At 41.0% G+C, this 503,301-nt stretch overlaps 1 protein-coding gene across 1 annotated transcript; it reads right to left on the bottom strand.

The window, feature by feature from the left end:
• Window positions 1-218,054: 218,054 nt before the first annotated feature.
• dntt (deoxynucleotidyltransferase, terminal) lies at window positions 218,055-469,124 on the bottom strand. Its single transcript, XM_073027511.1, has 11 exons — window positions 468,913-469,124; window positions 447,980-448,154; window positions 429,334-429,450; window positions 398,625-398,795; window positions 397,369-397,440; window positions 394,946-395,069; window positions 384,971-385,103; window positions 312,079-312,181; window positions 306,141-306,440; window positions 281,652-281,735; window positions 218,055-218,875 (listed from the first exon to the last, which is right to left on the bottom strand). Exons 1-11 carry the CDS (start codon window positions 469,122-469,124, stop codon window positions 218,789-218,791), a joined length of 1,578 nt encoding a protein of 525 aa, XP_072883612.1. The 3' UTR covers window positions 218,055-218,788.
• Between the last annotated feature and the right edge of the window lie 34,177 nt (window positions 469,125-503,301).

The following is a 503,301-nucleotide window of genomic DNA, read 5'->3' as shown; positions in this document are numbered from 1 at the left end:
CTCCACAGAAACACTGTTTATTATTTTTCCTTTACCAGCATTTGAACACCTGTACTAATTCCTTTAAAATCATCATTTGATATAAAACCTATCTTATGAAATATGGAATGAATTTAACTGCAGAACTTGCAGAGTGGATTGATGTGGGGAGCTAATACTGGGAAAATTGACATTATGCATAATAGTACAGTGGTAAATTACCAGATTATATCCAGAGACCCATGCTGCTGATGTCATGGAGAAGGTTCAAACCCCAACACTGGGGAATCTCAATTCAGTTAATTAAGATTTTTGGAATAATCTACTGGGTTATCTTTAAGGCACATTTTGTAGGAAGGGATTCCGCTGGCCTTGCTTGGTCTAGCTTTTATATAATTTCAGATCCACTGTTGCACTTGAATCTTAATTGCCCTCTTGAATTGGCTCAGCAGTTCATAGGGGCAATTTTGGATAGGAGGTAAATGCTGGCCTTGCTTGTGATATCCACATACAATGAATGAAACTAAAATCTGGATTCATTTCTGAAGGCTTTCCGTTTTCACTTAAAGATCATGGCATGGGAGAAATGGTTTGTCATTTTTGACTTGTTTGTCACTCAGCAGGTAGGATAGCAACTTACTGGTTTCATTTGATCAATGGGGCCATAGGTTTTCTGAAAGTGCTGAAGCAATGTCAGTCCAAATGTTTTGAGAAATGAGAGCAGCAACTGCCTTTGTACTTTGGAGCGAGCTCCACCATTCTGTAAGAAGATGACTGATCTTTTAAATCAATTCCATTTTTCTCCGTCATTTCCATTTCCTTGTGTTCCTTCAGTATCCACAAATCAATCAACCTTGACATGAATAATTAGCCTTGCAAATAATTCCAAAGATTCATACTCCTCTGAGTAAAGAAACTCTGCCTCATCAGAGACCTTTTACTTAACACCTTTTTTTAAAAAACAGATTTAGAATTCCCATTGAGAGAAAGCAACACCTCACTATCTAACCTGGCTAGATTCAAGATTTAACACTCAGATGAGAACACTTCTCATTTTTGTAAACTTCATCATTCAGTCTCTTCTGATTGGTTAGTCCTACCCTTTCCTTGGCAAGTACAGGTTTCCTTGGACAAGGATACCAAATCTGCACACTTTGCAATATGCTTTAATTAAGCCCATTTATACCTACAGCAAGATCTGTTCACTGTTCTACTCCAGTTTCTTTCAACTAAGATTAACACGGTCTTTTCTTTTCCACATTCTTCTGTAGCTGCACGTTATTTTTCAGTGAGGTACTTACCAAGATATTCTCTGGATACCAACAATCTCTAGTTTCTCAGCAGCTCAGGCAGAATTTGTGGAGAGAGATATGGGTTAAAATTTCAGATGAGTTTATGATTCATTCCAATGGCCCTTTATCAATAACCTGAAAATTTATTCCCATTGGTTTCACCACTGATGCTGTCTGATCTTCTGAGTCACTCTCATATATCTGGCTCTATTTCAGATTTGCAATACTGGTAGATTCAAATATCACCACTTAAGCTTCACATCTATTTCCCCTTGTTTTCACATTCATTCATCTTCCTCAAAAATGCCACATTTTCTCTCAACTTTTTTCTTCCAACAACGGGTTTAACTTTGCTCCCTTCTGACCCATTGTGGTCCATTCTAAAATCCAGGAATCTCTGATGAATTGTCTATATCTAAGGCCAAACGCTTTTTTTGGAATCACCTTATCTAAAGACAGCTGGAGGGTGCAGAACTCCCTGAGAATGGCACTGAAATGTTAACCTAGATTTCTGTGCTGTAGATGGGAAGTCAGCTTAAACCACGAGCCTCAGGTGAAATTGCTAGTACCTGGACACAGCAGAGATAATCGTGTTTTACCCTTGGTGATCTGCATCTTCTTGGAATGAAGACAAGCCACATGAAGATATAGTGGAGTGTGACCATCCAATGAATGCAGTGCATTTAAGTAATTAAGATATTTGTTTAGGAATGAAGTGGATGGGAATCCTGAATGGATACTTGAGTATGAATAAAAATGGGCTCAAACACAAGGTGTAGAGCTGGAGGGGAGGTTTGTTTTTTCACAGTCAGAGAATCTTATAAACAGGCCTTCAGCCCACCATCTCCATGCCAGCCTCTTTGCCCATTTACAGTAATCCTATTTGCCTACATTAGAGTCTTATCCTTCAGTTTCTTGCCTATTCCAGTGCCTGTCCAAATGTCTTTTAGATGTAATTATTACATTTGGTTTCACAACTTCCTCTGTGAGCAAATTCTGAATATCAACCACAGTGTGAAAGGAAGCGTTCTTGTTGAATTCCATTTAAAAATGACTTCCTCTAACATTAAATCCTTGCGCTCCTGGCTTTGATACCCTGACCACAGAAAAATAGCTTCTGATTATCCACCCTGTTAATGCCTTTATTTATATACTGTACTTCCAGTGAGCAACCCATCAGCCTCATATTCCAGAGAAAAGAAATTCCACCTATCCAAAAAGTAATATTCCCTAATCCAGGCAAAATCCTGGCTAGTCTGTCCTGCACTCTGCATCACAGCGTTACCTTTCCTATAACATAGCAAACTGAACTGTACTGTACAATACTTCAACTTCTCAACATTTATATTCTAACCTCAAACTATGAAGGCAAGGCTTTCTTCGCCTTCTTATCTAACTTCATTCAGGCAACAATCCACAAATCCTGAGGTTCCCTGCTGTGGCCTTAGCCTCCCTCACTATGCATAACATCAACTTTTGTATCATTCACAAGCTATTGGTGTTTCAGGCCAAGACCCTTTATCAGGACATGTCACAGAGTCCTGATGAAGGGTCTCAGCCCAAAACATCAAATGGTTATTCCTTTCCATAGATGCTTCCTGGCCTGCTGAGTTTTCCCAGCTCTGTGTGTGTTGCTCATGATTTCCAGCATCTTCAGAATCTCTTGTGCTTAGGATAGAGGTTAGAATTCTGCTATCCTCTCCTTTCCTGCTATCAATTTAACCACAACTTTTCTGGTAATTGTCTGTCAGCAGCTTCCCGGCTGTATTTTTGCCACTGAATGCATTTTGTCTGCAACAATTTATGTTTCAATGGAGGAGAACAGTGGAACCGTTATGGAGAATTAAAGCTAATACTTTTAGATTTTTAAATTTGTTTTATTTTAAGTGTTTAGCGACTTTATCATGTATTCCCTTTTTTAATTGATTCGTGAAACTTCATTGAAAGCTTGACTAATATTTAATAGTTTAAAATATTTTGAGTGCATCTGAATGTCAAAATCATTTAGAAAGAAGAACAATACAATCATAGTTTTGGCACCCAGCTGAGCCAGAATGCAAGGCTTACTGCTGTGTGGTAGAGACAGTGGAAACTTTGTAACCTCCCAGAAAAACTGGAGTTTTGGAATGACTTTGCTGTAGAGAAGAATCCCAAGATAGTCGATTGCATTTTATTGGTACTGACTCATCTTTCACTATGTCAAAGGAACTTATAATTTTATTAAAGAGGATTAGAACTCACAAGGCTGAGAACCTGAGGTATGGAAATGTTGAAAACTGGTTTTTTGTTCCAAACTGCTTCTGGGGAATATCACTGTATCCAGAAGCAAAATTCTGTCACAAAACATGGGCTGTCATGTAACAAACAAAGTGTTATATTTAAATTTTAATTGTATTTGTATAACAGTTGAGCACTTTGTTACTTCAGTCTTCCAGCTGTGAAGCAATGGATGTAGGCATGGTCTGTCAGAAGCTTGAGGATCAATGTCCTTCCCAAGAGTGCAGGGCTGAGGGACATCTATGCGACTGGAGATGCTGCTTTCAATGTTTTCATGAATTCGTCGAAACACAGCACAAAAATCCAAATGGAGTAATTCTTTTCGTTTGCAAGACAGCATGCTTAAGTGACTTGCATGTTGAGATTTTTAATCTATTGGTGGAGACCGATGATGTGACAATATTACATTACTACAAAGCGAGAAACTCAGCATGCCATCATAATGTTGGCTTTCAGTTCCAAGAATTAATTGGTGGCAAAATCCAAAATGTTTTTGCAGATCAAATGTTCTCTGCTGGAATGAACTATATCTGGATGATGAAGTTCTGCATTAACAAATTCTTCTGTTCAAGATGATTGTACTGAGAGAACGTCAACACCATTCTTCAAGAAGCACTACTCTTCTCCCATTCTCAAAAAGCAATGTTTATTACCTACTTCAGTAATTGACTCCCAGATCTCCTCGATGTTGAATCAACTATTGAACTGATTGATTTTGGATTTTAATTCCAAAAAGGTTGTATTTTTTTCTCAGACTTGCTAGGATTTGACACACGACTGCTGACTGCATTGGATCCAACTCAGGTACACTTGGTGACTAAGTCTCCATCACAGAGCAGGAGATCTGCATAAACCAACCTGACTACATATCTCTCAGATCTGAAAGGCCTGACTTTGTTGCTACCTTCTGTTTGTGGGAGCTCAACATGTTGGTGGGTTGAAAATGTAAATATGCTCTTACATTTGAAATTTTACTCTTTCTGATCAGTGTGATTGTGACTCAGATGCTCTGTTCAACTCTAAAGGCCAAATGTGGCAGAAGAAAGCTCAAATAGGGTCCCAATTTTCTCTTTATTAAGAGTTCTGCATGTGTAACTTGTGATAATTTGAAGTATTTCTATATTTCAGCATAAAATATTTTCGATTAGTTTTGAAAACTTTTGCCTCTAGACAGGTTCATTAACTATCCTGACTGACCTCTCGGCTGCTTTGTTTGAAGCTGGATGATAAGGATGAAGATTCATAATTTTGTTTAACACCATTCCATGCATAAAGCTTGCGAAGATTGCTGTAACTAGAAATAAGCTCTTTTAGTAAACCATGGCATATATCTACTGACCTCAACTCATCTATTGCTTATTCAGTAGCTGTACATGAACATGGTGACTCACAGCAATCCATTTTGAGTAATTACCAATCGGCAGCATTAAATTTGTTCTCACTTTTACCAAGTTGGTACTCCCTAATTCACAAAACAACTTTACAACATATGCTGGTGATATTAAACCTGACTTTAATTCTGATGTAATCTCTGGAAAGATCCAGTGGGACATTATCATGACTGCAAAGAAGATCCTGGTGACTTGCTCCTGGAAATTTGGCAAATGGTCTATCTGTTTATGGGTGATCTGAAGTCGCCGTCAAAACAGGATTGGTAGCTGAAGCTTGTATATTTACCTTCTTTGTATGTTCCATATGAATTCTGTCCAAACTCTTACCAGAAGTTAGAGAAATCAATGTTCATACTATCAAGTTGGAGGCCATCCAGACAGAACATTGCTCCTCCAACCTGCGAGTGATCGCATCATGGCAGCAGAGGAGTGACATGTCGAAATGGGAAAGGGCAGAGGAATTAAGATGGTTGGCCACTGGAAAATCTGGTTTGTGTTACTCCATATTTCCAACATCTGCAAAATCTCATGTTCATCATCTACAGCTTACTCTTTTGAATGACTGAGTAATCTCTATACAGCCTCACCATTTCACATAGCTCAGGCAAAGCCACACTTATTGTTACCTTTCACCCATGTTGACTTTCACAAACTCTATTTAGTTCCTTTCCAACAATGCTTTGTAACATAAAGAACTGTTCTTGGTTTATAATGGACTGGTTTTGCACTTGGTCTGTTGTGAATGTGTGCAATGTACCCTAGTATAGCAGTGGAGTTGTTTTCTAAAAAGGTATCATGCATGACTTTGAAAGGTCAACAATGAGAATATTCTTCCATTTTAGCCTGTCCTCCATTAAACCTGGTTTCCTGCTATCCATTACATTGCACTTTGCACTCCATTTGTCCAGATATCTGTAAATCTTCCATAGATCTGGTTTCCAGTTTGATGGTATTTTCCATCGACAACATCCAGTTGAACTCATTTGAACAGCAATGTGTGTGCTAATAGACTGACGAATAATCAACTCCTTTACTCAAAATAGGAAAAATAGCACATGCTACAAATCTGAAATTGAAACAAACAAAAATGCTGGAAATACTCCACAGGTCATAGAGAGAGAGAGAAAAAAAAAGAACTAACATTTTATTAGAAAGGGGAAAGAGAAAATGAATGAGTTTTAAGTTGCAGAGGGTAGAGGAGGGATGGATAGAATAATAGAAATATCTCTAAGATGGTGAGGCCAGAAATAGCGTGGTGATAATCTGTTGATGAAACCTTTTGATTTATCCATCAATGAGGGAAGTTTGAGGGAGAATGTAAACAAGAAAAGGGGGACATTAAAGCTTTGGTATACAGGCGAGGGCAATTAGAAATGCCTAGATGATTAGCTAGTGATAATGGTAAGATAAACTGGATAACCTATTGCAGAGCTGACCTTGATTTGAAAGTCTTTTTACACCAGTACTGCTTACCGTACAATCACATTTCTTTTTGTATGAATTTCCAAGATATGGAACCCTCCTTATTATGTTTCAAATTACCACTGAACGTGTTATTATGCTTGTTTCAGCTTTGGACCTGCTGGCCATTGAAAGGTGACTCTTCATTCAGCAGCTGATACATAAGTCAGTAATGGTCATTGCAGCGGTAACAACTGAGTGAACCAGCCTCAATGTTCTGCTTCAGACTCACTTTTGTAGTCTAGGGCTTTGTTCCTGCTTTCTGACTGTGAGCTGCATCTACAACAGTCACGTGTGGCAGATGAAATTTTCCAGAGCGCTTTGAATCTACTTTCATCGACACAGCGCTTACATGTAAGCTTGAAATGTCATGTTTTGTGTCCTCAAAAGCTTCGACTGAACTTGTTAATCTACCAGACCAGACAGATCTCTCCATGAGGCACAAAGTGAAAGGCAACAAAATTTCAATGGTTAATGCTTGATGGTATAAATTGTTTAATAAAATAAAGTACTCACTAATTGTCTCACTCTGCCTATGGCTCCTTTTCCCAAAATTATAACGTCTAGTCATTTATATCGGCAATGGATTAAAGTAATCTTCTAGTTTCTCCATTTTAAGCAAAGTATTTTTGCCATGCAAGATGCAAGAAGGCTTGTTTATATGCCACATGCTCCTGGGCCAACCCCAATCAGGAGAATTACTGCTTTATGCTTGCATATCCCATGGTTTGAGCTCCTACTGTGCCATATAACTTTCTCCTTCAGCATTCAGATTATTCTTCATTTTAAATGCACATAAACATAAACATTGAAAGGTTCTTGGGATCAGTCATTAATGCTAAGTTATATTAGACCTGAAATAAAAGAATCTAGTGCTTTCCTGGCATATACACACATAAACTCTTCTTAGGCTTCCAGCCTATACCTGGGTTGGATGCTCGAGAAGAGTTAATTGGACCCTAAGAACCTTCCCATTGTAGTCAGCCATGGCAGCTGTGGTGAACTACATATACCTGTCTGGACACGCCCCCTGCTGACTGCGTCTCAGAGTGAGTTATTGATGGTGCATCAGCAGCCATGTTGATACACTCCTTTAACAATCATCTTGCAGCTAAATGTTGTGAGTGGGATAGTCCAAAGACAAATCAATACCACTATCCCACCGCCACTGTGTCTTGTGGTGTTATGCACATGTGGAGGCTTTGGACAAATGAAACATCATGAGAGTGACTGAAGGAAAAAAACAATGAAAAATCAGTTTAGGAACGACAATTTGGTATTACCCTAAAACTTTCCAAACAAAGTTCATCAGGGTCATTCAACAATCCAGAAGAAAACTAATATCCTTATCACCAATTTGTAATGTATTCACAAAGGTATGAAAACTCAGTCAATATTTCCATCAAGGTTCTTTATTTATTGAGGTATAATGCAGAATAGGCCTGACATACTCTTCAAGCTGCTCCACCCAGCCACCCCTGATTTAACCCTAGCCTATTCATGGGCCAATTTTTCAATGACCAATTAACCTATCGACCAGCACCAGAGGAAATCCATGCAGTCACAAGGAGAACATACAAACTTCTTATAGACAGTGGCGGCAATTGAAACCGTCACTGGTACTGTAAAACATTGTGCTAACTGCTATGCTACTGTTCCGACTCTACGCTACCGTAATAGTTTATTGGTAATTGGAAGGCTTTATGACTCATGATTCAGTCCACATAAGCACTGAAAGGTTTTTAGGGTCAGTCATTCATGCTAAGTTATAGCTGAGCCTGAGATCCACACCAATGTAGCCAGCAACAGCAGCCATGTTGATACAGTCCTTTAACAATCATGATGTAGCAAAACGTGGTGAGTGTGATGGTCCAAAGACAAATTAATACCACTGTCCCACTACCACCATGACTTGCTGTATTATGAACTCTTATCAGTACATGTGGAGGCCTGGACAAATGAGAATAACTGAAGGAAAGCATAGTTTAGGTACCACAATCGGTATCTTCTAAAACAATCCAAACGAAGATCATCAGGGTCATTAAGCTCTTGATGAAAGTGACCATTTCAGACTGTCTGTAAGAGTCTTCATTGCTGTAAACTAAAGCTCTGCCTATTCACCCTTCTGGATGCAAAAGGAGCCATGACACAAATTTGAAGCAGAGCTGAGAAGTTTTTCCTGTGTAAGTCGAAAAGTGTACTGATATGTCCAGAAAGGAGAATGAATGGCTCAGTATGAGGGCAAAACATTATTGTCTCATTCTTTAGAGGAATGATAGCAACCATTGTTTCTTCAAGTTAACTTATATGGGGTCTTTGTGATGTTGTGTTGAATGCTGCTATATCTTGAAATAGCATCTTTTAATGTATGTCTTTAAATTAAAGCCATAAAGTTAAATATTGGCTAATAATAGTCTTGAAGATCTTGGAACATTATCTTGGTGGGGGGGGGGGGGGTGGTAGGAAGAGGGAAAAGAGTGTCTATACATCTCAATGTTTTGAAATATTGATTTCTCCAAACTATAATTAAAATGTGTTAAGTATAAAACATGACTGTTTCCATTAACTTTAACATATAAGGCCTTGAGTTTAAATAAGAGCAAAAAGAATTAACTCGGATAAAGACATTTTATGCAAGTTTATGCTAAAGCCTAAATGTAATGCAGGAAGATTGGAATTAATGAATGAAAAGTGATTGTGTTTCATCTAGTTTGTTTTTTATTATCCAGGTAGTTGGGTAATAGAGCAGTAACGAGTTGACTAATCATAGCAATCAATCAATATCAATTAGACCACAACAGACTTAGACACGAGGCAAAGAAAATCCCAGTGATCGAAAACTTTGGTAACCATACGTTCACAGTCACTGGTTTCCTCCCAAGCATGCAGCATTTACCATATGTGAAATCTCATATTGCTCTTATAGCTCCTGGAGTAGTTTAAACATGTTTCTGATGTCCTCTAATTTCTGTGTACCTGGGTTATAAACTCTTCAGTCAATCAACAGCTCGCAACTCAACAAATATGCAATGCAATAATTTATGTCCCTGTTTGCACTTGCTAAACCTTCACTGGAAAATGCTTTCATAGCATGTGAATATAAACATATTTATACATATTAATAAAATATTTAAATATTATATGTATAATCACCTCCTTAATAGAGGTGTAAAGTGTAAAATTCAGCAGCAGGTTGGAATAAGGGAGAATTTTGTGTATGGTGTCTACTTCACGTACTCTGTGAGATTTCTTGAACTGCCACGTGTGTATTGATAGTCTACACCAAGTTAATATGTCCTGCTACCACTTTAGCAAGGGTTTATTTTCATGAGAACTATGAACTACTGGCTGCATGCAGATACAAATCAAACACAATAATGATAGGTCAACAGTGTTGGTAATTTGGATCCACAGCTGATGTTCTTTCATTTATCCTATAGAACAGAATACAAAAATAAGTTACATTAAAGACTACCAAAAGCACAATTTAAAAAAGTCATGAATTGTTCCCTGGTTGAATGGTGCATTATTACTTAAGTGATTAAAGAAAGCTTGTGCTGGGGGCAGGGGGCAGCATGCAGGTGAGAACAAAATTCTACCATCAGCATAACAAGCTGACAACTCTCTACACCTAACCCTAACTAGGAGAAAAGAGGAGCAGCCAGATGAGGTCCACGCACGTCTTGGGAAAAACGTACAAGCTACTTTCAGGTGGTGGTGGATGTCAAACCTCAATCGACGTTTGCTAGTGCGAACCACTATGCTACTGTTACTGCTCTTTCTTCAGGTACTTACAGAAATCCCATACATTTTGATTGCTGTTCCAGACATTAAAAAATCTATAGTGTACAGCAGTGCTCTGACTGATAGAATGAGTGTTCTTCAATCTACCACATTCCCATTAAGTATAGGTTCCTAGACCTTGGTTTATGCCATATCCCACAATTAGATAGAACTCTTCCTTCCTCTGTACCAGGGGTTTCCCAACTTTTTAAATGTCATGTACCGAATCCATTAAACAAAGTGTCCATAGACCATGGGCTGGGAACCCTTGCTCTATACAATGTTGATTGGAAGTATTCAACAGATCAGTCAAAACATCTGGAGAGAAACAGAATTAATGTTTCAGGTCAAAGTTCTTTCATCAGAACTCAAGCGTCTTGAATATTGCCAACAGCAACCACACTGTGCCTCTCCTTTATATACTGGAGCCTAGCTTTGAATAATATTAAACTCTAATGACATTGGGTCCTGTGCAATGCACGGGCATGAATTAGGTGTGTAATTAGATTGTCCCAGGCATATCTCCCTGGTCTGAGCGCCTCATGGAGCTGAACTGCTCTGTGTTGAATATTACTTGGTCTTCAGTCCTTCCCAACCTCAAATACAAGACTCTGTGCCCTGTACTGTTCAAGACCAAATAATAAGAATGGCAGCCTTGCCTGGAATTTCTGGTGCACCCCCATTGGTGGGCAAAATAGATTACTAATGAAAATGAGAGAGGGCTTTGGGTGATGCTGTGTTAGTGGGCTGATGAGGGAGAAAACTAGAGGTAATAAAGGCCTGGGAGCTGGTGAATTATTGGGTAAGTGAAAGGGCAGTGTTGAAGAATTTGATTGACATTCAGGTAAGTACCTGCTAATTACGGGGGAGTGTTGTGAACCAGAAACATAGTCCAGTGTTGGGTCAGGTTGAAGATTAGGTAAAATGCCAATTGAGACAAGGTTATGTAAATCAGACCCCCCACAGGGGAAATTACTAGCTGATAAGGGGGGTGGGTTTTGGATGTCTGCTATAATTGGATGAACAATGATGAAAATACCGTATAGTTGCAGTTCTTGAGCCAATGAGATAAAAATCAGTAGGTGATGGGCATAGTACGTATAAACTGTGATGGGGGAAGAGCGAGAAATGTCAGTAGGGGAACTTAAAAATAAAGAAGCTTGGATCAGTACTTGGAGATATGATGTGGTGGCCATTACAGAGACTTGGATGGCTCAGGGACAGGAATGTTTACTTCAAATGCCAGGTTTTAGATGTTTTGGAAAGGACAGGGAGGGAGGCAAAAGAGGAGGGGTGAGTCACAGTTGATCAGAGATAATGTCACAGCTGCAGAGAAGGTGGACATCATGGAGGCATTGTCTACGGAGTCTCTGTGGGTGGAGGTTAGGAAAAGGAAGGGGTCAATAACTCTACTGGGTGGTCTTTCTGAGGGTGGTGTCTGAAATGAGGATGCTGTCCAAGTTGCATGCCATTTTGAACAATAACTCCCATCCTCTCCATAATGTACTGGTTAGACACAGGAGTATATTCAGCCCGAGACTCATTCCACCTAGATGCAACACTGAGTGACATAGGAAGTCATTCCTGCCTGTGGTCATCAAACTTTACAACTCCTCCCTCGGAGTGTCAGACACCCTGAGCCAATAGGCTGGTCATGGACTTATTTCCACTTGGCATGATTAACTTGCTATTATTTAATTATTTATGGTTTTATGTTGCTATATTTCTACACTATTCTTGGTTGGTGTGGTTGTAATGAAACCCAATTTCCCTCGGGATCAATAAAGTATGTCTGTCAGTCTGTCTTTATAGGCTGCCCAATAGTAACAGGGATATCGAGGAGTAGATAGGGAAACAGATCCAGGAAAGGTGTAAAAAGGTGGAAAGGTGGAAAGAGTTGTCATGGTGGGAGATTTTAATTTCTCAAATATTGATTGGCATCTCCCTAGAGCAAGGGGTTTAGATGGGCTGGAGTTTGTTAGGTGTGTTCAGGAAGGTTTCTTGACACAATATGTAGATAAGCCTACAAGAGGAGAGACTGTACTTGATTTGGTATTGGGAAATGAACCTGGTCAGGTGTCAGATCTCTCAGTGGGAGAGCATTTTGGAGATAGTGATCATAATTCTATCTCCTTTACAATAGCATTGGAGAGAGATAGGAACAGAGAAGTTAAAAAAGCATTTAATTGGAGTAACGGGAATTACGAGGCTATCAGGCAGGAACTTGGAAGCTTAAATTGGGAACAGATGTTCTCAGGGAAAGCTATGGAAGAAATGTGGCAAATGTTTAGGGGATATTTGTGTGGAGTTCTGCATAGGTACGTTCCAATAAGACAGGGAAGTTATGGTAGGGTACAGGAACCATGGTGTACAAAGGTTGTAGTAAATCTAGTCAAGAAGAAAAGAAAAGCTTACAGAAGTTTCAGAGAGCTAGGTAATGTTAATGATCTAGAAGATTATAAGGCTAATAGAAAGGAGCTTAAGAAGGAAATTAGGAGAGCCAGAAGGGGCCATGAGAAGGCCTTGGTGGTCAGGATTAAGGAAAACCCTAAGGTATTCTACAAGTATGTGAAGAGCAAGAGGAAAAGATGTGAAAGAATAGGACCTATCAAGTGTGACAGTGGGATATACATATGGAACCAGAGGAAATAGTAGAGGTACTTAATGAATACCTTACTTCAGCATTCACTATGGAAAAGGATCTTGGTGCTTGTAGTGATGACTTGCAGCGGACTGAAAAACTTGAGCATGTAGATATTAAAAAAGAGAATGTGCAGGAGCTTTTGGAAAGCATCAAGTTGGATAAGTGGCTGGGACTGGATGAGACATACCCCAGGCTACAGCAGGAGGCAAGGGATGAGATTGCTGAGCCTCTGGCGATGATCTTTTCATCATCAATGGAGACGGGGAGAAGTTCCGGAGGATTGGAGGGTTGCAGATATTGTTCCCTTATTCAAGAAAGGGAGTAGAGATAGTCCAGGAAATTACAGACCAGTGAGTCTTACTTCAGTGGTTGGTAAGTTGATGGAGAAGATCCTGAGAGGCAGGATTTATGAACATTTGGAGAGGTATAATATGATTATGAATAGTCAGCATGGCTTTGTCAAGGGCAGGTCGTGCCTTACAAGCCTGACTGAATTTTTTGAGGATGTGACTAAACACATTGATGAAGGAAGAGCAGTAGATGTAATTGGCATTCATAGCAAAAGGATTTGAGTACAGGAGCAGGGAGGTTCTACTGCAGTTGTACAAGGCCTTGGTGAGACCGCACCTAGAATATTGTGTGCAGTTTTGGTCCCCTAATCTGAGGAAAGACATTCTTGCTATAGAGGGAGTACAGAGAAGGTTCACCAGATTGATTCCTGGGATGGCAGGACTTTCATATGAAGAAAGACTGGATCTACTTAGGCTTATACTTACCGGAATTTAGAAGATTGAGGGGGGATCTTATTGAAACGTATAAAATTCTAAAGGGATTGGACAAGCTAGATGCAGGAAGATTGTTTCCGATGTTGGGGAAGTCCAGAATGAGGGGTCACAGTTTAAGGATAAAGGGGAAGCCTTTTAGGACCGAGATGAGGAGAAACTTCTTCACACAGAGAGTGGTGAATCTGTGGAATTCTCTGCCACAGGAAACAGTTGAGGCCGGTTCATTGGCTATATTTAAGAGGAAATTAGATATGGCCCTTGTGGCTAAAGGGATCAGGGGGTATGGAGAGAAAGCAGGTACAGGGTTCTGAGTTGGATGATCAGCCATGATCATACTGAATGGCGGTGCAGGCTCGAAGGGCCAAGTGGCATACTCCTGCACCTATTTTCTATGTTTCTATGTAATGTATATGTATTTCAGCGAGGCATTTGATAAGGTACCCCATGCAAGGCTTATTGAAAAAGTAAGGAGGTATGGGATCGAAGGGGACATTGCTTTATGGATCCAGAATTGGCTTCCCCACACAAGGCAAAGTGTGGTTGTAGACGGGTCATATTCTGCATGGAGGTTGGTGCCTCAGGGATCTGTTCTGGGACCCCTACTCTTCGTGATTTTTATAAGTGACCTGGATGAGGAAGTGGAGGGATGGGTTAGTAAGTTTACTGATGACACAAAGGTTGGGGGTGTTGTGGATAGTGTGGAGGGCTGTCAGAGGTTACAGTGGGATATTGATAGGATGCAAACTGGGCTGAGAAGTGGCAGATGGAGTTCATCCCTGATAAATGTGAAGTTATTATTTTGGTAGGACAAATATGATGGCAGAATATAGTATTAATGGTAAGACTCTTGCTAGTGTGGAGGATCAGAGGGATCTTGGGGTCTGAGTCCGTAGGATGCTCATTGCAGCTGCGCAGGTTGACTCTGTGGTTAAGAAGGTGTATGGTGTATTGGCCTTCATCAATCGTGGAATTGAATTTAAGAGCCCAGAGGTAATGTTGCAGCTATATAGGACCCTGGTCAGATCCCACTTGGAGTACTGTGCTCAGTTCTGGTCGCCTCACTACAGGAAGGATGTGGAAACCATAGAAAGGTTGCAGAGGAGATTTACAAGGATGTTGCCTGGATTGGGGAGCATGTCTTATGAAAACAGGTTGAGTGAACTAGGCCTTTTCTTCTTGGAGTGACGGAGGATGAGAGGTGACCTGATAGAGGTGTATAGATGATGAGAGACATTGATCATGTGGATAGTCAAAGGCTTTTTTCCCAAAGCTGAAATGACTGCCACAAGAGGGCACAGGTTTAAAGTGCTTGGGAGTAGATACAGAGGAGATGTCAGGGGTAAGTTTTTTACTCAGAGAGTGGTGAGTGTGTGGAATGGGCTGCTGGCAACAGTGGTGGAGGCAGATACGATCGGGTCTTTTTAAGAGACTTTTGGATAGGTACATGGAGATTAGAAAATAAGAGGGCTATGAGTAAGCCTAGTAATTTTAAGATAGGGACATGATCGGCACAGATTTGTGGGCTGAAGGGCCTGTATTGTGCTGTAGGTTTTCTATGTTTCTATGATTACTTTAGGGTAATATGGTGGTGTAGTTGTTAAAATATTATATTAGTAATCCAGAAACTTGGTCTAACAATCCAGAGTTCCGAGTTCAATTTCCATTATAGAAGTTCAAAAACTTTAATTCGGTTAATAATCAGGTTTTGCACAAAAAAATTATTCAGTAGTAATGAAGATATAAAAGCACTAGGTATGTTAAATAAGAAAAAAAGTTTTTTTTTCCACTGATGTCCTACAGAGCAAAATAAAAATCTGCTATCTTTATCCATTGTAATATGTATGTGAATCTAGGCTCCAGCTTTATTGTTGACTCTTAAAACTCTTTCTGAAATGGCCTTGCAAGACAGGGGCAACAGGGACTTGTAATAAATGCTGGCTCCAGCAGTGCTTCCCACATCCTGAGAAATACATTCAAGCGAAATCCTATTGGAGTCCAGTGGTGCAATTCAAAGACCGAGTTGCCCTGGGAATGTCCAAAATAAGGTAACATATTTTGATGTCTATCTGACACAGATATCACTTCAACTGCACAAAGAATTTGCAATTTTCAGTCACATAGCACCAGACTGAACAGTTCCATGCATTCTGTCGCACTATTAACAGAGATATCCCAAGGTGTGTCACAATACTATAAACTAATAAAATTTGACATTGGACAACATTGGGAGATTTTTGGACAGAGATTTGTAAGCATGGTTATAGCAATAGGGTTTACCAATGATGATCTTAATTTCTCTGTATGTCTTCTTCTGCACATATTCCATGTGCAGTAATTTCCCCAGAATTCTCAGTCAGACTTCATGTGCAGGATTAATAATACCATAAAACGCTAAATTAAAAGAAAGGACTTTGTAACAGAATTAATACCAGAAATGCCCTTATATTAAATATGTACAGTGCTTCATATTGGCTGCAGTACTGCAATTCTATCTGACAGAACCAGACAATAGCCAACAAGTAGAGAAATAGTAATGAAGTAAATAAGAATAGATATTATATTTATATGTGAAGGTTCCAGGAGATGAAATAGTTACCAGTAATTAATATTCCAATATACCACATGGTGACACAATTACTCAGCTGAAAAACAACTACATGCTCATTGGATGTTAGAACATTGAAAGATAAATAAAACTTACAATCCTTCATTTGCTATATAACTGTCCATTATGGAAGTAGTAAGTGGAATTTAAAGCATTTTAGAATGTATATCTTTATGTATTAATATTTTCTGAAAGCATCAAATTGTTAGAGGAGTGGATACTTAAATTGGTAATCCATGAAATTTCTGCCCATTTCCACAAAGGTTTAGGCTAAGAAAGCTCTGCTTTATATAACATAAATGTGCATATGTGGTGTACATTTTTAATGTGAAGTAGATTTACCTATTAATTATTTAAAGTGGCTCCAGCTCTAAAGCCTCTTAGTCATTGTTTTTAACTCATGTAAGAAGGACAATAACATTAAGGTTGAGTAGGGATACCTTGGTGATACTGCCAAATGTAAGAATATCGGGAACTGGGATAGGCCATTCACCCCATGGAAGGCTACATTATTTAACTGGATCATGACCAAACTTTTGTTTACTTCCTTACTCCCAACTTTATCTCAAATATCATGATTCCTTAACCTCATTTCATATTAACATTCCATTACTAAAACCACTTCTGTTACGCAGTTTGATATTGTCCATGTTTAGTGCCAGAATTCATCCACACCCTCAATATCTCTATCCTCAGGCACAACTCGATATCTTTCTGCCAAGTATCTTCCTCATTTAAGACCTTGCTGTCCATGTCCCTCGTCACGTAATCCTACACACCTATCATCCGTATGCTAATTCTCATCAATTGCTGGAGGAACAAGTCCTTGCTTTTAAACATCATACCCTACCAAGGATTCATCCCTCCTTCAGCTCAGTCGTTCAAAGTACATATATGTCACCATATACAATCCTGAGATTTGTCTTCTTGTGGGCATACTTATTAATATAATAAAAAAATAACCATAACAGAGTCAATGAAGGACTGCACCAACTGGGGTGTTTAACCAGCATGCAAAAGACAAGTTCTGCAGATACAAAAAGAAGTAAATAATAATAATAATGATAATAATAATAATAATAATGAATAAACAATAAATATTGAGAACATGAGATGAAGAGTCCTTGAAAGTGTGTCCATAGTTTGTGGGAATATTTCAATAATAGGGTAAGTGAAGTAATCCCCTTTGGTTCATGAGCCTGATAGTTGAGGGGTAGTAACTGTTCCTGAACCTGGTGGAGTGAGTCCTGAGGCTTCTATACCTTCCTTCTGATGGCAGCAGTGAGAGGAGAGCATGACCTGGGTGGTGGGGGTATCCCTGATGATGGATGCTGCTTTTTTGTTACAGTACTTCTGTAGATGTGGTCAATGGTAGGTAGGGGTTTGCCTGCGACAGAATGAGTGTTTTCCACTATTTTTTTGTAGGATTTTTCATTCAAGGGCATTGGTGTTTGCATACCAGGCTGTAATATAGCCAGAAAAGCTCTACTCTTCTAATTCATGCTTTTCAATTTGTCCTGAATTTAATTTCCTTCTCATTGATGGTTGTAGTTTAAGAGGCCAAGACCTCAAGCTGTGGAATTCCTTCCCTAAATCTCTCCTCCCTCTCTCTCTCTCTTCTCTCTTTAAAGCCCACCTCTCTCGCCATCATTTAGTCATCTATCCTAATGTTTCTTTATGTGGCTCGGTGGAGGTTTTATTTGCTGTTGGTCCTGTGAAGCTCATTGGGTTGCCATGATCCTTTAATGACACTATAATAATAAAGATTGTTAACCACTCGCTGAACAGTACCTTTATATGTTAGAGCTGAAGGCTTTTATATTTGAATCAGAGGTTTCTCCTTTTGCTGGCAGCACTGATCTGGAATGGTCATGAAATATGAACTAATTTCCATTTAAAACCTTGCACCAACTTTAACACAATTCCGGTCAAAATTCTTAGAATCAGTCATCAAAGGAGTCTGAATAGCCTGGAGCAATGCAAATTTCTGTTGACATGTTGTAGAGAGAATGGAAATTTCAGTCTAAAATAGTAGACAGCTTTTGCCTTATTTTAGTTACTGAGTCAAAAGGTTTAGCTCCTCTGTAAGACATGAGCACATAATCTACGTTGCAGTGCTTTGATGAGACATCAAACTGAGGTATCATATCCAAAATGTATTATTCCACATAGATGTTAAAGATCCAATGGTAATTTTCAAAGAACAGCAGTACATTCTCACAACGTCCTGGTGATAGTTCTTTCCTCAGCCAACCACAATAGAAAGAAAAAAAAATAGCTAATCATTCATCCAGCTGCTTGAGAAATGCTTCTGTTCAGATATTGGCTATTATGTTTAACATCAGTCACCTATAATCAATGAAGCACATTAAGACTTTCTGAGTAGAATAATAAACTCATAAATGCAATATCTTTTATAATATAAATGCATTTCTTACTCCATTGTTTATTGACACCATTTTTCATTAAATTTTCTAGACAGATATAAATATATATTATACCTCTTCAGCAGCACAAATGGAAAGAAGATTATAAACACAAGAACAATGATTCTGTACTTATAATATTTGTTCATGATTTATATTACTGCTATCTTTTTTACACCACTAATATGTATTCCAGTACAGTATTAGGTTAATGTCCTAATACCACTAAAGTTTAGTAGCTATACGTTTAGTTCGGTTGTCTAATTTTAACTGATCCTACTACTTCTGTGCAGTGTATTACAAACCTATGGGGCTATAAGAGATGCAGGTTCATAATGATAAAGGGCATTAATTATCTGGTCAGAATTTAATATTGTTAAAGTTGGCTTGCATCATCAGCTAATACCTTTACATCTCATCTAACTCCTATTCAATGACTTTCACCCCGCTACTCCCAATGCTCTTAGTCATTGGTGCAGTTGTAGCTCTTGGTGGCTCAACCTAGAATGGGAATAAACAGCACGACCAATATGCTCAGCATGAGAATCATTTCTTATAGACAGACTATTTTCTGAAGATGTTTTATTATTATATGGTGAACTCACCAACAGCCAAGGAGTGTGGAGTTTTGTTTTCTCCATAAAGCAGACTGCAGTAGAATTGTATCTGACCCAGCCCCAATTTATTACTGCTTCTGGAACGGAACAGTTAAAAATGCAAATTTCTATCATCACATGAAACTAACATGGGAGATTTCCAGTGTGCTGCGTATAAAGAAATTGTAATGCTACTAATGAAGAGCAGATTACAAGACAAATGAGTCTTTGCAAAAATAGTCCAGCATACTTGCTGAATTCTCAAATTATACGAGTTTATCATCAGTCTCTTTATTCTTGCTGCAAGCACAAAGACAAAGAATCTATGAATGATATTGAATTACAGAGCTTCAATAGAAAAAGTTCTCACCAGTAATACCATGTGACATTCAAAATCCATCCTGTACACCTCGCTATACAGGAAGTCCCCTGGCCCTCTGATATCTCTTCAGTTGTAGAATGGACTGTCAGACTCACCAGATAATGTGTCACATGAATTCCTCTTGCACAGAGTTAATTTAATAGCCCTCCTGAGCTAGTACAACTGACAGGAGGCAGGAAACGAAGAAGTAACTATGCAGCAGGGACTTACATAAAAAAAGCCCGGCTGGCAGGGCAGTAACAACCAGAGAACCAGCGCTTCCTGTCAGAATATAAAAAGACTGCCTTTTCCAAAGCACAGCCCAGAAAGTCTCAAACTGATCCTTATGCATTTTTTGAAGACTTCAAATGGATTTTTTGAGGATTATTCTTCGCCTGTCACTGCAAACCTGGCAGCTCCAAGACTTTTTTTTTTGTAAAAATGATTTTCTCTTAATTCTAAGCAGATATAATTTGTAACATTAAAAGTAGAACAAATCTGCCCATCTTCTAGGCAGAATAGAAAATGATTACTCACTGTGTAAAAATTTCAGGCTGGGATCTCCTTATCCCAGTAAATTATCCCAGGTGTTCAGCTTGAACCTGTTCAATATTTAATCAGCTCCTTAACTATCTAAAAATAGTGAAAAAGAATTGGAACCAGTTGCGTATGAAAGCACTGGTGGAAACAAAAGTAATTATTACTCTATGTAGGGCATAATGCTATAAAATGCAAGCTGACTGGCCACGTCTAGAATATAAATACTTAAATAAGCTTCTTAACTCATGTGAAATCAATCATGGAAAAAATAATGACTATTTTTAGATGTCACTGTGCTCTCATCTCTTCATTTATGTGGCTTACTATTTATATGATTAATTTTATTTGAATTATTCTAGTAAATAGTATGTGCAGATAGATAGCACAAAATTAACTGGCAAATTAGGAATTTCCATCAAGTGGAACAAATTGTAAACTTTTTGATTATCACAGAATGCTCAATTCAATTAAATATTGATGGCCAAATTAGACTTCTTCATGACTGAAATATATAATAAATGGTCAAATGCAATGTTTGATTTGTTTTCCTTGGTCTCCTTTTCAATGTTTGTTGACATTTCTGTGCCAGGATCAAGATATATAGTCATACCTCCCATATTTCTGCAGAGATTAAAGTTGTAAGATTTGATGTTAGTCTTGAAATGCTGAAGGTATGAAAGCTGCTATATAAATGCAACGACTTCTTATTTTCTAAAATACATTCGTTGTGGCAAGACCAGCTTTTGTCTGTTGGCTGCTCAGTAGATTTTTTTCAGGACTTTCTGAGCACTCAGCAAACACTGCAACAAAGACAAAAGTAACATTAATCTGACAAACTTGATTGATTTTCTGTATTTCTTGAGAGCCACAGAGGGCAGAATTGGATCTTGTTTCACCTGCTTTCCAGGCTTGGAGTAGGGGTAATAAGGTTCCAATTTCACAGACAATTCCCTGGGGTCAGAATATCCTTGGCAATATTTAATTCCTCCTCCCCATCTCCCTCATCTCACAGGGCTCACCTGAGAGCTACTGCCAGTTCATTGTTAGAAGCAGGCAGTGCCCCAGTTTCATGCTAATGAGGTTCAATGAGAGATCAAATCTCCCACTCCTGCCCCTACCACCAGTCCCTTCAACGCCATCGCAGCTAGCTCCGCTCTTTAGCCAAAGAAAATTCAGAGCCGTAGGTAGACATTCAAGCAGTCCATAAGACCATAAGACATAGAAGCAGAATTAGCCCAGTCGGCATATCGAGGTTGTTCCACAATGGCTGATTTATTACTGCTCCCAACCTCATTCTCCTGCCTTCTCCTCGTAATCTTTGATGCACCCTCCTAATCAAAAACCTCCACTTTAATTATACCCAAAGATTTGGCCTCCATGGCGGCCTGTTCTTGGACAAAGCAGTTCCTAGAGTGTTAGTGCCTGTCGCTATGGTTGCATGCTACTAGATTCTTTCATGCCCAAAAAAGAGATATACACCAAGTACACTAATCAGGAGTGGATCAATCTATATAACGGGTGATGAATGCCTTGCTCGCTCATTTGAACTCCTAGTTTATTTCCCCATGAAAACAGCACAATGCAATTGTTTACTGTGCTTTTACAAACCAGTCAATTTTGTCAAGAGGTGGATGATATTGATTAGGTGTATAAAGTTATATAGACGCACATCCCCAACCCCAGGAATAAGCACACTCCATTAACGTGTAACTGTTCTGTGCTCACATGCATAGAATTAAATAAGCAGTCTCAGTAGCATTCCTTGACATGGCAAACCTATTTGAATGTATAAGAAGGCTGAGCAGACAACTCTTTGAGGAGCCAGGGTAAACTCATGGTTTAATGATTGTCTTTGGACATTTCTCTTGTGATTGTGAGATCCTGTTGGACAGTGATAATGTAAGATACCACAGGTCTGTTACTCTCGTTCGGTGGTGTGACAGGTGGTGGGAAAGCTGCATAGCCTTGGTTGTAGCAAGGACTAGGACTCAAGCCGCGGGCTTGCCTGCTGCTGCAGTCCAGCAGAGGAGATGCCAGAGGGGGTGGTGTGTGTGTGTGTGTGTGTGTGTGTGTGTGTGTGTGTGTGTGTGTGTGTGTGTGTGTGTGTGTGTGTGTGTGTGTGTGTGTGTGTGTGTGTGTGTGTGTGTGTGTGTGTGTGTGTGTGTGTGTGTGAGACTATATTTTTTTGCTCACTATTTTGATTCATGTCTTTTGTCTGTTTTGCACCTTGAAGTATGGTTGAGTGATAATTAAAATTGAATTTGATTTGATTTGATTGACCTGAGTCATAGACCTTGATCCAGTCATGTAGTAGAGTGGAGTTGAGGAGTAACAATATGGCAATGCGAAGCTCATATTCACAACTAGACACAAAGTTTCAAGTACTGGAAGAAATGGCTGAGCAATGTTTTGCTGGTTTTAGCTCCCGTTCATCTTTACTTTGCATTTAATGTGATTTATATCAACTTCATCACCGCATTTTTTGCATTGCAAATACTCTTGAGCCTAGTCTGTTAAAATATATTGAGAATAATGAAGCCGACATTTGGCTTTCATGCGGCATTGGGTGCCAAATAGGAGAATAACTGGCAATATCCCTTTTGACCTTTCATTATTTGCACAGAGACCTTGGCTATGAGGACAGAGCAAACAGCGTGACAAAATTTGGCTAGATTGGAAAATCAGCTGTCAAACAACAAAGCAATTGGCAGACATAAAGGTTAGAGGTATGGGCCAGAGTGAGGCTTTATTGCTTAACACTTCTAGGTTTAAATACATTCAGCTCAAGATGTAAACAGATAATGCAAAATGAGGGGAATTGAAGCTCTCAGGGTTTGGTGTCTAGGGTAATTGGATCAACAGGATGAAAGGAATTGGAAATAAAACAAGGAAAACCAGAGGGGAGGTTGAATTTTAGTGGGTGATTCAATGATGTCTAATTCTGGGATCAAGGAATGGTGATGTTCAGCTCCTACCAAGTCCCAGACCAATGCAAATCCCTCTAAACTGGATCACAGCTTCATTCACACCACCATACCTGCCTTTTTTTGGAAGGGATTTTTAAATCAGCGGGCCCACAACCAGTAACGTTTTGGTTGGTTATTGGTAATTTGTTTATTATTGTTACATGCACTGAGATAGAGTGAAAAATTTAATTTTACAGAGCATCCATACAGAACATTTCATCACAGCAATACACCGAGTTACTACAGAGTGAAAAGAAACAAGAGTATGTGAAATATAGTGTTACTGTTACAGAGAAAATGCAATGCAGGCAGAAAAAAGGGAGCACTGTACTGCTGTCACAAAATTAAAAAAAATCACAAGATGTAAGTCAGTGATAATAAATATGACCCTGATTCTGATTCAGTAAGTTGCAAGGTTATAACATGGTAGATTTTGAGGTCAAGCATCCATCTTATCTGGCAAGGGGTCTGTTCAGTCATCTTATAACAGTGGGAGAAGAGCTGTCCTTGAGCCTGGAGTACATGTTTCAGGTTTCTCTATCTTCTCTCCAAATGGGGTGTGGGAGAAGAGAGAATGTTAGGAATGGTCAGGTCTTTGATTATGTTGGCTGCTTTTCCAAGTGTGTGTGTGTGTGTGTGTGTGTGTGTGTGTGTGTGTGTGTGTGTGTGTGTGTGTGTGTGTGTGTGTGTGTGTGTGTGTGTGTGTGTGTGTGTGTGTGTGTGTGTGTGTGTGTGTGTGTGTGTGTGTGTGTGTGTGTGTGTGTGTGTGTTTGTTTCAGTGGAAAACCTGGAAGTTGTGAGTTTATGGATGAAATGGAGAATGGTGAGGTTGTTGAGAAATGGCAACAGGAATAGAATAAACTTTACATTAGTCCAAAAATGGAAAGGGCACTGTTGGAAGGAAAAAGATGATAAGGGGATGCACAAAGAATTTAAGCTGGAGGCAGAAAGGGTTTTAAAGGAGAGGGAGCAGTGAGAAGGTGGGTTTGTTGAGAAAGATGCATCAGCAACAACATTTGTGTATGTCTAATTATCCCTGTACCTAAATGGTCAAAGTGTGTGTGCACTTTTAAACTGCTTTCTGTGTATGTGTCCACAAATGTTCAGTTCATGGTATCCAATTGCTTTCAATCCCTTGCCATTGGAACAAAATCCATCAAATCAGTTCCAAAAGAGAAAAGATGGGAAATATGAAATAACACGAGAGAAAAAAGTTCAAAAAGGAAAAGTAAGAAAAAATTTTAAAATCTAAAATGTACTTTGTTTCTGCTTTTCAGGTACCCAGGGAAATGGAATCATAAACTAGAGGGCATAATGCTTAAGTTGAGAGGAGAAAGATTTAAATGGGAATGAGGACATGCGGAGGGGGTTGGAACTGCTTCATACAGAGGGTGGTGCACATATGGATCAAGCTGCTTGAGAAAAGGGTTGAGGTAGGTACAATAACAGCAGTTACAAAGCATTTAAACAGGCACATGGATAGAAGAGGTTCAGAGAGAAATGGGCCAGATGCAAGCAAAAGAAAATAGGCCAGATTCGCATCTGGGCATGGATGAGTTGGGCTGAGGGGCCTGTTTTATGCTGTATTACTCTATGACTCTATAATCACAGACAATTCACAACTTGAAGGGATGAAACTCTTTAGGTTCAGGGATGGCATGGCAGTGCAGTAGTTAGCACAATTTGATCACAACACCAGTAATTTGGGTTTAATTCCGCCACTGTCTGTGAGGTGTTTGTACATTCTGCCCGTGGCCTTGCATGTTTCCTCCAGGTGCTGTGGTTTCTTCCCTCATTCTGAAGATGTATGGCTAGTAGGTTAATTGGTCTCATGGGTATAATTGGGTGGTGTGGACTCTCTGGCCCAGATGGGCCTGTTACCATGCTGTATCTCAAAATGTGAATTAATAAAACTCCACATTCTGAGTCAGAGTGAGGTAATTGATCACCATAAGCCTTCAGTTGCTAAAAGAGTAGTTACATTGTAAGTTACTATGAATTGCTTTAGTGAAGAGGTTAGTGATTGTTTATGCGCAAAGCTGGAACTTCATGAAAATCTCAGGGCAGGATAAGAATGAGATGCCACTTTATAAACCTAACAGCAAATGGACCAGTAACCAGTAAAAGTCCAATAGCCCAATCCATGGGCTATTACATCCCCACCAAAACTGTTGCCCAATTTATACTTCAATAACAGAATGCATTGTTCCTCTGTGTCATGTTTTCTGTAAAACCTGGCTAAGAGAAGCACCATTATATCAAAAATAATGAGGTGGCTGTGAAAGCAAAGAATATCAGAAGAGTACTTGAAATATTCTGCAATGCATGAGGAGATTTGCCCTGTGGACATTATCATTGGAATTCCTAAATTTGCAAACTGTCACTTCCAGGTCAGCATCTTTGAATAAACATTGGAAAATCCTTCAAATTGTGAAAAAAAAGTGTTGATCACTTGTTTTGCTGCTGATAGGGAAAGGGTTGAAATTATTTACCATGATTAATGATGCATCATTCATCTGCCTTTCACCTTTCGGAATTGCAGATTAGCCAGTGTTGGTGGTCTCCCATGTGGCACTCTGGGACAAGCCAGAATAGGACATGTTATAATGAGTTTGACAGCTGCTGATTAAATAAACATTAAAGATGTTTTAGAAAAGTTTCAGATACGTGGAGCAATTTTAGGGCAGAGCCAGGATTTAGAGTATTGGTTACTGGGTTACTGTGGTTAAAGGGATAGGGCCAAGGAACATGAAAACATCTAAATATACTTGTTGTATGAACTTTAGACAGATTGTGGACAGTAATGAGACAAGAAGATCAGGAGAGTAATTGTGTGCAGAAACGACGTAGGATAGTCCCTCAAATAAGGTCACACACACAAAATACTGGATGAACTCAGCAGGCCAGGCAGCATTGATGGAAAAGAGTGAACAGTTGACATTTCTGCTGAGTCCCTTCATCAGGAACAGGAAGAAAACAGGTTTCCAGCATCTGCAGATTTTCTCGTGCATGTGCCTCAAATGGGGTCAGCAGGATTTCACTGCCCGGAGACTCCAATTGGTTCTGTCCTTGTGAACCATTATTTCCTGTTCAGTATGTTTACTGGTTATTGAGGAATTACTGTTTAGTTTCCAGGGTCATCTTTGAGATGTTCAGCTTGCCTATTTCCGCTATTCACAACACATTGTCTTTTTGCACACTTCTCAGCTGGCAGAGAACAAGACCAGTTTTGTTTTCAAACTCCCTTTTACATGTTGCAGATCATGCACTGCAATATTTACATTTATATTTGTGAAGATGGTGCAGATTTAAGGAATAACAATTCTAGATTAGACTATGAATTAAGGACTTGGAAAAAATTTCCAGTTGTTTCGTCTGCTGATTATTATCTGGAAGTGAATCAAGACGCTGTCGGTTTTCAGTGGGGGGTGGGGATGTGTGTGTGTGTGTGTGTGTGTGTGTGTGTGTGTGTGTGTGTGTGTGTGTGTGTGTGTGTGTGTGTGTGTGTGTGTGTGTGTGTGTGTGTGCAGGGGTAGGCAGGAGTTCAGTTTGTGGCACAGCCTTGAAATTCGTATGAAGTAGAGAGGACAGGGTGGAATGGATGGTTGGTTATGGAGTCAGAGAATGAAAGATGACAACCATATAAATGAGGAGGAAACTAAACACCTTGAACAAGCATAACTTCCTCTCCTTCTAATTAATAGTCTGATATGGATGAATCAAGCCGTGACCTCATTCAGAGGTCACTTCAGACCCGGGAGCTCAAACACTGATTTTACAAAATCCAGTAGTTTGTAAGTATTTGCATAACATTGCTTGTCAATAAGTTAAAATTAATAGTGCAGCAAGGAAAGCATTTGAACTGCAGACCGAGCCTAGATGGAGAAGATTAACTAAGTGTTCCTGTGACATTGAAAGCTAAAATAGGAAATGAAATGTTGAATTCTGAATGTGAAATTGCAACATTAGGAGTGACAGCCGAGGTTTAAATTAGACTTTTTTTCTTCTATGGTAGCAAGTTATATAAAACACAAGGTAAATTAAACTTACTGATTAGTTATGTCTCACTCCTTGGAATAGAATTCTGATGTAGGGATTATTAAAGTGTTAGCTTGCACAGAACTGACAGAAGGAATGATTGATTTCAAATTGAATTACATATGATGGGTGATGTAATTTACATTAAATACAAACAAAGTTAGCCTCTGATATTTTGCTGTTAGGTTTGTAAGGCAAGCTTTTCTTATTTATTTTTTTGAAATCTGAGTATCACTGATGAAGCTAGCATTAATTGCTTATCCTTAATTGTCCTCAGCGGCAGGACACTAATTGAACTGCTTCAGTCCTTCAGCTGAAGGTACTCTCGCAATGCTGTTGGTGAAGGAATTAAAACATTTTGATCCAGCAATGATGAATAAATAGGGTTATACTCCTGACTCTGGGTGGTTTGGGATTTAGAAGGAAAGCTGCAGGCAGTTGTGTTCCCATGTGCCTGTATCTCTTGCCCTTTTAGATGATAGAGGTGATAGTTGGGAGCTGCTGTCAGAGTAGCTTAGGTGAGTAGCTGCTGTATATTTTGTAACTGGGACACACCGCAGTTGCTGTGTGCTGGATCTGGAGACAATGAACGTTCAGGAAGGTGTATGTGGTAGTGATCGAACAGGTTCCTTTGACCTGGATGGTGTTGAACATCTTGAACGTTGCTGGAACCTCTCGCATTCAGGTTAGTGGCAAATATTTGACCACGTTTGAGATACCTGCCTTGTAGATGGTGGATGGATTTGGCTTGTCAGGTGGTGAGTCACTCAGTGTATACCCAGTCACAGACACTTCTCTTGCAGCTAAAATATATTTGTGGGTGGTCCTGGTCAACCTAGGATGTTGAAGATGAGGTAATGCTATTAAATGTCAATGGTATGTGGCTTGACACGCTCACATGGGAGATGTCATTAACGGTACTTTTGCATATATGATATTACTTGCCAGTCATAAGAACGTAACTGAGTGTTGTCTTATTTTTTTGGCATGCAGGCATAGAGTTGTGAATGCATAGAGGTATATGTTGTGCAATTGTCAGTGGACATCCTCACTTCCTCATGTCTGAGTAAAACAGTTGCAATCAGCATAATTGTAAATGAATATGAAAGCCATGAAAGGAGGCCCAGTGTTGAAATTGCAGAGTCAAAAACCTGGAAATTCATGGGACCCTTTAATTTAGACATGAGATACTTTAATTTAGACAGCTTTGTGTTTAGAGACTCCCGTTTTATCTGTACTTTGTATGCAAGATGTGTTTCTAGATCAGAAACTTCCTCACTGTCCTGCTCTACACAGAACAGAGCACATGCAACCGTAATACCTCTGGTCCACCACTGTATAACCCCCACCATATCCAATAAATAGGAAGGGGGATTGAGAGGAAGGGTCTTGGCCCGAAACATCCACTATTTGTCCATTTCCGTAGATGCTGCCTGAGTTTCTCCAGCATTTTTGTGTATGTTGCCTAGGTGATTGAGGGTGACAGTGGTCCTCTGTACTGATAGGATTGTGGGAAGGACCACAACATGGCAAACAATAAAAGCTGCATTTCTGTTCATGGCTTCCAAATTCACTGGTTGTAGACTAGGAAACTGTGGAACACAGTGGTTTGAATGATTAAATCCCTAGTGTTCATTGCATTGTTCTCCAGTTCTCTCTGGTAAATGGGGAAAGATTTGTGCACCTATTAGCTGTTAATTGGCAAAGCAGGACAGAGAGAGAGAGAGAGAGAGAGAGAGAGAGAGAGAGAGAGAGAGAGAGAGAGAGAGAGAGAGAGAGAGAGAGAGAGAGAGAGAGAGACAGAGAGAGAGAGAGAGCGAGAGAGAGAGAGAGAGAAAGACAGAGAGAGAGAGAGAGAGCGAGAGAGAGAGAGAGAGAGAGAGAGACTTTAATTTAGACAGCTTTGCAGTTAGAGACTCCCATTTTATCTGTATTTTGTATGCAAGATGTGTTTATCTACAGATCAGAACCTTCCTCACTGTTCTTGCCCCCGTTAACTGTACAAGCATAATAATACTCTGTCTTCACATTAATAGAGGCCAACAGAATTTTAGTAGATTAATTTTTAGCAATTCTTCTTAAATACAAAGTTGCCTACCAGAAGAATATTTTATCCCAGACTGTGATCCTGAAATCTGGGGAAGTTAAAAGGAGGATACTGAAAAATGTATATTGGCTTGAGATATTTGAATAGCCTATGTCATTATGCCTGATGTGGAATGCACACAAAAGCTGCATTCCAATCTCACAATCAATGCTCAAAGTCCAAAGTAAATTTATTATCAAAGTACATATATGTCACCATATACACTCCATGATTCATTTTCTTGTGGGCATACACAGTAATTCCAAGAAACACAATAGAATCAATGAAAAACAGCACCCAACAGGATGGACCAACAAACAGCGTGCAAAATATAACGAACTGTGCAATTACAAAAGAAATGATGATAATCTTTGCATTTGACTTGAGTTAAAAGTGAATCCATCAAAAGCTTCCTCACAGAAAGGTTAATGTGACCATGAATGCTGAGTCCCAGAAGAATACAATGCAAAGTCAAATAAAATTTCTGAAAGAGAACAATTTTAAGTGACATGGAAAACGGAGGGGAATTGGGATTAAAAAGGTAATATTGTCCAGGCTAACAAGATGTTGGAGTTGGTGCAGTGGGGCCTATGTTACTGTTTCTTGTGTCAAATGAAATAACCTGCAGCATGTAAACTGGAGGAACATCTGTTTTATAATTTACTAGTCCTGCACTGAGTCTATAGTGAAGGGAAGTTAAGTACCGAATTCCAAGCTGTAGTCAGTGATGTATGCATTTTCACTGTCCATATATTCCTGGGTTGAGTGAAGAGCCAATGAAATGGCATCTGTGGTTGACTTGACATTATGGTAAGCAAATTCTGATGCAGGAGTTGATAAGTTTCAGTCATGAACTGAACACCTTGTTAATGATAATTGGAATATTATTACGTAGGCAGATATGTACTTGATCCAATTATGAAAGAGGCTAGTGTTAGGGGAAGCTCGCATTTAGATCTAATGTACACCTCTTAAATCTGGTTGGGTAGTGGATGGCTGGTAAAGACTGGTGGATGGCAGCTGAATGTCTGCAACCCTCATTGATAGGATGTCACAGTTAAAGAAGGACAAAAATGGTCACCCTAAGATGGTTCATGGAACTTTGGTGGTTCAGATGAAGCAGAGAAGAAGTCCTCTGCATAGCTGGACTGAAGAAGCCTTCCTGGTCCATTGCCAAGCAGCAGTACAAGGAATCTGACTTCAAGGTCAGAGGAGTCTAGGACCCTGACCTGGTGCTGCAAGTTTAAAGGTTTAACAAACATAATGCAAGCCAGTGGAACCACTATTAAACCTGTCTGATTTATAATGACAGCTCAAAAGCAGCACATGGCCCAACCCTCACATAGCCTTGAATGGGCAATGTTTCCGTCATTGCAGTACAAGCCAAAGCCATAGACTAACTGAGGGAAGTAGTAGTACTCGTGCCTCCAGCACACAAGCTCACACTCTGCCTCGTGGCTCAGAGTAGGGACATTTAGGCACTCGAACAATCCACCCTCCAGCACATTAATTCAGATTGCTGAGGGATTGGCTGAAGGGAATGGCAGAGGCTGTATGAAGCACAGATTGGCTGAGTAATGCCCTGACAGAGGTTTTACTGCTAATGTTGTAGGGTGTTTCATATAATGCTTTCTCTGTAGAAGCAGTGTTTGGATCACTGGTGAAGATAAGGGATGCTCAGGAGTGTGAGCCATCCAATTAGGAGAGTGGAACAGGGAGAAGGTTCCAGAGAAGGCTGGGGGAGTGGTTTTGTGATTGGCAGCGTGGTGGGTCTTTGTTTTTGTTTGGCGGGAGATGAAGAGAGAAGACATTGGAGAGAACCGGTAATAGGATTCAATCGGTGGGGAAATGTGATTCGATGGAGCCCAGGCGTAGAGGTCTGCCAGACAAGAGACAATAGGTGCAGGAGTGGGCCATTCGGCCCTTCTAGCCAGCACCACCATTCACTGTGATCATGGCTGATCATACACAATCAGTACCCCGTTCCTGCCCTCTCCCCATATCCCTTGACCCCGCTATCTACAAGAGCTCTATCTAACTCTCTCTTGAATGCATCCAGAGGCTTGGCCTCCACTGCCTTCTGGGGCACAGCATTCCACATATCCACCACTCTCTGGGTGAAAAAGTTTTTCCGCATCTCTGTTCTAAATGGCCTACCCTTTATTCTTAAACTGTGGTCTCTAGTTCTGGACTCACCCATCAGCAGGAACATGCTTCCTGCCTCCAGCGTATCCAATCCCTTAATAATCTTATATGTCTCAATCAGATCCCCTCTCATCCTTCTAAATTCCAGTGTATATAAGACCAGTCGCTCCAATCTTTCAACATGTGACAGTCCCGCCATTCCGGGAATTAACCTTGTGAACCTACGCTGCACTCCCTCAATAGCAAGAATGTTCTTCCTCAAATTTGGAGACCAAAACTGCTCACAATACTCCAAGTGGGGTCTCACCAGGGCCCTGTACAACTACAGAAGGACCTCTTTACTCCTATACTCAATTCCTCTTGATATAAAGGCCAGCATGCCATTAGCTTTCTTCACTGTCTGCTGTACCTGCATGCTTGCTTTCATTGACTGATGTACAAGAACACCTAGATCTCGTTGTGCTTCCCCTTTTCCTAACTTGACTCCATTTAGATAGTAATCTGCCTTCCTGTTCTTGCCACCAAAGTGGTAACATCACATTTATCCATATTAAACTGCATCTGCCATACATTTGCCCACTCACCCAACCTGTCCAAGTCACCCTGCATTCTCATAACATCTTCCTGACATTTCACACTGCCACCCAGCTTTGTGTCATCAGCAAATTTGCTAATGTTACTTTTAATCCTTTCATCTAAATCACTAATGTATATTGTAAACAGCTGAGGTCCCAGCACCGAACCTTGCGGTACCCCACTGGTCACAGCCTGCCATTCCGACAGGGACCCGTTAATCGCTACTCTTTGTTTCCTGTCAGCCAGCCAATTTTCAATCCATGTCAGTACTCTGCCCCCAATACCATGTGCCCTAATTTTGCCCCCTAATCTCCTATGCGGGACTTTATCAAAAGCTTTCTGGAAGTCCAGGTACATTACATCCACTGGCTCTCCCTTGTCCATTTTCATAGTTACATCCTCAAAAAACTCCAGAAGATTAATCAAACATGATTTTCCCTTCATAAATCCATGCTGTATAAGACTATCCATGCATGGATAGTCCAATTTTGGCCTTAACTATTTTGTTGCTATTCACATACCTAAAGAAGCTTTTACTATCCTCCTTTATATTCTTGGCTAGTTTACCTTCGTACCTCATTTTTTCTTGGCGTATTGCCTTTTTTGTTATCTTCTGTTGCTCTTTAAAAGCTTCCCAGTCCTCTGGTTTCCCGCTCATCTTTGCTATGTTATACTTCTTCTCTTTTATTTTTATACTGCCCTTTACTTCCCTTGTCAGCCACGGCTGCCCTTTACTCCCCTTAGGATCTTTCTTCCTCTTTGGAATGAACCGATCCTGCACCTTCTGCATTATTCCCAGAAATACCTGCCATTGTTGTTCCACTGTCTTCCCTGCTAGGGTATTGTTCCATTGAACTTTTGCCAGCTCCTCCCTCATAGCTCTATAGTTCCCTTTGTTCAACTGTAATACTGACACATCCGATTTTCCCTTCTCCTTCTCAAATTGTAGGTTAAAACATATCATATTATGGTCACTACCTCTTAATGGTTCCTTTACCTCCAGGTCCCTGATCAAATCCGGTTCATTGCACAACACTAAATCTAGAATTGCCTTCTCCCTGGTAGGCTCCAGTACAAGCTGTTCTAAAAATCCATCTCGGAGGCACTCCACAAACTCCCTTTCTTGGAGTACCATTCTGATTCTCCCAGTCTACCTGCATGTTGAAATCCCCCATGACAACTGTATCATTACCTTTGTGACATGCCAATTTTAATTCTTCATTCAACTTACACCCTACATCCAGACTGCTGTTTGGGGGCCTGTAGATAACTCCCATTAGGGTCTTTCTACCCTTAGAATTTCTCAGTTCTATCCATACTGACTCTACATCCCCTGATTCTATGTCCCCCCCCTCGCAAGGGACTGAATATCATTCCTCACCAACAGAACCACCCCACCCCCTCTGCCAGTCAGTCTGTCCTTTCGATAAGACTGACTGATATTATCCTTTCGATAATATCCTTGAATATTCATTTCCCAGGCCCTGTCCGCTTGAAGTCATGTCTCTGTTATTCCCACAACATCGTACTTGCCAATTTCCAACTGAGCCTCAAGCTCATCTGCTTTATTCCTTATACTGTCAGGGATTGGTGAAGATGGCTTTTGGCGGATTTGAGCTCTAACCTGTGCATGATTGACTGTTTAATTATAATGGGCCCTTTTATTTTCTTTCTTTCTTTTCTTTACTAACTCTGGTTAAGTTAATGTTCACAAGTACACTTCTTAATAATTGTATGCAGTGTGCGATCTGTTATTGACTGGCTCTTGCTGTGTGAATCACAGAGCATTTGCACAAACTCTGCATGGGCTCTGCATGGGTGAGACATCCCAACCCCACGGATTTGGCAGGACCAAAATCATATACTCCCTATATGTATGAAGGCGGAGAAAGGTGGGTTCTCGCTGCGGAATCCAGCGGCCGTTAGCGAGGGGCTAACGAGCCACATTTCCAGAGACACACGGTAAAAGGGGTTTCAGCTGTCTTGTTTCAGAGTGGCAGCAGTCATGACTGTCAATCTGTTGACGGCTCTGATGATGGCTGTCAGCCAGCCTGAGTATTGCCGCTCATAGTGAATTAACGCGGTTCAAAGTCAGACTGCTCAGCACCAAAGCTGGGCAAGTACACTCTTCAGGCCATCTGCAAATTCCTGCACTGCACATGACAAGCCTCCATCAACCATGCAGGAATTCTGTATTGGACCAGGACTGAACTGAAAATCCAACCTGATCCAAGACCTAAGTACCTCGTTGTATAACTGGATTCTTGATTTTCTCACTTGCAAACCCTAGTCAGTTTGGATTGGCAACAACATCTCTTCCACAATCCTCCAGTTATTCAAGGAGGTATTGTGGCCAAAGCCTTGAATCTTATTGATTAATTTGATGGGATGATAAGTACTTAATTCTGAGCTGTAGTCAGTGATGTATGTATCTTCACTGCCCATATATTCCTGGGTTGAGTGAAGAGCCAATGAAATGGCAGCTGCTGTTGACCTGATGTTATGATTGGCAAATTGGAGCGTGCCCAAGTCACTCCTGAGGTGGCATGGTATGTGGCAGCTATGCAACACTATGACAATGGCAGTGATCACTGATCAGGGTTCGATTCTCACCGCTGCCTGTAAGGATTTCTGATGTTCTCTCCATTTACCGTGTCAGTTTTCTCCAGGCACTCCAGTTACCTCCCACATTCTAAAGATGTCCGTAATAAGTTGTGGACATGCTATGTTGGTATTGGAAGCATGATGACACTTGCCCCGCACAATTCTCACTAACTTGATTTGAAGCAAACCACACATTTCACTGTACATTTCAACGCACATATGACAAATAAAGCTTATTTCTCCTTACCATGCATGACTAGTTTTTTAGATTTTGATTGGATGTATAAATATTGGTTGGAATGATAATTTGTTTAGTTATTTTTTTTCATCAATAATGGTAAGGCAGATTCTGAGACAATTCATAATGGAGCAAAAGCAAGATGACAACAGTAGTTTAGCGAACAATATTGGTTGATTTATTGTCATGAACTTACAGGCCAAAGTCAATGCTTGCCGGTCAAGGATTAGTTTTTATCTCTAACTGCTCCCTGAAAGGGAGCAAGGAATCTCTTTCCACGTGTGTCCAGTGTGATCGGTGAAGGCTCTCCTTCAATGCTATTACATAGGTAGCTGGTTTGTATAAAATATGAGCAACAAGCATGGGTCCAAATGAGAATGGAACATGCCCAAAAGGCAAAATTTCAGATTGTGATGTTTCCTTGCAAAAGCTTCCTTAGGTGGTAGAGTTTGGAGACTTCTCAGGTCCTTTCAAAAATGCCTTCCTGAGTTCCAACATTGCAGCTTGTTAGCACTCAGGTCAGAAAGAGAGAGAACGTTTACGGTGCTGGTTAGTCAACCAATTGGGTTGTCTCTTCCTGGATGTGGTCTTCATGTTGTTGGGTTTATACTAATTAGTTGGAGGGAATGTATTCTGTCACTGTCTTGTTTTACTTCTTATACATATTGGAAAGGCTTTGGTGAGTCAGAAGGTCCTTGAAATAACATTGCTTGCTGACCAGATTCAAATTTGTACCCTAGTCACATAGAGTCAAGCAGGTCCTTTGGCCTACTCATGTACCCATTTACACTACTCTCACATTAATCCAATTTTACTCCCCTGATATTCCATCAACTGCACCCCCTACCCCAGAATCTACTACTCAGATTTAATCTACAATTACTTACAGTGTCTTATTAACCTATCTTTACTCTGTGGGAGGACATTGAAAAACCCAAAAGAAACCCATGCAATATTACACAAAGTACACTGCAGATACTCATAAAAAAGCACTATTGTTCTACTTACAGTAATTTGTGATCTAAGCAAAGTTAACCTGAAAGGTTATTGACTTGAAATGTTGACTCATTTTGTTTTCACTTTGAAGATTCCACCTGATCTATTAAGTATGTGCAGCATGATTTGGTTTTTGATTTAGGCTTATTTATTTACTTTCATTTATTCAGAGATACAGCACAGATGCCCTCACCCACATCTCCTCCATTTCCCGCACTTCAGCCCTCACCCCATCCTCCCCTCACCACAACAGGGACCATGCCCCACTTCTCCTCACCTATCACCCCACCAGCCTCCGGATCCAGCATATTATCCTCCGCAACTTCTGCCACCTTCAACAGGACCCCACCACTAAGGACATCTTTCCCTCTCTACCCCTCTCTGCTTTTTGCAGGGATCGCTCCCTCTGCAACTGCCTGGTCCACACGTAGCTCCCCACAGATCTCCCACCTGGTACTTATCCCTGCAAGCATAAGTGCTACACCTGTCCCTACACCTCCTCTCTTACCACCATTCAGGGCCCCAAACAGTCCTTCCAGGTGAGGCAACACTTCACTTGTGAGTCTGTTGGGGTAATCTATTGCATCCAGTGCTCCGGGTGCGGCCTTCTCTACATCGGCGAGACCTGACGCAGATTGGGGGACCGCTTCGTCGAGCACCTACGCTCCGTCCGCCACAACAGACAGGATCTCCCAGTTGCCACCCACTTCAACTCTGCTTCACATTCCCATTCGGATATGTCCGTACACGGCCTCCTCTACTGCCATGATGAGGCCAAACTTCGGTTGGAGGAACAACATCCCATATACTGTCTGGGTAGTCTCCAGCCCCTTGGTATGAACATCGAATTCTCCAACTTCCAGTAATTCCCTCCCTCTCCCTTCCCCCATCCCACCTTCACTCTGTCTCCTCTCCTAGCTGCCTATCACCTCTCATGACTCTGCCTTCTTCTACTACCCATAGTGCTTTCCCCTTAGATTCCTTCTTCACCTCTCCTGCCTATCCCCTCCCTGCTTCCCCTCACCCACCCCTTGATCTTTCCTCTGATTGGTTTTCCACCCTCCCCCCACCTTCTTTATAGGGCCCCTGCCCCCTCCTTCTTTAGTCCTGACGAAGGGTCTCGACCTGAAACATTGACTGCTCCTTTCAACAGATGCTGCCAGACCTGCTGAGTTCATCCAGCTTGTTTGTATCCATGCAGTATTAGAAAGACATGCACATGCCACCGGTCAGTACCAGAGCTCTAGAGAGCAGCTGAGTCACTGGAGTAAGGCAACAGCTCTACTGTCTGTACCATTGTGGTATCCAGAGGACATGTACTTGCTAAGACTTTATATGGATAGGCATTCTGGCCAGCAGACTTCATTTACGATACTCATAAAGAAGCACTATTGTTCTACTTACAGTAATTTGTGATCTATGCAAAGTTAACCTGAAAGGTTATTGACTTGAAATGTTGACTCATTTTGTTTTCACTTTGAAGATTCCACCTGATCTATTAAGTATGTGCAGCATGATTTGGTTTTTGATTTAGGCTTATTTATTTACTTTTATTTATTCAGAGATACAGCACAGGACAAGCCCTTCCACCCAATAAACCGCACCACTCAACAATCCACTAGCCTAGTCACAGGACAATTTACACTGACCAATTAACCTACTAATTGGACAGTGAGACGAAACTGGAGCACCTGGATGAAACCCACGCAGTTCATGAGGAGAACGTATAAATTCCTTACTGACAGTGTCGGAATTGAACTCCAAACTCCGTACTCCGAACTGTTTAAGCTGTAAAAGTGTTGCACAAACCGCTATGCTACCATGGCTTCTCTAAGGGAAGGGGAAAGTACCGTAATGATGTGGGACTTCAGTCTGATGGTAACTGTTTCTCTGGCTTTTTTTAAATAAGAAGGCAATTCTGAAGTAACTGCGGGAGGGTTTTTTTAAATTCTGAAACTGCTCATAATGATATTTGGTTGTATTAAGTGATTTATAAAATCTCTCATGCAACTGGCATTTTTTTGGTGTTTTATAATGCAGTTTGATTTTACAAATGTTACAGATTCTTAGCATGCTTTGGGAAATAAGCTGAACCAACATGTGTTGATATATTAAATGAAACTATGAAAGCCACATATGCTTGTAAACTGAGACAGAGTACTGAAAGAAAACATTTTGTAATTGAAGTTAAATACACAAGCAACAATATCTGTTTTGGGAATGTGAGGATGTGATGAGCTGGTAGTAAATAGAATAACCTGAAAAACAATGGATAGAGCTATAGGCACAGACTGTGCAAAAGTCTTAGGCAAATGTATAGCTAGGGTACCTATGAGTTTTGTGCAGTACTGTTTTTGTCAACGTGGAGCAGAGAGCGAATTTGTAAATCTGACGGGAGCAAAGGATGTTGGGAGTGGCGAGGGTGGAGCGTTGCAGTGGGGGTGTGAGACGGGAGGCAGAGAAAGAGTGCCAGGGGTGGGGTGTGGCACCGGTGCAGACACACCAGACCTGAGACACCAAGCAAGGTAATTTCATTCCAAATAATTGGTTTATTGATCATTACAGAATGTCTTCTGGTGCTTCCTGCTCTCTCACCTCTCCCTTCTCCTTTTCGCAACCATGATTTCCCTTCCTACTCTCAATCCACCAGAGACCCATATCAGAATCAGGTATGTCACTCACATATGTCATGAAATTTGTGGTGTCTTTTGTGGCACAGTACAGTGCAATACATACATTTACTACAGTAGTATGCAAAAGTCTTAAGCACCAGAAAGTCACCAGATGTTGAAAATTCAAAGCAACATGTACAAAATACTGGAAGAAATCAGCAGATCAGGTGGCATCTAAGCAAATGAATAGATGGTCAACGTTTTGATGTTACTGCCTGATCCAGCTATATACAATATATGGCATTATATGCAATATGTAGTATATATGTAAAGGCCTAAGATGTTTTACACAATACTTCAATATTCCAGGATACATGATATTCAGGAAAAAATAGGGCAGGGGGAATGAGGGTACAGTGGCATTGCTAATTAAGGAAGCTATTACAGTGATAGAGAAGAATTCTTATGGAGGTCTAGTCTGGATAGTTTTTTTTAATAACTATCAAGTTCCTTTTTGAATACCCAGCACTGTAACCCCTGCTTCCAATTTAGGGTTGACCCTAAATTGAAAGCAGGGTTTACAGTGCTGGATATTCAAAAGGGAACTTGACAGTTATAAAACAAAATCTGTGGAGTGATAAGGAAAGAGAGGGGACAGTGTGATCTTGAGTAGATCTGGCCTGGACTAGGTGGGCTGAATTACTCATTTCCACCGTGTAGCCTTTTATAATTTTGTATTTTGTGTTGGTGTGACAAGCACGGTGCCTTGCTCTAGGGATTCAATGAGAAACTGATGCACATCTTCACTGTGTGAGCCCAGACTGAAAGGGAAAACCTATGTAGGCAAGACGTGAAGTGTGGACGTGGTTTTCTTTCCATCACCAAAGGAGCCAAGGGATATGGGCTAATGAAGGAGAAGCATGCAGGTTTTGCTATGTTGATGTTCCACACTGGAGATGGCTCAGCTGACTCATACTGTTGCCATTCTTGTGTTCTTATATTCTTATAAATTAGGGTACACCAACTTTCTCTGTATATTTCAGTAACATTTGCGTGAGTGGAAAGAACATGAAGAATATCCTAAAATCATACATCCTACAATTGTCGAATCAGCATTAAATTAACAAAGATATTCAATTTATTCAGTGGATTGTTCTCTTCAGAATCAAGGTTCTAAAACCATTTCTAATTGTGAATGAAAATCCCAACAGAGCTTTGCATGACCAATAAATTGTAAGCATTTTTAATTGTGATCAAGAGAAAATCTGCAGATGCTGGAATCGTAACTTGTTTCTTCCATTTTCAACTTTTCCTTTACTTAGAAAATAATACTGTTTCTGCTGCAACAAATAATTTGGAATGTTTCCTTGAGATTTCTCCTAACTTTCTCTGATCCAGTGAGAACAGCCATTGTATTGGTGTCTTTGAACCATAAAAATCAGATGTTATTTCCATGATGAGACCATTGTACTCGGAAGAGCTTTGTGCCTAATGTGATCTGGAAAAAGGCTGAACCATATGATTTCAAAGAGGAGGTGATTTTGACTCCTAGATGTAAAACCACCCTTACTCTGTCAGAATACAGCAATGATGTCAACTTCAGACTGCAGTGTAAGGTCTTTAGATATTTCCAGGTAGTGTAAGGTGATTGTGTTCATAAGGGTGTATGACTGCTGATAGCTGGAAGCACTCCATCTCCAACAGTACCCAATCCTATGGAATGTAGGCCTTCGTCTTTCATCTTTTCCCACCTCAATAAAAGCTCAGTTCCCTGCATATTTGTTCAGTTTTGATTAATGCAATATATGTATATTGAATTAATCTATCCAAATATACATATATACATTTTTACTGTAATAGATTTATTTATCTATTACTCTATTATCATGTTTGCATCGAACTGCTAACAAATTTAACAATAATAAACCTGATTCTGATTCAGTGTTTCAATTGTTTAATTTTCAAGAATGACTTTGTGAAAGACCAGCAGAAAAATTTCCTTTACATTCCATTTTATCTGTGGAAGTATGCATGAAACCGGTGGGGTTCAGTAACATTTCATTATTATTAAATTGTGTTTGGAATCAAAGCATTTCAATTTAAGGGTGTTTTAAATCCAATGGGAATCTGGGTAAATTGGAACTTACATAATTTCCCTTCCCTCATCTTGCCACAGCAACTATCAAGGTGATTGGAAAATAATCTTTGATTTCTGATGCTCAGTAAATCAGTTTTGAAACCTCTCTGTGGTTCTGATATTCTGTAGCTAACAGAGCACCCACAACTGTAAATGGTCAATGAGCTCTGGCTCCACAATTGCTTTGTACAGGATCTTCATCACTGGGCAGGTCTTTTTGGAAGCCTAACCGTAACAAAAGTACAGAGGTCCTGTGATTGGTTGTGAGTGGAGTATTCTAACCTGAGGTAAAAATCATTCATAAGGAATATAAATGGATTTGTCAGCATCTCTACTAAGCAAAGATTTTGATTTCTGGAATAGATAGTTGTGAAATTTTATGTTTTTGTAGGACCTGCTGTACCTGTTGAGAACTGCGGCCCAGTTAATTTCTAAGCCTGGAGTCCTGTGTTCAGGCTTAGCTTCCCAGCATGTATCACAACAAAGCAATTAGAAGAATGCAGTGGCATGTCAATCCAATAACTTCGCAGTTACCTGCTGTACTTCTGTAGTTGTCAGCATCTTATTAGTGTAATTAAACTAACTGCTGAAAAATGAAAGTTGAATATTAAAGTGGATTTACCATGGGAGGCTTTAAACCTTCTCCAACCATATGACCCCTTTTCCTAAATGTGTTTGTACCATTTTTTGTTTGTGAGATGCAAGAACAATACATGCTGAATACAATTGTCACAATTGCTAGCATTACAGGAAAGCTACAAGCATGGATAGAAGATTGGCTGACTGGCAGGATTAGAGGCAAAGAGTGAGAATAAAGGGGATCGTTCCTGTCTGGCTGCTGATGACTAGTGAGCTTCTGTAGGGGTTGGTGTTGGGACTGATTTTTTTCACCATACATATCAATGATTTGGATGACAGAATTGATGGTTTTGTGGCCAAACTTGTGGATGATACAAAAATAGGTGGAGAGACAAGTAGAATTGAGGTAGGGGGGAACCTGCAGTAGGACTCAGACAGATTAGGAGAAGGTGCCAAGAAGTGGCAGATTGAATACATTGTCAGGAAATGTCTGGCCTTTGTTCAGGATTCCCCAAGGGTTAACATGCAGGTTGAGTCAGTAATAAGGAAGGCAAAAGCAATGCTAGCTTTCATTTTGAGAAGAATAGCATATAAAAACAAGGATATAATGCTGAGATCTATAAGGCACAGTCAGACCCACTTGGAGTATTGAGAGCAGTTTTGGGCCCCTTATCTAAAGGCTATGATGTTGTTGGGATAACGGAGACATGGCTGCAGGGAGATCAGACCTGGGAAATGAATGTACAAGGGTATTCGTGCTATCGTAGGGACAGAAATGTGGGCAGAGGGGGTGGGGTGGCCCTGTTGGTGAGGAATGAGATTCAGTCCTTTGCAAGGGGGGGACATAGGGTCAGGAGAAGTAGTCTGTGAAGATAGAACTGAGGAACAGTAAGGGCAAAAGGACCCAAATGGGTGTTGTCTACAGGCCACCAAACAGTAGCATGGATATTGGGTGCAAGTTAAATAAGGAGTTAACATTGGCATGTGGCAAAGGTAATGTCGCAGTAGTTATGGGGGATTTCAACATGCAGGTGAACTGGGAGAATCAGGTTGGTGCTGGACCACAGGATAGGGAGTTTGTAGAGTGCCTACGGGATGCATTCTTGGAACAGCTTGTACGAGAGCCGACCAGGGACAAGATTATTCTGGATTTAGTGTTATGTAATGAACAGGATTTGATAAGCGATCTTGAAGTAAAGGAGCCATTAGGAGGTAGTGATCATAATATGATAAGTTTTTATCTGCAATTTGAAAAGGATAAGGGCAGCTCGGAGGTGTCAGTGTTGCAGTTGAACAGGGGAAACTATGGAGCCATGAGGGAGGAGCTGGCCAAAGTTAACTGGACGGATATCCTAGCAGAAAAGACAGTGGAACAGCAATGGCAGGTATTCTTGGGAATAATGCACAAGGTGCAAAATCAGTTCATCCCCCAGAGAAGCAAGGATTCAAAGGGGGAAAGGGGCCACAGTGGTTGACAAAGGAAGTCAGAGATTGCATAGCATTAAAAAAAAAAGGAAGTATGACAGAGCTAAGGTGAGTGGGAGGACAGATGATTGGGAAGTTTTTAAGGAACAACAGAACTTAACTAAAAAGGCAATACGGGGAGAAAAAATGAGGTACGAACGCAAGCTAGCCAGAAATATAAAGGAAGATAGCAAAAGCTTTTTTAGGTATGTGAAGAGAAAGAAGATAGTTAAGAACAATGTTGGGCCCTTGAAGAATGAATTGGGTGAAATTGTTATGGGAAACAGAGAAATGGCAGAAGAATTTAATGAGTACTTTAGATCTGTTTTCACTAAGGAAGACACAAGCAATCTCCCAGATGTATGGATGGGCCAAGGACATAGGGTAACAGAGGAAATGAAACAGATTGACATTAGGAAGGAAACGGTGATGAGTAGACTGATGGGACTGAAGGCTGACAAATCCCCAGGTCCAGATGGTCTGCATCCTAGGGTACTAAAGGAGGTGGCCCTGGAAATTGCGGATGCATTGGTAATCATTTTCCAATGTTCCTTAGATTCAGGATCAGTTCCTGAGGATTGGAGAATGGCTAATGTTATCCCACTTTTTAAGAAAGGAGGGAGGGAGAAAACAGAGAACTATCGACCTGTCAGCCTGACATCAGTGGTGGAGAAGATGCTAGAGTCCATTATTAAGGATGAAATAGTGGCATATCTAGATAGCAGTGATAAGATTGGGCCGAGCCAGCATGGATTTACCAAGGGTAAATCATGCTTGACTAATCTATTGGAGTTTTTCGAGGATGTAACCAGGAAGTTAGATGGGGGAGATCCAGTGGATGTAATGTACCTCGATTTTCAGAAGGCATTTGATAAGGTCCCACATAGGAGATTGGTGGGTAAAATCAAAGCTCAGGGCATCGGGGGGAAGGCATTGACATGGATAAAAAACTGGTTGGCAGATAGAAAGCAAAGGGTAGCGGTGAATGGGTGTTTCTCGGAACGGCAGGTGGTGACTTGTGGGGTGCCACAGGGTTCGGTATTGGGACCACAGCTGTTTACAATTTACGTCAACAATTTAGATGAAGGCATTGAGAATAACATCAGCAAATTTGCTGATGATACTAAGCTGGGTAGCAGTGTGACATGTGATGAGGATGTTAGGAGAATTCAGGGTGACTTGGATAGGCTGGGTGAGTGGGCAGATACTTGGCAGATGGCGTTTAATGTGAATAAGTGTGAGGTTATTCACTTTGGGAGTAAGAACAGGAAGGCAGATTATTACCTGAACGGTGTAGAGTTAGGTAAGGGAGAAATACAAAGAGATCTAGGAGTCCTTGTTCATCAGTCACTGAAGGTGAATGAGCAAGTGCAGCAGGCAGTGAAGAAGGCTAATGGAATGTTGGCCTTTATTACAAAGGGAATTGAGTACAAGAGCAAGGAAATCCTTGCATTTGTACAGAGCCCTGGTGAGACCACACCTGGAGTATTGTGTACAGTTTTGGTCTCCAGGGTTAAGGAAGGACATCCTGGCTGTAGAGGAAGTGCAGCGTAGATTCACGAGGTTAATTCCTGGGATGTCTGGACTGTCTTACGTAGAGAGGTTAGAGAGACTGGGCTTGTACATGCTGGAATTAAGGAGATTGAGAGGGGATCTGATTGAAACATATAAGATTATTAAGGGATTGGACAAGATAGAGGCAGGAAATATGTTCCAGATGCTGGGAGAGTCCAGTACCAGAGGGCATGGTTTGAGAATAAGGGGTAGGTCATTTAGGACAGAGTTAAGGAAAAACTTCTTCTCCCAGAGAGTTGTGGGGGTCTGGAATGCACTGCCTCGGAAGGTAGTGGAGGCCAATTCTCTGGATGCTTTCAAGAAGGAGCTAGACAGGTATCTTATGGATAGGGGAATCAAGGGATATGGGGACAAGGCAGGAACCGGGTATTGATAGTAGTTGATCAGCCATGATCTCAAAATGGCGGTGCAGGCTCGAAGGGCCAAATGATCTACTTCTGCACCTATTGTCTATTATCTAATGTGTGTGGAGCATTTGTTGTCTCTGGACTTGTACTTGCTGGAGTATAGAAGAATGGCAGAGATCTCATTGAAACCTTTTGAGTATTGTAAGGCCTAGATAGAGTGGCCATGGTGAGGATGTTTCCTATAGTGGGTTATAGCAGGGGTTGACAGGTTCTTGATTAGTAAGGGTATCAAAGACGATGGGGAGAAAACATGAGGAAATCTGCAGATGCTGGAAATTCAAGCAACACACACAAAATGCTGGTGGAACGCAGCAGGCCAGGCAGGATCTATAGGGAGAAGCACTGTCGACATTTTGGGCCGAGACGTCGACAGTGCTTCTCCCTATAGATGCTGCCTGGCCTGCTGTGTTCCACCAGCATTTTGTGTGTGTTGCTATGGGGAGAAGGTAGGAGAATGGGGTTGAGAGGAATAATAAATCACTCTGGTCTGCTCCCTCTGGTGGAGCAGACTCAATGGGCTGAATGGTCTAATTCTCCTCCTGTGTCTTAAAGCCTAACCCACTTTAGACACATTGCTAAAGAAAACACCGAATGAAAATGTTAAATAACAGTAATTTGACTGCTATCAATTCAATGAAGAGAAATATTTCACTAACAACACCAAATAAAGCTTTATTGTTTAACTTCAATTGTTTAAGTTCAACAACTTTAAAATCCTCTTGAATACAATACTATGCAAATTTACGCAAAGCAAAGATACATTATATTTTAAAATGCCTTTCTTTCTTCTTTTCATTCTCTGTTCACTAATTAGCCTGGGCCAGAACTGTGAACCTTCTCACTCCCATGAATATGACATCCATTGGCTGGTTCCTGTAGGATGTATTTAAACATCCTAAGCCTCAGCACCGATTATGGGTGGCTTAATGGATCAAAGCTGAAAAATAATTCATTGAGAAAAGAAGTAAGACACCTGTCATTCAATAACTAAGGCAGGGGGAAGCACACAAGAGAGAGATTACAAGGCAACAGTGTAATTTAAGTAATTTTAAGCCATAGAAATAATATTTGAGTGTTTTTATAATTGATAAGTGTTCAAAGCAGAAACCTTATAGTGACCTATGAGGGGATAAATAGTTTTGTACTGCCCACGTGTAGAATTAACAAGGACCGATGGACCCAAACATTTTCCTTCCGTTCTATAGATCTCAATGTCAAAAATAATGAGAAAGAGCTTCTCAGTTAGTGGAATGGATTTTTCTACATCTTAACATCCCTCAGCAAACTACTATGGAGGCAGTTTATAAAGGGTGTTAGAGCAAAGCCAGTTGCTCAGACTTTCCACATCTCCTGGACATTGGACGCCATCTCTTTTCTAAACCACCCCTTCCCCCAACTCACCACCACAACCACCCAGTTATTCTGGGAGGTTGTTGATATCTCTTCATAACACTGGATCAGAAAAGCGATTTAATAATGTATATTAGGAGGCATTTTATGTCACGAAGGAGAAAAGTCTGGCACGTGTTTTTGATGTGCTACTTTTGACAGTTACCAAACTTTTCAAAAATTTACAAGCTTGTTGAAAGCCCTGCATTGTTTCTATATGCAACTGTGTGGCACCAGACCCTCTCAGGTGCCAGACCCCAGCAATTGCTCCAATGCAGGAAGGGGGAGCATCTACTTTATTGAATGGGATATATCAGCTAACAAGTTTCAAGCCATGTAGATATATCCAGAAACCTGCCTGCATGCTTTGAAAATGCACCACTGAAAGATTTCCCATGTGTATAAGGATAAATTGACAGGGAGAAGAGACTGTCTCATTCATGTTGAAAAACCTTGCTCTTCTCACAAGATTTTATTCTTCACCAACAGTGGATGTCATTGTAGATGCTGAGAGCCAGTGGGTTCCATCCAATTGACATATGAGTATTCAGACTAAAATGTAACACAGTTGCTGCAACTTTATCAAATGATGAAGCTGGTCATTAAAAAATAAAAACACTTTGTTGTATCCTCATAAGTGGAGCTGAAACAGCAGGAGGGAAAGGGAAATTTATTACATAACTAAAACAAAAGCAGAAAACCAACCAAGATGTTATTCCTGTACTCACTGTTGTGACTCAGAACAGAGTTGCGTGAGACTCACAAGGTGCAGCAGTTACTTAAAAAAATTATGCTGGCCATTTCGAAGTACATTGGATCATTGGTTAATCAGGGAAGCTGCTTATTTGGGACAAATCTTAAAGAACAAAAACAAATCAAGAAAATATCCAGGGTTCCCTTTGTTTATTTGCGACACTACACTGCTTAATTGTGGCGAGAGACTGTTGCCAAACTGTTTCTGGCTGATGTCAATCGTGTGCACTTTGCGTGGCTGTTACGCACAACACCATGCTTTGAGTGAAGGGTTTTTAAATAGCATCAGTTCCAAGTGTCTGTGTTCACTTTTTGCCACTAATCATTGGCAAGAAATAAGCAGTAAGACAATTCAGAGCTGTTTTGCTCACTACAGTTTCAAGCATTCAGGCTTGGAGATGACATGAATGGCCAGGAGTGAAAATGAAATGATTGCACTACTTCAACAACTTAGAAACTATGAACAATTTGTAGGTATCAACAATTACCTTGAACGTTACAATGAAAGTGAAGATTTGGAGGATGAACTTATCAACAACATTGTATAAAGGCAATTCATTATCTCTACTAGGTGACTGCACTGATTATGTTTATTTACAGTCAAAAGAACGTGATATGGATAAATTCCTCCATTGATAAGTATTAGGAACTAATAAATAATTTTATCCTACTGCAGTAGTATTAGCAGTGTTCTAATTTGCTCAGTATTGTATTTAAATACATAGTTCATTACTCAGTTTGTTTTTCTTACCTTTTTAACTATTACCATGAAACTTTGGCTAACTGGAGCAGCTGTTTAATTGGGCCTCAATGAACTTGTCCCTGTGTGTCCTAATTAACTGGAATCCTCTGTATTTATGACTTCCATGATAATTATGTTGGAGCTTGGAATGATACGACCCTTTTATCTCTGATGTGATCGAATTTCATAAATTACTTTCTGTATCAATAATCTGGCCTGGTATATAGGGTAGGAACAAACAAAACATTTCACGCTCTTATTTATGAAAGATCATCCTCTTATCAAAGGACAACTGGAATGGAATGTTTACTGTTTGTGTTTGGCCATCTAATTAAATATGGAAGCATTAGAGGCTCACCTCACTGTAAGCTCTATGGGCTAAATATTCAATTTGCTAATATATAATAAGTGTATTATGATAATACAGACAGCAACATCTCAAATTGTGTTTTTAAAAGTATACCAGAAATTGTAACACATCATTAACCAATAATCTTCACACATCTGTATATTTAACTCCAAGATGATATTGCAAACTAAGAAATTAACCATGGATGGAAAGTCAGAAGTAATGGATTGAAAGTGAGAAAAGTTAACCTGCAGTTGGATTATGATATGTGCTTCTCAACCATTCCTTATTACGAGGGAAGATAGAAAACAGGAAACACAATAAGCTGGAACAGGACATGCATCATCTGTAGGAATAGAAATAATTAATGTTTCAGGTCTGGGACCATTCATCTGACCATTCTAGTCATTGGATTTTGACTGTGTCTGATTCCTCTGTCCAGTCAAGGTATCTCTGAATATTCCTTCCTATCTCACTTCTAATTTGCTATCTCAGTGCGCGTACTCCATGCTTGCTTTTTGATCTAGGAGTATTGCATCTGTACATTTCCATTGCTTCTATTCTCTGCAGCTGTCACTGAATTTGGCATTTAAACCGTGGTGCTAGAAACATTCTGAAGCAAGACAGTTCAAGTTCAGAGTATTAGGTCCAGGTCTAGCAGATTTAGATCAAGCCACACATGTGACAAAAATAACTGCAGGGTTAGGAAACAGGAAGGAGGCATCATAGTGAAATCATATCTGATGAATGGGATCAGTTGAAGTAAGGACAGCAGATTTTATGATAAAGGATGTCAGCAGAATCAGAATCAAAATCAGGTTTCAGATCATTGGCATATATTGTGAAACTTGTTTTTCAGCAGCAGTACAGTGCAATATTTAAAAATGCTATAAATTGCAATGAAATATATACAGTATGTAAAACAGTTAAATATGTAGTACAAAACAGAGCAAAAATAGTGAAGTAGTGTTCATGGGTTGGTTCATTGTTTATTCAGAAATCTGATGGCAGAGGGGAAGAAGCTGTCCCTAAAATGTTGAGTGTTTGTCTTCAAGCTCCTGTACCTCCTCCTTGTTGGTAGTGATAATAATAAAAATAATGAGAAAATGATCAAAAATACATAATAAAAGACCAATAACAGATTCAAGACAATAAATGCAGAAAATGCCAAGAGAAACCAGAAACAATCCAACACATTACAGGATCCTGCGGCAGTTTAACTCAATCTGATTACTTACACAGGCATAATCAAATGGCAAACATCACTAACCAAAATCTTGCTTTACCATACAAACACATAAATGACACCATACCTTGCTATAAATACAAGCCCAATTCAGTTTTAGAGTCAGAGTCCTACAAATAACACTACGGCCGATCTATTATTACAGATGAGGAAATCCATAATAAACGTCTGGATATAATATTACAAGATAAGCAAGCAAGAACAACGTACTTAATAGATATAGACATTCCAAACACATAATGTACAGAGGTCAATAAGTGAAAAACACCAGAAGTATGCTGATTTAAAAGAGGAAATAGACGGACTATGGAACATGAACAGGATATACATTGTCCCAAGTAGTAATATCTACTACTAGTATCATCCTAAAGTCACCACACAATAGCATTAAACAATTAGTCCTACACAGCAGTATTTATGTAAATCTTCAGAAAGCCACAACATTAAACACCACTAGAATAGTTTGAAAGTTCCTAGCAATTGACAAATGAGCATGCTTGGCTATGCCCATACCTCAGGCTTTATCAGCATGAGTTGACAAAAAATATAATATTAGTGATGTCCTGGCTAATAGGGTCCATGATAATTGATGCTGCATTTTTGAAGGTGTTCTTGATGCTGGGCAGGCTAGTTCCCATGATGGAGCTGACTGATTTTGCAATCCTCTGTAGCTTTTTCTGATCCTGTGCAATGGTCTCTCCATACCAGACACAGATGCAACCATTTAGAACACTCTTCACAGTACATGTATAGAGATTTGTTAGAGTCTTTGGTGACAACCCAAATGTTTAAGATCACTTAAATTAGTGACACAAAATCCTGAAGTTTCAAAGCAAAATACATTGATTTAATTTTATCAGCTGCTTGACCTCATAAATGAGAGGTGATTGATAAGTTTGTGGCCTAAGGTAGAAGGAGTCAATTTTAGAAAACCTAACTCATTTATTTTTGAACATAGTCCCATCCTACATGTACACACTTAGACCAGCGGTCGTGGAGCATACGGATCCCTTCTTTGTAGAAGTGGTCCTCAGCAGGGGTGATTGATAAGTTCGTGGCCTAAGGTAGAAAGAGGTGAGTTATTAACTTCAAACTTTCTGCATTATCACTCAAAGAGCTGAACTGCACGTGCATGTAATGAGAGTGTCTTGGACCTCCAGGTGGTCCACAGCAGGGGTGGTTGATAAGTTCGTAGCCTAAGGGAGGAGATGAGTTATACAGCTCTCATTAAATGCACGTGCAGTTCAACTCTTTGAGTGAAAACACAGAAAGTTTGAAGTTAATGACTCCTCTCCTTCTACCTTAGGCCACAAGCTTATCAATCATGTCATCCTGTGGCCCACTTCTGGAGGTCCAAGACACCAACTTCTGCAAAGAAGGGATCTGTATGCTCCACAACTGCTGGACTAAGTGTGTAAATTTAGGAAAATTAAATGCACTAGGTTTTATAAAATTGACTCCTTCTACCTTAGGCCACGAGCTTATCAATTACCACTCATATACAATATGTTAATTGCCAAAACCTATCGACTTTACTAATTCCCAGTGATTTTAGGATCAAAATAACTGATTAATAAGGGGAATAGTATCTAAAAACACTAACATTATGTCTAAAAATGTATTGCTTCTTTCAATTCTCTTTCACTTCTGTCATTTTTCTTCTGTTTTTCCTTGGATTCTCTGTGATTTTTTCCCCTCTATTTACATCTTAATCTCATAAGATATCTATTTTTCCTTTTTAAAAAAAATCTATTTTGGTCAATTAGCATTCATTTACTTCACTTCTCATTTCTTCACTCACAATCTTACATAGTCTGCACATTACTCTCCTCCAATCTCAAAACCTCTATTCATTGTCCTTCTATGATTTTGACTTCTTTTTGCTGTGCCAAATGCTCTTTGTTCAACCAATCATCAAATTAGGAAACACTCAGGTCCAAGAAATATTTCTTAGCTTGTCCTTTAGTTTCCAGAGCAAATCCGATGTTTTCACTTTTACTTGCATGGATAACAGTTCAGTTCTTTCACATGCCAATCACGTCTCTATTAAGATTATCATTAATAGCACTGTAGTATGATTTGCAGTCTTTTTTGATTGTGTTTTACAAAGGTGTACCTAAGCAATTTGCTCACAAATGTATTGAAAAACAGCAATCCATTTTCCCATAGCTTAGTGCTTCCACACAGTAAAAGGAAATTGAATTTATAATGGTTTACTTTAAATTCAATTTGAAATGTCGACATGTAACTTTCCCCAAAGATTTTAGTGCATTTTGAAAACGTTGATTGAACATGCAGTTATTTCCTTTCTGTTACTTTTTCTGTTGACACTTCTAAAAATTTGAAAATTTGTCTGTTACTGTTGTATGTACTAAGGCACAATGAAAAACTTGGTTTTGCAAGCTGTTCATACAGATTATCTCATCACACCACTACATTGAGGTAGTACAAGGGAAAAGCAATAACAGAATGACGAATATAGTGTTGTTACAGTTACAGAGAAAGGGCAGTGCCGGCAGACAGTAAAATGCAAGACCACGACAACATAAAGTATGAGATTAAGAGACCACCTTATTGCATAAAAAGGTTGTTTAATAGTCTTATAACAACAGGTTTGAAGCTTCCCTTGAGACTGGAGGTGCATGCTTTCAGGCTTTTGTATCATCTACCTACTGGTAGGGGGAGAAGAGGGTGTGTCTGGGGTAGGAGGGGATTTTGATTATGTTGGCTGCTCTTCCAAGGCCACAAGCAATGTAGACAGAGTCTATGGAGGGGAGGCTGGTGTCCGTAATGAGTTAAGCTGTGTCCACAAGTCTCTGCAGTTCCTTGCAGTCTCGTGCAGAGTAGATGCCACAGCAAGCCATGATGTATCCAGATAGGAACCTTCCTACGATGCATCTATAAAAATAGTGAGGGTTAGCAGGGACATGTTGAATTTCTTTAACTTCCCAAGGAAGTAGAAGCACAAGCACACTTTCTTGGCCATGGTGTTTATGTGGTTGGACCAGGGTAGGCTATTGGTGATATTTATTTCTAGGATCTTAAAGGACTCCACGATCTTGACCTCAGCACAATTGATGTAAAAAGTGTATGTGCATTACCTTGCTTCCTGAAGTCAAAGACCAGCTTTTCTATTTTTCTGATATTGAGGGAAAGGTTGTTGCCATGACATCATGTGACTAGGCAGACTATTTCCTTCCTATACTCAACTCATCAGTATTGGCAAGTATGACGTTGTGGCCACCTCTGAAACTTGGCTAAAGGATGGCTGACATTGGGAGTTGAATGTCCAAGGATACACAATGTATCAGAAAGATAGGTTAGTAGGCAGAGGGGGTGGTGTGGCCCTGTGTATAAGAAATAGTATTAAATCATTAGAAAGGCATGACATAGGATTGGAAGGTGTAGAGTCTCTATGGGTTGAGTTAAGAAATAGTAAGGGTAGAAGGACCCTAATGGCAGTTGTATACAGGCATCCAAACAGCAGCCAGGATGTGGATTACAAATTACAGCAGGAGATAGAAAAGGCGTGTCAGAAAGGCAATGTCATGACAATCGTTGGGGATTTTAACATGAAAATGAATTGGGAAAACTAGGCCAGTACTGGACCTCATGAGGGAGAATTTGTAGAATGTCTAAGGGGTGGCTTTTTAGAACAGCTTGTTGTTGAGCCCACTAGGGGATCAGCTGAGCTGGATTGTGCAATGATCCGGAGGTGATAAGAGAGCTTAAGTTTAGGGAACAGTGATCACAATATGATCGAGTTCATTTTGAAATTTGAGAAGGAGAAACTAAATTCCTAGGTGTTGGTATTTCAGTGGAATAAAGGAAATTACAATGGCATGAGAGGAGAAATGGCCAAGGTTGACTGGAAAGGGACACTAGCAGGAAGGACAGCAATGGCTGGAGTTTCTGCAAAAAATGAGGGAAATGCAAGACAGATATATTCCAAATAAGAAAAAATTTTTGAATGGAAGAAGGACATTAACATGGCTGACAAGTGAAATCAGAGCCAAAGTAAAAGCAAAAGAGAGGGCATACAAGGAAGACAAAGCTACTGGGAAGATAAAGGATCAGGAAGCTTTTAAAAACTTGCAGAAAGAAACTAAGAAGGTCACTAGGAAGGAAAAGATGAATTATGAAAGGAAGCTGGTGACTAATATCAAAGAAGACACTAAAAGCTTTGTTAAGTATATAACCTCTCCTCCTCCACTCTCACCCAGAACACTGACTTGCCTCAAGGCTGTGTGCTGAGCCCTCTTCTGTACTCCCTTTTCACCTATGACTGCATTCCTGTACTTCGTTCTAACTCCATAATCAAGTTTGCAGATGACATGACGGTGGTTGGCCTGATCAAAGCGGATGACGAGACGGCCTACAGGGATGAGATCCAGCACCTGGCCGCGTGGTGTGCTGACAACAACCTGGCCCTTAACACCCACAAGACCAAGGAGATCATTGTGGACTTCAGGCATGCTAGGAGCCACACTCATGTCCCCAGCTACGTCACTGGAGCTGTAGTGGAGTGTGTATCAAGCTTCAGATTCCTTGGTGTCCACATTTCCGAGGATCTCACCTGGTTCCTGAACTCCTCCATCCTGATCAAAAAGGCGCCTTTATTTCCTGCAGAGCATCAAGAAAACTTACCTCTGTCCCAGGATACCGACGGACTTTTACCGCTGTACCACTGAGAGCATACTCACCAACTGCATCTCAGTGTGGTATGGCAATTGTCCCGTATCGGACCGCAAAGCACTCCAGCGTGTGGTGAAAACTGCCCAGCGGATTATCGGCACCCAATTACCCACCATTGAGAACATCTACCATAAACGCTGCCTGGGCAGGGTGAAAAGCATTATCAAGGATGCATCTCACCCTAACCATGGACTTTTTACTCTCCTCCCATCCAGTAGGCGCTACAGGAGCCTCCGCTCCCACACCAGCATGCACAGGAAGAGCTTCTTCCCTGAGGCTGGGACCCTGCTGACCCTCACATCACAATGCTAAGCAGTATTGCACCCATATTAGAACGTAGTACATAGAATAGTACAGCTCATTACAGGCCCTTCGGCCCACAATGTTGTGCTGACCCTCAAACCCTGCCTCACATATAACCCTCTACCTTAAATCCCTCCATATACCTGTCTAGTAGTCTCTTAAATTTCACGAGTGTATCTGCCTCCACCACTGACTCAGGCAGTGCATTCCATGCACCAACCACTCTCTGAGTGAAAAACCTTCCTCTAATATCCCCCTTGAACTTCCCTCCCCTTAACTTAAAGCCATGTCCTCTTGTACTGAGCAGTGGTGCCCTAGGGAAGAGGCGCTGGCTGTCCACTCTGTCTATTCCTCTTAGTATCTTGTACACCTCTATCATGTCTCCTCTCATCTTCCTTCTCTCCAAAGAGTAAAGCCCTAGCTCCCTTAATCTCTGATCATAATCCATACTCTCTAAACCAGGCAGCATCCTGGTAAATCTCCTCTGTACCCTTTCCAATGCTTCCACATCCTTCCTATAGTGAGGCGACCAGAAGTGGACACAGTTCTCCAAGTGTAGCCTAACTAGAGTTTTATAGAGCTGCATCATTACATCGTGTCTCTTAAACTCTATCCCTCGACTTATGAAAGCTAACACCCCATAAGCTTTCTTAACTACCCTATCTACCTGTGAAGCAACTTTCAGGGATCTGTGGACACGTACCCCCAGATCCCTCTGCTCCTCCACACTACCAAGTATCCTGCCATTTACTTTGTACTCTGCCTTGGAGTTTGTCCTTCCAAAGTGTACCACCTCACACTTCTCCGGGTTGAACTCCATCTGCCACTGCTCAGCCCACTTCTGCATCCTATCAATGTCTCTCTGCAATCTTCGACAATCCTCTACACTATCTACAACACCACCAACCTTTGTGTCATCTGCAAACTTGCCAACCCACCCTTCTACCCCCACATCCAGGTCGTTAATAAAAATCACAAAAAGTAGAGGTCCCAGAACAAATCCTTGTGGGACACCACTAGTCACAACCCTCCAATCTGAATGTACTCCCTCCACCACAACCCTCTGCCTTCTGCAGGCAAGCCAATTCTGAATCCACCTGGCCAAACTTCCCTGGATCCCATGCCTTCTGACTTTCTGAATAAGCCTACCATGTGGAACCTCGTCAAATGCCTTACTAAAATCCATGTAGATCACATCTACTACACTACCCTCATCTATATGCCTGGTCACCTCCTCAATGAACTCTATCAGGCTTGTTAGGCACGATCTGCCCTTCACAAAGCCATGCTGACTGTCCCTGATCAGACCATGATTCTCTAAATGCCCATAGATCCTATCTCTAAGAATCTTTTCCAACAGCTTTCCCACCACAGACGTAAGGCTCACTGGTCTATAATTACCCGGACTATCCCTACTACCTTTTTTGAACAAGGGGACAACATTCGCCTCCCTCCAATCCTCTGGTACCATTCCTGTGGACAACGAGGACATAAAGATCCTAGCCAGAGGCTCAGCAATCTCTTCCTTCGCCTCATGGAGCAGCCTGGGGAATATTCCGTCAGGCCCCGGGGACTTATCTGTCCTAATGTATTTTAACAACTCCAACACCTCCTCTCCCTTAATATCAACATGCTCCAGAATGTCAACCTCACTCATATTGTCCTCACCGTCATCCAGTTCCCTCTCATTGGTGAATACCGAAGAGAAGTATTCATTGAGGACCTCGCTCACTTCCACAGCCTCCAGGCACATCTTCCCACTTTTATCTCTAATCGGTCCTACCTTTACTCCTGTCATCCTTTTGTGCTTCACATAATTGAAGAATGCCTTGGGGTTTTCCTTTACCCTACTCACTAAGGCCTTCTCATGCCCCCTTCTTGCTCTTCTCAGCCCCTTCTTAAGCTCCTTTCTTTCTACCCTATATTCCTCAATAGACCCATCTGCTCCTTGCTTCCTAAACCTCATGTATGCTGCCTTCTTCCACCTGACTAGATTTTCCACTTCACTTGTCACCCATGGTTCCTTCATCCTACCATTCCTTATCTTCCTCACCGGGAAAAATTCATCCCTAGCATCCTGCAAAAGATCCTTAAACATTGACCACATGTCCATAGTACATTTCCTTGTGAAAACATCATCCCAATTCACACCCGCAAGTTCCAGCCTTATAGCCTCATAATTTGCCCTTCCCCAATTAAAAATTTTCCTGTCGTCTCTGATTCTATCCTTTTCCATGATAATGCTAAAGGTCAGGGAGTGGTGATCACTGTCCCCCAGATGCTCACCCACTGACAGATCTGAGACCTGACCTGGTTCGTTACCTAATACTAGATCTAGTATGGCAGTCCCCCTAGTCGGCCTGTCAACATACTGTGACAGGAATCCATCCTGGACACACTTAACAAACTCTGCCCCATCTAAACCCTTGGAACCAAACAAGTGCCAATCAATATTGGGGAAGTTAAAGTCACCCATGATAACAACCCTGTTATTTTTGCACCTTTCCAAAATCTGCCTCCCAATCTGCTCCTCGGTATCTCTGCTGCTACCAGGGGGCCTATAGAATACCCCCAGTAGAGTAACTGCTCCCTTCTTGTTCCTGACTTCCTGTACTTTCTCAGTACTTATATATTTGTAAGCTGTAGCACTTACTTTTTATTCACAGTTATTTTGTAAATAACACTATTCTTTGCATTTCTGGTTAGATGCTGACTGCATTTCATTGGCTTTGTATCTGTACTCGGCACAATGACAATAAAGTTGAATCTAAACTAATGGGTAACAGAGGATTGAGGGTAGATATAGGACCAATAGAAAATGACATTGGAGATTTTGTAAAGAGAAATGCACAGCTGGCAGAGGAACTGAGTGTGTATTTTGCATCAGTCTTCACAGTGGAAGACATCTGCAGTACAGTACACCTGACATTCAAGAGTGTCAGGGAAGCGAAGTATGTGGAGTAAAAATTATGACTGAAAAGGTGCTCAGGAAGTTTAATGGTCTGGAGGTGGATAAATCTCCTAGACCTGATGGAATGCACCCTCAGGTTCAGAAGGAAGTAGCTGGAGAGTCTGCAGAGGTATTAGCCATGCTCTTTTAAGAATCGATGGATTCTGGTATTATACCGGATGCCTGGAAATTTGAAAATGTTACTCCACTATTTAAGAAGGGTGGGAGGCAGCAGAAAGGGAACTATAGACCTGTTAGTCTGACATCAGTGGTTGGGAAGTTGTTGAAATTGATTGTTAGGGGTGAGATTATGGAATACCTGGAGGCACATGACAAGATAGGCCAAAGCCAGCATGGTTGACTGAAAGGAAAATCCTGCCTGACTAACCTACTGCAATTTTTCGAGGAAATTACAAGCAGTGTAGTCAAAGGAGATGCAGTAGATGTGGTGTACTTGGATTTTCAGAAGGCCTTTGACAAGGTGCCACACATGAGGCTGCGTAGCAAGATAAAAGCCCATGGAATTACAAGGAAGTTACTAGCATGGGTGAAGCATTGGCTGATCGGCAGAAAACAGAGTTTGGGAATAAAGGGAGCCTATTCTAGATGGCTGCCAGTTACCAGTGGAGTTCCACAGGGGTCGGTGTTGGGATCGCTGTTTTTTATGATGTATGTCGATGATTTGGACTATGGGATTAATGGATTTGTGGCTAACTTTGCTGATGATACAAAGATAGGTGGAGGAGCGGCTAGTGTTGAGAAAACACAGACTTAGATAGTTTAGGGGAATGGGCAAAGAAGTGGCAAATTAAATACAATGTTGGAAAGTATATGGTCATGCACTTTAGCGGAAGAAAGAAACAGGCAGACTATTATTTAGATGGGGAGAGAATTCAAACTGCAGAGGTGCAAAGGGACTTGGGAGTCCTTGTGCAAGATACCCTAAAGGTTAACCTCCAGGTTGAGTCAGTGGTGAAGAATGCAATGTTGGTATTCATTTCTAGAGGTATAGAGCACAAGAGCAGAGATGTGATGTTGAGGCTCTATAAGGCACTCGTGAGACCACACGGAACATTTTGTGCAGTTTTGGGCTCCTTATTTTAGAAAGGATATACTGACATTCTGATATACTGAAAGAATAGTGTTGGCGCGTGGCCTAGTGGGAAAGGAATCAGACTAGTAACCTGAAGGTCACTGGTTTGAGCCTCAGCTGAGGCAGCGTGTTTGTGTCCTTGAGCAAGGCACTTAACAACACATTGCTCTGCGATGTCACTGGTGCCAAGCTGCATGGGTCCTAGTGCCCTTCCCTTGGACAACATCAGTGGTGTGGAGAGGGGAAGGCCTGCAGCTTGGGCAACTGCCGGTCTCCCATACAAACCTGCCCAGGCCTGCGCCCTGGAAACTCCAGGCGCTGATTCATGGTCTCTCGAGACCGACGGATGCCACCACCACCGACATTGGAGAGGATTTGGAGAAGATTCACGAGAATGGCCTACTTCTTCTGCTCCTATATCTTATGGTTTTATCTGAGCTTCAGCCCACAACAGTGGTGTCACCTGCAAACTTGCAGATAGTTTGAACAGAATTTAGCCACATAGCTGTGAGTGCAAAGTGGGGGTTGTGGGCTGAGGAGACAGTCTTGTGGGTTTCCAGTGTTGAGGATAACCGTGGCAGAGATACTGCTGCCATTCCTTCTTGACTGCATGACTGCAGTCTGTTGGTCAGGAAATCAAGGAGGTAGTTACAAAGAGACTGGGGTCTTGGAGTTTGTAGATCAGTTTGTTTGTAATTATGCAAGGCAAAGTGGTGGTCAATTAATAGTAGCATGATATAGGTATCTTTATTATCCAGGTGTTCCAGAGGGAGTGTAGAGTCAGGGAGATGGTGTCTGCCATGGACTGCTTTCAGGAGCCCATGAACTACAGTTGGTCTTGGGTGCCTGGGAGGCTGGAGTTAGATATGTATCATGACCAGCTCTCGAAGCACTTAATGATGGTGGTTGTCAGAACCTCTGAGAGGTAGTCATTAAGGCATTTTGCCTTACTTTTCTTTGGTACCAGAATGATAGTGGTCATCTTAAAGCAAGTGGAACTGCACTGGATTACCCAGATCATCTCTTGTTTCCAGTTTGGGAACACACAATCTCTTTGGTATACAGTCCTCTGTACCTTGGCATACACATCTAGGTTGGCCGCCGTGTCTTTGAATACAGATCCGACTCAAAGCAGTCACGTAGAAGCTCACTTTTTTTCCCCAGACTAGGATTATACCACATTCTTAACTGGATACTCATGTTTCAGCTTCTGTAAGTACACAGGAGATGGAACATCGTCTGGTGATCGGGTTTGCCGAAGTGTGGGGAGGGGATGGATTGGTATGTGTCTTTGAATGAGAAGGGTGTTTGGGCCCCTGGTGAGACAGGAAATGTGCTGGTGGCGCACACTTGAGTTGGTCTGATTGAAGTCACTGGCTATGATGAAGCAGACCTCAAGGTATCTCGTTTCAAGGGTGTTGGCCATGGACTATAGTTCATGCAGTGCAGGCTTCATGCCTACTTGAGGTGGGTCGTAGATTGCCTTTAGGATAGCAGAATTGAATTCCTGTGCTGGCTAGCATGGGCAGCACTTCACAATCAGCTATTGCATGTCAGGTGAGCAGGAACCCGCCAGGACTGTCACATCCAAGCACCCTGAGGAGCTGATTGGGAAGAAGACCCCTCCGCCTCTTACTTGGCACAAGAACATCATCTGGTCCATTTGGTGGTTTGAGAAGCCTACAGGTAGAGTCAGGTAAAGCAGGTGTAAATCACATTTCAGTGGGCAAAGCACAATATACCGCAGTTGCAACTCTGGCAGAACTGATGGACAGACAGACAGTAAAAAATATGCCATCCTGGTGAAGCAGCAACAGGATGCCATACATGTGTTAAACAGCACCAACAGAATGCATGAAATAGAGCTAAGCAATCTCACAACCAGCCCATCAGATGAAAGCTCTGCAGAACTGCCACATTTAGTTGTGGTTGGTGGTGGACCATTAAACAGCTAACAGGAGGAAATATATAGCCAGATCCTCAAGTCAGTATTACTGGCCCAAACACCTTTAGCTACTTAATCAATGATCTTCCTTCCATTGTAATTTCAATAGCACAAATGTTCACTGAAGATTGTATAAATTTCAATTTCAGTTTGTAAATCCTGAAAGAATGAACCTGCCCATGCCTAGATGTACCTAGATCTAAGCAACAATGTGGCGTGGACTGCTGAGTTGCAGGTAATATTAGCCCAAAAAAAGGGTTAGGCAATGATGATCTGTAACAAAAGAGAGTTTAGCCTCTAACTCTTGACATTCAATGTCACGACCAGTGGGATAACTTCACTTAACATCATTTGTATTGAAATGTTCCTATAATCAATGGACTCACTTTCAAGGACTCTTTATTCTCAAGTTTTCAATATTCACTGCTTATTTATTTATTATTATTTCTTCTTTATGTATCTGAGCAATTTGTTGTCTTCTGCACTCTGGTTGAATGCCATAGTTGGGCTGCCTTTCATAGATTCAGTTATAGTGATAATACTATAGATTTACTGGGCATGCCCACAAGTAAATGAATCTCAGGGATGTATATGGTGATATATATGTACATTGACAATAAAATTCACTTTGAACTTTGAAGTCTCCAACCATTAATGTCATACAGTCACCACAGATCAAAAACATTACTGGACCAGCCGGAAAAAATATCAACCAAAAGAGTAGATTAGAGTGAGCATGTGACTCAGCACGTGACACTCCAAAGCCTTTCCACCATCACAAGGTGCGACATGAACTGCAGGTTATCCCTAGACCAAATGAAACTCTTACTTGTCCTTCGTATGGACCTAGATTTTATGTGGGATCTCCGGATCCATAATCGTGGAATAATTTCATCATTGACTCTTTAGTCCCTCCAAGGCTTTTCTATCTGCAACATTAATATGTCAGATTTGAGACACAAGAGGCCAACATATTGCTTCTGGAGCACCACATAACACAGGGGAGGAACTCAATGGGTCTGGCAGCATCTTTGGAGGGAACAGACAGCCAATCTTTCAGGTCAAGACTTTTCAAATACACTGAAAGATAGAATGGAGATAGCTAGTATAAAAAGGAGAGAAATGCCAGTCAACCTGAAATGTCAACTGTCCATTTTCCTCCATAGATGCTGCCTGTTACATTGAGTTCACTAGAGTTTTGTTCATGTCAGACTTGAGTCTTGCCTTCAATAGACAATGACAGTAGTATACTCCATGGAATAGACAGACAGAGGATACTCCATGGAACTACTTTAGGAATTATGTTGTAGTTCACTGATAACACATACAAGGGCTACATGAAGCAAGCACTCTTGCACATTCACCAATCTGACAGGCAAGCTATTGGTTATGTGGTTGCCATGGTGAAGAATGGAAATCTGACCTATTTGATGCAGAAGGGCACTACAAATTAATTCACCTTGTTCGTGTCACCTGTGGTGCCCTGGAAAGGCTGTGACATGTAGAAAACAACCATCCCCACCAAAGCCGCAAGGGATGTTCAGAATGGCCTGCTGAAAGGCCACAGATGGTGCTGCAAAAGGCATCATACTTAGAAACCGATATAAAAAGTCATCAACCAAATATAAATACCTAAATAAAGCCATGGATTTCAACAAACAATACAAGAACAGCCTTCTTCATGACTGTTCTCTTCCAGGAAACTAGTACTCAGGAATATTGAATTTGACAGAAGCAACCCTAAAGAGATTCAGGACCTACACTTAGGCATGTTCATTTGGCCCCAGAGGGAATTCTGGACAGTGGTCAATGACCCAAGAGATCGTCATATGAAATGTCGTAGCCTTTTCTTATTTTTATAAACACAAAGCAGGCTTCTGTAAGTTGAATGTCTCTCTTCCCCAACGTTACACATCACAAGGGTGATGCTTACATTCGAAATGAGTTCTTTTTGGCACTGATTTCTTTGCAGATTAACGTTTTATTGATTTTCCTTCTTGCATAAACCCAGGAGCCCGAATGTATAAATCTTAGTTCTGTCAAGTAGAAAAATTGTCTAAGTGTTTACAGTTCATACGTAAATTTGAAGCTGCATTAGGACAAAATTAAAGGCCTGTATGTGCAGCTTTTTATTTAGAATGACATCATGCTAATAAAGTATGGCATTACCCAACAGGCAGTATCTGCTAAAAAAACATTTCCACTTAATTTATGAGAGACTCTTGTCAGATTTAAAAGTCAGAAAAGTTCAGTGTGTTCTCTGAATTTGCAAATCCAGCTACTGTTACATTGGAGCCTCACATCTGATCTTAGAGATGAGAGCATACCAGCCATCTGTAAATACGGTCTTTACATTTGCAGTATCTGTTTGCCATGGTCAACATACCAATCTTTCCACATTAGCAATATCTTACAGCTTCCTTGATTTTATAGACTGGTCACACTGTTTGCACCGTATTAGTTCCGATTCAGTCGGTACATGCGCCTCTCTGAGCCAAGTGCAAGTCTTAGCATTTGAGGAACTGATCTCAGTGAAGATATGTGTCAAGTAAAGTTGCACTATTACTATACACTTTTCAGATCCTTTCTTACTGAAGCATTGTATTCTTTCAAGTATTATTATATTTCAAGTAGGTTGGGTCCAAGTCATTTAATCAATCACATACAGCAACAACACACAGCACAGAAATAGACAATTATGCCCCATCTCATTCATGTTGACTATTATGCCTACCTATACTCGTCCTATTTGCCTGCGGATAGGAACTTAGCTGTAGAAATTCTACCTCCTTTTTGCCATCATTGCATTGAATCAAGATTTCATTCATTTATGACTTAATATCACTGGGGTCGACACAATGGGACAACAATGGAGCTGAACATGAGATAAACAGAAATTAGCTTTTTATATATGGAAAGTGGTGTCAAGCTTCTGACTGGAATACTAATGGGCACCATAGAATTAAGAGCAGAATGAACTGACTGGGAATGTGGGGGCAGATATCATTGGAAGGAATGTACTGACTAAATGTAAAATAATGTCTTGGAGAATGCAGTGAGGAGGGAACGACGGAGTATTCTGCAAGTTGCAGAGAGAACATAGAGGGCAGCATGTTAGCACAGTGGTTAGCACAACGCTTTACAGTAGAGGAGACCTGGGTTCAATTCCTGCCGCTGCCTGAGCATTTTGTATGTTCTCCCCATGCCTGCATGGGTTTCCTCCAGGTGCTCTGATTTCCGCCCACAGTCCAAAGTCATATCTGTTGGTAGGTTAATTGACCATTGTAAATTTTTCTGGTGATTAGGAGTAAATCGGGGGATTGCTGGGTGCCGCAGCTCGAAGGGCCAGAAGGGCCAATTCAGCAACATCTCAATAAGTAAATAAATAAACAAGTTCTGTGGATGCAGATGTACATGTCATTGGTCTCTTCTGATCATGATGGAAGTTGGAAATTTGAGGAGACGCAACGAGGATGCTGTATCAAATTCATGGATTTCTAGAAGCAAGATAAGCATTGTGATAAACAAGCTTGTTGAGACAGCATATTACTCTCTGTAACTTTCGTCATCTACAATGGGATCCTACCACTGAGCACATCTTTCCCTCCTACCTTCTCCGATTTCCACAGAGATCACTTGCGATGTGATTTCCTTCTTCACCCATCCCTCCCAGTGATCTTCTATCTTCCACTTATCCATGCAAGTGTGACAAGTGCTTCACTTGCCCCTACACCATCTCCCTCATCACCATTCAGGACCCCAAACAGTCGTTCCAGGTGAGGCAACACTTCACCTGTGACTCTGTCAGGGTCATCCACTGTGTCCGGTGCTCCCACTGTGCCCTCCTCTACATTAGAGAGATCTAACATAGATTGGGGGAACTGCAGCATTGAGCAGCATTGCAAAAGGTGGGATTTCCTGGCCAACCATTTTAATTCCTCTGCCTCTTCTCATTCCATCATGTCGGTCCATTGCCTCCTCTACAGCCACAATGAGGCTGCCACTCAGGTTGGAGGAGCAACACCTAATCTTCCACCTGGCTAGCCTCCAACTTTATGGCATGAACATTGATTTCTCTAACTTCTCCCCTCTTCCTCCCCTCTCTCTTTTCCCATTCCCCATTCTAGCTCCACTCTTATTCCACTTCTCCTCACTTGCCCATCACCTCATCTGGTGTCCTTCTTCCATCCCTTTCTCCATGGTCCACTCTCCTTTCCGATCAGATTCCTCCTTCTTCAGCCCCTACATCTTCCACCTCTAACCTTCCAGCTTCTTACTTCATCTCTCCTCTCCAGCCTACCACCTTCACCTTCAGCTAGTTTCACCTATCATCTGCCAACTGGTACTCCTTCTTCCCCCCCCCCCCACCTTCCTTTCCAGTCCAGATGAAGGGTCTCAGCTTGAACTGTAGATTATTTGTTCCTCTCCATAGATGCTGCCTGACCTGTTGAGTTCTCTAGCACTTTGTATGTGTTGAGCTGGATTGCATCTGCAAATCTCTTGAGTTTAAAATTGTTCAGGCAAAGGAAATGAATATTTTTAAAACAATTCCTGCAGAAAAGGAGAGAGAAAATCAAGACAACATACACATATTTTTTTATACACAGGCCTAACAGTTCCTACCAGGAGCACAAAATCCAGAGTACCGTTCAGATTATCCACAAGTAAAGAAGGAAGGCCCTATCCTTTGTCGAAACTGGGGCCTCAATGAGATTTGTGCATAAAATACTGTCCCTGGTGCCCAGTGCCCGAGGCTAATAAACTGCATTTTTGTAACAGAAGTCCTGCTGCGTAATGGGCACTCAACATCACAATATCAATCCAGATGAATAATATAAAAATGGACTAATGCATTTCCTGTAGTAGTATTCACTACAGAGTGGTTTCATCCACATTAAAAGAGTGCTTTCTACATAGATTAAAACTGAACATAATTAACATGAATAATAACAAGGTTTCAATCTGCAATGGTGCTTAAAGCATAAAATAGTCCAAAATAATAATGGGCAGAATTCATTGAATTACATTAGACATATTGGTCCCTTATTTCAAGTGTTTATTGATCTACTTACCCTGGACTCTATGGCTTATGAAATCTTTAATTTACTGCCGTCAAAATGCAGCAAAATGAGCTTGCTCCACGATGTTCTCTAATTTACACAAAACTATTTTCTAAACCTAATGGGCCACTTACCTTCATAATGGAATATGTAGTCTGTGTACAGCAGTGATACATGGCCCATCTATTGGCTGAATCATTTTACCTTTCATAGGGTTCTCTTGGTTGTGTTAAAAATCAGTAATAACAATTACTATTAGTACAAGAGTGATTAAAGGAGATGAATACGCTTTGAAGAGTTTCCTTGCTCTATAAGTTTTCTTAAAGTACAAAAGCAGGAGTCTCGAAATTAAGCTCTGGGAACACATATTTAAAGCACTTGATTCAGACTTCATTCTCTACAATTTCAAGAGAGCTTGATGGTTACCAAACAAGATAGACAGCAACATAGAGTGAGTATAAAAGAGGTACTATCCTCACAAGACAATTGAGAAAAGACTTATGAGGTTATTCGGCAAGGCAACTTGCTGTTTAGTCCACTGACCCATCGAAGACCTATTCACACAAATCATATTAACAATCCTGTTTCATATTCTTCCCACATTCGCATCAACTCTCCCTGGATTTTAACCCTTACCTACACACTAGGGACAATTTAAAATGACCAATTAACCCACCAACATGCATTTGTTTAGGGTGAAGGAGAAAACTGGAGCAGTCAGAGGAAATTCACACAATTACCGGGATAATGTGCAAAAACCACAGAGAGAGGGCTGAAGTGGGTCACCAGAAGTTACGAGGCTGAAGTGCTATTACCTCTGTCACTGTACTGCCAGATAGATTTGGCTATAATTTATTGATAGGTGAAATATTATTCAGGATTCTGTATACTACTGGAAGAAGATGACACAGTATACAAGTCAAGCTTTTCAATGTATCTTGGTTTATGTGACAATAATAACTCAATACCAATACTATCCTGGCAGAACCATGGCCAGGTAAGGATAAACAATATCATGGGAGCAATTTTGCTTGTGAGCAAGGCTTCTGGGAAATGCACCAATTGTTGATTTAGCCCTAAATTGCTTATATAGCAATGTGATGGATATTCACTGTCCAGGGCACGGGGAGCCTTTTCTTCCCCCAAGCTCAGCATTCTAACACAGCTGCAGACTCTTCCAGAAGTCAACGCATCATTTTCGACTAAGTTAAACTTCCATCCAATATTCCTTGCTCAGTTGCTTGTCATTAAAAAGAACCAGTCTTTAGTTCTTCAAGTTCAGTAAATTGTAAGCAATAATCAGTCTGAAGTTAAAAGGACAGCTTTGCAAACAAACTGTCTAATGAACAGCTGCTGGATTACTAAGCAGGGCTGGCTACTCAAGATATGCAGTGTAAGAAAATGGGGTTATGTTAATTGGACCTGCATCAAACCAGATTACATCTGCTGAGTTATTTTGTTTAGGAAGCTTGCAGACCAGACTGATGCTATCATTTATCACATTAAATTGCTGATCTATCAAAGTTGGGACATTTGTGTACGGAGAGAGTCAGCCCTCACAGCATTAATTTTGGGATCTGTCTAGGATCTCTGTCCCCATAAGTTTTTAGACCATACATTTAAATTTCCCAATAATGTTATCTGAAAGTATGTAGTCCCCAAGTAGCAAAAAAAACCCAGTATAAATGTAAGAGGATAGTCAGGCTTGTTAGGAATGGTCAAGGAATGATAAGAAGAGTGACAGAAAGAAGGGGTGACTAGAATCTAGTCCTCTGCCTTTGATTTCTGTGATGGATAACTCATTTGTTTGCAGCTCAGTGTATGTCTTTTTAACTTATAGGGATGGGAGAAAGAGATGGGGGAGATCTTAAATGGATTTTTTACATCTGTATTTACTAGGAAGATGGATACACAGTCTATAGAGGTGAAGCAAAACAGCAGAGAGTCCTGGACTGTATACAGAATACAGAGCAGGAGGTGTTTGCTGTCTTGAGGCAAATTAGTGTGGATAAATCCATAGGGCCTGACAAGACGTTCCTTTGGACTTTGTGGGAGGGTAGCACACAAACTGACAGGGCCCTAGCAGAGATATTTAATACATACTTAGCAAAGAGTGAGGTGCTGAAGGATTGGAGGATATTTAATGTTGTTCCGTTATTTTAAAAAGGGTCTAAAAATAAGCTGGAAAATAATAGGCTGGTGAATGTGACATCAGTGGGCATATAGATAGATAGATAGATAGATAGATACTTTATTCATCCCCATGGGGAAATTCAACATTTTTCCAATGTCCCATACACTTGTTGTAGCAAAAACTCATTACATACATTAATATTTATATATTATTTATATATTTATAATTAATATTTATATATTTATAATTAATATTTATATATTATATACATATATTATTGGAAGCTATTCTAACGGACTGGATATTTATAACTATTTGGAAAGACAAGGACAGGTTAGGGATAGTAGCATGGCTTTGTGCATAATAGGCTGTGTCTAACCAATCTTGTAGAGTTTTTCAAAGAATTTGCCAGGAAGGAAGTTGTAGGCAACGCAGTGGATGTTGTCTACATGCACTTTAGCAAGACCTTTGAGAAGGCTCTGTATAGGAAGTTAGTCAATAAGGTTCCATTGTTTGGCATTCAGGATGAGGTAGTAAATTGGATTAGACATTGGGTTCAAGGGAGAAGCCAGAGTGTAATAGTAAATGATTGCCTCTCCTTTTGGAGGCCTGTGACAACTGGTGTGTTGCAGTGATCAGTGCTGGGTCTGTTATTGTTGTCATCTATATCAAAGATCAGAAGCTCAAAGTTCAAAGTAAGATTTATTATCAGAGTACATACAACCCTGAGATTCTTTTTCCTACAGGCATACTTAACAAATCTATAGAACGGTGAATGTAAACAGGGTCATTGAACAAAAAACCGTGCAAATGAAAAATATAAATACATAGCAATAAATAACGAGTATGAAATAACAAGATAACAAGTCCTTAATGTGAGACCATCAGTTGTGAGAACACAAGTAATAAAATGAGTGTAGTAATCCCCTTTTGTTAAGAGCCTGATGGTTGAGGGGTAGTAACTATTCTTAAATCTGGTGGTGGGAATCCTGAAGCACTTGTACTTTCTACCTGATGGCAAAAACGAGCAAAGAGCATGGCCTGGGTGATGAGGATCTTTGATGATGGATGCTGCTTTTCTATTCCAATGTTTCATGTAGGTGTGCTCAATGGTTGGGAAGGGTCGACCCATGATGAAATGAGCCGAATCCAGAACGTTTTGTAAGGTTTTCCTGGATGATAATGTAGTAAACAGGATCAGCAAATTTGAGGATGACACCAAGACTGGAGGTGTAACTCCAAAAAATAATTGAAAGAAAAACATGGGAAAGCCCAGGAAAATGTGTCTTAGTTTTGTTTTTATTTCAGTGTGCATATGAAGCGTGTGCATATGGTGTGGTGGCATGATGAAGTATGCCATTCCATACTTCTACATATAACCTGCATTGCATTATGTAAATAACAGAGAATGCTTAATCAAATGATATATGTACAATATGACTCAAAAATCACTGAAATATTAAATACATAAGACTCTTCTCTGCTTAGCTATAACCTCTAACTTAATATAGAATGCAACCCATCCCAGGCCACCAGAAAAAGTCTCGAGCCAATGCTTTCATTTTGACCATGCCTAGATGGCTGGCATGTGCAGTAGCTCCTCCAACACTTTAGCTCTGAGCTTGGATGGTACAACAACTCTCCATTCCCACATAAGGCAACCCCTGTCAAGGGCAAGTTAATCCTGGCACTGGTAATAATGGGGGAACTGCAGTTTCTGCTGCACATTCCAGCCATTTTAGGTAGTCATGTCGATCTGAGGCAGTGTAAGGTCAATTCATTCCATATACAGCAGCCAGTTATCTTTTGTGCAATTGAATGTGTCTATCATTCTGATGTAGCTGGCCAGTTCAGCTTTTTTAATTATAAGATTAAAATCACCCAATACTCACTATTTTATCCATAATTTGTCCATTTTCTGTCTTTTTTCAACTCGACTGTCTCTGTCCCTTCCTAATGAACTGTGCTTTTTTAAAACAGCTTGCTGTGCTTCAACAGGTAGCTAGTTGTTTTGGATTTGTTTAAAACGACCTCGTTACCACTGTTAGGTTTTGTAACACAAAAATGAATCAAAAGGAAAACATGGGAGAGCCCAGGAGAACGTGACTTAATTTCATTTTTATTTTAGCAAGGCGCATGCAGATGACACAGTGTTGTGATGGTGTATGCCATTCATGTACTTTTATACACATCCACAATGCATTATTGAAACAACAGAGAATGCTTAATCAAAGAATATATTTACACTATATTATTCAAATATTACTGAAATATTAAGACTATCTAAGCTTGCAGCGGGATCTGGACCAGCTGGAAAAATGGGCTGAAAAGTGGCAGATGGAGTATAATGCAGTCATGTGTGAGGTATTACACTTTGGGAAACAAAATCAGGCTAGGGCTCTGAAGAGTGCAGTAGTCATAGAGAACACAGAGTCATAATTTCTTGAAAGTGATATCACAAGTTGATGGGGCTGTAAAGAGAGCTTTTGGCACATTGGCCTTCATAAATCAAGGTATTGAGTACAGGAGTTGGAATGTTATGTTGAAGTTGTATAACACATTGGTGAGATCTAATTTGGAGTATTATGTGCAGTTTTGATAATCTAACTACAGTAAAGATATTAATAAGATTAAAAGCATTCAGAAAAACTTAACAGCAATGTTACCAGGACTTGAGGAACTGAGTTATAGGGAAAGGTTGAACAAGTTAGGAGTTTATTCCCTTGAGCATAGGAGAATGAGGGGAGATTTGATAAAGGTATACAAAATAATGAGGGGCATTGATAGGATAAATGCAAGCAGCCTTTTTCTTCTGAGGTTGGGTGAGACTAGAACCAGATGTCATGGGTTAAGAGTGAAAGCTGAACTGTTTAAGGAAAACATGAGGGGGAACTTCTTCACTCAGAGGGTGTGAGAGTGTGAAATGAGCTGCCAGCTCATGATATTCAGGTTTGATTTCAAAACTTTAGAGAAATTTGGATGTGTACATGGATTGTATGGGTAGGGAGGGCTATAGTCCATGTACAGGTCAATGGGACTAGGCAGATTATTAGTTCAGCATGGACTAGATGGGCTGAAGGGTCTGTTTTTGCAGTAGTGTTCGATCTGTCTATGATTCTGTGACTTTACAAATCATACTTGTGACTTGGAAGTCATTTGGTTTCAGAAATAGTTTGTAATTTGAAAACCTTTTATAAGATAGAAATCCTCTGACATCTAAATTCATTTTAAGAATTTTATCTAAATATATTTAAACTACCTTGTTAGCTGGAAATATAAGGAAGGGGGCCCACTGCTCAAATAATGGGTATTGGCAGCTGGAGAATAAAGATGGAAGTGATCTAGCCGTTGAAGAGTAGATGGCTACAATATAACCTCCTTTCAGTGGGTATACCTGTTGCTATCTATATTGGAGAGGGCTTAATTATCTGTGTTTGAGTTGAGAAATTTGCAGCCAGCAAATCCAATACCATCACAGTGGATTCATGAAATTGTCTCTGTATCGCAAGTAGATTGTGCAGTTCTACGTCATTTAAAATGTGTCTGTTCTAATCTCACTTCATGAAACCTCTCAGCTCTATATTATAAACACTGTATCCTCCATACGTTCCTCCTAAAAGCCATGTTCAAAAAGATTAATGTATCAAGCCATGAAGGTGCCTGTGATTGATCTTAAGTGGATAGATGGAAGCTACTATTATAAGTAAGGAGGAAGAAAGAGATATTGGGCAGTTATGTGACTATATTATGCCATCCTGCAAATGAAGAAGCTGAATGCTCAGTCTTCAGATATTGTAATCCTTGCTTTGTTACTTCTGTTTAAATGTACCATGGGTTAACAATGAAGAATCATATTCTGGAAGAATTGGAGAACTTTTATTTACAGTAATAAAGTCGACTGTACTTCCTTAGAAGGTTGGCGTCATTCAATGTCTGTAGTGAGATGCTGAAGATGTTCTATAGGTCAGTTGTGGAGAGCGCCCTCTTCTTTGTGGTGGCGTGTTGGGGAGGAAGCATTAAGAAGAGGGACGCCTCACGTCTTAATAAGCTGGTAAGGAAGGCGGGCTCTGTCGTGGGCAAAGTACTGGAGAGTTCAACATCGGTAGCTGAGCGAAGGGCGCTGAGTAGGCTACGGTCAATTATGGAAAACTCTGAACATCCTCTACATAGCACCATCCAGAGACAGAGAAGCAGTTTCAGCGACAGGTTACTATCGATGCAATGCTCCTCAGACAGGATGAAGAGGTCAATACTCCCCAATGCCATTAGGCTTTACAATTCAACCACCAGGACTTAAGAACCTTTTAAAAGCTATTATTAATGCTTTTTGAGATAGTGATTTAGATGCATATCATATTTTTTACTGAGTTAAGTATTGTATGTAATTAGTTTTGCTACAACAAGTGTATGGGACATTGGAAAAAAAGTTGAATTTCCCCATGGGGATGAATAAAGTATCTATCTATCTATCTATCTATCTATCTATCTATCTATCTATCTAAACAAACATGTCTTAACCCAGGCACGTGCTGGAATATTTTAGCAATCCTGCGCATGCTCACAACCTACCTTTTAAGACCTTTTTAAGATCAATTTAACACTTCCCTTTTATATGACCTTCCATTTATCTATCATCCATGTGTCTATCTAAGAGTTTCTTAAATGCCCCTAATATATCTGCCTCTACCATCAACCCTGACAGGGCATTCCATACATCACCATTCTCTGTGTATAGAATTTACCTCTGAAACATATATAATAAATGTACTTCCATCTTTGACATTCTTTCCTCCAATCACCGTAGTATCGTGTTCCCTTTGTACCACCCATTTCTGCCCTGGGAAAAAGACTCTGGCTATCCACTCTATCTAGGCCTCTTATCATCTTGTACACCTCTGTCAAGTCACCTTTCATTCTTCTTCATTCAACAGAGAAAAGCCTTAACTTGCTCAACCTCTATTCCAGAAGCATCCCTGGAAGACATGCCCTCCAGTCCAGCAGCATCCTGGTAAATCTCTTCTGCATCCAATCTAAAGCTTCCACATCCTTCCTATAATGAGGTGACCAGAACTGAACACAATATTCTAAATGTGATCCAACAGGGGGTATTATAGAGCTGGAACATTAACTCGTGGTTTTCGAACTCAGTCCTCCGACTGATGAAGGCCAACACACTATACACCTTCTTAACAATCCTATCAACTTGCAAGACAACTTTGAAGGATCTATAGATGTGGACTCCTCTGCTCTTTCTCACTGCTAAGAGTCTTGAATTAACCCTGTATTCAGACTTTGAATTTGACCTTCCAAAATGAATCACTTTAGACTTTTTCGTTTTGAGCTCCATTTGACACTTCTCAGCCCAGCTCTACATCCTGTCAATGTCCTGTTGCAAATGACACCAATTCCCACACATTTCACATTTTCACCAACCTTCATGTCATCTGCAAACTTACTAATGCACCCTTCCACTTCCTCTTCCAAGTCATTTATGAAGATCACAAGGAGCTGAGTACCCCCAGCACAGATTCCTGCAGAACATCACTGGTCACCGACCTCCAGGCAGAAGATCCTCTATTTACTATGACCCTCTGCCTTTTATAGGCAAGCCAATGCTATATCCACATGGCCAAGTTTCCCTGGATCTCATGCTCCCTTACTTTCTGAATGAGCCTACTATGGCGAACCTTATCAAATGCCTTACTGAGATCCATTTACACCACATACACCACTCTACCTTCATTAATGTGCTCTGTCACATCTTCAAAGAATTCAGTCAGGCTTGTGAGGCATGACCTGCCCCGTACAAAGCCATGCTGCCTATCCCTAATCAGACTATGCTTCTTCATCTGCTTATAAGTCCTATCTCTAAGAATCCTAACCAATATTATGCTTGCCTCTGAAGTAAGACTCACTGGTCTACTCCTGCTCCTTTCCTGAAAAAAGGAACAACACCTGACACCCTCCAATCATCTGATACTATTCCTGAGGCCAAGAAGGATGCAAAGGTCATCACCAAGGGAAAGGCAATTCTTCCCTCACTTCTTGTAGTAACCTGGGCTATATCTTGTCTGGCCTGGTGGACTTACCTATCCTATTGTTTTCCAAAGGCTCTAGCACAAGTAGATAAACCAACAGAAGAGAGGCTGTACTTGATCTGGTATTGGGAAATGAATCTGGTCAGGTGTCAGATCTCTCAGGGGGGGGGTGGGGAGAGAGCATTTTGGAGGTAGTGACCACAACTCATTGTGCTGGAGAGGGATAGGAGCAGACAATTTGGGAAAACATTTAATTAGGGTAGGTGGAAATGTGATGCTATTAGGCAGGAACTTGGGAGCAGATGTTCTCAGGGAAATGCATGGCAGACATGTGGCAAATGTTCAGAAAATGTTTGCATGGAGTCCTGCATAGGTATGTTCCATTGAGCAGGGAAAGGATGGTAGAGTTAAAGAATCATGATGTACAAAATATGTAGAAAATCTAGTTAAGAAGAAAAGAAAAGCTTATGAAAGGTGCAAGAAACTAGGTACTGTTAGAACTCTAGAAAATTACAAGGTTGCTAGGAAGGAGCTTAAGAATGGAATTAGGAGAGCAGAAGGGGCCATGAGAAGGCCTTGGTGAGCAGGATTAAGGAAAACCAAAGGCATTCTACAAGTATGTGAAGAGCAAGAGGATAAACCATGTGAGAGTAGGACCAATCAGGTGTGATAGTGGAAATGAGTGCATGGAGTCGGAGGAGGTAGCGGAAGTACTTAATGAATACTTTGCTTCAGTATTCACCAGGGAAAAAGTCCTTGGCAATTGTGGGGATGAGTTATAGCAGACTGAAACACTTAAGTATATAGACATTAAGAAAGAGGATGTGCTGGAGCTTTTGAAATGCATTAAGTTAGATAAGTCACCAGGACCTGATGAGATATACCACAGGCTACAGTGGGAAGTGAGGGAGAAGATTGCTAAGCTCTTGCAATGATTTTTGCATCATCAATATAAACGGGAGAAGTAATGGAGGATTGGGGGGGTTGCAAATGTTGTTCCCTTGTTCAAGAAAGGGAGTAGAGATAACCCAGGAAATTATAGACCAGTGAGTCTGACTTCAGTGGTAGGCAAGTTGTTGGAGAAGATCCTGAGAAGCAGGATTTATGAGCATTTGGAGAGACATAATCTGATTAGGAATAGTCAGCATGGCTTTGTCAAGGGTAGGTCATGCCTAATGAGCCTGGTTGAATTCTTTGAGGATGTAAGAAAACACATTGATGAAGGTAGAGCAGTGGATGTGGTGTATAAAGATTTCAGTGAGGCATTTGATAAGGTTCCTTATGCAAGACTACTTCAGAAAGTAAGGAGGCATGGGATCCAAGGAGACCTTGCTTTGTAGATCCAGATTTGGCTTGCCCACAGAAGGCAAAGCGTGGTTGTAGATGGTTCATATTCTGCATGGAGGCCGTGACCAGTGGTGTTCCGCAGGGATCTGTTCTGGGACCCCCTCCTCTTTGTAATTTTTATAAATGACCCGGATGAAGAAGTAGAAGGGTGGGTTAGTAAGTTTGCTGATGACACAAAGGTTGGGGGTGTTGTGGATAGTCTGGAGGGCTGTCAGAGGTTACAGTGGGACATCGATAGGATGCAGAACTGGGTTGAGAAGTGGCAGATGAACTTCAACCCAGATAAATGTGAAGGTCCAATTTGAAGAACAGAATATAACATAAGTGGTAAGGCTCTTGGCAGTGTGGAGGATCTGAGAGATCTTGGGGTCTGTGTCGATAGGACACTCAAAGCTGCTGTGCAGGTTGACAGTGTTGTTAAGAAGGCGTATGGTGTGTTGGCATTCATCAACTGTGGGATTGAGTTCAAGAGGTAGGAGAGAAAGCAGGTACAGGGTTCTGAGTTGGATGATCAGCCATGATCATACTGAATGGCGGTGCAGGCTCAAAGGGCCGAATGGCCTACACCTGCACCTATTTTCTATGTTTCTATGTTTCTAAGAGCCATGAGGTAATGTTACAGCTATATAAGACCCTGCTTGGAATATTGTGTTCAGTTCTGGTCACTTCACTATAGGTAGGATGTGGATACAATAGAGAGAGTGCAGAGGAGATTTACAAGGACGTTGCCTGGATTGGAGGGCATGCCTTATGAGAATATGTTGAGCGAACTCGGCCTTTTCTCCTTGGAGTGACTGAGGAAGAGAGGTGACCTGATAGAGGTCTATAAGATGATGAGAGGCATTGATCATGTGGATAGCCAAAGGCTTTTTCCCAGGACCAAAATGGCTAACGGGGGGGGGGGGGCATAACTTTAAGGTGCTTGGAAATAGGTACAGAGGAGATGTTAAGGGTAAGTTTTTCCACACAGAGTGGTGGGTGCATGGAATGCACTGCTAGCGGTGGTGGTGGAAGAGGATACAATAGGGTCTTTTAAGAGCCTCTTAGATAGCTACATGGAGCTTAGAAAAATAAAGGGCAATGCACTAGGGAAGTTCTAGGCAGTTTCTAGAACAGGTTACAAGGTCGACACAACATTGTGGGCTGAAGGGCCTGTAATGTGCTGTAAATTTCTATGTTCTATGTTCACATCCTCTTTCTTACTATCAACATGTTCAAGCAGATCTGCCTGTTCTATGCTATCCTGACCATCAACAAAGACCCTCACACTGGTGAATACTGGAGCAAAGTTTTCATTGAGGGCTGCCCCTACTTCCTCTGACTCCAGGCACATTTTTCATCTATTATCCTGGATCAGTCTGACCCTCATTCTGAACGTCCTCCTGTTCACACATGTGTAGAATGCTTTGGGATTTTCTTTAATCCTCTTTGTCAAGGCTTTCCCATGCCCCCTTCTAGCTCTCCTAATTCCATTACACAGCGGCACAATATATTGTTAATTCATGCGTCGTTGTGTCGAAGTCTGCCTTTGTGATCACACTCTTGCCTATCCTTATGCCAAAACCTACATTGATGATACCTAAGTACACAGGGGTGTTAAACCTATGGCATGCAAACCTAAAATGGCACACACACAAATTTTATTGGCATGCAGCGTGCAGTACTGCCCCTTGATTTTTTAAACCCCAGCCATAATAACAGATACATAATGATTATCTTTATTGCCAAATGGAGCAGGGAATGTTTCTTTTTACAACTGGAGAGCAGTGAGAAGTTTTCATAGGAAACGTCTCGTGTGGCTTAATGCCAGTTAGCCAGGTGAGAGAACATGTGATCCTCTCTGACCTGCTGTACATTATCAGTATTTGTATTTAGAACTTGTTATTTCTCAGTTGCCTTTTTAAGATTCAAATTAATAATTTTTGAGTCTGTTTTCTAAAATGCTTCATTTATTTCAATTTGTACTGTTTTAGTTTTATTTATAGTAAACAATGAATACATGTAATAAGTAATGGAACTCATCCCTTTTCCTGAAAATAGCTCATAATTATTGTTGCTAATTGATTAATTAATGATAATCTCTGCTCAAAATTACAATGGCATGACAGAGAAAATTTTAGAAGATTCTCTCCAAATTGAGCACACGCTCCCTAAAGGGTTTGTCATCCGTGGCCTAAACCTTAAAAATATTGAATTTGATTCACCTTGAAGATACTTTTGGTTGAAGGAACAAAAGAAAATAATCTTACTTCCAGTAAAGATCATAAATAAAATAATATTGGGAAAAAAGATTAAAAATATTGTAGCAGCAAAATACTTCTGAAGTACTTTACATTCTGACAATCAAAATTTATCATGATTTGTTGATCAATCTAATAACCTTTTCACTCGTAGAGTTTGACTTCCTCTTGTTTCAACTGGATCAAAAAAAGAAAAAATTATCACGAAAGTCTGTTATATATTATAAAGGTCCCTGGGCTTACATATTTTTGCCAGATGAGGCTTTTACCAGCTACTGCATTATATTGCTTTGTGAATTATAGAAACATTGTCGATTCCCAGTTTCTCCCCCTTGCCAGGTGGAGTGTTGCACCTGGAGCATCCAGAAGTGCATTATTGCCTGTAAAATTCCACCTGGAATGTTTAACTCCCTAGAGTTGATAATGTTAAAAGTCAATAGCCTTTTATAATAGCATGTATATCTCGATTTCATTGTTTTTCTTCTACTGGGCCCCTTATTTCCATATTCCTGTAGCAGAGTGAAGGTAACTGTTTACTCCAAGGCCATTGTAAAACCAAAGCTCATTTATAATCTACACAGATCTAATGAATAATATATGCAGTATGATATTGCAATTTTGTGCTAGTGAAAGCAATTTAAGTAATTATTAATAATTATGAATGCTAAATAATTATTTTAAATAGCAATAACTAAATTTTAGCTGATTTATCAATGTACTAAAAAGAAGTAAATATATAAAGCAACATGAGCCATATAATGATGTGAACTGGCAGCTAAGTAGTCGATGTTTTGAAAGCAGTTGATTAGAATGGGTCAGCTATTATTAGGTAGGGCAGTTTGAGCTCAGCCGCTATTATCAAATGTCTAGAAATGCTGCAATGTATGTGGTTCAAGTAGGCTTTGGATTACCTCATTGTCTATATTCGCAATTAAATAATTCAAATTAATTCATATGATAACATATCCAAGAACAATAATAATTCTAATGCATTAAACATACAAGCACACCCGTACTGATTAGTGAGTTAAATTTGGTTGCTGTTAATTAATTTTCAGTTTCTCCCCGCTCCTAATTATTATTTAATTAAGACACCTGCTTTTCCAGGTACTTATAAGGACTCATTAAAATTGACCTCAGAGCTCGATGACAGAGATGAAAGCAGCAAAGACAGTAAGTCCTGCAATTGCTAAGCTTTGCTTCCTGTGCACTAGCAATTAAATAACTGTTACCTGCATAAAGCCTAACTCAAATATTTTACATAAACCACGCATAGATAAATTGGATTAAATCTCCAAAGGAAGAAAACTAAATTAATGCTTTACATTTGCTGAACAATCTTACGAAGAAAACTGTAATAGAAAATAGAGCCAATTTGAATTATGAATCTATATATTTTTATTTTTAATAACAATGGGGAGTCACTGCAAGAATAAGTATAAAATTAATTTTTGAGTCTTAGCAGAACTGAATTTCATTCTATTTCAGGATGCTGTGAGGATTGAAGTTACTCTTCTGTGAAATGTTACAAATTATCGGCATTTTGATAGTGATAAAGCAACGTAAGAGAAGCAATGAGCTAACAACCAAAGTAACTTGCATGTGAATGAACCAGAAATTGGGTTACCCTAATTGTTGAATCTTTGAGAGGAAAATCTCTTTGTGAAAAGTATCTAGCAAAGGGAGCAGTTGTATCAAAAATATTATTTTAGCTAGATCCGTATTCCATAATTGACCCTTGTATCTTGGACACCCTGAAGACAGAGGAAAGTATCAACAATTAGACCACACTTGCAGAGAAGAGAAGCATCACCAATCAAATGATTATTAAGAACTACTATAATAAAAGGTGGACTAAAAAGAAGCTTCCAAAAGAATATACATAGAACAATTGAACAAGGAAAGAAATTAAACACCATGCAATGAGCGATATTGGAAAAATAAAAGGTAATAACTAAGCTCTGATTTTTAGCGGAATATTAGCTGCCTCATCTCAGGAATTGCTACCTGTATAATTAGGTGGTCTGAAATCTATTGCAGGGGAACAAGTGATACTCACTCAAATAACACTTGAAAATGCATCAGCTAATGCAGGAATTATTTTTATAAGGCTGATCTAAAACACATTTTCACTTTTTAATGTAAAGTGAGAAACGCCTACCAAAATTACTGGATACAGCCCAGTCAATCACAGGCAAAGCCCCGACCACCATTGAGAACATCTACCTGGAGCGCTACCACAAGTAATCAGTATCCGTTATCAAGAACACCCATCATCCAGGCCATGTTCTCTCTTTTTGCTGCTGCCATCAGGAAGGAGGTACAGAGGCCTTGGGTCCCACATCACCAGGTTCAGGAACAGTTATTGCCCTTCAAACATCGAGAATCAGCATGGATATCTTCACTCATCTCAACTATGTACTGATCCCACAACTTAAGAACTCAATTTCAAGGATTCTACAACTCATGTTCTCAGCATTATTTATTTATGTACTTATATTTTGTTTTGTATTTGCACAGTTTGTCTTCCTTTGCACATTGATTGTTTGTCAGTCTTGGGTGTGTGTAGATTTTCATTGATTCTATTGTATTCCTTTGTTCTACTGTAAATGCCTGCAAGACAATAAAGGTCATGTATGAACATGGTGTCATGTATGAACTTTTATAATAAATCTACTTCAGACTTTGAAAATAGATTCATTCAAAGTTAATTATGATTTTGTGGCGACCCACTTCCCAGCGCACTCGAATCGGCTCACAAACTGGCGTGCGCTGGCATTGAGGCCGGTCCCAAAAAGGGCGCCAAGTCTGCTTCACCAGCAAGGGGAAAAGCCTGCGCGCGGGACAGGACTGTGAATACGTGCCCCCTACAGCATTCCTGCCCGAGGAGGGCGTGATCAGGAAGGCTTTAAAGCGAGGCCGCGAAGTTCGAATAAATCTTTTTTTGCAACTGCAGTTCATCGACTCTGTATCGTTATTTCAGCGCTGCGTGTAGCACACCGCTACAATTGGTGACCCCGACAGCCCAAATGATATTTGAGCCGAAGTTGAACGACGCCGCATCTGTTCATGCAGTTTCGTTAAAACTGCCAAGCTTCTGGACGCTGCGACCTCACCTATGGTTCCAGCAAGCAGAAGCCCAATTCCACATTCGGCAGATAACCTTGGAGGACACACGTTACTACTATGTGGGGAGATCCCTCGACCAGGAAACAGCGGCCCAGGTTGAGGAGTTCATACAGTCTCCCCCAGTGGACGGCAAATACACGGAATTCAAAGCCCTGCTCATAAGGACTTTTGGACTCTCACGGCGCGAGCGAGCTGCCCGCTTACTGCACCTGGATGGTTTGGGAGACAGACCGCCATCGGCTTTGATGAATGAGATGCTGTCCCTGGCCGGAGGACACAAGCCCTGCCTCATGTTTGAGCAGGCATTCCTGGAGCAGCTGCCAGATGACACACGCCTGCTGCTGTCCGACGCGGATTTCAGCGACCCCCGGAAGGCGGCAGCCTGGGCGGACTTGCTGTGGAAAGCCAAGAAGGAGAGTGGGGTGTCTGTCACACAGATCACCAGGCCATGCTCCCAGCAGCAGTCCAGACCAGGCCTGGCAGCAGAGCCCATTAACCCCAGAGGGAGGGGTGAGGAGCCCAACGAACAATGGTGCTTCTACCACCAGCGGTGGGGCGCAGAAGCCCGCCGCTGTAGCCCACGCTGCAAGTTCCCGGGAAATGCTAAGGCCAGCTGCCGCTGATGGCTACGGCGGCTGGCCATCGGGATAGCCTCCTGTATGTGTGGGACAAACGGTCGGGACGCCGCTTTTTGGTCCACACCGGAGCCGAGATCAGCGTCTTACCTCCGACGAGTTACGACACCTGCAACAGGGCACCGGGTCCCACCCTGAGGGCCGCGAATGGCAGCACAGTAAGGACCTATGGCACCCGTACGGTGCGGCTACAGTTCGGCTCCAGCCAGTTCACGTGGGACTTCGCACTGGCCGCCGTAGCCCAACCGCTCCTGGGCGCGGATTTTTTGCGGGCTCACAGCCTACTGGTCGACCTGCAAGGGAAGAGACTGGTCCACGCCGAGACCTTTCAAACATTCTCCCTGGGTGAAGCCCAGTTGCCAGCCCCACACCTAGACTCCATCACCCTGTCCGACAACGACTTCACCTGAGTCCTGGCGGATTTCCCATCGGTTCTGGCACCGCAGTTCACAGCAGCCATGCCCAGACACGGTGTACAGCACCACATCCCGACACAGGGACCACCCCTCCACGCCCGTGCTCGAAGGCTTCCCCCGGACAAGCTCCGACTGTTCAAGAAGATGGAGGAATTGGGGATCGTACGGCGGTCCGACAGCCCATGGGCCTCCCCCCTATACATGGTGCCCAAAGCATCAGGGGGCTGGAGACCATGCGGCGACTACCGCAGGCTGAACGAGGCTACAACACCGGACCACTACCCTGTGCCGCACATACAGGATTTTGCAGCAAACCTGCACGGCGCACGGATCTTCTCCAAGGTGGACCTCATCCGGGGATACCATCAAATCCCGATGCATCCAGACGACGTCCCCAAAATGGCTCTCATCACCCCGTTCGGCCTTTTTGAGTTCCTCCGCATGCCGTTCGGCCTAAAGAATGCCGCACAGACTTTTCAGCGGTTAATGGACGCGGTGGGACGCGACCTGGACTTCACTTTCATCTATTTGGACAACATCCTCATAGCCAGCAGCAGTCGTCAGGAGCATCTGTCCCACCTCCGTCAACTCTTCGCCCGACTGAGTGAATACGGCCTGACAATCAACCCGGCCAAATGCCAGTTCGGGCTCGACACCATCGACTTCCTGGGCCACAGGATTACTAAAGACGGGGCAACCCATCTGCCTGCTAAGGTAGACGCAGTCCACCATTTCCCCCGACCCAACACAATCAAAGTCCTTCAGGAATTCGTGGGTATGGTAAATTTCTACCACCGCTTCCTCCCTTCAGCTGCCCGAATCATGAGACCCCTGTTCGCTCTGATGTCGGGTAAGGGCAAGGACATTACCTGGGACGAGGAGTCCGCCGCCGCTTTCATTAAAACGAAAGAAGCCTTGGCAAACGCCGCGATGCTAGTGCACCCCAGAATGGACGTCCCTACCACCCTCACAGTGGACGCATCTAACACGGCAGTCGGTGGGGTGCTGGAACAACTCATCGAAAGTCGCTGGCAACCCCTGGCGTTTTTCAGCAAACACCTGTGACCACCCGAGCTCAAATACAGTGCTTTCGACCGGGAAATGTTGGCGCTATATCTGGCAATCCGGCATTTCAGGTACTTCTTGGAAGGTAGGCCCTTCATTGCGTTCATGGACCACAAACCACTTACCTTTGCGTTCACGAAGGTGTCCGATCCCTGGTCGTCCCGCCAGCAGCGACATCTGTCCTACATCTCTGAATACACGACGGATGTCCGGCATGTCTCGGGAAAGGACAATGTCGTGGCGGACGCTCTCTCTCGCCATACCATTCACGCCCTGTCCCAAGGGGTAGACTATGAAGCACTGGCGGAGGCACAGCAGGCAGATGAGGAGATCCCAAGTTACAGAACCGCAGTCTCCGGTTTGCAGCTCCAGGACCTCCCCGTGGGCCCAGGTGAGAGGACCCTACTCTGTGATGTCACCACCGGCCAACCTTGCCCCGTCGTCCCGGCAGCCTGGTGGCAACGCATTTTCAACTCCATTCATAGCTCAGCGCACCCCTCCATCAGGACAACCATCCGGATGGTCTCCAACAGGTTCGTTTGGCACGGACTCCGCAAGCAGGTCAGTGAATGGGCCAGAACGTGCATGCACTGCCAAACTGCCAAGGTGCAGCGGCACACCAAAGCTCTGCCGCAGCAGTTCCACCCCACCCGCCGGCGTTTCGACCACATTCATGTGGATATCGTGGGCCCCCTGCCAGTGTCGTGAGGAGCGCGGCACCTCCTCACTATCGTGGACCGGTTCACAAGATGGCCAGAGGCGGTCCCGCTCACCGACACCACCTCCAAATCTTGCGCCCGGGCACTGATCTCCACCTGGGTATCTCGCTTTGGTGTACCAGCCCACATTACCTCTGACAGAGGCGCCCAGTTCACCTCCAGCCTGTGGTCAGCTATGGCCAGCCTTTTGGGGACACAGCTGCACCGCACAACTGCCTACCACCCACAGTCGAACGGACTAGTGGAGTGTTTCCACCGTCACCTGAAGTCGGCTCTCATGGCCCGCCTGAGAAGACCTAACTGGGTGGACGAGCTTCCCTGGGTCCTGCTCGGAATCCGCACGGCGCCCAAAGAGGATCTGCGCACCTCGTCGGCCGAGTTGGTGTACGGCGCACCCCTGGTCGTCCCCGGGGAGTTTATACCAGCCCCAAGGGGGCAAGAGGAAGAACCCGCAGCAGTCCTGGGCAGACTACGCGAGAGGCTCGGTGACCTGGCCCCCATACCCACTTCGCAGCATGGGCAGAACCCGACCTGCGTACCCAAAGACCTGCTAAACTGTAAGTTTGTTTTTGTACGATGGGGCGGACATCGGGCACCACTACAGCGGCCCTACGAGGGGCCGTTTACGGTGATCAGAAACAACGGGTCCACATTCGTGCTGGACATTGGGGGGAAAGAGGAGGTTTTCACGGTGGACTGACTCAAACCGGCCCATGTGGACGTGGCGCAGCCGGTCGAGATTCAGGCACTGCGGCGCAGAGGCAGACCTCCCAAACAGAGTCCGGCCCAGACTGTGGACATTGGGGGGTGTATCGCTGGTTCTGGGGGGGGGGGGTTAAGTGGCGACCCTCTTCCCAGCGCACTCGAACCAGCTCACAAATCGGCGCGCGCCGGCATTGAGGCCAGTCCCAAAAAGGGCGCCAAATCTGCTTCACCAGCAAGGGGAAAAGCCCGCGCGCGGGACGGGACTGTGAATACGCGCCCCCTACAGCATTCCCGCCCGGGGAGGGCGGGATCAGGAAGGCTTTAAAGCAAGGCCGCGAAGTTCGAATAAATCTTTTTTTGCAACTGCAGCTCATCGACTCCGTATCGTTATTTCAGCGCTGCGTGTAGCACACCGCTACAATTTGTAAATAAAAGCTGTGTTATTGAAATATGTGGATTAATTGAATATGGCTTTGATGTTAGAATTTAAACAAAATGTTTGATCATAGTGATATATGTGATCCAATAACAATAACAGGCCCAAACTCATAACATCTTAAGTCTGCCCCATAAGAATGGAGGTGAATTTCCACCTGTTTGATCCCTGCTTTCCCCCTTGAATCTCATTTAATCAGGGACAGGAAGCAGTGAGTTGTAGTGACTTGTCTTTTGGCCTTGTGATGTATCTCCATAGCTTGATATTAGGGTGACTACTCTTACTGATGTGTAATTGCAACCTAGACTGGACGGGGCATGGTAGCATAGTGGTTAGCACAACGCTTTACAGTACAAGTGACCCGGGTTCAATTCCCACCACTGCCTGTGAGGAGTTTGTACGTTCTCAGCGTGACTGCGTGGGCTCCCTCCATGTGATCTGTCTTCCTCCCACAGTCCAAAGACGTGCAGGTTGGTAGGTTAATTGGTCATTGTAAATTGCCCCTTGATTAAGCTAGGGTTAACTTGGGGGTTGAAGGACTGAAAGGGCCTATTCCACACTATATATCAATAAATAAATTACTTTTAATATACAGAATATAATTTCATAATTTGACAATGATATGAAATCTCAAAAAGCAATAAGCAGCAAAACAGGGATATTGTAAGCCTGGCAATGTGCCAGACGATAGGAGCCAGGTGAGCTTTGCCACATGCAAGTGTGAAAATGGTCAGTTAGTGCATGCATGATAGACAAATGATTTAACTATCATTGTCAGCAATAAATTACGTAGTTTCTGCTTGGCCCCATTACTCTTCGGGTTGTTGCAATGATTTTAGCCACAGAAAGTTGCCAATCAGAGAGCTCACCCTCTTCGGACACTACTCAGGACACTACACAATGAATTTTAATGGTTGAGTCTGGTGGGCTGATTGTGATATCTGTTCCAATGTGCTGATAGTATATAGCAATATACAAACGTACTTTTGAAGGGAAAATGAAAATTATTATAAAGTATATGATACAAATATAAAATGGGTCCAGGACCAGAGGGGCTGAAAGTTAGTTACATTCCACTCCTGAGTAGCTTGAGCATATTATTTTGTACTGTTCTGCTGAACTCCCCATCTCTGATTGGACTAAACAATAGCTCCTGTGGGCGGGGTGGGGGGGGGGGAGATTAGAGTTTCCTTCTGCTTCTCTATATGCCTTCTTCCTATATACATGCAGGATCTTCTGACTCCAGAGGCTTCGGAATCCTCTCAGCTTCTCATCATTTTGACCTCTATCCAAAATTCAGGATTCCTGCTCTCTGGCTGTGTTCAATCAGTATTTGCAGTAAGTACTGTCCTTCCTGGAAGCCACAGGTTCTGGCCACAATGCACCTCCACTTTAAGGCTTTCACCGTCTCTAATCAGTGCCAGTCAGCTCTGACTCCTACTAGCCATCCACCAAAGAGGGTCTTGTGAGTAAATATGTTTAGTGTTGCTGGACATTGAATGAGAGGAAAGCTAATTTTGTGCTTAACCTGCATGGAGTCAAAAAGATGCTGGCTACTCACATATTGCTGTCCCTGTGTTTGTTTCTCAGTGCTATACAGTTTAGTCCCCTTGTTCTAATAATATTGCCTGGTTGCTTCCCCCTTCCTCTCTTTGGATGCCCAACCATCTCCTGCTGACGATTCAATGCCATCCCTGACTGCCGTATTCAAGAATTCGTTTAAGCCATTTATCTTTTTCATCATGGAGGCCATTATTTAAGAATTGGCTTTTAACACGCTGATTCTGGTGAGCCATAGGCTCTTGCTGCTTACTTCTAAATTAAGTATTGACGTGTATTTTGCAGGATCTCTGATATTGACTGGATATTAAGTAAAAGCATGCTCCGAAATGATGAGACACGACCTTGCCCCAAGTAATGCTGCCACATGAGTATGGCCAATGTAGTTTATACTCATGAATGTTTTTAACAACTGGTAAAGCCACAGGCCCTAGGGTTTGACAACTATCAAAGCTTAATGACTTTGAATTCCCACAATGTTCCTAAGATTTGGAAATATTGTAGAACTATAAATGAACAATTAAACTATGAAAATGCTATCAATAATGCCAAAGGTGAAAACTATTAAAGTATTTAAAAGACAACTAATAATTGTTTGAAGCAAGCTCAAATAGTTAACAAAAGATTATAAATTATCTTATATTTGCCCTTCATCCAAGCACCTGAACTTCTCTTTTTAAATGAATGTGTATACTGTTCCCAAGCCAAGCCTAACTTAGAACAGGTTCAATACATACAGTACTGTGCAAAATTCTTGGGCACCCTTGATTTTGTTATATGGTTTCTGATCGTAATGTCTCCACAGAGCCATGATCTCAATATCATTGAGGCTGCCTGGGATTACGTGGAGAGACAGAAGCAAGTGAGACAACCAAAGTCTTCAGAAGAACTGTGGCTAGTTCTGCAAGATGTTCAGAACAACTGGAAAAACTTGCCAAGGACTTTTCTTATAAAATTGTACAACACTGTGCTTAAGAGAATTAATGCAGTTTGAAAGGCAAAGGGTGGCCACACCAAATGTTGATTCAATTTAACTTTTTTACTGTTTACTGTTCTTCATAGTAACATTTTAAATATTTTTCATTTCATTATTTTTGAAAGCATCTTTGATGTACAGAGTTTTTTTTTACATCTGCCTAAGGCTTTTGCACAGTACTGTAGATCTCACCGTATTACTCGTGTTAGTAAGCTCATGCTTTGCCATTCTGTGCAGTTAAGAAGTTACCAATGGAACTTGGTCAGCACACTTGGGGCTTCCATGTTTATGTAGAGTTTTCTAGATGTGTATGAGATGGGGAGGTGTTCTGAATTCCAGCATTTCATTGCTGGCACTTGACAGCAAATTTCCAACCTTTGCTCTTTCTTAACTTCACTGGCCTAGGAATCTATCCTTGGTTGGTAGAACTTAACACATTAAGGTCGGCTTGTTGTATTCTGTTTCTGAAATCCACTCAAATTAAGTCAATGGAATGAATTCTGAAGGCAGAGTAATATGTACTGACATGACTCTGCAGCTCAATGGTTTCATTCTAGGTTGTTGTAATGAACAAATGAAGAGAACCCAAGTACAGGACACAGGACGGAGACTGAGTTTGGATGTTTTACACGGGCGTAAATGCCGAACAGCAAGCAGGAGGGATCTTGACATGGAGCCCTGATATGGAGCCTTGACATGAAGCTTTTGACTCAGAGACTTGACATGGGTCTTGACTCAGAGAAACAGAGTCTCATAGGTAACCCTTAAAACTGGAGCTAAACTTAAAATGAACAGTTCTAAGTGGTCGGGAAATGTAGTTTACTCACAGGAAAAAAAGACCAACAAAGTGGCAACTAGTGGTTGTGATGTAGAGGTTCATATACTGAGTCTTTGATGGAAACCAGGTGTGCCATCATCAAAGAGAATTGGAAGCAATTAGGGAAATTAACGATCAGGACCATTCTTCCTCTTACTGTTCTGTTGTAGGGTAATATAATTGGTGGAAACCTACATAATTCCCAGCTACCGACATTGAGTTGGGGTTCACTTTAAGAGGCTGTTCTGATCAGATGATGTAATTACATAAAGTACTTTTACTGCTCTTTGTGTTCCGTGTTTGGAGTACAATAAATGAGTTATTATGGTTTTTCTTAAACATAAAATGCCTCCGCAGTTTTTATTTGCAAGAACCTACACGGTAATCTATTCTCTATCAGATGACAATCAACTTACTCCCTCACCTGGGTGTGCCTGCTATCTATCCCCACTCATGGGTCTTCACAGCAGCCAATTCATTACCTTTGGCTGTGGAAGGAAACTTCAAGGGAAGAAGAGACAACTCAGCATGGACAACAGCTATGGTCAGCTTCAAACCTGGATCCTTCAAGCTCTGAGGCAGTGGCTGCTGTACTTCTGTGCTGCCCTCACCTGAAGTGAGAAATCTGCTCTTTCAATTATTCCAACAACACAAGTTCTTCAAGATTATTATTTGATGAGAAAAATATGCTTTAACACTTTAATACTCATTTTCAGATACATTTAATCACCTTAAGATTTATCAGCATTAATTTAAAGTGATGGGCCGTAGGTAAAATTCTATTTAAAATAATTATGAATTGTCTGTTGACAAAGCTGTTATAGTTTATCAGTTGTCACTGTAAAATCATTTGAAACTTCAAGAATTTAGTCTGTAAATTTCCCACTGATTTCTCTTTAGCTATTGTTGGGCTTGAAAGGAAAGGTCAGAAATTTGTTACGTTGGAAGTCCATAGAAATTCTACAAGACATTGAATTACATTGTGGAGCAGTAAATCACATCACCTTAGTGAACTGTCACTGGGTTGCCAATTTGGCTACTGATAAACTGCTCATACCTCAATGCTCTCAATCTCATGGTGGTGAAGGAACGTAACAATTCTTGCAATAATCAGACCAGCAGCACTGAGGGGAAGATAGAAATGCCAGGTGATGATAAATGGATATTAATCCCTTTACTGTGCCAATGCAGAGCTCTTGCTGGGCCCCACTTTTCTTCATCTTTCTCAGTGACATTGTATCATCAAATGTGGGTTTTTTTCTTGGTCACCACTTCCATAGAAGCCTGGATGTCTCTCCTGACTCTCAGAAGGATGTGGTCAGCTGCTGTGCTAGCTTGATGCTGCTTTTGACATTGCAATGAAGACCTACTTCAGTGTTCACAAATGACACTAAATTTGCAGAGTGCAAAAGACAATAGACAATGTCTGCAGGAGTAGGCCATTCGGCCCTTCGAGCCAGCACCGCCATTCAAAGTGATCATGGCTGATCATCCACAATCAGTACCCCGTTCCTGCCTTCTCCACATATCCCTTGACTCCACTGCCTTTAAGAGCTCTATCTAACTCTTTCTTGAAAGCATCCACAGAATTGGCCTCCATTGCCTTCTGAGGCAGAGCATTCCATAGATCCACAACTGTCTGGGTGAAAAATTTTTCCTCAATTCCATTCTAAATGGCCTACCCGTTATTCTTAAACTGTGGCCCCTGGTTCTGGACTCCCCCAACATCAGGAACATGTTTCCTGCCTCTAGTGTGTCTAATCCCTTAATAATCTTATATGTTTCAATCAGATCCCCTCTCATCCTTCTAAATTCCAGTGTATACAAGCCCAGTCGTTCCAATCTTTCAACATATGACAGTCCCGCCATCCCGGGAATTATCCTCGTGAACCTATGCTGCATTCCCTCAATAGCAAGAATGTCCTTCCTCAAATTTGGAGACCAAAACTGAACACAATACTCCAGGTGTGGTCTCACTAGGGCCCTGTACAACTGCAGAAGGACCTCTTTGCTCCTATACTCAACTCCCCTTGTTATGAAGGCCGACATGCTTTCTTCACTGCCTGCTGTACCTGCATGCTTACTTTCAGTGACTGATGTACAAGAACACCTAGATGTTGTTGTACTTCCCCTTTTCCTAACTTGACATGATTCAGATAGTAATCTGCCTTCCTGTTCTTGCCACCAAAGTGGATAACCTCACATTTATCCAGATTAAACTGCATCTGCCCACTCACTTAACCTGTCCAAGTCACCCTGCATTCTCCTAACATCTTCCTCATATTTCACACTGCCATCCAGCTTTGTGTCATCTGCAAATTTGCTAATGTTACTTTTAATCCCTTCATCTAAATCATTAATGTATATTGTAATAGCTGCGATCCCAGCACCGAGCCTTACAGTACCCCACTAGTCACTGCCTGCCATTCTGAAAAGGACCCATTAATCCCTACTCTTTGTTTCCTGTCTGCCAACCAATTTTCTATCCATGTTAGTACCCTACCCCCAATACCATGTGCTCTAGTTTTGCCCACTAATCTCCTATGTGGGACCTTATCAAAGGCTTTCTGAAAGTCCAGGTACACTACATCCACTGGCTCTCCCTTGTCCATTTTCATAATTACATCCTCAAAAAATTCCAGAAGATTAATCAAGCATGATTTACCCTTTGTTAATCCATGCTGACCCGGACCAATCCTGTTACTGCTATCCAAATGTGCTGCTATCTCATCTTTTATCATTGATTCCAGCATCTTCCCCACCACTCATGTCAGACTAACTGGTCTATAAAGTTCACTGCTAATGCACAACTGTCTCCATGCTTCAGCTCATTATAGAACGTAGAACAGTGCAGCATAGAAACAGTTCCTTCAGTCTATGGTGTCATGCTGTATCAATTCAGCTAATAAAGTCTAGTTACATTCAACCTTTCTGCTGCCTTACCCCTCCATTCTCTGCATATTTATGTGCATATCTAAGAGGCTCTTAAATGCCTCTATTGTATTATATAATACTATAATATTCTATTGTATAATACAAACCACTGCTGGTAATAATTCCAGCCCATGATCTTTTGCTTCTTCACATCAACAGCACTCTAAATTCAAGTGTTTCGGTGCCCATTGCTTGCATTATTGGCCTGATCCTTGTCTAACATTTTGTCATTTAAACTTGATTATATAATTCACACCATTTGTTCTTCCCACATTAGGAGTTCCTGTGTATTCAACAGACTAAGGCTGTGAAATTTATTTTAAAGTTACCCACTGGTACTCTGTGTTGTTATTGCGTAGTTTCTCTATGAAAACCAAATTGCATTTTGCCCAACTGAGATAAGCAATTAATTAAATGAATGAATTCTGAACTTCAGGAAGGGAAGTCAAGGGAATGCACACCAGTCCTCATTGAGGGATCAGCAGTGGAAAGGGTGAGCAGTTTCAAGTTCCAGGGTGTCAACATCTCTGAAGATCCATCCTAGGACTAATATATTGATGCAATTATGAAGAAAATACCCTGACAGCTATATTTCATTAGGAGTTTTAGTAGATTTGGTATGTCACCAACAACTCTCACAAATGTCTACAGATGTACTGTGGAGACCATTCTGACTGGTGGCATCACTGTCTAGTCTGAAAGGAGCCATTGCACAGAATCGGAAAAATCTGCAGAAGGTTGTAAGCTCTGCCAGCTCCACCTTGGGCACTAGCCTCCACAGCATCGAGGACACCTTCAGAAGGCATGCCTCAAAATATAACCATATAACAATTACAGCACAGAAACAGGACATCTCAGCCCTTCTAGACCGTGCCGAATGCTTACTCTCACCTAGTCCCACCTACCTGCACTCAGCCCATAACCCTCCATTCCTTTCCTGTTCATGTACCTATCCAATTTTTTTTAAAATGACAAAATCGATCCTGCTTCTGCCACTTCTACTGGAAGCTCGTTCCACACAGCTACCACTCTCTGAGTAAAGAAGTTCCCCCTATTGTTACCCCTAAACTTTTGCCCTTAACTCTTAACTCATGTCCTCTTGTTTGAATCTCCCCTACTCTCAATGGAAAAAGCCTATCCACGTCAACTCTATCTATCCCCTTCATAATTTTAAATACCTCTATCAAGTCCCCCCTCAACCTTCTATGCTCAAAAGAATAAAGACCTAACTTGTTCAACCTCTCTCTGTAACTTAGGTGCTGAAACCCAGGTAACATTCTAGTAAATCTCCTCTGCACTCTCTCTATTTTGTTGACATCTTTCCTATAATTCAGTGAACAGAACTGTATACAATACTCCAAATTTGGCCTCACCAATGCCTTGTACAATTTTAACATTACATCCCAACTCCTATACTTAATGCCCTGATTTATAACGGCTAGCATACCAAAAGCAAAATGGTGGCTTCCATCGTTAAGGATCCCATCACCCAGGACGTGCTCTGTTTTTATTACTACCACCAGGAAAGAAGTGCAGGAGTCTAACAACACAGTCAGTGTTTTAGGAACAACTTCCACCTCTCTGCCATCAGAAAAATGAAGAGACAATGAACTAACCATGAATACAACCTCACTAATTTTGCTCCCTTTTGCACTACTTGTTAAATTTTGTACGTAAATATAAACTTACACTGTACAAATATATCTTATAGTAATTTATAATATATTTATGTATTGCACTGTAACGCTGCTGCAAAACAACAAATTTCATGATATATGTCTGAGATATTAAACCTGATTCTGATTCTGATTCTGAAGCCTTGAAATGAACTTACTGCTGCCTGCTTTTCACTAGTAATTGAATCATCGAGTCGTATGGCATAGAAACAGGTACTCTGGCTCATCTCTATAATGCTGACCATTATACCCATTAACACAAATCCCACTTACATTTATTAATTTCAGATCTTACTGTGCCCTGCCCAGATGCCTCTTAAATGTTATCATTCCCACCTCCACCACCTCCTCTTCCAGATCATTCCAGATACCAACTACTCTTTGTGTGAAAAGGTTACCCCTCAATTTCTCTTTAAACCTTGTCTATCTCACCTTAAACATACATCTGGTAATTTTTGACATCCATATGAAGCAAACACTGTCTACCAACCCGAATAGCTCTTACGTTTTTGTATAAGTCTATCATTTCAATCTCTTTTGCTCCTGGCTATCTCTTCAGATAGCTCAAACCTTCTGATCCTTGTAAATCTTTTCAACACCCTCTCCAGCTCAGTTACATCTTTCCTATAATGTGTTGATCCAAACTGCACACAATACTCTGTGCAGCCTAACAAATCACTTGTTCAGAGGAAGGGAAATGTTATAAAGAGGGACTTTAATTATTGCAATTCAAATTGGTATATTACTAACATCAAGTGCAGAAAAGATAAAGATTCTCTAAAATGTTCCAGGATAATTTACTGGAATACTATGGTTCTGGTCCAACGAGGAAGGAGGTATTGTTGGATCTCATTTTGGTAGGAGGTGGTTCAAGTGTACCAAGTTTAGTCGGGTAAGATTCAAGGGAAATTGATCTTAAGATTTGGGTGGTGGGGTGGGGATACATCGCCATCAAAGGAGATGTAAGGCACTTCTTTCCTCCACTAGCCTTCAGGTCACCTTTGGACAAGATATAGTGCCTGATTAAAACCTCCCGCACCACCTCCCCCCTCCCCTATTAGGTCATTTGAAGCCATGGCAGCAGGTGTTAGATGGTCATATGAGCATCAGGTGCACATCACAAGTCCTGGTTATGCAACCACTGACGCCAGGCAGACAATCACTGAAGAGTATTGATAATGGCTGGGGTCACCCGTCTTGTAAAGACACTGCCCAGAAGAAGGCAATGGCAAACCACTTCTGTAGAAAAATTTGCCAAGAACAATCATGGTCATGGGAAAACCACAATCACCCATGTCATATGACATAGAACATAATGAACAAACGATCATAACATATTTTGAAGATCTATTTCAATGGTATAGTGTGGATTTGCCCAAAGTTAATTGCAATCGAAAGTTAACATACAAAACTCTAACAGATACTTAGACTGTCTCTAAGCAAGAAATGGTTCAAGTATATTTGAGATACATTCCGGCAAAACAAAGGAAGAACAAAAATCCAGAGGGCTCTGGATGATGAAAACAACAGAGGAACGTAAAGCAAGATAAGGCTGCATTGTATATAGCCAAGAGAGGGAACTAATTACAAAAGATTCAGAAGGAAAATGAAAATAATAATGAGAGATAAGGAGTGTTTGTGAGAAAAGATAAGCTACTGACATAAATTAGAATCCTAAAGTGCTATCCAGTCATTTAAGCAGTAAAAAGGTAGCACAAAGAGTGGGGCCCATTACTGACAAGAATGGGAAATTGCTCATGGATGTTACTTTGATAAGGTAATAGTAGGTAATTTCTACTTGTCTTCATCAGCGGAGATGATGCTTCCAAAATAATAGAGAAGGAAGACATAGTTGAGAGAATGAATATGTTAAAAGTCAAATTATTACAAACATTTGCTGAACTTAAAGTAGGTAAAGCACCAGGAATGGATGGTATGCATGCTAGGATTACGAGGGAAGTGCAGCAGGAAATTCTGACAGCATCGACTGTAATTTATTTGTATATAAGGGTGGTGCTGAAAGACTGAAGAGGAATGCTGCTCCTTTGTTCAAAGAGGAATAGAGATAATACACGCCAGTCAGTTTAATCTCAGTGATGGGAAAACTTTTTGCACCATTGATCCAGGATAAGATTAAGAGTCACCTAGAAAAATATGAATTAATTCCTGGGAACTAGCATAGCTCTGTGAGGACAAAGTAGTAGAATTTTTTGATGACTTAACAAATACAATTTATTTATGTAATTCAGTAAGTGTTATATAACAAAATTTGATGAAGTGCCACTCAACCAGCTCGGTAAGATTGAAACATATACCATAGACAAGAAGAGAAGACAGCACAGATACAAAGCTGGGAAGTAAAAGACAGCAGAGGATTGTTGAGAATACATGTTTTTCAAACTGGAGAAAGTTTTTCCTCAGTATTTGTTTTTCAAGCGGTCATAATTTCTTTAAAAATATGTATACTTGGGAGTGCAATCCAGACTAGACAAAAGATACAAGATTGCCAGTATTCTAGACTGTGAGGAAGACAGTGATAGATTACAGCTGGCTATTAACAGACTTGTAAACGCTATTTAATGCTGAGAAATATGAGGTGATGTTTTTGGTGAGGAAATGAGGAAAACTAGTGAAATGAACATTTCATTGAAAATGCCACGGCAGATTGAGAAAAAGGAGTTTATAATGTATACCCAATCCTGGGTCTTAACAATGGAATATAAAAACAGGGAAGTTATACTGAATAAAAACACAAAATGCTGGCAGAACTCAGCAGGCCAGACAGCATCTATGGGAGAAGGTAGTGACGACGTTTCGGGCCGAAACCCTTCATCAGGAGTGAAGTAACATGGGATGGTCGAGGGGGGATAAGAAGTGGGGGGAGGGATAAAGTAGAGAGCTAGGAAGTGATAGGTTGGAGGGAAATGGGCTAGGGGGAAGGTGGAGAATTATGGGAAATAAAAGAGAAAGAAAGGTAGGGCTGGTGGGAGATTATAGTGAGGGGGAAAAAGAGAGAGAAAGAGAACCAGACTGAAATAATAGATAGGGATGGGGGTAAGGGGGGGGGGCAGGGGTATCAATGGAGGTCCGTGGGTTGGATGTTCATGCTGGCAGGTAGGAGGCTACCCAGGCGGGAGATAAGGTATTGCTCCATCGACCTGCGCGCGGCCTCATCTTGACGGTAGAGGAGGCCATGGACAGACATGTCGGAGTGGGAGTGGTCTGTGGAATTGAAGTGTGTGGCCACAGGGAGTTATACTGAACCTTTATAAAATCCTGGTCCAACTTCAACTAACATACTTTGGAGTCATATAATCATAGAGCACCTCTGCACATAAACAGGCCTTCAGCCTTCTGCTCTGTACTGGCCTGGACTTCTGCCTAGTCACCCTACCTTTATATGTCTCTCACTCGTGTATCTTTACAAACTTCATTTAAATGTTGCACAATTGAACCTGCATCTACCTCTTCTCTGGCAGCTCGTTCCATACTCACCCCACCCTTTGTTCAGTTTTGGTTCTCACATTATTAAGAAGGTTGTAATGTCGTTAAATCTCCTTCAAAGAGAGATAACAGTTATAAGACTAAATTAGAGAGGTTGGGACTGATTTCATTGGAGGAGATAAGGTTGAGGAGAGACGATAGAAGTACATAAAATAATGAAGGATCTGAATAGATAGGATACTTAGAGTCTGTTCCCTAGGGCAAAGGAGCCAGAAACTAAAGAGGATCTATTAACGCAAACTGTGATTGGGATCTGGAATTTGCCAGTGAGGTGGAAACAACTTCTGTTCTGGCCTTTAAAAGGGAAATGGTTAAAAATATGGTGGAGGATAAGAAATATCTGGTGGTCATAAGAGTTAATTTGGTAGAGTGTAGGCATGAACATGATGGGTCGGAATCTGCAACCACACACTGCTTCTGTTAATTAAGTGTATTTCTCAGGAAATGCACAGGTCTCACTTTAGTGTATGTTTTTAGGTATATACCATCCTCCAGCTATTTCCAAATTGTTTGTTTCTTTTTCTGTTTACAAGGGAGTTGCATGAGTGATTGACATTAGTATTTAGCTTACCAAAAATAAGTGAAGCCCAATTTCTAAGCAAAAATATATTTGCTGAAGTGCAATGTATCTTCTTTATCTCAATATCTTCTTTCATGATCTAAGAATGATTCTTTTCTGCTGTATTATCCTTTTTGCTTGCCTATCTCATAGTACTTCTTGCAAGTTTACAAAACTAGAAACCAATTATCAGTTGTGTCCTCACTTTATGATGCACCCATATATTGTGATATCATGATGCTCCTCTTAAAGTAATGAGCTTTCTCCTGTCATTATTGTCTTTATTTTGAAAGTGATGCTCTCTTACACTTAAACTGTCAATTCAATTTCCGAGAGATCTGAAACTGGACGGCTTCTAAATTTCATACTTTAAGTTCCCTGATAGATAGCCAGCAAGAAGCTTTATAGGACCTCTTAAATGGTGATGTGTTAATCAAATGAGAAAGCTTTATCAGTCTCCCATGCTCTTCATATGTGCTAGTGATTATTGATGACTTTGCAAGAAGATTTCACAGTTGATTATATGACTCTTCCAGTATACCCAACAACACGAATCTAAGATTTAAAAAATATATTCTCTTGCTTACTTCCCATATTTCACGTTTCAGCCCAATGTGCAGTGATTGTTTCGATGTATTACAAATTTAATAGTGGAAGGGAGACAGATCTCTTTCTCCTCAAATACTGAACTTAAATCACCAAAGACAGTAGCAGTTTGTTCAATTGCATATTTGAGCTTTCCCCAGTAATGGGATTTCCAAGGTGGCAAAGTAGGTTAGCAAGTTCGCACTGACCATAATCTTCTAAACTGTGTTGAGCCAAATTGCATTGTTTCTTATTTCAAAGTCTCCTAGACAAATTAGTTTGAGGAGGCAAAGTATAAACCAGATTTTCACAATTTACAGCTCATCGGCATGTGGCAGTATTTCCGAACACTAATTTTAAATTTTATTTCAAAACACAAATAGTATTCAAAGTTCTGTTTGCATCTGACCCTTATTAAAACAACGTAATTAAGGCCAGACATTGTAATTATTAAACACGAGGAAATCTGCAGATGCTGGAAATTCAAACAACACACACAAAATACTGGTGGAACGCAGCAGGCCAGGCAGCATCTATAAGGAGAAGCACTGTCGACGTTTCGGGCCGAGACCCTTCGTCAGGCAATTGTAATTATTATGTAGTTATAGTGATGCCATTATCAACACCAGGATTGTGTTCCAACACTGAAACATAAAACATGTGAGAATCAGAATCAGGATTAATATCATCAGCAGATGTTGTGAAATTTGTTAACTTTTCAGCAGCAATACGATGCAATACATGATAATATTGGAAAAAGAAAATGTAAATTACAGTAAGTATATATATATGTCATCAAAGAGTTAAATAAAATAAGTAGTGCAAAAGCAGAAGCATACAAAAAGTAGTGAGGTAGTGTTCATGATTTCAAATCAGATGGCAGATGGAAAAATTACTCTGTGTGTGGAAGGGGCATTAATATGTGGCATAGGCATGCTGAGTGTCAGATCATAATTCTTAGAATTAATATGGTGATGAACACTGGCTTCAGCCTTGCTTCAAATGGGGATCAAACTACCTTGCAAGAATAAAGAGACAATGTAGCAAAAATCCATCATTGAAGCCACCGTACATTCTGTTAGGGATGTAGCAAGCAGAAAACAATTGGATACGTAATGTTAAGTGAAATTTTCCAGGCCAATAAACCTTATTGATTGGGTATTGATGTATTAGAATAAATACCCTCTGCGACATCTCACTTTACAACTTCCTATTGTGGTCGCTCACATATCTCATTAGGAAACCAAGAAGACTGAGCTGAAAGAGAATTTCCTCCCGTAGTCAGTGTAAGTGAAAGGTAAGGTCATAACAGAAGCTCCAGGGCAGCAAAGAGCAAACACTGTTATCCAAGCACAAATCCAGGCTTCAAATATATCAGCCAAGATAACCTTCTTTATCTGCTTTTATCTACTTTAAGTGCTGCTCATATGTATCGGGGAGGGGGGGTGGGAAGATGGTAAATTTCTTTTCCTTACAATATATCTGCCAGGGAAGGCAATTTACCATCTTTATCCTGACCACCCATAAGTACAGTTTGGTCAGCTGCTTCCTCAGATTAGGGAGGTATAATAAGACCATCACTTCGAAACAAGTATCATTATTATTATATGCCGATCATGGTCTCAGGGCAGTGTCTTTACAGGACAGGTGATGCCAGCCATTATCAATAATCTTCAGAGATGGTCTGCCTGATATCAGTGGTCACATAACTGGGGCTTATATTACGCACCAGCTGCTTTTATAACCACCCAGCACCTGCTCCCATGGCTTTATGTGACCCTGATTTACGTGACCTTGCCCAATGGTGACCTGCAGGCTAGCGGAGAGAAGGAGCACCTTTCACCTCCTTTGGCAGAGATATATCTTCATCCCACCACCCAGGTATGTCACAGTCAAAAGGTGGTGTGTGCAGTGTAGAGAGACCGCAGAGTGTCAGGGTACAGGAATTAGAAGGGACTCGTGATCTTGAATTGGTGGGGAATGGAGGATGGTCATTTATGAATGTCGGATGCAGGTCGGACTTGCAAGTGGAAGGGGTCGAGGGAGGGGAGATTGGGTGGAGGGTAGATTTGTACCCCAAAAGAGAACTGCAGCAAGGAGAAGGACAAATTGCATTTAACCAAAGTGACAGAAATGTTGATGACATAACAAATACAATGTACAAAATACAGTAGGAGTAATATAAAAAAATGTTAATGAAGTGGCACTTAACCAACTTGGTAGAATTGAAACACACAGCATAGTCGAGAAAAGAAGACAGCACAGATACAGTTGGGAAGTAACAGTCAACAGAGGATTGTAGAGAATACTGGAGAAGAATTTTCCCTCGTGTTCGGTTTTCAAGCTATCGTAGTGTTTTTAAGAATATGTATTATTGACGTAATTGGGAATGCAATCCAAGTTCTTACTTTAGAGGTGCTGATACAAAACCTAGTGCTTGTGCTGGTTGCCATGAGTGGCACAATCACAGGCTATGCACATGTGAGTGAATTTTGTGCAGACATTGCCCAAATGTATATTCTATGTACAGAATAACACCGAATTTATCCATATGCACACACCAACTACGAACAAGATTGTCAATATCGTAGCAGCTGCAGTTTTCTTTTCCATGAATTTACATCAAGTTGTGCACTCAATCAAACACTGTTACACAATAGCACTTCTGGGCAATAGCCTGTGTATTTTCTACTTAATACTCTTCTAAATTCTATTGCTATTAAACAATCATAGTTTAGGTTGTGGTTTGATATAAAGGCATTGACCTAACTTGCTTTATGATACAGATTGACTCTGATGAGCTCCTAATCCACCAAAATACTTGTACCCAGTTACACTTTTGCAAGGTTTCAAAGCAAATGGCACATTTCATTAATATGTACATAATTAAGATTCGTACCATTCTTTAAGCATTGCCAAAGATAAAATACAACAATGTATTTCAGATTATATCTTATTCTGATATACTGTCAAAAAGGGGATCACCCAGCAGAGTTCTTGAAATCAATTGCACATATAACATTGTCAGCTCTAATATATTTCCAGGAATCTTCAGCACCCTAAGGTGCTGTCATTGCTCACCCTGCATCTCTTTGCTCATGGCACTTTTCCATGGCAACTAGATATGGAATGGACTCTTCATTACTGTCTGGGTTATACATAATTCTTAATCAAATATCCATTCTCCCACAGTTCAATAACTAATCTTTGCTCAATAACTAATAAATACCCTAAAAAAAAAAGGTAAGAAATATATACAATTGTTTTCACTGTCTCAATTACTTTTTTCTCTGGTAGTTGGTAGCAGTACCCTGGAGATAAATATGCTTTTTAATTTATAATGATTCAAGGATAATTCTGAAGGACCAGCAACCCTGCATACAACTGGAGCATTTGTTACTCTTTAGTTTGACTGGGATTGATACAGTGCCAAAAAAAGCCAAAATTATCAAAATGTAGTTATTCATGAACTATTTCTACATTTTCGAATCTACCTTAGTTTCAAATCTTTTGATCTGGTGGATTAATTGCACCAGCTGCTCTCTTTTTACTGTTGCCAACAGGAAGAAATTACAGGAGCCTCAGAACCCACACCACCAGGTTCAGGAACAGTTATTACCACTCAGCTATCACATTCTTGAACCAGAGGGGATAACTTCACTCACCCATCACTTAAATAATCCCACAACCTTTGGGCTCACTTTCAAAGACTCTTCATCTCATGTTCTTGATATTAATTGCTTATTTATTTATGTATTTTGGATTTGCACAGATGTTTTTTACACATTGATTGTTCATCTGTCCTGTTGGGTGCAGTCCTTCACCGACTCTATTGTGTTTCTTGGATTTACTGTGGATGTCTGCAAAAAATGTATCTCAGGTTTGAATGTGGTGACACATATGTAGTTTGATAATAAATTTACTTTGAGCTCTGAGCTACCGAAACAGTTTAAGGTTGGACTTCACTATAGACTCAGTGCAGGAGTAGTAAATTATAAAACAGATGTTCCTCCAGTTTACATGCTGCAGGTTATTTCATTTGACAGAAGAAACAGTAACATAGGCCCCACTGCGCCAACACCAACATCTTGTTAGCCTGGACAATATGACCTTTTTAATCCCAGTTCCCCTCCTTTTTCCATGTCACTTAAAGCCATTCTCTTTTAAAAATTTTATTTGACTTTGCATTGTATTCTTCTAGGACTCAGCATTCATAGTCACACTAACCTTTCTGTGAGGAATATTTTGATGGATTCACTTTTAACTCAATTCAAATGCGAAGATGATGTCCCCTTGTTCTGCACTTTTTAAGTGGAGGTTAGCGTCACTGTCATTTTCTTCATTTACTTGTACTGTCACCATCTTCGCTCCCCTAGGTCTGAGGGACATAGACTTGAATTGATATGAGGGAGGAAATTAATTTTCTAGAAAAATAAAGCCTACTGTGACGGTAATATACTGCTAGCCAGTACGAGGATAACATCAGAAATGCTTGTGTGCACCTTACTTACAACATAGTGCTGGCGTGAAAGATTCAGAATCAGGTTTATTCAGCATATTTCATGATATTTGTTGTTTTGAAACAGCAATGCTTTGCTATATATGATGATAAAATATTATAAATTACAATAAGTATTTATATAAAAATTAAATTTAAAAAGCAGTGCAAAAAAGGGAGGAAAAATTAGTGAGCTAGTGTTCATGGGTTCATCGGAAATCTGATGGCAGAGGGAAAAAGCTGTTCCTGAAACACTGAATGTGTGTCTTCAGACCTCTCTACCTCCTCCCTGACGGTAGTAATAAGAAGAGAGCATGTTCTGAGTGATGGGGGGGGAGGTGTTAATGATGGATGCCACTTCTCTGGGGCTTGTCTTTTGAAGGTGTCCTTGATGCTGGGGAGGCTAGTGCCCATGGTGGAGGTAATTGAATTAACAACTTTCAGCAGCTTTGTCCTGATTCTGTGCAGTGGCCCCCTCCATACCAGGACAGTAATGCAACCAGTTAGAGTGCTCTCCATGGTACATCTGTATTTGTGAGTGTTACCATGACATACTAACTCTCCTCAAACTTCTAATGAAATATAGCCACTGTTGTGCCTTCTTTGTAACTGCATCAATATGTTGGGCCCAGGATAGATCCTCAGAGGTGTTGACACCCAGGAAGTTAAAACCGCTCATCCTTTCCACTGCTGACCCCTCTATGAGAACTGGAGTATGTCCCCTCAGCTTCCCTTTCCTGAAGTCCTTAATCAATTGCTTGGCCTCACTGACGTTGAGTGCAAGGCTGTTGTTGCACTACCATTCAATCTGCTGGTCTATCTCGCTCCTGTATGCCTCCTCATCACCCTCCGAAATTCTTCCAGCAAATTCACCAGCAAATTTATAGATGGCTTTCGAGCTGCATCTAACTACAGAGTGGTGGGGATAGTGTGTAGAGCAGTGGGATAAGCGTGTATCCTTGAGGTGCACCAGTGTTGATCATCAGCAAGGAAGGAGGAGATGCTATTTCTGATCTGCACATCAAGGAAGTTGAGGATCCAATTGCAGAGGAAGGGACAGAGGCCCAGATTTTGGAGCTTACATATTGAGCCTAGGCCTCGAAAAGAGGCAGCCATCATTAAGGTCCCCTCCCCCCCCCACCCCTTCATGCAGGATGTGCTCTCTTCTTATTACTACACCCTAAAGCATATATGTCAAACTCAAGGCCCGCGGGCCAAATCCGGCCCGCGGTGGAATTATCTTTGGCCCGCAAGATAATATCTAATTACTATTAAAGCTGGCCCCAGTAATCGAAGCGCCTATGGCGTATGATATGGCTAATGCTGAGTTTATTCAGGTACCAGGTTTTCAGGGATTTTAGTGTTTATTCGGCAGTCTTGCTCGGCAGTCTTCTTCATAAGAAACGGAATTTGTAAAGTGAAACACTTTGTAGTTATAGCAGAGACTGAGACACATGAGAGCAGGCTGAAAAAACGGAGGCAACGAAAGCTGCGTTTGCACGCGTCCGACTGATCCGGCCCGCATGAAGCTGCATTTTGCTCAATCCGGCCCGTGACCTAAAATGAGTTTGACACACCTGCCCTAAAGGAAAGATTCTCACTGTATAATGCTGTTCAGATGCATTAAATCACAATGCAGTACAATGTGAATTTTGATCTATTATTATTCACTTTTGACATGTTGTCACTGCCAGCAGTCAACGTTTAAGTATCATCCGCCACCATAGAAAATAGTGCAAAGATGGTATCCTACCTAGCTGCAGTATTGTGAAGATATTTCAAGTGTTTTAGGCTGTTGATCCAGAAACAGTTGGCGATATACTGTATTTGCAAGGGAGAATCATGTTTGACTTGGGTGCTGCCAGGTGTATGTTGTCATGATCCTTCTAGGTACAAGAAGTTGTGGCTTTGCATCTTGTTTCAGACAAGCCCTGTCAAGTTACTGTCATCCATTCTGTGCTTGGTGTATTCTGGAGCCACAGTATTGATAGCAGTGGATGGTTTAGATGGTGTATGGCACTGCAAATAAAGCCCATTGTCAAATCAAGATTCTGTGTTACTTTGCGTTCCAGTCATGAAACAGGAGGGGGAAGAAAAGCTTTTCAGTTGGTCCGGGTCAGCGGTCATGTTAATGTTGGGGGAGTGTGGTAATGTAGCACCACAGAATGCCAACAGAAATACCTAGAATTTCTTTATTCAGAGCTGCTCACTGAGAAATCCAATGTTATATTCGGGGGGTTATATGGGTGGCAGGGTTTGAGGGTCGGCACAACATCGTGGGCCGAAGGGCCTGTAATGTGCTGTACATTTCTATGTCTATGTCTATATTTAATTTTGATGATGACAGTACTGCCACTGGCTGAATCAAAGGTGGGAATGAGTCAGCATATAAGAAGGAAATTGGTGGAGTGGTGCCTCAAAAACAACCTCTCACTCAACATCAAAAAACCAAAGAGCTGACTGTCAGATACAGGAGGAAGGAGCCAGGAGTCCATTAGCCAGTTCTCATTTGGGGATCGGAGGTGGAACAGGTCAGTAGCTTTAACTTCCTTGGTGTTATCATATCAGAGGATCTGCACTGGGATCAGCATATAACTGCCATCAAAAAGAAGGCACAACAGCGCCTCTACTTTCTTAGAAGTTTGTGTGTCACCCAAAACATTGAGAAACTTCTTCAGATGTACCCAAGAGTATCCTAACTGGTTCCATCATAGCCTGGTATGAAAACACCAATGCACAGGATTGAAAAGACTACAGAAAGTGATGGTAACGCCCCAGTCCATCGCAGGCAAACTCATCCCCACCACTGAGCACATTTACATTGAGCACTGGCACAAGAAAGCAGCATGCACCATCATCCAGGGCATGATTCCTTCTCATTACTACTGTCAGGCAGGACATGCAGAAACATTGGGCCCCACGCCACCAGGTTCAGTAACAGCTATTACCCTACAACCATCAGGCTCCTGTATCGGCAAGCATAACTTCACTCGCCAGAACTCTGAACTGATTTTACAATATACAGGTTCACTTTCAGGGACTCTCTACACTGCATGCTCTCAGTGTTATTTTTTTCCACAATTTGTCTTCTTTTTCACTTCGTTTTTTCAAATTTATTGATTTATGAGCCAGCATTTATTCCTCATCCCTAGTTGCCCCTGAAAAGGTGGTGATGAGCTGCCTTCTTGAAACGCTGCAGTCCCTGAGCTGTAGGTATACCCACAGTGCTGTTAGGGAGGGAATTCCAGGATTTTGACCCAGCGACAATGAAGGAACGGCGATATGTTTCCAAGTCAGGATGATGAGTGACTTGGAGGAGGATTTCCAAGTGGTGGTGTTCCCAGGTATCTGCCGTTCTCATCCTTCGAAATGTTGGTGGTCATGGGTCTGGATGTGCTACCTTAGGAACTTTGGTGTGTTGTTGCAGTGCATCTTGTAGGTAGTACACACTGCTGCAACTGTTCAGCAATGGTGGTGGGATTGGATGCTTGTGGAAGGGGTACCAATTGAGTGGGCTGCCTTGTACTGGATGGTGTCAAGCTTCTTGAGTGTTGATGGAGCTGCACTCATCCAGGCGAGTGGCGAGTATTCCATTACACTCCTGACCTGAACCTTGTAGATGGCCGACAGGCTTTCGGGAGTCAGGAGGTGAGTTACCCGCTGCAGGATTCCTAGCCTTTGACCTGCTCTGGTAGCCACGGTGCTTATATGGCTAGACTAGCTCAGTTTCCTATAAATGGTAACTCACAGGATGTTGGTAGTTGGGGATTCAGTGATGGTGATGCCACTGAATGTCAATGGATGACGGTGAGAGCCTCGCTTGTTGGCTCTAATAATGTTACTTGCCACTTGTGAGTCGAAGCTTGGATATTGTCCAGGTCCTGCTGCATTTGGGTATGAACTGCTTCACTATCTAAGGAGTCACAAATGGTGCAGAACATTGTGCAGTCATCTGTGAACATCCCTACTTCTGATCTTATGACAGAAGGAAGGTCATTGATGAAGCAGCTGAAGATGGTTGGTGCCAGGACCCTTCCCTGAGGAACTTCTGCAGGGATGTCCTGAGCATGAGTTGATTGACTTCCTACCACCACAACCATCTTCCTTTGTGTCAGGTATGATTCCAACCAGCAGAGGGTTTTCTCCCTAATTCCCATTGACTCCATTTTAGCTAGGGCACCTTGACGCCATACTCGGTCAAATGCTGCCTTGATGTCGAGGGCTATCACTCTCACCTCACTTCTGGTATTTAGCTCTTTGATCCATATTTGGACCAAGGAAGTGATGATGTCAGGAGCTGAGTGGCCTTGACAGAACCCAAACTGGGCATCTGTAAACAGGTTATCGCAGAGTAGGTGCTGCACGATAGCACTGCTGATGATCCCTTCCATTACTTTACTGATGATTGTCAGTCGGCTGATAATGTGCTGGGCTGGACTTGCCCTGTTTCTTGTGTACAAGACATACCTGGGCAATTTTCCACATAGTCGGGTAGATGCTGGTCTTGTAGCTGTACTGGAACAGTTTGGCTAGTGTCGTGGCAAGGCCTGGAACGCAGGTCTTCAGACCTATTGCCGGGATTTTACCTGGGCCCATAGCCTTCGCAGTATCCAGTGCTTTCAACGGTTTCTTGATATCATGTGGAGGGAATCGGATTGGCTGCACACTGACATCTGGGATGCTGGGGACTTCTGGAGGAGGCTGAGCTGGATCATCTACTCGGCACTTCTGACTGAAGATTATTGCAAATACCTCAGCCTTATCTTTCGTACAGGTATGCTGGGCTCCTCTATCAGTGAGGATGTTTCTTAGTCTTTGTTTATGTATAGTTTTTGTAAATTATAATGTATTTTTTCCTGTAAATGCCTGAAAGAAAATGTATCTCAAGGTAGCATATGGTAACATTTACAATATTTACTTCGATGATAAATTTTACTTTGAACTTTGAGCTTGGAAATGTTGGTCAAGCTAGTGGCTGAAATTAAGGTGGAGCACACTGTCTGAACATGAAAAAATAATCTCAGCTCCCTGGAGGCCTGCTGTTATCTGCCATTAAGTTTTGCTGAAGGTAGCAATGCTAAATTTCTATTCATGCAAAGAACTTCCTTGTAGTTCCAAAACAACACAAATCCTGTACGGTTGCCTCAATCCTATTTGTGTGTCGTGGTTCATTTCCTGTTCCTTTCAAAATGATGTAAAATTTACAAATCCATGCCTGTGTGTAATGTGCTACACACTATCCAAGGGGCTGCAGATGAATTGTGATCTTTCAAAAAGCAGTACATCACTGACATCCATTGTGATTCTCTACAACAAGCTAGAGGCAAAGAGGCTGAGGGCCACAGGGTCCTTCACTTACACAGACGGATGAGTTCAAGCATGGTTGGTGGGCTGGCCTCTCCACCAGTGAGAACATCTACACAAGGCTGAGCCTCAGGAAGGTAGCATCCATCATTAAAGATCTGCACCATCCAAGACAGGACCTCTTCAGAGAGGAGGTACAGAAGCCTAAAGACACACTTTCAACATTTCAGTAAGAGCTTCTTCCCCTCTGCGATCAGATTTCCATGAACACTACCTCACTACTTCGCTCTCCTTTTGCACTAATTATTTATATGTTTGTGTATTTCTTATTATGACCTTATGGAGAACCTGGGCCTCTGGTCATGTAAAGCCTTCTTCAGGTGGACAAAAGACCAGGGTTGAAAGAATCTTAGAAGAGAAAGTGTCCTAGCCAAAGCCTGCCTCCCTCTCCCACCCACCCAATTCTTTTTATCTTGCACTTGCAACTTGCCCTTCTCTCAGTCCTTTATTTAACTAAAACTCTATTTATACCTGAAGGGACTAACAGAACCAGTAGATGTTAGAAAGCAGGAGCATACTATGAAGTAACAAGGGTTTGCATATCCCCAGCAGTATTCAACCATTTCTGAATTCTGTCATTCAGTTGACAGCTTCCAAAAACTCTTTACAAAGACTATGGATCTTAACTGTTAAGGGTGCCAGGTGCTGGTCCTTTAATGCCATCCTATTTAACAAGCACAGGCTGAAAGAAATAATTAACTGAAATCCATAATTCATATTAGACCAGGCAGCTGTGATGAAAGGAAATACATTACTTTATAATCTATCCAAGTGCAGCAGTGAGGTTTAAATTTACAACATTTATTTTGCAAATACCTTTCTGGTATGCAACTAAATCTTGTACAAACTCAGCAATATTTAGGTTTCATAATATTGGAATATACAGTACTATTTAAATTAATTAGGTCACCAACTGGATAAATTAGTAATTTTAGTTCCGTGCCAGCAATTCTTTAGTGCAATGTTAAACTTGATAGCATGTGCGGAGGACTGTGAAAGTGCTTTCTGCTTTAACTGCATATTCTACAGAGTGGTAATTAGGAGATAAAATTACCAACTTTTTCCTATATTTCTTTTGAAGAATAGTCTGAGAATGACCTCACCCTGTTGAAGCTCTTCCAGTGCCTGCTTGGGATCTACTACATCTATCAGGTGATACATTTTTAAACTCTTCTCACCGCCACACAACCCACTTCACACCTCTCCCTGCCGCTCCACCACCTGTTAGTCTGCTAATCCCTCACTATCTGCTGCAGTATATTAGTGATCAGCAATAAAGACAACATACTTATCAGATGTCCATTGCTAAACACTGCTGATGACCTGTACTTCTATCTTTTATTAAAATTACCGACATGCCCATAATTATTTACATATAATGCTGTCTCTTTGCTTTGATCTGTGTCTGTAATAATAAGTGCAAAAACTGTGTGTGCTTTCATTATAAAATAGCACGGGAACAAATAAAGGTTAGCTCATATCAAAAAGGAAAGCAAGATCATAATATTCTGAGCAGCCACATACCTCCTCGCAGATATCAAATTTTTAACTGCTCTAAGTGCAGGATATATGATTCTTTAATCATTAAAGGCCGAGTGAACCCTTTCTGTCAGCACTGATACATCTCAAAAGGTATATATGCAGAATCCTACAGAAGCACATTATTTAATTACATTTGTTGTGGATCGGGTGTGCCACCAAATGTGTCAGATGCTGAATCTTACATCCTGCAGCCTCAGTTCAAAATCTCATTACTGCATTCTCTCAAGAGGAAGTTGAGAGCTTCACACTGAGCTATCACTACTCCCTCTCGTACTCTTTACATGATCCATTACTGCACTTCAGACCAGTGCCTAATTAATTATGAATTGCTGAAAATTTGGCCCGAGGCACAGGATGACCATAAAGATAGAGTTTGTAAGTAAAGTTCCAGATTTACTTACAAGCAATTAGCTTAAAAATATCATTTTAAATTGTAATTGTACTAGTTCTGCAATGGAAATGCTCTCTAGATTTGGTGTATGGTGTGCAATTAAAATATAAATTGTTGCTTGTAGGCTACATCCCTCACTTGGACACATTCTTCCATGTTGTAGCTTAGGGCTTTCTTAATTTACTCTGGTTGTGGCAGCTGTTTGCACTGTCAAATTATTAAAGGTTGCCAACTTTAAAAATATAATTGCACATTTTGACTTTCCACCACAATGGGTAAATAATTTTATTTATTCTGCAGCTTCAGATAAAGGAAAAAGTGCACATGTACATAAAATTAAAAATTCAAAGCAGATAATAGATGGTTAAATGAACAAAACTGGCTGCATTCAATGTGCATGATGTTTAGTAGATTTATGGCTGTATGTATAATTCCGCATTGAATGTTAAAAATCTAATTAAGGTAGTATACATTAGTCTTACATTCTCAGACACGAAAGCAGCTTGTAAATATAACATTATTGTAGTATACATTTCAGAATTTTGGTTTGATGAGTGATATTGGAATCTTTTCATAATTACATAGAATGTATAAATCGTTTCTATCTACATTGACTTGGAAATGGACTCACCATTTCGTTTTGACAAGATGTTTATTCAGTGCAACCCCCATATGCAGGATATTTTTATCATTTTCCTTTTCATTTTTGTTTTACCCTTAAGTTGTATCAGTTGACCTTCATCCCACAATTAAAAAGACCATTACTGAAATATTTAACAAGTATTGCAGTTTTTACTGAAGTTCACTAAGCAGGTGAATTTTCATGTTGCTGAGAATTTATATTAGCTATTGTAGCATGGAAACGTTCAATCATTACATTCGACAAAATTAACCCAAGGCTGATCATACCTAGGATGTGCTGGCATTGGACATGGTCCAGAAGAGGTTCCCAAGAATGAAAGGATTAATGAATGAGGAGCAGTTAGATAGCTCTGGGCCTGCACTTGCTGGGGTTTAGAAGAACGAGAGGGAATCCCACATAATCCTATCAAAGATTGAATTGTCTAGATAGAGTGGATGTGGAGAGTATGTTTCCAATCATGGTGGAGTCTAGGACCAGAGGCCACAGCCTGAGAAATGAAGGATTTCTCTTTAGAAAAGAGATGAGGAGGAATTTCTTTAGCCAGAGGTTGGTGAATCTGTGGAATTCAGTGCCACAGACAACTGTGGTGGCTAAGTTGTTGGGTATTATTTAAAACTGAGGTTGATTAGTTCTTGATTAGTAAGGATGTCAAAGGTTACAGGGAGAAGGCTGGAGAATGGTGTTGAGAGGGATAATAAATCATCCATAATGGAATAGCAGAGCAGATCTGATGGGCCAAATGGTTTAATTCTGCTCCTGTGTCTTTTTGTCTTCTTGTCTAATACCCAGCTCAGACCATCCCCATCGTTGCTGATTTACTCTTAACTAGAGTAAATGGGTGACTTCAGAGCATAAATACTAGCCTGGCTATCTTGTATATGCGAGGACTGAGCCTCAAAGCCACGATGTTGCCTAGCATTGTTGTATTTTTACTGATATTCTATATGGGTTTGTTGACTTGTATGCAACAAGCCGTGACGACCTGCGGGGGGCGGGGGGGGGGGGGTGCGGTGAGGTTGTTGGCGGTGGACTTTTATTACATGATTGTGATCTTGTGTGTGCTTACTGTGTCTGACTGTGGTAATGTGTCTTTGCACTTTGACCCCGTAGTAACACTGTCTCATTTGGCTGTCTTCATGAATATTCATATATGATTAAATGGCAACTAAACTTGAATTAATTTGAATTCCTACAGATGGACATTTCTAGATCAGTCTGCTGAACTCACCATTGTATGTATAGTTTGTTGTTGGAAGACAGTTGTGTATCACTGTGAGTTACAGTGATGGAGGTGTTAATAAACCATTGCTTCAGAATAAATGAAAATGGGAAAATATGATGGGAATTCAGCCTTCCACCTTACTGATAGATACATACTGTGATCTAGATTTTGAAGCTTTGTTCCTCACTGTGCTTATTTATTCCTTTGGTTTCTTTGGTTCTGCTTTTTTTTTTCTGGTCATAATTGTAATCTCCTGAATGCTCCATATTTTCCTCGAATATCAATAGGAGGTAAAATTACATTCATTGACAATGAACTTTGTGCAATACAATTCTTCAGAACGGACTTCTCTCTTGAACAAAGAGACCCGTATTGAACAAATATGCATAAAATTAAGGAAAGTATGCACTCAGTGGTCACTTTATTAGATACAGGAGTGGAACCTGGTGTGGTCTTCTGCTTCTGTAGTCCGCCCACTTCAACAAGGTTCAATGTGTTGTGCATTCAGGAATGCTCTTCTGCACATCACTGTTGTAATGCATGGTTCTTTGAGTCACTGTCGCCTTCCTGTCATCTTGAAACTGTCTGGCCATTCTCCACTGATATCTCTCATTAACATAGTGTTTTCTCCCACAGAGGTATTGATCATTGGATTTTTTGTTTTGTTTTTTGCTCCATTCTCTGTAAACTCTAGAGAGTTTTGTGTGTGAAAATCCCAGGGGATCAGCAGTTTCCGAGATACTCAAACTACCTCTTCTGGCACCAACAACATTCCACAGACTACATCACATTTCAAAGGTTTCGAGGTTTCAAAGGTACATTTAGTGCCCGAGACACTAAATGTGCTCAGGTCGCTCGTCTGAGTGCTACTGGTACCATGTAACCCAGTACTACCTGTCGCACGGTCGGGTGGTCAGCGACTAACCCGACTCCCCCACCGGGCTTGCCTGGTTAGGAGGATGCTAGACACCCTGCAGGACGAAAAACAAGACCTGTCAAAGGGCGGATGGACCCTCTCATAGGGTCAACGGCCATCGAGCAAACACGTGCCGTGAAGCTTGGAAAGGGCATCCCTTGCATCGAAGCTTGGTCTGGCCACTCACTGCCACAGAACTTCCCCCAGCCGTCTGGGACCCCACCATGCTGCCGGATCCGGGAGGGGATGTCGCGAGGGTGGGTCTGGACCTGTGCAACCCCCTACTCACCTAAAATCCATTCACACACACGCTGTTCCTTTCTGAGGAGAGGGGTATATCAAACCCCACTAACTGACTGAAAGGAACCATCATCATCCTATGGGATGGATAGCCAGAAGAAGAAGAAGCAATATCAGAAAATGTATACAATATGAATTCTGAAATACTTTTTCTTCACAAACATCCATGAAAACAGAGAAGTGCCCCCAAAGAATGAATGACAGTTAAATGTTAGAACCCCAAAGCTCCCCCCTCCCACATGTAAGCAGCAGCAAAGCAACAATCCCCCCTCCCCCACTAGCAGATAGAAAGCATCGGCACCCACCACCGAGCACTCAAATGTGCAGCAAAGCATCAGCAAAGACACAGACTCACAGTACCCCAAAGACTACTCGTTCTCCCGGTATTCGACATACCACAGGCTCTTTTTCTCCCTAATAAGGGAGAAAGGGGTGTCTCTGTTTCACAGCGAGAGGGGAGACATAACAAACAACTCGCTGATTTATGATAACAGTCCATTGCGACGCTTTTTCCAAGTTCTGCGCCCAAAGAACTCGGCTCTTTGGGCACACAGCCAGAGATCTTATGTCTCCCACAGCACACCAAGTTCCTGCAGAGACATTGACCAAACTCCTGCACGAGATCCCAAAACTCTGAAGGTGAGCTAATCTCTTGGGCTGCATCCTTGGCATATTGAATAACGGCCAGTCATGAAACCCTGAGAGTGGCTCCAATTCCCGCAAAGAACCAAAGTTACCGTGTAACTCCAGGTCAGGGTCTTCAAAAGAAAATAGAGAGATTAAAGATGGAAATAGAGTTGTTTCCAAAGATGCAAGCATTAGGCGCCATTGTCTTCCACAATTCTGATGTTTGGTCTGAACAACAACTGAACCTCTTGACTATGTCTGCAGGTTTTTATGCATTGTGTTGGCTGATTAGATACCTACATTATGAATAGGTGTATGTAATAAAGTGGCCCATGTGTATACAGTACATCACACTCAAAATGTCAAGTGCAACTGCCCAAGCTGCATTTCTAATTAGAACAATATTCTAGTTTTCTGACCACTTCCAGTGATCTTTTAAATTCCCTTCTCTTCCTCCATTCCAAAATTATGACTGTGGACTTTCAAGTAACTTTCAACATCCTTCTGATCCTTTGGATATATCATCCCTACTCTTCAGATCTTCTCTCTCCACCCTGGTTTTGGAGATTTTTCTCCATGATCTTCAATTTCTCCATTCGCCTGATTTTCTGTCTTCACTCATCATTCCTGTCCTCTGATTGGCCCAGCTGCTGATCTCCTCACACTGGGATCATATGTTAATCCTTTCTGACTTTGTTGTCCACTTGGCATCTTGCAATTTCCCTTGGATATGGCTCTTGATTTTCTACCACTATGTTCTTCAGTCTCCCCTCACAACACACTTAATTTCTGACACCATCCCCTCACTATACACTGCCAGATTCCAACCCCTCCATTTCGGCTTCTGAATTTCCCCGAGCTTCAGTCTCCATCTTCATTAACAATAGTTTCTTATCTCCTCCTCCAACACCAACTGCTTGACATTTCAATCCCTCCCTTTGATCTGGGGCTATCCATTAAGAAACTTATACTGTAACTAAGGAGAGCTGCTAATTATAAATTCAATCAATCAAATTGCTCAGTTTTTTTCCCCAGAACAAATGATCCTGTATTTAAGAGACAGGATATGACCTGGAACTTGACCAAACTTTGGAACAGCAAGTTGTGAGCTTTGTATCATCAAGACAAATGCATTCAATGTAGGCATTAAATAGGATACAGTCTACTCCTTCAGGCAGAAGTAAAAATCCTTCTTCACAACTCTATATTCTCACATATAATGGCAGACTTGGTACATATTCCATGCAAATACCATGTTAGCATTCATTTCAAGAGTTCTAGAATACAAGAGCAAGGATATGATGCTGAGGCTTTATAAGGCACTTGTATCCAGAGATACCGGCCATGTGATAGACGCACTGCCACCTGGCTGGTCGGAGGACACACCACATGCCAATCAACATTTGGTCCCTCCCAACTAACCAATGCACACCTAAATTATTGGTCATCTTAATTAGATTATCGCGCCCAGCCCCATGCTATAAAAGGTGAGACTTGTGCCTGGCTTGGTCTCTGTTACAGACCACCTCATTGAAGGTAAGTGCATTGATTTATGTTTGGGAAGGTCTATTGTTTGTCCTGGTAAGGAAGCCACAGCTATCCAAGGTCAAGGGGGATAGCTGTCGTAGTGCTTTTCCCTTGTTCTTTGTCTGTGTAACCGTACCCTGTCCCCACACTGCTTCCTGTGTATTGTAGTTGCTTGTGTTGACCCGACTTCCCCTTGTAAATAAATTCCTTATTATTAAAACTGTGGGTGTCCAGGCCTCTATTGTTGAGACTCAAAGAACCAGTTATTTTCCATCACAACAGCACTAGTGAGGCCTCACCTTGAGTATTGTGAACAGTTTTGGGCCCCTCATCTTAGGAAGGATGTGCTGGCATTGGAGAGGGTCTAGAAGAGGTTCGCAAGGATGATTCCAGGAATAGAAAGGTTATCATACGAGGAACATTTGATGGCTCTGGGTCTGTATTTACCGGAATTCAGAAGGATGGGGGGGTGGGAGGATCTCATTGAAACCTTTCGAATGTTGAAAGGCCTCGACCGAGTAGTAATGGAAAGGATGTTTCCCATGGCGGGAGAGTCTCGGACAAGAGGGCACAACCTCAGGATAAAGGGGTGCCCTTTTGAAATAGAGATGTGAAAAAATTTCTTTAGCCAAAGTGCGGTGAATTTGTGGAATGTCTTGCCACATGCATCTGTGGAATCCAGATCACTGGGTGTATTTAAGGCAGAGATTGATAGGTTCTTGATTGGACATGGCATCAAAGATTATGGGGAGAAGGCCAGGAACTGGGGTTGAGGAGGGGGAAAATAGGATCAGCCATGATTGAACGGCAGAGCAGACTGGATAGGCCAGATGGCCTAATTCTGCTCCTATGTCTTATCATCTTCTGGTCTTATATTCCCAAAACACTGAGTGTGTGTCTTCAGGCTCCTGTACCTGCTCCTTGATGGTAGCAATGAGAAGAGGACATGTCCTGGTGATGGAAGTCCTTAATGACGGATGCCACCTTTTTTAGCCATCTCCTTTTGAAGGTGTTCTCAGCGCTGGGGAGGCTAGTGGCCACGATGGAGCTGGCTGAGTCTACAACTTTTGCAGTTTTTTCCCATTCGTGTACAGAGGCCCCTCTGTACAAATTGGTGATTCAACCAGTCAGAATGCTCTCCACACTACACCTAATAAATAGCCCATAGCTATCTACCACAGAAAATGTTCCAACAAAATAGGTGAGACCATAGGGCTGTAAGGTATAGGAACAGATTTAGGCCACTTGGCCCCTTGAGTCTGCTCCATCATTTAAACATGGCTAACTTCTTTTTTGAACATCATTTCAACCACCTTATCAATGAAAAACCTAACAATGTCTGAATATTCATTAAACACTACTCTTTGATTAAAGGTTGCACCTATCTTCCATTGAATGTTCAGTACGTGGAGACATCAGGACTGGTAACATCATTTATCATTGCGTGAGTTTTCTTCACATTTTAATGTAGCCAAATATCACTTCCACAGCTGAAGACTAATCTGTTTTATTAAATTCCCTGTATAAACTCTGAATGTTGGGAAGGATAATTTGATTAGGACACTTACACAACAGGGTAAGCATTACATCTGGATGCCTGGCTCAACATTTATTAGTGGAGTCTGTGCAAAATTAAATTTATTGCATGAAGGAAATATGGGAATATTTAACTCCCTGCTGCAAGATGGAAGGGTTTGTTATATTATTTACTTTGTCTTCTAAAATAGCTTCTTTATTAAGAAAATGCAAAGTTAAAAATCAGTTATCGTCATTATTTAAGGAGATTGGTTACCCAAACCAACAGTTCAATATCCTTCCAGGAGGGTATAGCATTCCTAAAATAGCAACTCCTTTGTGCTATAATGATAACCTCGATTATGTTCCACTACATAACTTAAACCCATTGTCTGTATATTTTATGCCTTCTAACTGTAGGTGTAGTCCTACGCAATAAACGATCTTGGAATTAGCAAGGTGGTCCTGTCTTACCCTGTTAGATCCAAAATATTCACTGTTGCCAAAAGCCCCTTTGGCACTACCATCTGTTTCATATGGCATCGTGCCATAGTCTCCGTAATCCACAGTATGTCACATCCTTTAACATAAAACTTACAGGTTGCACTTCAAGGTAATTCAAAGCTATCCACAAAGGAACTAAACCTTCTTCCTCTTCTGCTGAAATAAATGAAGGCAATTTAGTTGGAGTCCATCTTCCAATCAATGGAGAATGTTCCTTGCCAGCTGCATCACCTTGGCTGCAAGATAAAATACTGCATTCACATTTTAGGCGATAAATATCATTTCCAAAGCTGTTGGGAGAACATGATTTTTAGAGGAATCAGACCAAATTGAAATTGACTAAACCAAAGAGAAGGTGTTTTCAAGATCAAAAGGATTTACAAAGCCTTATATATTGTAAATAACAAAAAAGTGAATACAGTATCAGTTTCACAATGTATCAATATTAACTCAACAAGTCTTGCCATATGACCCCCATACAACTTTAGGACTTGTTATCCCACAATATAACTATATTTTTGTCATTAAAGAACAAAAGAAGATAACTGATTGTAGCATAAATGTTTCAAAAAATAAGTCACCCCTACAATATTTTGTATGTGCCAGTTTAGATAGGAAGTGCATTAAAAGGAAGACAAATACAGGTAATTTTACAGCTATATTCTAGATAGATAGCAATAGAGTGTAAAAGGAGCAGAATATTGCAAGGAAACAATGATAGAATAATTGATTGTGGGAAAACTGGGACAAATGGAAATCAATCTGGAAAATTCCCCTCTGAAGCAATAAAAGATAAATTGGAGATGCTAGATTCTAGGGAGGAAATATGGACGGATAGTGATCTAAGTGCAAAAGTTACAAAAAGATTGTTTGGAAGTTATGACATTTCATTTAAAAGGCAAATACAGTAATAATCTGTCCCTCAAAATGGCTGGAATACAAATGGACAAAAGTGATTTACTGCTAAACAGGCCACTGATTTGGACCCAGTTTGAGTTCAATCAAGTTCAAGAGTATTGTCATTCAACTGTACTCATGTACACCGCCAAATAAAACAACGCTCCTCCGGACCAGAGTGCACAACACAGTAACTATAACTCACACAAAACATAAATTAATATTTCTGCAAATGAACAAATAATATAATATATTTCAGAAAATGGACATTTAGCTTAAGTTGCATTTACAACACAAGTCAAAAAGTAAACATTATAATGCAGCTGGTGTTTCATAAATGATGAGATTCGGGTGCTGTCAGGAAATTCAGTAGTTTCTCAGACTAGGGCAAGAAACTGCTTCCCATCTTAACCGTCCTTGCCTCAGTGCTGTGGTACCTCCTGCCTGATGGTAGGTGGAAAAAGAGATGGTGGGACGGATGGGAGACATCCTTGACAATGCTAAGGACCCTGTATACGCAGCACTCCTGTTAAGTATCTCAGATGGGTGGAAGAGCGAACCCAATAATCCTCTCAGCAGTCCTCGTAATAATTTTAGGATTTTACAGCCAGGTGCCTTTCAATTCTTATACCAGACAATGATGCAGTTGGTCAGAACACTCTCAATCCTGGGTTCATTTAAGGAAGAAGACCTTGAACTTGGAGGGGTGTAGTCAACACACATCTCAACTACTCAAAGGGCTCATTTTTTAGAACAAATTGAGTACAATAAACATTTTCTGGTTAATTACTGCATTATCTATGTTCAAGAAACGTATATTTATTGCACACAATCTGTTCTAAAAAATGTGGTTAGCAGAATGTTTTACAGTCCCAGCGATCCAGGTTCAATTGCCATCACTTTTTTTAATAAATTTTTTTATTGAATTTTCAAATGGTTGCAGAAGGAAAAAAAATTATCAACCCTTCCCCTTAACCCCTCCCTCCTAACATATCCTGTAGAAAGAGAAGGAAAAAAGAGAAAAAGAAAGAATGTCTGGATATCGGAAGATCCCCATATACTCCATGGAGTTCATAATAGCTTTAGTATATATATTTATTTCTTTCCCCAAATAACCAATAATTTTATCTTCAGAGCACCTATATATTTAATCCTATCTTTTGTAAATAAGGGTGCCAAATTTTCAGAAATATTTCATATTTATCTCTTAAATTATAAGTAATTTTTTCAAGTGGAATGCAGCTAAAAGCTATATCTATTTTCATTTTCTTAATGTATGTTAAAATTCTTTTTCTTTTCACCAGTCCATTAAGCCCATTAACATTAAAACTTTAAAAAATTCAGTAAATTAGTCATTATTTTTAACAGGGTTACTCCAGTCTATAGTAATACTTAACTTTTCAACTTTCGTAATACATTGGGGAATCTTTTTAAAATTCTCCATGTTGCTATGTGTCTCTCCCCCCCCCCCCCCCCGATTGTCCAGGCAAAGAAAGAAAGATTTAAAAAAAATAGATTATAAAGAAAAAAAACAGAATACCCCCTTACTAATGTTGTGAATAAAAAAAAACACAACATTATCCCCCTCCGTTGTATGGGTCATGGCAATCACCATGATTACACACGTGAATCCCGTAGCAATCGATCCAAAGTTCCCCCAGCTCCCCCGTTACTTAAAAAAAGTATATATGAGAAGAAAAAATAATATCACTACTCTCGATTAATATTTCTCAAATTTTTACCTTTCTCCCCCTGTATCATATAATTAAGAATATATTTAAATATTCTTCTGTCCTTAAACATCCATCAACTCCATTCACTGTCCCTGTCTTCATCTTTAAACCGTTTCACTTTTAAATCGTTGGCTGTGGTTAGCAAATATTAGGGAGTTCTTGTGCAAATTCTTCCACATCCTGATAATCAGTAAAAGATCTTCTTTTCCCGTCATCCAAAAAAATTATCAGGGTTTCCGGGTGGTGCAATATAAATTTATAACCCTTTTGCCATAAGTTTTTTCGCTGGGTTAAATTCCTTCTTTCTATTCAAAAGGTCATAACTTGTATCAGGATAGAAAAGAACTGTTTTCCCTTCTATCATCAATGGCCCATTTCTCTTTCTGGCACGTTGGGCAGCCGCCTTCAGGATCTTTTTATCTTGATATCTTAAGCATTTTATCAAGATTGATCGTGGGTTTTGTTCAACTTGAGGTCTTGATCTTAAGGCTCTGTGAGCCCTTTCAATTTCAATTAACTGGGTTCCTTCTTCCATTTCCAAAATTTCCGGAATCCATTTTTGAAAAAAATTTATTGGATCCTCTCCCTCTACACCTTAAGTCCAACAATCTTAATATTATTTTGTCGGCTAAAATTTTCAAGTACGTCCACTTTTTCCAACAACCGTTTTCTTTCTGATGTCCAGGCAGAAATATTATCTTTCATTTTATTCACTCTATCAATGGTGTCTCCCATTGTTTCTTCCAAGTTTTTAATTTTCTTGTCCATTTTGTCCTGTCTTTTCATCATTTTATCAAACATAATCTTCATATTTATAATATCTTTTTATTACTTTTAATGCTTTTAATTCATGCATTATTTGCACCAAAGATTTTTTTGTCTCCAATATCACCTCCAACCTCTTCCTGTTGCTCTTCTTTGTTTGTCTCTTCGTCTTCATCTGATTTATCCAGAGAATCTGATTCCACCTCATATTCACTTTCACTTTCAGTTCCGATCATAGCTGGGATTTGTAGTTTGGGTTGCTTGTGTTTGCCCATGTCCCTTCCTTCATGCATGTGCAATTCCTGTTGCTCTTTTTTTTTGGAAACGGTTGATATTGCCACAGTTTCCTGTTCTGTATCACCAGAGGTAAAATGCACTTGAGCCCGAGGCTCTTCCATGGCGGCCAGCCTTGATTCTTTTCCAACTTGTGTTGTCTTCAAAGTAGTAGTTTTCTTCTGCTTCTGTTTAGGAGACATATCTTAAGACAATCCTGAGTAGTTTATGTAATTTTTAAAAAGTATTTACTAACTTTTCTTCACTTAAACATTATTTTACTGTTTTTTTACGGGAGAGCTGGATTTCCACGTCTCAATCCTACGTCATCATGTGACGTCCCCCCAATTGCCACCACTGTTGTAAGGAGCTTGCATGTTCTCCCCGTGACCATTTGGGTTTCCTCCAGGTGCTACGGTTTCCTCCCACTGTCCAAAGATGTACCAGTCAGTTGTTCAATTGCTCATTCTCAGTTGTCCCGTGATTAAGCTGGGATGAAACTGGTGGCATAGCCTGAAGGGCCAGAAGGGCCTATTCCTCACTGTATCTCAGTAAATACGTAAGATTATCATCAAATTTATTAGACCAATTAGGTAAAACTACATTTTCTGGTGGAAAAGCCCAGACTAAGGATGCGTCATATTGAAGCTATTCTCAGGGTGATGTGGAATCTTATTTCTTCATGCAATCAGTACTTCAGATCAGAAACTCTCTTCCTCAGAAGCATTGTTGTCTTAGTCAATGGAATATTTCAAATACTTAAAAATTTTGATTGCTCAACCAGTATGGTATAAGATCTGCTACAATTTTTAGTTTGAAAGAAATAATTCAGAGCAGAAGTTTACATTTTCAAATATCATAACATTCTAAGCTTGGAAAGCATTACATCACAGCAGTGACAATGTGTGATGTTTTTGCCCATCTGCAGTCTCCAGTGCACTGCAACCCTCATTTGAATGGTTGGTTCACCTCCAAGTGATTCTTCTTCAAATCCCTGAGTAATGCAACATTTTCTCTGTTACCTGTTTTAGCACTTACCTGTCCAATGATAGGGTTGGCTGCCTAACTCTAGGTTACCTTATGGGGTGGGTGCATTCTTGCCATCTTGTGCAACGTCATGTCATCTGTTTTGGAAGAGCAGTAAGGGGCCTGTTTTGGTGGTGTTGTCGTTGTTGCTGCTTGTGTTGTTCTGCAAACATTGTGGGCATGCTATGTCGGCACCAGAATGTGTGGACACACTTGCTGGCTGCCTCTAGCACATCCTTAGGTTGTGTTGGTTGTTGATACAAATAACACTGTTTATTACATGTCTCAATGTATATGTGATAAATCAATTAATCTCTCTCCTTCTCTCTGTCTCTCTCACACTGTCAGTCTCTCTGTCTTTCACACTCCCTCTCTGTCACACTCCCTCTCTCTCTTTCTCTCTCACACACACCTTCTTGCTCTCAGTCACACTCTCCGTCTCACACTCCAGGACTAAACAGCTATTGAGCTGCTGGACAATAAACAACATGTTAAATGCTCTCAGCTATTGTCTCAGCAAAGGTGGGTTGTTATGACTGGAATCTATGGTTTCAGACTTTAATACATTTAAACATTTATAAATAATATTTTTTGGCAAGAGGACTAAATATTTGCATCTGAAAGAGGTAGTTGCACTGAGCAGGTGAAGACACAACATCATGGAAACCAGCCTCTCCTCCATGGAATTTGTCTACACTTCTCACAGCCTCGGTACAACAGCCAACATAATCAAAGACCCCACCTACCCCAGACATTCTCTGTCCTTCCCCTCCCGTCAGGAAAAAAAAACATAACTCTGAGTGCAGGTATCACAAGGCTTGATGTTTATGAGGTTAGTAAATAGCTTCCATGTATGATAAAACAAACTCAGTTTCACAATCTTCCCTGTTATGTCCTGACATCTTATTACCTGCCTCCAGTGCACTTTCTCTTTGTTAATAACAGCTTATGCTGCCTTTTGATATTGTTTTCTCTTAATGCACTCTTGTGATGAAATGGTCAGTATGGATGGCATGCAAAATGAAGTTTTTCTCTGTACTCCATGTGAAATATTAAACCAATTTACAATTCTCTTCCTCTGGCAGAATGTGGGACAGAGCATCCATTTCAGGAATGTACTTTCAGTGTGTGAGTGATATGGCCTGCCCAACATAGCTAACTCTCTGTAACTGGGCCTCAATGCTGACCATGTGGATCTGGAGAGAAAAAAAATGTTGCTGGCTTATCCTTCCAGTAAATTTGGAGGATTCTGTGGAGGCATCATTGGCTGCTTCTTTCCTGTGTCTTGAAGTACTGACCCTGAGCGATTACCTCAACACAATAAGAAGCAGACAAACCAGTCACAGTTATTATGTTGCTCACTCGATGGAAATATAGCCAAAAATTTGACAACACTCGGTTCATAAACAGCAAAACCAGTAAACTCAGCAAAGCTACAACCGATCTCCTTTATATTGGTAAGACCACACCTTGGTGTTAAAATTCTTATCTACAAATGTCTACCCAAGAGGGATGTCACCCCAATGTGGTAAGAGTGAACACATCTTCAAAGGTTACATGAGTGATGGTAATTCAAAGGTTACAATATATTTGAAATGTCAAATATTGTTCCAAATTGCAGTCTACCAGAAAACTGTATATGTCAAATGTGGATGTATATTCTGTCAGTGATTGTCTTAAATACGGTCCACGCTAATAGTATTAGTTCTCCTCAATGACAGACTGATAATCTGAATTTTACGTCTGCCTACATTTCAATGTTCCCTAAATCCCTCTAAATGAAATTGTCATGTTAGCTGGTGCTTTGATAGGCTGATATGCTGTCTCATTCTGCTGAGCTACATTAATCATTTCACATTGTGCTGTTTTCATGTTAACTCTGTCCTGTCTGAGACCAGTTCTTTAGTGCAAAATCTCCACACTAGTTATTTTTCACGTCCAACCACATTTACACAAACCATGCATATCATTGCACAAAAGCCACCCTTCGTTTTCATAGAAACATAGAAAACCTAAAGCACAATACAGGCCCTTCGGCCCACAAAGCTGTGCCGAACATGTCCTTACCTTAGAACTACCTAGGTTTACGCATAGTCCTCTATTTTTCTAAGCTCCATGTACCTATCCAGGAGTCTCTTAAAAGACCCTATCGTTTCCACCTCCATCACCACCGCGGGCAGCCCATTCCACGCACTCACCACTCTCTGCGTAAAAAAAAAAAACAACTTACCGCTGACATCTCCTCTGTACCTACTTCCAAGCAACTTAAATCCACGCCCTCGAGTGCTAGCCACTTCAGCCCTGGGAAAAAGCCTCTGACCATTCAGACGATTAATGCCTCTCATTATCTTGTACACCTCTATCAGGTCACCTCTCATTCTCTATTGCTCCAAGGAGAAAAGGCCAAGTTCACTTATTCTATTCTCATACGGCATGCTCCCCAATCCAGGCAACATCCTTGTAAATCTCCTCTGCACCCTTTCTATGGTTTCCACATTCTTCCTGTAGCGAGGTGACCAGAATTGAGCACAGTACTCTAAGCGGGGTCTGACCAGGGTCCTATAAAGCTGCAACATTACCTCTCGGCTCTTAAACTCAATTCCACAGTTGATGAAGGCCAAAGCACTGTATGTCTTCTTAACCACAGAGTCAACCTGTATAGCAGCTTTGAGTGTCCTATGGATTCGGACCCCAATATCCTTCTGATCCTCCACACTGCCAAGAGTCTTACCATTTTTTAGTCTGCTGCAAGTCATTCCTACAATCGCCAAGATCCATTTCCATAGTGAATACTGAAGCAAAGTATTCATTAAGTACCTCTGTTATCTCCTCGAGTTCCATACACACTTTTCCACTTTCACTCTTGATTGGTCCTATTCTCTCATGTCCTGTCCTCTTACTCTTCACATACTTGTAGAAATGCCTTGGGTTTTTCCTTAATTCTGTCCGCCAAGGCTTTCTCATGGCCCCTTCTGGCTCTCCTAATTTCATTCTTAAACTCCTTCCTGCTAGCCTTATAATCTTCTAGATCTCTATTATTACCTAGTTTTTTGAACCTTTCATAAGCTCTTTTCTTCTTGACTAAATTTACTACAGGCTTTGTACACCACAGTTCCTGTACCCTACCATACTTTTCCTGTCCCATTGGAACATACCTATGTAGAACTCCACGCAAATAACCCCTGAACATTTGCTACATTTCTTCTGTACATTTCCCCGAGAACATCTGTTCCCAATTTATGCTTCCAAGTTCCTGCCTGATAGCCTCATATTTCCCCTTACTCCAATTAAAAGTTTCCCTAACTTATCTGTTCCTATCCCTCTCCAATGCTATGGTAAAGGAGATAGAATTGTGATCACTATCTCCAAAATGCTCTCCCACTGAGAGACCTGACACCTGACAAGGTTAATTTCCCAATACCAAATCAAGTACAGCCTCTCCTCTTGTAGCCTTATCTACATATTGTGTCAGGAAACCTTCCTGAACACACCTAACAAACTCCACCCCATCTAAACCCCTCGCTGTAGGGAGATGCCAATCAATATTTGAGAAATTAAAATCTCCCATCACAACAACCCTGTTATTATTACACCTTTGCAGAATCTGTTTCCCTATGTGTCCCTATTACTATTGAGTGGTCTATTAAAAACACCCTGTAGAGTTATTGACCCCTTCTTATTCTTAACTTACCCTCAGAGACTCCTTGAACAACCCCTCCATGACTTCCTCCTTTTCTGCAGCTGTGACACTATCCCTGATCAACAGTGCCACGCCCCCATATCTTTTGCCTCCCTCCCTGTCCTTTCTGAAACATCTAAAGCCTGGCACTTGAAGTGGCCATTCCTGCCCCTGCACCATCCAAGTCTCTATAATGGCCACAACATCATAGTTCCAAATGCTGATCCACACTCCAGGCGCATCCGCTTCGTTCATAATACTCCTCGCATTAAAATAGACGCATCTCAAACCACCACTCTGAGCGCATACCTTCTCTATCACCTGCCTATCCTCCCTTTCTCACTGTCTCCAAGCTTTCTCTATTTGTGAGCCAACATTTCCAACTGATCTAACCAAAATGTGGGAGACTGGTAATCTTTACTGACCTTGTCTCATTGTTCCCTTATGTGTCAAGTGATAGTTATTGAATCAAATAGGCTGGAGACAGAGCAGTTGCCCATCAAGTCTGTGCCAACAATTGACATTTTTAAACTAATCCTACATTAATTGCATATTATTCTTCACACTGTCCCAACAACTCTGCCTGGAATCTACCACTACGAACTCTTTGTAGTGGTCAGTTTTAAATTCCTTGGTGCTATTATTTCAGAGGACCTGTCCTGGAATCAGCTCATAAGTGTAATTATGAAGAAAGCATGGCACTGCCTCTATTTCCCTAGGAGCTTGTGGAGATTTAGCATGATATCTAAATCTTTGACTGACTTCTATAGATGTGTAGTGGAGAGTATATTGACTGATTGCATAACAGCCTACTATGGAAACATCAACGCCCTTGAATGGAAGATCCTGCAAAAAGTAATGGATTTGGCCCAGTCCACCACTCCCTGCCACTGAGCACATCTACATGAAACACTGTTGCAGGAGAGTAGCATCCATCATCAGGGACCCTGTACCACCCAGGACATGCTCTCTTCTCATTGCTTCCATCAGGAAGGAAGTATAGGAGCCTCAGGACTCTCACCAGCAGGTTCAGGAACAGTTACTACTCCTCTACCATCGGGCTCTTGAACCAAAGGGGACCAAACTTCACTTGCGCCATCATTGAAATGTTCCCACAAAGTATGGGCTCACTTTGAAGGACCATTCATCTCATGTTCTTGATATTTATTGCTTATTTATTAATTATTATTATTTCTTTCTTTCTGTATTTGCACAGTTTATTGTCGTCTGCAACCTAGTTGAATGCCCAAGTTTGGCGGTCCTTCATTGATTCTGTTATGGTTATTTTTCTATAGATTTATTGAGTATCCCCAGAAAAAATGAATCTCAGGGTTATAAATGGTGACACATATATACACACACACTTTAATAATAAGCAACACACACAAAATGCTGGAGGAACTCAGCAGGCTAGGCAGCATCTATGGAAAAGAGTACAGTTAATGCTTTGGGACGAGACTCTTCATCAGGACTGAGAAAAAAGACGAGGAGTCTGAGTTAGAAGGGGCAGGGGAGGAAGAATCACAAGGTGGTAGGTGAAACCAGGATGGGGGGAGGGGTCAAATAAAGAGCTGGGAAGTTGATTTGTGAATGAGATACAAGGTTGGAGAAGGGGCTGTCTGATAGGAGAGGATAGAAGGTCATGGAAGAAAGGGAAGAGGGAGGAGCACCAGAGGGAGGTGATTGGTAGGTAAGGAGATAAGGTGAGAGAGGCAATGGGGAATGGTGAAGGGGTGGGGGCTATTGCTGTAAGTTTGAGGAACGATGTTCATCAGATTGGAGGCTACCCAGATGGAATATAAGATGCTGCTTCTCCAACCTGAGTGTGGCCTCATCATGACAACAGAGGAGGCCATGGGTAAACATGTCAGAATGGAAATGGGTAGTAGAATTAAAATGGATGGCGACTGGGAGATCCCACTTTTTCTGGCGGATGAAACATAGATGCTCAGCAAAGTGGTCTCCCAATTGTAAATTTACTTTGAACTTTGAATTAATTTACTGATCTGCATGTCAAAGGAATGTGAAGGGAAACTGGACTACTCAGATGAAACCCATGCAATTGAAGACAAAATATACAAATTTCATGCTGACATCCCTGAAGATCAACACTGAAACCTGGGTTATGAGGCATGGTGGTAGCCAATGGACAAAGACATAATGGCTCTGAATTATGCAGTGCAGATTTGCATGGTGGTAAATTGCTCTGCCATCTTTGTCTCTTCCAGTTTCTTTATGTTGCTGCTCAGCATGCTGACAGGATTTCTGTAGGACAATATTTGGTAGTATCAAATTCTTGGTGTTGTGTCACTTCATCTTGTTGAGAATCATTTGGTTAATAAATCTTCACAATTTTCGTCAACCAAAAGAAATAAACTTGGAGAAACTTGGAGAAACTTAGCATCTGTGGATGTAGAGGGATGGTCGATGTTTTGCATCATGACCCTGCTTCAGGACTGAGAGTGTGGATGGAAAATAGCCAACATAAAGGGCGTAAGAGGAAGGGGCATGAGCCTGTATGTGGAACCAAGTGAAATGGGAGATGAGTATAGATAAGATAGAAGGAAAGGGTGAGAGGTGGAAAGAGTTTAGTAAGTGCAATCAGATAAGGGAAGGACAAAGGGCAGATAGAACCAGATGAGAGAGGGGAAAGTGAGGAGGGGGCTCAGTTTTCAGGTATTTGCAGGACACGAGGAGTAAAAATTGGATTTCATTCCTAAAAAACACATTTTTAAAAAAAAGTTAATTTCAGGATTTAATTCTTTAAAAACCACATTTTGTTCAGAATTAATTTAAAAACAAATGCAAAACAAAATTAACTACCCCTTAATTTTTTGAAATAATTTGCATTAAATACTATATACACTTTTACTGGAAAAAGCTGATCTTAACTTTTGTTTGGTCACTGCTGGTTTTGACCTCCTCAGCAAGTGACCTCTCGTATTTCATGTGCACGGATAGAATGGCAGCATCTTGACCTGTGTGAATCTCTTATAGTTTCATATAATCCTGCAGAATTATCAATTGCAGAGTCAGTTCTTTTGTTCTCTTGTTCCTGTTTCCATGGTAGGAAGCAGGATTATCACAATGCAAAAATCTATAAAATATGGGTAATTTTAAACCAGACTCACTGTAATTAGTGTAAAGATTATTTTAATTAATTGCTTTGTTGTCAATGCACGATCAGGTAATAATACTGAAAGCAATTTTTTAAAGTGGGTTATTTCTGTTTCACCATAAAACTATCAATAGCTAGAAAATACATGATCATATGTTAACCAGCTTTGTGGTATGTACTATAACTGAGCTGTAGTATTACCATGGTAAGCACACTGAAAAGGTGGAACTATGAATAATAAAATATATCGCCTGGATCTGTATTCCAGGAGATAAATACATTCAAGCTTGTTAATTTTATCACCAATTTGAGCTTGATTTGATTAAGATTGTAATTTAAACCTTGAAATTACACTCCAGCTTATCTCTCATATCTGCATACAAAAAGATTTGAGCATATCAGTCAAAATCTTAAGGATTTATTGTAAGTTATAAGCCATTTTACTAATTAAAAAAGAATATCATAATTTACTGAATGTCATTCCAGCTCCGTGCTATTTTCCTGCTGTCAATACTGACTTAAGCTCCACTTTCAACCAAGTTTACTATCAATGACTTACAAAGAATTAAATATAGGGTATTCCTCATGTATGGCAATATATGGTGATAAAATAATATCATGACTAGAATGGGAAATTACAAATTACAACTTCTGGTCAAGATGGTGCCTGTGTTCCATGTTGACATCTTCTGGATAGATCATGAAACCATATATATCACTTCTTTTATGTCTTTTACATTTGTTTTTCATCTTAAATATGATTCTGGAACTGTTGGATCCTATGGATTTGCAGTTTGTAGATCATTGGGGTGTTTCAGTGCTTTGCAGTCTCTGAGGGGATTCTGGGAGGCAGAGGTAGCATACAGGAATCTCATTGCGAGAAAGCTGTGAGCCGATGTTCAACTCCATTTTGCCAAATCTGCCTTTTCATCACTGGGGGATTGTTCTGCTGCTGGAAAGAGGAGACTGCCTCTTTATCAGTGCTGAGAGCACTCAGCTACAGAGAGGGAGAATGTTGCCCAGTTCTTCTGCATTTTGGATGTGGAGTTGGACTGTGGACTTTTTTCAGTCTTATTTTTTTGTATTCTGTGTTTTTTGCCTGATCTTTCTTGTTTTGTTTTGTGTGCTGGGGAGGGGGAATTAGGTGTCAATGTGCCTGTTCCAATTTTGTTTTTTTTTTTGTGCAGGGAAGGGGGTTTGGGGGTTGATGATCACGCTGCCGTTCTTTTCACTTTTGGTTTCGTGGCTATCTGGAGAAGAAAAATTTCAGAGTTGACATAGTTTGAACCTTTGAACTGTGATATGCACATTAATAAAATGTAAAGGGAGAGAGTAATTTATCCTTGGTTGCATGTACTAAACCTGGCATTGTAGCATATGAACCCCAAAACATTATTCCATTTGCTATTGTCACAGCATGTGTGACAAAGAACAGATTTCCCCACTTTTCTTTTTAATACGACAAGCTGAATAAATCAACAGATCAGCTTTAAATGACCCGTGTGTAACACGGTAGCAATAGTTAGCGTCATTACAGTGCCAGCAATCCTAGTTCAATTCCCACCATTGTCTGTTAGGGATTTGTATGTTCCTTCTGTGACCAAGTGAGCTTCCTCCCACATTCCAAAGATATACAGGTTAGTTGGTCACATAGGCAGTGCGAGCTCATTTGGCAAGAAGGGCTGTGCTGTATCTCAAAATAAAAATAAGACAAATCTAAAAAAAAGACTCAAAAAACATGCAAAGGTGGCTGGGATTTACGGCCACTGATGTTTCTGAAAGCCTATGTGATGTGAAAGGAAATTTAATATATTTTGGCACTGTATTTTAGATCGGCCAGTAATATTTGTTATCTATCTACCTGCATATATTTCGGTAAAACACAATCCAAGGGAGGATTCTAACTTCATTGGTGCTGAATGACCTTGTAATTAAAAGTTCAATGCTTTCAGTGTTGAAGATGAAAAAAAATAATAATTGGTTACACAGAACAGATTCACAGAAATAACACAATATGCCCTTAGGAAATTGACAGAAAATTCCCTAAGGTAACTATAGCATTGAGCACAGACTTCCAAAGATTTGGCTTAAATTCATGGGTGTTTTAATGTTTGACATTATTGTTATGAGGTTTACAGTCTTGTAATTGCTATTTTGTGTCAAATCAACAGTAAGTAAATTGATTGATTTAATGGCACAATTAGTTAGGATATATATATTATCTGATAAAAATCTATCACAGCACAAAACTCCCCTACGACTGTCATTAGACTTATTCCAAAAATATTATCAAAAAGAAGTAGCTGAAATAATCCTGCATGATCTTAGGGTAAAGATACATTAATGTCAGTCTAAAATTACTTTGCATCAAAATTAAGTGTAATCCAGTACTGGTGTACATTTCTTCTTCATACCAGTACATTGTGACACAAGTATCCCATTAAACGGGACAGATTCAGACCAGAAACACCAGCTTAAAGCTGGGTATCCATGAGGTAGGACATCAGTAGCAGCAGAACTGTATTTCATCACACTGTACTATGTCATGGTTCAGCATATCCCTCACTCTATAATCATCTAGCTAGCGGATCATCGTGGTTTAATGAAGAATGGGAGAGCTTGCTAAGGGCAGCAGCGGGTACACATAAAAATAGATGACGGACAGGAGAAACTTCAACACAACACTACACCCATACTAAACAGCAAAAGCTGCGTGTAGCAGACAGAGCTCCCCCGACTAATGAATGAGATTAAAGCTTTCCTGTTCTGCCACAACCAATCAATTAAACAATGGCAGTGGGTGGTGTCGACCCTTGGTGAGGCTGCAACGCAACTCGTGAACGGAAGGTCAAGAGTCCAGTTAATGAATACTAGTTAAATGCTGAGAACAACAGAAATCAGCATTTAATTCCTATGTTGTATCAGGGGCGCAATGGACTCCAAAAAGGGTCTGAGCCACCACACATCCAGCTGTTGAGCTCAAAAATTCTACGGTCTCCGGCTAACTTACCAAATTAATTGAAGGCAAGGAATTTATGAAAATCATTAAACGGAAAGGAGTATTGCTTTCAGCAGAAATGAAAATTTCCAATGTAGATCCAACTTCTGAAATGTTGGTTAATCGATTCTCACTTATAAGAGATATGCACTTGTAGAACATATTGCTAGAGAAGCAGTCATAATTATAACTCGAAGCAAGGCTAATCATTCAATGGGAAAGAACTTGGAGGGACAGCAATTTCTGAGGGTAAAAGAAAAATTAAAGATTAAAAATCATGTTCAAGGCTTGTTGGGGCCAGTTAAATCTGGGAAAGGAGCCAAGTCTAGCAAGGGAAAAAGTGCTGAACTTAAATTCAGAACCAGAAGGTTGGCCAGGAAAAGAGAAGATGGTCCATTGATGTACTGTAGTTTATTACTCTTCTGATTTGTAATTGGAGGCCTGCGGCATGTGAAATAAGGGTATCTACTACTTAATGTTCATTTGCTAAATAAGGTAGTTTAAAAATTCATATCTGGTTTAATCTCACTGAAGTGTCTTTTTCATTCACCTGCTAGAACTTAGGAAAGATGTCCTGGAAAGAGGCAAACAATGATATTGTCTGAGTGGATTAAAACACAGGATGGGGGGCGGGGGGGGGGGGGGAATGATCAACTGCTTTTATTGCAAGGGGTGAAATGCAAGATGAATTATAAGTGAATCTCCAATCCATAGTGCTTGGCTGCAGAAACTCACACTCCTTCCCTTGGAATAGTTATCGGCATTGAGGATGACCTAATTCCACTCCATTTCTGCTGGTGGCTGATGAGATCAACGTGAAGCCCACAAACTCTGTACAGGTGAGACAGGAAGTCCTGCTCGGGGCAGGTGCATCGACTGGATTTTCTCCAGTCCCAATACTAATCTGAATGAGCCTTGTCCATTCTCAATAGCCATAGCCCAGCTGCCGCCATCTTTCAGTGGATATACTAAAGAAGCTGTAAGAGCATCCTGGAATCCTTTCCTCTATCTATCTGGTAACCTCTTGTTCTGATGGAGCTTGGAATACAACATCTCATTTGGGAGTCAAAATGTGTGACCTGCTTATCAGAGACAATAAGTAACATTGGGCTTTAGTGCTAGGGATGTTGGCCTGTGAAAGGATAGTGATGATAATTCACTCAGCCTGGTGATATCTCTTCCGTGCTTTGAAGTGCTGGATGTAAGTAACCTAGATCTCGAAACACACAAGAGGACAGGGATCATTGCTGCCCATTCAGCTTTGAAGTTTTGAAATTCAGTCTCTCTTCTTGTTAAGTGGCCAAAGGCTATATTGGCACATTGAAGGTGATCATTAATTCACCTATATTTCTATGCACTAAGCACGTGGAGATTAATCTTTTGTGAATAAGACAGATCACACTGCATAGTAGTGCATTGTACTCTGCAGATGTTAAATAAGGATTGCATGTTTAAGACAGATGAGAAGAAATGTCTTAGACCATAAGACATAGTAACAGAATTAGGCTATTCTTCCCATCGAGTCTGCTCCGCCGTTCCATCATGGCTGATCCTGGATCCTACTCAACTCCAAATCACCCGGAAGACAACAAATCTTTTCAGTTCTCTGCCCAAGACAGGAGTAAAGATGACTTTTGTTTTAAAATAGAGGTCAGAATCAGAATCATATTTAATATTACTGGTTGATATGATCTGAATGTTTTGTGGTAGTAGTAAAGTACAAAGACATATCATATCCTATTCTAACGCATTTTATACTCTCCACATACCCATCAAATTCCCATCCATCCCCTTACTGGAGTTCATGACAATGCTCAGTTTCCTACTAAACTGCATGCCTTCAGGATGTGGGAGAATGTAAAGATGCCACACAAATGGAACCCGAAGTCAGCATTGAACCTCTGCCACTGGAGATGTGAGGTCACAACTCTACCAGCTGTACCAACTCTGCCACCTTTGTGGTGGAACCACAGCAATGAAGTGGAGTTCCATTGGAGTTTCAAGTGGAGATTCAACAGTGGAGTTACATCCTGTGAGATCTGGGCAAGGTCAGAGTTATCACCGAGTACTCCTCAATATACAAACTATAACCATTTGTGGATCCATAATTGGCTTGATGGTTGGCAGAAGAGAGTGATGGTGAAAAGTTATCATTCAGGTTCCAGATCTGTGAGAAGTGGTGTGCCACGGGGATCAGTACCGTAGTTTACACACTTTATTTTCATGTATTGCATTGTACTGCTGTCACAAAAACAATAAATTTCACAACATACGATGGTGATATGAAACCCGATTCTGATTCTGTTATTCATCCAGTTTGGAAGTGAATGCATGGTTAAAACTTTTGCAACGACACTAAAATAGGTGGTATCGTAGACAATGAAGAAAATTATCGAAAATAACACGAGGATCTTCATCAGCTAGGTAGGTGGGCTGAGGAAGAGCAAAAGGCATTCAATCCAGATACACTTTATGAGGTACACTTGCCAGTCATGTGGCAGTCACTTAATCAGAATCAGGTTTATTATCACCGGACACACACACAAAATGTTTCTTCAGGATTCTGTATCTCCTACCTGATGGTAACAGTGAGAAAAGGACATACCCTGGGTACTGGAGGTCTTTAATAATGGACGCTACCTTTCTGAGACACCGCTCCCTAAAGATGTCCTAAGTTCTTTCTAGGCTGGTGCCCAAGATGGAACTGACTAGATTTACAACCTTCTGCAGCTTCTTTTGGTCCTGTGCAGTAACTCCTCCACACCAGACAGTGATGCAGCCTGTCAGAATTCTCTCCATGGTACAACTATAGAAGCTTTTGAGTGTATTTTTGATATGCCAAGTCACTTCAAACTTCTAATAAAGTATATCCGCTGTCTTGCCTTCTATATGACTACATCAATATGTTGAGACCAGGTTAGATCCTCAGAGATCTTGACACCCAGGAACTTGAAACTGCTCACTCTCTCCACTTCTGATCCCTCTATGAGGGTTGGTATGTGTCCCTTTGTCTTACCATTCCTGAAGTCCACAATCAACTCTTTCGTCTTACTGACGTTGAGTGCCAGGCTGTTGCTGCGGCACCACTCCACTAGTTGGCATAGCTCACACCTTAATGCATAAAACATGCAGCCATCATCAAGAAGTTCATTTGTTGTTCAGACCAAACATCAGAATTAATGTGATCTAAATGACTGACCATGTTGGTGCCAGAGGGTGTGATTTGAGAATCTCAAAAATTGGTGATCTTCCAGGATTTTCACATACAAGTCTATAGAGTTTATAGAGAAGGGTGTGAAAAACAAAATAAAATCCAGTGAGTGGCAGTTCTGTGGGTGAAAATGCCTTGTTAATGAGAGAGGACAGAGGAGAATGGCCAGACTGGTTCAGGCTGACAGGAAGGCAACAGAAACTTAGGTAAACTTATGTTACAACCGTGGTGTGCAGAAGAGCATCTCTGAATGCACAACACATCAAACCTTGAAGTGGATGGGCTACAGCAGTAGAAGACCATGAAGACAGTCAGCAGCCAGTTTATCAGGTTTAAACAACACCTAGTAAAATTGCCACTCAGTGCCAGTGTGAGATGTTGCATTTTGGCTTATACAGAGAATGGTAGGGCCTGGGGAGTGTTGTAGAACAGAGCTGTTGTAAATAACTCCAGCACATTGATTTTTATTATCTTGCTAGTGAGAGAGCAGTTTCGGGAAAAGCACTATTTTCTACCAAACGGGTTTAACCCCTTTCTTACAATTCCTCCTTGTATAGTTTCTTCTTGTTCAGTAACCTTCCATGACCTGTGCCAGACCACACAGAGGTCTGGCACAGACAGGCAAAAGCAATGACAATAAAAAGACTCAAACCTAGCCACTCAAGGCTCAATTCATTCAAGCAGTGATAGGTTCTCTATAGATTTACCAGTGCTGTAGTAAGGTCATGCAGTTAATCATTAACCTATGTGCAACTATGTTGTTCATATTTTTTCATGGTTGGGACTTCAGAGTACAAGTACATATGTAGTTCCCTGATGTTGGAGTTACAGTAGATAGGGTGACAAAAAAAGCCATAAGGCATTAGGAGTAGAATTAGACCATTTGGCCCATCAATTCGGCTCCGCCATTTCATCATGGCTGATCCATTTCCTTCTCAAATCCATTTTCCTGCCTCCTCCCTGTATCCTTTTACATCTTGACTAATCAATAACCCATCAACTTGGCTTCTTCAGCTGCCTGTGGCAACGAATTCCACAAATTCACCACCCTCTGGTGAAAGGGGTTCCTCCTCATCTCCATTCTAAATGGACGGCCTTCTATTCTGAGTCTGTGCCTTCTGGTTATTCCTCACAGTAGTGACACAAAGCATCCTCTCCTCATCCAATAGGCCTTTCAACATTCAATAGTTTCAATGAGATCCTGCCCCCTCCCCCACATTCTTCTGAATTTCAGCAAGAAACTTGCATTTCTTCCCCATTCTGATGTTTGGTCTAAACAACAACTGAACCCCATGACCATGTTCCGGATGACTGACATGCTGGCCTTCACCGCTCAGAGCTTTGAGTATTGGACTTGGGTCGTTATGTTGCAGTTTTATAGGATGTTGGTGAGGCTGTATCTGGAGAATTGTATATAGCTTGGATTATTCTATTTTAGGGAAGAAATCATTGAGCTGGAAAGAGTGTTATGAAGATCTGTGCAAATTTCACAGGGCTTGAGGACCTGAGTTATAGATTGAAGCTGAGTAGGACTGTATGTATTCCTTGTAGTGTAGGACACTAAGGGATCTCTTTACAGAGGTGTATATAACCATAGATAGAGTGAACGCATAGTCTTCTTCCCAGGGTTGGGGAATCACAAACCAGAGGGCTTAGGTTTAAAGTGAGAGGGAATAGATTTAAAAGGGACCTGAGGGACAATGTCATGCAGAGGGTGGTGCATTTATGGAAGAAGCTCCAATGAAGTGGTCGAGGCAGCTACAATAACAACTTTCAAAAGACATGTGGACAGGTACATAGATAGGAAAGGTTTAAAAAAGATATAGATCAACATAGGGCAAATGGGAATAGCTGAGATGGGCATCTTAGTCAGCATGGATGATTTGGGCCAAATGGCCTGTTTCCATTCTGTCTTATTCTACGACTCTATGATACTTACAGTACAAGGTGTACAGTAATGTTGCTGGATCCTATGAGTTCAACGTTCAAAGTAAATTTTATTATCAAAGTACATATATTTCACCACATATAACCCTGAGATTCATTTTCATGTAGGCTTACTCAATAAATCTATAGAGTAATAACTATAACAGAATCTTTGAAAGACTACCCATTCAACCAGAGTGCAGAAGACAACCATCTGTTTAAATACAAAAAGAAGAAACAATAATACAAGTAAATAAGCAATAAATATTGATATCTGAGATGACGATTTCTTGAAAGTGAGTTGATTGGTTGTGGGAACATTTCAATGATAGGGCAAATAAAGTTGAATGAAATTATCCCCTTTGGTTCAAGGGCTGGATGGTTGAATGTTAGTAACTGTTCCTGAACCTGGTGATGCGAGTCCTGAGGCTCTTGTACCTTCTTCCTGATGGCAGCAGTGAGAAGACAGCATGTCCTGGGATGTTGGGGCCCCTGATGATGGATGCTGCTTTCCTGCAACAGTGTTTCATGTAGATGTGCTCAGCGGTGGGTAGTACTTTACCCGTGATGGATTAGTCCATTACTTTTCGTTGGATTTTCTGTTTCGTGTTTCCATACCAGACTGTGTTGCGGTCAGTCAATGTACTCTACACTTCACACCTATAAAAGTTTTTCAAAGTCTTAGATGTCATGCTGAATCTCTGTAAACTCCCAAGGAAGAATAGGCGATGCCCTACTTTCTTCATAATTGCATTTATGTGGTGGGGCCCAGGACAGGTCCTCCAGAATACTAACACCTAGGAATTTAAAGATATTAATCCTCTCCACCTCTAATCTTCCAAAGAGGACTGGCTCATAGATCTCTTGTTTCCTTCTCCTGTTGTCAGTTCCTTGGTCTTGCTGACATTGAGTGAGAGATTGTTGTTATGACACCACTCAGCCATATTTTTAATCTCCCTCCTATATGCTGATTTATCACCACCTTTGATCTGGCCTATGACAGTGGTGTCAACAGTAAACTTAAAATGACATTAGAGCTCTGTTTAGCCTCACAGTCATAAGTGTAAAGTGAGTAGAGCAAGGGACTAAACACAAAGCTTTGTAGTGCACCTGTGATGATGCAGATCATGAAGGAGATGTTGTTAGGGTCTGCAAGTGAGGAATCTGAGGATCCAATTGCACAAGGAGGTACTAAGGCCAAGGTCTTGGAACTTATTGATTAGATTTGAGGGGAGAATGGTATTGAATGCTGAGCTGTAATTGATAAAGAGCATTCTGATGTACACACCTTTACTGTCCAGATGTTCCAGGATTGAACGAAGAGCCAATGAGATAGCATTTGCTGTAGATCTATTGTTCTGGTAGGGAAATTGGAGCAGAGCTAAGTCACCTCTCAGGCAAGAGTTGACATGTTTCATGACCAACCTCTCAAAACAATTTGTCACTGTGGATGTAAGTGCTACTGGGCAGTCATTGAGGCAGGTTACCACGCTCTTTCTGGTTACCAGTATAATTGAAGCCTGCTTGAAGCAGGTGGGTACCGTACACTGCCAAAGCAAGAGGTTAAAGATCTCAGTGAACACATCAGACAGTTGATCAGCGCAGGTCTTTAGCTTGTGACCAGGTACCCCATCTGGGCAGGATGCTTTCTGTAAGTTCACCCTCCTGAAGGTAGCTTGCACATTGGCTTGAGATACTGAAATTACAGCAACATTGGGGGTAACTGGGAGTTTATGTTGGTTGCTCCATGTCTTCACAGTAAAAGCAAAGGCACTGAACTCAACTGGAAGTGAAGCTCAGCTGTCCCCCAGGTTGGTTGATTTAATTTTATGAGGTGATAGTATTCAAACCCTGCCACAACTGTCGAACATCCTTTGTTGACTCAAGTTTGGCCCATGATTTGACTTCACTCTTGAGATGGTTTTCCAGGATCGTACCCAGACCTCTTGTAACTTTCTTAGTCACCAAGCTTGAATGCCTCTGATTTGGCTCCCAGCAGATTTTGTATCTCATGGTTCATCCAAGGCTCCTGATTCTGGAAGACAGCATGATTTTGTGAGGACTCACTCATCTACAGTTGCTTTAATAAAGTCCATTGCAACCATGGTGTCTTCATTCAGATCCCTAGATGAGAGCTTGAACACGGACCCAATCCATTGACCTGAAGGAATCCCTCATCAGTTCTTCTGCATCCTGCAACCACCTCCGTATTGACCTAGTCTCTAGCCTCTGCCTGTGTGCAGTTAGGAGAAGGACAGCCAAGTTATCCGTGTTACTGAAATGTTGTCCGGGGATGGAACAGTAGGCATTTTTCATCTTAGTATACCAGTGGTCTAGCACGTTGGGACCCCTGGTGCTACAGGTTACTGATGGTAATTGGACAGCAAGCCTGGTTGAAGTCTCCAACTATGATTTGAAATGCGTTGGGATGGACTATCTTTTGTTTGGAGATGGCATCATGCAGTATTGCAAGCACTTGGTCATAGTTGGCCGCCGGTGGTATGTAAACTGTGGTTAGGATTATGGAGGAGAACTCCCTAGGTAAACAGAGCAGATGGCATTTGACCAGTAGGTTTTAAAGTTGTGGAAACGTGAGTTTAACAGAAAAGTCACATCAAAGCACTGGGAGTTTATCATAAAACACACACCTCCTTTTGCCTTTTCCGAGTCAGCAATTTGGTCCATTCTATAAATCGAGAAACCTTTGGGTCTGATCACTGTTACTGGTGCACACCGAGAGAGCCATGTTTCAATAAAGCATGTGATAGAACAGGCTCTCATTTCTCTCCAATACTGCAGTCTTGCTCTCAGGTCCTCAATTTTGTTCTCCGATGACTACAAGTTTGCCAACAAGATGCTGGGTAGAGGAGACCTCATCCTTCTGTATTTCAGCCTGGTTTGTAACACACACCCTTCCCCCACACCCTCCTTCCTTGCTTTCAGCCTTGGTAATGAACCTTAATCCTCTTAAAATGCCATGCCTGCCTCGTTAGCCAAATCCTTCAGTTGATGGTGAAATATGAAGATAATGGAGTTGATGTAAAAGTCCATTGCTTAGAGGGAAGTTACATGCTGCAGATTGCTGTGGGATTAATTCAAAAGGGGATATATTTAAAAGAGTATTTGTAACAACTGTCTGCAGTTCACTGGCGCCATTTTAAATCTCAGATGAGGTGTTTAAGATGACAACTAGCAGTGAAAAATGAGAATAGATTGAATAACAGTGATTTATGAATATTTCAGTCACCAATAAGGGATACCAGGAAAACATTAATAGAAACAAATAAAAAGAAAACATCTCAAAGAAAAGCAACTGTCAGATTGAAGTGCTTGCATCCAAACGGGCCACAAAGAATGCAGAAAGTAAAACAAGTTTGACAAAGCCTACTGAGAGAAAGAATGGACTGAGGAGAATGTAGAACAAAATCAAAAGCAGGAGCAGAAGGCCGAAGAGGGAATTAGAAAGAAATAGAAAAGCAAAAGCTGAATGCAACATTGTCACACTGCCATTATAGTAAGAGCTGAATCAGGGATGTAGGGAAGCCCAAAGGATTCCAATAAGGACAGAACTAAGAACAGCTAATTTCCCAAATTGATATGAAACCTTTATGAAGTATTCATTAAGCAAAACTACAATGAACTCTTCAGAAGAAAATAATAAAGGCTTGCAAACTATAGTTAGAGTATAAATAGCTGAAGATAAAAAGGAAAATATTCTGGGAATACTCAGTGTTAGGCATTCAGGAGTTTTGAAAGTATATGGATACAGCAGGCTTTGAGTAAAAAAAGCAGAAGTCTTCATGGGAAAAAAACTGTTCTAAAGTAAATTGCAAGCAGGAATCAGCTTGAAATTAAAAGTCAGCCTTGTAAATAAACACTTCTGTATTTTGAGTGCAAGTTACTCTAGAGATGTGGTTTGCAAAAAGACCACAAGGTTGTTTCTGCATGCATCAGCCAAGCATAAAAACATTAGAATGTTAACTGTCCTACATCAAACTGGGTATCAACACCAGCTAAGTTATACTGAATGATTCTGACTGAGATCAAGGAAGCTTTCAGACCAGCCTTATTTTGTCAATTAACACATCAAATATGATCATAGGCATATTTGCTCTATTGAAGAGAAAAGAAATTATGAAGATGATGGGGATTCTTAAGCAAAGCACACAAAATGCTGGAGGAACTCAGCAGGTCAGGCGGCATCTATGGAGAGAAATAAACAGTTGAAATTTCATGCTGAAGCCCTTCATCAGGATTGAGAAGGAAGGAAGCGGAGGTCAGAAAAAGAAGTTAGGCATTCAGCATGAAACGTTGATTGCTTATTTTGTACCATAGATGCTGACTGACATGTTAAGTTCCTCCAACATTTTACATGGTTTTCTCTATTAATTAATATACCCATAGATTGCACCTTCACCACTCTAATTTTGGATCTCTATCTTCAGTAGCTTTTATACCATCTATGTGAATGACTTTGTCCCAGCCACAGTGCTTGAACATTCAAAGGTGACTTGCCAGTTACAGTGTCCCCTCTTCCGTATATGGATCCCTGTGGAACCATTTGTCAGACTTAAAATGTTGACATAAGCATTATTATGGTAGCTACTGGAATTATATTCAATTGCCTGCTTTTATATTTGTTCTTAAGAGTACAACAACTTGAAGTACTTCAAATCTGAGGAAATTGTACTCAAAGAGAATATCAGGTTTAAGTCAAGTTCAAGTTTATTGACTTAAGCATACATACCCAGAGTGAACGTGCTTTGAAAATTAGCTTTTATAAACAGCAGCAGCACACTACATTACAAACATAAGTTAATATAAACTTAAATTAACATAAATTATATATTACTCACACCTACTTACAAAAATGTATAAAAACTTTATATCTACCAGCTTCATTATCTCTAGTGACTCACTTCATAATCACAACACTCAGTATTTCAACCGACTGTAGAGCCCCACTATACAAAGTGTGTAGAACAGTGAATTATATTTCTGGGTAGGTTTAAGTAGTTGAAAAACTCTTGTTAAAACTCTCACGATCATCACGTATAAACAGCTTAGTGACCAGATCCAGGCGAGAAGACATAACAGAAATATCCACGTTGTGGTTTAACCTCAGTGTCAATAAATTGAAATACAAGAACAGTTTAGAGAAACCTTGGGCTCTCTGGCCTGCAAAGATGTCTGATAAGCAATCTCATAAAATATATAAAATTTCAAACATAGGTAAGTTATATCTGCAGTACAGCTTCAGGACATGCCTTAACTTTAGAACAAAGATAAATAGATTAAATGGGTTTGGAGGAATTTACTTACCCCATTGTGATTTTCACTTGAAGTGTCAAAGGAGTTGAAAGTCTGAGATCTATTCAAGACATACAGTGGGCAGGAAGTATTTTATTGCCTTTTGAATATCTTTTAATGATGGATTGGCTAGCTGAGCTGATCAATGAATCAGAGCAAGTAAACCTGTTAAGGAGGCTGGAGGTCTTGGGGGGCATGAGGTTGGGGAAGAGTTGCAATGAGGATTGGGGGGAGCCTGTTTGTGTTGAAAATCTTCTCACAAGTTGATTTTAGAAAAACTGAAGTTTCCCCACAACTTGACTGTAGCAAATCTTCATCCCAGCCATCTGGACTTGCTATCGAGGAGAAATGTGTAATCTGTATTTACTTGTATTGAGGCTTGTGCACTTGTAGCGTGTTTCTGCAAATTTCTAGCTTGTCTTGTGCTGAATGAGACTGCAAAATGCTGAAATAATGTTTTGGAATGTTCTGCCTCTGTTCATTCTCAAGTTCACAAGTTATTTTCTTTAAAATATCATCAATTATTTTTTATATGTCTGCATCAAGGAGCTAACTCTCATATTCATCTTAATGGCCTCTGGCTGGACAATGTTTATGAGACTCTGGAAGTGCCGGCACAGTGAAAGGAAGGTACTGGAGATGCACCAGTTACATTTGGCCAGGTTGGAACAGAGTCTCATGTGGCAGAGTAGGAGAACTGAGGAGCAGCTTTTCAGGAAGACAAAACACTCAGAAATGGGAAATGGATTATTGTCATTGGGAATTATTATTATTATTAGAACAGGAGAACATGTGTGGTTTTACTAAAAATTATTGACCTTTGGTTCCATTGTATTCACATCCTGTGAATGAACTGGACCATCAGCAACCCTAAGTGTTACATTTGATCCCAGGATTAACTTCAGACTGCAGATCCATGTTATCATAAAGACGTTCACATTCTACCGCCATATCACATATCATTATCCAACTCCAGCACCACTTCAGCTCAGCCACTGTTGTAATCCTTAACCGTGCCCTCTGATCACTGACAGGCCTCAGTCCATCTGTTCCCACCAAACCTGAGGTCATCCAAATCCCTGAGGGTCTCTCACACCCATTATGAGTTTGCTGACTTGCATTCACTCCTGCTTAAACAACTGGTGAATTTAAAATTTTGAACCTTGCTTTCAAATATTTGCATTATTAATGATTCTTGATGTCAGTGTGAAGTTCTTCAGCCCATTACTGTCCAAAGTATCCATTCCCTCTGTGGTTGACCTTATAATCAACCACAGATTGAGTCTTTGCATTCTGGCTGTTTTGTCTTCAGCTGCCAAAAATCTACATTCTGGGATTCTCTCCCTAAAGCTCTCCACCATTCTACCTCCCTTTCTCTGTGAAGACAGTCCTCTATCTTTTTAGTACTAATGTTACTTTTTAATATATTCTATGTTTTTAGTATTAATTTAGTTCATCATTTTGTGGGTAACTATATGGTTTGTTAACAACCACCTAGTATACTTGGAAGCATTTTTCTACATAAAGGTATGATGTAAATGAAGACTTCTTGGATGCTTTACGCTGCCTGATAGGTCTGGATGATTGTTACAAATGACTGCATTATCCAAAATCATTAGCTTGCATCATCTACAAGGACAAAATACGGCTAGGCAAAAATGTCATCTATAAATTTTCCAGTGACACCACTGCTGTTGGCAGAATCTTCGGGGGCGACGAGGAAGTGTACAGGAGTGAGATAGATTGGTTTGTTCAGTGGTGTAACAACATTTGTAAGACCAAGGAATTGTTTGTGGACTTCAGGAAGTTGTGAGAACACACACCCGTTCTCCCAAGAGGTGAACAGTGTAAAGTCTAAGCTGCTTGAACTTCAATGAACCCATGGATACTACCTTGAGGTTCCTCTTTTGCACAATTTATTTATGTTTGTAATGAATGATATGTCTTGCAGTATACAGCTGCTGCAAAACAATAAATTTCATAAGATACTGTATGTAGGTGATAATAAACCTGATTCTGAATTATAGGTCAGCCCTAGGTTACAATAGGGTTCAGTGCCTGTGAACTGTTTGTTACCCCATTCATACATGGATCCATGGACCAATTTCCCTTATGGTAGAAGATGTCTGTAGCCCTACAGCAGCCAAAACATTCACACCACCTGTCTCCCAAATGCTCAGTCATATGTTGAGTGTTCATAAGCTAGAGAGGACCTGTATATTTGTAAAATGCATTTTTTATTCCAACCTGTCCTTTCATCAGTGACATTTTACCCATGTTCTGTGACAGATCTAGGGATAAACTTCCCATTGCTATGTATCTGGTGCCCAGAATTCTGATGCATCCTATGTCTAGCACACATTCAGTATTTCTCAGAATTACCTTTAGATCCTTTGGAGTCATTTATCTCAGCAAGAGAAGTTACTACATGGAATAGGTTACAATTTACCACTTAATTGTGAGTGAGAGTGCGCTTACTGAAATGCTGCATATGTTTAGTAGTTATTAAGACCTTGTCCAAAATAAATAGCTTTGAGATTAAAAAATCTCTATTGTAAAAAAGACATAGGAGCAGAATTAGGGCATCCAGCCCATCGAGTCTGCTTCATGAAATCATCATGGCTGATACTGGATCCCACTCGACTCCCTATACCTGCCGTCTCGCCATATCTTTGAGGCCTTGTCCGATCAGGAAACCATCAACTTCCACCTTAAGTATACTCACGGATTTGGCCCCCACTGCAGTCTGTGGAAGAGCATTCCACAGACTCACTACTATCTGGAGTTCCCCACCAACACATTCCAAAAATGTGAATGCAGCTTAATCGGCTACTTTATATCATTCTGAGTGCGTGGATGCAAATATGGGGAGAATAAAATTAATTAGGGTAGGATTAGTGCAAGTGTCTGTCTGATTCTCAGTGTGACACAGTACTGTACCTCTCTGTGACTATACAACACTATATTTCTATGACTCTAAATTCTTTGCCTTCTGTTCTTCTGTGGTGAACCTATTACTTTATTGGTTGTGGGCCAGTTAATTTGAAAATTCACCCCAAAGGGAAATAGCAGGTGAGGCCAAGCAGTTGTGAATGAAGCTGTGGTCCAGAAGTTGGAGGGACCTGCATGGGTTAGTGCTGCATAAGGTCTGGATGGAGAGTTGGCCGAGTTAGGCGTTAGGGCTGAGAGTTATGGTTTGGAGTTGAGAAATTTTATGGATTGAGACATGTTGGTACATGGAGAATCATGAAGTGAGGTTTGGTGGGTTAATTGACGGACTCAACCTGAGGTAGGGAAATTGTGGACAGAGTGGGATTAAACCTCAGAGACTGGCCAGTGGCTGTGATTTGGAGTCTTAGGGCACAGTCAGGGGAAGGAGTAAGCTGGCAAAAGATTATAGGTGAAAGAATAAATTAAAGAGCGCTTACTTGGTACAGTTCCCAGAGCTGGACTGAGGACCTACTCATGGCCTTTAAGTAGTGCCATTGAAGAAATAGCCGTGCTTTTAAGTGCCTTTTCTCCTCAAGGTTTCTAACTGAACGGTGAATGCCATCACTAGGTCTGCTGCATGCAATGAGGAAAATGCACCTTCAGCTGGAGCGTGATTTACGACCAGAATCACCCGATGAATTTCCACAGTGCAAGGATTCATCCCAGAAATGACCGACAGTGGAGAAAAATCAAAAAATGTATGTGTTAGCAAGGGAAATGAAAGCACTGAGCATCTGAAGTGCTCGGGCACTTTAAGGTCCTATCCTTAGTGTCTTACATCTCCTGTTCCAAAAAATTATCTATCTTAACAGAATATATTAAAACTAAGCCTAAAGGAATTCATAAAAGTAAATAACAGATTTTGGGAGCAGAAATAGATACACCCTATAATCAACTGTAGGGATTACATTGTTCATGTAAGCCAGCCCCATTACAACCACCACAGGCAGTGTGTCCACTTGATGCAGAGTGCTCATTTACATGCTGACTGTGTACACTCAGCAACAACCACACTGTTTATTGGTTTATTGCCTCAACAGGGGTCCAATTTCATGGTTGGATAGCGCCACTTAAATGCTTGCCTACACTACTTAAAGCTGGCTTGCACTTTCTAATCGTGGAGACACACTGAGGCTGCAGCTGATGTTGGCAAGTGCCCTGGGTCTGATTCTGAGCTAACAGCCATACCCAAATCTTTAAAAATATATTCAGTTTTCAGGATCTGTGCATCACCAGACAAACCGAACACAAATTGCCCATCGGTAATTAAAACTGAACTAAGAAACATGCTCAGCTTTTCAAGTTGTCATTGCAGTGGAGAGAGGAGTGTCTGCAGATCTCTGATGCTGAAATGGAAATTTTGGAATGGACGGAGAATAATGAAGGATGCCTGGAATGGTTTCCAGGATAACATGTTTTGTCTTATTGATTAGATCTATGCTCTAAAGTTGAGAAAGATGAGAGGCACTCCGGTTCAAACTGAAAGATTCTTATAGGACTTGACCAAGTAGATACACTGGATGATGCTTTGTTGGTAGAATCAAGATCACTATCTAAAAGTAAATGGTTGAGAACTCAGGACTGAGTTGAGAAGAAATTTCCTTGCCCAGGGAAGGGTGAGTTGTTGAAATTGCTCCCCAAGGAGGGCAGTAGAGATTCAGACACTGAGTTTATTCAAGACAGAGATTGATAGGTTTTGGATATTAAGGGAATCTAGGGATATGCTGTTAGAGCAGAAAAGGAGCAATGAGGTAAAAGATTAGCTATGATCTCACTGAACTGTGGAAATAGCTGAACGGTATAGCTCAGGTTCATTTTCATATGTCCCAAGTCCCTAGGCCTAGTGATTTGAACCTTGGTGCTCCAAACATAATACAATTCCCTGGCCCTAATGACCTGAGCCTCTAAGGCCTTGAGTACCTGACCCCATGGGCACCCTAAACCTTTATATTACATTTGACTGAACCCTAATCATCCAACCTTCAAGCCCCAGTCTTTTGACCAAAGTCTCCATCATCATCCTAGGCCCCAGTCACCCTCAAGCCTTGATCACACAAACCAGGGATCATTTGATCCAACATCAGACTGAACTCCCATCTTCCAAGAAATCATACACAATTTCCTCATTACTGACCAGTATTTGAACCCTCACACATGTTTTCATCTTCCTCCCTATGACCTCTGGCCTCCCACCCTACTCAGACCTTAAACCCAGTCCTAGTAAAATGGTGCCATTAAGTGGCCACTCTTTGCATGCAGCTTTGATGGGAATCATCAAATATTCCCAATTTGGGCTACTACAGCTGAAATCCACAGTCACAGCTATAGGTACTTCAATAAGCAGCATCATTTTAAGATGTTTTTAAAAAATCTATCAATATTCAAAATCAATGAGCCTTAGATGGCAGACTCGGATTGCGAGTACAGTTCCCCTTTCAGAAAACAGAAGCGGGGACACCATGCTGGTCTAAAGGTATGATTGAAATACAGAGGCCTTCCACTCCCAAATATCCTACTGGATAATATACAGTCTCCAGAAAATAATATTGAACACTTCAGAGTAAGATTCCTATACCAACGGTACATCAGAGACTGCTGTGTATTCTGCTTTACAGAAACATGGCTCACACCCGCAAGTTTGAAAGCAGCTCTGCAGTCTGGTGGCTTCACCATTCTCCATGAAGTCAGGACAGGTCAGCCTTTTGAAGGCCGAAGAGGTGAAGTATGTTTTATGAATAACTCATGATGATGCAGCAAAGATTCTGTCTCAGTCCTGCTCAGCTAGAACATCTAGAGGTCAAATGTTGTCCATTTTATCTGCCAAGGAATTTTTCCGCCATCATCCTGGTAGCAGTGTACATTCCACCTCAGGCTAAAGTCAGGCAGGCACTGGAGGAGCTGAGCAATGTAACAGTAGGCACAAAACTGCACACTCTGATACCTTCCCTCTCGTTGTGTGAGACTTCAACCAAGACAGCTTGAAGAAGTCTCCAAACACCTACCACCAACTTATCTCCTGTGGAATCAGAGGAGTTAACTAATTTGACCACTGTCATATGGCCATCAAGAATGCTACTGTGCCATTCTACACCTACACTTTGGAAAGTCTGATCACCTGGCTGCACTTCTCCACCCAGCATTTAGGCAGAGACTGAAGACTGCAGCACCAGTAGTGAGGACCAATTAAGTGTAGTCAAGGGGAGTGCTTACAGGACTGCTTTGATCCAGTGGACTGGACAATATCCAGGAATTCATCTTTGAGTCTGAATGAACATGATGCAGTTACCACCGACTTCAAGATCTGTGAGGAAGAGTGTGTGCTTTCGAGAACAACCAGACATACCAAAACCAAATGCCATGGATGAACCAAAAGATTCTACGCCTGCTGAGGGCTCAATCTTTGGCATTTAACACTGGTGATCCAGAACTGTACAAGAAGTCCAGGTACGACTTACAGAGGGCTATTTTAAAGGCAAGAAAACAATTCCAATTGAGGTTAGAGATGGAAATGGATGCACATCAGGTCTGGCAGGATTTGCAGGCCATTAATTTCTACAAAGTGAAACCTAAAATTTTGAATGGTTGTGGTACTTCACTCCCAGATGAGATGCACACTTTGAAAGGGAGAATAAAACTACACTTGCATGAATCCTTGAAGTATCTGGTGACCTTATGATCTCCATCTCTGAGGTTAACAACAGAATGTCTTTCCAGATGGTGAACCCTTGCAAAGTGTCAAGCTCTGATGCTGAACCTGGTAGGGCTCTGAAGACCTGTGCCAATCAACAGGTGGAAGTGTCCAAGAACATCTTCAAACTCTCACTGCTGCAGTGTGAGATTCACTCCTGCTTCAAAAGGGCAACAATCATATCAGTGCCCATTCCTACTCAATTCAAGAATTGAGTACAGAAGCCTGAAGACACACACTCAACATTTCAAGAATATTTTCTTCCCCTTCCCCATCAGATTCCTAAATGGACAATGAAGCTATGAATGCTACCTCGCTATTTTTCCTCTCTTTTTGCACTACTTATTTTATATTTCTTATTGTAATTTATCATTTTTATTACTAGGTATTGCAATGTACTGCTTCAAAACAACTTCCATGACATGTGCCAGAGATATTAAACCTAATTCAGGTCTCAGATTTTTTATGTGACACAGTGCCTAATGGATCAATTTATTCACCATATGTATTGACATGTATGAGGAAATGTCTGTGGTTTGTTGATCAGGACTACAACATTCAACAAAAAAAATTAACAATTACAAAGTATATTGAGACCCTCTGTTGCTTGGAGCCAACCATGGATATTGCATACTAGCTGTCTGTATGATATGCAGGGCACTACCATATGAAGAGCAGAGAACAAAGATTTAAGAATTATATAAAATACACAGTTAGAATTTAAAGTACATATATGGAATAAAATGCATGTAAATATACAAACACCAGCATGTACTTACAATGTAAAAACATTATAAAAAGTGGTTTGAAATGTTTACAGTGCAGTGATGGATGATATAGATAGAGGGGATGGGGGTAACTAGAATGGTTGATCAGATTAAGTGCATGGGTGAAGAAACTTATAAGATGGAATGAAGATTTTTGTTTCATTCACCCTATAGTGCTTTGCAGAAGGGAGCTTTTGGAAAAGGTGGATTGCAGGACTGCAGCGTGGGTTGTGTCCGCAATGATTTCCCTGCCCGCTTCTTTGCCTTGCACACATACAAGTCTTACAGAGACAGTAGACTACACCCAATGACCTTTTCATCTGAAGACTGTAGCCAGTGACCTTTCCTGCTGAAGGTCACTCAAACATGGTCAACACAAAGGCATCTGAGTCTTTGAGACTCAAACAGCTACTGATAAGCTAAGTCACAGAGATGAAATGGCACAACTGATTAACTCTACAGTGAATTTCAGAGTTGATAAATCCAGAAAATAATGGCCTAAATAATATATAAATAACGGGGCAACAACTCACAGCTGAAAGCAAAGTTGTGCAGAAATTCAAATTCTGAAACAGCAGCTGCACTTGTTCGGAATGTTCAGTAGGCCAGGCAGCATGTGTGGAACAAGAAACAGGGCAAAGACTCCTCATCAGAACTGGAAAAAAATTTGGAGATTAAAGAACTGTTAAACTGCAGTGAAAAGAAAGGTGGAGAGAACAAAGGAAAGCGTGTGTTAAACTAGAAACAAGAATGATCGAATGACACAAGTGATACCAGTCTGAGGTACCCACTTGCTTCAAGCAGGCTTCAGTTATACCAGTGCCCATGAAGGAAGTGGCAATCTACCTTAATAACGATCATCCAGTAGTACTTATATCCACTATGATGAAGTGCTTTGAGAGGTTCAAAATTCAAAGCAAATTTATTATCAAATTAGATATATGTCACCATGTACAACTCTGAGGTTCATTTTGTTGTGTGTGTACTCAGTAAGTACAATAATCATAATAGAATCAATGAAAGACCAGAGATGGGTGATGAAACTTCTTCCTGAGGAGTGAATCGGATCCACACCATTTTGCCATCATCACAACAGGTCAAAAGTAGATGATATTTCATTGGTTTTCCCTCATACCCAGAACATCTGGACAGTGAAGAATCATACATCAGGATGCTCTTCATTGACTACAGCTTGGGACTCAATACTATCATCCCTTTAAAACCAAGGCTAGCCCCGATACCTCCCTGTGCAACTAGACCCTCAATTTCCTCACTTGCAGACCTCAGTCAGTTTCGATTGGCAACAACATCTCCTCCACAATCACCATCAGCACAGGTGCACCATAAGTCTGAGTACTTAGCCCCGAGATCTATCACTTTATTCTGTGAGGTTAAGTATACCTCCAACGCCATATTTAAGTTTGGTGATGACACCGCTGTTGTAGGCCGCATCAAAGCTAGTGATCAATCAGCATACAGGAGAGAGATTGAAAGTGTGGCTGAATGGTACAACAACAACCTCTCATTCAGTGTCAGCAAAACCAAAGAGCTGATTGTTGACTATAGGAGGAGAAAACCCATGAGCCAACCCTCTCCAGGGGATCAGAGGATTAGTTACTTTAAATTCTTCTATATCTGTACTCTGAGTTCTCTCTGGTCTGCAACACTCCCTAGGGTCCTATAGTCATGAAGGCTAGTGAATAATAAAATCCTTGCTTTGGAGAGTATGATAAGGAGGAGACAGATGCCATGTGAAACAAGGAATGTTAGTTAGTTACTACCTAGTACACCATGGGCATTAGGGCATCAGTGAAGGTCTTCCATCTCTGTCTGTCCTTGTCTGTCTTCTCTATCGCATCACAAGTGTGGTTCAGCATCCTCATTTCTGCCTCTACAGTATGGCATCAAGTTGCCTTTGGTCTCCTGCGTTTCCTCTGTCCTTCAGGGGTCCAGTGAAGTGCTGTCTTGATGATGGATTTGGCCTCTCTTCTCATCATGTGACCAATCCATCTCCAACATTTCCTCATGATGATTGTGGCCATGTCCTCTTGATGACATTAAAGGAGTAGGACATGTTTGGAGATCTTCCTTGGCCAGAAAATATGGAGGATCTTCCGGAGGCTCATGACGTGGAATGACGACAGTTCCGCAAGGTCGTTCCCTGTCATGCACCAGGGTTATGACTCATGCAACAGTGTGGACAGAACACAGCTCTGGTACAGCTTCACCTTGGTGTGGATGCTGTACTTCGTTGATCCCCATATGCTGCACATTGATCTGAAGACATTTCTGGCTTTGCTGAGTCTGCACTGGATGTCGTCCTTGGTCCCACCATGCTACCGAATGACGCTACCTATGTAGGTGAATCTGTCGTTGCTGGGTAGGTTGACACTATATGCCTGAACAGGAGGTGGAAACTCTACATTGAGGACAAAGGTCTCAGTCTTTCTCTGGTGAATCTGAGGTCCAACCTGTCCACCAGAGGTACACAGTTGCTGAGTTTTCCCTTGCATGTGCTGGTATCTATGTGATAGTAATCTGAGGTTCTCCACAAAGTCAGGCCTTCTAAAGTAGAGAATAGAATCCACCTAATGCCTCTCTGCTTATGTTTTGTTGTTTACCTCAAAACCCAGTCAATCACCAGGTTAAACAATATCGCCAACATCTCATTGCCATGCCTGACTCCTGTCTTGACTTCAAAGCTCAAACTGCAGTCCCCAACTGCGCAGGAGAATTTAGGATGGAAACTCTAGATAAGCTGGACAACTGTGGAAGGGGTCCCATGTAATCTGGGAATTCACCAGATCTTCTCCCTATGGATGCTATCAAAAGTATTTTCAAAGTACACAAAATTCACATACTGTTGTCTTTGCCACTCTGTGTACCGTTCTATCAAGTGTGAAGATCTGGTTGATACAGATACCGCTTCTCCTGAAGCCAGCTTGCTCTTTCTTCAAGCACACATTGACAGCCTCTGTAATCCATTGGACAAATGAATTTCATGAGAATCTTGCTGGGCACTGACAGAAGTGTGATGCCAGGCCAATTGTTGTAAGCACTTAGCAATCCTTTCTTACGGATCCTAACAATAACTCCCTTTGGCAATCTCAGGTACTTGTCCCGATTCCCAGATTATAGCAAAGGAAAGAGGAGGTAAGCAAGTTGAATAATTGGAAAATAGAGGATACAATCCTGCAATATTTGAAGCTGTTGAATTTGGTTTTAAGAGCAGAAAGTTGTTATATCCGTTCAGGCATTGCTCCTCAAAGTTATATTAAATGTCATTGGATGCCAAAGTTCAGGTGGATTTAAAGATCAAGTTCTCATTGTGGACTGGATGCCAACACCTAATTAGTATTTGTTCTCCTTAATGTAAAGGAGGCCATATTTTGAGTTTAGGATGCAACACACTAGTGTGGAAGAAGTAAAAGTTGTATATTTTTTCAGTTTCAATCTAACATGTTTTTTTCACAATTATCAAATGATAAGTCATGAGCTTTACTTTATACAGTATATGACAGATCATTAGCCCACCCACAACTTGTTTTGAATTATTATCTGTTATAAGGGTATTTTTTGGTTAACATACATTTGCTTTTAAGGCCAATATCTGTCAGAAAAAGTCATAAAATAAGTGGGTTTTGATGTTGAACTATTCTTTTACCCACTCTTTTCTTTTCTGTGGGAACTAGAGGTAACCAGGAGTGACAGACTGTTACATTAACATTAGATTTCTGGGCAATCCAGAGCAATGAGACTGTCACTCATTCTCACTAAAGTCTTAGCCACCAGTAAATTAACTCACATCAATTTATACACATTCATTTTGGTTAGAGAGCTTATTAACGCTGGTAATTTGAATGAGGAATGACATGCCATAATAAAGTTGTAAAAATCCTGTAAGTTTCATAACACGAGGCAAAAATAACTGTCTAAATATCAGTTCTTGAAACTGAATACAATACGCACATAATGAAGTCTATTTGTACATATGGTATATCAAGGCAACAGCAGGAGGCCTGATAAAAGAATTTATACAGTTGTGACAGCACAGGAGGCGCTCATTGGGCCCATCCAGTTTTAGTGGCTTCCTGTGGATAATCTGTCCTCTCCCACTTCCCAGCTCCTTCTGTCTGGCTCTGCAACAGTCCCTTGCTGAAATCAGTGACTAAACCTGCTGTCACCACACTCTGAGGGAGCCAATCCAGATCACAATGCCTCAGTGCTTGAAAATATTTTCCTCGCGACAGCAAGACATTTCAGGCCTGCATCCACTGATTCTTTACCCTACTATTGATATGAACAGATTTCTCTTTCTTTTTACCGTCTGAACCCTCATGGTTTTTAATATCTTGATGAAATCACATGAAAAGCTTTGCTCTGAAGTGTGCAATCTCAGCTTTTACAAACTTAACGATACTAAAGCTGCATTCCACTAAATCTTTCCTACTTCATCAATTTATTTTATTTAGTGGTCACCGGGCTTGCCTGCCCAATTGCACTATTGTGACTAATAGTGATTAACTAACCCACTAACCTATACGTCTTTGGAATGTGGGAGGAAACTAGAGTACCCAGAGGAAACCCACGTGGGCACGGGCGGAACGTAGAGACAGCAGCAGGAATTGATCTTGACTTGCTGGTCTTAAAGGAGTGTTACACTATCGTACCACCTCAACACCATCTCTTGGGGCGTCACATCCTTCTACTTGTGTATTGAACAGAATTAAATACAATACTCTGTTTCATCAAGATTCAGCATAATCTCTCCAGGTGTTCCCGACCCCTTGCTTAATGGCATTGGTCCATGGCATAGAAACAGTTGGCAACCCCTGCTGTATGTTTTCTGTTCAATATTAGAACTGTACTTCATTTGAATTCAATAGAATTGCTGATAGCACTGACTGTATTCCAAATGTACAGGAGGTAGGCCTCTCAAACTCTTGTCTCTGCTCTGCCAATTAATAGATCTTTGATTGCCAGCTCTATGTACTGATTTATTCTTTCATGCCTTACACAATATTTTTATTAATTTACCTATAAGAATACAGAGTACAAGAAAAAAAATATCAATACATTATGCTAAATCGCATATAACGACACCTTACCCTATATTCATACAGATTGATTAATTTGTAACATTGAAATATAGTAATTTTATTATATTAAAAAATCTAACCCACTACCAAGATCGAAGCTGATTAGTAAAGAAAAAAAGAAAAAAAAATATTAGTCATCATCTGTGCTTTAACAGCAAATCAAAGGTTTTGAAAATAATTCAGAAGAGGTCCCCACAACGTTTGAAAGTCTTGATCAGATTCAGAAATTGAACATCAAATCTTCTCTAAATTTAAACATGACATCACATCACGTAACCATTGGGCATGAGTAGGAGGGGTCACATCTTTCCATTTAAACAAGAGCGTCCTTCTGGCCATGAGAGAAATAAAAGCCAAAATGTGCAAGTCAGATCACTCCAAAATCATATCCTTTCCTCCACCAATACCAAATAAAGCGGTCAAAGGATTAGGCTTAAAGTTTAATTTGAAAAGTATCGAGAAAGTTTGAAATACTTCTTTCCAATATTTTCCAAGACTCGGACATGTCCAAAACATATAAATGAGTGAAGCTTTTCCATTATTACATTTATCACAGTACGGAGATATATCTAAATAAAAATGAGATAATTTATCTTTGGTCATCTGGGCCCTATGGACCACTTTAAATTGTAGGAGAGAGTGGCGGGCACATAACGATGAAGTGGTAACCAATTTAAAAAAATGATTCCAAGTTTCCTCAGAAACTGAAGTCTGTAAATCTTGTTCCCAAAAATTTTTAATTTTATCTAAAGGAACACTTCTCATTCCCAACAGCATATTATAAATATTAGATATAGATCCATTATAAAAATCTTTCAATAGGACCAACTAGCATAGCTGTTTGCTGATTGTATTTCAGATCTCAGCAGGGCTTTAGAATTGAAAAATACCCATGAATTTCATTTCATAACAACTCAGCCATAATTTAAAAATCATGTCCCCATGTTCTGGATTCCGTAAACTTTCTTTGCATTGAACTTTACAAAACACTGGTTAAATTACACAGAGTATTGTGTTTAGATCTGGTCACCACACTATAAGACCATAAGATAAAGGAGCAGAATTAGGCTATTTGGCCCATCAAGTGTGCGCCGGCTGATCCATTTTTCCTCTCAGCCCCGATCTCCTGCCTTCTTCCATATCCCTTCATGCTCTGACCAATCAAGAATCTGTCACCCTCTGCCTTCAATATACATACTGACTTGACCTCCACAGCTGTCTGTGGCAACGAATTCCACAGATTCACAACTGTCTGGCTGAAGAAGTTCGTCCTCAACTCCATTCTAAAAGGATGCTCCTCAATTCTGAGGCTGTGTGCTCTGGTCTGAGACTCTCCCACCATAGGATACATCCTCTCCACATCCAATCTATCAAGATGTTTCACCATTTGATAGGTTTGAATTAGGTCTCCCCTCAGTCATACTATATACTACTCATACTATAGGAAGTATGTGGCTGTGCTGGAAAGAGTTGTTCTCCCTGGAGTAAATGAGACTGAGGGATAACCTAATAAAATAATAAGGGATAGTTGGAATGTTTTTCCCATGGCAGGGTGATCAAAATCAAGAGAACTTAGTTGGCTGGATGGCTGGAAGTAGATTAGAAGGGGATTTGAGGGAGACTTTTTTTATTCAGAGTGTGGCTGGTATCTGGAGCTTACAGTCACGGAGAGTCAGAAGCAATCATTATGTCTAAGAGACATTCAGACAGACACTTAAATAGACAAAGCATTGTCAGATACAAATATATACCAGGCAAATGGGAGTAGTGCAGAAGGGCAAAAAGATCAGACCTACTTACATGCAGTAAAACTCCATGAGCCCCACAAATCCAGACAGCTCTTGGGACAGGTAGGTTATTAGTAAGAGCAAAGATTGAAGCTAGTCTGCAGAATTGAAGGAAAGGGCTGAAAGTAGCTGGGATGCTGTTCAGAAAAAAAACATGTAGGAATCTACAAGGAATTCTAAAAAGAAAGGTATAGCAATATCACAAAGCTGTTTCATTTCTCCCTGACCAGAATTTGTGAAGTCTTTAATAGCAATGAAAATGCCTGCCTGCTAATCTCTACATCCTGTTGTTAATTGAAATCAGGAAAGTAATATAAGAATTCTAAACAACATAGTTAGGACCCAGATTGGTTCAGACATTTAAGGACTCTGGTTCAGACATTAAGGCTGCCTATCTAAATCAAAGCCTTCTAAACAACAAAATGGACCACTCTGGCAGTAGGTGAATTTTGATCTCCTGCAATCTTTTTAATGCCAAGATGAAAATTTTAAAAATCAGTGCAATGTATTTCATTATGTGAAATAACTTAAGAAGGGTTATTTCTTTTTGTATTCGATCTTTTGATCCTGTATAATTTCCAATCAGACACCAATGCATCAACTTTATTTAGATCAGGGAAGAACAAAGATGCTGTGTCTGAAATTGAAAGGAACTGTGTTCAAACATATACTTTTAATATTTGTATAGAACATTTTAATTATTTACTTTAAAATAATGCCTGAAGATTTTTGGCTGTGACATTCGATGATGGACTGGTTGGGGCTTCAGGATCACCTTGAACAGAGTGTAGTGGTTGAAAAATGATAGTACATAGACAAACAACATAAATAACATCTGCATAGCTTTAAGTGAATAAAGCATGGTCCTCTTTTCTAAATTGTGAGTTATGTCTATAGTTTATGTGATAGTTCCACTGTAAGTGCAATGGAGGACCAGGAGAAGTTCGATAATTGCCACTCGCCAACTGCTTAAGGTCTGAAGTGTGGTTGAAATCTCTGATGCTTGTACTCAAGCAAGTGCTGTCATTGAGTTATAAAAACATAAGAAACAGAAGTAAGAGTAGGGGGAATCTGATTATTTACCTTCTTGCTTTTCCCTGATTGCCCTACAGTGTAAGATATGGTCTATTTATCTCTTATTTAAATATATCCAATAACTCTGCCTCCATAGTGAAGACCTGTGCTAATCACCTGACTGGAGTGGAGTGTTCACTGAGATCTTTAACCTCTCACTTGAGCAGTCTGAGGAACCTACCTGCTTCAAGCAGGCTTCAATCATATCAGTGCCCAAGAAAAATGTGGTAATATGCCTCAATGACTATTGACCAGTATTGATGAAGTGCTTTGAGAGGTTTACATGGAACATATCAACTCCTGCCTGAGGAGTGACCTAGATCCACTCCAATATGCCTAGTGTCACAACAGCTCAACAGCAAATGCCACTTTATTGAATCTCTACTCAGCTCAGGAACATCTCAGTGAAGATACGTACATCAGGATGCTTTTCATTGACTACAGTTCAGCATTTAACACTATCATCCCCTCAAAGCTGATAATTAGGCTCCAAGACCTATACCTCCTAGATCCTTGATATCCTCAGTTGCAGACCCCAGAAAGTAAGGATTGGCAACATTTCCCCCACAATCACTATCAGCACAGGTGCAGCACAAGGCAGTGTGCTTTGCCTCCTGTTCCACTCGCTTTGTACTTATGACTGTGAGGCCAAATACAACTCCATTGGCATATTAAAGTTTGCTGACAACAATACTGTTGTTGGCCAAAACAGGATGGTAACGAATAGGTAAATAGGAAGGAGATTGAAAATCCATGCAACAAACTCTCACTTAACACCAGCAAAAAAGAGCTGACTGTTGACTATAGGAGGAAGAAATCTGTAGTCCATCAGCCATTGTTCATTAGAGGACAGGTGAAGATGGTCAGTAACTTTAAGTTCCTGGACGTTATCCTATCAGAGGATCCATCCTGGGACAAGCACATAAAATGCAATTTCAAAGAAACCACAGCAGCTCCTCTACTTTCTTAGAAGTTTGCACATGTTATCTAAAACTCTGATGCATAGTGGAGCATATCCTGCCTGGTTGTATCACAATCTGGTACGGAAACACCAGGGCTCAAGAATGGAAAAGCCTATAAAAAGTGATGAATGCAAGAAAAGCTCTCCACACCATTGAGCACAGCTACAAAGAGCACTGCCTCAAAAAAGCAGTGTCAACCATCAAGAACCCCCACCATCCAGGCCATGCTCTCTTCTCGCTGCTACCATCAGGAGGTAAAGGAGCCTTAGGTCCCATACCACCAGGTTCAGGAACAATAATCTACAATCATCAGAATACTGAACCAGCACGGACATCTTTACTCACAACACTGAACTGGTCATTGAACACAAATTTTGGCCTCACTTTCAAGGGCCCTACAACTTATATTTTCAATTTTATTTATCTCTCTTTCTTATTATTACTTGTTTATTTTTCTTTTTGCATAATTTGTCAATTTTTGTGTAATTTTCCGTTGATACCATTGTATTTCTTTGTTCTGCTGTGAATGCCTGCAAGAAAATAAATCTCAGGGTAGTAGTTGATGATGCACTTTGATAATAAACTAACTTTGAAATGTGATTTGTTCAAAAGTAATGTTCACTCACTCAACCCAGTTATCTGAATTTTCTTCCAAGGGCCAGTGTACAACTACTTTGACTAGGAAAAAGCTAATGGAGCAAAAAGACAATTTATAGGTATGCTTTTAGAAATAAAAATAAAAATAATAATTTCTGTATTACCCATGCCATTTGTTTGGTAGATAACATGATGAAGGTGGCAGATGGGATATTGGCCTTCATTGGTCGGGCATTGACTAGAGCTCCAACTTTATAAAATATTAGTTACAACTCAGCTGGTCACCATGGAAGGACATGATAGCTCTGGAGATGGTGCAGTGGATGTTGCCTAGGATGGACCAGTTATGAGGAGAGAGTAGCTGTGTCTGTTTTCCCTGGAGCAGAAGGGGTTAAGAGGGGGGCACGAGTGACATACTGTAATCTTGACAGACTTAGAAAAGATAGACAAGAAATATTTCTCCATATCAGAGGCTAGTGGACACAGATTTGCGATCATGGATAAGAGATTTAGAGGGTTCTGAAGGGCAAGTTTTTCTTCTCAGAGTGTATCTAAAATACAATGTCTGAAAGTGTATAATCATGCACTTTGATAGAAGGGATAATGACAGAGACTGTTTTCTAAACGGGAAGAAAATTTAAAAATCTGAGGCGCAATGGGACTTGAGCTGGTAGTGAGGAAGGCAAGTACAATGTTAGCATTCATTTTGAAAGGACTAGAATATAAAACAAGGATGCAATGCTGAGGCTCTATAAGATACTGGTGAGGCCGCACTTGGAGTATTGTGAGTAGTTTAGGGCACCTTATCTAAGAAATGACGTGCTGACATTGGAGAGGGTTCAAAGGAAGTTCACAAAAATTATTCTGGAAATGAAAGGCTTATGATATGAGAAGTATGATGGACCTCGGCTTGTACTTGTTGGACTTTAGAAGAATAAGGGGGTGGGGTATCTCATTGAAACCTACTGAATGTTGGAAGGCCTAGATAGTGTGGAAGTGAAGAGGAGGTTTGCTATAGTAAGTGAGTCTAGAACCAGAGGGCACAGCCTCAGAATAGAGGGATGTCCATTTAGAACGAAGATGAGGAGGAATTTCTTTAGCTGGAGGGTGGTGAGTCTGTGGAATTTGTTACCACAGGCAGCTATGGAGGCTAGGTCACTAGGTGTACTTAAAGCAGAGGCTGAAAGGTTACAGGGAGAAGGCAGGAGAATGAGCTTGAGAGGGAAATGGATCACATGATGAAATAGCGGAGCATTTTCAATGGGCCAAGTGGCCTAAATCTGCTCCCTATATCTTATGGTCTTATAGTCTCCATTTAAAATGAGCAATCCCAACAGGGGAAGCATCTTCCCAGCATCTACCCTTTTAAAGCCATGGATAATCTCATGTTTCAATAAGATCATGCTCTGCTATTTGCACTAGGTAAATTTGCTCTCTGTATAAATAGCCATTCAATTTTTATTGCCAATGGGACATTCATAAGAACAAGACAAACTTAAGTGCAATTTAGTGTTAGAAGCAGTATGCAGATGTAGTATTTTTATAAATAATACTTAATTAATTTTGAATTTAGAAGCTTATTCACATTGTGTTTCTAAGGGCTTTAGTTTCAAAGGACATAAGTAACTAATATGTTTGTGAGTTGTATATACTTTGTAGACTTATACAAAGTCTAATCGAATGCTAAACCATTCTGCCACTTTTTAAAATGAGACTTTGATCACTTAATTTGAAGATATTCAAATCATATTAATGAATCATAACAACTTTCAGATTTTTATTCTTAATTTAACTCAGGAACTTTCCTAGGATTTTTATGCCTCAGGACCAATGTCGTTAGTTTGCTCTTTTTAAAATTCTACCTGATGGATATGGTTTTTACTCCTCTCAATATATTGTTATCAGTCTAAATTTGTGCCCTGTTCCTTTTCAATATGTTATCTCTGATATTTTTTATCCTTCAGTTTTTGCCATTGTCAGATTTTCAGATCCCAGTTAGAATGAAGGCCGAAGTGTCTAGAACCGGAATTCAGTTTCCAAATAAGTGGTCAGCCATTCAAACAGTTAAGGAGTAATTTCTTCACTCAGGAGGTAGTGAATCTTTGGAACTCTTCATCTGAGAGAGATTAATACATTCTTGGATGTGCAGAGAATCAAGAGAAGTGGAGTCTGCACAGAAAAATATATGCTGAGGTTAAAAAGAAGTCAGCTGTGTTTCTGTTCAGTAGTGGAGCTGGCACAAAGTGGGAGCAAATGGCTTAGCCCTGCTTCCGTGGCCAATTTTCTTACTTTCTGATGAACTCGTTGCACCTTCCAAGCCCACCAGACACATGATCCCTGATACGGAAAGCAGACTGCTGGATGAACCGAGCGGATCATGCCGGAACTGTGGAAGCCGAAGTTGTAAGTCAGTGCTTTGGATCAAGACCGAGAGGTGCAACTTGACCCACTGAGTCATTTTAGTGCTCTGTTTTACTTTTATTTTAGATTCCATTTTCTTTTGGTGCTATACACATTAGATATACTTCTTCAGGTTTTGTCATTTTCTTGCCGCCCCGTTCCTTGTTATCTCCCCAGCTTGCTGGCTCATGACTCCCGATGGATCCATTCATGTAAACATTCCAGCTGTGATAAGTTTGCTGCCTCAGTGGTATCTAAATGTCTGAGCCAAGCCCTCTTTCCACAGTGTTCTTATAGTCTCTCATCTTTGTGGCATTGTCAAACTCGCCTTTTCTGAAATTTTGTGTGAATGGCATTTGGCCAGATCAGTTTTGGAAGAGCAGGAAGCAAATGAGACCTTGTCAAAGCTGCTTTTATTTGAAGCTAAGCAGACAAATCCAGCCTCGTTATCTATCGGCAAAATATAATTGCAAATAGAAACTGAGGCCTGGGACTTCAAGAGCCAGTTATTTCAAATTTATAATCTGGTTTATAGCAATTTATAATCCAGACAGCCATCACATGAGCACAGATGAAATAACAAGAGAGCATTCCTGATTGTAATCAAACTATGCTATCATATAGTAAAATATATCAGTCTACCTCCATAGCATTAACAGCACTAATTTGACACTTCATTACCATTGTTTGATAAAGCTTAATGCTGTGATTCTGAAGTATGGCAGATTCAGTGAGTTCTTCACTTGACCCAAATGGCCTACAACTGTAGCTGAATGCAAAGCAGGAAAATGGTTTATCTTGCACTAGTCCTGTCAGCTCACACATTAATGAGCATCAGAAAGATGCTACATTAACTGTAGCTATAAATTAGGCACGCAAGTGGAATCCTTCATAACAAGGACACAGCCATAGCACAGCACTGCTGAACAAAATAAGAAATGTCCATAGGATTGCAAAGAAGTACGTTGCTAATTAGAGGATTTGCTTCTTGAATTCTCGGTGATTATACTAACTGATCTGACAGCTCAAAGTTCAATCTGTGGTGCGTTCGGATCACTTAACAGATCTTCTTACAGCTCTGATACAAATATAAATTATGACCAACCAAACCACCTCATTTCAATCAATTCCTGTTAAAGAATTCTAATCTAATTATAAGGATATTGAATGCAGAGCATGCCAAATGGGCTAATAACACATCATAATTAAGGCAATGCATAAGAAAGCTGGCGGGATTTCACGTAGGCTGGATTCCATCGCTAAACTGTAGGTCAAGAACTGTGCTGGGGTGCAGTGGCAGATCTGCCAGGAGAATCTGGCGGAAGTCTTGGGCACACACAAATTTGGGATTTATTTTAGCTTGGATAGCTGAATGTCAGCAATGCAATTTGATGGAGTCTGGCATTTTGTAGCAAGTCATTCATCAGTCGATGACTGACCAGCTGCTAGAACTTGTATCTGGCATCCGAGCATCAGGAAAATATGATAAAACCACTAACATTGTTCGCTTCATAATCACTGCTTTTCAACTATTCTTGCTGCAATAAATAAATAGTGCAAATGTAATCTATTATTGATAGATAGAAATGTTATTTTCCATGTTTAGAAATGTTACCCTTGATGTGTTTTTTGTTTTACATTATATTAACATTTTATAATTGAAAAAGGAAAGTATGCCAAGGATGACTTTACACCACATGCAATACTCCAATTCTATCTTAGAGCATTCAACAAAAAGGCCCCAGGGGTGGGGGTGGTTTTGAAGAAAACAAACTGTTAGGTGAGCATTTTACACCTGTTCTATTTTTCTTGTCAATTAGTCTAAATTTATTTCAGAACTGTTTTATGGAAAGCACCTGAAACACACAGGAAGATACAGAATTCATTGTTTAGCTTCAACACTGGAAAAAAACCTGATCAATCACAAGAACGTATTGGGTAGAAGGGCAGGGTGTGGCAAGAATATTCAACTGAGAATTTAAATAGGAACAGCTTTAGGAGAAATTATTCCAAGATATGAAAAGAAACAAGGGTAAGGAAGGGGATGAATCAACAATCAAGCTCTGGAACTAAAGAGGATAACTCCGCTCATCTATTGAGATGTTCTCACAACCAATGATCTCACTTTAAGAACTCAAAGATAGATAGATAGATACTTTATTGATCCCAAAGGAAATTAGTGTCACAGTAGCATTACAAATGCACAGATATACAAATATTAAAAGAGAAGTAATAAAGAATAAAACAAAATTCATGTTCATGTTTTTATTGCTAGTTATTTACATCTGCATTTGCAGTTTGTAATCTTCTATGCTCTACTTGATCTTTCATTGATCCTGTTATAGATACTGTTCTATAGATTTGCTGAGTATGCCCACAGAAAAATGAATCTCAGGTTGTATACGGTGACATGTATGTACTCTGATAATAACATTTACTTTCAACTTTGAATTTTGAAAGGGGAAAGCAATGAATAGGCGATGAGGGAGATGAGAGAAGGTAACGGGTGGCAGTAAATAAAAAGAGGGGAGGGTGTAAGGAAGGAGAAAGGAAAGCAGAGGATAAATGTTTACCACAAGAGAAATGAATGGAGTTGGGAGGCAGAATATGCAGTGGTGGGAAGAGGATCAGTTTGATAAATCAAAATGAAATATCTGTTAAGAAAGGGTAACAGGAAGGACAAAACAGTAGATGCTGAAGTGGGAGGGTCATCCATACAATAAATAATAGAGAAAATAGATGTTAATGAAGGGAAGAGTAAGGAGATTGAAGATACAAATTTTGCTTTGAACAAAAGGAAAAAAATTGGAGGTGGAATGAGAAGGCATGGGAGAAGGAATGCATTTCCTGTGGGTGGCCAAAAAATAAACAGCAAGGGTTTGCTGAACAAATTATGCCAGAAGTGACACAGGAATTAGCTATTTGATACTAGTGCTTGCTCTACCATTCAGCAAAGTTATGGCTGATCTTCCTTAAGGTCACCTTCTGCATTAACATCATATCACTTGAGATCCAAAAATATTTCATCCTTTCTTTGACTATACTTACAGAAATTTCTTCTCATCTCAGTATTAATTCCAATTCTGATCTACACTCCTACTAGTGGCACTGCTTGGTTCTATAATCATTCATTTTCCAGTTCCACATCCAACTCATTAGAGAGTCATCTATATTACTTCCCGCACCGCAGTCAGACCCAATGTGTTGATGTGATGATGGTGCACTCCTATCTCTCCAGACATTTTAGTTTTGTTGACAGGTCTGGCTTTGGATGTGACAGCCATGATTCATGGTTAAGTTGATAATTGATGTCTGGTTGATGTCCTTGGAGCCTGGCATTTAAGTACTGAAATTATCTTCCTTGAATGGGGTAGGTGTACCTAACATTTCTGCAAACCGCCACTCAAAAGTGCCAGCTGGTTTGCAGGGTTGACAAATGCAGCAGGTAGCCCGGTTTTAAGAGTGCAGTAGATAAGCTTCCACACAGAATTTTAAGGGTTAAGATTTCCCTTGTATTCTAATATTTTATGGCTCCAGAAATACATTACAACTTTATCCGTAAATTTCCTTTAGGTCTTGACACTTTTTATAGAGCCATAACAAAAGGGTGATTTCACTGGCACTCCAGGGCAACTTTCACAAAGAAGTTTCACTTAAATATACAGCAGTCAGGAGCAGAACTACAGACTGAGCTCCATGCCATTAGCAAAAGCCACAGACCTGAGGAAAATAACGAAATAATTGATGACATTTTATTGCTGTCTGACTGATATCATTGGCCCTTGACATTCAAATGTTGATGAAGGTTTCCCTTGCCTGCCTTGTGTTGCCATAAACCTGGCAGCCAAAACAGTGACAGGTTCACCAAATGCTTTCCTTAATATTCAGCTGGCTAGCAGACCTCCAAAGAAATTGTATAACCCTTATATGTATGTACAAAGTGTTCCCTTGATACATCCTCCTGTACTGCTCACCTCTCCAAAACAGGCAGTCATACACCGGCCATCAGGCAGCACAGCATGCAGAGAAGATATAAGTTTGGAAGTGTTATCGCACTGAAATCTTAGCTGCATTTCACACATCAAATCATGCCAGTGTAGATTATCTGTATGATTCTTGTTCAGCAAAGCAAAGTGGAATGCAAGATGGCCAAATAGCTGCTATCAATTATCCTCTTCAGTCTGAGAAATGTAGCACTACAGTGACAGTGAATATAGGCAGTCATTTCATGATGCTGTTTGTATTGAACCTGAAAAACAGAGAAAATACTGCCCTTGCGAACATTGCATCACCCATATGGCTGTTACATCAATGGTCAGCATACTCTTTATTTAATAGCTTCACTCTCTTCTAAACCAGAATATTAAATTTCACGTTTCAATAGATTTAGCCTGAGAAATCTTAGTTATTTATTTATTGAGCTACATCATGGAATAGACCCTCCTGGCCCTTCGAGCTATGCTGCCCAGCAACCCCAGCCTAATCACAGGACAATTTACAATGACCAGGTAACCTACCAACCAGTATGTCTGGAATGTGGGAGGAAACCCACATGGTCATGGGAAGAACGTACAAACTCCTTACAGACAGCGGCGATGGGAATTGAACCTGGGTGGTTAGTCTAGTGCTAACTTTAGCAGCGCGTCCTTACCACTGGATGTACAACTGGCAAACTGGTATCGGTTTTAGCAGTGGGAGAGAAGATACAACAGAAAAGGATGAGATATGCAGGAGAAGCTTCAATCATTAAGAGAGGCCAAATCATGTAACTCATGCTGTTCATCTGATGATGTTACTTCTCTAAGATAGCGAAGCCGAAACTTTAAATTGCATCGTAAACTGACTGAGTGCACATCTTAAATTTAAATAGAAATGACAAACATTGGAACACTGTACTTCTTTTCATTTAACCTTCAATTCATCTATCTATCTTAATCTCTGCAGCAAGTACTTCTTTTTCAGATATGTGCATTAATATTTACACTCTGCTTCTTAACCCATCCCTGTACAGTTTCGTAAGCCGTCCTAATGTTCGTTCCAGAGAAAACCTGGGGTGAGAGACATCAGAGTTGCCGGCTCTTGGCCTCCCTCAACTGCACAGTCAATCAAGATACCTCCATGCATTCAGTTTAGGTCACTTGTGCATCCATGACTTAAATTTCAGCTCCGCAGTCGTTTGTGCTGTCAGTGCCAAATGCCCTAAGATCTGGAACTTATTCCTTAAATCTTTACAAATCTAGATCTTTATTTCCCCAATAAAATTGCTTTGAAATCTCTTAGTGGGTTTTTTTCCCCCAGTAGAATCTCCAATACCTTCTTCACATCACTTGATGTCAATTGTTGCTTGATAATGCTGCTTTGAAGCCCATGAGAAGTTTAACCATGTTACTGGCATTACACAACTATAAGCTTTTTCTGACTTATCTACCCACCTTTTCCTTCTCAGTCTTTGGGGACAGAAAAAGCCACAGGACCTTTTCACATCTCAGACTTGGGATCCTTATCAAGTGACAGAAGCTTAAATGGAGAAGAGATATTTAAGAAGAGTTGGATAGTTTTATCAGTCTGTTTTGCCCAGCCGTAATGTTCTTCTTTATTGATGATGGAGTGGGAATTGCAGACTAATGCATGAAACATGGTTGGCTTTTTTTCTAAGTAATATTTATTGCAACTACAAATTATTTCTTGCTCTAAATATTTACAGGGCAATTTTAACATTTTTATGATGGACGGAGTGGCCTCTCTAGATAGGCAACGAGTTGGAAAACTTATTGTCAGTCATAAGATATCATTTTCCAATTCTTTCAGGAGAAAAGCTAAATCTAATTTATCTCATTTCAAAATGTTAGACCATAAGACGTAGGAGTAGAATTTGGCCATTTGGCCCATCGAGTCTGCTCCACCATTCAACCATGGCTGATCTTTTTTTCTCCTCCTCAGCCCCACTCCCTGGCCTTCGCTGATAACCTTTGATACTGTGTCCGTTCAAGAACCTATCAAGCTCTGCCTTAAATATATGCAATGACCTGTCCTCCACAGCTGCCTGTGGTAATAATTTCCACAAATTCACCACCTTCTGCCTAAAGAAGTTTCTCCACATCGCTGTTTTAAATGGATGTCCCTCTATCCTGAGGTTATGCCCTCTTGTCCTAGTCTCCCCCACCATGGGAAACATCCTTTCCACATCAACTCTGTCTAGGCCTTTCAACATTCAGAAGGTTTCAATGAGAACCCCATTCATCCTTCTAAATTCCAATGAGTACAGACCCAGAGCTATCAAACGTTCCTCATATGATAACCCTTTCATTCCCAGAATCATCCTTGTGAACCTCCTCTGGACCCTCTCCAAAGCTAGCACATCCTTTCTTAGATGAAGAGCCCAAAACTGTTCGCAATAGTCAAGGTGAGGACTCCCCAGTGCCTTATAAAGCCTCAGCATCACATCCCTGTTCTTGTATTCTGGACCTCCTGAAATGAATGCTAACACTGCATTTATCTTCCTCACCACTGACTCTACCTGCAAGTTAATCGTCAGGAAGTTCTGCACAAGACTCCCAAGTCCCTTTGCATCTCAGATTTTTGGATTTTCTTCCCATTTAGAAAATATTTATTTCACATTTATTTCTACTACCAAAGTGCATGATATACAGCATAAAAAGATGTGGTCCTAACGCTGACACCTGCAGAAAACTACTAGTCACTGGCAAACAACCAGAAAGGATCCTTTTATTCCCACTTGCTGCCAATCAGCCAATATTCTAACCATGCCAGTAACTTTCGTATAATACCATGGGCTGTTAACTTGGTAAGGAGCCTCATGCCTTGTCAAAGGCCTTCTGAAAGTCCAATATTACAACATCCACTGAATCCTCTTTATCTATCCTACATGTAATCTCCTCAAAGAATTCCAACAGGTTTGTCAGGCAAGATTTTCCCTTAAGGGAACTATGCTGACTTAGCCCTATCCTGTCATGTGTCACCAAGTACTCCATTACCTCATCCTTAACAATTCACTTCAACATCTTTCCAACCATTGAGGTCAGGCTAACAGGTCTATAATTTCCTTTCTACTGCCTTTCTCCTTCTTGAAGAGTGGATTTCCAATGATTACAATCAGATTGTTATATTCTTGTTTCATGATGTGCATCCCACAGTGAAAAAATGTTTGAAGTGAAGGCACATTCAAAGATTGGTGTTACTTTAGATCAGTATTTTAGTTTTGTTGCTGAATTGGAGAAGCACTCTGCATTTAACATCCCCGTGTACCTAAAAGTGTTTTCTATTCAACTGTTTTGAAAATACATTTAACCCAGCAGGAAATAAAGATTGAAGAGAAGTACAATGCTCACCTAATGCTTTATGGGTTTTTTTCAAAGATCATTTTCAACCCTATGGTTTTTGTTTGGAAAACCTAAAGATGTGGCCGGACTATTGTAGGTAGCTATTATTGTAATGGTGTTCATTATTGTGATTGACTTTTTAAAGTTGAGCTATTCCTTTATTTTAATAATAATAGCTTGAAACTGGTATTTACAGAATGTCCATCATTTATCATGATTTCAAATTTTCCTCCTGCCTAGATGTCTTTGCAGTTCTTACAGGTATTGGAATCATCTGCTGGTCAATCATCTCTATTGATGGGTAACTTGCTGTGAACTGTCAGAAACCCCCATGTAATTTTTTACCATTGTCTAGCTTATGTCATTCTCTTGGTCAATACTTGAACAATGCTATAGATCTTGTTTACTGTAATGTTCAACATTCTTCTTAAAGTAAAAGATCACAAAAATTAAATTGCAGGCATTGTTCTTGTTTTTGTGTTGCACATATCATTTAACCAAAAAATGAATGCTGCATCACGAACACAATTTTTCAACGCTAATGCATATAGTTTTTCAAAAAAAACTGAATTTTCCCTTTTCATTTTCATTCAAAAGAAAGCTTTTTTTCCTATATATTGGAACCCCTCCATGGAAGTTCTTACCACAAGCTATGTGCTTGTGTGGGGTTTCTTTCACACTGCATTTATCATTCCCTTCAACAACAGGAGTACATTTCAGATCTAAGCTTCTCAGTCTAATTAGAGCTCCATAGATTTTGTCATTTATTTAGATGATTTGCACAAAATGTTGCAGATTAACATATGCCAAATAGAGAGGTAAATGTCTATTCTGCTTAATGATTGGAATCCTGTGTCAATGCCACTTAGTTCATGCCAGACAAGAGAGATGAAGAAAATCAAGCCCTATGTACTTTAAACAACATGCATAGATTATTTCCTACAAGCCATCCCGTCATTTTCAGCACTAGGAAGTGGTAAATGAGAACGAATAGTAATGAGATTCTTATTCCAAGCATGTGATTTCCTGCTGTGTCAAACCATTGGCTTTGAGATCAAAGTAGCAAAAGTAGTTTTAAACAGAAACTGCCAGAATCTTTGCACTTTTATAGGAATGTTGCTTTCAGTAGCAACACCGTGCACTCTGCCTGCCTAGCAAGTCAATCATCAGCAAAGGTCATGCTGAAGCAGTTCATCACTTTTGGATTTCTTTTCTCTCTGGCTTAATTTAGCAATCACATTGAGAGAAATTTGATTAAGATAAGTTCCATTCAAGCAAGCAATTTAAAGGGGTTCTGATCCCTTCAGATCATACATTGACTGTTGACTTAAAACCCCTGTTTGCCAGAACTCTTAGAAGAGCATGTGTGATCATCTGGGGGAAGATGAACAGTAATATTATGGTGGATTATACTATCATATAATTCATTCAATGTCAAAGTTTTGATGTTCTGATCAATACAATTGTGTTCAAAGTTAGGTAAAACATACACAGGACCCCAGTTCTTATCTAATTAGTACTACTTAGAACTAAAAAGAATGCAGAGATTACTTAATACTGAACAGATTTTCTTTTCAGGTAGCCATATTGGACTCAGTGATTTTTGTGAGCTATAAATATCCATAAGAGATGCAAAATGGCATTCTGTTTTGTGTGATTTGCCCAGATATCTCTTAGAGATACTCTTTATGTTGCTGATATTGCTCTCTCAAAAACTGACAAGAACAATACCTCCAACATTGCTTGCAAGAGCTCCAATTTCTTATGGTCTGTTATGAACATCAAACTGACTATGATGATGAATGTTAATGTGTCTGCTTCCTTAATATCATTCCCTTGTAACATCATTAAAGACCCAGCTCATCCTGAACATCTCTGTTCAATCTCCTGCCATCCGGTAGGAAATACAGAAACACCTTAGCCAAGACAGTAAGACTGAAAACCAGCTTCTTCCTGAGGGCTATTGGTACCTAAATAATGCTACACTCTGGCTTGTTATGGACTATCAAAGTCCATAATATACGTTGTATATAAATATTGGAATTTTTTTAAATATTGAGCCGTTCCATATGCATTGTAAATATTTGTTTTGTATGGACTGGAGTAGCAATCTCCTTGTCTTGAGCAAGGACAGTAAAGTTCTATTCTATTCTATTATTAAGATTGTGACTGGATATTTTGATATATTCTGTAGTTTAACACCATTTTTGCATAGGATAGTTCATCAAGGCTCTATGTTCAAAGAGATGAAACTATAAATTTATTCTTTCCAGCTGAAGACTGTCGGGGAAAGAAAGTATCTCCTTTACTGAGGTTTTTGACTTCTGCATGAGGCACATTTCGATCGATTGCATGCACATTGCTTTGGGAGTGCCATGCCTCATCACCTCTCTGTACTGGTATAGGAAGTGATTGTACCCCCTCACTGTTAGCTGATGCGGGATTATAGACTGCGTCTCGTTCATCTCAGTGCTGGGCATCCTGGATGAAGTCACAATGCCATATTCTGCAAGATGCTACTGTGCAGCAGGCATTTGAACAAGTAAGCAAAGTAAACTGTATCTCTGTAAGGGCAAGGGTGACTAAATGGCTGACGAGTCCACTCCACAGAAAATGCAGAGCAGCATGAAAGTCAAGATGCCATCGAGATCTGACACAGCAGAAATGTAGATGGCCAAAGTGGTGCATGCACAGCCTCATACAGCCTAGCAGAATTTGACAAAGTGGATGTCAAGGCCTACAGTGACCTGCATCTGGCTATGTAACCACTCCATAATGGGGGATAGCCTGATTCATGTGAGTGATGGAGAAATGGGAATATGAAGAAAAATGGAAAGGGAGAAGCCAGTCTATACAACCCCATTTTGGTAAGCGTGTCCAGCTCTTCTGAGTTCACAACTGATAAATACTACTCAAACTGTCCCAGTGTCTTGTCACTCACCATCACAGCACCAATATGGCCATAATTTAAAAATTAATGCCACTACGAAATAAGTATTGTAGATATATAAATTAAACCATTTGTATTATGTGCAAAGATCAGCATAATCTTCCTGCACTCGCACCGCATTGATAGAAATGGGTATTTAAAGTTGCATTCATTGGCATCAGAGAGCATTGGCAACAGCATTGTTCTTCTTCTGGCTCCCAATTACATATACATTCAATGACCACTTTTATTAGCTGCCTCCTGTACCTAATAAATTGGCCACTGAGTGTATATTTATGGTCTCCTGCTACAGTTACCCATCCACTTCAAGACTCAACGAGTTGTGCATTCAAAGCTGCTCTTCTGTGCACTACTGTTGTAGCAAACAGCTATTTGAGTTACTGGCGTCTTTCTGTCACCGTGAACCAGTCTGGGCATCATCCTCTGACCTCTCTCATTAATGGGGAAGTTTCAAACACAGTACTGCTGCAAACTGGATACTTGTTTTTTTGGGGGGTTTTTTGCCCCATTCTCTAGAAACTTTAGAGGCTGTTGTGTGTGAAAATCCCTGGAGATCAGCAGTTTCTAAGATATCAAACCACCCTGTCTGGCACCAACAATCATTCCACAGTAAATGTCATAGAACTATAGAATATGACAGAACATAAACAGACCCAGCTAGTCTATATCAAACTATTCTTCATCCTGCACCCAGGCCATAGCTCTCCATTCCCCTACCATCCATGTACTTGGCAAATTTTTCATGTCCCACGACCACCACTTCTGATGCTAGCTTGTTCCACACATTCACTACCCGCTGAGTGAACAAGTTCCCTGGAAACATTTCACCTTTCACCCTTAACCTATGATCTCTAGTACCCAATCTCAGTGGAAAAAGCCTGCTTGCATTTACCCTATCTATACCCCTTATAATTTTATATATCTTTATCAAATCTCCTCTCATTCCCCTGTGCACTAGGAAATAAAGTCCTAACCTATTCGAACTTTCCTTATAACTCAGGTTAAAGTGCTAAAGTGCTCATCACTTAGATCACATTTGTTCCCCATTCTGATGATTGGTTTGAACAACTGAACCTCTTGACCATGTCTGCATGCTTTTATGCATTGAGTAGCTGCCACATGATCAGCTGAGAAGATATTTGCATTAATGAGCAAGTGTACAAGTGCACCTAAAGAAGTGGCCACTGAGCATATGCAATTAATTCTGGCTGTCTGCTGGAAAGCCTCACAACTCCTTGTTCTTACTAGGAATCACTTCTTCTTTCCATTACCCCTATGAATGTTGCCATAGAGTATCTAGAAACACTGGCAGGCAGTCTCTCTTATGCTTCATTGTTTCCCAAATCAGATTCACATGTAGGGTGCCCAAAAGCATCTGCTCGAGCGAAAATGCATCTCCCTTTTAAGAGATGCAGGCTGGCTTTAAGTGATGCCAGCCATTCATGATATTGCTCCCCTTGCCGGTGCATCCAGCCAATCAGGAGCACAGTTTGTGTTGGCTGGGTGCTGAGCTCATAATGAGCAGGCAACGCAAGGTTGTCAGGTTGCCTCCAATCCTATTAGCATCATGATCCCCACAACTGTCTTCAATAGCTATTGAAATTTTCCCTTGAATAACTTAGAAATTATGGCATTCCTTCAACAGTGTACTGATGATCAAAAAAGATTAGCTTTTAGAAAATCTTAAGCACTGCTCAAAGAATCTACAATAAATGAAGAATGCATTCGACTATTTTATTGATGAATTAGATATGCTAATTAAAAATGTTATACGCCATATGTTCGTGAATATAAAAGTAAAGTACAAACTGCTCCTTATCCAAATAATACAGGTTTGTCACTCATGATCATAAAAATAAATGATAATTAATTCTCATTAAAGAACAATATTATAATGGAAACGTGTCTTAGAAGGCACCCTGTTAATGATACTGCACTATATGAGGCCTCTTCCAAATTGTCATCATTGTCTGTGCTATGAAGTATTACTTTGAATACTTGCTTTGCTTAGCTCAAAAAATAATTACAAAATTGATTTATAAAAGATTGTAATAGATGGAAAGCACTTTGCTGCACAAATTTGTTTGGTATGCAGCAGAGGTGCTTCTGGAGAAAATTGTCCCTGAAGTGCATCTGTCTGGAAAGTCTCCAGTGCTTCACCCCCAGCTAGGGCCCATCTCCTCACTCGCAACTGTGAATTATTATTCAGGAGTAATTTTTCTTTTCTGAAATAATGGTGTGTGTTATTTCTGTTGGAACTTCCATCTGAGTTTGAGTTTTTCCATTTCTTCCATTTGTAAACATACTTTAGTGAATTTTCTATTCAAAACATTTCAACTTCAGTTTGAAGTGACTCCAAAAACAATTCATTCCATCCAGATTGATTGTGGAGATAAAATAATTTAAAAACAATGGGGAATATACCTTAACCATATCTGATAGTCCTTAACTTGGTAGTTTGGAATAATCCTGTTGCACAGAAATTTAATTTCAATGTGATGTGCTTACTTAAGCAAAGTGTTGTCCTAGACTATGAAATGTCAGTAAGTTTGCCCACAGCAAACAACGTAACACACAAGACAGCAGTAGCAAATACACAAATGCTGTATTTTGGATGTAACTATGTAGGAGCGGTGTGGTTCTGCTCACTAGCTCCCATGATTGTTAGACGAACCCTTATCAAGTTATCCACAACCAATTTCTGGAGTACTTTGAAGCTACAAAAGAGATTCCTCTGCTCTCAATATTTCAGGTGCATTTCACTCTATAGCTGTACATAGGACTGGTATTATGAATTGCAATCTTTGGCAGAATATTATAAAAGTGTAAGTTTTTAAGAATGCAGGAGTGGGAAGGTGCACTGCAGCTTTGTTGTAAGGATTGCAAAGTGTTTCCCCATCTACACCCCATAATGGAGTAATATGCCCTTTCTAAAGGTTAGCTTTAATTATCATATGTAAATCAAAACATGCAGTGAAATGCATTGTTTGCATCAAAACAAATCAGTGAGGATCATGCTGGGCAGCCAGCAAGTGTCATGAAAATTTCATGAAAATTAATTTTAAGGATTGGCTTAACAGTAAACGGTTATAATGAGGCTCATCAGACATGCTGTGGGTTGTAATAATATAAAATTCTACTAATTTTAACTACTTTAAATACATTAGAGAGAAGTCATCTCTCTGACACAGCAGTGTCAAGGAAACAACCCCTCCCTCAATGTTATAAAAACAAAGGAGCTGGTTGTGGATTACAGGAGGAATGGAGACGGGCTAACCCCGATTGACATCAATGGATCTGGGGTTGAGAGGGTGAACAGCTTTAAGTTCCTCAACATACACATCACTGAGGACCTCACGTGGTCTGTACACACCAGCTGTGTGGTGACAAAGGCACAACAGCGCCTCTTTCACCTCAGACAGTTGAGGAAGTTTGGTACAGGCCCCAAAATCCTAAGAACTTTCTACAGGAGCACAATTGAAAGCATCTTGACTGGCTGCATCACTGCCTGGTACGGGAACTGTACCCCTCTTATTCACAGGACTCTGCAGAGAGTGGTGCGGACAGCCCAGCGTATCTGTGGTTGCGAATTTCCCATGATTCAGGACATTTACAGGGACAGTTGTGTAAAAAGGGCCCGTAGGATCACTGGGGACCCAAGCCATCCCAATCACAATCTATTCCAGCTGCTACCATCCGGTACCGCAGCATAAAAGCCAGGACCAACAGTCTCCGAGACAGCTTCTTCCACCAGGCCATCCAAGAAGTGCTTGGACTAATTGTCACGACATCTTCTCACTCAAAATGCCCATGATTTGTTTAAATATACAGAGCTTTTCTTCCTGCATAAGTAGGACCTGAATTGCATTATTCTGTGTAATTAATAGGATGGTTCACATTCATAATTGTCCCAGTTGCACCAGGTAGGGATCTAAAAAGAGAAAGCAAGGTCCTATAGATTTCTTGGGTATTTTTGGAGGTTTCTGAAATATGAGATTTAACGAAACTTCGATATCTGACCTGTTTCATTGGCTCCATTCAATAGTCATGCCTCCTGGAACACAATGTCTCAGGTAGTTTCCATTTAGTTGCCTCACTAAAGCTTAAATGGGAGCTAACTCTGACTATGACTTGACATCTCAGGAGTCTAGTGGCTCACAGCCAACCGCTTGCCCATTCTGGGCTTCAGTTAAGTCTTGCCACCTCTTCATCCCCTCCACCCGTCTCCACCAGTTCAACCACAAATTGATTTGTGTTTATGGTTCTTATCCAGCGAAACTGCAATGAATGTTCAATAATATCCCTAATCTCAAAATACTCCAGGTGAAACACATGAAGGAAAACCAAGCTGTGCAAACAAAATGCATTCAACAATGACATGAAAATTTGTCCATCTAATGTTGAACTACATTGTGAGTGGGCTCTGTTAATAATGCCTAAAGAGTTAACTTACTGAGCACTATTATCTGTAGCCTTGGTACATTGTGCCATACTTCCTCAATTAGTTCCATTAACTACAGTGGAATGAGTTTGCAGGCCCGAGTAATGTGCTGATGTTAGTTTGTGTGTATTTAGTGCTAGCAATTTGGAGTGAAACTTCTAAACACAAATTAAAAGAGACTTAATTAGTCTGAGCTAACAAACAATCTGAGCACCATTATCTTCCAGGACAACCTGAACATTTGTGGCGTCTTCTGTGTCAGAACAAGAAAGTGAAAGCAGTAGATTGACTAGTATGTCAATAGTACTGAAATCAAATACCCCTAGCGGCGGGATGTGTCAGAGTGCGCTGTTTGTTTATCTACTGGTACCATCTGCTGTATCAGCAAATGGAAGATGTAGCTCACGGGCACATCAAAAGTACCAAAGACAACAAAAGTAAGAAGGTGATTATGCATAATTAATTCCTATGAGACAAGCAGTAAAACTCCAGTTATTGAATGAGCTTAGGTAATTTACTTAAATGCTGAGCTATGTTGGTAGTGACAGTATCAGGGACACAAATGTGGCGACATGTTATGCAATGGGCAGCATAAAACCGAGCCTGTATAATAGCTACAAAACCTGTATTGTGTCTGTGACAGACATGGATATATAGATATAATTGACATATTTTGTAAACACTAATAGCCATTAGCTATTTCCTCATGTCAAAAGCTGATATGATGAATTAGTTCTGGCATCCCTTCCTTTATTGCTGGAAATCTGTTGTTACAGATACTTCAGTTAGAAATATAAGTATTTTACCATCAGATACAAATTTCTACAACAAAAGACATCATTCACAGAACAAAAATGAGGCAAATTTGTGCAATACTTCTGAGCTTTTGAATATCTCCCCTTTTTGGCAAAGTCTTAATTTTCATGAAAAATAGTTTGAAATTTAATTAGCATGGCTGCATTATGGAATTTCTAGTCCTATCAGGGCCAGCAGCTGTTGGGCAAGAATGATGTGCAGCATTAATCATGTGTAGTATTATGTCAATGAGAATAATTTCTCCTTCTCAGTGTTTAACTGCCTGGGCGCCGGTCCACGACCTTCATCAGGTTCTGTTCAAAATGATGATGTTTGTGACAGAGCATCATTAGAAGTAAGCTATTCAGCCCCTCCAGCCAGTTCCGTCATTCTGTTAGATCATGTGCTTCAACTCCATTATGTTGCCTCTGATCCATAACTGTGCATAATAAAAAAAGTCTGTTGATCTAAGTTATTCATCAATTTTTATTGTTCAACTAATTTAATTCCAGACACTGTTGATGAGGAAATGGATATTTATGAAATAGATCTGAATATATCACAGCAGCGAGTGATATCAATCAGTTGCAACCACAGGTTTAATGTTCAATTGGCAGTCAGACAGGGATAATCTGATTGTATACTACTTGGCATGATGAGAAGTTTAAAAAATAATATTTTTTCCACCAAGTTGGATTTTAAATTCTGAAGAGTCAGAATTCTGATAAGGTTTAATATATTTATTAAAATTCAATGTGTTGCTAATTCAGAGAGGATCTTTATTTGGTCATGATGTATCAAAAGGAAAAGTTTAGATCCATGTTGCAGGAGGATTTCCTCTGAGAATTTTCAAGACACAGGGAGGTTAGAAGGAGCAAAAGACGCTGTCTTGAAAATTCTCAGAGGAAATCTTCCTGCAAGATGGATCTAAACTTTTCCTTTTGATACATCATGACCAAATAAAGATCCTCTCTGAATTAGCAACACATTGAATTTTAATAAATATATTTAACCTTATCAGAATTCTGACTCTTCAGAATTTAAAATCCAACTTGGTGGAAAAAAAGATTATTTTTTAAACTTGTTAAAATCTTTAAAACTTCTCATCTATATGTAGATGAAATGCATATATCAACTTAATTTCAGAAGAGCCAGCTGAATCATTACAGCAAGTGGTGGGGTTGTTGGGTTAAAAATCTGAGACAAGCCAGCAGTGTTGCTTCTTGTTTGCTGTCTATCAGGAACTAACAGATGTTCATTAGCATCTTAAGCACCTACCATCAGAAAACTTCATTTTACTTTTCTTTCAGGAACTGAATAGGATTTAAAATATTTCAAATAACTCTTCTTCAGAACCTTACTGTGGGGAAATGTCCTTGTCTCTTCTGAGCTAGGAATGATTGTGTAATTATCGACCGAGTGTCAAATTCCAAGATAGCTCCTGAACGCAGACTATGGACTGAAATTCATTCCAGGGCTCTCCTATCATAAGACCTGCAAGGATATGAGAAAAATATCTAAGGATATCCAATTAGGACCTGGATGCATTTCATGGAATTGATATGGAGTCTCTGCTTGCTCTAAGCAAGGCCAAAAATATAGTGGTCAAGCGTTAGATTTTCTGGGCAACGACAATGGAATATCAAAAACAAACATATCATTCAGTTGGACTCTGTTTGCAGTCAAAACTGAGAATCTTGGACGTTATAAGTATTAAAAAAACATTTTCCTTACCTGAGAAAGAATGGCCATGAGGTATTTTGTAGCATTTTTTTGTCAGAGGTTTTAGACTTGGTCTATTGTGTAACAGGTTTCTGCCTCCTTAGGTGGTTAGTCTTCATGATGGGTATGGGTGCCTGCCTGGTGAATTAAGTTCAGTAGTTTCACCACAATCCTGCAAACAACTTTATGGGTGGTGTTGTAATGTGAGTATTATTAAAAGTAAGTTAATAATAATTGGGGAGTTGTCGGTAGCAAGAGGCGGGATCCGGGGTTGGCAGGGCCTTTACTTCTGCTCTTTTTACTCCCAGTATGCATTGTATATAGTTCCTCCACCCATGCCGCACGAGGTACCTGGAAGCCTCTGTATTGTAAATATCATCTGCCGTCCCAGATAAAGATGCTCTTTTGGCGATCAAGTTGTCGAGTGGTCTTTTTGTAAAGTAGAAGTTACCACAGGTGGCATCACTGGGGGAATGCAACTTCTGAGCATTCACTGTAAGATGGGTGGGGCTCAAGGAGTTTTGAAAACTGACAGTCTTTCCTTGTAAAAACATTATCCCCTTCTCTCAGTTCCCCTGTCTCCACTACATCTGCTCTCAGGATGAGGCTTCTCATTCCAGAACAAAGGAGATGTCCTCCATTTTCAAAGGAAGGGGCTGCCCTTCCTCCACTATCAACACTGCCCTCAACTGCACCTTTCCATTTCATACATGTCTGCTCTTACCTCATCCTCCCGCCACCCTACCAGGGATAGGCTTCCTCTTGTCCTCACTTCCCACCCCATCAACCTCTGTGTCCAACTCATAATTCTCCAGAACCTCTGCCATCTCCAATGGGATCCCACCACCAAGCACATCTTTCCTACCTCCCAACTTTTTGTTTTCCACGGGGATCACTCCCTACACAACTCCCTTGTCCATTTGTCCCTCCCCATTAATCTCCCTCCTGGCACCCTTGTGAGTGGAACAAGTGCTACACCTGCCCCTACACCTCCTCCCTCACTAACATTCATGGCACCAACCATTCCTTCCAGGTGGGATGACACTTCACCTGTGCGTCTGTTGGGGTCATATATTGTGTCCGGTGCCCCCGGTGTGGCCTCCTGTATATATCGGTGTATCGGTGAGACCCAACATAGATTGGGAGACTGCTTCCATCAGCTAGAAAAGCAATCTTCCAATGGCCGCCCGTTTTAATTCCACTTCCCCTTCCCTTTCAGATATGTCAGTCCATGGATCCCCTACTGTCGAGATGAGGCCACACTCAGGTTGGAGGAACAACACCTTATATTCCGTCTGGGTAGCCTCCAATCTCGAACTTCTGGTAATCCCCTCCCCTTACCATTCCCCATTCCATTTTCCCTCTCTCACCTTATCTCCCTGCCTGCCCATTGCCTTCATCTAGTGCTCCTCCCCACTTTTCTTTCTTCCATTGCCTTCAGTCTTCTATTAGATTAACCCTTCTCCAACCCTGTGTCTCTTTCACCAATTAACTTCCCAACTCTTCACTTCATCCCTCCCCCTCCCGGTTTCACCCATCATCTTGTAGTTCCTCTTTCCCCTCAACCACTCTACTCATCTTCCTTTTCTCCAGTCCTGCCCGAAACTTCAACTGTACATTTTTCCATGGATGCTGCCTGACTGCTGAGTTCTTCCAGCATTTTGTGTGAGCTGCTTGGATTTCCAGCATCTACAGATCTTCTCTTGTTTGTAACAGTCTTTCTTTGTTGTTATCAACTGAATGCAATAACGAATATCATGGGGCATCAGAGCAGAAATTATTCACTCTTAAATTTACCATGGATTTTAAAAGAGAGAAGAAAATATGGGGATGTTTTGGATAACTTTTCCATTCAGCTATAGAGAGCAACAATCTTTAATTAAAATTCAGAATTATCATTATTTTACTTGACTGTTCCTAGTTCTGTGCAACTACATCAGTGGTTAAGTAACATTCAAATTTTGAATGCTATGAATATTGTTTGGTTTTAAGACCCTATTATTCAAAGTGCACCAGTCCTAGTGAAACTAAAGTTGGCAGGTAATTTGAGCCAGCAATTGAAAAGCTTTAAAGGAAAGTGGGAAAATGACAAGATTGCATCAGGTTTCATTAAGCAGTCAAAAGATGTCAGAACCTCTCCAGTAATTACCTGTATGGCAGAGAAGCACTGAAATTACTTAATGGATTCTGGTTTCAAGCCAATAACTGTAAAAGATTGTTTGAAGTAAGAAAGTTTTGTGGTTATAACCGTAGTAAAACCTCTAAACAATTCTGCCAAACTCTTGTAAATGGTAAAAGCTGTATAAAATAGCACCATAGAAGGATGGAATTGCACCTAGCCTGGGTTAAGGAACAGGATTTACATAGAATAGCTGACCTCTGAAAATGGAGGGTTCATTGAAACACACTAAGCAACGTGGCAGTCAAGTACTCGGAACATCTTCAAAGAAGCCGGAAGGTACATTGTTTCCTTAAGTTAATTTCAGCCACGCTACAGTTCCATCCCAGTTAAGTGTTGCTAGCTTTAAAATACATCTACTTCCAAAAAGCACTGGTCCACAGTTCGGTACACTGTGCCAGAATTAGTTGGTTCTTATGCTGACCATGCAGTTATGCCTGTGCTATGTTGGGGGCCATTGCTGTTGGAGTTGCCAAAATAAACCTTGCTGGAGATAAGAATGCCTAAACTTCCAGGTCTTCCCTACGCAGCTTATTTTCCTGAGTTGGAAACCATCACCAGCAAATGAGGGACATGGGAGGAGTATCAGTACTCTCTATAAGTGAGGCATTAGATCTATAACAGAAGAATGCCTGACCGCGTGTACACTAAACAATAAAGCCATCATGCCATAGCAAAAACTAAGCAATTCTACAGCCAATGGGTCTTTATGTAGCTTTACATGCAGTGGTGTGGTAGAGCAAATAACTGCAGAGGCCGGCACATGAGTAAAAGAAACAAACTTTCATTCAGGATTGCCAAGTGCATGGGATTCTCCTTAAGATATTTACTATTACAGAAACTCGCTTCAGCAAATTAAATTGGTTCCACATGATAGTAGAGATGATGAAAGCTGTAGTTTTGATAAGTCCACAGCTCACGGAAACATCCTGGCTGTTGTGTTGAAGACATATTCTATGCGTGGTGAACTACATATACCTGTCTGGACACGCCCCCCCCCCCCCCTTGCTGACTGCTCCTGTGGCTCCTCCCACAGACCCCGGTATAAAGGTGATTGGAGACACAGCTCTGGCCTCAGTCTCCAGGATGTAGTGTGGTGGTCAATTGCTGCTTGTTCTTTCTTCCAGCCAATAAAAGCCAATATCTCGCCTCACGTCTCCGAGAGTTATTGATGGTGCATCACTATGAAACTGGTTGCTTCTCCAACTAAGCTGCTTCAGTCCAGCTGCAACAGCCTCTTCCAAAGAGTAAGAGAGTTCCTAAGTTATATCTAGTCTATAAAAGCAGGATAAGTACTTCAATGAGACAGAGTTAACTTTTCTATTTCCATAGCTGCAGCCTGACCTGCTGAGTGTTTTCATCATTTTCTGTTTTTGCCTCAGATTTCCAGTAACTGCAGATTTTGTTTTAGTTTTGGATTAAATGTTTACTTGGTTTTGAATCTAAGACTTGCTGAGACCGGGAAAGATATATAAATGTGGGCCTTACCAAATCCAGTCCAATCAGTTCTCTGTCGGCCTATTCTTAATCATCAACAAGGAGATGGAAGACATCACTGACTACTCAACCATGTTCATTTGGATTTTTCCAAGACGTCTCAGCTTCGAGTTACAACACAGTCATGAGTAAAAGAGATAATAGTACCTTGAGGCGGCATTTAATGGATTGTAGCATCTGGTAAATTGAAGTCAATTGAGGTAAAATTCTCCACTGATGGGAGTCATACTTAGCACAAATGAAGATGATTATGATTTTTGGAGGCCAGTCAGCTCAGCTGAGAATATTATTGCAAGATTTTGTTTGGGTCCTTCTTAATCCACTGCATTGATGACCTGTGTCTTGTTAAAGCAATTTTTTGGTTTAGGACATATGCATTTAGCAACTGACTTTGGCTACCAGACTTCACATCTGAATATGCATTGTGGATTTAATTTGGAGTGCAGCTCTGAACAATGGAATCCTAAAAGCCATAAATCCCAGACCAGACAATGCTGATTAAAATTCATTTGGTTGTCTGTGGGATGGATGCGAATGGGGAGGTGTGAAGGTTGTGTGTAGTTTCAAAGAATGCATTGCCTATGCAGTGGTCCTTTGATGTTTGGCACGTAAAATATCAAACCCCATGCTGGGCCAGCCAGACCTTTCCACCAAAAGCGTCTCTATATTATGCCTGCTGCACCTTACTTTGTCAAATAAAGAAGCTGCTTTGTATTTACCAGTACTTTTCTCTAGTGACGTTATTCACGCAACAATCATCTAACGTCATGAGTTTGATGGAATACTGTCCACTGGCCTGGAGAAGTACAATTTCCGCTGTGGATGAGAAGCACAGCACAACCTAGGGCAAAGCAGCCTGTGTGATTTTGAACACATCAATCTCACTCCCTGCATCAGCTAGTACAGACAACTGCAGTGTGTATCCATATGGTCAATAGCCCATCAGTCATGGGGAGAACGGGCAAGTTCAGATGAACAACACCTCATTTCAGGATCAAAGCCAAGTTATTGGAGGTAAGAGGCAACAACTCTACCTGGGCATGTAGAACCTGCTGCCCTAAAATGTCTACTGTAGCAGCTCAGAGTGGCTTCGACAACATTTAAACTCTTAGCACCCAGAAGTGTAGATACAGTACACGTGACAAACAAAAGATGGAAGTTCTTTTCCAAATCACTTGCCGTTGATACAGGGTTAACATATCTGAAGTTGCTGTTGGAGTAATTTCACTACGCGGACAGCAATGTTTCAAGAAGGTAGTTACACCAAAATAAAAAAACGGCTCCAAGGTTATCAGAATGAGACAAAAAGTGCTGTCTGCCAGCAACACTCACTTTCAATGATCATGTTAAAATACTGCATTTTCTTCAGTGAAGTGCTGAGGGACCATGTAGATCTGGCTATTCTGGTGCTAGACAGCTGAGGACAGCTTTTGATTTGAAGTTGAATGTGAAAGCACTGCTTTTCTGTGTGAACTGTGCAGGATGGGAAAGCTGACCTGAAATGTCTGGTGCAGTATGTGATTTTCATACCAATAATCCTGCCATGCAGACTGATTGTGCAATGCCTGTTTAGATCATTGTTCAGGAAAAATTGAATCTCATTTTCCTCATCAGGCAAATCTGCAGTTCTTTAGACTAAAACATGTTTTCATTGCAAAATATTTTGTCATCAACTGAAGAATATGCAGGGGGCTGCTTGCAGATTCTGAAGTTTGCTGCTCCTGACCACAATATCCCAAAATGAGGTGATCAGACAGTTTGCCACCAAAAACCTTGTTACCACACATATTTCTGTGTTAGTCTTAAGAGATGTGCTGCTTGAACTAGAGCTGCAAGGTATGCATACCAAGGAAGGGCAGTTGTGATCCATGGCCCTGAAAGGAGAAGTCTCACACGTATCTGCAGATCTTATTCCCAGAAAAGTACAAGGAGACATATTCCCATTTTCAGCTTTCCAAAAGACAACATCTCCAGAGGCTGTCTTTTTCTAAGTCAGTGGTGACAGAGCTCTGTACATTATTGCATTTGTGCTCATAGAGGTCATCACTGTCACCCTGAATTTTTTTAGCCTCCAGGTCATTCTGACCTTCAGCAACTGATCTGCACAATAATGCGCACATCCGCTCACAGGAAGTGTTCAACTTTCCCTTCAGCAGAGATCAGCAAGTCTCGTGGAATAGCGGGTATTACAGATATCGTCAAGGTACGGAGCAGGCGGGGGAGGGGAATGTTGGACTGCACCAATGCAACAATTTGGCACTCCTTCAGAACTTAATGTCCTTCATGAATTGTAAAAGCCATCACCAACATGTCTCCAAGCTTGGTGTTGACTATGAAAAAAAAATTCTCATGGTAAGTGCTATGCACCCAGAGAGTTTGCTCTTTGATTCTTAGATACAACATTTTAGGACTGTTGTTTTTTTTTTGTAGGAGAAAGCCAATTTTTTCCATCCTTTGCTTCTAAAACAGATTTATGTCCAGTGAGACACTGAACTTCCTGGAGCCATAGGGAGAATATCATCATACCCATTACCTGCACCATTCCAAGGCCCCTGAAGTGTTCACCAAATAGATATTTAAAAATTGCTTTAGCATGCTTCAAAACATTAAAACAGCATTGTCTGTCATGTGTGCCACTTGATCTTCAACTTTAAGTTTCAAAGAACAGCACTGATGGGTTTTCATGTGTAACTATGGTGCTGTGTAATTTTGCTGTGGGAAATTCCAAAGCCTGCAGAGGCTGGAAATCTGAAATAAAAAAAAACAAAAAATTCTAAGCAAGTCAGGCAGCATTTGTGGAAAGAGGCAGAAATAATGCTTTACATCAAATTCCCTCTGTCAACACTGGGAAAGAGAGAACAAAAACAAACGATTATTTTAAGTTGGAGGGAGGGTGATGAAGATGAAGAAACAAAGGGAATGCCTGTGACAAGGTGAGCCAAGGGTTGCCTTGCAGATAAATTGTGGTCATTAGGTTATGATCAGGGAATCAGGGGATACTTCTTCTCCTTATAAAACTCTGTGCTTCCTTGATAGCATTTGCAGTGATGAATAGCTATTTAGCCAAGATGGCTCTCCAAGGCTGGTAATCTTGATGTGAGTTGGCACCAATAAATATTGGTGCTTGCCTAAATTCATTCATTCCTTATCAGTGTGCATGAAATTTTACATACAAGGAAAGCTTATGCAACTACACTAGGATAACATTCCAAAGCTTCAAGTCAAGTCACTTTAGTGTCATTTCGACCATAACTGCTGGTACTGTACACAGTAAAAACAAGACAAAGTTTTTCAGGACCATGGTATTACATGAACAATATAAAAACCACACTGAACTACATAAACCAACACAAAAACTACACTGAACTATGTAAACCCAACAAAAACTACACTAGACTACAGACCTACCCACAACTGCATAAAGTAACATAGAACAGTGTTACAACAGAACATCACAACAAATAATAAACAAGACAATAGGCACAGCAGAGGGCAGTAGGTTGGTAGTCTGATGGCTTGGGGGGAAAATCTGTTACATAAATAAACAGCTGAATGGCAGCATCCGGGATTCCGTCCGTTTCTGCATTCCCACCGAGTATTTCGTTGCCACAGATGTAGTCCAATTTAATGTCCATTGGAGAGCAGAATGGATGGGAGAGCCGGCCAGCTAGGTCTTGCTTTTTTCCTGGCACGGACTCCTGCCCGCTCGCCTCGCTTCCACTTCCTCGCACACCGCTTACGACGTCCCCACCTCGGGCCACCGGCATCAGGCGACTCCGGGGACTGCAGGCCCGATTCCCTCAGCAAACCGAGGTCGCACAATCTAACCAGCAGATTTTCATGAAGGTTTGTTTTTGGGCAATCTCTGTTTTGTAGCAGTATCTTGCGATGGTAGATAGTTGCTCTTGTTATCCATTGCCCTAAACCCTAATTGTGCCTTAAAATTAAATTTAAAAACTAAATTAAAGTGGCACCAGATCCGAAAGGCCGCTGCTGCTGTGTGCCGCACTGCCTTCGTCTAATGGACAGGATCAAAAATCAAATATGGAGTGAAATCCAGATATGTGCCCAAGTGCTATTATTATATGTCTAAAATTGAAACTGAGCTATAAACATGTTCTAGCTTCAGCTGGGGTAACTCACTGGAAAAACCCAATCTTCCAGATAGTTTCAAGATAATGACCTGGAATCTCTGGGCTGTGAAGAGTTAAGGTGCACCATAACTTGTTCCTCTATGTACTTAGCTCATTCGACAAGACTTGGGGAAATTAAACTCTAGCAGTATGAGGGCTGTGCTGAGATTGCATGCATACCTACCCAGAAATTCATCACAGATCTGCAGCAATAAACACAGTGGATGATGTTGCCGGAAAAGTACACTGTCTGTAACATTCTATTGAAATCAATGGAATGAATATTGGAGGTAGAGTGAAATGCGCTGATGCAACACTTAGTACAACCATCTGGGGTGAATATTCAATACAGCATTTTTTATCACCTGAGATTAATAACCCAACTAACACTGGTATTACAGAAGTCCTGGATGGTCTAAAATATGTATACCTTTGTGGTTTGGTGTGTTGAATCAACACTGGTCAGAAGAAGTTTACATTTTACTACCACAGTAATTTTGCCCAAGAGGGACTGTTCATTAAAAGTAACATTAGAGTTAACATTTTCCTGCATTTAAATTAATGGCGGCTAAAATCCTGCTTAGGAAAGACATTTCTTCAGTTTAACAGGGAATAGAGGTATGACTTCAGAGGCCAACAGCAAGAAAAGAAAGAGGAAATTAGTTTGCTGTTGTCTACATTCTTAATGAGCCTTCACATAGATACTGAGAAATGAAGAAAACTATTAAACTACTCTGTATTTTATACAGATAGACTTCTGATTGGATTATTTTCCAATTAGGTAATGTACATTAATTGTAACTAATTTTATCCCAAATAACTGCTATGTGAATAGAAAGATATTCATGCATTCTATATATGCACCACCACTCTAAGATCTACCACTCTGCAAAAAACTGTTCTCTCATTTACCAGTACCTAGCTGCATGTGTAATTCTGTGATTCTATGAATTATGCTGCCTGATTTTACCCAACTGTTAAAAGTTAATATTCTTGTCTTGGATATGGTACTCATTTCTTTAAATAATTGGACTATTCTATGCTTAGGGCTATACTTCACTCATAGAACATAGAAATGCAACAATCTTACTGTCTTGTGATTTGAAATTAATGTAAATTCTTTGGTATGTGACCCCTATCTTGATCTGTGATCAAGACAGCATTTAATAAGGTGTGGTTTGATGGGAAATGTTAAGCTTATTACGTAATGTAGACATACAATATAATCAATACAACTTGTCTTTGGATAATAGTCCAAAAGGAAAGAATGGTTTCTTTTACTTGACTCGAGGTTTCTAACTAATCCCCATCACCCCAGTTCTCCTGCTGCTCTCCTACCACAGTTTGATGTTCTGAGCTTGGTAATAAAAAACATTTCCATGCAAATTTCAGCTTCAAAGACCAGCACCTAATGAATGATTCTGTCCGAGTTTTACATCTAGATATTCACAGCCAGAAGAAAGTGCTTACGTAGCCAACTTCTGCCATGTGTAGAGAAATAAAGAGCTCCCAATGTGAAGGGCGTATGTTTAGCAATTATCAATTACTGTCACAAGATAATGAGTTGACTTTGTTACTTGATGTTGGCAGCTATTATCATTTTTATCATGTTTCATCAATTTTACTTTGAAATAAGTCTGAACAAAACTTGATCTAAAAACTCAAGGCATAAATATTACTTAGAGGTTTTCCCAATCTTTTTCTATAAGACAGGATAAACAATCATAAACTTGACACTTAAGCAGTTTTTAATATAACAAAATGAATTAGTTTTTCTATTTTATTAAAGCAAACTTTAAAAAAATAATTTAATAAAAGACTATTCAGACTGTACACAAAATAATTTCCAATCCATGGTATAAATTTCTTAATGTGCAGCAAATAATCCTAAACATTTCCACTGCAGAAGTTAGTCCTTGGTTAATTTTAACATGTGCCTAATTGGTAGCTATTTTGCCACTGACACTCTTTTATATGTTAAATGGAAGCCAAGGTCTCTTAATATATAATTTCAGAAGTTCCAGTTTGAATTTGGTAAAGCTTTTAAGCTAGTGTAGTAAAATGTGAAGGAAATTATTCATGCAAGAAAAATCATCTAACTAATGGAAATAAAACTGCAATTGTCAATAATACTTCTATAGATGTGTAGTGAAGAGTGTATTGACTGGCTGCATCATAATCTGGTATGGAAACTCCAACGCCCTTGAACAGAAAATCCTACAACGAGTAACGGATTTCATCCAGTATGTCATGGGTAAAACCTTCCCAACCATTGAGCACATCTACATGGAAGCACTTTCATAGGAGGGCAGAGTCCATAATCAGGGATCCCCACCACGCAGGTCATGCTCTCTTCTCACTGCTGCACAAAGTACCTCAGGACTCACACAATTGAAATGTTCCCAGACCAATGGACCCACTTTCAAGTACTTTTCATACCATGTTCTCATTTTTTATTGCTATTTATTTATGTTTGCTTTTACACAGTTTGTTGCCTTCTGCACTTTGGTTCAACACCATAGCTGGTTGATTTTTCATTGATATTTACTATTCTATAGATTTGTTGAGTATGCCCACAAAAATGAAACTCATGGATGCCATACATATACTTTGATAATAAAGTTTACTTTGAACTTTAATAAAGCAGAGTACAGACCTAATGTTTTAACTCACACTTTAAGCACAGCTGGACTACAATTATTTTGAATATATTGAATAAAGAAGCTAAGTCATCTTTACGCCAAGTTCTTATGTTGAAATAATATGGAATAATTGTCCGTATACTGGTCTCAGGAAATATGGTCTGTTTTCTTCTCAATGAAAGCAGATATTGATGATAGAATTCACTATCACCTTCAATGCACCAACATGGGTTTTGTCCAACTGATGGAAAGTGAGCTTGAAGATCACAATTTCATACCCACCACAAGGCTCATGGTCAATTAGAGCAACTTCATATGCACTTCTGAGACATGGATTACCCTCAGCCTGCATCTGAAAATGCCAGATGGATCACACTAATGTCTCTGCAAAACCTTCCAACATTCCCTGCACATCAACCATTTCCAATAGAAATTTGCATTCCAACAACAGGATACAAAAGCAGATACTTTATTCTGAGCTCGGTCACAGCAAGAGATTAAAAATTGGACAGAGGCAAAGATTAAAGGGCATTCTCAAATCCTCTTTAAAAACATAGTGTCAACACAGGGTCCCTGATACATGACTACTCAATGTGGAGAAGCAACTGAGATAGAATGGAGACAGTAGCCCTGTGTCAATGGTATTTAGGAAGCAGTGCACCAGCTCTCCAACTACCCATCCATTTCTTCTTTCAAGCTCCTCCTGTCCACCCAGAGCAATGTGGCAGAATCTTTTTTCATATCTTAGCCTCATTAATGACTTCAGCATCCATAAAATTGGATTCAAGTCCAATGGATTGGTTAAGAGACAAAAAAAAAGGTGTGGGGTGAGAGAGTGAGAGAGAGAGAGAGTAAGAGAGAGCGAAATATGTGAGAGAAAGAAAATATGCAAGATAGAAAGAGGACTTATACTTACGTAATTCTTGATTCTTGTCATATTAATGCCTTATTTCAAAAGCACAAACATGAATTGATGGAACCATAACCTCTCTATGATGGAAAGGGTTTCATTGGTTCATTAGTGCTGTTGACACAAGACACTACATTTCTGATATGATGATTAATAATTGAAGACAATCACGTGGTTGAACATTTCAAGAAAATCACCATTACACCCAGAGATATGGCATCCATGACAATGAAAGGTGCAGCTTTGAGTTGTGTAGAATAGATGAACTAGGAAAGAAAAAGAATTTGTAATGAAAGAATTGGGGCAAAGAAAAATAGTTTACTTAAAAGATTAAGAGTGTTATGACTGATTCTATTCACATCTGAAAAAACACACCAATCCTCCTTGTGGCAACTAACTGCAGAATACAGATAACAGAGATTCCAATGCTTCAACCAAGTTAAAGCAACACATCTAGCAGCACAAATAAACAAGCTGGAGGAACTCAGCAGGTTGGGCAGCATCCGTGGAAACGAGCAGTCAACGTTTCGGGCTGAAACCCTTCGTCAGGACTGAAGGAGGAGGGGGCAGGGGCCCTATAAAGAATGTGGGGGAGGGTGGAAGGTGCCAGGTGAAAAACCAATCAGAGGAAAGATCAAGGGGTGGGGAGGGGATAGGCTGGAGAGGTGAAGAAGGAATGTAAGGGGAAAGCACTATGTGGTAGTAGAAGAAGGCAGAATCATGAGAGAGGTGATAGGCAGCTGGAAGAGAAGGCAGAATGAAAGTGGGATGGAGGAAAGGGAGAGGGAGGGAATTACCCGAAGTTGGAGAATTCAATGTTCATACCAAGGGGATGGAGACTACCCAGACGGTAGATGAGGTGTTGCTCCTCCAACCTGAGTATGGCCTCATCATAGCAGTAGAGGAGGCCATGTATGGACTTATCCAAATGAGAATGTGAAGCAGAGTTGAAGTGAGTGGAAACCATGTGTTGATTTGACCCCAGCATCTGCAGTGTACTTTGTATTCACATCTAGCAGCATGAGCTCACTTAACAGGCGGGAGTAATTATTAAGGGGTGGTCTCTTCCAAAGTTCAAGGTTGTCCCAAAACAAAAACAGAACTGTTGAAGAGTTCTGCTATTAATATACCAATGCAAGTTCATCATAATTGTGTGATAGACATTTGCTTCTATCTCATGTTTGCTAAGGTTGATTTCTAAATAGCAGCTGCCATTTGAAAGGTCACAAACAGTTGTAAATATACTTTCAACTATATTGCTTTGTTTAACCTCTGTTTGTAAGTGAAAGTCAGTTTTCAGTTCTTAAAATGTAAATAAAAATCACTCTTTTATAGAATAGCCTTTCAATAGGCTTTGTAGCTTGAAGATGCTCTGTCTGTGAAGTCACTGTTCCTGCTTTATTATTGCTCAAGGGTAGAGTAGAAGACAACGGGTCTTTCTAAAGACTTTCGGATATCCAGTCACCCTATTGCAATATTTACGTCTAATCACATTCATTCCTGTGAGTTCAGTCTTTGAGACTGACGTGCGAGCAGCCTTCAGGAGAATGAACCCATGAAAAACATTTGATCCAGATGAGGTACCTCGCCAAGTACTAAAGACCTGTGATGACCAACTGGCCAGAGCATTCACTGAGATCTTCAACCTTGCTGTTTAAGGTAGTGCTGCTGAAATCCAGCGACTACCTACTGGTGGTTAACAAAACAAAGGGTACAACATTATTAAAAACTCTTTTTCTGTAATAATTTATGGTAAATTATCACAGCAAATAATGAAGAGGCAAGTGAAGGTGAGGCTGAGTTGAGGGTTGAACAGAGCAGGGTGCAAGGCGAAGTCAGGGTGAGGTTGAAGCATATCGGAGGCAAAGTATCAAAGAAAAAAGGGCCCAGGTCTTAGACTGAGGAACAGCCCGACGTTTGGCTGATTTAAACACTGGGCCATATGGATTGAAAAGGCAGGGTGTCTGGTCCAGAGGCAAGGGTCAGTCTAGTTCTGCTTGTTGCTCTGCATTATTGGCTCTGTGCTGCACAGAGGCTGTGGCCTGCTCTTACATCTCTGGGCTTCATGACTGTGGACTCTGTGACATTTACTTGTCTCTGCATTGAACTGAAGCTAAGGCTACGTCCATACTAGACCAGATAACTTTGAAAACGCCTGTTTCGCGTAAAAATGATAGGCGTCCATACTATGCGTTTTAAAAAATATCTCTATCCACATTGGAATAACGATTTTGGTGAATCTCCTCCCCCTGCACATGTGCAAGACACATCTACCGAAAACAAGCAACATGTTTGGTGTCGAATCTCTCTGTAAAAGTGCACGTTTGTGTAGTTACAGACTAGAAAAACTTAAAACGACGGACAGCTGTTGGCTTTCACGCAGGAGAACTTAAAAGTAAAAAGAAAACAAATACTGGAGCGTACGGAGGCAACTGACAGGGAGTTCATGGACAGATTGACCCGGCTGATGACGAACATTAAAAAACTAACTAACTCTGTTGCATTAATAAAGCACCTTGTTAAATATTTAAAACATGTCCGCATCAGTATTACCTTGTATTTCCATAAAATGTTACATTAGGCTGTTACACATCTATTGTCAGAGAAGTACTTGCATAAATAGGTAAACCACCTTCATACGAGCAAGGACAGAAAACAGGGCAAAGTGAGTATACTTATTTATTCAGTAAGTTATGGGTCAAAGTATTTGGTGAGTACATTTCTAACTCATCTGGCATCAGTCTCGTTGCTGTCTGTTCTGAAATTGTTAGGTTGCATTCAAGAAAACAATGAAATAGCACGCTGCTGTCTGACAAAGTTTTTAGAAGTCTCTGGTTACCCCATCCACACTGATCCGGCCAATCCGGCGGTTTTCAAAAATACACACTTTGGAGAGTGTTTCTGAAAAGCTCCGGTTTTGGGGGACGAAAACGCTGTTTTAGTGTGGACGAGGGGTAAAAATGAAGAGAAAAAGCTTCGGTTATGGATTTATCCGGTGTACTGTGGACGTAGCCTAAGACTGTAAGCTGCTGACTCACTTTCTTTCTAAATGCTAATTGCTTACTTTTATTGTTTGGGTGATTTGTTGTTTTTCCCTCTGCACACTGAGTGTTTGACGGTCTTCTTTATTTATGCGTTTCTTTGTTTTGTGGCTGCCTGTAAGGAGATGGATCTCAAGGTTGTATTATGTATACCTACTTTGATAATGAATGTACTTTGAACATTAAACTTTGAACTCTGAACATCTCGCGTTGGCAGTCTGAGGTACCCAAATGCTTCAAACAGGCTTTAGTTACACCGATGCCTAAGAGGAATGTGATTACCTACCTCAAGGATTATCATCCAGGAGCACTTACACCTACAGTGATGAAGTGTTTCTGAGAGGTTGGTGATGAAACATATCAACTCCTGCCTGTGAAGTGACCTGGCTGTGCTCCAATTTCCCTACCGGAGCAAAAGGTTCATCACAGATGCCATCTCACTGACGCTTCACTCAACCCTGTAATATCTGGACAGCAAAGATACATACATCAGGATGCTCATTATCGGCTACAGCTCAGCATTCAATACCAACATCCCCTCAAAATTATTCAATAAGCTTCAAGACCTTGGGCTCAATACCTCCTTGTGCAATTAGGATCCTCGATTTCCTTACTTGCAGACCTCAGTCACTTTGGATTGTCAACAAAACCTCCCCCATGATCTTCATCAACACGGGTGAACCACAAGGCTGTGTGCTTCACCTCCTGCTCTACTTGCTTTAAACTTATGACTGTGTGGGTAAGCATTTCTCCAAAACCATATTCAAGTTTGCTGATGACACCACTGTTGTCAGCCAAATCAAAGGTGGTGGTGAATCAGTTTTTAGGAGGGAGATTGAACACCTGGCTGAGTGGTGCCACAACAACAACCTCGCACTCAATGTCAGCAAGATCAAGGAGCTGATTATTGTCTTCAGGAGGTTAAAGCCAGAGGTTCATGAGCCAGTCCTCATTGGAGCATCAGAGGTAGAGAGGGTCAGCAACTTGAAATTCCTCAGTGTTATTATTTCGGAAGACCTGTCCTGGACCCAGCACGTAAGTGCAATCACCAAGAAATTACAATAGTGCCTTTACTTCCTTAGGAGTTTGCAAAGATACATGCTCTCTAAAACTTTGGCAAACATCTACATATGTATAGAGGAGAGTATATTGTCTGACTGCATCACAGCCTGGTATGGAAACATCAATGCCCTTGAATGGAAAATCCACAAAAATTAGTGGATACGGGCTAGTCCATCACAAATAAAGCCCTCCCCACCATTGAGCACATCTACACAAAGCGTTGTAGCAGGAAAGCAGCATCCACCATCAGGGACTCCCACTACCCAGGTCATGCTCTTCTCTTGCTGCTGTCTTCAGGAAGAAGGATTAGGAACCTCAGGACTTACACCAGCAGGTTCAGGAACAGTTACTACGCCTTAACCATCAGGCTCATGAATCAAAGGGGATAACCTCACTCAGTTTCACTTACCCCATCATTGAAATGTTCCCATAACCTATGGACTCACTTTCAGGAACTCTTCATCTCATGTTCTTGATAGCTATTTTCTTCTTTTATTATTATTATTATTATTATTATTATTATTATTTCTTTTGTTCGCACAGTGTGTTGTCTTTTGCACACTGGTTGACCACCCAAGTTGGTGTGGTCTTTCATTGATTCTTTTATAGTTATTATTCTATTATGGACTTAATGAGTATGCCCACAAGAAAATGAATCTCAGAGTTCTATATGGTGACATATATGTACTTTGGTAATAAATTACTTTAAATTTCACTTATTCATAAATTTTGGCTTCCACCATTAGTTTGCTTCTGAATTTAGCCCAAATCTTTACTCGAATCTGTCAATAACTACACAAATTAACTGACATAATTGAGAGCTGTTGCTACATTACCATCCTGTCACAATTAGCATCAGCTCTTGAACACTTAGAACTTATTACACCAGTGGATTAAAATTGTCTCCGATGTGTTTAGCTTACTGATGAAGTTTGATGATATTGAAGTCACACTTAAGCAACATTAACTGTACAGGCAATTTTACTTTAAAGAATATTGAATTTCATGCTCATTAGGTTAGCAAGGCTCTGGGGAACTACTTTCTTTCTCCCTTGTGTAAATGCTTGGCCTGCAGTGCTCAGGTTAAATGAATTGCTATGATGAAATTCTCCTTTTGTAAACTTTCACAAGAGCTGAAGGTCATTAATCTAATTCTAGATTACCTTGTGGCATTTGCAAAATCTGAGAAACTTTTTTCTATTTGCATGTTTTAAGTATAAATGGTATAGTTCAAATTTTAAGATGGTTCTTACACTTATTTTAAATTAATTCCAGAGTAGTTATTTCTACATACCTTAGAGAGAGGCTTAAAATAGTGAAAGGGGGTAAAGATAACCCAAGAAATTATAGACCACTAAGTTTGACTTCAGTATTGGGCAAGTTGTTTGAGAAGATCCTGAGAGGCAGGATTTATGAGCATTTGGAGAGGCATAATCTGATTAGGGATAGTCAGCATGGCTTTCTCAAGAGCAGGTCATGCCTTATGAGCCTGGTTGAATTCTTTGAGGATGTAACAAAACACATTGATGAAGGTAGAGCATTGGATGTGGTGTATATAGATTTCATTAAGGCATTTGATAAGGTTCCCCACATAAGGCCCCTTCAGAAAGTAAGGAGGCATGCGATCCAAGGAGACCTTGCTTTGTGGATCCAGAACTGGCTTGCCCACAGAAGGCAAAGGGTGGTTGTAGATGGTTCGCATTCTGCATAGAGGTCAGTGACCAGTGGTGTTCTGCAGGGATCTGTTCTGGGACCCCTCCTCTTTGTGATTTTTATAAATGACCTGGATGAAGAAGTAGAAATTTGGGTCAGTAAGTTTGCTGATGACACAAAGGTTGGGGGTGTTGTGGATAGTCTGGAGGGCTGTCAGAAGTTACAGTGGGATATTGATAGGATGCAGACCTGAGCTGAGAAGTGGCAGACGGACATCAACCCAGATAAGTGTGAAGTGGTTCATTTTGGTAGGTCAAATTTGGAGACAGAATATAATATTAATGGTAAGACTGTTGGCAGTGTGGAGGATCTGAGAGATCTTGGGGTCCATTTCCATAGGATACTCAAAGCTGCTGCGCAGGTTGACAGTGTTGTTAAGAAGGTGTATGGTGTGTTGGCATTCATCAACTGTGGGATTGAGTTCAAGAGCCGTGAGGTTATGTTACAGCTATATAAGACCTTAGTCAGACCCCACTTGGAGTACTGTGCTCAGTTCTGGTCATCTCACTACAGGAAGAATGTGGATACTGTAGAGAGAGTGCAGAGGAGATTTACAAGGATGTTGCCTAAATTGGAGAGCGTACCTTATGAGAATAGGTTGAGTGAACTTGGCCTCTCAAGTGATGGAGGATGAGAGGTGACCTGATAGATGGTGAGAGGCATTGATTGTGTGGATAGCCAGAGGCTTTTTCCCAGGGCTGAAATGGCTAACATGCGGGAGCATAGTTTTAAGGTGCTTGGAAATAGGTACTGAGGGGGTGTCAAGGGCATGTTTTTCACACAGGAAGTGGTGGATGCGTGGAATGCACTACTGGTGATGATGGTGGAAGCGGATACAATAGGGTCTTTTAAGAGACTTTTATATAGGTACATGGAGATTAGAAAAAAGAGGGCTATGCACTAGGGAAATTCTAGGCAGTCTCTAGAGTAGGTTACATGTTTGGCACAACATTGTGGACCAAAGGACCTGCAATGTGCTGCAGATTTCTATGTTCACATATAGATGTGGTAGTAAGACATGTGAAATTTCCCTTTGTAGACAATATATTGATACTGTCTGTCTGAACAATTGTCAGGTACGAACATTTTTTAGGTATCTGAACATAATATACCTAGTTGCACTTGAAACCATGGTATGTGTGCCACATGGATTGACTCAAGAGATAGTTTTGAGAGGTGAGGAGATGACTTGATTAATGCTGAACTGTTAGATTATTATTCACCACATCATATGAGAAATACACAACTCTACATGAAAATTCAAAATTCAACAATTCAAAAGTGCATCCTCAGTGGTGACGGAACATATATCAATCTCCTACATAAAAAGTATGCCCTCTTTTCAGACTAAACACATTTCTACAGTTGGCAAATGTCAGGAGCAAAATCAATAAAGTGTGCGTAATTTGAAGCTTAAACATAATTCAGTCCAACCTGATATCAGGCAAGAAAATCTGCACAACAAAAATTGTTTAGCAATTGCTTCTAATGGAAATGAACTAAAATGGTTCCAATGTGCAGGATCAAAAGAACCTGCAGAGGGCAGTAGACTCAGCCTGATCCATCACACGCAGAACCCTCCCCACTGTTGAAGGTATCTTCAAGAGATGGTGCCTCAAGAAAAAGGTATCCATCATTGAGGACCATTGCCTACCAGGACATGCTCTCTTCTCATTACTATCACTGGGGAGGTGGTACAGGAGCCTGAAGACTCACTTTCAATGTTTAAGAACAGCTTTTTCCCCTCCACCATCAGATTTCCGTATGGTCCATGAATCCATGAACACTACCAAGCTATTTCTCTTCTGTTTTATTTACGTATTTATTAGTTATAATCTGTAGTCATTTTTTTAAGTCTTGAAATCTACTGCTGCCAGAAAACAACAAAATTCATGATGCATGTTAGTGATAACAAACCTGATTCTGAAACACATTGCATTTGGTCAATGTGGCCTCTGTAAAATAATTTCTTACCTGACTCAATTTCCTTGCCATTTGTTGAAGAATTGCTTACTTACTAGATGAACTTATTAAAGGTAATTATATAAATTTTAAAGAAGTCCCTCAGTCCATCTAATCTGGGTTAATGTTTATATTCCCACATGCATCTCCTCTCATTCCATTAATTCATCCTAATCTTTGGTGAATCCTTCCATTTCCCATTTTGTGTTTGTCAAAAATTCTTCTGGGTGCTTTCAAATGCTTTGGTAAGTGCTCCATTGGTAGCAAGTTCAATAATCCAAAACCAGTCATAACTATAAGTAATTACTGTATATTCTATTTTTACCGTGGGTTTGGATCTCCCACAAGTAGAAGAACTCAACATCTGCCATATCTAATCCATTCATAATTATGAAGTTCATGTCTAATAATTCATGTCTAAGTCTTTTCTAGAAAAAGATGTTCATTCTTCCCTTTTTTTTCCTGCATTTTCTGTTGTACCTCTATCTTTTTTAAGATGGAATCTAGAATGCCGTAGAGTGTTCTGTGTCATCAATATACATTTGTACATAAGTTAATGTTATTAGTTTTTGTCACAGTTCTTTTAGAAAGGACAATAGTATTTGGTTATTAAACAGTGGAAGAATCACATTGCCTGATTAATAACCCACCTATCTCCAAATCAAGTACCTTTTGCCCCATCCATGGAGAAATATGCAGAACCAAATTAGCATCATTAGTCATGTCAGAACCCACAAAACTGGAATGGAAGCAAGTTGTCCTCATACCTAAGGGATTGCTTAAGTTAATTCTTAATGTTTCTTTTTTGGTAAATTCAAATTTCACATTAGCGCTCTTTTCAACCATGGTACCCAATAATTACTTTGCTTGTATTTAGCTGTTAGTGGATACATTCCTTCAGAACACTATTTGTCTTTTTGAAGATTTCTCATTCTTTACTGTCCCTTTCAACCTATTTTTCCCAATCTGCCCTTTTTTAGCTTTAACCTTCATTTCCACATAATTTGCTCTTTCTCAGTCTATTGCCTATTACTCTTTGTTCTGTTATGCTATTTTCAGTCCTAATCCTGAAATTTATTTAAAAACTTCTAACAGCCTTAGTGTTGAGTCCAAAGGTACTTCATGCATTTATCCCAGCTTTCCTACTTTATTCCTTTAACAAGCGTTTAATGCTTCTATAACTTCCTTCCAAATTGTTTCAAATCAGCTTCGAAATTTTGAACATTTTCACTGATCTTATGAAATAATACTTTTCTCACGAAACTTTTTGTTACAGTTTTTTTTCCAGGGGCCATTAGATTTTCATTGCCCCTTTAATAATTTACTTCCTCTTTAATTCCAGGTTCATTAAATAAAATCTTTTCTTTCTGAAGCTTTATTTGTTGCTACTTATTAACTCAGTATTTTACAGATATTCTTTGAACAACTTCTTGCTAGCAGACTTCACTCTGTTATTTCTTACTTCTGAGACACTAAGAGATCATAATTTGCTAGACTGAACAAAGATATATTAACTTGTTTTGAATTATTATTCAGTTTTCTCTCAGGATGATTGTCTTTCTCTCTGTACCAGTTTTTTTCATGTCACATTCTTTAACAAGGCTATGCTTCCATGTTATAAAGTATATTATCTGAGAGTTTTATTCCATGGTACTCTATAATAAATACCAAAAAAATGCAGCATAGTAATTTTAATGATTTTCTCTTTGACATTTTTTTCTCTTCTGTTGTTCCTTTCTGTGCCTTGTGGAGCATTAGTCAGCAGCCTCGCCATTTCTTTAGCATTTCTATCTGTTTTTTTTACGAGGTTGAGTTGCTAGATCAACACTCAACCCAACATGGACGGAAAGCGCATAGGGAGCTGGCTGGATTTGAACCCAGGACCAGTCGCCTTGAAGTCCTGTGTAGAAGCCATTACACCACTGGCCAACTACATTAAAAAAATAAAAGGCAGAAATTGGCTAGTTTCCTCTTTAGGCCATTTTAACTGTCCATTTGTTACTATTGTATTGAAGAAACTTCTTTTTGTTCTGTTTACTAACTCTAGTTACTTACACTTTTGGATTTTTCTGTAATATTCTATCTCCTGCAGCAGCTTAGGCAAAGTTAAATGTTCTTCTTGTATTTCAGCTGTCTGGGAGCTTTCTTGCAAAAATCCCCCAACTGCAGATGAATCATGGGTTGTCATTATTGACAAAGATGATTGTCATCATCATTATTGTTATCACAACTGTTAACCAGCACTTATTGTGTAGCTTCAAAAATTCTTTAATTCTGAGATATCGCACACAGACTGAATGGAGTCCAGTCCCTTGGTTTTTTTTGTATGATTAACACAATTTTTTTTTGGGGGGGGGGCTGGTATTTCTAGCATTGACTTCCTGAGAGGTATTCATGGCACTCGTAGAATAAAAATAGAAAATACTGGAAACAGTTCAGTGCTCAGGCCACTTTTGTGAGAAGTAGAGACAGTGTTCATGTTTCAGATGAGGGGGTACCTGATTTTATTTTAGATTTCCAGAATCGGCACTCTTATAATGCTCTCTTCACTGAAACCTGTGGCAGTACACCTACTTGTAGCATTTCCCGAAAACTTACACTAGGGGTTTTGCCTGGTAAATCTGTGGCAGATTTTGATGAACAGCCCTCGTCAATAACTCAGTTTCTTTTTCCGCAGGAGCTTCTGGACCTGGTGAGTGTTTCCAGCATTTTCTGATTCCATTTCTGCACAATTTTACCTGGTAAGGAAACAGTGACCCCATTGGTTTAAATGGAGATGGAGGAAAACAGCTGGGAAAGAGCAAGGGATTTTGGAGTTCTTTTATTTTTAATTTATTGAGATACAGTGTGGAATAGGGCATTCTGGTTCTTCAAACCCCTGATTTAAACCTAGCATAATCAGAGAACAATTTACAAGGACTTATTCGCCCACCAGCCAGTGCAACTTTGTACTGTGAACGGAGTCAGGTTAGGAAAAGGGGAAGTACAATGAGATCTAGGTGTCCTTGTTCATCAGTCACTGAAAGTAAGCATGCAGGTACAGCAGGCAGTGAAGAAAGCATGTTGGCCTTCATAACAAGGGGAGTTGAGTGTAGGAGCAAAGAGGTCCTTCTGCAGTTGTACAGGGCCCTGGTGAGATCACACCTGGAGTATTGTGTTCAGTTTTGGTCTCCAAATTTGAGGAAGGACATTCTTGCTATTGAGGGAGTGCAGCGTAGGTTCACGAGGTTGATTCCCGGGATGGCAGGACTGTCATATGTTGAAAGATTGGAGCGACTGGGCTTGTATACACTGGAATTTAGAAGGATGAGAGGGGATCTGATTGAAACGTATAAGATTATTAAGGGATTGGACACGCTAGAAGCAGGAAACATGTTCTCGATGTTGGGGGAGTCCAGAACCAGAGGACACAGTTTAAGAATAAGGGGTAGGCCATTTAGAACAGAGTTGAGGAAAAACTTTTTCACCCAGAGAGTTGTGGATCTATGGAATACTCTGCCTCAGAAGGCAGTGGAGACCAATTCTCTGGATGCTTTCAAGAAAGAGTTAGATAGAGCTCTTAAAGATAGCAGAGTCAAGGGATATGGGGAGAAGGCAGGAATGGGTTACTGATTGTGGATGATCAGCCATGATCACATTGAATGACGGTGCTGGCTCGAAGGGCTGAATGGCCTACTCCTGCACCTATTCTCTATTGGCTATTGTATATTGTGGGAGGAGACTGGAGAACACAGAGGAAACTAACATGGTCACTGGGTGAACTTACAAACTCCTTACAGGCAGCAGCGGGAATTGAACCCTGGTAACTGGTATGGTAAAGCTTTGTGTTAACCGCTATACTACCGTGCCACCCACCGGTAGTGCAGTGGTTAGGCGCTAATTTATCTATTTTTAAAATTAAACTACACTTATTAAATGTATTTACCGTAGATTCCGGACTACAGAGCGCACCTGATTAAAAGCCGCTGGCTCTAATTTTAGAAATAAAATCATTTTTTTAATTGTAAAGGCCGCATCGGATTTTAGGCCGCACCGGATTTTAGGCCGCACCGGATTTTAGGCCGCAGGTGTCCCACGTTGTAATATGAGATATTTACACAGAAAGATATTACACGTGAGGATTTTTTTAACTTTTAATTAAATCCATATGGTAACAAAAACAAATACATATTGCAAATGCTTTTTTTCGAACCGTGCCCGTACGCGGCTACTTTTAAATATACGTTGCGTATACTTCTTTACTGAACAACATTCCAATATCTCCTAACGACTGGTAAAAAAATATATATATTGCAGCCTACCAGGAAAAGTTATTGATACCTTTAACTTAAAAGCAGAGTTCGCTCAGATCCAAAGCCGCTCGCGTAATGCGCTCCCCCCCTCCGTCCCGTTTCATCGCAAACCGGCATTTTCCCACAAGACACCGCGAAACCGGGTGTGACGTCATAGCATCCCGCGATGTAGTACAGAAAACAAATATAGTTTAAACTAAGTAGGCAGCACAATGCTTCGAGTGTTTTCCATGTTGATGAGGGTGAGTACAAATGACTGATTTACAATAATTTAATTGTGAAAGTGCGCTTGATTTATCGTACAATTTCATTGGACCTCTGTGAACTACTCATCAATTTTATTGGTCTACTGTTACGAGGCAAAATGTTTTCGGCGGCATGAAAAAAAATCATGCATTAGCCGCTTCGGATTATTGGCCGCAAAGTTCAAAGCTGTTCAAAATGTGGGAAAAAAGTAGCGGCTTAAAATCCGGAATCTACGGTAATAGTTTAAAGGAGTTCTTCAGTTTTCAAAAAGGTTTAGTATTTTTGAATGTCAGAAGCATTCTAAATCAATGTTTTTGACAGCTACTTCCCCTCCACCATCAGATTCCTAAATGGCCCATGAACACGTGAACACTTCATCGTCATTCACACAAAATGCTGGAGGAAATCAGCAGGCCAGGCTTTTGGGCTGAAATGTCGACTGTACTCTTTTCATTAGATGCTACCAAAATGTCGACTGTACTCTTTTCTTTAGAAGCGACACAAGGCCCTGCTATTGGGCTTTAGGAATGCAAGTTGACCATGGAGGATTTACAAAAGTAAGGGATCTACAGTATATGGTTCAGAACTTGATGTAGATTAGTGACAAGTGCAGTCGGCTCACCACTGGGAGCTGGTTCTGACTAACGCTCCAGGCTAGGCTACATATTATTCTGGAAAAATAAAGAAGGGAATCAATTTTGATCATAGAAACTATTATAGGATCAAAGAGAGGTTATATAATTGAGGGGATTAAAGGAAGGACTGTTTGATGATGTAAAAATTGTAAAAATGGAGCAAAATAAAAGAACAGAATTGCAGCATAATTATATGATGGAACAGTTGGGTGGTTTAAAGTCCAAAGCAAAAGATATTCGAATAAGTGACATAACTGAAGTTCTTACTGAATATTTTAACTGTCTTCACTGAGAAATAAAGAATGAGATGCTTTCCTTTATGTGGCCCCCATCACATTCCTTGCAGAACTCAGAAAGCACTTTACAGCAAAGTAAGGATATTTTTGAAGTACAGTTATTGTTGCAGTGTTGAAAAGCCAGCCGGCAATTGGTCCACAGGAGTTTCCCGAAAGCAGCAATGTGTTAATGAATAAATCATCATCGCAAAGCGAAATTAAGCATTGTGTTTCCTAGCTGTCGGTGTTGGTAGCACGAGTCTTGTTCATGCGTTGGGATTTGACAGCATGGTGTCACTTCAAAGTCTTGAGATGGAAATACTGTACAATAAACAATGAGGAGAATAGTAACAATCATCAGGAAGGCATGGATTTTTGAAATAAGGAGATGCACAAAAGAGTCTACCATGCAGAAAAATGTATTATTATACAAAGAATATGAAAATAGTGCTCTTTTCCCTTCCACTGCTAAACTGGAAGATCTTCATGAAAGATGAAGGCACTTAACAAACTGGATACAAATTTTTGTTATACTTATTTTATAAGACCATAAGACATAAGAGCAGAATTTGGCCATTCAGCCCATCAAGTCTGTTCCACAATTCCTTCATGGCTGGTTTGTTATCCCTCTTAACCACATTCTCTTGCCTTCCCCCTGTAACCGTTGATGCCCTTACTAATCACGAGACTATCAACCTCTGCTTTAAATAAACCCAATGACTTGGCCTCCGCAGACATCTGTGGCAATGAATTCCATAGATTCACCACCCTCTGAAATCCCTCCTCATCGCAATTGTAAAGGAATGTCCTTCTATTCTGAAACAGGTCCTAGACTCCCCCAAAACAGGAAGCATCCTCTCCACATCGACTCTACCTAGGCTTTCCAATATTCAATAAGCTTCAATAAGATTCCCCTTCATTCTTCTAAACTCCAACGAGTACAGGCCCAGAGTCATAAAACTCTCCTCATCCATCAACCCTTTCATTCTTGGAATCATTCTCATGAACCTGTTCTGAACCCTCTCTAATGCCAGTACATCCTTTTTTTAGATAAAGCATCCAAAAGTGCTCATAATACTTGAAGTGTGGTTACTAAGACCTTATAAAGCCTCAGCATTACATTCTTGCATTTATATTCTAGTCCTCTCAAAATGAATGCTATCGTTGCATTTGCCTTTCTCAACGCCGATTCAACGTGCAAGTTAACCTTCAGGGAATTATGCACGAGGACTCCCACATCCACTTGCAATTCTGATTTTTGAATTTTCTCCCAATTTAGAAAATAGTCACTGTCTTTATTCCTTCTACCAAAGTGCATGACCATTCACTTCCCTGCCCTATATTCCATCTGCCACTTCTTTGCCCATTCTCCTAATCTGTCTAAATCCTTCTGCAGATTCCCTTCTTCCTCAACACTACATGCCCCTGCACCTATCTTCGTATCATCTGCATTTTGGCCACAAAGCCATCAATTCATCAATCCAAATCATTGACATACAACATGAAAAGAAAAGGTCCCAAAACTGGCCCCTGCAGAACACTACTAGTCACAGGCAGCTAGCAAGAAAAGCCCCCTTTATTCTGGCTCTTTGCCTCCTGCCAGTCGGCCAATCTTCTATCCATGCTAGTATCTTTCTTGTAATACCATGAGCTCTCTCCTTGCTTAACAGCCTCTTGTGTGGTATCTTGTTAAAGGCCTTCTGAAAATCTAAGTAAACAGCACCCACGGACTCTACTTTGTTTACTCTAACTATTATTTCCTCAAAAGATTCCAACAGATTTGTCAGACAAGACTTCCTCTTAAGGCAACCATGCTGACTTTGCCCTATTTTATCACGTGCCCTTAAGTACCTTGAAACCTCATCCTTAATAATAGACTCCAACGTCTTTCAAACCATTTAAGTTAGGTTATCTGGCCTATAATCTCCTGTTTTTTGCCTGCTTTCCTTCTTAAAGAGTGGAGTGACATTTGCAATTTTTCCAGTCCTTTGGAGTAAACCTAAAAATCATAGCACCTTGTGGAGTGTGTAGTACATCCCTGAATCTGATCGAGCAAGGTAATGCTTGGGATTCTTAGCTTTATTAACAAGGGTCTAAATACAAAACAAAGGAACTCTGTAAAGATTGGATTATTGTGTTCAAGTCAACACATCATAAGGAAATCTGTAAAGGCCTCAGAGAGGATGCAGAAGCGAGTTATTGGAATGTTATGATGAACAAAGGATTTCAGTAACATAGAGAGGCTGAAGGCCCTGGAGCTTTCCTCCTTAGAACAGACTAAGTTAAAGGGGGTTTGTAGAGTTTCTCATAATTTTCAAAAGTTTTGATAGACTAAATAGGAGAAAGTATTTTGGATAATAGGATCAGTACCAAGGTCAATGTCTGAAGAATCAGTGGCTGATGACTTTTTTTTGGCACCTTGAACCATTGTAAACTGAATTCACTATACCAAGTGGTGGTGGAGCAGATTCCATGGCAACTTTGGAAAAGATATGGGATATACACTGAAGAAAAAAATAATACAGAATTCCAGGGAAATTCTATTTAGTTAGTGCCAATGATCACTGCTGCTGTCTGTAAGGATTTTGTATGTTCTTCCCATGACTGTGTGGGTTCCCTCCAGGTGCTTTGATTTCCTACCACGTTCTAAAGATAGATGGTCTGAGATGGGGTTAGTAAGTTTTGGGCATGCTATGTTGGCACCTGAAGAATGGTGTCACTTGTGGGCAACCCCAGCACAATCCTCAATAATTTGATTTGACGCAAAGCAACACACTTCACTGCGTGTTTCAAAGTTTGCTTGTACACATAAATGCTGGTCAGGTGAAGCTAATTTTTCTTTTTACTTAGCACACACCATTTGTATCCAAGTGCATCATCCACTCATCACTTCCTAGGTCATTGTACTTGGCCATGTTATTCCATGTCATAGGCCTGGTCGTTCACTGTGACTTCTTACTAAAAAAAGATTACTTTGTCCCTTACCACTGATTTCACACCAATTAAACAAGATAAAACATCACCAAAGTGACAATAATATATAATTGCCAACTAAAGACAGAATACAAATTATTAAATGCATTAGTGCTATATCTTAAAATGGTATGATTTTGAACTCAGAAAGAGAATTGAACTGAAAACTGACATTGCCACTTAAAGCTGATACTTTTAGCTGCCTGTGTACTGGATTGATTCTGATGCAAATTAGGTAATAGTGATGGGGATGGCACGAGTACTTATTGCTGTCATTGTGATGCCCCTTCAGAGATATATTTGTAAGTGCACTGCAATAAAATTTTAAAAATAGAAGTGTGGGGAAAACGAAAACCAGAAAACTGAAAAATAAGGAACTGAATTAATTTTCCTGTACATACTTGCATTAGCTTAAAAAGTAGTTGGCCTAGAAATTATATAGCTTAACACAGCATTTTGTGCTAAATGCAGGTGGTTACTCACTGTGCCACGAACTTTACTTCTGCTTTCCTACTAATAAGCTCACATGCACATGATGGCAAATGAAGCAAATCGAGCTGCAGCCTCCCGGAGCCAGAGATCTAAGTCAATCTTGTCAGCGTGGAGTCAGCCTGTGATCGTGTGGGTTTCTTTCAAGTTCTCCGTTTTTTCCCCCCATTTCTCAAAAGACATGCATGTTGGTAGGTTAATTGGCCAAAGTAAATTTCCTACAATTTTCTGGCAAGTGATAGAATCTGTAGGGAGCTTCTGTTTTTTTTTAAAATTGTGGTTAATGAAGAATTACTGTAAAGTGTGTGTTGGTGGTCAGCACTGCCTGTTTCCATAAGACCTTGATTTTGTTGCCAAGTTTGCAGAAGATACGAAGATTGGTGGAGGGCCAGGTAGTATTGAGGAAACAGGAAGGCTGAAGAAGGACTTAGACAGAGTGGGAGAATGGGCATGAAAGTGGCAAATGTAAGACAATGTTGGAAAATGCATGGTCATGCACTTTGGTAGAAGAAATAAATGGGGAGAAAATCCAAAAATCTGAGATGCAGAGGGTCCTTGTGCAGAACAACCTAAAGATTAACTTACAAGCTGAGTTGCTGGTGAGGAAGGCAAATGTAATGCTAGCATTCCTTTCGAGAGGTCTAGAATACAAGAGCGGGGATGTGATACTGAGGCCTCACCTTGAGTATTGTGAACAGTTCAGGGCTCCTCATGTAAGAAAAGATGTGCTGGCATTGGAGAGGGTTCAGAGGAGGTTCACAAGGATGATAATGGGAATGAAGGTGTTATCATACAAGAAAGATTCGATAGCTGGAATTTAGAAGGATGAGGAGGGAATCAAATATTGAAAGGCCCAGACATGGTAGATGTGGAAACGATGTTTCCCATGGTAGGGAAGTCTATGAAAAGAGGGTATTGCCTCATGATAGAGGGGTATCTATTTATAGAGATGTGGAGAACATTCCTTAGCCAGAGGGTGAACTTGTGGAATTTATTACCACATGCGGCTGTGGAAGCCAAGTCGTTGGGAGTATTTAAGGCAAAGATTGATAGGTTCTAGATTGGATATGGCATCAAAGGTTATGGGGAGAAGGTTGGGGAGCGGGGCTGAGGAGGGAAAAAAAGAATCAGCATGATTGAATGGTGGAGCAGAGTCGATGGGCCAAATGGCCTAACTCTGCTTCTATGACTTGTGGTCTTATGAACTTATTGGGTATGACTGTGATGTAGATCAATATGCAACTCACTGTACAAATTTGATCTGTGACAAAAAGATTTGCTTCATGTGATATCAAGAAATGGCTGAGATCACTCATTCACTATTCAGGGCATTTACAAAGACGTGTGTAAAACGGGCCTGAAGGATCATTGGGGAGCTAAGTCACCCCAACCACAAACTGCTCCAGCTGCTACCATCCGGAAAACACCACAGCATAAAAGCCAGGACCAACAGGCTCTGGGACAGCTTCTTCCACCAGGCCAACAGACTGATTAATTCATTCTGACACAACTGTATTTCTATGTTATATTAACTACCCTGTTGTACATACTATTTATTATAAATTACTATAAATTGCACATTTAGACGGAGATTTAACGTAAAAATTTTTACTCCTCGTGTGCATGAAGGATGTAAGTAATAAAATCAATTTGATTCAATTGAATACATAGTAGTTTATGAGGTCAGGTAACATTCCAGCTATGGCACTGAAGAGCTCTTTAGTAAAACTAACTGTATCTCCAGCCAAACTATTCAAATATAGTTACATCATTGTTATCTGGCATATAATAAGAAAAAAACTGCCCAATTATGTCCTATTCACAAAAAAGTGGAACAAATCCAACCTAGTCAATCTACTCAAATGGCAACCTAGTCAATCTACTCTCAGTTATCAGCCAAGTGGTGGAAGGTGTTATTGATAGTATGATCAAATTGTTACCAGTTACCATTTGGGTACAAATTGTACCCAACACAAACTCTGCCAAACATGGACCAAAACACTGAATCCCAATGGTGACATGGCAGTGACTACCTTGATAGGAGTGTGTGACCACTCTACATTGGAGAATCAGTTGTGGAGAGTGTTAGCAGCTTTAAATTACTGGACATTAATATATCAGCTGACCTGTCCTGGGCCTATCACATAGGTGCAATCATAAGGAAAGCATGTCAATGTCTTCCTTAGGTTAAGGAGGTTCAGCTTGTCACTGAATACCTTAACAAATGTCTGCATATGTCCTGTTGAGAGTATCCTGGCTGTTTATTTCATGGCCTGGTAGGCAATTCAAATGCAATGAAACATAGGAAGCAGTAGTGAATAGTGGAATCTGCCAAATACCTCAGAGACACACCCATCCTCACACATGTGGGTATCTACAGGAGGTGCTGTTCAAGAAGGCAACGTCTATCATCAAAGCAACACACACAAAGTTCTAAAGGATCTCAGCAAGTCAGGCAGCATCTACAGGAAGTGAATAAACAATCGACATTTTGGGCCAAGACCCTTCTTCAGGACTGAAAGGAAAGGGGAAGTTGCCAGAATAAAATAGTAAGGGGAAGAGAAGGAGGATAATTAGAAGGTAATAGGTGAAGCCAGATGTGTAGGAAGGGTAAAGGGCTGGAGAGGAAGGAATCTGATAGGAGAGGAGAGTGGATCATAAGAGAATGGAAAGGAGGAGGGGACCTGGGGGGTAGGGGCGTGATAGACAGGTGAGAGGAGGTAAGAGGCCAAAGTGGGGAATAGAAGAAGAGGGAAGGGGAAGGGAGTTTTTTTACTGGGAAGAGGAATCAATATTCATGCCATTCACGCCATCAGATGGAATATAAGTTGTTGCTCCTCCAACCGGAGGGTGGCTTCATCATGGCAGAAAAGGAGGCTATGGACTGACATGGCAGAACTGTAATGGGAATTGGAATTAAAATGTTTGGCCGCTGGGAAATTCCACTTTTGGCGGATGGAACAGAAGTGCTTGATGAAGCAGTACCCCCAATTTACAATGGGTCTCACCAATGTAGATGAGGCCACATCGGGAGCACTGGACACAATAGATGACCCCAGAGGATTCGCAGGTAAAGTGTTGCCTCACCTAGAAGGAGTGTCTGGGGCCCTGAATGAAGGTGAAGGAGGAGATGAATAAGCAGGTGTAGCCCTTTGGTCAGTTGCCGGGGAGAGATGAATGGACGAGTGAATCATTGAGGGAGTGATCCCTACAGAAAGTGGAGAGTGGGGTGGGGGAGGTAATGTTAGGTTTAGTGGTAGGATCCCTTTAAAGATGGCAGAAGTTGTGGAGAATAATGGGTTGGATGTGAAGGCTCATAATGTGGTAGATAAGGACAAGAGGAACTCTATCACTGTTGAAGTGGCAGGAAGATGAGGTGAGTGTGGATGTTCTAGAAATGGAAGAGATGTGGGTGAGGGCAGCATCAATAGTGGAGGAAGAAGGGGGGCATTTTTGATACCCTGGAAAGGAAAGCTGTATTCTAGGAACAGATGAAGGAACTGAGAAAAAGAAATAGCATTTTTGCAAGAGTGGGAAGATAACTGTGAAAATTAGTAGGTTTATAAAAGATATTAGTCAGCTGCTTGTCTCTAAAGATGGAGTTGGGGAGATCGAGAAAGATCCCCATCATCTGGACCATGCTATAGTTCTGCAGCTACCATTGGGCAGGAGATGCAGAAGCTTGAAGTTCCACACCACCAGGATCAAGAACACTAATCACTGCAATTTAGCACTAACTATGATCACTTTGCACTAAAATGGACCTGCTTTTATTTTGGTTCCAATAATGGTTTTTTTTCTTATAAAAATATAATCTAATTTATGTTTTTCCTTGTGAACGCTGCTTATATGATGCTAAGTAGTATCTGTGATGCTGCTGCAGGTAAGTTCTTCTTTGCACCTGTGCAGACATGTACTTGTGCATGTGACAATAGACTTGACTTGACTTGACCAAGTATTGGTCAAGGAGCTCTAATAAAAGTGAAGTGATTCGATGTCAAGAGGAAAATAATCCAATTGGTGATGACATGGGTGCGAAAGTCGAGAGCAAGGGGACATAGGTGCAAAATAATGGACTAATCATTTAAAATTAAGGTGCATAGAAATTTATTTTGTGGTAAAAGTAGTGAATTCCTCTTTGGTGTTGGAGGTAGGAGCTTTTGATATAATTAAGATGGTGAAAGATAAGTTGGACAGGCAAGGATTTTATTTCTTGGAGCATGGGAGACTGAGGAGTGACCTTAAAGAGGGTGTATAAAATCTCAAGGACCATAGATAGGGTAACACATATGTTTTTCCCCAAGGAAGGGAAACTAAAAAAGATCAAAGGGCACAGGTATACAGTGAGGCGTGAAAGGGTTAGCAAGGACCTGAGGGGCAGCCTCTTCATACACAGCATGGTGCCTTTTTGTGGAATGAGCCAACAAAGTAGCTGAGACTCATACAATAACAGCATTCAAAAGGTATTTGCATAAGCATGGTTAGCAGGGGTTGAGAGAGATACGGGCCAAATGCAGGAAAACAAGATATCTGGTGGTCGACATTGTTTAGGGCAAAAGGGCCTATTCCATGCTGAATTACTCCATGATTCTATAAATATTTAATAGATCAGGAAATTGCGGGTAATGGGGAACTGACAGAAGAGTTGATGCCAACGTAAGTCAACTGTGAACAGTTTGAATGGTGGGACAGTCTTGATGTGCCGCATGAACTACACCTGCTCTGGTGCTCCCGTATTCATGTGTCCAACCCAGCCACAGAACAGCAGCACAGTGGTCATCAGGGTGGTGTCCTCAACTCAACTTTCTCCAGTTCCAGTTCAGAGCCTACATGCAGGCAAGACAAGACAACATTCAGTTTTGGGCTGGGATGTACCAAGCAATGATCACCTCCAACAAGAAAGATTGCTTAAGATTAGTGACACTGTAAATGTTGAGTCCTCCACCAAGTGCATCCTGGGCACCACTGTGCATCAGGAACACAACTGGACAAAGATAACGAGGAGGGCAGAAACCAGTTATCCTGCCATGAGCAGTTTATTTCTTGTCATCACAAAGACTTTCTACCAACAACAAGGCACAAATACAATGTTTGATCAGCATTCTTCACTTGCCTAAATGAGTGCAGCTCCATTAATACTCGAGAAACTTGACACCATGGGGAACAAAGCAATCTGTCTGACTGACACCTCATTAGCCAGCCTAAGTATTCATTCCCTTGACCACCACTGCACCGTGATCTCAGGGCATACAAACTACAAACTGCACTTACTCAGTTTGCCTACTCTGACAGATCTTTCCAAAGCTACAGCTTTGCCATCATGACATGAGAGCGTAATGTTCTGCACCTTCCAGCTGAAATAGCATTTATACCATATATAAACTGTCATTGGTTTCAAGTCCTAGAACTCCCTATTCAACAGCATTACAGGAGAATGACCACAGTGATTCAAGAAGGCAGCTGCCCACTTCCCATCATGGATGGGCAATCCAGGCTAGCCATTGGTTCGATGACCACATGCTCAGATCCCAGAAGGTAAGTAAAAATAAATTCACCATAATCCTCTTAATGTGAAAAACGGTCATTTAGACTGGACATAGGGAAATCAAATGCCAAACAATCCCGATCTCTCTTTCTTTAAACTAATGTAATAGAAGATAGAGAGCTGCTACCGAGGACTTTTAATACCCATTCTTCATAATATCCCCCCGTGATTGAGGAAAATTCATTTGCATCTACATCCACATTGCCTCAAAATGTTACCTGCAGCAGTTTTAAATAGTTCTCAACCATTCCAGCTCCCAATGATGTTTCTGCTTAAAGTTTTAATATATCCAGTTGCTTTATAATTGGAAGACCACATTGATATTTCCAGTCCCGATGAAGGGTTGCGACCCAAAATATTGGCTGTTTATTTCCCTCTATTTATGCTATCTGACTTGCTGAGTTCTGCCAATAATTTGTGTGTGTTGGTATAACTTTACCTCGAGAAGCGGTTAGCTTAACACTACTACAGCGCTAAAGACCAAGGTTCAGCTCCATTTCTGTCTTTAAAGAGCTTGTATGTTCTCCCATTGATCGTACGGGTTTACTCTGAGTGCTCTGGTTTCCATTCACATCCCAAAGAAGTATGGATTAGTAGGTTAATAGGTTAATTGGTCACAGGGGTGCAATTGGGAAGAGCTGGCTCGTTGAGCAGGAAGGGCCCATTACCATGTTGGATCTCTAAATAAGTAAATAAATAAATGCTATAAGCACATTTTCTTGATAGAGCTTAATTATAAAGGTCTTCTAAATAGTACTAAATATTCCAGTCCCAAAAGTTACATTATCTTTTTCATTGCAGCAATCCTGAGCAATTAAAACACACTATCAGAGGTGCTGTTCAGATGACAGCAATGAAATGTTATTGCTCAGTGCTCTCTGATTAGATTCACTCCAAAAGTATTGTGTGCACTATAATGGACTGCTGCTTGATGAGGCACATAGCTAGAAGGGAGATAGGTTCACTGAACCTGACCCCTTCACCGTTTGCTTGGCTGAGCACAAGAGATGTTATATAACATATATTCAGGAGATTTCAGCATCTCAGCCGAATAATGAAAGGTGTTGAATGTGGACCTTCTATTGAATAGCTGATGAACCTATTAACTCTTACAGCCATCACAGCCAGCGTGATAATATACCTGATGCTATATGTGGGGACCTCCAGCAGAGACTTTGCAATACTTTAGGGAAAGATTCTTCCTACTGTCAAAGCCTGGAATCAATACATGCAATTGTACAAATGTATAATCCAGCTTAAAGGTTTCTTAGTCTTTATTGCCCTGTGCAAATACAACAGAGCTGGAGAAAAGGGGCAATACTTCTTTTCAAAATTAAAATCAATATAATTACTCTGAGCAGGACATGGTGGTGAAAGTTACTGTAGCTTTGTTAATTGTCAAAGAAAATTTGTCCTGAGAACGATGGCTCAATGCTGCCTGACCTGCTGGGTTCCTCCAGCATTTTGTATGTGTTACTCCAGATTTCTAGCATCTGCAGAATACCTTGTGGTTTAAAACAAACTGAGCAAAGAAGGCTGTCTTCCTTCCTTGAAGGACTCAATGAACCTAGATGACCTTTCTCACAGATGGTTCCCATCACTGAGTCTAGCTTTAATTTCACATTAATTTGTTTACTTGAATTTAAATTTGCTATCGCATGATTTGAACATGTCCTAAATCGACGAGTTAGAAAATTAGTTATTAACTTCACTGTAACATTACCTTGAATTTGTAAGTCAGCCTTCTGTAATGAAGAGGGATCTGTCGACATCATGATACTGGAGGCTGTACAGAATGGAGGAATCTCTACAGTACAGCAAAAGTATAGCAGTTGCTATAGGAATGGTTGTTAAAATATCATCAGAACACAAAGTGAATTAAATCATCTTGTCCTTTAGTCAATGAAGGAAATAAACCTTTGACCGCAATCTTCAGATTCTTTTTAAAAGTTTGAAGTTTAAAGTAAATTTATTATCAAAGAATGCATCACTCAGTCTTTATGTGCCACGTTGTATGGCATGGTTGATAATGGTCATTCCATGACCATGATTGTTCTTGGCAAATTTTCTACAGAAGTAGTTTGCCATTGCATTCTTCTGGGCAGTATCTTTACAAGACAGGTGACCCCAGCCATGATCAAAATTCTTCAGAGATTGTCTGCCTAGTTTCAGTGGTCACATGACCAATACTTGTGATATGCGCCAGTCAATCATATGACCATCCACCACTTAATCCCATTGCTTCAGGTGATCCTGTCTCGGGAATAAGCAGGTGTTATACTTTGTCCAAGGGTGACCTAAAGGCTAGCAGAGGAAAGGAGTGCCTTACACCTCCTTCAGTAGAGACATATCTCCACCCTCCCACCCACAAAATACGTATACATCACAATAAACAATGTGATGTATAGAGGGAGCCTCACCCTGTTTCTGACTCTCACTGTTCTGTCCCCAGCTAAACCTGATGTATCGTATGTGGAACTTCATTTCAAATCACTCTCTGTTCCCCAGGTCCGGACGAATGGAGGTCAGTTTCACTTTATTGGTTTGACTCTGATCAGCTGATGTGAATCTTCCTGTCGAGAAATCTCATCCCAAGCGCACAGTTAACCCTAATTGTTCCCTGTTAGACAATAGGTCAGGAGCAATGCTGACCTTGCATTCACAGTAAAGCAAGGAAATACAATAGAACAAATGAAAAACTGCACACAAACAAAGACAGCCAAACAACCAATGTACAAAAGAAGACAAATTGGGCAAATACAAAAAAATCAAATAAATAAATTATACTGACAACATGTGTTGAAGTGAGAAGAAAGCAAGACCTTGATGGTGGGTCCTTGATGATGGCAGTGTTTCTTGGCTGTGGCTTTGGTGCGAGAGTGTGGCAATGTTTATATCCCATTCAGAAGAACATAACATGGATAAACCCCAACCACAGGCCAATCGTATTAAATACGGAAACATCCAGAGGCCATAATTTCAGGTAAAATCATTATAGTAGGGCCTGGGGTCAATAATTGAGAAGCCAGATAGAATTGTTAAAATCAATCCAACGAATGTTTTTGAGTTCTTCAATAATAAAGACAAAGATGAAGCTAATATAGTAGATAATCTGTATTCACCCTTTTGAAATAATGTTGAAGAAGTTCCACATAATGAAGATTGGAAACAATGAAGCTTGTGAGGATAAAAGAGCAATAGCAGTGTCAATGCAAAACTGGCCGAAAGAGAGGAAGTAAAGGATGTTGGTTTTCAGACAAAGAGATGTACGCCTCTGGGTCAATATTATAGCCATTGATTTTTTTTTGATACACAGTAATAGCCTGATATTGGGTAGACAGTGAAAAAGTATTTTAGTATCATCCTTCATCAGATAAAATGTGCATGATGTATGATAGACTGCATTGTGTTCAATCCGTTAGAAGCAACTGGGATGGAGGGGCAAGTTGCTGTTTGCATTTAATTAAATGATCTACTTACAGACTCTCATCACTATCCTCTTTCTTTGAAACTATTAAAAGAACACTCATATTAATTAGAACTTGGACAATTTATGGGAATTGTAGATTGAAGTGTTAAAAATTAGTTCTGACCCATTTTGCCCAGTAGATTTATTAGCATCCTGAATCTAAGAGAGGTTTTATAGTGCAATTCAAATTTGGACTCCTACACTAATCAAAATAAATTACTAATTGCCAACAGTGACTAAAAATTTTACTGTAACGTTTTAAAGATTCTTGGAGACTACTTGATGAAAATCACCAGTGAAATCCTGTAGTAACATTCACAAAGCAATTGAGCAAATAAGAGGCAAAGATGAGATAATACTGTGTATAGATTCTGAAAATGGGAATTAGTAAATAACTAATTATCAGTCAGGATAATCATGTTTTTACAATAGATTAGTGGTTAATGTAGCTCAGCTGTGTTTTCCTTCTCATTTTATCCTTAAGCCACAAGAGGCAAAAATTGTCTGTGCAGAGTAAAAGGACTGGAACAAGAAATAAAAACAGAAAGACATTGAGGATGAGGGAAAGAGAAAGGGAGAATGAGGCTGCTGTGATTTCTTCAGCCTAATCTGGATGTTGGCTGAATTCCTTTTCAAGAAGAAATGTTGGATCGAATTGCACAACCCATCTTCAATATGCTAGTAAAATGTCTCAAAGTACCCTTCCATTTATTTCTAGCTGTTGAGTGGAATTTATACATTGGGATTTTCTATTAAAAAGATTTAAAGTGCTAATAGGCTGTGCAGCAGTTCCATAAATATTCATTTGTGAAGACTTAGGTAGTTTAAAGTAATGAATAGTTTTCTTTTAATTAGACTTATTTTTGGTCAATTTCAACGCTATTGTAGCTGTTTCTGCCATAGGATGGAAGCCAGTGAATTGTTCATGCTTCATTTATGAAATGGAGAGATATCTTTGTTCCATCTTACAACTTGCTAAATGGGAGAAGTCACATTTGAACCTGCCCAGTTGATAGTCAATCTAAGTACGCCTTGGGGAAAAGAGCAATGTGACAGGCCTTTTGAATCCAGCAGTGATTAACAGAATTGCCAATAGATTATTTTATATGATTTTTCAGTAGCTGCCATTTTCTAAGTGAAATTAATTTTACCCTTGCGGCACAGCTGGAATGAGGGAACATTGGACAGGCACTAGGATAATCAATACAATGCAAAGAGCCTAACACCCAAGTTATATAAATGACTGGAAAGTTAAAATGCAGACCAACAGTATCCAATTTCTGATACTGCCAGTGAAATAATGTTATATGGAGCAATTTACAAACATGCAGTGAAATACAGACAATCTGTAATACAGAACATAGAACAGTACAGCTCAGGAACAGACCTTTTGGCCCACAACGTTGTGCCAAACCAATTAAATGAATAATAAAATGGCTAACCGAACACATCTCTTCTGTCTGCACAAAGTCCCCACACTCCCATTTTCTTCTCATTCATGTTCCTCTCTAAACGGCTCTTAAAATTCCCAAATGCTTCTGCCTCTACCACGTATTCACAGCATGATACGGCAACTACTTGTATATAACAGTACGAAAGAGCAGAGGATTTTGGACCCAGCTCATCACATTACAAAAAATAGAGCTGAAAATAGTACACAAAATGCTGGAGGAACTCAGCAGGTCAGGCAGCGTCTATGGAAATGAATTTACAGTTGATGTTTCAGCCCTAGACCCTCCATTAGGACTGGAAAGGAAAGGGGAAATTCCATAAGAAGTTGGGACGGGTGGGGGGAGGGAACGGAAGGAGTGCAAGTTAGAAGGTGATAAGTCAAACCAGGTGTGTGGGGAGGAGGGATGAGTTAAGAAGCCGGGAAGTAAAGGGCTGGAGAAGTAAGACTCTGACAGGAGAGGAGAGTGGACCATGGGAGAAAGGGAAGGAGGAGGGTCACCAGGGCGAGATCATAGACAGGTGAGGAGAACAGGAACTAGGCTAGAGTGGGGAATTGAAGAAGAGGGAAGAGGGAGCAGGGAAGAATTACTGTAATTCTGGAGAAATTGATGTTCATGTTCGGGTTGGAGGCCACCTAGATGGAATATGAGGAGTTGCTCCTCACTGTGACTGAAGAGGAGACCATGGACTGACATATTGGAATGGGAATGGGAATTGGAAGTGAAAAAGCCTGTTTTTTGTGGACGGAGCAGAGGTGCTCGACAAAGCAGTTCCCGAATCTAAGTTGGTTCTCACCAATGCAGGGGAGGCTGCATCCTTCCCCTTTCTCCTATGGTCTATTCTCCTCTCCTATCAGATTCTTCCTTCACCAGTCCTTTACCTTTTCCACCTATCACCTCCCAGCTTCTTGATTCATCTCTCTTCCCCAACCACCAGGCTTTACCTATTACCTTCTAAGTGGTACACCATCCACTCCCCCCACCCCCCCACCATCTTATTCTGGTATCTTCCTTTCCAGTCCTGATGAAGAGTCTCGGCCTGAAACGTCAATTGTTTATTCATTCCCATAGGTGCTGCATAACAAAGCTGAGTTCCTCCGGTATTTTGTGTGGATCACTCTGGACTTCCAGCATCTGCAGAATTTCTTGTGTTTACAAAAAGCAGCCTCCACTCCACGGGTGCTGCTGTACTTCTCACTGTCTCAGTAAAGCAGCCAGCATGATCAAAAATCCCAACTAACTCAGGCATTCTCTCTTCTTCCCTCTTCGGTAGGGTAGGAGATACAAAAGTCTGAAAGCACATACCACAGGCTCAAGGACAATATCTATCCTGCTGTAATAAGACTGTTAAGTGGTTTCCTAGTACAATAAGATGGACTCTTAAACTCACAGTCTACCTTGTTATGATCTTGCACTTTATTGTCTACCTGCACTGCAGTTTCTCTGTAGATGTTCCACTTCGTTTGGCATCCTGTTTTATCTAATATTACCTCAGTGCACCATGTAATTAATTGATCTTTATTTCTGGTATGCAAAACAAGCTTTTGGTACATTTAACAATGATAAAACAATTCCAATTACAATATATGATGCTATGGGCCTGCAAAGCAGTTACTAAACATTTTTCTTGCACCTGTGCATACATGTACTTGTGCATATGACAACAAACTTGACTTTGACTTTGATTACATTACATTTAGAACTTCTAATCATTTTTAACTGCTATGAAATAATTTTCAATGCAGCCAAATAATTAGTTTTTAGGTAACAAGTACTGCAAAAATATACTGTACATCTCAATATTATTATTTGCTCTTTCAAATGTAGATAATTTTAAAACTCAAAACTTTTCATACCCTCTTACAAGATAGACGGAGGCTATTCAGTCCATCGAGTTTATGCTAGCTCTTGGGATATTCAGATCAACCCCATTCCTCCGCTTATTTATTTGTAACCTATTCCCTCTCACAGGTCCATCAACTCCTGCCCGAGTCCCTGTCCACATTCACAGACAATTTACAGAAGCATGTGTGTGAGATTTGGGAGGAAGTTGGAGCACCTGGCATAGCCTACATGGTTACAGTGAGAAAATGCGAACAGTACAAAGACATAACCCGGGGTCAGAATCCAATCTAGTTACTGGAGATTGCTGTGTCAGTGTGCTAGCCCAAATGGTACTGAGTTAAGGAAGTTCTGCTGTTTTGATGAATTTGAAGCCACTGAAATCTGTTCAATCTATAAAGCAAATAACTTGTATATCAATGTAATGTGTATCAATATAATGATATTTAATAAACAATCACAAGGAAATATAACAATACAGAAAAAATGTAAGTTGCAGATATATTCTTTTTTGCATCAGTTTTTCAGATTCTTACCTTAACAAAATTGTACATGCTTGTTATTTTGGCTACAATGCCCGACAGAGATGCTTCATGTATCTATTCCAGTAAAATTTATAGAAACTGTGACCATGTATTTAGAATTGATCGGAGCTTTACTGCAAGCTGTTAGTTTCATAATTTCTTACATTATAATATCAAGAAAAATAGTTTAAACCGAGTTATGAGACCTTTATTAAGGATTTGCAGAATTCTACATATAACGGCACATTGTGTAATTTCCAAAACTGTTATGGTATCTGATATGTAATCACAGAGAAAAAAATAAAAAAAAGCAACCTAGTGAATGCAATAAATCATTCTTTAACACATTTTTAAGAAAGTTGGCCAAAGGAAATGTGGAATTCACCCTTCCAAAAGGCCATGGATGCTGGGTCATTATCTTTACATCTGAGATCCAGAGTTTTCTTTGATAAGCAAATCAACAAAAAAAAATCAATCACCCTCTTTGTTTACTATGATCCTAAGTCTCCATTACTTGGGTTCCTGAGTAGCTCTCTACAAAGTAGTTTCATTTACAATTTATGTCTGTCATATCCTGCTGCCAGACTGGAGAGCACAGTTTAGACACTCAAGGTTGACAATTATTGTTGTATTAGCTTTTTATAAACCAATGGCTTTGAAATCAAATTATACAAAGTAAGATAATTTTCCTCTGCCAAAATTGTATTGAGTGAGTTTTATTGAAAAGGCGCTTCCTACTTCTGGAGATTAAGCATTTCTTTCCTGTGGTTCAAGGTATTCCAAGCCCAAGTGAGCAAAGATTTCTTCCTCAGTGTTAGCTTTAAGAAATACCTGCTGTAAAAGAGAAACAAAAGAAGTTAATCAATGGACATCCATGTTGTATTAACAATTCAAGTCATGCTTTATTTAATACTAGTCACACAAAAATCAGATCATGTTAATACATAGTTTTGCCGAGAAACACATCACGTTAATAGTGGTAAATGTTCTATTTAGTTGCACCAGCGCATTGCAGTCTGCTTCTGAAATTCATTACAGTGCTTTCAATGAAATGAATTTCAGAGGCAAAATACAATGTGTTGACACTGCTAAATAGCGTGACTAATACTATTGACCCAAGTTGAAATTCCAGGCATGTGTCTAATAATTCATGTTAATGACTTACATAAGACTTTATGTGAAAACAACTATGATCTGCTTTAATACGGAAAATGGTGATTTGTGAGTCCAGACCTTTTATATTTTACCTTGTCCACTAGAAGCACATTTGTAAATTCACAATGGGCCCACAAATTTTGATGTTTGGAGTCATCCCTGAAAACTTCCTGTACGCCGGTTTGGCGTTGAAGTTTCTTATCACAATTGCAGACTTGCAAAATTACCCTATTGTGTTTATATATGTGAAACATCCAAAACTGTTTAATAGTTTAGATAAGAGAGTGAAGAGCCAAACATATCAGTGCAAACAACAGGCAACATCCTATTACCAATCATGTAATCCATCAACACCCACTTGCTCGTGTTATAATAGCACTGACATGAATTCAGCAAAATGACTCCTGTCATCATTCTTGATATTTATTCTACACAAAATATGGAATCATCTCTGAATATCACCTTGCCACACACACAAAAAAATACAATCTGGTTACAGAAAATAACTAGTTCTATGTGGTTAAAAACTGTGGAATTATATGTAATTATTAAAGTACAGTACTGCAGGATTTTGATTCCTCTACACCATCTGTTATGTTGTCAAAACCTCCATTTCAATATTGCAGTGGTCATCTAACCAATAAATCATTGCATATAAAGTACAATGTTATTCTGATTGGCAATGCTGCAAGCTCTTGAATCAAAACAAAATCTGATCTTGAAATTGCTTCAGAATGAGAAATTTGCAAAATGACTTTGGGCAGCTTGTCTCAATTAGAAACTTGAATACAAGCTTGTATGACAAAATATGGCTTAAATAAAATTTAAAGGAAAGGAGCTTGATAAATATAATTGTTCTTTTGATCATAAAGACAAACTCTGATAATAGTTTTGCCTTCTTTATAATTGAGTAACCAAACTAAAGTTGCAGCCTACATTAATGTCCAGTTCCTTCAATTTGGAAACAAGATTTCTATTCTCATTCACATTCAGGGATTTTTAGGATATCTGTCATTCACAAACTGATTGTTCTTGTTGTAAACCAAAGAGTCCTTAATATTAATTTTTCTTTTCAAGCGCTGTGTATTTCAAACCCTTGTTAATTTACTTCAGATTCCAAGATTTTTACTTTGAGATTTAATCTTACATGAATGCATTGACAATGCATGTAAACTGAGTCAAAAATGAAATTCTGATATGTGTAGCAAGGTGGTTATATTACTGTGATGGTCATCAGAGGCCCAGATTAACGAACTTGATATAGCAGATGGGAAATTGGAAGTTGTTTTATATAAAGAAAACTTTAATAAGATTCTAGTCTCAGTAATGGCTGACTATGAAACTACAGGCTTGTTGTTAAACCCACCTGGCTTCTATCAACCTCAACCCACTGCAATTTGCCCGCTGCCAAAGTAGGTCTACAGAAGATGATATCTCCCTGACCCTACACTCATCTCTGAAGCATCTGGACAGTAAGGGGACTGAAGTCATATTACTGTTTATTGATTACAGTGCTGCCTTCAATATAATTCCAGGCAAACTCATCACTTAACTCTGGATTCTGAGAGTCAATGCCTCCCTCTGCCCCTGGATTCTTGACTTCTAACCAACTGACAACAATCAGTAAGGACAGACAACAACATAACACTTCAATTTTTCTAAATGTTGTTGCTCCACAAGGTTGTATCCTTAGCCCATTTGATCTACGGTCATGATTGTGTGGCCAGGTTTCTGCTCTAACTCCATTTACGAGTTTGTAGATGATACCACCTTAGTGGGCTGTATCTCAAATAGCAATGAATCAGAGTACAGGAAGTAGATAGGGATCTTAGTAACGAGATTTTCTGACAGCAACCTTTCCTCAATGTCAGCAAAACAAGAGAGCTGGTCACTGGCTCAGAAAGAGGAGCAGTACACTTGCTCTTGTCTACATCAATGGCATTGAGGTTGAGGGGGTTGAGCGCTTCAGTTCCTAGGAGTTAACATTACCAATAGCCGGCACTGGTCCAACCACATAGATGCCACAGCTCACCAACACCTCTGCTTCCTCAGGGGGCTAGAGAACTTTGGTGTGTCCATGCCAGCCCTTATGAATTTTTATCACTGCACCAGAGAGGGCAACCTGCCTGATTGCATAATAGCTTGCTATGGAAACTCCTCTGCCTATAAACACAAGAGACTGCAGAGAGCTGTGGACGCAGCTTAGCACATCGTAGAAACCAACCTCCCCTCTATGGACTCTGTCTATATTTCTCACTGCCTCAGCAAAGCAACCAGCCTAATTTAAGACCCACATTGGACCTTCTCTCTTTACCCCTCTTCCATTGAGCAGAAGATAGAGAAGACCGAAAACTGTACCACCAAGTCGAAAGCAGCTTTTAACCTGACTACTAATGATTCCCTAGTATGTAAGATGGACTCCTAACCTCACAATTTACCTCATTATGATCTTGTACCTTATTGTTTACCCTGCACTGCACTTTTTCCATAGCTGTTTCACTTTATTCTGCAATGTTATTGTTTCATTTTGTTCAACTTCAATGCACTGAGTAATGATTTGATCAGTATGAACATTATGCAAGGCAGGTATTTCACTGTATCCTGGTACATGTGACAAGAATAAACTGATTGCAATTCCAATTGCCATGCACCTGTTTTGACTCATAAACGACAGTAAAGAGTCTTTTGCAGTAAGTCCAAAAAAAACATCACATTTCAAAATTAGAACAAGGCACCAATCTTGAAGACATGGAAACCTGTAGGAAGGATAGTCATTGCAAACAGTAAACTGGCAAGCTGGGCAGACAAGCGGCAGATGAAATGAAATACAGAGGAACAAGGTATGATCTTTTTGCAGAAAGGGCAGGAAAAGGTAATACAGGCTAAACAGCATTTTACTAAAAAGATGCAAGAACGTAAGATCCCAGGTGTTTATTTCATAAAGCATTGCAAGTGGAATGACATGTTAAGAAATAAGTTAACAAAACATTAAGGATCTTGGAAAGTCCTGGAGCCGCTTCTCTCCCATGTGCTTCCTTTCTCCAAGTGTCAGTTTGAGTCCCAATAAACATACAGCTGCTTTTCTTTAACTGCTCATGGTAGAAGCCCCATGCTGTGATGAGTACCTTGTCAACAGCTGAATTAGCATTGGCCACGCATAGCAGTGCTATAGACAAACAGGAAACATAAACTGTAGTACATCTGAAACAAGAGGGGCAACGTCATTCTATATCATAATCCTTCTATCCTTTTCCATCTCAAAATGTTCATCTGTTCCATTGTTGAAAGAACATCAGGAAATTCCTAGTTGGTTATGTTAATTGCCTCAACAGGTCAAATACATTTTTCTCTGTAATTTCAAATAGAGCCATAGAGTGATATTGTATGGAAACAAACCATTGAGCCGAACGAGATTTTTCCCACCATCAAGCACCCTTTTACACCAATGAAAATTGAAACCATTTTAATGTCTGAACATCCTCCCAAACCCCTCTAAATTCACCCACACACTAGGGACAAGTTATAATAACTGATTTAATTCCAACCCATTTAAAAAAAACATCAATGTGAGTTTACAAACAAAAAATCTGCTAGATTTGATCTCGATCTCTGCCTTCATTGCCATTAAATAATTAAAGCAACTCATAAACACAAGAGAGTCTGCAGATGCTGGAACTCTAAAGCAACACAGACAAAATACTGGAGGAACTCAGCAGGTCAGGCAGCATCTCTGGAAATTAATAAACAGTTGATGTTTTAGGCTGAGACCCTTCTTCAGGACTGATAAGGAAGGGAGAAGATGCCAGAATAAAATGATGGGGGAAGGGGAAGGAGGCTAGCTAGAAGGTAATAGGTGAAACCAGATGGGAGAGGACGGTCAAGGGCTGGAGAAGAAGGAATATGATAGGAGAAAAGATTGGCCATAGGAGAAAGAGAGGGAGGAAGTGATCAAGGGGGAAGTGATAGGCAAGTGAGAAAAGGTAAAAGTTCACAGTTAATTAAACTCTGTGCTGGAGATATGCAGAAGAATCCCTTTGCAGAAAGGTTGTTGAAGATGACCATGAGGAGAGGTGCGATTCTGTATAACAGTATGGGTGAATGGACAGGTGGAAATGTGAGAACGTGCACAGACAGTTTTTATCCCTGTTGAGTAACTTGGAGGAGGGATGTTTTGCTAAATTACAGTTTAGAAGGCAGATTGAGAGAGATGGGTCTTTATATTCATTTAAAACCTGATGTTATATACATAGATCAGGTTATAAATGAATGTGCCACTGAACTCAGCTTTTCCATGCATTTGGTGTTAATTCACAAAATGACAAATGTGTTCCTACTGCTCACTCCGCTGCTGAGCTCCAGCCGCCATTGTTTTTATTTCATGACTTCCTTCATCCATCAGTAGGGAAAAGGCACCACACACAAGTCACATTATTTACTCGTTATGGATCAAAGTACCCACCGTAGCTTTCATATAAATACACGTAAGAATAAAATATTTTACTCACACTAACTGCATTTCGTCTCATACTCTGTCTTCCTACTCTGTAGGCAAAGACAGGTGGGCAGTTTGCCAAATTTCTGGCACCAATTAACTGGTTAACAGGTAGTGCAAGAGCAACACTAGAGGTGATTCACCTTCTAATTTCCCCCCGATCCCTTGGGGAAGATCTTTGCTTGTGCTTGGCACTTGCCAGATGGCAGTGCAGAATCCAGAATTTACCAAATAATGAATTACAGAGCAAGACTGCATTTCAACATTACATGAGAAAGCACACTGATAGTCAATGTATCTTGCCAGCTATCGCTATTTAAATGGAATATTCTCCTTATGTACGAGTAAGTAATATGCTCCATGCTATTCTATTGCATTTGGACTTAATTCCAAAAGTCAACAAGATCTTAATAATTTGCTAATGTGTCACACATAGATTATGAGTTCGTCCCTACTGTGGAATAATTTTATAGTTTCCCAAGCAGTACAATAAGTTTTAAGATTGCTGAATGTATTGAACTACAGATTTTATCACTAATAATGTGCAAAGTCAACTCATATTCCCTATGTTGCCCTGATCCAAAAGAGATCCATGAAGTTTATATGGAACCCTGTTTTATTCTCTACACTGATGCATATAATTCTTTTATAGCACCACTTCCTCAGAGTATACTGATGAAAAACAAAAGACTTAATGAAAGAAAGCTGCAGGAATTTTAATTCTTCGATGAAGAGAGATAATGAAAGATCGTCTTTTTTTCTCACTAGGGAGAAACTTCTTCATTCTTCCAGTTTGGTGCAGCAGGAATCTAAAAATATATAGCAAAAAAACAGGAATGGAGGTATCCATTAGCATTGTCTAGCATGTTGAAAAGCATCAATCTATAAAGAAAAATCGATAAATTTGCGAATAATGCAACTGTTGTTGGGAGAATATCAGATAGTGATCAGGAGGCATACCAGAGTGAAATAGATCTGCCGGTTAAGTGGTGTTGCAACAACAACCTTGCACTCAACATCAGTAAGACCATGCAATTGATTCTTCAGGAACTTCAGGAAGAGGAAGTCGAGGGAACTCACACCAGTCCTCATCGAGTGGTCAGCCATGGAAAGGGTGAGCAGTTTCAAGTTCCTGGGTGTTAACATGAAGATCTGAAGATCTGTCCTGGACCCAACATATCAAATCAATTACAAAGAAGGCACAACTGCCGCTATATTTCATTAGGAGTTTAAGGAGATTTGGAACGTCATAAAGACTAACACATTTCTGCAGATGTACCATGGAGAGTATTCTGACTGGTTGCATCACTTTCTGGTATGTCCTGCACAGGACTGGAACAAGCTGCCCAGCATTGCAAACTCAGCCAGCTCCAATGTGAGCACTAGCCTTCCCAGCATTGAGGGCACTTTCAAAAGGCAATGCTTCAAAAAGTCAGCATCCATCATTAAGGACCCCATCACTCAGGACGTGCTCTTGTCTTATTACTACTATCCGACAGGAGGCAGGAGCCTGAGGACACACAGTCAATGTTTCAAGAACTGCTTCTTTGCCTCCACCATCAGACAATGAACCAACTCATGAACACCACCTCACTACTTTTGCTCCCTTTTTGCACTACCTATTTAATTTATTTTTAATATATTTATTACTGTAATTTTATAGTTTTTTACATATAGTACTGTACAGTTGCCACAAAACAACTAATTACATGTCATGTCAATGCTATGAAACCTGGTTCTGATTCTGAAGTATATCTACCAATGGCTTTTAAACCAGCCTAAAACTTAGTATATTATTTCTTTGTTTCCTGGTAAATTAGCATAGGCAGAGAATCTCCATGTATGCAATTTAATGGATTTTGAATCATGAGCACCTGATTCAACAAATTGGCTGGGTGAATACGGTGTGACAAAGCTATTATATTTTAGCGGTGCCTTTTAGATATGTGGGCTGCAAAGGCCCTCACGGAGGAGGTTATCCCACTGACAGTAAAATAACTAAGATGTGGCTGGAAGTTTCTCATAAAGACAGCAACAGGAGCTTAGTAGGCCACTTTGTTGATTCAATACTGAGTGAGCTTTAATGGATTAGACACAGCAAGAAAGGCAAAAGCATTGACACATTCACCTACATTCACCCCGACTAAAGCCTGCAAACCTGATCTCAGCTGAATGGGACCCATCTAAACTGACAGATGCTGCTTAGAGTGCACCAGGCCGATTCTTTACACATTAGTACACAACTTACAGTTTTTTGTTTAGAGCCTGGTTTCTCAATCCCACTCTGGAATGATTTGAGCAGTTTGGTTAGCAAAGTAAATCAAAATCCTTCATTTGGGATCAGAGTTAGATGGATGTGGTTGGTTCAAACCTAGAATGAGTTTTAATTTTATGCTTGAACTGTCTTCTTGTCCCAACCCACTCAACTTATCCCCCTAAGTCCCAGTCTAGGATCTCACTGCTCACTCTAGCTTGCAGAAACATGCACAATTGTTTCTGTCTATACACATGCTCTTATTCTCATCTGTTTGCCGGCCACAACCACTCAGCTACATCTTGAATTTAATCCTAAAACTCTGCCTCATAACCTCAATGGACATTCTACCTTTGGACTTGACACATTACAGCTTTCAGGGCTTAACACTGAACGCAATGATTTCAGGTAATCAGTCATTCTAACTTCTATCTCAAATGTTTCAGGTTTCTCTTATTCTCCTTTTCTGGTCATTAAGATTTCATTCATCCTATACTACGTACACCACTTCCAGATTTACAGGACCTTCACCATCCTTCTTCATACATTATTTCCAGGTTTTCCCCTAACACAACATTTCCCTTTTGCTCTTATTGCTCCTCCCGACTTCCTCTACAACTTAAAACCTGTTTCATTACTGATTTTCACTGACTTTTCAAGTCATTAACACAGAAAGTCACATATTTCCAAAGGTGCAACTAATCCTGCTGAGTATTCCCAGCATTTTTTCTATTTTCATGTCATATTACCAATAGCTGTGATATTTAGCCTTCGGGTTAATGAGTCCAACCCGGGTATCCTAGCCAATGCACTGCTGTTGGTGTATTGATCGTATCACTTTTCTCTCCCTCGTCCTCAGAATTGCTCGAAGAGGCTCTGTGCTCTTTTCCTATTGTTCCTGCAAGTCTAACCCCTGTACATTGTTGTTTGGCAAAAGACGGCCCCTAACCTGCTGCTTACTGGACCATGGAGAGAGGGCAGTGGTGGGAGGTTGCTGCTGAAGGATGAAAATGTTGTGCCAGATATATATATATATATATATAGAGAGAGAGAGAGAGAGACACACACACACTCATATATATGTATACCGTATATGTCTATATATATATATACACTATACATACACTTCTTACTGTAATTCACAGTTTTTATTATTATGTATTACAATGTACTGCAGCTGCACAACAACAAATTTCACGACATAAACCGGTGATACAAAACCTCATTCTGATTGTGAGGAGAAGTTCTATCAACTGGTCTATATCCTACTGAACCCTTTGATAAACTTCCTCAAAATCCACAACTCTGTCTACTTTTGTGTCATCTGTAAACTTACTAATCAGCTCACCGATATTTTTCACAAATGTCAACGCTGTCTCAGCACTGATCTCTAGTCAGAATAATACCTTTCCACTCTTATCTTCTGTCTTTTAAAGCCAAGCCAATTTGAAACCAGTCACAAAGTCGCATTTGCCTTAATCTTCTGCATCAGCCTTCCATGAAGAATCTTGTCTGTGTATACATCTATTGGCCTACTCTTATCAATCAGCTACTCTCACCTCCTCAAAAAATTCAATCAGATTTGCAAGCCATGACCTCCCCCATTCTGATTATCCCAAATAAGTCTACACGTTACCAGTCACAAGTATTTTTTATCCCTAAGAATCTTATTGTAATAATTTCCCTACCACTGATGTAAGACTCGATAACCTATAAGTTCCTGGTCTGTCTCCATTGCTCTTCTTAAAAAGCGGAACAACATTGGCTATTATCCAGTTCTCTGTGATTTAGTCTATGACTAAAGAGGATACAAGGATCCCTGTCAAAGTGATCTCCTCTCAGGTCTCTTTCAATAGTCTGGGATAGATCCCGTCAAGCCCTAATGCTCTTCAATAATCTAACGTCTCTGCCTTTTCAATCTCAACATGGCCTAGAGTATTAGCAAACCTCTCCCTGATCTCACTCTCCTCCATGAACTGCTCCTTGTGAATACCAATGGAAAATATTCACTGAGTACCTCACCCACTTCCGTAGGCTCCAGACATTAACTCCCTCCTTTGTCCATCAATGACCTTAATCTTTGATTAGTTACCCTTATGTTTTTAATGCAGGTATAAAAATGCTTTGGGAATCTCTTTAATGCCACTTGGCGGCAGCATGATAGCATAATGATTAGCATAATGCCTTTGCAACACCAGCGACAAAGGTTCAATTCCTGTCGCAGTCTGTAAGGAGTTTGCACACACTCCCCATGGCTGCGAAGGTTTCCTCAGGTGCTTCAGTTTCTTCCCACATTCCAAAGACGTAACAGGTTAGTAGATTAGTTGGTCACATGTAGTGTAATTTGGCAGGACAAGCTCATTGGGCTGGAATTGGTTGTTACTGTAATAGGTAGGGGGGCTGGAGTGCAGCAAATATTGTGTCGTTCAAGAAAGAAAATAGGGATAATCCAGGTAATTCCGATCACGTGAGCCTCTTGTCAGTGGTAGGGAAGCTACTGGGGAGGATACTGAGGGCATTTATGCACATTTAGGGAGGCATTGCCTGCTTAGGTACAATCAGCATGGCCTTGTGCAAGGCAAGTCATGCCTTACAAAGTTGATCAGACTTTTAGGCCTGACGAATGTAAGGCCGTCCCATGCTGTACACATATTGCCTGACTTAGAGGAACTTTTCTTCTGCCTGTAGGCTTCAAAAGAGCAACATTTCACTGCTGCTCTTTTGTCTGCTGTGGATCTGTGAGACTGGGAGTGATTCCTGCGTCTCATACACTTGCTTGGTGGTTTTGCTGCTGCTAACATTGTTGGTCGTCTTGGTTTTCATCTGATATCCAAGTCATGCCACATCAGAGTTCTATGCAAAATAATGCCAGAATGCTTGATTTGATTAGATATATCAGAGCTCTATTGCAAAGATTATTAATACAATTCTCCAGAATTGCAAAATTATCAAATAACTTCAAGAAATGCAAACAAATCCTTTCAATGGATGTATGGATGCATGCCTTCTTAATAGCTGCAGTTTTCACACATTCCTGCACAGGTGAATTTCAGGAAAACTTCAACAGACCAAGAACCTACCCCCTAAATTGCAAAACCATGATAATTTTCTTCGTAGTTGATCAATTAACCTATTAAAGTTGACATCCGCCCTCTCCCAATGGGTTACATGAAAGCAACCCAATTTGCTACAGTTAACTGTGGAAGTCAGCAATTTGGGATCAGCTTTCTGATGTTGTCAATTTCATGGATATTAACCCTTCTCAAAGTCTCCCAAACTTCTAAACATTAAAATTCAGCCCATTATCCTTCAATCAATTTTAATAAATGCAGCAAGGTCTCTCTTCCTGTCACTTTGCTCCAACATGTAGTCATACCATCATCTCAAAGTCATAATCTCTTGACTCAGAGCTAGAGATAATTATATTAGTAGCTTGAAACATTATCATTTTCTCTGCTTAGCAAAAAAGAGCTGAAAATTTGATCCACAGTTTTCATGTGCATCCTGTTTGTCAAATTGTCATTTATGATCAATAACTCTAATAAGAAAGGAGAAAGTACCAGTTGACACTTTGCCAATAAATACATTAGCATTTTTCTACACTTCGCTGTAATCACTTACTGAAGTCACCAATCTGTTATACTATAGGCTTACAGTGCTACAATCCATGAGAAATGGTTCTTTAACCTTCCATTTCATTGTCAATATTTTGTAATAATTTCCCCGTAACAGACATTGTCTAACACCATTTCAAAGGTGCTAGATTTCCTAAAAGGTTTGAAGGTAATTACCTACAATTCCTGAATAAGTAATTTTTCTTTCCTGTTGACATTAATCATTTACTACTTTAGAGTTTTAATTTTGCACTAGACAAAGAAACAAACAATGTTGTTTACTCTGTGTATGCGATAGGTTGCCTTGCATATGGATATGAAACCATCACAAGTCATTGTCTACCTCAAATACTTTGAAAATGTCATCTTTAAACTCAGCTTCATAATGTGCAGTCAGAAGGATTTTTTAAAAATTTCAGCAATAGAATGAGGTATGCAATGAAGATACTAACCTCACACGGCAGAATATCTTCATATGGTAATTGATGTCAAAACTCTACAAACATTTGTCTTCAAACACTTTAGAATTAAAATCCAATGTCTGAGTCTGTTATAGGGTAAACCCCTTGGGAGATGTCAATTTCAATGGGTTAAATGGTCAAGTTGATACATCAGCTCAACCACATCACGGACATAGACACTGATCCACTGACACAAAACTAATAATGACTTGGACTCACATCAGTTGCAACTCGCCAGGTGTCACACTGTATTCCTAACATCTGCTGGGAAACTGAGGAAGGGGACAAATATCTTTCTATCCGTTCACTCTGTCAAGACTATAAACAGAAAAGCATTAAAATTACCACAAACAAGAGGAATTCTGCAAATGCTGGCAATCCAGAGCAACACTCACAAATACTGGAGGAACTCAGCAGTTCAGGCAGCATCTATGGAAATGAATATGCAGTCAGCATTTTGGGCCAAGGCCCTTCTTCGGGACTCAAATTATCATGAATAATGAACACAGCCCTGTACAATTTCTAAAATAAAGGACAATAGATTGTGCACTGGGTGCCTGTGAAGTTTGCTGCCAGTATTGTTTACTCCCTAAATTACCCCTCTCTCAGCATTTCCAAAATCTGAACTGTCTTACTTTTCACCAGCTACGTTCATTTTTCAAATTTACTTCTGTGTTTGTCACTGACTGAAAGGCTTACATCTCCTTACGTTTTATTAATTATTTTCTCTATATTTCTGTGTTCTGCAGTACTTAAAATATTACATTACTGAAGGAGTGTTTTGAATGTTTGTCAAGTTTATTCACTCTGATTATATCTAGAGTAATGAGGAAAAAAGTACAGAGAGAATCCAACTCCCGATGAATCCATGGAAGTTCACTGCTTCCTTAAGAGACCAGAAGGAAATCACAGAAGGGCAACATTTCTGTAGATATTTTTGGCCTGCCTTATATTATGATTTCCATGACCTGCCATTTCATAGTTCCAGTAACCATGGTTCAATCCTGACCTCAGGTGTCATTTGTATGGAGTTGGCATGTACTCCTATAATCTGAATCTCAAGATAAATTTCAAGGTTGTAGGTAGTATACAGTACATTGTTTAATAATAAATATACTTGGAACTTTTGAACTTTGGTGTTGTTTTCTTCCTGGTACTCCAGTTCAATCTACGACCTAGAGATGTGCACATTTGTAAGTTAACCAGCCATTATAAACTGCCTTTACTGCAAGGCAGAAGCTCGGGGCAGTTGATGGGAATGTGGGGAGAATAAAATGGAATAAGCATAAAATTAGAGTCTAATGATTAGTATCATACAAATGATGTCCTAATGGAAGATGCTTGCATGAGGCCTCATTATAACAGCTCAGAAAGCTATAGTCAAGTTTATTGTCATTTAATAATACTGTCAAATGAGGCAATATTTCCCTGATCCAGGGTGTAAAGCTCAGTAGTATACAGTACATAACACACAGTATCTAGAAAAGTAAGGATGAAATCTACAGATGAATTACACACAAATGTGTAATTGTAAAGTGTGAATGCGTAAAGTGCTTAAATTAAATATTGTCAGGTATAGAACAGATTATCTGGTGACACATTGAATGCGATGCGGCAGGGTCAAGTCAAAGTGCAGGTATTACCAAAATATGTGTACTTTATGGAACTTTGAGATTCGTCTTCTCACAGGTAGCTACTAAATAAAGAAACCCAACAGAACGCATTAAAACAAAAGACCATCATACATCCAATGTACAGAGACAAAAAAAAAATGTGTGAACAATGAAAGTGAGCAAATAGCATTCAGAACTTGAAAGTGAGTCCACACTGTGATAATCGCAGGCCACAGCCACAGTTTGGTGCAGAGATGAGTAAACCTCGCGGAGTAATGAGCTGAAGTTCAGTGCAGAGTTGAGGAGAACTCATGGGGCAGAGATTAGAAGCCTCACCTCTGGCTCCGACACCCGTACCTTTTCAATCTGACCTGGGAGTTCAAAAGCCTAATGGCCTGAGGGAAGAAACTGTTTCCCACACTGAATGTTCTTGTTTTTATGCATTGGAGTCTCCTGCCTGATAGTAGAAAGACAAAGAGGATTCAGGATGGATGGATGGGATCCTTCATAATCTGTGTATGCGGCGTTCCTGATAAATGTCCCTGATGGATGGTAAGGAAACCCCAATGATCCTCTCTGTCATTCTCACAGTCCTTTGTCAGGACTTCTGGTCCAATGCTCAGCTACTCCCTTATCAGATGGAGATGTAGCTTCTCATAACACTCTCAATGCTGCTCTTGTAAAATTCAGTTAAGATGGTGGGGGGTGTCACACTTGCCTCGATCTCCTTAGGAAGTGGAGGCTCTGCTGTGCCTTCTTATTCAGTGAGGCAACGTTGAGGGACCAGGTGAGGTGTTAGGTGAACTCCCAGGAATCTGATGCACTTAACTCTCTCTCCAGAGGAGACATGTATTCACAGAGGGGGAAGGTTCATCTGCACCTTCCTGAAGTCCACAATGATTTCCTTGGTCTTCTCCACGTTCAGACATAGGCTCTTCTCAGATCAGTCTGCCAGCCATTCCACTTCCTCTCTGTACTCCGACTCATCTTTGTTGTTGATGGCACCAACCACTGTTGCCTCATCTGCAAACTTGACGCAGTTTGAGCTGAATCCTGTGACGCAATCATGCGTCAGCAGTGTGAACAGTCACAGGCTGAGCACACAGCCTTGGGGAGCACCAGTGCTCAGCATGACAAGACTAAAGATGTTGCTGCCCACAAGGTCTGGCTGTGGCCTTTCCATTAAGAAGCTCAAATTACAGTTACAGATGGCGGTGTTGACACCCAGTGAGAACAGTTTCCCCACTATTTTCTGGGGTATGATGGTGTTAACCACTGAACTGAAGCCTATAAATAGCAGCCTGGCTATGAGAGCCCATTTTCCAGATGGGAAGAGAGAGAGGGTGGTGAAAGTGGTTTGCAGAATTACAGAAGCAGGAAATCGGAATCACGGTGTCATTCTACAAACAGACAGCATGTGCTCCAAAGGAGATCACCCAATTTGTGATTTTTTTCTCTATTTGTGAACACCAGATGCAGTAATCAAGACTGGAAGAAATTCAAATCATTTGCTGATTCACTTAAAAAGGCAGTTTGTCTCCCTGCATGTTAGGAATGGATGAGGTGAAAAGACAACTACTTCATTTCCTGTATCTGCATAGGAAAATGCCCCAAGATGGCCTGTGAGGTTGGCAAAGGCATGGTTGAGGGCTAAAATCATTCTCTCCAACAGTGACAAGCAGTTATCAGGTTTTCTAGCTGTATAAAGAATGTGGACGTCAAAGATATTTCCCCCCCCCCCAACTGGTGTTCAGTCCACTGAGTTTCTTCAGTAGATGCTTTTTGCTCCAGATTCCAGCACTTGCCAAATCTTGTGTCTCTGTGATGCCAAAGATTTCACCACATAGTTAAGAGAATACATCTGCCAAACACAAGTTATGTGCCTCACATGGATAGGATACGACTGGAGGTGATGATAACTACAGGGGTTCTGGCTCAGGGATTTTGAAGGCTCAGTTAGATACTTTCCAACTAGTTACATTGTCTTACGGTGATGTTGTGTTGATTTTTCTTGAGTTAGCTGTGGTTCACTTATCCTTCTCGTCGCTACAACACCAGTGGCCACTGAAGAAGTTCAGCATGAACCCCCAAATCTTCAAGACCTTCTACAGGGGCACCATCGAGAGCATCCTGACTGGCTGTATCACTGCCTGGTATGGGAACTGCACCAACCTTGATCGCTGGGCACTGCAGAGAGTGGTACAGTCAGCCCAGCGCATCTGTGGATGTGAACTTCCCTCCGTTGAGGACATTTACAGCAGCAGGTGTGTAAAGAAGGCCTAGAAGATCACTGGGGACACCAGTCATCCCAACCGTAAACTGTTTCAGCTGCTTCCATCTGGCAAACGGTAACATAGCATTAAGGCCAGGACCGACAGGCTATAGGACAGCTTCTTTCTACAAGCCATAAGACTTACAAATTCATATATCTGTAGACTGTGACAGAGTCATAACGCAAAGATTTTTACTCCCTCACATTGTGGGATGGATGCAAGATTTAAATAAATTCAAATTCAAATTTAAATTTAAATTCAAATTCTATAGATTTGAGAACTAATTCTATTCTGATGCTGCAGTGTGTTACTGGAATTAGCTATATATACATAACTGTGAGGAGTCACATTCTTGAAGCATTAGAAACTGTCTGGTGAGTATCATCAGAAAAGGAGAATTAGGATTTAGGTTCAGAGCTGATCTAGGAACCATTTTCAAGTGGATAGTGTGTGATTTGGAGAGGATCTTATAGGTGCGACAATTCCAGAGCTTGCTACCTCTGTCCATTTTAGTGTTTTGGGTTGTGAGAATGAGAGATGTTGAAAAAGGCTTGATATGAAGTGCAAAGTATTTTAATAACGGGACACACAATGCGAGTGAAGCCCAAAGTCCGATTGGAAGACCAGATCATAGCCTGCAGATGGATTGCAAGTTCAGAAGTCTAGGCTCAATGGCCGGAGCCTTAATGACTTGAGTCCCTGCAAGTCCACAGGGAAAGTCAAAGTCCCAATGTCTGCAAATGCATAAGTCCACTGGAGGCTGGAGACCAAAGACAGCTTCTCCAGGGGTTATGCGTGGGTGGGAGAGGGAGGAATGGGGCTTGCTTTGCTGTGTTGCTTGGTGTGTTCTTTTTTTTGTGTTCTATGTTGTTCTGCTCAACACTGTGGGTACGCAATGTCGATGGCAGGATGTATGGCTGCCCCCAATACATCCTTGGGTGTACCACACACAAATGCTGGGGGAACTCAGCAGGCCAGGCAGCATCGATGGGAAAAAGTAAACAATCGATGCTTTGGGCTGAGCTCCTTCATTAGTCCTGATGAAGGGTCTCGTCCTGAAACCTCGACCGCTTACTTTCTTCCATTGATACCGCCTAGCCTACTGAGTTACTCCAGCATTTGTATGCGTTGATTTGAATCTCCTGCATCGTCAGACCTTCTTGTGTTTGACATCCGTGGGAATACTGATAATTAACACAAATGACATATTTTATTGTATGTTTTGATGTACATGTGATAAAGAAATCTGATGCAAATTTGAATTAATGAATTGAATTGACTTTATTACTTGCATCATTCATGTACATGAGAAGTAAAAATCTTCATATTACATCTCTGTCTAAATGTCCAATGTGCAATTTATAGTAATTTATAATAAATAGCATGTACAACAGCCAACATAACATAGAAATATAATTGTATCAGCATGAATTAATCAGTCTGATGGCTTGGTGGAAGAAGCTGTCCCGGAGCCTGTTGGCCCTGGCGTTTATGCTGTGGTACCGTTTCCTAGATGGTAGCAGTTGGAACAGTTTGTGGTTGGGGTGATTTGAGTCCCCAATGATCCTTCGAGCCCTTCTTACACACCTGTCTTTGTAAAAGTCCTGAATAGTGGGAAGTTCACATCTACAGATGCACTGGGCTGTCCGCACCACTCTCTGCAGAGTCCTGCGATTGAGGGAAGTACAGTTCCTATATCAGGCAGTGATGCAGCCAGTCAGGATGCTCTCAATTGTGCCCCTGTAGATCGTTCCTAGGATTTAAGGGCCCATACCAAACTTCTTCAACCATCTGAGGTGAGAGAGGTATTGTGCCTTTTTCACCACACAGTCAGTTTGTACAGACCACGTGAGATCCTCAGTGACATGTGTGCTGAGGAACTTAAATGTTTAGCAATGGGTAGGCATGCCAATCAAACAGTCAGTTTGTTCTGAATCATATTGTGATTCCTGAGCATTGCTTAGGTTGCATTAATCCACGTAAGTGGAAATATTCCATCTCTCAGCTGGTTTGTGTCTTGTCGATGATGGAAGGACTTTGGGAAAATGTGGAGAGAGTCCCTCTTGGAAGCTGTTGATTTGGCCACAGTGTTAATGTGGTTTTCAGGTCAAGTGAATCATCCTGCATGTTAATGACAAGAAACTTAATGTTGGACATGCCATTGAACTTCATGGTCAGGTAGATAGACTCCCTCTGTACTAGGTGATGCAGAGGTATCATTTTGAGAAACATTCCAAGTACAGGTGCTCAAAATATTTGTGTTTCTTTGTATTTGGGGCCATCTTTTCTCAATTTGAAGATTTAGTGAAAATTTTGAGGTCAAGTCCCTGAGGTGACTTCAAATTCTTCATGTGAGTTATCAACATAACAATGAAGGCTGGATAAAATAAAGAACTGGAGAAGACATGAGTTCTTAAAGGAATACTGTTTATTTCACAGGGGGAGTAGAGTGGTTTTATCAGTTAACTTGAGGAAGTATCTTTTCTTGTGTAAACGTTTGCATATCTTGGAGAAAATGTGAGGTAACAGTAGTGGTGAAGGCTTCCTTCCTTTCTAACAAATTCTGGAGAGGTGTTGACGGAGGGGGTGCAGCAGAGGAACTGAAGGTAACTCTCGTGTCAAGACAGGCCCTAAACATAGGCAGAATGCCGAATAACTACAGAGTTAGAAAGCCTTTCAAAATCTCAATAGACCCCAAAGCACTTGAAGTTGATGCATTTCTGAGGTGTATTCGCTGTTATACGTTAGGAAAATAAAAAATAAATTTATTAAGTGGCATCAGAAAGTGCCAACGTAAATGTTCACAATTCTGCATAAGTTGCCAAATATTCAGCTCTGGAAAACAGTAAACAGTCAAAGATATGCAGTTTCCAGCTCCTCAGAGAGATAATATGCAGGGATTATCCTTGACCTTTTTTTAAATATTCCTCTCACAAAAGCTGATGGACAGAAATCCAGTGGGGCACACACAAAGTCCTGCCCTGAATAAGTATTACTAGCACAGCAGTATTGAAGCTCATTTTTAATGTCCTGTTACAATTGCAGGAAGCAGATTGGGCAAAATGGGTGTTTGATGTTTTTTGCTGTTTGGCACAAAAACAGAGAGAGGGGATCGGTAAGAGAGATGGATTGACCGCACTGTTTAATTCTGGTGAAATAGCTGTCATATGGGGTTGAAAATGGGTGAAGATCAATGCAGTGAGCTGCCACTTCTATTAAATGTTTTTACTTACTCAAACATCACACTTGACAAACAACACTGGTTAGCACAAAGCTTTACAGTAGTGGCGATCTGGGTTCTATTCCCACTGCTGCCTGTAAGGAGTTTGTGCGTTCTCCCTGTCACTGCGTGGGTTTCCTCCGGGTGCTCCAGTCTCCTCCCACAGTGCAATGATATGCCGGTTGGTAGGTTAATTGGTCATTGTAAACTGTCCTGTGATTAGTCTAGGATTAATTTAGGGGATCGCTAAGCAACTTGGCGCAAAGGGCCGGAAGGGCCTATTCCACAGTGTATCTCAATAAATACATAAATAAATAAACATTCAGCATTCCTGAATTGTTGCCAGAATTCAGATTGATCCAGATGAAAAAATGTCTCTTGTGGATTCCCCACCTATTTTATACCCAATCCCAGTGATCGATACTTATGAGCATTTCCACATAAATGGAATAGAATGCACTTGTAATGCTACTGAGACACTGTAATTTCCTTTGGGATCAGTATAGTTTTTATCTATCTACCTTAGATAAATACATGTTTCTTCAGTCGGGACCAGTTAAATTTTACCTTGGTCTTCATCTGTGGTAGAATTGTGAAATGAAATTCCCTGGACTTTTAATCCTCTCCTGTTGATTAGAACATCTGGAAAATATCCCAAATTTAATGATTTGTGTGGATGGCCATATCCCTAATACCCCAGCCATAATGCTGCACTAGTACACAAAATCTGGGCAACCACTTGCCAAGTCTTGGAACTTGGCTCAAGAATATCTTTTTGATATCTCCCCCCATATGTTCACATGAAAGACAATTCTATGCATTAGTAATTAGTGTTTCCACGCTTTGATTCTATGATTCTGGTGCAGGTCAGGATCAAGCAAGTGCTCCTTTTCCCATCGTGGGGTAGTCTGTGCCTCAAGGTGATTTTTGCTGTGTTTTGGAACATTGGAGATTCTGATATCAATGAGTTCCTTCTGCAAACAAGCAAGAAATTCAGGTACTTGGTATTTTTGGGTCCTCATCCCTCTACTAAATACATTTTTACTATCTTTCTGGTACAATATTAGAAATTTATTCTACTTTCAGATTTGCAAAGTTATATTAAGAAAAAAATAAATACGAGATACACAGAACTGCATTGTTGCTTCCAGACACATTGAAACAAGTACCACATTAAACCTTAGTTTCTTTATGTGCATGAAATACATCCAATGATAGGTCCAAGGAACTTCCTGACATGACTTTTCCATTTATATAGCATCATGGACATGTACCTGCTCTGATATTAATTATACACATTTAACTTGTTCTTGTGCACTGTGAAATCTAGTGTAGAGTTACTTTTACTATGACCTTCTGATTCACACCAGAAATGAAGTCAAATTTACACTCCCAGGTCATGAAAATATGTAACAAAATATGATTGATACTCCAGGTTTTGATTTCCAAGGTGTTTCTCCTGGGTTATAGAATTCTAAAATTTAATTATTTTACATTATATATATCTGAACATTTATGTGATATAGTTCATAAATTCAAATATCATTTTTAAATATGGATATGGAATCTAGGTTCCAAATCAATACTTAAGCATTTAACTTCTTGATGCAAAGCTGCCTCCTACATGTTCATATGTACTGGTGTGACTAAAATAATTTTTGATATTTCAATTACTAATTTACAGTGCCATTCCCAGTACACAGCAGCAAGCTCTGTTAGTGCATATATGTTATTTTTTTATTCCTTTAAATGGTATGTAATCTTGTTAAATTTTTATGGATAGATTTTCATTCCTAGTGCCAAGGTAGAGTCAGATACTGGGTTGAACAGGAATTGGAATGGAAATTACTTAAGGAGATAAAGAAAATTCAGTCCACCAACATTCCTTGAAGGGTATTTAACGGATTAGTGGGAATAATATTTTTTTCAGGCTGCACATAGCAGTAATAAATACCTGATAAAATCCATAAAAATGTGTAAACAGTTTTTGAGCAACTGATGGAATCATGGAGCAAATTTTTTAAAGAATCTGTTAAAACAGAGGTCCTGCAATGTGAGGACACTCCCTGACTGCTCGAGTAGGTGGTTGTCAGCCTCCTTCCTAAAAGCTACTGCAGTCTTTCTGCTAAAAGTCCTCACACAGTGCATTCAGTTCCAAGATTTAGACGAAGGGACAACAATTTACTTCCAAGTAAGAATGGCATGCAGGTTGGAGGGAACCTGCTGTGATGAAAGACCTTGATGAGGATGGTTTGGACCCAAAAGCTGGGGTATCTGAAGCAAGGTTCGAGGCACGGTATTAAACTGGATCAGAGCACAAATCAAACACTAGATGATATCACTAATAGGCTTACGATTAAGCACTGAACCTATGTTTAGGTGCTCCTTAAATACTCAATTGTTGGCACCCAAAATGTGATTATCAATTAACGGGAATGCCCAAAGTCTTTAAGGAGGCCATACCAGCTATCCGTACTCTGGAGAGTTAGAGTGTTTAAATCTCACAAGCTGGCATGGTTGGGAGCATCTTGTAACAGGACCCATTCCCCTACGGCCTACTCCTGATGGCCCTGGTCGTGGATAAGTGTTGCATTCAGGATGTGTGCTGGTCCAAAAGTCTTTTCACTGTGAAGACCTGTTACTCATTCATAAACCTGGGTGGTGGTGGGGCCGATGATAGTGGGGCTAAGGGGCTGGTGCAGACAGATTTTAATTTAGAGATGTGGAAGGTGGGGTGATCATCTCCAGGGTACTTTCTCATTCTTGGTTGGTCCATTTGGTCTGGCCATTGGATTGTGAGTGAAAACCCAGAGGAAAGGCTAGCTGTTCCCCCTATCAGTTTACAGAAAGCCCTCCAGATACGTGATGAGAATTGTGGACCATGATCCGAGACAATGTCCGCCAGGAATCAGTGGATCCTGAAGACCAGGTCCAGGACAAACTCGGCCATCTCTGCAGTGGAAGGTAGCTTCTCCAAGGCAATGAACTTGCCGACTTTCAAAACTGATCATCAACCACCACGATGACCGATTTTCCCTTGGATGGGAGGAGACCCGTGACAAAGTCCATGGAGGTGTGTGCCCAAGGTCTCTTGGATCGGGTTGGAGGTAGTGGAGCCCTTGAGATCGGGTATGGTGCTCCTCATTCTGGGCGCACACCTTGCATGCCTCGCATGTACTGCCAAAACTCTTTCATCATTCCAGGCCACCAACACCTCCTCTTAATAAATTCAAGTGTCCTGGCAATCCCAAGGTATGTGGTCATTCTTGACGATTACTTCCATTGAAGTACCTGGGACCGGACGGAACTCGGGACAAACAGCCAACCTGGGGGACCGTTGTCAGGAATCTCCCCTTGTGCTTGGATTTGCTGAACAAGAACAACAATTCCCCAACGAATTGGGGCAAAATGGTGGTAGGTTCATCACACTGACAGGACAAGGCATCCGGCTTGTGATTCTTAGACCCCACATGACAGGTCAGGATGAATTTAAACCGGTTAAAAAAAGACCACATGGCCTGCTTGGAATTCAGCTTCTTGGCCTCCTGAATATAGGCCAGGTTCTTATGGTTCGTCCAAACAATTAAATGGTTCTTGGACCCCTCCAGCAAGTGTCACCATTCTTCCAAAGCTAACTTAATTGCAAAAAACTCCTGATTCCCAATGTCATAGTTCCTCTCTGCTGGGTCAGCCGCCTGGAGAGGAATGAACAGGGGTGCAGTTTGCTGTGTGAAGGTGATCGTTGAGATAAGATGGCACCAATGTCTGAAGAACCCACCCTCACAATGAAGGGAAGGTCCGAGTTAGGAGAAACCAAGATGGGAGCTGTAGTAATGTTTAAACTCTGCAAAAACAGCCTCTGCTTCAGTAGTCCAGGAAAAAGGGCCCATGGATTTTTTAGTTAGGACCATCAGAAGAGCTGCCACCAAGCAGACCCCAGGAATCGTCGGACCTGTTTGATACTGTTTGGTGGTGGCCAGTCTCTGACTGCCTGGGTCTTGATAGGATCCATCTCAAGATTACCATTAAAGATGATGAAACCCAAAAATGAAACAGTGGTCACATGAAACTCAGACTTCTCCAACTTGACATAAAGTTCATGATTTAGTAGCCTCTTTAAAATGTCCCTAATGTGAGCAGCATGCTCCTCCATGGAATTCAAGAAGATAAGAATATCATCCAAGTAGACAAAGGCATACTTATGGATAGTGTCCCAGAGCATGTCGTTTATAAAGGCTTGGAAAATGGCTGGGGTGTTTGCAAGGTCAAAGGCCATAAACTGGTACTCATAGTGCCCTGTCGGTGTATTGAATGCGATCTTTCACTCATCACCCTCCCTGATATGGACCAGATTGTAGGCTGTCCGGAGGTCTAATTTTGTGAATACCCTTGCCCCTTGGAGCATCTTGAAAGCTGTATTCATAAGAGGAAGGGAATAGCAATTCTTGGTCATTATGCGTTTTAATCCCCTGTAATTAATGCAAGGCCACAACCTCCCATCTCTCTTTTGTACAGAGAAGAAGCCTGCACCAGCGAGTGAGGTAGAGAGCTGAATGGAGCCCTCGGCAAGAGCTTCTGTTCTAAACCCCTCCATGATGCTTCTCTCTGAGAACATGAACAAATGACCCCGCGGAGGACAAGTACCGGACTGCAGGTTCGCTATGATGGAAGTATCAAAGCCTTTTCCTTGCTGAAAACCTCCTCTAAGATCTTGTAAACAGAGAGGATTTCCTTACTGCTTTGTTCACCGGAGGATCACAGGTTTGAGTGATACTATCTTCTCCAAATCTTCCTTCGAAGATGACTCCCAAGACTTTTTTGGTGACAAGGTGATTCAACAGACTTCAGCGTCCTCTCTCTGAACTCACAAAGCTCAGCTGTGGAAACAGTGGCCAAATCAAAGTCTGACTCCCTGTCTGTGTCCACAGGCAACAGCATCGAGACATTACAGATGGTTGTTGCATCCCTGGGAATAGACTTCAAGGATCTGCATAAAGGAGTCTTTCTTTTCCTTGAGTCCTGTCTGCTGGTTCCCTTCAGCTTAGCAGCAAGTCTTTCAGACTTCTTGGGCATCTCTTTGATCTTCTCCTGACCTAGAAATTCCTTCTCCGTAGGTTTTGAGGGATTCCGACTAGACTGAGTTGGGAATTGCACTGTCCTGTTGGTCAGAACCAGTTTGTTCGCTCTTGAGGACTGGACTAGGTCTCCAGGAGGTCTCAGGTTCCCCCACACTGATGCCCACCCCCTTAGAGGTTGCTGGTCATGAAAGAGTCTGGGTGTTGGACATAAACAAAGGACCGATCCAAGCAATGATTCTCCCCTCTCCTCAGTCCACTGATAGGTTACGCTGGGACAGCCAAGGGTACTCGAGGGTCAGGGGTATGAGTGGAGAGTCAATAATGTAGAAATTAATGTCTTCCACATGATCCCCTCTCCTCATCTGCAATTCCACAGCCTGTTGCTGGATCTGCCTGGAACATAGCAGTCGGCCATCCAAGACAGTTACCAGCAAGGACTGGCTCAACTCTCACATGGCATGTCGAACTAAGAGGTGTTTCTAAATCCAGGAAACTACCCGCTGCCCCCGAGTCCACAGAAGTCTTCAACTGCCTCAAGTTCTTACTCCAGGTGAACTCCAACTCCAGCATAAAACCAAAATCCATGGGATTGGGAGTAGTGCTGCTACCATCAGAGTCCTCATGGCACTGGATGCTCTTAGCAGTTCCCCAGGTAGCTGCAGCTTCAGACATTCGGCTCACAGGTGACCTGCTTCCCTGCAGCAAAAGCAGTAACCTTGACTCCGACACTGGGACATCTCATCGGTGGACAGCCTAGTGCAACCGACCTGCATGGGTTCGACTGGATCTTGAGTGAGTGATGGGCTGACTGGGGAGTGGAAACTGCAGTACGTAGGGACCGGTCTTGGACTGGCTCTCTTCGACCTCCTGAAGTGATCCTACTTTTGTTCAGCCAGACTATTAATGGATGGACTGGTCAATCAGAACCTCTAAGTCCTCTGCTGGCTCTCCCAAGGCGAGGGCATCCTTTAGTTCATGCTAGAGTCTGTGGTGGTATATCGTGGCCAATTCCTCCCAATTTCAACCATTCTCCTGGGCCAAGGTTCAGAATTTGAATGTGTAGTTAGCTGCTGACTGTCTCTCCTGTCAAATCTTCATCAGCAGTCCGAGGTTCAGCTGGCTCTGGCAGGGTGATGAAACAACTTCCTCATGGCTACCCTAATTTCCTCAAATCTTAGCAACTCTCTGACCTATGTTCCCAATGTGCACTGGCCTGGGCCAGGGCTCTTCCAGTCAGAGGAGAGATGATGAAGGCCACATTTCCGTGCTCTGAAGGGAACCAGATACTAATGAGCATTGGACAAGGAAGCCATGGCTGGAACCTGGCTCATCATCGAATCTCTTTGAGGTTGTAAGATAGGCAGGCTCTGCAGAGTGACCGACTGCCTCACCTGAGTGACCTTGGCTGCATGCCCGCAATGGTTGGCGAACAGTAACCTGGAGGTCACATATATCCAGGCTCTGTCTGGAAATTTTCTCACTGTGTTTCATAAGAGCTTCTGGTAAATGTAACCCCTCAGCACCATAATCCCTGCCCCCAACTACACCCTTACCCACCTCCCACGTCCTCCACCAGCATATTGATTAAATGGGATCTTTACAAATGTAATGCTATTGACCGTCAAGAGTAGGTCTCTCATTGAACATAGTCATACCATAACACTGGTAACCTGAATCTTACGTAACACATATTTGCTCATGAATGTGTCATGTCTTGCTACATGCTCATTTAGGAATTGAGAATGGAAATGAACATTGTACAATCACCACTTCTGGCCTTATCATGGAATGAATCTCATTGGTAAAGTAGCTGAAGATGATTGGGACTAGGTCACTGCCCTAAGGAGCCCCTGTCGTATTTGAGCTGTGATAATTGACCCCCATCAACCACAACTAATTCACCTTTCTGGAAGGCATGACCCTTTCCACTTGGTACTAATTGACTTCAGATTTGTCAGGTCTCGTTGATATCACACTAGGACAATCGCTGCTTTGATATCGAGGGTAGTCACTTACTCCTCACCTTTTGAATTCAGTTCTTTGGTATATGCATGGTTTGGATTCAAGTAGCCCTGGCCAAACCTAATCAAGCAGAGTAAGCATAAGTACAGCTCATCAACGAATCTGAGTGAAAACTTTCCACTTATACAGCTACCTAGAAATTCATCCTCAATCACTAGCATTAAATATATGAGAGAATTGTGGCTACGCATTCTGCTCCGTGGCTGGAATTCAGTTCCTTCGAAGTTAACGTCAATAGTGTATTATATGCTGCCATGTGATCTCCTCTGGAGATACATTTCTAGGCAGCAAAATCTAAACCTTCAAGTGTAAATTAGAATATTAACTGGAATGGCATCAGATTTCCCAGCCTACAACGAAACAATGATTTTTACTGAAGGTTATGAAGTATTTTTTAATAAATAAATCATTATTTTTAAAGTCTTAGGCATAGAAATTTATTCAGTCTGAGTGAGGCATTGAAGGGTCATCGTTCAAAACACCAATCAATATTTTAGTTGCAGAACAACCTGAATAATATTCAGCAGCATTCAGCAAATAGCAAATCATGCCTTATACATGTTCCTTTGCATACTGTACTATTGCATTGAGTGTAAAGGACGGAATCAGGCAAATATGAAGCTGAATCTCAGGGGTCATGCGTTGGGAGGGCTGGCAGTTCAAAGGCTAAGACCTAAGGCAGGGCTTCAATAAAAGCAGGAAGAATGGAACAGGGGCTGAGTTACGGAGAGTTGGAGAAATTATCGTCACTTGGATGCTGGGGAGCATGTTAAGGGTTTTTTCAGTCAAAGATTGGGTCAGGTGTTTTATTGGGTCCTGGATCAGGGTTCAGGGCTCAGCTAGGGATCAGAATCCTATTCATGGGTTGAGTCAGAGATCAGGTTGGGGTTTCAGTCACAGGTCTTGTTCTGCGTCATATTAAGGCCTTCGAGTTTGGGGCTAGAGTCAGGGACAATCAGAGATTTGGCTGGGCAGAAATAGGGGAGCTAGAGATGGTGCAAGTCAGCAAGTTGCAGTTTCAGACCAAGGAATGGGCTGGGAGAGGGGGATGTGATCAGTACCATCAGGAGGCCCAAAAGGAGAGGAGCTATCAAATGAACTAATTCAAAACTGGGGGCTGCTCATGGAGCCCCATTTATAAAAATGGCTGTTCAACATACAAACACACACTGTAACTATCTGACTTATGCCCAAGCAGTGCACATCATGTTGCTGGACAATTGGAGCTAGAATTTTCACACCAATCACTTTATAAGTAATGTATGCAAGTTATGTAACATGTGCACAATATAACCATGCATGTTAATGGTAGAAAATTCAGTCATAGAAATCTACATTTTATATATTAGTATATATACTTAATGGTGACTGGAATTAAAGGGGTAACTCTTTCTAAATTGCACAAGAATACAATAATTTTCTTAAGCAATATTAAATAAATCCTAAAATCACTGCATCTCCCTCTTCACCTGCTTTGTCTTCTCAACAAAGCTTTCATTTCTCATAAGTAGATATGAGGTAACACTGATATTTCTATACACTAAAGGGTTTAAAACAGTGATCCAATATTATAGAAATTCAATATAGACAATGGCTATAAAATGTTGCACCATTTCCAGCTGTTTTACTTTACAAGAGATATTCCATATTAGTCGCTGTTTGTCCTCCATAAGCCATATCAATAGAAATGTAAAAGTCAAAGTAAAGCACTTTGCAGCTAATTAATCTGATGTTGATTAAAGCTAGAAAAATTCTATGTTAATTAGCCATCACATATTTGTTCCCTTTCTCATCACGAGATATTACACCAATCATGTATATATTCCCTAGCCATTAGAACCCTCTGCCTCGCAAATACTTTCTCTCTACCTCCCAAAATATGGAATGATTTGGAGCCTTGTAATGTAGCAAATGGTCACCCCCAAATTACAATAAAATGCTTCAACTTTAGATGAAAACAGATAGGAAAGTTGAGCAGGTGAGACCAACTATATACTTGAGGTATATTGCAGCTGGTGTAATGGATGACAAGGAATACTGTGCTCCTGATGATTTTTTGCTTTAAGATATACTAGATTAAATTTAGTTTATCTGTACTACAGAGATTGTCAGTTCCTGCAAATATACTGTTTACAAAATGGAAAAGATGCTGCAAATGGAATTTGCATTGGATGCTGTTTCAGGCAATTATGGTAACTCCTAAACCAGACATGGGGCTAATGTGGTGCCTAGCTGATTTTTTAACCATTAGACTAGTGCAGATACAAGACTTGCCCCCGCCTGCTTTTCAGAGGACATGGCACTGGGCCAGCATTCCCAGTAAACATCATGGTTTCCATTGTAAGTACCATTGTCTATCCTCATCAAGCCAGCCTGATCTTCAGTAATGAGGCCTAGTGTGCAACATAGCCTTCAACTTTGTAAATACACTCAGGAAGAGGGAGGATTGGAATAAGCACATCCACAAAACAGATGGATAAAACCTTGGCAGCAGAATAAAGTGTGAAGCCACCTGCACTTTGCAAAGTTTTGCTGTAGTCATGGTTGGTTAAAAATTATTGGGGACACTGAGCAAAATCTGGAGAGAGGTTTACTGCATGTATGGCTTGAGGGCAGAACTAGAAGGAGCCAGTGTATAACACAGCATTCCAGTTCAGCATAGGCTTAATGGAAGCATGGACAATGTAAAACACAATCTTGAGTCAGAGAGGATAAGATACCTGTTTCTAAAATCTGACTAACTTTGAAAGCGCTGTTTTTGAACATCAGCTAAAAAGGTTGCAGAATAGATTCACAAGGTCTTTAAGACGGGTCTCTGCCTGAAACATCAATCGTTTAGTTATTTCCATAGATGCTGCCTGACTTGCCGAGTTCCTCCAGAATTGTGTGTGTATTGCTCTGCAATTCCAGCATCTGCAAACTTTCTTGTGTTTAAGATTTACAAGGATGCTGCCAGGACTGGAGAGATTGAGTTAGAAGGAGAAATTGGATAAGATGAGATGGTTTTCCTGAGGCAAAGTAGGCAAAGAGGTGACCTTATAGAGGTTTATAAAATTATGAGAGGCATTGCTAAAATGGATTACCCTTACTCCCAGGGTAAGGGAGTCTGTAACAAGAGGACACAAGTTTATAAACTCTGGAGAGAAAGGCTTAGAAGGGATTTGTTGGGCAGAAAGGTCATATGGATATATAGAATGAGAGGAGACTGTAGATACAGATACGATTACAATATTGAAAAGAGATTTAGATAGATACATGGATGGGTATGGTTTAGAGGGACATGGACCAAGCACAGGCAATTGGTATTAAGTGTAGATCAGTAATTTGCTCAGTGTGGATGAGTTAGGCTAAAGGGCCAGTTTCCATTCTGTAAATTTCTATTCTTTCATTTTCTTAGTAAAATTGCTGATCACACCGCTCTTCTCTAAAAGTTCAAACATCTCCAGCCACTTAATATCAGTGAAATGGATTGGTTTCCTTGCTGCCTAATTTCAATAGTAATCCCATTGTCAGCTATAGCTGGGACTGCTGCAAGTTCATGCACACACACCCATTTCTAACAAAAGTAAAATCTAGGACAGCAGGGATGGTAATTCAAAATATCTGAAGTCCATTGTCCCTTATACCAATTCCTTAAAAGATCTCTTTGAAATTACAGTTAGTGCCAACTAGAGACCTATGGTCTACAGTACTGCACCCAAAATTATTTAGTAAATATCTGTGCCCACCAATAATGCTCCCTCTTTGTAAAAATACAGAACTATACCTATCAATATAGTAAATCATCATTATGTAATGATAGACCTGCATGCACCTATACTGTACGTATGTTACAGTGATAATTCTATTGCCACCTGTATGATATCCAGTGCCTTCTTCTATGTAGATATGGACCTGAATTTGGACAAATCCCCAGACTAGGACTGGCCTAATGTGATCCCTGAGTCTCTGGTCCCTCTCTATAGGCCCCATCTGGACTCAGGGACCAGATATAAGAACATGTGGAAGCAGCAATAGGCCAGATGTGTCTCAAGCTTTCTTTATCATCCAGTAAGGTTTTATCTGATCTGATCTTGGACCTTCACCACTTCCTTGTCTATTTCCAATAACCTTAACTTTCACATAAACCACCAATCTGTCCACCATGGGCTTCAAAATCAAAGTCCAAGTAAAATACATGATCAAAGTATGCATATGTTACCATATACTTACTACCTTGAGATTCATTTTCTTGTAGGCATTTGCAGAAAAATAAATACAATAGAGTTGATGAAAAACTATACATAAATAAAGACTGACAAAAACCAATGTGCAAAAGAACACGAATTATGAAAATTTAAAAAAAATCAAGTCCTTGAAAGGGAGTTTGTAGGTTGTAGAATCAATTCAGAGATGTTGTGAATGAACTGACTCTGCAGTTTAGGAGCCTGAAGATTGCACAGTATTAACTGTTCCTGAACTTAGTGGGGTGGGACCTAAAGCTTCTGTACATCCTGCCCAGTGGTAGAGGTGGGATGAGAGCATGGCCAGGATGGGGGAGGTCATTGATGATGGTTTCTGCTTTCTTGTGGTGCACTCCATGTAAATGTGCTCAGTGGCGGGGATGATTTTGGCTGTGATGGACAGGGCTCTGTCCATCACTTTTGGTTGGCTTCTCCATTCCAGGCCATTGGTGTTTCCATACCAGGCTGTGTTAAAATCAGTCTTCACTGTGCAGCTGTAGAAGTTTGTCAAAGTTTATAGATAACCTGATGAATCTACATTATCTTTGAATAAAGTAGAGGTGCTATTGTGCCTTCTTTGTGATGGCACTCATGTTCTGCTCCCAGGACATATCGTCTGATATGATGACACCAAGGAATTCAACGTTACCGACCTATCCACCTTGGATCTCTTAATGAAGATGGGCTCATAGACTTCTTTTTCTTGTTTCTTCTTCCTGTAGTCAACGATCAGCTCTTTGGTTTTGTTGGCATTAAGTGAGAGTTAGGTGCTGTGGCACCCTCAACCAGACTTTCAATCTTCCTCCTATACGCTGATATATCACTGCCTGTGATTTGGCCAACAAGAGTGGTGTCATCAGCAAACCTAAAAATGGCATTGGAGCTGAACTTAGCCTGACATTTTTAACCATAAAGTGTGTAGTGCAGGGGGCTAAGCATGCTTTGAAACAGCCCTGCTTTGAAATCTCTACTTTGAAACTTCATTACCTTTCCAATAGACTCCAACATTCCACTGGCCTTCCTAATTGTCAGACCTGCAGACCTAGTCTAGTTGGGCCAGGCCTGGTCTTGGTCTCTAGATCCATAGTCCACTTAACAGTGGCAAACCTGGCGCCCATGCCTAGCATCATATGGCCTGGATGAACTGAAGCCAAGTTCTACTTCCAGTCAGCAATAGCCACAGCCATAGTTCTAATCGGTCTCCTTCTAACTGTGTTATGTTATCACTAGGGAGAGGGGACAATCCTGTGGGTTCTAGTGTTGGCCCCACAGGCTCAGTTGCTTTTACAGGAAAATGATGATTTTGAGAGATATATGACTCAGAACAAATTTCTTTTTATCAATCAAGTCTTGGTTGTAAGACCATGTGGCTCAGCTCCTATGGCTGCTCTGCCAACTTCCCAGAAGGCCCTTGTTTCATGATGCACATTAATCACTTCTGATTTTATAAACTTGACAGCTTCAGCATAGAAATCCAATTTTACACCACAGTGTCATCAATGAATCACTTTTCCCATGCTGAGTTTAAAAAACATGTTACGTGGGGACCATTTTGTAAATTGGTTGTTTTCCTGGGTTAATGATTTGTTAAGGACTGTATCTCTCCTGCAATTCATGCCTAATCAACAAACTAAAAATCTGCATGTGACATGTTTAATTTCTCATTACCATTTGCAATAAATAGTCCAATTAAGAGGTGCCCTGGGCAAAATAAAAGTTTGCTCATGAGAAACATGAACTTGCTTTTTTTTCTACAATATGAAAGATGCTACTGACAATGCTGTCCTGTCATGCAGGAAATGAGAATTTACAATGAAGGTAAAGATATTTCACTACGTATATCAAGATCCCATAATTTAATATTGATATAAAATGGACAATGGCAAACACATTTTTGTAATATTGTAAAATATAATAAATTCTTCTGCACCAAGTTACAATTTCATAATAAATCATAGATTACATTCATAGGATTACGTGTCTCTCTGAAATGTCATTATTGCAGCATGTAATTTTAATGCCAAGTAATAGCAGAAGCATTATCCATTAAATCAATGTCCTAAGGCACTAAACCTAACGTACAAGCACATACAAGTGAAGCTAAAGATTGTATAATAAAATTGTTGATAATATTTCCAAACACAAATTTCTTAAATCACCTCCTTCGTAGGGTTCTGAGACTTTTATCAGGTGCGAGTGATATCTGACAAACACTATTTATTATCAAAGGACATACATGTCACATTATACAACCCCGAGAATCCTTGTTGTTGTGGGCATACTCAATAAATCCATAGAATAATAGCCATAATAAAATCAGTGAAAGATGGCAGCAACTCGGGCATTCAACCGTTGTGCAAAAGGCAACAAACTTTGCAAATGCAGAAAGAAAGAAATAATAAATATTATCAAGAACATGAGATGAAGTGTCCTTGAAAGTGAGTCCATAGGTTGTGGGCAGATTTCAAATGGGGCAAGTGAAATTGAGTGAAGTTATCCCCTTTGGTTTAAGAGCCTGATGGCTCAGTGGTAATAACTGTTCCTGAGCCTGGCGCTGAGAATCCTGGGGCTCCTGACCCTTCTTCCTGATGGCAGCAATGAGAAGAGAGCATGTCCTGGGCTGTGAGGGTCCCTGATGATGGATGCTGCTTTCCTGCAACAACGTTTCATGTAGATGTTCTCATTGGTGAGGAGGGCTTCTCCCGTGAGGGACAGTACTGTTGCCATTACTTTTTGTAGGATCTTCTGCTCAATGGCATTAGTGTTTCCATACCAGGCTGCGATGCAGCCAATTAATATACTCTCCCCTTCATACCTATGGGGTACCACTGGTGAAGGGGCTTGTCACGTTGATTCTGAGGCAACTTACTTACCTTCAGTCCCCATCAGACACTCAACTCTCACCTGTGGTTCCAAATGGCTGTTTTCATGCAACAGCGACCACACTTCAGCACACTGCTTCGACTTTCAGGCTAAAGCAGGTGAGGATATCTGCCGGCTTCATACCCCAGTGAGATAGGGGCATGCCTGTCCTAGCTTGTGAAGTCAGCTCTGGGGGACTGGGTGGACGAGCTCTACAGTGAGATCCAAAGGCCAGGAAAGCGGTACTGCAAATCTCTGTGGAGAGCTTCAGCCGTGACAAGGCACAGAAGACTTCATGGTCATCCATGAAGACCCCAGTTTGTGACTCTTGTTCGTACCGCTGGACCTGGACTTCTGGGATCGAGAGAGTGGAACTGCTCCAGTGCATTGGATTTTCCACTTTAAAAACTCTCTTGCACAGGCTTCCTGTCGTCATCAGACATGGTGAACAACCACCACACATCTTTAAAAGTTTATGAAAGTTTTAGATGTCATGCCTAATCTTTGCAGACTCCTGAGGAAGTAGAGGTTCTGGCGCGCTTTCTTCATAATTGAACGTGTGCGGGACCCAGGACAGGTCCTCTGAAATAATAACACCAAAGAATTTAAAGTTGCTAATCCTCTCCAACTCTGAACCTCCGATGAGGATGGCTTATGGACCTCTGGTTTTCTTCTCCTTAAGTCAATTATCAGCTCCTTGGTCTTGCTGATATTGGATAAGAGGTTGTTGTTGTGGCATCACTCAGCCAGATTTTCAGTCTCCCTGCTATACGCTGATTCATCACCACCTTTGTTCAGCTTATGACAGCGGTGTCATCAGCAAACTTGAATATGGCATTGGAGCTGTGCTTAGCCTCATAGTCACAAGTGTGAAGCAAGTAGAGCAGGGGGTTAAGCACGCAGCCTTGTGGTGCACCGAGACTGACGGAGATTATGGAGAAAATGCTCTTGCCAATCAGTACCAGAATCCAATCCAATTACACAAGGAGGTGTTGAGGCCAAGGTCTTGGAGCTTCTTGATTAGTTTTCAGGGGATGATGTTATTGATTGCTGAGCTGTGTTTGATAAAAAGCATCCAAATATATGCATCTTTGCTGTCCATATGTTCTAAGGTTGAGTGAAGAGCCATTGAAATGGCCAGTTGCTCAGGGAGGCAAATTGGAGTGGATCCAAGTTGCTTCTCACCTACCTCTAACACTTCATCACTGTGGATATAAATACTACTGGACCATAGTCATTGAGGAAGGTCACCACATTCTCCGTAGGCACTGGTATAACTGAAGCCTGCTTGAAGCAAGCAGGTACCACAGACTGCCAAAGCAAAAGGTTAAAGGTCTCAGTGAACACTCCAGCCAGGTGATCAGCACAGGTCTCTAGTACTTGGCCAGGTAGCCCATCTGGGCCGGATGCTTTTCCTGTAGGCTGCTTGCATGTTGGTCACAGACACTGAAATCACAGCATCATCAGGGGCTGTGGGAGTTTGTGATTTTTATGGTCAGAACAAGCATAGAAGGCATTGAGCTCTTTTGGAAGTGAAGCCCTGCTGTCACCTATGGTGACAGTGGACACTAACTTGACTTAACTTTATAAGATGTGATAGTATTTAAGCCCTGTCCCAACGGTTGAATCTCCTTTGTTGATTCAAGTTTTGTCCGGAATTGCTATGATGCCTTTGAGATGACTTTCTGGAGATCATACCTAGACCTCCTGTAATGTTTTAGGTCACAAGACTTGAATGCCTCTGATGTGGACCTCAGCAGACAGTGGATCTCATGGTTCATCCATGTTCTTGTGGGGACACATTTATCTACAAATGTTTTAATAAAGTCCGTGACAACCATGATGTATTTATTCAGATCTACAAACGAGTTCTTGAATACGGCACAGCCCACTGACTCAAAGCAATCTTGTAGCCACTCCTCTGCCTCCTGTGACTACCTCTTTGTTCTAATCTATGGAGCATTGCTCTTTAGCCTCTACCTGTATGCAGGTAGGAGAAGGACAGCCAAGTGATCTGATTTGCTGAAATGTGGTCTGGGCATGGAATGGTAGGCAGGCCTTATCTCAGTATTACAGTGGTCTAATGTGTTGGGACCTCTGGTACTACAGGTTATATGCTGATGGTAATTGGGCAGTGTTTTCTTCAAACAAGCCTGGTTGAAGTCCCCGACTATGATTTGTAATGCATTGTGATGGACTGTTTTTAGTTTAGAGATGGCATCGTGCAGTATCTCATGCGCTTGATTATAGTCGGCCGCTGGCTGTGTGTAAACTGCAGTCAGGATTATGGAGGTGAACTCCTTGGTTAATAGAATGCATGGCATTCAATTGTTAGGTGTTCAAGGTCAAGGTTTACATCTGGTGTCAAAGTTATCACAAATATTTCTCAGCTTATTGAGTGCATCTAATGCACATACAGTATGTTTGTGGCAACAGCAGTTTCATATACTACATTAAAGTTTGATTATATTTTCTGTAAATTGATATTTTTGACCTACTTTAAGAATATTTAATGAGACATGCTGAGGATCCTTAATAATGAGTCCACTTTTACTGCAAGACATAATTTTGTTGCAAACATTGGAGCACACAGTGGCATTCTGATGATGTCAGAACCCCGGTTTCGGCTACACAGCAGATATGGGCTTGTGAGTATGCATGTGTCAGCTAATTATTATTTCATCGCAACAGTATTTAACTCCATTCTTTCCATTGTAATGCTTGTTGAGACTTGAACCCAGCACAGCAATGCTTCGCTGCCTGTTTGCATTTGTCCTTGCCTGAGAAATTGGACTGTCAAGTCAACCGAATCGGAAGTTTTATATTTAGTTATTCCTTTCAGCTGCAGTGTTGGCTTCGTTTACCATTTCAGAGTTTTAGTTAATGGCCCTGTTTGGCCTAGCATTTATTGTCTTCTTTTCCCTTTAATACTGTTTGCATTAAAGTCTGTGAACTATTGACCCGCTTCAGTGTCTTTTGCTCCACACTTGGGCCATATCTGAACCTGGAGACAATGACGGTCTCTGAGTCAATGCTTGTTCAGGTTCAGCAATGGATAAATTTTGTCTTCCTCATTTACCTCTTACTTTCTTACCTGAGAGTACGGTGACCTTTTCTAAAGTCCTGCTGGGAGCAGGACGGAAAGGGGAGTGGCAGGGAGGTATAGTCTCATCCAGGGAGCCTGGAATTACTGAAGCTCTACAAAGCGTTCACCAAAGGAGAATAGAATCTTTATGGTTAGACCACAATGAGCATGTGCTAAAGTAAAGGTCTGAGGATTACAGATTAGGAATAGCTGTATCTGCCATAAACTCACAGCTGCAGCAGGTGACCCTGACAGCCATGTCTGGGAGGAAGATGAGTTGCTGACTGTCAGAAGTACCACCTCGTCTGCAGTAGGGTTGGTGGTCTCACAGGTTTCAATTCCAAAAGGAGATTGATAATTCTGACAAACTAATTTTCTTGGTATAATGGAAAGCTAGAAGCTAGAGTGCCAAATCAGACACAAGAAAATCTACAGTTGCTGGAATTCCAAGTAACACACACAAAGCCTCAAGATTCAGGGGAGTAGATTTAGGATGGAGATGAGAAGGAACTGCTTTTCCCTGAGGGTGGTGAATCTGTGGAATTCTCTGCCCAATGAAGCAGTGGAGGCTACCTTAGTAAATTAATTAAGGCAAGGTTGGATAGATTTTTGCATAGTAGAGGAATTAAGAGTTACAGGGAAAAGACTGGTAGGTGGAGACGTGCCCATGACCTTATCAAATGGCGAAGCAGGCTCAACAGACCAGATTGTTGCTATGAACGGGCCAAACCCAAATGCAGGACACCGGCCACTGGCACGGAGATTGAGTTAGGATGCAGACGTGGGGGTGAGCGTTGAACGGCAAACAGGAAGGAGTGCAGGAAAGCAGGAGGCAGGCAGAACTGATCTTGACATGGACCGTAGAAAGGCAAGTAGCAGACAAAACTTTTCTTAGCACGGAGAGACGGAGTTACACAGGTAAACCTCGGTACTGGAGTAAACTTAGAATCCTTATCTTCACACGGAGAGACAGAGTTTCACAGGTAAACCTCGGAACTGGAGTTGAAATTAGAAAACTTATCTTGAATTGGAGAGACTGAGTTGCACGGGTAAATCTCGGTACTGAAGCAAAACTTAGAAAACACAATCCTAAACGGCTGGGAAACATTAATTACCACACTGGCAAGACCAATGATTTGGCAACTAGTGGGTGCAAAACCTAGTTTCTTATACTGCACTTATATCTGGGTTCTTATACCAGGTGTGCCGCCATCAAAGAGAATTAGGAGAAAATGGGGAATTAACGGTCGGGACCCTGACACAGATGGCCTACTCCCGCTCCTATTTCTTATATTTTTGTGTTTAAAATGCTGGAGGAACTCAGCAAGCCAGGCAGCATCTATGGAAAAAGTAAGCAGTTGACATTTCAGGCTGAGACCCTTCATCAGGACTAATGATGTCGGAAGCATCTCAAATGTGAGTAGCGTGAAAAATGTGTGTGAAAATGTTAGAATTGGCTAGATGTCCATTGGTGCTTATTCTTATGCTGGTGACAGTGTACCTATTGAGAAGAGTGTCGACATACTGCCTCGACAATTTGTGTAAAGGTGTAATCTTTCTATCCAGGTACTGATCTTATCTCAAAAATGCTATGGTAACCAAGGTTGTGACCCCCCCCTCCCCCCAACCCATTCCAAAGGGATGACATTCCTCCTCTTCTGGCCAAGACCTTCTGAACCACAGATGGAAAGACTGCTAAGTATCCATATTTTACTAACACCGCCTGAGGTGTGAAATACTCTGCCAGTCAGTTCACTCCACACCTGCCGAGGAACTAGTGTGTGGGGTCAGCATGTGATATGCTCCTGAAATATGCTTCTATTCAGAGCTTGTATGTGGAAGATGCAAGGCTTTAGCTCAGTGAATGAACCATGAATTAGATGATTTGCCAGTTAAATTCAGCAATAGGTATGTCTTACTACCGCAGCTGCCATTTAACACTTACTTTTTCAATCCTTCACCCCAAATAATTCACAACATAGCAGTATTAAAAATAGTCAGTGATAGACAATGTAGCTAATTTATCACACTCAACCTATTCCATGTTATCTCTTGTACTGATACACTTTTCTGGTGCAATTGAAAAGAATGAAGCTTTTAATTTAATGGGTTTTCTGTATTATTTCTGACCCTGCTGACAACTAATGCACAATGCAAAATTTGTTTAAAAGGAGTAATATTATGCATAATGACTGTATTAGATACAATTATAATGTTTAATTTTGTGACATTTTACATAATTGCACAGGAAGTCTAACATTCTAGAGAATGAATTGTTAAGTTTGAAATGGTAGGGGTTTTTTTTTTGCATTTATCTTATAGAGAAGAAAAAGTGAAATTGAAAGAAATCAGTATTAAATAAAACGATGAAATTTCTGGTGCGTTAAGTACAATCAACACCACTAAGTGCCACTGTTAGCAAGAAACAATCCATCCAAATTAGTTTAGAAGCATTGAGCAGACCATTTTACAAGTGGCCCCCAGCAGTCTGTGTTCGATTTTATTCCCAAGCAAGGGACAGGGAGAATAGTAGTTTCCTTTACTTATCTATGGTCTTCCCGTAAGGCCAAATCCATTGTGAAAGGTAAGCCTCATTGGCATTTGCTTGCCAAGCAGGCGGCCATTAAGAGATGCGAAAGGTTCAAGGTCATTCCGCAGCTTCAAGCTGGAGTCATTTTTGAAGAGATGCAAATGCAGCCCTTCAGTACAGGACTCATTTCTGAAAGTAGAGGTCCACTCGTCCAGGTGCTCAGTTCAAACTAGCTCTTAAGGAGTGCATGACTTGTCTTTTTGTTCAGTCTCATTTTAAAGAATGGTACCACAGGTTTTAAGAATGTTGCCAGTTGCCATGGAAGAAATATAACCAGAAAGCTTATCATAGAGATTCTGAGCTAGATGTTCTAAAATAAGTGTAAATGAGTGTAATAGTTTGATATTTTATTTATATCACTGCACTGATAAAAAGACTTCAGCTCACAGAGAGTCCAGATACTTACATTCCATCCATAGAGAAGGCAAGATCCACACAAAGCATTGTTACAAACAAGATTACAGCTCTTATAGATCAGTTCATCTGCTTTGTCAGGCTCTGCAAGTCCTGTGCTGAACTGATGCATTTACATTTGACTGATTTTTCACTGGAGGTGATGCAGAATAGATCTGCAAGGATGTTACCAATACTAGAAAGATGTAGTGATGAGGAATGATTAAATAAAATTGAGTTATTTTCTTTGAAGTATAGATGGTTAATTAAATTATATAATTTTATGAGGGCTCTGAATGAAGTAAATATAAAGGGACTATACTATACCCAAGGGACCTATAGATTTGAAATTATTGGTAGAGGGATTAGGAGAGTGTTAACGGAATACATTTAACCTTGATGATGGTAGGCATCTGAAGTTCACTGCCTGGAAGGCTGATGGAGCCAATAAATAGAATCACATTTAAAAAGTGCTTTGATTTATAGTTGAAGATCTTTGACCTGTCAGGCTAAAGGCCTAGGGAAGGAAGGTGAGATTGGCTTGAGTAGCTCCTTTGTGACCAACACAGACACAATGGGACAAATGGGATCTAAATTTTTCTACACGGCCATGGTCTTTCTTTCACATTTCAAGAGAACACTTGATTATGCTAGGAAGAGACATAACAGATTCATACATTCATTGCTCAAGTTCAGAATGTCTTATTGCTTTAGCAGTGCACATTTATTCCTTTTTAGCAAGATAAAAATAGGTTTTCTAGCTTTCTGAAATTGGAGGTGGTGAGTGTGTGGGGGGACATAACTTTTCAAGAAAATATGTCAAACTTAACGATCATTAGCCAGGAACATAAAAGTAACAATATTTGGATCTGCAAAACAAATGACAATTGATTTGTTGGGAAAATAAGGAATTTAGAACTCTTGCTTGATAGACAAGACGTTCCTGCCAAAAATGGAACTAAAATTCTGAGAGGTGAGTACAAACTAAGGTTAATATTTCATATGGGAACTGGGGAATGTAATTCAGATCTTATGTTATTATAAATATAAATGTTACATGAGGGGTAAAGTTGACAAATGATAAGAATAACTTGAAGGATCAAAAAGGATATAATTGAAATCCATAGCTCACAATTACTGAAAGCAAAATATTTATGATTTATTTGCCATGGAACAATTTTTTTCAAACAATTTGGATCTACTGTATGTGGGTAGAGCAGTGCATTCTACCCGGTGTTTCAAAGGCCTATTAAGGAGAGAGATGCTGGTGCTGAATATTGAAACAAGTCCCAATGTCCACATTACATTTTGGATCCATATGCAAAGGAAAGACATTGACCAAAGTTACAGTACAAAAACTGACCAAAGTTCTTTGGATTTACCTCTTGGCTATGCAATTTCTCAGTGTTAATTTAAATTCACTCAGCCACACACAGGAACTGATTATGTGTTAATATGCAGCACCTGCAAAACAGTCTTATTATAGAAACACTGCATTAGCTTCAGTCATAATATAAGACCCGGACGACACTTAGGCCAGATTACTTGATGCACAAATATTAAAACCCAAAATGATTACACTAATCAGTTCTCATCCCCTACAGAATGAAATTAAATAAAGAGCAGTATTAAGTAAACAATAGAAAGAGAGAAAATCTGGATTCAGATAAATCAATAAAAATAGAGAACAGTAAGGCATAGATTACAGAGTGTGCACAAAGTGCAAAATACAATGGAAAGATATGGGGAACAATCAGAAGCCAAGTTGGTACCAATGATGTAAAAAGGAGTAAGAATGAGAGCTTGCAAAGTGGGTGTCACAATAAGAACAGTGATCTAAGCATTACTCCCATTTTCACATTCCTGTAGTAGTTTGATGTGATATAAATGAGTGACAAAGAAGTACGGAATATATTCTGCAAAACCTCCGCAGAGTTGTGGCACTTCATATATATTGAACCTCATCAAAGGCATGCGAGAGCAGCAAATACCATGGGGAGGTTATTTCACTAGTATATTCATGAAAAGAACAAAAAGCAAAAGGGAGTAGAAAGGAAAGAAAAATGTATAATATGTTTAGTAACGGAAGAACGAAAATATCTGTAAGTGCTAAAGCACATACGAGAAGCAATTAAAACAAATAAGATTACCAAACACTGGTGTCAGGTTTAATTGGATATACAAATGCACAAATTATTCATGATAAAACTGTGCTGTTAGGAGCATTAAAATCTAAAGTGGCATGGTATAAATGGAGACTTAAATTCAGAAAGAACCAGGAATGTATACCTAATTATATTCGGGAGATAAAGGGGAAAAAGAATTGAATTGTAGTATCTGTAAAGATTCTAATGAAGCTATAGAATCTGAATATCTAGAAATTACCTTAAGATACATCCCATTTGCAAAGAATTTATGAACAGGTGGAAAAATAGTACAATTCTGAATGTGCATTATTAATTAGCAAACGGTAGAGGAAAACTATGAAGATTTTTTAAGCAACCCAAAATGATGGCACAGAGCCAATGTAATTTCAGTCCTAAAGCTGGATTGAGGAGTATTAAGCAATATTCATATAAGTAGATAGAATATGGCCCAATTTAACTGGGCAAAACCATTTGAAAATGGGACAAAAGATTAATAGATAGTTATACATGAACTGAATATCTTACTATGCCTTGAACCAAACCTTGTGAGATAATCACTTTAATGGCATTGTATCAAACCAAATTAACAATTTCCACTGAAACTACACTGCCCACAAGAACTGTATTATCCTCAAAGAGCAACAATATTTTTCAGTGTGACCTCCATCCCGTATACTGGGCTCCTTAAAGATCTGTTCTTATTGTGGGTGATCCATCATAGAAAAATACAAATTAGATGCAAGAAATAGAAAATTGTATAATGTGGGGAAATTGAAAGACTCGGATTATTTCTACCATTGCAAATAAGGTTATGAACTGTTTTAATCAATGTTTTAAAATTATGAAGGTTCTTGAGAATATAAATAGGGAAATTATTTCCCCTGATTAGGGAATTAGAGATGAGAGATCTTCAATTTAAAATTATTACTCAGACAGCAGGGAGAGAGGTTAGGTGAAATGCCCTGATGCAGCAAAGAATTCTCTGCTGAAGGCCATGACTAAGGAAGAAAGAGCTAATCCTTTCAATAGAAAAGAAGTTAAACAAACAAAACGGAGAGATGGAGATGGGAGAGGTGTTGTAGTATTCAAAACAAATCCATTGAGCTGAAAGGGTTCTTTCAAAGCACCGAATTTCCTTGACTGTGGGGTAAACAGCAATTGCAAACCTTTTGAAACTAAGCTGGATTTTCCCATTTTATCTTTACCAGCACCAAAACGCTGTAGTCTGTAGTGAGATGCTGAAGATGTTCTATAGGTCAGTTGTGGAGAGCGCCCTCTTCTTTGTGGTGGCGTGTTGGGGAGGAAGCACTAAGAAGAGGGACGCCTCACGTCTTAATAAGCTGGTAAGGAAGGCGGGCTCTGTCGTGGGCAAAGTACTGGAGAGTTTAACATCGGTAGCTGAGCGAAGGGCGCTGAGTAGGCTACGGTCAATTATGGATAACTCTGAACATCCTCTACATAGCACCATCCAGAGACAGAGAAGCAGTTTCAGCGACAGGTTACTATCGATGCAATGCTCCTCAGACAGGATGAAGAGGTCAATACTCCCCAATGCCATTAGGCTTTACAATTCTACCGCCAGGACTTAAGAACTTTTTAAAAGCTATTATTAATGCTTTTTGAGATAGTGATTTAGATGCATGTCATATTTTTTTTACTGAGTTAAGTATTGTATGTAATTAGTTTTGCTACAACAAGTGTATGGGACATTGGAAAAATAGTTGAATTTCCCCATGGGGATGAATAAAGTATCTATCTATCTATCTATCTATCTATCTAAAAGCCTCAGTCAAAACAAACCATAGCTTTCATACTACAATAAAAAGATTGTCATAGAATCAATTTTAGTTTCAAGTGTGTGGGGCAACATATACAAAATGCTGGATGAACTCAGCAGTTCAGGTAAGCATCTATGGAAACAAATAAAGAGTTGACATTTTGGCCCGAGACTCTTCCTCAGGCCTGGGATGTGTGGGAATAAAGTAGCAGTGGACAGAGGAGAAAACTGTACCAGAACCTATAGTTCCCATGGGAACAAGCTCTAAAATGTGTTGGGTGGGGATATTCACCTATGTATCTTCTTGCCACTGGGGCATTACTGCTTTTAAGGAGATTGTGGAACTGTCTTTCTGAGCAGCTACAGTTCTTCTAGTGGAAGGCCTCCCAGATAGCCCTGTATCAATGAAGAACTGTTAATTATATACCTGTGCCTGAATTTCACAGGGGAGCTTGCAAATAGCTGTTTCATGGGGATTGATATCAGCTGCATTTTCCCACAATTTCCATGTGCTGTTGCATCACAGCGTTCTTTTCTTTGCCAAGCACATTGCTCAAATAATCTCAAACACTGAGGTAATTGTGTATCACATCACGAGTGAACTTTCAATTCCTGCGCTTGTCCAGCTTGAAGTGAAACACATAGAATTCGAGGCCCTATGGGTCCAAAATGAACCAATACTTTTTGGAATCAATGTAGATGAAGTGTTTAGGAATTACTCCCTGCTTGGTAATGAACAGTAATCTCTGTGACAGCATACTGTACTTTCCCTTTGAAATCCATTCCATGGGCTTTGACTATATAGTATGCTTAGTGTTAGAGAAGACTCCAAGCAAAGCTTTTGCATGTCATAATTACAGGCCAATATATGGAGAACTTAAGATCACAAACCTCCCCAACAGGATATACCACAAATTGTATTTTTGTAGAAAAATTGTTTTGACCTTCAAAATCAACTGTGGCATGTTATCAGCTCACTTTGATTCAATTTTACCAAACCAACAGTGCATGTTAGCCTTAATCTTGAAAGAAAGACTTCTCTTCCCCAAGAGAATGCGATTGAAATTTCTACTTTCCAGATAACTTTCCCGCAACATCATAGAATCTGCCAAGTTAATTGTTACATTTGGAACTGTTTGGGCTGCTTGAAATCACTTAAACTTGCAATTTAAAAAAAATCATCAAGGAAAAACTGTCAGCTGCTTCTTTGTGCTTTCTTAACCGTAGATGAAAGGAGTGCATTTTAAAGCACGCTTGAAGATGAATTACACATTTTTAGAGCACTGTCCTAGAAATTCAGTTGTGTATTTAAACATAACCCATAAAAGAGTGCTGAGCAGGTAATCCATATGAGTTACCTTGAGGGTCCATGAAGACTCTTTTGAGGTGTTACTCCTTAAGAAAACTTACAAGGTTGGAGATGCCAACAAAAAATTCTTTGCTGAAGCTATTTTAATAGCAATCTCATAGAAATGACTGATGTGGGAATGAATGAATAGTTACACCCCCACGGTATGCATAGTTGTTAAAGGTGCATGCACGTTTTCTAAACCTCTTCAAAGTTCAAATTTCAAAGTAAAATTTATTATCAAAGTGCACATATATTACCGTAAACTACCTTAACATTCATTTTCTTGCAGGTTGTGATTACAGGTGTGTGTGTGTGTGTGGGGGGGGGGGTGTGTGTGTGTGTGTGTGTGTGTGTGTGTGTGTGTGTGTGTGTGTGTGTGTGTGTGTGTGTGTGTGTGTGTGTGTGTGTGTGTGTGTGTGTGTGTGTGTGTGTATACGCACATTTCCCAATGATTGGTGTGCTCCAATTGGCTCAAGCTGTTGGTTACTCACAAATGGTTACATTTATAGAGCATCTAATAGCAGTTCCATTATCTTGACCATTAAAATGTGAAACTGTCACAGTCTTTCTGCAAGATATTGATCTCACAATTCAGAACCTTTAAGTTATGACTTAGAGTCTCATTATAGCTTACAGGAAAATAAGGGCCAACCCTTGCAACAGATCAGCATGACCTGACTTGAATGGTTTTCATTATTCCATAAATATACTAAGCTCTGCATCCATTAGCCTCAGTTTTTCAATCATCAGCATATTTATATCAGCATTGCTGAGTATCTCTTTACTTATAGCAGCACTTTAACATAATTCACTGACAAATACAGCCTGTGATCTCTGCCAGAATAGCGAGCATGGGTCACTCATGGGTAGGGTAAAGGTGGCCAGACATGTGGTTCACCTCCCCATGGAAAATATGGCTGCCATAGCAATGATGCCACAGATGAGATTTCTTCAGTGAGCTGCCACTAGAACCATGCAGGTAAGGTTTATATGCACAGTCTAGTAGTTCATCTGACTGAACATAAGTGTGTTTTCCAGTAAGAAGGCAGCATGCTAGACTGCAGCAGCCATTCTGGGTCCAAATAAAAGATGCAAAACATGTGTTTTTTGTGATGGCATGACCCTGTTGGATATTGGTAATACAAAATACTACAAGTTTGGTTCATTAGTTCATTGGCAACCGATGGGAAAGGAGCTACATGGCTTTGGTTGTTGCATAGAGCAGGGTCTCATGTTGCCATGGCACCTGTTACTGCCACCCATGGAAGGAGATACCGTAGGCAATGTGAGAAAGAGCAGAGGTATGGCTGAGGTGCCGGATTGGACACTTGGCTCCAGGAGGCTGGCTCTCCCATCGATGCTGTTCACTCCCTGGAAGACAAGCTGGATTGCATTCATCTGCGGCAGACCCACTGTAAGATAAGAAACTGCTGGGTGTTTATTCTTGCAGAAACATGGCTCCAGGACAACACCCCATCACCATCAATTTTCAGACCATACAGATGAGGGACTAATAAGAACATTATTTTGTAACTGTAAGTGCTGTTGTAACTAAATGTTTTGGGTGCTATTTTTGACTGCATGTTCTGTGTTTTGCACCTTGGCCGAGAGAAATGCTGTTCCGTTTAGCTGTATCCAAGCATATAGCAGAAGAACAATTAAACTTGAACTTGATAAGCATACCAGTTTAGCATACTAATAAAAGTGAACTCTAATACCTAGGCCTTACAATTTTCAGACAATGGGTTTTAGATTAATTGCATTATTATTTTCTGGTGTCTACCTGTCAACTTAATAAATTAACAGATTGGTTTGGAAGATTACTGTTAGGGCATCACTAGTGGTCTCACTTCTTTCAAAATGCTGAACTAAAACAGTCTAGTTCTGTGGATATACTGCTCTTTCGTGTCATAATTCTGGCTGTTAACTTATTTTTTGATTAGACGCTACCTTTGATTCAATATTATTTTCCTTGAGATTTCCGGCATGTTATCCTAGATCTTTGCCATGATTAAAAATGTTAATTTGACATAATTTTTTTATGATATTGTATTAATCAAACTGCAATAAATCATCAGGCTTAAGTGCACTGAGAAATTTGAGTATTTCTAATGGACTCTTTTATAGGTCCATTTCAATACATTTTGGGTTTCTTAAGGTACTGTTGAAAGAAATTCAAGTGAAGAAATTTCAGATTGGTGGAGTGTTTCCATCCATATCATTAACTGTGTGTATAACAATAACAATAAATTTTGTCTATGTCTTATCACTGTGACAGTTCAAACTGCCTAGTTAGGGAAATAGTAATCAGTCATATTTTTCCATACCTCATTGCTCTTCAGTCATCTTTTCTATAAGTAGCTTAAAATTGAATTTCTTCTGCAGGTAATGAGGTAATGTGATTTTAATGTAGGTATCACAGATATCAGGTCGTCAGCACAATTATCTCTTTGCATGACCAGAGCTCTTAAAGGGTCAGTTTCCAATGGGTTTAACTATTGTCTAGCTTCTTGGTAAATATAATTGGCACCATATATTTCCATCAGTTTGGAGAAACATTATCTGTGAGTGGTGTAGCTGAGGTTGGGTCCACTGCTAAGCAAGAAGAAGGTAGAAACCCCATAGATTTCAAATAAATCAGAACCATTGTGTTCTGCTCCAGGCTTGGCTTTACTGACAGACTCCAGACAATGGCTCAAGATTGAAGGGATCTTTTTACTTATGTTAAAGCAGTCCTTCTCAGGCAAAGAAAGAATTCAACTTTTTGAGACTTTTCCAGTTTCCTAAGCACATAACTACACTGGAATATTGCAGCAATGATCTCATTTGTGCATTACCCATTGGATTTTGTGCAGTATTCCTGTAAATCGTGCTTCTCTAATCATGGGTTGCATATAGCATAAACATCCAGTTAGATTTCACAAAAAAATTGCGAAACTGTGGAAAAATGTGTATGAAAAGTGAGTTATCAGAGCTTAAAGCTCTCTCTCATGGCAGCTACAATACAGCTACAGTAAACATTAAACACAAGTAATTCTATAGATGCTGGAAATGTAAAGCAACATAAAGTCCTGTGGAAGGGTCTTGGCCCAAAATATTGACGGTTTATTCATTTCCATGGATGCTGCCTGGGCTGCTGAGTTCCTCCAGAATTATGTGTCTGTTGCTACAATAATTATTGCCATGGGAATAAGGGATAAAAAGGAGATTGGATACAGTGATCTCCTGTGCATCTCAAGTCAGTCACTTTTTATTGTTATTTTGACCACAAACTGTTGGTACAGTACACAGTAAAAACAAAACAATGTTCCTCCAGGACCATGGTGCTACATGAAACAACACAAAACTACACTAGACTGCAGACCTACACAGGACTACATAAAGTGCACAAAACAGTGCAGGGCAGTATAATAATTAATTAATTAAAAATAAACAAGACAATAGGCACAGTAAAGGACAAATTTCAATATAATAATAAATGATGTAGATGTCAGTCTAGACTCTGGGTATTGAGGAGTCCAATGGCTTGGGGGAAGAAACTGTTACACGGTCTAGTTGTGAGAGCCCAAATGCTTCGGTACCTTTTGCCAGATTGCAGGATGGAGAAGAGTTTGTGTGAGGGGTGTGTGGGGTCCTTCACAATACTGTTAGTATTGTGGGTACAGTGTGTGGTGTAAATGTTTGTAATGGTGGGAAGAGAGATCCCAATGATCTTCTCAGCTGACTTCACTATCCGCTGCAGAGTCTTGCGTTTCGAGCCGGTGCAATTCCCGAACCAGGCAATGATGCAGCTGCTCAGGATGCTCTTGATACATCCTCTGTAGAATGTGGTGAGGATTGGGGGGTGGGAGATGGACTTTACTCAACCTTCGCAGAAAGTAGAAACGCTGCTGGGGTTTCTTGGCTATGGAGCTGGTGTTGAGGGACCAGGTGAGATCCTCTGCCAGGTGAACACTAAGAAATTTAGTGCTCTTAATGATCTTAACGGAGGAGCTGTCAATGTTCAACGGAGAGTGGTCACTCCGTGCTCTCCTGAAGTCAACAACCATCTCTTTTATTTTGTTCACATTCAGAGACAGGTTGCATCTGCATGTTCCTGATGGGTTGGTGTGTTCCATTTGTCTCAAACTGCTGAGAGGTGTAGGCTGAACAAGCCTGCCACACATAAATGGTTAAAATAAAAAGACTGTAGCCAGTGAAGGGGGAACCACCGCTGCCTGTTCCATAATCCTGATCATTAAAAACTGAAGCTGGCAAATTCCTCATGCAGGATATCTTGAATTATAATCTCACTATTGATCACTAGACCATGCTTCCTTAGTTCTACTTTTTAATGGCAGAAGTCATAAGCCACAGCTTAAAAGCTTTAACTTATGCCACTGATGTAAGGAAGATGAGCTGTGATGCCTGCTGGTGTTTGACCAGTGCCCAATTAACAGCAGCTGTGTTAAGATGAATACTGTACAAAAAGTACCCAGGCCAGATTCACACTGAGGACAATATCACCCAGAAATCATCGTCAGTGTGGTCCCAGGTGGGCAAAATGACTTTTACGTGGAATTTGCTCACGAAAAGCATGAATCAACTGGCATGTTCAAAGCAGACTGCACTATCACTTACTGAAATACTGTATACACACACTAAAGTGATTGTTCCTCAGAGTTAAAAAAATGCATGGCATATAAAATCACTTCACCACAAGAGCCTCAAGACTCGCACCACCAGGTTGAAGAACAGTTACTACCCCTCAACCTTTAGCAAAAGAGGATAACTACATTCATTTATTGAGATGTTCCCACAACCAATGATCTCACTTTAAGGACTTTCTATCTTGTTATTTCATGCTCTTGTTATTTATTGCTATTTATTTATTTATATTTGTACAATTCATTGTCTTCTGCACTCCGGTTGATCTTTCACTGAACCTGTTACAGTTACGATTCAAAGAATCCCAGGGTTGTATCTGGTGGCAGATATGTACTCTGATGATAACATTTACTTTGAACTTTGATTATATTTCTAGCCCAAGCATGTGTATAGTGTGTGTATCCTAATAATGGGATCAGATTTAGTGATGATTGAGTAAGTAGCCACTACCTTCGTAGTATTCTGATAAATGTGGGATTGCAACTTTTACCCAAACTGCAACTGAAGTGGCTACGTTTGTGTATTGCTGTGACATTAACAACAAAGTGAGCAGCATATTGGACATGGTTGGGCTGAAGCTGCACTAAAGTAGCCATCCAGTATACAAGTTCCTCTTATTTTTACAGAACGTCAATGGGTTTTAACCTTAAGAAGCTGCCGTGTTAACTTAAATAATCTAGCAAAGTATTAAAGTGCGTTTGCTAATCTTTTTTATTATAACCAGGAGTAAAGTCAGTTATTTTCAATTAACTAGAGCTTTACTGGCTGAGAAATACCGTAACACTATTTCCCTACTACATCCATTTCCTTATTTAGACAGGGTCGGCTATTTTTCAGTGCTTTCATCAAAATGTCTTCTTTCATCTCATTTCCCAGTATGGCAGGAATCTCCGTGGTGCAGTCCATCATTAATGAGATGAATCATGCAAAAGAGTGCCCGGCACTTTAGTGGAAGAGACTAATGTCTCCCACTTACAGCAATCACTATGAAATTAGTTGAGGAAGATTGAACTGCCGTCTCCTCAGTAACAAATGAGTGTATACTAAATTTGATACACTCCTCAGAGGTGGCAATGCATCAGGCGTGAAGGAGGAGGAGGCTACACTCTCAATACTGTGCACAGTCTCTTTACAACTTGAGAATAGAAATGGAGAGGATGGCACACTTTACGGAATCTATCAAAAACAACCATGCACAAGGGAAATATCTCACACTCCATGCCCACAAAATGCTGCCAGTCAATCTGCTCTCCCCATACTACTTGCCTGTATCAAACCTTCACACAGCTTTACAGCTGTCACTGTATCTCATCTATATTTATATCTCAGCAGGGCATACTTTTCAAAATGCAACATATAACCTATAGTTGAAAGCTGCTTCTGAGCATTTCAAATATGAAATAATTGCAATGAAATTGATGTGAATAATGTGCCATTCCTCCCCAATCCCAACTTAACCTAAAGGTTGGACGTTTGACTGTGTATGTATTCTGTCAGTTTACTATAGAATAGAGGTAAAAAGATTAATCAAATCATTCCTCAATGCTCAGGCTTAATGCTATCTCACATCATTACCCCCATATACACATATACATCACTCAAACCTCACAGAACTTCCTTAAATAATTTGTTTAGATTAGTTAGATCAGCATGTGTTAGATTTCTAATGCATAAAAAGCACTATTGAAAAATATTTGATAAGCTCTGTAGAACCTGATAATTTGAAGGCGAAACAAATCTACGGGTATTTTTTACATGCAGCATTGCACTTTCAGCTCCATTGGGAAGGTTTAGGGAACCAGCTGTCTTACATTTGTGCTATTTACTTAATTGTAGGCTTGGAATGGCAGCTTGTTAACACCACCAGTGACCCAGAGCAAGGCAGAGCCACGAAACATTAATATCCTCCTCATCAAGGGTTGCCAGAACAGTTACAAGAAAAAGCACCACAGCTGAGATAAATTGCATTGATGTGGGGAAAGCAAGAGGGCGGGAATCTGCTGGCTACCAAGTGAGCCATCCATAATGCAGAAGGAGATTGGTGCTTCCTAATTGCTGATCTAGCACTTTGCTAAAACAATCCAGACTAATCCCCCAATTCCACCCATTCCCTATAGCAATATATCTTCCCATTTCTCAAGCAATTCAATTCCTTGGCTACCAACTCCATCCCTCTTCTACCAGGATGTTAGACTACAGGCCTATCTGCACCTCTTCATCATTCTTGCTTCTGGACTTGGCTAAAGTGCGATTGACATGAGAGCAGTATGAGCATCTACTGCAGCTCCAGGGTTTCAGAAACTTTTTGTAATAGAAGATGACACATTGGCCATCAGATGTAAGTGATGTAATGGAGTTTCCCACCACAAGCTCTGCATAAGGAGGGGGAGTCTGCTGGGAGAAGAGGGTGGAGCATGGGATAGGAGGAAGGAGGAGGGGTACTGGAGGAAAGTGATCATTTCTCCCCCCTTTACCTCTTCTTTTCCCCATTTCCCATTCTGGCTCCCTTCTTATCACTTCTCTTTTCCTTGCCTATCACCAAAAGGTTAACTTGCAAGTTGAGTTGGTGGTAAGTAAGGGAAAAGCAATGTTAGCTCTCAATTTGAGAGGACTAGAATACAAAAGCAAGGAGGTAGTGCTGAGGCTTTATAAGGCATTGGTCAGACCACACTTGCAGTATGGTAAGCAGTTTTGGAACCCCTTTTCTAAGAAACCAAATGCTGATATTGGAGAGAGTCCAGAGGAAATTCACGAGAATGATACCAGGAATGAAAGGGTTAACACATGGAGAGTGTTTGATAGCTCTGGGCCTGTACTTGATAAAGTTTAGAAGAATGAGTGAGGATCTCATTGAAACCTATTAAATATTGGAAGGCCTAGATAGAGTGGAGGTGGAGAGGTTGTTTCCTGTAGTGGGGGGGGAGGGGGTGGTCTAGGACCAGAGGACACAGACTCAGAATAGAGGGACATCCATTTTAGAACAAAAATTAGGAAAATTCCTTTTGCCAGAGGGTGGTTAGTGTATAGAATTCACTGCCACAGAGAGCTATGCAGGCCAAGTCATTGGGTATATTGAAGGCAGATGTTGAATGGTTCTTGATTAATCAGGGTGCCAAAGGATATGGGCAGGAGGCAGGAGAATGGGGTTGAGAAGGTAAATAAATCAGCCATTTTGGAATGGCAGTGCAGATTTGATGGGCTGAATGGCCTAATGCTGCTACTATGCCTTTTGGTCTTATAAAGACCCATAAATCTTTGCTGCTGGACTTCTCCATTTTGCTTGTCACAGCATGTACGTTTTCAAACTGACCTCATGAATTTCAGAATGCAAATCCATTAACTTATTTTCTGAAGGAGAACTTATATGACTTCATCTTGTTGTGAGTTACTACCTTGTCTAGGTTGCAAGCCACTCATGCAGATAAGTCATTACATGAAGACCCCACCTCTAATCTGACCTATTCCTGTCTCTCAAATCAGCCCCCTAATTGCGACCAGTGTAACTAGTCCTTCAACAACATGCGTTCTCTCTTTTAAGGAACTGGGTATTTAGACTGCACTCAAGATTGAAGATTGTTTATTGTCACTCTGCAGTGTACAGGAGAACAGAATGATTATTACTTTGGGTCCTTTGCAGAGTAAACAAACACAATGCACATAAAGAACACAATAAGAAAAACAGAAGAAAGAACAATACATATAAATATAAAAGCAACTGTCTAAAACACAATGTACAAGTAACTGAGTATGACTATATATACATTAAATTAGCTGTCTTAGATTAGCTTATAGACTGATTGTATGTACGTAAAGACATAATTGGACCAACAACATAATTGGAGTCGGAGGTGGATAAAAGCAAGTGGAATTGGATGAAATGAACAGAGGCATAGGCCAAATCTGAGTGGCTTATGTCAATGAGACTTATCGCCTTGGGTGAAAAGTGAAACAAACACATACTGTTGCCCACAAACTGACACCCTAACCATTAAATTATGCAGCTTCTGAGCTGGTAGCTGTAAGGTCTCAAACTGGGTCACTCTGGTTCTTCGTTTATCCTACATCTTCACTCTTCTACCTGCCGTCTTCCCTCCTCAAAGTAGTTTGCAGATCGTCTCTGTCAGATTGAAAATGGCACCAGGACAGTTATCACGAGGGAGGAGAATAAATTATTAGGCGGATATGTATACTATCCACATACAGTATTGTAAATCAGCAGATATAGTGAGGTAGCAAATGAAGTACAGCTTATGAATTACTTTCATCTGTTGATTCACTCCTATTACTGGCTCCGATCTCAATAGTAGTCATTCTAGTCTGAGCAGGAGTGCTTTAAGCTTGCCTGTCCTCCTATTGTCCCACTACCGATGTTCGCATGCTAGAGTGGACAAACCGTCTCGGTATGTGTTTCATAATGTACTTGGGTTATGCCCTGTCACCGTTGAGGATTTGTGCATGCAGATGTAGGTGTGTGGCTTGCGACAGATGCAAATGCATAAAGGTGAGGTGAACCTGTGACTGTTAGATAGTTACCCTTTATTGTAGAAGCTGTTGGTAGTTGTCAAGTAGGGATGTGGGCAGTGTGTAAAACTGCTATTTTTATATGGTAGGATATTTCACTTAATAATGCATTCACTGGCTTTCACTAGACCTTTACTCCTTGCTGAATTGCTTCCAGGCTGACCTTTGGCAATGACTGTCATGGCTGTCTCCTTCCTCTGTCATTTGAAAGTATGTCAGGAGACCATCTGTCCCCTGTGGATACAGTACATCATTCCTTCTTTCTGCTAAGATCTCTCGTGCCATGTCAGTAAATCTAGTCTTTCCCTCTCTCCTGTCTTATGCCACTCACATATAATATAGCTCCCAGGTAAGATTGAGTTCCCGAATGCCTGCCAATGCATGCTTCTCCTTTAAGATCAACATTAACCGTGCAAGTTAGTTAGTGCTAACCACTCAAAGTATTCACACAGTTACTCAGAACTGTGTCAGCTCCAGCAACATGCATAATCGTGTAATTTTATCAGGCAACAAAAAGTCAGCAAGATGGTGGGTCAAACATGCAATCTGATCCTTGTATTTGATACTGGTGGGTCTCCATTCCTATACAGACAAGATGCTACATCTGAAGTCATTAGAAGAAGCATTAATAATACCAATTTCTTCTTTAATCCTAGGTCTATGAATTCTTTGTTAACAAGCTCTTGGCTTCTATTGATTAACATATGACGTTCTTGTCAATCTAACTTTCCAAATTACTTTAATTCTTGAGCAACAACTTTTGTATAAGCGTAAAATTCCCATCTCCCTTGCTTGCCCTTCTCAGTTTGAGATTAATTTTGGAAGTTACATAGTACATGCCTCTTCTCTCTTTCTTGATCTCCACTTGAGATTAAATTTGGTAGGTACTTAATACAATTATATCTAATCAGGCAATATCTGTAAATTGCTGTATCGATGTAGTGGTCTTCGAAAATATCCTGGCTATATCTCCACATGAATGAATTTATTTCAAGCATGCAGAAGTTATTTGGGGAAAACCTGCTGTTCAGCACACAAGATGATTTAAGCCTGATTACATCATCAAAAACAAACCTTTCAGAGCCTTGTCCTTGATGGGCAAATACACACATATCTTTAAGCAAACATGGTAACCATCACTCAGATTAGATTTGCAGCTAGTGAATTGTTCCATCTTTAATTAAAAATGGCAACAACCTGAGACACGCAAGCTGCCTACATAAAGGCTAGTCCTCGCTCATGTGCCCTGTGATAGATAAAAGTCATTTTGAACAATGCAAATCTTATCCAAGGATTTACACCCTGAACCAAAAATGCACAATCTATTTGAGGAATTGTTAAATTATCTCCAACAAATAACAGAAAGCTTCTATTTTTCAAAATGCTTTCAAATATTATCTACATATAATTATACACTCAATGGTATATTTATACACCAATTAATATACACTCTATCAGTTGCCTTCTGTACCTAATAAGGAGCCAACAGTATATTTGTTTGTGGTCTTCTGCTGTAGCCCACCCACTTATATGTTTGACATGTTATATGTTCAGAGATGCTTTTCTGCACACCAGTGTTCTAATGTTTGGCTATTTGAGTTACTATGGTTCAAGCATTGGCCATTCTCCTCTGATGTCTCTCATTAAGAAAGCAATTTCCCCATAGAACTGAAGCTTACTGGATGTTTTTTTTTATTTTTGCACCATTCTCTGTAAACTCTAGAGACTGTCCTGCATGAAAGTTCCAGTAGATCAGCAGTTCCTGAGATACTCAAACCACCCGGTCTGGCACCAGCATTCATTACACGGTCAAAGTCACTTTGATCACATTCTTCCCCATTCTAATGTTTAGTCTGAACAACAACGGACCCTCTTGATCAGGTCTGCACAATTTTAGGCGTTGAGTTGCTGCCACATGATTGGCTGATTAGATATTTGCAATAACAAGCAGTTGCACAGTTGGACCGAATAAAATCACCACTGGGTAGATATCTAAGCATTTAAATACATATATGGTGCAGTTCAGTTAACTGGGATATATTGGGGCCAGTACATTTTGGCTCAATGAAGCAACTGCCCCAATTAGCAGAACTTCCATGCATATAGTTAAAGGGGGAAAAAAAGACAAGTTACTGCTTAACTGGGTAACAACTTATGTATTTAATTGAAATACAGAATGGATTAGAATTATACCAATACCCCTACAGTACTATAAAACTGAGAATTAGTTATTGACAGAGGTATTCATCTGTTGTGTTCTTCTAATTGACTATAAATGAACAAAGTAAGTATAGACACCTAGTGCAGATAATGGACTGCCTTCATACAATGCTTTAGACAACTGCATCGTCCAAGTCTTCAAAGCCATTGTAAAATTGAAAATGATTGTCAATACCTTCATAATTCCTAACTTGAATTATTGAAATCATTTCATTTTCACTCCAAACCTGAATACTTGAAACCACGGTGAGCTGAGTGGTTCCAGATTTTCTTACTGCTTACTTCTGCCAACTGTCAGTGACAAATATCACTGCTTTTTGAACACAACTGAATCACTCTATGCACAGTGCAGTGTCTAATGGCCATGCAAATGCATGAAAGGTATGTGAGTTAGAAACTCTTTGGTCTTCTTCCCCATAGCTCAATTGGGGCAGAAGACTGTTGCTGAACTATTTTCTCAATTTAGCTTTTGTTCTTTAAGAGTGTTCCCAAATAAATGGCTGTCTCAATTAACTGATGGCCCAATTAACTGGAATCCACTATAGACACATTTCAGATTTACACTTTGTACATATCGGTCAAGCTAAAAATATCCCCAGGGTGTGGGAAAAAAAATCACTAGAATGTTTGTGTACGGTCAATGTTGAAAATGAATTTGGCTGAAGCCATAAACTTTGTGTGTAGGGATTGAGGAAGAGGAGTTATTGGTGGGGAAGATACTGTCTGATGGAGGGTAGTTCTGCTGAATAACCGGTAGTGGCTGTGCTGGGATCCTATTGATCTGGTATCATACATCTTGTCTCATAACAAGTGTAATGTTGTGAGCCACTCTGCATTTTAAATTGTTTGCAATATGTTAAATGCACAGGAAGATAAAAAGATAGCAGGAAATAGATATTACTAATAGAAAAAATGGAAAATCTTATATCTTGAAATAGTGAGAAAGTTCAGAGGGGCATATGTCCTTTTGCATATAAATTATTCAAATTTACAGTGCAGACAAGTAGTTAGGTGAACTATATATTAGTGTTTATTACAAAAGGATTTAAGAGTATAGATCTCACAGTTGACATTGTGCCTGGAATATAGACCTAGTCTCACTACCTAAACAACAATGTGAACCTTGATTCTGATTCTGATATACTTGGGACAGAGGGAGTGCAATGAAGCTTCACAAGATTGATTGTTATCGCGAGAGATTAAGAAGGCTGAGCCAATACTGCCTTGAATTCAGAAGAATGAGAAGTGATTGCATTGAAACAAAATTCTTATTGGGCTTGACCTGGAAGGTGCTGGGAAGATGTTTCCTTGGCTTCAACTGCCTAAAGACGTGGGTCATGGTCTCAAATTAAGTGATTGGCCATTTAGGATTGAGATGAAATCTGAAGTCCAAGGGCAACAAAGAATGAAAACTCCAGGTGAGAGAGGGTAATTTCAAAGTAGATGTGAGGGGCATGTTTTGTTTTTTTTTGTTTTTGTTTTTGTTTTGTTTTTTGTTTTTTTACACAGAGACTGATGGGTACCTGGAATGTGCCAGCTGGAGTAGAGACAGATACAATAGAGACTTTAAAAGACCGTGGAATGAATGATAGGTGCAGGAATGTGAGGAAAATAGAAGGAGTACAGACATTGCGTAGGCAGAGCAGATTAGGTAGGTTGGCCATTTGATTGGAAAGACACAACAGTGTGGGCCGAAGAGCCTGATCTATATTCTATGTTCCAGTGGCCCAAAGGAGATGACTGTGACTGTTGGAGGATATCATTGTAGTAGTTTCCTGGGCATGATCATGGAGAGCTGCTTTAAACAAGGCCCATACAATAGTCAAGTGTGGTCTGAGGAACATTAGGTAACACACCACAGAAATGCCAAGCAATGATTATTTCCAGCAAGATAGAGTCCAACCTCACCTCCCCTTTACAGTCATTGGAATCACCACATTTCCCAATCCCAACATCCAGGGGTAAGCTATGAATAGAAACTCCACTGGACCAATGAAAAGAATACATCATCTATAAGAACAGAGTCCTGTAGTGGATGCCTCATCTTCCGACACACTAAAAACCTTCTCGGTATTTACAAGGTACAAGTCAGGATTGCAGTGGAACCCTTTCCATTAAGCTTGATGAGAGCAGCTCCAACATCTCTCAAGAAGCCTGATGACATCCTGAACAAAATGGTCCCCTTGATTGCAATTCTGAACATAACAATGAGTATCAGAATTTGAAATCCTTGTGAAAGAGATATTCCAACATTTTCAGGTTTTCTTAACAAGGAATATCTATTAGGTTAAGAAGTTTGGTCTGGCAAAACTCCTGGCAAATGAGAAACATTTTAAGGAGATCAAGGCAACTGGCAAGGACATTTGCATGATGCTGCAGACATGAATAGAATCATTCAGCCTTGGAGAAATTCTGCAGAACAATAGATTTACAACATAATCCAAATATTTAAAAAGAGATTAAATCAGACCTCAGGAATACTGTACAAGAGCTATATTCACAACTAGAAGCGAAAGAAGACTTTACATACAACACAATAGAGTGGCAAGAACTCAATAATGAAGAGTTATCACAGTGACAAAAATGATTTGAATGTATCATGCATAAAAAGTGATAATTCATTAGGTTGTCTAGGCTTCCAGAAAACAGGTACAGGAGGTACCTAATAAAGTGGCTACTGAGTGGCTGCTCATGGATTTTCTGCTCATATAGCCCATCCACTTGAAGGTTCAATACACTGCGCATTCAGAGATGTTCTTCTGCACACTGCTGGTTATTTGACTTACTGTCACCTTCCTGTCAGCATGAACCACTCTGGCCATTCTCCTCTGATCTCTCATTAACTAGGCATTTTCTCCCACAGAACTGCCACTTACTGTATGTTTATTGACTTTCAAACCATTTTTTGTAAACTCTAAAGATTGTAGTGCATTAAAATCCCAGGAGATCGGCGGTTCCTGAGATACTCAAACCACCCCATCTGGCACCAACAATTATTCCATGATCAAAGTCATTTAAAACATATATCTTCTCCATTCTGATGTTAGGTCCAAAAAACAACTAAATGGCTTGACCATGTTTGAATGCTTTTCATGAACATTTCACTCATCCAGGCTCATATCCCCACATGCTTCAAATCAGGTAACATCATCACTCTACCAAAGAATTCTACACCTTCAGATTGAAACAACTACCACCCAGAGGCACTGACACCAATCAACATAAAGTGCTTTGAATAGCTGATAATGGCACATATCAAAATCTCAATTCCTGCCACAATGGGCACTCTCCAATATGCTTACCGATGGAACTGCTCTACGTCAGATGGCATAGCATCTGTCATGTACCAGGCCCTGACAATCATAGAAAACAAGGATACTTATATCAAAATGTTGTTTCTGGATTTCAGTTCGGTATTCAATGCTATTGTCCCACAGACCATTGTGAACAAATTCCTACTCTTTGGCCTAAATACAGCACTAAGCAGACTTCAGTCAGAATGCATACCGGCTCCTTCCTCCTGTCATCCTCAACATGCCTGTAAGCTCAGCCCATTGTGGTACACTCTGCTCACACACGACTGCATGATCAGACACCTGAGCAATCACCTTGTCAAATTCGCTGAGCACACAACAGTGGTGGGACCCGTCACCAACAACAGCGAGATGGCCTACAGAGAGGAGGTCTGGTACCAGGCAAATAACCTCCTCTTTAATTTCGACAAGACAAAGGGGATGGTTATCAATTTCAGGAGAGCCCCACCCTATAACGCCAGCGGCACACCAGTGGAAACTGCAAGCAGTTTTCAAACTCCTTGGAGTACATGCCACACATAACCACTCATAGTCTCAAAACACATCCTCCACAATGATGAAAGCTCACCAACGGCTCTACTTTCTGAGGGGACTGGGGGAGGGAGCACGTACTCACATCATTCTACAGATGTGGAGTAGAGAGCATCCTGACAAGCTGCATCAGTTGTTGGTACGGAAACTGCACCATGGTGGACAAGAAGGCTCTACAATTGTAGTCAAAACTGCTCAATGCATCACTGGCACCAGCCTACATGCCATCAGAACGTATATACAGAAAGGTGCCTGAAAAGGACCAGTAGCATCATGAAGGATCGCATACACCCTGTTCACGTATTGTTCTTTCTGCTCTTATTAGGGAAGAGGCTAGGTAGCATCCACGCCAGGACCACCAGGCTCAAAAACAGTTACTCTCCCCAAGCAACAAGTCTGATCAACCCCTCCACCTACTAACTCTACCATTATTTTATTTCCTGTCAGTCACCTCATTTACAGCCAAGTGTCACTTTATGGACACACAATCAATCTTTGTATACAAGCTATCTTATATATATATTCTGTAATTAATGATGATTTTGTGGGGTTTTTGCACTGCATTGGGTCCAGAGTAACAATTACTTTGTTCTCTTTTATACTTATGGACAGGAAATGACATTAAATAATCTTGAATCTTAATTCTTTAATATATTGGGTTGTTGTGACATGACTGGCTGGTCAGATATTTGCATTAAAAAGCAGATGTACAGGCATACCTAATAAAGTGACAAACCTGTGTATATTCTCCTGTGAAGCCCAATCTCAGACTTGGGTGTTGTAGGTCTGTCTTATTGACAGAAGCGAACAAAACCAAATTCAGGAGTACAGAGAGGGTGGAAGATGAAGTTAACATTTTGCAGAATAATTCAGATCTTTTTGCAATTGGAAAACAAAAGCAAATGAAAATTCATCATCGATTTTGTAGCTAAGTATTGCATGTTGGAAAAGCATGAGCAATCTTCGAAGACTCAATAAAATTATCACACTGTGGTTTGAAACAGTAGATTAATTAATGTCAACATGTAACATACTAATTAAAGGAATAAACATTTTTGTACACACGACTAGATGATTATAATATTCTGAAAAATGGGAACTGTACTTTTGGAAAATACTAATTGATGAATATAAAGAATGTACCAAGCAGGAAATCAATAGTGTTCAACGAAAACCTGACCCATTTGCCATAAGGTCCTGCTTTCCCACCCACACATCATTGTGAGTGGTGCCTGGTATTTATCTGGGTACTGCTGAACTACCAACACAAGCCAATCCTTTTTAGGTCTTTAACCTTTACATTGACCCTACCCATAGTGGCAGATTCACTGTAAGATAGTCAGCAAGCACCCTAACTGAGGGTAACAAGGGGAACAGGGAAGGGTATTAACAACATAGTGTAAAAAATGTGCCGCACCAGTGCCTCTCTTCCTCCCACTCCTGTAATTGTACACAGATAGTTAACTTCATCACTCAGTAGTCACGTGATTCATTGTCACTGAATTTTTCCATTTACTGTAGGCTCCAAATAATTGGATGTTGGCTGTCAAGGAAAAAACTAAATTGTCATACAACTGGAAGAGTTCATTAGGATCCAATACAATTCTCATTAGAAAACGCTTCACTATTTTATAGGTCTTGAGTACATTCCGAGTTCACTTAATAGCACCTCTGGGGGCACAGCGGGAGCATTCTGTGAGTTGCTTGGACTGTCAACCATCCTATTATTCTTCTAATGTTAAGTGTCCATCACTGAAAGAATCTGTGGGTCTGATAAATGGGTACAAGAAGACAGTAGCATTATTCTGTTTAAAGCTACCTGTAACTTTACTGAATGCAACACAGGTGAGTTGTCAAATCACTTTTTAAATTATGTACAATTATAATTCCGATAGACAATTTCGAACAAGGCTGGAGGCAACATCGGATGCAAGGCAACTCTGGCAGGGTTTGCAAGACATTATTTGCTACAAAGCAAAACCCAATAGCATGAATGGCAGTGATGCTTCACTACCAAATGAACTCAATGCCTTCTATGCCCCTTTGAAAGGCAGAACACAACTCCAACTGTGAAGATCCCTGCTGCACCTGATGACCCTGTGATCTCTGTCTCAGAGGCTGATGTTAGGCTGTCTTTAAAGAGAGTGAACCCTCGCAAGGCGGAATGTCCCGATGGAGTACTTGGTAAGGTTCTGAAAACCTGTGTCAACCAACTGGCGGCAGTATTCAAGGACATTTTCAAACTCTCACTGCTACAGGTGGAAGTTCCCACTTGCTTCAAATAGGCAACAGTGCCTAAGAAAAATAATGTGAGCTGCCTTAATGACTACTGCCTGGTGGCACTCACATCAACAGTGATGCAATGCTTTGAGAGGTTGGTCATGACTAGACTGAACTCCTGCCTCAACAAGGACCTAGACCCATTGCAATTTGCCTGTCGCCACAACAGGTCAACAGCAGATGCAATGTCAATGGCTCTCCACACGGCTTTAGACCACCTGGACAACACAAACACCTATGTCAGGATGCTGTTCATTGACTATAGCTTAGCATTTAATACCAACATTCTCACAACCCTGATTGAGAAGTTGCAGAACCTGGGCCTCTGTAACTCCCTCTGCAATTGGATCCTCGACTTCCTAACCAGAAAACCACAATTTTTGCGGATTGGTGATAACGTATCCTCCTAGCTGACGAACAACACTGCCTCACCTCACAAGTGTGTGCTTAGCTTACTGCTCTACTCTTTAAATACACGATTGTGTGGCTAGGCATGGCTCAAATACCATCTACAAATCTGCTGACAATACAACCATTCTTGGTAGAATCTCAGGTGGTGACGAGAGGGCGTACAGGAGTGAGATATGCCAACTAGTGGAGTGGTGCCGCAGCAACAACCTGGCATTCAGCACTAGTAAGATGAAAGAGCTGATTGTGGACTTCAGGAAGGGTAAGACAAAGGTACACATACCAACCCTCATAGAGGGATCAGAAGTGGAGAGAGTGAGCAGCTTCAGTTCCTGGGTGTCAAGATCCCTAAGGATCTAACCTGGTTCCAACATATCAATGTAATTATAAAGAAGGCAAGACAGTGCCTATCCTTTATTAGGAGTTTGAAGAGATTTGGCATGTCAACAAATACACTCTAAAACTTCTATAGATATACCGAGCAGAGCTTTCTGACAGGCTGCATTACTCTCTGGTATGGAGGGGCTACTTCACAGGACTGAAAGAAACTGCAGAAGGTTGTAAATCTAGTCAGCTCCATCTTGGGCACTAGCCTACAAAGTACCCAGGACATCTTCAGGGAGTGGTGTCTCAGAAAGGCAGCATCCATTATTAAGGACCTTCAGCACCCAGGGCATGCCCTTTTCTCACTGTTACCATCAGGCAGGAGGTACAGAAGGCTGAACACACACACTCAGCGATTCAGGAACAGTTTCTTCCCCTCTGCCGTCCGATTCCTAAATGGACGTTGAATCTTTGGACACTACCTCACTCTTTTAAAGTTACAGTATTTCTGTTTTTGCACGTTTTTAAAAATCTATTCAATATACGTAATTGATTTACTTGTTTACTTATTATTATTATTTCTTATTTATTACTATTTTTTCTTTCTGCTAGATTATGTATTGCATTGAACTGCTACCGTTAAGTTAACTAATTTCACGTCACATGGTGGTGATAATAAATCTGATTCTGATTCATAATCTCCTTAAAACATATCCATACAATCATAAAACATCATCCGCTGTACTTCATCTTACCTTCCTTTTATCATATAGACCATGGTTGTCCAGTAACATGTTTTTCTCGCGGTTGGCATATCTTCTTAAGTCACGTTCAAATTGCTATGCGAAAGACAAAATAAAGAGTTACATTAACCTTTCACAAAACTTGGCAGAAAGTTGTTTTTCAGATTATTGAAAAATCTCACTGTTGGTTCCAGCAGCAATTTATTGATCAACTTACCAACTTGTTAACCAGCTTGATAGAATGTGACAAAACATGAGTGTCTATGATATGAAATATGGATACAGATATCTGGTGCATTCAGTGCTACTAATCAGCAATAAACTTATAGCCAAGTGTCTTTACAAAAATATCCCCCATGTAAACCATTTACTTTGCGGGTGGATCTGTCATTTTTGTTCCATTCTGATGTGTATCATCCCAGTGTATCTATAAAAAGCCAAAATTGATTTGCCAGCAACTTTTTCACAAAATGCCCTTTGAATATATCAATACTGCTACCTTGATGATAATAACTGTTGTATATTCATCACTTGACCCATATCATTTGGAGTTGGATCACCATCACACAATTAATTATTGTAAACCAGCATGTAAAATATTCTTCAAAGTGAAGTGTAGTAATTATTGTTACACACAGAAAGCCCTGGAGGCCTCAGTTGGAAAGCTCCCGAAAACTGGTACAGAGAGTTCAATGCATGATTAACCCTTTGTTTCCCTTGCACTATTTTCTTGCTGCCTGTCCAATTGCAGTTAACATTTACCATGCTGTTAAATGCCTGTGTGCCATAGCCAGGGACCTGTAGTTTTGAGTGATCTGTTAGCTTGAGACACTTAAAAGCTCAAATGTAGAAGTGGGGCAGCAGTAAGTAATAAAAGTGACTGCAGAAATCATTGTAAATAGAAAGGCAAACAGAATGGGAGTTTTTCAGGTGGCACTTTGGAACCTTAGTGGAAGGAACCAAGAGCGCCCCCCCCCCCCCCCCACATAATCTCTACAAAATGCAATAAGTAGAGATAGCTGTGAGCACCATTACCAGAAGTCAGGTCCTGAGGATCCAGATGCAACATTATAAAGAGCTTAATGACCTCAAACATCTTGACATGGGCTTCAGATGCCACATCCTATTTGCTACATAGTGGCCTTCAATACTGTTCACCGTTCCACAATGTAAGCTGATCCGATCCCAGCAGAAGGCAATCAAGAACAAAGGTAAAGGTTCAACAGGACTTGTAACGAGTCACACGCAGTGACGGATGAGCTAAGGCAGAGTGAAGCAGTTCTTGAAGGCAACTCAATACCTTTCTAGGCAACCAAAGGTAATTGCTGGCCTTGCCCACAATGTCTATGCTTCATGCTTGTACATGACTAGGAGCCCTGGGCCGCGATATCAGTGGGTACACAGTGTCATCCAGTCACCCAACCATCTTTTAGTTGCAGAGCTTCAGCAAGTTGGTGCCTCCAGTTTGCTGTGGGGTAAGTTCATCATGATTGCTTCTGGGCTACTGGGTGAAGCCCAGTGTGACCTGCTGCCTGTGTTTTTCAGCCAGACTGTGAAGGTTCCTCTTGATAGTGGAACAATTCAGAGTTCAAGGGCATCCACAAAGAGAACCATGGGCAATCATTATGAACCTGTACTGGAGGGGGGCCTATATATAAGATGATGAGAGGCACTGGTTGTGTGGATAGCCTGAGACTTTTTCCCAGGGCTGAAATGGCTAACATGAGAGGGCATAGTTTAAAGGTGCTTGGAAGTAGGTACAAGGGGGTCCTCAGAGGTAAGTTTTTCACACAGAGAGTGGTAGGTGTATTGAATGCACTGCCAGTGAAAGTGGTAGAGGCAGATGCTATAGGGGCTTTTAAGAGGCTCTTAGATAGGTACATGGAGCTTAAAAAAATAGAGGGCTATGCGATAGGGAAATTCTAGTAAACACAAAGTACACTGCAGATGCTGTGGTCAAATCAACACGTACAAACAAGCTGGAGGAACTCAGCAGGTCAGGCAGCATCCGTGGAAACGAGCAGTCAACGTTTCGGGATGAGACCCTTTGTCAGGACGAAGGTTGACTGCTCGTTTCCACGGATGCTCCCTGACCTGCTGATTTCCTCCAGCTTGTTTGTAAGGGAAATTCTAGGCAGTTTCTAAAGTAGGGTACATGGTTGGCACAACATTGTGGGCCTAAGGGCCTGTAATGTGTGGTAGATTTCTAATCCTTGCTGAGCCACAGCTGCACTACATGCAATACACACTGATTTGACAGGATGAAATGTGAAACATAGGATGTTCTTCCATACACATATCTACGAGTATATGACTCATCGGACTCAAAGATAACCACTGTCCCACAATTATTGGACTCCTGAACAGTCCTCTCATACACTAAAAGACGGACTCTGGCTCTCCCAAACTACCTCATTGTGTTCCTTGCATTTGATTTGTCTACCTATACACTGCATTTTTCCTGTAACTGAAATAAGACATTTTTCATTCTGTTTTCTAATTCTGTTTTATCCGCTTACTCGTCAACTACCCCACTGCCCAATGTAATGTAAGCTACAAGATGAAAGGAGCTTGTGATAAGTTTGTGACTACTGCCTCCTCGATGGATACTAGTAGCAAGGTCATTGCCCCACACTGAAATTGTAATCATGGCTGCAGCAGATGGGGGTTTTTATTAAGTGTACTGTCTTATTCTATGATCCTTAATGGTTCAGACAGAGAATTTCTCACTGAACACCTTGCGCAGATATGGGCTGCTGAAAGATCTTTCCTCCTCTTCCACCATCTTTAGCAGTTTATCTTCCACTATGTGCCCTTTAACCCGTCTTGCAGTAATGCTGTTGTCCAAGGAGAACAGTCATATCTGGGACAATTTGAGCTGTGCAGAAGCCATATAGACAGAACAGCAATAGCCATCTTGCCACTTCCAGCAGCAGTTCATATACTTAAAACTACTTAAGCAACTTGTAGCATTACTATTACATCCAGCAGAGATCAGAAATTATTTGTAAGAACTGATGAATCTTTTAACAAGTAATGTTCGCGTGCCTTCAGCAATGCAAGAGGACATTAGCCAGTCTATTGTAAAATGGCAACACTGACATTGCATCTGTAATTAGTTTTATGGTCTCGTTATGCTGAGCATGAACCACCAGACTAAGAACAACTTCTATCCCATTGTCCAATGGGATCCCACTACCAAGCACATTTTCCCCTCCCCCCCTTTCTGCTTTCCACAGGGATCGCTCCCTATGTGACTCCCTTGTCCACTCGGACCCCCCCATCCCTTCCCACCGATCTCCCTCCTGGCACTTATCCTTGTAAGCGGAACAAGTGCTACACCTGCCCTTACACTTCCTCCCTCACCACCATTCAGGGCCCCAGACAGTCCTTCCAGGTGAGGCCACACTTCACCTGTGAGTTGGTTGGTGTGGTATACTGCATCCGGTGCTCCCGGTGTGGCCTTTTATATATTGGTGAGACCCGACGCAGACTGGGAGACCGTTTCACTGAACACCTACGCTCAGTCTGCCAGAGAAAGCAAGATCTCCCAGTGGCCACACATTTTAATTCCACGACCCATTCCCATTCTGATATGTCTATCATGGCCTCCTCTACTGTCAAGATGAAGCCATACTCCGGTTGGAGGAACAACACCTTATATACCGGCTGGGTAGCCTCCAACCTGATGGCATGAACATTGACTTCTCTAACTTCCGTTAATGCCCCTCCTCCCCTTCTTACCCTATCCCTGATATACTTATTTGTTTTTTTTCTCTCTCTCTGCCCATCACTCTGCCTGTTCTCCATCTCCCTCTGGTGCTCCCCCCTCCCCCTTTCTTTCTCCTGAGGCCTCCCGTCCCATGATCCTTTCCCTTCGCCAGCTCTGTATTGTTATGATACCAGCCCCCTCCTTTGTGAGAATTGCAAGAGCCCTAGAAAAGGGGGGTCAATGACCCAAAAGAGAGAGAGAGAGACAGGCTGAATGGACACAGGAAATGGAAAGACATTCCACTGGGACAAAAGCTGGTGACTGTGGCATTGTTCTCAGGAGACACCTGGGAACTGCAGACGTGCCAACTCGCAGGGACATTATAAAGCCCTCGGGCAAAGTGGGCTGGTTGAGAGAGAGAGGTTGCATCACCTGCAACCTGATTGACACCTGAGATCCCGTGAGGCAGTATAAAGAAGGGTCTGAAAGAGGACGACCCTCAGACGCACCAAGGAGACACCAAGAAGCACGATAACGCTTCCCGTGGGAACGGGAAGCCATTTTGAAATAAGCCACGTGCGTTAAATTCCGAATGCGGGGTTTGTGGCTGGAACCAACGGAAGATCGCTTTTAACTAACAACGGGGAAGATCGCTCCCCTGATTCCACGGATGTAAACGGCAAGTTTTTCCGTTTTATCTCTCTCTCTCTCCAACACGTGAAACCAAAAGAGAAAAGCCTGCAGACTTCAGAGTGACTCTTTATATTTCCAATTGGACTCAGTATTATATACCCTAGACAACGAAAGAGCTTATTTCTGAGTGATTATTAATGTACCTGCGTTTTAGATTGAGTATTGACGCATGTTATCTGAATGTTTGTATTAACCATACGTTTGTGCCCTTATTGAATAAAACGTTTGAAAATAGTAGCATCCGACTCAGCTGATCCATCTATCTTTGCTGGTAAGTTACCTGGTTACGGGGTTTTCGTAACAAGTGGGGGCTCGTCCGGGATTTGACACCAAAAAGGGGGGAGGTCAGTGAATCGGGCTGTAAGTCCAAACTTAAATCTGGTTACGCAGGTAGTCAGACGGGAAACCAGCAAAGATGGATGTGGGTGAATTCATGAGAAACCCGACGGTAGAGGCGCTAGGGAAGGCTACAAAATCAGACTTAGTAAGTTTGGCGCAGGCCTTAGACCTCACAGCGGTGAAGCCAACAATGAAAAAGCAGGAAGTGCTAAGGGTCATACAACAGCACTACGTTGGGAAGAAGGTGTTTACAGCTGAGGATTTGGAAAATATTCCCGAAAGGAGATTAGTGAGTGGGACAAATCAGGCAGAGTTGGAGAAAGCAAGGCTGGAACATGAGTTTAAAATAAAGCAGCTAGAAATAGACGCAGCTCAGAAGGCTGCAGAGAGAGAAGCCGAGAGAGCCGAGAGGGCAAGAGAAGCCGAGAGGGCAAGAGAAGCCGAGAGGGCAAGAGAAGCCGAGAGGGAAAGAGAGCAGGTGTTCAAACTAAAGCAGCTAGAAGCAGAAGAGAGAGAGAAACAGAGGAACTATGAATTGGAGCTGGACAGGCGAAAACAAGAGCGAAGAACTCAAGGGGGAGAGAAAGAGGGGTTTGATATTAGTCGGGCGTTGAGGTTGGTCCCCCCGTTCGAGGAGACGGATGTTGATAGTTATTTCTTGCTCTTTAAAAAGGTGGCAGAGAATCAGCAGTGGCCCAGAGAGCAATGGGTGGCGTTGTTACAAAGTGTGTTACGAGGAAAAGCACAGCGGGTATATGCCGCGCTGCCCACAGAAAGGGACGGGAATTATGATCAAGTAAAGGAGGCCATTCTCCGAGGTTACGAGTTAGTACCTGAGGCGTATAGACAAAGGTTCCGAAATTTAAAAAGAGGGTGGAATCAAACGTATACCGAGCTAGCCCATGAGAAGGGTGTGCTCTTGAATCGTTGGTGCACAGCTGAAAAGGTGGCCGAGGACTATGGGCGTCTCAGGGAGCTAGTTTTGATTGAGGAATTTAAAAGTTGCGTTCCGGAAGAGATCCGAATGTATTTAAGTGAGAGGACGAATCAGTCCATCTCAGAGATGGCTAGGCTCGCAGATGAATATGCCCTAACCCACAAGACAAAGTTTTCCTCGCCCCAAAGTTACCCGAGAGACCGTCGGAATGGTAGGGACAGTCCGCCGGCTAAGGGAGAGACTCCACCGGGAGCTAGCACAAAAAGTGAGGATAACAGACAGGAAACCTGGAGATCTCCTGGTTTAAACTGTTTTAATTGTGGAAAGGTGGGACATATTGCATCAAAGTGCTTTGCTCTGAGAAAGGAGCCAGAGAGGGAGAGAGCAGCGATCCCTATCGGGCGTGCAGTGGTAATCAGGACGTTGACAAGAGGGCCCCAGGTAGATGGAGTACCGGAGGGGCGGGGGACATTTAGTTCCGAAGGAACCGTGTCTTTGAGGGAAGGGGACCCCCCCATCCCTGTACGAATTTGGAGAGACACGGGGGCGGAACTATCGTTAATTAGCCGTAATGTGTTAAATTTCGGCCCTCGGACGGGGGAGGTTGCCCTGAGAGGAATCGGGAACCAGATCACGGTCGTGCCTTTGCATAGGGTCTTTCTCGATTGCGAGTTGGTGTCGGGACCTGTGGAGCTAGGAGTCCTGCCGGAGTTACCGGGGGAGGGCGTGGACCTCCTGTTGGGTAATGACCTCGCGGGTGGGAAGATGGGAACCGCCCTGATAGTTGAGGCCCCGCCCATGGAGTCCCCGAGCTATCGCGCATGCGCGGTCACTCGCAGCCTGTCGAGAGCGGCGACTGGGACCGCGCGCAGTTTGAAATTGGCCCAGACGTTTTTACCGACCCTACACCACGAGGGTTCAGAGGGTGGTAAAACGGAAGGTAGTAAAGTAAAATGGGGTAAGGGTAAGGAGATAGCCCTCCCCTTAGTGAAGAGAAAGGTCCTAGAGGTAGGAAATAAAGATGAGAAACGGATAAAGCTGTTAAAACGTCCAGAGTTGGACGTGGTTGATCTGTCTGGTTTGGCAGAATTGTTTGGAGAAGTTGAGAGTCCTAAAGATGTTCTCGATGGTCCCGAGAGTGAAATGAGGGCAGTCTTAGAGGAGAAGGGTACCCTTGCCGTGGAGAAGTCAGCTGAAATGGCCGAGGAGGTTGTTTCAGCTCGCAGGGTTGCGCCTTCCCCAACGGGGGGCTGCCTAGAGAGTAACTGGAAGGATCGGGGGACGTTAGAATTTGAAAAGGGTACGGGTATTGAAAGCCTGGAAGGGGCCAATGTCCCGTTTGAGTGTGTCCAAGATGGGGGCGCACGTGGTGCTGAACCTGGTAACAGAGCTCAGGGGAAGTCTGAGGTGTTTGATTCAGGGGGACGGGGCGGCCGTCCTCGTGAGTCAGATAGACCTGGTTCGGGGAAAAAGGGGTTAACCTTGGGAAGTGTGAGTTCCCAGAGGGTTGTACAGAAGGGGGTCTTCAGAGTTAATGTGGAGTTTACGAATGGGGAGATAACTGTTGTTGTGGAGGGAGACGGGAAATCTGTAATTCCCAAATCAAAGGAAGAAAATTTAATGTCTGGATTGATGTCAGAAGCAGCAACCAGGCTGCAGAGACAATGGCTTGGTAACACGGTGCCTGCGAATCAATTACAGGTTGATTTGGAATGTAAAGGTGCCCCACACGCTATTGTTATTCAAGAGGGTGCTGTGAAAAGGCAGAATTTGAAATGCTGTCTGAACAAAGCGAGATCGCTTGCGGATCTTAAATTGGAAACTAATAGCATGACGGGTCCTGAAGAGAAAAACGACAAATGGCCTAAAATTAAGGAATTGGGTGGTCTAAGTTTGGAACACGCTGATAAAATAACTCCTATGAAAGGAGCGGGCGAAAGCTTATTTCGCCAGGGTGCCCAAGATCGCCACGAGGGAATTAACCGGAAAAAAGGCGAGGGTTAATGGGGGCGCGATTTTTAAAATAGCAGAAGCCGGTTTTAAGGGATTTTGACAAAGTATGTGAATAATAAAGACAACACCCATGGAAGCTTGACTGTTAAGTTTGAAAGTAGCATAAAAATTTGTCTTTTGCATGAACCTTTGTAGATGTATGTAAGCTAAGATCACACCTCCTTAGTTATGTTGCCGAAGAAAGCAAATAAATAAGGTGGTTATTGAGCTGAAGTTTGATGCTACCAGGCGTTAGTAGGGCACATGAGGTTAAGGTATTAAAGGAAAGGGGCACTGTACTTGTTAACTGTTTAGATGCTGACTTGAATGTATAACTGTATTACTCTGTATTAGATTCAAAATTTCTGTAAGACTGTACCACTCTGGGTTTTAACCGCTGGTAAAAACCTTTTTAAGAGGGGAGGTGTTATAATACCAGCCCCCTCCTTTGTGAGAATTGCAAGAGCCCTAGAAAAGGGGGGTCAATGACCCAAAAGAGAGAGAGAGAGACAGGCTGAATGGACACAGGAAATGGAAAGACATTCCACTGGGACAAAAGCTGGTGACTGTGGCATTGTTCTCAGGAGACACCTGGGAACTGCAGACGTGCCAACTCGCAGGGACATTATAAAGCCCTCGGGCAAAGTGGGCTGGTTGAGAGAGAGAGGTTGCATCACCTGCAACCTGATTGACACCTGAGATCCCGTGAGGCAGTATAAAGAAGGGTCTGAAAGAGGACGACCCTCAGACGCACCAAGGAGACACCAAGAAGCACGATAACGCTTCCCGTGGGAACGGGAAGCCATTTTGAAATAAGCCACGTGCGTTAAATTCCGAATGCGGGGTTTGTGGCTGGAACCAACGGAAGATCGCTTTTAACTAACAACGGGGAAGATCGCTCCCCTGATTCCACGGATGTAAACGGCAAGTTTTTCCGTTTTATCTCTCTCTCTCTCCAACACGTGAAACCAAAAGAGAAAAGCCTGCAGACTTCAGAGTGACTCTTTATATTTCCAATTGGACTCAGTATTATATACCCTAGACAACGAAAGAGCTTATTTCTGAGTGATTATTAATGTACCTGCGTTTTAGATTGAGTATTGACGCATGTTATCTGAATGTTTGTATTAACCATACGTTTGTGCCCTTATTGAATAAAACGTTTGAAAATAGTAGCATCCGACTCAGCTGATCCATCTATCTTTGCTGGTAAGTTACCTGGTTACGGGGTTTTCGTAACAGTATCACTTTCGCCAATCACCTATCCGGCTCTCAGCTTCCCCCCACCCCCTCTGGTCTTCTCCTATCATTTCGCATTTCCCCGCCCCCCACTACTTTCAAATCTCTTAGTATCTTTCCTTTCAGTTAGTCCTCACGAAGGGTCTTGGCCTAAAACGTCGACAGGGCTTCTCCTTACAGATGCTGCCTGGCCTGCTGTGTTCCACCAGCATTTTGTGTGTGTTGTTTGAGTTTCCAGCATCTGCAGATTTCCTCGTGTTTGCTCTATCCCATTGTTATCAGATCCTTGAACAGGCTTCTCATGAAATAGAAAGTAAACTCTTGATCTCTCAGTCTACCTCATCGTGGCCTTTGCATTTCATTTGTCGACCTGCACTGCATTTTCTCTGTACTTGCAACACTATATTCTTCATTTTGGTTTCTTTATCTACCTTGATGCAATTATGAATGGCATAATCTGCCTGGATGGCACACAGATCAAAAACTGTATCTCATTTAATGTGATAATATTAAACCAACAATGATATGTTGCATCAAATAAGAGAAGCTGAAACAACCTGCTACTCTTGTCACTGTGGACACCATTTTAGAACAGAAACAACATCTGTAGCAACCAACATGTAATATATGACCATCTGGGTAGCTTCCAGCCTGGTGGTATGAACATTGAATTCTCCAGTTTCCAGTAATTCCTTCCCCCTCCCCCCATCCTAGGTCCCTCTCTGCCTCTCTCCCCTTTTCCCCTTTATCCTTCCTCTGATTGGTTCTCCACCTGGCACCTCTAGCCCTTCCCCCTCCCCTATCTCTATTACTGGGCTTAGGCCCTCTCTTCCCCCCACCCATTCCTGATGAAGGGTCTCGGCCCGAAATGTTGGCTACTCTTTTCTCACAGATGCTGCCTGACCTGCTGAGTTCTTCCAGCGTCGTGTACGTATTCTTTGATCCACAGCATCTGCAGTTGTATTTTTGTGTGATGTAATATATGACCCTATCTGCACTACTGCTCTTCCATATTGAGGGCTGTTATACTTGAAAAGGGGAAGTACAACGAGATCTAGGTGTCCTTGTTTATCAGTCACTGAAAGTAAGCATGCAGGTACAGCAGGCAATGAAGAAAGCATGTCGACCTTCATAACAAGGGGAGTTGAGTATAGGAGCAAAGAGGTCCTTCTGCAGATGTACAGGGCCTTGGTGAGACCACACCTGGAGTATTGTGTTCAGTTTTGGTCTCCAAATTTGAGGAAGGACTTTCTTGCTATTGAGGGAGTGCAGCGTAGGTTCACAAGGTTGATTCCCGGGATGGCGGGACTGTCATATGTTGAAAGATTGGAGCAACTGGTCTTGTATACACTGGAATTTAGAAGAATGAGAGGGAATCTGATTGAAACATATAAGATTATTAAGGTATTGGACACACTAGAGGCAGGAAACATGTTCCCGATGTTGGGGGAGTCCAGAACCAGAGGCCACAGTTTAAGAATAAGGGGTAGGCCATTTAGAATGGAGTTTGGGAAGAACTTTTTCACCCAGAGAGTTGTGGATCTATGGAATGCTCTGCCTCAGAAGGCAGTGGAGGCCAATTCTCTGGATGCTTTCAAGAAAGAGTTAGATAGAGCTCTTAAAGGTAGCGGAGTCAAGGGATATGGGGAGAAGGCAGGAACGGGGTACAGATTGTAGATGATCAGCCATGATCACATTGAATGGCGGTGCTGGCTCAAAGGGCCGAATGGCCTACTCCTGCACCTATTGTCTATTGTCTATTGAAAACATAACTAAAATAACTGGGTTACTATTTCCACTGACTAGTACAGATGCATTACTCAGTGCGGGGGTGGGGGGGTGGTGTGGGTGGAGATACATCTCTACCAAAGGAGGAGAAAGGCTTTCATTCCCTCCACTAGCCAGCACCCCCTCCCCCCAATCAGGGTCATATGAAGCCATGAGAGAAGATGGTGGATGGTCGTACGAGCAGCTGGTGCATATCACAAGTCCTGTTATGCGACCACTGACACCAGGCAGACAACCTCTGAAGAGTATTGATAATGGTTGGGGTCACTGCCCGGAAGAAGGCAATGGCAAACCACTTCTGCAGAAAAAAAAACTTGCCAAGAGCAATCATGGTCGTGGAAAGACGATGATCATCTGTGTCTTACGACACGGCACATTGCGAACGAATGAATACAGATGCGAAACATTTCAGTCAAAAATCTTTAAGGATTTTTTGGGAGATTTTCTCCAATGCATTCCTTATGAACTCATCTGAAGCATTCCAATCCCTAGAACCAATGCAACTGTATTGATGAATTTTTGGATTAAATTCTTGGATCAATCAGAAAGTGTACATTTCAGAAGCTCTGGAGCAATTATAAGTTCAAACTGCAGCAGATGCCACAGATAAGGTAGCACAACAACAGTGTGGAACACAACACAACTGGAACAAGAACAGATGTCTCATTAAATCAACTCTAGCGCTTACTCGATAAACAAAGTCTTTGGGAAATTTTGGCTCATCTGCCAAAGGACAAGTGACAGATTTCACATATGCAAAGAAATGCTCCAATAACCCTACTTCAAAAAATTGTAATTAACTCTGCAGTTTAACTTTAGATAATAACAGCAACAATCTTGAATGAGTGAGAGTTCATAGATACAGGAAACAGTATATGAAGCGGTGTGGCAGTGATTATATATGACCTTTCGCACTCTTGCCAAATGTCAAAGTTATTTTGTGCCTCCTATTAACGTGCAGATTTTGCTTAAGTGCCAGCAAGTTCATGTGGTATTGCTATAGTTACAAATTATAGAAAAGTGATTTGACCTTATCTCTTTATTTTAGTAGATGTGGATAGAAGAGAGATATACTGTACCTTCAGTAAATCACTGTGACTTCTGACCGTAGTGAGTCAAATTTTCCATCACTTGAGGGGTAGTTAGCTAACCACAGGAATAGTTTTAATCATCTTTATTACACGTTGCTTAAGTTTCCTTTGTGTAGATGTGGTTAGCAGTCAAAGATAATCAATGTAGTTTACAAGGTGGAATCGAATGAGCAATATCACAGCTGGCTGTGATTACTGATTTAGCTCTCGCAGAGCTGAAAAGAAACTTGTCTAATTCTTCAATGAGTTATCTTCCCTTTGATTTGCTTTTAGATGGAATTAACTACTCACTAAAGGTGGCTCGTGATTCATGTTTGGATTCCATCATTCAGGGGAATTTGTCAAAAGTAAGAAAGGGGACCATAAGGCATAGGAGCAGAATTAGGCAATTCAGCCCATCATCTCTGTCGGCAGTTCACAGAAGCTTTGGCTAGGTACAACTGAAATATGGAAAAGGTCCATCTTATGCCTCCTGATTGGTGACAATGATGAGTGGCCATTGTAAATAAAGATGCTGCAAGAACCTTTACTTGCTGGAGTTTAGAAGAATGAGGGAGGATCTCATTGAAATCTATTGAATATCGAAAGGCCTAGACAGAGTGGGTGTGCTAATTATGATGTTTCCAATAGTGGGGGAGTTTAGGACCAGAAGGCACAGCCTCAGAACAGAGGGACATCCATTTAGAACAGAGATGAGGAAAAATTCCTTTAGCCTGAGGCTGGTGAATCTGTCCATCTAGTCTATGTTTGTCTAGTCCTATTCACTTGCACCCAGACTGTATGCATTTATACCCGTCTTATACATACACTCATTCAAATTCTCTTAAATGTTTCCACTGAGTCATTTGTTCCAGACCAAGTCATTGGGTAAATTTAAAGTGGAGGTTGATAGGTTTTTGTTTCGTAAGGGTGTTAAAAGATATATGAAGAAGGCAGGAAAATGAAGTTGAGAGGGATAATACATCAGCCATGATGAAACGGTGGAGCAGATTCAATTGGACAAATAGCCGAATTCTGCTCCTTTGAATTGTGTTCTTATGGTCAGATGTCTGACATTCTGACAATACAACAGGCTAATATTATATTTCTACTCATACCTTATGATCACAGAGTTATGCCTGTGATCCTTAAAAGTAAATTCAAAATAAAAGGTGTTTTGTATGTTTTGTGCATTATTGACAATGGTTACACAAGGAGTTAATATACAGTTGCATGTTGCCTAAATTACTCCGACATGTTATTCTGAAAACAGACAATCTCCCTTGCTCACCCAGCCAAGCTAAAGTCTGCATAATTAGTCATCTACAGCTGCCTCTCCCTACTGTCACAGAAGTTCCGTTGACACTACAGTGCTACCTGAAATGAAACACGGAAATTTAACATTAAAATAAGCTGTACTTCAACACCAAGCTTTCAAAGACATTATTCCACTATTTCACACCTACAGTATGTCTAATACATTCACCTTAATTTCTGACATCAGTTGGCATTCGATTATACAGGAATTTCTGGTTGGACTATTCTTTGAGAACTTTAATGATAACATGTAGAAAATCAGTGAAATAAAGATAAAACTAAGCTGTTTTAATTTAGACACCACTCCCCTTTGCTGTACTCGGTGAATCATTGCCCTGGTTCTCCGCCAACCCCCTCTGAGGACACGAACCCTGCAGATTCAGGCAGCTAAGCACAATTGCAATACACAAAACGCTAAAGGAACTCAGCAGGTCAGACAGCGCAGTGCACTTGGTGCTGAATTCACAGTTCCATTAGAGTTAATTGCTTTTTTTAGGTCATGCTGCAAGTATGTGTTGGCCTCATTCCTTTCTCCCAAATTATTATAATTAAGCAGATTGGTCCACTGTTATTATGCCTTTAGCAGCACCACTCTTCACTGGCTGAATACCCTTTTACAAAGGGCAGTGGCTGTCCCCAACATGATTGTTTGCTGAACAATATTACGCCAAGATTCATTGTCTGATTTTGTAGAATTTAGGTTCTTTCTACCATTTATTCTAAAGTGAACCTTGTGTTTCAGAGCTAAATGAGGTTTTCTTTCCTGCCTGTTGTTAATTTCTGTGGTCGACAGTAATTTATTTTGCCCACCTATCAAGAGCAGTCTTGTTACCATAGGTTGATACTTACTACTTCAGGCTCAGTACTTTTAGGTTTAAGTACTTGGCTTCCCATTAGAAAATGACTGAGGGAAAATGTGAGAAACATGAGTATGAAGAAGAAAACCATTCAACCTATCAATTCTACATTGCCTTTAGAACATTCCTAATGCTGTAATCCTATTGCCTCATTCTTTCCCAGTAGCACTGCAGATTATTCTTTTTTAAATATATTTTACGATACTAATTCTGTTTTCATCAGTTGCAGGTCATAACTACCTTCTAAATAAGCACACACAGTATTTCCTCACATTCTCCCTGTACCATTGTCCACAATTGTAAACCTATATGCTAGTTCTGCCAATTATACATTGTCTCTTTCTGAGGTCTCCCTAATTGGAGATGCCAGGCTTTAGAAAATTTAATTCATTTCACATGATATCCAAAAAAAAATTTACTCCGTATTGATGAATGCTTAGGTCCATTATAATGCCCAGTTACACTGTTGAGGGAAGGAGAGCCAAGGGCCCTCTGCTACAAAACTCATTGTCATACAAAGCACACTGACCTGGGGTTGACAGCCTGTAAATGGGGAAATCATTGGGCTGAGATGATGAGGGTGGTTGAGTCGTTGAGCTGGGATTGGACTATGGGAATCTCAGAGTAGGACGCTGTTAGCCAAGTCAGGTGGTTGGGCAGTGGTGGGTATGCGTGTGGGTGTTGGTAGATAGGGGTTTTGTGCTGGTTATTGTGGGAGTGAAGAGAGGGCAGAATAGTATGTGGACATGGTTATGTGAGGGTGTTCAGTCTGAGAGGCTGAAGTGATGTGACTGATAGATCATTGTTTGTGTTGGAATCAGGTTGGCCGGGAGATGGGGAAGGTGTGAGCTAAGGGGTTTACATGGGAGGAAATGTCAAGCAAGTAAATGCTTACCGATGGGGTCCAAATCAACCTCCCTGGCCACATTCAAGCAGGTGATAACTCTACAAATGGTACTTTGCACAACATTGGATGCTCCTTTATATAACTGAGCTCATCTGTACAATATTACTCCAAACACACACAGATTTGTTAGGAAGAGCACTTCATCACGCAGTTCAGTCTCCAATTATCCTTCAGCTTTATTTTTTTCTGAATCATATAGTGCACAAAAGTACATTGTTACACGGTCTAATTTCCAGGTATATTGCCGCTGACAAAATCCAGGCTGCAGTGATGAAGACCAGTGCTTCAAATCTAGTTGTACCAAAAGCAAAGGCATGTAGTGGTGTGGAAAATTGCCCAAGTATGTCCTAGCCACAGAGCAAATTTGATCTGGCAAACTATACACCCCATCCGTGAATTCTCATTCACCAGCAAATTGACAGTAGGGATTGTTGACAGTGTTATCGAGTAGCACTTACTCATTAATATCCTACTCACTGATTTCATATTGGATTCCACCAGGAATACATGGGTCCAGATCTCATAATAGCTTTCATCTAAAGCTGGACGAAAGAACAGCATTCCAGATGTGAGGTGAAGCTGACTGCCCTCAATATCAAGGCTGCTCTTGACAGAAAATAAAAATCTAGGGATTTATAAACCTGCTACAACCTACTCCAGACTTTCTGATGAAGTCACGTCCGACCCTATACTTTCCTTCATTCAGAAAGTTCTCATTACAGTGTGGTGAAATGACATAATACTTCTGAAAAATACTATATTTAAATTACAGTTCAGGTTGGAAATGCGACCACACTTAAGCACAATTCTATTGCCTGAAACTTGAATAGAGACTTTAACCTGTAATCTAAATTTTTAAAATAATATGCAAGAGACTATTAATATCACGCCATTAAACATTAGAGCATAGACTATACAGCACAGTGCAGGAAAACGCCTTTCAACACATGATATACTGACCACGACTGGCAAATGAAACTAATCCTTTTTGCTTTTTGAGATAGTGATTTAGATGCATATCATATTTTTTTACTGAGTTAAGTATTGTATGTAATTAGTTTTGCTACAACAAGTGTATGGGACATTGGAAAAAAGTTGAATTTCCCCATGGGGATGAATAAAGTATCTATCTATCTATCTATCTATCTAATCCCATCTGCCTGCACATTGTCAATGATGCTCCATTTCTCATGTATTCCGGTAACTACCTAAATTCCTCCCAAGTGTTGCTCTTGTATGTTTTCGCCACTTCCTCTAGCAGCATGTTGCAGATACATTATGCTCCGTGTAAAAGAACTTGCTTTGCAAATCTCCTTTTATCTTTTCTCCTTAAAGCCATGCCCTCCAATATTTGACATTTCTACCCTAAAAAAAGACTCAGACTACCCTGTCTACTTCTCATAGTTTTACATACCCTTAGTAAACTTATTTGGTTATTAAGTATTTATCTGTACTTTTACTTTTTTGCCATTTATTGAAAAAAACGGATTAAAATTGTTTCCAAACTGTTTTATGACTTTGCTACTGCAGCAGTGTCTTTCAAGCTAGTTCTTGCTTGTTTGATGTCTATGATTTTAGTTGATCCTCAATGGCTGAGGTCATCAAAAATCTTCAGAATGTTTTTGACATTTTGAAGAATGCTTCTGGCATCAGTTTTTTTTAAATTTTAAAATGGATCACAGATGTCCTTTTGTATGGTTTTCCGATCTCAGAAGCTGATAAGCCAGCAGCAGCGAGCAGGGTTTTGAAGCAATTACGACACTGAATCTTCACTCTATCTGCATTATATAATCTGAGTCACTTCAATATAATATGATGAGCTTCTCTGTGCATTCTAAGCAAACATGGAAGATGAGGAGCTAGTTAAAATATAAATTTAACAAGACAGACTGCAATGGTCATTCTAAGTGGCAGCAAAGAAGTAGATTAACTTTTAAATAAACTATAGTTTTATTAAGTATGTGATAAATGTTCCCTTTTCATGGCTCAGCATTTATCCTATTGGTAATGCAGAATATATCATTAGAAGGGAAACCAGAATTTGTCTATTTTTCTCATTCAACAAATGTATGTCATTACTACTATCACAGTGAATAATTTGTAAATACATTCATATTTTATATGTTCTTGTTTTGTTTTGTACTTTCCGTGCCAACATCCTCTCCACTAACAAGAAGCAAGCTGTACTTTAATAAATAACTTCTTATCTTTTATGGGTTATGGCTGGGATAGGCTGAAAGATGGATTACAGAAGTGCATACCATGTCATCACTCAAGGACTACAAGTCCCTAAGCAATCAAAGACCTGAACATGTCTGTACTTCATCCCTTGACCATCTGTTATGCTGTGTATTATGCACCTTCTCCTTTGATGCCTTTGTAAAAGTGAGCCAAAAATAGGGTGTCAAGGTGAACTGACTGGACAATCTGTGTACCTGGCAAATCTCCCAACTTTTTGTAGTAATCTTCTCTTCCTGAAGCATTTATGTACCTTAAAACAAAAGGACACAAACTGACATATTTGCTCAGTTGTTGGCAGCAACTCAACCTAAATGGCCACTGAGACATTCTCTAAATGTCTCACAGATTCTCAATTCATTGTGCAACACTATATTTAACTTGCAGAGTTTGTAATGCAGTTTCAAACAACGTCTATGCTTTGGCTAAGTGACAGAGTTAAGCACACAGGAAAACAAAAAGAAATGCAAAAGTTCAAAGAAATGTTTATAAAGGGGGATGCAACATGGACACAGACATAATCAATATAAAACCAATGGAGACAAGGAGAAAGTGGAATCAAAATTAGGTTTATTGACACTGTCTTACAAGACATAAAATTTGTTGTTTTGCTGCAGCAGTGCAATGCAAAGACATCAAGTTTACTATAAATTACAAAACAAATAAATAGGGCCAAAAATGAATAATGAATTAGTGTTCATAGGTTCATGGACCATTCAGAATTATGATGATGGAGGGGAAGAAGCTGTTCCTGAACTGTTGAGTGTGAGTCTTCAGACTTCTGTACCTCCTCTTTATCAGTATTAACAAGAAGGGGGCATGTCCCAGATGGTAAGGTTTCTTAATGTCAGATACCACTTTCCTGAGGTAACATCTCTTGAAAATGTCCTCAGTGGTTGGAGGGTTAAGTCCCTGATGGAGCTAGCTCAATGTAGAACCCTCTGCAGCCTCTTGTAATCCAGTCAACTAGAGCCCCCATACATATGAGATATATATAAATCAGAGAACTCTGCACTGTACATTTGTAGAAATTTGTAAGAGTTGATGTATCAAGTCTTCCAAACCACCAAACAAAGTGGAGCCACTGGAGTGCCTTCTTCATAATTGCATCAAGGTCCAGGACAGACCTTTGGAGATGTTGACACCCAAGAAAGCTGCTGAGCCTTTTCCACTGCTGACCTATAAATGAGAACTGGTGCTTGTTCTCCTGCCCTCCCCTTCCCGAAGTCCACAATCAATTCTTTGGATTTGCTAATGCTGAGAGTGATGTAATTGTTATGACCGGCCTCAACCAGCTCATAAAACTCACTGCTGTACATCTTCTCATTGCCGCTGATAACATCTCAGAAGACAATGAGGAGGCTTGTAGGAGGTGTACAGAAGGCCAAAGAATTTACATATGGCATTTGAGCTGTACTTAGCCACACAGTGTCATGAGTGTGGGAAGAGTAGAGCAGGTATCATTGAGGTGCCTTTATGTTGAAGCTTAGTTTGGAAAAGGTTCCAAAGGAAGTCATAGCCGAAGTGTGGTAGTGGGGACGAGCTCCCACTGCTAAACAAAAGCTCTTCATGGCGTGTGTGTCAAACAGCCTCTGACAACCAAATCCAACTCCTAGCCTTCATGTGTGGCATGGTTCTTATACCCGGTGGAGCTGTTCTCACTTAAGCCACTAGTGCCTTAAAACCAGTTTCTCCAGGCAGATGGGGCTCGTAACCATGGATGGTAGCTCATCTAGGAGAGGGAAAACTCTGATTTCAATCCTCTGCTGCCTTGCGGCTATACCCGTTCATGGGAAAGGCTTTGGGAGTAAACCCCGAGGAAAAGTCCGGAGTCAGAGTCCCGAAGGCGGCTGACTGCTGTACCCAGCACTAGCAAGGCAACTCCCGCAATGCTGCTGGCACCAAACTATATCGACTTTCATCGTTCCTTTGAACCTGTCATCAGCATGGAGAGGAGGGTCCCACTGCATGGGCAACAGTTGGATCTCCATACCAACTCTGCCCTGGCTTGCGCCCTGGAGAAGCCACTCCCAGTGACTACCAGAGGCGCAGTACCCATGGTCGACCACAACTGACAGAGGCCACACACACAGTTTGGAAAAACAAACAAATCTAAAAAAGAGAATCAAGCCCATGACTGCAAAAACAAAGAAAGAGAGAATCACAAAAGGAATTATAGATATGCAGCAGCGGAAAACACCACACAGAAGGGCTAAGGCACCAGATAGCTTGGATCCCATTGACTGCATTTTCCTCTCAAAGGAATATACTATCTGATGCACCATCAATAACTCACTCTGAGACGTAAAAGCGAGGTATCGGCTTTTATTGACTGGAAGAAGGAACAAGCAGTGAGTGACCACCATACTACATCCTGGAGACAGAGAGGCCGGGCTCAGACCTCCATCACCTTTATACAGGGGTCTGTGGGAGGAGCCACAGGAGCAGTCATCAGGGGCGCGTCCAGACAGGTATATGTAGTCCACCACACTATCTTAGGCTAGAAATGTATCACTGAAGCTTAATCCTCACTGAATCACACTGCAGGAACTCCCCACATGAGATTCAAGAAGGCAGCTTATCACCAAGTTTCAAAAGATGACCATTGAGGGTGGGCACTGTCATCCTCAGAGTGAATTAAAAAAAGCAGGCAATTAATGAACACAAAGAACGATTGCAATGATAATGCCTAGGAAGATATACAGAGATAAAGAATTGGCAAGCAAAACAGGTAAAGTAGCTAAGATGTAATATAATTTTACTCATTATTATTTTGTAAGCTTTTGTTTCCCTTCAGGATTCCTCCCATTTGAATTCTTCAAATACTAAACATAGCATTTACCAAGACTATAAGAAAATTCAGAGTCTCCCACGTGCCTTCTGGCAAACTCTACCAGATATTTTATGTGAGTTTTTTCAACAGTGGCTTTCTCTTTGCCACCCTCCCATAAAGCTGCGACTGGTGAAACACCTGGGCAACAGTTGTTGTACGTGCAGTATCTCCCATCTCAGCCACTGAAGCTTGTAACACACTCAGAATTGTCGAAAGTCTCTTGCTGGCCTCCCTCACTAGGCCCCTTCTTACACAGTCACTCAGTTGTTTAGGATGGGCTGCTCTAGGCAGATTTACATCTGTGCTACATTCTTTCCATTTCTTGATGTACTCCAAGGGATATTCAGTGACTTGGAAATTTTCTTGTATCCATCTCCTTACTTGTGCTTTTCAATAACCTTTTTGCAGAGTTGCTTGGAGTGTTCTTTTGACTTCATGGTGTAGATTTTGCCAGGATACTGTCTCACCAGCAGCTGGACCTTCCAGATTCAGGTGTATTCGTACTACAATCAGTTGAAACACCTTGACTGTACATGGTGATCTCCATTTAACTAATTATGTGACCCCTAAAACCAATTGACTGCACCAGTGATGATTTGGTCTGTCATATTAAAAGGAGGGGGGTTGTTGAATACTTATGCAATCAGTTATTTTGTTTTATATTTGTAATTAATTTAGATCACTTTGTAGAGATCTGTTTTCACTTTGACACGAAAGAGTCTTTTGCTGTTGATCCATGTCAAAAAAGCCAAATTAAATCCACTGTGATTCGATGTTGTAAAATAATAAAATATGAAAAATTCTGGGGGGGTGAATACTTTTTATAGACACTGAGTGTAATTTTATCTTGACCTTAAGCTACTTTGGCTTTCCTACTAGACAGAAACCAGATTTCAATTGAATTTATGCAGCTTTGCAGATTATCTAAGACTCCCCTTTCTTATGCAAAGAGGCTGAGTTCCAATATTATGGCTTCTCTGGTCCCCAAATCTCAACTTTCCCACAGAAGAAGCAGAAGAGACCCTCCTCATCATGTACTAATGTGGACAAGCAGCATTCTGCTGCTTATTGTTTTCCACCTCCTTTGGGGTTGGAATAAACAGGCAGCATTGAAATGAGGCAGACTGGATATCAATTACCTAAAGCCTTTCTCATTCTATCCCACTGTCTCTGTGAGCATGTGCCCTTTATCTCCTAGAAACTGCAGCAATAGTAAAGTTATTACTATTCCTCTGTATAATAATTGAATAACTCTTGAATATCTAGAAGGACAAGCAATATTCGGAATATCCAATTATTGATTTAAACTGGCAAAAGCACACAGTGGCAATAATCAATAGATCCCCGATGAAGTCACGAAATACTGCAGATGCTGGAATTTGGATCAAAAAATATATCAAACTGCTGGAGGAACTCAGCACTTTGAGCAGCGTCTGTAGAGACAGAGTGATAGTCAAAGTTTTAGATTAAGACCCTGTATCAGGATGTCCGATACCAGAGATTCCAAAGAGCAGTGGATAATGTAGAATTGCAACATCATCTGCATCCACTGTAATGCAGATTATATTGGCATATTCTTTGGAAAGTTAACCAAAAAGTTATAAAATTAGATTCCTGTCTTCTTTCTGTATAATTTAAAATAGTTAATGTAATAATTATTAAAAATTTTGACAGCCAGCTATGTCTTTGGGACATCTGCTCAAGATTTATTTAATTCTTTGGCCAAAGTACTATGTAGGTGTAGATTAGACGTGGCTGGCTGCATTTCAATTATTTGTATCAAATTATTCAATGTGACTGTCTGTCCTAAATAGATTTTCACTGCTGTTTCAATCCATATTTAGCTGGCCAAAATACAGGTTTATGTTGAATTGATTTGCCTATATATTGCCTTTTACAGAATCACAGAATAGTTATACCGCAGAAGGCCATTCAGCCCTTTGGTTCTGTACTTACAGTATCTAGGAGTTGAGCAACTGATTCCACTTCCCACCATCTTTCCATATCCCTGCAACTTCTTTTCTTTCAGGTACTTAAGCATGTTCCTTTTTAATGTTATAATTGAAACTACCTCCAATGCTACCATTATAAATTTACTCCGAATGCTTCACCCACTCTGCACATAAATTTTTCTTTACGGCATTTTAAGTTTTTTTTGTCAAACTCTTTTACTCTTATGCTTCATTGTATTTAATCAGTAGGAACAGTTCCTCCTTATCCACTCTCTTTGTAAATTCCATGATTATAGATCTGAAATGCTCACAATATTCTCTGTTCCATTTCTACGGTCTATCTATATAACTGAAGAGCCTTATTACAGGAGTCATTCGGTAAATCTCTTCAGCACCCTTTCGGAAGCCTTCTCACCTTTCAGAAAGCATAATGCCCATAAGTGGACACAAAGCTCCAGGAAGGCCAAGCCAGAGTTTTATAACTTGTGACCTTTTTGATCTTCTACCTTATGAGTCATATAAAGCCCAGAAACCCGCCCTTTCACTTTCAACAAACTGTGCACACATACCCCCAGAACTCTCTGTTCTTCTATGTACTTCACCATTTTGTCCTCCAGTGTATAACTACTGCTGCTAAGTTAAACAATTTCACGTCACATGACGGTGATAATAAACCTGATTCTGATTCTTCCTATCGGATCACAAACATTTCATTTTGCTTAACATTAAATGTCAGCAATCTGTTATCCATGCATTACATCAGCTGTTTATATCTATCTCCTCATTGAAATGTGTCATTACCCTCATTAACCTCCAAGTTTTGATTCATCTGCAAGTTGTCTCTGTACATCCATCAAAAGCATTGAATGTTCCCAATACCGTACTAACCTCAGGAATACAACACTGTACTCTACACTCTAACCTGTTACGGATTCAGCAACAATAAATATATGAGTGAGGCAGGGGTATTTATAACAAATAACACGTTTATTAAACACTGAAAAACAAACCCCCAAAAGTAAACAAAACACCCACGTAACTGGAAATCAGCTGCTGTGCGGCAGCTTAAACAGTTCTTAAAGTAATGAAGCTTAAACAGTTCTTAAAGCGATGTTGCAAAAACAGTTCTTCAAAGTAATATTGCAAAAGTTCAAAATGCTTACAGTCCATTTAAGGGAGAGACTTTTTAAGACGATTTAAATTCTCTTTCATGTCGTCTTGTTGCAGTTCCCAGTCGAACTACTTTTCCCACGAAGAATTTTACGAAGGTGAAAAATGAAACGGCTTAAAGACACTGACCTTTCCTTTACAAAACTGTACTCAATCCTTTCTGCTATTCACAGGGATTAACACGAGCACAGTCAACGAATTCCTTCCGAATGAGGATTAAACAGGTTGAACCTGTTTCACCGTCAAAATTGACTTTCCTCGATCTTTTAACTCCTGAACTCCGATCTTCACTCTCCACTGATTCTCAACTAGCAGTATTATAAAGAAACTGCTGGCAATGACCTTTTAAACTTTAGGCATTAAATAAAACTCAATTTTTCAACTAAACTGCGTCATAACATTAAATCACGCAGTGGCATGAAGTCAACATGGCAAATCCAGCCATGAACTGCCCCTCCTCACAAGGAGGGGTCCTCCTTTTATACCCTGTAAAAAAAAACTGTCACATGACCTCTACTGGCGGGAAAATGACGTCACTCCACCATCACAAGACCATTACCTCAAGTCCAGTATAACTTCAACACCTGTCACGTGACAAGGATACCACTGTCACGTGTCATGGGTACGTAACAAACCTTAAGTGCTTATGGAAACTGGTGAGCAGACAAGGAAACAGACACACACACAGAGGCTTTCTGATCTTAAGACTTAGTTTTGTTTCCCCTTATTATTATTACTTTTTTCTATGCATACTGATTCAAACTCAGTCTAAATTTAATGACAATCCCATGATGTGGCAAGTTATCAAATACCTTTTGGCACTCCAAACATACCACATCAACTTTAAGTTTGCCATTATCACTCTGTTGTTGTTGATGTTAGTTCTCTCTGCACCTTGTGGAGCATTGGGTGGCAAGCTTGCTGTTTCTTTAGCATTTGTGTGTTTTTATGAGGCTGAATTGCTAGCTCAACCCAGCTCAGATGGAAAGCTTGCAAGCAGCTGACCAGATCTGAACCTAGGACCACTCACCTTGAAGTCCAGTGCGGATGCCACTATGCCATTGGTCAGCTAACCTCTCTATTACTTCATCAAAATTGTTATCACCTTAGCTGGACATGGACTGCCTTTAAAAAGATATTCACGTTGTCTTTCACCATTCAGCGTACCCTAATCCTGACTCTGATTATTCTTTCTGGAAGTTTATTCATCACAAGTTTAAACTAACTGGTCTCTGTTCAATCCTGCAAAGAATCAGAAAATCGACTTTGTTGCCTAGAGTTCGGGGTGGAAGTTAGCTGGAAAGAAGTAAACCTTGAGACGAGATATGTTTTCTGAGCCATTAATGGACTTATTGAGTGTGATGTGAGCTTACTTGGGTACTGTTGGTTAAAGAGAGATACGTATCCATTTCATTGCTTAAAGCTTTATAATACAACTCAACAAGAAGTTTACATACCCTTGATCCAGTCCATCCTAAGAGTGCAAAGGCATACTGCTGAGCAGGCACAACAACCAGATCCACACGGATAGCCTTCCAGCCTTTAATCATAGCCTTGTTTTCATGTTCTGTTCCCTTATCATTTAGCCTCACTGCAGACCCGGAGGCCACGCTGAGCTCTCTCTTGTCCACAAGTCTTTCCTCTAATTTTAGAATCAGAAAGCATTTTTGAAAATGATCCATGGCGTCATATTTTCTGCTGGGTAGTTTTCTCTTTTCCATCGTGGCCTCCACAAAATCACAGAACAGAAGCACACCCTGAGAAAGAAGGAAATTACCTTTAAATGAATTATTGACAGAAATATAAAGCAGTTATTCAAAGATAAAATTGCCAAATTTATAAAACAGCATATCATAAATATAAAGAAAATGATATCTGCCTATGACCTTCAGTTCAACATTTTTATAGCTACTGCCAAGCTAGTGAAATTCAATTTTTCTCTTTCATGCTTCTGACAGCTCATGTTATTTGCAAAATAGTTAAAAAAAAAAGAAATGGCTTTGTAAGGACACTCCATGTGACAAATCTCATCTTCCACATAGGAGGCCAGAGCTGCCATATCAGGCCACCCTAATTGCTAATGCTAAACCTTTTCAAGATGTTATTTCCTATGACAAGGTTACAATGCAAAAAGTCAACCTGTGCTGCCTTCACTTTATCATTGGTTTCCAGGCCTCCAGAGGACTGTCAGTGTCTACACAGCTTGTAAAAGGCATTGTTTTTACGGCACTGCAGTAGTACAAAGTACACAGTAGTCAGACTTCTGCTGAACAAATGCTTAAATATCTTAAATAAATGCTATTAGTTTCCCTTAATTTTTCATGCCCTATTAAAATGTTGATTATATTATGGAGTATGTGAGATTTTGAGAGGACGATACTATGATGAACAGTGAATTCTCTGCAATTAAATGGAAATCATTTTTCAGTAATGCTCCAGGATTAATATCGAAGTCATTAATGGCTTGCGTATGGAGACTAAACTTGGAGAAGGGATTGAAATAGATTAAATTTGAGTTTCCTTTCTCTCGGAGTTCTGGAAAGCACTTTAGGATTTTTTTTCCACATCATAATGCCATATAAATGAAATATTATAATTCTTGATAGATCTTATTGAAGCCCTAACCCAGGCAAAAAATGATGTGTCAGATGTATTCCTTGTGCAGTGCAAACTCAATGAACGGTGATCATCAACCATTTCTCCAGTTAATATTTCAGTTGTGAATAACTGTCATTAAGTATATCTAAGGCTGAGGTGGATTTTTCTGCACTGAAGGATCAAGGTTTATGGGAACAAAGCCACAAAGTGAGTTGAAGCCAAAGATCAGTTCAGCCATAATTGAAAGTATGATGGAGCAGACTCGAATGGTCATGTGGCCTTTTTTACTCCTGATTTTTGTGTTCTTGGGCTCTTAAAACACCTTGACAGGCTGAGTGAGACAACAGTGAGGGGGCAATGGAAAGTGAAGTGTATAAAACAAAAATGGTTAAAAACATATAGATAATGGATGTTTGGGGCTTTTTATGATGATAATAATGAATTACAGGCAGGTGGGGCTCTCCAGTCTTGGACGGCAGCCCGCCTAGGAGGAGGACAACTCTGATTCTAAACCTCCGCTGCCTTGCAGCCATACCCACCCATGGGAACGGTTTTGGGAGTAAACCCCGAGGAAGAAATCCAGAGCTGGGGTCCCTAGGGCAGTTTGACCTCTGGCAACCTCTGCAACGACACTGGTGCCAAGCTGTATCGGCGCTTGCCCTTCCCTTGGACTACATCAGTGACGTGGAGAGGGGGGACCCGCTGCATGGGCAACAGCTGGGTCTTCAGACCTTCCTGCCCAGGCGTACGGCCCCCAGAGGCACAAACCCATGATCCCCAGAGATCGATGGCTGCCTACTACTACCAGGTCTTTTTTCTCATGACCTATGGCTCCGAATTTAATCTCATCAGTCCACCATTCAATAGATCAGAGTGATCTGTTGAAAGTGCATGATGTTAGCCCAACTGTCCTGTTCCTTCCAGACTCTCATCTGCTCCCAGCTATATTCAGGTGGCTAATGAACCCATAAGAAATCAAACTGTGCCTTGCAAATGAAAAAATAGAAATCCACTGATATCAACAGAAGGGAAATAAAGAGAGGCTTACAAATTCTGCCAGCAATATATCTGCTAAGTAGTTACAGTAGATTAATCAGCTGTATAATCTGACGGTACTGTGCACATATATATAGCCAGGGTGACTAAGACAGAGCACTGTATTTGTCAACGTGGAGCGGAGGGTGAGTTTGTAAATCTGGCAGGAACAAAGGATGTCGGGAATGGCAAGGTTGGAGCACTGCGGGAGGGGTATGAGACAGGCAGTAAGGTCATTTGATTCCAATCAAATGGTTTATTGCTTATCAAGTACCTGTATAGCTTTGCTTTAAAATTATTTGGAGACTCTGTTCACCCAATCACTGTGGACGGCAATTCCAAAGACTCCCAACACCCTGAGAGGAAAAAATTCACTTGACTCCTGACTCTTTGAGTGATTACTGTATACAGAAAGTTTGAAGTTAATAACTCACCTCCTTCTACCTTAGGCCACAAACTTATCAATGACACCTGATGAGTTACTAACTTCAAACTTTCTGCACAATCACTCAAAGAGTTGAACTGCATGTGCATGTAACGAGAGCTGTATAACTCATCTCCTTCTACCTTAGGCCACAAACTTATCAATCACCCCGCTGTGGACACTTTCCAGAGGTCCAAGATCCGTATGCTCCATGACTGCTGGACTAAGTGCATAAATGTAGGAGAGGACTATGTTGAAAAATAAATGTGCTAGGTTTTCTAAAATTGACCCCTTCTACCTTAGGCCACGAACTTATCAATTACCCCTCGTATATTAACTCAATTTGATATCTGTATCAGTGACCACAATTATATACAGAATTGTGCAAAAGTCTTAAGCACATAGACTTCTGCACGGTACTGTATTTGCCAATGTGGAGTGCAGAGCCAGTTTGTAAATCTGGCGGGAGAAAAGGATGTTGGGAATGGCGAGGGTGGAGTGTGGGACAGATGGAAGAAAAGGAGTGCTGGGGCGAGGGGTGGTGCAGGTGCAGATGTACCCAGCCCTGATACACCAGGCAAGGTCATTTGATACTAAACAACTGAGTTATTGATCATTACAGAATGTTTCTGGAGTGAAAATCAAATTGGAGAAAAAAAATCTCTGCAGCTCATTAAGATCAGCTGAAAAGAAAGCTGATAAAATGCTACCTACCTAAAGCAGTAAGTCACTTCTTCCCTTACTTTTATTGTTTCATTGGGGTCCATGTGGCATTGTAAAAATGTTTTCCCATGGTTATTCTGAGCATCTAGTTCCCTTCCTTCTGATTTTTACCCCAGTTATCTGTCCTCATAGTGGACAAGGCAGATGCTACTTCACCTTTTGGGTGAGACCAAAAGGTCAAGAGGCTTAGAGTCACAGAATCATTGAGTTGTACAGCACCAAAACAGACCATTCAGTTTCACTTCCCATACAAATCAAGTTGCCTGACTAAGTTCTTATTTGCTTCATTTGGGCCATATCCCTCTGAACTTTTCCTTACCACGTACAGTACCTGTCCAAGTATCTATTAAGTGAGGTAATTGTAGCCATGCCTACCACTCTCTCTGGTGGCCTGTTTCGTATAGCCACGTGAAGCAGGTACAATTACAATGTTTAAAGACATTTAAACAAGGACTTGGATAGGAAAGTTGGAGAAGGGTTTAGGCCAAACACAGGCAAGTGGGACTAGTTCTGATAGGCAACATGGTTGAATGCATGAATTAGGCTGAAGAGCCTGTTTCCTCACTGTATTGCTCTTTGAATCTAAAATTCTAAATGATTTAAACATAGAAACATAGAAAACCTACAGCACAATACAGGCCCTTCAGCCCACAATGCTGTGCTGAACATGTACTTACTTTAGAAATTACCTGGGGTTACCCATAGCCCTCTATTTTTCTAAGCTCCATGTACCTATCCAGGAGTCTCTTGAAAGACCCTATTGTGTCTGCCTCCATCACCGTCGCCGACAGCTCATTCCACGCACTCACCACTCTGCATAAAAACTTACCCCTGACATCTCTTCTGTACCTACTTCCAAGCACCTTAAAACTGTGCCCTCTCGTGTTAGCCATTTCAGCCCTGGGGAAAAAGCCTCTGACTATCCACACAATTTGTATCTGTTCCTCCTGCACCATTACAGGGGCTAGCCTCCAGCTAATTCAGTTTGTCCCATGTGATATCAAGAGAGAACTGGATATGATGAAGGCCACGGGACCAGGAAGTATCCTAGCTCTGATACGGAAGACCTGTGCTCCAGAGCTAGATGAACCTCTAGCCAAGACGATCTAGCTTAGCTAAAGCACAGACCAACATGGAAAATTGCCCAGATGTATTTCATTCACAAAAAGCAGAACAAATCCAATGTAGCTGATCTCCAACCAAATAGTCAAGCCACAATCATCAGCAAAATGATGTGACATGATAATCAAGTGATTACCAGTTCCCTGATAACCCACTTACCAACAACCAGGACCCTTCATCTCATTGTTGGCTCAAACAAGAACCAAATAGCTTGATTCTAAAAGTGAAGTGAGAGTGATTCTCTTGATATTAAGGCAGCAGTTGATAATGAGTGGCTTCAAGGATTCTGGTAAAAATAAAGGCAATGGGGTTCAAAGGCAAAACTCCCATGGTCTTCCTAAGCCCATCACCTTAATAGGTCATATGCTGCTGTCCTCGGTCCTGGACCAGTCTTTCAAGTAGCCCATCTTTGAAGGTCCATCCTCCAGGGATGAGGTCTTTGAGGCTTCTGTTGGAATTTCTGTAGCTCTGGGTTTCCACAGATAGGACTGCTAGCCCCATGCCCAACCCTCTTTCTTTCATAGCCAGGCATGGGACTGTCCAAGGCAGAACCCCCCCCCCCCCCACCCCCGTACTTGTAGTAATTTATCACATAAAGAAAGATGTTGTGGTTGTTTTATATTAATTAACCTAGCCATAGGGCAGGACCCTGGATCCAAAATCATCAGAGAGTTCATCGTAAGGCCAGAAGTGGACATTTTACTAATGGTTGTGTAATGTTCAATTCTATTCATGGCTCCTCAGTAAAGGAAGTAGCTCATGGAAGATGTAGACAATATCCAGGAATGAGCTGATAAGTGGCAAGTAACATCTGAAACAAAAATGTCAAGCAGTAACCATCTCTATCAAAACTCTTAATATCCAATGTTATTACTATTATATGGTCCCCATGCCATAATATCCTTTTGACCAAGAACTCAGTGGAGTTTCTCAACATAATGTCATGGCTCCAATAACAGATCACCAGGCCTTTCTACCATCCACAAAGTGAAAGAGAAAAATAATACTTCCCACTTGTCTGGGAGAGTGCAGCAAAGGAAATTTCCAAGAAGCCCAAAGCCAGCCCAAGTAAAGTTGATGATTGATACAGCATCAATATCTCTAAACATTTAGTCCTTCCAAAACCAATGTATAGTAATTATTGTGTGTACCACCTGAAAAATATACATCCTGCAGTTACTCGCCTGTGGTACTTTGACAAACCTAATAATTCTCGTACCAAGAACAAGAAGTGCAGAGCTACATGCAAGTGTTACCGCTTGTGGTTTCTTTCGAAGTCACATAGCATCCTGATTTAGAAATATGCTGCTAGTCCTTCATTGTTACTGGATCAAACTGCTCAATCTCTCTACCCACAAGGACTGTGGGAGAACCTTCACCAGAAGGGCTGCAGCAGCTGAAGGGGGTAGCTCAGTACCATATTCGCAAGGACAATTTGGAATGGAAACTCAATGTTCAAATCGCGATCCCAAAAATACTCATGTGCTATTTACCTGACGGTCCAGTTTATTGACTGTTTTCTGGAGGAGACCTTCATCATCCCCTTCTTCAGGGCAGCTGATTATAAAATCCACATCATGTCCAACCTCTTTGCCTCTGTAACAACAAAAGGATCAGAGCTTAGAGCCTTGAAGCTATGAGTAATGTTGCTATATAATTTTTGTATAAATAATTTGAGATGTACAATCAAACACTCTTAAATAATTAAGAATCATTATGCTAATCCACCTTTGTTGAAATTTCTGTTTAGTTAGATAAACATTATTTTGACATGGTAGTGTGACGGTTAATGCAATGCTTTACGGTGCCAGAGGCTTGGGTTCAATTCCCACTGTTGTCTGTGAAGAGTTTGTATGTTCTCCCCATGACCATGTGAGTTTCCTCCAGTGCTCTGATTTCTTCCCACAGACATATCAGTTGGTAGGTTAATTGGTCCTGGTAAATCGTTCTGCGATTTGACTAGGGTTAAATCGGGGGATTGCTAGGTGGTGAGTCTCAAAGGGCCAGTGTTCCACGCTGTATTTCGATAAATAAACAGCATGACTTATGAACACAAGAGATTCTGCAGGTACTGGATATCCAGTCCAGTGCTGATGAGGGGTCTCAGCCCAAACCATCCTCTCCACAGATGCTGCCTGACTTGCTGAGATCCTTCAGCCTTTTGTGTGTGTTGCTCTACACGATTATGGTTGCAGAACCCAGGGAGAGGAAGAAGAATTCATTGATACAAGGGTCCTGTCCTGCCCTAATGCAAACCAAATAATCAAAACCATGGCTGTGCTTGCGATTTAACAATTCAGATATTTTGTTTTAAGACTATAGGTACATAAAAAGGGAAGTTAAATACCGCAGCACTGCAGCCTGAAGCCATGATTTCTATTGCATATATAATAAATGAAGTAACATTAACTTCACAGCCCAGAAGAATAAACAACAAGAAATTGTAAAATTGTGTTAAATCATTTCATGTGAGATGGTAATTTATCAGTGAAACAGTGAAAAATTATGAACCATAACCAAATGCTTTAAAAAATGGGAACGTCCAGTCTTTCATCCAAACTGAATACAGTCTAGACTTGCTACTGACGTGGGAGGAGTAATATTACTTGTCATAAATCTGATTCTGATATCTCTTAAAAGCATCAGCAATATACTAAAGATTAACAAGCTGTGCTGTCTGCTTATCTGTAAGCTATGTCACAAAACGGCAATGATTAAATAACAGAGTGCTGTGCAATTCAATGCCTCTGACTACTTGACAATGATTAAGAAAGCATTGTCAAGAGAGAAACAAAATCAATAATGTTGATCCAACTCTTTCTCTATTTTCCAAATTTTTGAAATTAAACAAATGTATTTGGACCAGTGAATGAATGGCCACTGGGTGTACCAATCTATCACTATTTGGAGTCTTATTTTTCTAGTTGATAAGCTTCGAACTGCTTTCATTGAAATACACAGTTAGTAAGTAATACAGAATGTTCACAAAACAGAAACACAGCTTTTGTTCCAATAGATCTATGCTTATGTTTATGCTTCATCAAACTTTCTTTCTTCTTTATCTAACCCCATCAACATAACCTTCAATTCTCCCTCATATTTACCTGGTTCCTCTTAAATGTATTAAAATCGTTTGCTACAATGTCTCTAAGTGTATCCCCAGTGTAGTCCTTAAATTCTTGATAAATTTTGACAAACACTCTGTGCCTACCCCATCCCACCGCTCCACCAATCCCGCTCAAAATCTATCACCTTTGACACCCTCAGGACCTCTGTGGCCTCCCATTGCAAGTTTATTTCCATGGGCCAAGTAGTTTTGAGACCAGTAGCATTACAGAATTATATATAGCCAGTGTGCCTAAGACTTTTGCACATTTCTGTATTGTATCAGTTCTTATGTCACCATTGAGCACAGAGTAGGTTTGTAAATCTGGCGGGGAGTAAAGGATGTTGGACTGGCAAGGGTGGAGCATCGTGAGACGGGTGTGGGACAATGGCAGGGAAGCAGTGCCAGGGTCAGGAGGTGGTGCAGGGGCAGATATACCAGGCAAGGTCATCTGATTCCAAACAATTGGCTTGTTGATCATTACAACAAGCTCTGGTGCTTCCTGTTCCCTCCCCTCTCCCTGCCCCCTTCCCACTCTCAGCCCACAATAGAAACCCATATCAGAAACGGGTTTATCGTCAGTCACATATGTAATGAAATTAGACTTTTTTTGTGGCAGCAAAACAGTTCAATGCATAAAATTACTGCAGTACTGTGCAAAAATCTTACTCTAGCTTTATATATGTACCTAAGACTTTTGCACAGAACTGTATATTAACATAGAATGGAAAACACTGGAATTACAATTTGCTTTAGGTTGTAGTTGTAGCCAGAAGACTGAGGTATTGTGCTATATGCATGCACTTTCCTGGACTCGCTTTGCAATTACTGCATTCTCGGCTTTGCTGTTTGATTGTAAATACATTGGAAGGCAGGAACATAACTTATGTTGTCATGCAAGCCACTGCAATTCCCTCCAGTTAAATAGTCAGCAATTGTCTGAAATAACCTCATTTAGAATGCCCTGGCATGCAAAATGAGTTTTCAGATCAGCTGTGGCTTCTGTACGTATTTAAAAATAACCAGCCAATCTGACTATTTGAGTTTAGAGTATCAGTAATAATAGATAAGGCAGTGGGAGAACTCCACAACTTGGCCTTGGTCTCTTCAACAATCACCTGTCTGAGATGTAAATACAGGATGTCCAGCTAGGTTCTGCAAGTAATGCTCTCCCTGGAGCCCTGAACAAATGCTGTGTAACATTTAGGGTGATATTTAGGGTGCAGCTCCATCGAGAGGGTGTTTTTTGCATGGAAAGCTACACAGACCATCTTCTGTGTGGAGACTTCAGGAATGTTGCCATTCACCTCTTGAACTGTTCTGGACACACATACAGGTATCTTGGGACATAACAGTGCTGTGGTCTGAAGGAAAGCATGGGATAAAACCACCGTTGCTAATAACAGTACTGACCCAATTATGAAAATATCTGGTGTTGATCTACCACAGAAAATATGGAAAGATCCTAACATGATTAGGACACTGTGGCTATTGCAAAGACAGGTCCATTGGAAATAATTGGTACTCCTACCCATTCATTTGAGTAAAGACAGCACTTGAAATTTTACCAAGATTTGTTTTCTTATAGGTCTATTATATTTCATCTAATCTCTTAGTGGACAAAAAAATGGGCAGAGTTAGTGAAACAGCAAACTGATGTATTTACTTGAAAGTGTTATGAATGTGAAGCAACTCTGAGGGGCCGAAGGGTACAAAGTCACCCCCTCCTTTTTGAGAATTGCAAGATCGCTATTAATTCGGGTCTGGGACCCAGGAAATAAGAGAAGAGAGAGACACGCAGAATACACAAGGTTTGGAATGTGTCCTGGCCTCAGCGGAACGGAACCACTGATAACGGCCATTGTCTCTTGGAGACAGAATTGTGTATAGAGTACTGTACTATTCATTGAAAACCCTCAGGGGACAACCAGAGTGGTCTGGTTGAGGGATTGCATCGTCCCAACCTGATTGACATCTGAGACCCCGTGAGTAAGGATAAAAGAGGGGTCTGGGGAACAACCCCTTTAGACACACCAGGAGAAACGCTAGAAATCCCGTGACAGCGTTTGATAGCGAAAGCCGGTGGGGGCTCGTGTGCGTCCTCCCTTTGCCTGGGGTGGCGAGCTCACCACGGAAGAACGGTTTAGCTAAAGGAGAGGTCACAATTGAACGGCCACGGCAACAAGACACCTGACGGATCGAAATCATAAAGGAAGGTTGGAAAAAAAACCCGTAGCGGTAACTGTTCCCATCCTATCTCTCTCTCTCTCTCTCCAACAATTGCAACACAATGGCTGCAGCCTGCATGAACTGAGTGAACTTTATATTTCCATCGGACAATACATTATCCCCTAGACAACGATAGAGCTTATTTCTTATTGATTATTATTATACCCGCACTTTTAGATTTAGTATTGACGACGTATATTATCTGTATATTTGCATTGATATTATTTTTGTGTATTTTTACTAATAAATACTGTTAAAAATAGTATCATCAGTCTTCAACAGACGTCTCTATCTTTGCTGGCAAGTGACCCAGTTACAGGGTTCATAACAAAAGACAAATTTGTTGAGCTAAAAGACTTTTTCTTTTACCATAAATAGTAATTTCTTATATTAAAGAATATAAATAATAGCCAGCTGTATGCAAAGAACAGGGAGTTTTATTTAGTGATATGGAGAATTTGCTGTATATCAATAGGTTTCCAGCTGGTGGGGTGGAGATACATATCTACCGAAGGAGGTGTAAGGCACTCCTTCCCTCCGTCAACTTGCAGGTCACCCTTGGGCCAGGTGTAACACCTGCTTAGCCCCCTGATCAGGGTCATATGAAGCCATGCAAGCAGGGGGTGAACGTTCGTAGAAGCAGCTGGTGCATATCACAAGTTATGCAACCACTGACGCCAGGAAGACAATCCCTGAAGAGTATTGATAATGGCTGGGATCACCCATCTTGTAAAGACACTGCCCAGAAGAAGGCAATAGCAAATCACTTGTGCAGAAAAATCTGCCCAGAGCAATCATGGTCATGGAAAGACCAGATCGCCCACATCATATGACATGGCACATAATGAATGAACAATATGTACCAACACAAAATTGAAAAACTGCATTATTACAGCCAATTAATTAGCAAAATTACTACTCAAACAATGCAGATCATACAGCACAAAACAGTCTTACAAGCTTGTCAGTCACCAATTATCTTATTAGACATAGCCATGGAAAGTAGTTATTTGGCAAACGGAGGAAAGATTCAAGGATGTGTTAAAGGATGCAACAAGATATGGATCAGTTGGAAACATGGGCGGAGAAATGGCAGACCGAGTTCATCCAGACAAGTGTGAGATGTTGAATTCTGGGAGTGAAATGTAAGGGGAAAGTATACAGTAAATGACAGGACCCTGAAGAGCAGTGGTGTACAGAGCATACACCACTACTGAGAGTAATAGTGTACAGAGGGATCAAGTTGTGCAAGTCCATGAAACTGGCAACACAAGTGAAAGGCTGGGAAAGAAGCCATACTTGACAACTCAGCGGACTTACTTGACTCACGGCATTGACAAGTCACGTTGCAGCCGTAATAAACTTTGATTAGTCCACATTTAGAGCATCGTGTGCAGTTCTACTTGACTCATTAGGAGAGAGATTAGCCGTGATGTTGCCTGGATTAGAGAGTATTAGCTACAAGGAGAGATTGGGCAATCTTGGATTGCTTGTTTTCTCTGGAGTGTCAAAAACTGAGGGGACAACCTGACAGAGGTATTTAAAATTAGGAGGCAGATAGATTAAATCCATAATCAGGCTCTTTTCCCCAGGTGGTAATGTCAAATATTAAGAGGCATAGATTTAAGGGGAGGGGGGAAAGTTTAAAAGAGAACTGTGGGCAAGACGTTTTAAATAAAAAGAAGGGTAGGTACCTGGAACATGATGTCGGGGAAGACAATGGAAGCACATATGAAAACAACATTTAAGAGGCACATATAGAGTGACATGAATGGGCAGGGGATAAAAGAATACAGGCCATGGCCATGTACATGATATTAGTTTAAATTAGCATCATGATTGGCACAGACCAGGGTCTCTTCCTGTGCATGAACACAGCCTCCTTGATGAAATGCATAATTTCCACTGCTCCTCTGTACCATGACCACTCAAAGTGGGATGATACTAAGGACCTTGAGGTCGTGCGTTGGGAGCACGCCAGAAACAGCTCCATAGCAGTGGAGCGAGTGCGCCATCTCACTAACTGTCTTGGCAACTCACCCCATTAAACAGTAGGTACCCCATTTGTGAAACAGTTTGCATTCCCTACACTGGCCACCTCTGAACCCAGAAAATCAGAGTTGAAGTAAGTCACCCTTGATCCAGAGGGACCTCGTACAAGAGAGAAGACAGACCACAAGAATATTTTGTGATAAATCTTACAACTGGGGGTGGAAGTAAAGATAGCGCCAATGGGTATCTTCTCCCAGCCCATCAGCGAAATAGTTAAATTTTTCCTCCTCAAATGTCTTTATTTTCCTTTTCAAGGTGGCTGGGGCCCTGTCGGAGCCTGTGATCTACAGCGGTTCTCATACTGCGGTTCTGCAAGGTGGTGTGTTCCCACTCTTGGAGCTCACCAATTGGCTGCATTTTGAAATCTTCAGGTGTGTTCTGAAGTCAAGCGCCTTTGAGGTGCAGCCTTGTGCAGACCTGTGGACACAAATTCTCCTCAGTATCCTGAATTGTAGCGTTGCGGGCAGCTGGTACATCATGACAGTGAGAGCAGCTGCCGGAGGCCTCTGCTCTCAGGTAATCGCTATTGCTCTCGTCCTCTCTCTCTCTCTCTCTCTCAATGGTGAGTGAGAGCTTGCTGCCAGTTCTCAAGTCGGGGAACTTGAAGTAAAAAGTGACGCTTCAGACTGTGACAGTAACGTCGAAACAGCAACTGCTTGTCTCCCCTCTCGCTGTGGAAGGAGTGATATCTGTCTCTCCTTGTTAGTGGGAGAGAGAGCCTGAGGGATGTCAAATTGTTGGAATGAACAGCTTTTGATGTACCTCGGTCTCTCTTTGGGGACTTGCTTTTGCTTGCCTGGTAGGTGGTGAGAATGCTGATGCTTTCTGCTAGAATAAGTGGGAGAAGGGGAGGGGGAAGGTTGATGCTGATTACTGCTGTTTGTCTGTGAGGGGGCAGGGGGCTTTGGGGTTATTTTGTTTTTTTTCTAGTATTCATTCTTTGGGGTTTTTCTGCTTCGAGGATGTCTACAGTGAGTAAGAATATCAGGTTGCATATTATATATATTCTCTGATATTAAATGGAAGCATTGAACCATTGAACAAAAAGCAGCATCAACAATATTTTGAGCTACAAGTACATAGCGAACATTAACCCTCATCCACAGATAATGTAAACAAAATCAATTAACTGAAATGATTTTTTATAATTCTGCAGGCTCTTACAAAAGTTATCTATAATTGCAAGATAAACCCAATAATAACAAGCTTCAAATTTGCATGTACTATAATTTCCTGCTCTGTGTCTCTCTGTTTATGGTCTCTATTATAAAGGTAATTTACAATCAAGTCACTCGTTATGCTTCCTTCAGCAAAGAGGCAAAAATTACAATATTTATATTCAATGTATTTTTGATTATTTTTCCATATTTTTGCCTGCTTTCCAAAAAGCTATCACTCTTTGTTCATCTCTTTTTCAGGATATTAAAGATCCAACTGAGTCCACTTAGTTTGAATTAAAGCAAGCAAGGTTGCCAAAATAAAATCCCAAAGGAGCACCCAGTTGGTTTAAATCTCTGACATTTGGAAGGTGGATATTGCTTATACTTAAAAGTTATCTGCAAAGATTCATTTCATTTGTAGAAGTTACAGGTCTTTTATTAGCGAGTTACTTAAAAGATTGTCTACAGTAAATATCTAATTGTATTTAATTTATTAAACAGCCCTTTTTCTTGTGCTTGTTCATCTTTGTAAAATAAACTATTTTATATTCAATTCTATATTATGTTTAATGGCTAAAGTAGGATCCTGTGAAGGCATGGAATTCCATACTAAAAGCAATTATCAGGCAGTGTTTGTTGCCGGCATGCCAGAAACATCACTCCTAGCTTAACGAAATCTCAAGGCAAGTTTAGATAATCTTACGTACACGTAGAGGGAATTGCAGCACTCATGAGAGCTGATTAAACTATGGAAAAGGAGACAGCTATGCATCTTGCAAGGAAAAAGAAACAATTTTTGATTAACACTGCTTGCCTGTAGATTCTGATGCCATTCTCTGGGGTGTAGAATATGGCAAGAATCTAAGTTAAGCCAATCACTTTCATTCTGAAACTTTTCCTCATTGCAGTGAATCAATGAAGACCATGGGAACTTTTACTGGAAAATCTGTCTATTCCTTCTCTCTTACACAACATCTCATTAAACTTCACTCTCTCCTGCAGATAAAAACTAAATACTGCAATCCTGGAGGTGCAGCCTAGGAGACCCCTGTGCTCTGATGCTCTTGGTTAAGCTGTAAAAGACATAGTTACAAGAGACCATAAACATGAGAAAGTCTGCGGATGCTGGAAAGCCAAAGCAAGACATAAAAGTGAATAAACAGTCGACATTTCAGGCTGAGACCTTTCTTCAGGACTGGAAAGGAAGGGGGAAGGTGCCAGAGTAAAAAGTTGAGGTGAGGGGAAGGAGGATTAGCTAGAAAGAGAAAGGTGAAGCCAGGTGGGTAGGAAAGATAAAGAGCTGGAGAGAAATGAATCTGAGAGGAGAAGAAAGTGAAATATAAGAGAAAGGGAAGAAGATGGGGACCTAGACACAGATGAGGATAGACAGATGAAAAGAAGTAAGAGCCCAGAGTGGGGAATAGAAGAAGGAGAGAGGGGGAGGGAATAATGTTTTTACCAGAAGGACAAATTGATATTCATGCCATCAGTTTGGAGGCTACCCAGGTAGAATATAAGGTGTTGCTCCTCCACCCTCATCTTAGCACAAGAGGAGGGCATGGACCGATTTCTTGGAATGGGAATGGGTATCAGAATTAAAATGTTTGGCCTCCAGCAAGTTCTGCTTCTGGTGAATGGAACAGAGGTGCTCAAAGAAATGGTCCCCCAGTCTAGGATGGGTCTCAACAATGTAGAGGAGGCCACAGTCGGGAGCACCGGACACAATCGATAACCCCAGCAAATTTGCAGGTGAAGTATTGCCTCACCTGGAAGGGCAGTTTGGGGCCCTGAATGATGGTGAGGGAGGAGGTGTAGCACTTTGGCAGCTCTCAGGGATAGGTGCTAGGAGGGAGATTAATAGGGAAAGGTAAATGGACAAGGGTATCTTTGCAGAAAGTGGGGGGGGGGAGGTACTCTGGAGATGGTAGAAGTTGTGGAGGATGATGTGTTGGATGCGGAATCTCCTCCAGTGGTAGGTAAGGGGAAAAGGAACTCTATCATTGTCAAGGCAGTGGGAAGATGGAATGAGCACGGATGTTCGGGAAATGGAGGAGATGCAGGTGGGGGCGGCATTAATGGTGAAGGAAGGGAAACCCTGGTCTTTGAAGAAGGACATCTTGGAAAGGAAATCTGCATCCTGGGAACAGATATGGTGGAGACGAAGGAATTGAAAAAAGGGAATATTTTCAGGAGACAGAGAGGGAAGAAGTATAGTCAAGATAACCCTGTGAATTGGTAGGTATATAAAAGATGTTGGCCAACAGTTTACCTCCAGGGATGGAGACAAGCTGGAGGCAAAGTTGAAGAAATTGACAAGCTATGCATGCATGCAGGAAGCAGCACCAATGCAGTTGTCAATGTAGTGGAGGAAGAGTTGGGGAGCATTACTGGGGACAGCTTGATACAAGGACTGTTCTACATAGCCAACAAAAAGGTGGGCATAACAGGGGCCCATGGCTACAACTCGAGTCTGGAGAAAGTGGGAAGAGCCAAAGGAAAAATCATTGAGGGTGAGGACCAGTTCTGCCAGATGGAGGAGGGTGGTGCTGGTGGTGGGGAAATGGCTGGTTCTTTTATAGAGAAAGCAGCAGTTATCATTAAGGCCTTCTTGATGGGGGATAGAAGTGTATAAGGACTGGACATCCTAGTGAAAAATGAGGTGGTCAGGGCCAGGGAACTGAAACTTACTGAGGAGGTCGAGATCATGAGAAGAGATATGGATGTAGGTGGGAAGGAACTGAACCAAGGGGGATAGTATGGAGTCAAGGTATGAGGACACGAGTTCAGTTGGGCAGTAGCAGGCAGAGGAATAGAACTACCCAGACAGTTATGTTTGTGGATCTTGGGTGGAAAGTAGAAGCGAGCAGCGCAGGGTAAGGGAACAAATACTTTAGTGGCAATGGATGGGAATTCTCCAGAGTTGATCATGTTAGTGATGGTGGCAGAGATAGTTTTTTGATGGTTGGAGTGGGGAGCTCTTCAAGGGAGAGTTGCTGCCTGGCCTCAGCAAGGTAGAGGTCAGTCCACCACAGTACAACTGTACTCCCTTTGACTGTGGGCTTGTTGGCGAGGTTGGGATTTGTGTGGAGAGAGCAGGGGGCAGTGCATTCAGAAGGGGTAATTGGTTCGAGGAGGAGAGAAAAGTGTTGAAGTCGAGATGGCTGATGTCTCATTAGCAATTCGATATGAGAAAATCCAGAGCGGGCAGAGAATCAGAGCGCGGTGTCCAAGAAGAGGAGGAGAGTTGGGGATGGGAGAAAGGGTCATCAGTGTGGGGTGTGGATTTCTTGCCAAAGAAGAGGGCTCGGAGATGGGGGCGACAGGAGAAGAGCTCGGAGTCATGGCAGACATGGAATTCACTGAGGTGCAGGTGAAGGAGACAAAGGTAAGGCCCTTCCTGAGGACAGAACACTCCACCTCAAAGGAGGGAAGTTCAGAGGGCATGCTGAAGACACAGCAAGGATTAGAGCTGAGATCAGAAAGGGAAGAGTTACAGGTAATTCAGAATTGATGCTAAGATACACGCTAGGACGCACTGGGACACATAATCAGTGAGGTAACCTGGGGTCATCAGGAGTTCTGGGTCTTTCAGCATCAGACACTCTCGCCCAGGTGACCCAGCCTGGGTAGATCAGGCCCTGGCTTGTGTCTCAGCAACACTGATGCACAGTCACGCCTTTTGATCCATGGTCATCTGGAAGATCACTCAGCAGCCCCTGTAAGGGTCCTGATGGGTTTTTTTCTTTGCAGTCCCCATAATCCCAAGGAGAGAATAGGTTCTGCACATGAGCAGCCAGGAAAACCTCTACACCCCTCCTCACATTGTGTTCTCCACTCGTGTCTCTCACACTGCTCTACCAGCTCCTAGTACTTGGGATATCCAAAGTAGCTGGAGGAGCTTAGGACAGCACTCGTATACCTTGGTGGGTACTCAGCTGGAACCAGGGGCAGAACTAGCTCTGGCTGCTCTGACTACTTCCTCAAACTGCAACCCCTCCGCCCAACGGCTTGCTGAAGGCCCATTAACTCAGCAGTGTTCTGCTACTCTGCATGGAATGCGAGTTTCTGGTGCTTTAAGACTCTGGGCACTGTGGGGTGACTCTGCTCCTCCTGCATCTCACCAGGATTAAACCCTCTGCACTATGCTGCTCTCTCCTGCCCTCGGCATTTCATCCTGTCTTTTGGGCCAGGGATGTTCTTGCAGACCTTGCTGCAAATGCATCTCTCTCTCTTAACCAGTGGTCCATTCGCAAGGGTTGACATTCTTAAGTCTGTCCTGGTGGGGCGCTCATCTTCCCCCACTCTCTGGATCCCCTTGGGGCATGTCTCTGTCTGTAGCTTGTGGGGTATCTTCTCAGAAGATTCAAGATGGGTTGCTAGCCCTTCCTGCCCCAGTTGCCTCTTTCTGAGCTGTCAACTGTCTCTCCAGTCATCGCCAACCTGTTCTTGGTTGTCACCACAGACCATTGCTATATGTCACTGGCTGAGCAGAGCTTATGATGTTCAGATACATCCTAGGATGTGCTGGGGCACATCATCAGTGATGTAACCTGGGAATTGAGGAATCATCAGCTAATTGATCTTTTGCCTTTCAAAAGTAGTCATTGCCAATGGTATAACTAGTGCCTATGGATAGAGTTCAAGGAAAGAGTTGCCACATTACTCTTGGAGTTACAGAATGAAATTCGCCTCCAAGCTGACCCTCAGTTGGTGCCTGGAAGAGTTTATAAGGAATATTTTAGGACCTGAAGGTACCAGATTGCGTTGTGGAGTTTCATTTGTATTTTTTTATTAAATACCAATGAAATTACTATTTGACTTAAACCCACCATTTGATGGGATCACAAGAACCTTTGGAATGGCATCATCTTTAGTGAACTGGAGCTAGAAAGTTTGAAGTTCATGCATGGATTGTTTCGATAGGGCTGGAAAGCAAGAGAGATGTGATGGAACTTCTTTATGCATATCACAGTAATCAGAAGCGAATATTCTATTAGCAATCACTCTGCAAACGCTTCTAGCGACCGCTGTGAGGGAATCCCGCAGGTGGCGATCCATGTGATGCTCCACTCCATTTGCCTCACGTGCCACAGCATAACAGCCGCCTCTTCCATCCATCCCATGCCCAAACCTCCTGAAGGGCTAGTTTTCATAAGTAGCAACAATCACAAAAAAAGGTACTCCAGGTAATGAATCATTGTCTTCACTCTATGAATGAAGCTCCTGATCACAGTTTTAATGGATGCATTGAAGTTGCAGCACTGCTCTGTTGGTGAATACAGCAACATGAGCTGAGGGTGTAAGAAGCATAGCTCACCCCACAGAGGCAACCCTGATTTCAGTGCCTGATTGATTTCAGACTCGGTAACTGGAGCTTCGTGTGCCATTTATTGCAACAGCGCCTTGCAGCTTGACACTGTCAGCCTTGATATAGATCTGCACATGAAGGAACCAGGAAGATAAAAAGTGGAAATAAATAAAAGGGGGACGTACTATCAAGAGATTGCAGAGCTCTGAGGTGTGGAGGAATCTGCATGCATCAGTGCAGGTCTCACAAAATGCTAATATACTGGCATAGGAAGTAACTGGGAAATCTAACAGAATGTGATAATTTACTGCCAGGAAGTCAAATATAAAAGCAGGGAGTTTATGCTTCAGTTATAAATGCCACTGGTGAGGCCACATCTAGAGTATTGTGTGCAGAACTGGTCTCTGATAAAAACTGTAAAGAGTAAACTAGCAGCAATTGGAGATCTAATGACTGAAATTAGGGCATAATCAGGGAGAAAGGAGCATTAAAGGGGAACAGCCCAACAGGAACCATGACAGTATTTGAATATTTATAAGTATAAGAGTGAAATATTACCACAAGTGGACAGTAATGCAGGAGTATGGTTATAATCAAATATGCTATGATCTTATTGAATAATAGGGCCGACTAGAGGAAATGAATGGCCTACTCCTGCTCCTGATTCTTATATTCATATGCCCAGGTTTACCAAACTTTATGGTGACATGTGTTACTTGGAAGCATTGTTCTTTAGACAGTTGCAAGCAGTATTAATAAAGTTAGTGCGACATTTCCTATCCCAGCATCCAATACTGTGGATTCCAGTTAATTGGGGCAGCCACTTATTTGGGGCATCTCTTAAAGAACAAACATTTTTTCTGAATTTTTCTGCTTTCAATTATTTGGGACACCATGATTCTTAGTTGGGGAAGGAGACTGTGGCCAAACTAGTGTCATTTGCGCACACTTGTGTGGCCAGACTGTTAGACGCTATTGTGAACAGTTTTTGAATAGCATCAATTGTGTGTGTTTGTGCTCAAAAAGCAGTGATTTTTGTCACTGATAGTAGGCGAGAAATAAGCAGCAAGACAATTCAGAACTGTTTTGTTCACTGTGGTTTCAAGCGTTCAGGCATGGAGATGCCAGAAACGGCCAGGAGTGAAAACGAAACGTTTTCACTACAGTACTTCATTTATAGGTATAGACATTCATCTTGAATTTGACAATGAAAATGAAAATGAAAATTTGGAGGATGCAGTCATTGAAAGCAGTGTATGAAGGCAGTCCATTATCTGCACTAGGTGTCTGCGCTGATTTTGTTCATTGTGTGCACTGGATGAATTCCTCTGTCAATAACTATTAGGAACTAATGTGTAGTGTTATTGTACCATAGTGCTATAAGTATTGTTATAATTTGTTCTGCATTTTAGTTAAGTAGTTAATTTCTTACTCAGTCTATCATTTTTATGCCTTTCTAACTACTTGGCTAATTGTGACAATTGCTTAATTGGGCCAAAATATACTGGTTGCGATATGTTTCAACTAACCGGAATCCACTGCATTTAATGCATATTGGCTCCCACTGTTCAAGTTTTACTAACACGAAAACTATACGTTACTCAGATAATTCTCCATTTATAAGTTTGAATTTCAGTCCAGAAGTTAAGAGATTTCATTATCTGTTCTTGTAAATTCTGTTGGCCAAAGTGTTGCTCTGATTGGTTTGTCTAACAACTCACAAAGGTGTTGATTTTGGTTTACTCATAAGATGGTGAATGAATGTGCAGCAAACTCAGCTGCAGAAACCACATAACCAAAGTAAATGAGTTTCCACACCTCTTGTGCTTCTTAACAATTCACTCAAGTTTGGTGTAACATGTAAAAAAATTTCCTGAGAACATTTATTCTCTCTTCCTCTGAAATGCAAGAGCATGTCTGAAAGCTCAAATGTAAAAATGCTGTAAACACTCATTTCCAGTCCTGAAAAATAATCAGCCAGTGACATAGATAAATGCATGAAGGCGTTCCAGCTTAGAGTAATTCAAAGAATTATTTGTCAATCTTGTATAAATTCAAAGAAAACAATGGAGATAAAATTTAGAAATGCTGAAGAGGAAACACATTTTCTCTTTTTTTTTGTATTGGCAATGAAAACAGAATCCGAATTAAGATGCAAAATATAATAAACAGATCTTAAAGGAAGTTACAAAATTAAAATCAACACACACAATGCCGGAGGAACTCTATGGAAATGAATACGTAGTCAATGCTTCAGGCGGTGGCTCTTCGTCAGCACTGAAAAGGAAAGGGGAAGATGTCAGAATAAAATGTGGTGGCAGGGGAAGGAAGGCAGCTAAAAGGTCATAGGTGAAGCCAGGTGGGTTATAAAGATAAAGGGTTGGAGAAGAAGGCATCCAAATGGAGGGAGGAGTGGACCACAGGAGAAAGAGAAGGAGGAGGGTAATCGGGGGAGGTGATAGGCAGTTGAGAGGAGGTAAGAGGCCATAGTGGGGAATAGAAGAGGTGATGGGGACGGAATAATTTTTTTTTACCGGAAGGAGAAATTTTTCATGCCATCGGGTTGGAGGCTACCTAGGGAGAATATAAGGTGTTGCTCTTTCACCCTGAGGGTGGGCTCATCTTGGCACAAGAGGAGGCCATGGACTGACATGTCAGAATGGGCATGGGTATCAGAATTAAAATGTTTGGGTACTGGGAAGTTTTGCTTTTGGTGGATGGAGTGGAGGTGCTCATCGAAGCAGCCGCTCAATTCATGACTGGTCTCACCAGCGTAGAGAAGGGCGCATTGGGAGCACCCGACACAAAATACAACTCCAGCTGTTTTGCAGGCAAAGTGTTGCCTCACCTGGCAGGACTGTTTGGTGGTCTCAATGAAGGTTGGGGGGGGGGGGAGGTGAATGGCAGGTGTAGCAGATGGGCCACTTTCAGGGATAAGTACAAGAGGGCAGTTTAGTGGGGAGGAATGAATGGACAAGGTCACCAATGTAGAGGAGGCCGCATTAAGAACACTGAACACAATAAACAACCCCAGCCTAGTCACTCGCAGAGTGTTGCCTCACCTCCAAGGACCATCTTGGGCCCTGAATGAAGGTGGAGGAGGAGGTGAATGGGCAGGTGTAGCACTTAACAACACAAAATGCTGGAGGAACTCAGCACACCAGGTAGCATCTATGGTAGAAAGTAAACAGTTGACGCTTGTGGCCAAGACCCTTCATCAGGACTGGAAGAAAAGATGAGAAGTTAGAGCAAGAAGTTAGGAGGAGGGGAAGAAAATGTACAAGGTGGTAAGTGATAGGTGAAACTGGGAGAGGGGGAGGAGTGAAGTAAAGAGTTGATAGGTGAAAGAGACAAAGAGCTGGAGAAGGGGAATCTGATAGGACTGAGTAGAAGACCGTGGAAGAAAGGGAAGAGGGTGGAGCACCAATTAGAGGTGACGGGCAAATAAAGAGATAAGGAGAGAGAGGAAAATAGGAATGGGAATTGTGAAAGGTGGGGAGGGGGATGCGACAATTACCAGAAGTTCAAGAAATTGATGTTCATGCCATCAGTTTGGAGGCTATCCAGGTGGAATATAAGGTGTTGCTCCTCCAACCTGAGTGTGGCCTCATTGTGGCAGTAGAGGAGGTCATGGACTGACATGCCAGAATGAGAATAGAAAGTAGAATTAAAATGGGTGGCCTCTAGGAGATCCCGCTTTTTCTGGTGGATGGAATGTAGGTGCTCAGTGAAGCAGTCTTCAAATCTACATTGGGTCTCACAAATATACAGGAGGTCACACCAGGAGCAGCAGATAGAGTAGATGACCCCAAAAGACTCACTGGTGAAGGGTTGCCTCACCACAAGACCATAAGACCATAAGATATAGGAGCAGAATTAGGCCATTTGGCTCATTAAGTCTGCTCCGCCATTTCATCATGGCTGATCCAATTTTCCTCTCAGTCCCAGTCTCCTGCCTTCTCACCATAACCCTTAATGCCCAGACTAATCAAGAGTCTAACAACCTTTGCCTTGTTTGGGACCCTGACTAGTAGTGAGGGAGGAAGTGTAGGGGTAGGCATGGCACTTGTTCCACTTGCAAGGGTAAGTAACAGGAGGGAGACCAGTGGGGAGGGATGAATAGACAAGGGAGTCACATTGGGAGTGATCCCTGCAGAAAGCTGAAAATGGGAAAGATGTGATTGGTGGTGGGATTCCATTGGACATGGTAGAAGTTACGGAGGATTATGAGCTAGACACTGAGGCTACTGGGGTGGTTAGTGAGAATAAGAGGAGCCCTATCCTTGCTGGGGTGGCGGAAGGATGGGATGAGGGCAGACATACATGAAATGGAAGAGATGCGGGTGAGGGCAGTGTTGATGGTGGAGGAAGGAAAGCCCCTCTCTTTGAAGCAGGAAGACGTCTCATTAGTTCTGGAGTGAAAAGCCTCATCCTGAGAGCAGGTGCAGAGGAGTGAGAAGAACTGAGAGAAAAAGATGGCATTTTTACCAAGGTGTAATGTTTAGGCCCCTTGCAGCAATAAGTACTGGGGGCAGTAGATTAATGGGGAGGGACAAATGGAAAAGGGACACCAATTTAAAGGAGGCTGCATCAGCAGCACCCAACACAATAGACAACCCTAGCCATTCACAGCTGAAGTGTTGCCTCACCTGGAAGGATACACATATGTCTTGTTTGTGGAATATGAAGTAAATCTAATGCAATTTCTCTAAGTCTTTCTGTAGTTCCAGCAACTTACAAGATAAAATAGTTATTGGTGATCATTACCTACCACTACGCCTAATGCATGAGGGAAAATGAAAAGAGCAGGGAGATTAACAACATAAAAATGATCATGTTATCCAAACCCAACATCTTGACCAGTGTGCAGCTCTGTCAAAAAAGTGAGCTCACATTGCTGTCAGTGCTTATCTCCTGCCATTTATGTCAGAATGTCAAACATCCATTTTGACACTTTTAGGCTGCAGCTATTAAAACCTTCCTCACCTGAATAGAATCCCGTCCCTTCATATTAAATGTATTTTTATTAAATGTTAGTCTTTAGTGCATTTAGCCACTTAAAGTAGATGCAATATGTGTGGTGCCTAAAATGATATGTCAACCTATTAATCTTGTGGCAGGAGGGGTGCATTGATGGAGTAACACATCTTGTGGCACATTGGGTGGCAACCTTATCATTCCTTTAGCATTTCTTTCTCTGTCTTTTCATGAGGCTAAGTTGCTAGCTCGACACTCAACTCAGCACATATGGAAAGTGTGCAAGGAGCCAGCTGGATTCGAACCCGGGATCACTCGCCTCGAAGTCCAGTGTGGATGCTGCTACACCATTGGCCAGTGTAACTCACCCTTTGAGCAGGAATACATACACAGTTCTGGGGCTTGCATGTCATCACCATTCTGTTTTTATTTCTGCTAACCTCAATTTTTCATACATCTGGAAAGATAACCATGGACAGGATGAAAGAACTAATAAAAACACAGATGTGTCATGAATTTTATCCATGTGGTTTTTGAACTCCAAAAGATCTTGGAAAAGTTCTCTTGGACTTGAGTTCCAGGAACAATACATTGCTTGCTTTGGCTTTATTTAATTCTCAAAGTTCTGGTTCAGGTCTACATGTTATTTTGTGCCTTAGACTGGAAGTAACAATTAAAATAACAATCTGGACCTGAGATTTGTTCCTTCAATGCATCACACATGCTGAGGTAATTTTCTACAATTCTGGCTGGAGACTAGTGCTGTACTGCTGGTCCAGTCATAGAACAGCTTGGCTATAATCTAGTTCTGGAATACAAGTCTGCAGAAAAGCAGTTGGGATATCATCTGGTCCCATATCATTTTCTGCAACCAGTCTTCTCAACTGTTCCTTTATATTACATAAAATGAACTCATTTGGCTGAGGTCTGACTGGTGAGATGGCTGAAACCACAGGAGAAAACAAAGTCCCTGCCAATCCTCTCTTCTATTATTTCTGTTGTTATTTTTGATAATAATGTAAATAATAGAAGGTTGGAAGGGAAGGGGGAAGAGTAAAGGAAAAAATAAAAACTCTGCTTCTTAAAGGGATAACTACAAATGTGTTATATGATGGAGAGGAACAATGTTTCATTATGTAAATAACAGGGATTGCAGTCTCTGGCAGGAAAAGATTGAGCAATTATTTGTAATGTGTTAGATAAGTGGTAGCATAGATATATTACAGGACATGTGTTCTTAGGTTAAAGGTTATATTACTGGACCTGTACTCTAATTGAATTAGAGGGCTATGAGGTAGGGAAATTCTAGGCAGTTTCTAGAGTAGGTTATGTGGTCAGCACAACACTGTGGGCTGAATGGCCTGCAATGTGCTGTAGCTTTCTATGTTCTGTGTTCTTTGAAAGTCCAGAGAAAAAGTAGAATACCCTTTTGAATTACAGATGTGAGGCTGAATCCCTGCATTGAAACTGGGCAATATAAATTCAAGTTACTAAGCAAACCAACAATTGCATCCATGAATCTGTTGGATTATTGTTAAAAAAATGTACTTCCAAGAAGGAAGTCTGCTGCCCTTATTCAGTCTGACCTGCATGTGACTCTGGACCAGCGTCAATGTGCCTGGCTCCTGACCTCTTTCTCACATCAAGTTATTTGAGTAGCCATAATAAATGCCAGTGACATCTACATCCTGGGAACTAGCTTAGATGAAAGACATGGCAAAAAGACTTTCATTTGCATATGACATCAGAACAACCCATGAAATGTTTTTTATGTGTGGGCACTGCTGTAGTGTTGGGAACGGGACAGCCAATTCCCAAAAGAAGGAATGTGATAATACCCAGATAATCTGTAACAGAGGTGTTGATTAAGGAATAGATATGAAGTTCCGATTCTTTCAAATCAGCAATGTACAATATTTTTACATTGTGATAGTTAAGGGATATTTATTAGCATGTATTACAGCAGTAGACAAAATTCATATCATATTCAGGCTGCTGTGAGTCTACAGCAAGCTTCCCGACCCATTCTAAGTCTGCTTTGGAAATGCTGAATAAATTTAATAAAGCAATATTTTGATGATGTAATGAAATCATATTTACGGTATATTGCATGAAGCAGAAGAGGACATTTGGTATGCAAGAGGTTAACACAATACATAAAACAACAAACTTTATTTTCTAGTGCTTACTGCCCTTTCCAGACTGAATTTATTGCAGTAGAACACAACTCATCTATAGTGTAGATTAATGACCTTGTTTACTGCCTTCCAAAGCACTATCAAAAGATTATTCAATTGAAAATCCAGAGGCAGAGTAGAAGTCATCGTAAAACAGATGTGTCTGGAAATATCTGCAGCAAAATGGACAGTTCACAACTATTTGTAACACAAACTATAGCACTTTTAATTCAGGAAGAAGAGAAGAGTTCATCCACCACTAGAGCACAAGGTTAAAAGATAACTTTCTTTGTTTACAGGCTTTCAGCACATGATCCTGAAACATCGCAAACTACTTCAGCTGGAATTAATTAAATTTGAAATGAAATCACTGCCTCTCTTCATATTAACACACACACACACAAAATGCTGGATAAACAGGTCAGGCAGCATCTATGGAGAGGAATAAAGAATCAACATTTCTGGCCAAGACCCTTCATCATGACCTGAAACACTGCTGTCTTCCTCCAGCATTTTGTGAGTGGTGCTCTGGATTTCCAGCATAAATGCAGAATCTCTTGTGTTTATGATCTTCATTCTTTATACTTTTTATCACATTGCTTGATATAGAAAAGCAAACCCTGCACATTTTCAACCAGGATAAAGTGATTATTACTATTCCCAAATCAAGGAGACTGGGTCGGTGGGTGGGTGGAGGTGTGGGGAAGGGCTGGATCTCTCCTAGCTCAGCCGAAGGAGAGAAACTCTGACAAACCCATGTGGAACAGGATCATCAATCCACAGGACCTGCTTAACCTTGCAACTAATTTAATTCAATGCAAAATAGTTCAGCAGGATAAGTACTCACAGGGGAGGTGATTCACTTGCCAATTAAGCAGAAGATAACTGACATTTTTTTTTATTTTGCTCTCCTTTTGGATTATTTATATACACGTGTATATTTCTTATCGTAATTTTTAGTTCTATTATTATGTATTGCAATGTACAGCTGTTGTAAAACAATAAATTTCATGACATAATTCAGTGATATTCAACCTGACTCTGATTCTGATTCTAGTTCTGAAATGATCCAAAGTTAGTGCTTCAAAAGCCAGATGACCTGTTGTCACTCCAGTATTGATTTCTAATCTGTGCTGACAAGATTGTGCCAGGGTAAATCATTTTCTAACTTTGCTGAACCAGGAAACAAAGTAACCAGCACACTCAGTAGCAATTTGTACTTGATATTTTCTTTTGTCTTTTTCCTACTTGCCTATTGATCTTTTATGGGAGCTTGAAATATTTCCATACTCCCAGTAATTGAGTAAAGCTGCATTATATTTATTTCAAAAGACCAACTAATTTCCTTTGATGGTTGCTTTACAGTGCCAATTATCACCAATCGGGATTCGATTCCTGCCGCTGTCTGTAAGAAGTTTGTATGCTTTCCCCATGACCATGTGGGTTTCCTCTGGGTGAGCTGGTTTCCTCCCACATTCCAAAGGCATACAATTAGGGTTAGAGAGTTGTGGATGTGCTATGTTGGTGCCAGAAATGTGGTGACACTTGCTGCTGTCTCAGCATATTCCATTTCACATACATTTCACTGTATGTTTGGTGTACAAAGTGTACAAATACAAAGGAAAAACAACTAATAGTAATAAATAATTAATACTGAGAACATGAGTTGTACAGTCCTTGAAAGTGAGTCCATAGGTTGTGGAATCAGTTCAGTGTTGAGGTAGATGAAGTTATCCATGCTGGTTCAGGAGCATGATAATTGAAGAGTAATAACTGTTCCTGAACCCCATAGTGTGGGAACAGAGGATCCTATATCTCCTCCCTGATGGTAGTTCAAAGTTCAAAGTAAATTTATTATTCAATTATTAAACTTATATTTCACCATATACTAACTTGAGATTAATTTTCTTGCACGCATTCACAGTAGGACAAAGAAATACAATATAGCTCCTTCCTGATTCCGTGAACAATGCGCTTTTGATGAAGACCAAGGCCAACTGGATCTTTGCTGCTTAGAGTGAACAGAATGTAGAACTAAACTGGCTTTCATATTTACTTGTCTAAAAATGGAACAAAGGCTAATACTAAAACAATTACCTACCAGTACTAGTGCTCTCATGTTGAAAAAGTGTCCATTGCCATGTTGAATAATTTTTTCGCACTTGGGACCTGGGCTCCATTCTAACACACAAACTCAAGCAATAAAATTCTCCTTTTTCTGACAACTGTGAGGTCCCTAAGTGAAGCCACTTTGAAAAGCCTGCATTCATTTCTTAACAGGCCTGAATTTACTGCAAAATCTGCTCGTATTTCAGGACTAATTGGCTGTCTACTTCAGAAAGCATGTAAAGATTCCTGGCATGGGAAATGGGAATGTAAATTCTCAACTTTACCTTGATAAGCAGAAAATTCACCCAAAGAGCAAAGCCTAGAGAAAATCTAAAGAAAAGTGATGACTGAAAACTTGCTTCTGATGCATATTTTATGCGATTTCAGCCTCACTGCACAGTGGTCAGGCCGTGATATAACAGGTACAATATGACATCAGATGTCAGATCCTATTTGACCTGGGCAAAGCAGTTATACTCCTGGAGTAGGTTGAATGTTGTTGCAAGCTGCACAAGTATGGCCTAAGGGAGAAACTTTAAGCAGCCAATACAATGGCTTTGTGGGAAAGGACTGCAGACTAAGGTCCCGTCTCCACTAGATACTGAACGGTTAGGTCCTATGTAAAAGCCCCACAAAGCCAAACTGTATATTGTTCAAGTGGCTGTATGAATGGTATTTGTGTTTAGTACATTGTGTTAGGGCATATTTTGGACTGGGAGGGGTGTATAGCAAAATATTAACTTCAGCAACCAATCTTTAGACCTGAACATGGACTGTATACTACATTTAAAATGCAGCCCCAGACAATAGTTTCCTAGAGCTGTGAAGAGCAGTTAATTAGAAAATCAGACAATGATAACATTTATTTTAGGCACCTGGATTGTGGGTGTGAAGGAGGAGGCGTGGAAGTTATATGTAATTCAAAGGAAGCACTGTAGATAGATTGTAAATATAGAATTATCCTTTGATCTTTTGCATATGAAATGTCATGTAATATTGGGTCGAACTGGCCTCTTCCTCCGAAAAGGTCTAATTTTGTCAAATAAAAGATGACTTCGTATCTACCAGCCGTATTCTCCTATGACTTTGTTCACACTATATCACATAGAATGTATTAACCTAATGACACTGCCAATGTATTGACTTAACGAAACTAGGAACAGATAGTTGGACAACAATATGTATATAATGAAAGGCAAGTACTGTTTTGTACTTCTTGTATGTATTTTCAATAAATAAAGTTAACCTTTGAAATTTAAAATATATCTTAGAGTGAGTAATCCGCTCTGCTTAATTTATGGCACATGGACTCACTTCTATTGCACTGTCCAGTTCCCCTGAATATTTGGGAATCCCCTTGGATATTTTAAAAAATGTCCAAGTAAATTAGAATACGCAGAGTACAACTGCTCCTGCCATGTTCTAAATGCATAGTGAAATAACTAGAGGTTAGAATATATTGTATATTAATAGAATCAAGAAATTACTCTTTTCTTTGGCCAACTGTATGAGGCTTGTTTGGTTGGATGCCAGTTTTAGTGAGGAATTATATGGATAGTACCACTATTACAAACAGAAACTAGTCTTCAATGAAGGACAAGGGTAGATGAACTTATACAGGCCCTTGTCTGCAGAGAGAGCCATCACTCAGTACAGTGGTAAATACAGGATATACTGCATTCCCAGCAAAGATGCCTGAACATGCAGAGGCATTTCTACTTATTATGAACATTTAATTCTATGGATCTATTTGCCCATTCTGCAGTTGAAACTGTAACTAATCATTCAGTGTTAAGTTTGTGCTTAATAGTTTACAATATACTATACTTGGGATGACAGCCTCTGATTGTGCCTCCCTCTCACTTCTATATATACACTAGCTTTTGCTCCCTACACTCTCGGCCCTGATGCTCTCGAGATGAGGACCAGAATTTTGCTACTTGACCTGCTGAGTTCTAACAGCAGCTTGATTGTTTTATGTTCCATAAGATTCTATCAAGAAATTCTTTGCCCTGCTGAATTTACACCGTCTATATCTACAGCTCCAGTCTCTGTGTATATATGCAACGTAGTTGGAGAGGCTGGAATAAACAAGATGCAAGTGTTTCAGCAGTCCTCCACATCTCTTTCTGATTCATCATGTTCCTGCTATGACATACAGTTAGAAGAGAACCTGCAAGTGCATTAGCACATCAGCTGCAAGGAAGAAGTGACCAGGGTTTGAAGAGAGATCAAAAATACATTTTAAGTTAAGCCTGATGACAGTTGCATTGTTGACCACAGAGACAGTTTTAGACACTGCAGCATAGTGAAACATGGTAATGACTAATCTTGAGTACCAGCAAGGGCAGAGAAACCAAAGCACAGGTGCGAAAACATTACACAAGAAGAGAGAACTAAATGGCTTGGGAAGATCATAAGGGCTGGGACTATTTTTGTGAACAAAAATAAAACTCCATGTCTACTTTTGTTTCCTTATGCTTCTGCAATACACACAGTTAGATTAAAAACAGAAAGATAAGCTTTTCAAGATGGTGACACAGTGAAAGGTCTGCTTTGCTGAGCTCAGCAAGGCAACACTGATAATTTCACATATAAACCTATCTGTTTCAACCTTTTATTAAAATGCCCAAGTGCTGGATTTAATAACATGAACATTGATGAGTATTTCTTTGAGCTGCTTCATCACCAAGCCATCAAAAAGTACTAAAAAGCCAGCCAAGATGGACTGCTGAGAGCGCTCGCCCGAAGCTGAGGAGCTCACTGCTGTTAGCTCTGCTAACACGTTGGACCCTGCTTTTCATCAAGTAATTCAGGAATTTACTGAGAACATATCCAAAATGATGGACAAGAAGCTGGCTCCACTCTCTCTAGCACTCCAAAACCACACATTGGAGCTTAAAAATCTTGATACAAGAATGACCGAGGCCAAGGGCCGAGTTTCCGCGGTAGGGACTGTAGCTGATCAGGCCCAAAGCTACATCCGGGTGCTGGAAAATCAAGTTCAAAGCCTGTCTGACCATATCGATGATCTTCAGAACAGGCAGGAGGAAGAACAAACGGATCATCAGTCTACCTGAAGGTAAAGTAGGCAGCCAGCCAGTGAAGTTTTTTCACTGCCTAATGGGATGGGAGGGATGGCTGCCTAATTTCCTTGATTTGGAAACCAAGGCTGGACGCATTAAAGTGGAAACAGCTCACTGTATGCTGGCGCCAAAACCGGGCCCAGGCCAATGCCCTCGACCCGTCCTCGTGTGGTTCCATAATTTCGGCAATAAGCAAAGAGTGATGGAGGCTTCGCGATGCCGTGGGACTAATGCCCAGGCTTTAGTATATGAGGGATCCAGGCTTATGTTTTTTCAAGATTTTTCAGCAGCTGTTATTCGGAAGCGCGAGGAATTCGACCAGGTAAAGAAGCGGCTAAGAGAATCCGGAATCCAGTACTTTATGCTTTACCCAGCGGCGCTGAAAATCACCTATAACGGGACCACCAAGATAACTGATTCTCCTGGCAAAGCTAAAACTTTTGTGGACACGTTGGGCTAAAAATGTATACCGTATATTGTGTAGCCCTGATTAGGGATGATAACACGCTCGATTGTCACTTTATTTTACGTTTTCACTACTCGACGGCAAGATATCTTATAAGATGGGTAACATGTTTATTTTTATTAATCCAGTTTCATTATTTGTTTAAATTAGCAGTGCTGCTCCAGCCTGAAGGAGTTTAAATATGACGGTAACAAATTGGTGGATTGATAAATTATGCCATTTTCATTTTTGACTATGTTAAATGCTATATTGGCAGTGGGGCAGAATATGGGGTGCTAGAAGGTTCAGATATCCCCTTTAGGTGTGGGGTAATTCCTCTTGTTCAGCACTGTTGGTGCTTTGTTCTTTTTTAATTTACTTATTGCTGCTCAGCTGATCTTAAGTCAGGTTTCTTCTCCTTCGGAGTCACATGATTGTTATAAAGAGTTATGACCAGTAATATATTCAAATTGTGCACTTGGAACATTCAGGGGAGTCATTCACCAATCAAGACAAAGAAAATCCTACTAAACCTGAAAAAGGAAAGGTTTGGATATAGCATTATTGCAGGAGACACATTTAAATGATAAAGAACATCTAAGACTGCAAATCTAATAGTAGACTTGATCAAGTCTATTTCTCATCTTTTAATACCAGGAGTAGGGGGGTGGCCATTTTAATTAGGAAGAACTTACCTTTTAAGCTATTACACTGCTTTAAGAATAAGTATGGGAGATTTGTGATTGTTAAGGCTTCAATATCTGGAGAGGAATATGGTATTCCCAATGTTTACTGCCATCCAGCTCATCCTCTTAAATTCCTAATAGATGCTTTTTCCAAACTTACAAGCTTTTCAATACAAAACATTATTGTAAGTGGGGATTTTAATTGTCTCATGGACCCATTGATGGACAGAGTGCCTAGTGGTTCCCCATTGCTCTCCTCACAGTCCAAACAAATCATGGGCTTATATGGAGAACTAGGACTTGTGGATAGCTGAAGGTTGTTACATCCCTCAGACAAAGACTTCACATTTTTTTCTAATCCACACAAATGTTACACCAGAATAGACTTTTTTCTAACCCCCAAAACACTCCTAGATTTAGTTGTATCCTGCACAATTGGAAATATCATTATTTCTGATCATGCAGCAGTATATTTAAATATTAAGCCCAAAGATAATTCAGCACGATCTAGACTTTGGAGGCTGAATCCTTTTATTCTAAAAGATAATAAATTTATAAACTACGTTCGAATTCAAAACCTTCCTATCCATTAATTTCAAATCAGCTAGTAGTCCATCAATGCTCTGGGAAACCACTAAGGCCTATGCAAGGGGACTAATTATCTCCTACTCTGCTAGTAAGAAGCAGCAAGCTGCGGAACAGCCACGCCTAGTGGAAGCAAGCCTTGCGGCAGCTGGAAAGAATTATATTAATAAGCCTTCTGCAGCCAAGTTACAGAATATCACAGCCCTACGCTGTACACTAAACTCTTTACTTACACAAGCAGCCAAAAGAAAATTGGCAGTTTGAACATGGTGAAAAAACAGGTAGGTATTTGACTTATTTAGTTAGAAAGAAAAATGCCTCTCAGACTATTGCTTCAATTAGGGATGGGACAGGAACCCTCACTAGTAATTCTAAACTGAGTAATGTTGTGTTTAAGAATTTTTATTCTAAACTGTATCAATATGAGCAATGCAATGGTGGACAATCTAGGATGGAGTCCTTTTTCAGGAATTTAGATCTCCTAGGCATCTCTTCTGAACAAGAGTCCCACCTCAATGCTCCGTTATCTGTACACGAGATACAGGAAGCCGTGAGACAGCTCCAAAGTGAGAGGCCCCAGGTCCTGATGGACTCACTAGTAAAGTCTATAAAGAGTTCACAGGGTTATTATCAGTGCCTATGCTAAACATGTTCAATCATGCATTTAATTATGGTCTCCTCCCACCATCATTGAGAGAAGTTAATATCTCCCTAATTCTTAAGAAAGAGCCCTGAATATTGTGCCTCCTACAGGCCTATTTCATTGTTAAATGTTGACTTTAAAATCTTATCTAAAACCTTAGCATTGTGATTAGAAACTGTGCTCCCTTTTATCATAAAAGAGGATCAAACGGGTTTTGTAAAAGGCCGTAGATCATCTAACAATATCAGAAGATTACTTAATGTGATTCAGGCATGTCCGCAACAGGCAGTGGACAGCTTGGTGGTTTCCTTGGATGCAGAAAAGGCCTTTGATCGTGTCAAATAGCCATATCTTTTTTTCACTTTACAACAATTTGGTTTGGGCAATAATTTTATTAAGTGGGTGAAGGATCTTTATAATGACCCTTTGGCTGCGATTCTCACTAATGGTATTAGGTTGGATAATTTTAGTATTCTGAGGGGCAGCCGGCAGGGCTGCCCTTTGTCACCATTACTTTTCACACGAGTGATCAAGCCATTGGCTGAGGCTATTCGACAAGACCCCAAAATATTTGCTCCAGACATAGGACTAAAGTCACATAAAATTACATTGTATGTGGATGATGTTCTAATTTTCTTATCAAACCCTGCTATATCAGTGCACTATCTTATACAATGCATCAATTCATTTAGCATCTTTTCAGGTTATAAAATCAACTTTACTAAATCAGAGGCTATGCCTCTGGGGAATCTGCAGCAGGTACCTGACACTCAGGGTGTTTTCCCCTTTAAATGGTCGCAGACAGGTTTTGTTTACTTTGGCATACTTATCACACCTATGGTTGGTCAATTGTTCAAAGCTATCTTTACACAGTTATTTGACAAAATCAAACAGGATCTTGAGCGATAGAGCACTCTTCCCATTTCTTGGCTTGGCTGAATATCCTTGCTCAAAATGAACATTCTTCTTCATATGCTCTACACAATACGAATGATTCCAGTCATTTTTACCCAACACATACTTAAAAAAATAAATGGTTGGTTTGTTTCTTTCATCTGGAACAAAAAAAGACCCTGTAAAAAAATGTCTAAGTTACAACTTGCCAGTAGTGTAGGGCGTCTGGATTTTCCAGACATCAAAAAATATCAATTAAGTTCCTTTTTATCTTATGTGGTTGACTGGGTTTGCAGGGACCCCTCCTCAATTTGGTTAGACATTGAAGCTTCACAAGCAAAATGCCCTCTTATTAATTTGCTTTTCCTCAATAAGAGGAAACTAGTTTAAGGAATATTGTCGCAACCCAATAACAATGAATACAGTCAAGCTTAGAGAGCGGTGCAACAAATTGAGGGCAACGCAGCGAAAATATCACCTTTCACGCCAATAACTGGCAGTCCAGATTTTCAGCCTGGCATAATGGATTCTGGATTTAAACTTTGGATTTCTAAGGATATTTTCCATCTGGGAAATTTGTTTGAGGAAGGAACAATGATGTCTTTTAGTCAAGTAGTACAGAAATTTAACATACCCAACAAGGATCTTTTTCGTTTCTTTCAGATAAGAGATTATATACAGAAAAAAATATCATTGTTAACTGATTTCTATAGTTCTGACATATTGATGCACCATCAATAACTCACTCTGAGATGTAGGAAGCGAGGTATCGGCTTTTATTGACTGGAAGAATGAACAACACTACATCCTGGGGAATGAGGCCGGGCTCATTCCCCAGGATATATGTAGTTCACCACACATAGAAAAGTGGGTGTTTCATTCTAAGGGTAAAATCTCCATTAGTACTTTTTACAGCATCCTGAGGGAATGTTCTTGTGGAGAGGCTGAGCAACTGGGAAGGGTCTAGGAGGAAGAGCTGGGAGTAGAAATTACAGCTGAAACATGGGAAGACATCTGTGATAATGCAAAGAAAATTTCAGTTTGTAATAGAACTAAAGCATTGCAACTAAAAATTCTGCATAGAGCCCATCTGACTCCAGATCGTCTCAAGAAATTTAAGATGGGGGTTTCTCCAATGTGTTCTAAATGTAAAGTAAATACTGGAACTTTCACCCACTGTTTCTGGACTTGTCCCAAACTTCAGGCATACTGGAGTGATATTTTGGGTGAAATGAAAAAGATTCTGAAGATGGAGCTTGAAATGGTGAGCCAGTGTCTTTTCTCTTAGGCTTACCCAGCAGTCTTATTATTAATGCACATCAGAAAAAAGCTTTTTAACATCCTGACTTTTTGTGCAAGGAAGAAGATGGATATCCGATAAGGCCCCTGGACTTTTTGGTTGGGGTAAATTAATAATGGAATACATTCTTTTGGACTTTTTGACATGTCTGGTACACTCAAAAACAAATAGTTTTCATAAAACATGGCAACCTTTTCTGCAGTATGTAGATGTAAACCTGTCTGCTATACTAATAAGGGTTTTTGTATAGGATGTTGTGGTGATGTGTATATTTTGATGGAAGTGTTCTGATAGCTGATATCTGTGAGGGGAAGAAATGTAAATGTAGATGTATTTGGAAATTGAAAGTTTTGTTAAGCTGAGCAAAAAATAAATAAAAATTTAAAAAACAGAAAGATATCTTGCACTAAAAAAGCATCTTGGTGCTTTCCCGATCCTGATGAACATGGAAGAACTTGTCATCGAAATGTCATTTAAAATTGATACCTGCACCTGGCTGGAAGCCTGAGAAGAGTTCATTCATCCATACATTGTGCTGTTTAATGTTTGACACCAAATGTTATATTGTTTGATGAATACTGAAATTTGAAGACTGGTTGCATAACCACAGCTTCCAGACCATTGTAATAGAGGTACAAACAGAAAATGTGATAAGGATCTAAGATTAAGATGCAAACTGCACCGTTAATTTTTTTTTAATAATAATGTGTATGAAATATCAGAATCAGGTTTAATATCATTGACATATGTTGTGAAATTTACTGTTTTGCAGCAGCAGTAAATAAAAATACAAGTTCTAAAAATAAATACTGCAAAAGATGAGTAATGAAGTAGTATTCATGAGTTTATGATCCGTTCAGAAATCTGATGGTAGAAGGGAGAACAATGTTCTTAAAAGTTTGAGTGTGGTTCTTCAGGCTCCTGTATCTTCTCCTTGATGGTAGTAATGAGAAGAGGGCATGACCCTGATGGTGAGGGTCTTTAAGGCTGCGTTCTTGAAGCACAGCCTCTTGAAGATGCCTTTGATGATGGGGAGGATTGCGCCAGTGACAGCGCTAGCGGAGTCTACAGCCTTCTGCAGCAATGGGCTATTCAACCCGAGCAGTACTTATCTAAAATTATGACTGGCTGTAATAGCTGCAAGATATGGTTCAACTAAGTACTGAGCAAAGGGGGTTGAATACTTTTGAACTGTTGAATAGTTTTTGAATTTTCAGTTTTTCATGCTTTATAGTTTTCCTGCCTTTTGGGCTCTACTGTGAAAAAAGGAGCATGTGTTTCACAAATAAAAAAACTCTCATTTAAATTTATCAAAATCTCTAGTTGTAATATGTGAACAATGGGTTGGGGGCCAAATACTTTTACCAAGCACTGTATTCATCAATCTTTTGTTAAAGAAGTTCCTTCTAAATGTGTTGGTTAATTGTTTTGGCAATTTGCTGGTAAAAAATTGTCTCAAATTTTCCTCTTCCTCACAACTGGAAGCAACCTCACTCCTTCTCTTTGCCGAAGTCTTTCACAGTGTTAAAGAGCTTCACTTGAACACTTTTCAACCATTTTATCCCCCAAGAAACAGGACCTAGCCACCTCATCCTTTCTAAATAGGGACAATAGCACAGCTATTTTATCATCATATATAATCATTTTATCATCCCTTCCTTTTTTTTTAACGTAATATGACAACCTGCACTACAGATGTCACTTCAAGTGTGGACTCAATGCGTATAGTATTACTTTACTGTTTCACAATTCCGTCCATCTAGGATTGAATCCCAGAGCTCGGCTTGCTTTTGTTACTTACGTATTAGCTCAATCATAACTTGTAGTAATTCTTGTTGCACTCAGAAATCATTTAGTTTCTCAATGTAATGTTAAATATTTTTATAATGAACTTCCTTATTTATTTTGCAAATTGTCACGTCTTTCATGTTTCTGTTATTATTCATTTGCCATAAGACCATAAGACATAGGAGCAGAATTAGACCATCTAGCCCATCAAGTCTGCTCTGCCATTCAATCATGGCTGATCCTATTTTCCCCCTCCTCAACCCCAGTTCCTGGCCTTCTCCCCATAACCTTTGATGCCATGTCCAATCAAGAACCTATCAAACTCTTCCTTAAATACACCAAATGCCCTGACAGCTGCATGTGGCAACAAATTCCACAAATTGACCACCCTTTGGCTAAAGAAATTTCTCCGCCTCTCTGTTTTGGCAGGGCGTCCCTCAATCCTGAGGCTGGGCCCTCTTGTCCTAGACTCTCCCACCATGGGAAACATCCTTTCCACATCTACTCTGTTTAGGCCTTTCAACATTCAAGTTTTCAATGAGATCCCCCCTCGTCCTTCTGAATTCCAGCGAGTACAGACCCAGAGCCAACAAACATTCCTCATATGATAACTCTTTCATTCCTGGAATCATCCTCATGAACCTCCTCTGGACCCTCTCCAATGCCAGCACATCTTTTCTAAGATGAGGAGCCCAAAACTGTTCACAGTACTCAAGGTGAGGCCTCACCAGTGCCTTATAAAGCCTCAGCATCACATCTTTGCTCTTGTATTCTAGACCTCTTGAAATGAATGCCAATATGGCATCTTCCTTCCTCACCAGCTACTCAACCTGCAAGTTAACCTTTAGGGTGTTCTGCACAAGGACTCCCAAGTCCCAATTTGCCAGTTAGTTATATAGCCATTCTTCAAGACCATTAACGTTACTTGTACTAAAGTTATTTGGCAGCCTGTTGTAGTGGTTAGAATTTATATGACTTGTATTTTTGGTCGTTTGCAAAAGATATAAGAAGTGAAATGCCTACTTAAGGTTCAGTAGGTTTACCATTGAAATCATACATTCCATGGTTACTGATTTTGACATTATCCTTCCCTTCCTTCATCAGCACTGGCGCCAGCAAGACCTTGTGATTGCAAGCAAAATACAATGTGCTACAATCATCCTGAGACACTTGAAGGACTATACAGTGGGTTGCTGATTGTTGAGAAGAGCCATTATTGCAGTCCTTGCATAATCATTAAGATTTTAGAACATCATCCTCTCTGCTAGAATATAAAGAAAATCAGTCATGAGAGAAGAAATGTTTTAAAGCATATTAAAATTCATCTCTCTGGTACACCAACTCTACTGTCACAGCAACTACCTTGGTGAACCAGCAGCTTTTGAGTTAATGATCATTTGCTCCACTTAGGTTAGGATTGGGGCAGCAAGCAGAAGTCCCGTTTCACCCTGGTGTTAAAGGAGCAGAAAAATGTGGACTTTAAACAGCAAAGCCAGTAGCTGAGAGCAAGCCACTGGGAAAGTATAAAATGACAGATCAATCTGTACGAGAAGTAGGTCACTTAAAGTTGAAGTGGAAAATGAAAACTTCTGAAACTAGAAATCTGCTGCTCCGAAGTAAACAACGTTATGCAGTTGAAAATTTGGTTAACCCAAAGGACAATTATTTTGTGCACATGTAATACCTGCAGGAAAAATGGTCTCCTCATGAATTGGTGAGATTTTCATTCCTGATAAGGTTTTGTTTCCAGAATAACACCTGTCTAGATCTTGTCCAACATGAAAAGTTTATCTGCAGTGAGATTTTCAACCATATTGGTCTGAAAAATGACAGGGCTTATTCCCACATAGAACAGCTGTATTTTTTTTTAACTGAACACATTTCCCTGTGCCATCACTCATATTGTATTCTTTGTCTTTATTGAGATCTGTGAGTGGTATGTCTTTAAATACAACTTCACACTTTGCGTGACCGCCTTGCCCTTGGAGGCCATGGTCACCGTCTCCATTTATTATTTGCATCAGGATCAGATGTTTGCCACATCTTAATGTTTAACACTCACTGCTGCATTCATGCAATCCACACTTGGATTTGAAGAAAAGGAGACTTTATCTACTCTTCCTTCATGACATGGTAGGTAGATTGGACATGAGCATCTACCCGCATTATATACTTCCAAGCAGTAGGATTATTGGTTACATACCTCTAGCTTCTCCACCATTGAGGACATCTTCAGAAGGTGGCATCCATTACTAAGGGCCCACACCATCCAGGACATGCCTTCTTCTCATTACTACCATCAGGGAGCAGATACAGGAGTCTGAAGACGCACACTCAATGTTTTAGGAACAACTTCTTCCTCTGCGCTATCAGATTTCTTAACAGAACATGCACCCATGAACATTTCCTCACCTTATTTTCTCTTTTTGCACTACTTATTTATTTATTATTGTACTTTATTGTTTTTTTATGTGTTGCACTGCACTGCTGCTACAAAACAACAAATTTCACAACATACAGTATGTCAGTAATAATAAACCTGACTCTGATTCTGACTCTCCCTGAAAACTTGCTGCCAGGAGTAGCTGGCTAGGGCCCAGCAGGCTTTACCCGATACCCCTACAAATCTCTCTGAGTGCAGCATCCTCCCACCCTCATGCTTCACGACAACATTGACCCACTCCCCTGCAGCAGGAAGTGAGCTGCCTGTATTCCAATATGTCCCTTTATGAGCTGGCCCCAGAAATCTCGCCTGCTGTGTGACACGCTGAGCACTGTGACAAGGCCAGTTTCAGCATGTTGTTCCGCGGTGAAACCAACTCCATTCTGTATTGTGGACCTCACAGATAAAACTATCATTCTTTATATTAGTTTAACAAACAGCAATGCTGTTTCAATGTCCTGAAAAATGCAGAGAACCATTTCTCGGACACTACACTGCAGGCACCACATTAAAGAGTGTACCATATTCCCCAATTTAGAAATTCCACTGTTGGGGGGGGGGGGGGAGTGTGCTCTGAGCTCATGAAGTATGTAAATGCCCAAAAACGGACTGGTTGCATCACAGCCCGGTATGGAAACACCAATGCCCTGGAACAAAAAAAAAAAATCCTTCAAAAAATAGTGGATACAGCCCAGCCCATCACAGGAAAAGCCCTCCCCACCACTGAGCACATTTACAAGCAGCACTGCCACAAGAAAGCAGCATTCATCATCGAGGACCCCCACCATCCAGACTATTCTCCCTTCTTGCCGCTGCCTTCTGGAAAGAGGTACAGGAGCCTTAGGTCCCACACCATAAACCAACCTGGTAATTTCACTCAGCTTTACACTGAACTGATTCCACAACCTATAACTCCGTTTCAAAGACTCTACAACTCATGCTCTCAGCATTATTCACTTACTATTTAATTATTATTTTTGAATTTGCTTAGTTTATCTTCCTTTGCACACGGGTTGCATGTCAATCTTTGTATCTAGGCTTTCATTGATTCTATTGTATTTCTTTGTTCCGCTGTGAATGCCCACATGAAAATGAATTTCAGGGCAGTATATGGTGACATATCCACACTTTGATAATAATTTAATGTTGAATTTGATTTTCAACTATGAAATGTTGGGTCAGCAGAAGGCTCACAATGAATTCACACTGACAGTCTGTCCTTGCTTTACCAGTATGCCCATCATTTTTTTGGTTTCTTATTCCTTCTCTTGGTCTGCCTGGTGTAGTCAACTGAACAAAGTGGAGAAAACATTCATTAAACATACATTACACTTCAACATATTCTGTCATCAGGTTGGAAGTCAAAAGAAATTGCTCCATAACTCACAACCATAGACTGTGAAATCAGCAAAGAGGTTTCAGCCAAAAATAGATGACAAGTAAAATTGGAATCCACTTATTTGTTAGAAGGAAAGATGCGTCTTAGTTAAATTAAACCCTCAAATGGTTTAACAAAAGACACGTGTACCTCTTGATAACGCTGTTAGCAGAGCCAGTTACATAGTGGACTCAACTCCCAGCTTTGCTGTCTGTGACCGACGTTGTAAACAGAACGGAAGTGATTAAAAAGAATGAAAATCACTAACCTACAAGGTCAGAGCTGTACTACTGAATAGGGTACTGAGCAGAAAATAAAAGAGATAAAGTACGGGAAATATATTCAAAACTCACACATATGTTTTCAGGGACAGTTCAGAGATTTTAAAAAATTGAGGAAGAAATATCCAAATATAACCAATAAAAAAGACAGAGAGTTCTACTAATATTAAGTACATGATTACTTGCCAGGATTGATCCTACTTGCTTTAGTTTAATCTCAGTTATATCCTGGCTTGTCTGGTATACTGCTAAGTACATTGAGCTCAGTGGAAACCTATTTTTTTGCACCTGTCAAACTTGTGCATGATGTTATTGGAGCCACTGGGCACAGGGCCATGGATGAAGTGGAAGGCATGTAGATGGTTGTTGATAAGAAATGACAGGAACATTAAAAGGAATTGTTATGTACAATAATATATGTGGAATAGCTCATCAAAGAGACTAGGAATTAACATCGGCCAAGTGATAGGTGGTACTGCCACAGCTATGAATACGGGATGGAATCCACTTTTGCCAGAGTGTTAGTTGTTCAAAGAACATTTATTATCAAAGTACATAGACTGTATATCACCATATACAACCCTGAGGTTCATTTTCTTGCAGACTTCCACAGTAAATACAAAAAAAACAAAATAGAATCAATAAAAGACCACACCTTACAAGATGGACAATCAATGTGCTAACAACAACAAACTGCAAATACAAAAACAAAAAAAGGAAATAAATAAATAAACAAACAAACAAATATCAAGAATATGAGATGAAGTGTCCTTAAAAATGAGTCCCTAGTTTGTAGGAACAGATCTGTGATGGGGTGAGTGAAGTTAGCCCCTCAGGTTCAATAACTTAGTAGTTGAGGGGTAATAACTGCTCCTAAATCTGGTGGAGTGGGTCTTGAGGCTCCTGTACTTTCTTCCTGATGGCTGCAGCAAGAAGAGAGCATGGCCTCGATGGTGGGGATCCCTGATATTGGATGCTGCTTTCTGGCAAGAGCATTCCATGTAGATATAGTAGGGAATGCTTTGCCTGTGATGGACTGGGCCATATCCACTACCCACCCCTTTAAATTCCGGTAGAGGTTGCAGCAGTTCCTCCCCTTGTCATATGGGGGTTGGGTAAGATTCCAAAGCTAGCTCAAAAATTCCTCCACAATCCTGAGCTGCTCATAAATTTCAAGCCATTAGGAGGAAAAAGTAAACAATCCGCGAGATAATCTATCATAAACCCGCTTCTTTCTATAGGAACAAGAGATGCAGTGAAGTGGATTCTACTGGGTCTCATCAGGTTTCTTGTTGGCCATCAGAATGGCACAGCACCCCTTTGACCTTTCAGCTAGTGCTCAGCTGGGGAAAGTACAACTGAACAGCCCTCATTGGCACAGCACTCACACTCTGGCAGAACAAAGACAAATCAGTATGGCAAAGGATTTACCTCAACATATGAAGGCAATGGAGAAAAATCCCAACCAGATGTTGGAAAAGACTGGTTGATAACCTTCAATAGTCTGTTGCCTGCTGCATATAATTGCTCCTCAAAGGAACAGAATAACTGAAGTGGATAAATATGCCAATGAAAAATTGCAAAAGCCAATTAATAGTAATGGAACCAGAGGAAAATAAGCCCCAATGTTTTCCAATGCCATTCACATATATCTTAACAGTAGCAATGATATGTATTTACATTAAAGTATCCTGTTGACTCATAGGGATACTTGGGTGAGAAAAGAGACCACAGTGGCCAATCCTAACCCATTCAATGGAGTAGAAAATTTAGTTAATAGCTTCTTAATCTGTAAGCAAGTCCACTGAGAATGAACATAGCTAAACACATGAGGCATGAAGAGCTTAAACAAAGTCATGCTGTTTGTTCAAAGGCTCTTAGTAGGCCATCTTTGGAACCTTCTGCAAATAGTGATGAAGCCCAGAAAGGATAATAGCAATCTTTAAAAGGATGGCATTCTTTAAGTAGCAATCATCGATCACAACCGATAGAACAAATACTACATTGCTTTAATTGCTTTTCCTAAAAAAGAGAAACAAACTGATATAACAATTTTATAAATTTTGCAAGTTTAACTGATTCATCGGTTTCTGGGATCTTTGTGATCTTTAGCCACAGAATTTGTGTTGAAGTCATTGATTCACTGGGTATATTGAAATATGATTCATCTGTCCTGACAATATTATTGTGCAGGATTCTTTAGAGGTTAATTTGCAGGTTGAGAATTGGTGAGGAAGGCAAAAACGATGTTAGCATTCATTTCAAGACAACTAGGATATAGAAGCAAAAATTTAATGTTGGGATTGCATAAAGCACTGGTGAGGCCTCACTTGGGAGTATTGTGATCAGTTTTGGGTGCCTTAAATTAGAAAGGATGTGCTGGCACTGGAGAAGGCTCAAATGTGGTTCATGAAAATTATTCCAGGATTGAATAGCTTGTCATATGAAGAGCATTTGATGGCTCTGGGCCTGTATTTACTAGAATTCAGAAGAATGAGGGGTGTCCTGATTGAAACCTTTCAAATAATGAAAGACCTTGATAGAGTGGATAATGAGAGGATGTTTCCTGTGGTGGGAGAGTCTAAGGCCAGAGGACACAGCCTCACCAGTGCATACAACTGACGCTAGTTAGAAACCTGTTCAGCACAAGTCTCTTGTCCCAAATAAATGATGGAAATCCCAGCTGTCTTCTGGATTATTTTTGTTCTTTAAGAATAGTTTAAAATAAGACGCTGCCCAATTAACTGATGGCCCAATTAACCAGAATCCACTGTTCATTTTTCCATTCCATCTCCGACCTTGTAGCAGTGGCAGCCTGTTGAAATTATCTACCATTATATTTGACAGCCTTGGTTTCCACAACTTATATCTAATGGCACCATTCTAGATTTTTATAGCAGTGTCATCAGTCATGTTGCTGTATACAGTACTGTGCTGAAGTCTCCAGCAGACATATATAGCTAGGGTGTACTGTGGTAATTTTATGTATTGCACTGTACTGCTGCCTCAAAAAATACAAATTTTATGACATATGTGAGTGATGATAACCTTGAATCAGATATAGGTGTCTATTGTGGTCTGAGAGTGGAGAAAGGGGCAAGGAGAGGGGAATCATGATGGCAAAAAGAGGCATGGAGAGGGGAGAGAACAGAGCATCAGAGAGAGATTCTGTATTGATCAGTAAACCAAAGGTTTGGAATCAAATGACCTTGCCTGGTCTCTCAGGCCTGGGTGTGTTTGCACCAACACCACATCCTGCCCCTGGCTCTCCTTCTCTGCCTCCTGTCCCTCACCCCTCCCGCGGTGCACCACCCTCACCGTTCCCAACATCCTTTGCTCCTGCCAGAATTACAAACTCACTCTCTGCTGAGTACAGTACTTTGAAAAAGTCTTAGGCACCCTAGCTATGTATATGTACCTTAGACTTTTACACAGTACTGTAGATTATAATTTTTACTCTAATTTGAAACCCCTGCCTTACTTCATCATTACCGTAACTTGGATGTTACGATGAATGGATGACTGAATTGTTCATTCATCTCAGTGTTGTGAGAACTGTGGTTTTGTACGATCATTGTTTTCCTTCCATTGAGACATTGCTTAGGCATGATTTGCTTTGTTTAGCTTTGCATCGAGTGTTTGTATGCCCTTGCTTCAGACAATTAAAACATTTGGCAGCTCTGACCAATACAACTCTGCGGATTGATTCCACTGCAAACATTGCAAAGCTTCCAGCCAGGAAACTGCTTTTCATGCCACTCGCACTTGCATAACCCAGACCCAGTCATAGGCTTCTGTCATCATTCCTATCTTTGATCTGCACATAACATTTTCACTAAAGTTCTGTACCAACCAAAATTCATTTGTATTTGATGCCACATATACAAGGGGTGATTGATAAGTTCATGGCCTAAGGTAGAAGGAGTCAATTTTAGAAAACCTAGCACATTTATTTTTCAGCATAGTCCCCTCCTACATGTACACACTTAGTCCAGCGGTTATGGAGCATACGGATCCCTTCTTTGTAGAAGTCGGCGTCTTGGACCTCCAGAAGTGGTCCACAGCATGGGGTGCTTGATAAGTTCGTGGCCTAAGGTAGAAGGAGATGAGTTATACAGTTCTCGTTACATGCACATGCAGTTCAACTCTTTGAGTGACTATGCAGAAAGTTTGAAGTTAATAACTCATCTCCTTCTACCTTAGGCCACGAACTTATCAATCACCCCTCGTACATAGAACATAGAAGAGTAGAGCACAGGAACACACACTTCGGCCCGCAACGTTGTGCCAAACCAGCTAGAAAGCAAACCAAAAACCCAAACACTAATCCCTCCTACTTACACAACGTCCATATCCCTCTATCTTCCTTACATCCATGTGCCTATCCAAATGTCTATTAAAATGTATTTGCCTCTACCATCATAGTAGGCAGCGAATCCCAGACATCCACCACTCTCTCAGTTGAAACTTGCCCCTCATACAGATATAGTTGACTTGCATGCCCAGCCGAATGTTAAATCTTGGGTGTTCAGCAACTTGGACTGAATGGACGAACCTACGGAGGCTAGTGCCCATGATGGATCTGACCGAGTTCACAAATTTCTGCAGCCTTTTCTGATCCTGCACAGTGGTGTCTCCATACCTGAAGGTGATGCCTCAGAAAAACGGCATCCATCATTAAGGACCCCCGTCACCCAGGACGTGCCCTCTCCTCAGCACTGCCATCACAGAGGAGTACTGGAGCCTGAAGGCACACACTCAACATTTCAGAAACAGCTGGACAGCTTCTTCCTCTCTGCCATCAGATTTCTGAATAGACAATCAGATTTCCATTTACCTGTACCTGGCTGGAAGCCGAGAAGAGTTTATTTGAACCAATGTACATTACCTCACTAATTTTTTTTTTCTTTTGCTCTCTTTTTGCACAACTTATTTAAATTATATATATATATTTATTGTCATTTATAGTTTTTTCTTATTATTATGTATTGCAATGTACTGTGGCTAAAATACAACAAATTTCATGACATATGCCAATGATATTAAATCTGATTCTGAATCACAGCTAAATGTTTTATCCATACTCAGTTTTTCATGCATTGCCTTTGTGTTTAACTTGGCTGCAGACTGTACCTCAGACTTGTTGTCATGATCAATCATGAACTTCACAAATTCACCATATCACGACAGTAATACAGTTATAGTACTTGAAGTCTTCAGTGATTTTTAATGGCTTAGATTCCTTGTGATCCTGCTCATCAGCGTAAAATATGTGTGCACATTGAGTTTTTGATCTCCATTAATGTCCTTTGCAGAATGTATACATTTTTGTACATGAAACATTCATCCATTCTTAGATTTGCTGAACTCCTTTGCTGTTTCCGGAGTCTCTGACTTCTCCTTGGCAGCTGCTGGAGCTGGCCATAAACGGATGCATGTTGAGAAAAAAGATAGTTATTGTCTCCGAACAGTTCTGCAGTCCAGAAAGGAATTAGTCACTTGACATAATCCATAATTCTTAAAGAGGTGACAACTTTGACATGAAAGTCATTGATCACACCAATATTGTATACAGTATCATTATTGTGTTCTGAATTACTACCCAAACAAAGTGGGCAGAAATAAGGAAAATAATTTTTTTTGAAGGAAATCCGAGCCTGCAGCATGGTCATAAGTTGTATTGTTAAATGCTCTGGTGAAGAGGGCAGAAGGAATCATCTGGGCTTGAACTATATTTAATAATGTGTTAGCTTTCCAAAATCAGGTTATGGTTCAATTTTCCACACAAACTTATTTGTAAAATCAGAAATATAAAACCTTTCATGTATCCCATAAGTTTTCTGTTTGGCTCACATAATGGAATAGAGTGGGCTAATATTTAGATTGTATAATACTTTTCTCATCATAATAGGACTGAAATGCTGATGTTAAGCGCAGACATGTGGTGACTCTGTACAAATCACATTAATTTTATCCTAGCAGAAACAGGTGAGCACCATCAATAATGGTCCATATTTCACCAGTTATTAAGCAGTGGTTCTGAAGCAGACTGCCAGCAAACACCCTGAACCTGTCACTGAATCCAAGGGAGATCCAAAACTGAGGTGTTAGTGTGGTGAACTACATATACCTATCTGGACACGCCCCCCCCCCCCCCCCTGCTGACTGCTCCTCTGGCCCCTCCCACAGACCGTGGCTCCTCCCATGGACCCCGGTATAAAGGTGATTGGAGACACAGCTCCGGCCTCAGTCTCCAGGATGTAGTGTGGTGGTCACTTGCTGCTTGTTCTTTCTTCCAGCCAATAAAAGGCTATATCTTGCCTCACGTCTCCGAGAGTTATAGATGGGGCATCAGTTAGACTCAGTCTTTCAACCTAACATTAGGTATGGCTGCATACCTTGAATGCCATTCATTTGAATGGGGTCAGTAACCTTCACAAAAATTGTAGCATAAGTGGCTTGTTACATTCTTAATTTAAAGTAATATTTTAATTAATTTATGTCAGATAAACATGCTTTAAGTCAGTTTATTAATTTTTTTACAATGTTTTAATATACTTTCTCATATATTACAATAACCTAATACAATGACTCTGAACTCCAGAATAAATAAGTAAACTCTATTTCTCTCCTTAGATGTTCCCTGACCTGTTGAGTATCTCCAACACTTTCTGTTTTATTTTAAATTATTATTTACTACATTACAAGTGTGCACAACTGCTTGCGTGCCCCAAAGAAGGCAGTTCCAAATGGATGGAAAGGGCGTATTCTCAGCATGTTGGTTATTACGTTATGGCAATGCGGTGGCGTTTAGTTACCATTACATTTTCTTTATAACCTGTGTTAAAGACAAGTACTCCTTTCAAACACAAAGTAATTTGTGCTTTCAAAACCCTTAAGTTAATATTTAGAAACTGATAGAGCCTTGACCAGCACGCAATACGGACATCGGAAATTTGGAGAGGAGAGGATTTCATCAGGTCCACTGCCCAAGGATAAAAGGCAGGAGCGGGTCGTGGCAGCATAATAAAGTTTTGACCAGCAGCCAATCTGGACATCAGAAGTTCGGAGAGGAGGGGACTTCAGTCAGGTCCACTGCCCAAGGATAAAAGGCAGGAGCGGGTCATAGCAGCATACGTAATAGGGATTTGACCAGTGGTCAATCGACATTTGGAATTGATGAGTAAGAGCAAATTAAAGGAAGGCAGGGAAAGCATAGTGGCCATTGTGTGAGTGGACATAGTCAGAGTGGTGATCTTAAGGCTTTAGCTCTTCAAGGCTTCAGAGAAGAGAAGCTTCACTCAGAGAAACCAAAGGAAAGGAAAGCTCTTTTTTTGTTCTCTTGATATCTGCTCAGCTAGGACAGTAGGGATGACAAGCAAGATAGTTAAGTGCTCCTCTTGTGGGATATAGGAAAGCAGGGAGACCTCCAGTGTCCCTGACGATTACAACTGTGAGAAGTGCATCCAGCTGCAGCTTCTAACAAACTGCGTTAAGCAGTTGGAGCTGGAACTGAATGAACTCTGGGTCATCCCGGAGACTGAAAGGGTGATAAATAGGATACATAGAGAGGTATTTACACAGAAGGTGACAGCCAGGAAGGGGAAAGGGGTTAAGGAGTATAGAGTACCCCTGAGGCCATTCTCCTTAACAACAGGTATATCACCTTGGATATGTAGGGGGTAGGTTCAAGTTCCTAACAGAGGAAAGTCACAGTGAGAAAGTCTCTGGCACCGAGTCTGCCTCTGTGACTCAAAAAGGAAGGGGAGAGAAGAGGCACACTGTGGTACTAGGGGAACAGATTGGAGGTTCTGTGGGCGAGACCAAGATTTCTAGATGGTCTGTTGCCTCCAAGGCGCCAAGGTCCACAATAACTCAGACTGAGTTGTCAGCATTCTTAAGTGGAAGGGTGAACAGCCAGATGTTGAGGTCCATGTATGTAAAAATGACATGGGTAGAACAAGTGATGAGGTTCTGCATAGGGAGTTCAGGGAGTTTAGTGCTAAGTTAAAGGGCAGGACATCCAGGGTTATGATCTCAGGACTGCTACCCATGCCACATGCTTGTGAGGCTTGCACTAAGAAGATTATACATTTTAATATTTGGCTAAGGAGTTGGTGTAGGAGGAAGGGCATAAAACTTCTGGATCATTGGGCTCTCTTCCAGGGAAGGTGGGACCTGTACAGAAGGGATGGTTGCATCTGAACTGGAGGGGGACTAACATCCTAGAGCAAAGGTTTGTTAATGCTGCATGGTGGGGTTTAAACTAGAGCTGCAGGCAGATGGGATCCAGAGTGCCAGACAGTTACTGGAGAGATTGTAGAGACAGATGTTGGTAAGACCTCACAGAAAGTGAGGAATCGAAAGGTTGAGCATGGGGGGACTAGTGTCCTGATCTGCCTATATTTCACTGCAATAAGTATCATTGGATAGTGCTGAAGATGAGTCAGCTGGTTTATAAACAGACGCGATGTGAGGCTGCTGATGGGGCAAAATTGCAGCTAGCAGGATGACTTGCAAAACGAATGGATACAGGACTGAATGTGTTGTATTTGAAGGTGCGTAATATACGGAATAAGGTAGATGAGCTTGCAGCACAGTTGCAGTCTGACAGGTATGATGTTATAGGCATCACTGAATCATGGCTGAAAGAAGATTACAGTTGGAAGCTTAATGTCCAAGGACACACATAGTATCAAAAGGATAGGCAGGGAAGCAGAGAGTAGAAATGAAATCAAATCGTTAGAAAGATGTAACTTAGATTCGGAAGTTATTGAATCATTGTGGATGGAGGTAAGGAATTGAAAGGGTAAAAAGACCCTTATGGGAGTTGTATACAGACCCCCAAACAGTAGTAAGGAAATGGCCTACAAATTACATGGGAGATAGAAAATGCATGCCAAAGGGGTAATGTTATAGTAGTCCTGGGGGACTTCAATATGCAGATAGACTGGAAAAATCTGGTTGGTGCTGGATTACAGGAGGGGATTTTCTAGAGTACCTATGAGATGGTTTTTACGGCAGCTCTGATTGAGCCTACTAAAGGGTCAGCTATTCTGGATTGGGTTTTGTGCAATGAATCAGAATTGATTAGAAAGTTTAAGTAAAAGAACCCTAAAGGGAAAGTGATCATAATCAGATTGAATTCACCCTCAATTTTGAGAAGGAGAAGCTAAAGTCAGATGTATCAGTATTACAGTGGAGTAAAGGGAATAACAGAGGCATGAGAGAGGAGTTGGCCAGAATTTATTGGAAAAGAACACCGGCAAGGATGATGGTGTACACGCCAAGGTTCTGAAAGTGGTGGCTGAAGAGATCGGGGAGATATTAGTTATGATCTTTCAAGGATCACTAGATTCTGGAATGGTTCCGGACGACTGGAAGGTTGCAAATGTCACTCCAAGAAGGGAGAAAGGCAGAAGAAAGGAAACTATAGGCCAGTTAGTCTGACCTCTGGTTGGGAAGATGTTGGAGTCAATCATTAATGATGAGGTCTCAGGATACTTGGAGGCACATGATAAAATAGGCCATGGTCAGCATGGTTTCCTCAAGGGATTATCTTGCCTGACAAATTTGTTGGAATTCTTTGGAGGAGTAACAAGGAGGATAGACAATGGAGAATTGGTTGATGTTGCGTACCTGGACTTTCAAAAAGCCTTTGACAAGGTGCCACACATGAGGCAGCTTTACAAGCTAGGAGCCCAAGGTATTACAGGAAAGATTCTAACATGGATAAAACAGTGACTGATTGGCAGGAGACAGAAAGTGGGAATAAGGGGAGCTTTTTCTAACCGGCTGCCGGTGATTAGTGGTCTTCAACTGGGGTCTGTGTTGGGACCAATTCTTCCTACGTTATATGAAAAATGATTTGAATAATGGAACGAACAGCTTTATTGCAAAGTTTGCAGATGACATGGAGGTAGGTGTTTGTCACGTAGTTTGATGAAGTAGAGAGTTTACAGAAGGACTTGGACAGATTAGGAGAATGGGAAAGAAATTGCAGAGGGAATACAGTGTCGGGAAATGTATGGTCGTGCACTTTGGTAGAAGATATAAAAGGGTTAACTATTTTCTAGATGGAAAAAAAAATTAAAAAAACTGAGGTGCAAAGGGACTTGGGAGTCCTTTTGCAGGATTCTCTAAAGGTTAATTTGCAGGTTGAGTCTGTAGTGAGTAAGGCAAATGCAATGTTAGCATTCATTTTAAGAGGACTAGAATATAAAAGCAAGAATATAATGTTGAGCAACACACACAAAATGCTGGGGATACTCAGCAGGCCAGGCAGCATCTATGGAAAAGAGTACAGTCGACGTTTCGGGCCAAAACCCTTCAGCAGGACAGAAGTGTCCTATTGAAGGGTTTCGGCCTGGAATGTTGACTGTACTTTTTTCTGTAGATACTGCCCGGCCTGCTGAGTTCCTCCAGCATTTTGTGTGTGTTTCTCAGATTTCCAGCATCTGCAGATTTTCTCTTGTTTGTGATGGAATGTTGAGACTTTACAAAGCACTGGTGAGGCCTCACTTGGTGTATAGTGAGCAGTTTGGGCCCCTTATCTTAGAAAGGTTGTGCTGAAACTGGTGAGGGTTCTAAGGAGATTCACAAAAAATGCTTACAGGATTGAATGGCTTGTCATATGAAGAACTTCTGATGGTACTGGGTCTGTATTCACTGGAATTCAGAGAATGAGGGGTGACCCAATTGAAACCTATTGAATGGTGAAAGACCTTGATAGAGTGGATATAGAGATGATGTTTCATATGGTGGGAGAGTCTAAAACCAGAGGATACAGCCTCAGAATAGAGGGACTTGCTTTTAGAATTGAGATGAGGAGGAATTTTTTTAGCCAGAGTGTGGTGAGTTTGTGGAATTCTTTGCCACAGGCAGCTGTGAAGGCCAAGTCTTTATGTATGTTTAAGGCAGAGGTTGATACATTCTTGATTGGTCAGGGTATGAAGGGGTATGGGAAGAAGACAGGATATTGGGGCTGAGAGGAAAATTGGATCAGCAAAGATTAAATGCCGGAGCAGACTCACTGGGCCAAATGGGCTAATTCTGTTCCTATGTCTTATGATCTTCTGGTCTTATGATATAATTATTTCTTTGGAAAATTATCCACAATCTGCACAGGATGAAACACAAGCTAAACCAAGTTTTTCTCCAAATTGCACAGCATCTGCTGCCAAACCCTGCAATATCACCAATATTATTGGCTTTTCTTCATTTGTTGCTGATTGCAGCATTTTACTCCAGATTTATGTCATTACTTGACATATATTCCCAATTGCTTTAAAGGGATTCAAACTCATGTCTACAGATGAATTGTCCAGACCTCTGGATGCTAGTCCTGTAATGCTAAAATTATATTACCACATCCAGTGGGAAGTAAACGTGCAACAATAGGAAGATACAAATTTAATTACCCATAATCAAAATTGTTAATGAGGCCCTGCATATCTTCTAACTTCATGGAAAATCAGGGTAAATTTATATTGTAACACAATCAAAATGCTGGAGGAACTCAGCAGGTCAAGTAGCATCTATGGAAAGGAATAAACAGTCAACATTTTAGGCTGAGACCCTTCATCAAGACTGAATTCAAAGGAGGAAAAAGCCAGAATAAGAAGGTTGGGGGAGGATGAGGGGGGAAGGAGTGGAAGGAGTACAAGGTAGAAGGTGATAGGCAACGTTCCCAATAACTTGTAGTGACCAGTGTGCCCAAAAATCTTGTGCTGTGCAATTTTTTGCCCAGTGATGTGCGTACTGAATTTTTAAGTGGAAGTAAACTTCAAGCTATTCTAAGGATAATAAACTACCAAGTCCAGTTTGTTGTTTGTTGTTTAAAAGAAATAAAATAATACTCATCAATGAGTCTCCAGCAACTTTGCATCTTGGCAATACACACAGGTAACACCAGTTTCCGTACTGAACATGAATATATTGTGTACTGCACTTCCTGAACTCATGAGCTTTTGGTGTTGCAATTTCATTGTTTCATTCGGCCATTCCACTTTAAATGAATAGCAGTTCTTTTGCACTTCATGCTCTTTGCTGCTTTGAAATTCAACATGGTGAAATCAAAAATTTCTTCAATAAATACAGCATAGATAAGCCAGTAATAAAATCTGCAGACAAATCATCACAAAGTCCATGTTACCAACACCATCAGCATCAGAAGCTGGAAAAGAAAATGAGATTGGGTACGATCATGAAATATACTTAGCATACCAATGAGGTAGAGGGGAGACAACCTCTTGTGCGCAGGTTAAATTCCTCTCTGCGCTAGCAGCAGGAGACGTATGCACGCACAGACTTTAGAGGGAACATTGGTGATAGGGGACCCGGGTGGGTGGGCAAGGGTGGATGATATGAGAAGCTGAGAGGTGATAATGTGATAGGTAAAGGGCTAAAGAAGGAGGAATCTGATAGGAGAGGAGCGTGGTCCATAGGAGAAGGGGAAGGAGGAGGGGCACCAGGGGGATGTGATAGATAGGTAAGGAGAAGCAAAGGGGTAAGAGGGGAGCCAGAGTGGGGAATGGAAAAGAGAGAAGGGAAGGGGGAAAATGACTGAAAGGTAAATTCCTGCTGATCTGTGCTCCACAAACATGATTTCATGTATCTATGGTGCTGTATTAAATGTTTTACACTCATCCAAAGAACCACTGGTATTGCTTAATTTTTCAGCTCCATAGTTGTGAGGTAGTTCATTAATCTAGTTTGTTAGTTGCTTCTGCTTTAGCTTCCTCAAATAGTTCTGTGTGTTTCACATCACTGACAGCCATATACATCACACTACAGTAGATTGTACATAAACTTTCAGAGCACTGTACTTGTAATATAATTCACACTAATTAAAAAGTTTGTGCAATGGCAGATGGATTAGTTAGATAACACATGAATGGAAGAATTTCCATCTGCTACAGCAGACACCTTTACATACGGAAATGAACTTGTTATCAATCGTGCATTGACCATTATCTTACATAAAATGAAAAGCTCTCTCTTCTCTTATTCATAACTTCTGTGGTCATGAGTGAATTTGTAATACATCACTTGCAGTACCAGAAATTTCTGTTAACAAGCCTCATGTGAAGAAACACAAAACTAAATATAGTAATGAGCTAACACCAAGGAAAGTTAAGCCTGAGAAATGCTGGCACAGAACTAATAAATGGGACAAAATCAAATTAAAATAAACAGCAATGTAGGAGCGGCATAGCAGAAAGCCCAGTAATGAGCAGAAATTTGATTAGGCAAATGGAGCCCATGGACATACCTTCCTCTGATGCATCGTAGCTTACAATTGTAAAAATCAAAATGTAATGCATTGTATTTTACTTTCGGTTGTCACATTTTTGTGTCAGCTTTATAAATTATTAACTTGTTAAGAAGCACCACTGTGAATTCAACAAACTGATTGCACATTCAGGGCCTTGGCCTTAGGCTCTGACTATTGGCTTCTAAGTAGTTCAGAATACATCCAAACAGTGATTTAATCCTCCTTGGTGCCTGAAACTTCTACAAGACTAAGATTTACGCAAAATCAAAGCAATCATCAATTCACAATAGCGTGATTACATTCATCAAAGGTATTACAGTTGCTTTCTTATTTAAAAGCCTCACCCTCTCCAAAAATCTGGGAAATGTAAATAATGATGCTTAATTTTTGAAGGGTTGTCAACAGAAAATGGAGTGAATTCCAAAAGAGTCTACGGGAAAAGGAAGAAACACCCAACTTCCCTTGTGGCTTTTCTGTAAGGGTTTGGCCAATTAGGCAGGTGACTGGAAAAAGCTCGACAGAATTGCAAAGATAATGTTTTACTCAGGGCCGTGAGCGGAATTTGAGATTTTCCATATACAGGTTTGCAGCATTCCTAAACATTTCTGGAAAGTTGCATTTCTGTTAGCTATATCAAGAAAAGCAAAGAGTCAAATTTCATGCCCGAGCTGAGCTATTAAATGTCTTGCTTAAGCGGAAATAAAAGCTTTGCGAGTCTGTATAACAGAGAAGACAAGAAAGGAAAAAAAAATTATCCTGATTTACTGTGTTGTGTCACCTTTATTTAGTGCTCTCTAAATGTTAAGCAATTAAAGAAAAGGAGATTTGTGTCACGTAAGAGAGTGAAAGAAGGTTAGATGGCACGGGGTGAAAGAGAAGCATATGAGAGAGTATAATGTCTTTTTCTGCATGTAATGATATTTCATTAACTAAGAAAAACACAAGCTAACATCTGAGGTCAACTAATTACCTTACTTATGTTTTATTGAAAGTAAAGGTCTATGCTAATGCACTATAACTGCAAGGCAAATATTTTAATTTCTAAGACTAGGAAGCCACAAATTGAAATGCAGACAATTAATATTTCTCCTCATTCTAACTGTTAACATTCACTTTGGAAAGCTAACAACATCACTGAAGGAGGGAAATGGAATTGTTAGAGTGCAATGGAGCTGGGGGTGGCGAGTAGGGGTAGGAGGAAAACAGGATGAAGATGAGTGGGCCTGTCTTTTAATAAGAATGTGGTTGCTTACGATGGCTGTCTGAAATCAGCTAATCACTTGTATTAGTTAATGGTTCAACTGTTCAATTTAATATCAGAGAATGTATCCAGTTTACAACCAGAAATCCTTACTCTTCACAGACATCCCAAAAAAAAACCCAAAGAATGAATGACAGAAAAATGTTGGAACAAATGTTAGAAGCCCCTCCCTTCCCAAGTACAAGCAAAAGCAAAGGTATCAGCCCTCCCCCCACTCACTTCTACAAAAGCATCAGCCCTCCCACCACCCATAATGCAAAAGCAAGCCCCCCCCCCCTCCGGAGACCATGATCTAAAATGCATCAAAAATTACTGTCCATCCTTACACTTCGACATCTCAACATGCTCCCTCTCTCACAAACAAGGGACGGCGAGAGAGAGAGATGTCACTCTGGCCACAGCGAGAGGGGAGGCCGACAGCATGCTGATTCGATTTTACAGTCTGCAGTGTTGCTTACTTGAATTCAGCGAACTCTCTGTAACCTTCGAGAGAGAGAGAGAGAGTGCAGAGGCTTCCGAAAGCCTCTCCCACTGTCATGTGAAATGACAAGCTGAGGATCACCAAACTTAATATGGGCTCCATTAAGATAGCAACAGGCGACATTAATGTCTTACAATTTAAAATACACTATTGAAACAGGGAGGTCACAAAGGATCCATGCACCAAGAGAACTATTCACCTTTCCTCCATTCAGGATGAGTGAGTAAGAATTTCATCCACATGCCAGACCTCCCTCTGCTGAACACTGGCTCACTGCTCACCATCATTTATCACTGACAATCATGTACAGCAGATATGCCACCATGGGCATATAGTCACCATAGTTACCATCAAGCACTGATATCCTGGCACCAGTTACAACTCTTTCTTTTTACTGTGACAATCCACTGTATTAACTTTATTTGTCAAAGGCCTCTGAATTTAATGCAGTTCTTTGGGCAAAAGAAACCTTGTCCCAACAGCTTTGCCCATTGCCCATGAAACGAATTAGGGTTAAGCTCCACATAAAGCCTGAGATTGAGAGTGCTGCGAAGAATATTGTAAACAAAAATCTCTTTTGCCACCTGTATTAAACCAGAGGACTTTGACTATGGTCAGTCGTTCACCTGCCCCAGAATACTCTCAAACACTTCCTGTTAAAAAATGAATGACGCAGATAACTCAAAGCTGATATATGCTGATAATTGAACTACATAAGAATCTATTGATGTTGAAATATCAAAGACCATCCCTTTGTCTTCACAGATGTTGCCTGGCCCACTGAATTTCTCCACAATTTGTCTTTTGATCTTTCTCTCTGTGACTGACATACACATACAGGGTAATCTATAAAAATTTCAACACAAACCTACTGTATTGATCTAATTAGTTGTGACTACTATCGGTACCACCCTGTGTTTGAGCATTCTATTTAGTAACTCACCAGGTAGTGCCTATTGCCATGCAAGTACCTCTGTGTTGTGTGTCTGCAATTTCTTAAAGCATGATGAAACACACACAAAGTGCTGGAGGAAGTCAGCATGCCCTTCATAGATGCTGCCTGACCTGCTGAGTTCCTCCAGCATTTTGTGTGTGTTGCTCAAGATTTTCAACATCTGCAGAATCACTTGTGCTCACGATCATAGACCAAATAGGTGGTTTGAATCTTCAGGGCATTAGTTATTTACCATCTTTAACAGGAGAAATAGACGCGTAAACAAAGGTACTCGAAAATAATGAAGTTGAAACCAGGGCTACAGAAAGTCCTCTCGATACTTTATTTTCAAAAGGCACGGAGTAGAGAAACAGGTAATACCTATTCAAAATTCATCATTTGTTAAAGCAACATCAGAAGAAAGTCTGGTAAACTGCGGCTTGTGGAATGGACGTGAAAGTGAGGCAGAGACAGAACACAAAGTAGCACCAAACAAAATTAGAAATTCAGCACCAACCAGCAGAAAAGGGCTTTGGAAATGATTATATCAAAAATGTTCAATTAATATTTGCAAGAAAGAATTGCTTTCACATGTGACAACACAGTACAGCTGACAGTGGTGGCACAATGGTTGGTACCGCTGTCAAACAGGTTCACAGTTCCATGTTCTATGCTGACCTTGACTGCTGTCTATGCGAAGATTGCACATTCTCCCTGTGACCACATGGGTTTCTGCCCACTGACTACTTGTTCCTTACCATATGTGCGCTATATTATTGACTCCACACCTAATTATTAAGTGTCACCTGTTCTACTTACCAAGGGAGTTCTCCTCCATGATCCTGACCATCGTCTACATACCTCCAGAGGCTGATGTTAGGCAAGTTGTAGGTATTGAGTGCTGTGATTGGCAAACAAGAAACAGCTTATCTCCATGCCTTTCAAAACATTGTCAGGGATTTCAATCAGGCTTGTTTGAAGAAATCTCTGCCCAGTTATTATCAACATATCACTGGTAGCACAATGGGTCCCAACACACTCAACCACTGGTATACTATGATTAGGAATGTCTACCTCTCCATCTCTAGACCGCATTTCAGGAAACCTAACCATCTGGCTGTCATCCTCTGGCTGCATACAGGCAGAGGCTAAAGAGCAAGACTCTGGATATAAAGACAACAAAGGGGTAGATGAAGGAGGCAGAGGAGTGACTATAATATTGCTCTGAGTCGGTGGACTGGGTTGTGTTCACAGAGTCATCAGAGGATCTGAATGAATACACCACGGTCATCACGGACTTTATAAAAATAGTCGGAGACTAGTGTGCCCCCACAAAATCATTCAGTCTTCCTCAATTAAAAGCCCCAGATGAACCAAGATATCCACAATCTACTGAGGGCCAGATCAGTGGCATTCAGGTCTGGTGACCAAGTAAAATACAAAAGGTATGACCTCCAGAAAGCCATCTCTGCAAAGTGACAACTCTGGACCAAATATAATCACTGAAGGATGCTCAATAGCTGTGGAGGGCTTAAATGTTATCACCTCCTATAAAGTGAAACCAAGCAAAATCGGTGATGATCTTTTCACTCCCAAATAAATCCAGTGCCTTTTATGCTTGCTTTGACCATCAAAATGTGAAGGCACCTTCACAAACTTACGTAGTCCTGATTTCAGTCTCCATAGTTGATGTCCATTAGAAAGGTAAATCCACAGAAAGCATCCAGCCCAGAAGGTGCAGCTGACTGAGTACTAAAGACCTGTGATGATCAATTGGTTGGAGTGTTCACTGAAATCTTAAACCTCTCGCTTTGGCAGTCTTAAAGTATCCAACTGCTTCAAACAGGATTCAAATATACCAATGCCTAAGAAGAGCATGGTAATCTGCCTCAATGACTATCATCCATTAACACTTACATCCATTGTAAGTAAGTGTTTTGAGAGGTTGGTGATGAAACATATCAACTTCTGCCTGAAAACTTGAATCTGCTCCAATTTGCCTACTGGTAGCAACAGATCCACAGCGGATGTCATATCACTGGCTTTCTCTCAACAATGGAACATCTGGACAACAAAGAACCATTCATCAGGATGCCTCCAGCTCAGCACTCAATACAATCATCTCCTCAAAACTAATCAATAAGCTTCAAGACCTTGGCCTCAATAACATCTCGTGCAACTGGATCCTCGATTTCTTCAATTGCAGACCCCAGTCAGATCATATTTGCAACAACATCTCCTCCAGAATCTTCATCAGCACATCACCAGCACACGTGCACCACAAGGTTGTGTGCTTAGCCCCCAGCTCTACTCATTTTATACTTATGTCTGTGAAGCTAAGCACAGCTTCAATGTCATATTTAAGTTTGCTGATGACACCATTGTCATAGACCGAATCAAAGTTGGTGATGATTCAGGAGGGCGATTGAAAATTTAGCCGGGTGGTGCCATTACAACAACCTCTCACTCAATGTCAGCAAGATTAATGAGCTGATTATTGATTACAGGAGAGAGAAGTCAGAGGTCCATGAGCCATCTTCTTTGTCTTTTGGAAAGTCTCCTCACTCCAAATATAAACCTGTTATAATGATATAGCCCTTAATGAGTGTTAATGGTGAGAAACAGTTTGGGCTCTTCTTCTATCTCCATCTGCAGGAATGACTGAAGCAGCTGAGCCACTGTCCAATTCTATTTTAATTAATTTGCTGTTCACTTCTGATGCAAGTCTTATTGATTGCCTCCTGTTCATTTTTGCATTTTCAATCTCAAGGCTACCATTCCTGTGTCACTCTTATCATTATCAGATTTTTCATGAACAGCATGCAGATTAGTTTCTTTTATGAAAATGTAACTTTTTACTTTTTTCACTTCCCTGTGATTTCCATTTATTTTTGTCTGCCCGACATTCTCTTTGTATGTGTCTTTTCTTGCATTTTCTGGCAGTTTTGCTTTTAAACCTGCATTGGCCTGGTGTATATGAGTCCCTGCCACATGCTAACATAATTTGTTCAGCCAGGCACGTTTCTATTTAGACATTGAAATTTTGTTCATGCTCACTTTTATTCCTGACTGCAAACTGCTCTTTTAAGTGTGAGTTGTGCTTCGGTTCGGAGCCATTTCTAAATCATTCCTTGTAAGATTCCACAAACTAAATGATCACTCAGAGCATCATTAAGTCCATCACTGAATTGACAATGCTCAAATAATTTCTTCAATTCAGCTACATAAGATGAAATGGACTCTCAGTCACTTTGATTCCACTTATGAAACTTAAATCATTCTGCAATCAACAATGCTTTTGATTCTAAATGTTCCTGCATTACATTTAATCAGCAAAGCTCATTTCAGCTGGTTTGGTTGGAGCAGTTAAACATCTAAGCAAGCTTTTTGCATCTAACTGTATGTTTTTCATTGGCTATTTCATTTGATTCAAAATACTGCTCAGGTTGTTTAGTATATAACATCTAGTTATCTGTTGTACAATCAGATGAATTTATCTTTCTGATGTAGCCAGCCACTTCTGCTTGTTTTTATTTATTAATATTATCACCTAGTACTCACTGTTTATGAACCCATACTCATTGCTTGTTAATTTTGGCCATTTTCTGCCTTTTTTTAAAACTCGGACATCACTCTCCACTTCAGAAGAAAAGTGTGTTGCAATTCAACAGGTAGATAGTTAACTCAGGTTTAGTTTTAGACTTAACTGTTTCCACTGTTCTTTTTGTAACTGCAGAAACTAATTGAAAGAAGAAACACTGAAGAGGGGATGTTTTGCCTATTTTGTTTTACTTTAGAGAGGTGCACACATATGATGTAGTGGCGAAATTACGTATGCCATTCATGTACTTCTTACATATAACCCATAATGAATTATGTAAACACAGAATGCTTAATCAAACAATATATTTACAATGTTACTCAAATATTACTGAATTATTAAATACACTACAATACGTATTCAATAGTAATTCAGCACTAGTCCCAGTAAAGTGAAGGGAAATCCTAAAGGCTTGCAACACTGGAGGAGAGTGTCCTCTCCTTGAGGCTACTCGAGTTTCAGAAGCCATGTTCGAACAGTGGAGGAATACAATTATCTATAGAACCTTTATTTATTCATCTTTCCTTTGTATCAATGTCTGTGCTGTTTATGTGCACTTGCGTCTGTGTTGGGCTCACCTCCTCAGCATTACCATTGCCCCTTTTACTGTTTCTATCATTGCACTTTCATGAAATTTACTTACTTATTGAGATACAGTGCAAATAGGCCCTACTGGCCCTTTGAGCCGCACTGTCCAGCAGTCCCCTGATTTAACCCTAACCTATTCACTGGACAATTTACGATGAGCAATTATCCTACCAACAGGTATGTTTTGGATTGTGGGAGAATACCATAATCCATAATACCATAATGTGAGAACATCATGGGGAGAACATTAAAGCTCCTTACAGGCAGTAGTGGGAATTGAACCCAGGTCATCTGTACTGTAAAGCGTTGTACTAACCACTACACTACTGTGCCACCATCTATGGCAACACCATCTATATAAGAGCTACAGCAGGAGAGTATGCATGAGAAGACTGTTATGGGTGCTTCTGTAACTGCTTGGTGCATTTCCTGAATGCAAAAAATTAAAAGGGCTCCTCAGAACTTCTGAAGAACTTCATGCAGTTTGGAAGCAGTACAAAACTCAATGGCAGGAGCATTAACATTTCCACAGGCAGAGCAGGGCTCTACTTTTGTTGAGACAAAGGCATCGGTCATCCAAATTCTTCCTACCTCAGCAAGATCATAGGCTGCTTCAATCAGAGCTAAGCTATCACCCAAGAGATGACTCTGAGAACTAGAAGCATACTGTTGTCATCAGGGTGAAGACAGTGGCCAAGCTGGAGTAGTTCCTCTGTGTTGGTTCAGAAGCTCTGATGGAACTTCAGAAACCTGGGTCGAGGATGGTACACTGCCTGAGTGGTCCCTGCTAGAATTCACCTTACACTGCAAAGCTTTTAAGTGCACTCTTCCCTCAGGACCTTGGCATCTCAGCTCCTGGTGACACCCACAGTCAATTCCTCCAGATTCAGAATCAGATTTCAAAACAAAAATTGAGTTTATTATCACTGTCTCAGATAAGATGGACTTTGTTGTTCTATGGCAGTAGTGCAATGCAAAGACAAAACTTACTACACATTACCACATAAATAATTAGTACAGACTAAAAGGAATAACGAGGCAGCATTCGTGAGTTCATAGACTATTCCTAAATCTGATGGTGGAGGGGATGAAGCTGTTTCTGAATCATTGAGTGTAGATCTTCAGGCTCCTGTGTCTCCTCCCCGATGGTAGTAACAAGAAGAGGGTATGCCACAGATGGTGAGGATCCTCAATGATGGCTACCACTTTCCTGAGGCTCTGCCTCATAAGAAGTCCTCAGTGATGGGATAGGTTTTGCACATGATGGGAGCTGGCTGAGAGCTGAGTCTACAAATCTCTGAAGTCTTTTGCAGTCCCGTGCTTTGGAGCCTCCATATCAAGCTATGATTCAACCCGTAAGAATGTGCCCTCCTGTACATCTATAGAAATTTGCTGGAGCCTTTGGTGACATTCCAAACTTCTTCAAACTCCTAATGAAGTGGAGCAACCGGTATGCCTTTTTCATGATTGCATCAATGTATTAGGCCCATGACAAATCCTCAGAGGTGTAGACACTCAGGAATTAAAGCTGCTCAGCCTTTCCACAGCTGACACTGTAAGGAGATTAGTGTGTGTTCTCACTACCAAAGTCCACAGTCAATTCCTTGGTTTTGCTGAGAGTTGTTGTGACACCACTCAACCAGACAATCTATCTCAAACTCTCTGTCCCTCTGCCTACCAGCCAGCCCATTCAATTCCTGAGCTGCAGTTCGAATGAAAGGGAGCTGCCTTTCACTAGCTTGACTACAATTGATAACTCGCTGACTCCTTTTGTGTCAGTGGCCTTTATTCTTTCAGAGGTAGAATTCTTCACACCACCAGGGGGAAGCAGAGCCTTCCGTGGGACCAGAAACTTCAAACCAGTCTTTTTTTAGAAGTCTGATCAGGCAACAATGGCATAGAGATCGAGGCATGAAGGCCACCAAGAAGTCACCCACAGAGTTGAAGCAACCGGAAAGGCAGGATAATGTACACACTGTCATTATACCAAAGCACATATCTTGAGAATTGACATTGAAGTTCACTTTAAAAATAGATAGAAAGATAGATACTTTATTGATTCCAAAAGAAATTACAGTGTCACAGCAGCATTACAAGTGCAAAGGGTAAATATTAGAAGAGAAGTAGAAATAATGAAAAATAAATTACCTCAAGCAGTCTAACAGGAGGGGGTCATCACTTCCCCGGCTATAGGTTGTCTCATTATAGAGGCTAATGGCTGAGGGTGAAAGTGACCTCATGTAGTGCTCTTTGGAGCAAAACAGTTGTCTTTGTCTATAACTAAAAGTGCTCCTCTGTGGCATGCAGAAAGTGAGAAACATTGTCCTGAATTGCCAGGATTTTCCATGGGGTCCTTTGTTCTACCAGCCTCTAGTGTGTCCAGTTTGAATCCTATAACTGAGCCAGGCTTTCTAATCAGTTTATTGAGCCTGTTTATTGATGTCAATGCCCCAGCACAACACCACATAGAAGATTGTACTGGCGATTGAACTGATGACAACAGACTGGTAGAACATGTGAAGGAGAGGCCTGCCTATTCCAAAGCACCTCAGTCTCCTCAGGAAGTAAAGGCGACTCTGGCCCTTTTTGTACACAACTTCTGTGTTGGTGCTCCACTCAAGCCTTTCATCCAGGGGCACCCCCAGTAACTTGTAGGTCCTTGCCACATCCACATTCTCACCATCGATAGAAGCAGGGAGTAGTGCAGGCTCAGCCTTCCTAAAGTCCATCACCATCTCCTTTGGCTTACTGGTGTTCAGCTGGAGATGATTCAGCTTGCACCATTTGACAAAGTCCTCTACCGGGGCCCTGTATTCATCCTCCCATCCTCTCGTTATACACTCAACTATTGCTGAGTCACCAGAGAATTTTTCCAGATAACATGACACAGTGTGGTATCTAAAGTCCGAGGTATACAGGGTAAACAGGAAGGCAGCCAATACAGTCCCTTGTGGGGCCCCAGTGCTGCTTATAGCCATGTCTGATACACAGCTCTGAAGCAGCACAAACTGTGGTCTGCCAGTCAGGTAATCCATTATCCAGGAAACAATGGAAGTGCCAAGCTGCATTGAACAGAGCCTTTTCTCCAGCAATGAGGCACTTGAGAAATCAAAAAAACATGATCCTCACAGTGCTGCTTATCCAAATTGGAGTAGGCTCTGTTCAGCAGGTAGAAGACAGCATTGTCGACTCCAAAGTGCTCTTGGTAAACAAACTGCAGGGGATCGAGGGCTGATCTGACCAAGGGTGGGAGGTGAGCCGGGACCGGCAGCCTCTCTAGGCTGAAATGCAGGCAAAAACACTGTAGGTGGATCTTTACTACAGCTAAAATGTTTCAGTGGAATGGGCCAGAATCTTTATTTGTTCCACTTCAAGACTTTTAACATATGATAGTTCCAACATAGCCCAATTCTACTCAATGTCTTGCATTTGGAAGGGTGAAGGCATGACATCAGTGAAGATTGAAAGATTTGGAAATATTATCATTATTCTTTATTCTTGTAATGTTTCTGGCCACTATTTCTCTGTACAAATTAATGATTGTTTCTTAATGCTTAATGTGGCAATATTAATTTGACAAGGTCAAGGATTAGCATGAAGTTCCGTACCTTCCGTACAGATCCCACAGATAGCAGATTCATCTCAACTTAGGACATCAACGTAGTAGGTTATCCAGAGCATATGGTGATGTAGCAAAAAGAATCATTGGCTCAGATCTTTCTGGGTTTGAGCCTTACAAAGATAGGTAATGGTGAGGAAAATGCTCCCAGATCAGTAATGGAGCTTTTAATCACTCAGCTTTTCTGTAATAATGAGGCCACTTAATTCTATTGAATGATTCTTCTGGGTTCCTGAGAAATCATCACAATGTTGCTGATGAAGCTACCTATATTATACATTTCATTAGCTTAGGTACTTTAAGGCAAGAAACCATTTTTAAATTAAGAAAGTTATTCTGTTTCATGGCTTAATTAGGCTGGAAAGGCTCCTGAAGAGCACTATTGTACTTCAGGAACAGCTGGTCTATTCTTTGCAACCTTGCAGCAGAATTGGGTGTGGGTGATTGGTATTGGTCTCAGAAGCAAAGCAAGGTGAAATGCAAAGTAGGAATCATCCAGTGACCAGCTGAACATCAGTAAAGGTGATGTGTGGGGGGGGGGGGGAGGGTATTGTTTCCTCATTTATTATCTCCCTGCTGGAGATGGGTTATCTCATGAGAATTGCCGTCAAGTAATTCTATTCAGTGAGTACATCCCAAGGGGGTATCTGTTGTGTACATAATATTTCAGTAATATTGTAAATATATTGTACTGTTAAGCATTCTTTGTTTGTTTACATAATGCATTATGGGTTATATGTAAAAGTAAGTGAGTGGCATACATCATCATGCCACCATATCATATGTGCGCACCTCACTAAAGAAAAAAAAAGTGCATACATTCTTTTGATTATTTTCTGGAGTTACAAAACATAACATAGAACATAGAATAGTACAGCACGGTACAGGCCCTTCGGCCCACAATGTTGTGCCGACCCTTAAACCCTGCCTCCCATATAAACCCCCACCTTAAATTCTTCCATATACCTGTCTAGTAGTCTCTTAAATTTCACTAGTGTATCTGCCTCCACCACTGACTCAGGCAGTGCATTCCATGCACCAACTCTAAGTAAAACATCTTCCTCTAACATCCCCCTTGAACTTTCCTCCCCTTACCTTAAAGCCATGTCCTCTTGTATTGAGCAGTGATGCCCTGGGGAAGAGGCGCTGGCTGTCCACTCTATCTATTCCTCTTAATATCTTGTATGCCTCCATCATGTCTCCTCTCATCCTCCTTCTCTCCAAAGAGTAAAACCTTAGCTCCCTTAATCTCTGATCCTAATGCATACTCTCAAAACCAGGCAGCATCCTGGTAAATCTCCTCTGTACCCTTTCCAATGCTTCCACATCCTTCCTATAGTGAGGCAACCAGAACTGGACACAGTACTCCAAGTGTGGCCTAACCAGAGTTTTATAGAGCTGCATCATTACCCCGCGACTCTCAACAGTCATGACAAGTAAGTTTGAAAATGAACCTGTTGAAGCACTGCACATTTTTTTCCTCTTTGCAAGGGAAGAAAGATTGTCAAGTTTAAAAAAGGCAGAAAATGGATGAAATTCCCAAGTTCATAAACAGTGAGTACTAGGTGATAATAATAATAAATAAAATATAAAGCTGAAGTGGCTGGCTACATTGGAAAGATAGATATGCTCTACTACACAACAGATAACTAGATCAAAGCAATTAAAAATGGATACAATGAGGTCCTTACTGATAATCTGCTATAATAAAGATAATTTCCGAATAAGAAGTTGTTTGTGAGATATTCTTTGGTAAAACAGAATATGCAGGCTTATGAATAAGGCAATCTGTGTCTGTGACCAGAAGCCTAGCAACTTGCTGATCAGACTAAACTGGTTTGAACTGGTCTGATGCAGGTTGGACAAAGAAAGAGGTACAAGAAGTGTGATTAAATGATGCAGCCTTGGACAAGAGCTAATGAAAAGGTGATATACGTTAGCTAGATAGGCCAGAGCCAACTAAATATTAAAAAATAGTTTGAACTGAATGAGAGACTTTGGATACAAAGCAGTGTCAACTCTGGAGACTAACAACTGCGAGAAGTCCCCCTTGCCAGGAGCAGAGAACAGGAGGATCAATCGTTTGGCCAATGGGAGTTCCCCTGTTTCAGAATTACAAGTTGGAGTGGTGGCCTTAATGAGTATTGGTACAAAGCAAACGAGAGCATTCGTGACTTAAATTGTTGGTCCTGGGTCAAAATATTTTATGCTGATGTTTGTATACAGACAATAAAGTGCAAGCTTTGAACTATAAACACAAGATATTCTGTAGATGCTGGAAATCTTGAGCAACACACTCAAAATGCAAAAGTTCCTCCTACATTCTGTATGTGTTGCTCAAGCTTTGAATTAATTAAGATTAGTGTAGCGAATTGCCTAGCTTAGGTCAGTTTGCTATAGGTCAATATGTCTATGCTTTTTTTAATAATTTATACCCTAAAGCATTGAAATTCAATAGCGCTATTTCATCCAATTTCTGGGCAATTAGCTGACCACTTTCATATTATTGTTTGTAGGAAATTGGAGTGGAAATTAGTTGCCAGCTTCCAACATTACACCAATACTCCCTTGGGTCTTCATGAGGTCATGAAGGCACTATATAATGCAAGATTTACTTTCTCTAATATATTTGTTGAAATTCTACAGCTAAGACTAACTGGGGTGAAATCCCTGTAGAAAGCCTTCTCAGACCCTCAAGAAAGAAGGATGAATCCATTAGACAATTTCCTTAATTTTTTTTTAAGAGGAAGGTGAGAATAGTGAGGAAGGGCAATAGGATCAGCAGATAGCATAGATCCCAAAGTTGCTGGAAAGACAACATTGACAACAGTTCATGAGCTACCATCGATCTAAATAAGATACATGATCATTATCACAGGTCATAAATAATGTTTAAATCAGCCTAATAAAGACACGAGATTCTGCAGATGCTGGAAATCCGGAACAACATGCACAAAACACTGGAGGAACTCAGCAAGTCAGGCAGCATCTAGGGAAAGAAATGAACAGTCAATGTTGCGAGACAAGACTCTTAAGCAGTACTGAAAGAAAAACAGGTAGAAGCCTGAATAAAATGGTGGGGGTATAGCACTAGCAGGAATTGGTAGATAATAGGTGCATCCAGGTGAGGGGGAGAAGGAGGAAATGTGGGGGAGGGGGGAAGGGATGGAGGCATTTTTCTTGTTCTTTTCCAGTGTTCTTCTCTAATTCACCTGACTTCACTACAGTTCATCATTATTTTCCCTCTGTCCCTGAATCTTTAATTCACAACTGTTACAGAAGCAGGTTGCAGAAATTTTTCTATCTCAGAGTTCCCATAGCTCTCACTGGATTCACAGTTGCACCATCAGTGCATACTTCCAAGTCATGAGACAAATTACATGTGAGTTGAAAGTTACAGGGAAAAAATTGTGTTTACAGCACAAGGTTCCTTGCCACAGCAAGATTTCATCCATTGTTTGACTATCATGATACTCATTGACCAAACTCTCAACATTCACCAGCTCACAGCTCTTCTCTGTTGACAGCACATTTATATTTAGAAACCATCTCACTATTCTCTTCTTGCAGATATAACACCCTGGCTCACATTTTCACTGCTATGCTGTAGGTATTTCGTTTTAGCAGTTCTGTAAGGGTAGTCTGTTATGCTTTCAGCCTGTTTGGGTTATTGTTGAAGATAAGGGATGCTGAGGAATGTGTGTCATCCAATTACGAAGGTTGGTCTTGGGTTTTTTTTGATCGGCGGAGATGAAGTGAGAAGATGCTGGAGAGAACCAGTCCTACAATTTGACCTGGTGGAGGACCATAATTCGATGGAGTCAGGCGCCAAGATCGACTGAGGATCGGTGAATATGAATTTTGATAAGAGTTATAATGGGCCCTTTTTCTTTTCTTCTTTCTTTTCTTTACAAGCCCTTTAGTTAAGATTCATAAATATAATTCTTTTAATCATATGCAGTATGCTATCTGTTGTTTCTCGGCACTGAGTTGTAACAGGGTGGCAAATCACACAGCATCCACACAAACCAAGGTTTGGGGTGGGAGAGCCGTCACAATCTCACGGGTTTGGCAGGACCGGAGTGTGTATTCCCCACACCTACGCAGCCTAGGAAACCAGCGGCGTTTCACAGACATGCCATCACTGCGCTGTGAATCAATCGGCACATCCTGCTATTGCTCTGAAGCATTACATGCAAACAAATCTGTATCAAACAATTACAGAAAATATAAAAAAATACTCCGCCTATCAAGCAGAGAGAAAAATATTAAGGTTCAGGATATTGACTTCTAATTGTAGCATGCTTTCAAATTGTTCCCTGACAACTGTGCCACAACTCAGTGCTGAAAATTGAGGTTTAATCTTATTTTCCCATTTATTCTTGGTGCTTTGTTGATGGCAACCAGTGTTGTTTGACAGGACTCCTAGGGACATGAGGCAGAAGTTTTCTGACAGGTTCCTGACCCTGTTTCCTGACAGGGTGACAGTCAATTTCACCCTGACTGGATGATTAGAAGGAAACCAACTTACTTCCCTTAAAATAAAATGGAAACAAGGTCAACGTGCATAAATGTGGAAAAAAGACACCAGAACTTCAGCCTGAAAGGGCAGTTCCATTCCTCCCACAGATACTGCTCAACCTGTTGAGTTCCTCCAGCAGACTGTTCGTTGTTCCAGATTCCAGCATTTGTAGTCTCTTATTCCACCCCCCCCCCCCCATCACCCCAAGGCAATACATTTGTTCTGAGTTTCTTTATGCATCCTTGACCAGTGACTGAAGAAATATTTGAAAGGGAAGATAGAGAATATTATGCAGTTTCGCACGTTTTTGCATTGGAGTGCTACTTAATCAGCCCTAGCTGGCATGGATTATCCCTTTGATTAGGTTAGGGCCTAGTGGCCTAAAAATAAGATTGAGAATGTTTTTCTCCACAGCTGTTCTGTCTGAAACCAGAAGGAATAACTTTAAAATGAGGAGCTGGGGATTTTGAGGGAATCAGAATGATTTTTTTTTACATCCAGAGGGTGCTTGCAATCATGGACGCACTGCATTTGTTGGGTAGTAAAGGCAGGTAGGTACTATTAAAACATTTATCAGCATCTGGATGAGCAATGAATTAGCAACGTTAGCAGGCTATGGAGAAAGTGCTACCAAACTGGTACAGAATTGATAGGCATACAAAGATATGTTGAGCTGAAGGGTCTGTATGACTCTATGACTGACCACCAGCCTTACGTACATATTGAAGACCCCCAAATTGCTTTAGATATAATTGCTTTTCACAATTTCAGTTGCTTTCCCCAGTGTTGGCTTACCAAAAAGGAGCATCTATTGGAAATATTTCAACATTTATAAACACTTATTTAGAGCCAGCTTAGAAAATTCCACATGGGGCAGTTGCAACCATGTGATATGAGAGATTAAAAAAAACAGAAAAATAAACCTCGAGACTGGAGGTCAGGTTCCGAGTTAGTCCTTGCTTTATATTATGTATCACCTTTATCATTTCCAAGCCTGTAAAATTATCAAGTTACTTCCTTGTTTAAGACATTCTGTTCTCCAACAGTTCCAAAGTACAGTACAGTTTCAGTAAATATTTTATCAACAACTTCCCTTCAACATATTAACAATTCTTTCAGCATATTATGTTCTTCGAAAAGGCACTTGCATCTTAATAGAATCTTTTCATGTCAATTTTTTATTCCAATCTGTGGAAGTTCATTTTGATTTACTAAAGGTCAAATGGTTTCATTTCTGGTCAGTAAGTCATTTAATTTTCATAAACCCAACTAATTTCCAATTGAATAGGTGAATTTGCTCTCAGCATTAATTAAAATGCAAAGATCTATCAACATTTAAATAGTTTGCATAATTGCCCTGCATTTACTTTCCAAATTCCTTCAGTAAGCATTTAGCTTGCTAGCCTACTAGTTTCATCATTTGTTAAGCTAAACATTTCTTCTTCTTTTGTAGTATGGAACAATGCTATTTTCTATTAAATATCAAGATTTTAATATTCCATTAACAATATTTAAGCATCCATTTTTAAGGATTTTTTTCTTCCCTTATTAACTAGAAATCTTCTTTCAGCTCAGACCGTAGGATTATAAACTGTCAAACCTCTGTATGATGGCTCTCAAACTGGACTGACCTTCTTCTCTTATGGACCAATAGCCTGGCTTCAGATTTTAACCACTTTCCTTGCAGCAACATTAAGATCACAACTGCTGCATATGAGAGATTTGTGGCTTCAAGCTTAAATTCCACTGACTTTCCTACTATAACATCACACTGCCACAAGGTATTTTAAGACCTCGTTAAGAGCTTTCACAATATGCAATTCAGGAATTTTTCCCCTGCAGCAGGCACATTTTTATAGCAAAAGTGGAAATGTAGTTTACAGCCCTGCTTACATATGTGTCAGCAAAGAATAACATATTCCCCATTGTCTCTTTCACAGAAACAGAAAGATACCAATTACTTGGAGATTTTTTTTGATGCCAATGTCCATGAAGCTATGCTGTGTGATGTGGCTCATGCCTTTTGTATACTCTGATAACAAGTTACCTTCTTTAATTCAATTTTTGCTGTCATACATCTCTTGAATAAATATTGACTTTTTTAATGGAAGAACAGAAAACTCTGACTTAGTTTAAGATTGATATCCTTGTACATTAAATGTCAGCAGATGAACAATTTTAACATATGATATTTTACCTTGGATTCTATTAATCAATCTTGTCACAAAATGTCTGGGTTACATTTAATGGTGTCAAAAGTTTCCCTCTGTAATTATTCACTTTAGGTAGATGGGTGAAATTCATTTTAGTATCCTGCAAAAATCTGCTGATTAAAGCGTTTCTAACAATCAGTGATCTATGAAAGCCTACTTAAAATCTACCCAAACTGCTCAGAGTTTTGTGAGCATAAACATGCTGGACAGTAGCTAAGGTATTTGGAATGCAGGCTTTCCAGCATTTTCAAGATGCTCTTCATTTTTGTGTACTAATGTACCATCTTTCTGCTGTACATCCTTGTACTCAAAATTGACTAAAAATATTTTTATATAACAAACACCAAATTCTGGACAGGTCAGGCAGCATTTGTGGAGAGGAATAAACAATCAACATTTCAGGCAGGGACCCTTCATCAGGACTGGAAAGGAAGGGGGAAGAAGCCAGAATAAGAAGGTGGGGGGATGGGAAGGGGTACAAGCTGGTAGGTGATAGGTGGAGCCAGGAGAGGGGGAAGGTGGGTGGATGGGGGAAGGGGAAAAGTGAGAACTGAGAGGTGAAAGGAGGAAGAGTTAAAAGGGATGAAGGAGAAGGAATGTTTTATGACTATTACTGTAAGCTTCAAATCAGAGGTAAATTATTACTGATGATAGAAGTATGAAAAGAAAACAGAAACTGGGAGAAATAACCAGCAGCACAGCTTCTAGTTCTAATAAAATGTGATGAACCTGAAACATTGTTTTCATCTCTTCAGGTTCTGCCTATTGTGCTAAATCTTTTCCAAAACTTGCTATTTTTGATTAAATAATTTTATTGAGACTTTGTACAAGAGAGGGATGTAAATTGCTCATTTTTAAAGCTTATCCCTCATTAAGGTTGCACATTGTGATAGTTCATCTGCTTTCACAAATGTAGAAACTGTTGTGATCATTTGTCAGTTATGACTGAAGCCAAGCAATTTCAGAAAAATTTAATTGGTAAAACAACCTCATGACAACCTCTTGCTCAGATATGATGGATTTTCGATCTCCCACTGAAAGGATCCCTTTGCATTCTAATGGAAAGTTGTTATCCACACTTGACAATCCAAGAAGTAATTTTTGTTTCCATGATGACCTATAGAGACATTCTAACCAACAGTTTTGAAACTAAAATTGCTTTGGAATAACAATGAATCAATACACCTGTTATTCTAAGTTCATTTCTGTTGGTAACACAATACTTGGAAAATTATTTTTCAAGTTCCATACATCTAGGGTACTTAGCATGAATAATACAGAGGTCCAGAATTGTAATGGCTAATGTCTATTAAGAATATCATTCAAGCGAACCGACTCATTTGACAATAAAAAGGAGCCAGACAGGTAGATCGGTATTTCCAGTATTTTATATCTTCTGAAAAATAAAATCATGTGTATACCAGAAAAAAGGGAAAACAGTTACTTCTCATTTTACTGCTGGGTCTAATATGCTAATTACTGAGACTTCATTCTAACGATTAGGAAAAATCATCATCCATATGTTCCTCCTTTAAGTTACTTGGATTCTGACAAAATGCACTGCTTGAAATCTTGTCTTTCCTTCCCAAATTGCTGAATATTTTTCAAGCATTTTGTCCAGCATTCTGACCTGCCTGGGAGCAGACACTGAAAAATTTCCACCAGCACAACCTAATGCTCCCAAGTCACTTCATTTTTATTTATTTTACTATCGCAAGGAAGGTAGGCCTACATCTTTACTTTCTTCGGAGGTTAGGAAGGTTTGAATTGACACCGGAGATTCTAACAAGCTTCTATAAGTGTACTTGTGAAACTATTCTGACTGGTTGTATCATCAAATGCTCAGGAAAGTAAGAAGCTACAGTGGATCATCAACTCAGCCACAATACATCAGGGCACATCCCTCACCACCATTGCTCGTATCTACAAGAGGCATTGCCTTTAGACAGCAACACCCATCATCAAAGATGGTCAATGCCATCTTCTCACAGCTACCATTGATCAGAAGGTACAGAAGCCTGAAGTACCACACCACCAGATTCAAGAACAGCTGCTTCCATTCAACCATACAGTCTGGCACAACCCTGATCACTACTTCAGTTTAGCAACACCACAACCACTTTGCATTAAAATGGTCTTCGTTTTGTTTTGCTCTAATTATGTTCTTTCTTGTAAAAAGCGCATATTATAATTTAAGTTTAATTTGTTTTTCTTGTGAATTGCTGCTTGTCAGACACAAATATTAAATAAAGGAAGACTAGATGGTATCATTCATTGTATTAGAACATTCAAAAATACCTTGGAAGTTATATATTTTTGAAACTTATTCACTGCGATAATGCCAGCCTAGATCCTGTACCTGCTTCTTTTTGAACCACAGCTTTCTTGAATCTGGGTCTCTGTGGCTGCTGAGATTCCAAGAGTGCATTCTTGTGGCCCACCCAATCTTGGGATCTGGTACCTGGGGTGCACCCAATGCTAGGACTTGGACCCTGGAGCCAACTCAATGTTGGGTCTTGGTCTCTGAGCCCCAACTAATACTGGCACTGTGTTTCCACTAATGCTGGAAGTGTATTGCAATCAGTCCCCTCCTAATGCCAGCGCCAGGTCCCCTGGGGGCTAGCATACGTTGGGATTGGGTCCCTTGGCCCCACACAGTGCCATGCTTGAGTTAATGGAGCCAGCCAAATCAGGGACCTGTTCCCAGAGCAGGTTCAAGGTCTACCTCCGTCCTCAGAATCCACTGACTGGCACGGCTCTGCCATTGCGTTACACAGGGTCAGAACAGAATCGGGTTTATAATCCCTGACGTATGTCATGAAATTTATTATTCTGTGGCAACAGTACAGTGCAAAACATATGGAAGTTACTCAAAGTTACAATAATAAATAAATAAATAGTGCAAAAGAGATATTGTTCATGGACCGTTCATAAATCTGATGGCAGAGGGGAGAAAATGTTCCAAGACAATCACTGTATATCACAGGAGTACAGTACTGGTGGGCACAGAACTGTCACTAAATTACATTGGCGTACAGAATAGATCAGTAGAGGACTGTAACTATGTAACGTTGGGATGTTGTGTAGGTGTCCACAGCTCTATTAATGCATGATATTGAGGTATGGGGCTTTTGGGAATGTCTGCTATTGTTGAGCAGCAGGGTACAATAATGCTAAGCATAAGTTTATTGCTGATACTAACTGGCACTTCCCTTAACAAGACCTATCAAGTCCTACTCACAGAAGCCATACCTATCTTCTGCTCCTGATTACTGGAGAACAATGGAGCAGCCTGATTAATAATTGATAACATGGTGCCAGTACAGCAATAACCCCCAAATCAAATTTCCATGCCAGATTTCCTATAAACTGCCTGTGAAACTCACCCCTAGTCAGGAGCACATCATCTGAATGGAATTAAATCTGGAGAGTAATACAATTATATTGCAGGTACGTACAGCCAGTTATGATTGATTTATTGGTATCTGAGTCTTCCTTTGCAGCATCAATATAATAAAGCCAGGAAGCTGCTGTGTATAATATGTTTTCTATATAGTTCTGAAATACGAGTCAAGCTATAAGAAATACCTGCTGACAGCTTCCTGGAGAGTTTGAACTTCTGTCTGAAGCATTAGTGATGACTTAAAGAATGTTTCCTTGTCTCTGATTATGGGAACTTCTACGACAGTTGACACATTTGAATCATTTTGCGTGCGTGTGTGTGCGTGCACGTGTTTTCATGCAAGAGGTGCATCCAATTCTCTCTTCTAGAACTACACACTCCAAAGGTTCAATCACTTCAGCACCACATGAACAACCAAAAAAAAGGTAACTCTCAGAACAAATAATTACTTCTCAATTTTTCCTTCTAGAGTAAACAATAAAAAATAGAATGGAATGGTATTTACCAGGTATTGCACTAATGCTGGGCAAGAGGTGGATGTGTATGATGTGAACTGATAGTAATTGCACACAATATAAAATGAATAAGTCAATTATTGGTCCAGACATGCAAGTGAGTGGATCGTGACCTGATCATTCACACAGACTGTGAATGCAAAACAGTCTCCATTTACTGTATGCAACATTGTGACCTCATTAAACTTCTGTGGCGCTCTTTGAAGTGCTAAAATTTGCACTGGTTGCCTAGGCAACACATCTCTATAATTTCTGAACCAGCTTCCAATGGGTCTTGCTGTTCTCAGATCCAGTAGTAACCCGGGTGCCATAGGAAACTCTGCCGTTGATTCCTGCTCCCCGAAGCTTCACACAGTCTGTTCCTCCTGCAAGTTTCAAGAATTCCCATACGAGTTCACTCCTTTGTTCAGTTCCAGCAGTTTTGGCACTTAATTTCCCTCTTGAATTACAACCATTTCTCGCTGAAACCTTGAAGCGTGACAGCACACTCACTCTTTCCGCTGGCTGACCACGGACTGGGGATTGCACGTTACAAAATACTGAGGAGGAAGCACCGTTGAGCATGTATGCATGTGTGCTTCTATGTGTTAGAGAAAAAATAGAAGGATAGATCACGGGAACTACATTTTTTAGCCTCTTCTTTCTGAGTTACACGCAGTTGCTTCAAGGGGAGCTCAGGTTAAATGTGTCAGACTGAGTACCAGGTACATCCTGGCTTCACAAGTATCACCACTGCTGCACATTCCGGGTCAGCGTCTCCACCCTGATCCGGCTTTGATTTTAGGTCTTTGAAGCACAATAATGAGAATCCTGTAAGGATATTCCCTAAGGTGTTCCTGATGAGCTCAGACATCGAAGGCACTGCTCCAAAATGCCACTGGCATGAACAATAATGATCCTGCTAATTCCATTGGCCTTTTTATACCTGCTGCCTTTCTCTGCCTTCAGCTTCTACTGGGCCTCATTATCCAGCATTGCCCACTTTATATGGATCCAACTATCGGAGATTTCTGCATTAAATTGTCAACAGCAAAACTGCCCACATACATTTTGAAAGCAGAATCAACAACCTGTTATTGTCAAAGGGAATTATTCTCATGAATTTTTTAAGGATATTTTCATTCAGTCTGGGGAGATTTTTTTTGCCATATGCTCAGCTCCTAAAGCAGCTGGAACTGAAAACTTTGCAGAAGCAGAATGATAAATTGCCGAGGATTGGTAAAATTGCACAACTTTTTTAAACCCGTTCAGAAAGTAGCTACTTCACAGTCAGGTGTATGTCTTAAAGAATCTGTGATGGGAATGGTGATGTAAATATACATCAGCAAATCTGCTCTTCATGCAAACCTGTATCTCATGTTATTTTACCAAAATAGTGATGGCAATAAGTAACTGAACTATAATTCCTAAAATATTGACTGAACTAAAATCAAACTATTGTTCCTTAATTGTTTTTACTGGGTAAGGTTGGATTCTTTCTGGAATGCAGTCCCATTATTCCTTCACGTTTAAGTCCTATTAGTTTGAGCTTTGGAGAGAAAAGATTTGGGGTAAGAAGGGAGGAGGAGGGAAGTCTAGGTCTGTAAGCCATGAGAAGGAAGATGAAATTGGAATTTAAAGCAATACCATATATTCCACCAGCTTTATTGTTTTTTGTAATATTAAAAATGTCACTAGCAAATGTCCTGTGATTGTTCTGGTGAATAGTTAGGTGCTGCTGATCTACTCACTTCCCAAAAGGATGAGGCTATTTAACTTGATACTGCTTGTTCACAACCACTTTCACTAAAGTGTCGTTCTAGGCAGAACTACCAATGAATCCAGCTATTATTTTATCTGTTTCAATTTACTTACTATGACATGAATGAAGCTGTACTGCCCACTGGGTCCATGCTCACTTCCAGCAGAAAAATTAAATCAGTTCCGTTCCTCCTCTCTACTGTATTTCCCTCTAGCCCTGCAATGTATTCTGTCTCACACCTCCAGCAACTCTCCTTTGTTACTGACCTGCACTAATAGGTAATCTATAATAACAAATTAACCTACCAGCACATCTTCGGGACGCGGGGGGAAATCGGACCTTCCAGGGTAAGCCAAACACAGTCACAGGGAGAAGAGGGAAGTCCAATGCAATCATGATCAAACATAGCTCTCTGAAGCTATGAAACAGGAATATCAACTGCTCTGTCACCCTTTCATTGTTAGATGTAAATTAAGGTGAAATGATGCATTATCGATGATTAATAGTGAAATATTCAATAAACCATACTAATAACAATGTTGGTCAGTATATGCAATATCACTGTTGGATGCTGGACAAATGGTGGTGTTGACATAAATCTGCTAAATAATTTATAGCATTATAAAGTAGAAATATGATCCAATATCCAAGTGTTGCATTATTTACGTTGAAGCAGTCTGCTTATATTTGCAATCTTGACAAACTTGGCACACTAAAAATATGTGAACCCCCTAAAATGTCCAGATATGTTCAAAAGTAAAGAGAATAATTTAACGTTTGAAGCTTTATGAACTTAAATATTGATTTTAATCAGCAAGAGGTTTATGCTATTAAAATCTGAATATAGTTTCCAGTTACACAGTATAAAGTGTGAAATAGTTTTACACTGTAAATTGTACAATAATAATTACATTTTAAAACAAGGTTGGAAATAATCTAGTTGTGTCTATGACTAGTATTTTTTAAATTATATGAACTGGCATTCTTGCCCATATATAAAAGACTGAAAGGCGTCACACCTTACTTCAAAAGATCTTACATCCAAAGGAAGTGCAGGGAAAATGTTTGGATTTGACCCAAAATCACAGGTAATTAATGGATATTACCAGGGCTCGGGGAACTTCAGAGCAAGCTCCAGGTCACTAAAGGCGGAACAGCTCACCACCTGGAACAGCCCGAGGCATGTGCACCTGTTCCCCTGTGCCCAGTTCAGCTGTGCCCATGAACTGCATGCCCCGAGAGCCAGTGAGGTTCCCAACTATGACTAAAGGTGAAAAGCAGCAATCTGGTGAAGTAAAAACCCAGCATGGCACACGATTATGCATTTCAAAAATATGAACTAATTACAATGAATAAAATAGTTAAAACACATGAAAAGTGAGAAAATCCACATCAAAATTTCGAGCTAACGCTGATATACCAGCAAGTACACGAGCAATGCCAACCTTTCAAATTGGACAGACATTCAGCTTTGTGTTCTTTCTTTACTCAAATGACTGTCTACCACGGGAAATAGCATTTAGAACAGAAGAACATACTGAAATTATATTTTGGAGCGGGTTAGAATTTCTCTAATTTACTCACCTTCTAAATCCTCCTGTCAAAGTCACCTGGGCAACAGGAGTGCATTCACGGGTAATGTCTTGAATCATTTGGCCCACAGCTTCTGCCTCTGTCTTACTTACAGCCTGTATGATATCTTCATAGTACAAGAACCCTAAGAAGTAAATAGCTTGGTTAAGCGCTTTGACACATTGCTATAGTTTGGCAGTTAAACCACGTTTAAGACAGAAGATACCAATCTTTATGTTTTACAGCCAAAGTAGCTTATCATTCCAGAAATAGACCTACTTGAAGTAAAAGGCAGATAGAATAATATAGTACTGAGTTAGAATTCAGGAAGGAACCCAGGAATTTTTCATTACTCCTGCAAATTTAGAAATTCTTAGCCCAATCACTAGTGAGATCAGCATAGTAAAGTAGTCCAAGAGGAAGAGAGAATCTGAGATTTTTCTCTTGGCCACGTGGAAAAATCCATGTCTCAAGCCTACCCTGGTAATCCTCCCCGACTATTTCGGCACTACAGTGACAACTGTATTGGTGCTGCATCTTGGACCCATGCTGAGCTTGTCAATTTTATCAGCAACTTTTACCCTGTCCATAAATTCATTTGGTCCATTCCAGATACCTCTCTCCCCACTTTCTCAACCTCTTTCTCTCCATCTCCGGAAACAAACTGCCTACTGACATCTTTTCTAACCCTAATGACTCCCATGGCTATCTTGACTATACCTCTTTCCATCCTGTCTTCTGTAAAAATGCCATTCACTTTTCTCAGTTCCTTTGCTCTGCCACATCTGGTCCCAGGATGAGACTTTCCTTTCCAGGACATCAGAGATGTTCTCCTTCTTCAAAGAACGGGGTTTCCCTTCCTCCACCATTGATGCTGCCATCACTCACATCTCCACTATTTCCCAAACAACTGCCCTCAACCCATCTTCTCACCACCTTAACAGGGATAGAATTTCTTTTGTCCTCATCTATCACCCCCATGAGCCTTCACATCCAGCACTTCATTCACTGCAACTTCCGCCATCTTTATAGGGACCCTACCACCAAGCACATCTTTACCTCCCTTGTACTCTCTGTTCTCTGCCTTGTCCATTTGTCTCTCCCCACTAATCTTCCTCCTGGGACATAACCCTGTGAGTGGAAGAAGTGTTACATCTGCCCATTCGCCTCCTCCTTCACCTCCAAACAAGGTGCCAAAAAGTCCTTCCACGTGAGGCGACACTTCACCTGCAAATTTATTGGGTTGTCTATTGTATCCAGTGCTCCTGATGTGATCTGGTCTAATTTGGTGAGACCCAATATAGATTGGGGGACTGTTGTGATGGAAATGAGAAAGATTCTTTGGGTCTCAAAGGCAAGAGCTCTGGACACACAGTTTTAATAATAAGGAGTTTATTTACAAGGGGAGAAAAAGCTTGGGAACAACACAAGCGGCTACGGTATTCGTACAAACGTGTTTAGAATAGAGGAGCGTGAGAAAGGTCGGGTCTGCAGTACAATACATGGGAAAACGGTGTGGGGACGGTGTACAGGTACACATACAAGCAAGGGAAAAGTAACTACAATACTTGCCCCCCTTGACTATGGGCCGGCACAGCTCTTTGCTAAAGGGACAACAATAAACACTCCCACAACCCTATTCAATGCACACCTTACCACGTGTCTTCAGCGCTGTTCTAAAGTCTTCAGCCTGGAGTTAAGCAGGGTGGTCCCTCGAGGATGGCAAAAGAGAGCGAGCCAAGCACATGTAGCACCTTTTATAGGTCAGGGGGCCAACGGCTTGGTGCTAGACAGGTTAATCCAATTAAGATGGCCAATGGTTAAGTGTGCATTGATTAGTTGGGTGGGGTGAAATGTTGACTTTCAGGTGGTGTGACCTCCGACCATGTGAGGGCAGTGCTGTCACGTGACAGGCACGGCTCTCTGGTTACAGGGACCACTTTGTCGAGCACCGTCGTTCCATCCGCAAAAAGTAGGATTTCCCAGTGGGCAACTGATTTTTATTTCCAGTCCCCATTTCAATACTGACACGTTGGTCCACAGCCTCCTCTACAATCATGATGAGGTTAGAGGAGCAACACCTCATATTCCATCTGGGTAGCCTCCAATTTGATAGTATGAACTTCAATTTCTTCAATTTACTAATTTATTACCCCCCCCCCCTTCATTTGTTTAAGATGGCGCCGGTAACTGGCGACTCTGCGCGTGCTCTCCCGAGCAAACTGCCCTCTACACTATCCTATACCCGAGAAACCCTTCTAAACCTCCAATTTGCTACATCTAGCAAGATCAACAACACCCTGGCGAAGTTACTGACCCAGCTGATCATCAACGCGCCAGAATTGCTTCAACTCCAGACTGTACCTGGACCTGGTCGTCGAGGCCTGGTCCGAGGTCCACCATGTTCCCAGAGACCCGCGGCCTGCTAACGTGTCGGAGCGCCTAGAGACATGGCCCATTCCAACCAGCACCTCTCCAAAGCAAACGAGCACACAGAAGTGATGTCGGAGACCTCAAGATACCCCAGACGCTTCCCCGGAGGGACCACCGTAGAGCTTCTTTGGTGGCTATCCACAGCTGCCGGAAGAGAGGCCTCCGCCGCCGACCTCGGAAATTGAGCCCAGGGCTCGGCTGGAGCAGAGGCCTCCACAACCATGACACAGTTCATGGACTTGTTTTAGTCGGCAGCCCGGCCCTCCGGGATTAAGTGTTGGCTTCGGGGCCTGACCCAATCGACAGCCTGGGCCCCCATCACTCGGCCCCGATCGATCACTGAGGAAGACGTTAGAAGAGCCGTCCTGAAGATAAATCCAAGGAAGGCGACAGGCCCAGATGGCGTCCCGGGACGGGTTCTCTGGGCCTGTGGAAGCGAGCTAGCTGGAGTGTTTGCTGACATCTTCAATTGCTCCCTGCTTCAGTCTAAGATCCCCTCGTGTTTTAAGAAGGAAACGATAATCCCGGTGCCGAAGAAAAGCAAAGTGGCATGCCTGAATGACTACCGACCTGTGGCTGTAACTTCAATTGCTATGAAGTGCTTCGAGCGATTGGTTATGGCACACATCAACCATAACCTACCGGTCAACCTCGAAGCTTTGCAATTCGCCTACCGGAGCAATAGGTCAATGGCAGATGCCATCTCTCCGGCACTACATTCCTCCTTAGAACAGCTGGAGAATAAAGACGCATATGTAAGGCTCCTTTTCATCGACTACAGCTCTGCCTTAATACCATCATTCCAAATAAACTGATTCCTAAGCTCCAGAACCTGGGTCTTAGCACTCAGATCTGCAGCTGGATCTTCAACTTCCTCACAGACAGGACCCAGGCTGTAAAAATAGGGGACAAGCTCTCCTCTACAATCACCCTGAGCACCGGTGCCCCACAAAGCTGTGTACTCAGCCCCCTGCTGTACTCACTGTACACCCATGTTTGTGTAGCCAAGTTTCCATTGAGCTCAATAAAAGTTTGCTGATGACACCACAATTGTAGGCCGCATCTTGGGTAATAATGAGTCTAAGTACAGAGAGGAAATTAAGAACCTGGTGGCATGGTGCAAAGACAATAACCTATCCCTCAACGTCAGCAAGACGAAGAAATTGGTTGTTGTCTTCAGAAGGAGTAGCGGACCGCACGACCCCATCTACATCAGTGGTGCGCAGGTGGAACAGGTCAAAAGCTTTAAGTTCCTCGGGGTGAATATCACAAATGACCTGACTTGGTCTAACCAAGCAGAGTCCACTGCCAAGAAGGCCCACCAGCGCCTTTACTTCCTGAGAAAGCTGAAGAAATTTGGCCTGTCCCCTAAAACCCTCACTAATTTTTATAGGTGCACCGTAGAAAGCATTCTTCTAGGGTGCATCACAACCTGGTATGGAAGTTGTCTTGTCCAAGACCGGAAGAAGCTGCAGAAGATCGTAAACCTAGCCCAGCACATCACATAAACCAATCTTCCATCCTTGGACTCACTTTACACCACACGCTGTCAGAGCAGTGCTGCCAGGATAATCAAGGATAAGTTCCACCCAGCCAACACACTTTTTGTCCCACTTCCCTCCGGGAGAAGGTTCAGGAGCTTGAAGATACGTACGGCCAGATTTGGGAACAGCTTCTTTCCAACTGTGATAAGACTGCTGAACAGATCCTGACCCGGATCTGGGCCGTACCTTCCAAGTATCTGGACCTGACTTGCACTACCTTATTTTCCCTTTTCTATTTTCTAATCATGATTTATAATTTAAATTTTTATTATATTTACTTCGATTGTACTTCAGGGAGCACGAAGCGCAGAAACAAATATCACTGTGATGATTGTACGCTCTAGTATCAATTGTTTGGTGACAATAAAGTATTTGTATTTGTATTTCTCCACTCTGGTCTCTTACCCATTCTCCTCACCTGCCTATCACCTACCCATGTTGCTCTCCTCCTTCCCTTTCGCCCATGGCCTATTCTCCCCTCCTATCGCATTCCTTCTTCTCCAGCCCTTTACCTTTTCCACCTATCATTTCTTAGCTTTTTACTTCATCGTCCTTTCCCACCCATCTGGCGTCACCTATTATCTTCTAGCTGGTACTCCTACCACTGCCTCCACCTTCTTTTTCTGACTTCTTTCCCCTTACTTTCCAGTCCTGATGAAGGGTCTCTTCCTGAAACATCACCTGTTTATTCTCCTCCGTAGATGCTGCCTGACCTGCTGAATCCACCCAGCGTTTTGTGTGTGCTAATCTGAGATAGTTCCATTTCAGCAAACCATACCTGTAAGTTAGTTTCTCCAGCTTGTTTTCAAGCTTTAGAGCAGCATTGGTTGCAGGCAATATAATCTGGCCTGCAGGAAAATGATAGTGTTTTTTCATGCATCAGGTAATGGTGTCAAGGCCAAAAAGCAACCAATATTATTTATGGCCCAGTAACTTTGTACCTCAGCCACAAGGTTTAAACTAAAGAATGTTATTGATCCAGTCTCCAGGCACATATAAATTTGCAATAATTGTTTTAACACCCCTTACAATCAAAGTCCCTAGAAATCCTTGAACCATAGGTTGAGTTAATCACGGTTTAATCAGATTGACCAGGCAGTTTGACATCAGATCCCACCTGGTAATCTGAAGTTGCATGAGAGTTACCTGCTTAACTTCCAGTCTACAACATTTCTGAAGCTGGGAAGCAGTATGAGTCCACACTACTGCCACCCACAACTTCCCATGACCACTGAAGCATATTAAGGGCAGCATACTGGGGCAGCAGGAAATTCAGTGCCCTCACAACTCCTGCGACCTGGGTTTGACCCTGATTTCTGGTGCTGTCTGTGCAGAGTCTAGATGCTCTCTCTCTGGTCATGTAGATCCTTCCTAAAGTCACTTCCTAAAGTCATTTTGATTGGTAGTTTGGAGACACAAGAGACAGCAGATGACAGAATGTGCAGCAACAAAATAAATAATGGAAGAACTCAGCAAGTCAGGCAAAGACATTTGTCTGGATGAAGGCTCCTGACTTTGCCAACTGTCCATTTCCCTTCACTTATGCTGCCTGACCCATTGAGTTCCTCCAGCATGTGTAGATTAGTAGATCGATCTGTTACTATAAATTACCCTTCCTATCGGTGAGTGGTAAGCGAGGAAGGGTGTATTGATGGGTGTAGGAGCCATGTATCTATTCATCGTATTGTATTTATGTTGCTTATCCTTGCTCTGGGTTAAGGTAATTGGTCAAGACGGTTTGACACGTGGGTTTGGGTGGCAGTAGAAATAAATGAGTATAGTCACCTATATTCATAGAGTAAGGAGTGCATATTTTTTGTTGACTGCTCGTTTTGGTTTAATTTGATCCAATTACATTCATTTTGCTCGTTTTCGTTTCACATGAGTTACAGAGGAGTAAAATGATTTTATTATTGATTTTTAAAAATGAATGAAACATACTTTTCTACTTGGAATTCAGTTAGTTGGAAGCATGTCATACTTCCTCAATCTCGTGACTTTTCGTTTCTTTTCAACTAGTCACTACAATGGGCAGGAAAGTGAAGGACAGGTTAAAGGGAATGGGCTCGATGGAGTTGCTCTGAGAGCTAGCACATACTTGATGGGCTGAATTGCTTCATTCTGTGTTGAGGGGAAATACTTGAAAAATATGTGCAGGTGGCTATAGCATGTTTCTGATTGAAGCACTATTTCAAGATCTAAGATATTTGGAAATTCTTGATTCCAAAAATTGGTGCTCAAATCCCCGAATCACATCTGAGGTAACTGAAATGGAGTGTAAGATCATAAGACCTCTCAAAGGAATCTGTAAATGCCCTCTCCAATCAACTCAAATAAATATAAGAGAACACAATCTGGGGTATTTGATCTTTGATCTCTGGGTGTTCTAACACTCCAACAGTCACTTGAGAACTAGGCTACATCCAACTCAACTCTGACTACCACAACTCTGCCAGTCAACAGGTATATGGAGGAATTTAAGGTGGGGGGATATATGGGAGGCAGGGTTTAAGGGTCGGCACAACATTGTGTGCCGAAAGGCCTGTACTGTGCTGTACTATGTTCTATGTTCTTACACTGAGTCAACCTAATGCTTCAAGTTGTGATAACTTGGGTACAAAGCCAAGGTCAATTCCAAAGTATATGGAAGTGAGCCATATTACTGCACTTACTGTATTGATATCATTGTTCTGGGATTTCCCAAGGTGCCAACACCTGTGCAATGTGCAAGATAGTAAAAGATATCATGTGAGGTGGAATGTAAATCTCAAAGTGCTGCAGGTTCTGGAAGTAAAAAAAAATCTACAAATACTCAGAAATTTCGCTAAAATCTGTGGGAAGTGAAACAGAGTCACTGACGTTTGTTGCAGGTGAATGACTTTCCATCAGAAGTGGGTAAAATTAGGTATCAGACATGGTTATTGGTACAGAGAAGGGGCTGCAAACGGAAAGAACAAAGGGGATCTGGAGAACAGGGGATTCTGAAGAACACTGATGGTGGCGGTGCCAGTCACTCCTCCCTCTAACCTGCGAGGGTGCATGGCTGCACAGTAACTGAAATGCTCCCACGCACATAGCCTTGCTGCTACTCAGCTGGAATGTTCTTTTATACTGTATAATGTTTTATTCAAGTGCCACACAGTCTTCAGGTCATGTAAAAATTTCCTGCTCAGAGCAATTGTTGGTCCACGCAGCTGTTAAAAAAAATTAGAGGGAATGTTGGTGGCAGCTGAGAGATGTGGGCGAGTGTATATAAAGCACCACTGAGCTGTCTTCCGGAGGTGTAAATAGAAGATCAGTGAGATAGAGCAGAGACAAGAAGAAAAAATGCTGGGACGCTGAGGTACAAAATACTGCTGTGGCTGGAAATATGACATAAAGAAAAATGCTAGAAATACTCAGCAGGCCAAGCAGTATCTGCAGTAAGAGAGAAATAAAATCAGTTTAAAATTACCAGTGAGCCTTTGAGGACTCTTTGTCAGAATGGGAAAGGCTGTTTAGTTTGGGCAGAATGCCCGGTGGGTTCTTCTCCAGCCTAATTCATAACAGAGCCTAACGGCAAGACCATGGATAATAAAGAAAAAAAGAGAATGTTTTTCATGGGTCAGGACAAAGAGGAAAAGGGCATGGAAGCCTAATGGCTAGATGGCTACTCGGACCATGTCACAACCAGGGTTCATCTTTTAAAATAATTATTTTTTTCAGTTAGCATGTGGATTGTATTTTCTTGGTGTAACCTTGTTGGTATGCAATGTTCCTTCGTTTGTTTATCTTTTATGTCTAATTATTTATCTTCTTGTGTTGCAGGTGTCTCATTTGGTATCATGGGGATTTGTTTTGTATTTGTAACTGTTATTCAATGTAGGGTAATTAATTAGCATGGGGATTTTCAATGTCTTGCATTGTAGTTGTTGTCTTTGGGGGTTATTGCTTCGTCTAGACACCAGGGCTGTCTGATTGGTCTTGAATTCCTACATGCCCGAGTGTGTATTTCAGGGGAGCAAGCCAAGCCCTTTGTTTGGTCATTGTGGATCCTTGCCTGATGAAACTCTGACTGAGTTCTTCTGTCCATCGTGAGTGATTCCAGTTCATCAAGATTCTGTACGTTTTGCCTGATTTCTTGTTAGTTCTGTGGTTAATTTTTACAATCATTGTTTTGTTTGAATTGCTGAAGTCTCTGTGATTCCTGAACTTGAGTTCACTGATAACCCTGACAGTATGCTTGAGTTGTTAGCCATTTTTGCTCTTTTAAGCCTCTAAACCAGGGGCTCCCGACCTTTTTTATGTCATGGACCAATACACTGCTCTAAACCAAGACATCAGTTGGTTTGCTTCCCTTAGTTAATGTCTTCAATTTTCTATTGGTTGTTCTCTGTCTCTCTGCTATGACCAAAATCACTTAGTCTCTTCAAATCCCATTATCCATCACACTTTGTTTAGAAGAATCAGTGCACCATGAATTTTGATGAGAAAAAATGTAACCTATCACATACTCTGACTTGGATCATTGAAAGGTAACATCTTTGAAGGTGCTGGTAATAGCTATTTTTTTCTTTTTATCTTTAATATTATTCCTTGTTATAATGATGTGCTAAAAGACAATCTATTGAAACATTATCAATTATTGATATTTCAACCCTTCAGTTTTTATTTGGTGAGCATCTGACAATTAAAGGTCATTGCTAATTTAAGGATTACTATTACGTTCTAGCTTTTTTGGGAATTTTGGAGATCTTTCTATGGATGTTCATTAGGATGCTCCTTATCGACTCCTACTTAGCATTCAATACTATGATCCTCTCAAAACTAATCAATAAGCTTCAAGGCCTTGATCTCAATACCCATTGTGCAATTGAATCCTCAATTTCCTCACTTGCAGACCCTAGTAACTTTGGATTGGCAACAACAACTTCTCCACAATGTCCATCAGCACAGGTGCTCCACAAGTCTGAGTGCTTAGACCCTGCTCTACTTGCCTTATACATATGACTGTGAGGCTAAGCACAGCTCAAATGCTATACATAAGTTTGCTGATTACACCACTGTTGCTGGCCGAATCAGGGATGGTGACAATGAGCATTTTGGGAGAAGATTGAAAATCAGGTTGAATAGTGCCACAGTAACCACATATCACTCAATGTCAGCAAGACCACGGAAATGGTTATTGACTTCAGGAGGAGGAAACCAGAGGTCCATCTGCCAGTCCTCATTGAGGGATCAGAGGGGGAGAGGGTCAGCAACTTCAAACTCCTCAATGTTATTCTCAGACTTCAGTCAAGATAGCAGCAACGAACAGCAATTCCTTTGGTGATATCTTCCAGATAGCATACCTTCAATTATTTCACTTTCTCTACATCTTCTACTTGTGTTTTTTTTTGTATTGATTGTGTTACGGAAACTGCTGGAGCCTGTGAAGTGAAGTTTGGAATTTGATTGACAGGATGAGACAGAAGCATAGGTGTTAACAAGCAGGATTCCGAACACCAAGATGACCTCACCCTCAGTGAGTCATAACAGGGCTGCTTTTTGTACACTTTCATGTCAGTTATTTTATACCTATTGATGCCAAAGTCTATGTGAAAGTCTTCGGAGATGAATAGCAGAAAATATATTAAGATTCTTGTCATAATCCCCATTAGTGTCAACTTCTACTTTGCAATGGGTAGATGGGAAAGAAGTAAGATATTGGCTGACGTCCCATCAGCATTCATAGGGAAGAGTGACCAATGATGTTCTCAGCTAGGGACAAAGAGGAAGCCAGATTTTAGCAGGATCAGGAAGAATAGTCAAAGCCAACCTGCCACTCACAGCCAACAAATCTCAGTACACAAATACATACACCAATCTATTTGAGCTCACCTTACCATGGCTTCATACTGTTAAAGGGTCTCCATAGGGGAGCAAGGAAGAAACAAAGAGAGAATTAAAATAATCATTGATAATGCATGGTTTTGGCCAATAAGTTAATGTAGTACAAAATATCTGGACACTTCACTGTTCCAAGTATTACCTGCCCTCTGCATTTTGGTAAACGCCAGATCTTTGGTTGCTTTTACTTCTTCTAAAGTACGAAACCCTAGTCCATACCACTTGTCAGCTGTCTTCACTCCCACTCCAAAGACACTGGTGAACAGCTGCAGTAAGGTAATATTTATTAACTGGAGATATTCACTGTATCTGGGTCCAAAGCTGCATCACATACAGTATACTGTTATCATTGTTATGTTATATTAATGAATGCATAAAAATGTCACAGAGAACTGGTCTAAAGAATAAATGCGCAAATCTTCTCAACAGGCTTATATGAACTGAAAAATTATTATTATCCTCATGTTAGCGTACTTTCTGGTATTATACAAAATTTAATTTCAAAAATTCTACAGTTTATATATTAATCAATCATCTTATATTAATTAGAATGACAATAAATATTAATTGATAACCTCAATATAATTTAGGTGCCCACATCACAAACTGGTCAAGATTATCACAAACTGGGGCTTCATAACTCCCATGATCGGTAAGAGATGTAAAGAGAGATATAATATTTTCTTCAAATCACATTCCCACTTCCCACTGCTGTGGTCTGCAGCTCCCAGCTGCTCCAAAAGGACATCAATCATAACTGTGCCCAAGAAGTGCACGCTGAGCTTCCTCAGTGACTACTGTCCGGCAGCCCTCACATTTATCATAATGACGAGCTTCAAGAGGTTGCTGATGGCTAGAATTAACTCCTGCCTTAGCAAGCATCTAGACCTGTTGCAATTTGCTACCACGATAACAGGTCTACAGGATTCGCAAGCTCAGTGGCTCTCCACTCTACTTCGGAGTACTTGGGCAACAGCAATCCTATGTCAAGCTGCTGTTTATCAGTTACAACTCAGCATTCAACACCGTCATCCTTCCATCACCAAGCTTCTAAACCTAAGCCTCTTTACTTCCCACTGCAATGGGATCCTCGGCTTCCTCATTAGAAGACCACAGTCAGCGATAGTATCTCCTCCTCATCGACAGACAACACAGGCACATCTCAAGGATGTACACTTAACCCACTGCTCTACCCTCTCTATACTTATGTCTACGTGGCCACAGACAGCTCAAATGCTATTTATAAATTTGTATTGAAACCACTGTCAGTAAAATCTCAGAAGGTAAGAGCAGGTGTGCAGGGGTGTGATAGAATGGCCGGCAGAGCGGTATCGTAACAACAACCTCGCCCTCATCATTAGCAAGACCAAAGAATTGATTGTGGACTTCAGGAAGGGGAAGTTGGGAGCACACACACCAGTCTCATTGAGAGGGTTAGAGGTGAACAGGGTGAACAGATTTAAGTCCTTGGGTGTCAACATCTCCAAAGGTCTATTCTGGCCCAATATATTGATACAATCATGAAAAAGGCACATGAGTAGCTCTACTTTATTAGGAGATTAAGATTTGGTTTGTCAGTAAAGAGTTTAGCAAATTTCTAGATGCACAGTGGAGGCATTCTGACTGTTTGTATCACAGCCTGGTATGAAAGCTACTAAGTACAAGATCGAAAGAGGTTGTCTCTTCACACAGAAAGTGGTGAATCTGTGGAATTCTCTGCCACAGGAAACAGTTGAGGCCGGTTCATTGGCTATATTTAAGAGGAAGTTATATATGGCCCTTGTGGCTAAAGGGATCAGGGGATATGGAGAGAAAGCAGGTACAGGGTTCTGAGTTGGATGATCAGCCATGATCATACTGAATAGCGGTGCAGGCTCAAAGGGCCGAATGGCCTACTCCTGCACCTATTTTCTATGTTTCTATGTAAACTCAGCCAGCTCCATCATGGACACAATCCTCCCCACCATCAAGGAGAGCTTCAAGTGGCAGTGCCTCAAGGCGGTGGCGCCCATCGCTATGGACTACCAACACCTGCAAGATGGCCTCTTCTCATTACCACCATTGGGTAGGAGGCATAGCAACCAGAAGACCCACACTCAATGATTCAGTAACAGCTTCAGTTTTCTGAAAAATCCATGAACACTACCTTATTAATCATTGATTTATTTACCTTGTTAGTTATAGTAATTTTAAGTCTTTCAATTGCGCTGTTGGCATATAACAAAAAAATGTCATATAAGATGGTGATTATAAATCTGATTCTGATTCTAGATGTGCAGAGAACTGAAACCGGAAACATTGAAGGTATATTTCAACCAAAGGATGGGGCTGGCATATGGAGTTGAAGAGTGGTTGGAAACAGTGGCAACAGCTTGACTCTCCATTGCCTACAACACCCATTATATATCTCCACTCACTTACACACCCATTCATTATGTACTTCCCCTGACTGCACGCCAACACCCTCTACATATTCGACATCCAGTGAAGCATTCTCTATGTTACACACTTAAGCTGATACTCCGTTCTATTGATACCTCCAAAAGGCTATTGCATGTTATTTACCTTTCTTGCTTTGTATTTCTCATCCTGCAACAGATTATTGACCTTAGAGGAAAAGCCCTCTTCCAGAATTTCCTGTGTGAAAGCATGAAGTAAATGTTAATAACAGAAAGCCATAAAATTGTGCTGGTAATTCCAAGTAGAACAAGAGCCATATAGCAGAGAAATAGGCTCTTTGACACACCTTGTTGATGCAGTTTATCCAGTACCCGCCTTTACTAAACCTATTAAATCTGCACTTGATCTGTAGCCTTTTGTGCCTTGGAAATTCAAGTGATCATCCAGCTACTTAAACGATGTGAGGGTCTCTGCCTCTGGCAGCATACCTCCAGCGTGAAGGATGGGGATTTGGGGTAGTTTGTGTCAGGAGAGCCATGTGGACTCACAGGGGAAGAATTTGACAACTGCTTTTCTTTTTTTTTTTGCAGAGCACTGTGTAAAGGGCAGGTATAAATGTGGTATATTACAAAGTTAAGTAATACGTTAGCGTTCAGGCTGGGCTAAACATGAGTGCTACTCAAGCTAACTTGCTTACTGCCTGTTACGCCACTGGCATTTAGGGCAGCAATGAAGTTCCTCTATGTCTAGCTTCCTTCATCGTGCTGGTAGCTTCCTCTTAGTTTACACTTCTGTCAGCCATGTGAGTCCCAGGTAGACACTCAGGAATACCATCACACTCAGAAGGATTCTTCACTGCTGTTTCCATAACAGTTTTATTTAACTAGTCAGGGTTGTTAGCCATGAACCTGGAGGAACAGTGGACCGCTCTTAGTGTGGCCTCTACTCTTTGACCTGTTTGGCACGGGTGACTCTAACAAGAGCCAAAGCATAACAGACTTTACAACATATACCAGTGATATTAAATGTGATTCTGATTCTGATTCAGTTAAAGCTCTGAATCCGGCCAGCACAGCTCTCTGAGTCATTAAGGCACGCAAGCCTCCAAACCACGACAAGGTTGTGGTTCTCATCAAACTAAAGGTCTGTGAAAGTATTAATTTGACTATTTATGCTCAGCACTTTACTCAGATTTGTAGGAAAATTATATCTTAAAAAATGAAAAAAAATTAAGATGCAGTCCTTTCCAATTTATGTGGTTGTGTTGAAGAAATATAGAATATTCAATCACTGTTATAGCAGAGAGATCAAAGGTTTAAAGGTTTATAGATTCAAAGGTACATTTTATTGTCAAAGTGTGTATGTATAATACAACTTGATGAACATTATTGACTTGTAATACTCCTTACAACATTCTGTACCTCAATTATGGTTCTTGTCTGTTCTCCAAAACAGGGCAGTTCCTCCAGGTCATTCATTCCACTTATTGTATAAGGAAGTGATTTTAGTACTGATGTTGCTCTTGAATATGTCACATAGGAGCCATAAGTTTCATTGAACTCACAGTTTTCTGCCAAAATATCCAATGCATCCTGCAAAACAAATAATAATACTAGAAAACTCTCAACGCAATATTGTAACATCTTCAGACATGATATGAGGTAACTTACTTTGACCAATACCATCATTTTGAAATTAGCTGATTTTTAATTTCTGTAATAATCCAATAAAATCTATTGAATAAATTTTGTTCCAGTAATAAGTGTGCATGTGTCAGAAGAAGAATTAAAAGCTTTAATGCTTTTCAAGAATCCAATCACAGGTAAAGATACAAAATGTTAGTGCATTCATATTTTTAATAAACATTTAAAATATATAGTTAGGACAGCTTTTCTTTATGAATTTCTAACCTAATAAATTTTCTCACTATACTTTATCACCAATAATATCTTAAGTCTTAAATCTCTATTCTTATTAGTCCAATTTTCCAGACAATAAGATTTTTGGTCATTAACACTGCAATAAACATTTATATCAATTAGCTGTAGTTGAACTTACATAGCCGTTTAAAATCACTTATTAAATAATTTGTAAGTTACATAGCGATCCAATCAGAAAGTTTTCTAAATCCAATCTTCCATTGAAAAGTCTTAATCACATTGAGCATGTATTATTAACAACAGCAAATATAATTTGCTTCTTTTGTGCCTTTAATTAAAAGATCTTGAGGGACTTAAATGGAGTTTTATCTAATGAAGTCATGTAAGAGGGTATTTAAACAGTTAATCATAAAAGTTAACTTTAAACCATTTTAAAAGGGAAAAAAAGAGCTTGTAAGGGTTAATAAGGCAATAAAACATAGGATTAGAATTAGGCCATTCAATGCATCAATTCTGCTCTGCCATTCAAACATATCTAATTTATTTTCCCCTCTCAACCCTATTCTCCATCCTTCTCCCCATAATCTTTAATGCCATTCTTAATGAAATAACTATGAAACTCCAGTTTAAATATCATAATGATTTGGCCTCCACAGCTATCTGTGGCAATGAATTCCATGGATTCACCATCCTCTGGCTGAAGGCATTCCTGTTCATCTTTGTTATAAATGGAGAAGCTACTCTAAGGTTGTGTCTTCTGGTCTTCAACTCTCCCACTGTAGGAATCATCTATTTCATGTCCCCTCTGTCTAGGCCTTTCAATATTCAGCAGTTTTAATCTCAGTAGAGAGCTTTAGGAGTTAATAGGGACGGTGCCTTGCCCCAGTCATTGTCAGCTGCTTTGCCATTCCAATATCAACATGTTGAAAGAGGGTTGCCTGTTGATGGTTGCATGGTGAGCAGTTCCATTCTAGCTTCTGAATCTATGCCTACATTCAGCAACGACTGAACAGCACTTACATCAGGAATGATGAGTGGCAAAGTAATCTTAGCAACAACACCCATGTCCAAAAAGTGAATTGAAGAAAAGAGTTCAGAGTAAAATACTGTGCAGGTAATATAAAGATGATCTCCCACTGCACCAAGAGTAAGCGTACCTTACTCTGGACTATGCCGTTTTTCCCAACATAGTCCAGGAGCCAATTTCCCACTGGAAGACTGGCTCCCAACACTTCAACATGGTGCATCCAGATACCGAGCACAGCTATACCCAGCATTGATAGCCAGCTGCTGTAAAAAGATGGGCTTTGACATTCAATGAAGCCTTGATCTCAGCCCTCTTGTTTTCAAGCTCGCACTGAAATCTTTTGGAAATCTTTGAGGAAATAACAAGCAGGATACACAAAGGAGATGTTGTTCTCTTGGATTACTCAGAAGGCCTTTGACAAGGTGTCACACAGGAGGCTGTTCAACATGATTAAGAGCCCATGGTATTATAGGAAAGACACTAGCATGAATTGGCTGACTGGCAGGAGGCAAAGAGTGGGAATAAAGGGGGCCTTTCTGGTTGGCTGCCAGTGGCCTGAGCTGTTCTGCAGGGTCAGTGTGGGGACTACTTCTAATCACATTATATGTCAATTATTTGGATGATGGAAGTGATAGCTTTGTGGACAGGTTTGCAGATGATACCAAGATAGGTGGAAAGGCAGGTGGTGTTGAGGAGGCTGGAGTCTGCAGAGGGATATAGCACTGATTCTTGAGAATTTGGATAAAACAGGTTTTAATTTTGAAAAGAAAAGATTTTAAATGTTAAGAAATCTAAACTTATATGTTTATAGAACAAGGTCTCAGCAATCAAGCAATATTTCGGTGCAACCTCCTGATTTTGTAATTTTTTCATAAAATACGTGTTTTTCCTGTCATTACTTAGATTTGTCAACACAGTCAGACACAATAAAAAGCGAATTATTCCTATTTATTTAGTCTTATATAGATTCACTTTTGTTCATTTTTTATACTATTTCACATGTATTCCTTCAAAAACTCTTACATTATACAACTTCTATCATTAGCATTAAATATACAAATAAACAATTTTGGACATAAAACACATGTTTAATTTTAAAGAGACAATTACTTTAATAAAGCAACTGTTTTGGAGGAACAGACTGTAAGCATATTAATTTAAAACAAAGGAAGTTCCATCTGACGGTGGTGACTGAGGCCTGACGGTGGTTGCAGTGCCTAATTACAACAAACAACTCCAACCTTTACACCACTTAAGTCAATGCTTCCTTGCTTAACAACTTTATTTAACAATTTGGTACCACAAATAACAATTTGTCATGTACATTTTATCCTTCTGTAAATATTAACAACAACGGTAAACAGCAAAATAAAAGCTACAGTACAACTGCAATGTTTAAGCATAAATATCAGAAAACACACCAGGAACTGAAAAAAAATTTCCATCCATTTCTGGGCTCAAAAACCTTCGGTCAGCTTTATCAGGAAGTAGACGATTAATATGCTCCTCCTCTATGAAGTCCATGACTTCAGCAGACAGGTGGTAGGTCTCCCTCATCCTGCTTGCACAACCCGGTGATGATGGCAATAGACAATAGGTGCAGAAGTAGACCATTTGGCCCATCAGTCTGACCAGAATATCTTCAACTGGTACGAAGCACATATCCTTTCCACCTGGTTTTGGATGGAAGCTCGTGTTGGACCCATGAGGGTGAAAAAACTCCTTCTGAACATCTTGATGATGAGCATCCACAGTGACAGCCTTTGCTAATCACCAATTTTGGTCAGAAATGACTGCAAGCCAATCTCCACAATTAATGACACCAGCAGATATATCTGTCGGGGCCTTGTCAGGACCACGCTGGGGTTCCTGCTCTATTTCCTCCATCAGCTTTCTCTCACGCTCTCTTGACTCTTGATATCTACGTTTCCATGTGTTATGCCGTTGGCCCCCTCCTTTGTGAAAATCGCAAGAACTCTAGTTAAGGGGGGTCAACTGACCCAAGAGAGAGAGACGTGCGGAAGACCACGTTCTCCCAAGAAGCAGAATAACGGTGACTTTGACTATTGTCTCATGGAGACCACGTGAAAAGCCCTCGGGCAAAGTGGGCTGGTTGAGAGAAAGATCGCATTACCTGCAACTTGATTGATACCTGCGATCCCGTGAAGAAGTATAAAGGCGGGTCTGAGGGGAGGACCCTCAGATGCACCCAGGAGACACGAGATCGATTCCCGTGGGAGCGGGACGCCATTTTGAAGGAAGCCACGTACGCTAGATTCCGACTTTGAATCTGTGGCTAAAACCAACGAAAGACTGCTTTTAAAAATAACAACGGGGAAGTCTGCTCCCCTGATTCCAAGGATTTGCTCTGCCAAGACGACGGGCAAGTGTGCATCTTTTCTAAATTATAAAGGAAAAAGCCTGCAAACTTCTGAGTGACTCTTAAGACTTCCGTTGGACTCAGTATTACCCCCTAGACAACTGTAGAGCTTATTTCTGATTGATTATGGTTACACCGGTGTTTTAGATTGAGTTTTGACGATCTGAATGTTTTGTATTAACCATACGTTTGTGCCCTTGTTGAATAAAACGTTGGAAAATAGTAGCATCCGACTCAGCTGATCCATCTATCTTTGCTGGTAAGTTACCTGGTTACGGGGTTTTCGTAACACATGCCTTTCTCTTACTCTTCTTTTCCCTTTCATTCAAATCACTGATAGTTTTTATCTTCCCATCCTCTACTCTCTTCTTCCATCTTTGCTTTTCCTTTCTCAGGTATTCATCCTTTAACTCTGGCTCACTATATATTTTCTCTCTCTGCTTTTTTTGGTATTCCCTGTTTCTTCTCCTTCGCTCCTCCACTGATAGCTGCTGCCTAGCCATAACCTCCTTAAATACATAAAAGGAAGGTCAGAATTCAATGGAATTACTATGAAATTGTGCAAAATTGCTATGAATTTACTTATGTTTAAGTTGGTGAAATTTTATAAAATGATTATGAAACGGTGCAACTAATTTCATTTATGGTTTTAGTCATTGGGGATACATATAGTAAGGAAATATTGTAGGCCTCTGTGGAAGAAATAAGGGGGAAATTATGTATATTATAAATAAAGAGGTTAATGAAACGTTACACACCATAGTACTATTTATTGTGATCATAAATTATATTCAAGCCTCCATTGAGGATGATATGGATGTTTTTGTCAACACCGTCAAACTATGTGTCATCACAGTCAGACAGAAAACCTGACAGTGTTGACATCTGACAGTGGTGACAAAAACAGACTTTTTTACATGACATCCATGAGTTTTATACAGGAGCCACCTTGTTTTCCCTCCGTTGCTAGCTGCCTCTGTCCTCTACTTAAAATGCATAAATTTATGTCATAATTTAAAATAATTCTTTCTATACAAAAGAGACAGTGTTGACACGTCATGGTTGCGACAGTAGCAACATTAGATTAGATTAAATTCAACTTTATTGTCATTGTGCCAATTGCAGATACAAAGCCAATGAAATGCAATTAGCATCTAACCAGAAGTGCAAAAGAATAGTGTTATTTACAAAATAACTGTGAATAAAAAGTAAGTGCTACAGCATAATATGTAAAAATTACATCAATAAATCTGTAAACGTTATTGAAAAAATAGCAGACTTACAGGAGCTTGTTTGACCTTGTTGCATTTAGCAGATGTGGAGGGTGGAAAGGGGGTCCTCAGGAATATACTTGACCATGTGGTTGCCTAATTTTATTGTTTTTTTTATAAATACCTGACGGTGTTGACAAAAACTTTGGACATATTTTGAGCAACCACAAAATAAGAGTAAATATTGTTGAAAATTCACTGCTTTTAGTTTTAAAGGGGTTTTTCACCCTACTCTTTCATCTGGCATATATATTATACATTTTAAATGACTTTTTTCACACTTTTTTACCAAATTGAAATGATAATCTCTTGTCTGAAGACAACTGATTTTGTGGGTACTGGGCTATCATATAATCATATAATTTATAAAATTAAAAACAAACATATGAAAAAATGTTGCATTTGTGCAAAAGACCCTCAAATGATCAAACCTGATTATTTTAAATAAGAAAATGTTATTCATTTTCAATGGAATTAGCACTTTTCTTAGTGGGACATGTTTTCACCGAAGTCTCAAGAATCAGTGATAGACAAATTGGAAAAATGAGCAAAAAAAATGAAAGATGGTATATTATGTAGGGAAGTATATTGTCGTGGACTTTAGTAAAAGGAATAAAGACATTGTCTATCTTATAACTGGGGAGAAAATTTAAAAATCAGAGGTGCAGAGAGACTTAAGAGTCCTTGTGCAGAATTTCTTGAAGGTTAACATGCAGGTTGAGTCAATGGCAAGAAAGACAAATGTAATGTTAGTATCCATTTCAAGAGGACTAGAATACAAAAGCAAGAATGTAATGCTGAGGCTTTATAAGGCTTAGGTCAGACCACACTTGGAATATTGTGAACAGTTTTGAGCCCCTTATCCAAGAAAAGATATGCTGTCACTGGACAGGGTCCAGAGGCAGTGCACAAGAATGATTCCAGGAATGAAAGGTTTAATGTATGAGGTGTGTTTGTGGCTCTGGGCCTGTAAATGCTGGAGTTTCGAAGAATGAGAACGGATCTCATTGAAACCTATTAGACGTTGGAAGGCCTACCTAGAGTGGATGTGGAGAGGATGTTTCCTAGTGGGTGACTGCAACCCAGTCATTTTTTTGGCAATTTGTTGTCAAGTTCAAGAGAGTGTTTAATCTTCCATTACAGGGTCAGGAAGACAATGATGAGGGATCATTGTCTCATTGCCCACTGATTCCTCGACCTACACCAAGGAAGAGGGACAGTGAGGGACTATGCAGTTAAATTCTGCAAGCTTGCGGTGGAGATGAGGTGGAATGAAAGATCCCTCATCATTGTTTTCCAGCGGGCACTGAGCGCAGATTCGGTTTGAGATTGCAGTACAAGAGGAGTAGGACAGTCTGTACGACCTGACTAATTTGGCCACTTGAATTGAAAACCAGACAACTGAGAGGTGCCGAGAAAGATTGTCCTGAGCTACCTACTCCTTAGATTACCATTTTTCTGTATCCTCTCCCACAACACACAGTCCACATACGAGTCTATATAGGTAGGGTACATGTACCTATCTCAGATCGGAGCAGAAAAACAGATTCCTGCCCCTTTTGTGGTGATCCATGATACTTCTAGGCTTCATGTCCAATACACCCAGTAAAAGAGGATACAGGAAGGGGAGAGCATTTATTGACCCCAGGGCAGCTGGGAACATCATGGATATCTCTCAAACACAAAAATGGAAAGTTATAACTCAGCAATTGAGGCCTGGATGGTCAGCCTCTCAGTACCAACTTTCTATGGAACCCCTCCAGCTTTGCTATAAGACAACCTTAGAAAACATCTCTCCTTCTGTCTGGTTGATTTGCCTGAACTACCGCTGGTGCTTGACCTTCCCTGGTTATCTCAGCACAACCCATGGATTGATTGGTCCCTAAATGCATGCCAAGAGTGGGAACTAGAATGCCTGTCTACCCATCTGGGTCCAGCTCAAGCCCTTACCTGCGATCCCCTCCTGTTTAAACTGCCAGTATGAATCTGTCTGACATTTTGACTGAATATGTTAACCTCCTAGAGGTCTTCAGTAAAAAGAAGGTCATCTCTCTGCCTCCTCACCAGCCTTATGACTGTGCCATTGACCTCTTACTGGGTACTAGTCCTCCCCGGGGCTGACACTTTTCTCTCTCTTGTCCTGAAGACATAGCCATGGAAGAGTACATCAAGGAGGCATTGGCCTTAGAGTTTATATATCTATCAACATCATCAGCAGGGGTGGGCTTATTTTCTGTAAGCAGGAGGGATGACAAGCTCTATCCTGATTATTGGCCCCTCAACAACATCAGACTAAAGAACTGCTGCTCTCTTCCCCTGCTTGCTTCTGTGTTCAAACATCTCCAGCGAGCAACCATACTTTCCAGCACTTCGTGTGTGTTGAATATATTTTCCAAGATGGATCTGTGCAATACTTAAAACTGATTCGTATCCAGGTGGGGGACATGTGGAAGACAGCCTTCATCACCTCCACTGGTGACAGTGAGTATCTCATGATGCTTATTTGATCTGGTCAGCAATCCGGCTGTTGGTCATGCCCTGGTCAACGATATGCTCAGGGACATATTGAATCAGTTTGCTTTCGTGTATTGGGATGACATTCTGATCTATTCCTGTTCTCGCCAGGAACACATTTAGCATGTCCAGAGGGTTCCTAGATGGTAACTTGAGAATAATATTTATGCCAAGCCAGAGGAGTGGGAGCTCCACAAGGAACAGGTGTTGTTTCGAGAGTTATGTGCTCACACCTTTCAGTGTTCAAATGGACCCGTGAAAGTTCAGACAGTCACAGAGTGGCCCAAACCATCTATAGTCAAAGAGATACGGTACTTCTTGGGGTTTTCAAAATTTATCTCCGCTTCATCGGAAACTTCAGTTCCATCGCAGCCCCCGTAAATGCACTCACGAAGAAGACCTCTGCAGGACAAATGAAGCAGATCAAGCATTCTTGGAACTGAAGTGACGCTTCACCAATGCTCCGATGCTGCATCACCCAGACGCATCCCATCCATTCATCAAGGTGGATGCATCAGGCATCGCATTGGAGATGTGTTCTCCCGGTGCTCTTCTGCAGATAACTGGATGCACCTCTGTGCCTTCCTTTCCTCTCACTTGACTGCTGCTGAGTGTAACCACAATGTTGAGATCAAAAAAACTTCTGGTTGTCAAGGAGGCCCTGGCAGCTCTGGCTGGAGGGGGCAGAGCACCCCGTTTTGGTTTGGATAGATCACAAGAACCTTTCCTATATTTAGGGCACCAAGAGACTCAACTCCTGTCAGCCTGTTGAGCTCTCTTCTTCACCCAGTTTAATTTCACCTTCACCTACCATCACAGAAACAAGAATACCAAGTCCAATGCTCTCTCTCCCAGCAGTTCCACATGTCTGAGGACAATGCACATTCAGAGCCCACCCTTCCATGCTCATGCATTGCTGCTTTGGGGAATAGAGGCAGACATAAGGGCCTCCAGGATCCAGGCCTAGGTGGGGATCCACCCAACTGGCTATTTGTCCCTGCAGCTGTACACCTCTGAGTGTTGGAACGGGTTCACTCCTACCATCTGATTGGACATTCAGATTTTAGATCTTCCAGTTTAAGATGGTGCTGGTGAAACGCAGCGATGACTTGCTGGCAGCAAACAAAACTACTACCTACATTATTAATCACATTTTTTCTCAAGCACAATCACTGCAAACAATAGCCTGTAACTTCCCTTTCAGATCTGAACTTTTGAACCACCTGTAGGACCTGGCATCTTTGTGATGAGAACAGAAGTCTCGAAAGTGCAGGATGATTGTGTATGCCGAGCCAATTTGAGGCAGCAGAGCCCGGTCCCGAAAACGTATTGAAGCAAGGACCCACTGTTTGGCCAATTTAAGTGCTGGACCAGATTGAAAATATTTGGGTGTTGGGGTGAGAGGTAAGGATGGGCCAGTGATCAGCTCACTGCTCACGAGGTTTACTCATCTCTGCACTGAACTAAGGCTGGGGCCTGCAATTAATAGTCTCCTAGACCAGCTGCAATGATGACTGGCTTCGTGATTGTGGACTCACTTTCATGAATTTCAGTTCTGAATGTTATTTGGTTACTTTTATTGTTTGCATAATTTGTTCTTTTTTCTGCACATTTGGTGTTTGAGGGACTTTTTTTAAAATGGGCTGTTTTGGGTTTCTTTGTTTTGTGCTGCCTGCAAAGGTCGTATTTCAAAGTTGTTTATCGGTATATATTGATAATAAATGCACTTTGAACTTTGTAATTTGTACATCCAGGAATTCTACAGGCCCTAGAATGTATCAAGAGGCAATATTGGTGGCCATCGATGTCCCAGGACGTCCACAACATCATCTCTGCATGTCCCACTTGTGCTCAGAACAAGATGTCACATCAGCACCCTGCAGGTCTGCTCTATCTGATGCAAGTGTCTCCTACCCCTGATCCCAGCTCTCAGTGGATTATATCACTGGTCCACACCCCCCCCCCAATGGAAACACTACCACTCTGGTGGTTATGGACCAATTCTTCAAGGCTGCCCACTTCATTTTTCTCTTCCCAAGTTCGAAGGCCTCATGCAACATGGGACTATTTGAGGTGGAGAAGGCTATCAACAAGGTTTCATACAGATTATGCCTACCATTGTCAATGGAGATTCCAGTGTTCCATGTTTCCCAGCTCAAGCTGGTGACTACCTCCCCCCTGGCTCCAGGCATACCCGTCTTCGCCTTCTCACCGCTTAGCGGATGGGTCCCTGATTTATTCTGTGTACCGCCTCCTAGCTGTAGGGCAGGGTCCAGAATCTCATGGAATGGGATGGGAATGGTCTTCAGATTCCTGGTCTCTCATCCAGGACTTCTGTGCCTCGGGAGCCGCGCCTAAGGAGGTTGGTCTTGTCACAACCATGGAATCTGCCACGGATTGCGTGCTCTCACCAGCTGGCTGTGGAATGATTTTGGCAATCACACTCATCAGTATGCACGTTCCAGCCAATTAGTGTTTCACCGTGGTGGTATCTAACTCCCTGTTGTTCCAGTCTTGTTGAGACTTGACCAAACGCACAGCAATGTCAACACTCCCTGCTTACTGTTGTCCTGGTTCTAGGTGAAGAAGACTGGTGTTCAAACTGACGATGTTAAGGAGCAGTATTTGTTTAGTATTAAGCTACTACTGCCAAGTTGCTGTATCAGTTTTAGCTTTAGTTTGAAAGTTAATGATTAATGGCCCTGTTGGCCTAGTGTTTATTGGTTTTTTTCTCCTTTATTTCTTCACAGTTCCTGTTAAGTCAGTGAATTGTTGATCAATCTCTCTCTCTCTCCCCTCTTCCTCCTCCTCATCCTCCTCCTCCTCCTCCTCCTCCCCCCCCCCCCCTCCCCACTTGGGCCATAGCAAACATTCTTGTCAAGGATACTGATCAACAAACCTCAGAATGCCATAAATAAAGCCAAATATCCACCTTGCATGTAATTGGGCAAGGCAAAGGCTTCCTGAATTACCTAATGTCTTTGGTGCTTTGCCCTCTCTATAGGTAGGCAAAACATTGCAGCCTGGCACCTGGGACGTCCTTGCTCAAAGTTTTCTCCAGTCTGGAGCCAGTGAAAGGCAGTGAAAACAGCAAGCTTTTGGTATGGGGGGAATAAAACCCATCTGGGTTGGTGGGAATGTTAGGAGTGGCAAAAGGGACTGAAGGTGCAATGAGAAAGGAAAACGCTTCGTTCAGAGCCCTCATTGAGCATTACCCCTGCAACCACAGGCATCTCATGGCCTCCCTGCACTTTGTTGGCAATGAGTCCCCGACCAATTTGGCTGTTAAACTGCCAAAGCTATTTGACAGCCATTTGGTGTTTATAGCATTTAGGTCTATGGCAAGAACATACGTGCACGTATTAAGTTTTAAGACAATAGATAAGAATAAGTATGTACCTTGTAGGAGAATATGTAATTAAAGCAAGACAAATTACAAGAGTATTGGGCAATTACTAGAAGAGTTAATTGATAACAGCTATTTTTGGGCAAGTCCTCATTTGACATGTGAAGGGTACTTAAAGAGCAACTGCACAGAGTGCAGAACAAGTATGTTCCAGTCAGTAGGAAAGACAAGGATGGCAGGTTAAGAGAACCTTGTATGCTGGGAGGGGTGATGAATTTACTCTAGAAGAAAAATGAAGCATATATAAGGTTTAAAAAGCTAAAATCAAATGGGGCAGATTATAAAGAAATTAGAAAAGAACTCAAGAAGGGAATTTGTAGAGCTGGGAGTGGCAATGAAAAGTCCTTACTAAATAGGATTGAAGACAATCCCAAGGCATCCTATACACATATTAAGAACAAGAGAATAACTAGGGAGTGGGTTGAACCACTCGAGAATAAAGGAGCCCTCATGGATAAAGGAAGAAACATATGCTTGGAGGTGGAGGATGCGAGGGAGAACATGGGAAGTATGAGTCATGGCTGAAGTAAACGCACAGCTGGTACCTAAGCATCTAAGGATACACATCCTATTGTAAAGGCAGACAGGTGGGCAGAGGGGGTGCAGTGGCTCTGTTAGTAAAAATTAAATTAATACCTCAGCAAGAAGTAGCATAGGATCAAAGGATATAGAATCTTTGTGGGTAGTGTTAAGAAACTGCAAGGGTAGAAAGACCCTGATAGGTGGTACATACAGGCCTCAATAGTGGCCAGGATGTGGAGTACAAACTACAAATTGACATTTTAAAAAAAGCATCTAAGAAAGAAATGTTGCACTGGTCATAGGCTCTTCAAGATGTAGGTACACTGGGGAAAATTGGATAAGCAAAGGAACATCCCAAGGGAATAAATTTGTAGAATGCCTACGAGATGATCATGCCCAGTAGGGAAAAGGATTCTGGATTTGGTGCTGTGGAATGAATGATATTTGATTAGAGAGCTTAAAGTAAAGGAACCCTTAGAAGGCAGTGATCATTATATGATAGAATTCACTGTGCAGTTTGAGAGGGAGAAGCTAACATCAGATGTATTGGTATTACAGTTGAATAAAGGTAACTACAGGGGCATGAGATGGGAACAGACTAAAATTGATTGGAAGTGAAATCCAAACAGGAAAAACAGCAGAGCAGCAATGGCAGGTGTTTCCAGGAATAATGCAGAAAAAAATGGGATCATTTCAACCCAAGTAAGAAGCATTCTAAAGGGAGAATGAGGGAATTGTGGCTGACAAGATAAGTCAAAGACAGCATAAAAGCAAATGTTGTGTAATGTTGCAAAAACAGGCAGAAAGCTGGGGATTGGGAAACTTTTAAAAACCAACAGAAGTAACTGAAAAAACAATAAGGATTAATGGATGAAAAAATGAAATAAAAAGGTACACAAGCTAATAATATAAGAGAAGATAACGTAAGTTTTTTTTCCAGATATATACAGAGCAAACGATTGGCAAGAGTGGACATTGGACCCCTGGAAATGACACTGGAGAAATAGTAATAGGGAACAGAGATACGGCAGATGGACTTAATAAACATTTTGTGTCATTCTTTGCTGTGGAAGACACCAACAACATGCCAGAAAATTAAAGAGTCAGGGGGCAGAGTGAGTGTTGTCACTATTATTGGGGGGTGGGGAAGGATGGCCATGAAGGCAATGTCATTGGGTAAGCATAAAGTGGAGTTTGATAGGTTCTTGATTAAGGATGACAAAGGTTATGAGGAGAACGCAGGAGAATGGAATTGCAAGAGAATAATAAATCAGTCATGATTGAATGCTTTATGGTCTTGGGTTAGTACTTACCAAGGAGAGAGACAATAGTGAGGTCAGTGTGAAGTGTGTTAATACAAACACGAGAAAATTTGCAGATGCTGGAAATCCAAAGCAACAAACAACATGCTGGAGGAACTCAGCAGGCCAGGTAGCATCTACCAAGACCCTCTATCAGGACTGAACTGGAAGAGGAGAAGCCAAAACCTGACTTTACCTCTTCCTTTCCAGCTCTGATGAAGGATCTCAGCCTGAAATATCGACTGTTTATTCTTTTCCACGGATGCTGCCTAGCCTGTTGAGTTCCTCCAGCATTTGGTGTGGATTGTGCTAATATGCTTCGGCATTTCGAGATAAAGAAAGAGGTACAAAGTGGTTGGGTCTCTAAAGGAATATTAAGTCCTCAGGGCCCAATGGGATATAGCTTAAATTACTGAGAGAGGCAAGAAATGTTCAAAGGTTCATTTATTATCAAAGTATACGACTCTGAAATTCTTCTTCTCCGGATAGCAAAAAAACCAAGAAAAAGAATGGCAGTGAATGGAGAGATAGGGATGAGAATTTAGTTTGGCTAGGAATTTGTCAGTTTACTTAGTTCAGTACAACACTGCAGAGCAAAGGGCCTTTCTTATGCTGCACAGTCCTATGGCTCATGTCCATGTTACCTGCACATTAGATATTCTATGACACCAGAAACTCTTACCATGGGTAAAAACATTAACCTAAGGTCAAGCAACATTCTCTTCTTCACTGAACAATGGAGGACATGAAGGGGTTAACTAATCATCCCCCGTGCCAAATTCCAATTATGCCATGTCAAGCTGCCAACATTTGGATAGTTGTGTTAAGTTCTGGATCAGGTGCAGTGAAGTTTTATTTTTACCAGCCTTCATTAAATGACAACAAAGCATTCATCATTAAATTCAAAATGTAAGGCATTTTGCAATATAAATCAGAACTTATTATTATGCTATCTGCAAAATTTGGCACCACTCATATGTTTTTCTAGCATTGCAGGTGCCAATTTAGTTCCAATATGGTGACTGATTAGCATGGCATGAATCTCGCAGCTGCTACATTGCTGAGGGCATTAGCTTGTGCACAGCTAGCGGCTGCCAAAAATATGTAAACAGATCATGCCAAGGAACTCAAGCTCCAGTTAACAAAATAAAGACCCGCATTTTTATCGCACATTTCTTAATGTCCCAAGGCTTCTTACACTTTGAAAATGTAGACTGCATCGGACACACGACGGCTAGTCTACTCACAGGAAACAGTAATGGCCATGGGATGTCGACTGAGAGGAAACATTGGCCAAGTGACTGGAAATAACTCCTCAAGTCTTTAGCTGACTGCCATGAAATATGTTATATATCAATCCCGCCCTAAGAGGCAGACAGGTTGATAGTTGTTGGAGATAGTGTCAATGTCCGTAATGGAATGTCAGCTTAGTTTGTTGTGCTTGACAGAGCATCACAAAAGCTTCTCTGACAAACTCAGATTTATTTATCACATGTACATCGAAACAACCAACACAGCTATGGAGGTGCTGGGGGCAACCCGCAAGCGTGTACTGGGTTATATAGGAGAAGATCAGAGGTGACGTGCAAACTCCTCACAGACAGTAGCCAAGTACCTGAAGTCAGGATTGAACCTGAGTTGGGGGGAATCTGTACTTTCCAGATTATCACAGTAGAGCAAGTGCTCATTACCACCCCCACTCGTGCCCACATGCGCCCACACCTTCCCCTACCACTGAAACCAACATCTATAACCAAAGGTGCAACCTCAATGCAGAGAAGAGAACATTGCTGGTGTTTGTTAAGGTGATAGTGACAATGATTTTTTAAGTGCCTTATTAGGCTGAAGCTAAAGATCTTTGCAACAGGTTCTCTTTTTGAGCACCTGAATCACCGAAGTGTGGAAGGCTACAGACCATATGCTGGTAAGATCGTATTTGATGATCTGCATGGGCATGGTGAGAAGGAACTGTTTGTGTGCTGAGTGATTCCATGAATCTCCACTACACAAAGTGTCTGTATCCGTGCTGGTGGGTGTGACCAATAGATTAAAAAAGGAGCTGCTTTCTTGTTTCCCAGCCAGGTGGAAATTGTTGGGTATCAGGGGGAAAAAAGGATAGAAAGGTATAATAATCATGAAGGGAAATGGAGAGTGCTGTGGTAGCTAAGAGGTTATTCCAATGTCATTCAGTTAGCCAGTCCCACACAGAAGGAGTTCACACAATGAACTAGCGTGGTTTTCGGTAAGGTTCAGTTGAATATCCGGCAGGGCTGGCATCCAGGTGTCTCTGCGCTATCCCTCAATATCCAACACAACAGAGCATTCTTCCACCATTTGCATCTTATAACTCAGAACAATCAGGAGGTAGAAGTGGGATGCGAGAAGCATTCGATATCAGCATGTCATTGCCAATTTGAGCCACCGGCTCTGTCATGGCTGCTCCAACAGCAACCAGCTCACTTTCCTCCTGGCTGCTGAGCTTATGGACACAGTTTTGTCTGCTGCCAGTATGCTGTTACTGGCATGGATTTTGCGACACCGTTTCCTCCAGGGGAAGGGAAGGGTGTAAATGTGTCTGTTTGTGTGACATGTGCGATGCCTGAAAAGCAAGGGATGAGTGTAAACTGTGAGTTGTGGATGTGATTGTTGGAGCAATGTGCGTTGGAGATGTGATCTTCTGCAGGCTGTGTGACGTTAAGTAGGAATCCTGATTGATAGAGATCATTGTTAAGTGGCTGATAGAGATATATATCATGGAGCTGAGTGTGAGCACCCTGGTGTATTTGTTAGGGATTTTCTAATGTATTCACTGACCTTGACCACATGCCAGGATATTATTTTATACTCCCAGCTTTGCATTCAGGCCCCGAGTGCTTTGCTCCTTCCATTACCCTCCTTAATCACTTCCTCCCAGTGCTTCACTTAGAGCCTGGCATCAGAAAACCTGCCCCTATGATCCCTGCTGTAATACGGCTTAACGCTAAGTTTGTAAAGCTGTGGAGTGATTTCCTGAAGTGTTGGACGCAGTAGGCACCTTCCCATTCAGAGGCACAGCTGCACCATACCATTCTGGTTCAACCATTGCTGGTAAATCCTGAAAGTCCCATTAGCAGATGTTCATTTACTAAACAAACTGGCTATTACAATGATGATAATGAGACATGCAAGCACATTTTAAACTGTGAATCTCTATAGAGTTCCTAGTGCATGGCACTTCGACAATGATTTTCCAGATGTGTTTGAAGGTTGACATCTCCCCCATTCTCTGTTTCCTCCACCAAGACATACGAAACAATGTCAGAAAACCTTGGGGTTTCATCTCTCCCATCTTGTTCCATTCTTGAATATGTCAAAATTAATTCCAGTATATCTAACGGCAATTAGTATAGTCACAATCCATTCTTCTCTTAAATTTTAAGTGGTCTTTGTCAATCTAAAGCCTGGGTGCCTTAGTGAATCAATACCTGATGAATAGTGTAACCAGTGCTGGCTACATGCAGTAACTACAAGTGAGCAGGAAGCAAACTTGGCATGTTTCCACGCTGAAATCAATGCACATGGATTAATTGTGCATCATGATTCCTGGGGCTGTTTTTGCAACTCTCCAGTGAGTCCTCATTGTAACTTAAATCTGAATTTCAGCCAAGCATATGAATTCAAGAACATTTCTGCTCCAGTGAAATTTGCATCAAACGTTCCGTATTTGTTCCTGATTTAATCAGCATTACTGCTTTACATCTCTCTGGTTCTGTGCAATGATTTTGTGACATTTATCTCTAATTTTTCAGGCAAAAAATGCTCAAATGCCAATATGTTATATTCTTCATATTTAAAATGTAATTCAGTCACTCTAGAAATGTTTTTAAAAATAAGTTTTTAATCAATCAATAAGTAATGGATGTGGCTTGGTTCAAATAACTCCACCATGTAGCCCAGCTGTGAAAAAGAGTAGGGTTGGACGGGGCTAGCAACCCTATCCCATAAAAACCTGGAGCTACAGAAACACCAACAAAAGCTCCAAAGACCTCATCCCTGTGAGAGAAGGATCTTTGAAGATGTGCTACACCTGAGGACAACTTGGAAGACTGGCTCAGGACAGAGGATTCTGCTGAGCTGCTGTCAGCAGTCTATGCCCCATAGGGTTGATGGGCTTAAATAAGTTGGTCTAAGTAGTCCTGACTGAGTTCGTATTTTAAAAGGTGCAAAGAAAGATTTAACGGTGATGTTCGTATGTCAATCACTGTATGATATAATCTTAGAAATTGAGCCTAACTGGGTTAAAATAAATAATGGCATTCCCTTCCTTCAGCCAAATTGAAAATTATTTTCCTGCTGTAGTTACAAAAGCTTACATTGCTTCTTTATTTCTTCCGATAAAACTAAAAGGGATTTTATTTTACAAAAAAGCATGCAATTTTTGTGGAGCATTGCTGATAGAATGTGTTACAGGCAAACCATGGCAAATTCTAGTCCTCCCAGAGGTATGTTACTTTTCTAAGCATAATGTGAACACTCTGCCATTCTGCTTATTTCTACAATAACTTTTCCACAATTGTTAACACCTGACATGAAGAGCAAAAGTCTAAAGACAGTAAGGTAATTCTGATCTAACAGCAGGTGCAGACTATAATGAAGACATTTAGTTTTTCAATCCAGCCCAATTGCCATAAAATCCACCCAGCTGGGGCTCTGAATTTTAGAAGCCACAACTCCAAATGAAACCACTCACTCAAAAATAGTTTTGAAGCGTAAAATCTCGGGGGTAGATTTCCTTGTCTCATGAGTACCTATTCATTCCTCATAGTGGTGTTTTCCTACTACAAAACATACACTGTACATATTAAAATGGCTGTGCATGTTAAATAGGCAAACATGAATAATGTCTATGGTCCCTATCAGGTCAGAGGCTGCTCTTTGAGAGTATATTATGAATCAATTCTCAGTGGCAATAGGTCACCTTAACCTTCAATCCTTCATCTTGGCAAACAACTACCCAGCACCTTGATTTTAATCAATGAAATTTCTAATAACTCTTATACAGTAAATGTTTTTAATATAATGCTTTGGTCTGGACATTTCTACTTCATGGGGCTTTAATTTCTTACATTTGTTTTCAGCCTATATGTACAAAAATAGTCTACACCATTTGAAAATGATACAACTTCTTTTCTGATAATGAAGGAATCTTATTCACAATTGAGAGATTCAGTCACGGTGTCTAACTTTATCCAATAGCAGGCAATCAAGGATATGCTGTCAATTCCAAAACTGCTGTCCAGAATTGAAATCAGTGCTACATCAGAGGAAGGTATCATTGGACAGCAGAGTTCAAAGTAAGATTAAGACAAATATACTGTGAAGTCCTTTGGGCCAGGGAGAATGAAAACACCCCTATACTGAGTCCTAATAAGAAAACAATAATGAACAACTGATGATCTATTTTTAATGAATGATATTTATTGGCCAAGACACTGAGAACAACCCTTTTGTTTTCAAAATAATGCTCTGGAATCTTTTACTCCCAATTAAGACAAGGATAAAATGTATTTTCACCAATGCCATACAATGAGAATGATTTAATGTTCATTAAGTCAAAGAGCACTACACAACAGAAACAGCCCTTTGGCCCATCTAGTCCAATACAGCCTGGTCTTCTTCCTAGTCACATCTCACCACATCAACAAATCTCTTCTCTCTTACTTGTTTTTTTCAGCTTCCTCTTAAAAGCATCTGTACCTCTAGGCTATTTTCTTTAGTAATGAGTTCCACATTTTAACCATGCCCTTGCGGAAATAATTTCCCTTGAATACTATATAATATTTAGCTTTAACTCTTTAACATCCAAGTTCAGAGCATAATGTGCAAAAAACCAGGAGCAAAATGGACTAGATGTAATTTGGCATACATAATAGCTGATCATCCTTCCAACTCTCTCTGAGTGTGCCATGCTCCCTGAACTCAACCCCAACTATGCAAATAATGGAAGCACACCGCTGAAGGACTGAGGGATTACTTTAAGCTGCAAGAAATGACAACCACCACTCTGTGAGGAGTTGCTGACACTGATGTTGGTTCTGCAATTTTCTTTTAGTTCTTACAATTAGAAGCTCAGGGTGTGGTCGGCTGGAAAGCGCTGGGTGGGGCTGGAGGAATGGGAGGTAAGAAAAGCTAGATATTTACATTTATGTACGTACCCTGTATTTAAACAGTTTTTAATCAGTCTTTGAATTATAGTGAAGAATAAGATATATTGTAGCACAACAAAACATGTGGGAATATCTGTTATTTGATGCTTTGCATCACATCTTCAGTTTCAACTTATTTCATGGAAATTAATGGGGAGGGGTTTGTAATCTATATTTCATAGAGTCATAGAGCACTACAGCACAGAAACAGGTTCTTCGGCCCATCTATTTGGTGTCAGCCTCATCTTCTTCCTGTCCCATCTACCTGCACAATGACCATAGCCCTCCATCACCCTCACATCCATATACCTATCCAAACTTCTCTTAAATGTTACAATTGAACTCACATCTACCACTTCTACTGGCAGCTCACTCCCCAATGGCACCACCATCTGCGTGAAGTTGCTCCTCCTCAAATTTCCCTTAAATATCTCTCATTTCGTCTTCAGCCTATGGCCTCTAGTTCTAGTCTCACTCAACCTGAGGGGGAAAAGTCTGCATGCATTCACCCTATCTATACTCCACAGAAATTTGTTTACCTCTGAAAGATCTCCCCTCACTTATCTTAAATGCTTTTCCAACTAGATACCAGGACGATAAGAAGGCTGAGGCTTTTGTTAAGGAGGAAGGTTGCCCCAGAACAGCCTGCAGCTGGGGTTCACACAGACTCTCTGCTGCTTGCGATGAGATTGGAGGGGAGGTGTACTGAGGGTGGTAAGGATAAAGGGTAATTATGGTTGGACAACAGTCAGCTGGGAAACCACTGAGATGGGAGATAGTGTTGGTGATGAGAAGGGAGTCTAGAAAGAGTATCTGCCTTTGTCGTTTAAGGGACAATGATCACAAGATTTAATGATGACAGTGACCATTGACCAAGTAGTCAATCGGGAGATCAATTGCTATAAAGGACATTGGTTATGGAGGTACAGTGACCCAGTGATCCTGCAGGGTGTCTGTGGACAGAGATTTCTGTAACTGTAGGGGTGACTAATTAAGGGGTACCAGTGATCACTGGGGCAGAGAAGGGATGGGCAACTGGTGAATTATAGCACCTCCCTGATCAATACAAGGCAATGATCAGAGGGAAGGGGTCAATAATCTCATGAGGATGAGGGTTAGTATGTGGAAGAGGACCATGATTTTGGCAAGGTTTCAGTTGCAGTGACGACATAAGAAATGGGCTTGCCTGGGAATGGTCAGGGGTACATGCCTTCTGCAGGCCCATGAGTACCTTTTCCATCTACTGTATGTGTCCTTGCCTCCCTTTCGCTCCCAGCTGTACCACAGGAAAGCTGGGGGACTGAAAATGTCCTAAGTATGCAACGTTATTGAAACATCTTAATAACCAACTTGTCTCCTGAGAACCTGTTGGCTGCCCAAGGCCTGTGCCACATCCATTAACAATAACATGATAGGCCAAACTGTGGCTGTTCACCACCCCTCTCTCCTATTCTAACCTCACTCCCTCTGAACGCACTGCCCTCCACTCTCTCCGCACTAACCCCAACCTCACCATCAAACCTGCAGACAAAGGTGGTGCCGTAGTAGTCTGGCGGATGGACCTCTACCTCACTGAGGCCAAACGGCAGCTCTCCGACACCTCCTCGTACTTACCCCTGCCACAGGACCCCACCAAAAAAAATATCAATCCACTGTCTCCCGCACCATCTCCACCCTCATCAACTCCAGACACCTTCCTCCCTCAGCCAAAAAACTCATAATTCCCACACCCCGCACAGCTCGGTTTTACCTCCTCCCCAAGATCCACAAGCCTGACTGTTCCGGCAGACCCATAGTTTCAGCCTGCTCCTGCCCCACCGAACTTGTGTCTGCCTACTTGGACTCCATTTTATCCCCCATAGTTCAGTCTCTCCCCACCTACATCCAGGATACATCCCATGCCCTTCACCTCTTCAATAACTTCCAATTCCCCGGCACCGACCGCTTCATTTTTACCATGAATGTTCGATCTTTATACACCTCCATCCCCCATCAAGAAAGCCTCAAAGCCCTCCACTACTTTTTGGATAACAAACCCCACCACCACCACACTCCTCCAGTTAGCGGAGCTTGTTCTAACACTCAATAACTTCTCCTTTGGTTCTTCCCACTTACTCCAGAACAAGGGCGTAGCCATGGGCACTCGCATGGGCCCCAGCTATGCCTGCCACTTCGTTGGTTACGTGGAACAGTCTATACTCCAAATCTATACTGGCACCACTTTTCCTCTGCTACATCGACAACTACATTGGTGCTGCTTCCTGCACCCATGCTGAGCTCGTCAATTTCATCAACTTTGCTTCTAACTTTCACCCAGCCCTTAAATTCACTTGGTCCATCTCGGACACTTCTCTCCCCTTTCTTGATCTCTTGGTCTCCATCTCTGAAGACAGACTATCCACTGACATTTTCTACAAACCCACTGACTCCCATAACTATCTTGACTATACCTCTTCCCACCCTGCCCAATGCAAAAATGCCATTCCCTATTCCCAGTTCCTCCGTCTCCGCCGCATCTGCTCCCAGGATGAGGCTTTCTGTTCTAGGACTTCTCAAATGTCCTCTTTCTTTCAGGATTGTGGTTTCCCTTCTGGCGTCATCAAAGATGCCCTCACCCGTATCTCCTCCACTTCCCGCGCTTCAGCCCTTAACCCATCCTCCCGTCACCACAACAGGGACAGGGTCCCGCTTGTCCTCACCTATCACCCCACCAGCCTCCGGATCCAACACATTATCCTCCACAACTTATGCCACCTTCAACAGGACCCCTCCACCCAGCACATCTTTCCCTCCCTACCCCTCTCAGCTTTTCGCAGGGATCGTTCCCTCCACGACCACCTGGTCCACACATTCCTCCCCACAGAACTCCCACCTGGCACTTATCCCTGTAAGTGCAAATGCTACACCTGTCCCCACACCTCCCCCCTTACCACCATTCCGGGCCCCAGACAGTCCTTCCAGGTGAGGCAACACTTCACCTTTGAGTCTGTTGGGGTCATCTGTTGCATCCGGTGCTCCCGGTGCGGCCTCCTCTACATCGGCGAGACCCGACGCAGATTGGGGGACCGCTTCGTCAAGCACCTCCGCTCCGTCCGTCACAATAGACAGGATCTCCCGGTTGCCACCCACTTCAACTCTGCCTCTCATTCCCATCTAGATATGTCCATACATGGCCTCCTCTACTGCCATGATGAGGCCAAACTCAGGTTGGAGGAGCAACACCTCATCTACCATCTGGGTAGCCTCCAGCCTGGTGGTATGAACATTGAATTCTCCAATTTCCAGTAATTCACTCCCCCTCCCCCTTCCCCATCCCAGGTCCCTCTCTGCCTCTCTCCCCTTTCAACTTTCTGCTTCTTTATCTCTACAGTTCTTTCATGCTTATCCCCTCCCCCTCCCCCCCTTTATCTTTCCTCTGATTGGTTCTCCACCTGGCACCTCTAGGCCCTACCCCCTCCCCATCTCTAGTACTGGGCTTCAGCCCTCTCTTCCCCCCCATTCCTGATTAGGGGTCTCGGCCCGAAACGTTGGCTGCTCTTTACACATGAATGCTGCCTGACCTGCTGAGTTCTTCCAGCGTTGTGTACGTATTATTTGATCCACAGCATCTGCAGTTGTATTTTTGTGGCTGTTATCATATCTGGTTGGTGAGCCAAAGAGATTCAATATGGATTGTGTTAGAACACATACTTTAGCCTATCATCAGACTAAATATAATTGTCCAGTGCATGTGATGGAGTCATAGAGATATAGAGAGAAACAGCACAAACTCAGGCCCTGGTCAAGGAGACTGTCTTGATCATTGCTGAAAGAGCCATTGCTGAGCCACCAGCAGGGTTGAAATCATTGATGATGAGTCTCGCAGCGTGCCTAACCCTTCTTTCCTTTCATAAAACTTGCTTCAAGCTTCAGGTGACAAAAAAAACCTCATGCAGCAGCCAAAACACTCCCCGAATACATCAGAAATAGAGCAGATGGAATAGCACTCAAAATGTGCAGAATCACAAACCAAAAGGAATAAAGCAGTAAATAGGCAATAAATAATTTATGGTGTCTCCAGACAGAACTGGAAGGGTTCCTTTGAGCTTTTGAAAGCACATTCGCCTCTAAGTGATAAAAGACCCCTAAGATCCAAATGACTGTGCTTGCTTCAAATCAGTGTGATTAATGTCATAATCTGACTAACCCACACTAGGCAAACCATTTCACACACTCCCCACTGGAAGTATGGTAGAAGTGATTACTGCACTTTCTTGTAGACTATGTCCTTTGTTTACAGCAACGACTCCCTCCAACCTACATTATGTGGCACTATAATGATGCTAAATGGATAGACGCTACCAAAACAAATGACATGTAATTTTGATGGCTGCAGAGATCACAGTTCAAATTTTAACATAAATTTACTATCAAAGTATACATATGTCACCATGAAACCTGAGATTCCATAAGACCATAGGACATAGGAGCAGAATTAGGCCATTTGGCCCTTCAAGTCTGCTCTGCCATTCAGTCATGGCTGATCCTATTTTCCCCTACTCAGCACCGCTCCCCAGCCTTCTCACTGTAAATTTTGATGCCATGTCCAATCAAGAACCAATCAAGCTCTGCCTTAAATACACCCAACGACCTGGCCTCCACAGCTGCCTGTGGTAATAAATTCCACAAATTCACCACCATCAAGCTTAAAAAATATCTCCTCGTCTCTGTTTTATATGGATCCCCCTCTATCCTGAGGCTGTGCCTAGACTTCCCCACCATGGGAAACATCCTTTTCACATCTACTCTGTCAAGGCCTTTCAATATTCAAAAGGTTTCAATGAGATCCCTGCTCATCCTTCTAAATTCCAGAGAGCAGAGACCCAGAGGAATCCATTTTACCTCATACGATAACCCTTTCATTCCCAGAATCATCCCAGCACATTTTTTCTCAGATGGGGAACACAATATTCAAGGTGAGGCTTCAGCATCACATCCCCGCTCTTGTATTTTAGACTTCTTGAAATGAATGCTAACATTACATTTGCCTTCCTCCCCGCTGACTCTACCTGTAAGTTAACCTTCAGGGTGTTCTGCATAAGGACTGCCAAGTGCGATTGCATCTCAGATTTTTAGACTTTCTCACTGTTTAGAAAATAGTCTGCACATTTATTTCTATTACTAAAGTGCACAAACATTTGTTTTCCAACATCGTATCTCATTTGCCAGTCTCTTGCCAATTCTCCTAATCTGTCTAAGTCCTACCTGTTTCCTCAACACTACCTGCCCCTCCACCAATCTTCATATCATCTGCAAACTTGGCAACAAAGCCATCTATTCCATCATCTAAATCATTGATATACAGCATAAAAAGAAGTGGTCCCAACCCCAACCCCTGCAGAACACCGCTAGTCACTGGCAGCCAACCAGAAAAGGATCCTTTTATTCCCACTCACTGCCTCCTACCAATCAGCCAATGCTCTAGCTATGCCAGTGACCTTCCTGTAATGCTATGAGCTCTTAACTTGGTAAGCAGCCTCTTGTGTGTCACCTTGTCAAAGGCCTTCTGTAAATCCAAATATATAACATCCACTGCATCCCCTTTGTACACAGAACATAGAAAAGTACAGCACAGTACAGGCTGTGCTGACCCTTAAACCCTGCCTGCCATATATCCCCCCACCTTAAATTCCTCCATATACCTGTCTGGTAGTCTCTTAAATTTCACTAGGGTATCTGCCTCCACCACTGACTCAGGCAGTGCATTCCACGCACCAACCACTCTCTGAGTAAAAAACCTTCCTCTAATATCCCCCTTGAACTTCCCACCCCTTACCTTAAAGCCATGTCCTCTCGTACTGAGCAGTGGTGCCCTGGGGAAGAGGTGCTGGCTGTCCACTCTATCTATTCCTCTTAATATCTTGTATAACTCTATCATGTCTCCTCTCATCCTCCTTCTCTCCAAAAGTAAAGCCCTAGCTCCCTTAATCTCTGATCATAATGCGTGCTCTCTAAACCAGGCAACATCCTGGTAAATCTCCTCTGTACCCTTTCCAAGGCTTCCACATCTGTCTATCTAACTGTGAGTAATTTCCTCAAAAGGAGATTCATTTCCTTGCAGGTGCTCACAGTACATTTAAATAAACAAATAAAAATAATAATAGTAAACAATCAAACAACCAAACAAATTATACCTTGACACACCTTCTACACATGGACAATCTGAAATTATACACTCCTTCAGCAGCAGAGAAAAAGCAATTAATTCAAGTATAGAACTACTTTCTAAAGATATAAATATGAACTTTGGACTAGCAAAGTGCAGAACATTAAACATTAAGAAAGCTGAAATAGAGTTAGTAGAATATAAGGCAGAGCAACATGACACAACATAACCAATGGATGAATATGAAACATGTCAATGATTTGGACTATGGTATTAATTGATTTGTGGCTAAATTTACCAATGATACAAAGATAGGTGGAGGATCAGGTGGTGTTGAGGAAACAGAGAGCCTGCAGAAAGACTTAGATAGTTTAGGGGAATGGGCAAAGAAGTGGCAAATGAAATACAATGTTGGAAATGTATTGTCATGCACTTTGGTGGAAGAAATAAACAGGCAGACTATTATTTAGATGGGGAGAGAATTCAAAATGCAGAGATGCAAAGGGACTTGGGAGTCCTTGTGCAGGATACCCTAAAGGTTAACCTCCAGGTTGAGTCGGTTGTGAAGAAGGTGATTGCAATGTTGGCATTCATTTCTAGAGGTATAGAATATAAGAGCAGGGATGTGATATTGAAGCTCTATAAGGCACTCGTGAGACCACACTTGGAGTATTGTCTGTAGTTTTGGGCTTCTTAATTTAGATAGGATGTACTGACATTGGGGAGGGTTCAGAGAAGATTCACAAGAATGATTCCAGGAATGAAAGGGTTACCGTATGAGGAACTGGCAGCTCTTGAGCTATATTCCCTGGAGTTCAGGAGAATGAGGGGGGAACTCACAGAAACATTCCAAATGTTAAAAGGTCTGAACAGATTAGATATGGCAAAGTTATTTCCCATGGTAGGGGATTCTAGGACAAGAGGGCACGACTTCAGGTTTGAAGAGTGTCCTTCTAGAATTGAGGTGTAGGGAAATTACTTTAATCAGAGGGTGGTAAATCTGTGGAATTTGTTGCCTCAAGTGGCTGTAGAAGCCAAGTCATTAGGTGTATTTAAGGCAGAGATAGATAGGTTCTCGATTAGCCAGGGCATCAAAGGGTATGAGGTGAAGGCAGGGGAGTGGGGATGACTGGAAAAATTGGAAAAATTGAATGGCGGAGCAGACTCAATTGGCCAAATGGCCTACTTCTGCTCCTATATCTTATGGTCTTATATAAGCATCTGAAATATCAACAAGTAAAGAAAATAGACCATAGTGTGATAATGAATGATAATGAATACTTGACAGATAGACCTCAGTATGTGCGGTTGGGAGAATGTAGGTCTGACACGGTGGTCAGCAGCACAGGAGCGCCGCAGGGAACCGTACTCTCTCCGGTCCTGTTCACCCTGTACACATCAGACTTCCAATATAACTCGGAGTCCTGCCATGTGCAGAAGTTCGCTGATGACACGGCCATAGTGGGGTGTGTCAGGAATGGACAGGAGGAGGAGTATAGGAAACTGATACAGGACTTTGTGATATGGTGCAACTCAAACTACCTGCGTCTCAATATCACCAAGACCAAGGAGATGGTGGTGGACTTTAGGAGATCTAGGCCTCATATGGAGCCAGTGATCATTAATGGAGAATGTGTGGAGCAGGTTAAGACCTACAAGTATCTGGGAGTACAGTTAGACGAGAAGCTAGACTGGACTGCCAACACAGATGCCTTGTGCAGGAAGGCACAGAGTCGACTGTACTTCCTTAGAAGGTTGGCGTCATTCAATGTCTGTAGTGAGATGCTGAAGATGTTCTATAGGTCAGTTGTGGAGAGCGCCCTCTTCTTTGTGGTGGCGTGTTGGGGAGGAAGCATTAAGAAGAGGGACGCCTCACGTCTTAATAAGCTGGTAAGGAAGGCGGGCTCTGTCGTGGGCAAAGTACTGGAGAGTTTAACATCGGTAGCTGAGCGAAGGGCGCTGAGTAGGCTACGGTCAATTATGGAAAACTCTGAACATCCTCTACATAGCACCATCCAGAGACAGAGAAGCAGTTTCAGCGACAGGTTACTATCGATGCAATGCTCCTCAGACAGGATGAAGAGGTCAATACTCCCCAATGCCATTAGGCTTTACAATTCAACCGCCAGGACTTAAGAACTTTTTAAAAGCTATTATTAATGCTTTTTGAGATAGTGATTTAGATGCATATCATATTTTTTTACTGAGTTAAGTATTGTATGTAATTAGTTTTGCTACAACAAGTGTATGGGACATTGGAAAAAAAGTTGAATTTCCCCAGGGGGATGAATAAAGTATCTATCTATCTATCTAAAGGGAAAACTTCCAACAGAATTTACTTGAAGGCTTAGGAAAATCTGCCAAACAGAGCTCTATAGTAAAAATATAACAAGGGCAATAAACACTTTTGCCATACCCATATTAACATATTCTTTTGGCATATTTTCTTGATCTGAAACCAATTTGGAAAATTTGCAAAGAAAATTAAGAACTGAAATGTCAAATTTTAGAAAACACAATGTACACATTCGAATGCCCTTAGATTAATACTACCCAGGACAGAAGAAAGAAGGGGAATAACAGACATTACAAAGAATTACACAAAAGTCCGATAAAACTTCTAAGGGTATATTTTCATCAATGAAAACAGGATTCAGCACTTCACGTGAGCACACACAATTCTGATAAGAAGTACACATCACTAAACTTAACCAAGAAAAATGAAGAAATCTTACTATAGAAGAAAAAGTCAACCAGTGGAAGAGCAGGACCCTCCATGGAAGACAAACCATGATCTGAGCAGACAAGGTGTTGACAAGGAAGTGTCGAATGCCTCGCTCAGAATTGGAGATGTCTTCCCAGAAACAGAAGTTAACACAAAAATATTGAAAATACATAATAAGAGACCAACAAATTCAAGATGATAGATGCAGAAGATGCCAAGAGAAAGCAGAAACAATCCAACACATTACAGGATCCTGCAGCAGTTTAACTCAATCTGATTACTTATACAGGTACAATTAAGAGGCAAACATCATTCAGCAAAATCTTGCTTTAAAATATGAACTCATAAAAGTCACCATATCTTACTATAAATATAAGCCTGATCCAGTTTCAGAGTCAGAGTCCCACAAATAATGTTATGACTAATCTATTATTACAGATAGGACAATTCATAATAGCTATCCAGATATAATATTACCAGATAAATAAGCAAGAACAACTTACATAATATATATAGCCATTCCAAACACACACAACTTACTGAAACCATTAAGTGACAAACACAGAAATATACTGAATTAAAAGAGGAATTTGAAAGATGATGGAACATGAACATTGTCCCAATAGTAATATTTAAAACTGGTATCTTCCCAAAGTCACTACACAAAAGTATTAAATAATTAGGCCTACACAGCAATATGTATGCAAATCTCCAGAAAGCCACAATACTAAAAGCCACCAGAATAGCCCGAAAGTTCCTAGCAATTGAGGAATGAGTGTTCTTGGCAATGCCGATACCTCAGCTTTAACCAGCTTGAGCTAAGAAACAATAAAAATACAACTAGAATAGTAATAAATAAGTAATTTACAACGTGAACATGTGATGAAGAGTCCTTGAAAATGAGTTCATAGGTTGAGGGAGCAGTCCAGTGTTGAGGTAAGTGAGACTGAGTGAGATTATCCCCTGGTTCAAGAGCCAGCTGATTAAGGAATAGTAAATGATCCTGAACCTGGCGGTGAGGGTCCTGAGGCTCCTGTACCTCCTTCCTAATGGCAGCAGTGAGAAGAGAGCATGGTGTGGATGGTGAAGGTCCTTAATGATGAATGCTGATTGCTTGCAACAGCACCCCCGGTAGTTGCGCTCAATGGTAGGGTCAGTGTTGTCCATGATGGGCAGGTCTGTATTCACTACTTTTTGTAGGCTTTTCTATCAAGGGAGTTGGTGGTTCCATATCAGGCCATGATGCAACCAGTCAATATACTCTCCACCACACATCCACAGAAGTTTGTCAAAGTTTGAGATGACATGCAGAATCTTCGCAAACTCCTGAGAAAATAGAAGCACTGCCATGCTTTCTTTGTAATGGCACTTATGTGCCATACCCAGGAGAGATCCGCTGAAATGATTACACTAAGCAATTAAAAATTGCTGATTCTTTTCACCTCTGATCCTCTGATATGAGGACTGGCTCAAGGACCTCTCATTTCCTCCTTCTGTATCCAATAATTAGCTCCGTGGTCTTGCTGACATTAAATGAAAGATTGTTGCTGTGGCACCATTCAGCCATATTTTCAATCTCCTTCCTAAATGCTGATTCATCACTGCCTCTGATTTGGCCAATGACAGCAGTGTCATCAGCAAAGTAAAATATGGCATTGGAGTTGTGCTTCACCTCACAGTCATAAGTATAAAACAAGTAGTGCAGGGGTATGTACACAACCTTGAAGTTCACCTGTGCTGAGGAAATGTTGTGAAAGAGATGTTGTTGCCAATCCAAACTGACTGGGGGCTGCAAATAAGGAAATAAAGGATCCAGTTGCATAAAGAGATACCGAGGCCTATGTCTTTGAGCTTATTGATTAGTTTTGAGGAGATTTTAGAATTAAATACTGAGCTGTTGTCAATGAAGAGCATACTGATATATGTACCCTCTCTGTCCAAATGTTCCAGAGTTGAGTGAAGAGCCAATAAAATGGTATCATCTGTTGACCTGTTGCTCTGGTAGGCAAACAGGAGTGGATCCAAGCTGCTTCTCAGTCAGCAGATGATATGTTTCATCACCAACCTCTCAAACTACTTCATCACAGTGGCTGTAAGTGCTACTGGACAATAGTCATTGAGGCAGGTTGCCCCTGTCTTCCTAGGTACTAGTATAATTGAAGCCTGTCTGAAGCAGGTCGTACTTCAGACTGTGGAAGTGAGAGGTTAAAGAACACTCCAGCCACATGATCAGCACAGTCTTTAGTAATTGGCCAGGTATCCCATGGGCTGGATGCTTTCACCCTCCTAAAGATGCTCTTCCATCAGCCTCAGAGATTGAAATCCTCTAGGGGTGTTGAAGTTTGTGAAGGTGCCTCTATGCTTTGATGGTCACCATGAGAATAAAAGGCACTGAGCTCATCTGAGAGTGAAGTCTTGTTGTCACCTACTGTATGTTGCTTGGTTTCACTTTGTAGGAGGTGATAGCATTCAAGCCCTAATAAAGCTGTCAAGTATCCTTTCAGTGATTCTAGTTTTGTCCAGAATTCGCACTTAGCATGTGAGTTACCTTTCTGGAAGATTGGGGCCAGACAGTGGTAAATCTTTGAAATGTTCATGTACTAACTAGTATAATCCTTTCGAGATGTGTTGGGAAGTCAGTAGTCACTGTATTCCCAGAGAAATCGTACCCACTGAACTTATTTACCACTTGTCTGCCAAGTAGGAAACAAAGAATGTTAAATATAAAGTCATAATGCTAAAAATAAAGCAAAACACTTCTTGACATGCTTTACCGTGAATATCTTGTTTTTATTGTCAAGTGTTGATTTCCTCTGACACGCAAACTGAGAGACAGTTGTCACAGGTGAAGCTGGCGATAGACCTGATTGAAGCAAGCAAGTCTTCTGCACCTAAGAAAAGAAATGCAACCAAATTAAATAATGGTTTTCAATTTCTCATTGGACCAACTGAATTATGAATTGTATGATGTTGGCAACAAGTAATTGCAGACTTCACAGTAGTCATTAGCTAGGTTAATGAATCCATTAACTCAGCTAATGAAAGCTATGAAATGTGCATGTTGCTTGCAACATTGTTCAAGAATTAAAGATCCTCTGTAATATAGAAAACAATATGATGTGAACAAAAGTAGAATGAAAGAACTGATAGAAGGGAATAGTATTTTTACAGGAGATGGGGTGGGAAGCATTATAGTCAAGATAGCCATGCGAATCAACAAGTTTATAAAAGATGTCAGTCAAAAATTTGTCTCCAAAGATGGAGACAAAGAGATCAATAAAGGGAAGAGAGGTGTCAGAAATGGACCAAGTGAATTTAAGGGCAGGATGGAAGTTGGAGACAAAACTGATGAAAATTGACAGGCTCAGCATGGGTGCATGAAGCAGCAGCATCAATGCAGTCATCAATGCAGCTGAGGAAGAGATGGGGAGAGTTATATGCAGCCAATGAAAAGGCAGGCATTGCTGTGGACCATTCTGTTGAAGTCTGAGATAATAGATAAATCACAGCCGAAGAATAGAACTTGCATTTTAAAAACAAGTTTTTGTTTCCTTTTAGCCTTTCCCCGTAACAGATGTCACACTGTATAAAACCAGGCAGAGATCCCCTAAGATCAGGATTGCTTCTCCCAGGTTATATTATGTGGACTTTTCATCTTAGGAGTGACCACAAAATAAAGCAGCTTTGGCATGGAATCTGGAATCTAGCAGAGCTTGGCTCAACACTAATGTCCATCCCAAGATACATAGAACAGTACTATATTACACTGGACAGACCAATTGGCCCATGATGCCTTGACAATCTTGATATCAATTTATACTAGATGTCCTCCATATACTTCTGTCCATCTAAAAGCCTCTTGAAGTCCACCAAGGTGCCTGCTTCCTCTACTACTGCTGGTAACCCAAACCAGGCCCCATGTGCTCAGGAATTTGGCATTTCTACTTTGTGGGAAAGATTCTGACTGTCTACCCTATCTATACCCCTCATAATTTTAAAAGCCTCTTTCATGCCTCCCATCAGCCTCAAACACTATACAGAGAACAACCCAAGTATGTCCAATCTTTCCTTATAACTCAGTCCTTCTAAACCAGTCAGTATCCTGGTAAACCACTTCTGCACCTTTTGCACATCCTTCCTATGATGGGGAGAACAGAAAAGCACCCAGGAGTTCTTCTCCAGGAGCAGTCTAACTAGATTTTAATATAATAGCATGTCACAACAATCTTACCAATGAAAGCAAGCATTCCACACACCTTCCTTACCACCTTATAATCTTATTCAGCCACTTTCAGGGAAGTGGGGTCCTGTATCCCAAGATCTGTCTGTACCTCAGCATTATTCAGGGCCATAAGAACATGAAATAAGAGCAGGAGTAGGCCATCTGGCCCATCGAGCCTGCCCTACCATTCAATAAGATCGTGGCTGATCTGTCCGAAAACTCAGCTCCATCTACCTGCCTTTTCCCCATAACCCTTAATTCCCTTACTATATGAAAACCTATCTAACTGTATCTTAAATATATTTAGTGAAGAAGCCTTGACTGCTTCCCTGGGCAGAGAATTCCACAGATTCACCACTCTCTGGGAAAAACAGTTCCTCCTCATCTCCATCCTAAATCTTCTCCCCTGAATCTTGAGGCAATGTCCCCTGGTTCTAGTCTCACCTACCAATGGAAACAACTTTCCTACTTCTATCTTATCTATCCCTTTCAAAATTTTGTATGTTTCTATAAGATCCCCATTAACTATAACTTTCCATTAACCACCCATTAGGCCAACCATTAACTATATATATTTTCTATTTTTATTTGTTTCCAAAGTTGCAATGTTCTTCATACCTGGAACATTGTTGTGGGATTCGAGGGACTGAGCTGGTCTTCTAGGTATATTAGAGCCAGAGTTAACGAACATTTGGATTAGGGTATTTGTGAACACTGACAAAAATTCATGGAGTCTAGGAAAAATCCAAGGTAAAGAATCCCAGAGTGAAGCAGGACTGAAAAACAATTTGGAAGCATTTGGGATTTAAATGAAATATTTTAGCATTGTTGGGACTTGGTGGGATAATGCCCAAAAACTGGGAAAAGATTGAACAGAACATCATAAACATGATAGATTCTGTTGATGCTGGAACAGATATCCGTTTGAATATTGAACAGATTTCCCTTTAAGGGGTAGTAATTAGCCAAGTTATATTCTTCTATATTGCCCAACATGTGATTATTTGGAAAGATAATCCAAAGAAGCCCTTGTCTACACACTACACAACAGCATTAGATCAGAAGAAACCCTTGCCCTGGCTTCAGCACACAGACAAGACAGTTCCTAACATAATTTGAGAGTTTTAAATAGATGAGAAGATGAAAATATAGGCTTTGTCATCATCTCAAGTACTTTGCATCTTAGATTGTAAAGCTCTTGAGCTTTATAAGGGTATGAAATGAACTATGTAAGTACAGTTGTTCATCTTAGGAAATCTCTTAATTGTCAGGAAGCATCTTGCTGTTTGGCATTACTGTATCACACAAAGAATTATCAATTTATGTTTATGGAGATGTTCAATCATAAAAGCAAAAGTGCCTCAGCAAATTAAGTTCAACAAGTATGTTTCATGTGTCCATGTTTATTATGACATAGAAGAAAGCCACTTAACCCATCAAGCTGGTGCTGGTTCTCCAACCAATCATTTCAATTCCCTTCCCTCATTTATTTCTCTCTAGCACATTCTCTCTCTCATAACCAGTGAACTGCCCCCGATCCTTCAACCATGCACTAGGGGTAATTTACAAGCAAATTAGCCAATGAGCATATCACTGGGGATGCGGGAAGGATTTTATATTACTTAATTCAAAGCAATGATAGTTCTGGGAATGTAATTGGCTCTTTTCAGTAATACTTAAGTAGTCCATCCTGAGAGTTTACCTGAGAAATTAATACAATTCAATCTGTTATTCAGCTTCCAAATCATGTAAGCCTGTAAAAGAAAGAGGATGAATCTTGGCAGTTCAGCTTTCTATTTTTAAAAAAAGACTTCACTATGAATTATAAAAGGATACCAATACCATCGGGGTAACATCTTGAATGTCAATCAATATCAGCATGAACTAGGATGGTACTAACTGAATTAAATAGCAATCAACACCTCCATCAGGTTTTGCATTTCCAATTAATCTTTGACAAGGTATAAACAGATAGCTGGTTGGCCTGCCAAACAAAGCACTTGGCCTGAATCCGACAGACACCAAATAACTCTGACATCACACATAAATAAAAGTACACTCAACTGAAACAGTTCAAAGTTATAGATTTTTGTAACAAACATTGTCAGAAAAGAAAATCATTGGAGACTAAACCCAACAACTCAAGAACACAGTTCCAAGAATCCCAATTTTTGATGGTCCCTTGCCCATTCAAAGCAAAGCAGAGAGCGTATCAGTATTGTGGTGCCTGCCTAAATCATGTCAATCCTTCATCAAGTTGTTTATCAGGTATGGTATCATCAGGGCATGGGTCAATATCATTACATACCATACTTCTTAAAGTTTGGCTATAGCGATTAAAGAATCAGTAACTGTGATTGCTGGAGTTTCTATCACAATTGGCAATAGAACTCAGTGCAACAGGCAACAACAGCCAATCAATGGAGATACCACGAAATTGGTTCTTGGCAGATATGCATCAGAAATCTTGTGGAAAATTTGACACACATGTGACAAAATTAAACCTGTTTGCCAATAAGATAGTGTGAGCCGACAGTCGTGGAAGTCAATGTCAGGAGGTTAGCCCCAGTGACCTAATGCAATAGCAATAAGAAATTCAATTATCTCAAAGGAGAGGTCAAAGTCATTGAATAAATATTAATTGGCATATCTTGCAATCTCAACCACTGAGTTTGGCCACTGATCAAATTACTATGCTCTTTTCACTTGCCAAAAGACCCAAAGTCAAAACTCAAATGCAAGGTGCTTCAGGTCCCCTCCCAATTCATTTAGCACTGCTGCAGATCTCACATTTACAGCATCCCCTTCTTCCACCTTCACCTCTTACTCAGCTTTCTCTTCCTTCTTCTTTTCCTCCTCTCCCTTGTGCTCAAGCTCTTCAGCTCCTCAACGACAAGATCCACTTCCTCATGCAGGCCAGCTTACAGCGTGCATCAAAGATCAGGTAGCCCTTCTAGCTGATCACTGCAGGACTTCTTCAGTACAGTCAAAGCAGTGGAATATCAGCATTATACCTTTCTCATCTAGAAGGTAATATGTAGGACTGTGGATTTTGTCAATACAAACTGCTCATCCCCGTCTATGTCATGTGTCAGATCTAGCAAACACATTGTCATCAGATAGCTCCCGAGGCCATTACATTGCAATGTTAGAGCTGATACAAATGACACAGTTATCACAGTATACTGTCAATGAATGAAGGCATTCATGGGTGGTAAAAGGACAGCAGGTATTAATCTACATGAAGTGATGGCTAAGAATATATACCGATGAACATGCAGTGCATATTGTTGATATTTCCAATGTCAGCCTAGAAAAAGCTAGATGCATAAAAGTTCATAAGCTAGTCAGCTTTCCTGCCACTGACATTGCTCTCCACATTCTGCCAAAAGGTTTGAGTTGCGGTGGAGGTGAGGTTTCAGTACAACCTCCAAGACAAACCTCAATCATTGATGAAATTCAAAAAGGAGAATAGATCCTGGAGATACACATTATCCCATTGAAATTTCTCTCTTTTTCCTGCTTCTTCCAGTGATACATCCTGCGCCGACTGGCTTCTATTCATTCACACAATCACGCTCAACTTCAAGAGGAAGAGTCATTGTTACAGTTATATGAGGCAGCAACTAAGAGCAACCAAACTCTATAGAAGTCTTGCAGTTAGCAGACACTTCAGCACATACCTACAGACTTTGAAAACTGGTAGAAACTCTGGAAAGCATCAAAATTACGTAGATTTCTAATGATCACTTCAACTCGTCTTTGTGAGTAGGTTTTGGGGGAGCAAGAGTTGTCAATCACGCTGCTTCACAATATTCTGCCGAATCCATTTAAAATATGTCAAATCTGCATTTCAATTGCTGGTCCTATTAAAAAATTGGTACCTGCCATGCTTCATATCCAATATGAATCCACATACTGCAGTTGTCATTTCAGAATCTAAAGAGGGACACTGGAGTGGTTAATTATTTCTCCAATTATCTTTATAAAAATTGCAAGTGTAAACATATATAGATTGAAGATTACTGGAGATCCAACAACATAATTTCATTTAAATACAAATAGACGATTTCGTACACAGAAAACCCCCTTCTCCATTAATATATAAGAATCCATTTTGATGCTAGCTAAAATTCATAAAGAAAGAGAAATTTAGAAACAGGAACTGAACACATCCTCAATAATTCTCAATTAGACCATCAGAAATCTTATTCAAAGTTATAAGTAAAAATAAAACAGCAGGTAATTACAAAAAATAAAATGAACTATCATGGAACAGCAATTATGAGTCACATCACAAAGAAAATGTGAATTTATAATTTGGAAATTGCTCACTAAATGAATTTTCACATCTTTGCCAGCTGGTAATATATATTGGTGCTTAGACTAGGATTCTTTGTCCAAAGACCCATCACTGGAGATGATACTTCCCAAGTATGTAAAGCTGTTTACATTTGTCAGCTGGGTGTCGTCAACAATGATTTTTTGGTTCTATGGGGTTAGTGTCTGGCACGGGCTGGTGAAGTACTTCAGTCTTGTCCAGGCTGACAGTCAGGCCAAAGGGTGTAGCAGCATCTGAGAATTTGTTCAACATCAACTGTAGATCATAGTCTTTGGGTGTCAAAGAGGGTTTCTTGAATGACTGTATAGAGGCACTTCGTTCGTGTATTCAAGTGGCAAAGGTCAAAGAGAGAGCTGTCTAATTGGTACCTGATGTACACTCCTTCCTTCAGGCCTTGGAAAACACATGACAACATGAAAATACTTGGGAAGCATCATCTTCATCTTCTTTGTCTTTGGACAAAGAAATGGACTCCAGGCTCTGTGGAGGCTGCGTACCAGAGTACTCAATCAACGCAACATCCACAAAGCTGAAAGTCTACAGAGCTGTGGCCATCCTTTCTCTCCTATGTGGATGTGAGACCTGACTTTGTACCGACAACACATGAAGCAACTGGAGAAATTTCACATGCACATTTTCCGCTCAACTCTTGGCATTCATTGGCAAGACCGTGTCTCCAACCTGGAGGTCTTGGATCGTGCGGAGTCCACCAGCATTGAGTCCTTGATCATCAGAGCCCAGATACGGTGGGTGGGTCACGTCATCAGAATGGACAACCATTGTATGCCTCGCCAGCTGCTCTATGGTGAACTGGAGACCGGAAGGAGACCTTAAGGTCGTCCATGCAGGCGCTATAAAGAGGCTGTGAAGGAAACCCTACACTACTGTGACATCCAGCCAAGGGAACTAGAAGCTGTGGCTTCAAACAGAACCCGCTGGTGAGCCCTGTGCCATGGAGCCTACACCAGTTTTGAAGACAGGTGCTGCCAAAAACTGATGGAAAACCGCAAGCGGCGTCACAGAACAGCAGCCACAATTATTATAGCAACAGACTTCCAGTGCCCCCATTGTGCTGGACTCTGCGCTTCCAGACTGGAACTGCAGAACCACCTCCGTGTTCACAGATGACCTGCACAGCAGCGTGTCTTCTTCAAATCCGAAGGACTACCACAACACTAGGATTCTTTCCATTTATTATTCAGCCAGAAATCCTTTCATCAATTTTGGCTTGTTTGAATTAAGGACTCGAAACACAATGCTTTATTGTCTACTGTGTTCTTCAGTTCTTCATTATGTTCAAAATATGGTATTGGGATTTGTGGCACCAGATGGTTTGTGCAGGGAGCTAGATTAGATCTGATAGCAGTTGTCTATATTTTTGGCATGAAGGCAGGCAACCACTTGCATGAAGATGTCAGCTTACTGATTTTGAGCAAGCCTTAAAAAAGAAAGTTACCAGCTACTCTTCACATTTGAGGAATATGCATATTTCAGAATGGCAGAAGGCCACAGGGTGGCACTTTCAAATCAGCTATAGTTGGTATAAAATAATGTGAAAACTACACAATATTGAAATGTTTTTGTCAATTTGATTGGCATATTCAGGCCCTTGCAGATTACTGAGTTAGATTTATTATCTCTGTATGATATAGAACACAGAACATAGAAATGATCAATATTTCTGGCAGCAGTGCATTCTGGGACAAATTCCTGTGAAACTTCCTGTGGCAAGTTCCTGTGTTATCCCTTCCTAAAGACAGAGCGTTGTTATTTGTGTTATTTCCCTGGCTCAGCTGGAAACAATGCAGGAGTCAGAAGGTATGGTATGGGCTAGCCCGTCTGTTCCTTTTTGCCCTCACCTATATGGTTAATAGAGAGAGGGTAAATGAACACTGGGCCAGTAGGGAAGGATATTCCTGATCCTCTCTCCCTCTGACCTCCTAACCCCACCCCAGCCTCCCATCACCCTGTTTCTTTCCCTTTCTTTCCTGTCCTCCACACATTCTATCTGTCCACCACCCACACACTGGGACCCTTCCCTCTACTGTTCATTGACACATCACTGTGTTAGTGATAACACAATGATGTAATATTGAATACTTTAAGTGCTCCTTATTATTTAGTAGCCTCAATGGTGTAGTACAACTAAATTTATGCAGGTTTAATGCTCCATAATTTTCACTTGTGCTTGAGACATTCTGACATTTAATGCCAAGTAATTTTGGGAACAGTGCCGCCAAATATTTCATTGTCTCTCAAAAATCAGGTAAGTAATTTGAAATTTCACCTATTAGGATAAGTAGTATTATTTCCTCGGTAGTCTATTCTTGAAGCAGGAGGTTAACAAGGCATTTAAGAGCTAGAATGAAATGCTGCTGATTTTTCTTCCAGCCATTCAGTTAGGTTGAATTCTGGTGTACTGCTAGCTGGATCTCTTCTGCTAGTACAGGATTAACTTTGCCAACATGTGTAAGCTTGGGCCCTTTATACCTGCTACAGGGAATAGAGGGTAGAATGTTGGAGAGGCTGGAAGTTGGGCATTCTTTGGGAGAACCAGATACTTTTCAGCAAAAGATCTGTTGTCACATGCAACCGCATAACTGATGAGTGTGCTTTTTCCCAACGCTCTTCATGTCCTTCATTTTCAGTAGGGCTTGGCTCTGTTGTGTGAGGTACTGAGCAAAGGGTTAATGAGCATCCTGAGAGCAAACTCAGTATATGTCATTCACACCAATTGAAATGTCTGTGCTTGCACTAATCCCATGTCCCCTGCTGCCAAGAAACTAACATTTCATAGGCATAGAACAGAGTAAAGTATATATAAAGGCTTTGAAAATCTATCAGTCTACCTTACAGATAAAGATTTAGATAACTTTAATTAGACAGAACCTTTCCAACATAACCTTATTATTTCAATATCAGAGAGCTGTTCTGTGGTCTCCCAGACTAATGCTGTGAAATCAATAATTACAGATGATGAAAAACTGCAGCTTTATTCCAATACAAAGTAAATCTCAAAATCAATATACTTGAAGCTGTTGTATAATTTACTAGTTTTTAAACAGCAAGATATCAGTGGGAAAAGTGGAGACAAAAATTATTACCAAGCCTTGTAAAACAGTTATCTCAGCAAGGTGATTTCACAGCAGAGCTTGCTCAGAGCTGCATAATGAATATACTGTACAAGCAAGGATTCCTAACTAATTGTTGGTTTTCTAGTGGCAATGCTAAAACCGTTACATGTCAATTATCTTAACTCTATAGATGTTATAGCCAAATCAGAAACAAGGCTAAGAGAAGGGTAGGATTGACAGCTCAGTATTCCAGGATACAGATGCTGCAGGCATGAGAGAGGTACAGGTAAGCCAAGGGGGTTGTTGGTAGTTTGATAAGGGAGGACATAACAGCAGTACTTTTGAGGGATCTTCCAACAAAGCCATGTGTGTAGAACTTAGAGTCACTGTGATGTGGCTGTTTATAGAGCTCCCACCACCCCACCCCCCCAGTAGTCAGCGGGAACTTGAGGAGCAGGTGTATAGAGAAAATGTTGATAGTTGTAAAAATGATAAAGTTGTATTGCTGGAAATCTTAACTTCCCTGGTATTGACTGGGCCACCTAAGGTGAAAGAGGTCTGGACAAAGTGAAATTTGTGTAATAAGCCCAGAAAAGTTTCATGAGTTGATATATAGAGGGCCCTTCTTGGGAGGGTGCGATTCTGAACTTTCTCTGAAGGAACCAGGCAGAGCAGATAACTGAAGTGGCATTCAGGGAGCACTTTGGCTCTGGCAACCATAACTCTATTAGTTTTAAGATGGTGGTGTAAAAGGGTAGGACAGGTCAGAGGTCATGGTACTAAACTGGAGAAAGTTAATGCTGACAGAATTAAGCAGGATCTTGCACAGGTTCATTGGGTGAGCCTGTTCGAAGGAAAGGAATGAATAGCAAGTGGGAGGCTTTGATAAAGTTGATATGAAGAATCCAGGAGCAGAATACTTCTGTTCAGCGAAGCTTGGCTGACCAGAGATATTAAGGCACGGGAGGTCAGAGATGAGTGAATCCCTCAATAACTATAAAAAGATTTTAATACTCTTAAGGAGAAAATCAGGAGGACAAATTGAGAGGAGATGAGAAGGATCTGGCAGACAAAGTTAAGAAAAATCTCAAGAAGTTCTAAAGCTCTATTCAGAATAAAAGGGTGGCCAGGGAGGGTGGGATGCATGGATCCCCTTAGAGGTCAGAAGGGCTGCCTATGTCTTGACCTGCAAAAAATGGGTGGTATTTTTAATGAATAATTCTGAAGAGGAAATCAAGGATGCTCAAGAGGTAGGGGAAATAAGTGGAGAACATTCCAATTACCAGAGAGGAGTTATAAGCAACCTTACAGTGAATTAAGATGGATAAATCCAAGACCTGAATCAATGCATCGTTGAACCTTGTGTGAGACTACAGGAGAAATTCTGGAAGCCCTTGCAGAGATATTTGCTGCATTTTTAGCCACTGGTGAAGTTCCCAAAGATTGAAAGGTGTCTAAAGTTGATGCATTGTTTAACAAGCTCCCTTAAGAAGGGAAGTACAGTCTGGTCAGCCTGACATTTGTACTGAAGGTAAGTCTGAGGGACAAGATATATTTGCTATTGGATAGACAAAGTCTGATTAGCATGGCTTTGTGGGTGGAAAGTCATGCTTGACCAGCCTTTAAGAGTGTTTTGAAGAGTTACTCAGATCTCAGGAGAAGCAAGGTTGGCGTATAAGAACAGGTCGCTGACTCTGCTGAGGCTCTCCACGATACTTCCAGCTGTTTTGTCCCAAGTGCCCAGGAGTCCCATCAGTAAGAATGGGAATACTGACGGGCCAGTTCTCCCTGCAAGCATCTTTCCTTAATTAAGTAATTCTCCAGGCCTCACTGTTGTGGGGTCCCACACCCATGAGTTCTGTATGTATTGACTCCAGGACAGCCAGCAACCTCATGGATATCTCTCCAACTCAACAATTGAGAGAGAATATTGATAACAAGGATCTGAATGATCGGCCTCTGTGCACCAGCAAGATCCACTTTTCCACAGTGCCCCTCCAACCTGTGCTAGAAGGCAACCATAGTGAACAGCTCTCCTTTGAACTTGTTGACTCAACTGAACTGCTGCTGATTCTTGGCCTTTCCCAGCTCTCTCGACACAACCCATGGATTGATTGCTCCCTAAAGACACTCCAGGAGTGGGAACTGGCATGTTCAGAGCCCTGAAGAAAGATCTCGACGGTTTACTCTTTTCCATAGACACTGCCTGGCCTGCAAAGTTCCTCCAGCATTTTCTGTCTGTTGCTTGGATTTCCAGCATCTGCAAACTTTCTCATGTTTGTGCCCATCTACTCTCTGGGTGTAGCTTAAACCCCTGTCAGCATATCCCCTCCTGAAACAACAACTAGTGAGGACCTGTCTGCTGCTCTAGCTGAATATGCTGACTTTCTTGAGATTCTCGGTAAGAAGAGGGCCACTTCCCTGCCTCCACATCGGCCATACAACTGCACCATTGACCTCATACCTAGTTCTAGTCCTCCATGGGGCCAGCTCTTTTCTCTCTCTCATTCTAAAATGGTGGCCACTGGAAAATACATCAAAGAGGCATTGGGTTTAGGATTTATCTATATATCCACCTCACTAGCTGGGGTGGGCTTCTTTTTTTGTGAACTCTGTCCCTGCATTGATTATCGTCCGCTTAACAACATCACAATGAAGGACCAGTACCCTCTTCCCCTGTTTGCCTCTGCATTTGAACATATCCAGGGAGCAACTATATTCTCCAAGACAGATCTACGCAATGCTTACAACCTGGTTCGCATCCTAGAAGGGGATGAGTGGAAAACAGTATTCAACAGCTCCACTGGTCACTATGAATACCTCATGGTGACATTTGGACTGGCCAACGCCCCTGCTGTTATTCAGGCCCTGGTCAGTGATGTGCTCCAGGGTATGCTGAATCAGTTTGTTTTTGTGTATTTGGATGACATTCTTATCTACTTCCATTCCTGCCAGGAACACATTCAACATGTCAAAGGGTTCTCAAATGATTCCTCAAGGACAACTTTACACCATCCCAGAGAAGTACAAGTGCAACAAAGAGAAGGTGTCCTTGGGCTACATCCTCACCCCTTCCAGTGCTCAAATGGACCCATGTCGAGTTCAGGCAGTCACAGAGCAGCCCAGACCATCTGCTGTCAAACAGGTAAGGCACTTCATAGGGTTTGCAAACTTCTATCACCACTTCAGGAACTTCAGTTCCATCATGACTCCCATAAATGCACTCACCAAAAAGACCTCTGCCAGTTTCCAATGGACAAGTGAAGCAGGTTAAGGATTCTCGGAGCCAAAGCAATGCTTCACCAATGTCCCAGTGCTGCAGCATTTAGATTATCCCATCCATTCATCATCTAGGTTGACACTTCTGATGTCAGCATTGGTGTTGTACTCTCTCAGTGGTCTTTAGAAAGCACCCTTGTGCTTTACTTTCTTGTCACATGACTATGATATCGCGAACTAAGAATTTCCGGCTGTCAAGGAGGCCTTGGAGTGTCACAGCCATGGACACAGCCACAGAATATGGGCGCTCTTACAGAGTTGCTAAGTAATTATATTTAACCCTATTCCTTCTATTCAGTCTTGTCAAGTTTTGACCAAAGTACAATGACAACAATTCTCCCTGCTTAACTTAGTCCAAGCCAAGGCTCCAAGCCTGAGTCCAGTTCCAAGTCCTGTGTCCAGTTCCAAGTTCCAAGTCCCATGTCCAGTTCCAAGTTCCGTGTCTGAGTCCAGTTCCAAGTCCCGTGTCTGAGTCCAGTTCCAAGTCCCGTGTCTGAGTCCAGTTCCAAGTTCCGTGTCTGAGTCCAGTTCCAAGTCCCGTGTCTGAGTCCAGTTCCAAGTTCCGTGTCTGAGTCCAGTTCCAAGTTCCGTGTCTGTGTCCAGTTCCAAGTTCCAAGTCCCGTGTCCAGTTCCAAGTTCCAAATCCCGTGTCCAGTTCCAAGTTCCAAGTCCCGTGTCCAGTTCCAAGTCCCGTGTCCAGTTCCAAGTTCCGTGTCTGAGTCCAGTTCCAAGTTCCGTGTCTGAGTCCAGTTCCAAGTCCCGTGTCTGAGTCCAGTTCCAAGTCCCGTGTCTGAGTCCAGTTCCAAGTTCCGTGTCTGAGTCCAGTTCCAAGTTCCGTGTCTGTGTCCAGTTCCAAGTTCCAAGTCCCGTGTCCAGTTCCAAGTTCCAAATCCCGTGTCCAGTTCCAAGTTCCAAGTCCCGTGTCCAGTTCCAAGTCCCGTGTCCAGTTCCAAGTTCCGTGTCTGAGTCCAGTTCCAAGTTCCAGGTCCCGTGTCCAGTTCCAAGTTCCAAGTCCCATGTCCAGTTCCAAGTTCCGAGTCCGAGTCCAGTTCCAATTTCCAAGTCCGAGTCCAGTTCCAATTTCCAAGTCCGAGTCCAGTTCCAATTTCCAAGTCCGAGTCCAGTTCCAAGTTCCGAGTTCGAGTCAAGTTCTGAGTACAAGTTATGTCCAAATCCATCTCCGTGTCAAATCTCCGTGCCTGTGTGCTGCACTTGGGTCCACTTCCAGTCTCTCCAACCACTCATTGCAACACAAAGTACAATGAAAGGCAGATCTTTTCTGCAGAAAGGATGCCCTCCCTGCAATCTACCATTTGGTGTAGCCACATGAAAGCCATGCTACCGCTAAAAGTGTGAGCACAATCATCATGATTCTGTTGTCCGGTGAACTCAGACAGAACCTTGCAACTTACCCTCACCAGAATCAATGTTTCCATTGTGATGGCACATTCCTCCCCCTCCACATCTGCACTTTCCCCCAAGTAGCAGAAGATTAGGGAGGAGGAGAAGGAGAAATGGGAAGGACAGAGGTGTCTCCAATAACCTCTTCTTTCCATGTATAACTTATCTCTTCATTATCCCTGTACCCACAGGCCTGAGTCACCATTTGTTACTGGTCCACACTTTCTCCTCATACTGTCACTAACCATACTCCATCCAAAATCTGCCCCAAAATAAATATTTCAAACTAAATTTATGAATTAATTTGTCTCTGACTTGATGGAAATCAACTAGACTTCCTTGAGGTTAGATCTTGCTCCCTGTGTCCCTTTGTTATGGTGTTCTTAGTGCAGGGGACAGCAAGTTCACTGAAAGAGGCAATGTGAGAAAGTTTTCTGCAGCCCCTGAAAACTTTGAACAGTGCTCTCTATTTTCTTCCCTGTGCAACCTTTGAGATACTAAGGTAAGACAGGCTCCAAGTCACTCAAAATTTTTACCTAAAAATATATTTTCTCATTCCATTTGCATTCTCATTTATTACTGCTTTAAGTTGAGCAGCAATGGAGGGATAAGCATCAAATAATGGTTTTCAGTCAACATCCAAAACCTCCTTGTGACGTACAACTATGCTCCACTATTCTGTCAGTAATTACTTTTTGTAGTTTTTACTGCAAAAATCATGAATATCAAAACCTGACTTCTTCCCTTTCTATTTCAGTCCTGATGAAGGGTCTTGGGCCAAAATGTCAACTGTTGATTCCACTCCATAGAAGCTGCCTGACCGACTAAGCTCCTCCAACATTTTGTGGGTGTTGTTCAGCATGTACACCTTCTAATTTCATGCCTGCACTAAAGAGGAAAACCTTTCTGATTACTGACCATTCCCCCTTATGGGTTTCCCTAGTGCCTGTCTTTCATGCAGTCCTGTTGGTCAAACTACCCTTAAGTTCTGCTCTCCAGTGGGAGACATTGGCTCCATTATAATGAAGGAGATTACAGATGGTTGTAAGGAGCAACCTCAGACAGTGCTGGGTTAATTAGCTAAACCTTTAGTGGCACCATTGCAAGGATGGAAGTAGCCTGGGTTAAATGCCTAATGTGCAATTGCAAGGCCACAGTGGCAGGATGTTAAATACTGTTTTACCAAGAGGAGAACAGACCCTTCAGAGAACCATTAACATTCCCCTGGACTTCATAGCCTGCTGTAAGATGTATTACACAAGTGCTGTCAGTGTCTTAAAGCTCCCAGAATTATTGAGTCCAGGCCCATGATGACAGAATTCTGAGAAAGCAGATGTTGGTCCTCCACTGATGGGAAGTTTTTGTCTTTGCTAGAGTACCTCTGTATTGGACACTGCACTGTGGACAGTTCGGCAAGCTACTGGTTGTTTCCATGCTGGAAAGATAGGCTCAAGGCTCCAGACTTCATGCTCCTGTAAGCTGTGAGATGAATTTCCTGTAGGTATCTCATACAGGCTTTCAACAAGCCTTCCAGGTGCATGCATGTCTTCCTTCATTTTCAAACCACCATTTTGCCATCCATGCACCTCTTTCACCTCAGATGGTTGAAGAAGTTTGACATGAGCCCCCAAATCCTAAGGACTTTCTACAGGGACACAATTGAGAACATCCGGACTGGCTGCATCGCTGTCTGGTATGGGAACTGTACTTCCCTCAATCGCAGGACTCTGCAGGGAGTGGTGCGGACAGTCCAGCGCATCTGTAGATGTGAACGTCCCACTATTCAGGACATTTACAGAGGCAGGTGTGTAAAAAGGGCCCGAAGGATCATTGGGGACCCAAGTCACCCCAACCACAAACTGTTCCAGCTGCTACCATGCAGGAAACTGTACCACATCTTGAAGGCCAGGACCAACAGGCTCTGGGACAGCTTCTTCTACTGGGCCACCAGACTGATTAATTCACACTGATAGAAATGTATTTCTATGCTATATTGACTGTCCTGCTGTACATGCTATTTATTACAAATTATTATAAATTGCACATTGAACATTCAGATGGAGACGTAACGTAAAGATTTTTACTCCTCATGGATGTGAAGGATGGAAGAAATAAAGTCAATTTAATTCGATTCAAGATTGAATGTTCCAGAGCAGAACTAATGTGCAAAGCCATCCATGTGAGAAACAGGGAAGTCATGAAATTACATGGGCTTAATGCATGCAAATATGGAAAAGGCTACAATTAGCATCTCCAAATCACAGGTGAGAATGCACAGAAACATTGGACAAGCAGCACACCGGTGTGGGCTCCCTACTGAGCACCAGCTCATGAGCCAGTGGATTTCTGGTTGAGTTTCCCATGAGTCATTAATGATTTGATGGTCATGGATTTAAAATAATTGGCAAAAGAATCAAAGGAAACATGGGGAACATCTTTTTAATGCAAATTTAATAATGGCTTTCAAAACAAAGTTAAATATAAGTTTAAAAGAGAAAATCAGCAGAAAGGCAGAGAAAGAGCAGGAGAATGGGACTAATTGGATTGTAGTTAAGGAGAACCAATACAGACTCAAGTGATTAAATATCTTCTTCTGCAGGTACTATTACATGACAGATTATGTACTATTATAAGCACTGCAGTTTATATTTCAGAAACATTTTGATGAATTTTATATTGAATTTTCTTGCACAAAATAGATGGTGACGTTTATCCAGTCTTTCTGTAACAGTTTTTGGCTTTACATGCTTCCCATTCCACAGTGCCATCATATGGTTATATTTATTGATAGCACATCATTTGCTTCACAAATGCTTTAAATGTATTTTATAAAATGTTATGCTTGTCCAAAATAACATCAATGCCCATAAATGAATAAAGAAACTGATGCACTTAGACTCCAATGTGGGTTACCCTATTGTCTGTTGAAAAATCGAAAATTGAGGTTTCATTATGAAAGTTTCTGTTATTGGAATTTCTCTTAAGAATCTTTTAGTTAAGAAAGAATGACAAATTACAATCCTATAAAGGGAATTTAATGAACATAAAATAGACTTGCAAAGGAGTCACAAAGTAAAGCTTAATCTTGTTAATAGTCTCAAGAGAATGGATTAGATTTGTTGTAAGAAGTGAATCAATGGTGCTGGTGGTTGGTTACACCTGCATTTACCAAAATGCCCAATGATTTCAATTCTCTTGGGTGCCTTGGCAACATGCTCAGTCAAATGTTGCCATCATATGACGAGCTATCATTCTCACCTCAGACCCATAATCCAGCTCTTTGGTTCATATCTGGTCCAGGGTCTGGAACCAAGGCATCCTGATAAAATCCCAGCTGGGTGTTGCTGTCAGGCAAGTGGTAATCTTTAATGTCACCAAAACCTTCTATCACTAAGTTAGAAGGAGTGCAGAAGAAAAGTAACAGTAATGTTATCAGGATTGGAAGGTTTGAGTTATAAGGAGGGATTGGACAGAATAGGTATTTTATTTCCCTGGAGCAAAGGAGACTGAGAAATGAGATGACAGAGATTTATAAAAATATGAGAAGCAGTGATAGGGAAGGTAGCTAGAGCCTATTTCCTATGGTAGAGGTATCAAAAAGTAGAGAGTATGTTTAAGATAAGATGTACGAGGTTTCAGACCATAGTTATAAGATCATAAGACTTAAAGACAGAGATTTTTTTTATTTGTCACATGTACGTTGAAACAACAAAACATACAGTGAAATGCGTTGCTTGCATTGGGATGTGCTGGGTACAGCCTGCAAGTATCACCATGTTTCCAATGCCAACATAGCATGCCCACAAATTACTAACCATAACCTGTACAACTTTGGAATGTAGGAGGAAACCAGAGCACCCAGAGGAAACCCACATTGTCTTGGGAGGAAATAGAAGCTCCTTAAAAACAGCAGCTGGAGTTGAACCCCAATATTACAGCTAACACTCTTCAAGCCTGCAATGCCACGCCTATAGGGCCGGAACTAGGCCATTCAGCCCATTGATAACCTGAGGGGTCAACTGTTCACACAAATAGTAGTTGATATCTTGAATGGCCTGCTAGAGGTGGTGGTGATACAGGAATGACATTTAAGAGGAACCTGGACAGGTATTTGAATGAATAAAGCAGGAGATGAAATCAATGATTAGCGTACAGTAGATAACCATGATGGTTGGCCTAAGTGCGGCTGTGGGTTTCTTCAATGCATGGTTCTATCACCATGACAGTGACAAAATGTGGGCAAGTTCAATATTTACAATCTACAAATAAAGAAAGAGGACAACATATCATATAATCCGTAAACAAATGTCAGATCAGTGACAGGGCAATAATCAAAATTAAGCAAATGATTTCCATCTCAGCTTTGTTAAGAAAGTGTGAAATAGCAAATACTCTGAATATAAACTTGCACTGAATCAGGAATCATTCCTTAAGACAGTTGTTAGGTAAATATCAATGCTGGTATCATCAAATGATTAATTGTGGAATTATGTTTAAAAGATATGGTTGGTTGGAAGGAAAGGAAATTCTCAGAAGAGGGCAGGATCCTCCATACAAATAAACATACTTCATAAACTGAAGCATTAGTATATCATTTGTCTAACCCTTGCAATATAATACCAATGCTTGATCTAGTGCAATATTATTTTCATATTCTGTTTATTGTTATCAGCTTCTTTGGAATTCTTCCAACAGTACAAAGATTGAAGAGTTTTTAATTTTAAAATAATTAGTAATTTTCCAGCAATTATTTTAATTGAACTGAGGTAGAAGATAATATAAAAATGATTGGATGAGTAAACAGTATGTCATAACCAAGCAAGGCAACAGACCGAAGGGTAGAAAGTAGATCTAGAATAGATAGAAACATATTGGATAGTGCGAACAACAGGCTTGTTTTGCCTTTTCCATAAATTACCAAAATTCTATTCCATTAAACATGCAATAAAATGCCAATTTATTTAAATTAGGGCAGTGCAACAAGTATTTGAAAGAAGTAAAACATTTATCTTTACTCTTCTATATTTCAGAGTGCATGATCGCATCATAACAAAACAATGCATTATAATATATATCAATTATAAAAGGGGCATTACATTTACCTGCAGTCTGTGGCATTCCTCAATGTCTACAGGTTTACCAGCACCCATGCTCTCTGTAAACCATGAGATATTAAGTAAATTTAGCTTGCTGGCATCTGACATCTTCTGGGTTTGAATCCAGTCCCAAATCTCATTCCAGGAGTTATTCTCAGTTACAATATGTGTAACTGAATCACTACAGAAAGAAAATGGAAACTGTTAGAACATTTTTTTTAATTTTGTGATCTACAATGAGTGGCATTTCAATGTCTGTAAAAGTTCCTGAGGTTACTAACATTACTGAATTAAAGTTACTGAAGCATCAGAAACAACCATTAAGGATACCTGTCCAACAGCCTGCACTCTGCACACAAGTCATGTTTGTAATTAAGATGAGGCTCTGTTATGATCAAACTGGAAGAAATTATTTTGTAATGTTGCAGCTTATTGCACAGTAAAGATCCACATTTTGTGGCTGGTGTTTAAAAAAAATACTCAGATGGTTCATAATTAACCTGAGGAAAGGCTGAATAATGGCAGGACAAGAAACCAGATAAGTGTTCTTGCACATTAAGCAGAACAGTGCGGTACCTTAACTCAACTTTAGTCACCCAAACACTATCAGGAAGGAAACAGAATTGGATGTTTATTTTCAGTCTTTACTTGTCTGTATATAGCCCAAATTACCATGGCTCTGCAGGCTAAAGTGACTTTCTATTTACAGGACCACATTAGCTAATCTCTTTGCACATTTTGTCAGAAAGAAATAAATGTGTTTGTTGTTATTTCTCTATTTGATTTCCTTTTCTCCAGCCTTACATATGCTTTTTCACATATGCAAACTTGTCATTACTGAAACTCTCTTTTCCTTTCACAGTTTCCTTTTGTGCTCTTTATCTCTCCTGAACATAGACAGCACACCTTCATCGTTCTCACCTCCACATAAGTGTGCTTCAGGTTTTGTATTGTAACTTTATTCTGAACTTCTGTTAACAAGATTTTAGAACAAGTTCAGGGCTACACCACAGATCACCAAGGACCACAGCAAAATTGATTTTATAAGGAAATTTTGTGAAGATAAATCATAAACAAATGTCACATGTCCAAGAAAAAGTTAACTGGATAATAATATTTATCTGATATTTACAAAGTAGATAGAATTGCTTCATATTACATAAAAACATGAAAGGTAAACATCTCAGACATTAACGTAGCAGTATTTCTCCCCCAGCCAGGTTTTAAACAGAGAATGGTGGGTGCCTCTCCAGTGCTATATTGCGTAAGTAATTTCATCATATTAACATAGAAGTTTTGATTTGAAATCTTAACAAACTCTGGCATAGGAAATAAATACTATCAGATTTATTAAATGTACTGATGTGTTGGAAATGTACTTTAAAGTCCTTCTTCTATTCATTTACCAGATACAGCCAAAGCTGACAGGAGTCATGTTTATTTTTAATTCCTACTTGCCCTTGAAAAGGTGATGGGGAACCATCTGCTTGAACAGCTATATTCTTTGAAATGGGAGATTGAGGATCTAGACCTACAACAATAAAGGAATGGCAAGCTGTTTCCAAAATAGAATAGTGTGTGATTTGGAGAGAAACTTCCAGGTGACAGTATTCCCTTGTGCCTGCTTTCTTGTCCTTCTTGATGACATAGATCACCAATTTGTGAAGTGCTGTCAGAGTAGCTTGTGCAAATAATGGCATACATCTTTGGGATACAGAACTATGAGGAGTATAGACAGAGTAAATGCAAGCAGGCTTTTCAACTGAGGTTGGCTGAGATAACAACTAGAAGTCAAGGGTTAAGGGTGAAAGGTGAAATGTTTAAGGGGAACATAAGGGGGAGCAATTTCACTCAGAGGCTGGTGAGGGTGTGGAACACAAACGGAAATGGTGCATGCAGGTTCGATTTCAAAATTTAAAAGAAGTTTGGTTAAGTACGTGGATGGGAGGGCTATGGTCTAGGTGTGCGTTGCTGGGACTAGGCAGAATAATAGTTCAGTATGGACTAGATGGTCTGAATGGTCTATTTCTGTGCTGTAGTGCTCTGTGACTCTATGAATCTAGATGATTGTGCTACATTCATTATGCACCAGTCTGTAAGGACTGACAGGTTTTCCAAACTCCCATCTTAATGCCAAAACAGAAGAAATCAACAAAGGCCTGATGTAGAGCATGCAGATGCAGAAAAAAACTATTGGGTGGGAGGGGGGGTGCACTGCCTCCTACTTCTAGAAATCTTTTGCAATTGTACAGTTTAAGCTCTAGGCTTTAGTCCTTCCTGTATCTTCACCTGCTCGGTTATTATTTATGAAACAAATATCTAAAAATTATTTCCCATCATCTTATTAGTACACAAATAGAAATACAGGCATGCAAAATACATCTAATGCTGAGATAATATCTCCAATCCACAGTGACAGCAGGGATCTCTGCTAGCTGCAGGACCATGAAGTTTAGAAGTTCACAGCACAGAAGGAAGCCATTTGACACATTATGTTTGTGCCAGCTCGTTGCTGGAGCAAACCATGCAAAAGAAAATGATAAAGTGCAGCATGGTTCTGATTTCTTTATATGCACATCTGGCAGGCAAGGCTCCCTGTTGATAGCAAAGTCTTGAAAAATATGTCCTTCTATATCATCATTTAAAAATAGAAATTATTCATCTCTATAATTAAAGTCTTCAGTCCAGTACATTGCTCTGGTTTCACAGCTTTCCAAGGCAGCACATCTGAAACATAGTAGGAATGGCATAATTTTGAAGAATATATGAAGCCTACCTTGGTTCTGTTATATATCAGTATTATCTGACTAATGTTATGAATATATTGTTTAATTCAGCATTTTTGTTGTTTGCATAATGTTTTGTAAAAGGCATACATCATCACGCCACCAGATGATAATTGTGCACCTCACTTAAAGTAAAGAACTAAGTTGGACTCACATTCCCAGTTCCCTTGTGTTATTTTCCATTAGTTTTTATGCTTGGGAGTTACAAAACATAATAGTGGTGACAAGAAGGTTTTAAATGAACCCGAGATGACTACCTGCCTGTTGAAGCACGGAGGATGTTTTCTTCACAAATGGAAAGACAATTACGTTTTTAAAAAGGCAGAAAACAGAACAATTCCCAGGTTCATAAACAGTGAGTACCAGCTGTTACAGCTACAGTGTGTAATCATAAAAAAAGAGAAAAAATGGCTGACCACATCAGAAAGATTAGAAGCACAGAACACTACAGCACAGTACAGGCCCTTCAGCCCTCCATGTTGTGCTGGCCCATATAATCCTTTAAAAAAAGTACAAAACCCATACTACCCCATAACCCTCCATTTTTCTTTCATCCTGTCCAAGAGGCTCTTAAATACCCCTAATATTTTAGCCTCCACCACCATCCCTGGCAAGTCATTCCAGGCACTCACAACCCCTCTGTGTAAAAAAACTTATCCCTGATGTCTCCCCTAAACTTCCCTCCCTTAATTTTGTACATATGTCCTCTGGTGTTTGCTATTGGTGCCCTGGGAAACAGGTACTGACTATCCACCCTATCTATGCCTCTCATCATCTTGTAGACCTCTCTCAAGTCCCCTCTCATTCTTCTACGCCCCAAACAGAAAAGTCCCAGCTCTGCTAACCTTGCTTCATATGACTTGTTCTCCAAACCAGGCAACATCCTGGTAAATCTCCTCTGCACCCTCTCCATAGCTTCCACATCTTTCCTATAATGAAGTGACCAGAATTGAACACAATACTCTAAGTGCGGTCTCACCAGAGATTTGTAGAGTTGCAACATGACCTCTCTACTCTTGAACTCAATCCCCTGTTAATGAAGCCTAGCATCCCATAGGCCTTCTTAACTACCCTATCAACCTGCGCAGCAACATTGAGGGATGTATGGATTTGAACCCCAAGGTCCCTTTGTACATCCACACTCTTAAGTAACTGACCATTAATCCTGTACTCAGTCTTCTGGTTTGTCCTTCCAAAATGCAACACCTCACACTTGTCCGGATTGAACTCCATCTGCCATTTTTCTGCCCAACTCTGCAGCCTGTCTATATCCTCTTGTAACCTTCGACAACCTACAGCTCCATCCACAACTCCTCCAATCTTCGTGTCATCCGTAAACTTACTCACCCATCCTTCCGCCTCTACATTCAGGTCATTTATAAAAATCACAAATAGCAAGGATCCCAGGACAGATCCCTGCAGCACTCCACTAGTCACTGACCTCCAGGCAGAATACTTTCCATCCACAACTACCTTCTGCTTTCTTCCTTTAAGCCAATTTTTTATCCAAACAGCCAAGGTTCCACTTATCCCATGCCTCATGATTTTCTGGATGAGTCTCTCATGAGGGACCTTTTCAAATGCTTTGCTAAAGTCCATGTAGACCACATCCACTGCCCAACCCTCATCAATTCCATCAACCAGATTGACATATCTGATTACACAACAGATAACTGGAATATATATACAGAATGAATTGAGCAGTACTTTAAAGCAAATGGAATAGCCAATGAGAAGCAAGTACTGGTTTTGCTGATTGCATTGGATTTAAAGGAATACAATTTGCTGAGGAGTTTAACTGCTCCAACCAAACCAACCAATATGAGCTTTGCTGATATTGTGAAAGTAATGCAGGAACATTTAAAACTTAAACCATTGTTGATTGCAGAGTATTTTACGTTCCATAAGTGGAATCAAAAGTCCATTTCAGCATACATGGCTGAATTGAAGGGATTGTCTTAATGATGCACTGGAAGATCACTTAGTCTGCGGAACCTTACAAGAAAGCATTCAAATACAGATCCTAACAGAAGAGCAACTACATTTCGAAGAGCAGTTGAAATTGCTGTATCAATGGAAACTGCAAACAGAGACATTATTGAGTTTCAGTGAGAAAAGAAAGTGAGTATGATCAAAATTGCAACATCTAAACAGAAACCAGCCTGGCCAAATAAGTTGTATAACTATTGTGGCAGGTGCTTATATACAATACACCAGAGCAATGCAGATTTAAAGTTGAAACTTGTAGAAAATGCAACAGGTAGGACACATACAAAAACTATATTGGGCAGACAGAAATAAATGGACTGCACAGAGAAGAAGATAAGCTAAAATTTAATTTGCTGTTTCAAGAAGACCACTAATCTGCATACTGTTGATGAAAAATCTGATAATGATGAGAATGACTCAGGACTGAGTAGCCTTAAGATTTACAAAGTGAACACTAACAATAGAAAAGCAATATGGCATACACCAGAAGTGAATGGCAAATTAAATAAAATGGATTTGGTCACTGGTTCAGCTGATTTAATCATTCCACAAACTGAATTTGAATGGCATTTCAAAGATATTAAACTGCAGCCTGCAGTTATCCAATTAGAACTTACACTGGAGAAAATATAACTCCTGTGGGATTGACACTTGGAACAGTGAAATGCAACAACTGTAACAGGTTCCTGCCAAGCCTGCTTACTGTGCTCCACCCCTGGAACTCACTACTACAGATTGGAAAGAAATGGCAATGGACAGAGCAATGTGAGCAAGCTTTCCAAAAGACAAAGGAAATGGTGACATCAGGCACTGGACTCACACATTATGATCCACATGGTCCAGTGAAGCTTGGCCACTGGCTCAGCTGCTTCAGACATTCTATAAAATGAATTTGAATGGTATTTCAAATATACTAAACTGAAGCATGCAGATGTCCAAATACGAGCTTACTATACGAGACAAAAAGTGACTCCTGGGTGAACGATATTTGTAACAGTGAAATACAACAACCAACAAACCATATTGGGCTTGTATGTGGTAAAAACCAGGAGGCCAGCATTGCGGATGTGTGATTGGCTGGGACAACCGCAACTAATTAGAGATCCATCTGCAATTTTGTATGCCACATCCCCTGCAGTAAAGCCAACTGAAAGCAAGTTAAGAAAGATACTGGATGATGCCACAGCAGTGTTCAAGAATGCCATTGGAAAACTCCAACATATCAAGGGTAAGATAGTGTTATATGAAAATGCCACACCCAAGTTTTACAAAGCCCATCTGATTCCTGATACCATCCTTGATAAGGTAACCAGTCAGCTAGATCACATGAGGCTGAAGGAACTCTTTCCAGGGTTGAGTGGAGGCCATGGGCAATGCCAGTGTTCCCAGGAGCCAAGAAGATTTGGTCAATCAGGATCTGTGGTTATTTTAAGTCCACCATCAACCCAGGATAGAGAATATCTTTGCAAACATTTCTAGAAACACTTCAGCAAAATGGATTTGGTTGAGGCCTACCTACAGATGGAGATGGAAGAAGAGTCCAAAGTGTTTCTCACCATAAACACTTACAAAGGGCCGTATTGCTATAAAAGGCTTTTTTTTGGAATAGCACCTGCACCTTGGTAGAAAGGTATGGACTAGGTGCTGCAAGGCTGCCTGGGCACTCAGTGTTACCTGGATGACACCATTGATACTGTTATGGATAATAAGGAATTTCTCCAAAATCTTAAGGCAGCACTGAAGATATTAGAAGATGATAGGCTTAGAGCATGACGCAACAAATGTGAATTCTTTAAACTAAGCATCGCTTACTGTGGTCACACCATCAACACACAAGGATTATACAAGTGTGCTGAGAAAATTAAAGCTGTGGTGGATCCCCCAAGGCCAAAGATCGTGTCCCAGCTGTGGCCATTTTTAGGATTCATCAATGACTATAACAGGTTCCTGCCAAACCTGGCTACTGTGCTCCACCCCTTGAATTCATTACTACAGATCGGGAAGAAATGGTGACATCAGATACTGTATTCACATATTATGATCCACATCATCCAGTGAAGTTTGCCTGAGATGCCTCACATCAAGGTATAGGTACCCTCATCTCACATGTTATGAGTGATGGAAGTGAACACCCCATAGCCTTTGCATCACATTCCCTTATCACTGCAGAGAAAAATTATGCACAGATTGACAGAAAGGCCTTGAGTCTGGTTTGGGGTGTAAAACATTTTAATCCGTTCTTGTAAGGGAGAGAGTTTTCCCTCGTTACTGATCATCAACCACTAGTGTCCATTTTCAATCCACAGAAGAGCGTTCCACTAACAGCAGCAGCTCAAATATAGAGAGAGGATCTATTTTGTAGAGGTCACAATTACAAGGTTGAATTCGAGGACGACTAATTATGGAAATGTGGATAGATTGTCCTATTTACCTTTGGAAAAGGAAATACCCAAAAAACTTACTAAAGAGGACACTCTTCTTGATGTATTCTCCCCAATGCAAATTGGAAGTCACACTATTATGGCAGAGATGATCCAAAGGGAAACCAGAAAAAATACCTACACTGTCTCAGGTGCACATGGCCATTCAAAATAGCTGTAATGTACAGCAGAAACTCCTGTTTTCCTGTTTTTACCAGCACAAGGATGAACTTGCCCGTGATGGAAATTGCCAATGTGGGGACAGAGGGGCGTTCTACCATCCAAGCTGAGAGCTAAGGTGTTGGAGGAGCCACACGTCAGTCATCTAGACATGGTTAAAATGAAAGCGTTGTCTGGTGGCCTGCGATAGATCAGCAGATCAAGCTGCTTGCCATGCAGTGTTCGAGATGCCAACACGTCCAAAAGATACCAACAGCAGCACCTCTCCATCTCTGGGAATGACCTGCATTGCCCTGGCAGAGGATTTATGTAGATTTGCCAGACCATTCATGGGCACAAACTCTTTAGTAGTGGATCCAACTAAAAGTGGCCAGAAGTGTTCCCAATAGCCTCCACGACAGCCTCACATGCTACTGATGTGTGGAGAATCGTCTTCTCAAGGACTGGTGTTCAGGAACCCATAATAAGTGATAATGGACCACAGTTTGTTGCCGCGCAGTTTCAGTCATTCCTCAAAATGAATGGAATAAGACATATTACATTTGCACCGTACCACCCAGCTACAAACGGCTCGGTGGAAAGGATGTCCAGAGTGTAAAGCAATGTCAGCAGAGCACATTACACTGACTCTGAATCAGAAACTCACCAAATTCCTCCTGGCATATTGCAATGCAGCACTCTGCACAACCAACACCTCACCAGCTATGCTGTTCCTAGGCATCCCTTGCATTCATGCTTGGATCTCCTCAAACACAATCTCAGAAGGAATATACAGGAGAAACAGCTTAGACAAATTGAAAGCTCCTCAAACAAGGAGGTTTGATTTTTTCACTCCTGGGCAAGCAGTCCTGGGGAGGGACTACACAGGTGAACAAACATGGGTACTCATAAAGATTAAGGACAGAACTGCGTCTGATATCATTTGGAGACAACGTACCAATCAGTTGACGAAAGCACAGTCAATTGTTAGAGAAGAAAGATGGCTACTGTTGTCACAACCACTGCCTATAGTCCCAGAGCCAACTCCTACAACCAACAGATGCTGCAGAATCTGAAATTGTTTCACAGCCATAAGTTTCACCTGCCAAGCAGAGTGAAGCCCTTGTCAGGGAAGATGTTATCCCACAAGAATAAGAAAGCCTCCACAGCAATTAAATATTTAGTCCTAAATGGGACATCTTAAAATTTACTATGCTGTGGATGTCTGTATAGTACTTGGATTATACAGTCTGCTGTATATATAGTGTATGTATATAAGTTGACATGCATCTATGTTGAGTTGGACTTATAGCTAAGCAGGGAGGAGTATTGTGTATTTAATATATCAGTAATATTGAGTAATATTGTAAATATGTTGTTTGATTGAGCATTTTTTGATGTTTACATAATGCATTGTGAGTTATCTGTGAAAGTACATAATTGGCATACATTATCACACCTCCATATGATACATGCACACCTTGCTTAAAGTAAATATGTAGTGCACAAGTTTATCTCTTGCTATGGTGCCCAAGACTTTTGCACAACACTGTATTTCTTTGACATTTTGCCTACGGTGTTCCAAATTGTTTCCATATTTTATTCTCTCCATAGAAACGTCTTATCTTCTAAGCTTGAGAACTAACCTTCTGTGCTTCCCATATCACTATTTACTTAGTTAGGTTCCATTCTTCATCTTGTCAGTGGCAGAGAGTTTTTGTGTGTAAAACAAATTAACATGTTGGGAACTGATGAAATCTTAGTAAAAAGATTACATAATACCAAGTGTATTTCTCTGAAAGAGGGAGAAGACAGTAAAGGAAATAGGCCAAAGATGAGTGTATGGATTAATATCACTCCTCAGCTACTCGTTTGCTCTCATTGAACAGTGGAAAGAAGAATTATATTCTCATAGACTTACAAATTTTCCAGCATCCTCGGTGTTGAAAATGGGAGCAATGCTATCATGTTAGTAATAGGAGGCCAGTTTCTTGAAAATGAACTACCCAGTAAGTACTATCTCGGGGATTGGCCAATGTACATTTTAGAGTCCAATCTAGAGAACAATGTCCTGATATGGTACATGATAGGTTTCGATGATGGGATGCCATTTGTTTCAGCACACTGAAGGGCAGCAGCATATGCTATCAGACATTTCAGATATTGGCTTTCAGGTCCCAAACACCTGAAGATCTCAAGGCTCATGATTCAGTAAACGGGATTTCCATTGCACTGAGAACTGGCACACTGATTCTGAGCATGGAAGAGTTCTACTATCAAAGCAGCTACAGGCCACCATATCTCATGCGTACAAAAGCATGTAAGGTGAGGACAAGTTATACATAAATAATTTCATGGATATAACTGTTCAGGTTATCCTCATTAATACAAGATAATTGGGCTAGAGAAGTTGGAGCAAAGAGAATGGGGGAAGGCAGAGAAAAACACACTTAATGGTCTACATTGAAAAAAGCATCTTATCCAAGGGTTGTCACCTGCTGTATTTCATGAGGTAACCTCTCCACCTTACTAGATCAACAGGAAAATAAAACACTCAGTCTGGTACAGGTTCAAATCTCAAAGCATCAACAATACCTCTTCCCACCTCCACCCCCCTAACAAATGCTGCTTAACCAGCTAAGTTCCTTCAGCATCTACTATCTCTTGATGACCACATTGAAAATCACCTCAACCTGACTTCAGATATTGTGGTAGTTATTAGCAATCATGCATTTTAAAAAACATAGTTGCGGCTTCTGTTCCATGTGCCATTTCTAAGAATATCTTTGATTGAAAGACTATGTGTGCAACCAAGTTTCCACCTATTCTTAGCCTGATTAAGAGTTGAAAGCTTTACGCTACCCAGAGACAGAATTAAAATTGCATTCTGCCACATACTATAGAATACTTATTCATGTTGACTTGAAGTCAATACTGAGTGAAATATAATCAAGCACATAATAATAAGTTCAAATATTCTTACCTTGTCAGGTTTCATTTATTCTTAGATCTCCTGTAGTGCCTCCAGACATACCACAGGATTGATTCAGGTTGCACAGAACAATGACAATTCCACAGAGGATATCATTAACTGACACAGAGCTGGTTTAGACCACACACCAACTCCTATATTCACACCTCAGTGGACAATTTGTTGAGTTCCTGAGGTGACCCTCCCTAATTAGTCCTTGCCTTTTGAAATGCAGGAAGATTCTATCTCTCAAAAACCCCTCACTATACATGTTTGCATTGGGGAATCAGTGGAGTCCATTTTGATCATGAGTGTGATGATACAAATAGCCAAGAAATGACAAAGTTTTATTTTTGGGATACAGTGCTGAATAGGCCCTTCCACTCCTTTAAGCTGGTCCACCCAGCAACCCTAGCCTAACCACGGGACAATTTGCAATGATCATTTAACCTACCAACCCATATGTCTTTGGACTGTGGGAAGAAACTGGAACACCTGGAGGAAACCCACATGGTTATGGGGAGAACATGCAAAGTCCTTACAGACAGCAGCAGGAATTGAACCTGGGGTCACTAGTACTGTAAAGCATTGTGCTAACCATTATGTTATCGTACATGCAATGGATGCATGTCTATATTGTGTATCAAATACAACAATGATTGCTGCATATGCGTGGTTTCATCAAAAATTGTACACTCTAAATGTGAGCTTGGGTTGCTGTGCTTCCAGCTTTGGAGGCCCAGGACATTGAAGGTCGTGGAATCTGGAAGGACACTCAAGATTCTTGAAGAACTCACCAGGTCAAACAGCATCTGTGGAAGGAAATAGACATTCAACTTATCAGTTCCAGACCCATAGTCTGGAGGCAGATGAACAGTTTCAACCCAAAATGTTGAATGTCCATTTTCTTCCATTAACGCTGTATGATCTTTTGAGTTCCTCCAGCTCCTTGTGTACTGCTCCAGATTTCAGTCCTGACTGTTTCACACCCCAGTGATGTGGAGTGGTGCCCATTAGCTTTTGGCATGCATGGAATTTGGGCTGGTCATGAAAGGAATGAAAAGAACACCAGCCAAGTCAGCAATCAGAATTGTGAGGAAGTGAACTTTCCAATTGAGTACATAAGGCAGTGATTCATGGCAGTCTGATGTTTTGAACCACGGCCAATCAGCAATCTAAGAGATTGGCACAAGCAAAAAGAATAAGGCAAGGGCAAACAGAGCAGCTAATGTTGGAGTGGACAGGGTCAAAGTGGTTATTTGAGGCTTCAGCGAGGAAAGGCTTGAGTGAGAGAAGACAAAAAAGCTCTAGGTTGATTTTTTTTCCTTCTTTATATTTGCACCGTCAGAGCAGCAGAGATGGTCAGGGAAATGTTCCTCTTGCAGGATGTAGGAAGGCAGGACAACTTCAACTGCAAGAAGTGCATCCAGTTGCAGCTTCTAACACTCCGCATTAAAGAAATAGAGCTAGTACTGGAAGAACTCCAGATCATTTGGAAGGCTGAGGGGGTGATAGATAGGACATATAGGGAGGTAATTACACCCATCGTGCAAGACACAGAAGACTGTCAGCAAAGGGAAATGAGGGGAACAGCCAGTGCATCATACCCCAGTGGCATCCCCTCAGATACCTTTGGGGATGGTAACCGAGCAGAGGAAAGTCACAGTGGTCAGGCCTCTGGCACTGAGTCTAACTCTGTGACTCAGGATGGAATGGAGGAGAAAAGGTGACCTGTAGTGATAGGGAATTCATTAATTACAGAAACAGAAAAGGGGCTCCGTGGACAAGAACGAGATGGTATGTTGCCTCCCAGGTGCCAGGGTCCGGGACATCTTGAATCGAGTCCTCAGCATTCTTAGGATGAGCAGTCAGATGTCGTGGTCCATGTAGGTACCAATGACAGAGGTAGGAAGATTGAAAAGATTCTGCAAAGTGAGTTCCAGGAGCAGAGTGCTAAGTTAAAGGACGGGGTTGCTCCTGTGCCGCATGCAAGTGAGGCCAGAAATAGGAAGATCATACAGTTTAACACATGGCTAAGGAGTTGGTGTAGGAGAGACCACATTAGATTTTTGGATCACTGGGCTCTCTTCCAGGGAAGGTGGGACCTGTACAAAAGAGACAGTCTGCGCCTGAACTGGAGCGAGACTAATATCACAGCCGGAAGGTTTACTAGTGCTGCACAGGGTGGTTTAGAGTTGCAGGAGCATGGGAATCAGAGTGACAGAGCAAACGATGGAGGGGTTGTGGAGACAGATGTTGTTCAGAGCTCAGACAAGGTCAGGAATCAAAAGGTTGAGTATAGTGCAACTAATGTTCTGAGCTGTGCATATTTCAATGCAAGAAGTATTGCAGGAATGGCAGCTGAGGTCAGGGTATGGATCAGCACCTGGATTAATTATATTGTAGCAATTAGTGAGACTTGGTTGCAGGAGGGACAGGACTGGCAGCTCAGAATTCCAGGGTTCTACTGTCTTAGATGAGACAGAGTGGGAGGGATTAAAGGAGGGGTGGGGTAACATTACCATTTAAGGAAAATGTCATGGCAGTGCTCAAGGACAGACTGAAGAACTCATCTAGTGAGGTTTTATGCATGTAAATGAGGAATAAGAAAGGTCTGATCACGTTAATGGGGCTATATTGTAAACCACCTAACAGTCCACATGTCAGTACCTCCAGTTGAACTTTGTCTTTTTGTGTGTTTTCCCTCTAGCCATCAGTTTGTGGTTTGTATTGCCATGTGCTCTTGTTTGTTTTCACGTCCCATGTGCTCCTGTCCCCACTCCTGCTCTACTCCGGCCCCTGTATTACTGAGTACTCCGCCTCTCACCTGTTTCTCATTACTACCTGTTTTGCTGCCACTTCTGTCTCATTGTGCTCCACCTATCACCTGCCTCTCTGTTTATTGCTCAGTGTATTTCAGTCCTGTGCTTTCACCTATCTGTTGCCAGACTGTACTGGTAAGTTTTCCTAAGCCTTTTTAACAGTTGTATCTGAACTCCATCTGTCTGAATATTGACTCTGCCTGGTTCCTGATTCTGGTTTTTGGATTTCTCTGGAATTTTTGATATATGCCTGAACTTTGACATTGACTTTGTTGTCCCTCTTGATTTGCTACTCAGTAAATATCACAGTGCACATAGTACTTGATCTGTGATTGGGCCTCTGCTTCAGTGCCCTGACACCACAAGATTAAGAGGATTAAATCTGTACAGAGGTCACAGACTGTTGCAAGAAACATAAGGTTGTTATAACAAGTTATTTTAATTTTTCATGTATTGACTGGGACTCCCATACTGTAAAAGGATGAGATGGTATAGAGGTTTTCAAACGTGTTCAGGAAAGTTTCCATAGAACTATAGAACATTACAGCACAGTACAGGCCCTTCAGCCCTCCATGTTGTGCTGGCCCATTTAATCCTTTTTTAAAAAAAAATGTACTAAACCCACACTACCCCATAATCCTCTATTTTTCTTTCATCCGTGTGCCTGTCCAAGAAGCTCTTAAATACCCCTAATATTTTGGCCTCTACCACTATCCCTGGCAAGTCATTCCAAGCACTTACAATCCTCTGTGTTTTTAAATAAAAAACTTACCCCTGATGTCTCCCCTAAACTTCCCTCCCTTAATTATGTACATATGCCCTCTGATGTTTGCTATTGGTGCCCTGGGGAAACAGGTACTGACTATCCACCCTATCTATGCCTCTCATCATCTTGTAGACCTCTCTCAAGTCCCCTCTCATTCTTCTACGCCCCAAACAGAAAAGTCCCAGCTCTGCTAACCTTGCTTCATATGACTTGTTCTCCAAACCAGGCAACATCCTGGTAAATCTCCTCTGCACCCTCTCCATAGCTTCCACATCTTTCCTATAATGAAGTGACCAGAATTGAACACAATACTCTAAGTGCGGTCTCACCAGAGATTTGTAGAGTTGCAACATGACCTCTCTACTCTTGAACTCAATCCCCTGTTAATGAAGCCTAGCATCCCATAGGCATTCTTAACTCCCCTATCAACCTGTGCAGTGACCTTGAGGGATGTATGGATTTGAACCCCAAGGTCCCTTTGTACATCCACACTCTTAAGTAACTGACCATTAATCCTGTACTCAGTCTTCTGGTTTGTCCTTCCAAAATGCATCACGTCACACTTGTCTGGATTGAACTCCATCTGCCATTTTTCTGCCCAACTCTGCAGCCTGTCTATATCCTCTTGTAACCTTCGACAACCTGCGGCTCCATCCACAACTCCTCCAATGTTTGTGTCATCCACAAACTTACCCATCCTTCCGCCTCTACATCCAGGTCATTTATAAAAATCACTAAAAGCAGGGGTCCCAGGACAGATCCCTGCGTCACTCCACTAGTCACCGACCTCCAGGCAGAATACTTTCCTTCCACAACTACCCTCTGCTTTCTTCCTTTAAGCCAAGTTTTTTTTATCCAAACAGCCAAGGTTCCATGTATCCCATGCCTCATGACTTTCTGGGTGAGTCTCTCATGAGGGACCTTGTCAAATGCCTTGCTAAAGTCCATGTAGACCACATCCACTGCCCTACTCTCATCAATTTCTTTTGTTGCCTCTTCAAAAAACTCAATCAGGCTCGTGAGGCATGATCTTCCCTTCACAAAGCCATGTTGACTATCCATGAGTAGACTGTATTTCTCCAAATGCTTGTAGATCCTATCCTTAAGAATCCTTTCCAGTAGTTGGCAGACCACCAACGTAAGACTCGCCAGTCTATCGTTCCCAGGTTTCTCCCTATTACCTTTTTTAAACAAGGGAACTACATTTGCCATTCTCCAGTCCTCCAGCACTTCCCCTGTAGCCTAAGAGGATTCAAAGAGCATAGCTAATGCTCCAGAGATCTCTTCTCTCAATTCCCACAACAACCTAGGGTGTATAATATCCAGCCCTGGGGTTTTATCAATCTTGATGTTATTAAGAAGATCCAGCACTACTACTTCCATAATCTCCACATTGTCCAGCACACAGGTCTGCTCTATTTCGACCTCACCCTGATCAAGATCCTTTTCACTTTTACTGAAGTATAAAGTATTCATTTAGGACATCCCCAACTTCCTCTGCCTCCAGGCACATGTTGCCCTCTTTATCCTTTAGCGGTCCCATCTTCGTTCTTGTCATCCTCCTGTTCTTCACATATGCATAGTACGCCTTGGGGTTCTCCTTAATCCTGCATGCCAAGGCCTTCTCATGCCCCCTTCGAGCTCTTCTAAGTCCTTTCTTTAGCTCTTTCCTGGCTACCCTATATTTCTCATGAGCCCCTCCTACTTCCTGCTTCTTATATCTAACATATGCTTCCTATTTCCTCTTGACAAGTTGCCTCACTTGTTTCCTCAGCCACAATTCCCTTTTCCTACAATTTTTTCCTTGCCTCAATGGGACAAATCTATCCTGAACCCAGCTCAAGTGGTCCCTAAACTTCTCCCACATTACTTCTGTGCTTTCGCCTTTGACTGTATTGTTTCCTTAATCAATACATAGAAGTCCCAATGATAGTGTGCAAAACTTGATCAGCTCTTAGGGAATGAGACAGGGATTGTGGCAGATGTTTGTGTAGGGAATGCTTTGCATCTCGTGATGATAATTTCATTAGTTTCAAAGTACATATATTAAAGGATAGGTCTGGTCTGCAGGTTGAGATCCTAAATTGGAGAAAGGCCAATTTTGATGGTATCAGAAATGATCTGGCCAGTGTGCAAGTTGAGTCAGTGGTGAGGAAGGCAAATGTGATGTTAGCATTCAAGAAGCATAGAATATAAAAGCAAGGGTATAATGTTGAGGTTTTATAAAGGACTGGTGAGGATTGGTGTATTGTGAGCCGTTTTGTGCCACTTATTAAAGAAAGGATGTGCTGACACTGGAGAGGTTTTGAAGGAGGTTCATGAAAATAATTCCTAGATTGAACAGCTTGTCATATGAAGAGCATTTAATGGCTCTAGGCCTGTATTCACTGGAATTCAGAAGAATGAGGGCTAACCTAATTGAAATCTATCAAATGTTGAAAGGCCTCGATAGAGTAGATGTGGTGTAGTGAACTACATATACCTGTCTGGACATGCCCCCCCCCCCCCCCCCACTGACTGCTCCTGTGGCTCCTCCCACAGACCCCGGTATAAAGGCGATTGGAGGCACTGCTCCTCCCTCAGTCTCCAGGATGTTGTGGGATGGTCTCTTGATGCTGACGGTGCTTTCTGCCAGCTAATAAAAGCCTATCTCGACTCAGTTATTGATCTATCTCCGAGAGTTATTGATGGTGCATCATGTGGTTAGGATGTTTCCCATGGTGGGAGAGCCTAGGACCAGAGGACACAGACTCAGAATAGAGGGGTATCCTTTTTAGATGGAGATGAGGGGGTATTTCTTTAACCAGAGAGTGGTGATTTGTGGAATTTGTCTCCAAAGGTGGCTGTGGAGGACAATCCTTTGTGTGTACTTTCAGCAGAGGTTGATAAGTTCTTCATTGGTCAGGCAATGAAGGGATCAGGGAAAAGGCAAGAGATTTGGGGCTGAGGGGGGAAAATGGATCAGACACGATGAAATGGCACAGCAGACTCAATGGGCCAAATGGCCTAATTCTGCTCTTATATTTTATGATCTAACTGCGATATTAGTCCCACCATGCTCAACCTTTTGATTCCTGACGTTGTCTCAGATCTTAACAACATCTTTCTTCACAATCACTTCACTAACTGTTCTAGCACTGGTTCCCATTCCTCTACGACTCTAGCTTACAGCACTAGCAAACCATCCACTAGGATATTAGTCCCCCTCCATTTCAGGTGCAAAATGTCTCTTCAGTAGAGCTCCCCATTGGAAGAGAGCCCAATGATCCAAAAGTCTAAAGCCATCCCTCCTATACCAACTCCTTAACTGCATGTTAAGCTATATGATCTTCCTAATTCTGACCTCGCTAGTGCATGGGACAGGTAGCAATATTGAGATCACAATCCTGGAGGTCCTGTCCTTTAATTTAGCACCTAACTCCTTGAACTCACTTTGCAGAACCACGTTACTCTTCCTCCTTATATCATTGATACCAACGTAGACCACGACCTGTCCCCTAAAACCCTCACTAATTTTTATAGGTGCACCGTAGAAAGCATTCTTCTAGGGTGTATCACAACCTGGTATGGAAGTTGTCCTGTCCAAGACTGGAAGAAGCTGCAGAAGATCGTGAACCTAGCCCAGCACATCACATAAACCAATCTTCCATCCTTGGACTCACTTTACACCACACGCTGTCGGAGCAGTGCTGCCAGGATAATCAAGGACAAGACCCACCCAGCCAACATGCTTTTTGTTCCTCTTCCCTCCAGGAGAAGGTTCAGGGGCATGAAGATTTGTACAGCCAGATTTGGGAACAGCTTCTTTCCAACTGTGATAAGACTGCTGAACAGATCCTGACCCGGATCTGGGCCGTACCTTCCAAATATCTGGACCTGACTTGCACTACCTTACTTTCCCAAGTGCAGAATCAAATATCGCCAGGATGATTGTACGCTCTAGTATCAATTGTTTGGTGACAATAAAGTAAAGACCTCTGGCTACTCTCCCTCCCACTTAATGCTGAGGACTCGATCCAATGTTCCAGGCCCTGGCATCTGGGAGGCAACATACCATTTGCAAATCTCCCTATCATCCACAGAACCTCCTTTCTGTTCCTTAACTAATGAATCCCCTGTCACCACAGCTTATCCTTTCTGCTCGCTTTCCTTCAGTGTCCACAGAGTCAGACTTAGATCTGTCTAAGCTGTGATCTTCCTACTTTCCACTGCTAGGATATCTCCCCCCACCCCCCAACCAACAGTATCCAGTGCGTCTTCCTTTGAATTAGTTTAACGTTTTGAAGTTACAAAACCACAGGGGTACTCAGCACTGGCTGTTTAACCCCATTCACCCTCCTGACTGTCACCCAGTTTATTGTGTCCTGCACCTTGGGTGTAACTTCCCTTCTGTGTCCTATCTATCACCCCTTCAGCCTCCTGAATGAACTGTTCATCCAGTTCCTGCTCCATCTACTTAACGCGGTGTGTGAGAAGATGCAGCTGGATGCACTTCTTGCAAGCGAAGTTGTCTAGGACACTGGAGGTTGCCATGTCTTCCTGCATCTCACAAAAGGATCATTCAATTATCCTGCCTGGCATCCCTACTGCTCTAACTGTGCAATTATAAAGAAGGAAATAATAAACAAACTGAAAAGCAATTCTATTTACAGCTTTTCATCTTCTCTCACTCAAGCCTCTCCTCGCTGACGTTGCAAAACGTAACACCATACCAGTTTTTTAGGGAGGTGGCCATGGGATACACAGCCCTGACTGTTTAACCCCATTCACCCTCCTAATCAGGATTTGCTCTTGCAAATGAGTCCCCATCTCTGATTGACCGTTGTTCAAACACCAAAACTCCGCAAAGCGCTGCTTCTTCAATGCACACTCGCCAACCTGTACGAGTCACCTCTTCTCTTACTCCCAGTTTCTGATGGGCAGCGATTCAAATGTTGAGACTCCTGTGAAGCACTGCTTTTTTAATGCACACAGACCCAACATCTGTGAGTCACCTCTTCTCTCGCTCCTGATCTCTGTTGTTCAAATGCCCAGGGGCAGCTGGTACTGGGCCTGGTATTTCTCCAGCGACTGCTGGTACTGCACCTGGTCTTCCTCCAGTGGCTGCTGGTACTGGGTTTGGTATTCCTCCATTGGCTGCTTGTACTGAGCCTGACATCCCTCTCACAGCTGCTGGTGCATGCCAAGCTGCTGCTGTCTCTGCTGGTACTGGGCCTGGTCTTCCTCCAGCTCCCAAAGTCCATCAATATCAAAAATGTACAAAGCTTTGCTGTACAAGATTCTCACCCTCTTTTTTTGCAATTTGACCAAACTGGGCAAATTTATCACCCTAATTCTGAGAATCCTGTTATTTAGATAGACTGTTAAACTTAGTTCTCACCAAAGCAGACACAGTCTTCTCCATCAATAATACTTTTACAACTGAGGAACACTTCAAATAAATTGTGTCATTTTAATGAATTGAAAAATTACAATATTTACACCCTTTCTTATTCTCATTCTCGTACATGAATACTTAAATGATTTTGATTTTAAGTTTAGATTACGTCGATTAACAGATGGTAAAATTTGCAGCAAAAAAATAATTATTTCGGTTTGAAATAATACTTCATGTGTAAAATTACAGTTTGAAAAGTCATAGTTTGTCTTCCTGTGGTTTTATTTGGAGGAAAAATAATTTACAATAATTAAGCCCCTATCTTCCTGTCACATACACCCTAGGTATACCACTGGGGATTTTGACATCTGGCTTGTTCCCATCATTTCTTTGTTACACTCATGTTTGTGGTTATATTTGGCACAAAGTACAGAATTGTGGCACAATTCTAAACTGCACAGAAGTAAACACAAAGAGATGTTGGATAACTGCACGTGTGTCTACCCTGCAATGGAAGCATGCCAGCTAAATTATCATCACATTAACTGATCTACTGGTTACGCTGGTGGGGTTTGGCAATGATTATGCTTTTTGTTACTTTATACAAAAGCTAGTTAATCAAATAAATCTGGTATTTTTTTGTATAAGAATTCACTCATTTTATAGTAATTCCATCTAAATAAATCTTCAGGAAAAGTTCCAGTTCAATTTCAATTTCTAGTCGTCAGCACATCTTTGAAAAATAGATACTAGTCTAATTCATGGCTTCATAAACTGTAAGAACAAGACATGAATGATAAATTAAAAGCAGAAAATGTAAGAAATGTCAGATGGCCAGACAACATTTGTTAAAAGAGAAAAAAGAGCCAAATTAAACACCCTTCATCAGATTTAAATATCTTTTGTAAAAACACAAGGTAAGTTTCTACTTACAGTAAAAGTGTTCTTTGGTCATTAAGAATTGATATCAACATAAATATGATGAACAAATTATTTAAATGCCCTTGGAACATAAAAATGGTCATTTGGTCTTTTTAGTATATTGCTGGGACGCAGAACAATCTAGCAAACCCTTAGCAACCACACACAAAATGCACAGGGAACTCAGCGGGTCAGGCAGCATTATGGAAATGAATAAGCAGTCGATGTTTCAGGCCGAGACCTTTCTTCAGAACTGAAGCACATGCAAATCCATGTGATCACAGGGAAAGCATGCAAACTCCACAAAAACAGCACCACAGACCAGGATCAGCTCTGGCTCACTGCGTCTGTTAGGCAGTAGAACAACCTCAAGCACCACTGCACCACCCACAATATACCTGTCTATTCCAGAACTTGAAAAAAATGACATAAAATGCTATTATCCAGGGATAATTTTCTTCCTATAACACACACAATGGACCATTCCCCAAAATCACAATTTTTAAAATATATCAAATAGCTTCCAAATAAACAGAAATTATGCGCTACCTCAATATGTGCATTTGTTTAGATTAATACTTCAAGATTAAAAGTTGCAAGATTTTGAAATTCAACTGACTGATATATTTTTCTCTTGTGTGAGTGCCTCCTCCCTGATAACTGAAAATGAGCAGGAGAAGAAATTGGCAGGTGTATTTGTTCACCAGCTGAACCTGGAAATGGCGTACCTCATGATATCAGCAACTCTGAATCCTTTCTTACGTGCTAAATCCATCAAGAACATTCTTCTGCTTGATCCCATTTTCCTTTCCACAATAAATAAGAGCAGATCTTGAAATTTCACTTCATATTTACTGTGTAAGCTGCAGTGTTCACCACCTTTCTGCTTTTTTCTCTTAGGCATGATTCCCATACCTCCCAGTTTTTCAGCTGAGCTCATTTTGTCCTAATTGCTGTGATGTAAATGTTGCTCTCTCTGCTGTACAACAAACCTCTGACACCTGCACCCTCTCTCTACACTTTTTATGCCCTTACACCCATCAATGATGTCAGTAAAGTCACCTCCCATCATTTTCTAAACAAGTACTTTAAAGAAGAGATTCACTGAATCCCTAAACTAGCAGTAGAGAAGTATTGATTATCCCTTTGAGGAGTGCAAAACTCCACTGCATTTGAAAAACAACACAGTACTTTTTATTTACATGGTCATTATTCAAAACGTTTTTCATATTGTACAGTTCTACAATCCTGAGTCAGACACTTTTTTTTGAAGTTTCAGAACTAGCAATCTTAACAAAGGAATGCAAAAATATTGTGATGCTCTGGAGGGGTGGGGGGAAAGGGCATGGTTGACAGCCTGCCCTTGTATTTCTAATGACAAGTACTGTTTACTGTTCTTGTGTTAAAATGCTATTGTGGGAATATGGTGGGAAGTTCAAGTTCATTTATTGCTACTATTTAGCTTGTTATTCGCTTGTGTATTTGTGGGTCATCCTAACTGTAACTGGGCTGTGTTATGGTCATCTCCCTGGTCTGTATGAGACCGTAGTTGAGCTTATGAGCTTCTTTATCTGCTATTAAGGACCAAAGGCTTGCTACATTGGTGTCAAGGAGTGGGATCCAAAATTAACAGCGAGACATAAGAGCTATGATATCAGACAGAGCACCTTAAGACCTGGGGAACAAGTCAAGGGGCCGAGCTTTATGCCTCACCAGGCCACACTTATGAAGTCAGGACCCAGAGGGAGGACATGGGAACTGAGCACTGTGCCTCCCTGGGGAGCATACCCAGGCTCCCCAACCCGGGGGACACGGCAGAGCGCATCACCCGCCTCCATCACAACCCACACCGGGGAACCCAAGACGCTGTAGGTCCATGGGAGGATGGGCACCATGGCAGATGCCGCCGGAGCAACAGGAAGACCGAATGGCATCGACTATTAGCGCCACAAGTTCCAGCCCTGAAATGCCCCGGATACATCAGGTGAGGGAATGGCTGAGTGCGGGATGACGGCTGGAGTGGGCAGAGGTCTCTGCCCTGGATCCAGAGACCAAAGCCCTGTACCCGCAGTGGAGAATGCTGGAGGGGCACGATGGGTTGCTGTGCTGGCGGTGACAGTGGCCCAATGGTGACAGACATCTCTTGCAGCTGGTGGACCCCTGGGGCAGTCGGTGCACGGGCTGGTGGGTCTGGTCATTTCGGGGTCGCAAAGACAATGGGAAAGCTGCACAAGCACTTCTACTGACCTGCGTAGAGGCAGGATGAGGGGTGGTTCATGTACTGCCATGATGCATGCACAGCCCAGAAGGGGCTGGGCCACCAGTTTACAGCATCAATGCAGCAGTACATAGTGGGGGCCCTAGTATAGGCCCACTGTCCCTCCTGGGAGAAGGGACTATCCCACAAGCTGGGAAGCCACTGGAAGGGGCCGGGATAGGTGTTCAACTGCATCTCTGATGTGGTATATCAAGTGCAGTCACTGAGCGGCAGGAGGTAACCATGCTGCACCAGGACTGGCTGGCACCGTGCCAACCCTTGGCCACTATCAACCTAGTGAGGCAGAAGGAAGGAAGTGACAGTCCAAGTGCCCTGCCTCCTGCCTCACCAAACTGTACCTCCCCTGGGGGAAGGGGGTCTCCAGAAACCCCAAAGCCCCTGATAGCGACATTGACCACCAGGGGGATTTTTGGACCCTCTTATGGACTCTGGGGTTGTCAAAGACAGCTGACCCCTTGGGTGGGGGCAGTGTGATGCTCTGGGGGTGGGGGGGGGGAGCATGTCAATAGCCTGGCCATGCATTTCTAATGACCAATGCTGTTAAAATGTTTTTGTGGGATTATGATAGGAAGTTCAAGTTCATTTATTGTTACATTTTAGCTTGGGTTATGCAGTTATTCACTTGTGTATTTGTGGGTCACCTTAACTGTAACTGGGATGTGTGATGGTCACCTTCCCCGTCTGTACGAGTCTGAGCTGTTCTCTCTCCGGGTCATGGTGCCCAGTCTATTTTTGTGTTTATCACAATAAAACTGTTGTTGAGTTTAACAAGATTCCTCATCTGTCATTCTGGACCAATTGCTTGCCACAATATATATTTTTCACTTTCTTAACTTCACATTTTTGCCTCAATCTTTTGAAGAGAAATTAATCCTGAAGAATGTGATATGTTTGTCTCCTAATACCAAGAAGAGGCAAGTCATCAAGGAAGTCCTTTTTAAAGCAAAAGAAATGTTGAATTCAAGCTATAAAACAGAATATAAGTTTTGAACTAATGTTCTTTTTCAACTCTTTGTATGATTATAAATGGTCCATGAGGTGAGTTCTGCAGAATTACAATATTATTATTGCTGCTCATGAGGTATTTGACATCTCTTACCATTCGTAGAGTCTAGGTTATGAGCTTTAATTTTACCCTCTGACTAGATCAGTAAAAACAACCATATCTTTGGAGAAACAAGTAGGTGCAATTACGAAGAAAGCATCACAGCACCTCTACTTCCTTAGGAGCTGGCAGAGAAGCGGCATGACATCTGAAACATTGGCAAACTTCTATAGATGTGCAATGGAGAGTGTAGTGACTGCCTTCGTCACACTAATGCCGCTGAATGGAAAATCTTACAAAAAGTAATGGATAAAGCCCGATCACAAACAATCTATGTCAGGTCTCACTGATACAATATAGAGGAGGGAACACTGGATACAGTAGGTGACCCCAACAGACTCACAGGTGAAGAGTCACCTCACCTGGAGGGACTGTTTAGGGCCCTGAATGGTAGTGAGTCCGCTTCGCCGAGCACCTACACTCTGTCTGCCAGATAAAGCAGGATCTCCTAGTGGCCAGTATGTTAATTCTACTTCCCATCCCCACTCCAACATGCCAGTCCATGGCCTCCTCTACTGCGGCAATGAGGCCACACTCAGGTTGGAGGATCAACACCTTATATTCTGTCTGGGAAGCCTCCAATCTGATGGCATGAACATTGATTTCTTGAACTTAAAGTAATTGTACCCCCCTCCTTCACCATTCCCCATTTCCATTTCCCTCTCTCATCTTATCTCCTTACCTGCCCATCACCTCCCTCTGGTGCTCCTCCCCCTTCCTTTCTTCCATGACCTTCTGTTCTCTCCCATCAGATTCCCCCTTCTCCAGCCCTTTCTCTTTCACCAATCAACTTCCTAGCTCTCTACTTCACCCCTCCTCCTCTCTTCAGTTTCACCCGTCACCTTGCATTTCTTCCTGCCCTCCCACCATCTTCTAATTCCGACTTCTCATTTTTTTCTCTAGTCCTGATGAAAAATCTTGGCCTGAAGAGTTGACAATTGACTCTTTTCCATAGATGCTCCCTCACCTGCTGAGTTCGTCCAGCATTTTGTGAGAGTTGCTTGGATACGGTTCAGTCCATTACAGGTAGAGCTCACCCCATCGTTGAGCAAATCAACATGAAATGCTGTCGCAGGAAAGCAGCATCCATCATCAGGGACCCCCGCCATCTAGGACGTGCTTTCTTCTCATTGCTGCAATCAGAAAGAAGGTATAGGACCTCTGGACTCACACCACCAAATCCAGTAACAGTTACTACCACTCAATCATCAGGCTCTTCAACCAAAGGGTCTTCACTCAACTTCACATACCCCATCATTGAAATGTTCCCACAACCAATGTGCTCACTATCAAGGACTTCTCATCTCATGGTCTTGATATTTATTGCTTATTTATTTATCATAATTATTTCTTTCTTTTTGTCCTCCCACTGTTTATTGTCTTCTGCCTTTTGATTTGATGTTTTATTTTCTGTGTTTTCGCACTTTTTTATTACCGTTCGAGGAATTTGCTTTGCACAGTAGGAGAGGTGTTTGATGTTTGACATGTTTTTCTTTGAACGGGTTCTTCTTTGTTTTGTGACTGTCTGTGGGGAAGACAAATTTCAGGGTTGTATACTATATACTGCACATACTTTGATAATAAATTTGCTTTGAATCTTTGCTTGAATGCAGTCTTTCACTGATTCTGTTATGGTTATAAATCTATAGATTTATTGAGAATGCCCACAAGAAAATGAATTTCAGGGTTGTATCTGGCGGCTCATATGTACTTTCATGATAAATTTTCTTTGAACTTTGAACAAGTGACTATAAATGCTGGAATCTAGAGCAAAATAAAAACCATTAGGGGAATTGAACAGGTTAAGCAGCATTTGTGGAAGGAAAGGAATGTACAACATTTTGGGTCAAAACCCTGCATCAGGACTGCGAGTGGAGAGGGGAGGTTTATTTCTGATTTCACAAACTATGCTCAGAGGGTTAACTTCTGGTAACACAAGAAAAATATGTGCTGCCATCACAAGTGGTTATCCAAGCCCGTTTGACTCATACAAGAAACATACCGATGTTATACTGCCTACACATTGGCACTTTGTGGCACCAGCCGGTGCTAATGACACTGTTAAGCTTATTAGCACCTCAACAGGGGTCTCAATTTTGTGAGAGACTGGCACGAGTTGAAGCTAACATACTGCTGAAAGGCGTAACACATCTCTTAACAAGTAGACATAGATTTACAGAAAGGTCTGGCGGAAATAATTCTGGCAATGAATGGAACTTGGACAAACAGCGATGACACAATGTGAGAGAGAGTGATCTCTATTACGTTCCAGTGAAGCGCTGGAGACCCTCAGGGTGGAAAGAGGTAAGGTGCATTCTATCCACAGGGTTGGGCTTGACAAAATGATTAGCAGCACCCTGCTCAGGCAGCAACAGGAGACTTTTTAGGAGGCAAATACCTGGAGCTCTTCTGGCACAGCAAGCCCACATTATACCCACATTATCTGCCCACATTATACCCACATGACCAATTAACCTACTAACCCATATGTCTTTTTGGAATGGAGGAGGAAACTAGAGTACCTGGAGGAAAACCCACACAGTTAAGGTGAGAAACTCCTTACAGATAGCAGGGCGAATTGAATCCAGGTCCCTGGTGATGACATATCATGATGTTAATCACTATGCTACCCAGTATGGATTATATATGGATAAAATACAGTGAATACATATCGAACACTCTATCCTACTATCTGCACCAGAATCAGAACTAAATTTATTATCGCTGGCATTTTGTCATGAAATTTGTTGTTTTGCGGCAGCACAAAACATTATGTACTGTAAGTTACAACAAGAAATATGAAAAAGAGTAATGCAAAAAGGAAGCAAAATAGTGAGGTAGTGCTTATAGGATCAAGGACTGTTCAGAAATCTGATGGTGGAGGGGAAGAAGCTGTTCTTAAACTGTTGAGTGTGGATCTTCAGGCTCCTGTACCTCCTTCCTGATGCTAGTAATGTGAAGAGGGCAAGTCCAGTGTCTTGGGTGGTGGGGGTCCTTATTGACGGATGCTGCCTCTTTGAGTCACCGCCTTTTGAAGGTGTCTTTGGTGCTGGTGAGAATAGTGTCCAAGATGGAGCTGGCTGAGTTCACAAACTTTTCCAACCCTGTACACTGGCCTCTCCACGCCAGACTGTGATGCAACCAGATAGAATGCTCTGCATGGTACATCTGTAGAAATTTACTAGAGTCTTTGGTGTCATACCAAAACTCCTCAAACACCTAATGAAATATAGCCAGCGACCTTGCTCAGTTTTCAGTTCTTCACCAGCCTCTATCAATCTATCGATAATTAAGATTCATAAACTCCATTGCACCCTTGCACTTGAGGCACAGCTGTTGACAGATCTTCATAGCTTGAATACACTGCCAACGATGAAAATGAGTAAACAGTTGGTGTATCATCCCTCTTTTTCCCTTCTAAGGAGCTTCTTCACCCTTCCTTTCCTGTCCTGGTAAAAGGTCTCAGTCTGAAACACCTACAGTTTATTCAGTTTTATAGATGCTGTCTGACCTGCTGAGTTCCTCCAGCATTTTGTGTGTGGCCTCTGTTAGCTAATAGTCTTCTGGGAGAAACATTTGCCATTCTTAACCAGTACAGACCATACATAAATTGGAACACAAACACTGAAGCTTAAGCTATGGACTGAATGCAAGTAACACAGAAAACCTACAGCACAATGCAGGCCCTTCGGCCCACAAAGTTGCACCAAACACATCCTTACCTTAGAAATTACTAGGCCCTCTATTTTACTAAGCTCCATGTACCTAGCTAAAAGCCTCTTAAAGACCCTATCGTATCCACCTCCACCATCGTTGCCAGCAGCCCATTCCACACACTCACCACTCTCTGAGTAAAAAACTTACCCCTGACATCTCCTCTGTATCTGCTCCCCAGCACCTTAAATCTGTGTCTTCTTGTGACAACCATTTCAGCCCTGGGAAAAAGCCTCTGACTATCCACACGATCAATGCCTCTTATCATCTTATACATCTCTATCAGGTCATCTCTCATCCTCCTTCGCTCCAAGACCGAGTTCACTCAACCTATTCTCATTAGGCATGCTCCCCAATCCAGGCAAAATCCTTGTAAATCTCCTCTGCACCCTTGCTATGGCTTCCACATCCTTCCTGTAGTGAAGCAACCAGAACTGAGCACAGTACTCCACGTGGGGTCTGACCAGGGTCCTATATTGCTTCTGAATTACCTCTCGGCTGCTAAATTCAATTCCACGATTGATGAAGGCCAATACACCATACGCCTTCTTAACCACAGAGTCAACCTGCACAGCTGCTTTGAGCGTCCTATGGACTTGGACCCCAAGATCCTTCTGATGCTCCATACTGCCAAGAGTCTTACCATTAATACTATATTCTGCCATCATATTTGACCTACCAAAATGTACCACTTCACACTTATCTGGGTTGAGTTCCATCTGCCACTTTCAGCCCAGTTTTGCTTTCTATCAATGTCCCACTGTAACTTCTGACAGCCCTCCACTCTATCCACAACACCTCCAACCTTTGTGTCATCAGCAAACTTACTAACCCATCCCTCCACTTCCTCATCCAGGTCATTTATAAAACTCACAAAAAGTAAGGGTCCCAGAACAGATCTCTGAGGCACTCCACTGGTGACCGACCTCCATGCAGAATATGACCCCTCTACAACCATTCTTTGCCTTCTGTAGGCAAGCCAGTTCTGGATCCACAAAGCAATGTTCCCTTCGATCCCATGCCTCCATATTTTCTCAATAAGCCTTGCATGGGGTACCTTACCAAATGCCTTGCTGAAATCCATATACACTACATCTACTGCTCTTCCTTCATCAATGTGTTTAGTCACATCCTCAAAAAAATCAATCAGACTCATAAGGCATGACCTGCCCTTGACAAAGCCTTGCTGACTACTCCAAACATATTATACCTCTCCAAATGTTCATAAATCCTGCCTCTCAGGATCTTCTCCATCAACTTACCAACCACTGAGGTAAGACTCACAGATATATAATTTCCTGGGCTATCTCTACTCACTTTCTTGAATAAAGGAACAACATCCGCAACCCTCCAACCCTCGGGAACCTCTCCCGTCCCCGTTGATGATGCAAAGATCATCACCAGAAGCTCAGCAATCTCCTCCCTCACTTCCATCAGTAGCCTGGGGTACATTTCATTTGGTCCCAGCAACTTATCCAACTTGATGTTTTCCCAAAAGCTCCAGCACATCCTCTTTCTTAATATCTACATGCTCAAGCTTTTCAGTCTGCTGCAAGTCATCATTACAATCACTAAGATCCTTTTCCACAGTGAATACTGAAGTATTCAATAAGTACCTATGCTATTTCCTCCGTTCCATACGCACTTACCCACTGTCACATTTGATAGGTCCTACTCTTTCATGTCTTGCCCTCTTGCTCTTCACATACTTGTAGAATGCCTTGGAGTTTTCCTTAATCCTGCCCTTCAAGGCCTTCTCATGGCCCCTTCTGGCTCTCCTAATTTCTTTCTTAAGCTCCTTCCTAGTAGCCTTATAATCTTCTAGATCTCTATCATTACCTAGCTCTCTGAACCTTTTGTAAGCTTTTCTTTTCTTCTTGACTAGATTTATTACAGCCTTTGTACACCACAGTTCCTGTACCCTACATAACTTCCCTGTCTCAATGGAACACACCTGTACAGCGCTCTACACAGATATCCCTGAATATTTGCCACATTTCTTCTGTACTTTTCCCTGAAAACATCTGTTTCCAATTTAAGCCTCCAATGTCCTGCTTGATAGCCTCATATTTCCCTTTACTCCAATTAAACACTTCTCTAACTTGTCTGTTCCTATCTCTCTCCAACACTATTATGAAGGAGATAGAATTATGATCACTATTTCCAAAATGCTCTCCCACTGAGAGATCTGACACCTGACCAGGTTAATTTCCCAATACCAAATCAAGTACAGCCTCTCCTCTTGTAGGCTTATCTACATACTGTGTCAAGAAACCTTCCTGAACACACCTAGCAAACTCCACCCCATCTAAACCTAGGGAGATGCCAATCAATATTTGGGAAATTAAAATCTCCTATCACGACAACTCTGTTATTATTACACCTTTCCAGAATCTGTTTCCCTATTTGCTCCTCAGCATCCCTGTTACTATTAGGTGGTCTATAAAAAAACACCCAGTAAAGATATTGACCCCTTCCTGTTCCTAACCTCCACCCACAGAGACTCTGTAGACAATCCCTCCATGGCGTCCACCTTTTCTGCAGCTGTGACACTATCTCTGATCAACAGTGCCACGCCCCCACCTCTTTTGCCTCCCTCCCTGTCCTTTCTGAAACATCTAAAACCCGGCACTTGAAATAATCAAACCTGTCCCTGAACCATCCAAGTCTCTATAATGGCCACCACATCATATCTCCAAGTACTGATCCATGCTCTAAGCTCATCCACTTTGTTCACAACACTCCTTGTATTAAAATAGACACATCTCAAGCCTTTGGTCTGAACACATCCCTTCTCTATCACCTGCCTATCCTCCCTCTCGCACTGTCTACAAGCTTGCTCTATTTGTGAGCTAACCTCCTCTTCCCCAATCTCTTCAGTTCGGTTCCCACACCCCAACAATTCTAGTTTAAACTCTCCCCAACAGGATATTGATCCCCCTGGGATTCAAGTGCAACCGGTCCTTTTTGTACAGGTCACACCTGCCCCAAAAGAGGTCCCAATGATCCAGAAATCTGAATCCCTGCCCCCCGCTCCAATCCCTCAGCCGCGCATTTATCCTCCACTTTATCCTATTCCTATTCTCACTGTCGCGTGGCACAGGCAGTAATCCCGAGATTACTTCCTTTGCGGTCCTGTTTCTCAACTTTCTTCCTAACTCCCTGTAGTCTTTTTTCAGGACCTTTTCCCTTTTCCTACCTATGTCATAATATGTACCATGACCTCTGGCTGTTCTCCCTCCCACCACAGGATATCTTGGACATGATCCGAAACATCCCAGACCCTGGCACCTGGGAGGCAAACTACCATCCGAGTTTCTTTCCTGAATCACAGAATCGCCTGTCTGACCCCCTAACTATAGAGTCCCCTATCACTACTTCCTTCCTCTTCCTTTCCCTACCCTTCTGAGCTACAGGGCCAGACTCTGTGCCAGAGACACTGCCGCTTCTCCCAGGTAGGTTGTCCTCCAAAACAGTACTGAAAAAGGAGTACTTATTGTCAAGGGGTACAACCACAGGGGTAGTCTCTAGTACCTGACTCTTCCCCTTCCCTCTCCTGACTGTGACTCACTTCTCTGTCTCTGTCTCCAGAGGCCCTGGTGTGACCTCCTCTCTATCACCTCCTCGCTCTCCCTGACTAGGCGAAGGTCATCGAGCTGCATCTCCAGTTCCCTAACTCGGTCCCTCAGGAGCTACAGCTCAACACACCTGGTGCAGACATGGCCGTCTGGGAGGCTGGGAGACTCCAAGACCTCCCACATTTGACACCGAACTCAGAAAACTGGCCTCACACACATACTTTCTACCTCACCTTGTCCCATTACTGCCGAAGCCCCAACACTCCACTGCCCGCTGGATATGGCTGCCTTCTTTTTAAACCTTTCGCGCTCTGCTGGATGACATCATGCGCCTGTGCAGTCTCACCTCTCTTTAACCAGAGTAGTAAAAAAACTCCCTTCGCTCTGTAAAATCAGCAGTTCACTTGCAGCCTTCTTGCTCCGAATTAAAAACCGTTGAATAGATTGAATTAGTATAGATAATTGTGATGGGTGACTGGGATATGATGGGCTGAAGGGCCTGTTCCTGATCGTGTATTTCTATGACTCCATAATGCAAGTCAGTACATTAAAGTGCATATTTCCATGGCAACTGCAGTAGAATAGCAATAGATTATCATAAAGATGAAGGAAAACACAGTGGAGGTGCTGGGGGAATGGGTGCGATAGTCAGGCAGTGGAGCTGAAATGCAAGTATATACTTCCCCCTCCCCCCACTCCAGTTCCTCATGATTGTACCCATGCATACATCCTGAAAGTCCCTGTCAGGGACAGGATTACAATACAAGGGAGGATCTCTGTAACTAAAAGCTGTTGCAAGCTCACAGACACACTAAAACTGTCCTGCTGCTCGGAAGAGTATTCATCCGCACAGTCTCAATGAGAGGGCAAAATATTAATATTCCAGTAGGTACACTTTAATTCGAGTAATGTTTACCTAGAAAATGGGTTCCATAAAAATAAACATTTGCACCTGTTCTTTTGTAGGTAAATCACTCACAAAACAAAAATGTTTTGCTCATGTTTTCAAGTAATTATACATATCTATTCCTGGCAGAAGTTCCATCAACCAGAAAAATTGGGCTTCCTGTTGTAATTCACCCTATCCCTGGTGTCCTATCTCTTTGGTTTTCACAAATATGATGTTGTTCATCGCTCTGCATGTTTATGAATTATTAATAGAAGTGGAATTGAAAATGAGCTGCCCACAAACTTTGTTGTTCATACATTGTAGAACAAAGAGTACATTGTGTTTAAAGTCAGGAGTCAAACATGAATTAAAGGGGTGACTGAATACACTACATCAGTTTACACTGAAACCCCCCCCCCCCCCCCACAGACAAGCAGATTTGTCCTATGTCTAGATGGTAGTCCTGACACATCAAGGGCACATCTTTCCCCACCACCGGTAATATCTACAGGAGCCATTGCCTCAAGAAGACAACATCCATCATCAAAGATCTCCACCATCTGGGCCATGCCAGCTTCTCACATCTTCTACCACCAGCAAAGGAAGTACAGAAGCTTGAAGTCCCATATGTACAGGAACAGTTACTTCCCTTCAACCAACTGACATAGCATTGATCTCTATAGTCTAGCACCATAACCACTCTAATCAGTTTTTGTACTAAAAAGGGTGGGTTATTTTGTTCTAATGTGCCCTTTCTTGTATAACTATGGCATATTTTATATATATAATCTGTGGTTTTCTTGTTAATGTTTTTATGTGCTTGTGATGCTGCTGAACCTGAGTCTTTTGTTGCACCTGTGCATATGAAAAATAAATTCAACTTAGACTTTGGTGTAATACCAGATCAGTCACAGTACAGGGCCTAATCATTATATGGTAATGGGTAGTGCCACTCCATATCATGTGTGGGACCACAAACCAATACTGTGCTATCAAACCCTTCCCCTGACTTCAGTCCCCACTCATTCTCAATCTTCTGCTTTCCTTTCTCCTTTCCCTCATCTCCAAGGTTGCCTGTGGTAGCTGCCGCTGGGCCTTTAACAGCACAGACTTGTTTCTTACACAATAATGCTCCAAAAAGAGAAGGTGACTTCTGTGTCAGCTTCCATTGCTTTGTAATGGCAGAGAACCACAAAAATGTTTTCTTAAAACGAAGATGCCCAAATAACGAAATATTGAGAGAGCAATAGTAGCATTTACCTCAGTCACTGTAACCATGAAACTACTGGATTGTCATAAAATTCCATTAGATTCAGAAATAGCCTCATTACTACAGAAAGTTGTCAAATTAGTCAGCTCTATGATGGGTACTAGCCTCCGTAGTATCCAAGACATCTTCAAGGACATCATCTCAGAAAGGCAACATCCATTATTAAGGACCCTCATCACCCAGGACATGCCTTCTTCTCACTGATGCTGTCAGGGAGGAAGTACAAAAGCCTGAAGGTACACACACAGCGATCCAGGAACAGCTTCTTCCCCTCTGCCATCTGATTTCTAAATGGACACTGAACCCATGAACACCACCGTACTTTTTTTATTATTTCTATTTTTAGATTTGTCTATTTAATATACAAATATATACTTACTGTAATTCATTTATTTTTCCTTATAGTTATCAAGTATGGCATTGAACTGCTGCTGCTAGGTTAACAAATTTCACAATATATGCCGGTGATATTAAACCTGATTCTGATCATCACATTTATCACAGTCAATATTGGTCAATGATTTGCCCCTTGTTGAGCAGTAAGTGATATGTATGTGATGTGCGTGACACATTATTGAACCAATTACTGTCATTATTAAGGAACTGAAGGAATTGCACATTGATGTTATCATCATGTCCATTTCATGTTTAAAAAAAATGACACCTCCATTAACATGATTCACAGCCTCTCTAATGTTCCGATGAGCAGAATTTCAATGAAAAATGGATGCATTTGAGTGATACAGTGCCCTCCCACCCCACATTATAGCACTTCAGGTAACAGAAACCTGGCTTCCAAAAATTACAAATCAGCGACAAAAATTTGAGATATGGAACAAAACTTCACTATTACACAGCTTATGTGCAAAAAGTAAATAAATGCAAAATGCATACAGAGAACTGATTTAGCTTACCAAGGACAATGATGGCACAGTGCCAATTCATGGAGAGAAGCCACTTGAGGGATTTTTTTGAAAACTGACAAAACAATGTTTTCAATTGATAATTTATCAAACAATGCAATATCCATTTCTAATTGACTAAAACAAGTCTGTTTTTCCTCTACCTGTATTTCCCTGATTAAATACTCAATGTCCACAGTGGCATTACTATTGAGGAAAGATCTTTCCATAGAATGTGTCTCCAGTGGTTGCAAATGGATTCAATTTTCTGTCATTGACCAACACAGCAAAATTCAACAAATTTCAAATCATACCGATTTTAAATTGAACCATATAACCATATAACAATTACAGCACGGAAACAGGTCATCTCAGCCCTTCTACTCTGTGCCGAATGCTTACCCTCACCTAGTCCCACGAACTTGCACTCAGCCCATAACCCTCCATTCCTTTCCTGTCCATATACCTATCCAATTTTACTTTAAATGACAATATCGAACCATGCTTTCAAGACTGTGGAAAACATCTCCAAAACATAGGGTTGTTATTCATGTTTTAAGTACTGTAAAAATTTCATAGTAAGCATTTCAATTCCACTTAAAAGAATGGAACCACTATTTTAAATTGTTTTCACAACCTTACCTCAAAGATCAAAAGTAAATTTGTTATCAAAGTACGTATATGTATCCATATACTATCTTGAGATTCATTTTCTTGTGACTTCTGTCCTATTCCCATTGGGCTTCCTCTGCCTATTTTCAAAGCTTTAATTCCCAATTATTTCCTCAGTTCTGTCTTGCCATGTCTGAAGCTTCCATCTGCTTCAATATCTGAATTTCAATTCTTTGCTCAAAAGCTCTCACCACTAATTACTGCCTCAGATTTTAAAGCACAATTAGCTGCCTCAGACCAAAATGCAGATTTGCTGCTCTGTGTTTCACTTTCTAATGACTGATAAGAACTGACTAGCCTATAAACTATTTTCTTTAATTAGAAATGTCACTGATGCTCAGAAACCAATGCACACACAGCACAGAGCTCATTCTTTCCTGACGAGAGATAATGACTTTGCATTCATATTGCTGCTTAAGTATAGTACCACTCAATTTAATTGGGCAGAACAATGTAATTTGCTGTTTTGCTTGAGTTGCTTTTATATGATTGTTTTCCCATAGGTTCTTAACTAAAATCATTTTGATGCTTATTTCTAGTTACCAGACTAAAGATTCACATCTTTCACCACCAGCATAATATGACTGCAATGTGAACCATCAAGTAAATGACTGTGATTACTCAAAACAGACTATTTTGATAATACTTTCCAAAGCCATGATATCTACTACCATGAAGGGGAAGCGTAATAGCCACATGCAAATACCACAGTCTTCAGGTCCTCCTCTTGGTCATATAGGAGTCTGACATTGAAGTACCTCCTGTGCCTAATAAAATGGCCACTGCGTGTACGTCCATGGCTTTCTGCTGCTGTAGCCCATCCACATCAAGGTTCAGCATGGTGTGCATTCACAGATCCTCTTCTGCACACCAGCAAGGTTATTTGAGTTGCTGTCAGTTTCCTGTCAGCTTCAACCAGTCTGACCATTCTCCTCTGACCTCTCTCACCGACAAGGCATTTTTGCCCACAGAACTGCCACTTAATAGATTTTTTTTGCTCTGCACACCATTCTCTTTAAACTCTAAAGACTGTTCTGCATGAAAATCCCAGAAGATCAGCAGTTTCTGAGATACTCAAACCACCAAGTCTGGCATCAACATTCATTTCATGGTCAAAGTCACTTAGATCACATTTCTTCCCCATTCTGATGTTTGGTCTGAACAACAACTGATCCTCATAACCAAGTCAGCACACTTCTACGCATTGAGTTTCTGCCACATGATTGGCTAATTAGATATTTGCATTAACAAACAAGTATACCTAATATAAGAAGTCACTGAATGTAAATCACTCTTCCTACACATTACTCAGCTTAAACCTTGGAAATCTCTCCCCTTCTCTATTGTGGGGTTACTTCACCAAAAGACCTACAACAGTTCATGAAAGCTGTTCACCATCATTTTCCTCAGACAGTGAGTGATGGCAGTATATTATGGCCTTGCCAGTAATATCCTCATCCAATAAATTAATTATTGTGTTAATGGGGAGAAATTAGACAATACTAGAAAATGGACCCTGCAATTGTGATGAATATTAAACCTGCATCCATTTGGCCCATTTCTGATTGCACATTAATTGTGAACTCCAGCCTAATTATCTTCATTGTTACATGCAGCCAGCATTATTTCATGAAGTCCAATTACATTAATGGCCAGCACGGTTCATGCTAACTAATGGTAGCTTAAACCACTTCTACTCCTCTTATGAGTGGATGTACTCATAGCCTGCCAATAGCTACTGGAAACCATGAGGAACTTACCAGAAGCCAAGGCAGAGTAGAGAAGAACGTAAAGCCAATATCCTGTAGTAGTTCTGGGTGCCTTGGAAACAGAGTGGTACAAGGAAGCTGGGGGAGGTGGTAGAGGCAGATACATTGAGGACATTTAAGAGACTCTTAGCAAGGCACATCCTCCGAGAGGACCACAATCTTATCACGGTTCAGAGGCCTGCATGCTTCAGTGACCCAGAGAGCTATGCTGGCTGGAGACGGGGCTTTATGTTTTGGCCCTTGGTAGGGTCACCCAAGACAAATAGGTCAATGGGTAGAGGCCAGGCTAAGAGTGGCCCACCAATCCTCCAGATTCGGCAGTTCAGCTCAGGGCTAACAACCCCTAATTGGTAAAACAAAAATTGTTATGGAAACAGCAATGAAAAATTCTTCTACATCTGAGTGCAACGGTATTCCTGAGTCTCCACCCAGGACTTGCATGACTGACTGTAGTGAAAACCGAGAGAAAGCTACTGATGTGATGAAGGAAGCCCTGAACACCACCAGAGATGGAAGACCGTCATTGCTGCCCTAAATGCCAGTGGTGTAACGGGCAGTAAGTAAGTAGAAGGCACATGGATGAAAGAAAGATAGAGAGCTATGTGGGAGGGAAGGGTTAGGTCAATTTTGGAGTAGGTTTAAAAGTCGGCACAACTTTGTGGGCTGAAGGGCCTGTACTGTGCTGTATTATTCTATGCTTTCTGTTCTACGTACTTTCAGGATCCCAGAAAGCTAAGGAAGTCCATTATGAAACCCATGTGGGAAGGCGACACCAAGAGGGAGCAGCCATGATTCATCAATGCCCTCTTACATGTGATCAAAAGCAATGAAGACAACGACAAATCCCACCTCCCAAAACGCAGCTCACGGGATTCACCAACACTCACTACACAACAATCAGGTTCAGTTATGATTCATTCCTACTAAATATACCCTCACATATTTACCACCTTACTAAGCCTCACACACAAAATCACACAATTTACAAATTAGAACATAGAACAGTACATCATAGCAACAGGCACTTTGGCTCACAATGTTGTGCCAAACTAAATTAGTAATCAAATGCTCGATTAAGCTAATCCCTTCTGTCTACCCCATGTCCATATCCTTCCATTTCCTGCATATTCACGTGCCTGTCTAAGAGCCTCTATTGTAGTTGCCTCCACCATCACAGGCAGTGCATTCCAGACACCCAGAACTCTGTGTAAAAAAAAAACTTGTTCTCTGAACTTACCCCCTCAAACCTTACCCCTGGTATCAGATATTTCAACACTGGGCAAAAAAAAAAGTACTATCTGTTTCCTCTGTTGATTTCCCTCATAATCTTATAAACCTCTATTAGATCTCCCTTATCCTCTGCTACTCCAGAAAAAATAACCCAAGTTTATCCAACACAGCTTATAGCACATGCCCTCTAATCCACGCCGCATCCTTGCAAACCTCTTCTGCACCCTCTCCTAATCCTCAACATTCTTTTTGTAATGGAACAACCAGAATTGAAAACAATACTTCAGATGTGACCTAACTAGTTTCAAAAAGCTAATTTCCTGACTCGTGAATGCAAGCATGCCATGTGCCTTCTCTACCACCCTATCAACCTGTGTAACCACTTTCAGAGAACTAAGAACTTGGACTCCAAAGTCCCTCTGACATCAACACCATTAAGGATCTTCACCATTGACAGGATACTCCTTAGATTTGATCTCCCAAAGTTCAACACTCCACATCTGGCCAGATTAAACTCCATCTGCCATTGTTACATATAACATTGACTATAGAACAGAACAACACAGGAACAGGCCTTTCAGCCCACAATGTTGTGCTGAAGCAAATATTAGTAATCAAATAGCCAACAAAACTAATCTCTTATACCTACACAATGTCCATATCCTTCCACTTTCCTCCTCTTCACATGCCTAACTAAATGTCTCTTAACAGTGCGTAATGTATCTGCCTCTACCACCATCCCAGGCATCGCATTCCATGCACTCATTACTCTCTCTGTTAAAAAACATGCCCCTCACATCTCCTTTAAAATTACCCCTTTCACCTTAAATGCATAGTATTTAAAGGCATGATATGATATTAGACATTTCAATCCCGGGAAAACGATACTGTCTGTCTACTCTATCTATGCTTCTCCTAATCTTATAAACCTCTATCAGATCTCTGCTCAGCCTTCGCCGCTCCAGAGAAAACAACCCAAGTTTGTCCAACCTTTTGTTGTAGCACAAGTACTCTAATCCAGGCAGCATCCTTTTAAACCTCTTCTGCACCCGCTCCAAAGCCAAGTCACCCTTCCTATAATGGGCAACCAGAACTCTATGCTAAACTTCAGATGCAGTCTAACTAGAGTTTTATAAAGTTGCAACATAACTTCCTAACTCTTGAACGCTATACCTCAACTAATAAAGGGAAGCATGCCATTTGCCTTCTTAACAAAAGCAAACATGCCATTTGCCTTCTGGTTCTCCCATATTTGCAACTGATTTAAATCCTGCTGTGCCAGTCTTCTATGCTATTGGCCACACCACCAATCTTCATATTATCTGCAAACTTCAATATTTTCTTCCAGGTCACTTCTACAGTTGAAGTCAGAAGTTTACATACACCTTAGCCAAATACATTTCAACTCAGTTTTTCACAATTCCTGACATTTAATCCTAGAAAACATTCCTTGTCTTAGGTCAGTTAGGATCACTACTTTATTTTAAGAATGTGAAATGTCAGAATAATAGTAGAGAGAATAATTTATTTCAGCTTTTATTTCTTTCATCACATTCCCAGTGGGTCAGAAGTTTACATACACTTTGTTAGTATTTAGTAGCATTGCCTTTAAATTGTTTAACTTGGGTCAAACATTTTGGGTAGCCTTCCATAAGCTTCTCACAATAAGTTGCTGGAATTTTGTTCCATTCCTCCAGACAGAACTGGTGTAACTCAGTCAGGCATGTAGGTTTCCTTGCTCGTACACGCTTTTTCAGTTGTGCCCACAAATTTTCTATCGGATTGAGGGCAGGGCTTTGTGTTGGCCACTCCAATACCTTGACTTTGTTGTCCTTAAGCAATTTTGCCACAACTTTGGAGGTATGCTTGGAGTCATTGTCCATTTGGAAGACCCATTTGCGACTGAGCTTTAACTTCCTGACTGATGTCTTGAGATGTTGATTCAATATATCCATATAATTTTCCTTCCTCATGATGCCATCTGTTTTGTGAAGTGCACCAGTCCCTCCTGCAGCAAAGCATCCCCACAACATTATGCTGCCACCCATGCTTCATGGTTGGGATGGTGTTCTTCGACTTGCAAGCTTCACTCATTTTCCTCCAAACATAACGATGGTCATTATGGCCAAACAGTTCAATTTTTGTTTCATCAGACCAGAGGACATTTCTCGAGAAAGTAAGATCTTTGTCCCCGTGTGCACTTGCAAACTGTAGTCTGGCTTTTTAATGGTGGTTTTGGAGCAGTGGCTTCTTCCATGCTGAGCAGCCTTTCAGGTTATGTCGATATAGGACTCATTTTACTGTGGATATAGATACTTGTCTACCTGTTTCCTCCAGCATCTTCACAAGGACCTTTGCTGTTGTTCTGAAATTGATTTGCACTTTTCGCACCAAAGTACATTCATCTCTAGGAGACAGAATGTGTCTCCTTCCTGAGCGGTATGATGGCTGCGTGGTCCCATGGTGTTTATACTTGCATACTATTGTTTGTACAGATGAACGTAGTACCTTCAGGCATTTGGAAATTGCTCCCAAGAATGAACCAGACTTGTGGAAGTCCACAATTTTTTTTCTGAGGACTTGGCTGATTTCTTTTGATTTTGTTTGTAAACTTCTGACCCGTCATCATGGCTATCCCTCAAATTCGAGGATGATGGTCTTCATTCTGTTGATCTATTTATGGGCTCTCAAGTGGCTTATGAGTCCAATCATGGCTTTGAAAGTTCTTCCGCATTCAGGACAGATAGTTCCAGATGGCAGATCGGGCTTTGGTCGTTGCTGCCTCTCTTTCCATTTTCTTCTCTTTTCTTCTAATTCTGCACTGGAATTGTGATATAGTCAATTTAAAGTGAAATAATCTGTCTGTAAGCAATTGTTGGAAAAATTACTTGTATCATGCACAAAGTAGATGTCCTCAACGTCTTGCCAAAGCAATAGTTTGCTAATATGAAATCTGTGGAGTGGTTAAACAATGAGTTTTAATGACTTCAACCTAAGTGTATGTAAACTTCTGACTTCAACTGTATATATCACAACTGCAGAGGTCCCATGACAGATTCCAGAGAGAACATCACTCGTCAAATCCTCCAGTCAGAATAACTCCTATTGACCACTACCCACTGTTTTCTATGAGCAAGCCAATTCTGAATCCAGCTGGTCAATTTACCATGGATTCCATGCATCTTAATCTCTGGATGGGCCTCCTATGAGGGACCTTGTCATATGCCTTACTAAAGGTTGTGTAGACAATATCTACAGCTCTATCTTCATCTTTCACCTCAGTACTTTTTCAAAACACTGTCAAATTAGAAAAACAAACAATGCTGACTGTCCCTAATTAGATCATGGTTCTCCCATTGCTCATAAATCCCATCCCTAATAATCCTCACCAGTAACTTCTCTGCCAGGGTTGTGAGAGTCAGCAGTCTATAGTTTCTAGGGTTAATCCTCTTTCCCTTCTTGAATAATGAAACAACATTATCTACTTGCCAGCCCTCTAGCAGCTTGCCTGTAGCTAGGCAATTCTGCTAGTTATTCAACCACATCAGAAGCATTACACATTCACTTTGCAAGATACACAATCCCTGCTCTCATATACATACAAAAACATTGTACAGGAGGAGGCTACATTGATATTTGAGTTTACTAAACAAGACTGATCTGACCTTTGTCCAAATTCCACTTTCTTCTTTGTAACCCACAACTTCCCTGTCAACGTAAAATCTGTTTGAATCACCCATGAATATACTTGACAACTCATTATCCACAGCTCTCTGGGGAAGAGTAATCCAAAAATAAGCAGTCTTTTGAGAGAATAAACTCCTCAGCATCTCCAACCTTGTTCTGAAATTATGACCTCTGGTTCTGGATTCCTCTGTCAGAGGAAATGTCATCTCAAAGCACACTGTGTGTTACCTCCTCATAATCTTATATTTTAGCAAGATAACCTCTCAACTACCAAAGAGTGTAGGCTCAACCCGCTCAACCTTCCTGCATTTCTCAAGATCGCCTTTACTAAAGGCAGGACAAATTCCTATTCATCTGCTCAGTGGTCTGGAGAAGAGTGTAGGTGACTATGGAATGATCACCTCAGAGACTGTGACCAACGTCATTGGAGATTTCATTGAAGGAGTTGGTGTACTCATATTTTGTGCAGCTTATTTCACACTCACTGCTAATCCCAGACCTCCTCTCATATCCAAGATGCGTGGAGTGTAATCAAATATCTCACGTTCTGCTCTGTTTACCTTACCTTCCCTTCTTTCATACAGCCATGAACTCCCGTCTGGATTGACCTAGGCTGCTGAAGAACAAAAAAGACCAAGAACAGATTGACCAAAGTGTGTTTTCTTCAATATTGCCACGCTGCATACTGCAGAAGATGCTTCAAATGGGGGAGTCTTCATGATGAATCTCACGCATGTGAGGAATGTTTCAGAAGCAGGGGTAAGGATCTGTGAAGGAGAAAACATATAGAGTACAGAGCTTCTGTCACGTCATCATTACAGCTGTCAGCTGGACACCAGCAGGCATTGCTTATATCACCAGCTCTGGCCCACAAAGGCACAAGGTGAAAGTGCTTGTGGCTTTGTCTTCTCTGTCTGCTGCATAGAACCTTTAGCTGATTCTGTCAGGAAGGATGAGAAAGTAAGTGGGTTAACATTGCTAAGTAACAGAGGCATTCAGGTCAAAACATCCCTCTACATCAGGGGTTCCCAACCTGGGGTGCCCGCACCCCCAAGGGGTGCGAGATGGAATTTCAGGGGGTGCGACAAAGAGTGGCTTGTGTCCTTGAGTGACCAGTCACGAGTCATCACTCAGCCAGCTGCCAGTGTGCCTTGAGAAGTGGTAGTAACGTTTGTCCCAAGCACACTCCAGTGTCCCGCTGCCCGAGTCGAGATAGACGTAAACTCACTCCTGTCTCCCACTGCGGGAGGATTCTCATCAGTGTTACCTGGGAAGTTACACCTCAGAGTTAAAAATCATCTCATAATGTCAAAACCTTTATACATCCCGAATCAACCATTGAGTAACGACTTTGCATTAAACCAAACCCGCAGACAGTAGGTAAATTATTCAATTATAAAATTTTTTAAAGCCGCATTTTGTTAAAAAAGCAGCTGAAGTCATTCATTCATATTTGTCTCAATGCATTAAAGAAGTTTTGAATTTCAAAGGTTTTTTTCCTCTTAAAAGGTTTTTTTGTTGAATCGTTGATAATTTTGGATTGTGTTAATTGAGGAGATATCATGGTTAGCACCGAGAACTTTGAATCGTGCGATGGGAGTTCATATCTCCGGTAATTATCGGAGATAGGTGTGTAAATTCAGTAGAGAGTAGCCTAATAAGTCACGTCGCGTCCCCATAGCATTTCTACCTGATGATTTATCTTGGCATAACCGCAGATAATATCATAATATAATATTCAAAAGCGTATTTCTCGCGATACTTTGCTATAGGCATGTCTGGTTGAGTAAAGCGGTCATCCCTGACTTAGTCAGATAGTTTTTCTCATATTAGCTCATATTTTTCTCTTTACCTTTAACCCATCACCACGTCAAAAATAAGGAAATGGAATGATGACTATGTGTGCTTTGCACATTTGCACAACAGGAAATGATGGCTTGCAAAAACCCCAGTGCATTCTTTGTAGTGTTGTGTTTTCCAACTCAAATCTGAAACCATCCAAGCTTCAAGAGCACTTCAAGAACAAGCATGGTGGAGCTGATGTTGAAGGACATGATATTGGGTCATTGAAAATCAAAAGAGCTCATTTTGATTCACAAGGAACTCTTCCAAAATTAGGTTTCGTTTCTGTTGAAAAAACACTACTTCTTGCTTCATACCAAGTGGCATATAAAACGGCCAAATCCAAGAAGCCCCATACAATTGCGGAAGATCTCATCAAGCCATGTGCACTTGAAATGGCAACAATTATCCTGGGCAAAGAAGCAAGAAAAAAATTTGAACAGGTGCCCCTATCAAATAATGTCATTCACCACCGAATCAGTGATTTGAGTGAAGATATTTTGAACCAAGTCATCTTAGATGTCAAAGCTAGTCCTCTTAAAAGCTCTATTCAGTTGGATGAGTCAACTGATGTCTCCAGTTGTAGTCAACTCATCACATTAGTGAGGTATGTCAAAGGCGGTGCTGCGAAGGAAGTTTTCCTGTTTTGTAAAGGTCTGAAAACAAACACAACTGCAAATGATGTGATGCAGCTGGTGAAAGACTTCTTTGCCAAATATGATTTAGATATCAAAGTCACTGGTTCTGTGTGCACTGATGGGGCACCTGCAATGCTTGAAAATAAATCTGGCTTTTCTGCATTGATGAAAAAGGAGATTCCAGACTTGCAAGTTACCCATTGTTTTCTTCATTGGCATGCTTTGTCATCAAAAACATTGCATCCCAAATTTGAAGAAAGTCCTTAATACTTGTGTGAAGACCATCAACTGGATCCGGGGATGTGCTTTGAACCATTGCATCTTCAAATCATTTTGTGAGGATCTGGGAAGTGAGCATTCAGTTTTGCTTTTCCACACAGAAGTCCGATGCTTGTCACGAGGACACGCTTTAACCTGCTTCTTTGAACTGCGGGAAGAAATCTAAGTTTTTTGGAGGAGCATGAATGTGATCTGGTTGGGGCAATGGAATCACAGGAATTCGCCCAAATGCTGGCTTACTTAGCTGACATTTTCACTCTTATGAATGACCTGAGAGTTTCTCTTCAAGGAGAAGGGATAAGCATATTGAAGGCTTGTGAAATGTTGAATGCCTTCAAAGAAAAGTTACGTCTTTGATGTTGAAGGATGGAAAGAGGCAGTCTCTCAAATTTTCCTTCACTAGAAGAGATGGTTGATGATGCTGGATCCATAACTCCTACTATGCGTGAAGAAATTTTGGCTCATTTGGAAATGCTGTCAGAATCGTTTGATGGATATTTTGCAGCCGGAGACCTGAAGATTTCAGAAGAATGGATCATGAATCCATATTCCTACAATTTGGAGAAAATGTCAGATGATGAAGAGTTGAAGGAAGATCTTATTGATTTGCAGACAAATCAAGCTCTTGAAATGCAATTTGAAAGCAAGACTTTGGAGGAGTTTTGGTGTGCAGTACTGGATATGTTCCCAAGACTTGGTAGAAAAGCACTCCGAGTCCTCATTCCATTTGCAATAACATATTTGTGTGAATCTGGATTCAGTTCTCTTTTGTCAATCAAGACAAAATCTAGGAATCACCTGAATCCACAAGCAGACCTGCAGATTGCAGTCAGCAAGAAAGTTCCACGTTTTGACAAAATCATGAATGGGAAACAGGAGCAAAGAAGTCATTGAATGTTATGTTCACAATTGGGATTGATTTTACTGTTTACAATTTTTTCTGAATAAATTAGAATCTAATTGCTCGATTTATATTTGCATTTTATGCACTGAATTAAAAGCTTATTTTTTTAAGTTCAATTTGTTCACCCGTAGTATTGTATATGGTTCAAAAATTAGAAGTTAGACTTTTTCATCTTCAAATATGATATTACTTTTGTAGGGGGTGCAAACATTAATCTAACATTTCCTAGGGGTGTGGGGCATAGAAAAGGTTGGGAACCACTGCTCTACATAGATGATGTTTCCATCTTCTGCTCAGATCCACAGTCAGTTCACAGATTGGTTAGCATCTGCAAGCTGTTCAAATCATGGTTCCCAACCTTTTTTATGCTATGGACTATCACCATTAACCAAGGGGTCCTTGGACCCCAGGTTGGAAACCCCGGGTTTAATCAACATCAGGGGCTAGAGACATCCATAGTAAGAGCAAGGCCATGCTCATTGGCAACTGGCCAATTGGCAACCACCAAGTCAGACTAACTAAAGGTACTGAGAATCTGGTTCGGAGGGACTGAGATATATAAAATTAATTGCCTGGAGCAAATTGGTAAAGTTAAACAAAAATTAGTTCTGCGGAAATGACACTCTTTGTCAATAACTGGGAAGAATTTGGTCATCGGTTGTGATCTGCTGTCTGAGTCGCTGTACTTGGCACAGGTGAGTAGTTCCCTGGTCCTTCTCCTCATCAAGTATCTAGGACATCCTCTAGATCATCTAGCAGTCAAGATGAAGTGAGTCCATCAGATTACAATGTACAAATCCCCAGAGAATAGCCTTAAAAGTCTATTCAACCATATCCTCATTCTGATGCTCACCTTTGTGCATGCCTACATCAGGCTGGGCATGGATTCAAGGTATGTAACAAAGTATTCAAACTATCTGCTCAGTTGCTACCTGTTCTTGGCATCATGGAGGATTGGTCTGGGCCTGTTGTCATGTAACATCCTGTCAATATCCTTCACGGATGAGTTCTTCCAGGCAAACACCTTTCCTTGGAAGAATATCCCTCAGGCAATGGTCAGCAAGGAACATTCTTCAGGTACTGTGGGAGAAGATACCAATGGATACTGTGCAACGATTCCCTGATCAAACTGTCAAGCTATCTGTCAGAATGCCCTCATCACTAAAACTGGCCAGAACCTTGCTTACCAGGAAGTGAGAGGGGCTCTCACAGTCCGATCCTTCCTGTACAGAAGGTATATTGTCCACAAAGCATGATACCCTCAAGGTTGCTGCAGTAGGGAAGAGATGGTCATCCACCTCTTTGTAGAGTGTGGATCTGCTAAGAGGGTGTGGAGAAGCATGCAAGAATCCTTTAATCGCTTTATCCCAAGCAGCTGCATAACAGGACTCTCTGATCTACAGGCTGTTCTCAGGTGCACACACTGGGACCGATGTCAAATTCTCGTTCAATTTGTTCAAAGTCGCCCTTTGATCTGCCCAAAACTTGTTGGTCTTCTACTGATCCTGTGCATGGAGTTTGGAAGATACCATATCTGCCCTCCCACAGCAAACAGCATAACTTATATTCACACTCCAATGAATTAATCATTTTCTCAAGCAAATTGAAATTCTAAGCACCCGGAAGAGGATAATTCACCAAGGATCCCTGTTAGTAGGTGGGGAGGGGATTCTTCCTGCAGCAATTCCAGATTACACAAGGATAGCTGAATCACCACCATCTAGTTTGGCAGGAATGGCATCAGAGCAGCGGCTCATAATGATCACCATCACTGGTGCATGAACAAATGGATGTGCAGCTACAGAAACTAGTTGGTCACACAGCATTGTCCCACTGAAAATGCAATGAAATGGAAACAAATTAGCATCTGCCAAATCAAATAAACCACCACTACCTTGTTCAGTTTCACTATGATATGGCCTCAGCCCAAGGTCAAACGTTTTCAGTTTTTATGTTTTTATCAAGGGACTTTTCAGATCTTTATATTGTGACTGTGATCTAATTTCAAGGACTCTGATGCAAGTCCAGTTCTGATTAATTTAAGCCCCACCTTTATGATAAAGGGAATAATAATAGATTGTTCATTTCTATGAATCAAATAATACATAAAGAGTAATAGAATAGAAACCTGACTCCTTGTTTCTGAGATCCATGGGAACACACATATACTGAACCTATTTTGGCAGTTATTAGTATGCATGTTCTGGAAACTACTTGAGCTGACATTGACTTCCTAATACAACAGAATATATTCGCACAGTTATAGATTTATGATTCACATTTTAGCAGGATGCTTTAAATATTTAACATAGATTGTTGAATCAAGATCTGCCGTTCAATGCCAAACATTCTAGTTCCTCAACAATTTTACAAAATGATTTTGATAACCCGTGTGAATGTACAAGTCAGATTGGTATGCTGCAAAGTGTTAAGAAGTGGCTATTGGGGAGAGTTTAAACTAGAATTCCTGGGGGGTAGGAACTGGATTGATGTGAAAGAGGAAAGAGAGATTGGCTCACAAATAGAGAACGCTTGTAGGCAGTATGAGAGGGAGGACAGGCAGATGATAGGGAAGGGATGCGCTCAGACTGATGGTTTGAGATGTGTCTATTTTAATGCAAGGAGAATCATGAACAAAGCAGATGAGTTTAGAGCGTGGATCAGGACTTGGAGCTATGATGTTGCGGCAATTACAGAGATTTGGATGACTCGGGCAGGAATGGCTACTTAGAATGGCTATAGATGTTTCAGAAAGGACAGGGAGGGAAGCAAAAGAGGTGGGGGCATGGCATTGCTGATCAGAGATAGTGTCACAGCTGCAGAAAAGGAGGAAGTCATGGAGGAATTGTTTACTGAGTTTCTGTGGGTGGAAGTTAGAAACAGGAAGGTGTCAATAACTTCAATGGGGGTTTTTACAAACCACTCAATAATAACAGGGACATCGAGGAGCAGATAGGGAGACAGATTCTGAAGGGTGCAATGATAACAAGGTTGTCACGATGGGAGTTTTTAATTTCCCCAATATTGATCGCCATCTCCCTAGAGCAAGGGGTTTAGATGGGGTGGAGTTTGTTAGGTGTGTTCAGGAAGGTTTCCCGACACAATATGTAGATAAGCCTACAAGAGGAGAGACTGTACTTGATCTGGTATTAGGAACTGAACCTGGTCAGGTGTCAGGTCTCTTAGTGGGAGAGCATTTTGGAGATAGTGATCACAATTCTATCTCATTTACCATAGCATTGGAGAGGGGTAGGAGCAGACAAGTTAGGAAAATGTTTAACTGGAGTAAAGGGAAATATGAAGTTATCAGGCAGGAACTTGGAAGTATAAACTGGGAGCAGGTATTCTTAGGGAAATGTATGGCAGAAATGTGGCAAATGTTCAGGGGATATTTGCATGGTGTTCTGCATAGGTACATTCCAATGAGACAGGGAAAGGATGGTAAAGTACAAGAACCATGGTGTACAAAGGCTGTTGAAAATCTAGTCAAGCCACAGGGCTCGGTATTGGGACCACAGCTGTTTACCATTTACGTTAACGATTTGGATGAAGGCATAGAAAATAACATCAGCAAATTTGCTGATGATACTAAGCTGGGTGGCAGTGTGATATGTGATGAGGATGTTAGGAGAATTCAGGGTGACTTGGATAGGCTGGGTGAGTGGGCAGATACTTGGCAGATGACGTTTAATGTGAATAAGTGTGAGGTTATCCACTTTGGGAGTAAGAACAGGAAGGCAGATTATTATCTGAATGGTGTAGAGTTGGGTAAGGGAGTAATACAAAGAGATCTCGGAGTCCTTGTTCATCAGTCACTGAAGGTGAATGAGCAAGTGCAGCAGGCAGTGAAGAAGGCTAATGGAATGTTGGCCTTTATTACAAAGGGAATTGAGTACAAGAGCAAGGAAATCCTCTTGCATTTGTACAGGGCCCTGGTGAGACCACACCTGGAGTATTGTGTACAGTTTTGGTCTCCAGGGTTAAGGAAGGACATCCTGGCTGTAGAGGAAGTGCAGCGTAGATTCACGAGGTTAATTCCTGGGATGTCTGGACTGTCTTACGCAGAGAGGTTAGAGAGACTGGGCTTGTACACGCTGGAATTAAGGAGATTGAGAGGGGATCTGATTGAAACATATAAGATTATTAAGGGATTGGACAAGATAGAGGCAGGAAATATGTTCCAGATGCTGGGAGAGTCCAGTACCAGAGGGCATGGTTTGAGAATAAGGGGTAGGTCATTTAGGACAGAGTTAAGGAAAAACTTCTTCTCCCAGAGAGTTGTGGGGGTCTGGAATGCACTGCCTCGGAAGGTAGTGGAGGCCAATTCTCTGGATGCTTTCAAGAAGGAGCTAGATAGGTATCTTATGGATAGGGGAATCAAGGGATATGGGGACAAGGCAGGAACTGGGTATTGATAGTAGTTGATCAGCCATGATCTCAAAATGGCGGTGCAGGCTCGAAGGGCCGAATGGTCTACTTCTGCACCTATTGTCTTTTGTCTATTAAAAGGCATTCTACAAGTATGTAAAGAGCAAGAGGATAAGATGTGAGAGAATAGGACCAATCAAGTGTGACAGTGGAAAAGTGTGTATGGAACCGGAGAAGATAGCAGAGGTACTTAATGAATACTTTGCTTCAGTATTCACTACGGAAAAGGACCTTGTCAATTGTAGTTATGACTTGCAGTGGACTGAAAAGCTTGAGTATGTAGATATTAAGAAAGAGGGTGTGCTGCAGCTTTTGGACAGCATCAATAGACAATAGGTGCAGAAGTAGACCATTCGGCCCTTCAAATCAAGTTGGTTAAGTCACCGTGACTGGACGAGATGTACCCCAGGCTACTGTAGAAGTTGGGGAGGAGATTGCTGATCCTCTGGCGATGATCTTTGATTCATCAATGGGGACGGGGAATGTTCCGGAGGATTAGAGGGTTGAGGATGTTGTTCCCTTATTCAAGAAAGTGAATAGAGATAGCCCAGGAAATTATAGACCAGTGAGTCTTACTTTAGTAGGTTGCTAGAGAAGATCCTGACAGGCAGGATTTATGAACATTTGGAGAGGCATATTATGATTAGGAATAGTCAGCATGGCTTTGTTAAAGGCAGGTCGTGTCTTACGAGCCTGATTGAATTTTTTGAGGATATGACTAAAAACATTGATGAAGGTAGAGCAGTAGATGTAGTGTATATGGATTTCAGCAAGGCATTTGATAAGGTACCCCATGCCAGGCTTATTGAGAAAGTAAGGAGGCATGGGATCCAAAGGGACCTTGCTTTGTGGATCCAAAATTTGCTTGCCCACAGAAGGCAAAGAGTCGTTGTAGATAGGTCATATTCTGCATGGAGGTCGGTCACCAGTGGTGCACCTCAAGGAGCTGTTTTGGGACCTCTTCTCCTCGTGATTTTTATAAATGACATGGATAAGGAAGTGGAGGGATGGGTTAGTAAATTTGTTGATGACACAAAGGTTGGGGGTGTTGTGGATAGTGTGGAGGGCTGTCAGAGTTTACAGTAGGACATTGATAGGATGCAAAACTGGGCTGAGAAGTGGCAGATGGCGTTCAACCCAGTTAAGTGTGAGGTGTTTCATTTTGGTAGGTCAAATGTGATGGCAGAATATAGTATTAATGGTAAGACTCTTGGCAGTGTGGAGCATCAGAAGGATCTTGGGATCTGAGTCCATAGGACACTCAAAGCTGCTGCGCAGGTTGATTGTATGGTTAAGCAGGCATACGGTGCATTTGGCCTTCATCAACCGTGGGATTAAGTTCAATAGTCAAAAGGTAATGTTACAGCTATATAGGACTCTGGTCACACCCCACTTGGAGTACTGTGCTCAGTTCTGGTCATCTCACTACAGGAAGGATGTGGAAACTATAGAAAGGGTGCAAAGGAGATTTACAAGGATGTTGTCTGGGATTGGGGAGCATGTCTTATGAGAATAGGGTGAGGAATTTGGCCTTTTCTCTTTGGAGCAATGGAGGATGGGAGGTGACCTGATAGAAGTGTATAAGTGATGAGTGGCATTGAACGTGTGGATAGTCAGAGGCTTTTTCCCAGGGCTGAAATGGCTAATATGAGCAGGCACAGTTTTGAGGTGCTTGGAAGTAGGTACAGAGGAGATGTCAGGGTGGGTTTCTTACACGGAGAGTGGTGAGTGCATGGAATGGGCTGCTGGCAACGGTGGTGGAGGTGGATACAATAGGGTCTTTTAAGAGACTCTTGGATAGGTACATGGAGTTTAGAAAAATAGAGGGCTATGGGTAATCCTAGGTTACTTCTAAAGTAAGTATATGTTCGGCACAGCATTGTGGGCCGAAGGGCCTGTATTGCATTGTTGGTTTTCTATGTTTCTTCTAATTTTGGTTTTTGCAATTCCTTTAATGGACAATGTTAATACTTTAGACCAGGGGGTTCCCAAACTGAAAAGTATGGATAGCTTAGTTAATGATAATACTCCATGGCAAAGAAAGGTTGGGAACGCCTGTTCAGGGCCCTTCAAATCTACTTCAAACACATAATCAGGATGCCAATAAAATTATACAGTTTTTGTGCTTTCAGGTGTTGCCCTACTGCTCATTGGCTAATGGCTGTGTTGCCAAGGTTCAGCTCTGCATAAGACCATAAAAAATAAGAGTCCATCCAAGGCCCCATTCCACATCTCCTCTTCCACATTGGTTCACCATAGCCCTTGATTATCAGAGCTTTCAATAATTTGCCTATTTCCTTTTTAAATGCCCCCAGTGACCTAACCCTCTACAGTAGAAATTCCCAGAGACCCACCATCCTCAGAGAAGAAATTCTTAATCAGTTCAGTTTTTAGTAACCACTTCCTAACCTTGTAATTCTGTCTATCCATTGCATCTCATTAGTGGAAGCTTCTCAACATCAAACCTTTTGCCCTCCTAAGGAACTTACAAGGTTCTATAAGATCATTTCTCATTCATTTAAACTCCAAAGAATATATATGATTTCTTAGACAGTCGGCATAAAGCCTTATGCACTCCACAAGGAGATAACACAGGGGAAACATATTCATTCTTACAATACAAGAAGGAAATCAGTACAGTACTTCAACTTCTAACTTAATTTTTTATATAATTCTCTGTTCTTTATAATTGTTGGAAGTTATTGTTTTTTTTGTTGCATGTCAAGCCTTGACCAACATACCTCAGCAAATTCATAATACCAGTTGAGTATCCCTTATCCTAAAGGCTTGGAGACAGAATGGAGCAAAAATAGTTTTTGGATTTTGAAATGCCTGCATTGAGATACCTCGCAGATGGGACCCAATTCTAAACATGAAATCTACAGCTTGTGTATAGCTGGTGTGAAGCTCACAGGGTAAACAGTCTGCAGTTGGAGCTGAGTCTGGCGTGATGGAACTGGGTCCTCCAGAGATCTGTCAGAGTTGAATGACCATCCCTGAATGCGTCAATTAATAGATGCAAGCACTGTGATTGGCTTCATATCTGCCATCAGTTTCAAGCAGCAGCACAACAGGGAGGGGTAGTTTTATATATTATTTTTAATAATTCTGTACATGAAACAATTACCTTCAATTTTCAGTTCATTGTGATGGATCTTTACTTATGTCATGATCAACATACCATTAAGTTGCATATGTTTGCTCCAAGGATAATGGTTCTCCTCTTTCAATATACGATCGAGATCTTCATTTTTCACTTTTTGCAGTGTTTTTCTATTTTTCATTAAATTCTGTTCATTACAAATGTGAAGTCTCTTCTCAGAACTGTCCGTGGTACGCAGAGATCTGCGCATCATCTGGGAACCTTCCTATGCCCTGTGGAATTTTCCATTTGTGACATAGTGACAGCGCTCAAAGAAATTTTGGATTTCGGAGGTTTCTGAATTTTGGAATTTTAGATAAAGGAAGGGTGCTCAACTTGTACATGTGAATGTATATGGCAAATAAAGTTGACCCTTGAATCTCGAGTAGCAAGTTTGAAAATTATGTAAATTAAGTCTTTGTATGAAATATTGTTAACTTCTCTGGTAGTTTAGAGCTTGTATTATACACCACCTGTTGGAAGCAGTTGCTTATGTAGCAAGTATTTTTTGCTAGTTAAACCAACCAATCTCTATTCAATCTCTGACTTTTGAAGACTTATCTGGACTAATTGGCAACTAGAACACAGTTCACAAATGTGATCATTAATTTCAAGCAAGCAGGCTTATGTTATATAAGCATGACACTACATAAAATATGATGCTCGACTTGATTTATGTTGATATATATTTTCACCATTAGAGTATTGTCTTTCATTTATTCTCTGGGAGCTGAAAGGCAATACTCTCATGGGAAGAAAATGAGCATGATCTAAATATTAGCTAATAAAGTTACCTTACATTGGTCCGGTGTTGTTGTAGGTCTGCGTAGAAAGGCAGGCATTTGTCAGCATAAGTGACAATTTGCTGCAGGACCCCTGTACAAATATAGAAATCCAATACTTTCTAACTGATTTTCACTGGCTTTTTCTCATTTGGTGTTTGCCTGATGCCAGCAGTAGAAATGAGTCTTAATGAGATGCTCTCCAAGACCATTGACTTCAAAAGAGATGGCAGCACTCTGTGGAAAAATTGAAAGGGAAAATAAATCTTTTCCTTCTAATCTAGTTTGGATTTGTTTATTTTTTTATATTACCTTACAGTGTTTCTGAGTGTCTGTAGTTTTTTGGGAAATTTTCAACATATTTTAGTTTTTTTTACATTTTTTTCTTTAAAATCATAACAGTACTATTTTTGTGGCTGGGCTTCTCATGTTTACCTATATCATTCCATGATATCAGCCAAGGCAATGCCATCTTAGTTGACTCTGGGACCACCCAGGAGACTGGTGATTGAAGTATGAGTTATGGGCCAGTGATAATAAATCAGTATATCAGTTTTATTATTGTAACATGTACCAAAGTACAATGAAAACTTAGACTGCATACTGTTCATACATACTACAGTACAAGATAGAACAGTAATAGAACACTGAATAAAGTGTTACAGTTACCCAGATTTCCTGATCCACCTGGATCCCAAACTCTGCTTAAATATATTGATTGCTAATTGACACAGAACTGACTATTACAATACTTCCACATCTTCTGTTCACTGTCATCTACCCCTTCTGAACCTGCAGCACAATATTGTCACCAGACTTGTCAGCAAGGATGATGTTGTTGTGGTTTGACAAACTGAGCTTCATCTGGCTGAAGAAAATCCAAACTAACTACAGAAAATGCCAGGAACACCCAGCAGGCCAAGCAGCATCAGTGGAACTTGTTAATGTCTCTGGTCTGAGGCATTTTGTCAGAATGAAGGGAGGGTGTGTAAAGCAAAGGAACTGTCTCTGAAAAGGTTCATGGGAGTATTCCCCAGAAATTTGAGCTTCTGTATCAAGTGTGAACCAGCAGGTCAGACTTGTATGAGTAGAGTAGGAAAATTGAGCTGACCTGATAAGATGCACAGAAGGCCATTCCTGATACCAACAGAAACATTCAGTGAGCTACCTAAAGTTGAAGAGTTCTGTACTTAGTCCAGAAGGCACAATGTACCCAGAATGAAAATAAGGTGGTGTTTCTCAAAAGTGCCTTAGAAATTGCTGTAACAGTGCAGGAGACCATGAATGAAAAGATGACAGTGTGAGTGGGGTGACGAATTAAAGTGGCAAGCAACTAGACACTTAGGGTCACTCCTATAAAATGAGCACAAGTGTGGTGCGAAGTGACCTGGTGGAGATCAAAGTTCAGACCATGGACACCTCCTCATAAATCCTTACAGACCATTATTCCATCATTGCCTCCCACAGTTACAGATCTCATTTCCTCATTGGATCTTCCATTCATAGCCTCCAGCTTTATAGTCTCCCAAGCCCTGCACAACCCATTTCTTCCTTCTCCCCAAGATCTACAGGGGACAGTTCAGGCAAACTCATTGGTTCAACAGGATTTTGGCCCAAAGAATGCATCTTCTTCTACCATCACTCCATCCTTTCTCCCTTGGCCCAGACCCCTTCCATTTACAGCCATAACATATCTGATGTCTTCCATTCCTTTGCCAGTTTTTAGTATGCCAGATCAATGTTACCAGGGCATATGTATATTCCCTCTTCAATGCCATTCCTCACTAGAAAGGTCTGGGGGCCCATAAGTTCTTCCCCAAAGGCCAAAACACTTCCCTTCCACTGATACACTTGTTTACTTGGCTGAAATAATTCTCACAATGAATAACTTCTCCTTCAACTCCATTCACCTTCTCCGGATCAAAAGAGTAGCTATCAGAACTTGTGTGAGCCTATGCCTACCTTTTTCTGGGAGAAACAGAACATACCACATTTTAATCCTACTCAG

The sequence above is a fragment of the Hemitrygon akajei genome, chromosome 23 (assembly GCF_048418815.1).
Source record: "Hemitrygon akajei chromosome 23, sHemAka1.3, whole genome shotgun sequence".
NCBI lineage: Eukaryota > Metazoa > Chordata > Chondrichthyes > Myliobatiformes > Dasyatidae > Hemitrygon > Hemitrygon akajei.
The sequence above is the reverse complement of the archived record's forward strand: the minus strand, read 5'-3'. Positions and strand labels throughout refer to the sequence as shown.

Excerpts from the sequence above, each read along its gene's own strand:
- dntt (XM_073027511.1), bottom strand. The coding sequence starts at position 469,124 with ATGAGCTCAGCTGAAAAACTGGGAGGTATGGGAATCATGCCTAAGAGA. Across the intron at positions 398,796-429,333 it reads ATAAAAACAAGATATTCACG|GATGCATTGGATATTTTGGC; the intron begins GTAAAGCATGTC and ends TTTGTTTTGCAG. Across the intron at positions 385,104-394,945 it reads TACCAAAATGCAGAGGGCAG|GGTTCTTGTACTATGAAGAT; the intron begins GTAATACTTGGA and ends TTTACTTCTTAG.